At 43.2% G+C, this 534,307-nt stretch overlaps 12 protein-coding genes, 3 long non-coding RNA genes and 10 other non-coding genes across 68 annotated transcripts; 19 read left to right on the plus strand and 6 right to left on the minus strand.

Moving 5' to 3' along the window:
• The first annotated feature begins 29,208 nt into the window (after positions 1-29,208).
• On the plus strand, positions 29,209-56,637 carry TNR (tenascin R). 2 transcript variants are annotated; one of them, XM_035537740.1, is made up of 21 exons: positions 29,209-29,704; positions 32,269-32,745; positions 33,187-33,450; positions 34,347-34,462; positions 37,246-37,396; positions 40,113-40,382; positions 41,929-42,114; positions 44,209-44,298; positions 44,415-44,678; positions 45,353-45,619; positions 45,716-45,835; positions 46,302-46,445; positions 47,056-47,175; positions 47,754-47,897; positions 48,498-48,628; positions 49,609-49,741; positions 52,314-52,465; positions 53,661-53,757; positions 54,500-54,661; positions 55,915-56,078; positions 56,518-56,637. In XM_035537740.1, the coding sequence occupies exons 1-21, from the start codon at positions 29,209-29,211 to the stop codon at positions 56,635-56,637; spliced, it is 4,068 nt and encodes a 1,355-aa protein (XP_035393633.1). The 2 variants fall into 2 exon arrangements, with proteins under 2 accessions (XP_035393633.1, XP_035393634.1); XM_035537741.1 differs by having other exon boundaries at positions 47,760-47,897.
• An 8,634-nt stretch (positions 56,638-65,271) lies between these two features.
• KIAA0040 (KIAA0040 ortholog) lies at positions 65,272-72,200 on the plus strand. 2 transcript variants are annotated; one of them, XM_035537608.2, is made up of 2 exons: positions 65,272-65,483; positions 69,736-72,187. In XM_035537608.2, the coding sequence occupies exon 2, from the start codon at positions 69,838-69,840 to the stop codon at positions 70,180-70,182; it is 345 nt and encodes a 114-aa protein (XP_035393501.1). In that variant the 5' UTR covers positions 65,272-65,483; positions 69,736-69,837; the 3' UTR covers positions 70,183-72,187. The 2 variants fall into 2 exon arrangements, with proteins under 2 accessions (XP_035393501.1, XP_035393500.1); XM_035537607.2 differs by lacking the exon at positions 65,272-65,483 and adding an exon at positions 65,913-66,038 and having other exon boundaries at positions 69,736-72,200.
• Positions 72,201-75,547: 3,347 nt separating this feature from the next.
• On the minus strand, positions 75,548-95,049 carry TNN (tenascin N). The gene is made up of 16 exons (XM_035537609.2): positions 94,638-95,049; positions 93,327-93,698; positions 90,875-91,138; positions 89,824-90,009; positions 89,220-89,309; positions 87,382-87,645; positions 85,826-86,089; positions 84,774-85,037; positions 83,684-83,947; positions 81,312-81,442; positions 80,643-80,775; positions 79,659-79,810; positions 78,133-78,229; positions 77,290-77,457; positions 76,454-76,617; positions 75,548-75,905 (listed from the first exon to the last, which is right to left on the minus strand). The coding sequence occupies exons 1-16, from the start codon at positions 95,047-95,049 to the stop codon at positions 75,759-75,761; spliced, it is 3,372 nt and encodes a 1,123-aa protein (XP_035393502.1). The 3' UTR covers positions 75,548-75,758.
• Positions 95,050-102,995: 7,946 nt separating this feature from the next.
• On the plus strand, positions 102,996-105,569 carry MRPS14 (mitochondrial ribosomal protein S14). The gene is made up of 3 exons (XM_035537631.2): positions 102,996-103,076; positions 103,423-103,581; positions 105,246-105,569. The coding sequence occupies exons 1-3, from the start codon at positions 103,032-103,034 to the stop codon at positions 105,426-105,428; spliced, it is 387 nt and encodes a 128-aa protein (XP_035393524.1). The 5' UTR covers positions 102,996-103,031; the 3' UTR covers positions 105,429-105,569.
• A 51-nt stretch (positions 105,570-105,620) lies between these two features.
• CACYBP (calcyclin binding protein) lies at positions 105,621-112,217 on the minus strand. The gene is made up of 6 exons (XM_035537630.2): positions 112,086-112,217; positions 111,558-111,750; positions 110,782-110,878; positions 110,120-110,219; positions 108,800-108,894; positions 105,621-107,278 (listed from the first exon to the last, which is right to left on the minus strand). Exons 1-6 carry the CDS (start codon positions 112,104-112,106, stop codon positions 107,119-107,121), a joined length of 666 nt encoding a protein of 221 aa, XP_035393523.1. The 5' UTR covers positions 112,107-112,217; the 3' UTR covers positions 105,621-107,118.
• Positions 112,218-112,430: 213 nt separating this feature from the next.
• On the plus strand, positions 112,431-127,831 carry LOC118243511 (uncharacterized). 2 transcript variants are annotated; one of them, XR_007708613.1, is made up of 5 exons: positions 112,431-112,571; positions 112,960-117,033; positions 122,273-122,455; positions 123,953-124,032; positions 126,478-127,831. It is a non-coding gene; the product is annotated as an uncharacterized LOC118243511 (long non-coding RNA). The 2 variants fall into 2 exon arrangements; XR_007708612.1 differs by lacking the exon at positions 126,478-127,831 and having other exon boundaries at positions 123,953-125,759.
• Positions 118,111-366,579, minus strand: RABGAP1L (RAB GTPase activating protein 1 like). Of its 18 annotated transcripts, none has more exons than XM_035537612.2 (27): positions 366,145-366,274; positions 346,826-346,947; positions 344,897-345,064; positions 342,567-342,759; positions 340,211-340,421; positions 337,214-337,388; positions 336,241-336,401; positions 335,345-335,455; positions 329,565-329,631; positions 328,618-328,720; positions 326,656-326,822; positions 321,900-322,044; positions 308,059-308,152; positions 304,084-304,234; positions 226,177-226,290; positions 216,309-216,383; positions 212,684-212,809; positions 211,170-211,313; positions 196,770-196,811; positions 180,585-180,713; positions 132,891-132,983; positions 125,779-125,889; positions 123,497-123,601; positions 122,229-122,312; positions 121,648-121,719; positions 120,114-120,311; positions 118,111-119,745 (listed from the first exon to the last, which is right to left on the minus strand). In XM_035537612.2, the coding sequence occupies exons 3-27, from the start codon at positions 345,029-345,031 to the stop codon at positions 119,590-119,592; spliced, it is 3,162 nt and encodes a 1,053-aa protein (XP_035393505.1). In that variant the 5' UTR covers positions 345,032-345,064; positions 346,826-346,947; positions 366,145-366,274; the 3' UTR covers positions 118,111-119,589. The 18 variants fall into 18 exon arrangements, with proteins under 18 accessions (XP_035393505.1, XP_035393508.1, XP_035393510.1 ...); XM_035537615.2 differs by lacking the exons at positions 346,826-346,947; positions 366,145-366,274 and adding exons at positions 351,971-352,121; positions 358,346-358,464; XM_035537617.2 differs by lacking the exons at positions 346,826-346,947; positions 366,145-366,274 and adding an exon at positions 366,436-366,579.
• Positions 275,371-277,105, minus strand: GPR52 (G protein-coupled receptor 52). Its single transcript, XM_035537629.1, has one exon. The coding sequence runs from the start codon at positions 277,103-277,105 to the stop codon at positions 276,020-276,022; it is 1,086 nt and encodes a 361-aa protein (XP_035393522.1). The 3' UTR covers positions 275,371-276,019.
• Positions 366,551-368,653, plus strand: LOC118243510 (uncharacterized). Its single transcript, XR_004777282.2, has 2 exons — positions 366,551-366,696; positions 366,858-368,653. It is a non-coding gene; the product is annotated as an uncharacterized LOC118243510 (long non-coding RNA).
• Positions 368,654-379,786: 11,133 nt separating this feature from the next.
• On the plus strand, positions 379,787-442,929 carry RC3H1 (ring finger and CCCH-type domains 1). 10 transcript variants are annotated; one of them, XM_050712248.1, is made up of 21 exons: positions 379,787-379,978; positions 381,160-381,280; positions 402,956-403,323; positions 410,132-410,252; positions 411,570-411,809; positions 412,853-413,028; positions 413,958-414,158; positions 415,361-415,493; positions 417,455-417,573; positions 419,481-419,593; positions 422,914-423,195; positions 423,507-423,724; positions 424,802-425,175; positions 425,576-425,707; positions 426,307-426,459; positions 428,730-428,940; positions 430,088-430,178; positions 430,308-430,443; positions 432,449-432,619; positions 433,219-433,334; positions 434,309-442,929. In XM_050712248.1, exons 3-21 carry the CDS (start codon positions 403,093-403,095, stop codon positions 434,460-434,462), a joined length of 3,372 nt encoding a protein of 1,123 aa, XP_050568205.1. In that variant the 5' UTR covers positions 379,787-379,978; positions 381,160-381,280; positions 402,956-403,092; the 3' UTR covers positions 434,463-442,929. The 10 variants fall into 10 exon arrangements, with proteins under 10 accessions (XP_050568205.1, XP_035393388.1, XP_050568207.1 ...); XM_035537495.2 differs by having other exon boundaries at positions 432,476-432,619; positions 434,312-442,929; XM_050712250.1 differs by lacking the exon at positions 381,160-381,280 and having other exon boundaries at positions 434,309-434,463; positions 439,153-442,929.
• A 2,361-nt stretch (positions 442,930-445,290) lies between these two features.
• On the plus strand, positions 445,291-453,273 carry SERPINC1 (serpin family C member 1). 3 transcript variants are annotated; one of them, XM_035537476.2, is made up of 8 exons: positions 445,291-445,411; positions 445,776-445,972; positions 448,848-449,232; positions 450,252-450,467; positions 450,852-450,989; positions 451,083-451,476; positions 451,814-451,878; positions 452,373-453,273. In XM_035537476.2, exons 3-8 carry the CDS (start codon positions 448,852-448,854, stop codon positions 452,544-452,546), a joined length of 1,368 nt encoding a protein of 455 aa, XP_035393369.1. In that variant the 5' UTR covers positions 445,291-445,411; positions 445,776-445,972; positions 448,848-448,851; the 3' UTR covers positions 452,547-453,273. The 3 variants fall into 3 exon arrangements, with proteins under 3 accessions (XP_035393369.1, XP_050568191.1, XP_050568192.1); XM_050712234.1 differs by lacking the exon at positions 445,291-445,411 and having other exon boundaries at positions 445,944-445,972; positions 450,852-451,476; XM_050712235.1 differs by lacking the exons at positions 445,291-445,411; positions 445,776-445,972; positions 451,814-451,878 and having other exon boundaries at positions 448,761-449,232; positions 452,373-452,439.
• A 14,353-nt stretch (positions 453,274-467,626) lies between these two features.
• On the minus strand, positions 467,627-477,450 carry ZBTB37 (zinc finger and BTB domain containing 37). The gene is made up of 5 exons (XM_035537478.2): positions 477,392-477,450; positions 476,557-476,662; positions 474,105-475,037; positions 472,582-472,681; positions 467,627-470,455 (listed from the first exon to the last, which is right to left on the minus strand). The coding sequence occupies exons 3-5, from the start codon at positions 475,025-475,027 to the stop codon at positions 469,967-469,969; spliced, it is 1,512 nt and encodes a 503-aa protein (XP_035393371.1). The 5' UTR covers positions 475,028-475,037; positions 476,557-476,662; positions 477,392-477,450; the 3' UTR covers positions 467,627-469,966.
• A 119-nt stretch (positions 477,451-477,569) lies between these two features.
• On the plus strand, positions 477,570-510,479 carry NPL (N-acetylneuraminate pyruvate lyase). 13 transcript variants are annotated; one of them, XM_050712140.1, is made up of 25 exons: positions 477,582-477,659; positions 478,250-478,298; positions 478,806-478,845; positions 479,123-479,159; positions 479,554-479,585; positions 479,940-480,031; positions 480,627-480,652; positions 480,906-480,978; positions 481,075-481,128; positions 481,903-481,947; positions 482,469-482,521; positions 483,499-483,527; positions 483,716-483,756; positions 490,205-490,295; positions 500,642-500,714; positions 502,065-502,138; positions 503,195-503,282; positions 504,056-504,113; positions 504,208-504,283; positions 505,825-505,917; positions 506,647-506,795; positions 506,985-507,031; positions 507,959-508,043; positions 508,871-508,910; positions 510,083-510,479. In XM_050712140.1, the coding sequence occupies exons 13-25, from the start codon at positions 483,748-483,750 to the stop codon at positions 510,232-510,234; spliced, it is 1,035 nt and encodes a 344-aa protein (XP_050568097.1). In that variant the 5' UTR covers positions 477,582-477,659; positions 478,250-478,298; positions 478,806-478,845; positions 479,123-479,159; positions 479,554-479,585; positions 479,940-480,031; positions 480,627-480,652; positions 480,906-480,978; positions 481,075-481,128; positions 481,903-481,947; positions 482,469-482,521; positions 483,499-483,527; positions 483,716-483,747; the 3' UTR covers positions 510,235-510,479. The 13 variants fall into 13 exon arrangements, with proteins under 13 accessions (XP_050568098.1, XP_035393431.1, XP_050568097.1 ...); XM_035537538.2 differs by lacking the exon at positions 480,906-480,978 and having other exon boundaries at positions 477,573-477,659; XM_035537539.2 differs by lacking the exon at positions 480,906-480,978 and having other exon boundaries at positions 477,584-477,641; positions 479,123-479,222.
• On the plus strand, positions 477,865-477,942 carry LOC118243813 (small nucleolar RNA SNORD74). The gene has a single exon (XR_004777340.1). It is a non-coding gene; the product is annotated as a small nucleolar RNA SNORD74 (small nucleolar RNA).
• LOC118243821 (small nucleolar RNA SNORD75) lies at positions 478,660-478,727 on the plus strand. Its single transcript, XR_004777348.1, has one exon. It is a non-coding gene; the product is annotated as a small nucleolar RNA SNORD75 (small nucleolar RNA).
• Positions 478,969-479,054, plus strand: LOC118243804 (small nucleolar RNA SNORD24). The gene has a single exon (XR_004777332.1). It is a non-coding gene; the product is annotated as a small nucleolar RNA SNORD24 (small nucleolar RNA).
• On the plus strand, positions 479,394-479,476 carry LOC118243816 (small nucleolar RNA snR60/Z15/Z230/Z193/J17). The gene has a single exon (XR_004777343.1). It is a non-coding gene; the product is annotated as a small nucleolar RNA snR60/Z15/Z230/Z193/J17 (small nucleolar RNA).
• Positions 479,637-479,720, plus strand: LOC118243817 (small nucleolar RNA snR60/Z15/Z230/Z193/J17). The gene has a single exon (XR_004777344.1). It is a non-coding gene; the product is annotated as a small nucleolar RNA snR60/Z15/Z230/Z193/J17 (small nucleolar RNA).
• On the plus strand, positions 480,937-481,002 carry LOC118243814 (small nucleolar RNA SNORD44). The gene has a single exon (XR_004777341.1). It is a non-coding gene; the product is annotated as a small nucleolar RNA SNORD44 (small nucleolar RNA).
• LOC118243820 (small nucleolar RNA SNORD78) lies at positions 481,389-481,452 on the plus strand. The gene has a single exon (XR_004777347.1). It is a non-coding gene; the product is annotated as a small nucleolar RNA SNORD78 (small nucleolar RNA).
• On the plus strand, positions 482,324-482,402 carry LOC118243806 (small nucleolar RNA SNORD79). The gene has a single exon (XR_004777334.1). It is a non-coding gene; the product is annotated as a small nucleolar RNA SNORD79 (small nucleolar RNA).
• LOC118243812 (small nucleolar RNA SNORD47) lies at positions 483,574-483,648 on the plus strand. Its single transcript, XR_004777339.1, has one exon. It is a non-coding gene; the product is annotated as a small nucleolar RNA SNORD47 (small nucleolar RNA).
• LOC118243805 (small nucleolar RNA SNORD81) lies at positions 483,790-483,868 on the plus strand. The gene has a single exon (XR_004777333.1). It is a non-coding gene; the product is annotated as a small nucleolar RNA SNORD81 (small nucleolar RNA).
• Positions 483,930-486,863, minus strand: LOC126913386 (heme-binding protein 2-like). Its single transcript, XM_050712152.1, has 3 exons — positions 486,789-486,863; positions 486,302-486,515; positions 483,930-485,927 (listed from the first exon to the last, which is right to left on the minus strand). Exons 1-3 carry the CDS (start codon positions 486,861-486,863, stop codon positions 485,758-485,760), a joined length of 459 nt encoding a protein of 152 aa, XP_050568109.1. The 3' UTR covers positions 483,930-485,757.
• An 11,908-nt stretch (positions 510,480-522,387) lies between the features above and the next one.
• LOC118243541 (uncharacterized) lies at positions 522,388-528,196 on the plus strand. The gene is made up of 5 exons (XR_004777286.2): positions 522,388-522,503; positions 523,967-524,160; positions 524,928-525,121; positions 526,011-526,144; positions 528,153-528,196. It is a non-coding gene; the product is annotated as an uncharacterized LOC118243541 (long non-coding RNA).
• The last annotated feature ends 6,111 nt before the right edge of the window (positions 528,197-534,307 follow it).

Here is a 534,307-nt window from a genome sequence, read left to right on the forward strand (position 1 = left end):
GCAGCGATGCCACACAGTAATATTAATGTTTGGCCAAAAAAAATCCCCAGTTTCTGCCCAGCAAGGTCAAACATGCCGCTTGCAGGGCCATGTGCTGGCCTCTCCAGCCCAGGGCTGCCGGCTGGTTTTGCTTTGCTCCGCGTGCACCCAGCAGCGTTTGCCTTTGCCCAGCTGCTGCATGGGAGCAGATTTCTGGGGATCGATCATAGGGCGCAAGACGTGTGGAAAGGTTGGGTTGAGGTTTGCCCAGGACACAGCCAGGCTTCGGTGCTTCTGCTTGCTGATGCTGGTGAGGTTGCTGCCTCCACCCCGGAGCCGTGCAGCGTGGCTCACCAGGAACAGGTTGGAGCCACTGCTGGAAACTGCCTAACCCCACACGCATCCTTAGGTTGGCTTTGCCCTTTCTGACTTTGGTGAACCAGCTCAACTGGGAAATAACCTCAGCCAACAACGGCACTGCTCCTCGCTGAGCACAAAACTTTGGGAGGCTCATTACTTTGAATATTCAGCTAAGCTGTGAAGTCAAAAGGAATCAGAGTGCTCTGAATCTGTTAAAATACAACATCACAATCTCTTCAGCATCTTTCCTGAATTTCTTTTTTTTTTTTTTTTGGCTGGGTGATGGTAATTGGGTGGATTTGTCAGGAATTCACAAAAAGCTCTAAATCTGCAAAGAGAGAACTCAATTGGCACTTCCTCCTGGCCGTGTTTGAGGCAGCGGCCGCGGGGGATTTGGGCTCATTTCTCCTCTTCGAGGTGACGCCAGTGCGTGGCTCTGCAGGAGCAGCAGGGACTGCTGAACTCAGGGCTTTTTAACTGAGACGTGCAAGGACAGGTGTAAAAACCCCAGTGCCACCCTGGCCTTTTTATCCTTCCCCTTCCCCAAGGTCTGGAGCAGCCGGTGGCACCCATCACCTGAAGGGGGCCTGCGGGAGGGATGGAGGGGGACTGTCTGCCAGGGAGACCGGCGATGGGACACAGGGCAGTGGCTTTAAACTAAAAGAGGGTGGGTTTAGATGAGATATTGGAGGACGTTCTTTAATCAGAGGGCGGCGAGGCACTCGCACAGGCTGCCCAGGGAAGCTGCGGCTGCTCCGTCCCTGGGGATGCTGGATGGGGCTCTAGTGGGAGGTGTTGGGTAGAAAGGACCTAGCGGGGTTGGGACCAGGTGATCTTTAGGGCCCCTTACGACCCAAACCATCCCATGGTTCTGCGATGCTGTGGTCCAACAGGGCAGGAAGGCCCCACACACCAGTGGCAGTTTCCACCGCTGTTAACCCCCGGAGGGGCAGCAAGGCCCAACCCTTGTTGCGTGCAGTTGCCCCGCTGCTTTGCGTTCGCAGCCCAGCCAAACTCAGCGGGCTCACTCCTTCCATCGCTTACTTTTTCACTTTTTTTTTTTTTTTTTTTTTTTTTTTTTTGTGCTCCCCCTGGGACTTTCGTGGTGCTGCCTTCCCCGCACACCCCTTTGGAGATGCTGCATCCCCCGGGGCAGCCGCCTTGCAGCAGGGCCGGTGGGGGGCGGCGATGCAGCACCAGCAGCGGCACCAGGAGCAGCAGCAGCACCAGGAGCAGCACCAGCAGCAGCACCAGCAGTGCCGCCTGGGTTTTCGGGCGGGCTTTTCCTCCCGCTTCTGCCCGCTAGGTGGCTGCGTGCTGGGAGGAGAGCCCGGAGCGGGGAGCGAGGGGAGAAGAGGGGCGAGCAGGAAAAAAAAAAAAAAAAAAAAAAAAAAAAAAAAAAAAACAAGCTGCTGAAATTTAAGCAGGGGAGGGAGCGGCAGCCAGGCAGTGCCGGGGTCGCTCCGCTCCGCCGCAGCAGGCAGCGGGGCTGCCGGCGCCAGGCCGAGCCCGGGGACCCCTCCGGAGCGGGGGCTCCCCAAATTCCCACCCGACGGCGGCGGCAGGAGGAGCCGGCCCGGACCGGTGAGTGCCTCCAGCACCGCGGACAGCTCCGCACCCCGCACCCCGCATCCCCCGCGCTGCCCGGCCCCCGTCGCCCCTGCAGCCCCCCCCGACCACCGCATCCCCCCCAGCCCATCGCTCCCCATCGGCCCCCATCGTCCCCCAGTCTCGGAGGGAGGCGGCGGGGGGACGGAGCCCGGCCGGGGAGGAGGCGCGGGGGGCGCAGCTCGGGGGGGGGGGGGTGCGCGGGGGGGAAAGGCGGTGGGGGAGAGGGTCGGGGGGTCGGGAGGGTGCGGCAAAAGCTGCCCGCACTTTCTGCGAGTTCCCTTCGTTGCTGGAATGAGGTTGAGGAAATTTGGCTCTCGGCACCTGCGTCACACGGCGAGAGGAGGCAGCGCGGGGGGGCTGCATCTCGCTGCGTCCTGCGGGCAGCGCCGGGGACACCTCGCTGCCCCCCGCTCCGTGCTCCGCACCTCCTTGTACCTCCTTGTACCTCCTTGTACCTCCGTCCCCACACCCCTTCCCTGCAGCCCACGGCTCCCCTTCCCCACGGGGACCCCTCGCAGGCGGCAGCCCCGGCCCCGGGCGGGCTGGGTGGGGGCAGCCCCCGCCGCCGAGGCCACCCGGGCTCCGCCGAGCAGCGGGGGGTGCCCAAAGCCCGGCTCTCTCTGGTCGCGTTCAAAGTTTGAACGAGGTTTTTTTTTTTTTTCCTCCTTCTCTTGCTTGCTCGGGAATAGCTCGGAGGCGCCCCGCGCGTGGCTGCGTTTTGGGGTGAAAACTGGGGGGTTTGGGGCGGAACCCAGAGGGTTTGAACGCCAGCCCTGTCATTTCGTGGAGCTGGAGAGAAAACAAAAGAGAGGAAAGGGCCCCGCTGGCACCACCACCCGCCGGATCTCAGCGGCCTCTTTCCTCCACCAGGAGCTGGGGCTGGAGCATCCCTGCCGAGCCTTCGCCGAGCCGCTCCCCGGGGAGCCCGGCGCTCCTCGGCGCTCCTCGGGCAGGGCTCCAGCCGAGCCGAGCAGCCGGGGAAGGAGAGGCACGGCTGTTCCCCAGGCACGGATGAATCCGGCACGCTCCGTTAGCAGGGACCTGTCAGAGCTCCTGGCAGAAAGCATCTGCTCCGGGAGGAGAAGGAGGAGGAGGAGGCTGAGCTGGGGGATGCTTCCCGGGGTCCGATGGTAGCGGGGTTGCCAGCAAGGTCCGGGAGCTCTTTGGGACCAGCCCCACCACCCGTATGTACCCCCTCACAGGGGTGGCAGCGGTGCCGGGGGCTCCCCCAGCTTCGGCAGTCCCCTGGCACCAGTCGTCTTGCAGGGGCGCGTGGCAAACGCGTCGAGAAAATGCTCATTAGTGAGCAGAGGCGTGTGGGTGTGAGGTCGGTGCTGGGAGGTATTACATAAACAAACAGAGCAGAGCCACAAGTGAGGTGCTGGAAGGAGTCAATTCATTGACGGAGCTGCCCAAGCAGAAGGGATAAACCCGGCAGCACGGTGACATGGCGTGGCAGCCACTTATAATCCCCTCTGCTTTTAATTGTGTCTGTAATGAGAAATGAAATGTCAATGTCATTAGCCGCTGCCGCTCACTGTCCCCATCGGCATGGCACGGGGGGACAGGGGACACGCAGGGGCTCGGCCACGTGCCCCACAGCCAGACCACAGTTAAAACTGCAGCGAGGGCGAAGCCCAGGGCTGGTGAGACCCCCCCCCAGCCCTGCTGCGGGCTCTTACAGCCCTTCTCCCTGGGGAGAAGTGGGCTGGGGTGGAGGGGAATACAAATGGATGGGAAAAAATAGTAAAGAAGAAGGAAATTTATGGAGGAAGCAGTGGTATCCTGCTGCGCCCCTTCCTGGCAGCAGGATCCTGCTGTGGCCGTGCTGGAGACGTGCACCAAAAGCGTCTGTTTTCACCCCAGGAGGAAAGCTGGCACCACCATGTCTGACCATGGGCCACAGGGATGGGCACTGCCAAGGCTGCAGTGCTGGAGGGCTCCTCGGCTCCTTGACCCAAAGGGTGGTTGCTTAGGACGAGGTAGCTTGGGACAGCTTGCGACAAGGGTAGCTTAGGACAAGGTACTCAGCTGGTAGCTTTGGCTCAGTTGCACAGACCGATTTTTTATCGTATTGTCTGAAGTAGACCCAAAGTTTGGAGGAATCCTACCCGGGATGGGGGCTGGAGCTGCAGCTGCCTGTGTGCTGCCTGTCAAGACATCACATTGAGAGCTGAGCCTGGGGGTCCTGGTGGGCACCATGGTGGGCAGAAATCCTGGGCTGCGTTATGCTGCCAGCAGGCCAAGGAGGTGCCTCTTCCCCTCCGCTCAGCACTGGCAAGGCCACACCTGGGGTACTGGACCCAATCCTGGGCTCCCCAAGTCAAGAGACACGGAGTTACTGGAGCATCCAGCGAGGGCTACCAGGTGGCAAAGGGACAGGAGTACCCAAGGGTCACCCTGCAGGTGACGGGGCACCAGCACGGGCTGCCCAGAGAGACCAGGGAGTCTCTGTTCTTGGAGACACTCAAAAGCGATCTCTGCCAGGATGTCCCTGGTCTCAGGGGGCTCTTTGTGGGACGCTTTGGACCTCTCAGAGGTCTGTGCTGGGCAGAGCAGGTCCCCATGCTGCCCCATGAGAGCCTTCCCAAGAAATGGGCTCCAGTGGCTGAGGCATGGTCCTCTTCTCTTCTCCTTCTCCTTCTCTCCTCTTCTCTCCTCCTCTTCTTGCTTGGTCCTGGCATGGCTGCAGGGGACGGGGACAGAGCCATGCGGGGCCGCACCACAATACGCTCTCCAGCCCTCCTCTTCCAAGCCCCCTGTCTCCTTATGCTTATCTCAGAGCTTGATTTCTAAATCCTTCACTTTACCTTTATAATTACCCCTCACAACCTCCTGGAGCAGCTTCCTGATGAGCCCCAGGTAACTGTTTGTTTTCCCCCTGTGCTTTGTTCCCTGTCACCTCGCAATGTCAAAGCCTTGCGGGTCCGTAAGCACCACTGCTCCCCTCCAGCAACACAGCTGCAGGGGGGTCCAAAAATTGAAGGGCTGGAGGTGCAGCTTGGGCTGTCCCACTGCTGGCCCTAGCTCTGGTGCCTTCCTGGAGCTGGTGACCTTCGTGGCCACCATCCCGGGGTGGGGGCAGACTGGGGGTCTCCCATTAGAGAAAGGTCCAAGCGGCGCTCACTGCCTCTGGGTGAGGAGCAGACCAAGGTCCTGCAGGACTCGCAGTGCTGTGAGGTGTTGTGGCCACGTGCAGGCTCTCGCTAAGGCTTGAGAGGTTGTGTAGAAGTGTCTCTGCTCTTCAGCTGGGTTTTGGTCTTATTCACATGTGCTCAGTGGTTGTTTTGTGACCCCCACAGCTGGTTGCTGCTGGGTTTGCTGGTGTGGCAGACATCACAGCGAAGCTAAATCCTCCCTCCGTGCCCCCCTGTGCGCAGCTGGGGGGCATAGGGGGGGGTCAAGACCACTCAAAAGCCCTCATCAAAAAGGGCAGCACAGGTGATGTCTGCTCTCCGAGGCTCCTGTCTCCAGCTGAGAGGCAAGAGGGGCAAGGATGGCCTGGGTCATGCAACATTTCAGTCCCAAAGCACCCTTTCCAAACTGGAAATGTGAACCTCTTCCGTTTATTTCAGCTGAAATCATGATAATCAGCAGAAAGCTCTGAAAATACTCCTGATTCCTAAAGCCCACCCCTGAGCAAGAGCACAGCCCCGATGCCGGAGGCCGGTTGCCTCCAAATTAGCCAGCTGGAGCTCTCGGCTGGTAATTAAATGCAGATTGATTGGGATAGATCGGGCTGTTTTGCCTTCGGGTGCAGCAGGGGTTCCTGGGGGAAATGCTCAAGCTGGTGCTAACGGGACCCCCCCCACCCCAAAATGTCCAAGGAAATCCCATTGAAAACACGAGCTTTAAACTTACCCTTAATTACCCAGATACTTTATCACTTAGCACTAGGAACAGAATAAACCAGACAAACAGTTCTGAGATAGCGCTCAAAGAATTGCTTCATTTAGTAGATAATTTTAATGTAAGTAACTATTTCCTACCACGGGGACAGGGCTGGAGTGCCACGGGGGGGCTTCTGGCCACAGAAGGGATGAGCCCTCCATGCAATTCCTCATTAATTACCGCTGAGCACCCCTCTTGGCAGCTGAACCAGGACGGATGATGTGGTTTTTGGCTGTCCTGTGCTCACAGGCAGCAACCCCACTGCTGCCGGGGATGCAGCATCCCCATGCAGGTGGAGGTTGGGAGAGTCCCCGTGCGGCAGCACCAGGTCCCCTCAGGGCAGGGAATCAGCGAGCAAATCTGGGGTGAATCCATCTGCTAGCCGTAAAGTGCAGGGTTTTTGTTAGCCTTGTGCTAGAGTCCTGTTCAGCGCCGTGCGATCGCCCCGCGAATGGGTGGCTCGGGGATGCTCGAGGGAAGGGGATCGGTGTCCCGCTCGGGGTAAGCATTGCCTGGTTCAGACAGCCTGGCCCAACGTGCCCAGGGATGCTTCGTCTCCCTGGGCAAGTGAGTGGGAAAGCCAATGGCCCAAAGCTGGGCCATGAAGCTTTGCAGCCTCCTCGTTAGTTGCTTCTTCCCCTCTCCCTGCCCTCCATCTCCCCCTCCTGCTCCCGACCTGTCTCTCTCCCTTGCCAGCCTCGCCACACTCTCTTCCCTGCTCCGGGCTTTTGTTTCCCTCCCGGCTCGGCTGAAAAGCGCTATTTATTGCGTCAGGCGCTTGCATGAAGAGAGGCTCTCTCCGGCTGCCCGCCGCAGATGGGGACCTCGCTCAATCTGCGCCCTGTTCTCAGCTGGGGAATAACAATGAACTCGAGACGGTGAAAGAGCAGCTCTGTGCTGCGGGAGACAGCCCTGTCCGTGGGGCTAAAATAACTCCACTTGTTTTATTTATAAACTCCGGGGGGACGGGGAGTGACCAGCATACAGATGTTGGCACAGCTGGCCTGGCCGGCACTACGTGCCCCGGCACAAGGCTGCCACGCCGCGGGGATGCGCTGGGGTCCCGCATCCCACCCAGAGCAGGGATGCTCCCGCCGTGCTCGGCTTTCTCCCCAGAGGAAGGGGTGGGGGAGCGGGGAGTAAAAATGGGCAAAGAAAAGCCTTTCTTCATCATTTATGAGCGCACACAAAATGAAAGGAATGGCGATAGCAGTTAAGCTGATTTCTCCCCATCCGGTTCCCTCCCCTCCGCTGCCCCCCCATACACACGCTCACTCCCACTCGTCTCCTCCCGCGCTCCCACGAGTGAATTGGATTAGTCACATCCTTAATTAACTGTGCTGGTGTGAGCTCTATTAGGTATTAAATGTTTGTCACAATCCAATTAAAAAAGCCATCCCAGCAGGGCAGAGGTTTAGCAGTGCCGCAGGCTTGCAGCCAGGCGGGGGGTGTGGGGCAGAGCCCCCTCCGGCCCCACAGACACCTGTGGCGTTGGTTTGCCTTCAGGAAGGGCTCAGACCTCAGCATTAAACCTGGGTATTTTTGCTCCAAGGCTTCCCACACTGGCACTGGCTTTGCTTTCTGCCTCCAGCCACGTGCCGCTGATTTAACCCAAGACATCACCATTTTGGTTCTGTCTCCCCATGCACACATTATATTTCCCCCAGCAGCCTAACCCACAAACCCCACCATGCCTGCAGGGCTCTTGCTTCTTTTTTCCCAGCCTTTCAGCCGGTTCCCGAGCATTACAGAATTGCACATCTCCCCTCACCCTCTGAAGCAGGACTTCATTAAAGCCCTGTGGAAACTTTGGATTCGTTTTCCTTACCAAAGCTCTGCCGTGCAACGCTGCGCCAGCTCCCCCTGCCCAGGGCCCTAGGAGTTTCCAGGGGCAGCCTGGCCACAGGGAGCGCTGGGGCTGGCTTCTTGCTAAGCTTTTATTATTTTAATTTCCTCTTTTTCATCACTGTAAACGGCACGGCTCATTTGGCTGCAGTTCCCAGGCTTGCCCTCGGTGCTTTGCTGAGGACGAGGTAAACCACTGGCCAAGCCTGCGGTCGAGGCATCGATTTGCACAGTAGGTTAGGTGCCACTCAGCAGTTTTATTGTAAATAAAATAAACTAAATTAAAATCCTCCGGGGTTGAATTTTGACCATGGCATCCCTGCATGTACCCAGGAGGTGGCGGTGGGACCCGTGGGTACCTACAGCCCCGTCTCGCCCCGATGTCCCACGACAGTGGCCTGGGAGAGGAGACCCTGGCGGGGAGCATCTCCTTTGCAGCAGAAGCAGAAAGCCTAATCCCTTTAAATTTCTCTTTATCGATTGCGGATTTATAGCTAAACCACTCGCTGTGGAAATGCATGAGCTTCCCCCTCGCAAGTGCATTAGCAGGCAGCGGGAGCCCACCCGGGGTCTGCTCCAGCTCCCAGCGGGGCTGCAGATGGGGGGGGCTGCCCGGGTGTGCAGCGTCCAGCAGCAGCATGCAGGCTTCCCCGGTGGGATGCAATGTTTTTTCACCTCCGCATGGCCAGGGTGATCCCACCTGGGTGCTGGTGGCGGTAGGTGGGAAAGGGGCACCACTTGCTTTTTGGGTCCCCCCCCAAATTCCCCTGGGGTTCCCATGCCCCAAGGGTGCGGCTCGCTGGGGTGGCGAGGGCTGGGGTAAAAGGTGTTTTTGTTATCGATCCCCAGAGCACAGAATCTGCTGCTCCGGAGGATTTTCTTCCCAGCAATCAATGGAAATGTGGTTATCAGGAAAACATGTTTGACCTGGACAAGTGTTTTAGCGATGTAAACAGAGCTGGAGTGGGGGGGAGAGGAGATAAGGAGCGCGCCGAGTGGAGACAGGCAGCGGCACAAAGGCTGGGAGATGAGAGGGGCTGAGATAAGGAGCGGGGAGGGAGGGGACAGGAGCCTGGGGAAGGGCTGGCGGGGAGAGAGGTGGCAATGCGGAGAGGAAGGGGACGGAAGGAGTGAAGGACGGAAGGGGATGATTTCCTTAAAGGAGCACCAGGGCAGGTTTCCATGGAAATGGGTGCTGGCAGGGCGGTGGTACGGGTGATGCTCTGCCTGGCCCTGGCCATGGGGACCATGGGGACCATGGGACTGTCCCTGCCGGTCCCCAGGTGGGGCGATGCTGTCCCTGTCCCTCACTTTGGGGGCCCTGGGGTGGCATCCATCAGCTCGTAGTGCTGCAGTTCCCCTCCACCAAACTTTTCCCCTTCATTCGCCTCCTACCTCTTTCCTCACAACTCAACCTGCAAGACAGCCGTGTCAAAGAGGCCTTGACTAGAGGCCTTAATTAGACCCTGGCCACCAGACTGATGGTCTCGTGTCTGCCTCGGTGTCATCCAAAGGGGCTTTTGCAGCACCTACAGCGAGCCTGATGCACGTGGACCTCCATCGTTTCAGGGCTGCATGGTGCAGCTGATGGCCAGCCCTCCATGTGAGCCCCAGGTGACACCGGGAGCGATCCCAAGGTGACACCAGGAGTGATCCTGAGGTGACACCGAGTGTGATCCCAAGCCTCCCCAACCTGTTGCCAGGGTTTTGGCTGCCCTGTTGATACCCACACACCCCACGCCCTGTGCCAGCCCCACAATGCGGGACCAATGGGAGCTGGTGAGCAGCTGGGGACAGCGAGTCCCCCAGTATCAATACCAGTCTGTTTCCAATGTTTTCCAAAAATTAATAATAAATAGGGCTGGAGAGAGGAAAAGTCCTGAAAGGGGGGTTGGGTGGCCTGGTCAGAGAGACATATTTCAGGACAGACCTCAGCACCAGCGTGGGCAGAAGGGATGCGTGGGGTGACCGGGCAAAGATGCCCCTGCCACCAGCACCTGTGATGCGGGAGTGGTGGACGGCGATGCCTGCAACACCCAGAGAGGCTGAACAGTTCCAGGGCTGGATGGGGCAATGAATTTTAACCCCCCAAATGTGCCCTGTGAAGCTGAGGGACTCCACCACTGGAACAAGGAGCAGAAACCACAGCATTAGTAATTTACACAGCAGTGTTAAGCAGGGCAGCAGGGGAATTAAAAGAGCTCCAGCTCTGAGGCTTTGTGGTACAAATTGAACCTCCCAATCCTCCCTCCAGTCCCACGGAGCCGCCGATGTCCTGGGTGGGTGTTTGCGCCACGCTCCCTTGCAGCATCACTCCCATCGTTACTGTAATTACACAGTAATTACTATGTTCTCTCTCTCTCTGCACTTTGTCCCCATCACAGGCGCCTCTTGATTATCGGTAATGCCAACACCGCAGCTGAATGCAAAAATCCCATTTCCCAGTAATTTGCAGCCCGGTGGAACAGCTGTAACTAAAGCCACACTGACTTTGTGACTGTGGGGCTCATTACTTAATTACCTAATTAATTAACCTCCAGCACTGGGGGGAAGCAGAGGTCTCCCCCAGGGCACTCAAACAGCTTAGGGAAACTGAGGCACAGGCACTGAGCTGGGGGTTTCAGCTAGGACTAGCATCACAAATACATTGCAGGTACAACCCTGACACCTTTAATTGAGCATGTGAAGGGCAGGGCTTCTTCCAGCAGGGCTGCACCTGATGCACAGGGTTTGGGGACACCCATCGCGCTACGAGGGCCAGCACAGCCCTTCATCCTGCAGGTATCCAGCTCTGCAGCTTCTGTTGTCACCCTAACGGCCACGTTCCCACTTGGAGGGAAGAGCCAGGGCATTTCTCTGCTAAAAGAAGGCTTTTTTTCAGCTTCAAGATGTGCTGTGCCTGGCATGGAGTTGGGGGTGGGGAACGGGGGAGAGCTCTTGGTGAAGATGAGCCCCCAAAATTTCGCTTAGCAGCCCGCGGGGCAGGCTGGGCTTTGATCAGCACACGTGCATGGGTGGCCTTTTTTTGGCTGCGCCTGCAGCACGTGGCTGGAAGAAGTCCAGTCCCTGGGGCGAGCACCCAAAAATGACACAACGGAGGCGGGAGCGAGCACAAGGAAAATTGTCACCCTCTGGGGAGGGAGAGGCAGGGAAAAAAAAATGCACGCAGGGCCAGGCAGAACACAGCGAGGCAACCCCCCTAGGCTTTGTTTTTGCTGCAGGCAAGCTTGCGTTTTGCAGCACAGCTTGGTGCCAGGGCAAGGTGGGTGTCACAGGTGAAGGCTTTGGCTAGGAGATGAGGAGCAGGAGGGACTTTTCTCCAGCCCCCCTTGTCCCCTCCACAGATAGGTTCTCACTGGGTGAAGGTGAGTGGCCAAGGTGGTGTTCAATTGCACAGCTGGAAATCATTAAATCCTCCAAAGGGCTGGGCAGTGCCGATGGGCACACCCGAATGCCCCAGGGTGCTGGGAGCACGGCTGTTGCTGTCAGGATGCCAAATGTCACTTATGGCAGGCATACATCCCAGCCTGAGCCAGCGGGGACTTCGACCCCGATGCTGGCATCTCTTCCAGCCGCATCCTGGTGCAGAGAGGTGGAGGAATTCGGGAAAAGCAGGGTGCCCCTGCACATCACAACTCCCTTGATGCTGATGCGCAGGAGAAAACTTCTCTGTTAGTAGACTAAACCCCCAAACCAGGTGAAATGTCCCCAGGATAGGATGCTGAGGTCCTGTGCCCACACTGATTTGCCACCAGGCTCTGATGCGCGAAGGAAATGTCACCGGGTGCCGTGCTGGTGGAGACGCAGGGCTGGGGCCGGGAGCACCGGGCAGTGGTGGGCACAAGAGGAGAGAAGCGATGGGGGTGGTAAACAAGATTGATGCACAGATTAAAGAGGCAGAGGAAAGAGAGGCAAAGGTTAAGAATATAAATAGGTAACGCTCCAACCCAGATCGCAAGGGAGAGGCAAGGGAGGTTAGATGGGGAATAAAGCAGGGGCTGAGTCGTTGGAGAGCTGTGTAAAAAGAGAGCATGGAAGTGATGGGGAGAAAAACTGGGTGGTTAAATAAGTGGTGAGATGAGATGAGAGGAGCTGGGGGCAGAGGATGGGGACGGGGTCACCATCATGCTCAGACACCACTGCCTCTCACAGCTTGCGGGGTGGGGAGACGACAGAAAAGGAAGAAAACCCCGGCATCTCCCAAATGTAGCTCATTTGAATTCCCCTGACAAGCCCCAAGTTACTTTATACAGCCTCCTATTTTCTCAGCTATCAGCTCAAACATTAATTTTACAGCCCTAGTCAAAAAATGCTATTGGGAACAAAGCAAGTTGCACAGTGGTGCTTATTCCCCGCACTGCAGACCGACACCACAGTGCCTTCCCTCCCCCCTTAATGACACCCCAACAGCTCTGCAAAGTGGGCTGGGCTATTAATTGCATCGCCTTGCACCAGCCAAAACCCAGAGCAGCACCACTGGGCTGGGCACAGGCTCCTTTTGCTCTTGGGAAGAGAAGCAGAGGATGCACCAAGCCCTCCGGCGTGGGTGCTGCAGGAGGCGAGGGCGGTGGTACCCCGCCAGGATGCCCCAGCAAAGCATGGGGGAAAGTCCCTGCTGGCACAGCCCAGACGCCATGCTGGTATATAGGTATACAAGAACTGGGTGCATAGATATGTGCTCCTGTTAACACTGCTATTTGTGTTTTCTGCTGGTTTGAGGGGGCACAAGAGGGGAGGGGGCTGTGAAGCCTCGGCAGGGCATCGTCGTGACAGTTTTTGCAACTTCTCAACCTGCTGAGTCGTGGGTTTGGTGGCTCCAAATAGGCTCTCATTAATGTATCAGGATGATGGGCTCGCTTGGTTGTCCATTATTCTTTTGTTATGATACATAAGACACTTTCCAAAAGCCAAAAAAAATAATAATAATAAAAAAAATCCAGGTGATTTACTCCCCTTTGTAATTAGATTTGGTAATTAGGCTTTTCTTAGTAGTACTGCAAATTTTTGTCCAAGCAGCAGGAATTTTGCCAGCGGACTCACAGCCCTACCCTGAGACCCAAACCCTCTGACCAGCTCACCTGGGGGACCTGTGAGGGACATCACAGCTGTCACCAACACAGCATCAGTGGAGGATGCATGCCCCCAAAATTTTGGGGCCTTGCTCCTTCCTCTCTCCAGCTTAGGCAATGGGGCAGCACATCTCTAGGATCATAGAATCACAGAACCATCTAGGTTGGAAAAGACTTTAAAGATCACCAAGTCCAGCCATCAACCTGACCTACCAAGTCCTAACCCACATCCCTCAGCGCCACATCCTCATCCCTGAAATACCTCCAGGGATGGGGACACCCCACCTCCCTGGGCAGCCCGCTCCAGTGCTTGGCCACCCTCCCTCCACGTGAAGAAGTTCTTCCCAATGTCCAGCCTAACCTGCCCTGGTGCAGCCCCCAAGAGGGTCAACCCCAAGAAGGGCAGAACTGATGGGACCCAACAATTGTTGTGCAGTTATTAGGGAAATAAACAAGAAAAAACGGGATTACTTAAAAAATAAAATAATAATAATAAAAAAAATAAATAAAAAGCTAGCATGAGAAGCAGCATTTGATGCTTTGCCATTTCTTGGACTCACATGGAGCGTGGCAATTAAAAGCTGGCAAGGCTTGATTGGCAGGAACGGGAGATGGTGCCAGCGCCTGGCATGGCGCGGGTCTCTCCCACCTGCCTGTCCTTCCTGACCCCTCAGACCTCCACCGGATGCCAAGCAGACGAAGGCTGCTAAATCAGCTGCAGTCCTTCCCCGTTACTTCATTTATTTTATTTTTCTAAACCGGCAGCTTGGAAATAAGAAGGGCCCTCGAGGCAGAGCTGTCTCCAGGCTGAGTTATTTCGCTCCATCCCTCTCAGCATCCCCTTTGCCCTTCATCCTCGGGCTCTCCGGTTGCCTCCGCTCGCTCTTCGGTGGGATAGGGTGTGCTATGATTCGCATCTGGGCATTGCATTCAAAAGGAGAGATGATGTTTTGGGAATTGTTTTCTGTTAGGTTTAATTCGTTTTTAATCAGCTGACGGTAACGATTTGATACAGAGCATCTTCCCGAGCGGAGGTTAATCACTGCTGAGCAAGCCTTTCACTCTGCGTTATTTAGAGAGGCGTTTTAGAGAAATACTGTTGGAGAGGCTATTTAACCACGTATTTGTTTTCACTGTGTACACAGCTTTTTCATGGGCTTCCCAGCATCTAATGTGAAGAGATTTTATTTATTTTTGTCATTTGGAGGGAATTCAGCCCTGCCAAACTGCCCAGGATTGGTGGCTCCTGAGGCTGCAGTAATCTGTGCAGACCATCTGGGCTGCAGACCCGGGGGGCTGGAAAGCCTTGTCCCCACCAGCCGAGCTCCAAATCTCTAATTATTGGAGATATAGGGACAGGGAACGACCTCGTGGCTGTACCAGCATGTACCAAGTGCCCTTTTTCTCTCCCGGAGTGCTTGGTGGCCTGATGATGGTGTGGGAGCCAGCTCTGAGCCAGAGATGCCAGCCCCACAGAGCAGGACGGGGGGAGCAAACCCCAAACCCAGCTAGCAGCTGGGGTCTTGCAAATACTAAATTGCTCCTTCAGGAGGGTATCTGGGCACGCTCAGAAACCCGCTGCCAGTGAAGCCCCTGGGGCCAGTCCTTTGCAAGGCATCGGCAGCAGTTCTTGGCCCCTCGGCGGTACGCAGGGAGCAGAGCATCCTGCATCAGCCCCTGCGCACTTCTGGTTCCATCCTGCTGCCAGGATTAAAGTGTCTGTCTCAAGATGGTGAATTATCCCTCGGCTGGTGTATAGCTAATGTAATTAAGCGGTGTTTAAAGACTCCCCATGGTGCTCCCTTCCCAGCCTTGTGGTTTGCAGTGGGCTTGCTCCTAACCACAGCTCACAAACCCACGGCAGCAGCCTCATGGGGCTCCACGGGGAAAAAAGGGCTGGGCTTCCAAATCATTTACTGACCTCACCAAACAGTTTCCATTTAATTAAAACAAAACAAAACAAAACAAAAAATCTCCCAGGTGCTCCCTCTCCAGATGTTCAGCATGAGTAGGCACAAAGTCATGCTTGTGCTTCGGTGGCACCAACTCTTCCAGCACAGGTTTGCTGGCTGTGTTGTTTGAATCTTGAAAGTGTTGGACACCATGCCACCCACTTTCTGCTACTTCCTTGCCTTTTTTAGCAAAAAAAAAAATATCAAAATAATGCAGTTTAGTGGTTGGAATGGACAGTAGGTCACAGCAGTGAGGCAGCTCGCTCAGGCGAGCCCCGCTGATGCCTTTTAAGAGACAACCTGTGGCTACAGATTAAAGCTGGAAGCCCAGAGAGCCAGGCTCCTTCCTGGCCCTGCTTTAAACACAGCGCCCTGTGCCTTGCCAGCTCATCAGCCAAATCCTTTCCTTTGACACCCAAATTCCCCACCGCCCTCTATTATATCCATCCTATAGCAATCTAGAAATAGTAGCAGAGCGATGAGAACTGCACCGTCTCCCTTCCCTCTGATAACAAAAGGCAGCATTTCCTACCTCCCACCCCCTGCCACAGGATGCATTATTTATGCACTGCATCGATCGTGGGAAATAACCCCAGGGCATCCGAACATGATCGAAATCGCAGCTCGCCCTGCCGACGTTAATTACCCGCCAGCCCGGGGTAATTAACAGTTCCCAGGGCCCCAAATCCCCAGCTCCACACCCAGCTCCTGAACACTGCCTGCAGATGGACGGGGCCTGGGGATGCCCAGGACACATCGCAGCATTGCTTGCTGCAAACAGGCATCGTTCGCACTGTAATCCACATGCGCTGCATCAGTCACCCAAATCTGCCTGCCTTTGCTCCCTGCCATCCCCCTCTGCTCTTCTCCGCAGCTTTCAGGAGATCTTTAGTGCCTTCTCTAGTGTTTCCCTGCCTTGACAGTTCTTACAGGAATAAATGAAATCACCTCTCAATCTTCTTGATAAACTAAACAGGCTCAGCTCTGTGAATCTCTCACGGAGAGGCAGTTTCCCCATCCTTTGGTAATTCTGTGGCTCTGTAACCTGCAGGCATAGCGCTTCTGCTCAGTGCCATAGGGTGGACACAACAGTGCCCTGCCTCTACACAGCACCCGAAATGGTGCCCAAAACACCCAGGCTCTCGCCCACCCTTTCTCTCCAGCTAGAGCAGTGCCCCAGAGGTGGAGGAGCCCAGCCCAGCATCTTCACCAGCGCCAGGTTTAAACACTCCTGGTTTTTGCCCGTGATATTTTTGTGCGGCCACACACGGAGAAAGGGCTGTGATCAGCTGATAAAACCTGCGTTATGATGCCCTGATCATGCTCGATAAGCCAGGGAGGTTTCATAAGAAGCTAATGCTCTGCCCTGCCCTGTTCCTGTGAGATTCAGCGTGATACAACACTGCCAGACCCCAAAAACCATGGAGCAAGGGGTGCAGTGCTGGTGCAGCCCTCCCTGTGCTGGGCAAGAGACTCTCCCCCTCCTATTAATGCCGATGAAGGAGCTTTTAAACGCCGCTCCTGAGTGAATAAGGTGGCTTCAGGAAGCTGCTGGTGCTGTTGCTGAAGGGCGGGTGGTTTTGGCAGTGCCCAGAGTACAGCAGCCACAAGGAGAACAGCACCGACAGGATGCAGTGCTCAGGGCTGCACCACGGGAATTTGGGGAAGTGGGCACCTTTGCAACAAAAACCCTTCTTCCACTAAAACCACAGGGAAAATGAAAGGAATAAGCCGTGCCTGGAGCCATTGGAAGTTGTAGCCATGGAAAGTCAGAGAGGGTTGGGTATGTTCCCCTGCCTGGTCAGGGGAGGGGGCACTGATGGTGGGAGGAGGTAGTCGCACCCACCAGGGAAACTGGCAGCTAATGGAAGGATAATGTCAGCAATTAGGGCTTTGGCAGAGGTGAAAATGCTGTAATTCTGATGGAGGATGGGGGGAAGATACCCACTTGGTGCTGGTGCAAGTCAGTGCAACGCCACGGACCCAAGCATCAGCTCACACCCAGGTACCAACACCAGCCACGACAGGGAAAGGAGAATGGCTGATAAAGGAAGCAATAACAGAAAAAAAAAAAAAAAAAAAAAAAAAAAAACAGTAAAACTGTAATGAAAACTAATTAAAATATTGCCATCAGCATGGGGATGATGCCGAATGCAGGGAAGGTGGCGATGACAGCGCTACCCAACAGAGGTAGTGCGGAGCGGTGCTGGTGGCGGTGGCGCGGCTGCTGGAGACACCAGCTTGTCGGGATGGAGGAGCAGGTCTTGGAATTGTGATGGGAATAATTATGACTCTAATGGGGTGGTAATAAAGATAATGGAATCGTAATTGAGGAGGGGATGGCTGTAGAGGAGGAGGAGCAGATAACAGCCTTGTAAAGGAGATGATAAGAAAGATAATGGGTGGTAATGGAGTTGTTGCTAAATGTAATGGAGTTATAATGAGGTGGCTGCAGCAGGTAGGAGAGACGGCTGGTTTATCGAGGACCATGATGCAGAGAGGACTATATTTCTAATTCATCATGACAGGCAGTGGTGGAGGTGACCAGGAAGCTAATAATAACTGAAGGGGTCAACTGTTCAGACAAATGTGGACACGTAGCGAGCATGACAGGAGTGCCCCTGGGGACACAGTGCGGAGGTGGTGGGCAGCCGGGATGTTGCACTGCAGCACGAGCATGAGGTGCAAGGCAGAGACACAAGAACAAGTCCTGGGCAAGCCCTGTGAGGTTTGCTTTATGGCAGGGCTGTCCTTCAGGGCTCTGAACACATGAGACGGGGAGCAGGGGGCAGCTGGTGGCGAGGATGAAGATGAGGATGAGGAGCCCCTGCAGCGGAGCTGATGGTGACTGGGACCAGCTGGTGACTGCAGCAGGACTTAGCAAGGGCAGGACTGGTCCTTGTGGGCAGAGCTGCGATGTCAGCGCCTGGCCAGGACGGACACACGAGTGAGCTCATCTCAGCAGCACAGGCACTGCCTCAGGGGACGAGGCAGAGAGCAGCTGATGCCACCGTGCCTCACGGTTGTCAGTTTTGGCCATGTGCATCGGCTCTTCTTCTTCTCCTAGGTTCAGAACACAGTCCCCAGCCCTTCCTGCAGTCCTGTTAATGCCCGGTTTGGAGTTGCTCTATGTGATTTCTCTGCCACCCTTGTGCACCTCCACCTTGGTGCTTGCAGCCCGCTCACGCCATTTGCTGAGCTCGTCGCTGTTTCTGACTCCATTCCCTCTCCACACGAGGTTGCTCACCAACACCACCAGCCTTAATCCACCCCTTGGAGACAGCTGGGCTGGAGACCCTCAATTCTCTCCCCAGATGGCTTGAGGGAGGTGTTTCAATCACCTCTCCTCTCCTCATGGTGAGGACCACACCAGACCAGGCTCCTTATTCTACTTTTGGGACTTGCACACATCAGCTCAAGCCTCATCACCAAGCTCTGGAATATCTCCTGCTCCTCAAGAGCAGGTATCCCGTCATAGGAGCAAATTGGTTCCACATTTGTTCTCGACAAACCTGTGCTGGTTGTTGATTTGTAGCCTCATTACCCTCCAGGTTCTTACAAATTGACTGCTTAATGACTTCTTGTAGTTCTCCCTGCCTTCTCATAATGCTCCCTGTTCTGGAGCCAGGCTTCCAGTTGCCCTGCTGAAGAGATGCTCAATTGCCACCAGCAGCTCTTGGAGAAACCTCGTAAGCCCAGTATGATTACCCTGGCCTAATTAGCTGGCTGGGAGGGAGGGCTGAAGCACAGCCCACGGTGGATGCTCTCAGCTCCCCCCCTCCATGGAGGCAGTGAGCTCAGGCTCTCCTTAGCTCTCCTTCCCCCTCCAATGCATTTACAAAAAGTTTTTTCACAGCCTTTAGGTTGATGGCCTGTTGGAGCTTGTCCTGTTCATACCTAGCTGGGCATCTGCTCTGCCACCCCCATCACTGGGTCTCTGCCCTCGGTTCCCCTTTTCTGCCACCCTTTTTGGGCCTCAGCTCCATCAGGTGTCTGAGCCACCTTCCTCCTATCCTGCTGCATCGGGATGGCTTGTTTTGGTGCCCCTAGAGCAGTCGCTTTACTAATTGCCAGCTTCCCTGCTCTCTTTATTCCTCAGAACATCTTCCCTAGCGATGTTACCTACCAGTTCCCTGAATTTTTTGCAGTCCATTATCCTCGCTCTGCTGTTCTCGCTCCTTTTCTCGTGGCACTGTGTGCTCCACTATTTTGTAATTTATTTCCTGAAATTACCTCCCACTTTTTTTTTCAACCAGTTCTTCTCTATTAGCCCAAATTAGAGCCAGAATAGCAGCTTCTCCAGTAGCTTTCTCCATCATTGGAAATGAGATGTTGCCGCCACACACCCTGAGATCTGAATGGCTCCATTCTGTCGTACTTCTCCCATGAGGTGCCCATGCAGTCAAAGGCACCATTGCCATGAGGTTGCACGGTGTGGAGGCACCTGGGGTTAGAAAAGCCTCTCTCATTCACCCGCCTCCCCACCCTAACTCACATGAGGTCTGGCCCACCAGTTTCACCCTATTTTGGCCACCCCTTTCAGGTTACCCACATCCAAGTAACCTGCTGTCAGCCCCTTGCTAACCTTCAGGAGAAATACCCCATTCTTGGAGCCCCATTTTCCTTCAGTTCCTTGGTGCCCAGTTTCCTTCTTCCCAAACAAGCTGCACTGGGTCCTCTTTATCCCCCCGAGTCCCCGTAATGTTATTTAAGACCTACAGCAAGGCTCTAAGACTACATCACCCTTTTTATTTGCCATGCTCAGCCACAATCTCCTTGTTATGTGCTTTCTCATCCCCTTTCTGATCTCACAACTTTTTTTTTTTTCCCTGCCAGTTTTTTGGCATTTCTCTGGCATGTGTTTTGCACATCTTTGCTTTGTCAGCAAGTTGGCATGACCAGAATGCCTTGGCAATGGCCATCCTCAGCTCAAGGACAGGCCACCACGATGGTAAGCCTGCCTCCACCAGCCTTTAGGTCAGCCAGCCCTGGGGACACTCCACCCCAAAACCTGCCTCTGCTTCTAGGGGATAGGAGTTCGTGGGTTTAAAGCAGCATCTGTGCCTGCCTGAGAAGTGGAGAAGCATCCTTTAAATGCTCAAGCACCTGTGAAAAAAAATATGAAAGAGCTAACAAGTAAAAAAATAAAAAAATAAATAAATCAAGGCGAAAAACTGAAAGAAAAGAACACAGGAGATTGCACCTGCCTTCAAGATAACCTAGGAACATCTTTTTTATCACTGAAAGTCCATTTCCAGTCAAAGATGGAACTTTTTTTTTTTTGGTCTTAATCGGTTTCCCAATAGAGAAACATGAAGTCAAAATAACCCAACACAGTAAAGGACAAAGCAATTGCAAGTCCCCTGGCTGGCTGCCAAATCAAACTCTGCTATATACAGGGGAAAAAAAAAAAAAAAAAAGTAAAAAAGAAAAAAGAAAAAAAAGTACACTACAACAAGTCTCCCAAAGGGAAAACAGGCGGTGAGGATGAAGGATAGGAGGGGAAATTGGAAGAGAAAGTTGGCCTGACTTCAGGACCGGCTTGTGCACAGATCCTTTAATGGCTAACCAGCCCAGAGAAGTTGGTAGAAAAACTCCCATTTGTGTTATCACCACAGGTTCCAGCCCTGATAAATAATGAGACAGAAAAATTGTGAGCACTGTCATGTAGTAAAAATCTTCACCCCTGAGGTGCTGTCATTGAGGAAGAGGTTTGTAGTGGGGAGATGACGTCCCATGTCTCTGGTATGGGGTTGGCCAGGATGCTCGGAGAGTTCCTCAGAGATGCACGGGTCCGGTATGTTTGCTGGTCATTTTGGGACACAGCTGTTGGATGTAGGAGAAAAAAAAAAAAAAGAAGAAAAAAAATTATATATATATGTATATACATATATATATAAATGGGGCCATGGGGCCAGGAGCTGCACCAGGACCAGAGACACCAGGATTCCTGCAGCACTGTAGGCGGGTGTCGACCCATCTGCTGGTGGCATCCTCACGCCTCATCAGATGGCTGGAGAGAAAATGGAAAAATAAAATAGGTCAGGGGGATAAAATCCACAGTATGCAGGAGATGTTATTGTTGTGATTTTGGCTCTTGAAGATGCCCAAGTACCGGCGTGCCTGGTTTGAGTTTCCTGAGAAACTGTACCCTGTGGAAAAGTCCCACAGGATGTAATAGCAATGCAGCTAGCAGGGTTACCCTGAAACCTGTAGGATTTAATAGCTTGGGTTGCTCTTTCTAAGAGTGGTTTTAACTAGCCATTACATTTTTATGGCAGGGAGAATAATTCTCTCACTTTCATAGAGCATGAGCCACAAAAACCTGTAAGAAAATCATTTTCCATTAAACTCTTTATTACTTTCAAGGGGACAAAAAGCAAAGAAATGCAACCAAAGTTACATTTTCCATAAGTTAAAGATTCTTTTTAATTCTTAGTGTAAGCCTTGCAAGGATTTATGAGTTGGACTCTCCACTCTATATCCATGGTCCTTTGGTTTGGAATAAAATTGGGGTACATTGCAGCACTAAAGCTGGGAGGTGGGCATCACTCAGTCCATGTGTGCACAGATCTGTGCATGTTCAGTCCTTACCTAGGGCTTGTGGACCCCGCCAGCAGTCTCTTTGCATGCTGGAGCTGGTATTAAACTGGGGGGGGGAACAAAAATTTCCTGCTGCTGGCTCTGAGATGCCCTCCCTGTGGCAGAGTGAATCACCAGGACAGCGCAGTCTTGGATCCATGAGCTGTTTCACCTGGAAGTCAGCCCAGGCTGTGCCAGTGTTTGGGCAAGCAGAAGCTCTGATGTTGCACCACCAGGGGATTGTCTAAAAATAAAATAAAATAAAATAAAAATATATTTTCAGCCCCAACCCTTCCCCAGACCCCCATGGAACTCAGGGCCGTCTCCTTGCTCCTCTCCATCCCAAGAACCAGGAGGCTGGAAAGTCAGCTTTGGGTTGAAGGGAATGGGAGCTGGAGCAGAGGCAGCAGATTCGCTCCCTCAGGTCCTTTCCTTGTCCCAGGTCTCGTTTTTCTGTGGATTTTGCAGGATCAGCTGGCTGCCAGCCGCAGGACCAGGCACTTCAGCAACCAATAGGTTTTTATGGATATTTAAACTTTGATTTAAGCTCCTGCTGTCATGGCAAATAGAAAATGCTTTCTGACATGCCAAGAAAGGCTGACATGAAATGTAGGCATGTTTCCATCACCTACCCACCCCCCAGAAAAAAATAAAATGTGCTAACAAGAACATAATTACAAACCTGACACCAACAGCCAGAGGTGTGCAAGCATGGGCTGAGCCACCAGATAAATGTTGGAGGAACGGATCCTGTTGCTGTCAGCACTTTTCACTAAAGTATTTTGGTTTAAAAAAAAAAAACAAAAAAAAAAACATTTTAAATCAAGTCAACATGAACTTGCATCTTCTTATGGTGGGAGCTGTAGTGGGCCTGCCCCAGTGCCCAGGTGCAGGACAGACGGACAGACCTGGTGCCGGTGCCCCCGTGGCGAAGAAGTCACTATCTTCCTCTCTCAAAAGCCTGTGTGCGTCTCCATGTCCACAAAAATAAATTTCCAGGCTTTTTCAGAACTGGATTCCTTACGCCAAAGGCTCAGGTCTCGCATGCTCAAGTGCCCCATAGGAACCCGATGGTTGCTGAGGAGCCTTCCAAAAAATACCGCTTCGGTTTCTTGGGAAGGCAGGTACTTCAGCAGGAACTCCGTCAGGGTTGTAATCACATACAGAAGCATTAGCCTGTGCCTTAAGTGTACCAAAAATGCAAAATATGACAGCCAGCAAGGGAAAACAAGGCAGCCTTTTCCAGCGGTCTAGGTCCAGAAATTATAAAATTCACCAATTTGGAGAAATAAGAGGTGCTGCATCAGCCTTCCCCGAACAGCAAAGGGCAACTGTGTATGTGCATGGGTTGGCACTGGGGACTGAGGGAGGAGGGAGCAGAGCACGATGAACTTTTATGCTGGTGACAGGGGTTGTGTCACATCACTGCCACAGCACTGAAGGGGTCTCCTTCAGCATGCAATTCTTCAGGAAAAAAAAAAGAAAAAAAGGAAAAAAAAAAAAAAAAAAGACCTTAAAATTGATTTTAAGTGCTTGCTTGTAAACTGTCCAACCCCAACACTCATGATGCTAGTGGGATAATTTAAGTGAGCAAAACCAAGCTGGAGCTTAGAAAGCCTAACAGACCAGCAGGCTTGCTTCCAAGCTCTCATGCCCTGCACCGGCTCCAAGCTCAGCAAAATTATATTACACATTTATATCCACTCCTTAATGAGGTACTTGCCTATTATAGGGCAATAAAAACTCAGCCTGACTCAGGTCTTCTGTGCAAGTCCACGCTGGTGCACTGATGCTTCCCAAGTACCTTGGTTTTCCCTGCAATAAAAGGCACAGAGGCTGCTACCAGGTCTTACAAAGGGACGTAAAATGGAGACAGACAGGGGGTTTCCCACTCTGCCTCAATAATATGGTGGCAGGACTAACCCAGAGACAATGGAGCTGGTGAGCTGTGCCCTGTGCTTGTGGGGAAGCAGCGGGAGATGGGTGCGTGCTCAAGGCTGACAAAGAGAGCAGCAGCCCTGGGTTTGGGGCAGCCGGTACCTGCAGGCAGCCCTGTGCCTACCCAGGGCTGCCACCTCCTCTCCATATGCATGCACACAGCTCATCTGGCGTGGAAAAAAAAAATAAGTAAAACAGATTAACCTATCTGACAGTACAGCCAGGATGTGTCAAACCCAGCCCAGCTGACTGGCTCGAAAAAAAAATAGTGGTTATTACTGCAAACTCTATATACATTATTTATCAAATGAAGTCTCTGCAGCAGGTCTACGATTCATTTCCTTGCTCTGGTTGTCTTTTTGGTGGTAGAAATCATCCTGAGCCCTGCTATGGGGCTGGGGGTGAGCATCTCCACTGCTCTCCCAAAATGCTGAGGTTAGGGTATGGGAGGTGGATGGATAAATGGTGCACGAGCAGTGCGCTGCTTGATGCGCATCCAGTGTTACTTGTGTGGGGGTAGACTGTGTGCTCCATCCAGGGGAGCAAAGTCTGGCACAAGTGCCTGCTGCTTCTCTGAATAACTGGGGGGAACTCTGCAGAAACTGCAATTGGTAAGAAATATCAAATATTGGAGGGTTCAAACAGTGTGATCCCTGCTGCCACCTGCCAGGTTGCATGTGCATGTGAATCAGCCACAGTCCATGGTTTAGCTTGAGTGATATGTTAAAAAAGGGAGAAAAATGAGAATTTTCCAGTCTAGGTATAAACAATCTGAGGGATGCCAGAGCACGCACGACCTGAGGGGCGCATCAGGTCTGCTCCATCTCCACAGTGTAAAAATACACACCCGGAGGGAAATGAATGCAAAGACATGCCCAATGGGCATTTCTTTGCCATGCAGTCCCGTGGCACCACTTCCGAATCCCATTTTGGGGCCAGGTGCCCTGGTGTCACAGATGAACTGGGATGCAACTCTGCCATCCAGCAGTGCTCGCCTCCTGCCCTATGCATTGCCTCCCGCCAATGCATCTAGCTTCCTGGCCCCTTCTGCGCATCTTTAATTTGCATCATAATGTCCGTGCAGGGGGTGATAGCTGGCAGTGTTTTGGTAGAGCCAGGATGAGGGCTCCCCAAGTCAGGGAATTTGCATCCACCGTGGCTAAGTGCAAGGCTGCGAGGAGGGCCAGGATGGCTCATGCACTAATGAAACATGACAGCAAGCACCCGGTACATGAGCACAAGGCTTTGCTGCTGTGTGCTGAGAGCAAATGGGGAAAAAAAAAATACACGTGGCCAAGAGGGACCTGAAGCCAGTGTAATTCATGTGGGATGAATCCACTGGGGATTCAGGCTCTTGTGCTGGGTTCCCTCCATGCTGGAGGATGGCCACATGGCCCTGCCACCATATGTCCACGAGTCTGTGCCTGTGCAAGGATGGGAAGAGGGAGGGATGACAGCAAGGGGAGCAGGAGAGAGAAAGGGCAGGAGGGCAACTCTGCACACTCGTGTGGTGCTGCACCAGATCCCCACACTGAGCTCCTGCCATACGGGTGATAACGTAGATGTAAGTAGAAAGCAATCACACAGTCATTTGCACCTGAAGTCCATTTAGGATAGGCAAAAACCAGAGTAGCAGAGGAAAAGCTGAGCCAGACAAGGATACAGAAAGAGCTAAAAGCCCAACCGTTTTGTCAGATTTCGCAGCGTTCATGATAAATCTCTGTGGGATGCAAAGCGATGGCAGCCCCACCACGCAGCCCCCACCACACCGTGCCAGCAGGTCCTCCATCACCCTCCAAAATTCATTACCAATGTCCCTGCCAAAGACAAAAATAACATTGTATTTATTTCTGTGCTTAAATTCCAGTTGCCATGTGATTAAGTACTACCACGTAATTGAAGAGGATTTAGAGGGTGTTTGTGCCCTGCAATGCTCCGCAATTATGGTTAATTCCAGCTTTATGGCTTCAGAGCATCACCAGAGCTGCTCCAGGGCCAGCAGAGCTTCATTTCAGGGGTGAGAAACACAGCTCGTGGCTGTAACACCAAAGGGTAGGAAATCCAAAAAAATCTGGCCACATCTAAAACCCTTTTTTCATGAATTTGGGTGTTCCTGGGTAAAAAGGGTCTGCAAAACTCTGCAGCAAGGTGTCTCGTACAGCTGGGTGCTGTGGGCCAGATTTAGGCCTCAGCTGCTGATGTGTAAATGAAATGAGTTTGCCCTAAAACTTTGTGCTCATCCTTTCCTGTGGGAGCTTATAGAGGCTATTGATATATGCCATGAAAATTCAATAAAAGAGTATGTAATGAAAGAAAGATATAATGTAGGCTGTGATCACAAAGGCACACATGAATTATTAAGCCTGCCGAATTTACAGGCAGCTCGGGGAACTACAGATTTCTTCCTCCACATATAGTTAGGAAATGCTGTTAAAAGCATCAGAGTGCCTCATGCTTAACCATGCAATTAGTCAGCAGGGGGAGGTGCTCGCTCCCCGGGCATCCCCGGCACGAGAGCCAGCTCGCATCCATCCTCAGCCCCGGCCCCCCCAAGGACTGCCGGGGCACCTGATGCCCCAAAGCGAGGCGTTCAATTTGGTTTCACTTGGAGATGCTCTTGGGCTGTCCAAACCTTAAATCATCCCCAACATAGTGCTCACCAAGTCCCTCTTGCATTCCCCCCCCCCATATTTTGCAGCTGTGCCATACCTGTGCCTGTCCCATGGTATGAGTTGTGCTTGCTGTGACTGCATTTACAAGGCAATAAAAAAGGGGCCACAGATGCTGCTCAGGACTGCAACATGTAAAAATAACCTACAATATATATTTGAAGAGGACGCTCTGCAGGATTTTTTTTTCTCTTTTTTTTTTTTTTTTTTCTCTTTCTTCCTTCGTTGGCCCCTAAGATGCAAATCCTGGGTGGGGGTAGGCTGTTTGGGAGGGAAAGAGAGCACTGGGCTCTGTTACGTTTTGGGCAAAAGCGCTCAAACGTTTTTCTCAGTTTTAGATTGCTTCGTTTTATTGAGCCCCACGCACATAAACGGTAGCAGATTGATTATTTCGCAGATCCCCAAAGCTGAAGCATTTTGGAGCTGAGCGTTTGGCACCTGCCAAACTTGAATTTGAACCTTAATTTAAACTCCTGCCTGGGCTGGCCCAAATTCACCTGCAAACCTGTCATTAATGCAACTTCTCTTCCTTGGTAGACCAGCCCTGGCCTTTCAGACAGTGCATGCAACCCCAAAGTGCTCCCATGACTCTGTTTATAATAATAAAAGAAAATAAAGAGAAAGCTGCCCTATCATCATGCCATGGGGATGCAACTGCCCCTGCAGCATCGCCACCACCCGAAGTCATCCATCTGCCTGGGTGATGCCACCATCTGCTGCCCAGAAATGAGCGCTGGGCAGCATCCCACAGGCACCCAGCACGATGAGTGTTGGGTTTGGGTCCATGAGCCTGGTGGTTTCTGCCAGCAAGTGGATGTCTTTTTGTCTGTGAGTTGGGGTCACGGAATCATAGACACATCTAGGTTGGAAAGGACCTCCAAGGTGACCAAGCCCAACCATGACATTGGAGCTGTGAGCCACGCGACTTGCTCACCATCCTTAGCAAGTCCTCATGGCCATGCATGCACTCTCCTCCATCCTACCTGCAAACTCTTCCAGCGGCCAGGCTGGGTTCTGCTGGGCGGTGAGGCGTGGGGGAGGACTTTATTTTATTCCCACCACTGAGGTCACTCTGCAGCCCTGCAACAGGGCTCGCTTCGAGGCCTGGTTCCATGGCGCTGGCACGCGGCCATAATTACTTTCCTACTGAACACACACACACACAAAAAAAAAGCAGGGAGAGAGGCCAAGGAGCTCGCGGTGAGTCTCACATGCCAGCAAGTCAATCAAAAGCAGACAGTGCTAATTAGTCCCTGTGCTGCCCCCCTGCTTGGCTGCCCCACCAGCCAGGGATGAGAGGTCTCTCCGTGGGTCAGCCAGGGCCACCGAGAAGATGCTGGGGAGGCCAGGAGGTGGGTGAGGACTGGGGAGGTGTTGGGGGGCTCTGAGGGCAGCCCCCCCTGAGCCAGGCTCATCCACGGGGTGTTGCAGGGGTGTCAAAGGGGGAAAAACCCTGGATGGACCCCATGGGGACATGTCACCATCAGGTTGAAGGCACTCAAGCAGTGTGAAGGGCTTAGCTTCCTGGTTATTCTTATGAGTGCTTAGCTGTCCCCAGCTTTGGGCAAGTAGCCCCAAAACACCACTTAAGGTGCACCCACCCCACCTTGTTGTCTTCTCAGGTGTCCTCCTCCCTTCCCTCCCCTGTGAGCATAGACAAAGTCACCATGAGGAACAAAGGTGAAAGAGGTGGCCACCCCACCTTGGAGTTGTTTCCATTTTTCTTGCTTTGCCAGAAACCACAAAGAAAAAGAGAGAGGGAGAGCCTACCAAAGCAGTCCCACATGCCTGCTCATGAGAAGAAAAAGTGCAGCAGGAACACTGCAGTAATATGTGATAATAACCCCGTAAATGCTGCAAGGTGTCTGAATAGTTGTATTTCCAGGAGTACCTTGGCATTGTAGGAGAGGAACCAGTAAAGAAATATTTTCATTGAGCAGCAGGGGAAGAGGGGGAGGCACGGCCGCTCCCTGGGGAGCTGGAGAGGAGCTTCAGAGCAGGGGGTAATGGCAGTGAGAGAGGGAAACTGCTCGAGATTATGGCACTTGCAGACAGTGGCAAAGTCAGATCACACCAGAGCAGCACACCATTATTCCTTCCCGTCCCCAAAAACCCAGCCACTGAGATATTGCACCCATCCTGCTGGAGAACCCCAGGTTGTCATCCCACCTCGTCCCACCACCGAAAGTCCCAGAAGGAGCATGTTGTAGAGGATGGGGCAGTTCCCACCTCTTGGTCCTGCACATGCCCTTCAAGGCAGGTCCCATCCCAATGGGACCAAGCCTTGGCTTTGAATAATACCTGAAGCTCATGACTTCTTAGAGCTTTGGCAAAATTTCTGGCAATGCAGTGAGGAGCTCTTCAGCTCCTTGCATCTTTTTACCAAAACTATGAGGAACCCATTGTCCAGATTTAATGTGCCTGGTGGTCAGCACACAATAGTCCCAGCAAGAGTAATGGGGCTGAATCCATCCCCAGCACCAGCAGGGTGGCACTAGGGATTTTAGGCTGCAGATAAGGGTGGCCTTTGAGCCCAGATTGGCACCTGGGGGGTCACAGCTGGTATGGAAATGAGAAGTTGTTTTGTTTCAAATCAAAGCAATTTTAACCCATAATCCAGAGCACGGGTAGGAGGTGAAGCCACTTCAACACGAGGGATTTGTCTGCTCAGAGCACAAACCTAAAGGAGCTCAAGCCGGCGTGGTGTAATTTAACGGTGTTTAGCATCGAGGCTGCTGTTCCTATAGCTACTGGAGGAAGCTTAGCAACCCCGGGCTCAGCTCCTGGGGCACCGAGTTAGGACCTAAGGCAGGGATGCAGCACCTTCACCCGTGCCTTAACCCTTCATACTGCTCAGTACTGGTGTTGCACTGAATGCAGAACCCATAAAGGGTGTTTCTGCCGGACACACAAGCATGTGAGGCTTTGTTAGTACCAAATTAACCATTTTCCTTAAAAAAGATATATATAATATGGATAAGAAGCTGCCTCTGCCACCACTTGAGGGCTGCAGCAGGGGCTATTCGGGTGGCATGAAGGGCTGGGCCATCAGCACCAGAAGGCAGGGGCAGCAGGTGCTGCTCCCCACTATCTGTGGGTTCCTCCTGGACCCAGTCTGGGCTTCACCAAAGCCAGCAGGGCTGTGCTTGTGTTGAGCTGGCCCCACATCCCTCTGGACAATTCTGCTTCTCTACCCTGAGCACAGCTGCAGGGTCTGTGCCAACCGTGCTCCCTTTTCTTCTGTGTCCCCAGGTCCTCCCTCCACTTGGCTGACCAAGGCTGGCTTAGAAGGCTTTTCCTTCTCCCAGAAAAATGGGGACTGACAGTGAAAACCCAGTGCTGAGGAACGTGCTCCTCAGCTTCAACTTGCTACTGCTGGGCACCGTCCTCAAGCCTTTCGAGTGCCGGCTGGAGGTGACAACAGAGCCAGCCGAGCGGCCGGCCGTGGATGAGGAGGGTGGTCTTGCCAACTGCAGTCCACCCATCAAAGAGCAGCCCATGGTTTTCCACCACATCTACAACATCAACATCCCCCTGGACAGCTGCTGCTCCTCCATGCTCAAGCCTTCGGCCGAGGAGGTGAGTTCAGAAGACGACAGGCTGGCGGAGTACACGGAGCAGACCTCCGACAGCGAGAGCCAGGTCACCTTCACCCACAGGATAAACTTGCCCAAGCAGGCCTGCAAGTGCTCCACCTCCCTCCCATCCCTGCAGGAGCTGCTGAGCAGGATTGAGATGCTGGAGAGGGAGGTCTCCATGCTCCGCGACCAATGCAACTCCAATTGCTGCCAAGAAAATGCAGCCACAGGTAGTAATGCGATCCTGTTAGCTCTTGCTGGGGGCTCAGGGCTCGAGCCAAAGGCAGGAGGAATGAAGAGGTGGTGATGCCACTCAGAGTAGTGATGGAGGAAAACCTATGTTTACTCATGGCTGTGTCTTTAGGGAAAAGCCCAACTTAGGGCCTCCAAGACAGGAAAGTCCTCGGGAGGATTCAGTAACTCAAGCCCCCAAGGCTCACTTGCTGTGAAAACCCCATGATCAAAAAGACACCCACCGGGCAGAGCCAAAATCTCATTAAAAATAAAATTACATCTGCTAAGGGGTTAGAAGGGTGAGTTCCCCAATCCTGTCCTCCTCACAACTCTCTTAAAGATCTGCCACTATTCATTGGGCAGGGAGGGGAGAAATATCTGCTGTTCTCCTCGGCTGTCCCCAGGCTGAAGGCAGCACTGCAGGAGCCAGCAATAAGCTGCTTCATCTCTGCAGGGACAGTCAGTGCCTATGAAAATGTGAGTTTAAAAATACATAAATAAACACAGAGAACAACTTCTATTGCCATAAAAGACTCAAACAAAACCTATAACAAATGCACAAAACCATCAACAAGATACTTCATCTGAATAACAATGCATGCAGTTGTTGAAGCTCTCTGAGAGCCCCCATCAGGGTTTCTTTGGTAAAGATGCAGCTCAGTCCCTCTGTAATATGAGATAATGCAATAATGAGATGGGTTGTGAAAGATTTGGGCTAGAGGCTGCCTTTCAGTAGTGCAGGTGCTAGCACAAAAGTGGTTTCCTACATCTCAAGTAGCTTCATCAAAGGTGCTGTCTGGAAGGGCACCTATTGGCCCCTGGCGCAGCTCAGTCCTGCTGGGGCGTTCCTGATGCGGCACCCATCAGCAGTGTGATTGGATGAAAGAGGATGGAAAACACCCATGCAGGCCACAGATGTGTGCACAGCAAGGGTTAAAATCAAGTGGAAAGCACAACAGGAAAAACCTGATTTAAAGGAATTCATTTGAAATACCGATGGGCGAATTTGGGTTGCTTGCAACATATGTAGCCGGTCCCATTAAACATTTATCACTTGTTGGAGCCTCCACTCGGATGGCAGATGTGTACCGAGGTAAAACTGGAGTAATCTCATTCATTTTACCCGAGTCGCTTTCAATTCACTGCACTGCAAATGAGACCAGGATCCCAACCCCACAGCCTGAGGCGCTTCCCCACAGAAAGCTGCTGTCTTCCAGCAAACCTACAAGCATCCTCTCTGTTTGATAACTCCACTGGAGGCTGGGCTCTGAAGAGAACCTGATCGCCATTTCCAGTGTTGGGGGTATCCTGCAAAGCAACCCAAACAGGTCTGTCTGGCACAGCATACAACTAAGCCCTTCTACAGGAGCGTCTGATGCCTACGCTGTAGGCAGAGCTGTAATAGCTTGGATAGGATGAGAAATTCAGCTGAGGGGACAAAAAGTCCAGTGGTTTGTGCTCTGCATGGTGCAGAGGTTTCCTAAGGGCTGGAAGGGTTTCTCTTCTGTGTTTTACACAAAGAAGAAAAGCAGTCAAAATTAGCAGGCTGGTGTAAACCCAAAGCTGGAGCATCAGGTCCATGTCATGGGGGAATAGAGGGAAGCTCTGGCAAAGTCAGAGCAAGTTATCCCTTACCTCTATGTGTCCATCCCCTCCCCAGAGCAAGGCTGCTGAGTGACAGGGGGACGCTACAAGTGGTGGCCCTGTGTCTTCCCTACTTTCCCACAACCCCCACGTGCGTTGAAGACAAGAGGAAATGGTCCCAAGTTGCACCAGGGGAAGTGCAGTTTCATCACTGAAAGTGTTGTGAAGTATTGGAACGGGATGCTCAGGGAAGTGGTTGAGTCACCATCCATGGGGGTCTTCAAAAAACATGTAGATATAGTGCTTGGTGACATGGTTTGGTGGGGGACTTGGCAGTGCTGGGTTAAAGGTTGGACCAGATGATCTTAGAGGTCTTTTCCAACCTTAATGATCCTGTGATTCTCTACCTGAAAGGTCTTTTTCCAACCTTAATGATACTGTGATTCTCTACCTGAACCCATGTGCAAAGCCAACAGCTCCATCCCAGAGTCACCAGGGTAGGGGCAGACGTGAAGTCTTTGGGTACAGAGCTGCCTCTTGTAGGAGACCAGGATCTCTCAACCGTATGGTGAAACAGCGGGTGAAGAGGAGACAGCAGAGCCAGTTAAGTCATGGCTGGTGCAGAGGACTTGGCCAGGAAAGGTTCTTTTTTTTTTTTTTTTTTTTTTTTTCCCACTAAGAGGTCTGGGGAGCTAAAAAGATAGCAAAGGAAGCTCTTGCACCTGACAGGGCTGATGGCACCCATAGCCAGGTACTGTGGAGGCCAGAGCTCCAGAGGGGACAGACACACGCCTGAAGCCTAACCCGAGCCCCAGCATGGTCCATCCTGCAAATCATGCCTTCTCCAGCCGTAAAGCCACCAACTCCCCTGGGCCAGGAGAGCTCAGCTGTAGGGAGTACCATGCCCCCCTGCTTGCACCCCATCCCCAAGCCCCAGCGGTGGGGCTCTGACCGCCCACCCCACGTCCTTTTGCAGGACGCCTGGATTACACCCTGCCGTGCAGCGGCCACGGGAACTTCAGCCTGGAGTCGTGCCGCTGCGTCTGCAGTGAGGGCTGGGCCGGCAGCAACTGCTCGGAGCCCCGCTGCCCCCGGGGCTGCTCCAGCCGTGGTGTCTGCCTGGAGGGCCAGTGCGTCTGTGACAACGACTACGGCGGTGAGGACTGCTCCCAGCTCCGCTGCCCCGCCGGCTGCGGCGCCCGTGGGCTCTGCGTGGATGGAGAGTGTGTCTGTGAGGAGGGCTTCGCCGGTGAGGACTGCTCCCAGCCCCGCTGCCCCCGCGACTGCTCGGGCAAGGGGTACTGCACCAACGGCACCTGTGTGTGCGTGGAGGGCTACGCTGGAGAGGACTGCGGGTGGTTGCGGTGTCCCAATGCCTGCAGCGGACGTGGCATCTGCCAGGATGGCATCTGTGTCTGCGAGGATGGTTATGGAGGGCAGGACTGCTCGGCAGGTAGGGGTGTGTGGGGAGATGGATCCTAATGCATGAGGAAGGGCTTCGAGGTGTCCAGAGTCCCATAGGAGCACCACGAAGCTTGGGAGGAACCCATATACGGTAGAGCATGTCTTGCAGGACTTGCTCAGGTCCAGCAGCTTGACTGCCTCCTTCTTGTCCCTGTGCCCAAAGACTCTATGCACAGCGGTTTGGGAGGTGAGCTAAAAGTCAGTGACTCATGTCCAAATGTTGGTGGTAAGCCCTTGTTACAACAGCAGTGCAATCTGGTTCTCCTGGCCCTTTGGCTTGCAGTTGCCGGTAACACTACATACTCATAGCTGACCCCTGGCCAAGAGCCCAAACCCACATCCAACCAGGAGGCCCACCCTCCCTTACCCGTGGCCAGAGCATAAGTCATGCGTGTCCTGATGCTCTCCTTCCCTCTACCCTTCTCATCAGTGGCTCCTCCCGAAAACCTGCGCGTGACGGGGATTAGCGACGGCTCCATCGAGCTGGCATGGGACAGCCCCGGGGCAGCCACCGAGTACGTCATCTCCTACCAGCCGGCAGGCCCAGGGGGCACCCAGCTCCAGCAGCGGGTGCCTGGGGACTGGAGCACCATCACCATCACAGAGCTGGAGCCAGGCGTTGCCTACAACGTCAGCGTCTATGCGGTCATCAGCGATGTCTTGAGCATCCCTGTTACCGCCAAGGTGATGACCAGTAAGTATCTGACTGTACTTGTCACTTGGTGCCTAGATAACCAGGGGTGATGCTTGTCAGGTGGCTGGAGAAGACAGCGCTCGCCCGTGTAATGAGGAGCTTTCACAGTAGCCTGTCAAGGTGCATCCATCTCATAATTGCCATCTTCTAGGATGGCTTTCCTAACATAACACATTGCCTTGCCGTGATGTTGTGCAGCTTGCTCAAGCTGACTCACATTTTCCATAAAAACCTTCTAGCAGCAGAAAATTGAGCCTTCAAAAAATATATATTGGGAGTATTTTTATCCATATATAAATCTGTATGGGGATATAGGAGAGGCGGAGATGTGTCCACTCTCCACAGGAAGTCTCAGTTTGAAAACCCAAATGGCTGAAAATCAAGGAAACATCCACTGTTTGGTTGAAGCCCCCCGAGCCCCAGATACCTTATATATTTGTGATATATCATACACGTCACAGGTTTTGCTCCCTATTCTGGATGGAATCCCCATGACAACTCCCCACCATACAGGTGACAGAGCAGCAAGAAGGGATGGTGCTGTCTGGGACCAAAACACACAAGAAGAAAACGGGAATACTGTGAAAACTGTGACAGCAGCCTCCAGAAAGCATCCTTGGAAACTTAAGACAGAGAGAGCAGGGGGAAAACAAGCTATGCAGATACCTCTTTTGCAACCCCATTGCTCAGTTCATTTGCATGGTGTGGTTAGGTGCAATGCAGGAAGATGCTGCAAGGGAGGGCATCCCCTTCCTCTCCCTCCAGCCCATCCAGAGGGGACACAAAGGGACCATGACTGCTAACAGGGACCAAGAGGGCCCCATTTCCATCGTCCAGATAACAAAATAGCCTCAGGGAGGACGCCCTGGCCCTCACCACCTCCTGATCCCTTCCAGACCTGGCCACACCGCAGGGGCTGAAGTTCAAGACCATCACGGAGACAACCGCGGAGGTGCAGTGGGAGCCCTTCTCCTTTCCCTTCGATGGCTGGGAGATCAGCTTCATCCCCAAGGTACCACTACTCCCCCAGCATAGCATTGCGGGTACACCGTAACCACACTGAGCCAGCAGGGCCAAAATTTGGTTCCAACTACCCCCCCCCCCCCCCCCCCCCCCAAAAAAAAAACCAAAAAACACAAAAAACAACCTCGGTTTGCAGTTTTCATGGTTCCCGTCAGACAGCCCCAAACATCTCAACCTCAAATTGCTGGCTTGTTTTTCCCCATCAGTCTTTGTTATCAAGACACAAGTTCTCAAAGAAATTCCCCCAAAATACATATATTTAAGGACATCTTCCAGCTTTGCTGCTTCTTGCTGCTGCCCCCTCTTTTTCCCTTCCATCTCCTTTGCCATGACCCTTCCTCCTCTCTCTCACCCCTTCTTTCTGCACCCTAAGCCACCCCAAAAAGCCCAGGCTTAAGCAACCAGCCATTAGCTCTCAGACCTCCAGCTTCCTCAAGTCACATGCTCAGATAATTCCTGCCACAGAATTTTAATTGCGGTGATGAACAGGTAGAATTGGTGCCAGAAAAGATGAAAAGGATGAAAGTGTTGCCCTAAATATCACATATTTTCCATGTGCGGTAACAAAAATCGTACATCAAGTATTTCATCTATATTCATAATTTCTACACCATTTAGCCATAAGTATAGTTTCAATTGTATATGGAGCCTCTTTACAAGAGGCATTCAATCCTCAGCAGTAAAAGAAATGCTGATTAAGGGCTCAATTATACCATTTTCCCTTGTACAAAATCCTCGCTGGAGTCAGAGGCAGCTCTGGGCAGTAGAGCACAGAAGAACTCGGCCCCAAAGTTTTAACAGCTCTTAACTGCAAAGCGTCATGAGACGCAGCACAAAACAGGGACCTGAGGGCTTGAAATAACTCATTCCCCACTTCCAAAAAGGGCTGGGAGCATCTTGGTGCAATTTTAGATACACAAATTGTGTTGGAAGGCAAAGTTTGGGTACCATGGTTACAAACCTAAGGGCACTGGGATGGAATACAAAAATTTTGTATTTTGGGATGAAATAAGGCTACACCATGAAAAGGCCATGAAAAGGCCGCCTGGGCCTAGTAACAAAAACCCAGCATATCTTTGAAGCATTTCACCAATACACGTGACTTAATCTCAACAACATTCCCCTGAAGCAGATAAATGGGTATAGACACGTTTTAGAGTGAGGAGTTGGTGGGATAGAAGTAACTTTCTCTCCCACAGTGACATCAGCAATATTTTTTCCTTAAGCCAGCCCACTAATGCAAACTGTTGTCTCCCGTTTCCCTTTTTGTTGTCTCCTGTTTCCCTTTAATAAGCTTAAAACCAGTAAGAAAGTTTTCAGGAATGAAACAAAGAGATAAAGTGCAAAAGGATGGATGTTCCTCGGGGCAGGTTTTTAGAGGAGGAAGGGCTGCAGCTCACAGGGCTTTAATTTTAACAGGCGTGTGGTCTTGCATTGTAAAGATGCAGTTGTGCTCCTGCTGCTGAAATCCGACTCTCTCAAGTCTCTACCAGTGGCTTTTCTCCCAAAACAAGGCAGAGGGTGCTGTGTCCCTGGCTGCCTGGGAGCCACGCTCGCTCAGGCAGACACAAAACCATTGCCGCACCCCAATTAAAAGCAAAATCTAGTCCAAGAGGCAGCAACATGAAAAAAAATATTAAAAAAAAGAAATCATTAAAGCAGCGCTATTGTAAATAACCCCTACGCTGTGGGCTTGCAAATCGAGGTCAATCTGCCTTTCCAAAAACAGGATGTGAGGACACTAATTTTGTCCTTGATGTCCCCACAGGGGTGTGCACATCCTCCCCCTGAGCAAGCCACCCTCTGCACACCCACATTGCTATTGGTCCCCAAAAACTGTCTCAGGTGGGGATTGCACATCTGCTGCTTGTACTGGGGGGAAGAAATGGGAACTAAAACCAACGCAGAGATATCTGGGGTAATGAGACCAGCTCTGTGTGGTGATCGGTGAAAAGCAGAAGTGATGACAGATTTAGAAAAGAAAATTAGGAAAGGTAAGATGGCAATTTATGGATAAAATGGAAGATTTCCTGTTTAATGAGAAAAATAGATTAATATGAATTGAGAGCTATGTGCAGAGATTTGTTTAGTGCATTATTAGTGAAGACAGCAGCAAGAAAAGATCCATTGTCCAAACACTGGCAGGGAAGGTGACATTTGCAGTTGCTTAAAAGACTTGGGTTTTTCAGGGAACAAAACACAAAGTATAGCAAATTTAATCAATATACTTAAAAAGGACAGGGTGCCAAAATAAAGATGTTATGGTTTCATCCCTGTATGAAATGCAGAAGGCTCCTGGCACCAGAATAACAGCCATACAGGTAAAAAGGACAGGGTGCCAAAATAAAGATGTTATGGTTTCATCCCTGTATGAAATGCAGAAGGCTCCTGGCACCAGAATAACAGCCATACAGGCAAAAGGAGTCCAGGGTTTGGTTTTTATTATCTTTTCTGTTCTGGAGAACAGCAGATATACAGATGGCAAAATACAGAAAGGAGGGAAGGGGGGGCGGAGTAAGAGGAAAGGGGGACAGGAAAGGATTTCTCAGCCTAAAATCTTGGGTGCTTCACACTTGGTGGGTGACTTCACCCCAGGCTCTACATCTCCATGGTGGGAAACGCCGGTGTGAGGGGTATAGGGCTGGATGTGTGGGACACACCTGTAGTCATCCTCAAAAAGCTCTTTTGTGTGTGTGTGTGTGTGTGTGTGTGTGTGTGTGTTTTAACCCATTTCTCATTCTTGATGCTTTTTCTCACCCTGTCCCCTGGCAGAACAACGAGGGCGGTGTGATCGCCCAGCTCCCCAGCACCGTCACCACCTTCAACCAGACGGGGCTGAAGCCGGGTGAGGAGTACACCGTCACCGTGGTGGCCCTCAAGGACCAAGCCAGGAGCCCCCCTGCCTCTGACAGCGTCTCCACCCGTGAGTGAGCCCAGCCCCGGGCAGCATGCGGCCAAGGACTGCAGCATCCCATGTTTCATCCCCAAAATAAGGTCCCAGAAGCAAGAGCGTCCCTGCAGCCCATCATGGATAAAGCTAGTGATGCCTTCTGCAGGGATACTTTGTAATCTCTGAAAATACATGGGTTTGGGTTCCCAGGTGGCTCAAAATGAGGGTTTTGACTGTCTCACCAAGTGGCTTCTCTGATGATATTTGAGGATATTTGGATCTGATGATATTTCGCAATGAGGGTATACCTGACCACCACCAGTAGCCCCTCCGCCATACACTGTAATGGGGAGCTCACAGCCCTCCTGTAGCAAAACCAGCTCCAAAAGCAACATCTGCTGGGCCAAAAAGCTACCCAAGCCAGATATTTGGGGCATCAGACACACAAAAGTGGTTTTCTTCAATCCAACATCCTGAATTTGGATGCTTAGCACAACCCAAGTGCCCAAGCGCCCAAGCTAGAGGTGCATCACAGCAATAGATTTTAATGCAATACTTTGACCCTCTCCCTTCAAACTGCTGTGAGCACAAAAAGAGTGGTGAGGTTAATGGGGTTGGGAGCCATGGCTCTGGTCAGCTTGTATTAATATAGCTGGGTAAATTCCTCTTCTCTGCTTATCTCACCTGAGCCACATTTTGGAGGCGGGACACCCCCAAGAACCATCTCTATAATTGCACTGCCTACTCATCTGTAGCAGATTAAAACTCCCACCTGCTTTCATGCCACTGAACACCCTCTACTCCCACCCATTCAGGCAAATTAGACACTGGGGCAGGGAGCCAGAAACAGCTTGATGAAGAATAAGGTCCCCTCCTCGCCAAGGAGGACGTGGCAATGGGCAGAGCGCAGAGAAAAGGTGCTTTCCAGGCCAGAGCTGCTGCAGCCTGCCTTCGCAGCCAGGCAAACCTCTACCTCTGTTCAAGCTGTTGCAAATGGAAACAACATTTTGATAGCTCCCAGAGGATTGTAACAAGGTGCCGTTCTCTCCGGGCTGCTAAATTTGAGGTTTTGGGGAGGCAGAGGTGGTGTGGATTGAAGGGAGGGTTCCCCCACCAGTAGCAGCTCCTGGCTTGCTGAAGATCTGGGCTTCCTCAGCACAGTCCTGCTCAGCTTGACACGGCTTAACAGAGACATCTCCTGGTCGAGCCCAAACCTTTCCCATTCCCTAGGAAGGCAGGGAAAAGAAATAGAGAGGCTGGTACATCAAACTCAGTGGTTGACCTTAGTGAGGGGGAGCACAGCTGGGCTGGTGGGCTCCTGGTTCTCTCCATGAAGGGGTCCTTACGCTGGCCTGTCTGCCTTCCTCTGTGGTGCTCCCACAGCGTTGCCCCCACCACCCTCATTCTGCCTCAGCAGCTTGTGCTGGGACCGAGCAGCACTCGATGTTCTCCAGCACCACTGCATCCTGCTCACCCCTGCCCACACACGTCTCCCCCAGCACTTCCCCAACCAGAGGTACAGGATTCAGCACATATTTATTACATAGTGACGTTTCTGATACATACAGTATCTTGGCCATATTCATATGCAGTACAGTCTGAACTACAAGATCAGTGTGCTTTTTTCCCCACCTTCTGGTCACAGCAGTGATCAAACAGGTTGCCAGTGCGTTAGCAGTGCCATGGCACAGGAGCATCCATCCATGCAGCAGTTAGATGCTGATGGTCCCACAGGACTCAGAACATCCCTCACCTGGGCCCTGGGCCCTTGGACAAGCACTGGGGGGTCCAGAAGGAGAAAGAGCTTGATTCTCTGCAGAAGAGAGAAAAATGTCCAAAACAGTCTTAGTCTCTCCCCAGTATGAATGCTTTAGCTAAAACCCCTTTATCTGAGCAGGTTCAGTGGTGGACACCCACCATAGCCCCACTCCCAGCTGGTTACGAAGACCCACCAGAGCAGTGGCATTTTCTTCTCTACCCCCAGCGCCGACACACTGACAGCTCCAGGAGCTGATCCCTCAGCTTAGCTACAAAATGGGAGTTGGCACTGAGGCAGGAACATTTCTAGAGGCGTTCCTGAGCTCTTGATGGTTGGATCAGTCCTTGGCCCCATGTTATTTAACACATTGTCAACACCTTTCAAAACGCATAACAGACATAACATCACTGCTGATAAATTTTCTCAATGACAGAAGGGCTAGGAAAAGAGTAAATTGAGTGGAAGAAGATCATCGATAAGAGCAGTTTGAATGGCTTGAAGAGCCTGGCACAAAGGAAAACTATGTTTTTCAATGCGTCGCTGAGTCTGAGCAGTTATCTAGGAGCAAAGAAAATGGACCACAGCTAAATGTAGGAGGTTTTATCCCAGGCAATGCCTCCTGAAAAAAAGCCAGAGAGGAATTGTTGCCAATACCCAGCTTGAGAGAAGGGCAGAAGTTGCATTGTATCTGTAATGGGCATTGACCAGAGAGCAACTGGGTCCTGCTCTGGTGTTCAAAGCTGAGGAGAGACAAGGGGGAAGTGGAGAGGGTTTGAGAAAGAGCCAGGAGACTGGAATAAGGGACTGGGAACCTACCAGGACCAGGCCCCTGAGCACTTGGAGTTGGAGGGGTCAAGTCCCTCGCCCATGCCACGTTTAATTCATGCCACTCTGAAGGTCAGGTTGAATTCTGATGCCCCCGCATCTGCTGCATTCCCTACCTGACCCTCCCCAAATAACCATCACCTCTTTCCCCCCAACCCTCCGCAGTCATCGATGGCCCGACGCAGATCCTGGTGCGGGACGTCTCCGACACGGTGGCCTTTGTGGAGTGGACGCCCCCACGTGCCCGGGTGGACGCCATCCTGCTGAAGTACGGGCTGGCGGACGGGGAGGGCGGGAGGACCACCTTCCGCCTGCAGCCCCCCCTCAGCCAGTACTCCCTGCAGGCCCTGCGCCCTGGCGCCCACTACCACCTTGCCGTCAGCGCCCTCCGGGGCACCAACGAGAGCCGGCCGGCCCTCGCCCAGTTTACCACAGGTAGCCGGAGGAGCTGGCCGGGGGGTTGAGGCCTACAGCACATGGCGGGCGCGTGGGTGGGTGGATGGGGGGAGTGGAGGCAGTGCCAGCCCCCCTGGGAAGGCTCACTGCGCGCGTCCATGCTTTAGCAGCATGGATTTTTCTCCCCAGCATGAATGAGCTCAGGGTTTGAGCCGGTGCAACGGGAGGAAGCAGCGGGATGGTTAAGGTGCAGGTCCAAGTGAAGACACCTGGAGGAAGGTGTCTTGCATCCCATTACAGAACAAATGGAATCATAACATCATGGGGTCATCTAGGTTGGGAAAGACCTTCTAGATCACCAAGTCCAGCCATCAACCTGACCTACCAAGTCCCAACACTAACCCATGTCCCTCAGTGCCACATCTTCACGTCTTTCAAATACCTCCAGGGACAGGGAATGCCTCACCTCCCTGGGCAGCACACTACAGTGCTTGGCCACCTTCTCTGTGAAGAAATTTTCCCTAATGCCCAGTCTAACCTCCCCTGGCACAACTTGAGGCCCTTTCCTCGTGTCCCATTGCTTGTCACCTGAGAAAAGAGACAAAACCCCTCCTTGCTGCAGCCCCCTGTCAGGGAGTTGCAGATAGTGATGGGCTCCCCTCAGCCTCCCTTTCTCCAGACTAAACAACCCCCCCAAACACAGCAATTTACATCTCTAATACCACCCACAGATCAGTGTGCATCAGGGAAGTCTCAATTTAAGACAATGCTCTTGTACCTGCTCAGCATTGAGAGCCGAGGCATTGCCTGAAAAATCAGCAATTAAGCAGCTGGAAGCAGCCCAGTCAAAAACATGGTTATCTTATTTTATATCATATATGAATAGCCGAACTGGTCAGTAAAACTTTAATTAATGTTGAGCCTGCAGATAGCTAACAGGTTTAATTTACCATGCCATAAAGGAAGAGGTAGAGAGCATATATCAGTGCTCTTTTATGGCATATAAATTACTTGTCATGTACATCACTGGTGGATACTAGGCTCCTATTACAATAACCACAGTGTGTGAGTTGTGTGTGTATATATCTGTGTAGATATGTACTTAGGATGAGATGTTCATTGCGATTGCTTTGCTGAGTTGGCCTTCCTCGCTTTATTTCTAAATAACAGCATAAAAAAGCCTCCTGAGGCCAGACCCAGACCAGGAGTTAATGCCCTACTCACAGCAATGCTCAGCAGCCACCAGACCCTGCCCTGCCCAAACCCATCGCTCACAGGAGGGATTACCGTGCAAATCCAAGCACACAGCCTCGGCAGCACTAATAAACCATTTGGTCAGTCTGGACAGTGTCTGAGCATGAACAAGTCTGCAAAGATGCTCGAGGTTTTCTAGGAGTTCAGGCTGATGTTTGGTGGCTTTATAGCATCGGTCCCAATGAACTCACGGTTGGCACCCCCAGGTCTGTGCTGAGCAGGAGGTGACAGCAGATGCCCCCCAGCCATGGGGACGTGCCACCTGGGTCCCCTCGCCATGGCTCCCAGAGCCTGGCGGTGAGACTGTGCCTCTCTCCCTTGTGTCACACAGAGATTGATGCCCCCAAGAACCTGCGGGTGGGCTCACGGACACCCGCCAGCCTTGAGCTCGCCTGGGACAACAGCGAGGCGGAGGCACACAGCTACAGGGTTGTCTACAGCACCCTAGCTGGAGAGCACTACCACGAGGTCCTGGTGCCACGGGACACCGGCCCCACCACTCGGGCCACCCTCACAGGTATGCCCGCACCCACGCACCATCCTCATCCTCCTCACAAGCAGTTAGGGCAAAGGAGAGCCCAGACCAGCACTACTTTGTGCTTGCCCTGGTGCTGGCACAGATTTGAGGCTGGTTTGGAGTTTTCTGCTTACTGGAGGGAAGGTTTTCCTCAGGACGGAGCTCTATTTTCCTTGCACAGGTTGGGGTGCTGCTCAGCTGGGAGGACAGTGGTGCACCTCGGTGAGGCTGCCCCAGGGTTCCAAACAGAGCTGGCAAGGGGCAGAGTGAGAAATGGGGAGAGAAAGGTGTTTTAGATTGATCTAGAGAAAAATATTACTCCCCACCCCCTTGCTGGGACACTGATACCCCATAATTGAGTTCTTTGCTTTTTTCCAAATCCACACAAAGCAAACCCAAACCCAGGGATGCCATTTCTGAGCAAGTACCCCCAGCACTGCATGGTCCAGGCTAACATTCAGGTGTCACTGTGCTCAGCAAACGCCACCACCTCCCACTGCCAGCCTCACCAGGGACATCCCAAACACCCTTTGCAACAGCACCATGAAGAACCATCCAAGACCTATTTTCCTTTCTCAGCTACAGCTGGTTGTCTGCCAGATTTGCAGCTCTAGTGGCATTTTAGGGGGAAAGAATTTACTTCTATATGAAAAAAAAAATCACTCATTGAGCTTGACACTCATATAGATCTTCAGTATGGCATGGCATCAGGTTCTTCCACATTGTCTCAGGCTCAAACACCTCTGCCGTTTGTGTCTACAGGAACAAGTACATTCAGTGGAAAAGTCAAATGCAAACATACAGTCATGGCAGCACCAAGTCACAAGAAAGGCTGGAAGGGAGGAAAACAATTAGAGCAGTTAGCCTGAAAATGTGGTATGTGAGAAAAATACCTATTAGGGACAGTTTCTGCTGCAACGATGCACGTGGAGAAGTGGGATGGAGATAGAGTTGGACAGCCTAATGGATGGGGGATCTGGTGATGATCCCCTGTTCTCTAGGTCATGTGCTGCCCTGCTAGATGAGATGGAGAGGAAGAGAGGACAGCCACTGCAGATGGCAGGGGAACTGAAGACAGCCTCTCTGTAGTTTCATCATGCACGTGGCAGCCCTCTCCTCTAGGGTTTCCTTACCCCTGGTGCAGCCTGTTGAGGTGGATTTCCAGCTGCTGAGGACCTGGTGAGATCCACAGCATAAAAGCCTTCATCTGTCCCCAGGAAAAGTGATGAGGAATGGTGCTGCGCAGAGCTTATCAAAAATTTCAAAACACAGCAAGCCTTGATCTGCCCCATAAGTCTCTTTCCAGAGATGTGAACTGGCACAGCTGTCAGAAATATTGGTGATTTTTCCCTGTCCAAAATTGCTGGGGGAGAAGAGGTTGGGCTGGAAGGCTTATGGCTTTCTGTAACCCAATGGGAAAGATCAATACATCATTGGGAGGAGATAAATGTAGCTGTCAAATGCCAAGCAGGAGTGATAGACAGACCCAGGAGATGTCCCACAGAGATAAGGCAACCACCAGCAACAGGTGTAGAGGAAATTAGCTTGATTAGCTTGATTCCCATTCCCTGCGAGAGAACCACAGGATACGTCCACCACAAGAAACATGCCTGAGTTGGCTCCCAGCTAGACTGTGCCTTTACTAATTAGTGTGTGTTTCATTTACTCTGCATAATTTATTTCTTTTTGAGACACCAACCCTGTGACAATATTTGATGTTGAATCACTACAGAAACAAATACAGCTACTTTATCATTCCCATCTCAGCTCACTCCCTCTCTCTCTCACACAGTTTCTGTCTTGATGCCAGCAATTACCGCAGACGTCAGTAATGGTTTTAAAAAATTGGTTATTTCTGAGCTAGATTAATCCCATTTCCCTATCCAAAGGCATCTGGGGGCTTTTAAAAAATGCTCGGCTCTCCTACAACACCCGGAGGAGCTGCTGAGCTGTGGTAGGACTGGTCATCCCCAGGACACACAGTAGGGCCTCCCTGTCTCCAGCCACGGGCTGGGGGGAGGGGGCTCACACCCCAGAACCACCCGGCCAGGTGCTGCTCTCATGCACCTTTGTGTCCTTTCCACCCACTGGCAGACCTGGTGCCGGGGACGGAGTATGGCATTGGGATTTCAGCCGTGATGGACAGTCAGCAGAGCGTGCCAGCGACCATGAACGCCAGAACCGGTGAGTTTGGTCCCATTCAGCACAGCCTGATCCAATGCCCCACCACCAGCAGCTCCTACATCCCCCATGGGACAACCCATGCATGGGAACAAGCGTCTGCAACACCCAACCCACAGAGCTTGACAGCCCCCGGGACCTCCTGGTGACGGCCTCCACGGAGACGTCCATCTCGCTGGCCTGGACCAAAGCCATGGGTCCCATTGACCACTACCGAGTCACCTTCACCCCTGCCTCAGGGATGGCCTCCGAAGTGACGGTGTCCCCGGACAAGTCACAGCTCACCCTCTCAGAGCTGGAGCCCGGGACAGAGTACACTATCACCATCATCGCCGAGAGGGGACGTCAGCAGAGCCTGGAGGCCACCGTGGATGCTTTCACAGGTAAAGAAAAAGAAGCAGAGCTGAGGCCAAGCACAGAGCTGGCCTTGCTACCAGCCTACACGTCTCTGGCACCAAAACGCATGAGACGGTGACAGGGATGAGAGCTGGAGGCAATCCATCCACATGAGAGCATGTCCATGGGCCTGAGAAGGGTGATGGCCCTGCCAGTGCAGGGGTCCTGTCCTCCAGCTGCTGGCGCTGACCATGCTTGCTTGGCTGGAGGCTCCCAGAAGAAGGAGGTGGGTTTGGGGGAACTGCCAGCCCCTGCTGTCCTCTGTGGTCAGAGTGGTCCGTGTGTCCATAAGGAGGAGAAAACAGGCCTTGAGGGGCCTCAAAAGCACCTCTAGGAGGAAAAAAAAAAAAAAAAAAAAAAAAAAAAAAAGCATGTTTGAGAAGCCCAGACAGCTTACAGCAGGTGTAGCAGGATGGCTCCACCACCCATCACACAGGGCTGGGATGGAGCATGTTTGCAGGCAGAGCTGAGCAAAACACTATTTCCTCCTCCCAGTTCTGCCTCTCGATCCCACTTTCAGCCCACCGGAGCACCCAGACCCGGGGCTTTGCCACCTCTGCCTGCTATCTCCCAGACGAGCGCTGGTGCACAGCACTAGGTACAACCTGGAGGCTGGGAACTGCAGACAGTGTGGGCTGACCCTCCCCTCTCCGTCTTGCAGGGGTCCGGCCCATCACGCAGCTGCACTTCTCCCAGCTGACGTCCTCCAGTGTGAACATCACATGGAGTGACCCGTCCCCACCAGCAGACCACCTGGTCCTCACCTACAGCCCCCGGGATGAGGAGGTGGCGCAGCGGCTGGTGCTCGATGGCACCCTCAAGCACGCCAGCCTGACGGGCTTGTGGCCGTCCACCGAATACCTGGTGTCGCTGGTGGCCGTCCATGGTGCAGTCAGCTCTGAGCCTGTCGTGGGCTCCATCACGACAGGTACCCACTGGGTACTGGACACTCCCAGGAGGGCGGGCAGGGGGACGGGGAGTGGACCTGCCTCCCACAGCTTTGCTTTCTGCTCCATCTCACCAGGGATGGATGCACCGAAGGACCTTAGGGTGGGCAACATCACCCAGGACTCCATGATTGTCTACTGGAGCCCTCCTGTTGCTGCTTTTGACCACTACAGAATATCATACCGTGCCACTGAAGGTAATGAGTGGGACATTGTGGAGGCTCCCTCTCGGCAGTGCTGTACCCCAGGGTGCACATGGGTCTGGACCTAAGCTAAGGGGAGGGCTTTAAGAGTGTCCAAATAGCTGCAGCCCTTTTTGCTTTTCCTTTTCTTTTGGAGAAGGTGGTGCAAAAGCAGCTGTTGGGGATGGGGAGCAGGGGCAGAGACCAGTCCCACACCACTGCATGACCCCAGCCACAACCAGCACAGCTCTCCATAGCCCACCTCCTCCACCTGCCTCCCCCAGCTCACCTCCAACCCCTGAGCCCCAGTTTTTGCCTATGATGCTGAAAAGGTCAAGCCAGCACAGTGGCGTCCACCTGCAGGCACAGAACCCAGTTGCCCCCATTGTCAGCCCCGGAGAGGGTTTGTGGCATTCCCCTCCCCTCCCGTGGGACACGGGGACCAGCTGTGTCACCAATGCTCTTGGCTGTGTCCCTGCAGGGAGGACAGACAGCGCTGCCATCGCTAGCGATGCCACTGAGTACAGCCTCCACCGCCTGCAGCCCGCCACCAAGTACGAGATTGGGGTGAAGAGCGTGCGGGGCCGAGAGGAAAGCGAGGTGGCCTCCATCACCACGTACACAGGTGGGACGGGGCTCCTAGGGGACAGGCAGTGATCAAACCGTGCCAGCTCTGGCCCCTGCTTGCACTGGCAATCAGACAGGTGAGAGTGAGCTGAACCTAATGGTTCTCACTCATGATGAGTGGGGCTCACAAGGGCCCACTGCGGACTTCCAAAGTATGTCTAAGGAAACCTTTCCCCGTATATGCATGGGTTGTCATGGAGGGAGTAATAAATCTGTGTACCAGGCCAGAGATGTGATGTTGGACACTCATAAGAACCTTTCCTAAAGGAAGTACAGGCTTCCAGAAATAATCCTTGGGGAAAGATGTGTCAAAGCCCTGACACAAACAGCATCTATTGCAAGAATAAAACACTCTGCTATCCACAGACTCCTCAAAACCTAAAACAAAACAAAACAAAAAACCTAACTTCCCATATCATGCATCAAGAAAACAGTGGAAGACAAGGCTGAGCAGCAAAGCAGTGCAAGCTTTGCTCTTCAGCTAGGACAGCAATAACTCTTCTACAGGCATGTGTGCCTGAGCATCGAGGCAGGGCCACAAGAAGCACTTCCAGTTTGCAGCCCAGTCTCTTCGTGCGCCTGACTGTCCAAATCCATTCCCTCTGCAGCCATGGATGCCCCCTTGGGCGTCACAGCCACCAACATCACCCCCACGGAGGCGCTGCTGCAGTGGAACCCGCCGCTGATGGACGTGGAGAGCTACGTCCTTGTCCTCACCCGCCACGCAGGTGCGATGAAACCCCGCACCCCTCTGCTGCAAGCTTTGCTGGGGCTCCATTTCAGCTCACCTCCACTTCTCCCCCACCCCAAACCTGGGAGCTTGGTGGATTTCCCCCCCAGGAAAGAGTCTCTCCTTCGGGAGCGCAGCTGCTGGTGGGTGGCAGGGCTTCCCCCATCCCCAGGCACCAGCTCATCCTGCAGGGGTCCCATGGCACGTGCTCTCCACTGCCCAACACCCAGCCTCATTGCATGGCAGTCCACATGGGGACTGGGACTCTCCCACTTCGCTAACTGGCCCACCGGTAGCCCAGGGGCAAGCAAGTCCCCACACATCTCCCATCCCATGCAAACCCAATGCATGGCAAGCCCCGTGAGCCCCACTACTGAAGGGAAAGAAAGCAGCAGGCAAATATATGGACTGTGGCAAAATAAGACCATCCTTCAGACTGAGCACCACCCCTGCTGCTCAGCTCCTGCACAGCAGCACATGGTATTTCAGCAATATAAGTGCTTTTGACTGTGAGGTCATACCCACAGCTGCATTTCAGAGAAGCACCTATCCTAACTCACCTCTTCTGGCTCACAGTTGCAGGAGAAACAATTCTTGTGGATGGGACCAACCAGGAGTACCAGCTGACCAACCTTCTGCCCAGCACCACCTACACAGTCGTTATGTATGCCACCAACGGGCCCCTCACCAGCCAGACCATCAGCACCAACTTCACAACTCGTATGTACAGACGCATGCCCTGTTATATGCCCCCAGCCATTCGCCCACCCCAGGAAAAGAGGCCAAAAAGGCTGAGCCTAAGCTCTCGTTACAAATACCTGGGTGTAAATGTAGCCATGTGCCAAAAGGACACCCAAGGGCTGGTGTGGACACAACACAAGAACGGGAATTTCACCGCTGGAAACATTAACCTTCAGTTTCACTCTTTCAACATCCATCCACCCCTTTCTTTGATTTCCCCTGGATGTAGTTTCCTGAGAAGACCCAAGGGCCCCCCTGGTCTTCTTCTTTCCCAAGGCCATAGACTCCAGACTTTTTAGTTTCCAAAGAGCTTGATAGACCTGGTATCACATGCATTTCAGAGCCGCTACCCATCAGAGGGCGTGCAGACGGCTTTTAGAGGGTTTGCAGAGCTGTGCTCAAGGCAGGGGATGGGTGATCAGGGCTGGAAACTGAGGGCAAGGATGGACTTTGGGCTGTAGCACAGGGTTGGGGGTGTTGAATCCCAACCCACTGGGATAGGGAGCAGGTTTGAGCAGGCTGGTGGGGGTTATGTGTGTGAGGACCTGCACTTCCCTGGGTGCCCATCCACCCTCGCAGTTTTGGATCCTCCGAGCAACCTGACTGCAAGCGAAGTCACTCGGCGGAGTGCCCTCCTCTCCTGGTTGCCTCCCGTGGGAGAGATCGAGAACTACGTCATGACCTACAGATCGACCGACGGAAGCCGCAAGGTGAGTCCTCCTACAGGAAGGGGCTCTGTAAGGTGGGGGACACCGAGATCGCGGAGAAGCGAGCAGGGGAAACCCAACAAAGCAAAAGAAAGACGCTCTCCAGGCCAGGGAGACCAGAAGGGCATACTATGCTCTCCAGGAGCAAAACTTACTTTAGATAAACAATCAGAAAAAGCTGAAAAAGATTGCCTAGGGCAAAGTCTCTGCACACACATGCAAGTGTGGACAAAGAGGGTACAGCGGGGAAGTTTGAAGTAACAGACAAAATTCACAGATTGTGAAAGACAAGCAAGAAGAGGCAGGAAAAAAAAATCCAGCAAACAGAGATGTTAACAAAGTGGTTTGCCCTTCTTGCAAAGATTAAGATAGGTACAGACAGCTAATTAATCCCGCAATACAATATATTTGATTACTTAATGAGTGTGTCCATACCTGTCTGCCTGGAGGAACTGCTACAAACACTAGCAGAAGTGTGTCACTGCAAATTGTCTTATTTCCTTTGCCAGCACAACTGGCTTGCAGCAGCCAAAGGGCAACAGCTTTGCAGAAGGGGTTCAATACAATGCTGTGTGGCGTTGGCTGATGACCAGAAAAATTAACCTGACAACATCTGATGGAGCCAAAACTGGCTGATAACGAAGTTTGGCCAGCTCTGCTCCTTATAGTGCTCGGGCAATCAGTCATGCCCAGTATTGAGGACGTGCAGGTCCCAGCAGTGATGGTAAATAGAGCACACATAATACAAGCATTTAAACCTCCTGCATCTGAACCAGCTAGCTTTGTCTCACCTGCACCATCCCAAAGGTTATCCACTGACCTCCTGCTGACTTAGTCCAGGGGTCATAAGCAGCTGTGCAGCACCCTCGGCCAGGCACCAAGGGCTGCGGCTTCCCTTCCCTCCCTGCTTGCTCTTTAGGCTCCCCATCGTTTTTCTCATCTGTTGCTCTTGGTGTCTACCTCCTTTTGGGATCCATGTACAGGAGCTGATTGTGGATGCTGAGGACACGTGGATCCGCCTGGAGGGGCTTTCTGAGACCACAGAGTACATCGTGCGCCTGCAAGCTGCCCAAAACGCCATGCGGAGCAGCTTCATCTCCACTACCTTCACCACAGGTGAGGCTTGCACCACTCACCGCCCTTATGGGCTGTCCCTCCTCAGGCAGCATTTCACCAGATCCACAGGTGTACTCGTTTCCATGACCCATGGTGCTGCCTGGCAGTAAGAAGTTAATGGCTGAAGGACATATGCCCAGCCTGGAGCAAGGGGATTTGAACTTCAGGCTAGGCAGCATGCTTTTGCCACACTCTCCCATTTCTACCAGGCCCTTTGCCTTTCCCTTGCCTCTCCTCAAATGGATAACTAGAGGAAAAACATGAAAGTTGACAACATGTGCCACCACGGTCTTACAGTGAGCTGGGAGAGACCCAGTTCGTCTCCCCACACTGTAGACATGGTCTGACCTGGTGTGAATATCAAGGAGGTGCATCTCTACCACCTCTAGTGGAGGCAGAGCAAAGCAGAGCCTGTATGCCTTCAGGACTGTGATCCCACCGATTTTGTCTGGTTGCATTATTCCTTCCCCATCTAATTAAAGAGAAGTCACGATCTGCTAAGGCAAGGGGAATGGTTTCCTTTCTAAATCAAGTGGTGGGTACCCACAGCCACCACAGTGCTCACATGTGCAAGAACAAAGCTTGGATGAAAATGTCACTATTGCCCCACCCTCTGCAACCGTTCATATTAGAACCGTGCACTTAATGGCCAGAGTGCATTTTGTTCAGGGCTGAGTACAATTGCATTTCTGCTGGGCTTCAAAAGCACTGAGCAGCCTGAGGATGATGCCTGTGCCCCTGCACCAAAATTCCCCCCATCTGTGCTGCCAGTTCGATTAAGACAGTTTTCTTTGAATCTGCTGTGAATACACTTCCCCATCCTCGTTACATGCAAAGGTCCTCTCACCTGCTTTCAAGAGATAATAGAAACTATTTACGTCAACAAAAAAAAAAAGAAAACTCTCTTTTCTATGGATGAGGCTCTCCTGTTTTTCTCATCTGTTATGTGGGTGTATAAAGCCAGTGCAATTCAGGCAGGCGATGGAAAAATGTGTAATCTTCGAGGCTGCTCTGGAGTCAGGGACAGAACCTCTCAGGGATGGCTTCTTTGCAAAGAGAAATCAGCAGAAACCCACTCACATCAGGAAATGAGAGTACTGTTTCCATTAAAAAAAATTTGGGACCTTGATGGCATTAGAGACATTATTGCCAGCTAATGCAGCATCTGAAGAGAGGTTTAATTTGCCTTAAGGTAGGCGTTAGCAGGAAACCAATTTCTCCGTATCTACCCCATAGAAAAGGAGGAGTTGTGTTTGAGGAGAAAAAAAAACGAAAGGGAAAAAAAAAAAAAAAGGCTTCATTTAAAATGTTTTGCTTCCTTATGCTTGCAGTACACATCCCAGGTTTCCTCCATTCCCTCTGACATATTAATAGCTCTGCTGCTTTGTTTCATGTTTGCGTAAGGTTCTTGGGGAGTTGTATACAGATGGGACAAAAGGAAGAAACAGATACAATATTTATAATTTATAGTGGTTTGAAATGTCTTTCAAGGTCTGCTTGGCTCTTAAAGATATGAATATAAATTAAGAAACAAGTAATCTCCACAGAGCTCAGGGGAGCCTAGAGTGGATGTCTTTGAAGCAGTTTTCATTGCTGAATGCTATAAAATGCGAAAGCTGTCTCACCAGACCTTGTGCTATGAACTGCAGAGGCAGGAAAAAAATAGGGGATCTCCAATATTTGGACAAAACGACCGCCTCTGGGTCTTAAGGGCACAGGGGTTTGGGAAGTAACAGATGTTCTGAACCCTTGTCCTGGTGTCATGCAGTCGGGATGGATGCATGCAGCACATCCCTCACGCCCTCTCGAGGTCTCTTCTCAAGACACTCTCAAAAGCCAACATCCACGTTGCCTGCTCTGTACCTTGTCATCTGGACAATAGAAAAAAAAAAAGATGCAGTTCCCCTTTTCACAGTAAATGAGAAAGAAAATGAACACAGAGCTGACCTCCTATTGCTGCTGAGATCTCACAGTTGAGACTCCCTCAAGCTCTGTCCCCCAAATGAGATGTGTCTTCAACAGAGGACACCTGGAGCACAGCCACAGGACTCATGCTGCCAATCTCCAGCATCTCACGTGAATGAATTCCTGCTCAATTTTGAAGTGACAATCAGCCTGGTGCAAGTCTGACGTCATTTACAAGGACATCAATCAGGAGCATTCCCCTGGAGTCAGTAAAATAATAAAAACTTTTTTAGAGTTGGCAATCCTAAGAGGAAAACAGGTTTTGGTATTTTCACAGCTGTCCAAATACGCCAGTGACAGCTTAAACCCCAGGGTTTCAGACACGGTGCAGAAAGATGGGCCAAGAAGTGACATTCCTCATCACTCACCATGATGTTACTGCACACCTTTCCAATACAGGATGTGCAGGAGATTAATTAATACATGCACAGATTTATTTCATTACATTCTCTGATGTTGATGGATGTAAATTGGCCACCGCCTCACAGAATAACACAGGACTTGGCAGAAGCCAAGTTAGACCCTTCCTGGATTGTAACAAGCGGGGCCCAAGGCACGCGGAAAGGTTGTTCCCCTGCCTGATTTTTTTTTTTTTTGGATTTTACAGGTGGCCGCATCTTTGCCAACCCTCAGGACTGCGCCCAGCACCTGATGAATGGAGACACGCTGAGTGGCGTCTACACCATCTCCATCAATGGGGACCTCAGCCAGCGGGTGCAGGTGTACTGCGACATGACCACAGATGGGGGCGGCTGGATTGTGAGTAGCGAGTGCACCAAGGGCAGATTTTGATGTTTTCCTTCTCCCTCAGATGTTGATTGCTTGAATAGTGTCTTTCCTGGGAAGACAGGCTGTTCCTAGAGGAACAAGAAGGTGCTGTGGCCCCATACTGCCTGCATCATGACAAAACCCCAGCTGCTCCCACAGCTCTCCTAACGGGCAGCCCCAGCATCACCCCAGAGACTGCAGCTCGATGGGAACAGTGACAGAACCGCTCCCTGCAGCCCCTCTACACGCCGTCCCCATCGCAAAGGAGCCAAGCCCCATCCTGCCAGCAAAGCCAAGCACCATGCCGCGCAGGAACGAGAGCAGGCTTAATATTGCTCGCTTCATTTCACACGCCATGGGGAATGGCCCACGCTCCAGTAATAATAGTTACACTTGGAGAAATGCCCCTTGATTTATTTGACACATTTGCAGTGCTTTTAGAGAACAAAATCTGTGAGTGAAGCTGAGCTGATTTATTGTTTTAGAAATGAAATTAATGTCTAGGAGCTTTCATAGGGAATGATTCACACTGCCTGCAATATGATGGTGTCAGGCATCACCCAGATTGGGTCTGCACAGGAGCATTTCAGAGGCAAATGCCTGTTTTGCTGTTGAATTGCACAATCACTGCTTGTCTTGACTTAGATGGACTGGCAACCTAGGTAAACAGTGCTCTGGCATTTTGATTTTATTCATGTCAAACACTCGCTCACATGTATTACACAAAACCCCGTTAGATGTACACTCAAAACAAGACCAAAAAAAAGTGCTTCCTCAAATGCTGAGTTCTTGCACAGTGGTTTTTTTTTTTTTAGCCGAGAAATTTCCCTCCATCTCACTCTGCTTCAAAGTATCCCCTTGGGTATCACATAGGAGCCGGCGGAACAGAATCATGTGCTAGAAAGCCACTGTGCCCTGGGTACATCAGGGAGTTTGAAGCTGAATCTTCCCTCCTAGGTCCATTATAGCATTAATGTCCACATCTTCTAGCTTGTCTTCAGCTTACCCGTCTGCACTTGAATCGACTGCATGGCTGCAATTAACAGTCCCCAGCTGGGCATTGCAGTTTTCCCTCCTGAAAGGCACTGTGAAAGGGCAGAGCACTCCCCGGGCTGTGTGTGTCCCAAAGCCCAGCTAGCTCATCCCACTTCTCACCAGGCTTTCCCCCGGCTTTCTCGCGCTGCAGGTTTTCCAGAGGCGGCAGAATGGGCTGACTGATTTCTTCCGGAAATGGGCAGATTACCGTGTCGGCTTCGGCAACCTGGAGGATGAGTTTTGGCTGGGTAAGACTTTCACCGAGGTGCCAGCTCACTGTGTTGGCACGATTTCCTCCCTGGCTCTGGCTGGCTCTTCTCACCGCTCCCCTGCACTCCACCCCAGACCATTTTCCTTCCCTTGTTTTTTCCCTGATGCTGTGTTGGGAAGGCACACGCGGGTACGGGAGCAAAAAGCACGCTGTGAAGGTGCCCAGGGTGCTCCGCGTGGGAGCTGAGGAGGCGTCATGATGGGGCTTTTCATGGGCCAGTATTTTCCCTTGTTGAGAGGTTGTGATGGAGGACAACATCTCAAGGACCTCTCCCGGCCTTAGCCAGTGAGTTACTCAAAGTAGGAAAGGGGGGAATGGGAGACCTGGCATAGCTCTGAAATGGAGCAGTCTCCCCCACAATCTGAGCACAAGCTGGCCCTGCAGCATAGCCACGCTCTGGCTCATGCCTCAGCCAAAGCCTGAGGTGGGTGGGCAACAACAGCAGCAGCAGGGCTCCCCCCAACTTCAGCAGCATGCAGAGCTGAAGCTGAGACTTGAGCCCACCTCTCATAGCCGTGGGGACCTGAAGCTTGAGTGGGGACAGAGCTCAGCCCCCACCAGTGCCTCAAGAGAGAAAGGCTCAGCCAGAAGTCGCTGTCTGGCTGCTCTCCTTACTCTCATCTCCCAGAAGCAGTTTATTTGCCCAGAGCTTTTTTGTTTGCTCTCAGAGCAGACCCAGGTGCCACACCTCAGCAACATCTCACTGCTTGTCTCTCCAGGCCTGGACAACATACACAAGATCACGTCCCAGGGGCGCTACGAGCTGCGAATAGACATGAGGGATGGTCAGGACGCAGCGTACGCCTACTATGACAAGTTCTCCATCGGCGACTCCCGGAGCCTCTACAAGCTCCGAATAGGAGACTACAACGGCACTTCTGGTACAGCCCCTCCTGTGTAGCAGGGAAATCCTACCACCGGTGGCTCTGCAGCTGTAAAGGGAATCCCAACATCAGAGCTTGCTCTTCTGGAGCAGCAAGATGCAAACCCATAGGCCTTTCTGCCTTCCTGCAGTTCATCACGTAAACCAGGCTGATAAATCACACTAAGGACATAGGGAATTTTCCATCAGGGATCAGATATTAAATATCAGAGCCATTGCTGTTCAGATTATCAGGTCAGTTTTCAGAGGTATCCCCTCACTCGACAGCCTCCTCAGCTCACTATTGATGCTGTGCCACAGGGTGCGTTTCTCACCCTCCTACAGCCATGGAAAAATCTGAAATCCTCTGCAGGAGTTTGTCCCACACAGACCAGACCGTAGCCAGTTTTGCAAGGACACTGTCATGCCCGTTTGCTTGGTTGACACAGCAGCTTTGCCCACCAGAAAATGGTGGGTGAAGGGAGGAGAACGTGGGGGTCTCTTCCCTGAGAAGAGGAGTAGGGGTACAGCTACAGCCCCTCTGGCTGGGATAGAAGTGTCCAGTGACTGCAAGCTTCCATGAGCCACCTGTGTGGGTCAACCTCACTTAAAGCATTCAGTGCACAGCTTGGGAAGAAAAATAGGCCTGGATTTAATAGCCCTCTGGGCTTCCACCTCTGCAGCTGCACTCATGCAGTGCTCTTCTCTCCCCCAAAAGGAGCTGCTCTCCCCATAGTAAGGAGGTGGTTTGGGCAGAAAAAGACATCACACACCTTCCAAAACACCCCTTATCCAGAGGAAGAAAAATAGGCCAAACATCTTGGTTCAAGAGACAAATGCTTGGTCTCCTTTGGGAGAAGTTCTCCTTGGCTAACTGGAGGGAATGAGGATGAAAAAGTCCTGAAGTTACACAGCAGATGCAGGCAGCAAGAAATCAGGGGGTTAGGTCATTTCTAAAGCACTGAAATTCAGATCCAGACCCAGTTTACTACCAAATTATCTACCAAATCCAAATAGGCTCTAGGATTTGCTATGGTCTGCACTGATCCTAACTCAACAGCAGAAGACCTCAGACTGTGGGCAGTTCCAGTAAATGTCATTCTCACCCCACTCCACCAGCCTTCAGCTGTTGGATCTGGTGACCGATAGGCTGCCACACATACCAGAACACCCCAGTTTCCTTGTGAAAGACCAGATGGCTTGGGCATCAAGGTGTGCGAGCCAAGAGCAAGCATGTTTGTCCATCACCCTTAACAGCATCTCTTTCCACAGGGGACTCCCTCACCTACCACCAGGGCCGCCCCTTCTCCACCAAGGACAGGGACAACGACGTGGCTGTGACCAACTGTGCCATGTCCTACAAGGGGGCCTGGTGGTACAAGAACTGCCATCGAACCAACCTCAATGGCAAGTACGGAGAGGCCCGGCACAGCCAGGTAAGGGCCGAGCTTCGCTGCGAACCCTCAGCATCACTCCTCGTGGTGGGACCCAGCCCAGGAGCAGGCTGGGGCTGGGGCCCTGTGCCCAGTGCGTGGGGTGAGGAGCATGGCTGGGGTGACTCCACGGTAGCTGGAACAAGGGGAGCCCCCTTTGAGCCACTGGGGTTTCATGCCTCACTTTGGCTGCCTTGGTCATTTACCATGGCAGGCTGTTAAGTTACACTAAAAAATGCATACATCAAACCCGACCAGGAGCCTTCGAGCTGTGGGAGAAAAAAACAAGCAAAGCCACAGCAGCTGAAGGGCTTCTTGTTCCCACTGCAGCAAGTTCTTCCTTCTGGCTTCTCTAGGCAGTCAAGCTTGTTTCCTTCCTCTTCCACTCTAGTTTCACGTACGGGTCTTTCTTTACCCTGAACCTCTCTCTTCCTCCTGCCAGGGAATTAACTGGTACCATTGGAAAGGCCACGAGTTCTCCATCCCCTTCGTGGAAATGAAGATGCGACCTTACAACCACCGTAACATCTCTGGGAGGAAGCGACGGTCCCTACAGCTCTGAGCCAGCCAACCCCTCTCCCACCACCTGACCTTTTCTGTCATTTGTTTGTATTTTATAATATGAAAAGGGGGGAAAAAATACTGCTCCTCTGAGATAGCAACCTGACCCTCACGAGTCCTGGAGGGAACCACAGCACAAGCAAGGGCTGTGGGAGAGGAAAGACCTCATTGCTTTGCATCTGTCCCAGAGAAATACCAAATTTCCAGTCTCCCTACCCCAGTACTCTGGCCCTTAACACAAAAGGAAAGAAGGAAAGAGACCAACAGATTTTTGATATTTTTGTTAAAAGACTTAGAGAAGTCAATACCCCAGCAATACCCCGTCAGATGCTTTTGCCACAGGGCTCGTGGCAGAACCCTTCCCTGCAGGGACCTTGGTGCAGCCACGTCCACCCCAGTGGTGGCCAGGGCCACCCCACCAGCTCCACACCACCACACAGGCTCCAGCTCCCCCAGCAGGCAGGGGGTCACCTCTCCCCCCGGCATCCTGTCCTGAGCTTTGGTTATCGCAGGGGTCACCAGGAGGGCTGGCAAAGGTCTGCATACATAGGTGAGCCGCAGAGAGCCCACAGCTCGTATGCTGGGAGGAAAAAAAAATAAATAAAAATTCTTGCAGTCTGGCAGTTTCGTTAGGGCCCATTTCCTCTGCTGTCTCTGTATGCCACGGTGTTGTCACTCACAGAGGTCACCAGTTGCAAACCAAAGAGCCGCAGAGAAGGACCAGCAACCAAAAAAAGATCGCACAACCCCAGCCCAGCCCAGGTGCCACGTCCAGGGGCCTCCAGCAAGTGGGGAATGATGCCAGCAGTTGAAGGAGGATAAACGCAAGCTGGGAAATGCCCAGTCCCTTCCCTCTCCTACACCATCCCTCTTTGCTGCCATCACAAGAGGGACCCAAATAGTGCCTTGGTATCACCATCTTTCTAATGGGAGATCAGCTCTTTCTCCTCCTTGAAGGAAGGCTTGGTCCGTTCAGACTTTGGAGCACTTGGAGACCTATGAAAGGACAGATGTGTTCACTCTTCCCGTCCTTAATTTCTCTCATCTTAAGGAAGACAGACACTTCAGGTAGCCTTGGTTGTGCTCTGTTGTCATCAACACCACCTCCACATAGCCCAAGCATCCCTCGCTCTGGATCCACTCCTCCGCAGAGGGCTGTGGTGAATGCTGTGCATTGTCCCTCGGAGAAGGGACTCATCCACACGTCCGAGGACAATGCAGCTCATCACTGGATTCACAGCCAAGGGAGCATTACAAATGCTAAACACTGCTTTTTGATTTGATCACACTGAAGCTGCTTTGTCTCAAGAAACATCTTCCAGATGGGAACATAAAGGCATCTTTGCAGTAGCTTATAATTCAGGCCAGTGTCTCTTTCATGGTCATGCTCCTTGGTTTGCTGACGTTACTCACCACTGCTGTGGAGCTGAAGAAAGGCCTCCAGCAGGAAACGCAGCCTCTTTGTGCATGCTGTGCATTGACACACGAGCTCAGCCAAGCCTCAGGTCGGGATCGGACACAGGGTCTAGACCTTTGGCCCATCAGCTTACAACCTGCCGTCTGACCACGGTGAAGATGTTGCAGCTCACACAGAAATGAGGCATCTCTTCTTCCTTCCCATCAGCATTAAATCAGGCACCAGGTGAGGCAGTCAGCTGAGCAAGAGGATGGGATCTGCTGCAGAACACAGGTAGTGTCACTGATGGCAGTATCTCACGCCTCCTGAGCAGCCCACCCCATTTTAGGAGCCAAAAAGCCAACAGGTGGCAGCAGGTAGAGCTGATTAAAGGTGAAGAAGCCTCCTACTTGACCAGCATGGTAACATTTTTCCCCACCACCAAGCTTTGGTAGGTAAGAAGTGCCCTAACAAAAGCACTGTTGTGTGGTGGTTATAACCAGGAACACAGACTTACAGAGGATGGCATTCATCTCCTGTCTCAGACAGCGCTGTTTGCTGATGCACCCAGGTGAAATGAAGAGACATCAGTGGGAAATCGGGAACTCAGCATTTGCTATCAAGGGGAAGGCAAGAAACCTCTGTTTTCATAAGCACAAAGCAAAGAGAAAATCAAAACATGCCTTGCTTTTCCAGGAGGCTCAAAAGAAGATTCTCAAAGAGGCTGATTATTCTTTAATCAGGTTTCCTGACATGTGTCCCGCCCTCCCTGCTTACATCTGTCATCCCTCTTGTAAGTCCTGTGGCTGGGATGAAGAGCCTGGCTGACACCACTCCATCACCGGATCTGACGGACGCCCTTGGAGATAATATTCAACCTTCCAGTGTTATTGTAAACCAAACAGGTTATTTCAGAATAACAAAGGGGCCCTCACCAGTGCGAAACCCTGGCTCCTTCCTGATTCTTCATCTGCTCTTGCCTGCTTGGCTTCTCTCCATTGCTGTCCTGATGGTTCAGGTACCCTTTGCCCGGGCGCTGCTGTTGTTGCATCCCTAGTCTCACACACGGCAGCAGGGTGCTGCCTTTCCATTAGTTTGGTGAAACAACGCTGAAGTTGCTAAAATCTTTGGAAAGGAAAGATATTTACAAGTTGCGGTTTTGTTCTCCTGGTGACAACCTAACCCAAGCCCAGACAAATGATCAGCAGTGATGACCAGATCCTCTGGGCCGTTGCCCCTCGTTCGCATTGTTCATAGACAAGATGCAGTTTTTCAGAAATTTATTTTTCATCATCTCGTGATGGTGGTTTTTTTGGACAAAGCTCCTGCCGGTGGCTTCAAGCAAACTTGTGCCTAATGGTGATGCTACAGAGTGGCCAGGTGACTAAGTACAGTCTCTCTTTATCCTCCATCACTCAGAAAAGGGCAAGCCCTTTTTTCGGAATTCATTCTCCAAATACAGGAACTTTGGCCCTGTCCCTCATCAGGGTGGCTCAGGCCTGACATTCCCAGGAATGAAGGCTGGATCCTGCACAGTGTTCATCTCAAGAGAACGTCGCTCCAGCACGTGGCCCATCTCCGGGCTCTGCCCAACCAGTTTGTATGGCCCGGGCTTGTCCCAGACCCCAGAACGAACCCAAAGCCCCTACCCAACCCACACCGGTCCCGCAGAGTCATTTCAGGTCCATCACCCAGCAGAAGACCCACAGGAACTCCCAGCCTTGCAAAGCCACATCTCACTTCTAAGCCCGAAACCCCAGAAGGAAATGCCAAGGAGCTTTCTCATCTCTTGCGCAATATTTTTTTCCCTCCATTTCCATTCCCAGCTGACCTGAAGCCCATCTTCCAACCATGCGCTGCTTTAAAACATAACCAAAGAAAAAAAGGCTTGAAAGTAAAAGCTGCTTTCAGTAAAGTGATCCTCAAGACAGTGTTCAGAGATGGATAATTTAGTGAAGAGGCCTCCCTGAAAATACCTGGGCTTTGGCAGAAGGATGCTGGAGGAGCGTCAGTGCCATACAAAGACTGGGGAGAAGCCTTTGCCTCTGCTCCTTCTCTTTGTATTCCTTCACCGTGGGCATCTCAAAGTGCAGTACAAGCCTAAATGTACTCTCACCTCCTTCCCAAAGGGATATTCACCCCACATGAAGCAGAGCTTAGGGCACCCTGACGGAGTTCAGCAGGAGCCAAAGCTCCCAATCCTGGGGTGGCCACACACCCCCGGCAGTGCCCGTGAGCCTTGACCCTCTCAGACACTGCCAGCAAAGAGTTCTCATCCCCCCAAAAAAACTTTAATCCTTACAGCCGTTGACCAAAGGCTCTGTCCCGGGGCCAAGCCCAGCCCCACCAAGCACCCAACCAAGCCCCCCATGCATGGGTTGCACCCCCTTGGGCCACCTTCCCGCCCCTCCCTATACCAGCTGGTGCCCGAGTGGGGACGGTGGCATCTCCCTGCCCCTTGCAGGGGAGAGGTCTGGGGATACGGGGGGAAAAGGCTCGTCCCTGGGGAAATGCTGCCCTCCAGGCCCCCTCGGCACCCAGCCTGGGGGTGCGAGCCCAAAGCTCCGCAGGTGCCAGCAGCTTCTCAGAAGGATGGTGGCACTTAAACAGAACCAGCCCAACAGAAAGCAGTCCCCTGCGTGCAGGCATTACACTGCAATTGTGCTGATTGCTTCAAAAATCCAAAACAAATAAATAAACAAATAAAAACAAACATACGCAGATAAGAAGGAAGAATGGAGGCAATGAAATCCCTTGGACAGATTCTAATGAACTAAAACACAGACCAATGCAGCTAAATGAGGGGGAAGATGAAAGCAGATAAATGCATAAAGTAAATAAATAAATAATATATTAAACAACCCTCCCCACCCCGTAATGAAAATGTAGCTGGGAGAATGGGATCGACGCTTGTTAACCATTGTTAACTAGTATTTTTAGTCCTGACCGCTCTTAGGCTATGTATAGTTCCTTTTTTTAATGCATTTTCTATACATTAATAAAAGATACTGAAGGAGCGAGCTGTGTGCCTCTCCGTGTCCCCGCCTGTCCATGTTCCCTGCCCCTAACCCCCACCCACCCCATGGGAGGAGGCACCAAACCCTGACCCTGTTCTCCCACCAGGGACTCGCCCCCAGGACCTACCCAGGGCCCCCCTGCTTTTTTGTGTCCCAACAGCTTGGCCATGGATGCCACGGGTTTGTGCCACGAGGCTCTTCCAGGCTGGGAGAACGTGGTCTTCGCGCTTGCCAAGTGTGCAAAGAAACATGAAGGAGGAATACAAAGGGCACAGCAACTGGGTTAAAAATAAAAATTAAAAAAAATAAAAAAGCAGGAACTCTGGGGACAGTCCAGCACAGAGGGGCTGGGCAATCTCCATCCTTGGAGGTTCTCAGGAAAGGAGAAAGCCCTGAGCAACCCTGTCTGCTTAGGGCAGCAGGGACCTGAGCCTCTGAGGTCTCCTCCGGACCAAGTTACCCCCGCACCCCATTCAGAAGAACAAAGAGACCCCACAGTCGGGTCAGGGGGGCTGGTCCTTAGGCTCCAGGAACAGCAGGAGCAAGCCGGGGGCAGAGCTGCTCCTTGGCCTCAGTTTCTGTTCACAAACACAGCTGCTCCCAGGGGCCTTCAGCTCTGCGGTTCACAGCTAGAGAAACCAACCCCCCAGTGCCAGTGCTCGGGAGCGGAGCTGGAGACCCTGACACCTTCGGTTAAAGCCCCCTCCTGATTTAAACACAAATCTGTCCCCGGCACGAAGGAACCCCTCAAAAGCCAAATTGCAAGGCAGCCTCCTGCCACCAGCAGAACATGCTCCTTGGAAAGAAGAATAAAACCTTGATTTAGCAAAATCTCCGGGACAAGTCTGAATTTCAGAGAGCATGGGAAGTTTCCCTTCGTTTCGCAGAGGCTTTATTTAGATCTCCTCCTCCTGAATATCCACACTCACTGTGCCGCCAGCCGGGACGAGAAAGCCTGAAAGAAGCCCTTCCACCAGACTGCTACTATATTTGTGAAATTTAATTTTGGAGAGACAAAACCAGGGGAATTTGCTTAGCGGTGGTTACTAAACTTCTGTTTCTCGCTCCAATTTGAGAGAAAAAAAAAGGAACCACTGCGCATAGGGCACGGCCACAGCCCCGCCGCTGCCGGGAACAGGAGCGCAGCCCCGGCCGAGCGCTGCCTGCACTCAACGTCCCCTGTGTGCTGCTCTGGCAATGGCCCAGTGCAGGGCCAGGGCCAGAATGGCTCTGATTTGCACCGGGCAAGGCCCACAAAGCCTTTTAGAGATGAGTGAGCTGGATGGCAGCCCCACCAGAGTCCGCATCCAGCACCGAACGAGGTGAGGTTGCACGGTGCCATTTCACATCTCTCACCTCCCTCCTGGGCTATGCACAGCAGCCACACTCTCCCGGGGCTCTTCCAGCCCGAGCAGAGCACCCAGCCACCAGCCCCGCTGTCTGCACTTTGTCCTGAAACGTTTCATCAGAGCCCTCTTACCAAAGTCCCCTTCTTGCATGAGCGATGCTCAAGAACTTTGTCCCACCAGCAAACATCAGGAGCATGGACAAAGGTCCCCGACCAGGCTGGCAGACACCAGTCCCAAACCCACAGCCTGAACAGCTGCAGCATTAACCCGCTCAGCCTGCTACCTCCTCTCCTGAAGCCACCCCACCATCCTCCTTTCTCTGCCCTTCACCTCGTCCCCGTGCCCAGAGCGAGGGATGCAGAAGCCATCTCTAGTGTCCACAACAACCCCTTGTCCCCATGCTGTCCCCAGCCTTGGTGACATCACAACGAAAGAGGATGTTGAGGGGGGAGAAAAGAAAGCAGCTTTGCAAGAAAAACCCTCCCCAAAGTAGGAGAAGGAGGGATAAGGTGGGAAATCCTATCATTAGTGATTTGACGAGCAGATGATGGAAACTGGGGGTGGGGGGGAGGAACAGGCACCGCGGCACGAGGAGTGGCATGGCAGGATGGAGGAGCGTCAGCATCCCACGTCCCCCTGCTGCTGGGGACAGGCCTTGGGCCACCCTCCTGCTCCCACGTCCCCAGGGCACCCGAGTCATGCCGAAAGCAGCCAGTGTCTGCCCACTCGCCATCTTGTATCGGTTCCTCACCCGTGACCCAGCACTGCCCCTGCCCACCGGCTCCAGCACCCTCCTGGGGCGGGGGGCAAGAAGAGGTAAAGCTGCTGCAAGAGGAAGGCCTCAGGCATGTTTTGCCTCTTTCACCTCCCACAATTTGCATCTCGCTTTCGTTTCCCCCGGCACCCAGCTGCATCCTCCCCGCAGAGCCTGTGTGAGCAGGGGGAGCTCGGGGCAGTGCCACCAACCGGCACTGGCAGCCAGGGGTCTGCAGTACACGGGGACCCCCCTGCAAAACAGCTCAAACACCCCAAATCCTGGGCTGCTGCTCCTGGAGCAGGGAAGTTTCGGGTTAGATTTCATCTCTGGCAGCCAAATTCCCCAGGTGGCCAAGAGCTGTGGGACACAAGCCACATCTGGGAAGTCCCATCTGAGGTGGTCCAAGCCCCTCGTGGGGCCGGTGCCACCAGGCAGAGTAGTCCAGCCCCACCAGAGCTGAGCATCAGCTCCCCAGAGGCATCAGCAAGTGGCATGTCCCACAGAAACGACTTGCAACTGGCAGGAGTGGAAGGGAAAGTAAATTTTTATTTTTTTTTTAATTAGGCAGTTGCTTATCATTAAAGAAATGGCATCACCTCGCCCAGCTCTTACTGCTCCCCTGGGCTCAGGTTTGGGGGTGCTGCACCCAGGGGGCCCAATGGCACTGCTCAGCCGAGGGAAAGAGCACAGCTGGGAGGGGGGGCAAGCTGCGACCCTGCTCCCACAAACACGAACGTGTTTTTTGCCTAAAAGGGAATTTTGGCAGCTCTCAGCATCAGGCAGAAACCAGGTGTTCAGAGCAGCATGAGATTAAAAAGTAATAATAATAATAAAGAGAAAGAAATCCAACCAACCCAACCGGCACCTCCACTCACAGCCGTTAACCCCCGGGAGGCCGCCTTGCAGCGAGCAATCGCGATGGAGAGAAGCGGGATCGGATACAGACCCTGGGGCCGGAAAACCCTGTCGGCACCGAGGCTGCGTCCTGGCATCGCTTGTTCCCACGCAGGTGGTTGACACCCCCCCCCCCCCCCAAAAAAAAAGCCTTGGGAGGCAACAGGCACTGGGATCCCCATTCCCACTTACATAACAAATTGCAGAGCAAACACTGGGAGAGGAAAGGCTGCCACTGAGCCCCCCAGACCCCAAACTCCATGGTGCCAGCCAAGGCACTGCTCCATGCTCACCCTCTCCCCCAAAGCATCGCCCATCCCATCCTCCTCCCGCCTCTCAGGTTTTGCTCCAAAGCAGGAAAGGCGACTGCTGCTGTTCAAATAAATACCAAGGGCTGCTATTTTTATCCAGCGAGTGACTGGGCATGCTTTATTTTTGGTGTTTAAGCTGCAGCCTCCCTTTTTCTTTTTTTCTTCCTTTTTTTTTTTTTTTTTTTAATAGCTGGGAGGGGGTAGAGGGAAGGAAAAGGCAGAAGCATCGGGGAAAAATGAAAGGAATGTTTCCCTGGGAGCAGAGTTTTCCATTGCTTACTTTAAGCTGGGCCAGTGTGTGCAAACAGAGAGCTGAGGGGAAGGTGTGCCCATGCCTGCGGCCGCTCCTGTCTGTGCTGCTGGGGAGGCAAAATCGGGGAATCTGGGGGTGAGGCTGCAAGGCTGCAACACCTCACACGGGGAAAAGCTTGCAGCAAGCGGTGCGTTTGCTGGGAAGCCTGAGCAAGGAGGAATTAACATCACTTAACAATTCCAATTGAATGTAGTAAACATTCGCCTGAAAAGCAGTGCTGCAGCAAATGCATGCCGGTTGATGCTGGCTAGGGGCTGGGGCAAGAAGGGCTCTCCGCTGTGGGATGCATCTTTCCAGCCATGATTTTGCCCTTGATTTGGGTTCAAAACAAAAAGTCCTGGGGGATTGCATGCTTTGGGTAAAAATAGGCGATTTGCTGCAAGCTCTCGTGGGTCCTATGGGATGCGTAGGCTCGCGCCTGGAGCACCAACGCACTACTGGCGCTGTTTTCTCTGCCAGCCAGCGGCGCTTCAGCGTTTCGCAAACTTTTAGATCTTGTTCTAGCTTTAAAAGGACCAAAACTCCCACTAAGGTCTCCACAGGTTCCTCAGCCTGAGCTGAAGGGCCAGGAGGAAAAAAAAAAAAAAGCAACGTAAATCCGGCGTGGGAATGATTCATCGGCCTCTGAGTCACGGCTTCCTCGTACTCGGTGCCGCTTCTGAAAAACAGCGAAGGCGTCCCGCAGTGCCCAGGCACGTTGGGCACCTTCTGCCCAGGGGCACCGCTCGCGTTGCCCCCGCTGCCATCGCCCAGCACATGCACCGGCGGAGCCAGGGCGGCCCCACGGCCTGCGGGAAGTGTGGCGGACGGGTGAGAGGAGCAGGTGGCGGGCTCCAAGCCCCCAAAACACGGGCGGTGGCGCAAAGCCTCCCACGCCAACCCGACGCCATTGCGGTGCCCCTTGACGAGAGTTGGCACCGTGAGAGGCGCGGGCGCTGGGGGAGATGCCGGGGATGTTTCCCCACAGAGCCCCCCCAGCCACGTTGGGCCCCCCACGACCTGGCCGTGGGGCTGGCTTTGGTCAACCAGAAATAAATAAAGTTGTGGAGTTCCCCGAAGCCCCTCTCGGGGCACTCTCCCGGCCTTCCCGTGGGGGCTCCGCTCGGCGCCGCCCGTCCCGTGAGGGGCCGCGGGGTGCGTGCGGGCCCCGGGCGGGGCGGGCCCGGGGCCGGGGGGGACCGGGGGGGGCCGGCCGGGGGCGGAGGCAGCGGGGCCGGGCGCCCGTTCCCTCCCCGCGCCGGGCCGGGTGAGGGCGGAGGGAAGGGAAGGGAAGGGGGGGCCCCGCGGTCGTCGCCTCCCCGGCGGAGCTCGGGCGAGCACCTGGCCGAGGACGCGGGGCGGACGGAGGAAGGCCTCGGAGCGCAGGTCGGGGGCAGGCAGGGGCTGAGGGGTGGTGGTCGTGGGCTGAGCCCGGGGGAGCGCTGCGGGAGCCGTGACAGCGCCGGGGGGCTTCGGGTGGCCGGGCTGGGGCCGGTGGTGGCCGTGCCGATGGGGTGGGATGGGGTGGGGAGCGCAGAGAGGAGGCAGCAGCGTTGGGGCCGAGCCTGCGGAAGAGTTTCGCTTTGCGCCTGTTATCCAGCGCCCGCAGCGGGAGTTTTGGTGCTGGGGGTGGAAACGCCTGCACCGCTTCGGGCTGGAAGGGTGGCAGGGGAGAAAGGCGAAGCCTCGCTTGGGGTTGGGTTTGGGTGGTGGCTTTTGGTGTGCGTTTGTGTTTTTTTTTACCATTTGAGGAACATCTCCCGAGCCTGCCGTGGGTTCGGGATGCCGGCCGGCCAGGCTGGTGGTGTTCCTCGTTTCCAGCAGGGCAGCGTGCAGGCACAGCTGAGGAAGGGAACTGCTGGCCCTCAGTGTCAGATTTCACGCGGGTTCCCTTCAAGCCTGCAGGTGCAAAGGGGAAAGTGGACGTCCTCCCTTCATGCGTGCCTTGCCGCCCCTGTGCCGGCTGTGTCAGCGGGCCCCGAGGGAGAAGTCCGCACCAGCCGGGCACGGAGCAGGTCCCAGCCCCGCTCTGCAGGGAGCTGTCGCTTCCCTGCAATCTTCACCTCTGGCCCCAGCGCTGCGGTCGCTCTGTCTCAGGCATGGGCGGGCTGGCATTGCCAAGGCAACTCCGTGTTTTGGTTCCTTTGCCTCCCCAGCCCAACCGGGAGCACAGTTGGCCCCAGTTTGCGCTTGTTTTCCACCCACGGCCGTCCGTAACGCAGGAGATGCTCCCCGCCCTTGAAAATCGGCTCGCTTCCAGCCGACGCCAGTTAAAAGAGCTGGCGTTGGGCACCCACGTTCAATAAAACCTTACACAAGAGGCACGGAGAGCAGCCCCAGCCCCACGTCCCCGCCACAGGATTTCCCGAGTGAGTTACCGTGTCAGCTTTCCCCTGACGTGCTGCCAGTGCTGGCTACCCAAAAACAAAGAGCTCATTTAGCAGGGCATTGAGCAGCCCTCCCAAAGACACTGCCCTGTCTCCGAGCGCCTCCCTGGCCCAATTTTTGGTCCTGTACCTCAACCCAGAAAAACAGCCAAGCTACTGCCAGCAGCTCCGCGGGCTCTGAGTTCAGGCCCATCACGGGCCATAGCATGGATGCATCCCTCTCCATCCTCTCTCTTTGAGGGAGATGCTGTGGCCTCACCAAATTAAGCGATTTTCTGAAACGGTGAGGCTGCACTGAGGCAGTCTTTGAGCTAGCGATGAGTGGCCTCAGCTAACCCCTTGCGCTCACAGGCTCAAAAGGCATCAGTTTTCCTGCTCTTGCCTCCCCTCTGTTCTTTAAAACTGAAGAACCCCTTTCTTTAGCGCATAGACATCTCTTCATCTGCAAAACAAAAGGCGACCATGCACACCGAAAAGAAAGGCGTTTATAAACCAGCTGCGGAGCCATGCTAGAAGGTGGCCGGGGCTGTGGTTTCAGCACAGGGCAGTGCCAGGGCCACCGCCTGCCCCTCGGAGGGATGCTGCCGGGTCGCTGCTCTGGAGCCCCCGGTGCCATTACCCCACATCGGTGGGCTCGGGTTGGGACCTGCTGCTCCGCAGCTTCCCCGCGTGCCTCAGCCAGGAAGGTCCCTCCGGGCCAGGCACGTCCCAAAAACAACCAGTCAGGGCTTTTTTTCAGCACATTCAGATCCATTTTCAAGTGGAAACATTTCAAAGGACTCTGCTTCTCTTTCTTTTTTTTTTTTTTTTTTTTAACTGCAAACAATTAATTATGAGCTTAAAAGGAAGTCCCAGCCCTCCTTCCCTCCTCTGAAGTTCGGAGGCAGTAAACACGAAGCAGCTCAGTGCAGGAATAAAACTGTACATCCTGTTTTGTCTGAAACTAAGGCATTTGTTGGTTTTGTGTTGTTGTTTTGTTTGTTTGTTTGCTTTTTGGAGTTAAGTGTACCATAGGAGCCAATGTTCCTGCCTGGATAACAAACCGCCAGGGTATTTATGGATAAATGGCAGACCTGCCTCGCGCAGATGGTTCAGGCCAAGGGAAAGCTGCTCTGTTTGTTTGTGTTGCCATTTAACCTTTATGACATCTCTACTAAAAAAGGCCTCTGAGACGAGGCAATCTGGGACACTGAGCATCTGAAAGACGCTGCCGTCTGTGTTCCCCCCGTGCAGAACCTGGGGGCAGCAGAAGCAGCAATGGGCACCTGGGGGCCATCCTGTACCTCCCCTGGGAGCAAACCCTTTTTTTAATTTCCCTTTGAGCGTGCAGGAAGCGGAAGATGCTGCGCTTCCAAAGGCAGGATTTTCCCTTTAGTGCTGCCACTTGGAGCCTGCCTGCCCAGATACCGCCCCTGCTGGAGAGCCCCGCTTCCTCTGGGGGTGTCACAAGGGCTATGTTTAGGGCTGGGTGGGGCTCTTTTGGTTTCTTTTTCAGACGGGGTGGCTTTTCTGGTCATTAGGAGAGTGTGTGACTGTAAGGCTAGGCAGGAGGATGTGCATGGCGAAGTGCAGCGGAAACCCACAGTGCTTGGTTCACGAGCATCCTGGAGGCAGCAGGTGCTGCAACAGCGATAAACACGATTCAGAGCGGGGAACGAGGGCACCGCAGTCACGGAAGCTTCAAGCAAAAGCAGCCTGGGGCTGTTCCTCCCTGGAGGAGGGTAGTCTCTGCAGGAGCAGCCAGAGACCCAGAGATTGGGTGGTCATCTGAGCGGAGCCCAGCTGCCACTGGCTGTTGGCTCTGCTCAAAATTTCTCTGCTTCACCCTGGGTCTGGCTACTGGTGATGGCAAGCAGCTCCTCCGGGACGTCACCGGGGTTCAGGCTGTACAGCTGAGTTGTAGCCCTGTGAAAGTCGTGGTTTTCCTTTTACTGTGCCTCAGTTTCCCCTTTGGTGCACACAGGGATTTCAGTAGTCCCTGGAGAGGCTGTAGGGCTTGAATACCAAAGGCTGGCAACGCAAAGGTAGAGACACCGCTGTAAAACATGGAGCAAGGGTGAAACATGGTATCAGAGCCTGATGTTGCTCCTGCTGGCTCTCTGTCTGCACAGTCCATAATTCAGTGACCCCAAAACTTCAAATTCAGGGCTCAAATCCCCCAGAGGAGCTTTGTCTGGCCCTAAGGCAGGACCAGAGGGAAGCTGGGAGTGGAGGCAGCAGCTCCCTTACTGCTGCCTGCCTCCATGGCGGGTTGCCTGCAGGAGGGTTTCCCCAAAAACCTGGGGCTCAACAGCACCTTTCCCTCCCCAAGGGAGAGGAAAACCTCGCGTCATGCCACAAAAATGCTCCCCAGCCCTGCCCAAGCCTCGGAGCAATTTCCAGGTGAGTCACAGAGGCTCCTCTATCCCGGGCCAAGGCTCATCCCACTCCTGCAGACAGCCCCTGCTCACACAGAGGCGGAATTGGGTGTAAGGCTGCTCTCTAGGGACTGGGGCCTCACACCACTCCATGGGTGATCTGCTCAGGTTCAGCAGGCTCTCACCTACCAAGCGCTCCTCCCTGGAGTGACGCTTGGCCGGACCCCTCTGTGGCTGCAGACCTCTCATCCCACAGAGGCTTTGGCCGTGCTGGCAGCTCCAAGGAAAAAAATGCCAAGGGTGCAGGCACCTGACCTGTGTGATTTCTTGTCTCTGCAGGCACCATCCAGAGCTACTTGTGAAGCCCGATAGCTCTTTACAGGAGCCAAACATATCCCGAGGGGCCTTAAAGCGGAGGGAGCCTGCTGCCTAGGAGCCAACATGGAGCAGAAGATCAGCTCTTTCTTTAATTCCATCTTGGAACTCATCCGCACCAAGCACAAGGAGGGAGTCTTCAACACTGTCTGCCTCGTGGTGCTGATGGGCCTGCCCTTCGTCGTCCTCATTGCGTCCATTTTCATCTGCTGCCACTGCTGCTTCTCCAGCTGGCGGCGGCAGCGGAGTAGGAAGAAAGGCAGCCCCAGCAGCACCGGGCAGCCACACACCGAGAAGAACAAGAAGAAGAAGAAGAAGAAGAAGAAGAAGAAGAAGGATGAAGAGGACCTGTGGATCTCAGCTCAGCCCAAGCTGCTCTTGCTGGACAAGAGGCCATCCTTGCCCATCTAGCGGCCGAGAGGACACATGGGCTGTCCCCTCAGATGCTGCCGATCCTTCCAGCTGCACACTACGAGGGGCAAGGAGATGCCAAAACTGCTGCCATTTCACAGTGACTTTGAGAAGAGGCAGAGCCCAGCAACGAAGGGCCAGCACAGAGCAAGGCAGTTGGACGCAGGTTTGTGTCCCGCACTACAGCAGTGTGCCCGAAGGTCAAAACCCCGGTGAAGGACACACGTGTGCGCGGACACCGGTCCCACCGAGCACCGGGGGGGTGACCCACCACCGGGCTGTGCATCCCCTCACCTTGGAGTCACAAAGCAAGCCGAGTGCAGCATTACAGCACAGTGCAAAGGCGTCCCATCCCCTCCGGCCCCCAAACCAAAGGCAATAAGAGCATCGCGAGATGCACTCAGCCCAACCTCAGAGACCTCAGGACCCAAGTTAAGGCAGCAAAGCAGAAGGCCATGCTACCACCCAGCCTAGAGGCAGGAAGGAGCGAGGAGGCTGCAAGACCAGCCCTTTTGCACCAGCACTTCAAAAATGTTCCTTGAAAGACTGTTTTGTGCAGACTTGCCTTTGAAGAGCCCACCGTGCTGCAGCAAAGGCTGCATCACCTCTATGCTCCTGCAAGAGCAGAAACGCAACCTGAGGCTGTGTAACAGTTTAGCTGCGGGCATTAGTGTTATTTATTGAATGACTACTAAAGAGCAGGACCAAAGGCCCCCTCTGTCAGGGGGCTAGGCACACTGAATCGGTATCGGAGCAGCAGAGATACTTGCCTGGCACACTCAGCCCTCCTCTCGCCCTGTGCCACGCACTGGGGACACGCGCAGACCCACCAGCGCATGCCGCTGCCAGCTGGGGCCAGGCAGGCAGCTCTCCCAGCTGCTGCATGGCTGTTGAGACAGCTGCATCTGGGATTTGGGATGTGCTGGAGGGTACATCCTGTCCTTCCAACCCAGCTGGATCCCACACCTGTTTCCCTCTCCATCCCCATCATCCTCATCTCTCTGTCACCTCCCTTGGACAAGCGACAGCTCGGCTGGCCTCAGCAGCTACCAGCCCACACCCAGCTCTCAGCCCTGCTCAGGTTTTAACCCTCTGCTCCCCCCACACCTACCTCCTGAGGAGGTGGTGGGGGCGGGTCTCCTCTGCCCCCCTGCTCTCCATCCCACCAGGCTCTGTCTCCCCCAGTTTGCTTTGCCAGCGAGGGATGCACAGATGTGATCAGAGGCTGCGCCACGTCCGTTTTTTGCCCTGCATCCTGCTGCTTTTTTCCACTTTTTAAAGCCCCTGGTGCAGACTGGAGCTGCCAGCCAGAGCCAGACATCTGGGGATGAGAAGCCAAACCCACAAGGACAAGCCTGGATGGAGCTGCTGGACATGGCCACATCCAGCCTGAGGAAAGGCAGTGCCTTTTTCCCAGCTCCCGGGTGGGAAAGCCACCAGCTCCCAGCGGTCACTTGTGTCACCCAGCCCCAGTTTGTCCGCCTCCACCAGGGCGGTGACGCTAATGTCACATCACAGGGCTTGGCTCCGTCTGGCTGCGTTGGTGACAGCCTTGAGGCCAGGCTCCTCCTCACACAGGGCTTAAATTGCCCCCATATGTGCCTTATTTCCCACTTTACTTTGTGACCATTGAAATAAGCAACTCCCTCCTCCTCCAAAACAGGAAGCAACATATAATGGTGGAAGAATGAGGCTTTGCCGCACCTAATCCCAGAGAGAAACATCCGTCCCCCGGCCAGGTATTCCTCCCCAGTTTCGGCCAGACCAAGAACCGGCTGCGGGGCAACCCCACAGCACCCACCTTGGCGAGGAGGCGAGAGCAGCATGGTACGGAAACGCCGCCACATGGGCCCTGCGCTGCAGCCACCTCTGCACTGCCTCCCCGCAACTTCATTTCAGCATAGACCTCTTATTTTCCTAAAGAGTCCATGCAACAGGGGAAAATAAACTTTTGCCTTTTTTTTTTTTTTTTTTTTTTTACAAAAATAAATTACTCCAAAACTGCAATCAAATGCCGTATCTCTAGCTCTCAGTCATGTTTACTTTCACAGGAAAATTTTTCTTGTATCTGTGCCCTGGCCCTAGATAAGACAGTGGGAGAGCTCAGTGGTCAGAGGCTCTGTGCCTTCCTGTCTGCAGCCAGCTGTGCAGCTCAGAGATGTTTTCTTAAAGAAACAGCTTAGCTTAATCAAGTTTAGCAGCCCCGCCTTGTTAATGAACACAGTCAAGCTCCTCTCCCCAAGGGCAAAAAGTAGCAGAAAGAAGAAAAGCAGCATTTTGGGCTGCAGAGAGGGTGTTTTTTTTTTTTTTTTTCCTTGTGGAGGGTCTGCAGCACAGAGTGAACCCCAGCTGATTTTCATCAGACAAGTATTTCACGGTGTCTGCAGCTCCTCGCAGCTGTCTGCGCCAGGCATGCAGCAGGACCAGAGCTTCCCCAAATGGTGCAGTGGGCGGCTGCACTGAGCTCCCCCTCCAGGGAAACAAACAAAAATAAAATCTGCCCCCGGGGGCGGGGGGGAGAAGGGGGAGGCGAGGGGGTCAAGTTGATCGTCCCTTAAACTGGAACAGTCCAGGGATTGATTGAGGGAGTGCCAAAACTGCCCCACACACTCCTAAAACACCACTAGGAGGGGAGAATTGGATTCTCATTGAGTGTTCTGCTATTTCTTCAGCCAACAGAGGCTGAAGCAATGACCAAGAGCACCATGGCTGCTTCCTAAGCAAGCGCCTGGTGCAGTGAGACACTCCTGTCTTCTCTCTCCGTAGCCCAGTGAATGCTGAATTACACCATTCAGAGCACAACACCTATGGGAAGCAGGGGGGACACCTGGGGAGGTGGGTGAGGATTCCACCTCCTCCACACAGCTGCGTTGTGCAGAGTCCAGCCCTCCAAGCACCAACAGCAGCAGTGGCTGTGCTGAGCCCGATGTAACACAGCAGATGGGTCCTGGCATGGCCATCAACAGCACAGTCCCCATCAAACCAGTGATGCCAGTCCCAGAAGGATGCACTGCCTTGAGGTTCTGCCCTGGGCACACTGCAGACCTCACTGTCCACAAAATTTGCAAGGCAGAAGCTTTGAGAAGCTGTTCTGGCCCTAAGGCACAACCACTGCAGGGCTGGGTATAGCCCCAAAACAAGAGCAATAAGAGGATGTGAAATTTTTATGGGACTACCCCAAGCAGCCCAAGCCTTCAAAGCAGACCAGCCAGCTCCTGCAGGCAAAGAAATTGCATTATTGGAGCAGTCTGAGCTTCTAAAGCTGTAATAGACTGGTTAACCCCAAAAAGGTCTTTCCATGGAGGCCAGCTGGATACAGGACACGTTCTCCTAAACTAGCACGAAGAGAGGATGCCATCCCGTGGCTGTTTGGAAATACTGACTTTCCACATAGCTCTTCTAGCAGCTGCCAGTGACTGCCCTTCCGAGTGAAGGAGAGGGCCCATACTTAGGAGGGAAAAGTAAATGCCACCTCAGAAACTGCTAATAAGGTGCCTCACTTGCCTTTAGCTCTGAGATACAAAGCTCAGCCTTCTTAAGAGAATATTCCTTGCTCCCAAGTAAGTTTCAGCCTTGGAGGAGGATCATGTTTTGCCTCTGTGGTTTGCACAGGGAAGAACTGCTAGGAGCAGTCATACCTGCTGCTTTTTAGAGCGCACACTTGCTTTTAGAGTAACTGAGCATAAGGCTAGTCCTCAGGCCCCCATCGCTCACCTGCCTCACACCTACACCATGTCCCTTAACTGACCATCACAAAAAAGAATCTCCCTCCTCTTCCCATGTCCTTTTCTCACGCTCTTAGCAAAGAGCTGCAAAACACTTCAAGTGCAATTTTCCTTTCCTCTCCTCCCTCCATTACTCTCTTCCTTCCCTCATGGGGGGGGGGGGGAGGGGAAGAGGCTTGGACATCCTCATGCAGCTCAGCTGAGTCTCTGCCTGCCCACCCCCACAAGCAACATAGAAATGAAAGCAGTACAAAGAATTTAGAGCTCACCTTTGAGAAAACTCTCTGGCTAGCTCTCCTCAGCCAGGTCCTACCAGCCACAGAGCAGTTAATTGCTTTACAGTATCAAGTCATGAAGAGATCACATAGTCCCTGTCTCCATTCCAGAGCAGACTCCAAAGGACTAATTTTTATGGTGCTAGTTTTTCCACACAGCTCTGGCAATGCTGGGTATTGCTCCACCTCTGTAAAGAAAGCTTAGTTTAAATTGAAAAGAATAATAATTCTACCACCCAAAGCAAAGAAGATAGAAATATTTTAAGACCTCCTTTATTTGCAATTTTATTGCTTCCCCACAGTATGAGAAAGATTCTTTAAAACACGTTGCTCGGCTTAGCACTGGGATAGAAGAGGCCACTAAGACATAGGACAATCACGTTCCAATCTGCTCAGACAAGCAAGCCTTTAAGCAAGCATCGTTTGGTGAGCTCATACTTACTTCTTCCTTGGCTGTAGCTGGTGGTCCAGAATTTACATATCCGCTCAGGGCAAGAAAGTAAAACTCACCTTTATGGGTGTGAAGAAAAAAAAAGCAGCCAAACGTGAAACCAGATGCTGGAGCCCATCTGAATCTGCAGACAGCCTGAAAGGAAAGCCTGAGGGAGAGTGTGCAGGATCAGTCTAATTCCAAGATGCTCATTTTAGTGTCAGATGATAAGCGATATGATTTCAGCATCACTGGCTACCCACACTGCTAATGAAAAAGCAGAGGGCGGCAGATGGAACAGTCACATAGAGAATTTTCTTCATGGTCTGTATCAGGCAAGCGTTATGTAGAGGTTTGGGATGGTAGGAAGAGCTTGGAGGAGTGTAGCCCTCACAGTCTCACCTTTCTGGGCATTATCTGGGAGCGTGAACATTAATTCACTGCATGTCTCCTCAGGCTTTTCGTCTGACTGGGAGACAAGAAGAGACAAGCTAAATATAGAGCAGGATTTTTACTTGGAAAGATGTGATATTGGAGTTTGAGGAACCCAGACTACAGACTTTGCCTGGGTTAATGAGCCCTGCTAGCAGTCTGACAATGTCTCCCAAAGCCCAGCAGTTTGACTGGAGGAAGAGAAAGGAATGCTGTGCCCCAGAAGATGAGGGGAAAGAAAACAAGGACTACAGACCAAGAGAAGGAGAGGAGGCTGTCTCAGGAAAGCTCTCTCTGGTACGACGTAGGGAGCTTTCATTTTTCAGTGGGGTCAAATTTATTTTCGTTGAAGTCTGAAGTGGATGGCACCAGAGAATCGAGGAGTCAGCAAGCTGGGTTTTAAGAAACAATAGCATGTATTAACACTTGTTTTATGTGCAATTCATAAAAGTTGCATACATTGGATCAAGCAGGTCCTTGTCACATTTAGCCAACCAGGGAAGCTACAAGCCCAATGCCCCCAGCGAGCCCCCCCCAGTCTCTGTCAGATCACCCATCAGGAGCTCCAAAGGCTGGAAGCAGGCTGGGCTGCAGACACAGAGACTTCTGGGGCAAGTTGGTCAGCAGTTGCTTCCAAAGTATTGGAAAGAGTCATCCAAACCTAACTTTAAGAAATACCAAATCATAATTTTTGGGTCCTGCACAGAGGACAATTTAAGCCCTGATCTTCTTCCTCCTTCCCTGTAGAGTTCTCTTCCTCCTCCCAAGGATTGACTCATTACTAGAAGACTGAGGACGGATCTTCATCTCAGTAAAAGGGATGGAGAACTCATGGCCCTTCCATGGCTCCCAATTCACCCCCTGGGAAAAGACCGAGGAATGTCTTTTATTAAAGCATGCAGATAAGTGCTAGGAGTTTGCCACTCTCCCTCCACCCCAATACCATTTAACCCCCCCCCCCCCAAACAGAGATGCTATTGTTCACCAGATTTTGACTGTAATTGTAATCAGTTTTCCAGACACTCCCAATACAAATTAAATCTGTCTGGTTTGGAACCCAACTGGACTGAGCTGTCTTCAAGCACAAAATCAGCCTGTACAATAAGATGCACATCAAGGCATGCGCTGAAAGCACTTGCTTTTTTTCTCTGTTCCCCCGTGAAGTCAAAACAGCTCCACCTCAGATATTTCCGTCCACCACAGGAATCAGGAGGCTGTGAGCTCAAACCCTCTGGATCGAGGGAGAATAGCAGGGTAAGATCCATGAGCTTCCTTATGGATCATTTTCCTTTCACATGAAATGAGTTAAAATAGCCTTGGCAATCTGTCCTGCTATAGCCCCCACCCTCTGTGGGTCTTCCTAAGGCTAGAGAGAAGAGCTGACCCTCACACAGAGATGTGCCACTCACCTCGCTGTGTTTGCTCTCCCCGTATTTCCCGTTAAGGTTGGCCAAGTGGCAGTTCTTGTACCACCACGCGCCATGGTGTGTCAGAGCACAGTTGCTGAGAGCCACATCATTGTCTCTGTCCCACGTTGTGAACTTCCAGCCATTGTGGTAGGTCATGGCATCCCCTAAGGGAAGGGATTGCAGACGTGAGTAGGAATAAGGGAGTGCAGTTGCTCAGCTTGAGGGTTTATATCAGGCAGAACGAAGCAGGCCTGTCAGGGGAAAAGCAACAACGCAGGATGGGGCTGGAGAATAATTTCTAATTGACTGCTATTAGAGGCCATGTCCAAGGGCTGGGTGCTCTGGTGCTGAAGATCTTAGGGCAGCAGGACATTAAGAAGTGGAAGACTACGGACACAACGGCAACAGTAAGGATTTGCTAGTGGCAGAAGCCAGCACCAGGATAGATACTTCTGCTGAGCAAACTCCCCTTCTGAACAAAAAACATTCTTTGCATTTCTCAGCTGGGGAGCCCCAGAAGTTGCTCCCCCATAGGGGCAGGTTATCTCATGGAACTGCTTCACAGTCTGCCTGTTCAGCTGGTGTTTCTCTGGGTCACAGAGCAGCTCTCTTCCCAGCGAAAGAGCAACTTTCTCCCGTCCTCAACAGGAGACAGCCCTGTGGGCACATTCTCCTCAGCCCTCCTAGGAAGTAGAGACATCTCTCCTCAAAATGAGCCACATCCAATCTAACCTGACCTAACGAGCTGCCATGCTACTGGCAAAACCAACACAGAGTCCCCAGCATTTGCTCCCCTGTGTGAAGCAGAGAGAGCACAAGTCGCAGGCACTCCTCACCAGCATTGCCTCTGTAATTCCCCACCAACAGCCTGTATCTCTCTCTGCTGGAGGCAACCTGGAAGAAGTCGTAGACAGCGTAGGCAGACTCATTGGCTGTCCGCAGATCCACCCGCAGCTCATAGCGAATGGGGCTGCTGCTTGTGAGATTGTGCAGCTGGTCAAGACCTAGAGGGAAGAAAAAAATACTTTTAAAAGGGAAAAGCCTGTTCACCTTTGCAGTCCTGGAATCTCACCCTGTGGCCATTTTGGTTAAATCAGCTATTTCCTGCCTGCCTCCTTCCCTGCTTGATGCTGTCATGACATTTTGCCAAGTTTATGCTGTCTTATCCCAATTTCTGGCAAGAGATAGCATTGTCAGGAAAAAAAAAAAAAGAAAAAAAACAGCTTAAAGCAGCACAAGATAGACTGTGCAACATTATTTTTCTAAGAACATTTAAAGACTCTTGATCCAAAGACCTTGACCTATTTAGGGCTGGATTCTCTGATCCAAGCAGAGCTAGCTAACAAAAAATGACTGAGCACACTAGGTTTTGTATAATAGCCTGGATTTTACATTTTCATCACTGTATTTTCTTTATTTTTCCTCTTATAGGAGCATGCAAGCCTGAAATAAACATTTCCAGAGTTTGGCTTGCTTTGGGACCACTCCAAACGCCAAACATGTCAGTGGAAAGACTTAGCAGGCCTTTACAGATCCTCAGTGTTTCATTGGCACTTCCAGGGAAGACAAAAACTGACAGGTGAGGACTGAAGGCTCAGCAGGGCCTGGGTATTTCAACATTTAAGTGCTTCTACAAAGCTGATCTTCAGCTCTTCACCAGTAACACCCTTGTACTGTACCAAGCCAAAATTCCCCAGTGGGATCTCCAAAGCCTTCCACATAATTTTTCCAGCGTTTGTAGAAATCCAGCTCGCCTGTGTTCCGCCTCTGAAACACCTGCAAAGCAAGAATTGCCGAGTGAGAGTTCACAGCAGGCCGAGGAGAGATAGAGTATTGGGGTGAGAAATCCTCATCGTGATTCAAATACAGTCTGAAAGGTGAAGTGTTTGGGAACAGACAAATCTAGCTAATGGCATGCTGCAGCTGATCAGGATACATATGCATTCGTTTTCATTTTCTGACTCCAAAGAATCATATAATCAATAAGGTTGGAAAAGGCCATCTGGTCCAACCTTTAACCCAGCACTGCCAAGTCCCCCACTAAACCATGTCACTAAGCACTACATCCGCATGTTTTTTGAAGACCTCTATGGATCGTGACTCAGTTACTTTCCCTGAGTAGCTTGTTCCAATACTTTACAACCCTTTCAGTGAAGAAATTTTTCCTAACAGCCAGCCTACACTGCCCTGGCACAACTTAAGGCCGTTTCCTCTTGTCTTATCACTTAGTGCTCGGGAAAAGAGACCCATCTCCATCTCACTATAGCCTCCTTTACAGTAATCGCAGAGTGAAAAAACACCTGGGGTGAATACTTAGTTGTACAAAATTTACAGTTTACTTTTCCACCAATCCCTGCAGGCAGGGATCCTGCAAATCTCAACACTTGGGCAAATCAGGCTTATGGACAAGATACAGAGGTACGTTTAGGTTTCTAAACTTCACCAGAATCAGCAGGACTTGGGCAGTAATACACAATTTGTTTCAGTGGAGAAAATCACTTATCACTGAAAATAAAAGTTGAAGAAGGGAATGAAGATATTTTATTTGGTCGTTTAGGGAGAATCTCAGATTCGTTATTTCACCCTTACACAAATTCCTCACCTCAAAGTGCCTGTGTTCTCCCTCCAGCTTCCCTTGAGTGACTCACTGTGTGGTCAGAGTCTGGGTGCATGCTCACAGTACTAGCATTTAAAATATTACCATCAGCTGAAATGCATTAACTGTCCACACATGTAAACTTACACTGTGGTCAAGATGAGATAACCTAGCTTAGCTTAAAGATCTTTTGCAATAAATTGACTAAGTTGTACTAACTTGTCTTTTAAAGGGACTTGAGTGCATCCTCAACAACCCCTGTGCCCCAACTGGCAAGAGGTAGCATGTTAAACTGCCATAACTCAGTGATTACCCTCAATCAGCAACAATAAAAGCTTTGAGTCACACTCATGACCAAGTAATGAAAAGCCCAGCATCTCCCTGTCAAGCTTTTGAGCCACTCAGCCTCTCACAGCTTTTCTACCGGCTGTCTGAGGGTTATCCATCAACATCCACCTCCCTTCCTAAAACATTGCTACTCCATCAAGGCAGGAGCTGAAACACAGCAGGGCAGCAGAGGAAAAAGCATCAGCTAAGCCCAGTATGAGCTTCCCTTGACCACATTCATTTAAAAAAAAAAAAAAAAAAAAAAATCAGAGAATCACTCACTATCCACCCGCCTCCATCGGTGGTCATGTCACAGTACACCTGCATCGGCCTGCTGCTGTCTCCGTTGAGGTAAATGGTGTACGTGCCACTCGGGGTGTCTCCATTCTGCTGTGTCTGGCTGCAGTCTGCTGGATACGGGTAGAGGAAACTAACTGGGAGAAGAGAGAGGCCAAGACAAAATCCATCAGCAAAGCAGGCCACGAAGCTGGAGCAGGCATCTCACACCTTTAGGAATCTCCTACAATGGTTCTGGATGAAAAGAAAAGGAAGCGCCCAGCTGCACCAGCAGGTAGCTGCAGGCAGCCTTCCCCACTACTTGGGAGCTGGCACATGAGTGGGGCCACCAGAGGCTGCAGGAGGCGCAGTCCTGGGTCACAGTGAGAGCAGGACAAGGAGCCCTTGCCTGTGATGGTGGGAATGCCAGTAATCAGGGAGTTTATTTTCTCTGCATCTCACAACCTGTCCACAATTGGCAGCCGCTATGAGAACTGGCATGGTACAAGAGACTCCCACATCAAGCTGGCGTGAGATTTTGTGTGATTTGCTATCACCCTGGTGTACTTATCCTGATCTCTGAAAACAACCCAGGCAGCTGCCCAGTGCCACAACAGTACTTATACAACTGCACCCTATTATTAGGAGAACGGTGCAGAAAGATCCCTAGCTTATCATCATCTCTTCTGCCCACTGGCAGCTCACCAGGAGGCTTTGTCCTGCCCTTGGCCAGCAAGGTTTACCAGCAGCACTGACCAATGTGGGCAATCTCCACTTGCTCCATCCTGTTGTGTTCCCAAGCCTCCAGATGGTGTGGCTTAGAACGGACAATCAGCCAGAAGACAAGCTGTTGACTCACTAGATGGCTTGCTTCTGATCACATAGTTTCCCAGTGTGTCTGTAGAACAGGAACTCCATCCCTGACCTCTACCATAAAACACAACAGCTGCAGAGCCCAGGGAAAAGTGTAACACCAAGGCCCGATCCTACCTGTGGAAAAGGTACTGTCTGTCTTTCTGCTCTGACGATCTCCCTTATAGGCCATCACAAAAATGGTGTATTTTGCTCCTTGTTCCAGTCCTTCCAGCACAAACCGTTGTTCACTAGGACCCAGCTGCACTGCCTGCCAAATAAAACAGACTGAAGATCAACCCAAGTTTGAACAGCATTTAGCTTTTCTGGACTACAGTGCCTCACGCTCTGCATCTATTTATGGGCTTTTCTTGTAGAGTTCAGACAGGCACACACTGGCTCCATACCCTTGAGATGTGGAGTCCATTTCCTCAGAAGGAAGAATTAGAGCAGGGTCTCAAGAAACACTGTTACGACGCTGTTACTTTATTCCTGCTGAGTGCTGCTCTTCCATGTGGTAACAAGTTAGAAAAGCAAAAAAAAAAAAGAAGCCGCAAACCTGTTCTCTTCACCATGAACATCTGTTGGGAAGAGGCATTGCACCATCACAAAGTCCCTCCGCAGCTTCTACTCCTGACAGTAACACATTTCCTTCCTTAGGCTCTGCCTCCCCAGGCTATGGATAGCATAGATTCCCCCTCAAAATTGTTTCCCCGTGGTCCATATACCCACAAGCTCCAACTGGCAGAGCCTATAACCCCAGGGGTGATCTCAGTGGGTTCTGCAGGGCTGAGGAATTCACCATACCTTGCTGGCGCCATCTTGACCCCGGTAGGTCAGAGAATAACCATCAATCTGTGCTGCAGGAGGAGTCCAGGTAACTACACCAGTAGACTGAGTCACGTCTGATACACGCAGGTTCTTGGGAGGATCAATCTCTATTGAAAAAGAAATGAAGAATCATGTCCCTTTGCTTAAATGAAAGACAGCAACCCCATCATAGAGCCTGGGCAGAGCTTTCAATGCCTGATCCTGTTACCTGGGAACTACAGAAGTTACCCGGTGAAGTTCATGGCTAGCAAGAAGCAGCCTAGACCAACCATGGCAAGGTCTGTTATAAATCCAACTTGGGGTGTTTTGTAGCCCTGCAACTGGCTCAACTGTACAGGGGCTCCCAAGGGCCTAGGAGCTCCTGATCCACCTGCCTGAGAAGCCCGAGAAAAAGGCAGTTCACAGCAAGTGTCAAAAAGCATCTGTCTTATAAGATAACCACAACAGGGCTCCAGTGCTTCCCTAATGATAAAAGCAAATTTCTAAAGCTCAGCTAGAAGTAACACTAACGGAAGCAGCCTCTCGCAGATTTTCATCCTATGCTTGCTATATTCTGGTGTTTGGGGAATATCTTAAAGAAAATAGCAGTAGGTTCGTATGACCTTCCAAGTTTTAGAGGGAGGGTACTTGGTGGGCAGTGCTGGCCTTGAGGGAAGAGTGCTCCAACCCTGAAGCATGCCTGAGTTTATGGCAAACTACAACTGAGTAATTCAGCACAATTCCCTGCTCCTCCATAGATCTGTGGTTGACAACGGGCCTCCCATTTAACTTGCCCTTTGATTCTGTTCTTGTCTCTGTAAACCAGGCAACAACATTTCTGAGACCTTGGAGAGTGTTACGAGGACAATGGTAACAAGGATTATAATGCAACAATGAAATATTAGAGTTGTGAGAAGGCCAGAGAGGAAGACAAGGCCAGGCCACGTCTTTTTTAGATAAAAAAGAACAGCAGAGCAGTGTGGCTTCTCTGGATTCTGTGTATATAGGGTTACCAAATATAGGGTTATCTTAACAAAGATATAAAAACGGAGGAGAAATCAAAACACCAAATACAAGGAAGTGACAGAACTCTGAAGTCACACATGTTGTTCAAAACACAAGTTATCCATTATAACTGAAGACCGCAAATTCAATAGGTTCCTGAGTTAAGCATTAGGTCATTATTCTCATGCTTGGTATGGGAGACTACTAGACAATTGCTTTAAACGAAATGACTCAGAAATCTTCTCAGAGGTGCTCATTACATGTACACCTCCTGTTGGACAGGAGAGGGAGCTAAAAGGTACCAAATCCATTAGAAAAACCAAGTGATGGGAAGTGCAGCCTTAGAGACAGTCCTCAGATTTGACAGCACTATTCCTAAAGGCCAGCAATTTCCACAGCTGCAGGATACTACTACAGAATAGCTCCCTGCTACAGCCTGTTTTAATGATAGGGAACAAGCAACCATCACCTAGAGTTAAGAAATATATTTTTTTCATCAGAAGTTGGACTGTTTTATCAGAGGTGTCTTTTTTTTTTTAAATATATCACTAAGAGGAAAAAAATGTGTAGATATATCAAAAATATCCCTGCTGATGCTAAACGCATTCCCTTTCCGGGCAGTTTTACTTCTTGTGAAATTTCCAAGTGCATCCATTTTCATTCTATTTCAAAAAAAAGAACATTTCAATTTGCTGAAACTCTCCTTGATTTTTCCAGTTCCTGACAGGCTTAGGCTTTTTGCCTCAACAGATCTCCATTTGTCCCCATCAGCTGCCCTCAACCTCTGTAAGCACTGGGGAACTGTCTGGCATCTTGCCCCAAATCTAAGCTTTATCTGTTCTATCTCACACCAGCTTGACTCAGAAACTAAGAAAACGTACGTTAGCAAGGCCAATGGATGTGGAGTGACCCTGAAATATTCCCAGAACGCCGTAATCCTTATGGCTGACTGAACAGGACAGATTTAAGCCTGTTTTGCAGTCTCCTAGGACCAACCTAGGGTCATGAGTCAGGCCATTATTTTTAAGTGTCCCTGAATCTAAGACAGTTTAACTTTCGGATGTTAAACCTCTGTTACTGTTAGGCTTGATAGCAGCATGCAAAGCACTGCACACTTTTGATTAAGGACAAGTGAAATAAGGTCAGTACTCAGCTGCCACAACTGTGTTACAACATCTGCCTCTTCTATTGCAGCCTATAATAGTCTCTGCTATACCAGGCTATAATCACGCACTTATCTCCAGAATGGGTTTACCACTGTGGATCTTCATTACCCAGTAATGCAATCAGAGATCAAAAACTGTACAATAACTAGTGAGTGGGGTTCTTCTACCCTGGTTCTCTTCCCTTCCACCCACAGTTACCTGTCAGTGCATCCGTGCTTGCCCTCTTGCTCTGCTTGCTTCCCAGCTCTGCCCAGAGATGGATGGTATACTTCATGCCTGCTTTTAGTCCTGTCAGAGTTGTAATGCTCTTGGCTTTCCCCACTTCCATTTCCTTGGTGTCCCCATCAGCAGAAGCGTAGCTCACCATATACCTATCTATGGGAGCTTGGACGCTATCCCAAGAAATGGTGGCTGAGTCCTCTGTCACTTGGTCAGTTACCAGATTCTTTGGGCTGTCCATTTCTAAGAAATAAAGTGTGGAATATAGAGCATGAGTAACTGAAAGACACGTATGTTGCTCTTTAAAGCTCTTGCTTTCTAAAGCCCCATGATATAGATGGTGTACACCATGTCTGGTTTCAAGTTAATCAGGACAGTGAGACCTGTGTCCTGCCCCATCTATCCCCCATTCCCAGGAAGCTGCCAGTCAGTCAGTCTTCAGCCTAGCTAAGCAGCCAGTTCCTGTGAGCAAAAGCCTTCATTATATTACGTGAATTACTGATATTTAAGAGACTTCTTCTGGGCTCAGACAATTCTCTCTTTTCATGTTATAGAAGGTGAGTAAAACGGGAGCATTCCCTTCCAAGTCCGGATTCATTGGTAAACACCATTCTTATTAGTGGCACTAGTTGAACCACCTGAAGTTTAAGCAGGGTTCAACAGCAGCAATATATACTGCTGGGCAGCACTCAGCCACACCTGCAGAGCTCAGCACACCTGGACACCAAAATCAGCAGATAGTGCTGGTAAGTGAGGACCACAGTGCTTCACTAAAGCACAATGAAGCTTGCGCTGGTCTGATAGCTTCTGAACTAACAGATCAGTTCAGTTGTTAGTTCCTAAAAGCAGTTAGCATTTCTCCTCTTGACTCAAAGGGAGACACCATTTCTATCTGAAGCTTTCTGTCTGAAGGTGTCTGGAACATGGATGTTTTCTCATCATAGGCGACCACAAGATGAACTGCTGTCTAGCATATGCTCTGCAACAGGCCAGAAGGAAACAGGCCAGAAACAGAGATCACCTTCACATCACAGTGTTGTGTAGTACCACAGAGATTCTCCTGAGATACCTGTCACTGCCTCAGTGCTGGTCCTCTTGCTCTGCTGGGTTCCCTTCTCTGCCCAGAGGTAGATGACATATTTAGTGCCAGGTTTCAGTTCTATCAGAGTTGTGGCAGTCTTGTTCTTCCCCACTTCTACCTCCTTGGTGTCACCATCAGCAGAGGTGTAGTTCACCGTGTACCTATCTATGGGAGCCTGGACCCTGTCCCAGGAGATAGTGGCTGTCCTCTCTGTCACTTGATCAGTCACCAGGTGAGTGGGGCTGTCAATATCTGCAGAGTGAGAAGTTAAAAACACAAGTTGTCACAGTCGGGCTGTGCTGGGCCACCAGGAGACTCACCTCTAGGACTCCTCACCAGGAGACTCTCCTCCAGGAGTCCTCACCTACAGGACTGCTTTTTTTTTTTTTTCTCTTTTGTTAAAGAGACCAGCATGACCCAGCTGCACATTTACCCACCTCCCTTCAGCAAGTCCCTGACCTAGAGCATGGGTATTGTAAACGCTTACAACCTCCTGTAACGGATACAGACATTCAGCTCTGCAATGGTACCAACAACCCTCACACTGGGCAAACCACATCTTCTTAACCGGGACTGGCCACAGAGAGGAAAGAAACAAGATGGTAAGAACAACTGAGGAACTAGGATTAATCATCCTATTGCAAGAAAAGACATCCTGCATGCTGTTAATCTCTCTGCACTCCAATTTCTTCCCCTGCAAAAAAGAACTTATTCCTTGAAAAAGGATAAACTAATTAACAAATTGAAATAAGACTATACAAATACATGAGAGACACTAGAATAGCATCGTTTGCACAGGTGAAGACCACTAATCCCTACTAGTAATTGCAACATAGCCTATTTGTAGTATGTACAGGTAATTAGGGTGTCTCTGTGATAATGTTGAATGGGTTTCACAGCAAGATGCATTAACCTGAAGACTGGATCTGCTAAGCTTGAATCCCCCTCTATTGTGAAACTGCCTTGGGATGGGCTTATTCAGCATTAAGGCAAAGCTGGGCTGTCGTTTATGCTCTTAATTCACCCTATTGCCCTCTTACCTGTCACAGCCTCAGTGCTGGCCCTCTTGCTCTGTTGTTCTCCCTTTTCTGCCCAGACACGAATCACATACTCCATGCCCGTCTTCAGTCCTGCTAAGATGGTGACATTCTTGTCTTTCTCCACTTCTCTCTCCTCTGTATACCCATCAGCCGATGTGTAACTCACTCTGTATCTGTCTATTGAAGCCAGGACTTTTTTCCAGGAAACAGTAATTGCATCCTCTGTCACTTGGTCAGTCAACAGCTTAGTTGGGCTATCGATTTCTATAAGCGGAAGTAGTTATTAGAAGTTTTAGTATAGCACTGTGGTGATCACAATGGTCTAAATATTTAAGACAACATAAGTTTTATAGGCAGAGGTAGTATGTTTTATTAGACTATCAAATATATTTGAAAAACAGATGAGCTTTGGGAAATGATTCTGTGTGCAAAGACCTAAAAAAAGGCTTGCGCATCCAAAAGCTCCTTTGCTTTTCCTCCAGCTCAAACTGGCAACAGATCCAATACAAGTTTTGTCTTTTGCTACAAACCACGTATTGATCACAGTACAAATAACCAATACTTAAATAAATCCCATTGGATATCCCATTTGTGCACCCAAATCATTTTTTACTCTTGGATATGGAGTAAGGTAAATAGAACAAAGGGGCTAACAGCTTGCAAGCCCTACCATTCTTGACACATTGGTAAAAACCAATTATGTTTATTTGAACTTATCTGCTTAAACATCCTGAATGGAGCATCCCAAACATTCCCCTTGGTAACGCCTGTCTGTGGTCATTTTACCTTGCTAGGCAGCTGAACTCCACCACAACCACTGTACTGGGTTGTACGGGGTCTGGCTGGGATGGAGTTAGCTTTCCCTGCAGCAGCCCACACAGACCCAGTACACTGCCACAGAAATGCAAATTGCAGAGACAAGACATTTGCAAACAGTCGATAGAAACTGCTCCTGCATGGCCACATGGCTGGCTGAATTATAAAAACTGCGCTAAACAGTGCTTCAAGGAGTTTCCCAGTCCAGCTGCAGATGCTGCTGCAAGCACCCTTGCAATTGAAGCTCCCTGCCACCAGGGGACAGTGACCAAATGTCCTGTTCAGGAGATTTGATTCCCCACATGATTCTTACCTTATGCCATGATACCAATACATCTGCGTTTCCATTTTAACAAACACTCTGCCATGACTGTGCAGAATCTGTATGAGCCCACAGTACTGCTGGGCAAGGTCACAAGAGTCACCCAAAGAACAGCTTGGAGGTGGTTTATGGCATTTTTAAGGCAAGGCATGAATTACATGTTCCAGTTATAAGGCTTTAGCTTTGGCTGCATTTCACTGTTCTCGCTGCTGACAGTAACTGGTCCATAACAGGACTCAAAAGGAAGAACCTTCTCCTAAGCTGGAGATCTGTTCAGCCACACTGGTAAAAATGACATGAATTTTTTGCCTTATTAAAAACCCATGCAATGCAGAAGCTGTACTGAAACAAGTAACATTAATAAATTGAGTTTGAAATTCAAACCTAGCTCCCTCCTCCTGCTGCTGCTACAACTTACCTGTCACAGCTCTGGTGCTGGCCTTCTTGCTCCTCTGGGGACCCTTCTCTGCCCAGATGTGGATGATATATTCCATGCCTGGCTTCAGACCCAGTAAGGTGATGATACTGTTTTCACTGCCCACCTCTATTTCCTTGATGTCCCCATCAGCTGAAGTGTATCTCACCATGTACCTGTCTATGGGAGCCTCGACTTTATTCCACGAGACAGTGGCTGTATCCTCTGACACTCGGTCTGTCACCACATTGGTTGGGCTATCAATTCCTGGGAGAACATTTTGAAATGCAGGATTAGGAAACTCCATCCAAATGAAACCACGACTATACCTGTCAAAGCACGCACAAATTTCCTTCATTTTGCCTTGCTGCTCTAGCCAGTTATAACAGTCATCCAGGCTCCCCCTACAGCCCCTCAAGAAAGAAAGGCATCCATGAGGAGCCAGAATAGTCAGGGTGGGAAGAAACCAAGATTTTTCCACTTTCTAGATGATCTAGATGAAACATTCCATTGCTTTCTGTAGGAAGATCTTACAGTCCTCTTGCCTCTCTTTCTTTGGGTAATGACTCTAGCATTACCTCTGCGCCTGCGTTCCTCACAGCACTCATCCTTTCTGGGTCTCTGGTGTCAGCCATTTGTTGCTCCTTCCTTTCTGCCTACCCTGCAGACCTGTCTCTCAGACTCCCCCAGACTACAGCTATCTTAGGCGATGTTTAGTGTTGGCTCTTGCAATAACTGGTATTTGTGTTAGCCCCAAATTTCAGAGGTTATATAAGAAAATGAGCAGGATTATTCATTGTGGATTTTTTTCTTTTCAAGAAGTTTTCCTGCCCCCATGTTTGTGAAGAACAGCTTGAAGACATGATCAAAGTGTGTTCATAGAATCATACCATCATAGAACACCCTGAGTTGAAAGGCACCCACAAGAATCATTAACCCTAACTCATAGTAGTTCCAAATAATCAGAATCTATGTGCGAGAAGCACAGCCTTAAAAAGACAGTGGAAAGGCTGTAGGTTTTGTTGTCTTACATCAATTTATTTTTAATGGAACAATTTACTCAGGAATGTCAGGCCTGATTTGGCATATTTCAGTCTTTGGATGCCGCTCACCCTCCCTTTTGTAAGAGAATCGATTTTCAGAGTTTCCGGTGTTTTACAGGTAGAATGAGACTTCAAAATTCTTCAGGCTCCCTTTTGCAATATTTTTCAGTAACTAGCTGAAAAACATTCTGCCATGTTTTTGAAGAGTTTGAAGCATCAAAGAACCAACAGGTTTTCCAGACATGCTTAAACATACAGGTCTGAAATGACTGTGCTGCCATTTATAGGTAAAATATCCACTACTGTTCAGTTCACAGCCTGGTGAACAGAAAAATAACGCTGGAGTCAGGGAATACAAGAAGGAAGAACTTATCCTCTTTCTTATTGCTCCTGAGCTCAGAGGCCAGACAAATCACCAGCGGCTAATGGCTGCAAAGTAGTCAGCAGCAGCAGCCATACACAGATTGGAAATTGTGTGCTAGGTCTCAGCGAGGTCAAATTGTCAATGGTCTGGGTAGAGAAAGCAAGAACAAGCAAGCTCAGAGTTACTGCTGGGCCTGGCTCTGAGCTCATTTCAAGTTAAGGGTAAAATTACTGTAGCTTTGAAACCAAGGCAAAAGACTGAGCTAAGACTAGATTTAATGTTTAATAAACTGCATAGACAAGCTTAAACAAGACATAAGTACCCCTGACTGCAGTATGCATGAAGAAAGCAGCCAACTGTGTACCTTTTGCAACCTTGAACTGCCCCTGAAACCTGTAGTAACATCATTAGCATAAAAGAAACTTCCCACCTACCAGTCTTGCCACTCACTGAGGATGGTTTCCCCTCTTTACCATCTTTCACGGGTATGACAGTGACCTCGTACTCCGTGCCAGGTTTCAGGCCTGAAAAGAGCAAAAGGGAGCATTACCAACAAGTAGGAAAGACAGCAGTTTTTCTTAAACAAAGCTATTTTGTTTAGTCTGCCCAATTCTAGGTTTGCAGTAGAGATCAAAGTAAAACGTGGATTTCTATCTGAACTTCCATTCGTCTTGAGAATGCCTTGGTAGCACTCCAGCCTTGCCATTAGGGTCTACATTGACTACAGTAAGCGAGGACTTCCCTAACATCCGTATTCCCAGCTCTGAAATAGAATATACTTTATTTCTGACAAGGACAGAATTAAAGCTGAATGCCTTGAAACCTGTTATCCATAGGGCACAGAAACTTTCTCCTTGTGGAGGTACCCATTATTATGGGATATGGGAATCCCAGTAGATCTTACTCTGGCCTACAGTGGTCAGAAGGTGAAGGAGAACACTGAAGAGAGAAGAATTGTCTCAGGACTATGACCAAAATCAATCGCTCCTACCACTTCTCCCTGTCCTTGCCCAATTTGGAATAGTCACAAGTACTCACCAGTCATGATGTGTCTGCTCTTGGGGTCACTGCTTTTGGGCACCACAACCTGTTTCTCATCCATCTCCACCAGGGATCTGAACTTCAGCTTGTAATAATCCACATCCGTTGGTGGGTTCTCCCACTCCACTTCCAGGGAGTGCTCCATCTCCTCCGTCATCCAGATGGCACTGAGTGGTGACAGGACTGAAAAGGACAAAGCAGAGTGCCAGGAGGAAGCAGCATCAGCATCAGAAAGTGACTATAAGGTCCTCCTCCCTCCCCAGTTGCCTTCTCTTAGGCCTGAGACATTTTCCTCAGCCAAACTGAAGAGCTACATCAGTACAGCACAATAAATATTTAAAAAGGCTTAGTTTTATCCATAACATGCCAACTCAAGAGTTTTCTGGCTCTCAGCTCCCACCTATTGTGCTAGAAAAAAAAAAAGTCAAAATAATCCACCTTCTCACTTTTGGCCAAGGGCAGGCAGCCAGCATGCTATCAGTTGCTAATAAAATATCATTTCATTTCTAGAGAGACTGCTTCAAACACGGTCTTTCCATATGCAACCTCCTGTTCTCAGTAACATCAGGTTCATTCAGTCCTGGAAAGAGACTATGAGGAAAACTTGCTGCTGCGGGCATTTTTGGCAGATGAGTACCTAGAGATGATGTCCTCCCTACTTTGAAGTCCCTTCTTCATCCAGTCAAACAGTACGTTAGTCTTAATAACATGCTGCCTTTTTGCATGCTTTCATTTCTGCTCCTTGCAGTGGGCAACATCATGGATTCCCTGAAATTCAGAGGTGTCAACGCCAGTCCAATTTGGACAAGATAAAAGGAGAGAGAGGAAATTTGCAATACTTTCAGCTCCAGCAACACAGATCTAGAGACAGACTCTCCAGAAGAGAACAACAGAAAACTGTGACTGGGATTGGGAAGAGAAACTGCTCTTCAGCATTCAGACAGGATGCTGAAAACCTGCAAAGTCAAGCCATTTGCTCTAGTTGCTTGAAACTAAATTTAAAGATCTACAGATCTTGACTCTGAAGAAAGAGACTGTCAGGTCCTACCTGTGCTTGCTTCTAGATGCTTGGGCTCACTGGTAGTCCCCTTCTTCACATGACGAAGTGTGACATTGTATGTGGTGCTGGGGTGGAGACCCACAATCTCATAGCTGAGCCGCTCTTTGGGCACATGGACTTGTTTCACCAACATCTCATGTTCTACAGGGTAATAGCTAATGAGATAATTATCCACATCAATCGTTTGATCCCAGCTGACAGTCAGGGAGTCCTCTGTGGAGTTCAGCAGGCTCAGGTTCTGAGGAGCAAGCACTAGAAGAGAAAGAAAGCATCCATCTGTAGAGCAAACATTCACCTCCTTGTCTGTCTGAATGAGAAAGTCACTATTTAATTATTCCTTTTATGGACTGGAAAATAATTCCTGGACTGTACAAAACCCAGGAGATGTTCAGAGAAGCTCCTGGCCTGAAGTGAAAGGGATCATCACAGACACCACTGACTCACTCCGAGGTGAATTAGGAGGACAGGTGGCTGTGGAACGTGCCAGAAATCCGTCTTGCATTCTGCTTGCGCTCATCAATCTCTCTCCATCTGGCAGCTTCTCCTCCGGAAGCAGACTGAGGCCCTAATGGCCTAAGTGAGCAGGAAACGAGCAGCACATTTATAGATTCAGTGCTGGGCTGAGAGCGCACAGCGCTCATCAGGAACCCTGCTCTGCTGGGAGCAGCTAGGAGTCCCTCTTTGTTTTCCTTCCTGTTTTCCTGATTATGGCATCAAACACAGACTTCCTGATTAAACTAATATTGTGCTGAGACACCAACTTTTTTTTTTTTTTTTTTAAGGATACACTCATTTTAAACTGTTCTTTTATTCACCTTCAAATATCCCACAGCAGTATTTTGGAGTGGTCAGTAAACAAGAAGTCTCGGAAGAGCACAAGTCAATACTTCCCGTTCAACGTGTCTTTGTCCTCTGTTTCTCCTTTGCAAGGATTTGCAACGCATTAATTATACTGTTGCATGCTTGAAAGTAAAATCTAGATGTTCAGACATTCCAGTTACCATGGCATGTTCAGACATTCCAGTTACCATGGCAATGTACAACAAGATGCATTATTTCATGATCTGAGACATACAAAAACAGTGCTCAGTTTCAGTGTCCCAGGAAGCAAAAATCTACTCCCAACTGGAACAGAAAAGGCAATTTGACAGCTATGGGAGGTGGGCGTTTGGCTACAGATGCTGACATGAGAACCACTTGACTCTGGACTTAAAATAAGCAGGAAGGGAGGCACAGTGCCCAGAAACAGCAAAACAGATCACGCAACATGTATTAGCTCTGCAGCACTTGCTCACTCACATATTCAGAGACCAGCAACCACTTTCACAGAGTGTAAAACATACAGAAGGTGTCAGGTAAGGAAGAGGACCCAGCCAGCCCCTTGGAGAGTCTGGATGGGGAATAGTTCTCTGCTCTCCACCTTTATAAAGCTGCTGTCTCCTGAGCAGGAAATTCTGGTCTGCTGAAAGGAGAGAAGAATGCTGAAGCCACAGAGAAAAATCTCTAAGTAGTGCAGAAGGGGTAGAAAGAGTAAAGTTTTCATGCAGAGCACTCGTTTGGGTGAGGAATTTGAGCTAGTAATCTGTATAAACGGTGACAGGTCTAAGTAGACAGGTCAAGTCTGAGAGGTGAAGGATGACAAGGAACATTAAAGACCTGCCAGTAAGGTCACTGCACACCCCTGCTGAACACCAGCTGCTGCACAGTGTGCAGCTGTTACTTACCTCTCCTTCCTGAGGAGCTGTGAAATATTAGACTAAGCACTGATGTGCTCAGAAAGAAAAGTGGCTTCCAGGGCAAAAGACTGAGTGCTAAGGCCTGGAGCATCACCTTGTGGTTTAAGGGAGATTATAGGTTTTTCAGAACAGGCACCGAGCCACCCAGCATTGAGCAGATTCTGCTGGATGCAGGCGAGCTCAGTCCAGCCTTCTCAGGCAAATGCCACCACCTTGTAACAACACATCAGGGTAAGAGAACTTCCTAAAAACCTCATTTCAAAGGGTGGTTATTTAAACGCTCTCTATATATTGTCTAACATTTTACCAAGTCAACTACCTTACTGACAAGCAGCACACACTGCAGCAAGCATGATTTTACCTCTTATTGTCTCACTTGTACATCAAGCAACAGATTCTGATTCCCTCTAACTACAGGGTCTGTAGACAGCTCTGCTCTCTCCTTCAGCTGCTATACATAGGTAGGTTTGTACTTTAACTTGTGTTTTCTCCTTTCCCTGATTCAGAAATGTTTTCCAGGCAATTCTTGAAGATATGGACCACTCAGCAATCCTTGAGTGCAATCCCAGCAGGAACTTGGAGAGAAACATGGTGAGTCCAGGCTTGGCTTGCCTATGGGATTAGCCCAGTTCTTCTCAGGGAGGGAAAAAGGGAAACTCAGAATGAAAGAAAGGAGGCAGAAATAACTCACAAGCTTGTCTTACCCTGGGAGCAGTCAGGGCCAAAGAAGCCCTCATGGCAGTAGCACTCTCCTGTGTCACAAAACCCATTGCCACTGCAGTCCCCGGGACACCGTTTCTCACTGCAGTCCTCTCCAGTGAACTCCTCATAGCACTGGCAGACCCCTCTGGCCGTGTCACAGATCCCGTTGCCACTGCAGTTCTCAGGACAGAGCTGTTGGCTGCAATCCTCACCAAAATAGGGCTCATCACAGACACACTTCCCACCATCGCAGCGCCCACGGCCGTGGCAGCGGCAGGTGGGGTGGGAGCAGTCACTGCCCTCCCAGCCCTCGGAGCACTTACAGCTGCATGTCTCGTAGAGGAACGTCCCGTGGCCGCTGCAGGGAGAGACGCCTGGCCAGAGCACCAGGATGGCAGGTGAAAGAAAAAAGAAAAGGAAGAAAGTTAGGAACAGAGCAATGAGAAGATGTGTTCAACGTCACTAAATGGAAAGCTTAATTATCATGGGAAAACATGGGCTGGAAAGACCTGAAGACATCACATGGTCCACCTGCCCCTCGTCCAAAAAGTGACCAGCTCCACTCTTGTCTTTCCCAGTGCATTTGTCCAGGGTCAGCAGCAGTACAGATTCCACAGACACACCAAACAATAAATTAGAAAGCTTTTCACAGCCTCTAACCTCAACCTTCCTGGTTGTAAGTGAAGCTCACCACTGTTACTATAAAGATCGAGAGCACATTATTCCCATCTGCTATAAGTTTGTTTTATTTTCACGTATCCAAGGACTTAGCACTTCTCCCTGTATCCATTCCTCAAACAACACCAGTTTGTTAAATTCTTTCTTATAGGCCATGCTGTATAAGCCTGGGATTGCAGGCAGAGCCAGTGGCTGCCACAAAACATCAGCACCAGAAACTGCTCTTCTTTTAGTCAGGTATCAAGGAAGAAATAAAGCTAACGATTCTCAACAACTGCAGAATTCTGGAGGCAGAAATGAGAAAGGAAAGACAGTAACAAAAAGGGCCTTCTTCATCTTCTATTCTCCCCTACCCCAAAATTCCTCCACTGAATCCTCCCGTCTACATGCCTGGGGAGATTTCCCTTGCACTGGTTTCAGAAATGGTGCATATTACTGCATTTTGGGACCTTCAGATTTCTTTTCACATCACAAAACCCTGAGCACCACTCCATCCGCAGGACTCAAGCATTTCACTCACAGGGAACCTCCATAACCCCTTACAGATGGATTCCAGTCCCCAGATCTCTGAGGAAAGCAGGCTATATGTGGGAGGAAAAAAAAAAAAAAAAACAGATACTGCAATTGTTAGGTACCTTGGCTTCCCCCACAGCACTTCTGAGGGCTGCAGAATTCTCTCAGCTCTGCCACTTCTTTCTCCAGCTTCTCCATCCTCTCAAGCAGACCTTTGATGTGGGCCAGAGTTTCACAGTCCCCTTTGGGTGAGTGCACATGGATGTTGTGCCTGAAGATGATATTCTGCTCTTCGTTTTCCTCAGCCTCCCCAGGATCTAGCTGCACCTCACTGTTGTCCGCATGCTGCAGTGGATCTGCCTCCACCTTGATCTGGGAGGACGCTGGCAGGTCAATCTTGTAGGAGTGGCTGAAGGATATTCTTTGACCATTGCTGGTGCAGTTGTCAGATGCAGGAAGTTGAGCTGCAGGTGTCTGAACAGCACAGCACAGCAATACCCCAACTGGGAAGGCAAACCAGCTCCGGAAATCCATCTAGCAGGTTTTCAGAGGAAGCACTGATCCCTCAAACAGCACAGCTACTTTCAAGAAGAAGAAAAATGTAAGAAATGTGGTCATAAAGCTGGGTTTCATGATTTTTTTTTTGAAGACAACTTCTCTACTTTGTCCTGATTCAGTACTAAGTTGGTCACTACCTTGGAAAGAGTCATGCTGGATGAATCATGCAAAAGGGCTTCTAGAACTCCTGACTAGGAGCTTTAAACTTGCAATTATCAAATGACACTTAATATCATAGTCCTCTGCAATTATTAATTACACCATAGCTCTTTTCATCCCCCTGCAGTTACAACAGCCACTGTATCAGTTTCCTAGTTGTGATCCAGATCACCAATTGGCAGGCCATGGTAAGTGATCTCCTGCAGCACCTCAGCTTGCACGGTTTTCAGCTAGAAGCTTGACAACTATGGTGATGCTGTGTCCATGAAAAATTCAGAGAGCTGTCATTTATCTTTCGGTATAACAAGTAGAGCACTTTCTGAGGTCAGCTAAGAGCAGTGGGAACGCAGAACAGCTTTCACTGGCATAAATATACGGCTGCTTGCAGCTGGAAAATGACTCATGCCCAGATGTGTCGCAGTGTCCAACATCTACTTCCTTCTCCCGACATCCACAGCCAAACGTACCAGGTTCAGCACAGGGCCTGACAACACACTGTGTGCTGACCTGACACAGTGCCAGCCCTAGTCTTAGAGTCCCCATCTCTGCATCTGCCTGCTGGAGACAGAAAAGAGGTTTCCGTGGAGCTGAGGACACCTGCTTTGTAGAGACAGGACTGCCAGCCTTGCCTCACCTCACCTCATTAAGTCTCTCAAAATGCTCACTTTTGGTACAACTGTCCTGACAGACATTTGAACTGGCTACCTGCAGCTTCAAGCTCTCATGTTGATTACCTCTGACTTAGTCCATGACCTCAAAAAGGCCCTTTAGGTCACTGTTTTTTAGCTGTGGGACTCAAATGATGCATGAAATGAAACCCAGCCTCCTCGCCCAATATAGTACATAGCCTACACTGTTACCTGGATTGGGGGAATTTAAACATTTCCTCCATTTTAAATTGACTTGTTAGCAATTTGTGTACCTGAACTCTGGCTCTGCTTGGGGAACTTGAAGTTTGTTTTGCTTTCACTCAATATCTGATGTGTTATCTCAGCAATAGCAAGGTTCATTTAGAAGCTACTAGAGCAACTCTGTGAATATATGGTGAGGATAAGTTGTAAAAGTACAGGAAAACAAATGGGTTTATTTCAAAAATATTATTTCTTTCCTACCCTGCAGACATAAATAGGAAGAGCTTTTTTTCAGGCTGATTAAATATCAGAACTAAGACTTAAAAATAAATATTACTGTTGAACTGCATTGACATTTAAAAGTCAAAAGTGAAGTCCAAACATTTAGGTTAAAGTCTTCAGGTAAAGTCTTTAGCAAGAACAAAACTGTTTGCTGTAAAACTTTTATGTTGTTAACCACAGAAGAATTTTGGACTTCAGAAATGAATACCTTCTACACAAGAACAACAGGAAGGGAGAAACTGAACAAACACAGGATAAATTATAAAATTAGAAATCTAAATTTATTTGTTAGCTTATTCCACATTACAAACTGAATTTTGGCATTAACGGTGTCAGTCTGTACAGAAGGTGATACATACTTGGTTAAAAGCTTTGAATTTCATCTCACAGGATGCAAAAACAAAATGCCACCATATGCGACTTACTAAGCAGTCATGTTATTCATTGCACAAGCAGAAGGAAAAAAAAACTTTAAGTGCTAAATTAGGTAGTGACAACTAGAAAACATTTGGTCAATATGTATCCATAGTAACAGCACATCTGAATCTAGATAATAGCAATCCCCCAGATAATACTTTTTGAAGTAACAGCAGACTCCACTCCTAAACAACCATACAAAACACTAAGTTTTCAGCTCCTCTGCTGTTCCTATTATAATTATGTTTCTGAAAGTCACACGGTCCTCGATTATGATAAAAATAAACTGTTTCTGTGAAACATCCATGTATCTGCCTTCCAAAACTTTGGAAAAATCACTGCCATTAGGTCCACACCCACCATTGTACAGGAAGGTCTTCTTCATGCTCAGAAACATGAGGCTTTGGTTGCTAAACACAGACCAAAACACCACCACTATCATATTATGCATGCAAACCACTACAGCACTACCTCATCTCCCTCCAAGCAAAATCACTGACATCCAACAAAATAGGGTATGGATTTCAAGATTGTCTTCATTTTTCTATCTTGTATGAATTAAATACAATAAAGGCATCATCCCTGCTTCTCATTCCCAAGGAGCAGCTTGTTTTGTTAGTTTTTTTCCCCTCCGTTCAGCACGTGTTTACTACATTTAACTTTTTGTTAGAGAAAAGGAGGGTAGAGAAAGGGTATGTTGCCCTGCTTAGGCAGGGCTTCTTCCCTATCTCCTTCTCCTTTATTTCCAGACCTCTGGACATGAGGCCCCTGAACCCAATCCCATCCCCCCCAAGCACACACAAAATCCCTTCTCTCAGCACGGAGTTCTGAATGCCATCCGAGGTTACATCATGATATCATTACTAATTAGGGCTTCCTGAAAACCACAAACTGATCTCAGATTTTCCTGGGGTTGGAGATCATTCAAGAGGAAAAACTCCTGAACATAAGCATTTCTGTTAAGCATAATGAAAGAGGAGGACAGCTATTTTGGCTTCATTATCATGTAATAAGGAGATTTTCCCCTGCTGTTAAAAAGAGCGGGTTTAACTGAGTCGTTGTGGAGAATATCACATCATATATGTAACTAGTGATAATCGGAGACTAAGGAACCGAAGAATTTAGGAAAGAATGCCTAGCAGTCAGACCTATTAGGCTACAGAATATTCTCCCAAGGAAAGGGATGGAAGAAGCTCTGCTCACATCTTTTTAACCTTCATAGAGGAAGGCACGGGATAACCAAAGCTGGAGAGAACCTACAGTACTACTGAGGAAGACTTCGACGATCTAACTCTGTAAGCCTTTTTCCACCCTACAGGTCAGTGCTTGAGGGTTTGGGGTACAGACCTTTGCAGCATGAACTTCTGGGGGCAATACATGACTGGATTCTGGTCCAATCAAGGCAGAAGTTGACAAAGACCCAGGTGTGAATACTAGCAGCGTGTCACCCAGGTGATGTGGATGGAGATGGGACAGAGGAGAGAAAGAGAGCGGAGAAAGGACATGCAGGTCCAGGACAGCCCTGGGGTTACAGAAGGAAGAGAGAGGCAGAAACAATTAATAAGATCAAGGACTGAGCAATGTGGGGAACTAACCGTGCTGGAGGATGATTAAAGAACTGTCCCCAGAAGAGAAGACCATGGAGAAATAAAACCAATACTATCAGGGACCAGGAGGCCTAGCCAATCAGCAGAAGGAACATGTACTTATGGACACAGCAAGAGTTATGCAAAGCAACACTAAAAGCAATATGAATTAAAGCTGAAGGAAAACAGCCAGAAAAAAAGGAGCCATGGGCTGAGACCTGAGCTTTGTAAGTACCAAGGGCCAGTATGTCACGCTATTTTTTGTGCACAGCATTTTGCAAGCTTGAGCTAGAACAGAAGCTGCCAAGTTGTACCACAGTATTGGAAACATAGGAGGTGGCAGTTTCCCAGCTGCTGAGTTAGAACAGCGGGAACATCTAACCATCCTAAAGCCAGGGGAGGTTTCCTGAGGAACACAAGAGGAGTAACAGATACTCTGTTATGCAAATTCTTTTGCAATGTCTGATAAGCAAGGTATACTAACTCTTCATACGTGAATGACAGATTGCTTCCAAAATGGTACATACTCATTAGAAAGTGCAGAGAGGCTTAACAGTGTTTTCACATTTGCTGGTTAGGATAAATGGGCATTTTGTAACAAATTCCCTAGCTCTCTTCCATTAAATCGGTAGTTTCCAGCTTAAGTCAGCTAGATTTTTGTGAAGCAAGTCTTTGTTTTGTTGCATGTATAGTTCAAAAATGTTGTAACACCTGTATTTAAATCAATTGTACTTATCCACAGAATGTCTTTTATATATATATAATATATATAACCAGTATAAACAATAAAGTGGTATTACTGTGGAAACAGTAGTCTATTTCATTTCATGTGGTAAAGACCTTCTACTGACTTGACTTCCACCACGGAGTCTGTGAAAAGGTACATTAGAAAGCACAGAAAGAGATTTTGGGTGAGAAAATACCAAGCAACCATTAAGAGTGTTTGTTGCGATTATAACATGTGAATGTGATCAAATTCCAGAAAGACCTGCTGAACGAAAGGGCTTTTAAAACAATCACTATCACACAGAAATGAGAGCCAAAAATAGAAACTGCCAGGAATAAGCATTCTAAAATAACTAATTTGTAGGTTAAAGCCTGCCTCCAATAAAGCCAATGGCAAAACTCCCATTTCCTTCAGCAGGTTTCATACCGCTGGAAGAGAAAACATGTTAAACCTCAATCCCTTCAGCCAGGAGTGACACTAACTACTACTCCATACGCTACACATTTTGCAGTAATAATACATCCCCGTAACACAGGATTGTTGATGTTTGTGTAAGGCTTTCAAACCCTTAGAGGGCATGTACTACAGATGGATTTTTCATTCAGAAACAACAACAAGAATGTCAGAGGTTAAAAAATAAAATAAAACATTTCTCTTACCTTTCAAGTACTTTCAGATGCCCGTTACAGAGCCCTTCTGATGTATCCGCAACTTGCGGAGCCAATCTGGGCAAGCTGAAAGCTCACTGAGGTCCCTTCTTTTCCCAGCCCAGCTGCAAACCACTCCACTGCTCCCTGCAGTGAATTTAAGTCCCCATGCTCCAAATTAAAGGAACCAATAAGGTCTCTGGGTGTTTCCTTCCCACATACTGCCTGGGGAACTGCCTCAGGGGGGGTTGGGAGGGATACCTCACTCAGTGTCAGTCTATCCTACCAGCAGAAAGAAGCTCATCCTATTCATTTTACGCTCCACCTCACACAGAAAGCCCTTCCAGACCTGTACACGTGGCAGAAAACACCTCAGCACTGCTGTGAAGACCCACACGTTCAAAAGCAATTTTGAAGAACAAAAGGTGTGAAATTCGCGTATAGTCAATACCAAGAGCAAAAGCATAACACTTTTTAAAAACAGCAATACTCAAATAAAAATTACAATTAGCATAATAGGAGGGTTGGAAGGGACCTTAGAGATCATCTGGTTCCACCCCTTCTGCCATGGGCAGAGCCATCTCCCGCCAGACAAGGTAGCCCAAAGCCCCATCCAGCCTGGCCTTGAACACAGTAGCCCCAGGGATGGGGCATCCACAGCTTTTCTGGGCAGCCTGTGCCAGTGCCTCACTGTCCTCTGAGTGAAGAATTTCCCTTATTACTAAGGTACCCAGAAGATAATTGTAAGCATTTGTGTTATACAGACATGTTTTTAGATAAAAATCTATCCAAGGACTCTGACCAGTTGCTTTACTTCTCTGTAAGAAGAAACTGTCCATAAAAAGCTCAAGATAGTAAGAACTATCTATACACATGAAGATTTTAGCCACAGCTGGACAGGGTGTGAAGTAAAACACATTTTCTTGCATAAAATAAAACACCATAAACTCTCCAGGAAGCTTTGCACTTTCTCCAAAACCTAACCCTAGGCAGTGACTAGTTCCAATACACACCCCACACAGAAAGCCCACCAAAAAGACTCAAAACTACCCAAAACCAAAAGGCTTTTGGTACACTTCATCCTTCTTTGGCAGACCCTTCCCAAACCCACTCACACAGCAGCTCTTGCACTTTCTCTCTCTCTAGACCCTAACCTAGACAGGGTTCAGCTCCAACAAACATCCCAGATAGGAATCCCACCAGAGAGGGCCTAAAACCCAAAGCTTTGGGTACACATCCTTCTTCAGCAGACCCTTCCCAACCCCACTCACGCGGCAGGTCTGCACTTTTCTCTCCCCAAGCACTAACCCAAATTCTTATTTGAACCATAACCCAGTCCCTAACCCTAGACAGTGACCAGCTCCAACACACATCCCACCTAGCAATCCCACCAAAAAGGGACCACAACTCAAAGCTGCTGCTACTCCTCAATCTTCTTTAGCAGACCCTTCTCAACATGGTATTCTTTCAAGGGACCTCATTTTCTCACCTCCACAGCTTGTTAGGTGCTGATTGCACTGTTTGATGCGATACAGAGACTTGAGAAAGGCTTTAGCTTTGGATGAAATAATAATTCTCCTTCTCCTACTCTACCTGTTCCTTGCTCATCTGGACCATCTAACAATAACACAGACACCTAAGGAAAATATGACAAAATACTAAGTAAGTGAATATGTGGTCTAATATACAAACACCCTTTGATCACATCTGGCTCCTTGATTAATTTTCACTCTCTATATACTACAGATTGATTTTACCAGCTGGAAAGATGCAGAAATAGGAAATTATACACCTTATCATCAGGGAATAAATCTTGAATCTTTCTCCCTGCAAACACCAGAAACCTGTTTCCATGCCAGTCACACATCTCCCCTCTATACCAGTTTAATTCTCTGTGTAACATATACTAGTTGTATCAGCTGAGCACATCCACAGGACAAAAACAGTTAACAGGTTGGCTGGCAAGGCAGCCAGAAACTGAGCAGGCTGTAGAGAATTAACCACTTAATCAGCTTCAAAAATGGCTTCTTTTCACTGGTTGCTATCACCTGCATCATCAGTCTAGGTGGGAAAGTTACTGTGGAACTTGTTGCTGCAGCCAACTGCAGTGTGGCTAATAAAATTAGGCAGCTTTAGTCTGCCAAGCTGACCATTTCTTCCCGATTGTGCTGAAAGGGCCCATATAATGCAGCCAGCATCTAATAGGTGACAGACTACGATCAGCATGATAAACTGTGGAGGAATCCACTCTTTCATATGATTTTTCTGATGAATCTAGCAAACTCCTATAAACTGAAAATGTACTCAAAAATTATGAATTCAACATTGAAGTCTTAATGGATGTTCTGCCTAAAATCAGGACACAGATTTGTTTTAAACACTGCCCAGCTAAAGTCCCACTTGTTAAAACAAGACAGTTTCTCTAATGAAACAATAAAGCACTTAAGAAGAACAACAGAAGCAGAACATTCCAGACATTTTCACTATTGAAGGCCATGACTGTTCAATTTTGTCCACAAAATGATGGAACTTCACCCAAATTCATGAGCTGAAAGAAAAAGAAAAGGCAACACACTGCTACAAATTCAGGAATAAACCCAGGACATAAGCAAGCAGATGCAGAAATTCTTTAAAAAATATGATAGGCAAGACAGCTATGTTGCTTTTTTTATTTTTTTTTCCTGGAAAATGATCCCATAATGTGGTGTATGCTTCAATGTCACTGCATCACATTTTCCTGATGGAACTCTCCCCCCTGTCATTTCTACAAACTTTCCTCTTCCAACCTCTGATCCTTTTGGAAGACGGGTCCAGAGGTTTTTGTGGAAGCTGCCCATTCACCCTAATGAAGGAGGTATTACAGAGGCTGACATCTGCACTGGCATATAAAACACAACCCTCTGAAGTGGTTTGGGTTCTTTACTTTTTCCACCCACTCTGTGGGTGGAAAAGCAGAGGAAATTGTTTCACTATAGCAGGAGAGACTGAGCACAGATCCCAGCCACCGCTGCTGGCGTCCACCTCTCCAAACTCCTGCACTGCTCTCGCCTCAGGGAGCGGCTACAGCCAACATCCAGAGCTCTCTACAGTGCAACTCCTTCATATTGCTGTGAGTTTTCAGCCGGACACGCCACGTTTTTAACTTCCCCCCCCTCACAAGCACCACCGAGGCTGTCGATGCGAGTGGACAGCACCGCGTCTGGGGGCTGCGGGCGGGCTTCCAGTCAGGGCGAGGCCGGGCAGCCACCGCTAGTGGCGCTCGCGGGGGCCCAGGCGTGGTGCCGAGAAGATGGCGGCGGCCGCGCTGTGCTGGGCGCTGCGGGCGGCTCGGCAGGTCAGCGCCCCGGGCAGCCCCCGACCGCCGCCCCGGCCGCCTCAGGGCGCCGCGGGACGAGGCGGAGGCGGGCACGGCCCCCGTGGGGCTCCGGGGGAAGCACCTGAGAACAACTCGGGGCCGGGGGGGGGGGCTAAATTGTAAGGTTATTTGTGCCTGCTGGATGGTAAATTCCGCGCTGGCTTCTGCGAACTAAAACGCGTGATATCCGAAACGTCTTAGGAGCTGCACTGTGAGAAAGGAATTAGGAAAAGTCCGACAAATACAAGTTTATGGGATTAATTCATACTTGAATTGGGAAAATCAGCGAAACGAGTGTGGGTGTTGTTTTTTTTTTTTAAATTAGGTTCTCCCCTCACCATGCACAAGACAAGTGCGGAGCTACTTTGTGGACTGGAGGATGCTGCGTGATGTGAAGAGGAGGAGGCTGGCGTACGAGTACGCTGACGAGCGGCTGCGGATGAACGCCATCCGAAAGAACACCATCTTGCCCAAGGAGCTGCAGGTACTGGGCCGCTGCCCTCAGCTGGGCCCTGCAGGGCACACTGTGAGTGCTCCATGGCTGTTAGTGCAGCTGTGAGCGCTGCATTTAAAAACTGACCAGTTGGACCAGGTGGTAACAACAGGGCATGCTCCTGGCTTTGTTGGCATTATTTAATTAAAAATAGGCAATTTTAACTTTTTGCATGAGCTAGAAGCACATAAAATTTGCATCAGATCTGGGCGCTAGATGTTTTTAAAAGTATACATATTCACTGCCCTGCAGTCAGCCTTCCTTAGAAAGCATTAAGAATATTTTCAAGTGTTTGAAATACTCTTAAAACATTCATGTATGTATGTGGTCTGATCATGCCTAGTTGCGGGGATATACTTCCATTCTTAAAAGTCCTGGAAGAGAAAGTATGTGAATCTGCTTTTATATACTGATTTTACCATCTTATTGGCAAGTCTAGTTTGTGTTGAATGTTCTCCTGAGGGTGGGGGACCAGATTGCAACTGGCTTTGTTTTTGGTATTCCTCAGCTGCTTTTGTCACCTTTTGAAGTCACAGTTGTAGCGGCAGTTAGAATTAAACAAAAGCTCCAGGAAAGTAACTTTTACCTCCTCTACACAATGTTATTTGGACTCCAAATTTAACATCTTAAAAGAAGAAGCTGTGAGTTCTCTGAAAGCATAGGCTGCTTTCTTAATAAAAATCCTAGGAATTAAGAAGGCTAAAAAAAATACTGAGTGTTTGGCCCTACCAGATAAATTGTACGTGTACAGGCATATACACAAGTAAGGTGCATGATGGGACATCAAAAGCAGTAACTGCAGAATGTTCCAAGACAAAAAGTCCCACTGACCTTGCCTTTACTAAAGTTGAAAGTCACGTGGCTGCTCTCTTGATCCTGTCCTCTTTTGAAGGCCTTACAAGATAGCCTGACATTGCTTTTCAGCACTCCTGCAACATAATGGGAGTTTTTGTAGTCCAGCATCAGACCTTCATTTAACCACCATGGTTTCCTACCACAGGATTCTTTAAGCCCTTCTGTCATTAAAAATTTAGCATATTAAGAGTGCTACAGTTAAGACGCTTACCTAACCTCAAGCATCTTCTTTTAGACTGCATTTCCTGGCTGAACATACTTGTTCTGAAATTTTAGTTGCTGCGACCTGGTGCTTTCTGAAAACTATTTTTCCTCTCTTGTACAGGGAAAGAACGTTCTTAAGCCTTCTCATTAGAATAGAGACACTCCGACTTGTCCTTCTCTGCCTGTAGCACCTGTTGAAGTGTGAAATCCCTTTTATTGACATCAAAGTATATTACACAGCAAGGCAGTTAACAAGAAACGGATTTAAATTCAATTCAACTTAAAGGACTAGCCCACCCTATTTTTACTTGGCTTGAGGTTGTTCAGTTTGTTTCAGCTTTTACTTTTGGCTTGAGCTTGTTCAGTTTGTAGTAAGTTTAAATTTTAGGCCTCCCTGTAGATCATCTTACATTCACTGTTAGGATGCCCAGAAGGAAGGGCAGGAGGAAGTTTACTATCAAAAGGTCAAGCATACTGATGAGGTAAGGGTAGCTTGTGATGATACCTATTTTACAGCTCAGCTTTGAGGTCTGGAAATAAGACCTCATATTCCCAGGGAACATAGTTAAACTCTGTGCTGTGGTCTTCTGTTTTAGGAAGTGGCTGATAAAGAGATTGCTGCATTGCCACGGGACAGCTGCCCTGTGAGAATCCGAAATAGGTGTGTCCTGACATCCCGCCCTCGGGGGGTGAAGAGGCGGTGGAGGCTGAGCAGAATCATTTTCCGCCATTTTGCTGATCATGCTCAGATGTCTGGAATACAGAGGGCCATGTGGTAGATCACTGCATGGATGTACATTGAGGCAGAAAGCACACAAGCTCAGTTTGTGGGTTCAAGACTGTCCTGTGTATGAGCCCAGCATCACACTGATACAGAAGGAAGAAGAGCCATGCTAATTCATTAAATGCATTTACTAGATTGTGACTGTGTGCTGCTTTTTGTCAATCAGCTGATAACTGTACTAAGCTGGTCTGTGTGAAAGGCAGTTTTATTATGAGAGGAGAAAAAAATCACTGTTGCAGAACTAATCTGTGAGTTGTGATATGGGCAACATCAGAAATAAAGACATACAGCATAGGCTCATTTAAGCACTTTTTTTGTCACCATACGATTGCGTTCACGATGGTAATTTGGGTAAAAGCATAAGTGAAACTGCAGAACAGGGCAAAAGTAGTATTCCACCATGAACAAGGAGCATGAACTGAAAAATAAAACATGGCCTTAGGTTTAGATACTCTTGCTATGCAAACTTAATACATGTACAAACAGAGAGTGGATAAAGGATCTGTTAGAAACTACAACATGCTAATATTCCTCTCCTACTTACAGTGCAGAGCTTGGTCCAGTTCTTTAATTACAAGGTAGCAATTAAGTCCAGACCACAACAGGAGAGTAATGGCTTGATTAATTTGGCAGGTAACATCAAATAAATTTGTCCTCAGGAAAGACATGAGAAGGAAGCAGGAAGGAAACAGTAACCCCAGCCAAGCCTGCTGCTAAGTTCATGTTTGCCATGTACTCTTCTTCAAAGCAGGGCAATAAAGAGGAAATGGCTACTCTGTCCCTCGCAGTAGCAGGGAGAGGCTGCAATTAAGCAGGCCAAGTCATACTACCATCAGATGGAAGACACAGGCAGCACGTTAAGAGCAACCCATCACCTTCAATTTTGTCAAATTTAGGAGCATAAGCTATCTTAATATACTACTTACTCTGTTACCTTAAAACTCTTCAAAGTTGATAGGAGATAACGAAGCTTGTCTCTTTTCATTATGTACTGCTAGAGCCAGGGTGAACTCACTAGCTAGCATCAGCAGCTCACTGCTCTCCTGTGACTGATGCCACCTCAAAGAGGCCCCAAGGAGGTCAGAATTAGCACAGAGGTTTAAGAGCTGTTTTCATTTTCAAAAGCCGTAAGAGGTTAAACAGGCAGTAGTTAGTTTCTAAGTAATCGATCAATTTTAATACCACATCATAAACATATTTTTTTCTGCTCTACTAGCAAGTGCACTGTCTTGAGATAGTGGTTCTACTTTCTTCAGCACTTACCGCATTTTACTGTTCAACACAACTTCCCACAAGTAATCAAAAAACCCACCCCAGCAGTTAGCATGACATTAGTCCCAGTAACCAGATGGGTACCATTGTCACTTGCAACAGAGAGGCCTTGACCCGTCTTAGTTTAGGATTCCTTTTCTTTTACATTCTGTTCTCAGTTTCAGAAAAGACTCCACTCATCTGAGATGCTTTTTCAGGGAGGGGTAAGGATTTACCTACACTCCACTCTTCAGGAGATGGTGAGCCACTTGACTGAAGGAAATGCTTTATAAGCTATTTTATTTAAATATTTTCTCCAACCTGAAATGGAAAATGACTGTCTTTGCTTGGAAGAAGGTTGTGTAAACAATGATCTTTGCAGCACAGTCAGTCTCACATGGAAGATCAATATTAAGGCGGCCCTTAGAGTACTTTCAAATATCCATTGGTATGTCTCCTTTGGATTGCTTTTCTCTGCTTTCAACCCAGGCCTTGTTGATGGTGCGCTTCATTTCATCATCCCCTTCTGCATACATCTTTTTTAAAAGGTTCATAAGCCCTTCACTAGGATCTGAGGTGTCATAGGCAGCCTTCCTGCAAGATGGATACATACAAGAATATGAGGCATATCTAACAATTCTCTGCAAAAACCAAACACTAATATTTGTTAGAAACACCTCGGTAACAAGATTTTGCTTTGGCAAAGTCTTAGACTGTGGAAGTCTTCAGCCATACCTGTCACCACATAAAGAGAGAGAATCCTTAAGGGTCCACTCAGAGTAAGTGCAAGTCCACTTCGAGCTGTCCCATTAAGGATAACAGGAAGCATTTTGCAATGAACATGACCCTTGAAGCACCACCCGGAATTAATCCTACAGAGCAGTACCCGAACATAACAGACCCAGAACGTGCCAACATAGGTAGTAACTAGCATAGCTGCAGGCTACCTGAAAAACATGCAGATGACAATAAAACAGCAGAGGGAGCAAGTTACCCAAGTATGGGGCTAGCTACCAGCCTCAAAGTCCTGAGCGCTTTCAGAAAGTGAGTAACTTGTCATACTGCAAATCTCCAAGCCTTTGAATATGGCAGCAGTATTAGTCCTGACAGGCTGGGCAGCGTATGGTACTTCTCTGCATAAGACATTAAATAAAATGAGCCAGTCCCTCCAGCAACGCGTATCAGTAGTCAAATTGCCTTCTGATCTCCAATGCTGTTTTTTGGGATGGGAAAATAGTTTTGCTCTGGTTAGCTAGGACTCATCAGTTTAAGCAAGTCATCCTACAGAGATACACAGTGATTAGTCATTGGCAGGCCTAAGTGTCTCAAAAGTGAGTGCTTCCACGCTTCAAGGTGGGTATACACACTCTTCTGGATGAAAATGTGTTTATTGTAAAACAATAGAAGAGTATTATATACAAAATTTTCTATTTAGATATATTAAAAAAAGTATCCAGTCTGCAGGTATCTCCTGCTGTTGTTTATCACCCTTTCATATCCAGCACCTAAGCTGCATGTAGGATCCCAAACACTTGAAGCAAAGTAATCTAAATTAGCTTGAGATTTTGTACAATGGTCCAGGTAAGCAAAAATCTGTTTTGCCAGAAGGATACTGGGGTTTTTGTGCAGGCACTTCAAACACATATGAAAAAAAATAATTATTTTGACCAGCATAGCTACAGGGAATATATACTTAGCTTAAAAACAGTCAATCTCACTAGAGCAGTTCTTGAAAGGAATGCAGCCAGCAAGGTATAACTGACTCTCTATTTGGTTAATTATCTCTAGCACTTTCACTGCAGGTCTTATCTATCACATTTCCAATGATGCAATGTTCATCATTAGCAATAACTCAGTAGAAGAGTGGCAGACAGCTGACAGCTGCTCAAAGTGCACCTCCCTCCACAAAAAAAGAGTGCACTAAAAGCGCACCAAAAGAAGTAATTATATATATATACTAACCCAATGATTCTCAAATACCTTATGGGCTTATCCGCTAGAACAGCAGTTCTCAGTTTGACTACACAGGCAAGAGAAGAATTGAAATGCACTGTCCTAAAGCAATTTGGGAAACAATTAACAGAAGATGAGATAGAGGAGTGCAGAGACACTTACTCTTTCTCTTTACTTTCTTTTTCCACTTGAGTAAGACATTCCCATTTTTCCTCCCGCTTCTTCCTACACATCACAAGGACTGTGTCCGTCTTTATCTGTACGGAGAACAGCAAGACATGAGTTTAGAATACTTAATAAAGGATAATAGTTACAATCACAATGAATAAGATGAGCTTATGATGTAAGCCTCTTTCTATCCCTGCAAATTTCTGAAACGTTTATTTCTGCTATTGATTTTAGGTAATATATAGAAGTTACAGTATCTATTCAGCTTCAGGACACCAAGTCATAACCTCATGGTGGAGGGATTACATGGCATGATTGATGTAATACTAGCACAGTATTATAATACTGACACTATAGCATAGTACTAATTCTATGGTAGAGAAGAACATACAGTGCTGTAAAAGCACCATTCAGTAATTTTTAGGATACTAAATGTATCCAGAATTGTCTGGTGACTATATTTACAAGAGTTTTTAGAAAACTCTGTTTTGGTAGATGCTTTCCCAACTCATTTCTCCAAGGGTAAGAAACTAGTTTAAGGGCATTGCTTAATCTTGCAGTATGTCTGCAAGTTAAAAGCAAAGACTGTTTAATTGCAACCCTGACCTTAATTTTACAAAACCTCTGCATGCCACAGCAAACGAAGTTCTGCTTGAGCTTTGGCTTAATTCAGAAAGCAAAACGACCACTGCTTGTTTTTGCAGCGTATTAAAAATCACTGGCACATCACTCTCACTTATTTCAGTTGTTTTAATTTTACACTAGCCTAGTTTTAGCGCAATTTCAAATTGAGCTATTATTTAGTTCAATAACGTGCTTTGGTTCAAAGGTGCTACAAGTAGCAGAGTAAGAACAGCATTACCAGTTGCAGTCATCAGCAGTGAAGCGTTGCTGGTGTTCAATGCTGAGCAATGCACCCCTAAGAAAGCCAGAGCTAGTTTTAGACACTGTTTTGGGCATTGTACCTCTTTAAGCTACCCAAGCTTTCAGTCTGCTGTCAAGCCTCCAGTCTACTCTAAAATTGCAAAGAACACAAACAGATGCTTAGTGGAATTTTCTGCTTAATTATTTCTGAAATCCTGTTGGAAAGCTATTTAGAAAAGCCTATAGTATCTATTCATGATCTTTTGGGGTAGAAGCCCATGGTCTCCAGAGATCGATTCCACAATTGTGACAGCTACAGATTATTACGGATCGTGTTCATAGGGAAGACGCTTTATAGACTGAAGGTTAGCGCTGAACCTCTTAAACTAGTCAGCAAACACGGTACTGTGTAAGGGGCCTAAAGATCTATAACAGATGGGATGCACTGACCTTCCTAGAGCTGCCTTCCACAGAGATGGGTTTCAGGAGGTTGTTGAAGGTCATGGTGTAGTTCTTCCCGTTCAGATTCTTAACTAGAAGATCAAACGACCTGGAACCAGAAGGTGGGGGGAGGGAAGGCATAAAAATATTCCAGCTGGTGGAAGACTGTTCTACCCTGCCACCAAAAACAGTGTCTGAAAGCCCTTTAGCACGTTTATTTCTTGGGCACTTCACCTGGCTTGAATTACTTTCTACTCAAGGCTTCCAAATCTTCAACTGGATTTAATACTGAGTACTGAAAAGGACCTACTCAGACTTCACAACAAATCTTTAGGGTTCTTTCTATCTCACTGGCCTCCTACAACCTTGGAAAAGCAGATTTATTTAATCAACATTTCAGTTCTATTACCATCAAAAAACAGGGCTAACACTGCATACCCTGTCAAGCACAATGAGGTATAACAAACATTTTTAAATTAAAGGAAAAAAAACACTTTAAGGAGGACTATACTTAAGGGTATGTGCTAAGTAAATAAATATAAGGGGGAAGAGGGGGGAAGCATTGGGCATGGCTGATCCAGAACAGCACTCAACAAAACACATTCCTGCATTGCAAATAACTTTCTTCAACAGTGCTCTCCTCCTGGCATGGTGCAGCAAGATCAACTCACCTCTCTGTGAAATTCACCTGCACATTCTCAGCTGGAAGCTTCTGAACTCCATTTAAAGAGATGTAAATCTTAATAAACTTATCTGACTGATCCCAACCTGCAAGTGAAAAAGATTAAGGTCTAGCTTCCATCCATAAACTTCACACATTCCATTCTAACATCCCCACAATGACCACAACCTATGCCTTGTTAAAACAATCTTCAGAGAAACAAGAGGTAGACGTGAATTAGACAGAAATAATTCAAGAGCAAAAGGAGGTCCACACATAGTCCTTTTCCCTAACTTTTCTAAATTCTGTGAAAAGCCATGTATCAACTCAGGTAAAAGGACAGCAACCCTGTATACGTATGGGGGAGTCAGAGATAGAGATCTGGTTTTGCTGCAGTTTTCATGACCCACTTTTCTGCTGCACAGCAAGTACCTTGAGCAATTCCTTCTCCTTTCACCTATATGACAAGCAGAGAAGCCAAAGCTCACTCTTTAATTCTTACTAAGCATTAGGCAATGGAAAAATACTAGCTGATACACCAGGGACCCTTAAGACATTCCACCAGTACAGAACAACTATCACACAAGCAGAATTAACATGTACCATGGTTGGGACAGCACAGGAAGCACACAGAAGCTTTTAAAGTAAGGTCTCCAGTATGAAATTAATATTTGCAAAAACTTCTCTATAGCACTAAATGGTAACTGTAACTCACACTAATGCCACCTAGGCTTCTCTTCAGGGAGATGCCTAAGCTGTAAAAAGCATTAAGAAAAGTAAACCTACCATAATTGTTTATTTTCACCGTGTACCCTCCTAGTGATGACTTTTCTTCTTCTACCACATCTTTTGGCTTTGGTAGAGGCTGATTCTTGATTTCTAGCTCTAGCTTGTGCTTTTCTGTCACCAGCACATCACGAACCCGCTTCCTCGTGGCTTTCACAAGCAATTCTTTAACCTCTTCCAAATCTTTCTGCAACTGGTTTGCAAACAAGAGATCACAACACGCATAAGTTACACCCTCCTTTTTAATCCAGGTTCACTGCTGAACTCTTTATAGCACCTCCAAGCCTACCAGGTGCAGCAGCCTCAGATTTACCAGCTCAGCAGCCGCCCGCCCCTCCACGCCCTGCTAAGCACGAGGCCGCCTGCTCCTCACCCCTCGGCCACCAATATTTTAACTTCCCCACCCCGCTGCCCCCGCGGGTGCCCTCTCCCCGTGCTCCGAGCCGCGGCCCGGCCGCACCGCCCTCACGGCGGCTCGGCACGCCCGGGGCCCGCGGACGGCGGGGGGGGATGGAGGCGCCCGCTCACCTCCTCGCGCGCGGCGGCCATGTCGCGAGCGGTGCTGCGCGGCGCTGCGCCTCCCTAGCGGCGGCTCCGGGACTCCTCTGGAACCTTCCGGCCTCCCGCCCCGCGGAAATGGCGTCGGCTGCCTCCTCCCCTTCCTCCGGGAGCCCGCCGCCACTTTCCGCCGGCCGAACGGAACGGGAGGGGCGCGGACATGGCGCGGGGCACGGTGGGGTAGCGACCGTTAGCGGCCGTTAGCTGCGCCCTGAGGCAGCGCCCCGGCGGTAGCTGAGGGAGCGGCTCCTGGCCCGCCCCGGCCGTGTCGAAGCGACCCAAACAGGCTTTTTGCGATTGTTGAAGTCTTTCTTGGCACCCTGCCGTGGGCAGGGGGAGCTTTGGTGACAGACGGTGCTCTTGTGGAGAAGACATGGAATGGCTTTCCTGAGTTATTTCTACCGGAGGTGCTCAAAGGGAAAAGTATACCGAAATGTGTCTCACCACCGTTACTGAGTCAGTGTACTAAAAATAATAATGATAATAATAATAATTGTGTATTCCCAGGTCTCATTGAAGCACTGAGATTCCCCAGAGGAGGAAAAATAAAATGCATTGACAATCTTTCAGTGGTGGAAGGATTGTGAGTGGAAGAGTCAGCGTTTTCCTCTAGGTGTCTTATAAAAAAGATGGAGCTTGAGGCAGGATTCAGCCACTCTGTGTTTGAAAAGCAACTTTCTTTAAATGAAAGAGTGCCAGATACTAACACCTAATTTATGAAATTGAGGAATGTCAGTTTGCTTGTTGATTTATGGATTTATGGGGCTTCTTGTTTTGTTTTGTTCCTCTTCTAAAGTGGCCATCCAGGAGTTAATCTGTAGAGGGTTTTTTTTTTTTTTTTCAGAGGTATGGAGGAAAGAATAGATCCCAAGAGAAGAAAATCATGGAAAACCTGAAGCCAAGGACTGGTTTTCAAGGCTGAATTCCACAAATCAGTTTTAACAGACATTGTACTGAAGTGTTTGACATAACCCTCTGGTCCAGTGCTTCAGAAACTGTTAGTAACTAACTGAAGAGCTGTAATAACCAACTCTGTGGTCATGTTTAACGTTCCTAGTACTGAGATTCAGCTTGCAGATTTTCAGCCACAGTATTTGAAGCTGGGCCAGTTGATTTTATCTGGAAAAATGTAATATGGTCATGCTTATTTAATGGGTTTCTGTCTCTTGATGGCTCCTCCTGCTCCCTGCTTCTCTTCCTTCAGGCATGCTGCCCATTTCTCTTGCACACTGCTACGGCAGCATGAAGTCCTTAACAGCCACTCCTGCTTCCCCACTGCTGTATATGAACAACTTCTAGGAAAAGTGTATTTACTAGTGTGTTCTCTATGCTGGAGACTCAGAGCAGCATTTGGAGAGGAGTACCCAGGTGACCTGTTCGCTTTCTAGCATAGTGCCTGTCCGCTGGATTCCTGTGGTACAGGTTATCCTTGTGCCCGGGTACGCTATGCTGCCAGCTGGGAATTAGCTATGGAACATACACGTTTCGGACAGCTAGTCTGCGGAGCCAGTGTCCTAGCACAACAGTGCTGCTTGAAAATAACCAAGTGGAGTGAACTGTACCAAAAAACCCAACTCAGCAATTTGCTATTGCAAACAGATTTAAGCGGCTTATGAAAATAAGCACCTTATTCCCATTTTGTTTGCATTTCCATTTATTTTACAAGGCATCGTTCACACAATGATAACAAGGTACTGATCCAAACAATTCTGTAACAATTAAAAAAGTAAACATTTGTTGTGACCATGTACATTAAATTGCACTTTTAATAACAAGCATTACACTTATATTTCTGTATTATACTTTATATAATACATGGATTTGTTACACAAGAACTGGCAGTACTAAGCTGTTCTCAGTTAAATGTCTTACAGCACTATAATCCTCTTTTTTCCCAAGTCTAGCTAGTAAAGTATATTTTATAAACTAGGGCCATAACCAGATAACGAATGCAACTACAAACCTGGAAAATGTCATTGTTAATCAGCACGATGAAGCTGCTCTCTATTTTCCGTGTGCTGAAGTGAAGCCACCTTGAATGGCAGACAAAGTACTCTGGATCAGAATCATACTTGATTAGACCCTTTTCTGCTTTGCCATCTTTTCCCTGTTTAAATAAGCCAGAGACTCCTCTTACATGGGAAAGCAATAATTCCCAAAGCTCAAGAGAGCTCCTGGTAGTTTTGAAGGTGGTATCAGTACCAGTGTGTCCCTAAGAGTTACTGGAAGGAGGGAATTGGAATCTGGAGAAAAAGCTGAGAACATCTGCTTTTGTTTTCATTGGTAGTAGCATCCATGTATCATATAAAATACAAAAATAAGAGAAACTGAAAGGAAATTAGTACAGCTCAAGATTCTGGTGGTATCAAACCACAAATGAAGTCTGTGATACCAAATCCTTTTGCTGTATTTATCCCTTTGTGATTCAGTTTCCTATATATTATTCTATATATAAGATATAGTTTTCCAAAGATACATATATATTCCTTTACAGGTTAAATAAAAGCAAGTCCCACTGAATAAGAAAATAAGAGGAAGTAATGTTCTAGTTCTCTACCCATATCTTTTTTTTTTATTTTTTTCCCAGGTAAAAATAGCATGAAATACATTCAGTCGCAAAGCAGCTGGATTCCAGGAGAAATGGAGAGCCCTGTATTCCTGGACGATTAACCTGTATGTCTTAAGTCATGATCCTGAAACAAATTGTGTAGACTTCTGAGTTAGAAAAGTTAGGCTCTTCATCAATGCTGATAATTAGTCATCCAGTTCTAAATTCTTTGAATTTCCCAAAACCAACTATGGATTAGCCCAGTTTTAATGGCTGCTGTGATGTATACATAATCTAACTTGAAAGGTCCAAAAATCAGTACTTCGTTGTATCTCCCCTTAGTATTGTTACTTGGAAAGAGGTAACGGGACAGCTCCCAGTAGGGTATTAGCATAATAGATGGAAATAGAATCTAGTTCAACCCTTCGCGTTTGCGAGAACAACGTGATGCCTGGTGCTGTGTGCACCCACAGCCCTGGGTATGCACAGCATTGTGTGTTTTGTGCAGCCAGCTGTAAGGGTAACAGCCTCTTCTGCAGGGTTTAGCTGTAACAGAGGCATACTGGTCAACCAAAATGACATATAGTAGGGTTTTCCCTACAGCAGCTGGGAGAAAACCAGCATTGTAAGACAACAGAGTTTCTGTTTTCAATGCCAAAGGTATTTAGACTTACTAGATTACATAGAAGTATGGCAATTATCCTTGAGTCTAACAGGAAATCAAAATAAGAGGTATAGTTCTCTGACACATACAAGCAGTTTCATAGATCTCACTGAAGCTGCTTAAAGAAGGGAACAGACTTCCCTGTTTCCTGTGGAGAAAGCATCAATTTCTGATGTGTTTTTTAAGTTTTTTATGCCGATAAAGTTAGATTTGTATTGACTTCTAAGTGCCATGTTCAGTCAGCGAGTGATACCGGGACACTGAAGTCAATGGGCTCCGTTGTGCTTTGTCAAGGGCCTGAATTATTTGTGTTAGACGTTGGAGCTCCCTCTCCTGTTGTAAACAGCTCTTTATTCCGTGTTGTTTTTCACACAATGGCACAGGTGAAAGCATCTATTTAGAAGAAATTTTAAGGGCAAACCAAACAGTTTTAAGAACAATTTTAAGAACAAAACAATTCTTTAAAATGTCTAACAAGGAAAAAAATTGCTTATCTAACATGTACATTAGGTGTAGCAATTTAGAGAATATACTAATTAACAGGCAAGACAAAGAAACGTTTGTCAGCTGGTAGTACTGAGTACACTGCTGACTACCTCTCCTGATACAGGTTTTACTAAACATTCACAGGTATGGACCTCAGGGACTTTGCAGTTTCTCAGGCAGTTTCTTGGATTAAAGCCACCCATGATATTTTCTATGTTACTGTCTTTAATTCTTTCTAGGTACGTTTAGAATTTGTTAAAGTAAGTGAAGTGCTATTACTTTAGTGTAGTAAGTCTGAGTCACAAAGATAATCCAAGACTAGTTCACAGATGTACTGCATAACTAAATCAGCCTTGCTTCATTTATCCTGTAAAGTGTTACAGTCAAAGTAAATACTTTTTAAAGTGGAAAAAAGCAGTTGTGTATTTTTATTTTTTTTTTTCATATTGTATTGGGCATCTCAGGAGAAGATTAGAATCTGACAAGATAAAGCAGTTGTACTAAAAATATTCTCTGGAGGTTTGTCCCTAATCAAAGTAAAGGCTTTATTTCAGAACTTTGTATTCTCAATAAAATTAAAAAATAATATTTAGTTCCATAAAGATATATTTATAACATTCAAATTATCTTCAATACAATTTTGATGTTGATACATAGTTTGATACTGACTCAGGAGAAAAAGAAATGATTCACTCTAATCTTAAGAAGTGGGTTCCAGTGCCACATGAAAATAAGTTTCAGCAAGACTTTGATGATGTTTCCCTCTGAAAATCTAAATATTGAACCAGCTATCCCTGACAGATCAGTTGGTCTGGGATATGAGTATTTCTAGCAAGTACTCCATCAACCGCTGCTGAAAGGACTAATTAAAACAGACTTTTTTTCTTACAAGAAACTGTGTATCTCAACAGCATGTACAGTCAGCAGGCAGCTTTAGCTTGCCTGATTTAATCCTGCAGTTTTGCTGCTTTCCTTGTTTCTGAATTTAACTATGCTCATTCATCAAGATAATGACACAGAACTATTTTTCTCATTCTTTCAGTAATTTTGAGAAGATAGTTTCCACATAAATATTACTCTTCCAGGTGCCTCTGCTACAAATGCTACCTGGGATGCACAGATGGAAGGTGAAAGTCGCTTACTGCCCTTACATCATTGCCAAAAGTGGATAATTCAGCCATTGCCTTCTGGAACTTTTTTGCTGCTGTGAGAGGCACAAGGTAAGCCAGTTCCTATCCTACAGGGTTTCAAAATCATCATGGCTAGCAGGTAGCAAACGTATTTCTCACAGAAACTCAACTTCCACAATCAGAGAGATATTACAATGAGAAGGATGAAGGTGTGCCAAAGCTAGTTTCATGAAACACGGAAGCTTATTTAACAATTCTTTTTTGATGAACTGGGGAAGTACTGCTCCCATTTTCCACTCATCCACTCACTCTCTCTTATTGGACCCTTTACATGATGTAACACATTGACTTGGCAAAAGACTAAATGGGGAAAAAAAATCAAGACTTTTTTATTATTTTTAATTTGAATCACCTCTAGTAAGTGCCATAAAAAGGACAGGGACATGACTGTACATCAGGGAGCTGGAGGGGTAAGGTCTTTGAGCAGCAGTGAGCTGTTACATGAACTCAGTTGCTCAGGGAATCACAGTCTTAACTTTTTTTTTTTTTTGATTATTACTGCATTTTTCCAATCAAGGTTTTAAATCCTCCTGTAAGTATGATTTAAGATAAATGACACGAGAAATGTGGACACTTGTCCAACCATTGGTGTCACTCATCAGCACAGTACTCTCAACGTACCAATCAAGTGTTCTTAACTGTCACTTCAAATTTATTACACAGTTTATTTCAAGTGTGAAATGGTACTGATAAGTGAGTTAATAATGCTAGGTTTAGATAGTCCACAGAATGGAAACATCTTTGCAAATATTATTAGCAAGTGACTAGGAAAAGAAAGATTTTTTTTTTCTGTTTGCAAAAGAGATCCCTTCTGCTTTTTCCTGTTTTTTTTTTTTTTTTTTTTTTCCCCTCACCCTGTTAAGGTTTCCAGATAATCACTGTTCTTGCAGGTACTTTAAAAAATACCAACATTTTAAACTCCGTATTCTTAGAAGAGAGTTAGAAGTTCATCGCAGGATAGCTGTGTCAGGACAGTGATTGTATTTTGATCTCTACTTCAAACAAGTGACTGCCTTTCAGAATTGTTCCTCTGGCACAAGTAAACATTAAATTTGTACCACCCTGTTTGAAGTAATTCGCAATTATGCTTGACAACAAAGCACCAGATGAGTATCATTAAATTTTATTGTACAAAACGGACAAGATATGGCATTCCTTTGAATTAAAAAAGATCAAAAGAGAACAAATGTACTTGGAACAATTTTGTAAATGGAACAATTAATACACAACCTTTTGTCCAGCAATGATATTTATCTGCAAGACCACCTTATAGACATGACAAGTATAATTAAAAAAATATTCTATCAGTTCAAGCAATAGTTTAATTTTCCATGAAAGAAGTATTTCTATAAACACTTTATGTTCAATCAAAACAAACACTTTTGAATTTTCTTACCTTAGAGATATAAAACAACCAGAGAGGTTTGGGAATCATCAGAGAAGTCTATCCCATGGGAAAAGTCTAAGTTTTGTATTCCAGTTGAAAATGTTTGTTTTTATAAAAATAAGTAATACCGATATAGCATTTCCTAGCCAAATATTTATAGCAAATTGATCTTGTTTTTGTGGTGATTTATTCATCAGTGCAGCAAAAGCCTGTTGTTTGTTTTATTTGATACCTCACTTCTGTGTAAAACTCAAAATTTGAATATGGACCCAGGGAAAAGGTTTTGTTAATTTTATTCATAAAAGCTACCCTTTATTGCACAGGACTTACAAAAAGTCAGAACTATGCAAGGTTTTCACTTGGCTTATCAGCAAAACCACTGAATAAATGTTGAACAGTTTTCCCTTTCTCCCAGTGGAAGGAATTCTTTCTTGGCGTTCTTAGTATAAACATGAAATAAAAAGGGGAACTAGGTAACTATGTTAAATTCCAGTTCAATTGTAAATAAACAACAGTGCTACTCAGTGCTACAAAGAACTGCACTATTTGCATTTCTGAAGAAAAAACGATCAAAACTATGAAATTATCAGGGAAGCTCACAAACAATTGTGCCAAGACAGTGCAAGACTATCTTTGCTTCTTTGCTATGGCCTAAGCTTTACAAAAAGTGCTTTTCTGCAGGACGTAGTCACTGCGATAAACTTCTGAGATGGTCCCAGGGCATAAGTTATCCTAGACACTCACACACACACTAGTACTTGTTACACTGTGCTTTCTGTGAAGAGATTATGCTGCAGTACTTTACATTTTCCATTCTCTCTTCCTCCAGAAGAAAAAAAAAAAACCAACCTTCTATGCAAGATAAAAATAATTTTGAATAATTAGTCATGTATTAAAGAACTAGTTTTGAATTATTTATTCATTTTAACATCTAGTCATATAAAATAAAGTGTAAAAGTATGAAGGTATCAGAACGTGGCTTTCAGCAAGGCAGTTTGGGAAGTAGGAATTCAACATAAAACAGAATATTTTTCCCCTTTTGAAAAGGATCACATCAGAATGAATGAAAAACATTGAAGAATTTCATTTCAAGCCTGCACTCCTGCCTTTTGTCCTTTACCCAAGAGGAGAGACCACTGGAAGAATCCTCCAGGGTTTCAGTTGTGTTCTTTGTGCTCTTGTATCAGGTCTGGCTGGAACTATGTACTGCCCTCTTTGGGTGGCAGGGGTTGCTGAAGCTGCTGTGGTGGCTGTGTGCCTGCGGCAGTTTTGATAGAGTTCAGAGTTTTGCTAAACCAAGAGTTCTTGGCAGCTTGGATTTCATTCATAAGGGCTCCTCTCTGGTGCTCCAGCTCCTAAGAAAGCAAAATGGTCAGAATTGATCAAAAAAAAAAAAAAAAGAGCATCTTCAGACTCAGTTCCTTGCAACCTCCCAGGCACTGGGGAGAAAAACACTGAAATCACTGAGACAGTACTTAGACATACAAATGGAAATCTCTATTATTTTGTTCTTCTCTCTTTTTAAAAACAAACAAGCAAACAAAACCAAAAAAAAAAAACCACAATCCTAAGATGCTGGAAGTTCACAGGTATACAGTAGGTACAGGCATATGCTCCCTTTAGCAACATTTTTTTCCCCATGATTGATAACTTACACAGATCAACTTGGAGAGAGTACGACAAGGCTAAGGAGACTACCCTGCAGTACCTGCATTCCACATACCTGAATTTTACACTTGGCTTCCACAAGCTGCAGTTTGGTCTGTGCAAGTTCCAGCTCCATCTCTCTCAGCTGCTTCTTCAGTGCATCCTTCTCGTCATCTGTTTCTATGCCTTTATTCTCCGTGCTTAGAGAAGGCAGCTTCAGTGTCCCCTCCTTACTGAAAATCTCACTGCAGTGTTTGCAGGCCATCACTTTACCCTGAAATAGCCAGAAAGCTCATTTTTAATCCATGTTACAGGAGTTGCTCTGTTTCCTGGAAGAGCCATTTTAATGTTAGACTGCCTTTCTGTGCTGAAGTTTTCACACTTGACATTAAGAGAATTTGAGAAGTTCTTGAACAACTTTCTGAGTGCATGAAACAGTATAAAGAAATCCTAAAGCCTATTTAGCATGCTCTGTTATGCCTTTGCTCCTCTTCATTACTCAAACCTTCTTGCTACCAAAGCTTTTTCATATTTTGCAGTATTTATGTCAGCACAATTCAGAAGAATAAATTACATGCTGGGAACTTCCACAAAAGCACTTGACCAAATTCATACAGATTTTGATATTTCCAAGAAACCCAGGTAACTTCTCCACATTTCCAGAAGCAAGCAGTCAGCCTGTGTTTGCTGCAAGGGACAATACTGCCTTCCTGATGCTTGGTTAGCTTCCTAGGGGATGGTCCTTTTTGCTAACAACATCTGACACGCAGTAGTAAAGTTTTCGTGCTACCTGGCAAGGTGAGCCAGCCGCTCATGGCTGCAGATGTAGCACAGCTGGTCTGGGTCACAAACAAACACAGGATATTGAACTGTTCAGCAAATTATAGGAACATCTATACTAGTGTATTTTTGGATGAATAGCAGATAAAAATTGTCACCACAAAGCAACAAATCAGGTTCAGCTTGAGTACTAAGGAAAAAACTAGAAGTTATAGCAGAGAGAAAATGATTCTGCCTACTCAGTAGTGACACAGAAGAGGGATGGAATTACTACCTGATCAGGAAACATTTACCATCACTGCATATACTAGTAATGGGGTTTAGAGAAGGGAGAGGAGGAACTGCTATAGAAATTCTGGGTATGAACCAAGTTGTGCTAATTACTTAAAACTGTTTTGCTTAACTTACACAGTAGGCAAGTGTAGAAAGCCACATAAACAGTGTCTTAATAGCAATACTGATCCCCTCCAGCATGCATGCTAGAGTAGCAGCACGTTTTCTCCTCTAGAGAGCCATCTTTTGTTTTCATTTAAAGAAAACATCTAAGTAAATACAGCCTCTGTATGTTTTTGCCAAAAGTATACATTTCTACATGAAAATCTATACGCACTTCAGTTTGAGAGTTCCAGCCTGTATGATACAAGATAAAGAACACTGGAGGGAGATACACCCTTGAATTATTCACATTGCATGAAAAATGCACGTGGAGCTATCAGTGCAGCTGTTTGGATGTCACAGTTGTCGCAATAAATTTCACTTCCCCCTTTTTTTTTGTGTCACTGACCACACTTGCGTTAGAGCCATCCTATATGTAGAGGCATCACTCTCACCTTCACAACTTCCAGTTCATCTTTACTGGCTGCCTGCTGTTTTTCCAGCCTGGTACTCAGCTGGGAACAAATCTGGAGCAGAGAAAGCAGTCTCTTAGATAAAGTTTATTTTATTAAAATATTACTTAAGCTTTTTAGCATATTTTTTTTAGAGCTACCATTTCTTAAATTCTGCCTCACTCAGGTAGGTATGTGTGTTCCCCCTTAACAAATCCACTGCTGGGGATAACTGAGACCGAAAAAAAATGGCAGCATTCAATACAGAACCTGAACATGGACACCAGAACATCTTATTGATTAACTGGTTTATGATGTTTCCACTGCATTATGTCACACAACAAAGAAACATTCATCCTACAGTACTAAAAATAGCTTGAAGACAGGTTATTCTCGATTCCCCAAATTAGCAGACCATTAGGAAAATCAAAAAGATTTATCACAAATTATAATGCTTTCTGAAAGCCTAAAACATAATGTATCTTATTTAAAGGATGAGATAAGCAACTCTAAAATTTCAGCTCTCAGGGAAGGTTGAAAAAAGGTTACAAATAAATAAAAAAGGGTGTCTCTAGAACCATTACCTGTTTATAGTCTGCAATAATGGCTGTGGTTTTCTTAATCTCAGATTCTGCCTTCTCTAGCTGCTTCCTGAAGACTTCCTTCAGCTAGGAGTTGAAGGAGAGAAGTTACACAGTACACTTTGTAAAAAAAAAAGCTTTCAAAATGCATCATCAAATTATTCTCTCAAAGTCTTGCTGTGTGTACAACAATTCTACATCTTTTTCTACTTCTGAAGAACTGGAAAATGGTAAGAAAGTCTGATTTACTCAATATACGAACACCTACGATAACAAAAAAAAGTCTATACTGTGATACAGTGTATCACTGTTCAGAGAACTGTCCTACACAGGAATTTTCTTTCTCCACATTAAATAGTGCAGCATGGTCCACAGTTACATGCTTTGTTGCTGGGTTGTTTGGTTGTTTTCCCTCTGCACACTGTCACACAAGGTTTGGGCAGACAAATTGTTTGTTTGGAGATGGAACAGGGAGAAGAACCTCTCAGCACTATCACACTCATCTCCAAAACAGGAGAAAAAAAATGTTTTAGTTGCCGACAGAAACGGAAGCAGGAATCTGTTTTAGTTGTGCCAGCTAACTCATTCCTCCACTGTTAAGAAGCACTAAACATGGAGAGCCATTTCAGCAGGATGAAGGCCTCCACTGCCTTTTATATAGTAAACACAGAACTTGTAGGGAGAGGAAAAAAAAAGAAAAAAAATCGATTGTTAAAGTCACTGTTATCAAATGGCAAAAATAAGAGTCCCTGTATCACTCTCAAAGCATACTTAGGTGTACATCAGTATTCAGCACATAAGATATGTAGGATCAAAAAACTAAGACTAAACATTTTGCAATTGAGTGAGGCCAGGTCTGGGCAGCAAAATCACTCCAACCCTCAGTTGTGTCCTGTTGATTCTAACTTCTGAGGGGAATGCCCATAGCTTTGTTTCAGTGAACCAGCAGCCTCTTAGAAGGCAACAATTCCTCCAGTAACCCTCTCTAGATAATTAAGAGACATCTGACCGTGCCTCCTTAGTTGTGACTGCTTACCACCTACGAAAATGATTGTTACAATACTAGGAGGGGAGTAAGATATGGAAAATTGGACATTCAGGAAAACACTGAAACATGTACTTAGAAAAAAAATACCCTGGCACTTTGAACTTTTAATTGCCACTGCATTTTGAAGACAAAAATCCCTTCCATAACCGCAATACATTCATGCTTTTCAGATTATCCTTTTGCTTGCATTCAGCTTAGTGGGAAAGACTGGAGAATGCCTTACCTGAGCGGTTTCCTCTTCCTGCTTCCGTTTCTCTTCCTCTGTCTCCACTAGTTTCTGTTTGGTCAGGAGAAGTTCCTTGTTCAAAACATCAGCTTTGTCTTCAGCCTAGAATTAGAAACACTGGTGTAAATCATGTTATCTGTGCCAATATAAGTGTATTGGTGTATATAGATCTCACAAATACTGCAGCTTCAGGATCTAGAGTTGCCTTTTCCTGCCCTCAGATGGCTCACCCAGCCTATTTTGTAAATTAAATTCCCTTTTCAAGTAGCTGTTTTCTAAATTATTTCTTTGTGCTTCAGCTGTGGAAAAGGACCCTTTTGTCAAGTGTTACCCATATATACCCAAACAATATATAAAATATTTTTGTTGGGAATGACATTAATGTAAGAGAAGGAAGCATGATTCAGCTCCTGTCTAACTTTAGATAACTCATTTCATTTTTCTATCTTTCAGGCTAGGTGCCTGCACTGTACCTTACAAAGCATCAGAGCTTAGGCAAGTATAAGAGACAAACAGAACCATCAGAAAAAAAGGTTTGTTAACAATTATTTCCTGGAGAAACTTGATACTGTATGCGTACTGGAGAATACAAACTTTCTCCTTTCTTTAAAGGGCCAAGCTTATGTAGATACATACTGGGAATTTTTTGGATTCTGTGAGGACTATCCTCACTGATCTCCGGATTGAGCACCAGGAGAGAAATGTATTTTTCAACAACTGGATATATTCTGTTGACTTCCCCAACTGGGAGATACATACTGCACCACATCACTTTCACCACCCAGTTACTGAGCAGAACAGGCAATGACTGTAGTCAAATATTACTTACTTGCTGGAAATACAAGAGGGAAAATGATATTACAAGCAACAACAGTGCAGATATTGTCTCTGACCTGCACTTTGTTTTTCTCCACTACCGATGGTATTAGCTTATCTACTGCTACAGTGTTAATTATTAATGAGGGTGTTAGTGGTGACTGTGAGCAACAGAAGCAGCTCCACCAAAACCTCATCTGAAGAGATGGACTAAGGATTCCTGCATTGCTCACTGTGTATACAAGGCTGTATGGCAGAAAGGAAAAATGAGAAGCAACAGAACGGACAAGGGATAAGGCTGACATCTCAAAACAAAAGAGCTCAGGGATAACAAAGGTATTTTTGACAGAAGACTTGTTTAGGACATACTTTGGAGGATCAACTGAAAATCTTTCCTCCTTTTATGTGGTCATTCCAGGTTTTCCAAGCACCTGCCATGGTGTACAGTATCACCTCTCCTTGTGAGTGAGGAGTGCAGCAGCACAAAGCTTTTCTTTCAGTGCCACTGAACTGAGGTGGGGTGTGAGAACACTTAATGGAGCCACTCATCTGCAGAAAAACTGCTAAAATGCAGGAGAGCAAAGAATGGGGCTGGCAAAGGTACATGTCTAAGAGCTTTGTCATGATACTTCAGAACACAGCAGGGGCAGAAGCAGATATAAAGCTGCTTTACATTCCTGGGGAAGACAGAGCACCTCGATGCAGTGTTTTTGTCTTTTACACCACAATGCCCACTCCAGCAGGCAAAGTGGTTATCTGCCCGTGCTTGCTCGCCAAGGTGCCTCAGAATTTTAGAATCACACAAATCCACATCAGAAAAGCCTAGCTGCCAAGGGTATGACTAAATAGAAATACACTACTGTGGTCAATGATGTTTACAATTCTGAGGTTAGATAAAGAAGCCAAATAAATAGAGAAAATCAAATTGAGAGACCCCTGCAGGAAAAGATTTTACATCGTAAGAGGCACTACAGCCTTCACTAAGCAAGATGCTAATCATGAGGGGTGGTGGAATATGGCCCTCCTGTATTCCATACCACACCACTTCATTATCTTTTAATTTAGTTGGCTATACTGAAATTGCTGTGAAAAAAATAGATCCACGTAAGGTAGCAGACATTCTGCAAAGCAACTTCCCTTAAAATCGGTCTTTCGAGGAATATGTGATACCTTTTTCCAGTAAACATTTGCTCTTTGGTACCTACCTAAAAGATTATGGCTTACATTTTGTAAAATGAACCGCAACAGAGAAGGTGCGGTCAATGTTAATAATACACTGCTGTGTATGCCTATGCCTGCATCCACGTGGAGATACAGCAACTAGAATTAAGGTTGTCAGGAAAACAAAGGCACAAATACCAATGCTTTTAGTTTTGTGTAAATGCTTTCACTTGAGCAAACAACAGGGCTACTAAAACTAGCATTGCTAAGCTGGAGCTTGGAGCCATCTCTTTCAGCATTACCTGGTCCAGGTCATTCCGTAAGGCAATTTTGCTTGTAACAAGCTCATGGGCAAGGTCATCGTTCTCTTGCTCCAGCCTCATGCTAGCTTCTTGGAGCCTGCGATTTTCCCTCTGCAGAAAGAAAGGAACAACCAAAAGAGGAAGTTAACTCTTACTGATATTAAAGAGCAGTAAGCGAATATGTTGTATGTATAAAACACTGATAAGGCAAAGAGTGCACATTAAGACAGGACTGCTGCTCTGGGAAACAACAGTGAATTAAGCCAGCAGTGCAAATGCAGCAATTCCACTTACATCCCAATGGTTATGTTTGAGTCATGTGAGTGACAGACTGATTGTAGGGTTTCTCTGTCAAAAGTAAACATAGTCCTCTCAATAAAAACATCTGCTTTCTGATTCCTCCTCATCAAAAGAAATAAGACAGATAAAATCCCACCCAGCAGCAGTGAACAGGGAGATAACTCAAAATAATGTTTCCGTGTAGAAAGCTGTCCTCTGCTCCATTTTACAAAACCTCATCTGCAGGCAATCCATAAAAATAGTCCATTCTGCAGATGCCGTGGTACCAACCATTCGTCCTCTGTGGGACCAGTAAAGAACAGCATTTAGAAGGGAACTCCTTATAGCTCATATAACACGTACATCCACCTGTACGCTTTCTCTGTAACTTGCACCAGTGACAACAGGTACATTTTACAGGACACCTGCTGAGAAAAAGTGCCAGATGGAGAGGGGACATCAGTCCCTGAGTACAAGTCCAGAACCTGTTCTGCCCACGATGCACAACAACACAAAATGTAGACCTTCAAGACTGCAGGCCCTGGTCCTCCCCTGCACGCACCTCCTACCCGCTCCACAAAGGCAGAAATGACTACGTAGAGCACTAACTGGTGAAGGAAATGCATTGGAAAAAAAAACCCAGCAGTTCATGTTTCTTAAAAATCAATTTATGTGACCGTTATTTAGGGCTGAGAAGCAGAATTATATTCAGAAGGTATCTGTGGGTTGGTGGACTTCCAGGAGTCCATATCAAATCCCCTGGCTTCAGAAGAACACAGCGAGGTGAGCCTGATACAGATGCCCTTCTCAAACAGATTTTGAGACAGAAAAAAAAAAAAAAAAAATGCTGACATTCAGTCACATGGTGACTGCAAAAGAGACTGGAAAGGGAATCTGTTTGCTATGGAAACTCAAGAAAAATGTGAAGTTCACATGGAAGTTTATAGATGGAGAAACAGTAACCTACATGCTAATATCTCAAAAAGGGCACTTGAAAGGTTATGCTCTCCAAAGACATACAGTAAAAGGGAATATATTAACAGCACTTAGAACAACACAATAAGTCCAAGAGTTGCTCATTGAATGTTTTCCTACAAAACATGATTTCTTTGCATAAGCATATTATTCACCAGTCTTCACTTCCTCTTGCTCACCAGCTATGCTCAAATAATTCTTTCCAAAGCTCACTGCAGTGAAACAACTGTTTTTCATCTGTTGCAAAAAGTTTTTGCATGCTTGTCTTAAAAAAGGACAACTACAGTTCTAAGAGGATGCTAAAAAAGGTCTCTTCTTTGTCTTAGCTTCCTCTGCGGCAGGAAGCAGAACCTCTGCAAATACTTTCTCCTTAATGGGACATTATTGTGTAAGTGGATTGTGCACTGCCCTTTACAGGAAAGTAAGTTCATTTCCTCCCCAAAAGACTGTACTTTAAGTAACTTTGTTTTGTTACAGAAACTCTAAAATACTTGTGATTTCACGCAATTAAAATAACCATTGCTAAAAGACACCTAACTTTGGGGATTTTTTTAAATCGCATTGCATTCTGTTTGAGACAAGGAATTTTTAAAAGTAAAATTATCCTGTAAGGATTATATATACTTTGAAGCATAACAGCAAATTGCTATCTTCAGTAATAATAATAATAAAAAACTCCAATGAAGCTTTATTTCTGTATTTTGTTCAGACCATCCAAGAAGTGTTGGTTTTTATAGACACAGGTCTGTCAGTGAGCAGTTACCAAAAAGTCATAAGTTCACTTAAAAACTGGGACAAAATCAGGACTGTATTACTGTCAGGTGCTACAGCACCAATACCTTTTCATAGGGATGTTGCTTAGAGCAAGGAATCAGCAAATAGACTTCCACAAAATAACCCAGAAAGAAGTTTGCTTTAACATTTTTGCTATGCTTTTGCCAAAAGCTTCTGTGTCCGCAAAGCAAGCTGCACGGTGTGAAGTTCAGAGTTCCTGCTTTGCATTCGCAGACAAGTGGAAAGCAAGCTACGTGGTTGGAAATGCGCTATCCTCCTCTTAAACTGAAATTTACACGGTACATTTTTAACAAGTTAAATATCTCTTACCTTGGACATCCAGTCAATAGCTAAGAGCTGAGTCTCTCATTGGGCCACCTTTACTCTTCCTCCACACAGGGCAGTATGTGCGATTAGATGGTTTGTCCTTTCCAGCTCCTCCCCCCAGATCTAGCAGTGAAAAACTGCCTCCTTCCTCAGGAGGAAACTCTTATCTGCTTACGTCTAAATAAAACCTAACATTACACAATGAAGACAAAAATATCAAACAGTGCTTTTCGTATCTAGCAAACTACTTCCGATGCCTCTGAGATATACACAGGGTTTTTATAAAATACCAGTTGCAATGGAATGAAGCTCAATAGATGGAGCTGGTTCATTATAGCAGGACTCGCAAGCAGTATTTTGTAACCTGACATGAGCCAACTAGTCAGACCTGTTAGTTGTCCTTGGTGTAAACTGACAGCTTCCTGCCTTTTCTCTAGACACCACTAACAATTTACTGACTATACCAACGATTTCCTTCTCTTCGGTATCACCCAGTTTCTACGATCATTAAAACACAAGATTCCCTCTTTCTCAAATTCCTCTTTCCTGTTACAAAAGGCATCTGGTGAACTCTTTTAAAAGGAGGATACTGCATTTCCAAAAGGGACAAACACCGCTGGTACGGACAAACACAAAAAAACTTACCTCCAGTAAAGTCACAGACCAAATACTGCTTTCAACCATTGGTGTAAAGACAGTGAAAACAGGATATAAAATAATTTTTAATACCAACAAAGCCAGCCAAAATAAAATAAAATAGCCAAATCTTCAGTGGGTTTTTGGTTCCTATTTTTAAAGAGGATATTCTCCAACTTCCATTACATACTTGACGGAAAGAAGGCAAACTTGAGAGCAGCAGGCAAGCCTCAGCCCAGGAAGACTGAAAGGCTTAGACTCCACCCTTTGCTCCCATTCAGCCAGCATGAAGGAGCGATACCAGACATGATTAGTGATGATGAGGTATTCTCTCTATGCTGCTACTCAAGCTGGGTGTAACGAGCCACAAACCTTGTTAAGCAATTCAGTGTCACATTTGCTGATGAGCAAACACCCAAACCACAGATCTTTGGGCAAGAACAGGTCCTCAGTGCCAGAATGAAAGCACGGATTAAAATTCACTTTCCTGGATGCAAGCAAACTGAAGTCTTCGTAAGCCCATTGGAAAGAGCTCTGGATTGTGAAGACAGCTCTGAAGGAAAATCCTGTAAAATGCCACCTAGAAAGCCAAAAGGCTTTTACAGCAAACTGCCCAGGAAAACTTTTTATGGGAAGCAAAACAGAGGCACCTGGAGATGGTTTGTGTTTTTTGCTTGTTGACTCAAAAAATATTCCTGGAAGTGCCATAGCACTTTTTTTTTTTTCTCCTTTTTCTTAAAACCACAAACAAACAAAAAATCTACATCAGGAGTTACCTTACGTTTTTCCTCATGGCAGTTACCATTCAGTTACCAGGACTCTGAATAAAAATGACGAGTGTATTAGTTTTTGCTTCCAGTTTGAAGACACAAACAAAAGGCTGTTATCTCCAAATTACCTTTATTCGGACAGACAACATCTCTGTCGTGCAACAAAGTCCACAGATGAAAATGCATTTCTACCCTCAGAACAGAACCCTGGGCACAGGCAGGGTCTGAATGGAAAACTCCAGCCAACTTTGCATGGACATATCCTTTTTATTTAAAATCAAAGATTCCTAAATCCAACTTCAGCAATTTCTTATCAAATCAACCACAACCCTGTTACATGAGATGTTCTGTTCTTAAACACGGAAAAAAAAAATAGAAAAATATCAATCTGAATCATATTGCTATTTTTTCTGCATATACAGGTCACTTTTTTATTGACTTCTATAGGCAATTTTTAATTTATTTTAACTAAAAATCATGAAAAGTGGTGGCAAACAGGAATTTAGAACTTGTTTACTTTTACACCCGTTTAAAATCTGACAAAAATATGAGTGATAACTTGTTATGAGTAATGAAAGATAAAATTAGTTGACTGTGAAAACATCCAAAAAAAAAAAACCAAAACACTTTTCCTGCATAATACTTGTAAATACAGGAGAAAATAAACACCAAATCTCATTGCTCTCTTTAATACTGTTCTTTTGGTAAATCAAGTCTACTGCAATCAACACGTGAAACAGGAGCCGCGCAGGAACTCCTGTGGCATGTAACACATCTTATTGTAGCACATGACCTTGACCTGTCAAGAAAACATGACTGGTGAACAGCAGGCCTGGCATCGCAAAACCAGCCCTTTTCTGGAGCTTACGGAGCACTCGGGTTGGTGGCTTTGGAGCAGCACCTGCCAGCTGGCTGGATACACCCCTGCTGCCCTCAGGCACAGGGCATCTTTCCTGGGGCTCCTCAGCCCCAGCATTCCTGTGCCCAAAAGGTCAGTTCACGGAGAGACATCCTTCCTCACTGCAATTCAGAAGTGCCAACGCACCCCCATTGCTGAGGTACATCTCTATAGTCCCAACAAATCTCTTTTGGCAACAAGAACTGTGACACGCTGCAAACAACAAATCTGTAACAGGTACAACTAAAAACTGTCAACAAACTGCAAGCACGTTTCCTCCTCGACCTGGAAGAGGAATATTCGGCATGGATCTCCATGCATCTAAGAAACATCTCCTTCCTGGGTAGTAAATGAAAATAACATTTTGTTCTGGAAGAGAAGCTGTAAAAAGTATAACAACATGGGCCTTGGGGGCACAGCCCAGGCAGAGAGCACACAAGGCCAGAGGGAGCTAGCAGCAATGCTAGAGGCAATGCTCAGAGCAATGCTCAGAGGCAATACCAGCTCTTCAGAGCAGTGGAGACTCAGTCATTTCCCAAATCAAGCCCAGCTGGACAGAGTCTAGCACTGACGCTGCCAAAACAAAATGCATTTGTAAGCATATGGGCTGCTGCGTGATCTTTTAAGGGACAAGTGAAGCTGACTTTACTTTCTGCCCACAAGGAAACACTATGGAAATGTCCATTCCCACCAATCTCAGCCTGACACATAAATAAAATCACACAAGCAAGACAAGGAGCAGGGAACACTTACAAGCATTTCTCCATGACATCCATCAGCTGAAAAATGAGTCCAAACTTTGCATTCAATGTGCAGCTAACCAGTTACGGAGCCTCTCTCTAATCACAGCATCAGTAGGAAGAGCAGAACCAATCCAGTGAGTTACAAAAGTACAAGCCCAAACTTGGGCTGTGATCTTGACTGTGACAGTGACTCACACGGGCAGTGGCCAAAGAGCCACTTTTTATATCCTCGTTTGCAGTTTGGGGATAATATTCTTCAGCGTCGGTTGCCCAAGATTAACTTGTTAATGTGCTCCTACAGAGCTTTAAAGAAGCCTTCTTTGGGTTTTAAGCATTATTTTAATTCCACAGTAGCATGAGTGAACCACTGAATTTTTATTTTATTTTTTTAATATAAATTTTCTGGTTAACAACTCTTGGCTGCTACAGCAGTCCCGGTCCTCATGAACCATAAAATGTACACTCCTTAACATAAAAAGAACTATATTTAAAACATCGTTATTCACAGGTAAATACTTTAAAAAAATAAAAATTAAAAAAAGTCAGTTTTACTTTCTCTGTAACTGTAACTCTATCTCATCCTATTTATGAAGCATGGCATAGTCTTTTGCCACAGGTTTTCACACTGTGGTTTTCTGAACATGGTGTACTTTCCTTACGTTCACATACTGTGTAAACCTTTGCACGCCCTATTATTTACTACTCCACATTCCAGGCATACTCTATACCAACAGCAATGTCATTTCACATAATAAGGCACAATGAAGAACAGCAGGATAACAATACAGGTGTGTGTAAGCAACATCAATTCCCAGCAAAACTGGGCAATACGCAGTAAAGTGCTTCAACTCTGGCAGCTTCACCTAAGGAAATCTAACCTCTTTTTAAAATAAGCAAGTAATAAATGAATCCTGAACTCTATGTAAAGTATAAACAGAGGCAGAACCTCCATCACACAAAAATCTATGGCAACAGAACGTAGCAGTAACAATAAAATAAATACACCAGAAAGATAATCAATACTGATCCAAAATTTCAGAACTATTCTTTTTTTTGTGAACTATCAAGCTATCATATTAATAACTGAAGCTCTATTCCTCTGCTGATCTAAAGCAGGATATTTATTACTATGAATTCTATTGCAGTAGTACATTAGGACTCCAGGCGAGCTCAGGATCCCACTGTACTAGGCATTATATTAACAAAAAATTACTAACGTTTCCTACAAACAGATGAAAAACAAGGATCATATCAGTCAAGGAAGAGTTCATCTTCCAAGTCTCTGTGGATGTTACTGCACACAGCTTGTGCTAGAACAATGTGTATTTTCTCCTTTTTGTGTCTGTAGCTGAGAATCACCCTTTGTTTCTGCGTCTCATGAAGATCTCCCGTAAAAGCGCAACAGCAGGAGAGTTACCTACAAACATATAAACTGAAAGAAGAAAAATATTATATGTGGCTATTTGAAGATGTCTTGAGAGTAACAAATTGTGATTCAAATACTCTTGTAAAACACTAAGTCCAAGTGTTCAAAGTGCTCTTTCAAGAAAGGGGATGAGTTTCACCTGCCATTTTAATTCCCTAAAATCTGCATCAGCATATCCTAGAGAGGTGAGCATGGTACATGTACCTCTACTTAACTGCTACAACTAGATCACTTCCCACATAATTTAGCCAACGAACCAGGTTCCCGTACAGCATCTCCCGTACCTTGTATCTGTCCATGGGATCTTCCTGTTGCAGTTGACTCTCTCGCATAGTTTGGTACTCTTTCTCATATTTCTTCAGCTTTTTTGTTGGCACCTGTGGAACACATTTGGAAGACATGCATTTAGAGATTAGAGAAATGCTGGAAAGGCTGCCCGAAAGCTCTGCCTGCAAACAGGAAGCAAAGCAAGTGCTGGAAAGCTGCTGCTGAATAAAGTAGCTCCCCATTGCCCCCCCTTCCCTACTCAGCAAGCCATGTCAAACACTTACCAATACAGTTCACACTGGCAGAAATCTTTCTGCGCCTACTGTTGTTAATTTTTCAAATACTTAGCAGAAAATGAGAGTGAAGTAGAGACGTTTTAATGAGAGAAACAAGAAGGAAAGAACCACAAACAACAGGATTGAGAGAACAGGGAAGAGGAAAATATGCTTTGATATGTATGATTCACTAAAACACAGTGCCTTAGCAAAAAAAACTGCTACCAGTGAGATTAGAAGAAAGGAGCGTGCATGCAAAAGGACTGGACAGTTCCCTGGGGGAGATCAAAGTAATGTTTTTTATTGCTGAAAGAGTATTAATGTCTAAATTACTAGCTTGTAACCAATGCCCTCATGCAGTCTGGCACCAGAATCCTAGGCTAAGGTGGAGACGCTGCAGTGCTCGCTTCCAGCCACAGCAGGGAAATAGCAAAGCAACAACATAGAAATCACAAGCCATTTGGTAAACAACCCTGCAGAAAGGTCAAGTCCCAGAGAGTTTGATTTCTGGGAAAGCACAGCTTTGAACTTGAAACAAGGTACACACAGAGCCCAAGTATGTTTTTAAACGCATGGAGATCCTTTGCTTTACTTTCACCTAATTGGTAACGCCATGCGTTATGAGCCATCCTGCCTCCCTCTGGAGACCTGTAACAGCATTACTGTATCTCTGCTGTACAAGAAGAAGCTGCCCGTTATCATATGCTGGTATCCAGAGAGATCACTAACACAACATACCATCAGGACTTGTAAATACATGCTCCTTCTGATCTGTTATGTATTCCTGTTCTGTTATGTATCTGTCTCTTCCTCTTGTATGTATTGATCTTCTCTAGCTAACTGCTGGTGCAAGGGCATGCCACTGTCACCTTGCCTGAGGACACAAAATTACTGCCAATGAGCAGAGATACATTTTTACATGTAGTTTTGCTGTTGGTTTTCAGTCCAATACCTCCTTCCTCTGCGATACAGGACGGGACCAGCAAGTTCTCAGCATCACTGCAGAGAGGCCTCTGGGAGGTACAGGAGAAAATGTGAAACCCGTGACCTGCACAGCAGAGTGTGCAAGGAGCTACCCTGGAGAAGCAGACAGCGCTAACAAAGCCATGCTGATGCCCACAATTACAGACAAAATCTTAACCCCCCCCCCACCCCCCCCGAAAACAAAGCAAAGGGGAAACAAAAACTTTCAGCGTTTTGGACGTACAGACGAGAATTTCATTTTTATCACTCAGTATTGCAAACCACAATGAAATAAAAATTATTTAATCAGAGGCGCTTTTTTACTTTTCAACTGGGCAACACACAAGGTGCACAACCAGCCCTTTTTGTCTTAGCTGCAACTTGAAACCATTGAGGCTATTTAGTAATCAAGAATAAGAAATCAGTTCAGCACAGAATTTTGAATTTTGTAAACCCATCGCACATCCAAAGCCTCATCTATTCCCTCCTTCAAAAATGCTTACTTTAATCTTACCCAGAGAAACAGATCAAGGCTCCCAGGCTGGAGCATTATGAGGATCCTCCAGACCCAGCTCTCTTGTGTTATTTTGTCATTTTATGTTCCTGTGTGCTACCAGCACAAAATTAAGATAAGCATGAGGGAAACATTGTGGGGCAGTATGGCAAAAAGGTGCAACACAGGTGAGACTTAGGAGATGATCTCTTCAACTAAATATTTTCCTGATTCTGGTGCTTTTAACTAAGCTTTTAAAGTACAAATAAGAAATAACTCTCACTACAGAGAGAGAGGGAGAGAAGCATCCCACACATGCAGCCACATGAATCCTTCAGCAGGAATCAAACTCTCTGAGGGCATGTCTTAACACCCCATAACTCTTCCCACCAACCACTCATCTCTTCTCCTTTGCATTCTTCAGTTTTGATTCACAGCCGTGAGTATGACCATGCCTGGGCCCTCTGTGGCCACAGCAGGGGTAAGTTCACAGCTCCTACAAGAGCTACCCATGGACGTAGCAGCTGTGTGCTGGGACGAAGCGCAGGGTCCATGCGCCTGGTCTGTTCTCCAGCAAGCAGCGTGCCAATGTTTCTTTACCAGTGTTAACAGTAAATATGCCTGAAACCGGGATCAAAGCATCGGGGTACATGGGAATATGCAGTGTTGTAGTTAGAAAATGGCTTCCGTGCTCATCAAAAGAATATCCTGGCTTTGGCATGGCAATGCCAATGTACGCTATAACCTTGTCTTAATTGGAAAGCAGTACCTAAATACAGTGAAATTCTATCTTAAGGATTTTGTTGGGGGAGGAAAGTCCTATTAGAGAAACAGTTCATACTAATCCACTTATCCCAGAAAATACTAACCCGAGCAGGTATGCTTAATAACTCTGGCAGAGACCAGGCTACACTGTTATTGTCTGTTCAGCCACAGTATTCAAAGGAGTTTCATAATTTATTACAGCACTTTATTACAGCACTCCTGCAAATACACTGCTAAACTAAAACAACAACAAAATTAAAGCCCGTTTCCATATTTCCTAATTTAATGCCCTTAAACAGTTTGTGAATTCAGCAAGGGACTTCTCTTTAAGCCCTTCCATAAGCACCTAGCGCTAGCTGTGCTTCAGTCTTCGTGGATTGCTCCTGAACAAAGCGTGCTCATAAATTTTCTGTAAAAGCTTCTGTAATACTGATTTCTTCTTTCTTTAGCACCACGAGACATATTGGCTAGAACTGATGGTTATCAAATTTAGGAGACTCTCATGGTTCATAAACATTGCTCATCTGTTTATCTCAGTATCTTCTTGACTCACTTTATTTTATTGTCTTCATGCATAAGGTCACATCACAACTAGTCACACATACAGAAAAAGCCATGCAGAGCATCTTAATAAAACATCCATGCAGAAGAACTGAACAAACAAAACCTCTTTCTGGATAAAATAACAGACAGGTGCATGGAGCATCCAAGGAGTCACTGCAGTGAGCTGATATGCGGCAGGTGAGAAAAAATACTTGTTTTTCAGCTGGCTCCCTGTTCAGGCAAGACTCGAAAGATCTGCTTCACCTTCTCTGGCAATCCTGCTCACTGGCAGCATGCCGAGCATCAGCATTCACTCAGCTCCAGGAGACCTCTCCCTCATTCTGCAATTTCTTTTACTGTTTACAGGCAGTTCACTCTGACCTTGCTGGATTAATAAATCACACATCTATGACTCCCTTCCTCTGAAACGTTTTATTGCTCTAATGAAGCACGAGCACTCAGAGGAGGTAGTTATCATTATGCTCATTTGGCAGCCAAGGAAATGGAAGCAGAGATGTAAAGTGATTTCCTGAACGTGCTGAGGACAGCCAGAGGCTGAACCAGATAGAAAAATCCCATTACCTGATTTCTAATTTCCAATACCACCAGAGTGCCACACAAAGCAGAGCATCTTTCCCCCATTCCCCCTTCTCTTGCTATCTAGCACTGCATAAAGACTCCAAAAATACATAGTCCCATCAAGAGACCAGTGCAGTCAGCATTCAGCTCTCTCTGCACACCTTCTGGTTCTGAGAAACACACTGGGGACACACAGCCAGTGCCCAAACTGTGTGATGCCTTCCTTTCCTGTTTCTGAAGTAGTCGAAAATTTGCTGTTTCCCTGGCTACATATGCACTTGGTATTTAGGAGTGATGCCAGGGACTTGCATTCCCCCAAAGACGGGGTTACACGGCGTGCTGGTGACCAACACAGGAGATTAGGGCGCGCACCGACAGCAGCCACAGATACCCTACAGCCCTGCTTCCCTTTTTTCCCCGTCCATCACACGCCTCAGCATTCCCCAGCACACGTGGTGCTTGGAGGGGACAGGGCCAGCACCCCAGGACCAGCACCCAGCCCTCGCTCTGCAAGTGAGCGCTGGCTCCAAGTGGCTCTCACAAAACCACGGCTACACGCGCCCTTCGAGGGGATCTCAGTTACGCTTGTGCATACTTAGTTTTCTTCACATGATGGTTTAAAACAATATTAAAAGCAAGCTAATTTTGACATGATGCTTGGTTCCCTGAGGTGTGTCTTGCGAAGATGGCAAGCTTTAAACAGAACCTCAGAAAGTGGATTAGTGGAATGAAACCAGATTTCATGCATTGGCTTTGTTCACAGTTGAAGTTGCTGTATCACTTTTTTCTAATTAATACTTCATATTTAAAAGACAAATCAGATTCAAGGAAGAATAGTCCAGTTCAACACTTCATTAAGCCAAATTAAGACTCAAATTTAATACACGAAGAAACTGACTCAGTGCTTTACTATTCAGTCATTGCTGTGGATAGCTGTACCATCCTTTCTTCAAAGCATGGTTGGCAAAAGGCATGAAGAAACACCTTGCAAGATCTGTCACTGGAAATAAGATGCAGAAGTAGATAAGCAATTTATTTTTCTTTTGGGAGGCTACGGTAACGAAAAAGAAAAAACAAAACCCACAGAAACATGTTGGTACAACAGACTTGTCTCTTGGATTAGATTTTAAAGGGGATGAGTGGGATGTCATATATAGACATTATGCAAAACAATCAGAATGACTTTATCTCCAGTGAAATATTAGCCACAAGCATGAAGTCTGACAGGAAAAAGGCCAAATCAGAGTTTCTCACAAAACTCCATTCACACTGGGTAGTCTGCAGAAAGAAATTCTGCAGCATTCATACGGAGAAGAAATGTAGGGATTAAAATCAGCTTCTTCCTAAAGAAAATGCACAAACTGGAACACAGTTTGAAGGATTCCCGCCTCTCCTTTTGTCACCGTGCAGTGAAGGGCTTGCTGATAACAGGCTGTTTCACTGCAGGTTTGAAATCAAGTGGAACAATTGTCATCACTGTTTCTCCTTGCTGCAGCATCACTGCCAGGACCCTGACATCCCCATTCTAAAACACAACCACAAATCTCATTGAATGTTGTATAACCCCTGGGTTTAGGGCAACACGGGCAAAAAGTTTTTGTGAAGAAGCCTCTTATCATCTGATTCTAGCATTATCCTCATTGCAGCCTGGCTTTGGGGAAATTTGCAGCACAAAACCTGCGGTTCTATCGCAGTGGATAAAGGTGGGTCCGCACTGCTGTTACTCTGCTCACGCTCACGCGTTGCCTGCAGCACGGTAAGAGCCCTGAATGTCAGATGCTATTTTACCATCTACAGAGACAGGAAGGAGATGTTGCCTGGAATTCCTTGGAAAGGTCCACTGTGCTGGAGAGATCGTCTGCTTAGCGTGCTTAGCGTCTGGCTGCCTGCTGCAGAGCAGCATCTCTCGCTACCCTGTAGCTGTAAAAAAGAACTTACAGGGATGCTCTTTTCATATCAGCAAAGCAGCTTGCTCCAAAACAGCACACCTAAGTGTGCCTTCATTGCAGGGAAGGGCGGGTTATTCCTTCTGTACACCACCTCCTTGGCAGTTTTGTAGGTGTAAGACCTCCTGAAGAGAGGCTTCAGGATAACACAAATCCAGGCTGAATGCTGGCTGGGGGCAAAGCAAATCAGCTTTGCTTTGAAATTTTATTTTTATTTAACTCTTTCACATCACCCCATTATTAAAATATCTCAATTGCAGCTGAGACACCCATAGAAATTTATAAAAAGAGGAAAGGCAGGTTGCAAACTTACAGTGTACCCGCACAATTTGCTGTGATTCAAAATGGCAGTAGCCACGATCAGCAACACTGGATGATTTCCAAAAGCAGATCCTTTTGTCAGCCTTTAGTCTCTAGCATATTTCCATTCATCTAAACCTGCTGAACCTGGCATAACACATTATTCTGCCACGGCCCTTCTGTTTACAGATCTGCTTAGTTAGGCTCAGTTAACAGTATAGTGAACTTAGTTAAGAGTTAGCTGAGCCCGAAAGATATTCGGTAAGCTTCTTTATACAGCAATCCACCAGCAACACAGGGAAAGAGAACAAGAAATTCAGATTCCCCAAGCTGTGGCTCTGAACTCTGGAGCGTACTTTTGCACTCATTGCAGTACTTGTGTTTTGGAGGCACATATATGGACTGCAGGGGAATCTGCATTTAAAAAAAAAAAAAAAGGCTCAAGAAAGGCATGTTCTGCCTTGTGGCAGAGACTCTTCAAAATATCCACCTTCAGATTCCCAAATTGGTTTTCAGCATTTAAAAATTTGTTTGCACTTTGAGTTATGGAGGGTTTATTATCCACTTCAACACTATGTTTTAGCAAAAACAAAACAACAACAAAAAAACCACACCCAACGTCCTGCGTGGCTTAAAAGCAGCGCTTAGAAATGACTGATTATTTTATATACTTGCAACGGATGTCTAGCTGCTCACAGACAAAAACTGCTTCCTCTCATACAGATAAGGGCTTTAGTACTGAGATGCACACCGTGAAAGGAAACAGCTACACCCACTTTGTCAGCAAGCAGCCATTTTGCATTTAAACAGGCTGCCCAGGGAGGTGGTGGAGTCACCATCCCTGGAGGTCTTTAAAAGACGTTTAGATGTAGAGCTTAGCGATATGGTTTAGTGGAGTACTTAGTGTTAGGTCGGAGGTTGGACTCGATGATCTTGAGGTCTCTTCCAACCTAGAAATCTGTGTCTGTGTCTGTTCCCTTTCCAGCCCTGTCTGTAGGATCCTGACGCTAACACAGATCTATCCACTGGCACACTTACGGGAAACTGCCAATGCGAGACTAGCAACTGATCAGTAACCAGGTAAAAAATACTGATACTATCAAGGCTGTAAAGCCTGTCCCATTGAACAGATTTAGCCCACAGAACCAACAGCTTGCAGCTAACAAGCCTTCAGCTGAATGCACCCGAAGCCTGCCACGAGGCTGATGCAACCACCTGTCCGTAGGACACTGCTGAATTATCGCATCCCATCTTGTCTCCTGTCACACTGCCTGCACAGCACAGGGCTGATCGTTTAAAAAAAAGAAAAAAAAGAAAAAAAAGTCTTCTTCCTGAGCTGGAGGATCGCAAGTATAAGCCATACATCCAAGTTAGCTCTGCTCATCAGTGGGGAACCTGCTGGTGCTCTCTGAGCATGCATTCTTTTTGTTAATGTTGTTTTACATCAATCACTCTGCATCACAATATTAAGAAAATCTTACTGGTGTCACACTTAAATTTGCAAGTGTCCTTAAAATTGCAGTCAGATTTCTCTGATGTGTGGTGAGGTCCTTGATGCTAAAAACACCTTTCATTACTTTTATGAATAATTCAAGCCCCCAGGTTATTAAGAGCAATTATTTTCTAGTGCATTACTTCACTAGCAGAAAATATGTACCTCTTCTTTATTACAGCTGAATCATTATACACTTACATTCAGGGCTCCGCAGTCATTTCTGTTACATCAAATACTCTTACCTCCATTTCAGTAATTAACACAACTTTTACCACATCTTCTCAAAAGCCATGCCTTCCTTCTACTTGCCCAACCCCATAAAAAAACACTGCTAAAAGCCTTAAAATAAAAACCTAATTGTTTAAAACAGCACAATAAATGAAGGCATTTTGAAAACACAAGTGAGACACTGTCCAGTTTCCCAGGTATCAGGAACGCTCACTGAGGTAGCATTTTAGTCTGATAAGTAATGCTTGCCCCGCTCTGATAGCTTTACAATCCTTCATCTGCCGAGGTTTCCTCCATGTCTTTAATGAGGGTTTTTGCCGTATTTTTACATATTTTTCAGCCTATGTGGGACCTGCAAAGCCTCTTGTCACAGAGTTGGCAGGTCACTTGAGGAAGGCCAGGCTCGGAGAGTCTGACAGCATCAGCTGCCCGGTGACAGGGTGTGAGTGCTGCCGGAGAAGGGAGCGCACAGCACCGCTGCTCACCGGCCCCTAGAGAGACAAGGCGGGCGTACTGAGTGGCCAACACAACCTATAAACCCCCTACACAGAAGGCTTGCTCTTACCCATTACGACTACCTGAGACACTGCCAGGTTAACCCACTGCTGATGAACCAGGACTTGCCACCTCGCCATCCAGCAGGTGGAAGCCCAGCAGCATCTCGGCACTGGCAGCAGCAGGAGGCGTGCGTCAGGCAGGAGGGGCTGAAGGCCACACATGGCCACGATGCCAAGGCCAGCTGGAAACCCAGGCTGCTGCCGCCACTCAGGAAAGGACTCTACAAAAGAAAAGGCTCATACAAAGGGAAAACCACCACTTTTTGTGGAAAAGGCCAGATAACATTAGCAGCAACATCTAACTCCCACCTTTTTCACCCTCTGGTGCCAACCCCACCTCAGCAGCACAGCCCCATTTTCTTTCCGAGCTCTCTGTCACAGGCCTGCCTCTTCTATCTCCCCTTCCTCTTGGCAGGAAAAGACCCAGACACCCAGCTGGTGGGTAACGAAACTCCGTGCTGCCTCAACAGCTCTGACAGCTCAGCCTGAACCTGGACCATCTGCGTGTGCTTGGTGTTGCCTACACGCTCTTGTGGCACCTGGGGTAAAGGCTGAACAAACTCCCTGGTGCTGCAACTTGCATTACCTCATGACTCAGCAGTGACTGCCAGAACCACAACGCTTTGTGCATATGCTGAACTCTGCCTTCACTTACCTAATATGCTACTCTGAAATTAAACCACTGGGATTTCTCTTAGCACAAAAGACAAGCCTACAGCTTTACAACAGCATGACCAGCATAACCAGCACTCCACGTCTTTTTTTTTTTTATGCTAAGTTCACGTTGACACAGCTAGGAGGAAGCAGAAAAACAAAGATGTGCATACTGAACGGTGCATGAAAGCACAAACAACGGGGTAAGAGATACTGGAACATACATCCAGAGACAAGGTTGGGAGTTAAATGTGTCAAATTCTTCTGAGAACAGGGTTCAAAGAGTGACAACAGTTGTAGATAACGAAGACAGAATATTTTAACTAATACATTTGCCTGTATGAACATTTTATTCATCTTCTAATACTTAAGAAATTAGGCTTTTATAAAGAGATGAATTTCCTTTTTATCTAGTTTTAGCACTCCTTTCAAATTGGATGAACCTCATGGAGATATTAGCAGAAAATGGATAAATGTGTACTCTGCATCTCTTATGACTGCACACACAGGTTTGGGTTTTGTATATGGCTTTAACTAAGCTGTAATGTATTACATTAATGGCAACCTACAGAAGAGAGAAGTGAGGTAAGAAAGCTGGAGGGCTCAACTTCAGGAGCTTCAAACCTCTATTCTGACTTCACTTTCTCATCTCGTGACAACTCCTGTATCTAACAGATTTGAAGGGGCCGTATTGATCTTACCTGTCCTATCTCACCTGTGGGAAGAGCAGCAAGTTGCATGCTGCCTCCCATAGGACTTCTGATAAGCTGTTACTTTATTTAATTTCTGTATTTCAATTATGAAATGTGGCCTAGTACAGCAAAGTAGCTCGCCACCTACACTTCTTTAGTTGCAAACATTCATACTGATACCCAACACATTCAAGGTCAATGAACCTAAAGGCTTAGTGAACCGATCACGTCTGGAAACTTATCTCACACTACTTCTCCCAAATGTGCTTGTAACAGCAGTGGAGTTTCTAGAGTACCTAGGAAAGCCTGTATCAATTTTCCTGGAATTATTTCTAAGAAGAAAATGATGAAGCTCAAAAATACTGAAATATCCCACTCCTGAATGCTTAATCAGAAAGATTGTTTGATTCAATCTTTCTTGATCCAATTACTATATGAGGACAGCAAGAAGCACATTTAATCATGAAGAAAAGAAGACATAAATGGAAAATAATACAGGTTATTGAACAGGAACAAAGTTACTGACAAAAAAAGTTAAAAGCAGAAGATAAAAAGTTCCAAGTTCAGCCTAATGAAGGCCAATAAAGAATTTATTCTAGAGCATATTGGAAACAAGAGGATTCCTCTGCTTTTCATATACGTTAATATAGCTCGAAAATATTATGCAGAAGTCAGAAGTGTCCAGAAAATAGCTTTGCTGTGTTGGAAACCAGGCTGTACAGTTTCAGGCAGTGCAGAAGTATTGACAGAACAAGCAGATGATGTCTCTGGCCCACTGATGTTCGTTTTTAGTAAAGCCTTGAACACAGTAGATATTCACTTCGACTAAAAGAAAATTCTGTTATTACCAATATTTACAAGGCACAAATCAAATCACCTGGATCACTTCAGTTGGTTAGCTGAAACCCAGAAAACCACACACCCCAGCTCTGACAAGCTGATAAGGATCCAGCTGATAACTAGCACAGGAACGTGGCTGGTTCCACATCAATGATCAATGTGATTTTGTGAAGTGGAGATGCCGTTTTATTTTTTCCCTCTACTGAAAGTAACTTTACAGCTATAATGGGCTTTTCTAGCACCGGGTTCACTACCACATGACAGATTTAAAAAAAAAAAAAACACAACAGAAGGGTATATAATAGCATGAATTTAAAAGCTTAGGAGATGGGTCAAAACAAACAACAAAACACCACTACAAAGGCAATTGCTACTCAGTGACATTTTTCATGTTTGGTTAATGACATTCAAAAGGGTTTCTTCTGGGACTCATACAAGATCCGGTACTGTTAGATGTTACATCAGTGTCCTGGAAGCAAAAAACCCAATCCTGTTGACGAAATCTGCAGATGACACGTGGCTAGGAAGAACAGAAAAGAACACGAGGGAGGACCAGAAAACTGCAGGGATGTGTTTGAATTGCTGTCAAACAGCTCACTCCTGTGAAGCACTTCACTGTGCCGACCCCGGAGCAGCAGGCCTCCCCTCCAATCCTGGGGTGAGTCCCAGCAGAGCCCCCCTTGCACTGTACCACCCCACAAACCCTTCTGCTCTGTGAGACTAGGGGCAGGCAAACAGGAGGCACAGGCTGCAAGAACAGCCTGCCATCCACTGGGCAGGGCTGGGCTCCTCCTCCACTGCTCGATGACAAGCTGACCGAAATAATCCTTCAAAAAGTAACTTCTTTTTTATTATTATTTAATTGCAATGATTCCGTTTGTAACACTGCCCCAAAAGCTGGTGGTTCGGCACCTCTCAGGAAGCAATACAGCAGTGTGGGACTGTGACCAAAAACTAGGGTAAAGAGAAGGGTGGGAAATAATAAACCTTTTTTGCAACAAAGGAAATCTAATCTCACCCTCAGTGCAAGGCTGCAACAGAGGCCAGTGGGAACCCTATGGTACACAAGGACAGGAAAAATGAAATAACCAGGAAAAAAGTTTTAACCCTAAATCACCACTGAGGCCAACACTACATCTGGTTTTTGTGATATGCACTTGGGGGGAAAAAAAAAAAGCACAAAGAGGATGCAGAGCGAAGCCACCAAGCTGCTGTGTGCACTTGGTAAACGCCCCACAGCAGGAGGGGCAGGAGCTCGAGCCCCTCAGACTGTAAAGAGGGCAGAGAGCTGAGCTGGTCGCAGCAGGTAAGTACCTTCGTAGGGATAAAATACAGAATAGTACAGGAAGCCGTATTCTGACACAAAAACACATGCCAGAGCCCAGATAGGAAGCTGAAACCTGAATACATCTAAATGAGGAACATAATTTTCAATGGGGAGAGATTAACAGACTACCATGAAAATGATACCTTTCATACCTCCTGTTACTTTCATACCTCCTGTTACACTCAAACGAGCTAGATGTTTTTCCAGATGAGGTACTTTACTCACATTTTAATGCTTTTGGGTTTAAGAGTGTTATTGGAATGGAACTGGATGAAAGAGACGAAGCTTAGATGATCCAAGGATGAAGACCAGTCTAGCCTTGACCTCTGTGAAGCAGCGGGCAGGATGAACCACCCCTCTCATTTACTCGCAATCGAACCTCAGTGACAACCAAGGGCTACTCAACGACGCTGCAAGACACGGGTTGTACCACAGAGCGCCAAGCAGAAAGAGGAAACCCTCAGAGGAACAAGCAGGGACCCAAGGGAGCTGCCAGCCGGTGGCGCAGTGGGGAGCTGGCTGCTTTCTGCCCCCACACCGAGGGCTGCGGCTTCGCCTCTGACCACTTTCGCCCTGCAGCAGTAACACACAGCTGCCAAGACATTTCAGCGCCATAAGCTGGAGGTCCAGGACAGCAGAAAGCAAATGGGATGCAATGTAAAAACAAGCAACCCGAGGTATTTCAGTACCAATTATTCATTTTCATGTTTAATGAGTGAAGAAGGTCAGCTAGGCAGGAAGAAGAGTCAAACTACATGCCAGCTACACAGTACCATGCCATAAAACATACGCTTCTCCACTGTTTATAAGATGCACATTTGGGGCTGGATTTATGTACATTAAACAAGCACTTTGAGTGTTACCAGACAAGCACCTGCTCCATAATTAAGTCTGTGTTATTAGCAGCAGAAAGGACCAGGAGCATCCCCATTGCGGGGAGGTTAACGCCTCTCTGGCCTAAAAGGATTTCGCATGGCCACGGAGGTACAGGTGTTTCACGCTGTTGCTGTGGAAGCTGTGCCAGTTTTCCTAATTATGCTGAAATTTTAAAGTTTAAAACACAGGAAACCCGAGGAAATAAGGCATTTTATTTTAAATGTGCTTAGTTTTAGCATCCAAAGGCGTCAATCAAGTCTTGATGAGGAAAAAAAAATTGTTACCCAACTAACATTCATTAGTCAGACTGTCAAATCTGAAGCAAGAGTTACCAAGCAAACCACAGGCTGACACTACAGCCCATTTAATTAGCTTCACACAAGCAGTTTCTTTACCTGTTTCAAATCCTGATGAGCTTCAGGGGAAGAAGATAACATTGGAGAGCTGACTCCTTAGAGCATAATAAGTTGTATGTATTATTTCATAAATAAAAATTCAGATCATATCCGTTGTCTTTATTACTTCACATAAACAAGCTTCATTTGACTTTTGGGGAGACTGAAGATTTGTACTGGTAAAAGAAACTGCAGCAAAGATATCGAAACCACAAGGATGACATGTTATGAGTGAAACACACAAAAGTTTTAAAAATCCAGATTCTTAAAGGAAACATAGCCGAGTGCTGCTATCATAGAGGACAAGGGACTTGAATTATCAATGGAAGGGAAAGACAAAAATGATTAGATGTTTCTTTTTTTTTTCTGGGATTATCTGTTTAAAACAAACTATTATTGTATTCCTTATTTATTACACATGTATATAAGAAAAATTATGCTTCTCCAAAGACAAGGTGAGAGGATTAGGGCAGAATCTGACCCTGCCCTATGGAGGAGCAGGGGCAGAGATGAGAGCTCCTAGAGAGCTCCTGAGAGCTGGATCCCTGCTTCTTTTGGGAAGGGAAAAGAAAAGGGAAGAATAATGGTAAGGGCACAGATGAGGATTAAATCTGCTGAAAAGAGCCAATCCTAATAACAGTGACCACCCAAACTCTTTTTCTTCTTTTGGCAGCAGCAACAGCAGCAAGCTGGGGATAATACCACCCACAGAAACGTGGTTCTCATGTGCTGGCAGCTCCTCCTAACTGCAAGACCCCACAGGAGATGACAGAACTACAAACTCACAGAAAAACGGAGAAGGGAAACGGAAGGGCTTTCCACTGGGCACACAGTCCAGCCTCCCGCTTAGGCAGGACTAGCTTGAATTATTGAAAGCTTCTAGCATGAGCTCAATTATTGAGTCTCCAAGGATGGGGATGCTGGGGGCTCCCCCAGCAGAATTGCTTTCCCTTATATTAAACCAGAATTTGCTTTGCTGCCAATCATGCACAATGAAAATGCAAGAGGAATGGTCATCTCTGAGAAGAGTCTGTCTCCATCTTCTCCACAATATCTTTCAGGTGGCAGAAGATGCCAGTTAAATCCCTTGTGAGCCTTCTGGTCCTTTGGTCTCTCATCACTCCCTCACGCAGGCCGCCCCCTGCCCTCTCTGTAGCCCCCTGCCGAACTCCCTCTGGCTGGGAATATCCCTTTTCTGCCGGCAGCTCTGTATGGGCTTCAGTACTTGAGACGCACCCTCAAGGTTCTGCCACCTGAAAACCGAGTTTCTGCCAGCTGAAAATGAGGGCTCATCCTCTGCCAGTGGCTAGGCCTGAAGATGTTAGACAGCATCAACCCCCAGCACTGACCCCATTGGCACCCCCCAAAACAATTTCTAGCCAGCTGCTGGTGGTCCGGCCACAGGCCCCTGCCCCCTGGGCATCGGCCAGGCCCCTCAGCTCTCCACCCGCTGCACAGCGAACCTGCCCGCTCTGACCTCCTCAGTTTGCCTCCGCAGCCTCTATGGGAAACAGAGACTGAGAAATCATTGTGGCAGGGTCTGCTGGTGTCTAACCACAAAGGATTTCTGTAAAATGCCTGATAATCCCCCTAAATAGAGGGGCAAGGCAGGCAGGCAAATGAGAATACAATGAAGCTTTCCAGACGAATGTCCTTCAACCCTGGATTAAGAGGATTATACCACTTAGCACAGCACATTTGTAACTCCTCGGATCCAAGTTTTCTGCAGATAAGTTGGGAATTTAAATTCCCTAGAGGAAAGCTACTCGGTTCTTGCACAAACTAACACAGCAGTCAACCTACATGCTTCTTTGCACTTCTGTGCAATGTAGTCTCAGAGTAACATAAAGAAATGTTGTTCCCTAAAGGATATAGCAAACTAAAGGAAAGATAACTCAGTCCCACGCTTACCTACACAATTTGTCTGATTCCCCATGCTTCCTTCTCACCATAGCCAGCTGCCCCTCCTGGAGACCATATTGTGATGGTTAACAGTGCAAACTCCTTTTGCACAGGTGCAAGTGATTACCTAAGACACAAACTGGCAGAGAAGCAAGACTACAGAGCAAAACCCCCAGGTGCCACAGTCACACTGCAACAGGACTAGTTTTGTTTTCACAAAGATATCTTACAAGATATCTTAAAGATATCTTACAGGACTGCTGTCACGCAGCTTTGCTTTGGGGCACATCTAACAAAACTTTACCTCAGATCATCTACCTTTATGGCATCCTCTATTTTAAATAATTTTTCATTATTCCCCCAAAACACTGAAATTGGATTAATACCACCCTGAGTTAATTGCCATTGAAGCACACAGCAAATACCTGCTGGTACTGTACAAGGTTTCTTACAGAGAGCAAATACTCCCACTAACTTGTCTGGTATTGATGTGCATGAAAGCAACACTAAAAGCACTGCTACATTTTCCACAGAAACGCTCCCATTTTCCATTTGGAAATACAACTGGAATCCTATTTTAACTTTTCTCTGCAGCCAGAAAAGCATACTAGAAACACCTTGAAAAATAGTGAAGCCTTGATTTTGCAAACAAACAGATGAATCCCCAATTACAAAAACACCTGTGACGGTAACAAACTCTCAAAATAAAGGAAAACTCTGCAGATTTGTTCTGCAGAACCTTACTTTACAGACGGTATGTACTTTGGTGTAATCTGGTAAAGCGACCAGGACAGTCAGTAGGATTTGCCCCAACATATCCCCACTGGCAGCTTGTCCCATGATTTAACGTAGCAACAGCGAACCGAAAGAAACTTTGAGTCATCCCATAGTAGCACAGGCTCCCACGCATCGTTTAATCCTATCACCATTTTGTTGAGCTTCATCTTAAACCTACTTAGATTGACTGCACCACTGTTAGCGTATTTTAAATATTTCAAAAATGATTTTAAAGAGCAGATATTTCCTATGTAAATCCTGATAAGAAAAAAAAAAAGACTTCACTTAGTGACTGGCAACATAACACACTGAAACATGTTAATGCTCCTTAATTCAGGGAAGCAGCAGAGCCGTTAAGAACACATTCTTACAGTCAAGTCAACCACTCGTATTTGATCAAAAACATTAATAATGATACTTTTCCCTCTCGCAATATTTCTGTTTGCTAGGAGGTAAGCAGATACTTCACTGAAAAATCATTAAAAAGAAAAGTTATTTCATCGCCTCTTCAGCAGGGCGGGCACCAGCCGGAGCTGTTACGTGGTGCTCCTGACCCAGGACAATCCACGCGCCCAGAGCCAGGTCCATAAGGCACCGTCCTTTGTTTCTGTTCCGAAGCCATACAGCACAGAGGCCACCACTGAACCCATTTAAGCAGCACTTTTCCGAGATCTAAATTATCAGGTAAGCCACCCGTGACGTGCTTTCTTACCACGTGGATTCACATCTAACCAACTAGGGTTGGCCCCAGAGCTCAGCAGCACGTCAGCTCACCCGGGAGACCCCAGCACAGCAGGCAGCTCCTGGTACGCTGGCTAAGTTAAAAGCTACGTGGAGCCTGGTCTCTAACCAAGGCACGTGGAAGCACACAGCTTTATCTGGATTGCCACGCTGATTAGCTACATACTGATTAGCCAACTGCTCCAGCATGCCTCATGCACGCTAGTCTGGGTGAGACAGCGAAGGGCATCTCAACCAAAGGGACTGGGCAAACCGTCGCTTAGGTGTGAGGGTCTGGGGGAGATGCAGAAGATGAGATCGTGCACAGGCAGAAAAACCCAAGCAGGAAATACACGCAGGGAGGTTTTACACAGTGTGGCAAGAAAGCAAAATGATTCTCTTCTGAGAGCACCTCCTTTGTTGCAGTTTAACGAACCACCTCGGGTTGCTTTAAGATGTACTTGTGCGTGGATACAAACACATTCACAGACCAAAATCTGCAAACACAAATGCTTAATTGGATTGCTAAATAATTAGCCTGATTTGTATTCACAGTGAAATTTGAACAGTATCTGCTTTCAAGCTAGGCTCAACATTTAGACATTCATATATTTTCAAAGTCTTCTTTCAACTCATTCTAGGTTGATTGACTCACACAGGGGCTCAGCTGTACGATTTGAGACCAAAGATGAATTTTGGCAACAAATTTTGGAGTCCAAACCAGCGACTTCAGTGCAGCTCCCTAGAAGAGCTAGGATCTCCGTGGGGGCAGAAGACGCTCACACTGCATGTAACTTACACAAATATGCTACTTATGGAAAAAGTAAGTGACAATTTGACTAAGAAGTTCCCACAGGTACTTAAGGTGATTTCAGAAGTTCATAGAAAGGTGTTAAATCATCCTCAGAGACTCAGTGACTGACAGTGACTTATATCACTGACCCCAGGTGCACACGGAGCACCTGGCCCAAACTGTTAACTGACGTGCTCAGACACAGGAAGAGTTTACAGCATTTAGTACCAATTCCACTGCTGGAAGAGTTCAGTTTATTTCAATATGATTTCCAAAATATTATTTCAATTATTTTGCTACTGAGCAGGTTGTCCTCTTCTAAACTTAGCAACCCAGAAAGATATTATTTAATAATCTTATCTCCACTGAAATAAAGGGTTAATTTTAATTCTGTTGATGAAGGTAAATTGCTGAAAAGGTAATAAAGAGAAAAAATAGATAAATAATAAACAGCTTTCAGCAGAAGAACTGAACCACTGTAAAGAGTATAACCTTAAGCACTACTGACAAAGGAGCAAGAGTAACACCTACCACAGATTTGGGTTTGCTGACTGCCACCAGATTGGCTAGAAAGTCTTCATCGCACAGCTGGCTAAAAACATGGGCATCGTAAGCCACCATTATGGAGATCTCTTCCATCATTTTCCCGGCAAGCTGCCGTTAGCAGCGAGAGCAGGTTCACGATCCAAGCCTGAACCTTGGCTCAGTTCTTTGTCAGTTGTTCACACCCACCTGAAGAAGCTAACGAGGAAGGAGTGTCACAACAGAAAATATGACCTAGCAAATCAGCTCCCACACAGGCTTTCCTCTCGAGGGTGCCTTTTATTATTACAGGAAGCACATATGAAACACCTGCTCATATTCTCAACAGCCCACTTGCTAAAAGCATCTCCTGAAGTTTGAAAAAATCCTGGCAAGTAGTTTAAGTTCCAGTATTAGGCTGCAGATGAAAAAGCAGTAGTCAAACCAGATCAGAATTAATCAAGAAATGATCCACCAGTGCTTGGCAGCAGAACTGGAATCCCTTCTGTTCTTCTCAAACTTGGTAACAATAGTTTTTTCTTTATACCTAGCTTTCCTCCAGAAAAAGCTGATATTCTTGTTCAGCAGAGGTTTGCTTCCCAGGGAGTTAGTTCTTTTGGCTTGTTTCTAAATTCACAGAGAACGGTGTTATGATGATTTCTTTCAAACATTCCCTGGAGATTTCCAGGAGTTTCTAAATCTCCCCTTTGAAACTCTTAAGAAACATTCACCTTCTCTTGTAGGCAGAGCTGAAAAGTGTTTTGTGCCACTTGGCTCCTTGCTTTTCGCAGGAAGATGATGGTCTCGAGTCACAACCCCCCCACAAAAGAGTCCTTCAGTTTCCATTCATAACACAGTAAAACAGTTGTGCAAAATGCAAATGAAAATCTGCCTTGAATAAGCTTGAACCTCCACAATTGAAATAAAACCAATTTATCCAATTGAAAATATTCACAGCAGAAGGTTTTTAACCTGAATCCAGGACCGCTTTGCTTTCAGTTAAGCAATATGCTATCTTGTCTCAGAGCCCTAAGCAGCAAAGTTGCCTTCCAAATTACTTCTGACTTGCCAGTTCACTTATTGTAACATCTGACACAGAGAAAAAGCTAGTGCGAGGAAAAAAATTGGAAAAATCTTTAAAAATCAATATTCTCAAAGCTACAAACGAAAATCTAGAAAATAATAAATAGTTTGAAAAAACAAAACATCCACAGAAGAAACTCCTCTCAGGGTGCTTTGGGAAAGTAAAACTTCTAACTAAGCCAGCACTTTTGCTTAGATTCTTCTGCTACATTCTCCTCTCTGGAAGCCTTTTGTTCTTCCTGGAAAAAAATACAAAAAGTTGTACCTGCTCGAGAAGCATAAATCACTTCAGATGCGCGTTAGTCCCAAAAAAGAGTATGTGCTGGGTGCTGCAAACCTGGTAGAAGTATCCAGTTCAACTTGCTGGTAGCAGATGTTTACGCTCTTGCTTTCCAGAGCAAGCAGGGTAAGACGCACCTCACTTTTCTCTTTTTCCTGTGCTCTTGAAGTATCCTTGTCAAAGATTACATGGATGTCTAAGTAGAACCAGGTGCTATTTGCATTTGAATAGGAAATTTGAGCAACAGCTGTAGCGTTCAGGATTAAAAACCCAACATGTATTTCACTTAAATAGGGGGAGAAATTACATGTTATTGCTAGGAAACAGGGAGAATTCTAATAGGCTTATAGCAAACAAAAATGCAGTACTTGAGGTTAAATCCTGGAGTCTAAAGCAGCTTCTGATCATGCTTAACCCTTGCAGGATGAAGAAAGGTATTTTTTCCTTGAAACGCCTCTGTAATTTTTTTAAAAAAATCTTTATCCTTCTTCAAAGGCTTACAGAGTTTTTCCAATTATTTCCCGCAGCAGGGATACTTCAGATTCAGATCCTGAAGCAACATCCAGCTCAGAGGTTTGCTCTTTGCATCACCTATAAAAAAAAATCATACCTGATATGCTAAAATCTGGTCACGTTTTCAGAAGTACTTGAAATGACCGTTTCCTCTTTGGCTTCATCACCTTGTGTTTTGTGTTTTTTTTGTTGTTTTTGTAGAAGTTAGAAGCGTAATGCTCCAAGGCGCTGCTCCTCGGCTCGCCCAGGTAGGAGCACGGGTGCCTACGCGGCGCACTGACAAAGGCACCTGTTGTGAGAGGTAAAGAAAATAACTTCCCACAGTGCCCCCGCCCCGCTGGCAACCGCTCAGAGGCTCTGAGCAGGGCCTGAGATTACATTTGAATAGTCATGTATGCACAGGGGAGAGAGCGCGCAGTGTAACAACAAACACTGCCATGTTAATGAGGGACCAATTTAATTCTGCAATAAGGGCAGGAGGTGGGGAATGCAAATTATCAGACGTGCTCAGCAGCTGCAGCTACTCGGATCCCTCTGCTGATTTAGAGAACAGGCATTTTTATTTATAAGGAATTAAGAACCTGAATCTCTATTTCCTTTTTTCACCTTCATCGGAAGGGGTACGATGATTTAACAGAGCTCAATCTACAGCCTTCTAATGTACCATTGCCTGAGTAATTCTTCACACATATCTCCTTAACAGAGGGCTGACAATTTTGGCATGATCTAACTAGCAATCACAGGAACTAACAACTGATTTTGGATGTTGGCTAATGCGTATCTTCACTTTAAAAAGGATGTTTTTCAGCTGTTATTTCAAGCTAGGATGGCTGAGCTGCCTCCAGATGTCTGTGAACCTGCAGTTTGCATTCACGTTAACAGTCTGTGCTATGTACAACATGAAACAGAGCACAAAATTTTAATAAGTATTTCAAGCCGGTTAGACTAAAACTTGTGAGTTAAACTGGCGGAAGCAAACACTGGAAAGAAAAAGGCAGCAAGCACGGAGATACCCGTGACTACCTCCCCAGGCCACACCACGCATTCTTGCCAGAATTTCAATACAGTCTGCCCCCCACAAATATTTCGGACTACTGAACTGATGAATAATCTATCAAAAGACTGAAAAAACACATAGTGCAGCTTTGAATCGAACAGCACTTCTCTGTGTAACACCAGGTCTACCTTGCAGCTGCCTTCCCCAAGGAACAGGAGCACAGTCCCTTACACGACATATTTTGAAAGCATACCTCCGAAGCAGCAATTTTTGGAGAAACGGTTCACCCAAGCAGTCAGGATGACAGAGGAGAGCTCGCAGAAGGACAGGTGAGCTGCAGATAACCGTTAACTAATTAAGGTCAGTAGCCCTAATTACATTTGTTGGGATTTCTATGCTGGTGGATAACAGAGGTGAATGGAAAATTCCTGAATTGAGCAAACCAGCTAGCTTAGCAAAGCAAAACCTGCTCACTCCCAAGATAAATTCACTCTCACTCCACCCCCAGGAATGTCTTACTGCTAGCTGACAGGGATGGGATCTTCTGATAGACGGGAAAGCGTTACTTAGGTGAGGTATGTGCAGTTTCTGGCTAAGCATTCGTTCCTGCCGCTGTGCTTTTGAAATGTCACTTTCTGCCATTTGCTTTTCTTGTATTAATGACGCTGGGAAGTTTACAGCAGCCTTCAGATAAGGAAACATAACACTCTTTTCATAGCACTTGAAATGGCATTTGGCAGCATTCAGGGTAAGTTTACAGGGTGTTTTTTTCACCCAAATGAGAACGAATAATGATAGTATCAAGCTCTTTCAGTACCTCCCTTACCCAGTAGTGACCAGTAACAACTGTTTCCAACACAATCAGCAGTGAAAAAGACTTCATACAGAGTCAAACACTGTGAATCCCAAAATCAAGTCACCTTCTCTCCTCACCCAAGGAGGACCAGCTGACCATCGGAGCACAGCAAACACCCCAGCTTTTCAGCATGCATGTAAGTTACTCGCGGTCCCACCTGAAGCCCCCTTTGTCACGGCTGATGGAGCACAGGTCGCGTTGCTGCCCCCCACAAGTCTCTGCTGTGCCCATCTTGCAGCCAGATGAAACCTCTGTGTTGGGACACGAGGTGGGGGAGCGTCTACCTGACCTTTACAATGGTGGCAATCCCCTGGATTAAGCAGCAAAACCTTTACTATTGTGCTGTGTAGCCCTCAAGAATGCTACAATTTTATTAATAACTCTGTTCCGGTTTTAGACATCAGGAATACCTCTAGGGGTGCTTTTGGATTCAAAGTGAGCTCTGAATACTAAGCCATTGCTCACGGAGAATGCCCTGTGCCAGTTGATAAAAGCAGCCAGCAGGTTCAGGCTGATCAGGCTGGTTCAGCAATCGCATCTCCAAGTTTTATTTTTATTATTTAAAATGTCAAATAGCATGGCCTATTTTTTTTCCCAAATAAGTGGGTGTGTGCACCTGTGTTTCTCCTAAAATAATCCTCCCAATGTGTGGAAAAATCTGGGCTTGATGTGCTTTAGCATATGTACTTCCACGGGTAAACCCGCAGCATTCGCAGCCATGCCACATTCTTAGGATATGAAAGCGGGTAAAACTGTAACCTCATTTTCACAGATGAAAGCCCTCTGGAAGGAGTGAATATCCTCCCTCCAGCGGTGGCAGAGGTCAGCAGGGCTGCAGTTGCTGAGGCAGGGGCTTTTCCGCCCAGCCGGTGATGCTGCCGCGCACTCCCCCTCCGTGTAAACGTGTGGCCTGCTGCAGGAAAAGGGGCAAGGCCTTTGGTTCTTCATTTATGTTGCCAGCTCTGCCTTTTGCATTATTGACTGGGAGCACAGACAATGAAGAAGGCTGGTACCATCTCCCTCATCTGCTTCAGTCGTACAGGAAAGCAGTATCAGCTGCAAACTCACTGTAAAAGAGGCAGGAACCTTTACAAAATTAGGATTAAAATGAACGTAGCAGAAAATGCTCAGCTACCCTTCTTCCAGCCTTTCCCAGTCACCTGTGTGGCCCACAAAAAGCTAATCCTGCTCCCACCACAACAGCTGCTGCGTAGGGATTGTCTTCCCCGCAGCACCTAACTCATCCTCAAGGCTCGGGAAAAAAGTCCTAAAACTATCAGCCTCACCACCAAAATCACAACAGGCAGAATAACAAGCCAGCTGACAGCCCCCCAAGCTTCTGAAGGTCACTCCCTGTATTTTTAAAAGCATATTCTCAATTAATTCTGCGCTGTGTATTGGCTCCGCTTCTCAGAGCCTGTTCTTACTGCCTGCAATTTTAAAGGGTTCGTGTCAAGTCTGCATTTCAAGTTTGACATTTACACAAAACTACAGCTCAGACTACAGCTAAACAAGGGTGTGAAGCTGGCTAAAACAAACCCACCCATCTGATTTCTAAAAGTTATATGAACTTGAAAAAGATTAAAAAGCAGCATAACTGGATGCCAGACTACAGGTACACACTCGTTATTATTCAGCTCAGTCCATGACAGAATATTCTGCAGCCTTTTAAATTAACTTACGACTCTCTTTTGAATTTTAATTAAATTCACATTTTTAATTTCTGTTTCCATATTTCTTTTCCATACTGCCATTGTCACTTTTTAAGGGCACCAGAAGTGATTTCCTCTCTTCAGCTAAGTTTTCCTCAGATGTCAGCTATCTGGCAAAACCATCTCTCTTCGTGAACTTCCTTCTCATCTGCCAAAAGCTTGTACAGGAGTTGGGGTGACTTTTTGCTCGTGTTTTTCAGAGGCGAAGCCAGCACAGGGCTCCCACCCAGCCGAATTCCTCCTGCGGTTTATTGCGTGGCCCCACGAAGAGCTGCGGTGTCACGGGAGGTGGAGGCAGCGGGGCGCAGCACATGGAAGGTGCCAGACGTCCCCGAGCAGCTTTTGCTTCCAAGTAAAAGTCATGCTGAAGCTTACTGTAAGCTTTTTGGAAGTCCTTGGGTTTTGAGAAAACAGATTTTACAGCACATTCAGGGCATGCATTGAATGTAGAACCCAATATAACATAGTGAGGCTTACAACAGATAAGCATTAGTCCTTCCGAGCCATCCAATTATATTTGGAAAATAGGTGATTTTTTTTCTACTTGCAGAGGCAAGAGATGCTCCTAATGAGCTTCACGACGTGCAAACGGCCGCTCTGATCCTATGGCACTCCCAGTGGGGTCACACTGGTTTGCATCACAGATTTCCACACAGAAACCGTTCAGACAACAGAAATTCCTAACCCGACTTATGGCATAATTTCCCCCACAGCAGCACACATCCGCCACTTGTTTCATGTTTTGCCCCATCTCTTTGGGGAATTATTTTTTACCTCCTGCCAGCTCAGTGGCAGCGGGCACTCATAACCTACACAGGGAGGGAAGCTGGAGCAGGGCAGGAGTAGGGGAAGTCCCAGGGAACCTCACACATGATCCAGGCCAAGGCCAGCGTCTCCTGAATCTGTGCCCTCAGAGCCAAATAAATGCAAACAGGTCCCTCCAGCTGCCAAAGGGACAAAGATAAATAATCTGATAAACGTCTCTGGTACATCTTCTCTGGGGCTATTAATCCAAGAACTGAACAATGGCGTGTATGACATTTTGACCAGGCAAATGCCATTAAGAACTAAGTTCTGTAATAAACTGATCCCACACAGGAAATTTTATGTTAAAACTGTTGAATTTATCGCTACAACTAGTATTTCAAAGAAAAAAAATGGGATCAAGTATTTTTCAAGAAAATTAGCATAACAGTTGTAGAAGGAGTGCTTTGCACTTAAAATTACTTACTGGATTTCTGGACACATTTCAGTGTGGCCTGATTCTGGGATTTCACCCAAATAGCATGCAAGCCAATGCAAGCAGAGCCAATTTCATCAAGCAAAAAATTCATCCGGGTAAAATAACCAGTTGTTCATACAGGCAATAATCATACAATAAGTATAGATCTGTATTGCTATCTCCATCCATGGCCAACTGGCTTTCCATTTCAAGTAAATGATCGACATTAATTAATGTCTCATAGCATATTGAGAAGTGGTGTACATCACACGAAGAGACTCAAGGCTAAACCCCACTCCTGACTTTCTTTCTCCAGGTAGATACATACCCACAAATTTGTCTTTACCTCCCTAAGCAGGGATTAACAGTCTTTATCTACCTTCCGGTGGAAGATTAATAATGGCAAAATCCAGGAAAAGTGCAAAAGTACAGGTGATATTATCACTATTCTTGTTATTCTTGTTATTAATTTGTCTGTCGAGTTTTCTCCAGAGTGCTGTTGTTAAACGCCTTATGAACGAGCACACCACTGTGCTGCCCAGGGAGGTCTGACGCTGCAGGGCTGTGCAGTGCATGTTTCCCTGAATGCCATCTGATGAGCCCTGTATTACACAGGAGTTTAGTATCTTCAGTTATGGTCACTTTGCACCTGCCCTTTAGCCTGGGACAAGAAAAAAGGAGAAAGAACAGAAGACTGTGGAGCCAGGCGCATATGAGAAATTCTTGTAGTCCAAAAAATAATAATAATAAAAAAAAAGCAGGACCACAGTGCATCCTCCATCCATCACAACACTGGAGCTGGCTGGCACAAAACCACTATAACCCACCCTGCTCTGCAGTGGTTAGGCAGGGGCTGTGCTGGTACCTCTGTCTGAAGCCCCATGTAAAACCCCATGGTGAAGCCCCAGAAAGGTTTGTGGCCATCTTCTACCTGGAGCCCTGACGAAAGCTGAATGGAAAAGGTGAGACATTTTGATAGTAACGGTATATCCCCAAAACAAAAAATAAATCAGGAGTACGATTACTTAGAAGATGAGATAAAGAGTAATTAAGGCTGAAATTATGTGGATGAGCAGGAAATGGCACACGGTGTCAACTACGCCAGACTAAACCAGACAGACTAGTCCAAGTATCTTGGTGGTTGAGGTTTAGAAATCAGACAGCTTGACTGTGAGAGGCAGTCTAGACTGAGGAATGCTTGTAGACTGTGAAGTGGGATTATTTCATGCATTATACATTAAAAATATAAACTACTGCTGCTTTCCAGGAGAGCAGTGTGTCCCACTATGCTGGAGTTAAAGACGAAAATATTAGCTTGGAGGTCAAAGGATGAAATGTTGCGAAAAAAGTCCAGAAAACCATACTCGCTAGTACATATTCATACCAAAGATGAGTAAGAGGGGTCAGATATAGAAAGCATTTGACATGAGATCTGTTTGCTGGGAAAGAAGTCTCAGTGGTCCTCCAGAGGAGAAGATGGAGGGACTTGTACAGGTCGCATCCAGAGGAGGGAAGCAGCTCTGGACTGTGCAAGCTGATCAGCCATAGAAGATACCAGCACCATCCACTAATCTAAGCCTGGAATTACCCTTTGCTGCTAAATCCCTATTCATCATCACTTAGTACAGTGAAAGGGAAATTCTGTTCTCAGAAGACGATTTGGGAGACAAACTATTTCAGTGCTTAACTGTGCTGATCTAGTCTCCTACTGTGAAAATCTGCATCTGTGTTTAATGCCTCAAAATACCACAATGGGAAAAGCTTCTGTATTTATATATGATTTAAAGATTAACTTGTCTCAATTTGACTATTAATAAGCTTATTCGAAGAGCTCAAATGGTATGTGTGGAGGGGGGAGAGAAGGCAGGTTCTTACACACTTTACTGGAACAGCTCTCTGCATGATAATGAGGTATTTCAGCCAGCAGAGACCTGAAATATTTCAACATACCCTTCTTGCCTCCTCATTTGTCTTATTCCAAGTTTATCTTTTATTTAAACTTTGAACTACAGCTCTGGTATTATTGCTATTATTATACCTACACAACTAAAAGAAATGAGACACTCCCTAAAAAAAAATAAAGACAAGAATTGGTCCAGCTTAGCACAGATGTCCGCGGGGCAAGGGAACATTTTCTCTTTGTATCCCTGTGCGAAGGCTGCACACAACGTACTGCTCAAGCTGATGTTGGTATTTCTGCCATGAGTGCAAGGGCTGCGCTCCCTTGGAAGCTTGCTCAGTGTTGCTGTTGACTCCCCTCAACGTCCAAAAAAAAGAGCTATATTTAGAGAGAAAATTGAACCACAGCTTTCAACCCGTTCTTGATTTTCAACGTGCCTTGTATAGAGGGGAGGTGTTTAAGCATAATTCCTTCTGAAAGGAATCCAAGGGAAGTACATGGAATAAGTGAGAGGTAATTTCTGCTTGATTTGAAGGAAAAAACCCAAACCAACACAACAACACAAAAACAAAGGTTGCAATAAAATTTATGATGAGTTGCAAAAATAAGTTTTAAAAAAAGAGGTTTCTACTATAAATTTCCGTAATGCTTTTCCAAATTACACTTTTTATATGATCAGCATCATTGTTTTCGCTGTCTGTGAAAGTCAATCCCTAAGAAAAACAGAAAAAAGCCTAAAAATGGGAAAGTTGGTCATGTAGCCGTGAATAACTAAGAGAGATCATTCTTTGGCTCCTCTCACTTTCTGCTTCTCTCAGTTTTAATGTTGGTTATGATAAAGGGCAGCAGCTTCAGCCTGCCAACCACTGGTATTCACAAAGGATCCCTTCCATCAGATTTCAACTCTGGGTTTACAGTTCAAATGAATAGGGGGAAAATCAGCGTCTTCATTTGTTCACTCATTTGGAAACAACAAGAAAAAGCCCTAAGGTTCCTTCTTTGGCCTACAGCAATAGTGAATCATGCTATTTTATCCGATAGTGTAAACATGATGCTGACCTGAAAATAAGCCAATAAAAAAAAATAAGCTAATTAATAACTAACATAAAAAGAAAAGCTATATTGCTGTCTCCACATGGATACTACATGTAATGTAAATCCTAGTGACTTATGTAATGTTTTGAAAGGTTACAGATGTCCTAAGCTCCTCTTCTAATTACTCTGTAAAAGTAGTGATAGACTTGATCACCTTTTTCGATCACTTTCCTCAGCCCGAGTTGTTGATTTACTGGTATGTTACATTATTTTTTGCTTCTAGAGAAACACGTCACTGCAGAACTTTACAATAAGCTGGAGAACTACAGACTTAGCAACACTCCTGGCACTGGGAGAGTTGGCTGGGGACTGGCAACTGATTTAGCAGCACATGAACTGGTCCCCTCACGGTTTTAAGGTGAGTGACATGAACAAATCGCAACAGCAATTTTTGTGATACAGAGTATTCCTTTTGTTGCATAGTATTGACATTACTGAGATGGATGCTATCTCTGCTGAACCATGTTGGGAGAAAAATAAAAGAATAGTTTCATTATCCCCGTTTAGGACTATAAGATATATAAAGAAAGACAAGACACGTCTGAGTCAGATTTTTCTTGTCTCTCACAATGGAGTAAAACAGCACCAAAAGAAAAAGCTTACTGTGAGCTAAAGACTGAGCACCTTATCTTAGTATCTCCACACTTTTGGCCATCTGTCAGGAATGTATGACCTGAGCTTCCTTCGTCAGTATTGTTTGCATTCCTGTGCTCTTCTTGGATCTTTCAGAGTTGCAGGATTCCAGGTTACAGACAGCTGGCTGGGTGCAAGAACACTGCCGATACTGATCCTGTAGCCTTAGAGCAGCTACATCTCCTGCAACATCTCTCTTAGCCAGGTATACTTTATCCTTTCTCAGCACTGCAGATCACCCTGCATTTTGCCCTGACTTGAAAATTCAGGACTGAAATATGGGGGTATATATATTGGGGGTTTATAGTCCCTTCCAACCCAAGCCACTCTATGACTCTATGAAATATTAATTTGACACCCCGTGAATGTACAGAGCAAAAGCCAAGTCCACCAGGTAGGGAGAGCAATGACAAGAAGGGTAGGGATCCCCATCCACACTAGCCACTTGCCTCTTTCTGGGTATTAATCATGATCTTCCACTCCCTAAAACATCTGACATCTTCCTATATGAAAGATCCTTTTCTTTCTATCTTCATTTAATGAAATTAAGATCCATTAACTCAATCTTGCTAAAAGTACCTGAAACAAATTCTCAAGCCAGTAGAAGTTATTTTAGGGCATTTTGGATGGCTCTAAGCTTCCTCTGTTCTGCTCACAACTCAGCCTCAAGTACACCTGAGAAAAATACTTGACTGAGCCCACAGGAAACTTCAGGGCTCTAAGTGAATAATGGCATCAAGATGTACACACTAATGCAAATAGCACAACATGACATCCCAGTGATAAACATGTGTCATGAATGACAAAAAGATCAAGAGTTCCTTTAGAAAAGATCAGAATACAGCTAATACAAGAATGCCAAACCACTCCCAGAAATATTTTAGTTTTCCAAATGGGTAACTGAATGCTTAAAGCAAGTACGGCCAAAATTCAATCTGGACTTAAAACCTCAACTTCCTTATCTTACTTTGATGTAAAAAAAAAAAAAAAAAAAAAAAAAACTAGGCATTGTACACAACCCCTGTTCTGCTGGACTGCATGTACAAAACAAAGCATTCATGTGCTTGTCTTTGTTCTTCTCCAGAGAGGGTCAGGTAATGGATGGAAAACCAAAGCAGAAAAATGACTTTCTACCAAAAAGTCGGTGATGAAAACTACAACACAGACAGACAAAAAAGCTGTCAGTTGGTAGCAGCCAAGGCAGTAGGGAGAGGACCATAAGGCAACAGCTGTCAGAGAAGTGTAATCCAGACAATCAGCTCATTAATATCGTGTGTGCATGATGAAACAAAAAAGTAGAAAACATAAAAGGAAAAAAGGAAGAAAAAACATTTTGGTAGCTGTTTGTTCTAAATAAATCTCTACAGGATTCCTTCTCCTCTCTCTCAAGCTCTACAGCATGGAGTAAAGGTGCAAAATATTGGAGTTTGTGAGAATATCTGAACAGCTTTTCAAGCCCTTACTGAAAAGCGCAGCAGTTCTGTCACCAGTTATCCCTGGAGTTGAACGATCATGCTGGTGTGACCAATGCTACCATGACAAATAAAGCTGGACTCTGTTATTCTGTTATTTCACTTAACGCTTCCCTGGTTGTGAAAAGCCATGAAAACCAGTGGTGCTGACTTTAGCTTGGCAAGGAGATCCTCTGGGCAACATGGGATGCCGCACATAAACCATCTCTACCTTCCCCCAGTTCAGGAGCACGTCCAGAAAAAATGGCTTCGTTCCGCTTCTGCTCTCCTTTGTCCATCCAGGTGCAGCCACTGCAGACATGCTGCTGGTTTGTCTGTACAACAAATCCTCTAGCAGCAACCTGTTCCTCTAGCCGATACAACTGAAGGCAAACCTGTGCCCTGGCTGGTAGCCCAGCCGCACCCCACAAAAATGCAGCTCTTCCTGTGTAACTGCTTCTGCAGGAGGGCTATTCCCAGGTAGGGGATAACATCTTTTCACTCTTCACAGACCTACTTGGGCTACATGAAGCCTGCAACACAGATACAGCTGAAGTCAAAGCAGCCAGACATAAACCAAACATAAAAATGGCTTAAAGCTGCCTGGCCTTTTTTTTTTTTTTAATTGTTTTTAATCCATCAAGAACTGTTGGGACCAAACAGATTCACACCGAGTACAGCGGTCCATGGCCAGCTACGCCTCTAAAATATACCTCCAGCACCCTGGGGGCTGCTGCTGCAGCTTGGCAAATAGCATGAGGGTTTGCTCAGCTGCTGGCCAGGAAAAACAGCAGAAACAGGGCCGAGAGCGCTGCTCGAGAAAAGACAGGTGGATAGGCAAGGTACACTGCTGCGACTCGGAGGCCTTCAGCTCTGCTTCCGTGTTATGGAAGAAATCTGTTTAGCTGAATAAAGAGGTGAAGTGCACAAATAAAGCCATGGAGCCGAGGGCCAGCTGCAGACAAGCAGAGGCCTGCGGCCTAGTCAGTACTTTGGAGGTTGCCTGGCAACAGGCGGGCTGCTGCAGGCTGAAGCTGCAGGGAATTAGCAGGTTTACTGTCAATTTGTCTTCTGTGGGACCGGGGAGGTGTCCCCTGAAAGGCAGGGGGAGAAGAGCAATGCCTCGATAAGCTGACACGGCGGGCATCTTCTAAGGGTGCTTCCCGAGGGTGAGGGAGGCTGTAATTAAAGTGGCAAAGGGGCTTTGTCCTGCCTGTGTCCTGCTAAACTCCAAAGCACACCTGGCATGTTAATAATTCAGCCTTGATTAAAATGATGTCCATTCCAGTCACCTCACAGGTTAATTACTTGTTAACAATCTTAAATAGCTCAAACCCAATCATATCAGACTACCCTTGCTATGTAAGTGACAGTTGACTGTACACTGCATTTTCAGAATTATCTAACACATTTCCCCATTAATTCAGCTCTGGGTTATCTTGATGCCATCTCAGCATTCACTTAAGGAATTTGCTCCCTGTGAATCTTTCAAGTAACTGAATCTCAGCTTTACAGACCCACTTATTCTGGCCAAATAATTCTTCAAAATCATGTTGCTTCTCCAGCCTTCTGCAACAACCCCATGCGGCCACCGAGGATCATTACACAGACAGCAGCTATTACAGAGAACAGAGTAATGAGAACAGCAAGAACAACGTGGGTACACATTTCATGGAAATAGGAGCCTCGAATAGGAGTTTTGAATGAAAGATTTCTCCGGGTCACTTAATCTGGAGCCAGATTGCAACAGCTAATTGGTTTCCACTGCTAAATGCATATGAAGCTGGTCCCTCACAGTTGTGGATCCCCGCTCCACAACCAGCAGGAAGGTGGTGCAAGAAGGCAGGCAGGTCAGGAAAGGAATGCTAACTGGACCTTTCCCCTGCTTTTTACACACAAAAAGAGCAGCGGTAACTTGTTTTACAAGCCATCATGTTTTGTAGCAGTAAATTACCGATTGTAGAGTACATTGGCCGTTTTCAAACCGCATAATTACGGGCATGATTTCTGGGTCCTTGGGGAGCTCCACATGTTGAGGCACCTCTGGCAATGTTTTGTTTTCCTATTTGTCTGGGGTTGGAAAGAAGGCAACTGAGGCTTCCTGATTTGGCAAACATTTAGGAGAGATGCCCTCCATTTCCTTAATGAGCCTATTAAGAGAATCTATCAAAGGTGTAAGGATGAGTCTCAGAGGAAAGAAACACGGAGAGAGAACAGATTGTCCTGAGATATTCACAGTACATGAACACAAGAAAACAACCTATAGGCAACTATAATTGGTTGGGAACAATGTGATCATGTTGCTGGAGAAGTACATCAATCTCATACACCTGGATGCTCTTCCTTTTTGCTCGGCCAAAGAGCTGTGTCTGAGCATACAGCTTCTGAACTTGAGCAAAATGAGTGACTTAAGAGAGATGTGCTTATTTCAGGTCATATGAACCAAACACTAACAAAACTCAAAAGGGAGTTAATTTTCCACCTTTCCTAAATGAATCTTTGCCAACGTGCATTTCAGGTTTTAACCTCCCCAGAGAGTTTAAAAAATGTTGCTGTATTCATACAAATATACTAGTTATAGGGCAAAGCAACACACAGCAACTGGCTCACATCACTCTCTACCACACAGGCTTTTATTTAAAAGATTAGCTATGACCCAACACTGTTCATTTTCCACTGCTTAGCCCCAGTTTACGGGGAAGCAGTCTTCCTTGCATGGCAAGCAGCTGCCTGCACTGCCTGCAGAGGCCAGCTCAAGTATATGCAGGATAGAGAGTATATTAAGAGCAGAAGAGAAGGGGAAGCTGGAAGAGCAGACAGGATCAACAATGCTTAGGAGCTTGAAGGACGAGATGTATTAAAACATATGCTTATTTCTCTTAAAATGTCATTCTGTCAACCATCATGGTTTCCAGACTTTCAGAATTTAATTATGTTGTAATTACTTCCTATTTGGACAAGGCCACAAAACTAAAAGCTCGGTATCTTCTTGGACAAGGCCACTAAACTAAAAGCTCAGTATCTTCCTACATTACAGTTTACTGTATGTTCTTTACACTTCTGTAGCAGCTAAGTTTCCTTTCTTTATGTCAACAAATTTGCCTTTAGAATAAAAATACCAGTTTAGGTCCATTAGTGTAGTGTAGGGTGCATAAAAAGGTTAAGAGTCATTATTACTGTTATTTCCAAAAAGTATAGACTTGCTTATCCTCCTGTTAATCCTTATAACTTGCTTTTTATCATAAAAGCAACAAAAAGAAAACAAATACAAAACCCAGACACACCTAACCCTAAGGCAGGTGCTTTTTCAAGCTCCTGGATGAGTAAGGACCTATGAAATCCTTCACCTCACTTACTTGAAATCATTCTTCATTTTTTTCCACCTCTCCCCCGACCCCAAATTCCCATGATGGTACAAGATCTTGTATAGCATTCTCATACTGTGGATCAAAGGCTGGAAACCTGTAAGGCATACAGGTAAATAGTTCACTTGTTTAAACAGGTAGTCTGTAAACATTGTTTGTGACACAGTAATTCTATCAGACATTATTCTTACTGAAATGTTGTGGATGTTACAATAAAGAAAGCTGGAAGGAAAACAAAGAGGGACTCCTGGCCACTCCCAGCAGAGCAGGGTTCCTGATGAGCACTATGTGCGCTCTCAGCCCAGCACTCAATCTATAAATGTGCTGCTTGTTTCCTGCTCACTTAGGCCATTAGGGCCTCAGTCTGCTTCCGGAGGAGAAGCTGCCAGATGGAGAGAGATTGATGAGCGCAAGCAGAATGCAAGACGGATTTCTGGCACGTTCCACAGCCACCTGTCCTCCTAATTCACCTCGGAGTGAATTGGTGGTGTCTGTGATGATCCCTTTCGCTTCAGGTCAGGAGCTACTCTGCTGTCAGAGAGCAAGAGGAGGAGGATTTTTGAGGGTTACCCAGTCCAGGCAGCACCTCGATCCCCAGCACACCCTCCTGGGGCCACTTCCTCCAGTCTTCCCCAGGCATCTGTTGGTCGAGTCCCGAAGTGGTCAGGATTGTCACAGCAGCTGGAGAGAAGGCTCTGGTGCATCTCAGGGCAGAATGACAAAACAGGTTGCAAAAAGAGATTCCACTGGGCTAGAGAGTCACTGCCTTGGCATGAGCCCATCATCAAAGCACCCTGCTGGGGGAGACGCAAACTGTCCCCAGCAAGATGTACTTTCTTGATCCATGTCCTTCCTCCTCAGAAAGGAACATTCCCTGCTTCAAGCTGTGCTTGGAAAAGGAAAGAACAAATTATGTACACTTGGAGGAAGTTCTTTACAACACACGCTTGAATTTCACCTTGTATTACAAGAGAAACAAAGCCCAAAGTGCCTCTGAACATCCTGCTGCTATTCAAAGTGATGAGATTTGTGTCCATATGGGCCTATGTAAGGATGACTGTTTTCTTCCTTGCAACCAGTTTGCTATGATCTATATTCTGCAGGCATCGAACTGCAGCTCCTCAGTGCAAGAAGCTCCCTTTCATTTCTACGTCACAAATAAAGAAATCACATGTACTATTTTCAGGACTACTTAAAGTAATACAGCACTGAGAGGGTGATGATTTTTCTCATTTCTGACAGGTCACACAGATTGCAAAGTCATCAAAACTAACAGCCTGACAATATTTTTTTCTTGTGCCATTAACAGTGGAAAAAGAGCCTAAAGTGAGGAAGATAGCTTATCAGAAGATGCAGATGTTATTGAACACAGTATCTTGCAACCAGCTACCTTTGGGAAGAGAGGGAGCATGTCAGCGTGAGCAGGCAGGACGAAGCATTCTCGTTAGCCACTTAGGAATCAAAGCCTTGATCCATTTCCAATTTCTTCCCTGACTGTTGACTAGCTGAGATAATCGATATTCCCTACTGTGTAAGGATGAAGCATCCCATGAGGCACAATCAGGTGGCTTTCTCAGACTGCTGTAAAATTGTTCCTCAGGAGGACGGACAATAAGGTCATTGATCTTGTGCTCTAAGCTATGGGTTAACAAAAGGATTTCTGGGATTAAGAAAGAACTGTTCAGACAATCACTTGACTCTGCTAAGAACTTTAGCTATAGTTTTATTTTTCTTAGAGGTCAAGGCCTCCAAGCTATGTCAGCCACATCATATTTCTGTTCATGGAAGCACACCTCTATTTCTTGTTTGGGAAAGGAGCGAAGAATATTCCCCTACAGTGTGCTGAAATGTGCAGATGCAGCTGGGCTAAAGGTCTGCTGAAGCTGACGGGTTTGCAGCTCTGTTGTCACAGTAACTGGGTGACTCAATGTGACATGCTGTCTTTGGGCCTGAGTCATGTATGCACACTGAATGCGGCCTACATTTCCCAATTTAAGAGAGTATGTATTATGCTGATTAATTACTCAGAGATGAGATTCTCCGTTGCTTGGGTGTTTTGTGTTTTTTTTCGCCACGGCTTTTGACTAACTTCACTCGCAGAGTCAAATTTTGGTTTAGAATTGTTGTCAAGGAAATTGAAGTAAGTAAGCAAAGAAGTTGAAAGAATTATAAACAGATATGAAACCACTACGAGGACTGAATCTTCATCTGCTGCTTAAACAATTGAACAGAAAAATCATTGATATGTTGGCAAGGTTTCCCAACGACCTGACCCACAGTAACGCTTTTTAACTTTTTCCTATCCTTTTACTTTTTGTTGTGGAGATAAGGAACTGGGGAAGTGTAAGCAAAGAGGAGTAGGAACCCCTTCCCAGCCCCCCAAAGCCCCCAAGAGTTCCTCAAGTCCTCAATACACCTGCATTTATTTAAGCCCAAACACAAACAAATTAAATTATATAAACAGTTGAACCCTATATTTACTACACAACTTACTCTCCACAAGAGAAACAAGCCTATAACATAGCAAAATTGAAATGAATTAACTTCAGGACACCATAGAATCCTGAAGCAAAGCAACAAGAAAATCCTAAAAATGTGAATATTGCCTTACAAAGCACTCAGCTAAACTTCTACTCCAGTAGCTGCATATTGCTTAGATAACAATCAAGTAATCACTCACTGCATTTAACTTAGAACCGTATCAATAATGGCAAAAATAGTACCCAGGTTTTGTAATGGGAAGTTATTAATAGGGACTTCAGTTCTAAAAGCTGCCGTCACTGCAGACCTTTGCATTTATAAAATGCATACTGCCACTTTTCTATACTTAGTTTTGTTTGTACACTTATTTTTAAAGTGGAGAACTTCAGCTGCAGGTGCCTGAGAAATCGAACACCAGCAAAAAACTGCACAAAGACACTGTCCTCAGAGTCTTTTCTTTGTTTATTTGCAAAAGCTCTGGGGAAAAAAAAAAAAAGGGAACATTGTCAACCTTTGTCTTTTTTTTTTTAACTTTATTTATTATTATTATTTTATTCTTTAAAGTTTAGCTTTAGGTCTCAGTATGGCATAGTGCTTCAGAATTCTGTTACTTTATTTAATTTCTCAGATAACGGACCAGACCCAACTGCCCTCTACACTACACTGAGAATGAATCGCTCATTTTTTCCCCTAAGTCACCCCATGCAGTAGTAATTGACTCTGGATTACCTGAGGTTTGTTTAAGTCAGGACTCGTTTCCAATAATTTAAGCTTTAAATTCTGTAACATCTTTAGAAACGAAATAATCACAGTACTTCTGACAAAGATGCATATCGGAAAGGTTGATCAAATATGACACAAGGCAGCTTGAAACTTCTGCCAAAATGTAATCTCTTCCAAATGCAAATTATCTAAGATTTCTAGACATAGAAATAGACGATAACTCTCTTTGCTAGCAAGGAGTTTACAACAGACAACAGAGCTTTTTCCCCCACCGTTCAGAAGGGAGAACACAGAATTTATCTGGGTACAGGAACTGAGCTGTAAAAGAATAAAGACACTATATTCTGTGGGGTCCTGCAGTTAAAAAATGGGTTATCACAGACAAGACAAAGACTTAGGTTAGCAAAGGTTTCAGCATCTTGGCACCAGGGTCTTTTGTATATGAAGAAAGATTTCTTCCAAGTTACCTCGGAAGTAAGCTGTGCTGCTTACCACTGAGATGCTACCTGTTTCCTCAGGTCTGACTGCTTGAATGAGTCCAAGAGAAGCAGAGATGAATTTCCACCTCCAGGAAGGTTTCTGCCTTCTTAAGCCTGAACAGCTTTGCTGCTGCTGAAGGAATGTTTGGCCTATATAAGCATGGGGCTCATTTCTAGACATTTCTGAACCTACACTTTTAACTACGTCTTCCTCCACAAAACATGAAAGCCTAGCTTTTTGTTTATTTTTCAGTCTGGTCATAAGTATCGATCCTGGGATACATTTGTTTTTCCTCTACAGCCTCTTGTGCATCGCAGAAGTGTCTAAAAGAGAAACACATCTTACTGTGAACAAGAGGTACTGCAAACCTGCTGGACTTCAACATCACAGTCTTTCTCCATATTCAGACTCAAGGCATCCCTCAGAAGAAACAGTTACAGGTTGCTCTTTTATTTGGGTGTTTTTTCCTTCAAAGGATGAGAGAGTTTAGACTTTCTCTTCTAAAGAACAACTAAGATGACTATTAAGCTCACAGTGTTAACTGTGACTCTATATACTCTGCAACCACCTGTCCTTCAGACCACTGGATATAGAAAACTTTTTGTACAATATCCAAACTCGTCACCATACAGGAGGTTAGTCAGGACCTAACAAAATCTCCCAGCCAACCTGCATATGGGATTCAAATGTGTCCTATCGAACCTGGGAAAAAATTTCACTTTCTCTTACTCATAGAACTGAGTTATTTTAGACAAATCGTGTCAAAGATGACAGAAGACAGAAATGTCAGTGAGAGTCCATGCCACCTTTATCTATTGTTCTCTGTACTATTTTCAGCATCCCTTTCACAAAGAGGATGGAAGATTACATTTATTTTCCCCTTCCTCTCCAAAAAATCTGGAGTTTCTCCTACAAAAAATAAAGCTTCAATTTAAAATCGTAGTAGTTTTGCATAATCCAAATGAGCTTTTTGGAAATACAACATGCAATGAAATACGTTTGCTAGGTTTGACATGCCCAGTCATTCTGAATTAAGGTCAGGTTAATTTAAGGTTACTCTGGAGGAAAGCAATCTCTATAGATAATCTGCACCTCTGTGCTATCCATCTGACCCTATGGCTGCATCCTCCTCCCGTGTGAGAGCTAACAATGCAGGTTCAGAGAGAAATTATCACACACAGATATTCTGAGACATTACTAGAAAAAGCATGTAGGTTTTCTTGAAGAAACAGAGGAGTTATTCATCCAAGATCTGAGGATGCAAAGGAGTTATTATTCATGCAGATGGAAAGAGCCAGATTCAAGAAGCTTGAGCCAAAAGACCTTCTGAGCATGCCTTCCTTCTGTGGGTCTGAAAGGGGAAACATCTGTCCTCCTGGACGGCTGTGACTCCTGACAGCATGAAGCTGAACAAAATGAAAGTTAAAATACATAGAATATACACTACCTGCGGCCTGCTGCACCATGGAACAGTTTTCAGTTGTCAACGCTTGGAATATTTTCCAGATGTCAACACCTTACTCAACTAAACTTACACTATCCAGTGCAAATCTTTTAATGATATATACTGTCATACAGTTGCTGGGAATCTGGACAATGGATATTTCTATCCAATTTTCCATCTCAAACTTATATAGTACTTTAAAAACCCTTACCTTCAACACTCTTCTTGTTGATGGCATTACTCTGAGAAGTACAAGTACACATGCAGACAAATGAGTACTACAATGACACTAAAATTTGTATTGAATTTGTATTCAGTCTGGTTGCAAAGATACTTTAGATGGTTAAAATGTGAAAACGTGATTATATGCAATTATTAATAAGAAAATCATATTCTTTCCCTGTTGATAAAAATTACCAATAGACCTGATTCAATTTACAATGCCAACTCAAAGCAAATGAAAAAAAAAAGAGAGAGAGAGAGAGAGAGAAGTTTTCCTAATGTTTATACACCATGAAAATCTAACCTCACTACTGAATGCAAGCATCATGTCTGCTCACTGGAAAACCAGATATGTAGAGTTCAAATAAGTATTTCATAGCTGAAAGTGATTTTTTAAATGCATGACTCTGCCTACATTGTTAACATTTATCAGCAAGGTGACAATAGTATTAAACATCTAAATCCACTGCACCACTGTTGCCACTTTAATATGATTTTCAGATGCCAGGTCATCATGCTGCATTATACCACAAAGCCAAGCAGAAAGGAAGAAGCTAAAGTTGAAAACAGAGCACGCATTAAAAAACATGACCCTCCTTACAGCGACAATAGGATCCTGCACTACAGAGATAACAGCGCAGACATAAATGGAATTGATCATTGGCTTTTAATAAGAAATCACATCCAGACACAGCAGGGTTTTCTACAGATCTAAACACAATTCTTTTCAGTTTGGTTTGGTGTTTTCTTGAGAAGTTAATAAATAAGCAATTTTTTTCCTGTCCTTTATATTGGAAGATGAATTAGATATATTGCTGGAAGAACCAAAGGAATAAAAAGCTTGTGCAGTTTCAGAGCCTTTCCACAGTATCTCTTTTGCTTTCTGCTGCATTTGTGTTGCTTTACCATCTCTCACAATAGCAAGAAAACCTGAGTAACTAGATAAATACACATATATACATACAAACCCAAAGAGAGAGGATGTACTAGAGAGAGAACAGGAGAGCAAGTGAGGTATTTTTCCTCTTTTCCACTAAAACTGACATAAACCAACAAGTAATTCCTTGTTAAACCATGCCTGCAAAAAGCTGCTTCCAGATAAAACAGCAACAGAGGTGTGAATAAAGTAATTCACCCACAACAGCAAGGCGTTAGCTTCAAAACATCGGTTTGAATTCAAAACATTGAAATAGCGACATTATTAAAGTAAGTCTGTTTTAAAACTACACAAAGAACTACCCTGAAAGGAGAACTTTTGCACAGCTCCTGCTACCGACCTTCGGCTCTGCTCATGCAGTTTCTCCATGAGCCAAGACACAGCTTTTGTTACAAGACCAGCTGTGGGGGTGCTCAGCTCTGGTCAGCGGCAGGCCCCTTATCTAACATGGGGCAGCTTCTGGATTCTTCTCGCAGAAGCCACCCTTATGGCCCCCTGCTACCACAACGTTGCCAAGTAAACCCACCTACACACTGAAAAAAGCCACCATTTTTTTTTCTCAAGGCCATTTGCTTCTGAGGTGTTGAGAGCAGCAACCCTGTAGCACTGCTGGGTCTGCTGAGCAGCTGCATTTCCTCCAGTGAGGGGAGAACGCTACATGGCTAGGAAGTGGCTTCTCCTATAAGAACTTCAGTCTGCCAGGTCTTTCCAGCCACTCATGATGATGACAGAGTAGAAAAGGTGACACTGCTATTCCTGGGCTACATAAAGGAAGGTGTCATTGCAGCAGCTGCCCTGTAATCACACAATCTGCCCTGCAGGTTCTTTTACTCAGTGCTTGTAGAGCCTCTCCCATGGCTTCCCCCAACCTTCACAGGCCCAGAGAGGTGGCTGCCTACAGTGACGTTCCCGGTAGCTCTCCATTTACCTGTCTGCTGTGCTCAGCTGCAGGGCATCTCTAGATCTGCAATGTAACACAGTTTGAATGCCAACTCCTTGTCTTTGAAAGACCCCAGGACAGAAATGAGCAGAACTCTCTGAGTTCACTCAAGTACTGTCAAACCAAGACATTTCCCTACGGAGAAAATCTCACAATGCCCCTTACTTTGTCCCAATCTACAGCTCAACTGACTGAAGTCAAGCGTAAGAATAGAGGTGATAGGCTTCCTGTATTAGAATCAAACAACATGACACTTTCCTTAGGACATACACAGATCTCTGCAAGAGAAATTGTATTAGGAGATGCAAAACGTAACTGAGACGGATTGAGCTAGTATGTGAAATGTGTTGTTGTTTTAATAAAACAGCAACATTAGGTTTAACCTTCATTCGTCTAGAATAAACACTTTCTTTCTTCATTCATTCATCACACTGAGTTTCCAGACACGTAGAAAAAACTCTGAATTCCACCATCACCCCAAAAGCATGAGCACAAAAAGCACTGTTCATCATTCTAGGGTAACTCTTTATCACATATCACATAATATGCAAGATGCTCTGGTCAGGTAGGAAATTATCATCCTCAAGCCCATTTTTACAACTGTAAAGCTTGCTGGATGCTCTGGGAGGAATATGCCCCTCCCTCTGTAAAGGCCATTGCAAAATGGAAGGTATGGTCATTACAGAGCAGAAGACCAACAGGAAACAGAGGAGGAAAATCTCCCATTTATTAACTCTAAATTTAATCTTTTGTCATTTTCATCTTTTATTAAATTTTTATTAGCCCTTAAATTAGCATCTGACATCCTACTTAGAGGATTAATGTATTTCTCCTCTGTTTGGCTGTTTCTGAGCTGGGAAATTTATGCAATGCAGGTCTCTATCTACCGTAAGAGTCTCAGCAGATATCTTCACAAATTCAGTCTCTTCCACCTAAATAAATCTTATATTCTGCAAATGATGGATATAATACATCAGCCAGGTATCAGTGGGACCCTACTCTGCAATTATCTAACACACATATGTGGAAACCAAAAGGAAGCTTCTTAGGCAATATTATTTTATAGTATGAATTACTACAGAACATTCCTAAACCATGGAATTCTATCCAACGATCACATGCCAGGAAATACTGCCGTTATTTCTAATTCCACTGACTTTGATCACAATGATTTCCTCAGTGGTAAATGATGGAAATTCAGACCTGGTGGGTGATCACCATGGATAGTCCTTAACTGAATAAGACAGGCTCTAGCACATTTTAAATACAATTTTCAATTAATAGGATTTTTTTCTTTGTATTCACAGAATTGTTCCCAAGGAAGAGTTTGATGCTAATTCTTTTAAATTTGTTCTTAAAATAGGATGACAAGACTACTATTTCCAATTTAGCACCTTTAAAATCTAAGGGTTAGCTCCTGAAATCATGAGTTAAACTTAAGTGTGAAACTAAGGGGAAAAAACACCACGCCTTTTTTCTTTTGCCTTCTCTAGAACCATGACAGAGCTCATGGCAGGAAAAAAAAAAAAAAAAAAAAAAAAGCAAGAGGTGGATAATTACTTGTTAAAGCTCCCATTTTGTAGTAATTTGGGAATTTAAAAAAAAAAAAGAAGAAATATTGGAAAAGATATAGCATGAATATGAAGTCTGACTACACCATGACTGTTCTCAAGTTTTGATGCCTCAGTCATTAGTTTACAAACCTAAAACACTCCCTGGCACTTACTGTGTGATGCTTACCCTACAAACATCTGGTGTTTGGTCTACAAATACTAATACACTAGTGAGAAGCAGTGGAAGACACACAGTGCCTGATTTATACAACAGAAAATACACGTTTAATGGTTTTGTTTGTTGCCTTTTTTAACAGAACAGGTTTTGCTGCATTCAACAAGACAGCCAACTATTCTTCACGTAACCTCTGCAGTCCCTTGGACCTCTTGTAGTGATAACTATCAAGACCGTAATTTCTTATTTGAGCATGTCAACTTCTGTAATTATTAGTTCCTGTTTGTAAATAAAGAGCACGTTATAACTAATTAAAGAATGACAGAACAATTGAGGTTGGATGGGAACTTTGGAGATCATCTTGTCCAGCCCACCTACCCAAAGCAGGGTTAGGTAAAGCTGGCTGTTCAGGACCAGTTGTGTTTTCAGTATCTCCACAGATGGAGGCTCCACAACTCCCTTTGGACAACCTGTTACTGTGTCTGATCACCACTGAAGTTAAAAAATAATATATCATCTGCAACTCTCTGAGGATTCTTTTTGCTCTATCCTCCAGGTCATTAATGAAGAAGCTGAAGAATATCCCAGTATCAGCCCCTGGGGTACAACACCAGTGGCTGGCCTCCAGCAGTTCACCCTGCTAACCACAACCTGTTAAACTCAGCAACTGAGCCAGATTCCAGTCCACCTCTTCATCAGTTTGTTTATGAGGATGTTATGGGAGACAGCGTCTTTCTGTGCTTGAGATAAGCAACATCCTCAGCTCTCCCCTCATCCACCAAGCCAGACATCTCATCATGGAAGGCTATCAGCTTGGTTAAGTATCATTTCCCATTCATAAATCCATGTTGGTTACTCCTCATCACTTTCTTCCTCATGAGCTGATTTTCTTTACTGCCTATCAAACAGTTAATGTGCCATCTGCAGTCAGAGGTCACGCTCCCTTGATTCAGACTTGGCTCTCTAAAGACATTCTACTTGGCAAAAGTGAGAAAAATGATCCAAATAAATAAAAACTGTGAATGTGAAGTCAGTTCAACCCTTGTGTTTTAATTTAATGTGGGACATCAAGTTAACAGAGTCAAGGCACCACATAATCACTCAGTAGGGATGCGTAACAAATACTGAGAGCAGTCTAAAAGAAGTACGAATGGCAGCATCTGCTTGCAAAAGCACTAGAAGAAACAATAGAGACAGGGCTAGGAAAAGGGCAAGCGCTGACACACGAGGACAGAAGAGACAGCAGCCCAAGTGGCAGATGAGGAGAAGCGTCCTGCCACACCTCGAGCAGAAGGCCGCACACTGCTCAGGCCCCACGAGAGATGCCCAGCCAGCTGGAGAGGGCAGCAAAGCCGCCACGCACCAGCCCTGCCACCAGAACAGGCCACAAGCCTCCAACACACCCGCAAGGAGGAAGCAGAGGCAAGGGGCAGCGACGTGACTGATCCAGAGGCTGAAGGAAGCAAGCTTTGCGGGAAAAGACTGTGCCGTAAGAAAAGTCCCGCTCTTAAAGAGGGCAAAAAACTTGCCTAACAAGCAGTTTATTGACGTTGGCCAAGAGGAACCCAAGAGACATAGTGAGGACGTTACAACCACCGGCCCTCCTCACCACACACAGGTGCACCTGGCCAAGCAGGAGGCCTGGTAGTGGTGAGTGCGTGGCCACTGGCGTGTGTGAAATCCATGACAGAAGGAGCACAAGTGAGTGAAAACAGATGTAGTCCAAGTAAGTACCACCCTCTCCTCCAATAAGATCTCGTGCTGGGTTTTGTTGCATTACATTCATGTAAGTCTTCCACATTTTCTGCCACTTTTGATGGAAATGGGCACTGCATTACCCCACGTGCAGGCTTGTGACTCAGAAAGGCAGAGAGCTGCTGTAAGCAAACCTTCATTCACTGAACTAAGATGAGTCATGACCCTACTTCAGACCACCTCAGTTCTCCATGAGAGTACCCAGATGCTACTCACTGATTTCAACATCCCCCGATGTCCAGAGTTCCTCCCATAGTTTTCCAAACTATGCTATTAATCCTGATGACAAACAACTAAAAATCTCTGAATCTCAGAACACGCCTCTCCACAGGCTTAGTTGTTCTGAGCCTAACTATCAGAAGACTGCTCAGGACACAGTTTTGATCCCCTGCTACGTCTTACGCTGAATGAAGGAATGCACTGCGTGCCCAGTGAGCAAGTAGAACCCAGCTAGACTCCTTGCAAGGGTGGGCTGTCATTAACACAGCAGAAGGTAGCTTGAATCTTCTACTGTTTCCCATCTCTGCTAATCCCAAATCATAATTCTTGATCCTGAATCCACCTACAGGAAATTCTGAGGAGCTCAGAATTTCACTCCCTCCTTTTAAAAGGCCCCACGTGCTGAACCCATTCAGGGCACTATGCACTTACCATCTGCCTCAAATGCATTTCAAAATACTTTCCAATAAAACACATCTTAGAAACACATACCCAGTACAAATTGAAAAATTCATGAAAAATATCATATGGCTTGCAATGTATTGTACAAGAAGAAAATTAGAAAGGCAAGCCCAAGAAAATCGATAAACATCTATTCCAAAAAGTAGCATGAGGAGTTCTATTTTAACCTCTCATCAGAAAAATATGCACTCAGTAAACAACATAATGTTACTGTACTTGATAAATCCTTAAATTACTCATTTTAAAGAACTGAGCAAAGGACTGAACACTAAAAATGAAACTGTAGTCTTTTACTCCCAAATACTCTCTTTCAGCAACAGAGCACAAATCTCAAGTCCAATTTTTACAGATATCTTTTCACAAAACCTTTTTTCTGTCTGGAATAAACATTAGTCTGGCACGGCCCACTGTCTCACATGATCGTAGAAACATTAAGGTTGGAAAAGACAAGATCATCTGATCCAACCATCACCCTATTACCAATATCACCCACTAAGCCATGTCCCTAAGCACCACGTCCAACCTCTCCTTAAACACCCCCAGGAACGGAGACTCCACCACCTCCCTGGGCAACCCGTCCCAACGCCTGACTGCTCTTTCTGAGAAGAAATGTCTCCTCATTTCCAGCCTGAACCTCCACTGGTGCAACTTGAGGCCATTCCCTCTTGTCCTATCACTAGTTACCTGTGAGAAGAGGCCGACCCCGAGCTCCCCACACCTTACTTTCAGGGAGTTGTAGAGAGCAATAAGGTCTCCCGTGAGCCTCCTCTTCTCCAGACCAAACAACCCCAGTTCCCTCAGCCACTCCTCATAGCCTTGTGTTCCAGGCTTTCACCAGCTTCGTAGTAAAGACAGATGCAAAGAAGGCATTAAGAACCTCAGCCTTTTCCTTATCCTCAGCAATCATGTTCCCCCCTACATCCAGTAAAGGAATGAGATTCTCCTTGGCCGTCCTCTTGCTGTTAATCTATCTCTAAAAACATTTTTTGTTATCCTTGACCACAGTGGCCAGGTTGAGCTCATACTGGGCTTTGGCCTTCCTGAGTTTTTCTCTGCATATCCTGGCAACTTCCTTGTACTCTCCCCACATTGCCTACCCCTTCTTCCACCGGACATAAACTCTCTTTTTCTCCCGGACACTCACCAAAAGTTCCTGTTCAGCCATGCCAGTCTTCTTCCCCGCTGGCCCATCTTATGGCACACAGGGACAGCCTGCTCCTACACCTTGAAGACTTCTGGAGGAGCGTCCAGCCTTCCTGGGCCCCTCTGCCCTTCAGGACTGACTCCCAAGGGGCCCTCCCTACCAGTGTCCTGAGCAATTCAAAGTCTGCCCTCCAGAAGAACAAGGTAGCAGTTTTATTGACCTCCCTCCTGACTTCAGAAAGAACTTTACCATTTTGTGGTCACTGCCCAAGACAGCTCCCTACCACCACATCTCCCACCAGTCCTTCTCTGTTCAGGAACAGCAGGTCTAGTGGGGCACCCCCTCCAGTAGGCTCCCTAACCAGCTGAGTCAGGAAGCTGTCTTCCACGCACTCCAGAAACCTTCTAGACTGCTTCCTCAGGGCTGTATTGTATTTCCAGCATATGTCCCGGATGTTGAAGTCCCCCATGAGAACAAGCGCTGGCGATTGAGCAACTTCCACCAGCTGCTTATAGAACGCCTCATCTGTCTCTTCATCCTGGTTTGGCGGTCTGTAACGGACCCCCACCAGGATGTCCACCTTGTTGGCCAAGCCCCTGATCCTTACCCACAGGGACTCTACCTTATCATTCCCAACCCTGAGCTCAACAGCATCAAAACACTCCCTAATATAGAGAGCCATGCCACAGCCCCTCCTGAGTTGCCTGTCCCTTCTGGAGAGCTTGTAGCCATCCATTGCAGCACTCCAGTCGTGGGAGTGGTCCCACCATGTTTCAGTGATGGCAACTAGGGCATAGTTTGCCTGCCGCACCATGGCTACCAGCTCCTCCTGTCTGTCGCCCACGCTGTGTGCATTGGTGTAGATGCACTTCAGTTGTGTCGTGGCCCTCACCCCCAACCCCAGGGCTGCTTCCCCAGGCTCATCTCTATCAAGTCTCATTTCCCCCCTGTCCCCCTTCATACCTAGTTTAAAGCCCTCTCAATGAGCCATGCCAGCTCCAGGGCTAGAATTCATTTCCCCCTTTGAGACAGTTGGGACCCATCAGCAGCCATCAGGCCAGGTGCCGAGTAAACCTCCCCATGATCAAAAAAAAACCAAAATTCCTGTGATGGCACCAGCCTCTCAGCCATGTATTGACCAGCTGGGCCTTCCAGGTCCACTCAGTATCCCTCCCCACCACTGAAGGGATAGAGGAAAACACCTCCTACGCACCTACTCCATCCAGTAACTGCCCCAATCCCCTGAAGTCCCTTTTGATAGCCTTCAGGCTTCTCTCAGCAATTTCATTGCTGCCAGCCTGAATTATCACTAACGCGTAATAATCAGAGGGGCGAACAAGGTCAGGAAGTTTCCTGGTGATGTCCCTGACCCAGGCCCCAAGCAGGCAGCAGACTTCTCTAAGAGTAGAGGCCGGCCGACATATGGGGCCCTCTGTTCCCCTCAGAAGGGAGTTGCCTATGACCATTGCCCTTCTTTCCTTCCTGGTGGAGGAAGTCTTGAGGCATGGAGTTGACTTTCTTGCCCTTGACAGCCTCCTGTGTGGACTTTCCCCCACATCCTCACCACCCTGTCCCTTGAGCTCCAGGGCCTCAAACCTATTGTGTAAGGGCACCTGGGGAGGCGAGGCGGGTAGGGAGGGGGCTCACCTGCGATTGGTGTTTTAATCAGTATGAAAAAAATACCTTATTTAGCAAACTATGAAATCAAGCAGCACAAAAGCAAGTGAATAAACACATTGAGAGAGATATAAAGCAGAGTGTCAGAGGAGCAATCTTTCTGTTCACACGGTCTCATTATGGTCATGGTCTCTCGGCCCATTACTGGACCACACCAAACACGCATTTCCCATCAGTGCTCACACTTCAAGAAGTAACAAAACCACTTATTTCAAGATCAAATGTTAAAACCCATCCCATGGCTCTTTCTTGGGTCATCCTCTGGGTGTACAGAGTACATCTTCTGGGCGTCTTGGTAGCATAGAACATAAAAAAGATGTTCTGTCTTGGTAAGCTTGATAGACCAACAAAACTAAGTTTCTACTCCACTACAATTGTTTTATACAGAGAGTGGCATTCTGCAAATAAATAGCTTCGGGGTGAAACAAATAATATACAACCATGATGATCATCAGATATTTGATTCATTGTTTAGTGTTATCACTATAAATCAATGAATTAGCAAGTTTTGACCATTCCATTTTTTGATCGTAAGTTTACTATTTTAATTATTAAGCATGTGCCAAAGCTCTGTGCTGTACTTTCTTTAAATATAACAAGTGTGTACAGATATACATATATATACAAAAAGTAATAAATTAATGATTTCATTACTTTACTTTGCATGTGCTACTGTCATTCTTATACACTGTACCTTACTTTTTCTGTAAGAACCCTGGGTGAATGAGCGGAAATGAAAATTGCCCTTACCTTAATGTTGCAAGCTTGTTCCATCAGTCTCCTGGCGTTCTCCTCAGCTCTGTATCTCTTGGGCAGCTGAACCCTGAAGAATTTTAAAGCTCCTTCAAAATCAGCTTGTAGAAGGTCCTCTTTTGAGGTCTGCAATTAAACACAGAGAACTACTCTAAACACTGAGAACATGTAGTCATGCTCTTTTACTGGATTTGTCATTTACTGACTGCATTCCAAACCACCAAAATTCACATTAGCCCAAAAAACATCCTCTTTAAAATCGGCTCTCTAATCCATTTCTCATAAAACAAGACAGAGGCTAAAACTTATCCCAGGAATCCCAGGCAGAGCAGCACAATCAGAGGACTACAGCACATTAATGTATTTCATCCTTCTGTACCTGCAGGGTAAGAAAGGGATTCTGGCTAAGCCTGTCAAGATGAAACTGAGTAAGGGGAAAAAAAACAAAACAAAACAAAACAAAACCAAGCAAACAATAAAAACCTAGGAGAATCTGTAACATTTTTAGAGAGCTTACGCTTTAGAACATCGCTGATTTTTATAATGCTACCCTAAAAAGATAATACATAGATACATAGATATGGTTGCAGACATGAACAGCAGAAGCAAAAATGCATATGACTCATAAGAGGCATCAGCAAGTCAATGTGTAGAAGTCTGTGACACAATTTCTCAAAGAACACTGTGCCAGAAAATGTTTCACATGTTTATTTCTATATCTCTCATAAGACTGTACCTCTCGCTGTGGTATCAAGCCTAACAGGTCAGAAAATGTTAAACACTCAGCATTAATCCAGTTCTGCTACTGACGGAGTAATATGATTCATGGGTCAGGGACAAACGTATTAATTTTTGGAGATGAGAGAACTATACCAGGAGATTTTATAGATATGCAAAAGCAAGCCTTTAGACTGTTCCTTTAAAAGGTTCACAGAGACTGTATATCCAGACAAGACATTCAGGACGTCACCTCAAAATGTGAATGTCTTTTAAACCAGAAGGAACAAAGGAACACATGCCAGTGTACAGAGCAGCACCACGGAGGCTGGAGCTGTGTACCATCACACTTCGGCTGACACTTCCAGAGAGACACAGGCCCCTTTGCTGAAGGGGCTCCCCTTTCCTTAGCTAACTTCTCACCCACCCAAAACCCTTTGCTGCTTCCAGACAACCTCTTTCCAGCAAACACGCTGCAGCCAAACACACCAGATCTGGCTCTGCACTGGAAGAACTGGGAAAACAGCAATCCTTGTCATGAAAGAGGTGAGACTAGATGAAGTCTTATTTCTCCTGGGTGTTAAATTTGTTTCAAATAAGTAGAAATAAATTTAATTCTCACTACAACAGAAAAAAATTACTAATGGGTTTTGTTTACAAATCCTCCCTATGTATCATATTAACTAGTTTCAGTAGCTCATTTACATGAAAATAATTAAACCTACTATGTAAAACACTTTCTTAAAAGTACAAGTATATTGCTTCCCAAAGCAAACTGAACTTCAGTGTGGTACTGTAGATATTACGAGCATGCAACAGCAAGCTTCCAACATGGCTTGACATATTCCACAGTCCTGCTAAAAATGCTACAGCAGCCTGCACAGAGGGTCCACAAAAACATAGCAGTTTGACCAAGCTTTATCTGATGGGGAAATGGAGAAGGGTTTTTGAATGGATTTTAAATGATGAACATAACTGGGAACCACGGAATTTAAGAGGGCATTTTCATGGTTATCCAGCATTTCTGATAGCGGAGAACATGAGCTGACATCAGAGGTCTGCCACCCAAGCACCCATAATCATCACTGCTCGGTGTCCAACCTTCCACTATGGGGATGGCACAGCAACGTGTCCTTTGGCTTCCTCAATCAAGACCACATAAGAACAAAATATCCATTGTGCACATTTATCTATCGCCCTATGTATTTCTGGAGATGATCATACCGTACACCCTGCTGAAGACTTACTAGTAGTTTCCGCTACATTAATCACAAGGTAAGAGTGAGAAAACTCTAAATGCAGCTGAAGTTGCTTTGGCAGATCTGTTTCCCTTTGACTGCAGCATTTTCTAACTTTGTCTTCAAGCTGCTCAGAGTTCCCTCAAGATCTCTTTGATCCTTCACTTGCAGCCAAGGAAGCTGCTGGGTCATCACTACACGGACACAACAAAAGCTGCCTTCAGGACATGGATGAGAAATGCTCAGTTTTACAAACTCTCACATCTGATTCTGTCCACAAAAATTTGGCAGAAGGACTATCTGGCTGAGGCTCCATCTGACAAGACCGATGTCATGTTGACAGAGAGCTGGTGCACTTAGGTATCTAATGAATCAGACCCACTCGTGAACATAGCTATGGCCAACACATCCATTTCCTCCTCTGCACGCTGTTTTTCTTCTGGAGAAGGTTTAGTAAGGCTGTATACGCTTTCGCCATGCTTGAGGCTTTGTCAGTGCTTCGGATGCACAGCGGGCAGTATTTGGGGCGACCTGCTGGTACCAAGCAGTGCTCTGTGCCAGAAGCCGCACTGACAACCGAGCCATTTTGGGCAAAGTTCAGCTGGGTAATGGTGCTAGAAAAGCAGTAATTGGTTTAATAACCAGCCAACTCCAAAGTGATTTCCCCCCTTCTCTCTCCGTGATGCTGACAGCTGTGTTTGCCGTATGGGTCAAACAGATTTCCCTACAACATTATACATTTGCCCTCTTTGGAGTCAAGCTTGCTGCTGCATTTCCAGTCCCCTCTTCTTCCTCGCAGCCTCTCCCGGCCCTGGCCACAATTCTGACCAAGGTGCAAGGGCACACCAAGCAATGTGTAAAACCCCTGTGGCTACTGTTATCCGTTTTACGCAGAAGGTGCTCAGATAGTGCAATGCTGCAAGCCAGGGTAATCTCCAAGACAGGCTGCTTGCTGTGTGCTTCCAACAGAGTGGGAGGGTGTTTTTAATTACGACTTCTGGACACTCGCTCCCAGCACTAAACAAACACCAAACACACTTTTTTTTTGCCAAAGTTTTACCATTTTATTAGGAGATGAGCTATCCTAATTTTAAGCAAGTATTTTTCTAAGGGGGCATGACTAGAAATTTTCATCTGAATTTTGTATTTCATTTTAACTTTTCTTAAATTTTTCTAAAAAAGTCTTTTTCTAAAAACTCCCATTGAGAGTTTTGAATTATTATTTTTATTATCATTTGAAATCAGAGGAGAAAAAAAAAAATTAAAAAAATGTTAATAATCAACAATTAAATCACCCCACTAAACTTTAGAAAAGCAGATGCACCTACCTTTTGTGTCCATAGCACGTCATTAAAAAAATAAATGCCATAATGACAGAGGCAAATGTGTCAGAACTACAGTGATTACATGTAAAAATTTATAGTCAGATTTATTTCCCCAGGCTTTTGTTTGAATCACTGCTAGAATAACATTTTAACAACACCAAAACAAATTATTCTCATAATATCGAAGCTATTGAGAATTTTGAGATCTCAACCCTGAAAAACTTGTAGTCAGTGAAAATCTGGTAAAAACCATGGTGAATCATGGAAATGAGAACTTCTACGATGGAATCTGCTGAAGTAGGATTACAGTCATGGGAGGTTATAAACCAGAATATTATATAGTTCAATAAAGTGAGAGGTAGACCCCTAACATTCAGCTCTTCCTACTTTGCTGAGTATTTTCATTTCATTAAAATAATCTGTTGGCCAGAAAGTTAGAGTTTCACTATTAAAATCAGAAGAAATCAAAGTAATCTTTTGAGAGCAATGTTAACCGGGTTGTGCATTTTGTACAGTTTATGCTTTTTTGTCTAAATTATGCAAACAAAGCTTTTCAGGTACTAATTAAAAACAGGAAACAACAAAAATCAGTATGTGTATATAAATACATATGCATATACATTTTTTATACATATACGATATATGCAGTACAAAAAGTGCATAGCATTGTTGTTGTTTTATTATTCACATTTCTTGACATTTTGTGATTTTAATCAATAAATCATAAAGACATTTCAGGCACCTTTTGGCAGCTGTTTGACAGGCAGAGATTTGTAAATTTGCTGGTTCATGTCACTCAGCTCATGGATCTCCTGAACAACTCATTTCAATAAACCATCTGTAAGTCTAATGAAGCGATAATTCACATTTGGCAGGTACATTGTATTTTGGGGCACTTGGGGACTTCAGGGAGTTTTTTAATATTCAAGTCGTAATTCTTAAATAATCATATTTTTGTATAAAATATATAAAGAAAAACAACAAGTAAAAGACGAGGCGCACTAAGAACTATGAACATAACGTGAACTTCCAATGAACTTCTGAACCCTCAGCTTGCTTTTTAGGGTTTGGCTATACATGTTCCCTCACATGTCCTTCCCACATCACTTAAGTATTTCAATATGTTCATAAAATGATCTTAATTGGATTATTTGAAACTTAGGAAAAGCCCTTTTGCAGAATTAGTCAGCAAACTTTCAAGTCAATAGACAAAGTCCTGTGAAATTGCAAAGTTCTGAAAAACAGATCACCTCAGCTCTTTTTTTCTGAGACTTAAATAATGTTTTTATTATTATTATTATTATCATTTTAAAGTAAATAGTGTTACTACTGCCATCTCCAAAATACTTAGGGAAATGTGATTAAGACATAGGCTTGGCTTTTTTCTTTAATTTAATTTTTCTGTCTTCAATTATTAATTCTGCAGTCTCATTCCTTACTGACTGTACCAACCGAATCTCCTGTTCCCACCTGGGAACTTATAGAGCAGAAGAAATTTCAGATCAACCACATGGCACTTCCTTAATTTAATTCTTCCTCTTTTACACAAACAGATAAAAAAATTCTGTAGTGTTCTATGCATACAGTATATATATGCAGAATTTCTATAGAATGTGAGTGAACATAAAGTGTGTGCTTTACAATCTAAGGAATATGGATCAGGTACAAGACAAAGTAAAAGGCAGAGAAGAATCCAGCCATACTCTACTCCACTATTAAATTTGCTATCAGAAAATTCAAAATGCTTACATGTACTTTTACACTAATTTTGTAGACTATAACATTTAATCCTTAACATGCACTGTGTGGTTTTAAGTTCTTGTAGAACCTGCAGTGTAACATGAAGGTATGGGAGGTATTTTTTCTAACCTGATGGTTCCCTTCCCACTGGTAGCAGCAGACTGCAATGCTGCATGTTGCACAATTTTGCGCTGCGCTGCCCTTTGACCTGAGATCTGTTAAATGGCTCCAAGAGGAGGAAGATGACCTGCTGAGCTTCCAAGGAGCACCAGGAGGGGTGGACTTGGAATCCAGGCCGGGAACAGATGGACTGGCAAAGCTACCCTGCCACAGGCGCGCTGGCATGCACTTCCAACACGATCCATCAAAAGCCTCTTTTTATTGGTATCACTTCTATGCTCTTTGCTGGGAAAGCTATACTGTCACAAATATTTTTTTTTTTCTGTTAAAATCTGTGTTCTCTGTAAAACACAGCTCGGTATAAAAGTGTCACGGGAAAAAAATATAATCTGGCTATAGGCAAAACTTTTCAGAAGGCCTAGCTGAGGTTTTGTGCACGATGAGTTGGCATCCAGCAGGGATCCTCTGCTTGCCCACTGCCTACAGACAGTAGTGCACCTCTGCTCGAAATTGCACCAGTGTTTGTGTGCAGACCCAGACTTAGGAAAGGTAATGTTCATTCTGCCCCGTAAAATACTGATGAATGTGTGCAAGAGCAAACAAAAAATCTCCTAGCTCTACCCACCCACAGATATCCCCAAGGGGAAAAACCCACACAGAATTAGTGCTGTTCCACTTGCTCGTCATCACATATAACTGATGCCAGTGAGTAGGTGATCTGAATTTTTCTGAGGTTACAGATTATGTTTTTCAAATAACACTACAATGGTATATATTCTGCCTGTCATAGGTATTTATTCCCCAAACCACAGCAGAGGAAGATGCTTATGTATGCACAAAAGAATCTAGTTCTTAATTTTACGAAAGTCCAAGTAAGTATCTTTAGTTCTGATTAAAGTACAAATTCTTGGTCCTCAGGCTTTTCTAATTTGTTTAAAAATCATCAGAAACAGCCTCTACTCCTCCATGGAATGGGTATATGTCAGAAGGGATATATGTCAAAAGAGGTATATTTAGCTAATAAAACCTGGCAGAAAACCACATTCATTTCACAAATCAAGGCTCTTTAATAACACAAGCATCGTTTGTATTGTTTTGCCTTTTTTCTCCCCCCCCCCCCCCCCTTTTTAAATAAATAAAATAATGTCATTCAGCAAAGCTCAGATATCTGGCTGCTGAAGTACACTGAATTCCCTGGTATGCCCTATCAGGAGGGCCAGCTCCAAAGCCTGATTAAGTCAAGTGAAAAAGAGCTTTGTGTTTTTGCCTCTGCTTCCTTAGAGCTCATCACAAGACAATTCAGAATGATTTGGCAGTCCTTGCCCAGGAGACCAACAGCACTAAAGCAGCAGGATGGGATGGAAGAAGGTTTAGGTGCACTTTGAGCTAGACTGGCATAATGCTTACAAATACAGCAGCTTCAGCCATGCATTATTAGCCCTTACGGCAGGCACTACGCCCAATTCTACAAGTGCCTGTAGGTATCCAAATTCATCTTCACTTTACTAGCAATTTAAGACTTTGCGAATATTGTACCTACCATCTCACAACGTTTGGAACACACAGGCTCAGCTACCCGCTTTTTCTTTTCTTTTTTTTTTGAGCATCTTACAATACACAGATCACCGTCATTTATCTGAGGGTACTGCAGAACACAGAGCAGAGGTTCAGCAGCATGATGAAAATGCAAGACAGGTCACTCCATAACACCATGATACAGGACTACGCAGGGCGTGGAAATGAAGGAAAGGCACCAAGCCACAAGAACATGGTACAGGTCAGTAAAAGCACTCTTTTCCCAGGCATCACATTAAAAATGACATTCTGGTGTCACACCACTGAGCAGGCATGCCCCAGGGCAGTAGCTCGGTTTATGGCACCCCAGAGCAGACCCAGCTAGGGCTAGTTGCCGACTTTCGGATTCTCTGCTATTTTGTGGCTTTGGGTGTGTTTTGTACAGCAGCAGCAATGATGAAGGCGTACTTCTGTGTACCATAAGATGCCACGCCAATTTCAGGCTGTTTCACACACAGACATCAGTTGCTATGACAGATAAGAACATCTTTAACAATTTATTTCCCAGATAATTCCACACACGTATTTTAAACTTTTTTTACACGGTGTCACCTGCCTTGTCAAAACCAAATATAGAAACAGCAGAAAACCAAAATACATCAACACAGCTTAAATGCTATGAATGCTTAAAACAAACCTTTAATGTCACAAGTGTAAGATTTGAACTGCCGAGAATTAACGCACTTTCCATCAGCACCTAGAAGTAGACAGGGTATGCTGCTTATCTGCAGTCATTGCAGAACTGAGAACAAAAGCATTCACAGCTTTAGAAAAGATTTTTTAGTAATGCAGACCTGGTCGCGACCCTTCGAGCTACTGAAGGAGTGGCACTGGCTCCCACCAGCAGGACCTGTGTTCAGCCCTCCCAGTCTACTGGGAAGAAGGAAGAGTCGGTGCTTAGGGTTGTGAGAAGCCAAAGAAAAAAAAGAAGAGACCTCTCACACCTCCGTTCAGCATAAAGAATCCTGGGGGGAAAGCAGGTTTGGGAGGAAAGATGGCAAATTCACAATGAATTAATTTCAAGAAAACGTGATCTCACCGCAAGCAGCCGAGGCACAAACAGGCGATGCCCCATCCCCAGAAGTTCCAGCACCCGACATGCATACTCATTCACCAGCTTGCTTCTCTCGTCATGCATGTCCTGTGACTTTTTGACAGGTGGTGTGAGCTTGGCAGCTGGGGTTTTGCAAGGTACCCCTTCTTCCATGAGCAGTAAGTAGTAAGTATCCAGAGTGAGAAGAACAGGCTTTTAACCACAATTTCAAAAAGTGCAGTGCTAGAAGAGCAGCCTGAGCTCTTTGATATCGGTTCAGACGGGCGTCTACAGCACAGCAGACACTCTCAAAACGAGAAAAGCATCTTTGCTAAGAATCAAGGAAAAATATGATCCACTGTTCTGGCTCAGCCAGAGTCCAAAGTAGATTTGAAAAAGAAACCAAAGAAAACATGGATCTAAAATGTACCTAAAAAGCAGGAAAATGGCAGAAAATGAGTGCAGGAAAGCTCTGACAGAAGAAAAGCAATGGAGAGCTCTCAGGGCTCAGCGTGTCTGAGACTGTGCGAGTGAGCAGACAGCAGCAGCAATAAGAGCAATAAAGCCAGGGCAGTTAGGAAGCTGCAAAGAGAAAAGGATGAGCTCATTGCAAGCTCGGATCCGTGACAAGCGTGGCGGCTGCTGCTGCTGCCTCTTGCTGTGCATCAGTAATGAAGGGGTAGGAGAGGAGGGGGCTGGGAGGGGGGTGAATGAGCATGCAGCGTGCGTCTCGGGGGAGAATGCCGTAATAAGAAGCCAATAGTGAGCGGCTGGACGGATGAGCTCCCCCTCCCCGTCTACCTTACATCAATTCAACTGTGACGGGTTTTGCTGCCGGATCCCAGGCTCGTGTATATGAACCGCGTCCTCTAACACTCGATGTTTAGGGAGAAATCAGCCTGCCAGGCAGTGGAATGACTTTTGGTCGATCTGCTTCTGAATAACGCAAGCACAGACAAAGTGCAATCCGGAGCCGGGCAGGTAGGGCAGGGACCCTCCTCCCTTCCAGGCTGCCGAACTGGAGAGGGGCAAGGACACCGCCAGGGACTGCTGGCGAGGAGGGCAGCAGCCGGCTTCTGAAAAGCCAGGGAGACATACCCTAGCCTGCGCAGGATCGAGTTAAATAATTTAAATAACGATCATTTCCAGCACTGTCTTCTCCAGAGGCGTTTCTAAACCTGGATACAATCAGTAGAGAGGGGATGATGTCAGCATGTGCATTTCAATTGGTTCTAGAAATTAACTGCACGTTTGTAAGGAAAACGCTGTGATGTCACACATTAAATTGCCTCGCATCTTCCCTGTGCGGGGAACAGGCCAGGTGCCTCTGCCATCTGGTTAAGGACAACGCAGTGGGCTATTACTGCGGTTCTGTATTTTAGAAAGCGTGTTTTTATGCTGCTTCCCTTTTGCACTGCCTAATTATAACCTGGGCTCTGTAACAGAACAATACACTTCTCCATCACAGCGGTGATATCGCACAGATTCCAACACAGAGAAAGGCGATAATTTAAAATACTGCAAGGAGATCTGGAGATCTAAAGCACAGTAATTGCAAACACTTCTGCAAATACATTATTTCTGATATAAAAGCCATTTGTCTATTGTGTCAAGAAAAATCATTTAAAATACTAATGTAAAGTAAAAATCAGTAGCTTGGGTTTGCTGAATTGAAATAAGAAAGATGTTCACAAGTAGTTCAAATATGAACATTAATTTTAATATGCCATGAACAAGCGTAAATAAAAACTGCAAAATGCAGAGAAAAATAAATTCATTTCATACAGTCTGATACAGCACCCACACTGGACTCCTTTCTAATACAAGCAAATTTTCTTGGAAGAAGAAATGAAAAAAGGACGATATCATTGAAAATCTCCCCATGCACATGGGTCACCTTGGCTCAAGGAGACACGTGAAGCAGGTGGGAGAATGGATGCAGCAGAAAGAGCAGAAGTCACAGGTCAGAGACAACAGCTGACAACAACAAGGCCTCAGTGAACTCTCCTGGGGCAAAATGGGATTGAAGTTGACTAAAGCACCAGCAAATTTTGTGCAGTATTGAACGAGCTCTTTTACACAGCTTGTCACCTGAAAGCTGGTTGAAGAAGTACCGCAGGCTGTGAAACACTGCCTTGCAGAGGAAACCCTCCCAGACGGAGCAGAGCACAGAGCAGGACTGTGAAGAGAGAGGTGATGGCGCTTCTGTCCAGGCTGAGCTTGTGCTCTGTGCATAGGCAAGGACCACGATCAGTTATACATCACAGCTCGAAGTCTCACCTCACTGAACTATGTTTGTAGGGCAACGGGGTTTAAAGAAAAGAAAGTAGATCTTCATATTTTTTTGGAATTTTTCAAGTGCTTACATCTAGCTTAAACACCTGCTGTCATGCATGATATTCAAGAGACATCCAGGTTCTATCCTCAATATGGGAATGAAAATATTACTCAAAATATTAAAAGGAAGAAATAAGAGCGTTCTGTTGTGTGCTTTGGGAAACAAGGAAGATACAGAAGTAACCGGAAGCACAGGGGTGAATGGGAAGAGTCCGTGGTGACCAAACACAACTTGTGGGCAGAGAATTCAGAGCGCTGTCCATATAGAAAGCCTTAATTTTTTTCTTGCATAAATCAAACTTAATAAGCTACTAGCTCTCATCTTTACAGAGTTTCACATTTGGTTCACTTTGGGTAAGGTCTGGGCTTATGAATAATGGAATGAAGTGATTATTAATTAAAGTCTTTAATTCTAGAAAGTTGTAATAGGATCCAATAGTTAGAGGCTAAAACCAGATGAATTCAGGTTAGAAATAAGTTTCAAATTTTTAGGAATGAGGAAAATTAACTACAGGACTAGCATCCCAAGGGATGTGGTCTACTACCATCATTACAATTTTTACATCAGGCCTGGATTACTTGTTTAAAAAGAGGTCTCTAAAACCTGAAAAGTTCCAAAGCTTCACGAAAAAACTGAATTATCAGCTAAAATCCAACATCCAGTGTTTATTAGGTTTTTCAGCTCTCATTCTACAAAAACTTTGTGGCTTTCATTGTTGTTGTTGTTGTGCCTCTTCTTTGGAAGAGAAGGTGGGGGGGGAATATCAAAACAGTACGTGGGAAAAAATCATGCCAGTTCTTCACACAGCACAACAGTGATCTGTCATTTAGATTTGCACTTTGAGACTTTTTACACTCCCTGCCATTCTCAGATACTTCCACACCCTAATTGAACACTGCATCTTATTTTTATTCATGTCTGATGAGGAATTGTGATTTTCCTTTCACGTAGACTTCACTGCTCCTATCTGTGCCTTCAGCACTGCTCTTACCCCACCGTTAGCTTGCTGTCCTGTATTCTTCAGAAGGGCCTTACCGAAGTCAACTTAAAACCTGAAAATGGCCCAGAAGGCAGTAACTTGCACACAAAGTAGAATACCATACGCTAAACACCTACTATTTGAGCTTTGATTTCCATATTGTAGACTATCCGGTCTTTTAAGTACAATTCTCTGTTTCTGCCCTTCCTATCCATACCCCTGGCACTGGGTTATACACGCGTGTAAGTGCCATGGATTCCTTTCTCCCTTTCTGCTTCCCCTGCCCACACATTCTCCACAGTCTCCCATAGGCCAGCCAAGTGTATCTTCCCTCTGTCCCCATCTTCCCTGCAAAAGCACCACTAGTCCTACCTCCTATCCTGTGCTTTATGTTGACAAGAATATAAAATGTTTATGATAATGGGGTATGGTACTGAAAGGTCAGCACTGAGATACACTGAACATTTCATAATTGCTATATCAATTGCTAATTGCCTATGTATGATAACATCTCTCTTTTCTATGTCAACTGTCAAAAAAAAAAGGAATTGGATTGCCTTTAACATTTTAGTGTTTAGTGTTTTAGTGGCAAAAATAACTGGCTTTGAAAAGCTAAATAGAATCTAAAACTAGGAGAATAAAATAGAAAGCTCTCTTTCAAGTTTATTTTTATAAAGAATAAGACAAATTCTGCACCAGAACAACTCTGAAAATCCATACCAATTACATCATGCCCACAATGAGAGCTTCAACTCTTATCAGAAATTACTTTGTCCTTTGTGTTCTCCAGGTCTAATCACGACTGTGTAATCTGAATTTAGTGACGTTTACATCTTTAACATTATTAGAGAGAACACAACAAAGTTAATTTTCAGAGCAGATTCCAACAGTGATCTGTGTTGGGGTCCATGCAGGTTAACCCGTTCTTAAATGGCTTGGAAAAGAGGGTGAATCTCGAGGTGACAATATTAGCAAATGTTACTAAATTATTCAGGGTTTTAAAGACACGGGATTACAGTAAAGAATTGCAGAAGGACTGTAAGAGACTGAATGACTGGGAAATAGTACGGTAAATTAAAAGTCAATGTAGACAAGTGTAAATTGATGCAAACAGGAAAAAAACTATCAATTTTACATATAAGTGACAGCTGACAATTGCTACTCAGAATGAATATAGTGGCAAGTGAAGACGGCAAATGAAGATAGTGGCAAGCGGTAATTTCAGCACCAGGCATGTGTTGAGTGACAAAAGGAGGCTTTATCCTCACGGATGTGACACTTGCTATTTGGGTTACAATGCAAGCCACATAGCTCCCTGAAGAAACACGTGTAACTTAACCACGAACAACAGAATCCAGTGCCTACAAGACTGAATCACTACTCTGGCTATCTTTGCTATGCCTGATTCACATGAGCATAAATTTTTGTGCTATGCCTTTAACACAGAACAAGATTTCAGATCTGATTTTAAAGTTCTGGGTTGGCATTAAGTGGTAATGCAGGAGATAAATCACAGACAAAATCCAAGACAGATTAGGTCAAATGTCTATTCAAAGAAGTTAGTGCCTTGGAAGTGAAATAACAAAATTTATAATCTGTAACCTGTTAATTAAGAAGTGAAATGTAAATGTGTATTTTGGTACAGAATAATTTTATTCAAAATTTTTGCCCTTACTGAAGTCCTCCATACCTAAAGTGGTGAAACAGGATTTGTGGATCACACTGGTTAATCATGAATATTATTCCATACAAACATATGAGAACAATACAATCCTAATGGTAATCAGATAAAGTAGATTCTTCTAGAAATAAGGAATACAATGTCAACACAGGAAACACAACGCAACCTCTCTCAAAGATCCAGTCATTCACATCCAAACAGATGAACACAGATTTGAGCAGATGCAGAAGACCACTACTAAGATGTTCAAGAGTTCAATAATACCAAGAATACTGATTTGTTTAGTAAAGAATATGATTGATAGCTATAAATACTTGAAGGTGATAAACACCAGCATGTCTCTGCAAGAGGGTTATTTAAGATAAAGGATACCGTTGATCTAAGATCAGGGAAGTGTAAAAAGCTCAGTAGTAAGTTTAGACTGGAACAAGAGTAATGTTCCAGAAAAAAAAAAATGCAAAAAGCAAAAAATGGCCTTCCACCAACAATATTGCTGCTGTTACTAGCTTATGAAATGGCTGCCATGTCACGTAATGGTGCGATTCAGCAGAGAAGCATTTCTTTGGCCCAGAAGGTCCTTTACAGTCCAGATGCAGAATAATATAAATTTCTTACTATTTTCTACGCTTTTCAATTTGAATATCATGTACTTTACCAATGAAAACCATGTCTTTACTCTGGCATTAAGCTATGCATTTTTAATGGTTACACGGATGAAAGTGCTGTTTCAACAACCTAGCCGTTGAGTGTTGTTACGAGCCACAAGCTAGGAGCAGAGCATCCCCTGGAAAGAACGTTAGGACGTAGACTTATCTTAAAAACCTGTGGTTCCTTCTTATGTTTCCAGTTAATGAAACTTCCTTTCCTTGTCAGTAGGTAGTAACCTAATCTAGAGCCTGATTTTTCCACATCACATATTTTAATACTTGCCTCATTTTGCTAATTCGAAACTAAAGCATGCATTTTGCTTTTTATTTTTTTCCCGAGGTAGCAAGATCAGAAACATAAGTTTATGGAAATAATTACAGAAACACAGAAACATGCAAATATGAAACAAAGCTTATTGCTTTTTTCTTTTTTTTTTCTTTTCTTTCTTGCCATATGTGAAGATTTTCATGTTTATTTTGTATTTTCCAACAAGCAAACTAACTAGCTGATGACAAAAGAGACCTGAAAATATGCTGGCATTGGAATGGTTCATTTTGCTCTGTCACTCTCAGCTACCAGTCTTAATGGGGATTTTGCAAGTGAAAATACCAATACAATGTTGCTTGCTGACTTGTTCTGAACCACACTTGTCTACGCTGCCTTTCTCAACACTAGGGCTCTTCTCACACCCCAGTGTTTCATCATGTTTTCTGATGCTCAGCAAATGAAAAGCAAGGGTTGTCTATGCTATTAGCTCAGCTCGCTGAATGTTAATTCAGGTGCAGTCTCAACATGACGTAACAGAATGATTAATGTCAAATTGCAAAATGCTGCCACCAGCTGGATAGCGTGACTGGTGAGCACACCGACGAGCAGTGCCTGCTGAAGCGACATGCATTGGAAAACATAGCATTGGGATGCTACACAAAAACAAGACTCTGTTTTTACTTCGATAAATCTGATTAATGCCCTATTACAAATGATGGCCTCCGTGGCTAAAGAGTTTTAATCTGCTAGCTGCTCATTGCTGCAAACATACTCAGAATATGGGAGGCGGAAAGGGAAAGGATTCCCCTTGTGTCTTAAATACATGTTTATTTTCTGCAGCGAGATGCCGCGGGTAATTGGTCACAGAAGTAGTACTGTCGTTTCAAAACCAACAGCCACTCAATTTAAATACAAGCAGCTGGTTGTAACAATGAGAAACTGCATTGACTAAGAGGAAGATCAATCTAAAAGCTTTCTGTTGTTATTTAGTGAGGGATTGAGAAGCACACACTTCACAAAAATGTGAGAAAATTGGCATTTGCAGAGTAAAGACTCAGACATTCCACTGATGAATGATTTCTTCCAAACTGAAACTAATATAAGAGACTGAGGATGAGAACATAATAGCTCTGTTTTAACATAGAACAAACCCTTACAAATTGTTTTCACCTGCTTCAGAATCAGCAAGAAGCACGCCCTTAGAAACTCACAGCTTTTAAAGCTGTTGTTCTGCAGCACTTGTATTCACATTCTTCAACTTAAAAAGACCAGTAAAATAAAGCACATTGTCTCTAATGGTTAAGAGAGGTTATGAACACATCTGAACAGGAAAAAATTATTTCAGCTCTCCAGGTATGGAATTATTTTACCCCCTAACAGAACAGCAATTCCTGCTTGAGAGCAAATCATAATGTTAATTTTATGATAGACAATCACTAGCCCTGTGTTGGTACCACTATGGAAATGTGCTTTGATGTGAGCGCTTCTGATTTAGAATCCTAGCCTACTTAGCTGTATCTTCTTCATAGTTGTTTCTGGCTGTGATACAGAAATAGTTTCTCAGGATAATACTTCCCTTACCATTTAGAGCCCATTATTACCAGAAGAGGCAGATAGAGAATCCTGCATAAGCACAAGAAGAATCCCTACAAGCAGAATTAGAAAACAACTCTTAAAACTCCTTAGCCTAGAAAATAGTTTTATAATAACACGAACAAAATACTTCCTTGAATTTTCCTCTCCTGGAAAGGCCAAAGAGAAATGTTCATCTGGAAAAACAGTGTACTGTGGAACATACATAAAATAAAAAGACTGAGCATTTTCTGTTAAAAGAAATTGGGTGTGAAAAATAAATTTGCAGTATGACTTGTCTGAGTTAAGGATTTTAGTCCTTTCTAACCCTCATCACATTTTCTAAAGAGTTGTTCTGACCACTGGGTGTACACCCACAGTCTCAAAGCCAGGCTGCATAACTGCATAACTGCACAACTTGTGAATGTTGATGTAAGTTAATTTTGAGCTGTCTCGCTGGCATCAAAAGGACCAGTGGTTTACCCAGAGGTTGGTGGGGTTTTTGTGCTTTAGATAAACTCTGTTCACCTAAACCAAAGCTAGAAGTTACCCATTTCATAAAAGGCTTCCATTCCTCTCTTGGCATTTTAAATACATTTAATACCAAATAATATTCAAGTACTTTTCTTGCGTATTGATATGAAAGAACCCAGCCACAAAAGAAATACGTTGTGAAGTGAATCATAATTGTTTTCTAAATAGTAATTGCACATAAGACACTTAAATCCTGAGACTGCACTCCTTGTTCCTGGAACTTTGGAACGTGATTAAGTTTAATAAAAACAAATCTACCATAAGTATAATTCTGAAGACATCTCTACCTGTGATATTTCTCCTCTACTCCCTCCCCCAGAAATCCCACCATTATCATCCCCTTTCAACATGATACATTCAGCTGGAGAAAACATTCCATACAGTTGAATAAAAAAGCTTCTAATCAATGGCTTACCTTTAGGAGAGCCAAGGCTACATGAAAGATTATGTTCATACCCTGAAAAATAAGAAGAAAGAGATTTCAATCATTCCCCATATACAAACCTCTTTTCCCTATCACTTATCATTATGTAGCATCTTTAACGAGATACTGCAAATCCCTAGGAAATGCCTCTCTTTTCTCTGCTGCACTTTGAAGTTCATCGTTAAAACCCCAAGGCCCAGCTTCCAAACTCTCAGCTGGGGAAAATAAAGGCTCTTGGGAGCTTTTGGAACCTCACTCTGTAATTAGCCAGGTGCCTTGCATATCACAGGACATCCCTCCAGATTTTCGGTTCCTCCCAATATTTTTCATGAACAGTGCAGAATATTGTCATAAGCAGGTTCTCAAGAAAATGTAATAAGCGTTCCAGATGATAAGATTTTTGCCTAGTAACTGGAAGCCAGGATTAATCATGTAAAATCTTTCACACAAACTGTTAAAGCAACAACAAAAAAACACAAGTACAAAATACACCTGGTAATAGCCTAAGTCAAAACCATTTCATAGGTCAGCAAATCAATATCTGCATCAAATAGTCTGCTTTCTGGTTCACAAAAGCTGGAAACACATGTATACAGAAATCCATTCGGTAAATGATACAATGGCAATGTCCAATCACTTAAAAATCAAAGAAAGTACACAGCACTTCATTTACTGACTACAGAGGGGTGAAAAAGACTACATTTCCACTTGTTTTACACAAAAATCTGAAATACCATTCCTCCGCTATTTTTCAGCATCTTTTTATTTTGACAACCGAGAGCCTGAGATTTTCTCAAGGGCCAGGGGAGCACACACACTGAAGGATGCCCCTTTAGAGCAGCTTAGCTGAAAGTGCTCCTGGGGTCCGGATGTACAGCCGGCCAAGGGCCAGCAGCCCCACTGCTGTGTACACCCCCCTCTGTCTGGCAGTGGCAGCTGTGCCTACCTACCTGGGTTACTTAACTTTATAAATAGCTTCAAGATCATCCAAATATGAAAAATACCACATGCAATTCTTATTTGCTGTGTTATCATAGAACCTTAGAAACATTAAGGTTGGAAAAGACCTCCAAGATCATCAGCTCCAACCATCCCCCTACTACCAATGTCACCCACTAAACCATGTCCCTAAGCACCACATCCAACCACTCCTTAAACACCCCCAGGGACAGTGACTCCACCACCTCCCTGGGCAACCTGTCCCAATGCCTGACTGCTCTTTCTGAGGAGAAATGCCTCCTCATTTCCAACCTGAACCTCCCCTGGCACAACTTGAGGCCATTCCCTCTTCTCCTATCACTAGTCACCTGTGAGAAGAGGCCGACCCCCAGCTCCCCACACCTTCCTTTCGAGTAGTTGCAGAGAGCAATAAGGTCTCCCCTGAGCCTCCTCTTCTCCAGACTAAACAACCCCAGTTCCCTCAGCCGCCCCTCACAGAACTTGTGTTCCAGGCCCTTCACCAGCTTCGTAGCCCTTCTCTGGACATGTTCCAGGGCCTTGATGTCCTTCTTGTAGTGAGGGGCCCAAAACTGAACACAGCACTCGAGGTGCGGCCTCACCAGAGCAGAGTACAGGGGGACGATCACCTCCCTGGTCCTGCTGGCTGCACTATTCCTGATACAAAACCAGGATGCCACTGGCCTTCTTGGCCACCTGGGCACACTGCTGGCTTATGTTCAGGTGAGCATCCACCAACACCCCCAGATCCTCTTTCCTCTGCACAGCTTTCAGCCACTCTGCCCCGAGCCTGTAGCGCTGCATGGGGTTGTTGTGGCCAAAGCACAGGACCTGGCACTGAGCCATGTTGAACCTCATCCCATTGGCCTCATGTCCTTTGTGTTCAGACTGCTGTATATTGCAGTATATCCTGGATTATATTTTATATATCTTCTTGCCTGCTTCTTTAATGGAAAGAGAAATCTTTCTTTGTAACATCTTTCAGAGTAGATATCTAAAAATGTCTTAACAGATTTGCACGCAAGTGATACTGTCATCATATACATACAGTGCCTTGAACGGATTTTACCATTAATTAGTCTTCGAAATGCTACTACATCAGACATAATGAATATTGCAACACAATGAATGACTTTGCAATTTGATGCATCATCATTATGGTAACAAACTGGCTTTTTCCACTAGAGGTCACAATTGCAGCAGGACTGAACCAAAAAAGCATTCATAGGAAACTTTTTTCCAAAGGGGATAACAAATGTTTCAAATACAATAGTTATTTTGCTCTTTATACTTCATTTTAATAGAAAAAATGTCTGGCTGTGAATTTCAGTCATGACACTGTTAACACCAGAGCACCAGCAGCAGTGAATTAAGTTCACAGCACTCCCACTTTTATTTCAAATATCCACTTGAAGCCATCACCTCATTGTACACAGTCATGACACATTAACAACTATTATTTACTAACAGAGAGGATTCAATATGAGCATTCAATGTATAAATGAGAGTCACAACCACAAGCTATCACAAACATTGTTTTCTTTCTAACTAACTGGTTGATCAGATTTTGTTATTTTATGACTAGGTGCAACGTATAGCTGTTGGATTACTGAGGTATTCATGCCCTGTGTATTTTCTGGCACTAGCAAGAAAAACAAAAAGAAAGAAAAAGAAAACCAAACCAGTCTTCATTTATTTTTTAAATATTTTTTTCTGACTTGCCCGAAACTCACATTGTTCATGAACTCAAACTGATCACACTCCTTCCTGTTACTCCTCATGATCACTCTTTGTATGGAGAACAAATGTGGCAGAAATGGGTTTCCTCCTGTCTTGAGCATCCCCAGCTCTTTTTCCTGCCCCACGAGGCACCGGGTGGCTCTCAGACTCCCTAATGTTACATTAGATGTTCAACACACAAACACCCAAAAATGAGAAAGCCAAAAGACTTAAGACGTTCACACAGAACTGCATTGGCACCCCATTACTCCTGAGGCCAGGAAGCAATCTGCACCTTTCCCTTTCCTCCACAGGAGAGGTAACTCCCACACCAAGCCAATATTGCAGAGCAGAGGCAGCAAGTGGTGCAGGCAATGGCAGCTCCATGCTGACCAGCTTGGACTTTCTGCACCTGAAGGATGAATACTCACTGACAGCTGGGTGAATTGGAGGTGGCATCTGGTAACCCTCAGGAAGGCTTCTGCTCAGGTGTTTGGATTTCCAGCACAATGCTTTACATTTCCAGTGCAGCACCCTACCCACCCATTTTAAAAACTCATTGTGTAACCACTGATCCGCATACTTGAATGACTTTTTCCTAGTGCATGGAAGACTGTTCTGATATAGCCAAGTTTAATGATTATGATTACGAAAAAGGAGGCTAGCTCAGCTCGTTTTTTCCACAATCTCTTATTTAAAACCCTACTTCATTTACAACACACTGATTTATAATATTCAGCTTAAACTCCTCCATCTATTTTAGAAGCAGAAGTACCAAAAATACCAATCTCTACCAGACATATAAATCATTGCTAGCAATATCCCTCCAGCAATTTTATAATGGAAAAATGAAAGTACATACAAATCATCCACAACTGGGGAAGAAGAGTGAGCCCATATTAAATAAGCTTTAGATAATTACTCTTTAAAACCAACGGTCCTATGTTTAACCCATTTTGAAGTAAATGCTTTAATTTCATGAAGATCTCATCTTAATATTAAAAACATCCTTGCAAACATGAAAGTTGTCAATAATTACCTAAACACTCACTTGTTTAACATGCAACAGCCAAAATTAAAAATATTCAGGATTCTAAATCAGAACTGTTATTAGAGCACAGGAACGGTTGGGGGCCTATCATTGTGTCATATCGTTCCTCATGCAGCCATTCTCTTCTTTCCCAGCCCGAGGGGTTCACTGATGCTGCGCACGTGCTGGAGGGGTGTACAGTGTGCAGCTTCAGACATGAAGCCCATGGGCAACAGCCCCAGGAACACGGTGTGTGGATATGCTCCCCCACAGCACTTTTAGTTAGCATTTTGCAGAAGGCCCAGCAGCTCCTACGACAGCCTGTCTAGAGGCTTATCTGTCCAGTCAAGCATCTGCACAGTATCTTCTTTCTTCCAACAGGTGTTATTTATGAACCCTCTTAAGCTTGCGTAGAGGCCTCAAGCACTTTCACGGATATCTTTATGCTCAGGACTTCTGAAGAATGAACAAACCCATCCCAAAGCAGACAACTCTCTGCTATTTTGCAGTCAAGGAGGTAAGAGAAATGGAAATGTTCCCTGTCCTGACCCTTGTGCTATCTTACAACCTTCTAAGGCTCCTGCTTATCATGCACCCATTTGTTTGAATTTATGTCAAAAGACTGTACTTTCCATCAGGTTCTAGCTAATTATCATGAGCAAAACCCTGAAACCGTATCTCCCAAGACTCTAAAAATGGAATGCTTCAACTGCATGATACACGTACGCTGACATTAAGGCTGGCTTAAAATAAGTGGAAATCTTACTATGTTAACTTTCTTCTAGTGAGAGGTTTTCCCCATTCCCTAATGCCCTCTGCAGCCGTGACTCCCTGTGCAGACAGAAGCCCTCCTCGAGGTGCCCTCAGTTCGACTTCCTGTGCGCTTTGAAATGAGGTGACTTCTGCGAAGGCCTCAAAGAGGATTGGAAACAAGGAGTAACAAACAAAAATGGCAAAGAGCCTATTAAAGTGGTCTTATTTGGTGTGATTTGCGACAGAAAGGGTGCTAGTGGCTTCCTGTAGAAGCGAGGAGGCACAGCTATCCATCTGACCTAGCAAAACTGCCAAGTGACAGGAAAAAAGGGTGTTGAGGGAGCAGCAAACTCACACAGGCCAAACCTCACTGGCCTAGTCTAGGAGACAGAAGAGTTAGGCCAAACAATTTAATCACACAGTATCTAGACAACATTTGCCCAGGGGACTTTGGAATTTATCATGCATTTTAAAGCTTTGCTTAGCTGACAGAAGCCTATTGGGCAGTTAGGCTACATTAAATACTAGCAACAATCCCTCTCCAGCCCAGATCATCTGACAGACCTTCCTCTGGTTATAGGGCAGCACCCCCGCATCATTTCCACAAATAAAAGGAAGTGAATCTCTTCAAAGAATGTATGAGAAATTCATTTAACATGAGCGCCCTTATCTGTGGCTTTGTTCCTAGATATGAGTGACATGTAGTGGGAAGTAGGGAAGATATCGATACAACATTCCCTGAAGGTCCACACCAAGTGAAGAAGAATGTACAAGCACTTAAGGATGGGCTGAGAAGTCTCAAGACTCACATGACATGTCATCAAGAACCAGTTAACCTGATCTAGTTTTCTAATAACTGAATTTTCCTTTTTTTTAAAAAAAAAAAAAAAAAAAGAGAGAGAGAGAGAGATTAGCTATTCCACTGAAGTTCATTTGACATTGTTTCATTATTTGAAAGTGTTTCATAATGATGTGTTTGACTGCACACTCTTTCAAAAGAGCTGTAGAGGGTAATTGGGGTTACAAACTCTAAAGGAGAATTAAAATTCTATTTATGTTTTGGATTGCTTTCAGCAAAACGTGTTTGGCAACTAATATGTTGAGAATACACAACAAATTTTAGGAATGTCACAAATATATTTACTTTGCTGACACCATAAATACATGCTCTGAAGCTCAAATTTCTCTTTGTAAGTAATGCAGACTTGGAGCACACTCTGCAGGGATGTGCACGTTAATTTAAATCTTTTACTTAGATGCATAGGCTCGTGCATTTATTCAAGTTCAGCAACAAGGCAACTAAAGAAAACAAAGGCCAACTTACTCAAATAAGGCACTAGATAAAAGGGATGGTTCTTGCTACAAAGATTGTCTGCGCTTGTGCACAGCTCATACACATGTGCATTTGTGTTCAGTCATGGTTATTGCTTTAGCTACTAACATACCCTCTGAATTATTAGCTCGTGCTAACCTAGCAGATCATGGACACATACAAAAAGAATTGCTAAATTCCACTGGAAAATTACTTCACAATTCTTGCTCTAGTAGGCCAAAAGAAACTTAATTTTCAAATTCTGGATTGATTTCATAGAACTAAAAGCTACAAAAATATGATCTTATTATTGTGTAAAATATCAAGGTTTGTATAAGCAACAGACAGCTTTCTTACTAAACAGCTATCTCGGAGAAAAGAAATATTGCAGAGATCTTACTGCTAAAGTATGAGGTATAGTTGACTTTGCAAACTGGTTTTCCTGCAGTGCACCCATATATATTGCTCCAACAATAACTCACAGCAGGAAATGCTATAAACATGTAAAAGAAGGAAAGAAAATGCACATTTCTCCATCCTGATACTACAATGCTGTGAATAATACACAAACCCAATTAAAACCAGTTGACTGAATTATTAGATAAGCAGGTACCATGGAGATAATTAAAAATGGTACCATGGGATTCAGTATTCATTGTGCTATTTTTCTGTATTTTACAGCATGAAAAGGCATGTGAGTAATACTACCAGGAAACCATAAAAGTAAGATTTTGCATTAAATTTTCTTTGGCTGGTTGCTTCTAACAGAAATGAATGTGATTTAGGAGTGCTAGTAAATATTTAGATGCTTTGGATGACTTTCACATAATTTGCTTCTAAGATGTTGCTAAGGCTGGATGAAGGTCAAGAGTGCTATGAGATTAGCCCTTTTTCTGTCCAGCTTCTGTGACTATTTTCAAAGAACAAACATTACAGCCATGGGATTTTAAGTCATTTCTACATATCAAATTGCTCCCTGACATCTGGCGTTTCTGCAGTGGCATGCTCCTACTTTACTGGCAGCTGGTTATGGGCTGGCAGCATGCCTTCTCCATTTGCTTGACCAAGCCATCTACTAACATCAGGTCCTGGCTCTTCTGGTTTTCAGAGGTTTAAATCAGATGGCCTTTTGACATTCCTCTCCCTCTTTCTTAAACTGATTAATACAGGGACAGAGAAAGGAACCTGAATCCACATCAGGGGATGGAAAAAGAGACCTCAGATCTCTGTAGACAGACAGGTCCTCCAGCTCTCACAGGGAAACGGGATGACCATTAGACACACTGAGAGGAGCAGAAATCTTCCAGACCCCGAGTTTCTTTAGAAGAGACAAGATGAGGGGTTCAGAACACCTATTGAGACATGTCTCCTTCCCCTCTGCATGTTCCCCCAGTCACACAACATAAGGAAAATGCGTGCCCCCGTGCCATCTGATCTCTTTCCCAACATTTGTTATTCATGATGTCCCTTTCCCTGTGACAACACAGCCCTGGCCCTTGCCTTTGCCTTCATTGCCCCTCTCCAACATGAACCTGAATGCAAAGTTCACTTTCTGATTTTACGTATTTCATCAAAAAATCCAGCACGGCCTCAAGTTCCAAGTACAAAGTGACAGAATGTGTTTGGGCAGAGGCAGGCTGCACCACCCTGTCTTTTAAAAACAGTCCCCAGATTAGCTTAGCTTCCTGGATTTGTTCACAGAATATCACTCTCCTATTTGTGATCCTTTCCTTCAGTTACTTCTGAAGTGCTTTTCAGTACTGCCAAAGCTGCCTAGAATATGCTGCTATTCAAATACAGCAGATGGCACTGGTGTTAAGCAAGCATTATGGAAATTAACTGTATTCCTAGAAAAATCAACCAAGTGAACATCAACTAGTAAGTGCCTAAAATATTTCAGTAGCGATGGGGAAAATAATTCAGAGACATATTGTGATACAACATGAGCTGTCTCACCCCAGTAAGGCACAACTAGGTCATCCACTTGGATCCCTCATCTTCAGCAACTTTTCACCTGCATCTCAGAACAGAAGCAGCCCCAATGTTTTGGGTTCACAACATTTATCAACATCACCAAAAAGGTACCTTCTGTTCACACAAGTTATCTTGAATTGCAGATTGCTGTGAGGCAGTTTTTTTCTTTGCTCATGCTGAGCATTTATCACCAGCCTTGTTATTTTGGGGATAAACAAGCTGCAGCTATGAATGGAAGACACATAAATTATGGATGCTCACAGGAACAGCTGGACAACACAGTGTAATGGGTTGTGTTAAATCTTGTGGCTCTCCAAGAACCTCTTGAATGTGCTCTATTAAAATACTCTTTTCCTCAATCCACACTTGAATTCTTATAAAATCTGTATAGCTTTAAAAGTTAATAGAACATCTTGTGTTCCCTGTGGCAATATAGAACATTTTGTTTTATACCTCCAATATTTCTGCTTTTGATTGAAATTTTATATCCCAACACCCAATGCTTCTTATGGCCTTCAGTCAGAAAATAAATTTAAAATCTTTATTATAATAATCTGAACATTTTAAACACACACATACAAGAACTTCAGAAAGTTGCTCATCTATAAAACACCCAATCAAATACTACATCCTTTTTTCATTCTTTTTAGTTTATCTTCTAGTACTGAAAAATGACACAGCAGTAGTCATCAGACAAATTAAGCTAAAATTTCTTTTAGCATGGATTTACTTAATTCACCTAAATACATAAAAGCAAAGCATCCAGGGCCAGAAAACCTGAGCTAACCATACTGCACACCCTAGGTTTTTGCAATGAAGATGATGATAACAGCTGATATGTCAGCAGATGCTTCTCGATGCAGAAAAGTCATTTCTATTCCCCAGATAATCAACTTAAAATTCCTTACCTTTTTCTAGGTTATGGATCACCTTGATTTTCTAGCATCCTTTTGCCTCACAACATTTAAAGTAACAACTGTTTTAGGAGATAAGAGACTCTCCACAAGCTGTATGTATAGGTACATGTCATACTTTGATTTAAGAACACTGCACAAATGTAGCTATGTTTTTGTAACATTATTCTGGGACATGCTCCTTAAAGACAACATTTCAGACACTAATAGTCTTGGTATATGCCATTTTAAAAATAAAGACTTTTATATAGCAACTTGTGCCTCACTGTGTGGAAGGCCTTAAATCAACTAACTCATGCATGCTTTCTTCCTCAGCATAGCAAGCCCCGAAGGTAGCACACCAGTGTTACCCAAGTGGACACACATGTTCAAATCCAAGTCTCTTCCATCTGCAGCCTGAGACACAGCCCACTCTCCTTCATCTTAAGCCACTTAAAACCCAACTGTAACAGCCTCAGAAAGAAATCCTTTCCAGTCTCTTTGCAAGAAGGAGCAGTGGCTGATAAAGACTTCCAAAAGGAGACTTGGCTCCCCAGCAGCCATAACGCAAGGAGCACCGGGCCGGAGGAAGGACGCAGTCTGCATGCCAGTCACATTGTCTGCATTCATAAGAAGGAAAACAAACAACTCCCCCCCAGCCTCTTCCAGCTCACACATATGACATTGACTTTACTTTTGTAAATAGCACGGGAATAATGCAGGAAGTTTCAGCACAGATCTATATCTACTCATTACTTAAGTCTTGTTTTTAATGTGTTTTTACTGAAATAGATTTGATTTTTAGCAAGTCCTGTCAGCTGTGTTGTAAGGTTTATTAAAACTGTCACAGCTTGAAGGGTTAACAAATGCAAACAACATGACAATGATCATTAATTTCAAAAATTTTCCAAATCTTTCCCTGTAGCTCTACAGAAGATAAAGATCCAGGCACAATATTTTACTTAATTCACACTTCATCTGCATGTCGATTTACAGAGGAAGTGGGCTTGTTCCTGACTCAGTTCCTGAGAAAGTTTAATAAATTAAAATGTTAATCTGTTCTTTCTCAACTCTGCTGAAGGGATCACAGAAGTATCTGGCAGTGACAGACACAAACCAGCAGCCCGTTGGGGTACCCGCTCTGCAGTTAGTACGAACGCGCAGCGATGGCTGGTCTTAGCATCTGAGCGACTCCACACGGCTCAGGGGGTCCTGGTACATCCCTTCTTCAGTAAGGCACACGTAAGACAGAAACCACATCCTCAGTGCCAATAGTTATACGTTGTCTAAGGCTTTCATTGTTTCATTACAAAGCAGTGCTCCCAGGCACCACACCTATATAACACAGGGCCACAGTTTCACCATCAAGAGGTGCTCATTTATCAGCACGAAGGCACAATTTAATATCTATTTAAAAATAAAATATAATAATAATAATAAAAGCCCACACCCCTTAGCCTGAATCATCACAGGTAGTTTCTCAAAACTGATTATAAAAGCCACTTTATACAAAATTCAAAATGTGATACTTGATAAACAAAGACTAACATCTTCCACCGTGCTGCTATGTAGTCCTGGGAAACGCAGTTTCACTTCTCTGATACTAGCTGTATAGAAAACATTGAATTATTTAATATTCAAAAGTGACAGATAACCAGTTGCTTCCTCTCCTATTCAGTTCTGATCATAAAATCGCAGCTCAGTAGTCAAACTATTAATTTTTGTAACAAGACTATATAATTACTGACACTATAATATATAAATTTCTGTACCAGCCTCGAAAAGGCAGCATGCTTGGTTTTTTTATACTCCTTGAAAGGAAAGATGTACAATCTTGTGTATTTTATATCTTCAGGAACTGCACACAAAAACAGCCAGATAAAGGCAGGTTAGCAATAAAGCTTCAAAGTTCCAGGTTAATAACCATGTAATAACCGAATAAAACCTTGAGCTTGTGTGTGAATGTGTGTGTGTATGTGTGTCCATCCATCCCCCAAATGATCTGAGTATTTTATTTTCATGAAATTTTAAAAAATGCTTTTAAGTTGTCTGTCAACCATTTTTTTCTCCTTTCTGTTTTCTCCTTTTCTCCTTTTTTTTCTCCTTTTCTTAATGTCACTTATTTAGTGCTTCTAAAACACATATTTTAATTCTGAATTGTAGATTTTAAAATGCAAAAGGAAGTTGAATGTTAAAAGTTAAGCAAATAATTTAAAATTTGCAGTAAAAAGAGGCAGCAAAACAAAGCAGACTCACAAAGTGTTCAATACCATAATATCACATTGATAGATAAGACCCAGAAGTCCACATAGCACTTGGATTTTTATCGTAAAGTTACTCTTTCATGCAAATAGAAATAGCAAAAGTAGACTAATGAAGTGTTGAAACAGGCAGCTAAAAGGAGCCTTGTGGAAAGATCTTCAGCTGATGCTGACATGTTCAAATTTATCTGCGTAGCCAAGCTCAAAAGCAAGCACTTTGGTAATCATATAAAAGCTTTGAACTGGATCTACAGGGGTTTTTTTTGTTGTTGTTGTTGTTGTTTTTTTTACAGGCAGTCAGACATGAAGTATTAAGCCTTATAACATGTACCATGGCACTATGGATTACCAGCCTGCAAGCCCAAAATTTTCTTCAAGTTGCTGTCCAAGGAAAGACAAATCACTTCAATACATTTCCTTCTTGGATGACCCTGGGTGACAGACTCTGTCCTACAGTTATCAAGGCAGTATTCTAAGGCCACTGGAAATTTGGGTAATTTGGGGGTTGAATGACATCTTCAACAGCTTAAAAAAATGGCTTAAGAAAAAGGTCAGAGGAAGACAACAGGATGAAAGAATCATGTAGAGGTCACAGCAAGTCCCAAACTCCCACGAATTTGGGCTATTTATTTATTTATTTATCAAGTCATATTTAAGTTGAGAATGATGAAAAGACCTTCAATGTAATGGCACACACTTTGATGTGATTTTAAAAGTTTCTCGATTATTCTCATATCCCAATGTAGCAAATAGTTCATGGGCTGCCACATCCCTGGATTTGGTCTTGCTCAGGAGGGCCACGTCCCAGCTGGGCTGCTGCCATCCCACAACACAAGCAAGGGAAGCACATGTGCCCACCTACCCAATCCTCTCTGGATTGAGAGTTAAAAGGTATCTGTAATGATCAATGTCACTCTTCCAGCCAGAGTCAAGAACTAAAAAGACAAATCTCACCCAAGAATTCCTGGATGACCCAAACCGTCCATCCACAACTCAAGTACTTTTGTGGGCGCCAGAGAATCTCCCTTGGGATGACCAGTTTGCAGTACCCAGGCAGCAATGGTTTAACTCTTTTTCTTCCCCCAATATTTTTCTTTCATAGGAGTCACATGTGATGTAAACAGTTTGTCAGTGACAGACAGAACAGAGATATGGAGAAAGCACAGCCAGGAAGGAAACTGAAGCTATTTAAAATTCATCTGTATTTATGAAAAATTAATGAGAAGGCTGGAAGCTTATTTAAAAAAAAAAAAAAAAAGACTTCAAAGACTTTTTGATTTTTTGATTTATTTTTTTTCCAGAAGAATATGCTCTGGTGTTAGCAGCTGCAACTGTTTTTTCTCCTTCCAGTTGCTGGAATTATAGGCATGCTGTTTGTTCAGAGATAAAGTAAAGAGCAATTTAATGCAGACCAAAATTATTTTTTGACTGCTCCTTCACTCCTTCTGGAGGCTGACTGGACAGACAGCTTCACAATATGATTTTTTAAGGAATGATTTCTTGCCTATTCTGTCAAGTCACAGAATCACACAGAATCACAGAATTGTAGGGTTTGGAAGGGACCTCAAGAGATCATCGGGTCCAACCCCCCTGCCAAAGCAGGTTCCCTAGAGCACGTTGCCCACATAGGCGTCCAGACGGGCCTTGAATATCTCCAGAGGAGGAGACTCCACAACCTCTGGGCAACCTCCTCAACCTCCCTGGGCAGCCTGTTCCAGTGCTCCGTCACCCTCACCGTGAAGAAGTTCTTTCGCATGTTGGTGCGGAATTTCCTGTGCTCCATCTTGTGGCCATTACCCCTCGTCCTGTCCCCACAAACTACTGAGAAGAGGTTGGCCAAATCCCTCTGTCTCCCACACCTCAGGTATTTATACACATTGATGAGATCCCCTCTCAGTTTTCTTTTCTCCAGGCTGAACAGACCCAAGTCCTTTGATAACATTTTCCTTCTACGATGAGGGCCAACTAGATTTTTATTTTAATATGATTTTAATCTAAGCTTCTTTCACAGATTCTCAGAACTAACTGCCTGTTACTCCAGACTGGTTGACTCATGAACATTAGGAGCAGTTTGATAGTCTACGCTGTTGCCTCAGTATGCTGTTTACGCATTGCCCCACTGTTTCTCAAGATGTCTGTATGTATCTTCCCATTTGAAATCAATTTTCTTACCATTTCTGATTTATTTTTAACTGTTGTAAAAGATGTTTCTCTAGCTTTATGTGGTTACCCTTCACAGATGCTAACAAGTTTCTCTTTCCCTAGCAGACTCTGCTGTTGACTCTACCCCTTTCTTTTTGGATTCCTTCACCTTTCTTCCCAGAGAAATTCTTTCAGACCTGCTGAGATGAACACTGCCAGATGTGAGACATTTAATGGGGTGTGGTATTTTTTTTTCATTCTAAACTTTAAATTTATATTAACCATGACTGAAATATTTCTTCAGCGTATTTTGTCATCAAACTTAATATAATAAGAAGTGCAAGAGCTTAAGACAGGATGTAACTATACTGCTAGCAGAATAATTGCCACCATGAAATGGTGTTCTGTACTTCTTGACAGATGATTTCTTAAAACAGTTATTTCTGAGATGAACTGTACACCAATATCAGAATGAAGAAATAAACTCAACTAACAAAGAATGATCAAATCCACACCAGAAGTCCATTCTGAAAATGAGCTCACTAACAATTCAAAAGTGGTCAAGGTATTATATTCATCTATTGCATAACCATCTCTGCAAAAAGGAGGGCAAAGACGAAACAAGACTAACAACTTCTGCTCTCTTTCTATTTGCTTACTTAAATAATCAAGACATTGTGAAAAATCAGAGCTCAGATAAGTACTCAAAGAAGTACTAACAGAAGTACTTAAAGAAGTACTAACACCTCACCAAAATTAACATTCCATTTTTTTCCATTCCATTCTATTTTTTTAAACAAAGTGCAGATATGTCTACAATTCAGAAATGCACCATTCTGTACTTGCAGTAATGCATTCCTTAGTTGGAATAGTAGAAAAAAAAATTAGGAAGGAAAGAGCTTCATTCAATTGAGATGCTTAACAGTTCTCATTATTTGTTTAATACCAGGCCATCAAAGCAGCATGCAATATCCTTACAGTCTTTAGGCATTCTGAATCAGAAGATCTGGAGAGTTTTCCCACTAAAAGCCTACTAGGTATCTTCAAAAGATTAGAATTCCTAACTTTGAATAAATTATTTAACAAATTAAATTAGAACAGATGTATACATCAGATATTCTTAATTAGATCCCTTCGCAAAGAATGAAGCGATCCACCATTCTAATTTGAAAACCAAACCAGCATTTCACTGAACATCTTCTCAATATAACCATGGTTTCTAAAGAATTTAGTACACACATTTTGAAATTAAACTGTAAATGACTCCAATGAAATGAAACAAAGAAAGATAAAAGTTCTTAACACATTCGGGGGATGGAGAAAGGGATTCCTGATTCAAGGTTTTTTTACCTCACAAAGTAGTAAGTCAATGATGTGGAAGACCATGCAGAGTGGAAACTTGGCAGTGAAAAGAGTGAGGAACCACTGGGATGCATACATATGAGCTTCCAAATTGAGGTCTGAGAAATGACTATACAAGTCAGGTAACTGCTCCTAGAGTAAAGGAAAAAATAAATGTTCCAGTATTACTCATTACTTCAGGTTCATCATCTGCATTGCCAGTAAGTACCAGGTTGCTAAAGACTGAAAAACGTAACAAAGTGAAATCCTGGCTTCTTCTGAGCAATGGTAATGTTTCTTTATAACTTTCAGTGGCCATGGTTACAGTTTGTAGTAAGATATTCACTATGGATTCTGTCATGGCATCAAACAACATACTGTTAGGTAATACTAAGAAATTACAAAATCTTCAACAGGAGAAAGGCAGAGCAGTTGTGAAATCTATGTCATACATGGTATATGTTTTTAAAAGTTACTTCTTAACTGTGTCTTCTTGTAAATTATTCTGCTAAACAAGTAATAGACCACCTTGCAGAGCATGAAAGCAGCACAGCACACTAATGTTCATGACTTCATCACACAATGTCTCTAACTAGGAACATATATAAGCAACACAAAATTATCACCGATAATTCTACTCTACACTGATGATATACTCATTTTCTGTTAACAGAGTAAAAAGCTTTATGTCCATAACATAAATATTGAAAATACCATATACCAGTGTTAAGAATCAAATTAATTAGTATTAAATTGTACTTGATCAAGTAGGAAATATGCACAATTTGAAATCTGAAAAAAGATCATTCAATTAACTGTGGTCTGTGAACTTTTTTGTTTGTTTTTAACAAATCTCAGAAGTATGTATGTTCATTTATGGTAAATGACTCTAGCAGCTAATTTTCACTATAATAACAGAAATCCAGGTCAAGGCTTAATGGACTGTTAGTAAGTGCTTATTAGTCAGAACACCAATGTGTAAAACCTGCATCCTTTTACTTAAATTGCTTTGAATATGATATAATTACATCTAAAAAAAGAGCAATGTACTGAAATTACAGCAAAATCTGTAAAATGACCTACACTTGATTTGTATTTCATAAGCATCAGGATGTCCTGATTTGCCTGACCTCTTAACCATCAACACAATTCATGGAAAGTAGGACACTAATGGTGGGAGTCCAAAAGATACGCTGGCCTCAATAGAACAGAAAAATTCTCTCTAAGTAGCATAACAAAACATGGAGGAGAGACTGTAAGCAAACAGAGAGTGAAAAAAGCACAGATACATACTCTGCTTCGATACAAAGATTAGCAGCAAGATTGGTATATGAAAGAAAAAAAATTATAAATAAATCTGACTCACAATGTTTGGATCCAGATATTAAACTTCCCTGCTTTGGTTCTATCCTACCTTAAAGGAGAGGGGTTTTATCATCTAGTAGGTTATGAAAGCAAAACATTAGTCTCCTCACCAATATTTCCATTTACGAAAGTAGAATAATTTGTTACTCAGGCCCCACCTGCATTAACTTCTCCAGCTGGAAAAATTTGCAATGGAGATCTTCAAAGTTATTTCTGTAGAGGTCCCTCAAGCCATAGTCATACATTATTTTCACAAATACACAGAATGCCTGCTCCTCTGGCATCTGGAAAAATATACAAACATGATTTAGAAAACTGAGCTAAGGATGGAAATTCTTTATACAGATAGAAACACACACACACGTACGCTTAAATACCTCAGGAACAATGAATTCAAAAACTGGGATATATTAAAATTTTCAGCAAAGCACCCTGAATTTAGACTATTAGACTATTCTTCTTGCTGGGCATCTTGATTTGGCTCTGTAAGACTTTCTCTGAAGAAGAAAAGGTGGGATCAGATCATAGGCTTATGTAAGTATTGCATCCCTACAACCACACAACTGTCATCGGTATTCTTTCTGCCAATATGTACGAGATCAACCAGCACACAACTCTCAGCTACAGAACATGAGTTAAAAAAAATAAATAAATAAAAGGAAAGAAAAAGAAAAAAGAAAAACAACATCCCAAGACACTGATTTCTATTGAAAGAAACTTGGTTAGCTGAAAAAAGCAGGAGAGCTAAGATAAAGAACCCTTAGTGAGAATAACGCTTGCTTACTTTCATCCAAACCCCAGGACATGAAAATCTCTGAAGTCAGGTTTCCAATGATGAATAAGGAAATAACAAGTTTTGCCAACAGAACCTGCTTGGGAGCTTGGAGGGACCAATCTCCCCTATTAACATTATGATTTTTTTCGGAAGCCATATCTCCATAAGCTCTCTATTCCATGTTGACCAAAATTTCTCACGCAACAGAATTTCAGAAGGTGGTACTGATGGAAAAGCTGTGTGGGCCACTCTAATTTATTGGCTTGAGCTTATAAAGTGCTGAATTTGTGGGAAGCCCTGTGTCATCAAACCTCCAGTGCTGCCATCTCCCTCTTCCCCCATGCCTTCAGGTAACACAGGAAGGAGACATGCACAAGCAGAGTCCCTGCAGGCCACAAATCAGGTCTTTGAAAAAAATACCTTGCTTTTGCAGGCACCAGACTGTTACAAACGCAAACAATTATTGAGTATCAAGAATGACAATTCTTGACCTTTTAGTATACTCCTTCATTCACTCTCGTGCCAGTCCCTTATCAAATATCAGCAATAGATAAAAGCTCAGTATTTTTTCAAAGAGAATTTTAGTCTGTTGATATTTACCCTCCAGGTTTTATCTTTTGTAGTTCAGCCTATGATTATGCCCTGTCTCCAGGGCCACATGTGGACATTTTCATTTTCAGACAGCATATATAAAAATATCTAGTTGGAATAAAGAACTGCCAAGTCAGCTGCTAGCTATCTGTGCAGGCTAGATTCACCTAGGACAAGCTCTTAGAAATCTCAGTGCTCTTTATCACAATTTTATCTGGTCAGAACAATCCCCACTGACAGTGGATAAAGGCTGCAGACAAAGAAAAGGGAAGAAAAATTTTTATCCTGACCAAAAAGCTTGAATCTGCTCTAGAATAAAATGAAAGCACATGTACATTTTTTGTAAGGTAACAATTATTTCTAATAAAATGACAGTTGCTCATGCACAAGCACACCTACTTTGCATGCTCAAACACACGTGCATTGACAGTCATTTCTCCCCCAGCACAGGGAGAGGGAACAGAGGTGAGTACTGGGCCAAAGGACATACAGGCAGAGGCCATGGAGTCCTCACTCTGTGGATGCAGGTTCTCCAATATTACCAACCCCAAGAATTCAAAATCTTAAAATGAAGTTTATCTATTTATTATTATTATTATTTTTAAGAAAATGCCTATTTTGGGCATTTCCGATTTTAAACATTTGGATATTTGTCCCTTATTATTTTTACTTGGAATCACAAAAGCCAGAAATTTACCTGCTTTTTTTTTTTTAATGAATTTTTATTTTTTCACGTAGTAATGATTCCAAGAGGTAGACAGTGAGGAAAAAAAAAGTCAAATACTATGAGACTAACAGTAAAACTATCAGAGTTGGCAACACTGGTCTCCCATGATTAGAAATTACTTGCTCATCTTTGATGGGGATTTCACCAAAGCAGCAAAATCACAAAAAGCCAGGATGGAAGTTCAGGCTACCCAGCCATCCCTGAAAGATATCTACACTGAAGAGAAATGATAACCTGTCCCAGAAAAAAGGGAGAAAGAAAAGGGGATAGAATCCATGCAAAGACTGGAGAGTTAGAGAGGATCTTAAAAGCTTTCACAGATACAGATCGGTTGGAAAATTTGAGAAAAGCACAAGTTCAAGGACATCCTGGGAAGCTCCCAACTTACATGAGTGACACTGCTTCCCTTCCCCCCTTTCTCTGATTATTTCAGTTTAATATCCTATTATGAAAGCAAACATTATAAAGGGGAAATTAAAATGAGTGCAATTGCCATTTAGTATTCCCTACATAACAGGGCAATTTCTTCTAACTCCAGAAACACTAGAAACAAAGGTGATTCTCTATCGTAATGACAGCACACTACCAAGAGAGAGGAGGTAAGTATTAGTTGAACATTAAGAATGTGACACCTACTCATTTCTAAAACCCTCCTATATTGCAATTGGCTTATTCTTCCAGTGGAAATTAAACAACTTCTTTGGGTAAAAATTTACTCACAAAACAACTGAGAGATGAGGTGATTTGCAGCATATGTGGGACTGCAATAACCTGACTACTTTCAGGTTTACTCCTGAGAAATCTAAAGCTCCTCTATAACACTTCCACTGTGTGTCATGCTCCATAAATATTCGAGGAGTCTTAGATCTCACTAGGAATTACAAAGTATAATTGAATTGATCAGAATTTGATTTCTTGATGCCTTAGGAAAAGTATATGTAACATATATACCATCAACATCCTATCCAAAACCACAATCTAAAGCATATGTCAACCATGATTAATAATTTATTAATTAAAGCTTGATAGAAAAAGGCAATGTCCTGAATTAGAGTTGCTGTTGATGTCTGGGGAGTTTTATTCAGAAATTCTTTACAATATCCACCAATATCCATACTATTTGAATCTGCTTCTTTTGCACTGAAACATCATCAGAGTTAAAGCCAAATATAAAAACCGTTTATTTATCTCCCTATCACTATACACATACATACGTATATACAAGAGGTGACAGATCCAAGTTTGTACAGTTCTTGGTTACAGGCTAAAATACTAATGTTCAAATTCAGCTCTCATTCAAAAGATATTACAAAATGTCCTTAGGACAAAAAGTCTCACTGAAAATTAATGAGACTGCTTGCTCCTGTTGGCTACTCTGAGAATATCTCCCTTAAACCCAAAGGAAGTTTACCTGCATAAGAATTAAATTCCAAGAAAAGATGTAACTCATCGGTGTCTGGTTTTGACACAGGAATGCTTGATAATTTATCGGATTTCTCCTAGATAAATGAAATCTACATCCATAAAGATAGAAGCCATTATTCACTATTTGCCAAAAAGCAACAACAGGAAAATGAACAGAGACAAATAAACAAGAGTAAATATTTGTCAAACGCTATGTTCCAGTACTACTGATTTTAAAGGTTCTTTGGCTTCAAATATCAAAGCTTTCATTTTGCAATTAACTCACATGGAGGAGTAGCACAGCTGCAAGGAAGGACTGTCCCTGGCAATAGCCAATGTCTTCATCATAGACAGAGTATGCCTAGAAAAAATAAAAGTCAACATATACTCAGAATGTATTTACTCATTTGCTATTAATTGTATTACATTTTGATATTCAGAATATGTAAAACTATGCAGGCTAAAATAATAAATGGAGTGAAATTGTAACCCACCTTGCACAAGGTTTTCAGTGCACTTAGGAAAACCTGGGTAGTTCACCCTGAGTCTTCCATGAACATTGTATTTGTCTATTTTTATTTTTAAAACAGCATGAAAAGAGTTGGATGCAATTTCCCTTCACCTAAACCAGGGATAATTCCACTGAGGAATGGGAATTTCATTTCAGTAATGAAACAATGGGAATATAAAAAATGTAAGCTAAGAACCAGGTGCCTTTGTGTGATGGGGAGTGTGTTTGTTTATTTCTTTTTGGAAAAACAAATCTTTACATCGTGAAAGTACAGGACCTGAGGTTGTTAGTTTGAAAATCACTGAGAACTACCCTACACTGAAAATTTCATCAGAAACAGGTTTTCCATTTCCTTGTTATGCTGAAAAATGAAGAAGACTCCTTCTCCTACAGCATGATGGCTGCACTACTTTTTTCTTCCTATTAAAAATAACTGACCTTCCCTTCCTCTTTGCTTTTCAGAGACAAGATGATGAATACTGTTTGAAAGAGATGTTAGAGGATGTTAAAAATCTGAGGAGACTTGAGAAAGTAAGCAGGAGCAGGACTGACAGCAGAAAGACAGCCACCCTGAGAGAAGAGCGAGGCAAAGCAAAACAGCAGCACCAGGCCAGAGCTCCAGGAACAAGCCACGTGAATCAAGAAATGTGCTTTTTCCCCGGACTACCTCCAGCACCACTTACAGCTGAGCATGTTTCGAACTGGAACACTGTGCTTACCTGCCGTTTTTAAGTTTGCAATGGAATCAGATTGCAAATTCACTAAGTGGAAGCAAGATGAACAACATGAGTTGTGCTGGGGGAACCAAAGCCACAGGGATCTGCCCCACAGGATTTCAAAAGTGCCTTAACTGCCTCTTCAGAAGTTAAGAATTTTGTCTCAGAAAGACATTTGGCTCCTTTTAAGCCAAGCGCATTAATATAATTGCCAATAATTTCTGCCAGAACATTGAAATGGAGGCCAAAATGTACGTCAAGTCTTTAAACCGCCTTTCTTTTTCACTCTGACTGGCAGAAACGAAGAAAGAAATATTTCTAAGAAATTATGCGCTGACTCCAGTAGAGAAGATTTCCATCAAGAATATACACTAAGTATTCCGCTAAAGGTCACTGTTTGCAAACAACTCAGCCATACATCTACTACATTTGCAGCTTTGTGAAAAGTCAAAGCATGCCTTACCATCACTGGCCATTTGTCTGTGCTGCTGCTGGTCCCCAGCAGTTGGAACTGGGGTGACCTTGATTCCAACCCACTGCTCATTTTCATTTGTCAAGTAAATACAAGAAGATTAATCACATGAATTATTGCCAAAAAAAAATTAAGGAACCATTATAAGTTGCTTATTGGTTTCACCTGTTCTAGCCATAAAAGCAAAATACACAAAATAACTCCAGAAGGATACAATAGCAGGCACAAAACTTGGAATCAGAAATAAGGGTGCTGTCCTTGAAAAAGTGAATTTTAAATTACTCTTTAGCTTCTAAACATGGAATTAACAGAAATTACTTTCAACACTTAAATTAATATTGCATATGGCTTATTAAAACCATCTCTGGTTAATAATAAACAGCAAATAGAGTCTTTATGTCTTTGTTCCCCAAATCTATCAGTTTATGGATGCCTATTATTTTGTTTCCGTAGCACTCCTAAAAGATGCATTATTTCTGCTTTTGAAAGGCCAGCTCCAGATATGCCAAATTGCAAATAATAAATTTGATTTATGATTTCTTCATACTGCATAAAACACTTTTATTTTACTTAACGAAAAAAAAATCCAAGCTGAAAAATAGTAAATGATTGACCTTTTGGGGTGGCTTCCTCTATTTTGAGAAGTAATAATACCACAACAGTAATAATTTGCAGAAAATTCTCTTATGAGAAGCAATGTTAGCACAATAGCTAATAGTTTGCTGAAAACAGCATTGAACTAATGCAAACAAGTTTTTTTTATAAAACAAAACCAAACCAAACCAAACCAAAAAAACTACTGGGAAATCAACACAGTGGAGCAAATAAACTGCCTCCACAGCTAGCATAGACAAAAAGTAAGGTAAAGAAAGTTGTCAGAAAGAAAAAGATATGCCTTGGAGATTGTGAAACAAAATGAAATTGTGGCAAAAGATAGAAAATGGGGGAAAAGCAGGGGGAAACAAACAAACAAAAAGCCTCACTCTGCATTTTAAGCATAAAAATATAAAGGAAGACCAAAGAACTTTCTCATGACCAACTTCCTGAGCACAATAAGACTGATAATAAATCAATATTCAAACACATCCAGAGCAGGAAGGCAAAGCTTCATCTTGGAAAATATATGATGAATGTACAAAAGTTGTATTTTAACTCCAGCACAAAACCCACAGGAACTTTCCTTGTGTCTGTTTTATTGCAGAATAATCACTGAGGTTGTCATCCTGCTGGAACCACTTCTAACAGGGAATGCGTTGAAGGGTCTGTCTCCAACTGAGTCTCAGAAAGAGATTATAAATTAAAATGAACAAAAAATACAAAAAAAAATTATTAAGGACAGTATGGACACAAAGTTTCAAAGGAAAATAAACTGGTAAACCATTAATTGGCTTATTTAATCAGAAGAACAGACAACAAATGGGAGACATTTGTAAAAAGAGGAAATCCGTGGAACTACAAACCAGTAGTTTTAGATAATTTGGTTTATAAAAATTACAAATTAATTAGTGGACACATATATACATAGGACATAAGAGAAAAACATCTGAGAGGTCCAGTAAAAGGGACATATCTTGGACCATTTCTAACATATCTTGGAAGAAACCATGAACTATTAAAGAAAATATATATGTATGTATTAACTGTTGGATCTGCCTGTTTTTTGTTTTGTTTTGTTTTTTAATTAATTTCCACTAGGCCCCTCCCCACAATCTCATCTTCAGAAGCAGCTGTTACAAGTTACTTAGATCTGAACATAAGAATTAGATCAAACTGAAAAAGATTCTGCTGTTAAGTCAAAGCAAAAGATTTTTATAAAAAACAGTCTGTAGAATCTACGTGGTTTCATTTTATTTGCCCCAAGCAAATACATTTTTGAAGCTTTATGCATATTATATTTCCAATTACTTTTTTTTTTTTTAGTTTTAAATAACCTATGGGACTTGTTATTGCTGAAGTGTGATGTAATTAACTAAAATACCCTCAAAAATAAGGATGCTGCCTACAGACACCTCAATAATATTAAGTTCTTGATAAAAGATCTAAGATGAATTAAGATTTATCCTTTCAAGGGACTTAGGAGCATTAACTTTGTTTTTCTGTATGAAACATGAAAACAAAGCAAAATCCCAAACCTCCTACTTCCACTGAAGTCACTGTTTACTTTGTAATTTCAAGAGAATGGGATTTTTCCCACGACAAGCTTTGACAACGTAGTAAACTTTCAGTTGTTATTTTCTTAAGCTCTTCATGAACCTCTAATCACAATGCATCAATTAACCGAGATCTTAAATATTCTCTTTCTCACAATTGAGACTTAATAACAATTCTGTCTCAAAGCCTACTTTAACTCCTTTTAACTTAACAAAGACCTCATCTACAGAATTAAAGTGTCTTTTTAATAACTGTCTGTCTTATGCAGAGCTGAAGTGTGCAGTTATTAGCGCATCATCAGAAAGTGAACAGTTTGGAAGCAAAAGAGTCTCATCAAAATAAGTCCGTGGTAGAGAATCACAGAAGTGATTCTGTGAAATAAGAAGACTTATTTCTGGGACTGATTTTTTTTTTAATTTATTTATTTTTAACCGCATGCATATTGGGAAAGTGGTTGAAGAATCCAGAGATGGATAGAAATTCTTCTTTAAAATAATTATTGGAGGAAAATCTTCCAAGATCAGAATCTTCCATGGATACAAAAATTCCAGGTACGTACCGCTGAAAAAGGAAAGGTTGCTGATCTGAATGTAATAACTCAGCTTTGGGATTTCTGCAACTAGTATGTATCAGTCCTAACAGTTTGAGAAAAGGAAGAGTAAGGAGCACATCTTGCATTCCAGACTGAACTTTTTTCACCATTTTGTGTCCTCATAAGCACAGAAAGGATTGCTTATACTTGCTGAAGGTTCATATGTACTTGAAATAGCAGCAAAATGCAAAACACTAACTAGTAAGTATCAGCTTACAGTCACACTGCCAATTTGCCTTTACCATAGTAACTCGATTACATTAATTACAATTACATCAGAAATTAAACAGATCTCATGAAAAATATTTCTATAGTGCCTGCCTCATAAAAAGATCTTTCTCTTATTTGCCAGAGCTTTCATCCCCCCCACCCATACACACACGCTTCACAGCAATGCCGTGGAAAAGGTACAAGCAGAGGCCCTACAGATCTCCATTCCTCATCTGCAGTACCGGTGTTTCTCTTGTCAGTAGTAAAGTTTTCTGGCACAGGGAACTCTCGCTTCTCTGAAATAGTGACAGGCAAACTGGCAAGCTGCTTGTTAACAGCCATACTAGATATCTCTGTCCCAGGAAAAAAAAAAAAAAAGGTAAGAAAATGTAACAGGAATGCAAAATTTTTAGAATTATAAGCCTGATTTGCTCCCATGACTTATCTCTGTGTCACTACCGAAACGACAGAAATGATCCAGGGCATCTTCTCGGTGTTTGATACAGAAATGACTCTGTGCTGAAGTCCATCTCAGTAGAGTTAAAAACCTGCATGGTGCCTCAAGAACAGGCTGTCAGTGAGAGCACAATTTAAAATGCCACACCTAATAGCAGAATGTAAGGCTCCACATCTGAATTTATTACAGGGCCAACAGTCTGAAAGTAGGGATATTCCTATGACTGTCCCATTCTACAGAAAATTTCCATGTGACCTGAAAAGTGCATTTTTCGAAATTATTTACTCATTTATTGAGCGTCCCCGAGGGGCAGCTGTACGATACACACTATACCTCATCCAGAACTACAGGCCTAGCAAAGGCCCAGGGAACAAAGAAAGGTTCGCGCTCACTCAGGCAAGCCCCTGAACACTATAAAGTCTTTACACCATTTCCAGCACTTGAGATTCACAACCCTGACCTTTTTACTAGTACAGTCTCAGCAGAAAATCCATATGCAGGAACAGTACTGCTGCTTCCTCGCTAAGCACAGATGCACAGAGGAGGAACCTTATTAATATGGAAATTGAAGAAGACAAGGTAACATTAAAAATCCTTTGCGTGAAACAAGAAACAATATTTACTAAAATTGCTCTTCAATCCAGGAGTGAAGAAAATAAACAACTAAAAATAGATGAAAAATGATTCTTAACAGATTCTGTTTATGCTCCTATGTATATTCTAAAATACAATAGACTGCTACAGCAGTGAAATAGATCTGCTCTCTGACGAGTAATTAAACCAAAGGGGACAAATACTTAAACTGCTCATTTGTAAACTTGAAGAGATACTAAGAAAATATTGAGAAATGTAGAAGAACACGTGCATGCAGAAAAGAGGTCATCATATGAAAGAAGGTGCTGCAACTAAGTGAAAATGAAAAAAAAAAAAAAAACACAACAAAACAGTTGACAGGACGGCATTCGGCAGCAGTTCTGCCATGCTGGAGGATGAGCCCAGAGTAATCCATCATTTGTTGCTTAGCACGATACAGAAGCTGCTGGTCACAAAAGAGCAATTCAAAGCCATTTTCACATTTCAATTACACAGCAAAGAAAGTAAAGTATTAGCTTTGCTAGAAAAACAGTTTATCATTCCCTCTGCTAATCTGGGTATCAACAAACAGACATTGTGACAACTACTGAAATGCAGTGTCTCTTTTCAAGCCAAAAATCACACTGATCCCAGGAAAGTATGACTGGGTTTAAGAAAAAGCTACAAATTTGATAAAGCAAGGAGATAAGTACTCAGTAACAAAAATACATCATGATACAAATGATTCATAGCTTTCCATAATGCCTTTTTCATCGGAAAACACTGACACCAACTCTGAATCTCTGAAAAATTATTCAACCACTTTCACAAAAACACAGAAATGTTGTATATAATTTTCTCGGTTTGTCCAGTAGGATTATTAACCTAGACAAATTGATTACCCGGAAACATATTCAGTTCCTGCTATTAACATCACAGTGGTTGTTTATCAAAGAGGAGTTACTTTCATCAAAAAATTAGAGAAAACATATCTTGCGTTACATTGTGCACTGCGTACCCTCCAAAACTCAAGAGGACGCTTTCTGCCACACACCTTGATTGCCTGAAGGATAGAGCTGTTAACTACACATGCGAGCATGGAAGGAGGTCGAGAGCACTGTCGTTATGCTTTGTAACACAGCGAATGAACTCTTTAAATATAGCTTGAATTTTCATGGTATTTAAACAGAAAGTGTGCAAGAAATGTAAGTATTTCCTGAAGATGCTTGCTCTGTAAAATCTAGCTTATGAGATGTCCTCAAGTGAAATCTCCGATCTGGAATTCTTTTCATTCCTTATCACCACTGTCAGCCTTAAAGCTTATTTTTAGATACTTTACTTTGTCACATAAATGTTATGCAACTGAAGAAGTTTCCATCTTTCCTGATTTCCTACTGTTCTGAAGAAGAGATTAAGAGATGGAACTAGAACTGACAGACCCGTTCAAATGAGGCAGTGAGCTTTTAATGTTTTTCCTTTTTATCTGACTGCTCAGATCATCTCTCTTTCCAGTGGGGCACGGAGAAAATGCTCTTCAGCTCTTTACCCTCCCACTTGAGGAGGGAGGGTAGTCCCTCTTCTAGCCTCATTCAGCAATCCCATTCTTCAAACATCCTGTTGCCATGTCAGAAGAAGGGTGTGAGTGCGTTAGCACCTCTGATGGAAGTTATTCCAGTAACATAAAGCAGCCAATGGAATGACAACTTTATAAGGAAATTAATTAGTTTTTAACAATATTCCTCTAAAACTCACCAAGTCAATCATAAACTCAAGGTCCAGCTAGACACAGCCGTAGATGGGTCATTTGCAGAACAAAGCCGTCACCATTTAAGAAAACTGTACAAGTATGAGGAAAAGGGGCTGCCTAGAAATACACTTTGCAGTTAAGCCTCATCTTCATACTGGCAAGTAGGTAGAAACTGGCAAGAAGAAAAGCAGTAAACTTATGAATAATTCAATGTTGAATATTCAATATGGCTGTTATACCAGGAAGCAATGCTTCACAAATCCTTCTTTGAAGGAACCACTGAGTACATAAAAGAATAAGGCAGTCAGTATAGTATACAGGGATTTTTAAAAGACATTCAACAAGATTCCTTCCCAAAGACTTTTTAGGAAACTCAGCTGCCACAGAAGAAGGCTCAAATAATTGATTAAAGGATAGGAAATGAAGGGAAGGAATAAACAGTCAGTTTTCGCCCACAGAATGAAGGTGAAGTCTCTTGCAGAATCTTACAGAAATACATGCTAGGTCTGATGCTGCTGAAAATATTCACAAATCATACAGAACACAAAAAATAGCATAGAAACAAAGTCTGGTGATGATACAAAGCTGCTCAGAGTAGTAAATTAAAAGCTGATTGCAAAGATGCTACACAGAACCTGTTCATATAAATAGAGAGTGGCAAAATGGCAGAGGTGATTCAACTGCAGATAGAGAATGTTTCGAGGGAAAAGCAGTCCTCAACCTGATGCACATGCTGGTGGACTCTGATCTAGGCTCTTCCAGAAACCTGAGGGTGAGAGAAGCAACATCTGCAGCTCCTTTCTCTGCAGAAGTAGAGGCACAGAGGGCAGGAAAAGCCCTGGCTTTGGGAGACAAGTACAATTCTTCACTTTTGCTACAGACAACCCAGAAAGGATGGAAATCTCTGCCTCTATGAAGCTGTCTGCTAGACAGAAAAGTCTGCTAAGTCACTTCTAGTTCAAACAGACTCCTTCCTTTATCTTCTCTTTATTAAACAAAATAAGCTGAGATACCCATTCATGAGAATGAGATTTTCTTTCCTAAGAATGTTATCAAGTTCATCCTTGGCATGGAACTTCTACAGATTCTTTCCAATTTAGCAGTAGTCGTCTAATTCTGGACACAGTAATGAAAAGCAGCTGCAGCAACTGTAAAAGACTGAGTTGCTCAAGTGATTCTATTCCTACCTAAGCTTCATCCATATACACATCCTTCTACACTTCATTATTTACCATTCCCTTCTCCGTGTCACCTACAAATCTTTATCAGAAATGATTTTTCTGTTTTCTTTTAGGTGACTAACGAGAACATCAAATAAACAAGAGATCTTCATGACGCCTTGTTTGAAACATTTAATTCCATGCTGCTATGTTTAGCAACCTGTTAGTCAGTTTATAATTCTTTAATGTGTATTTTATTCGTATTCTAACTAGTCCAGTGTTTATGATTTTTTTTTGCATTGCATCAGACTACATGTTCTACAGAATTGTGATAAAATTGCCTTCACCAAAGAAAATCTTATTTCCTTTTTTTATGTTAGCTTGTCAAGATCTATTTTCAATAAACTCACAGGCATTCATTATAATATACTTCTCACATTTAATTCCTGATAAGCTGAATGCCATTCCATCATTTTTCACTTAACTGATAGCAAACTGACAAGCCCATTACTACCTACCCATCCTAGTTTTTCTTTTCAAAGCCCTCCAGGATTAGTGAGAAATCAATATAACTGGTCCAAAGTCCTCCCTGCTCTTTTCTTTTCCTATTTTTAAATTTTGTTATGTGGATTATTTAGGACAATGAACTTCAATATATGTAACCTAAGCAGCTATTTTTAACAGTTGTCCAAATTACTGTTTGAATAGCAGACTGTATCACCATAGAATTTATCTGAAGAACAGGAATACGTATCAATATACCCCAAAGGCAGGACACTAATGTCTACTTGTTATGACAACTCCATCATTTCTGTCTATAAATCAGCTGGAGGAGGAAACAGAGTAATAAGGAAAAGAAGAGCAGTAGAAATGTCTTTGTCTGAGGCAATCATTTTTTCTACATGTAGAAAAAAATGTAAAACAAAAACTGACTGCCAAAAACACAATAAAATCTGACAGCAAGAGAATTACCTATCTAGCTGCAATATTCTACCTTCTGGATCCCTCCTGAGCAACACAAGTCTGTCTGTATAGCCTGGCCAAATCTGTTCACTTAGTACTTCACCTTCCCTATACTTAAATTGAAAAACATTAGACTTTTCCTTGATCAGAGGTGCTCTGAAAGTTGTGAGTGAAAAGCTATACACAGAAATCAGTTGTGGAAAGGTCAGCTAACTTGTTCTCTAGATAATTATCTCAGAGATATTCCTGCTTAACCTAATTGCAAAGTTTGCTCTGTGGATTTCTCTTCCTCTGAAATCCTCTCTGCCAGGAGGGAGAAAAAAGTTTTGATCCACCATTCTTCTACTGAAACGGCCCTCTGATAGCAAGCTGCCTGTCAGTAAAACTCATGTGAGCCTCAACTCTTCTCACATGCATCTTAGGAGATACAAAATGCTAAGTTATGTAAACTACTTCAGGATACCTAGTACTATTCTTCACATACATCTAAGTAAAGTGTTAAAATTGTATTGATTAGTGATTTCGATCAGAACAAGGTTAGCAGGACAAAATACAATCACAGCAAAACATGAACACTTGAAAATTCAGAGTACTGACTGTACCTTACAGATTTTGTATAGAGATTCCTGACCGTCTCCTTCTGTATCTTTGAAATAATCATGTGCTGGAAATGTACGATGAATATCTCGTGTGATGACACTCTCTTGAGCAGAATCCTGTAAAATGAGAGAAAAATCCCAAAATATTGGCTTGGTAACAGTGTAATTAAACAAACAGAACATAAAATTCTATGTGCAGTCGACGTGGTTACGTTAGATAACTGCTTTACTGACTGACTCATACTCCAAAAATGCTTTGGGAAGAAACTGAAAAGCTTCTAGTTTCGAACGCAGTAATAATTTGACAGTTTAACAAGAGCAACGTGGCATGTTTTCTGCCCTCCAGGCTTGCAGTTCAACTTCAGAACTCATAGAAAATGACTGGTTATTTAATTGTAGGTGCATTTTTCCTACAGAACATATGCTTACTGTATTTCTCTACAAGTAAAAAAAGAAAATCAGACTGTCTCTCAAAGGCTCAGAGTAAATGAATAAGTATATTCATATCAGTATAAATGTCTATCAATCTACCATAAAAACCGTGTTAATTACAAATTAGAACTATTACTTAGAAATGTTCAAAGTCCATCATTAAGTGGTCTTTAAGAGAACAAAACCAGAAATAGTACAAGAAAATGTTATACTTTCAGGTAAATCTCATATCCTCCTTGCTATTAGAACACCTTCAATAGCATTTAATTTCATTTTTACATTGACAAGCAACTAGGGATAAGTTCAGGTGCCTAAACATGTGTGTCAAATGCCATTTTAGAAGCCCTAAAATACCTTGCCTGATAAGCAGCTGCTACTGCAGAAGGATACAAGTCTCCTGTAAGTGCTGCATCATCTCTGCAAGCTCTACATGGACGATCTGCATACCCACATACATCTAAAATGACACCGAATGCCCTTGTTTAGGCAACTGAATTGATCTCTAGCCATACCTGCCTCTGTAGATAAAGAAGTAATTGCTTACAACACTGTATTGCTATGAAAAGCTGGAAATCATTGCAAAAAGAGCTGAGAAATACTACTGTGTGTATGAGGAAGTGATATCAAAGTGTCAGAGCTGGAACTGCAGCAGCTAATCCATTATCTTCGGGTTCCAGTTACTCTCAGTAGGAGATAGTACCTTTAGGTCAGTAAATACCAAACACTGCTTTACTTTATTACCTTTGTAATCCTAAAGGAAAAACCAACAGAATCCACACATGCGACTTAGAAAAGAAATCCTTTATGAGCACTTTTATCTTGAGAACAAAATACATCCATTTACCATAGAGAAGCCCTCAGATCGCAGTTTGTAATCCAGGACTCTCCACAAAAGTTTTTAACCTGCTGGAGTCAGCAACCAGGTAATCTCCCAGGTTTAGGTGGTTTCCTAATCCCATAAAGGCCCTACAGAGTACCTACGCTGTGCAATAAGGCAGTTGCCTGCAAGTGCCCAAGGCCAGGCTGATGGGGCCCCTGGCAATCTGCTCCAGCAGGAGGTGCCCCTGCCCATGGCAGGGGGGGAATTAGATAATCTTCGAGGTCCCTTCCAACCCAAACCCTTCTGCAAGTCTGTGACTCCATGAAGTAAGCAGCTCCCAGCTGCCCCAGAGATGGAAACCTGAAAACCCAAGAGATCAAAATCACAGAATCACAGAATCATCTAGGTTGGAAGAGACCTCCAAGATCACCTAGTCCAACCTCTGGCCTAACACTAACAAGTCCTCCACTAAACCATATCACTAAGCTCTACATCTAAACATCTTTTAAAGACCTCCAGGGATGGTGACTCAACCACTTCCCTGGGCAGCCCATTCCAATGCCTAACAACCCTTTCAGTAAAGAAGTTCTTCCTAATATCCAACCTAAACCTCCCCTGGCGCAACTTTAGCCCATTCCCCCTCGTCCTGTCACCAGGCACATGGGAGAACAGACCAACCCCTACCTTGCTACAACCTCCTTTAAGGTACCTGTAGAGAGCAATAAGGTCACCCCTGAGCCTCCTCTTCTCCAGGCTGAACAACCCCAGCTCCCTCAGCCGCTCCTCATAAGACTTGCTCTCCAGACCCCTCACCAGCTTCATAGCCCTTCTGTTGACACGCTCCAGGGCCTTGATGTCCTTCTTAGAGTGAGGGGCCCAAAACTGAACACAGTACTCGAGGTGCGGCCTCACCAGAGCCGAGTACAGGGGACAATCACTTCCCTAGCCCTGCTGGCCACACTATTCCTGATACAAGCCAGGATGCTGTTGGCCTTCTTGGCCACCTGAGCACACTGCTGGCTCATATTCAGCCGACTATCAACCAATACTCCCAGGTCCTTCTCTGCCAGGCAGCTTTCTAACCACCCATCTCCCAGCCTGTAGCTCTGCTTGGGGTTGTTGCGCCCCAGGTGCAGGACCCGGCACTTGGCCTTGTTGAACTTCATACAGTTGGCCTCAGCCCATCGGTCCAGCCTATCCAGATCCTCCTGCAGAGCCTTCCTGCCCTCGAGCAGATCGACACACGCACTTAGCTTGGTGTCATCTGCAAACTTACTGAGGGTGCACTCGATCCCCTCATCCAGATCATCAGTAAAGATATTAAAGAGAACTGGCCCCAGTACTGAGCCCTGGGGGACTCCACTAGTGACTGGCCTCCAACTGGATTTAACTTCATTCACCACGACTCTTTGGGCCTGCCTACTCAGACAGTTTTTAACCCAACGAAGTGTACGCCAGTCCAAGCCATGAGCAGCCAGTTTCTTGAGGAGAATGCTCTAGGAAACAGTGTCAAAAGCCTTACTGAAATCAAGGTAGACCACATCCACAGCCTTCCCCTCATCCACTAAGCACGTCACTTTATCATAGAAGGAGATCAGGTTCATCAAGCAGGACCTGCCTTTCATAAACCCATGCTGACTGGGCCTGATCGCCTGCTTGCCCTGCAAGTGCCGCGCAATGACATTCAAGATAATCTGCTCCATGAGCTTCCCTGGCACTGAGGTCGAACTAACAGGCCTATAGTTTCCTGGGTCTACCCTCCAGCCATTCTTGTAGATGGGCATAACGTTTGCTAGCCGCCAGTCAACTGGGACCATCCCTGATAGCCAGGACTGCTGATAAATGATGGAAAGCGGCTTGGCCAGCTCCTCCGCCAGTTCTCTCAGTACCCTCGGGTGGATCCCATCCGGCCCCATCGACTTGTGTACATCCAAGTGCTGTAGCAGGTCGCCAACCATTTCCTCGTGGATAGTGAGGGCCACACTCTGCTCCCCATCCCCTTCCACCAGCTCAGGGTACTGGGTATCTAGAGAACAACTGGTCTTGCCGCTAAAGACTGAGGCAAAGAAGGCATTAAGCACCTCAGCCTTTCCTCATCTCTCGTCACTAAGTTTCCCCCCGCATCCAGTAAAGGATGGAGATTATCTTTAGTCCTCCTTTTCATATGAATGTATTTATAAAAACATTTTCTGTTATCTTTAACGGCAGTAGCCAGATTGAGCTCCAGATGAGCTTTGGCCTTTCTAATTTTGTCCCTGCACATCCTTACAACATCCTTACAGTCCTCCTGAGGGGCGCGCCCTCTTTTCCAAAGATCATAAACCCTCTTTTTTTTCCTAAGCTCAAGGAAATCATGTGGTTTTGTTTCTCCATTCACTCCCATGGCAGCTAAGAAAATAGCTAAGAGTTGCAACAAGCGCAAATGTGGCATTAACTTGTTTTCTACCAGCACTCCTTTGAGTAATCTTCTGTTCCCTTCTGCGTCTTCGGTTCCTTTGGGGTTCCCAGCTCGCCATGTTAAACCACAGCTCCATCCTTCCTCCACACCCTCTGGACCCAGCCCAATCCTCCGGTGTTGCACACAGCAGTCTTCCTCTTTCCTCTCCCCACTTTCCCCCTGAAGTTCGTGTCTTCTGTGAATCTTTGCTATCCTGAATGTTCTGTTTCTGACACCCTAATTTTCAGTGATCTCAACTGTTGCTCTCCCTTTGCTTGACAGTAACATCTTTAGTACAAGGCAATGACACAATCTGTATTTTGTAAAATACCAGGCATGTTGTTATGTGCTGAGAATAGGAAAGCTTGCAGAGAGGAGGTGTTTTTATTACACTTGCTGCTACAGCCGGAGAAAATAAACATGCTTTTGTGCTTTCACCACGTTACCATCAGGACTTGCAGGACCTCTAAGCATCACGCAACTATTAGCGACTGAAACTAACCACGCAGTCTAAATCACATGCAACAAAACAAGGAATAATAATAAATGTTTAATAATGAGCAGCTCTCTAAACAGACTTCTTTAATGAGTATTTTCATTTACTTGGCTTCTAAACACAAGAGCAGCTAAATAATGGCAGTCTTCCCCTCTCCAACAGGTCTGACAGGTTGGTGACATTCCTAGGAATTGCCTTGAGCAGCATTTAAGACCTACCGGCACAGAACAGTTACCAGGCCTGCTGTAACAACCTGCTGGGCTTCCCATACCATGCGGGGCCGCCTGGTCAGGTACTGCTGCAGCGAACAAAACTTCAGGACCCACAGCGAGGACGGCAACTCGGTGCTCTCATATCAATGCTCCACATTTCAGTCTGGAAACAGACTTATGCTAGAAATACTGCTGTGAGAACAATCCCACTACAGTCTGAATCCCTGATGTCCGATCCCTCTCTGACTGCCCATGAACACCTCCCAGGTCTGACCATCCTGCTGCAGGCATGCTCTCCAAAGAGAAGGGGACCCTTGTGGTCCAACTCACCCCAGCACCTGCACTCTGAACGAGGCCAACCCCAGTCTTTGAGAGATGCAGAAGCAAACAAAACTCCTGTGAGAGCACAGACCTCTGTGACAGTGCTGTGCTGTTGACCACTGCAAAGTAATTGTAATGCACTGCCTAAAATACCCTTTATCAAATGGCACAGTCTCGATTAGCCTTAAGAATGATGTTAAAAAACTTCAGTTCATCCAGTTTCTAGATGGTTCATGGTGACTGTTCGTGATACTACCTGAAATACATAAGCTTCACAGCATGAACAGTGAAAGACACCTGTGAAAACTCCCATAAAAATGATAAAGAATCAATATCTTGGTTATAACATGATAAAGAATCAATATCTTGGTTCAGCATCTTCTCTTTTTCTTACAATTGGCAGTAAACAAGTCACTCTTTGGAAAACCCTTCTATTTTATACTTGTGTCTTTATAATAAAGTCACATTTTCTCATATAAACAATTTTCCTATTCATTCTTCCGCACAAGTTTGCAAAGATGCGGGCATTTGAAAGAAAGTCAGAGGAGGGCCACTCTGTCCACCACACCCGTCTTTTTCCTGTCCTGCAGGCAGATGATGTTTGACTTCCCTGTACTTCCGTCTTTTCCTTAACTGTGAGCACATAAAAACTGCCAGCGTAGATGTCCACGGGAGGACCACAAAATATCTGTGTAAAGGCCCAAATACAAATTCACTTTTACTGACTTGGAAGGATTCTGAAGCAGAGGCTTCATTCATCAGTAAGAGCAGACATGTCTAAAAAGCTAGGGGAAAATAATTGTAAACTAAATGGACACAAAATGAAATTTAAAATAAAAGACAGAATGAACTTCTTCTCTAAAGACAACATCCATCTGAAATACTACAAAACCATGAGTTAAAAAAAATTAAAAAAAAAGGTCCGGAGAGAAGATCAGTGTAGAACTACTACTAAAAATATATCTATCTACAAAAAATTGTTAATTTTTCTGCCTTTTTTCAAACAGAATTCATTTATAGCCCTGTTCTCAGGAGTACCACCGCAGATGAGTTTACCCTTATCCTAATTCAGGCTTTCAGAGACAGTTTTTATTCTTCTGAAAGTCATGATTAGTTAATTTCTTATGAAAAAAAAAGATAAGGTGAGATGGCTATCAAAGCATGAAGAGTTCTAACGATCTTTCTCACTTCTAATAATTATTTCTGCGCTGCCAACTCAGAGAAACAATATTCTACTGAGGAAAAGAATTATCTTCATATGTCAACTTTATGACAGCTGACATCCTACTGAATATGTTCTCTATTTTGAGTCGTCACACTTTAAAACAGCTGAACTTCTGCAACTGTGAAGCAACTGTACTGATATACTGACTCGTCGACACTGCTGTTGTTTTGCACTATTGAGACGCCACTGAATGTGGCCGTAGGATGCCAGAAGGCAGACTGAAATAGAAATACAGAGAAAGAAAGCTATTTACATTAAAATAAACAGTAAAAGAAAATTAAGGCTATAAGTAAGAAATATAGGGCAATCACTGTGTATATATATCAGGAATTATGTTTTAATTAAGAACACTTTAGACACTTCAAACAAGATTCCTGCTCATGTATTGTCCTGAGAGCACCTATTCTGGAGATGGATTTTGGCTTATGCGGTCTAAGTGCCTCCTGCCTTGCTTTCCTTTATTGTAAGAGCTGGAGGATACGAATGGTACGTGCCAGAAGAATGCAATGAAGACAGAAAAATCTCTCAGGGCATCGCCTCTTGATGCTGGTTGTTAAGACACAGATCCTTTCCCCACTTATGCCCTTAAATTCTTATGTGAAAACAGGCATACAGCTTCCACAAGAAAAATTGCAAGTCATTGGTTGAGTTTTCCTTATTACATATCTGCCTGTGTTACCACTGTGGACTCGGTATGGAGAAATGCAGAATCACTTACAAAGCAATGAAAGGAAGGAGTGTTGCTTCAAAAGTTTTATGTGAATACTAAGAAAAACAATAAACCGGGTCACAGGTGTCTCAAACCTGGCACTCAAACTGAGCAGTACTTCTGACCTCAATCTCCTTGTGCTCCATTTCCCTGGTTAATAATAATTCCTCATCTCAGTGGGGTGTTGTGGAAATCAATTAACATCTGAAGTGCAGAAATACTGCAGTGATGAGTCCTACAGAAATGCCAAATCGGAAAATAATAACTTCATCCTCAAATCCTGACTTGAATGGTTTATAGTAAGGCACAGGGTTACACAATGAAATGGTTGTCCTGCATATGCTGCGTAATTGCAGTCAAGATGACCCATTCCATCACCTTCCTGGCACCAAGGTCAGGCTGACAGGTCTGTAGTTCCCCGGGTCCTCCTTATGACCCTTCTTATAGATGGGTGTCACGTTAGCAACTCTCCAGTCATCTGGGAACTCTCTGGATGACTATGGCTGCTGATAGATGATATATCTATGAAATATCATCAACCCCTTTCTCTCATCATTTTCCATACACATTATAGCCCTCCCAGTAGAAGTGTGATCCAACAAAATCCCAGGTTCTTTACCAATAAATATCTGGGGGAAAAATCAATAACTCTTCCTTTTAAAAACAGTCAATAAAAGAGGTTTGGCTTATGCTCAGTTCTTCTGTAGCATTTTTGCAATATATACCTTGTAGTTCAGCTCTTTTCTATAAATAGGTATTTCTATCATCATCAGCTTTTATTCAGCAGAGAGCAGAAAACACACAAGAGTACTAATTAATAAAGAAGCAAACTGAGAAAAAAGCAGGGGATTACTCTGTAGAGACTTTAAAAAAAAAGCACATATCAAGATATCTGACATGAACACAACATTTAGGTTAGCTCAGTAAATATATTGGTCGACTGCACTTTGCAAATTGTGACCCCTTACCGCTGCATTGCTTGGGCAAAACTGCTTTCCCCAAGCAGAATGACCCAGCAGCCCTGTTGGATCTGGGGCCGATCAGTAGCTCCAGCCTGAGCAGACCTGTGCTTCTGGCAGCTCAAACCTAGAACTGAATGTAGTCTCTCTTTTCTCCTTGGCATAAATGCAACTATTATTCTGTATGCGGCTATAAAAGAGGACATGCTATTGTAGCATTCTCACAGGTAAGGCAGAAGCAGCTCAGATCTTAACAGGGTTGAGCCATCAATCAGTTGCAGACCAGATGACATTTTTCTGTAACAAATCACAGCAATATTAGATCAGCTACAAAATACCCATTCTGAATGCGCTCACTCATTCTCCAAAACAAAGACTTTCCACAACCTTTACTATCTTTGTGTTTTATTTTCCTTTCCTTGTTCTTTACACTGTCCCTCTCCAGTATGCGACTGATAGATAATTTATTCTATTTCCTCTGCCATATCCTTTCTGAAAAATGTCAAAAGAAAAATGCTGTTTGTACTACCAGGCAAGAGATCAAATTTTGAATGCACCAGGCTCAATTTTTTGCCATTGGCATGGTAAGCTGTGAAGTCAGTTTCCTTTGAATACTTATCTTGAAAGCTCCCTGATCTCCCACAAGATATAAGGAACTCTGTACATAAGCAGATGGCTTTGCGTTTGTTTCTTTTCCATATGATGTACAGTTGGCATGAAGGGCCATGTGCATCTATTTGTAGATATGACAGCATTTCAATTTTGATTTTATTATGTTTGGGGCTTTATTTGTGTCAGACAATCTTAAGCAAAAATGATATCAAACGCTTTTGTTAAAAGGTGAAGAGAATTTTTTAAGCAGTGGATTTTGTCTTATTCTTGTTTTTAATAGCCATTACTTAGGAAGGTTCACCTCTGCAGAGGATACAAAGAACAATTAGACCAGGTGAAAGACATGTTATCCAGGTTACTCACCAGAAGTTCACCTCTTATCTAGAAAAGTGTATAGGCACTACCTCATTAAAAGACAAGAAAAAATGTAATCCGCAAACATATTTATGTAGCAAGTTAATTTTGTCCAAGTTCCTTCTGGTTTGCTTATTTTTAGATCTGGTTTTTGCTTATGTCTCCTCTGCTAGAGATGCAATTCTATTTGTAAAGGTTAGAAAAAATGTTTTTGTGATTAATCTGTAATTTGAAATTCAAATATTCCCAACTCTACCACCAACTCACTGGGTAATTTCCAGAAGCAGGTAAGCCTGCTTCTAACAAGCAATACTGAACTGCACCTTTGGCAGATGGCTGTGAAAGACTAAGTTGAAACTGTTTACATAAAATCAGAAAGGTAGTATATGTGAATCCTAGACTCATATATATATCTACCTTTGCTGGTGCTACAAAACTTTGCTCAATTTTATTAAGTGCCTTGAAATCTTCACTACAAGACATATAAGAAAGAAAAATAGTTACCAGCTAAAAAGACATTTTTAAAAAGTAAACTCATTTAAAAACCTAGCTCTTACAAGATTCATCTCCTGCAGCATCACTGACCAAGTAGATGTCTATGTAGTCAGCATCCTTTCAGCATGTTTTTACAAATTCTGAAATTAAACCTACTTTTGTCAATCAAAAGATAATATGATCAATGCAACTGGTCCCAGTAAGATTTTAAGGAATCTGTTGCTTTCCAGAGTTGGTTGACTTCTCCTTTGCCTGATGAACGATGCCAGGCCTAAGAAAGAATTCTAATAAAATTCATAGCCACACCAGGCCTCTCAACCCATGCTACCTTTGGCATCTGCAGGGCTTGCTGCTGGCAAAATATTAATAAAAGAGAAGATGCTGCAATATCAAGTAAGTTTATCTGGTTCGGTGTTCCTGTTTTGTTCAGGTTTTTGTTTTGTTTTGTTTTTTTTACAAGAAGGAAATGTCTTGGAGCACTACACATATAAAGATTTAAAAATGCTTAAGATTGCAGTTGAAGTGCGCATATTTTTTCTTGAAAAAGGAAGTATCTGTCTCTCATTTTCTTAAACAATGGGGTTCTTCCAATAATCCACACAGAAACCCTTCAGCAAGACCCATGGTCAATTGCAATGTTTCCAGTAAGAAAAAGCATCAATTCAGTTACATCCCAGATCCTCTCCCTGATGACAGCTACATGCTAATCATTTGATATCCCAGATGAGTTCATTCTAATACTTGCTATGATAACACTGCCTTTGCATTTTCCTAACTGTGAAGGTGCCCTGTTATTTTGAAGCATGGACTTCTGTGAACCACTCATCTCCCAGAACTATTAAGACCAACAGTGCCATTATACATTAATCTTTTTTGTTCTTTATATAAGAAATACAAAACCTGATGGTTTCACTGACAGCCCTTTGTATCACTCAGCATTCATATCGGACTTGAACACTGAAGAACAAGGCTCTTCAGCTTGTTTGGAGTATATAACACCAAAATCACTCTTCAACGATATCTTAAAGTCTTTATTCCAGCCTCAGGAAACAGCGCACTGCAGAAGATGAAGGCCAGCCAGATGGTTAGGGAAAAGGACAGAAATACAAGCACATGGTTTTCATTCCTGCCTCTGAACCCGATTCAATTGTAGATACACTGAATTTTGTGTATTAATTTCTGAGCATCAAGTTCCTCATTTATAAATCTAGAGTGATAATATCCACAAATAAGCAATTAATATATGTCAAGCACTTTTATTCCTAACATAGAAGTGATTATGGAGGTGGCACAGCACTGTGCTAAAAGGAAAAACTATGCAAGGCTAGTATACCATTTACATAAGATTTTATTCTGTTTGTCGCTGCTTTTTAAATAAAATTCTGGAAATAATGTTCTATTCATCTACAGTTTGGACAACACTTGATGTACATTTATTCACCGGGTCTTTCTGAGTGTATCAGACACTGAAGACAGCTGCTGAAACTGTGCTTACCCAAGTCTCTGCTGAGCCACCACTGTCACCACAGGTGGCACATACTGTGAAGGCAGCTCTGGAATTTGCTGCAAGATGGATCCTAGACATAAACAATCTAGAGATGCTGACGAACAGGGGCTACAGTTCTGCTTTAACCCTTTCCTCGAATCCCCTCCTGTTATAATGTAGCATGAAGGGGCTTTAACCTGCTGATAATGCCCCATATAGATAAAGTAGCTTTAAGCAGGTGCTCCCTAGGCTGATGGTGAGTTTTCAATATCTGAGTGTATTACTAGGAATCTTTAATACGGTTGCAGATGAACCAATACTGGAATGAAGAGAATAACAGAATCCCAGACTGGCTGAGACCAGCAGGGCCCCCGGTCCCTCAGGCCCCAGGCCTGCCCCAGCAGGGCCCTGCAGCTGGTGCCCAGCCCCACGTCCAGGCGGCTCTGGAAGCCCCTCAAGGAGAAGCCCCCCAGCCTCTGTGGGCAGCGTGTGCCAGGCCCCGACCTGCTGCCTGAGGGGCTCCCCGCTGGGCCCTGCCCCTGGGCACCGCTGGCAGCCACCTGGCTCTGTCCTCTCCGCACCTCCGTGCAGGTAATTAGAGACATGGATGAGCTCCCCCAGGCTTCCTCATGCAGCAGCAGGGTACCAGTGGCCTCCTTTGCTAAAAGGGCCCAAGGCTGGCTCATGTTCGACTCGGTGCCATCTAGGACCCCCACGTCTTTTTCTGCCAAGCTGCTTTCCAGTTGGTTGGGCCCCAGCATGGGGGCTAGAAATGACCACATCAACTAGCTCCTTCTAATTGTACCTGTAATTCACAAGCAAAACCAGCGCTTTCAGGCTACCTCAATCCCTTAATTCAGCATAAGCCCTGAAGTCCCTTAAGTCCCACTCTTACCAGCTGAGCCAGCAGTGTGATGGCTGCAGATGACAAAGGAAGGACAACACTATAGAGCTCTGCCAATAATTGGGACCTATGGGGCTGTGTGTGAATCACCAAAAACAGCTCCATTTTTGCCTTTGTATTTCGGTCTGTTTTATTCCTATTGTTTGAAAATGAACTTCACTTTAGATTCAGTACCACCTAAGATTCAGATCGATACAGCACTGACATTAGAGAGCATTAATCTGGTCATATATGGGTCATAACAATAAAGACCAGACAATGCAAAGACAGCACAGTGCACTAAAATAATCCTAACTTCATTTCAAATGGTATCTGTTTTCTATATACTACTTCTCAGTGTATCTGAATGTTTCTCAAGCACTTTATATAGCTGCTGTATAGGCATAAGCCTGTATTCCAGGGATACTTCAGTTGTTCTTTCTCCTTGGAATCAGTCAACAGAGCCTACATCTACCTCTTATTTAACGATTAAGTTTAGTTTATTCCAGTTATTCTGATTACGATGGGGAGGTTTTCTGAGTTTACAGATAATGCTGTCACTTCACAAAGATCTCTTTCTGAATTCCTTAGTTTTCAAAAGTAACACATGAACAAAATTTCTGTCTGTGCATACATTCCCGAGGACAAAAAAAAAAAAAAAAAGGGAATCTGTTTAAATATGCTAATTCTAATTGGATCAACACTGCCCTTCTTGGCAACTTTGACATTCATGCCAATCTGCAAAACAAATAGAAAACCAATGATTTCCCATCCCATCAGAAACAAGGAATAACCATGAGATGCAAGAAAATAGCTATTTTTATCATCAGAAGATGCAATGAGCCCACTTCAGTAAAAACCCTGAGGCACGGAGGAATAAAACAAAGTTACAGTGATAAAATGAAAACAAACCACAAAAACATGTTAATCCCTTCACACAAAGGATATTACTGGAAAAATACCATGAGACAGCACTTGCTTTTACAGCTACAGAAGTGCCTTCCATGCATTTAAAGTCAAAACATGGCTCAACTATGTTACTCAGTTATGGTAACGTCCATGTTGAAAACCACATAATATTTAAGCAAAGCTCAATGGGTAAAGATTAACAACACTTCCTCCCTCCCCACCCCCCCCCCAAAAAAAAAAAGTTCTCTGAAGTCAACTATATTTTCTTACAGTATTTTTCAATGGTAATTATCAATTAAACACAATTTTATAATTCTAGAGCCTTGTTTACCATGTTACTTGATCATTACATTTGAAACAAAGAAGATTATTTCCCCACTTTTTAAATAAGGCTGCTTGCACACAAAATTAATTCTCACCCACCAGGATCTACACCAATGTCTACCAAAACCCAAATCCCACCTACAGAACACCAGAAAATTAAGTAGCCTTAGTAACGTCCACAGCCTTAGCACCTCCAAGAGCACCTAAAAGGATCTTGGTGGTAGGCAGAAGCTGTAACAAGTGGGCATCCTCCAGTCAGGTATGACAGAAAACTGGAAAGACACAGAAGCATCCTCCCCCAGGGCTCGGCAGGGCTGGCTGGAAAGTAAATTTCTTGGGACTTCTGAAGTCTTCTCAAAACTGCCAGCAAAATGACTCCTCATAAATCAAGGAAGATCATGTTAAGCTACTGTCTGCGGAGGCATCGCCCAGAACCGTGGAACTGGGAGCATATTTTGGTTGTATAATGAAGGATAACAGACAGAGACAAGGTTACAGTGAAGGGGTAACCTTGTCTTCACTTTCCTTCCTCCTTTTTTTTATTCTCTTGGCGTTCCAGACTAAATACTTCACACGAATTGTGTTACTTCTTTACATGTGTATTTGCCTGAGGTGCAGGAAAGGTTCCAACCTGTGGCTGAATGACATTGAGTGCTTCACAAACATGATTACAATGGGCTGGTCAGCAGCAGAATAAGAAAACAAACTCTGCCAGACTGTCACCGTGCAAAGCAGTCACTGGGCAATGAGCAGCAAGGAGGGAGTGAAGTACAGGGCAGGGGAGAAGCAGACTGAGACTGAAGGGACAGAAATGAAGACAAGAAGTGATGGTGAAATAGAGAGGAACAAGAAGAAATCATGGGATATAAAACAAAACAAAGGATGGAAGACAAAAGAGAAGTACCAGAGAGATTATATTTAGTTCTTGTTGATGCATAAAAGGAAGCTGTAAATCAAATACCTTATCTTCATTTAAATAAATAAAAATCAGTTTTAAAGAAAATCCAAATTGCTTTTGCACTATGCAGACTACAGAATTCTGTAAAATCTGGTTATAGCTATTAGATCGATGAAAAGGTTTTTTTTTTCCTTATTATAAATATATACTACACTATTGAATCAATCCTACTGTCAAGAATTCTGTAACTCCTATAGTATAAAGCTGATGCACATTGAACTTTAGACTTCCTAAAGTTGCTTCGCTGCTTTGGGATTATTTAAGTGCATTTTGCCATTTTTCGGTACTAATGCTCACTTCTTGCACTTTATCACAGATAGAAGCCAAGACTGAAGAAAACATGGAATATACTGCATTACTGTCATTAGCCTGGGTACTTACAGGTACTACTGAAAACAACACAGATCGCAAGTGCTCGTTCCTGTTCCTATTACTCCTTCTGACAAGCATTACTGTAGCTTCAGTGCATTTCTTAACAGACACTTCCTGATCTTATTTTGTTATCTTGTGTGATTCCTTATCTATCTGATCATGGCTCACCTAAACTTAATTCACAGTGTTTTACTAGGCTGTTTGCAACTTTCACCATCAGGTACAACTGTTAATTTGCCAACCGAAGGAAATATTAATTGAAAGATCGACCTACAGATGTACAGACGTGTATCAGAAACTACTGAAAAAAAGATAGCTTCTCACTACTTCTGAGTTTACATTTCTCTCTCATCACGCATTCATATCTACATCCATTTCCAGCCACTTATTCCTCACATATTTCTATGTAGGTAAAATCTATCAGTCACATAATGTTTCTATTATATTTTCAGGGGGCGTTCCTTCTGGAATACTTGGTAGCCTTTGCGGTTTACAGATAATAGCCTACATTACTTCAGATCATTTGGCCCATAAAAGTGAGATCCATCCAAGTTTTGGGTTGTTAGACACAGGAATTTTAATCTAGAAGGTCAAAAGCAATTTATGAAGCTGCTTTCTATATGACAGAATGTCATATAGGTTTATAAGAATGTGTGTATTATCACTTTGAAGCACTGCAGAACAAGGTCAGAGGATGAAATGAGTCCCAACGAACACACCACATGCTTCTCACACTCATTCTTTTCCCCACTGCAAAGTAAGGAATAAACTAGACAGACAAAACTATTTTACAGAAGTTATTTGTATTGCCAGCAAACGTAAACAAGCTAACAACGCCAAAAGAAAAGAAAAAAGTACCACCAACAAACACGAAGCATAACTAAACTCACACAGAAACAACAAACTCTACCAAATTTGTAAAACCTGGGCTCTTCTCACATAGATTACGGCAGAATGGCCAAACTTTCCTTTGTAAGTGCCTTCGCTTGGGGTCCAGCAAAACCTGCAGAGCTGCTCAGTCCAGCAGAGGAGGACATCTCTCCTCAGTCAAGGAGTCTCAGATTTAATAGCAGCTTGCTGAAAACTGCATGTGCTGCTAACAGTTGCTGAAACTTTACTTCGTGTTCAAGAGAAAGTGGGGGGGAATAAACCTTATTAAGTAATTAAAGGAACTTTAACACAGCTGTCCAGTTACATTGTTGTAATAAAATCTCATCTTCGGAGCAGAACGATACAGCTGCACAACCCACTGTGAAAAACATCTCAATTTGCTGCCCCACGCAGATATCTAAAGTTTTCAGTGGTAAAGCTTCCAGGATACAGCCCTTGCCCCTCCACTCACCTTCTGGCCTTACAATCCCTGTGTAAGAGCACAGAGCAGAGACTTGTGAATCCCAGGAGGCAATGTGAGGGAACACAGCCTGTACAAGCTCAGAGGACATACCTCTGAGAGGACCAGAAGCAAGACCAGCTTAGTAGCATACCAACAACCCCATTTAGAAAAGCAAATGGCGCATTTCTTTTGGGCCATGCCACCTAGCACAGGACAGCATTTTGGTGTACATTTCCATGAGGATTTTTGCATTGGAAAACTCCCCAAGCTGCTTTATAACTGTGATCCAAAAGGACTTCATTCTCACTAAAACCAACTAATTATCTTAATGATGGTAACTACTGATAACCACTGATAGGTTGACCAGGGCACTGCAGATCCTGAACCTTACCAGCACTTGCACCTTCTCAAGACCAAGACAGAAACCTAAATCTGCTGTCACAGAAAAGTGGGTTGCAGGCTCTCATGGAGAGATTAAGCAGAGGCAAAAGATTAAAATCCCACTATATAAATACCTGTCAAGTTCCAATATAAAAGATAGAAAACACCAAAAGTACTGTATAAAAACACATTTGATTCTAAACAGAATATGGTACCAAAGCTTTCTGTTGAATATCAACAGCTTTTTATGCAAAGAGTAAGTGTAAACGTAGATTGCTATTTATAGGCAAAACTTGTGTCTAGAAAACACCTGGAGTTTCTCCTGCTTTGATATTGCATAGTACTCTTCTCCATGACAGCCACCTCTTTCCCAAGCTGTCTCTAAACTGGAAAAGACACGATCTCCAGAGACTGCAGAAGTATTTGACTTGAAGCCTAATTTATTGCAAAGCTATCAGAAAACTACGTTATCCTATTAATAATGAAAATTTAAATAAACAAATTGCAATGCTTGTCTCAGAGTAAGGTAGGGAGCTATTTATTTAACAGATAATGCTAGCCTTGTAATTGGAAAAGCTTTTATCTAATTTTTTAACCCTATTAAATTATTCTGCACATTGCTGCTCTTAAAAACACAGTGTGACAGTGGCTTAATCAGCAGTTAACTATATTAAAGCTCATAGCCTATTTTTAGTTCAGCTTTGCTTTATGTCACATAAAAAAGAGACAAAATATGGAAGATCAGCCTGAAGACAGATTTTGGAATTATCACTACAGATTTCCTCCAGCTAAACTTACCATTTCAAAGAATGCAGTAGAAAAATGACCTAAAAGTTCTGCCTAATCTGAGAACCACTGTCAGCCAGAAATAATAAATAAATAAACAAATAAATTTAAAAAATAAAAATAAATACTTAATTAAAAGGACATTTAAATGACATTGAAAAAAAACACAGTGTGGAGAAAGTAAGGTTCCGGGTTTAAAACTCTGGAGAGCTATCAAATCTCATACTGTGATTGTGATTTTTCCAGTTACCTTATATTACTTCGTATACTCTGCCGCTTAAAGAGCTCATCACAACTCAAATTGGTGGGGAGAAGGGGAGAAAGGGTACCCCGTACATTCAGCACTGCTGAGTTCAGTCTCAAAGATGACTCAGACTGAGCAGGGCTGATGGTGTTTCCTCCTTCCCACTGGGGTGCCCTGAAGAAGGTAAGTATTCAGCTGCGCTGGGTAACGCACACAAAGATCCAAGCTCCTAGTGGCCAGGAGACACATTAACTCAGCTGTTTCCCAGCTGTCCTAATGATATTGCTTCCTCCAGCAAGACATTTTGGGTTGGGCTACAAAGAGGAAAAGAAGAGCGTATGATGATACAGCCACGGATCTAGCCTTCATTTACAAGAAAAAGCCATGCAATCTGGGAGCACTGATTCCCAGACCCAGCACAGAATTAATCAATCCACATTTTAGATTGTAGTTACATTTGTTACAAGAAAATATTACTCCGTCAATCATCCTTTTTAAAAGTAAAAAAGTCGTACTATCATAACAAACTATTTAATTTTCATAGAGTAGATTATTTGTTAAACAAAGTTGTGGGTTTTTTTTACTTCTAAACATAGACGTCTTTGCATTCTTCCTTATCTACCCTCTCTTCCTTGTATGCCCTTTAACATACCAGGGAAGCTGGGCAGGGACTCTTTGTCAGGGAGTGCAGTGATAAGACAAGGAGTAATGGCTTTAAACTAAAAAAGGGTAAATTTAGTTTAGATATTAGGATGAAACTCTTTGCTATGAGGGCAGTGAGGCACTGGCACAGGCTGCCCAGAGGAGCTGTGGCTGCCCCATCCCTGGCAGTGCCCAAGGCCAGGCTGGATGGGGCTGGGGGCAGCCTGGGCTGGTGGAGGGGTCCCTGCCCATGGCAGGGGGCTGGAGCCAGGTAGTCTTTGAGGTCCCTTCCAACCCAAAGCATTCTATGATTCTATATAAAAACAAAATACTAATATATAAAACACTAACTTAAAAGAAAGATTTGTCATACCATTTGCAAATCACACTGCTGCCTGTCATTTTCAGTCATCCTAGATACGTCAGGGACTGTAGCTTTGTAAAAGAAACATACATAATGCATTCAACTTCCAACAAAGTAGCTTGTGCTTTGGATTGTTTTTCCCAATGCACCATTCCAAGAAAATGATATAAAACACTACAAAAGGGTACTACACTTAATTTGCTGAGGGGCCTTTTGTTTGTCTTTGAAATCATTATGAACAAATGCTCCGAGGGAAGGCCTCATCAATAATTGAGAGAATGATTGGAGGAAACTACTAAGAGAAATAAACAGTATTGGGAAACCTCTGAAGACAAAAGAGGCAGAAAATGCTCACAAATGACACAATTAATGGCACACCCCCTTAGCACTGACACTGCAATGATTGCACCTTGGAGCAGTACCCAGCAGCAGTGTTTCTAGGCTGGAAAGAACTCCATCTCCACGAAACAACACCAAACTGATACGTGATACCACTATGTTACATTCAAAGTACGTTGAACTCACGCTTTATATACTACATTACTCTAACCACAGGAGCAAACTAAATGTATTTTTCATCAACGTTTTTTTCCACACTTCTTCCCTAGAGGAGTCTCTAGAAATACTTCAGCGCTGTGAGGTTGTTCTTTACTTTTTGAGAAAACAAGCACAGATGTCTGGGTCTTAGCAAAAAAATAAATAAATAAACCCAAAGTACTTAACTGTTAATTTGCAGGCCAATAATTCATCACGCTTCATTAGGCTTACTACTTATTTTACAGCTACCTCCCAGAGAGGAGAGAGTCTCCAAGACTAGCACAGGCAGCGACTGCAGCTCGAGCACTGTGAGCACGCGGGTGAGCACGGCAGAGAGCGCCTCACTTCAGAGGGGAAGGCAGCAAGCCAGATAAGGGATTTCTTCAGGCTTGCCAAATAAAATGGAACTAACAGTGGAAAATGGCATTCTGTGAATCCAGGACTTGTCTAAAATTCATACCACTTATTGTAACATCGAACCACACAAGCTGTTTTAAGACGTGGTCATAACACCAGAGCACCGGCGGATGCCTCGAGTCACTAAAGACACTGCCTGGGCTCTGCTGCTATGTGTGGTCAGCAAAGCCACTCCATTTTTTTCGAGACCTTAAGGTGAGTGTGTAACGTGAATGCTAAAAAGTCATCTTGTCCCTTATAAAGATATACCTGCCGTTATGGAGAAGTGTGCATTTCCAACCTGCGTGGCCACTCACCAAAACTTAGGGTCAATAGTTGCACAAATGATTTTATACTTCATTTCGTACATCAGATACTAATTCTGCAAGGCTAAGCGATGACAATTTAACCTTGAGCAGAAATTGGAATTCTGTTTGAAATACACCGAGTACCGCTTCAAGTCAAAGGGCAAGCTAGCCTCGCCTCAGTCAGGCATCCCCTTCTAGACCCTGTAGCGCAGTCAGGTATCCGTGGTGCATGGGGCTTAGTGCTGCCGTGGCCCCGAACCACGCTGCCTGCGGACTACACGTCCCCACACACTCCCTTAAGCTGGGGCCAGCACTGAACTGACCGTACGCTGAACTGAAGAAGGCCACAGCTACCCCAGAGGAAAAGGCAGCGGTCATTTCCAGCCGGGCCAACTCCCTGGCGCGTTCCCCAGCTGCCCCCAGGAGCCGCAGAGGCAACAGAGCAGCAGAGGAGGTTGGGGTGTCCGCGGGGAAGTTGGAAGGCAGGCTGCAGCCCCAGTTCAGACCCACATAAGCTGCCAAGGAACTCTCCATGTCCCAGCTTTTGAACAGCTGCAGCCTTGGGCCAGACAATATTTCATGTAGGACAAAGTGTTAAGATCCTTTTCAGCTGAAAGCAGTAGAAAGAACAGTTAGATCAAGAGAAGCTGCTTCCTGAAATGAGAGCTCGGGTAGTACCTGGCACGATTCATTAGCTCCCAGATTATCTGCACACCTGCTACATTCCTTCTAGCCCTTAAAAAATAAAGAAATCTGAAGAATTCCATCTCGCAAAGCACAATAAGAATGGCTGTCTGCAAACAGCCCCAAAAGCGCTGTAACCTCGCCTTTGAGGGCAAGGTTAAAGTTGGACCAGATGATCATAGAGGTCTTTTCCAACCTAAATGGTTCTGTGATTCTGTTTTAAAAAGAGATCAGGTTTGGCTGACTTGGTAGAGGACTCCTAGAAGCTGGTAAACGAACTCCAAGTGCCTGCTCCACTCATGGGTGACCCCACAAGAACCCTTCTGCCAGGCAGGAGCTAGCTCTCTGCATCTCTGTACTGCAGTCCGTACAGCTTTAGGTGCTTCCTAAATACTTCTAAAGATATTCCCATATTACCTCAGGCAACTTTTTCTTTAATGCTTTTCATAAACACAGTGATATCATACCTCTGTATTTCTCACTTTTGAAAATACATTGAAACCAACAAACTTGAAGCATGGAAAAAAAAAAAATTAGGGTAACCATTCAGGCACACAAGATCAAAACTTGGCCCAAAGACTCTGCTGCCGGGTACCTGAAGCCAAAAATAAAAAGCTCAGCTACAAGGAAATGGAATCCAGCCAAGTTAATTTTGTACAAAACCACACAAAATAAGAGGGCAATACACCATGAGAGAATTGGATTTCAGATCTCTCATCTTTTCTGTGAAGGATGTACAATACTGACAGCACAGATGGCACCGGCTCAGTCCTAATCAAAACTAATGAAGTTGAACTTGATACACAACCCTTTAATGAGCAGAATGTATTTTTGTTTTCCCATCCATTTGAAAGCTATCACACAGCAATGAAATCATTAAGCCAGCACATTAAATGCACAATGTATCGTAACAGAGGTAGTGTTTTGTGAACACCTGAGAGAGTCGGTAGCAAATGGTGATAAATACACACATAATTGAATTGGAGGTGGCTTTCCTGTCCCAAAAGAAAGTCTCACTGATACCACATACTACTAATCTTTAAAGGAAGAAGTCTTGTTCAGTTTTCGTATTTTTAAGAGAAACTTCACAAGGCACCACACTTCAAAAAAAAATCCACTCATTAGCATTTAAATTCATATATTGTATGTACCCAGCAAAAATCGTGGTAACGAGCTAGATGACATTTCACTTTACTAGCAGCTACGGCATTAAAATCTTCATGCTTGAGGGACAGAGCGAAATGCGGAGAACACGTGGAGTAACTAAGCAGACTTACCATATCGAGACCACTAGGTCAGTGCTTCATTCAGTTCATAACTAAGCAGTCAGGTTGTCTTTAATTCTTTTTCAAATAAAAATATAAAATATTTCATCATAATAACCAAAATTAGCTATTCACGAGCAGACAGAATTAGTGCGTGGCTTACAGTCAGAACCCACAGTCAGTAACAAAAACATACAACAGACTTTAACTGTCGAATGAGATGCAATAAGGAAATTCACCTCCCGCACGGATTACACGCAGTGCACCCTGCCTCCATTTCAAGTTACTGACAGCACTGTTTCTCCAGTTTTGGTTTATTCTGTGAAAACATGGCTGTCCTGCACAGCACACGGGGGGAGAAGAGGGATCTGTCTCACACGCTCCGCTGGCACGGCAGCAGCAGGTCGGATGCTGGGCTGAGCACCTGCCAAACACTTACAGAACACAAAAAAAGGCAACAGTAACTGGAAAGTAATAGAAGTTTGCTTGACTAATACAAAATTTAACTAGTATCTCTTCATTCCACTTTTTCACACGGGCTCCTATCAGCCCAAAGCCTGGATCTGAAGGATTGTGTGCATCTGCTTGCACAAATTTGACTGCTCAGGTACAAAAATTGGTTACAGCTTTTGATATGAGCGCCTTTGAAAGACATCGACCATACATGCCTCAGTTAAACACTGAGAAAACAATGGTTCACTGGATCTTTCAAAAAAAAAGATTAAGGTGAAAATGGCAAAATTAGTCATTTAAAAAGATTCTGCCCCAGTGCATTCCTTTTGAGCAAAATAGCAAGAGTGAGAAAGACAGGAGGAAAGATACCACAGGAGAAAAGATACCACTAATGTAATAAAATCATCCCTGTTAGCATTTTTATTAATTATTTTCATAAACATATATTGTGCCTTGCAATTAAAATTCAGTGTGCCTGAGTTGCCATGGCAGCACAACTTCCACAGAACAATAAATTCTTCAAGCTCGGCCATGAAGAGTGCTAGGGAGCTGCAAGAGAGGCTTCTGCGGAAGGCTTGCGGGGTGCCTAGAGGAGACAGGGCAGAAATCAGGAGCAAAAATAGCTTCCACTGTTTACAAAATGCAGAAATCAATACTAACAGAGACTTTCGCATTTCCGAGGTGGCTTCTGCAGAATGCAAATGCTGACTTTTTTTTTCCCCCCTCCAATTGTCTTCTCGGTCTCCTAATAGCTGCAAACAATCCTGGTAGACTGTTTCGGCGGCGCTCACCTCGGGCAGCTTGGCCGGAGCTATAAATAGTGCCTGCACCATCTGCCAGCCGGCTCCTGTGCCGAAGGCGCTGCTGGCGTGCTCGCACCGCGCTCTGCCAGGCCTGCGGCTGGGAGCCGGCAGCCACGCAGGGCCCGGGTGCGAGCCAGAGATAATGAGGTGAGCAGCGAAGGCGGCATCGCTGTAATTAACTGCTGGTTTGAGACTGCGTGCTGTAAAGAAATCGTATGGAGGCTAAGAGAACCTTAAAAGGATAATTAATAATACCGTGTGGAGTCTGCAGGCACTTTTTTTACTGTAACGATTCTTCTCAATGACACCATTTTTGCTTCCAGTTACAGAGAAATTAGTAATAGATAAAAATAAACCTCAAATATCAGTTTGGCAGTAGCCAAAAATAATCCGGCTGGGGAGCCAGACCTAACCTGAATGAGTCAGCATCGGGACTTGGGAGTGAGGTAGGAGACGAGGGTTTGCCGTCCACTCCCCAGGCCCTCAGTGCTGTCCAGCATCGTGGCCCAGTGCCCAGTGCTGGACGGGGGGGACAGACCCTGTGAGTGTTGCTTTGACTCAGAGGAGCGACCAGAAGGTAGCTGTTCGCTTCCAGTGTAATTCAGACAGCTCAGATGTCCAGCAGTCCCCGATCTTTCAAGCAATCCCCAGCCCAAGGATGGAGGTGACCCCTAGGAGCACATACAACCAACAGGGCTGATAACCGTGTCATTTCCCTGGGAAATAAATTGCAATAAAGTTGACTACAAAATTACTGTCTGCCAAATAACAGAGTTAATTTGGGAAAAAAAAGACAGGCTGTTTGATTTCTCTTTTCTACTCTCTCTCACAATTCAATTCTTCAGGGCTCGTTTCTGCTCTCACTGTGGACGAGAGCAGAACTGCCAAGCAGCAGCAGTGCTGTGGGTTTTCTGTTCTAAAGCAAAAGCTACCTCTACGTAAAAATTTTGGCCACACCATTCAGAAATGACACAAAATTCAGCAATATTTCTTACATTTATAAATCTGTATTTGTAGAGTTATCAATAGATTGAGCAAGCACATTTTGCTTATTTTTTAAACACTCATTTTCTTTGAGTACTTTTGTCACATCGCACAGATTTTGTTCTTCAATATTGTCAATGCTTTCTAAACAGAGCTCTCATTTCTCTGCTAGTTCATGTACACATTCCCTGAAGCAGCTCAAGGGAAGCAGTTATTCTTCTGCACCCGGCACCTGTGACACTGCATCCCGAAGATGCTGTGCGTTGCCCAGGCGCTAGGAAGGCAGTGCCCCAGCACAACAGCATACACGGAGCACGTTCAATGCCCCCCTTGGAGGTCTCGAGGCCTCACTAGACCAAGCTGCAGCTGCCTACATTTAGGGGTAGCATCCATCCAGCTCTGGGAAGCAGGCTGGACTAGGCGACCTCTAGACTAGACTTCCCCTCCCCATCTCTGGTTGTGTCTCTGGGCTGGAGCCCTCGGACACATTGCAGCTTCTCCTGGCTCCGCTTCTATTTAGGACGTGCTGTATGGACTAGAACTCTCCAACAAGATCTGGAGAAGGGAAGAAGAAATTCTGAGGCGATAAATAAGATCCCACTCTGGAGTCAGGCTCCCAACTTTGCTCTAAAGTCACTTGCAGCGGTAAGAATTTGTCCCAGCTCAGTTGCCTGGTTCAGGAGGACAGCAGCTGGTGGTCACCCGACATTATTTCCCCCAACAGCAGCCAGCATCTTCCAAAGTTTTTGTATTTCTGTTGTGAGCATGCACAAAGCCTGTCTCCATGCTCAGCAGCTCAGTATGAGAGGGGAGTGAAGTACCGAGCACGTAGTAGACACTTTAGTAGCTACAGAACAAGTCAGTAGGAGGAGATAGCAAATACTCACATTTACTTTTTAGAAGGTAATCTTTCTGACAAGGTAATCTTTAACATACTTTAACCCACGTATTGTTAACTTGCACAATCTTGACACTTTAAACATCCACTTTTCCTTCACCTGAGAATTCACCTCAGCAGAGGAGCTAGTGTAACAGGAACATTCATTATCTCTTCCAAGGTAGCTGGCAGAATTTTAGTTTCTCATAAGTGACTATCAAAGATTTTTTTTCAATTATATGTTCAGATTGCCAAATGGGGTAAAACACATCCTTTGTAGAACTTTCATCTCATCCTTGAAAAGATAAATTCATCTGTCTGAATAAGCAAAAAAGCACACAGGAGGTTCCTTCTGAGCACAAAGAAACACTAATCCATGGAGAACTTAAGGTAATAATCAACACAGCTTTAAAAAATCCTTATCACTACAGAAATACACAGCCAAAGTCCTGCAATTTTAGAGTTCCTCAACCAATAGTGAATTACAGAGTTGTTGAGGCTGGAAGGCACCTCTGGAGACTGCCTGGCAGGGACAGCTGGGCAAGTTGCTCAGGACCACATTCAGCAATGGCTGAGTATCTCCAGCAATGGAGATCCAGCAGCCTCTGCGGGCAGCCTGCCCCAGTGTTTCATAGCATTAAGTTAAAAAAAAAAAAAAAAGTTTTATCTTATCATTAAACAGAATATCCTGTGTTGCAGCTTGTGGCCATTGACTCTTGTCCTGTCCCTGGGTAGCACAGAGTCTGCCTCCATCTTCTTCAACGCCCCCTGCCACCAAGCATTTAGACACAGGATAAGACCCCCCTGAGACTTCTCTTCTCCAGGCTAAATCATCCCAACTCCCAATTGCTCCCTGCACAATGGAGGCTGCAAGCCCTTAACCACCCTTGTGGCCCCGTCCTGCATTGACTTCAACGTGCCCACATCCCCCTGCCCTGGGAGGCAGCCCTGAACCAGGAGGAGGACCAGGAGGATGGAGGAGGAGGAGGAAGAAAGGGAGGGGGATGATGTACAAGGAGGAGGAAGAGGGGGAGGACACGCACCCACTTACTGTACAACTTGTGGACCTTTATGGGCACAGCTGGTTACCAACGCCTTCACAGAAGAATATCCGCCTAGCAAGCTATGCCAACAAGCATCATGTGAGTTTTAAACGGACTTGCAACTCATATTAAAATAATATACATGAGAAATTAATAAAAGGACTTTTTTTTTTTTAACACATCACTCTCTCTGGATGGTATTTCTGTGAAAAAATGCAACACTGCTATGAATGGTTAAAACACAACAAGCTCCCATGTCAATACCTTTGGAAACAGTCTATTTCTTTAGAGATGTATATATTTACAGGAGGCTAACAAGCATTTCAGCAGCAGACAAGGAGTCTCCATCTCCGTGAGGTTTCCAGGCCAGAAACAAGTGTTTTGATTGTTAAACATTAAGCCTGAAGCACTACAGGAGAGCAGCAGAACAAACGATTTTTATCATTACTCTTCATGCTTTAATTACCTTTATCGAATGCCATCTGAGACTACCTATTTTTAAATCCCTCCACTTAATCTGTGATTAAACTAATTTAGCACAGATTTTATTCTTCCCTACTTACACAGCTCTATCCTGAATCAAGTCCATATTTTTGCACAGAACATTCCTTAGGACATTTACACAGCCAGCAAGCTGAAAAGAACAACTTTCAGAAACAAGTCTGGATTACCATTGTCAGTCAAACCCAAACAAAATCTATCAAAGGGATACAAAAGCGATATACTGAAATAATTTAGCCCCACAAAACATTTTCATAGCAGGGGCAAGTGAAAGATTTGCTTTTAAGCAGTGGAAATACAATTTGCAATCGTTTAAATACGAATTGACGCAGTGTCTTTTAATATTAATTATGTGCTGTCATTCTTATGTATCCATTTGGACAATGAAAACCACAATGCCAGTGTCTTTTTTATTTATAATCACTTTTGGTCATTTCCATTGGAGTTAATATCTGTCACTAAAAACTATAATATTTGGAAAGAAGAAAATGAGAAATAATTAAATATTTTATTGAATCTTAATGATTAATATTTAAAACTCTTGCAATTACTTATCAATTCCTTAAACAGGCTTCTTTTCCTTAGGAAAATACTAAGTTCTGAGTTCGATATAAGACAGAAAAGCCTCAGAGAAAAGGTGTCCAGCACTGAAACCATCTTCCTCACTTAACTGCTAAATGAAATTTAGAAGAAAAAAAGCCACGCACCCAAAAAAAGCAGGATAGACAGGCAAACTGTATGCATGGAAACTGAGAAAAGGCAGGAAAACAGCCCACTGGGAGGAAGGGGAAAGTTGCCCACTGACAAGTGTAAGGAGATGCAGCCCAGCAAAATCTGACACATCAATTGCATCAAAACACTTCAAAAATTAAAGCACAGTAACTAGGCATAGAGGGGGAAAATGAGCAAACTGCCATGGGACTGAGACACACGAGCTATACTCGGAACTGTAACTCAAGTCAAAAACTTCTTTTGAAAATCTCCTTTTCTGGGAAAGCATCCCAAATTATGCGGCTTCAGAGGCATGCTCAGCTTCGCTTGCTTTCTCTGGCCTAACAAATCCTAAATTCTTCCAATGCGCAGTGGCCAAAACATGAGAAGCGGAGCACATCCATCTCACATCTGCTGTTCACCTCAAAGCTAGGACCTTGAGACATTAGAAATATCTATTTAAATCCTTCTTAAACCAAGGACAGAATTTAATCCAATTCGTCCATATCCTGCCCAGTGAGCAGTCAGAGGCAGCCCGCTCCAAGCTCTTTCTCAAACTCTCAAAGAAAGCAGACTATCACCACACGAGGGGCAAATGACTGACAGGGTAGGGAGCACTCATCTACCAGAGGAGAAGACAAATTATGTATTACCATGAAAAACTGTATGTAATAAATGAAAATCTTGGTAGAGAGTCTTCACACAAGTTTAAAAGGTTGTGAATAGAAAGGAGGAGTGAAGATCCCAACACATAAAAAATTCACGCTGTTTGATTTAAAAGCTTCTCTCTTTTATATGCATTGAGCTGGATCAATACTTGCTTTTGAGGAATATTCTTAATATTGTGCAATTTGCAAATATGTGTTAACTCAAAATATAACGCACATCTGCATTCTTCTGCCATGCTAAAGGAGCACTAAATATAGCTCAGAATCTGACAATATTTTTAAAAATATCTAATTTGTTCATTCTGTGTTCTTCTGCTTTGATAATTATTTCTTTTCATCTCTCCCTGACTCACACATACAGGCAACCAAAGGAGAATGAAAAAATAGAGGTGGGAGGAGAGTCGAGAAGTGGCACGGACTTGAAAAGCTTTGAATGCCTTCAATCATCTGGAAAATCACAAGTACCAACCTTTTAACTTCCGTAATTAAACACTCACGACATGTACTGCTGAACAGCTTTTAGTAGTTCACTACTACATACAATTACTTTTTCAAGGCTTTTCCTGATTTTTATGCTTCTTTTAGTTTCTAATACAGTATTTCAACAACCGCACTTCAGATTTCGTGCTGGAAAATAGAGCCTGACTTGCAGTCATGAAGGATGAAACAAAACTGGAGGAGAGGAACTGGAAAGGTGCTTGAGCTCTGCCGTTCTTCAGCCGTGCCACCTCGAGACATTCCTCCTTACCTCCTGGTGGAAAACCATACCTGAATTTAAAGGGAGAAGGAAACGACAGCACAAACAAAGCTGAAACTTTTAGCCAAAACAGAGTGGAAGCTGTATTTCACTCAAAGAGAAGCAAGATGCAGCAGTGATGCCGCACGCCTCTTTCTGCACTGCCGCTATGGCTGCCAATATCTAGATCATCTTTCCCCAAAAAGTTGTTCCTTACATTTTGAAAACATTGCTGCGCTCACATGGAGATTATCCATATGAATGTGTCTTTGAAAGCGCCATCAAAAAATATGCCTTTTTATTTTTAAGTTTTAGAACTAAGTTCAACTAAAACAAAACACAGCCTGAGTGCATACAGCCTCTTAAAATATTGCTAAATGCCGCAGTGATATGGGATATAAAACAAGAACAGATACTCTCTTAAAAGTAGGTAAACTGAATATGCATGGTTGAGTTCATGAAATTAAGATATTAGTCAATACACATTTACAAACCTGTGGCATGTCAGATATTAGGTTCATGCTTCTAATACCTTCGTAGCCTCATTTTCTGCCTAATTCTGGCAGCGCTTGTCAGCAGGTATTTTAAAAATACAATACATATTCCTCAAAAGAGAGCTTACACGTCACTGCTTGCTGTGCCATGTTCCACGCAAACCCACAGCCGCAAAGGATTGTATTAGATAATTGGTCACATTTTAAGAATAAGAGTCTGATTTTGTAAGACCTAAAAACGGTTTAGCACTCCCTACAATTAAAAGACAATGGCATGTACAGTATGCTATATTTCAACCCTAAATTTAGATACATATAAATCAATATCTCCCAATCAAACACAGGAAGTCTTAAAGAAATTATATGCATTAAAGATAGAAATAACATTTTAAGAAAAAGAAGTGAAATAGAAATTGAAAAAAAAAAAGATTGCATTTTCAATCAAGTTGAAATTCATGAAAATAACATAATGCAGACAGAAAGCAAGGCTGTAAAATAAAGTGATTGCAGGCTCCTCTTCTTCAAGGATCTTTTTCTTCAAGGAAAAACAGCAGTAATTATACCACTGATCAGGCCCAGGAGATGGGAATCACAACGACCAGAATGAATTTGAAAGCAATCCATGTCAGACCTGTTAATACCACAACATACATCTCTTTGACGTTTACAGAGACCAACAGACAAAAACAGAGTGCAGACAGCAGCTAATCTAAGGTATTTCTGTCCTGCTTTTTAGGTAAGAATGGATTTTGTGAAATGAAAGTTTTTTTTCAGTAATTGTTTAAGAATTGTTGCAATTAGAAGATTAAAACTAGTGGCTGGTTATTTCTCCTGAACAAGAAAGCGTCCATGTTGCTATGAGCAAGGCTCTCCATCACTAAATGTTTAATCTTGTTTATCCTATGTGGATGAGTTTAAGAAAATCTAATAACTATTCATTTTTAACTCTAGAAATACAAATTTTATCAAAGGCCTTACCAATAAAAGCATTACAAATGCTGGGACCTTGTGGATTCCAGCTCCTCTGCTTTTCAGTAATATAATCATTTCCACAATTGGTTTTGTATGCCAATGTAGCACATGTTCACAGTCGGTTTATATACATTGAAATGGGCATGCAAACAAATCTATCCCTTTTCACAGTATTTTTCAGCAGTGAGGATGCTTCTATGTCCTGCACATAGACACGCACCTCTGTAGAGACGCGTGGAGCAGAACCAGCAGCGAGCACTGGCCAAGGCACTGCTGGCTGCCACCAAAGCAGCTCAGCCCGGCGGGCCCAGTCCCCCCACACCGTGCTGGGGATAGTGCAGGCAAGGGACTTGAGTGCTTTTGTCACGGAGGTGAAGAGAGAGGAAAGAATACATGTATTTTTCCAAAGACCGAAGAAACAAAGCTGAGGTTAGCTTGTTATTCATCTCAACTCCCACCTGCAAACACCTCCTCCTGTTTTATTTCATTTTTTTAACTGTTGTGTGCGTTTGGTGGTTTTTCAACTTTAAACCTCAAGAATTTCTACCAAAGTTTCCTTGCAGCAAACACAACGCCTACGAAATCCAAAGGAACCGGGACGGAGGTGTGGGCATGGGCTTGGGGGGCAGCAGCCTGAAGGAAATAAGTTGTGTTTCCTGCTCGGGCTGGGGCCACGCTATTCATCCCCAGCCAGCAGAGTCTCCTTACCGCAGAAACCACAGCAAAGGGCTGGGACTGACCATAACCAGGTTTGCCCAGCAATGCTGTGGGCTGTGCTGGGTGCTGATCAGCCCAGTGCCCGGCGAAACCTGGGCCTACGTTCGGCAAACTCAGACACCTGCATGAGGAACCGCTCCTGACCAGAAAACACTCGGCCCACTCCCATCCATCTCCGTACGCTTCTGTAAAGGCTTGGGCCCTCCCTTCTCTCAAGCAGCAAGGAAGGAGCGTTTTCTGTAAGTTACCCAGTAACACAACAACATCCTTTGCCCGCTTTCCAGCAGCACGTGGTGTCTGCTGGGCTTTGCGGGAGCTCTCCTCACGCCCCGCTTGGTTGCCCGTGCAGCCTGGGGCACTCAGGCAGATGCACTGAAACCTCCTGCTTTGGGCTGGGCAAAGCAGTACCTTCTGTGCCAGAAAGCACAACTCCTTCACCCATAAGTACTGTCCCTAGCCCATTTCGCCTGCACTGCAGACGTGCACACAACATTAAGTACATAAAATTAAGAAAAAAAGCCTGGACTCGCTGTAAAAGCAATCCCTGATTCATATATTCCCCACCGCATCTTTCCTGGCATGGCACAAGGAATTAGTTCTCATTTAGCAGGCAGTTGATTCTAAGCTTTCACTGCTCGGTGGGCAGCCAAAGCCCTACAAAAGCCTGCTACTTTTTTTTTTTCCCCCCCATGTATCCATCACAAAGCATTTTCCCAGCTTGTTAGCCTGATGGGAAATCAGAACTATAAAAAGATCAATATATTATGGGTGAGTTCGGTAGACAATTCAACGTACGCAGCAAGAATTTTTTTTTGTATTAACATAAATGGGAAATCTGATAATAATAACTATCAAGACACATTCAATAACAGAATTTAAATTGTATACATACATATACGTGTTAGACACTAAAGGAATCTGTCCAGCATAAATTAAAAAGCAAATCATATTAGTATTTCACTTTTGAGAAGAAAATGACCAACTATAATTAAGACAAATGCCTACTCCACATACCTGTTTAGCACCCAGAACGTTACACATTGACCCTGGGATTGGAATATTTTATACTGAAACTTTTCTTAAAGCAGGGAAGTGTCACTTCCACTTAACTGTTGCTAAATCCCCCTGCAAAAAGTGTGTGCGTTAAACACAACCAACATGAGCTTCAATGTCATTTCTTTCGACAGCGGCATTCCCAAAAAGTGACGTTCCCCAGTGTGCTTCTGCCTCCTGGCAGCTACCCTGGTGAAAGCAGAGGCAGAGGAATGCCGCTGCTGCTCCTAACGAGGACCGAAGACAACAGGCATTGCAGTCTTCTGATGCTCCTCACTGCAAATTGCAAATGAATTTCTGAGGAAAACTGATCTCATTTTAATCAATTACTAATGTAAAGACATAAAATTGAGAGAAATTGAAAGTGAGAGATTATACTTTCCTTTCTCTCCTTAAGGAAAGTAACTCTATAATAAAGTTTGACATTTCATTACGAAAACTGCTCGGCACAGATCAGTGAGGGAACCTCCTCCTGCTGCCTGAAGCACACAGCCTCCATTTCCCATTAGCTGCTTACGGGTAGCCTGATAGGGTGCGGGACTCCCTACCCTGCAGCCCCTCGCTTGCATTTTCCTGGCCAAGCCCAAGGAGCGGCTCGGAAGGAGAACAGCCATCCACAGCCACCGCCGGGCAGCCCCCAGCACCCGCAGCAAGGCACGGAGCAGAGCGCCCGGCACAGCTTCTCCATCGCTCACCACTCCGTACAAAGGGACAAGTGCAGGACAAGCGAGACACCAAAGGCCAGGTCACCTCGCGGAGCTCCCAGGGCCCTGCAGCCCTGCAGTCTGCCCCGCATTTCCCCCTCAGCAGAGCCATACACGCAGGCTTTGCAACATAAGGAACAATCGGACTACTGAAATTCTCACATATGGCTTCAGACAAAAGCGGTCTGTTAGACACATCACTTCAAAATATATTTATTATCCATTCTCTTCTTTTTCTCCAGTATCATTTTGTTGATTGAGTGGAGCAGGCTCTATAAAACTTTGCGTACTGAGAACGTGTTCTGTTACAATAACTTTAACACTGCTGACTAAACATCAGCACTGATACCATTCATGCACCATCTCGTAATTAGAAGTGTTCATTTGTATTGTTTCTATTTTAAATCTTTTTTTAAAGGCTTCATCATCATTCCGTGACCTCGCTTCTTTATCTTGTCATTTCTGTGGCATTTGTTGAAACGAATAACAAGGCCTGCTTTCAGTGCCCAATTACAGGAACAATGTTATCCTGTAAATGTGTAAGACAGCTTTTCATTAAACTTGCTCTCGCCAATACATCGATACCAGTGATGCATTAACATGCATTTTTAGCCTTGTTTCATATGGAAATTAATCTTCCCCAGCCACTGCGGGGTTCCTGCTTTCCCTCACCTGGCATCATCTCTGCTTGCCCCCAGTGAGTGGCAGGAGGAGAGGATTTTCACTGGCATGTAGCACAAAGCTGCTTGATGCCTCCAGGTCTTAGCTTCTTACCCGTAAACAAAACGTTTACGACCATCAATAAATAAAGAGAAAATTAATGACTTCAAACCCAATATTCTCACTAAATCACATTTTTCCTTGTCTCTGTAGTCACTGTTGGGCAGTGTACATTTTTAAAGGTGCTCAATTATTGCATCTGTGAATAACAAGCAAGTTAAAAACATGTGGATACCACCTTCACATTTCTTAAAGCCTGGAATGTTACATTTGTGAGCTAGGGAGCTGAGGTTTTGTCTGTTTCTTTGTCTGTTTGCTTTTGAGGGCTCAAGTAGGGAATGTAAGTGCAATGTCCTTCACAAAAATCTCCCTTCACTTGTCTAACTTTTGGGTAAAACATTCTTCTTCCTCATGACACAGATTTTGTTTGACTCGGGTAACTCTGAATGAGCTGTACTCATATCCCTTTCTTCTATGTTGTTGATTTTTAGAAAAAACATGCTTTTTTATAATATTCAAATTAATTGCTCCCATAGACAACAGCTCAATTTCGTCCACAAATGGCACCACAACTTAACAATTTCACTTGCTCCCCTGTCTAAAGACTTGTATTTTTTCTTTACTTTTGGGGGTAGGCTGGGGTTTTATCATTATTAAAAGAAACGCACTCTGCTATCTCCTTGATACCATCAAGAATTTAGTTGCTTTGGGAGGACAGAAGGGCTGAGCCATTTGCATCTACCCAGGCAGAGGGAAGTGAGAGGCATATGATAAAAACCTGTCAGCAGCAGCGTCTGCAAAACGAAGAGGCTGAGGAACACCACTATGGTGCCTGCAGAGTTACCTAGTCACAGTGATAACAGCTCTTTTCTCAGCTTCTTACTTAGAATACAGCCTCATGACCTATAGGGCTGACAACAGCACTTCAAAACTATCCATTTATTTACACCCTGTTAATAATTCATCCTGAGCCACACTGCCCATAAATACCAATACAATTTATCACTGATGCGACCTTCCCATAAGTAATGCTACAACAATCCCATAAACCTGTGATCGAAGACTCCATACACAGCAGCATCCATGCAAGTATTAGAATTATCCTGCTATTTTACTCAGGCGCTAGAAAATCAAATACAGTGGAGAACCATTAATTCCTGTGCATGGGGTTTTCTGCGCTAACAACCCAGACTCTTACCAGAATTTTAATGCTCTGTCCATGTAGCTCAGGTATTTTTCCTGTATAATCTCATCCACTTTGGAATAGTATAAGCATGAATGAGTAACTGTACTTGCAAGCAGGGGATGCGTGAAAAGGTTAGTATTAAAAAGTTATTTTTTCACTGTACAGTATCCCTTATACAATGGCAATAGAACAAAACTCAGTACAGACAGGACACACAGTGCTGTGCCAGGATACAGCAGCTTTCTGATGCTGTTAACACACTGTCTATAACAGAAGTCGTTGCTAAATGTCTTTCTACTTTACACAGAAATAACAGAGGTGTTTGAAGTGTGTTGACCCTCTGGGATTAAGTTTTCTAAAATACTACACCACTCGTCAAATTATTTAATGGAGACAAACTTATCACTAACACCAGTATAATTTTTTTTTCCTGTTTTCATTGTAAAGTATGTGTAAGCTATTTTGGTTTTGATCTCTAGTAAATGAAGCCTCTGCAGAAGCAGAGATTTTCTTCACAATTTAACCAGGAAATATCTCCAAACTCCGGAAAACTGTCCTAACCATGCTGCAAGGTGCACCTGCAGCTTTCCTGAAAAGCCTCCGCGGAGCTCTCGGTTCCAGCTCTGTTTCAGAAGCACCGGTGCCGGCACAGCCCTGATCTGCACAGTGCCCCAGGACAGGAGGCACAGATCCCAGAGCTCACACATAAGACTTGAAAATGTGCAGCTGGCGGGGACAATTGTAAGCACTGCTGTTCTAAAAGCAGTTTTTCTAAAACACGTCATTCACCTCAACAAAACTGCGTCACTGGCTCAGAAAAGACGTTATTTTATTCCTTAGCCAGGGATGCTGCTAATCTCTCCAGTGTGAATTGCCTCACACCAACAATTACCAGGGGCAAACAAACAAGGTGTTCCCAAACAATTGATCCAGCCGTTACATTGCTAATCCTGTTTCACGATTATTAACGCTCAAATCAAGATAGCAAATACAAATGTAACAGTGCCAACTTCTAGGAAACCTCTCATTGCTAAGGTAATTATTTTGTTATGCACACCATGGAATTGGAAAAAAAGAGCGTGAAGGAGTGGGTGCTGTCTGCTTCTTGGCATCAACAAGAAGTTTAAAAAATTCTCTACTCGTTGATGGAAAGAGATAGAAAAAAATGAACAGCGTTGGTTCCAACAGAGCCAAAACATGATTTATTCTTACCCACCTGCCACCACCTAGCAGAAACAACCTCACATGTATTTGATGAAGAACAGTACATCGCCCATCCTATCATCAGTCCTAGACACCAGACAGAAGTATGACCACTGAGTTTGTTAAAAGAGCAGCCCACTTCAAAAATAAATTTCATTACAATGGAGCCCAGCAAAACCACGCTCTTCGTTAAGGATACAATAGATACAACCCATCATGAAAGCAATGGACAACAGCTTGCAACAAGCCCTTGTTTCATCTGGCTTTGTTTTCCCCCACACTGTCCAACCTCTCATCTAAGTCTTTTATCCAGTTAAAATGCTCACAACTTGGAATAAACTCTGAATCTTTGAAATATGTTTTGCTCAACAAAAGCTTGCTTACTTTGCAACTGCTCTTTATTAAGTATTAACTGTTCATGCCCTAGAGATTTCCAGTTCCCAATTTAAACTGGAAGTAGTAGTATAAAAACACTTGATACCAATATCATAATTATAATTTGTATTCTGAAAAGTTGCTTAACTTTTCTGCTCCCTTCTGATCTCAACCAAATGCTAGACAACTACAAGATCCAAAAGGCAGAATCAGAGCATCCTAATGCATATGCTGGCTGGCATGCAGCCACGTAGCTGGATTCAGCTGCCCTCATCCTTCAGGAGGAACCACCTAGGCACAGCCTCGGAAAGGACTCAGATCATCCGGTTACTTTCAGTCCCCTTGTGGAGCAGCTCATTCTCCTCTGCATCTGCAGCCACAATGCTTCCACTCACAGTGCCCTCAGAACAATGCAACAGAGATTATTTTCAGAGCACCATTTGTTGGAAAAGGCAGAAAGCACTTGCCTGTAACTACAAGGAAAAAGGAGAATCAGATTAAGTATTCATAATCCTTAACCAGGCTAAAAACAATCACCATGTAAAATGAGTTAGAAGAAAATGACCAAATTCCAAATCTCAGGAAGTTTATAAGTTATCTGTGAGGATTATTTACTTGTTTTACTAACAAATCCACAGTTGCTGAGAGATTTGACTTGGATTTTGGGTTGCTCAGTAACCCTGAAAAATCAGGCCAGGTCTACTCAGTAGCCCCGCATGTGTATTTGGGAACTTAACTTTAAATCCCCAAGTTTCAAAGTGCAGTCCAGAGAACCATAGAATCATTAAGGTTGGAAAAGACCTCCAAGATCATCAGCTCCAACCATCCCCCTACTACCAATGTCACCCACTAAACCATGTCCCTAAGCACCACATCCAACCACTCCTTAAACACCCTGGGGACGGAGACTCCACCACCTCCCTGGGCAACCTGTCCCAATGCCTGACTGCTCTTTCTGAGGAGAAATGCCTCCTCATTTCCAACCTGAACCTCCCCTGGCACAACTTGAGGCCATTCCCTCTTCTCCTATCACTAGTTACCTGTGAGAAGAGGCCGACCCCCAGCTCCCCACACCTTCCTTTCAGGGAGTTGTAGAGAGCAGTAAGGTCTCCCCTGAGCCTCCTCTTCTCCAGACCAAACAGTTCGCTCAGCCGCTCCTCACAGGCCCTTCATCAGCTTCGTAGCCCTTCTCTGGACATGCTCCAGGGCCTTGATGTCCTTCTTGTAGTGAGGGGCCCAAAACTGAACACAGCACTCGAGGTGCGGCCTCACCTACCTCTATCTGTCACACCATCAAAAAAGATCGCAGTACGCAAAGCTCTCCAAGGCACATGATTTACTTTTTGCCTCACAAAATGCTGCCTTTCTTGATTATTCTTTGCCTCTCTGATAACCATTTAAGAATGACCTTTAAATTTGCAGACCGTATCCTGTGAGTATCTGCCCTATAATAGCAAGTACTGTGAGAGCAGGAGTAGATGACAAAGAAACCCTGCCTGACTTGTGTCTGAACAGGACCTGAGGATTTCAATTCAGATCACCAGGCTCCCTCTGACACCTTCTCAGAGTAATAAAATCTTTTAAACTGAAAGACAGACCCCAAGTAGAGATGTGGAACAGCTGTGGACCCAGCACATGAGAAATTGAGAAGTGGGGTTACCAATCAACCACCAAAGGGAAACCTTGGCAAGAGAAACATGGAGGATCTGAAAGTGCAAAATTAGTTAGAAGCCTGCTGCTCAGCTCTTGCACTATCTGAATAAGTTAGTTTATGTTTTGTTTTAAACAGAATTATTACTGTATAGATTATACCTGATGTCAGGATTAAAATAATATTACTTGAAGTTTAGGTAATATAAGCTGAATATAAACTAAGAGACTGTGAATGCCCCAGATCAGATCAAATTTGGACCTACGGGTATATTTTGAAATCAAATAATGATGTATAACCATAAGAAAAAACAGTAGTTTAAAACCATCCAAAAAAAAAAAAAGAACAGAACGGAACAGAATAGTAGTTTTTGCTTTTCTAAGGAAGATTTTACTTCACAGGTCTGAGAAAATGACTTTTCATAGAAACAAATACCAAAATGTTAGAAATATAATCTAGAATAGGTAAGGATGGCTGTGTAAGCTTCTCTTTTCTCTCATGCTCAGTCCTACTGGGAGAAATAAATTAACTAATCAAGAGTATAAAAAGAGCATTGCTCCAGAAGCCAATATTTGACAGCACCACAAGAAGAAGCACCCTCCAAAACAAGGCATAAGGTTTCAGCCAAAACGTTCTTGAAACCCCTAAAACTTACCCCTTTCCCAAACTTCCCATGCTGGCTGGAGGGAATTAATGCTTTGTAGCCTCCCGCACGTGATAAAACCCTTGCGTCACCGAAAGGCTTTGTTTAGTTCTGTTTTGTTTTGCTTGCTTCAAGGTTTCTGTACCATCTCCTGGATGCATTCCAAGCCCTATCTGGAGTTCATCCCATGCCCCAGATGGGATCTCTGCGTGTGGCAGGCCCCGGGGGGAAGGATGTCCTCCTCCAGCCTCACATTTTACATAAGCCCTAACAGCAAACCTACACACAATTCTTTGCTCAAACCAAAAATAATAATAATAATAATGATAATTTTCAACAGAATTCCAGTGTCACCAGGCCCGTTCTCTGATACAGGAAGAGTTTTAAGGGCTATTGGAAGTCACTCATCGGAGCACAAAAACACATCTGGAACATAACACGTGTAGCTTCTGCCTTGTGTGTATGAAATTCAATGCATGTGCTTGCACACCCGAAGTCTGCTTGCAGGCCTACGTGGCCTGACTAGATCCTGGCTTCAGGAATTCAGTTTGTGAGTTTGGGGTGGGTTTTAGGTTTGATATCTTTAAAGCCAGAATTGCAGAACACAGGGTCAAAGAGACCTCAGCATGGGCTTGTGTCTATTCCTACACACCATTTTACCTCTTGTGAATGACCTTACTACTAATAAAATGAGTGTGAATTGAAGGCTGCCTGTTTTACAACCTATAACTACATGGTTGATGAGGATCCAAGTCACCAATCTTCCAAACCACTTGTTAGAGACTGTGGCAGTGAGCAAGACAGGATACAAATCTACTGGCACCAAATACTAAAATCAGGCTCTAAATCTATCTGAATTAATGAAACTTTAAGAACAATTAAATACAAATGTAACACAATGTATGCAAATATTGCCCTAATTTTAAAGGAAAGCGATTAATAAGAAAGCAGGCCCACTCAAATACAGCTAGGGATGCTGTTGCAAAGACCCAGAAAGAGCTGACAAGACTGAATCGAGATGAAACATTTTGTCCAGCTGTAACAGCAAAAGATATGACCTGAACTTGATTTATATGCATGAGATTATTTTCCTGTGGACAATAAAGAAGGCACAAATAATAAACTGAAGTATGACCAACAGTCTTCTGTTATGTGGAAAACTCTCACAGAAAAAAAGCTTCTTGTAGCAGTAGTCAAGGAAACGTTAAATATCTAACAAAAATTCCACACAACAGTGAACAATTAAATAAGATTGTTTTTGAGGATCACAGTCTCACATAAATAGAAAAATGTGTTTTCGATTAAAAAATGTATATATATATTTCCTAAAGGATTTGAGATTTCAACACTATTTTTGAATGTTCAAGTATTTTGTCAAGTAAAATGGACGGTATCAGATGGCAATAATGAAAAATAAGACTTGATCTTGAATGAATGAATTTATTATAAAATACTTAAAGCCTTTTATGTTCATATGGTCTTATTTCACTTAAAGAAAAACTGTCAATATGCTATTAAACTACAAAATAAGAGCAATGCAATATGGTTTTCAGAATAGATTGGGTTGGGAGGGCTCAACAAAGAAACTACAACAAAATTTAGCTAAACTTTGGAATTCAGACACAGTCATTCCAAAACTATATTCTGGAGTTATACTTTTTAAACTGTCATGTGTTTACTATAATGATCTATATCTACAGTTTTTTAATAATCTTATAAAATATAGTTTAATACCCTTACAATTAGCATGTTTACATACATGGAAAATTAATACTGTTTTGCTGGTCAATTTGCTTGTTCTGGAAATGGACTGAAAACATGAAGTGCAATGTAGCAAACCAGATTGAAACATTCACTCCTTTTTTTCTTTTATGGTCTAGCATTTTAGCAGTTTTTCTTAACAGAGATGAAAAATGTGAATTTTTTTGGACATAAGTTAACTTTATTTTCACTTTAACATACACACACACAGAGATGCACACTTTTTTTCTCTGAGACTTCTGTTCTCATTAGTAATGCTGCTGATGCATTCCCTTCTACTGTAATGGAGCCAATCATGAGTCATGTCATGCACTTGCCTAAAAATCACAAGTTTAAGGCTTTCCATATCACTGGTAGACTGAATGTAGAGAACTGAGCCAAGGCTCCTTAAAATTCCAAGATTCCTCCAAAAGTCAATGGGAATTTTACTTGAAGAAAGGATGACGTGTTGAACCAAATTACCTACAACTAATCATTGGAACAAGCTGCCACATGTAAAAGCTACAAAAGGCATCTTGCTGAAAATATTGCAAAGTTCTGCTGACTTCTAGACCGAAATATTTCTGTGCATGAATGTAAATACTGTTAGGAGGCACGTCTGAAATGCTTGTTAGTACCTATACCTTAATTTTTCAGTATTTTAAATTAGCAGTAACAAGAATGTTTCCCAAACACAAAGCTATAGTATAAACTAAATATCTGCCTGAAATTTCAAGGTCAACTGCACAAGTATATCAGTTATTATTTGAAAAACACTTCATACAGAAGAAAACTAAAAGTTCCCATGGTCTTGCTGGTTTGTTTTTTGTTTTTTTTTGCTTAAATTGTGTAAGAACACAAACCAGACAAGGCACTAATGTTTATATGAGGCATCTAAGTGGGGGAAAGGACCTGAATGTACATCAAACATCACGTTTTATTCGCAGAACACCACTACTGATGCTGGTTTTAAAAGAAAACGAGAACATGTTATTAGGGGCAAACCATATTTAACTTATCTAATTGCAGAATGAAAGGAGTGGGATGAAACAGCTCTCCTCTACAAAAAGCTGGTGAGAACATACAGTTACGGAGATACACTGACGGGCAGAGCAAACTAGATGCTGTTTCCAACTCCATAAATATATCAGCCCCAGTTTCACAGAATTCTAGTTTGAATTTTGGTTTTATTTCTGAATGGATGATGCGTTGTTTCTGAAAATAAATGACATGCTGCTAATTACTAGTTGAACAACACAGTCATACTCCATCCTTACTATGGCTCATCAAGGCACTTGGCTTGTTCACTGTGGGGCCTTGTTAGTTCCCCTGTTAACTTTGGTCAACTCTGTATTTTAAAACAACAACAACAAAGATGTTTAGAAAGGGCTAAGAAGCCCTTTTTGCTGTGAAATGCCAGTAACACTTGCTGAAAATGGCTCCTAGCTACTATGATTACTGGGGAAAAAAAGGAAAAGTTTACCCCCTATCACTTGATATCAGAACTACTGCTTTGATGGTGCTCTTCCAACAGATATTCTGCTTCAGCAGGCAGAAAAGATGGGGACACTTGATCATCCTGACACTTCTATTCTCACAGCCGTGTTCCACAGACACACAAAGATGCACAGCCACAGATGTCCATGTTTCACTCACAATTTTATTCATAAAAAACAGATGCAGTAAATTGTGCATTCTCTTCCTGACAGAAAAACTATGAAAAGAAGTATTCAAGGTTAGTATAAGAAAAGTATTAAAGATGCAACAATGCGACAGCAGGAACTAAGAGCAGACAGTTCAAGCTGACCCTCAGCTCTGGCATCATGCCGCCCGCAACAGCAGGTGCTAACAGTGGCTATGGAAAGGTGTCTTTTGTCAACACAACCCCCAGTTTCACTCCTCAGGCTTTGTTTTCATCCCACTACCTCAATCTTCATTTATTCCACTGGAAGGAAGACAGCGAGCAACTGCGAGCCGCCCTCCTGCCCAGGGCACTCAGGCCTTGTGCAGGCCTCTCACTGCCCTGCGCCTCCTTCTCCTGCCCCAGGCCCAAGCCCCCCGGCCCAAGCCCCCAGCCCAAGCCCCCAAACCAAGTCCTGGGCCCAAGTCCCAGACCCAAACCCCAGGCCCAAGCTCCCAGCCCAAGCCCCCAGCCCAAGTCCCAGGCCCAAGCCCTGGGCCCAAGCCCCCAGGCCCTCCACCCTGCCTCAGAGCTGAGCAGGTCCCCACCACTCCTCCAGCTGGAATACCACAGACCAGGCTTGCACACAATATTCAAGACCCAGGCATGCCATGCTGATAGTAGTGATGCTTTCTAATAGTTTTCTTTATTATAACTACTACTATCCCATAGCTTTGGGGTTAGCTGCTGCTTGTTAAACTAACATTTCCATGTGACGACTTCTGGTAACCCAGAACCTCTTGCTGACAGGAGACGGACACAACTCATTTCATTACCAGCTGAAAAACGAGGGCTGCTTTACTTCAGGATCAGCATTTACATTTCTTTCTTGAATCTCAGCTGCCATTTGAAATTCAAATCTTTCCCCAAATAAATTATCAGCAGGTGTTCCTCACCTACATCACATTTCAAATCTCCTTTTACCAATGAAAATTGTCTTGCTATAAATTTATTTTTCTACCACAAACAAAATCAATACCATTATTACAAGAGCACTTTGCCATGATTTTTATTTTTAAAATACAGGCATCGCTAATGCAGTGAAATTCATAAAATAAAACGACCATCAAAGCACAATTGTATCAACGACCAACCATCACAAACACACTTTCCCCCCCCCCCAGAAGAGCTTTCCAAGCCAGAAGAAGGGCAAACCAGAAGAAAGGAGCCACAAATTCACAGGGATAACATGGACGTAACTTCTAGCTGCACTTAAGCAATAACCCTTACATACTCTCATCAAAATCAAAGGAAATACATACAATAGAAATAGAAAGTATCTTCATAAATCCCACCCAAAATGTTGATTCACTGCCAAAACAGAGTTTCTTTAGTCAGTAACATTTACAAAAAAAATCAGTGGCAAATAATATTCCAGCTCAACAGAAGAGGTTGGAGAACTTGGCACCTGGAGCTGAGGCTTATTGCCAAGACACCTGAAATCTGGTAGAAAAGGTACAACAGCAGCTTCTTTTAGGTACAATGGAATACATCCTAAGTAGATTTAAGGCTTGATAGTGTTCCCGTGAAGGACGTGATCTTTCTAATATTCTCATAAAGGCTTTTACATGAGTCAAGTGAAGAACATATCTAAGTAACAGCAAAATTGAATTTAAAATTCAAATTCAAATTTAAGATTGAATTAAAAAAAACCCACACACCAGAGGTCAAAGTAAAGCACAGCCAACAAAGGAAAATAATTAATTGGATCCCAAGATACCGAACATCAGAAAATATGGTCTCCTAAAGTCCTGAGTTGAAAAATTAAAAATCTTAAAACTAATTTTATTATGATATTATGTAATTATATTTATTAGATTTCTTAGTGTTTTACGTCATCTTCATACGCCAATACAAAGTGTGGCCTGGAAAACATTAAGTAGCCAATATTATGGAGAAAGCAGTTTTGGATAAAGGTCTTTCACCAATAGCCAGTGTTGGCTGTTTTGGCTTTGGTTGTTTTAGCATATGCTTGGTGCTTATCTGACTCTAGCCACAAAGTGGTCCCCAAAGCCCTTGAAATGAAGAAAAAGCTGCCACTGGAACCTTGCCATTACATGACTGTTTACAAGCCTTAAATATGTATAGTTGCACAACAATCGTTACAAAAACTGGAGTGTCCAAAATCCACCCGGTTATACTAAAACTCTCTGATGAAGATCCTGTTTACCTTGTGAGGGCATAGGTGAAAAAGAGATCAATCTGTTCTTGACCCAGTAATTCACTACTCACAGTATACAAAGCTCTCTTTTTCCCCTTTTTTCAAAAAAACTTTCTACTAATTTCCTTACTATTCTAAACCCTGCAAAAACCTTGTTGAAGCCCTTTAAGGCACTGTTGCCTTCAGCTGTCTCCCACAGCCCTTTTCTGGCTGCTGAACCCCAAGCAGTGCGGGTACGAGAGAACACGAGGGCTTGGCGGCCATACCAGCGTGCTGGATGTCACACAGCCTTGCCGCTGAAACGTGGCGCTGCTCGGAGCTGCCAGGCTGACCTGGGAGAGCCGAGGTAAAAGGAGGCGAGGCGAGGCACAGGCATGTTACGTTCTGCTGCCTCTGCTGCTGCAACTGGAACCATTTAAACCACGGCAGGTTTAGTCAGTGAGCATGAATCAGAGGTTTAAATGGCACGCGGTACTGAAAGGGATCTACAGGAATCTCAGCAGGAAAGAGGAGAGAATACATCTTCCAAAATGACACAAATGCCTTGTATTTGACAACTGGTGTTTAAGTGCAGATGTGAGCACAGACATACAGTAACAAAAAGGCATTAATACAAAGTACTCAGCCAGAGGTCACCCGCTGCCATGCCCAGCCCCCCAGAGCCACGGAGAGGCTCATCCAGCAGCTCTCCTGCCTCAGTCCGCACATCCTGGCCTTGTCCCCCCACAACAGCACAGCTCACGAGAACCCGTGCGCTGCCATCACTCCGGGAGCCTTAACAGCCTGTGGGTTCAGCAGATGTCTTTCATAGGTCAGAACGAATCTGCCTGATCGCTGGAAATACCACTTGTCCATTTGCAATTATAAATTCAAATGTCACGCAAGAACAGCTTTTAAATAATACATGCACAAGCATAAATACCACTTGAGAGACACATTCAAGGACTAGAAACCTTCACTGCATTCAGACATCTGAAGACTTCCCTAACTAAAGTGCATGAAATTCAAAGCACTTGTGTGTTCTATAAGGAACACATTGCACTTTCTCCCAGGGAGCACTCGATCATACTTTTCCAAAGCACTATCCAATTTTTCATGAAAATATTTCATAAAACAGACTTCTTCAGTCACAGGGTGATTAAGAGTAAAATGAAAAGCCTGTAGCATTTCTATCACCTTCTTCTCAAGAGGGTTATGTTTGGCAGGAGTCAGCATAAGACTGTGATAAAATCCCAAAATCACCAGGCATTTTTACTGCCTGAAATTGCTTTTCCCAGCCTCCTGTCAGCACAGCTGACAGCACTAAGGTTTCCTTATATTCGACCTATCCTTCACAGTACTTTGAGAAAGGAAAAGTCCACAGAAATCATGGATGTTAAAGGGAGATTAGATTTTGTTGATGTTTTCTTGAGGTTGTGCTGAGGAACAGAGCCATTAACAGCTTCTCCTCCACTCACGTACTGTTCCTTTAGCACTTAAAGCTTGTTGAGCTCACATCATATTTTCTGGAAGGATTTTCCTAACATCAGATGGGGAAAGGAGTCATATCATTTAAGCTTGACTAGAAAAATCTGTGAGTAGGAAGCTACCTTAAATATCCTTCTGAATCGCTTTCATCCCACTGATCTACAATAATGACACAGTCCATTGTTAACAATTAAAAACGCTTAATGACTGCAGAGATCTACATATGAATTCAGTATAAACTAAAAAAAAAAAACCACATATAGGATAAATGGGAAAAAAATCAGATTTTACTTTAACTTGGTATTTGGTTTAGCAAAAATCATGCAGTCTTTGGAAAATGCTGTCTTTAAGCAACATTCCAGGCAATCTGCAAGTAACAAGAAAACGCTACCTCCGAGATGCTTCCTTTTCTGGAAAGGCCTAAAAATTAATCATCACCTAGATAACAAAGCAATGCCAGGTTTTGCCAGTCAAACGACACACGAAATATTTTACCTAATTCAGTGAAGTTGTTGAACGATGTAGACCCCGCACTTAAAACAGCCCAAAGAGAAAGGGCAGGGGTAAAGGGGGCAGTAAGTCAAAGGCTTAAACCAATCCTTCTGGTGACAGTGACAGCAGAACTGAAAGCCCTGCAGATGAGCCGATCCTAGAGGCTAGGCGAGGAGGCCACTGCCACCTCCACTGACTGGCCTCCTCCACGGCACCCATGGCCTGATGAATCTCTGGCACATCTCCTTGGCAAGGCCAGCTCCAGGACTGAGCCAGACCTCTGGTTAAGGCGCGTTCGCAGCAGCAGCAGCTCGGACATTGGCGTACAGAGCCTCAACACTCCAACAGCAGCACAAAAAAATCCATATGGTTATTTGCTGGGCTATGGCTGCCATATGGAAAGATGAAACAGTTGCACGTTGAAAACCAGCTTTGGGAGAGTAGAAACCCTGATGCATTTCCCAGCAACTTGATACCCTGTTGCAGCAACTATCTGTTGTTTATATTTAAGCTCCATTTGTCATACACAGGATAAGAAGCTAATGAAATTGCAAGTTGTTATATTGATCCACTTTTTCTCAATAGCCAATTTCTAATATTGACTGGTAAGTCACTTTACTAAAAAAAAGACATTTTTATTAATTTTGGTGAGGATAAAAACTGAGCATGATTACAGATATTCAGTTGGCAAACACTAATGACGTAAAAATATTTGTAAAAATTAAATAAATGCTATTTTTAAAAAGTCTTCATAAACTGTACCTGGGAAAGGTGGCTCAGTAAAGCAGAACACAACTTTTCAGCAGAGGACGCACAAAGACTTTGCACAAAAATAAGCCTAGTGTGAGACCTCATGCTTTACCAAGTACAATCACAAGATGGGTTTGTAAGTGGAAAAAAAAATCTTACTATAAGAAAAACAGTAAGTAAACATTTAAAAGACAGCCTTGTGCTTTTCATTACTACACTTGTCTTTCCCTTTAAAGACTATTTTGAAGAGGAATTCACTTAGCTGTTCCAGAAAAGAAGGAAGCAAATAGTAGTTGGTGAAGAAAATATTACTTTCCTGGTAGCACTTTTTCTGCCATTACAGGATTTTTTTTTCCTTTTCCTTAGGCTGGAGACATGAGTTTCTAAACACAGTAACACAATTGACCTTTACCTTGCCTACTACAAGCAGAAGTATTCCAGAGAAACCTAACGGCACAAAGGAACTCTATGCACGTTTGTTTTGCTTACCTATTAGATGTCTCTCTTCACTTTAACCTTTTTATTTACTATTTTACATATAAGTAGCTGTTAGCTTCCCCTGACTTTTTTTTTTTTTAAGGAACCTAAAGTTTTAGCAATTACCTTGCTATTACCTATAATATCAGCAATGATGCGATCAAATCTATTTATTTGGTTAGCATTGGGTGATCTTATTACTAGCTACTTTACACATCATGAAGAACTTTAGGCATATGAAACTGGGATAATATACTCTTAAAACATTTTTGTGTAAGAGATGCCAGCTTTAAAAGTCCCATTCCTTAATCAGATTTTCATACAACATCATGGAACTTTTTACAGATTGAAAATTAAAAGTGACAGATTGAATGACTGAAATTTCTGTTGGACTTTTTTTATCCATCAAAACGTCTGGCTTTATCATTTTTGGAAGAGAAGTCAGCACCAGCTGGAATCCTCAGATAGCATTAGTAAAACAATAACAAACCTCCCTTAAAAATATAAATAAATTATGAGTTTAGAAAGCACTTTTGAAAAATGAAATACTAAACTTAAAAATTCACGTGACTGACCACTGGGTCAAATCCTATCACCTTGAAAACAGCAATAGGAAATGCAGTATTTAACTCTGCTGAAGATGTTTAATTTGACACTTTCCAGGAAAGTAGGAGACTCGGGTTTACAGACAACAGGTTGAAGTGTGATTTTAGAGAAAGTGAAATTCAGGCTCCCGACAAGCAAATTAGTGCTCTTCCACCAATGCTATGTTGATGGTTAAGGAAGAAAAGAAAAAAAAGTGAGGAGTATAGGGAACTAGGATTTGTACGCAGGGCAGTGGACTTCTGCTATATTCTCTCCCTTCAAAGCCTGCCTAAGGAAAAGGGAAATCTTCACTCCCACCTGATACTCAACAAGCTCAGCACGACGGTCGAGAGGGACGTATTGCTAACTCTGCCCTGTGGGGCAAGGGGCCAGCGGCTGGTGCGTAACTTTGTGCTGCAGCCTCTGCAGAAAGGGAGCCTTCCGTCCTGGCCTCCCACTTGCAGGCAGTAAAGCTCCGAGTTGATGCGCATCAACTCTGTTGAGGTTATACAAGCAGGGTTCAACTAAGGCACTACTGATACAAATGAGTTAGCTTGTGTATTTCTACACGTTTGTAGTTACAGTACCACCCTAAATACATATTCTACTGCCTTCTAGCTGTGTTTCTTGTTTTTAATAAAAGATTTGACCGACTTCAAGGATTTTCTAGAGCTTTTCTTGAACTTCTGGAGGTCACACAGAAACCCGTTACCAGGACTGCCAACAAAACCAGAAGCAGGAAGCGCCCAGCTCTGGAGCACAGCTGTAGAACTACGTTATCTGTATGGCACCAGCCGCGTGAGCTGGGAGAAATGAGATATTTCACTGTTCCTTGACTAAGTCTTGCACACTGAGAACCCAACTAAGCAGGAAACGATACAGATAATCACAGAACTAAACGAATCCAGGTCTTGTTTGAGAGAAGAGACAGGCTTACACAACCTTCTGGAGCAGCCCAAAATAATCTTTGGAAATAAACAGCAACTTTTCAAAAGGAGGCGATAGGCCTGTTCCCATAGACATGGAGGAATACAAGGTCCACACGAGGAGAGCTACTCGTTTTTCCCTAACAGGTCAGGGCTAATTGTCAGCAACAGCTCAGCTTAGCCAGAGGAACGTTTCAAGATGTATTTCAATCTGCTTTAAAGGTTGTGCAATGTTAGAAACCAGCATACAAACGCTTAAGACAGAAAGCAAACAGCTTTGAGTTTGGGATTTTAAATAGTCAACTTGTAAGTCCTTCATGAGTTCCTTCGTAAGTTGATCGGAGCCCAGAGGAACTTTCACAGAGAACAGAGTGTAACAGCAGGGAACTAAAGCCAAGGCTGGGTTTGATATACATAATACTACTTTATTCCATTGTTTCAACTTTCTTACACGTTTAAAAATGTACAGGGGTTCAGAACCACCTCAACAAAACAGAGTACATAATTAAGGGAGATCTAGAGTCAAACCACAGGTGTGCAAACGTGGCTAGCTTCTGGTACAAAAAGTAATAGGCACGGTCTTTACATATGCATTTTGGTGAAAGAAGGAATAATAGTGCAGTGTTAAAAGGCACCAATAATCAATAATTGGGCCTTCTTTAAAAGCCAATAACCATCTAAGAAAATTACATTTGGTTCAAAATAGTAATTTATATATTTTATTGATTGGCATGCATCTGAACCCCTGGCAGTTTATTACACAAACCTAACGTGCGCCCTTGCAAAATAAAAAAGTTTCAGTCAGTGGACCTGAAAGTCAGTTCACTACAAAAGGAAATACTGAAGCTCTTTGCCTGTATTTAATACTAAACTGTCTTGTTCACCTTCTCCAAGAGCACTTGTCTAACAAACATCGATTCAATAACTGCACAGAAGTATTTCTCTTAAAATAAGTATAGTTTTTTTAATCCTGTAGCATTGACCTATTCCATGTGCTATGAAAACATTAGGCACAGACCACAATTTACATTTTCTCTAAAAAAATTTTTGATAAAAAAGAATACAGTATGTGCAAGCTAGGTTCACACAAAGGATTGACAGCTACAACAGTAAGCTATTCAGACTTCCCAAAGAAAAGGTTCTGTTATTTATTTTTAGTTTTCTAAACAGAATCGCACACTGCTGTGTGCGATTATCATATTTGCATTAGGATTATCTGTGTAGCCAATAAAGAAAAAGCTTTAGTACACCCTAAAGGACACTACATCAATACCGTGTGCTAATTTAACAGGATTGAGAGAATGAAAGACTGAAAAAGTCATTGTACACAGGCAGCTGCAGATACTCAGCTGGCCAGGAAAGGCTATTGCTTTCTCCAGGAAGAGTGATTTGAAACTCATTTTACCTTGTAGGTGTCCTCAAATTGAACCGCTGCAACTTGATGGAATTTAGAGATGCACAGAATGGAGAGAAAACAAACAAACAAATAAATAAATAAATAAATAACAGGGAAAACGAGGGCAAGGGTCTGTAAAAGTTGTACCAGAATGTGCCATTTTATCCGAAAGCATCATGCCTGGTGTAGGTTTTATGCGTTGCGGACTGTTTGTAAAACTGAAAATTGTACAAGATGTGAGCAGAGACAGAGCTGGTTATTAATCTGCAACATCTACTGTAAGTCCTCAGGAATATAATTTACAGATAGCCACTTACTGTGTAGTTGATTGTTGCCTCTTAAATATATTTAAATTCAGAAGGCTACAGTATATTCTGACACAAAGATAGTAAGACAACTTTTCTACAAGGGCAAAAATATAAGGTAGTAACTAACTTATTTATTTTACGAGGAACCTCCTTTGATGTGGTAGGTAATAACATGCCCTTTGGAAGATTTTAGTTCTGACTTTCTTCGTCACCTCTGTTGAATGGCTCTCCCCACAATCGCACAAGAGCTATATGCAAAGTTCAGTGACCCCTCTTAGAGCAGCCTTTCTCTTTTCCAAAAGCACTTTTAAACTCAGCTCTAACAGCATAGCACACTAATCACGTAAACATTCCTCTTCTGGTAAGTTCCCAGATACAGCAAATACTATCAAAACTCCGTGTTTGATGACACACACCAGTTCTCTTTAAATGGAGCAGGAATTAGCCCGTTTCCTTGGTTTAGGGTCCCGTACATCCCTGTCTTTTAAACACATACAAGATGAACATATCGTCTCTGACAGTCTCCGCAGTCCCAGCCTGAAGACACTGTTGGAGAGGCTATATATCACACAGTTGCAGAAACTATTGCTTATAGCAAGCCACGTTGTTAAGAAGGAAAGTGCCGGGTTTTCCAACACCCTAGAGCTCTCCAGCAGAAAGTATATGATATAAGGGAGCCACAGCATGTAGAACACGCTGGTTATCCGAAACAACACCATGGCATAGCGGCGGTCAGGGCTGTGCCCAGTCTCCCCAGCAGCATCCACTTCGTGGCTAGGAAATCGAGCTCTCCGATCATTGATCTCTTTGGTGTGCTGCCGGCAGATTTTAAAGATGTGGAAATATGTGAAACAAATGACAAAGGCAGCGGGAGCGTATAGTAAGCACACAATAAAGCCAGTAAAATAGGCATTAGTTAGCCAGGAGGTAGCACACCATTCAAAAATATCTCCATGGTAACCAGGTTTTCCCCAACCAAAAAAGGAAGGCAAGAAGATTAGACAAGAGTATATCCAGATCAAAACGATGCAGATTCTCAAGCGACAAGGTGTGACCAGTTGGTTATAGGAGAGAGGCTTTGTTATAGCGAGATAGCGATCCACACTGATGCAAGCAAGACACGCCATAGACACGCTTTTTAGCACAGAGATGATATATCCGAAAACTTGACAGGTCAAGGACTCATGGACACCTGTTGAATAGTGAAGCAGTGACAAGGTAGGAACCAAGCAGCTAACTCCAACAAGAAGATCAGCGTAGGCCATGGTCTGGATAAAATAGCTGGTTGTATAATGGTGCAGAAGTGGAGCACAGTGGAAAACAAATATCACAGTTAAGTTACCCGCAATAATTAAAAAAGTTAGCAAGATAATAACAACCGTCTCAAGGATACAGATGTCAACTGCATTGTAGTGACCAAATCCAAGAGGGCAGGAGAGATGCTCAGATATGTTCATAACACTACTGCTCAGATTCAGAGTCCTCCATTCAATCCATCGGGACTGGTTCATGTTTTGTGATTAGGGAACACTGCGCTCTGAGTGTTAGCGAGCAGATGACATGCTTAACAGCAGCTAAGCTCTGCTTCAGCGTCTCACGATCTCTCTGTAGACACTGCCAGTGCTTACATTTGAGAGGGTTCTACAGTCCCATAGCTGTTGATGCCTCCTCAGCATCAGTGCATCACCTCTGGCACACCTTAGCTTTAAGGAAAGAAAGAAAGTAAGAAAGAAAGAAGGAGAGAAAGAAAAGAAAGAAAGGAAAGAAGGAAAGAAAAACACAAAAAAAAAAGGAAAGAAAAAAAAAAGCCAGAAAGAGAAAGGCCACTGATCAGCTCCTCCAGTGCTCTTGAGCAATCTTTACAAACACAAGGCACTTCTAAAACAAACAGGTACTGTGGAATATGGAAATAAAAACTGAAGAGCCACCTTCATTTCCCAGGGTAAGAGGGGGGAAATCTCTGTTTATTTTCCTGAGAAAGTCATTTACTTTGGAATACAGTGGGGTGAGGGGAAGGAAGGGAAGAAGGAATCTTGGTACAGCTCAGGTTTCCTGGACCAGCGGTTGCTGGAGGCAATCTTTTTAATGTCTCAATTTAAATCACAGAGTGACTTGAGAGTAAAGGAAAAAGTTCATCATCTAATGCTGTCTGTTCTGGCTCTGTTCAGGAGATGGTACTCTGTCTTATCCATGCTACTCATTAGAAAGATAAGGAAAACACTTTGTCAAGGTTAATTCCAATAGACTCACCACTGTTTGGGTATGAATAATGAATTTTATTCGGAGGGAGACAGGTGGGGGACAAGGCAGATTTGTCCTCTGACTCCCAAGAAAGAAAACATACATCTCACGTACAAGGAGGAAGATCGTGTCTACTCATTTAAAAATCCAAAGGGTTTAAGAATAGAATTTGGAGACTTGTGTCAATATTCATAATTCTTTTAAACAGTTATAGTCCATTAGAATTATTAATGCCAGGAGCATAATTCAAGGTCCCCACAGACAAAATAAATCCTCTTGAATTTAATTTCAACAATGGCAATTTAAAATAATCATCTTTGGAAACTCTGCTGTATTTGCTAGAGTGGATCGGCACACAGGAGTTTATAGGTATATCCATGATATTGCTCACCTCTGTAGCAACACCTGAATCATTTCACAAACCCCCACACTACAAGAACAGAAACTTCCATCTGCATTCTGCTGTGAAGCTAATGAAATGCTGATTTGACTAGAAAAGCTGCCATTGTTTACTACTCCATTATTCTGTTATTCTGCTGCTTCTTCTAGGTAGTTTTAGGATTGCTAGATTTATTAGATGATCAGCATAATAACAATTGTGTAAACAAAATTGTTCTTCTAATTGCAGGACATTACCTTGCTCATTTTATTCGCAGTTGTGGAGAAAGCAAACATTAAAAGAAAGCATCTTCTGCGTTCAGTTTAAAGTAAATGCTTGATTAGTTCAGGAATCATTAGGCAGGTAATTAATAGTATACAATCTTGCTTTTTGAAAGGCCCCTAGAAGGTTAAAACCATCTTTAATCCTGGAGTTCCTGAGACCAGAAGACTGGCGGTGAGAATTAATGAATCCACATAAAACGATTTCCAAGGTCATTGAGATATTACGCTGGCGTTCGCTTCAAGTCTCTGTAAAAGTACCGGAACCTCTCTGCAGCTTTCGGCAGTCCTCGCCGGGTCTTCAAGAGGAATTTCAGCTACCAGAAAAGAAAAATCGTCTTCGATTCCCTTGCAGCAACTCGACGGCAAGCTCGCTTTCTGGAGTTCGCCTCCCGCCGCGCATCGCCACGCCGCGCACAAAGTCCTTCGGGTTTTATAACGCCCCCGAATGTTTCCGGTTCTTCAGCCCTCCGTCTGCCGGCACGTCCCAGCCCGCCGCTCCCCGGCCCCGTGTGCGGGCAGCAGGACGAGTCCCCCCCCCCCCCCCCCCGCGCGCATCCTCCCCGCCCTGCGCCGGGCGGCTGGGCAGGGCGCTGCGCTCCCCCCCGGGCGGCCGGGGCCGCTGCCGCCGCTCCCCTCCGGCCCCCCCGGGCACCCGAGCCCGCTCCTGCTCCTCCTCCTCCACCACCACCTCCTCCTCCTCCTCCTCTTCCCCGCCGAGGAGCCGATGGCCGCGGCTGGGCGCCCCCCGCAGCGCGGCGGGGGAACGGCGGCGGGGTGCGGGACGCGGCCCTCGGGCTCCCGTCAGGGCACCCCAAAATAAGGCGGAGCACAGCACACGGGTACGGGCGGCAGCTGCCCCGCACGGCACCCAGCACGGCTCGGGCAGGGCGAGCAACGGGGCTGGGGAAGCACCAGGCACGTAGCGGGGCTTGGGCTACAGCTCAGCAAAATACACGTGCGGAGAAGGGCAGTGGAGGGTTCAGCAAAGTCAGGCCTTAGAAACTAGTAGGGCTGGAATTACTCTGGGTCGAGGCAAAGCTGCAGTGAGCTGCTCTGGGTTACCAGCTTGTATCTCAGGTACAGCCTGGAGCAACGCTGCGGGCTGAGTGACACGGCTCGAGAAACCTGAGGCAGCACAAACTGCGGCGGTGTGGAAGGGGCTCGCAGTAACACCCTGCAGTAAGTGCAAAGCCGGCCGTCGAAGGACTGATGAGAAGACAAAAATCACTCCGGTACCTCAAAATGGTGAATGGCTGTGACAAATTTACCAACTACATTTACCGTCTAAATGTAGGGCTCTAAGCAAGAGCTATCGGTAGCAGAGGTGGAACAACACCAGCAGTTCTCCCTCCTGGGCAGCAGCAGAACAAAGCACCGTGCACACTGAGGGCACAAGCAGGGCTTCTCCCTCTCCTCCTCGGGCCAGGCTAGGGTTAGCACTAGAGAAACAAAGGGCCGGAGCGTCTTAACCCGGCTGTTAGAAAGAGACCCAAGGGCAAGGCAGATGAGCAACAGCAAAGCCTAAAACTAAGCAGACCACAGAAATGACAATCTCAGTCCCTTGTGCTGGATACAGATTTGAGCAGTGGTAACTCCTGAGGCTTCCACGTTACAGCCACCACTGCAACCAAGTCACCTTCGTGGGGTCAGCCTCAGGTGATGGACAACACTGCAGCACCTGTTAGTACACGCACAGGCCCGAGCTCTGACAACAAGCCCTCACATCACCCAAATATTGCAGGTCTTGTACAAGAAAGCCGAGAGCTGCTCAGCAGGTAAGAGGTAACAGAAAAATCAATGGCAACCTCTGCTGGTTGGTTTTTGCTGCAGGTAGAATGCTTGTTGCCTGAATTGTAATGAAAGGGACAAAGTGATTGAAAAATAAGGACATCTGAATTCTTTCTTTATGAGCAGACTTCCTCTGCTACAGAAACAAAGGGCCTGCTGCCAGCTGCCAGCGGCTGCAGCACCGCTGCTGCTCCCGGAGCCCAGCGCCCCGGGGCAAACTGCAGGAGAGTGGCTGCACCAACCTGTACGGGATTTTACATGCATTTGGAGGCAAGTGAAAATGACAGCACAAATCAGCTAGTCCTGATGAGACTACATGGTTCCAGCCAGAAGTTTACAAGATTACTGGAACGGTTCATCACAGGCAGCACATTAAAAAGCTGCACAGAAAAAGTTTTCATTGGGGAAAGACACATCAGGGACTCTGGCACGGTTCTAAATAAAACGCGCTTCACAATTTTATTTGCATCTAAAGAAAAGGAAGTGAGAAAGAGTAGTTATAGTGGCAGAATATAACAGGTGTCCCTAGGCAGGTATTCTGCATGCAGCATAAATCCCACAGATGGTGCTGTCCAGGAGGACAGAGCACTCTTCCTTCAAGCTGAATGGAAGCAGGGATTCCACACCTTCTTTGGGAATCATCTAGAAACAACAGAAGTTACCATCCAAAACAGGAGACTCACACCAAAGCACCCTGCTAAAAACAGAGATGTGAAAGGAACTTGAGCTTCATGTCTGAAAAGAAAGCCTGTGAAAGTTGTAGGGATGGGCATTGCCCTGCAAGGAAGCGAGGTAAAGCTCCGACAGAAACAGCCTGTCCAGAAGTTGACTTAGGAGCTCCGAGCAAGGAAGCAACCTATTTCTCATTTCTCTGATCTGAAAATGAATCAGAATATTGCCATTTTCTAAATCTTCCCCCCCCCCTTTTTTTTTTCCATAAGAAAACAGGACTGATGTAAGCAAATCCTGCAATGCACAAAGCAGCAACTATCTCATTGCATCACTCATTTCTCCTTTGAAGTCTTCCAAGACTCTGTTAAAATATTGGACTGTCAGCTGGACTAAATGGACTAAGTTTCTCTAAAATCTAAAATCTTTTTTAAAGAAAGCCATTGATCAGAGCAGGGAGATGCAGCTGAGAGCACGGGATGCAGAACATAGCAGTTACTTGTTCAGATGCAGACCCAAACGACAATGCCGATTCACAGCTCTCTACCAACTCCTCTTCTTTTCTTTTGCCCAAGTCTTTGCTATTTTCTTCCACCCACCTTCTTCTCAGCCTATAGAACAAACGTGTCTCTTCAGGTTGCTTTATTTCTTTTATCTTTACTACCTCTGGCATTTATTTGTCCACCACATCATATGAATACCCTGGTTTTGTTTTTAGGGCCTCCAGAACCATTTTCTTCCATAAAGGTTGCAGCTTGTAGTGCAGCTTAAAGAGGAAGAACAGGAAGAGAAATCAGGAGTTGCCTAAAAATTCTATTTTTATGGCTTATTTTTGTTGTTGTTTTCTTCTTATATATCAGGCTAGTGTTCATAGTTGCTCCCGAAGTCTGATCAGTGCTATATTTAAAGCTGAAATCAGTTTTGGTTTTGTGATGTAAAGCCTCTTCCCGAAATCCACCCCCTGCTACACCTGCCTTGAAAGAGCTCTGACTTACACAAGCGCACAGGTGAGCAGGCATAGAACATGAGATACAAATGTATGCGTGTACACATAAAAGCACTATTTCATCTCCAAACAATCGTCAATCTATTAAAAATATTTCAGCTGGAAGGCACTTCTGGTCCAACATCTTCTGAAAGCAGGGCTAACTTCAAAGTCAGGTCAAACGCCAAATTCTGGCTATACTACACGAGGACCTATCCCGCTGAATTGGGAACATCTCCAGGGATGGAGGTTTCACAGCTTGCCTGGCCCCTGGTCCAGTGTTTGGCCAGTCCCACCCGATAGCCTCATTTCTCCTTTCTGCTATCACAGATCTGTACACAGCGCCATAAGTCACTTTATAAGCTGCTGGATCCACATACCCCAGTGCCTGCAGAAGAGATCAAGCGATGCAAGTTCCATGGTTACATTTTTGAAATGCAGATGCTCTATGGAGCACTTACCTCACTGTAAGAATGAGGAAGAATTTATCCCTGATTTTCTTCCTAAAGGAAGAATTTCTCTCTAAAACCTCCATCAGGCTTTCCCCCATGAGAAAGGAAGCTGATTTTGATGGCAGCAACTGAGTAGGAGCTAGAAGGCAGGGAAGAGGGAGGAGGCCAGGATAACTTGGACAGGATGGGCGGGAGTTTGGTAGCAGGCTGGAAGGGGACAGTTGCTATCTGAAAAGTCAAGGTATGGGAGGGATCTGGGAGGGAGCTAATGAGCCCTGCTGGTCCTCCTGCTCCAGCAAGCTCTTTTGCTGCCTGCTCCTCAGCTGGACTCACTGCCCCATTCGTTTCCCAGTGCTGTTTCTGGTGTGCCAAATACTAGCCAGTGTTGGATAAATGTGAGACAATTGGAATGCTGTGATGCAGAGCAAGAAATAGGCAAAAAGCATTATTTCTGTGTTGTGGTGGACCAGTAGAGACAGCTGGGCATGCATGTTTGCAAGTATTGTGCAGTCCTTTGTGCTGTTATTGAACAATGGCATTAACACCCCTGGAGTTTGTAACTTCAGAACTAGCTACAAATGTTATTTGTGTATTTAATAAATATTAAACAAATTCTTAAACTGCTACAATTTCCCTTAAAACATTACTACCTATGATCTCATGAATTTTCTGAATTTTACATTACAGAACATTTTTGTTCAGGAGAGGGTTCTCAGGATTATACCATAGCTCGCAGGACAAATGGAACTCACTTCACACGCACCATTTGGAGTGACATATCCCACCAAACCTCCGTGCCTCAAACAATAGAAATAAAACACCCTGGAATAAACTATCTATCAAGAAGTGAATTTTCTTCAGGGAATTGCTGTGAAGTGTAATGAATGGTGATAATTAATGTTTGTCGAGAATTACACATAGCACCTGCTTGAAAAAATAGTATTTAGGATTAATGTTGTGTAAGGATGCTATTTACTAACTGACCACATATAATAAGAAATGCCCTAAAATGAACAAAAAAGGACAATGGAAAAATGAAAAAAGGTCTTAGGAATGGTATGAAAAGCAAAAAATTAGAGAGAGGCCCACAGACAGGATCATGTGGCTGCCATTAAAACTAATCCAACTGTCCTTAAACCAGACATAGCTTTAAAAAAGTTAAGTGGCAAAAGCATGCAGACTTACTACGCACCAGTGCTCCAGGCAGCCCGATGAAGAGCCCCGACTTTTCCTTTAACTCTTGCTTTTGATTATGTGACTCATGCTTAGTTAGCGCTTTGTGAAAGCATACTTACATTCTAAAAGAGCATGCTTTTCATTCCAAATCGTCCTTCTGCCTTTCAACCACCATAACAAATCCATGTGCTGTGCAGCTATCCTAGCATAAAACAGTCTGTGTGTGTGGAAATACACTAGAGCAAACAAAATTGAATTAGCTATTAATTACATTGTACTGCCTTCAAGAGACAATTAAAAGTTACACCTGTTAAATATATCACATGGCAAAAGATAGCAATTAAGAACTGCAAATAAAGAAACAATGAAACCTAGAGAATAGTCTGAATAGCACGAGTATTACCCTTGTCCTATGGGAATCATTCCTCATGTATTAAAATAATACCGATTCTTTTTTTTTTTTTAACAATACTGATTTTAATAATTTCACATTCCTTTAAACTTTTTAGAGGCACATTTTGACCTAGTTGTGCTTTTACTAATACTTTTGTCTGTGTCAAGCCAGGCAGTACATCCTACAGATATGTTTATAACAGTATTCTAAAAACGTATCACAACTGTGCACCACGAGAGGCTATGTTCAAAAGGATTCCAGCCAACTTCACAAAAGCATAAACTCAGCCAGTATTAGTGGTAATTCCATTTCAGCATACCTACTAAAAAAATCACAAACATTATGATCACCTACTTGACTTTCCACATAATACAAGACAAATAGTTGTCTTAAACTACTGCATGACCTTTTGAAAGTGATTTTGATTTAAAATGAGTTCAAATGATGAATAATCATTTGCAGTACTGATTAGGAAGCCAAGTTTTGAGGCTTACCCAAAAGCAACTACTGAGACGTAAACACAAGGATCAAAACCATATACATGTGTCAGTCTTTTGGAATCACAAGTTTGGATGCAACAAAGAAAAAAGTTGAAGTATATGCACATATAACTTGCATTCTTCATTGCCTTTAAAAAAAAAAAAAGTGCCCAATATTAATTCTTTAAATTCTTCCAAGAGCACCATCTCTATTTTATCCCTGAAACACACTAGAGCTCAATGCCAGGGCCACACATCTGCAAACTACTTACGACCACCACTGCATGTGGTTCCAGATCCTTTTCCATCTCAGTACAATATTATTAACCTTCACAATGACAAACCCATACTATAAAAGCTCCCAGCACAACCTTGTCAGCTTACTTTTAACAAAAATAGGTGTGTACACAGTATATGGGCTTAGAAGGATGGTGGAAAATACGCTGAATTAGTGTGCTACACATGATTACTGAGAATGTGTGCTGAAAGTTACAACGCACACAGCATTTGCACGCATAATTTATTTTCTTCTCAAAAATAGTTTTAAATCCTTCAGAATTATCTGCTTCACTCCAGTTCTCTTTGCTAACTAATTGTTAACTGGCAGCTAGCATTGGACGACAAATTCACAGATGCACGCCAGAAATGGCTTCAATTCCTCTTTTTATGGCCGCAGCCTATATTAAACGGTCCTAGTGCATTCTCCCAGAGCACCCAGCCTAATAAGAAGATGGGCTGGCTGGAAATGCGTGCCTAGTTACACAGACAATTCAGTTTTGATTTGCTTATACAATGGGCACATTCCACCCTAAACATTTCCCTTAATAGATTCTTTTAAACAGTGCTTCCTCAAGGATACAAGGGGCGCCACTAGCTCAGAAAAACACTGCACAACCAGGACCATTAGGAGAAAAAGTGACAGCTTTACCCATTGGTATAGGCAAAATCAGTTAAGAGCTAAAAGATTCAGAATTTGTTTTAGTGCAAAATCTGCTGAGGAACACGTGGTACCAATCCCAAACGTGGACCCACTGTTTCCCGAGAACAAAAAGGTGAAAACAACCCAAGTAAATCTGTGATTTTTAGACAACTATCTTTACACAATGTGCTACTCAGTATTACTATTCCACCAGTTTTGTGAAGAAATGGAAAAGAGGAGCATGGAAAGAATATGGCATGAAAACTATTTATAAACTGTAATGTGGTACAATTTCTTTTTATGGGTTTTAAGCTCAGCTTCATTTAGACTGAATTTTCCTCCCAGCTGGAACTGCTGAAGAGGTATCACTTATAGACTCCACACTGCAAGAGAAATATCAGCACACACTCACATCAATACCATGTACGAGAAAGGATCAGAAACAGTGTCCTACACCAAGAGAAGTCTGGAGGGAAAATTTAGCATACAATAGCATCTGAAGTAGACTCTCAGACGTGGAACCTGGCAATGACAGATGTTTGAAAATGCCCCTGAAAGTAAGAACTACTGACCTATTTTCTCCTTCCAGAGTTAAAAGTTAGCTAATTCCAGTTTATAAAATCACCTCTCATCTGGTAACTACGTTACAAGTTTAATAACATCTAAATACATTCAATTCCCAGTATCTAGTGAATTTTGTCTTAAACTAGTTTGATTGTATTATATAATGAGGACATTTATATATAAATCTAGAAATTGGCACACATAAAATGTCATGTGAGCTGAGAAATTAGTTCTATTTCTTTTTTTGAATAAAAAATGGCATTATTTGCCACATTTGCCAAAGAAAAAAATGAAATTGAACACATACTTTGTCAGTACTGTTAATAGCTTAAATATCTCTTTAATAAAAAAAGAGTAGCAGCAAACTGAAGAACAGAATTTTCCAATTCGTGCACTCTGTGTACAGGCCTCTCTTGTTATTATGTCCAAGCAGAGACAATTCAATGAGTTTGCTTTTTAATGCATGTATTCCCCCGTCAAGATTTTGCAAGCATATTTTACCCCTTTACCTCATAAAACTTACCACTTATATACATTTAAAAACAGAGGGCTTGCTTATAAATTGATTTCAGGTCTTGCAAAAAATATTACAAATCTTTTCATGTCCAAGTTGATCTGATAAATCTATACAGCCAAAAAAAGAAATATCTACATAAGCTTTGCTTCCATGAAACCTCAAAAAAAATTGATACGATTTCTGTAGGTAAATACTAAGTACTTCATATTCACTTAGATTTTAATTCTACCTTACATCTGCACATCAGATGTAGGAGATGTCTTTAAAACTAGCATTGAGACATCCCACGTGCACGCATGCCTTAACAACACTCACTGGGCAAATGATGTTCTGGATTGCTAAATCCCAGGCAGAAGACAGCATTTTTGAGAGAATCTATAAATGTTTTTGGAACGGACTCTATCAGGGAATACAGAGATCAAGTCTATAGATCAAGTTCAAGTCCAGCTTCTATCACTAATATTAAATTCACTATTAAACTTTTCCCTTCTGCTCAAAATTGAGCTTTGAAGCTAAACACCAACCTCTTCATTCATAGGGTTTGAAGAGGTATCACATCACACAACTGCCCCAGCTTGGCAGATAAACACACTGCACAACATACTAGACTCCAACTAATTGACATTATGCCTGGGAAGGCCACATGGAAAGAAATGGCAGCAGTGGGTGCTACCTGTTTTATTTGCATAGTATGCCAGTGGCAGTTATTTTTACATGGCCACTGGAATTAATTTGGCTTGAAAAGGCACACAGAATGTTTACTGAACACCCTTCTTCCCAGCACGTCTCTAATGTTTGCTGCAAGAACAAACTGAGCATAATTTGTCCTCATATTTTTAATGAAAGATAAGATAAAGAATGACATGACAAAAATGGAGTTATTGGCTGCAAAACAATCTTCCAGTAAGAAAAACAAACAAACAAACAGAAAGGACAGCTTTCAATAGAGTAAAGAAAAATGCTTCCTGTTCCAGCAGCAGTTGCTACATCTTATTTATAGCCATTCTATACAGTGAAATAAAGAGATTGGACATTACTCAGTTACACTACTCTAATACACTACATACAATGCATAAAAATAAAATCTCAGTGGTCATTTTCTACAAAAGAAGAGGCTTTACACAGATATCTGCATTATTTTTTCTGCACAAGTTATGAAAACAATCAAAAAACTCCAGTCAAAAAACTCCAGAAGAAATCAAATAAAACTAGATTAAAAACAACAACAAAAATTCAGCTCATGCTCTAACCAAAGTGCTCACAGGGGAAGAGCTTTGCTACATTCCCACCACCCCCCCCCCCCCCAAAGGTTCTTTGTAAAACAAAGCAAAAAAAAAAAAGTGAGGAAAAAATGGTTACATTCAAAAAGCTATATTTTATTGTTATGGCAACTGATGTGCTAAAAATAAAGAAATAAAGTTGTTATGGCAACTAGAATTTTAAAGGCAGTCAAAAGTAGAATAATCAAACATTCTCTTGGCTTAAAATGTAACGTCTATGACTCAATTTTCAGAAAGAGCTTCAGAGACAAGTAGTGTTCCTTTTTTTGACTCTGCTTGGGAGATCACAATTAGCGCAGGTTTCAGATTGCTCTGCAGAGCACAAGGCAGGACGTGAAGGCAAACAGAAAATTGGGCTTTCCGAGTCCCCACACCTCGTGCTACCTTCTTAATGCCCCGGCAGCCTTACCGAGCCCTGCAGCACCCAGCAGCTTATTACCACCATAAACTGCAACCGGACGCTATGTCAGCACAGTGATCAGAGAACAACATATAACTGAAAGTTACTCGATGGTTTTAAATCAAACGTTGAAAAGTTCAGGAACACCAAAACTCCTCTGTCTGAGCAAGCAGAGTTCTGCCCCTTTATATGGATGGGATTATAAACATGGCTATAAATACAAAATCGTACTATACTTAAATTTCTGATACATGGCTGACCATCTTTACAGGACTCTTAGCTTACACAAGGACTTCGACAGTGCAGCACAGGCACAGAGAACTCACTCTCTGACAGCCAGCTCTTGACAGATGCCAAAATTGCCACTTTTATTAAAAAATTAATAGAACCTTGCACTGTGAAACTTTCCAAGGCTCATAGCCAGATAAGCCTTAATTAATATTAAGCAAAGTATTTAACTGATGCTTCAGAGACTTACAATTTTGAAGAGTAACTTATAATGGAAATCCTTCCACTGGAACCACGCATGTAGCATTTGCTTGCGTTTCCCATGAGGGCTAACATTTTAGCATGGTACATGCCTTGTACTTTGTCTTCCCTGCTGTTAACCAAGGTTCCTAGTAGCGTTACTCAACTCTTTTCTGACCCACATGAAAGCCTTGGCTCCGTCCACCAGAGCTTTCAATGTGCACAGGGTGCATGGCCAAGAATTCAGGTTCGGGCTAAAAGAATCAGATCAACTCCTGCACAGAAATCAAGAGCTGCACGTCGCAAATTCAAGCAATGCATAAGGAAGCGCAGCAAGGGTAACAAAGAGAAATTTTTGTGCCGTTTTGCTTCCCCAACCTCCATATTAATCCACGAGATTAGGTGCACAGGTAACTCATTCCCCCTTAGGCATCCCACGAAGCTACAAGTATTTCTAGAAGTGCAAATAACAATGCAGGAAAATATGTTAATTGTAGAAGCTCTTGACTTTGTCACAGATTCACCAAAGGAAACTCCACGTACTATAGTCGCTATACATAAATTTTCATCAGTCAAGATAAACCTTACACATAAGAATACCAAAGTTTAAATAAAAATTTCAGAAAGTATTCTCTGTAATGCCTAGGCTCAAGGAGCCAGGCTGCATATTCTCAAGGCTTGCTGCTGACTCAACCAGTTACTGAAGACAGAAGACATGCTGTTCTGAGCTTCCTATGAAATTAGTTTCTTCATTGTATAATTTTCTAAAATTAATCAACTGCATGTTTGCCTGAAGTGCAAGTCTTTCAGTTCAAAGAAAATGTGCAGCGGTCCAAATATCATGCCACTTAACTGACAGCTACATTAATCCATCCCTTGTATTTGCATCCGGGGGGCACATTTCTTTTTATATCAGATATAGCCATTCTGCACTGAACATACAATATATATAAGCATCCCAAAAGAATATTTATTCTAATATGTGCAGGCCCATTTTATCCCTAACGCATATTTTTAGGTTTGTAATTTTCCATAAAAGAAGAATTTGAGAGCAAGTGATTTTCATAGAAAGGCAAAGGAAATACTGCAAGGTGTGACAGAGACCAAAAGCAGTTTCTGAAATTACAGTTATGAATTCATTACAAAAAAAAACAAAAAGGCAGCATCATTCCAAACGCTGCCACTAATTCCTTTGCCATACAGATAACAAGAAGCATACCTCAAGTGCAATTTTACATTAACACAAAGCTATCTGAAGGCTGCCAGGAGACAGCCCCCTGCTCCTCCTGTCCTGCCCCTGCTGCATGCTCCCATCTCAGCCCGTACACCACAGCTACCCACAGAGGCAGCCTCACTGCCCTGACAGGGAAAAGGGGGGTAGGAAGTTTTCTAAATAAAAATCTACAAGCGACCATGATGCAACAGCCTTGCAACTGCAGTAGAAGAAACCTCTTCTGGAAAGCTGACAGCCTGGATAAGGCATAGCCTGAAACTGCACCCCCAGATGAGACGACTTAGTTTTAGCTTCAGACTGTATATTGTACTACCTGGTCAGAAGAAGGTTGTATTTTGACACAGGATCGCTTCTGAGACCAGCTGACCACACGAACACGGCTTTATCAAATACAGTATCTGATTAAAAGTGATACAGCTCCATATCACTAATATTCCATTGTCAGCTCGAAAAACATCTGGTGAAAATTTACAACCAGAAAAAAATTCTTAGCTGCCAAAATATTTGTGTATATTCACAGAAACCTACATAAAAGATTACTAGAAAGAGTAAATGCGCTAGCAGACTGAAATTGTCTCCTTTTAGTTAGTTTACCTCAGCAACTGCAAATTTGGCACTGATAGGGAAATTACTCTTAATTGGTATGAGTATACTCATCACTACAAAGGGAAAACGTTTATGGGATACAAGCAGTAAATAAGATCTATAGGTCTCTCATTGCCTTCAAAGTGATTGCTGTGAAATGTAGTTAATACTAGCTCATCCTCTTAGAAGAATATCGTATAAAGAGAAAAAATGAGTAGTGATAAAATCCCAAACTACAATATAAAGAAGTCATACATAAATTAAGCTTGAAATAGGTATCTGAATTCTCCCCTATATTAAATTCCAGTTGGAATTTAAATGATGTGTTCATAACGTATATATGCTTTAATTTTTCTACATGTGCATTTCAAGCCTTTTTTTGTTGTTGTTGTTACAATTTTAATGTTTGTGAATTGTCCACTGCTAGCTGTACACCGCTGTGGTAAAACGTGCTTTACCAAAACATTGACCACCATTTTTAGCCTTTTACACCATTGTAGCCTAAACAGGGGCTACAAAGATGGTGAAAGGCCTTGGGGGGAAGACGTATGAGGAGCGGCTGAGGTCACTTGGCCTGTTCAGCCTGGAAAAGAGGAGGCTGAGGGGAGACCTCATCGCGGCCTACAGCTTCCTCACGAGGGGGAGTGGAGGGACAGGTGCCAATCTCTTCTCTTTAGTGACCAGTGATAGGACCTGAGGGAATGGTGTCAAGCTGTGACAGGGGAGGTTCAGGCTGGACATCAGGAAGAGGTTCTTCACTGAGAGGGTGGTTGCACACTGGAACAGGCTCCCCAGGGACACAGTCACAGCACCGAGCCTGTCAGAGTTTAAGAAGCGTTTGGACTGTGCTCTTAGTCATATGGTCTGAATTTTTGGGTAGACCTGTGTGGAGCCAGCAGTTGGACTCGATGATCTTTATGGGTCCCTTCCAACTCGGGATATTCTATGATTCTATGAAATAAAAAGCTAGACATGAAGAGTACTTTGGGATCCTTTGATTCTTAGTGTTCTTTCCTGAGCATTCAGGGCTCTCTAACTCCCATCACATCAAGCACTGACATATTGAAACCAGCAATTAGGTAGTTCGCTCTCTTAAAAAGGATTTAGAAACAATAGTTTTCATAAAGCAGGCACAGGAAATCCTGCTTATTTTGCTAACTGAGTTTTGCACCCTTTTCTACGTGAGGAAGGTTAGGACCTCAGATTGGGCTGGTACTCTTAATCCTAAGAATTTAAACAACCTTTCAAAATCATACAACAGAACTTACAGCTTTAATTCAGGCACAAACCATTCCAAACGTGATTCAGATTTTCAAGAAAATCCTTTTTAGATGGAGTTACTGCATTTGGATATGCAAGCACCTTGCACATGCCACTGTGGCAGTTCTGCATGCAGCTGACACACAAATGGCCTTCCAATTTACATGTCAGACTCTGGCTGTCCCAGATTTCTTCCAAAGACTAACGTCACTATTAATTTATACGTGCAATAACAGAAATTAGTCAGCCTTATAAACAAGGCATTTAAAATACAATTACTGTGTTTTTCAGTGCAGTCTTCCAATTTCTAGACTGCAGATGCTATATGTATCGCTGAACTCCTCTCAAACTAACTGCTCCATTACAGTAAAATATGCAAAACGATGCTTCGTATCCTTCAGTCACCTTTAGATAACTCCAGGCCTTGAGTAACACAGCCTCCCGAACTCCAGTTATGCAATGTTTGAGAGCAAGGCATGGTTAAGAAGTTGGCATACAAAGAATTTCAGATGAAAGGTAATACCCTGAGGAGGCTGACTTAAAAAGAAAAAAATATGTATGTTCTCAGGAATTGCAGTGCTCTTGCAATTGTCCACACACACAACCATTTGATATGGTGTAGGGCACTGTTTAGATTAAGCAGAAAGATGCGGGCACAGGATACATATGCATTGCAGAAAGACAACATGCTGCAGAGAACTTCAGAAAGGAGCAGCACAGAACACCGACACTTCTGCCAAATTCTGCTGTGGCTGCTCTCTCAGCATCAACATGATTACTGCTACAGGAAAACTGAACAGCTCTTAAGAAACCAGTATGCAAATTAACCCAGGATATCTATTAGCATTTTTATCTACAGAGGGGCATCAGGGATTTTAGAAACGAGCTCTGAGGTACAAAGAATTTACCAGAACTACCAGCTCTTATTACACGCTACATTGTAAAGAAACAGCAAGACACTGAGACATCCCTGCTTCATCTTGCCCAACAAAATGCTTTTATCAGCATATAGATGCTATACATATATTGCACATATGCTATACACACACATACACAGAGTTGATGAGAATATCAATTTAAGTATCAATTCTTCCAGTAACCATCATTTAAACCCACTCAGGCCATAATACTGTTATTATCATTCTATTTTAAGTGATGAGCAACTACGCTCCCCTACTTCTGCAGATAACAGATTATAAAGTCACAGAGACCACAACAGAACATGGTCTCCAAGAGGACAAATGCAAATCTCATTTGCACTCTACCCTTCAGAACAAATGCGTTAATTTATGGGATTTTAGAGCTAGTAGGTCATACAGCATCCCAAGAGCCAGGAATTGTGTTGTGTCATTTTAATGCTATCGTAAGTGGTTATGTGCAAAAAAGAAATTGCAAGAGAATTCTTAATGCTTTATACCTCAAATATCATGCATAAAGGTTAAAATTAATATAAAATAAAAATTATTAATGGATGCTATTCCTTTTTTTCCTGAAAAGAGCTGTCATTAAACATAAGAATTTCTTTGAATATGAAGAGTGAACACAAGATTTTCCTTTTTGTGCACACAAAAATTGAAAGATTTTCTCCAGATGAGCTATAAATGAATCAAAACTTGACAAATTAAATTCACCTTAGGGACACTTTATTCCTGAATTTGTAACAGAAGTATTAACATTTACTATGAAACTAGGTACCTTGGTACATTTGTAATAAACTAAACCTTTTATCTGGTCTGAATTTAAATGAAGCTATTTAAAGAATTAAAACTTCTGTCAACCTCTGCTCTTCAGAGGCAATACTTCCTTATTAATTTCTATAAGTATTTTCAGTTCATCTCTAATTTATTATTCCACAACATGTAGCACCACTAAAATAATTCAAACAAGCAGAAAACCAACCGCCAGGAGTAACAGCTCAGCTTATACCAAAAATGAGGTGTCCTATCAATCCAGCCAGCATATGATCTGATCCTTCTCTACAAATCACATCAAATTAACAAAATGTCAAGAATCTACCTGCCACGAAATGAACAATCTAAGTTTAACAAAACTGGTAAGTAAAAGTTATCCTATCCCTCCCCTTTTTCAGGGAAGGTAGGGGTAAGTAAAACTTGTGAATCTGCCTATACATATTGAATAAGTTGAATTTAAAACAAACATGAAACTGGAAATGTTACACACACATCTCTCAGTGACCCGTTCCTCTACAGTTATTTTACTTCGTATCTAAGCATCTAATTCAAAAAGCAATAAAAAAGTAGTATTCATTCTAGTTAAAAAATGTTTTTTTAATAATTGATAATCGATCCTCATCATGTATATTTTTAAATAATTGAGAAGCGTATAGCTATACCATTCTTGATACCTAACCTCTTTAGAAGTGAAGCAAGACCTTTCCTAGTTAGCATAAAGAAATTAGATTAAAAAAAAACTAGAACAACAAAAATATTACAGATTGGCATTTTCCAAAGTATTACCACTGAAATTTCCCACTGACGGGAGTTAAAAATACAATATGGAGATGGGCATGCCGTGTTTGTTGTATCTGTAATCACAGACTGGGCAAGGTACCATCTCCAAAGACTTCAAAATTCTTTATCTTCTTTATTTATTTTTGCAAAAGGAGGGTACTTATTTTCACTACACTACTTGCCTAAGCACACACCACAAAAGACGAGATGCTAGTCTATTTGGGAATAATGAGAACATTTCACCACAATTTCCTGTTGGTGAGCAGAGTGCTCACCAGGCAGAGCTCAGAGGACACTGGATGCTCCCCGCTGAACAGGGCAGAAAACACAGATTAGAATCATAGAACGATTAAGGTTGGAAAAGACCTCCAAGATCATCAACCATCACCCCATCACCAATGTCACCCACTAAACCATGTCCCTAAGCACCAAGTCCAACCTCTCCTTAAAGACTCCCAGGGTGTTATTGCTTTTAAAACCTTTGCTTTTAACACTAGAAACAGTCAAAAAACAATTGGCATCCAAAACACTCATTACGCAAATTACAGTGGCAAACTTACAAACAGGTAAGTAGCCACGGCCCCTACCAGTGTGGACAAGCTTCTCAGAAGTCTGTCATCTCTGTAATCCACACCAGCCTCGGAGCTGGCCTTTCACTGCATGCCCTTTGGCATGCTTTACACACTCAGCACGTTTTAATTATCCTTGTGAAAGTTTTTCAAATGTACTATGAAAAGTACGAGCAAGAGCTGTTCTACTTCATTATTTCCGAAGTAATATGGAACACTGTCACTGTAAAGCATTACTTCAGGTTTCCATGGCTGCTGGCTTGTGTCTCTTCTGCTCCCGATTCCACTCAAACTATTTTTGTTCCGCTCTTTTTCCAGACACGATTACTTTTTCCTCTTGCATCTACCCAGAACAAAGTACTTGTTCCACAGCATATGCAAACAGTACTTACACTATCACTTGTCTATTTAACTCTCAAGGGCAGCCTTTATAATACCCTAAAAGTGAGTTATGAAACTACTTTTTCGTAATTGAATGTTAGCAAGGCTGAACAGGCAGCAATGAGGCCTAAAGGCCTCCAGTGTAAACAGCAGAAGTTTAGTTTGTCCTCTCAGTTCTCTGATGGAATGCACATTCTTTTTGTTGCCTTTTTATCAGGGGTTGTGTCCTGTACGTATCTCTGATCCTTCGGTTCTGTTTTGAAATCTCCATCACTGCAAAAAACTGCCTCATCATAACTAGTTATCCGGGAGGACGACTCCAACTCACATGCTTTATCAAGATCTTGGTGTGCTCGTATGTTTTCATCAGTCTCCAGGCAATTATTTATAGTGTTTGTAGACAAAGCAGCTACCTCCTTCATGCATTTGAGAAATGGCATGATTTCTTTGTTGCTACCAACAGTAAGGCCCTAGCGTCTGCAGCCTTAACACTCAACGCTTCCTGGATTTTAAGTGCCAAATGAAGATATCAGACTGTGGAAACAGGTTAGTGCATTTTTCATCACGAATTTTATTGTTCTTCCCATTCTAATGGGCACATATTCGAATCGGGGTCACACAAAGCATAGATATGTCCTCTTTTTTTTTTTTTTAACCACTTGTAGAACACCCTTGATTTACAGAAGTCAGTGATTCAAAGAAAATAATTTCTAAGACCTCCAGGTTTTAAGGCTTGTCTCCCTACTCTTGGGTTGCATTGTCTTTCATTGTTATTTACTGCTTTAGAGAATTTGGAGATGCATTAAGGAAGGCTGCAGTATAAGTGCAAACTGATTGGACTAAATACAATATAGTGAATAAGCTGCTTTAATAACACATCAGAAAACGCTTAAGCAGTAATTTTTATATTTTTTTTAATTTAATTTAATTTAATTTTTTTTTTTTTTTTTTACAAATGCATTAAGTTGTTGCACTTTGCGCAGAAGCATGAGCTCACCCATTCTCACTAAGGACAAAGATGCAGAATTCTAAACACAAATATTTGCCACAAAAATACTCTAATGTTTCAGTCCATTAACCAACCTGCTGTGGCAGCTGGCGAACAGTCATCTTTTTAATTAGCCTCCCTTACTGATTAATTAGTCTCAGAACACTGAGCAGTGGAACCCTGCACGATGCCATTGGGACAAAAGATATTCCTCTTCCTACTGCTAACTTAATGTCCTTTGGTATAGCTGCAAATAACAAGCTTGATTAATTTTCTACTCCAAGCAAAACAGTCTTTCTAAATAAGTAATCCTCTCAAACCATGGCTAAACTGTTTCACACAAATAAAAAAGCCGTGACATCACAACACCGGTTTCGAAGTCAACTACATTTACATGGACAGAGTGGTTCATTTGTAATCTCCTCCACATTCTATTCCTACCTATGCTAACAAGCAAGCATTAAAAGAAAGTAAAGCAAATATTACATATGAAACAAAGAAGCAAATACCTTTTTTACTTTGGAACAGTGTCAGTAATTTCAAAGTGTTAAAGGGAAACACATTTCTGTATTGAGTTTACATGAAAGTTCATCTTCAATCCTTTGAGATCTGTTTGGAGACAGATGCACTAAGAAAAACAGTTTAATAAAGTTAATTCAATGGCTGCACTTAAGCAGATGATGAAACTTCAACAACAGTACTTGCTAATTTTAGCTATCCCATTTTTAACTTTTAATTTTGGACAAGAGGTTACCATTACACTTCTGGGATAAGATGCTGACACCCCTTCTTCAGACTTCCTACAGCCCTACCACTATGAAAACACTTGCATTCTGAAAAGGTGCTTAGAATAATTGTAGTGGGTTTACGTGGCAAGGTTTTGGTAGCAGGGGGCCATAGGGGTGGCTTCTGTGAGAAGAATCTAGAAGCTGCCCCATGTTAGGTAAGGGCCCCACTGCTGACCAGAGCCGAGCCAATAAGCGATGTTGTTTTGCGCCCCTGTGAGAGCATATTTAAGACAGGAGAAAAAAAAAACGCTGCGCCACACAGCAGCTGAGAGAGTGAGAGGAGTGCGAAACAGCCTTGCAGGTGCCAAGGACAGTGAAGAAGGAGGGAGAGAGGTGCTCCAGGCACCGGAGCAGAAGTCCCCTGCAGCCTGGGGTGAGGACCATGGTGAAGCAGGCTGTCCCCCTGCAGCCCATGGAGTACCGTGGTGGAGCAGAGTTCCACGCTGCAGCCCATGGAGGAGACCACGGTGGAGCAGGTGGACCTGCACTGACAGAGGCTGCGGCCTGTGGAAGACCCCTGCCGGAGCAGATTCTGGGCTGGACCTGTAGCCTGTGGAGAGGAGCCCACGCAGCAGCAGGTGACCTGGAAGGAGCTGCTGCCTGTGGGGGATCCAGGTTGAAGCAGTTTGCTCCTGAGGGATGGACCCTGTGGTACGGACCAATATCTGGAGCAGTTCTTGAAGAGCTGCTGCCTGTGGGCAGCCCCTGCCGGATCAGTTCAGCAAGGACTGCATCCCGTGGGAGGGACCCCACGGCACAGGGGACAAGAGTGACCAAGAAGGAGCAGCGGAGAAGAAGCGCTATAGACTGACCATAACCCCCGTTCCCCCGTTCCCCTGCACCGCTCGTGGGGAGGAGGTGGAAGAGGGTGGATGGGGGGGAAGGTGCTTTTGGTTTCTTTCCTTTGTTTCTCACTTCTCTAGCTTTTTTTTTTTTAGTAATAGGTAATAAATCTTACTATCTCCCCATGCTGAGTCTGCTTTGCCCGTCACGATAAGGACTGTGCGATCTCCTTGTCCTTATCTCAACCCTTGAGCCCTTTTCATTGTATTTTCTCCCCGTTCCTCTTTCAGGAGGGGGAGTAAGAGAGCGGTTGTGGTGGAGCTCGGCCGCCCACCTGAGTAAAACCACCACAATAATGAAATTGGGTTTATTCAAACATTTTTCTCTACTATAACTTGTATTTAGAGATTTGTAACAGAAGTCTTAAGATCGATCTGAAAGAAGTACAAATGGCAGCATCTGCTTGCAAAAGCACTAGAAGAAACAATAGAGACAGGGCTAGGAAAAGGGCAAGCGCTGACACACGAGGACAGAAGAGACAGCAGCCCAAGTGGCAGATGAGGAGAAGCGTCCTGCCACACCTCGAGCAGAAGGCCGCACACTGCTCAGGCCCCACGAGAGATGCCCAGCCAGCTGGAGAGCCACAGCAAAGCCGCCACGCACCAGCCCTGCCACCAGAACAGGCCACAAGCCTCCAACACACCCGCAAGGAGGAAGCAGAGGCAAGGGGCAGCGACGTGACTGATCCAGAGGCTGAAGGAAGCAAGCTTTGCGGGAAAAGACTGTGCCGTAAGAAGAGTCCCGCTCTTAAAGAGGGCAAAAAACTTGCCAAAAATAAGTTTGTTGAGAATAACCAAGAGAAACCCGGGAGATGTAGGGAGCACTTCACAGCCAGCATCCCTTTTCCTCCACGTGTCACACAGCCGATCCTGGCCAAGGCAGCCAGTCGCACACACCTTAGGGCTTCTGAGTACGTGGGTACAAGAAAATTAGCATAAGCAATATATAAAGTGCAATTTCATTCTTGAATGCAGACTGCTTCTATTTGCCATAATTTACTGTTCTTTCCAGCAAACAAGTGCTAATCTTTAATTTTGTACCTGGACCTGCAGAACTTCTTAACTTGAAAGGTATACAGAAATATGAAATCATACTTTTTTTTTTTATTTGCTTTGGTTTTCGGTTTTTATTTTTTATTTATTCATTCCTTTAAAATGAGAGGATGTGTCTTGTAGGAGTCAGAAATTCCAGTATTGGTCAAAAAAGAAATAATAAACTATGTATATTAGCTCTAAGTCAACTAGATGCCCTAACAAACTTCCATATAGCTGGTCCTTACTGCAAGAGAATTTTACCTCTGTGTGATTAGTACCAATTTAAAATAACCACATTACCGACAAATTATTTTTGTGATTTGGCAATATTTAATCCCCAAATCAATACCTCTCATATTTGCTTCAAAATTTGGGAAAATTCTCGGGATTTTCACTCTTCTGTAGAATGACTTGGTATGTTACTGGCCCAGACAAAATACAACATTACACAGTCAGCACACAAAGCTATTTTTTGGCCAGCTCTTCTCAAGCTTGACCTTTTAATTAGTTATTATCTCTAACTGTTCTGGGCACATGCTCATATTGCCAAAGGTAATTATGACAACAAACAAATAATCTTATTTTTGGTTCTCTTGAAAGTCATTTGGAAGGACAGACATTTAGTCTTTCTTTAAGCCTTTCGACTCAAAATCATCAGCCATTTCAAAAATTGGCATTCACATTCATACGTCAACTTCCATTGCTTTTGAGTAACGCATTACTACCAAAGTCTAATTCATCTGAAATCAGGCTTCTTTCTCTGATCCTAGTGAGGGAAAAGAAAAATGAGAATTGAAAAGAAATTTTGTTTTCCTAATCCAGAGAATCGGCAACATTTCAAATTTTTCTGCATATGCTGTTAATTTAACTTTATACATATTGCTCATTTCTTAGTAGAAATCAGATTGTAAATGAAAGATCTCTTACTGAGGAATTATACTTTTAACAGATCATAAATCCCGGCTCAAAAGGATCCATCCCAAAGTTTTCAAACTACAGAATGTGAGTGGCTGTTTTCTTTTTCCGTTTTCTTTATTTTACGTACGCAACTCCATATTGCCCTGACACGTGTTGCTTTCTAAACTTAAGAAAAAGGAAAGGACCTGAAAGCAGGTAGTTTCAACAGTAACAGTGCTATGGAATAGGAACCCAGTAACCCATAACACTGAAAAGGTGGATAGAAGCCTCGCTCTACAAACTCAACAGGGAAAACACATGAAAGAAGGAAAACATCTAAAATACAAAAGCAAAACATTATTAATGGGCAGCATAAATGTAAGAAATAAAACCTCTGTTCCATTTCAAACACAACAAGTGCACTACAGTAAGTTGCTTTATTACCACCATCAAGTGACAACAGATTTCCAACAATTTAACATCAACAATGCCTGACACCCATTCTGACAGTGACAGAGCCCTCAACTGTAACGGGGGGTAAACAAACTGTGGCTTGCCGGTGGTTAATTTATGGGAGTTCAAAATGTATATCATCATGGGAACAGTCCACCTAAGCGTCTTGAGAGGGACCACAAAGGTGAATGTGAAACACTGTCCAGGTAAGCAGGAGAAAAAACTTCCTCAACAAAGTGACCCTCACTTGTGCATTTGTTCTTCCATCTGCCTTCATCTAACAAATGGGCCTTACATGCTTTTACAAAAGCTCTATATACCAGTATTACCCCTTCATTATCATCACATAAGCAGTGCTGTCACACTGATTTGCCTTTGTTTTTCCCCTTAAGAGAGAGAAATACGTATGTATCTCTGCTGATGTATGTTTTCTTTTCCCCTCTCTGTGCTGTACCACATGCAGCAGGGTCAAAAGCCTACGGCACACATACCAGAAAGGTAACTGAGGAAGATTCTGACTGTCATACAGTGCAGATTTACATGTATGTCAGAAGGGAAACAGCTGCCATATCACAACTCCTACTCTCTAAAATTGTATGCAAGGCCTGCTATTGTGCTCCAGTAAAGATTTCTGAGAGCCCCAGAGAAATCACCAAGCTGGAACTCAGCAGGCGATGTAAGAAGAGGCAGCAAGTATGGCTCGTCAGCAAGAAGTGGTTCTGAGAGCAGAAGTATTTCTGTATCCCTGCCCTCCTAGAACTCCATACTTAGCCAGAGATGGGGAACGTATCAGCGTGTGAAGACTCTGGTATGAGAATGGAAGCTCAGTTCACTAGGGCATTCTTGACTGTCAGCCTCCAGTGCACAGGATGAGCAGGGGACATGCCTCTTGGAGATGGTATGGCACTCATTTTTCTTACAGGACAGAGATTTTGTTTTCCTTTGTGCTGAAGTGAAACACTAAAACAAATCCCAAATTACTCACTCTCTTACACAACACACTGAACAAAGCACTTCTCTAACAGAAGAACTCTGCAGTAGATTTCAGAGCTCTGCACAGTGATGAATATATATATATACACACACACACACATATTGTAACACGCACACCAGATTTGTTAAGTGATGTGAATAATAGTTGGCCAATCTAACACATTACTTCTGCACAAACTGCACGCAATTGGCATAAAATAACAAATGTCTATATCACAATCTCTAAAGTAAATTTAAATGTTGAGAGTCTGCTATCATTCAGTTCATCACAAGGGACACATTTTCAGCCTACCAACAACACCGTTTCCCTCCACTAGTAAGCAGCTTTACCAGGACTTAACCAGCAACACTGGAGTAGTTTTAAACTTCCTTTAAAGTTCCAGCATTTAACATAGTTCTCTCTGATCCCCAGAAAATGAAGTCACAAATTAGGCATCATATGTCCAATACTGGTAACTCCAGCTACTGGGTTTAACTTTTAACCTGTGACAGTAAAATGACAGTTTTACCCATTACACAATTTAGCTGTGTTATTTTGATCACCAGGCCAAAAACAAACAAACAAAAACAAACAAACAAACAAAACCCTGCACCTATATAAATGTATTTTCTTACAAATCTCCAGGTGCAGAGATTTTTCCACCAGGGCGTTCAGAGAGAGGGCTCTGCTGGAAGAGCTGTTACAAAGACCTAGGAAATTGAGCAGCATGGGACACGGCATCAAACTTCCAAGGCAAGTGGGCTGTAGCGGGGAGCTGTCAAAGGGAGAGCCGTACAAAGAGGGAAGCAGGCAGTGGGTTCAGGTTCAGCTGTTGATCCTGCTTCCTGCTTCTTGTATCTCAGTGCACTCGATCCTCAGGACTGCCCAGTGCAGAACCCTGCCATCTCTTACCGCCTTGGGCTGTCTTACAGAAATGTGCTCAGGGATGCCCATGTTTACAGAATACTGAATGGTCAAGACACACACGAAAACATCCAGCTTTCAGAAGTGAGCCTAATTAAGACAGAGACAGTAAGCAGAATGACCAAAATACAAGGAGACAACGAATCTGTCCAGACTCATGAGTAAACTGAAAGAATCAAGATGAAAGCTATGTATTTGATGGGAAGAATAGTTAATTATGGAAAAAATAAAGTACACGTTTGTATATTGGAATGGTAGCATACAAACAATGAAGAAAACAATCAGCTCTGCTTTTTCATATGGAAGTGAACAATGAATACTCAATAAATCTGTTTAACATGCATCTCGTTATTAATACACTTAAGATCGACTGCCACACTACTACAAAAGTTTTAGTAGGATTCAGAGAATATATATATGCCTATATATTTATAAAGAGTCTAATTCACATTATAAGCACACCAAAATGAAACAAAGAATTTTTGTTTACAGACACAATATTATATAAAGCTCCTAAAAAAAAAAATCTGACAAGTGTTTCCAGCACACCTAACATTAGCTATTCCTCAAAAGGTACCTTATTTTTGGTTTGGTATAGTATCTACCCTGTTTATTTCTTTTCATGAATCCTTTAATCTAATGTATGCCAAATGGTGTAGGCACACGCAGTTATATACAGTCAGACTATAGAAGAAAGTTGGATTTCAGAATAAAAGAGATTTACTTTAGAAGAAAACTGAGTTTGCACAAATGCTACAGAATAGAATTTAATTTAATAATCCATACCAGTGTAATTTTTCATATTAAATACTGTATGCAATATCATCTTCCAACATAATGTCACTGAAATATTTCTGCCATGAAAAGGACAAATGTAGCAAGGTATTTTTAAGGCATGAAGCCCTAGCTTCAAGATCAGGATTGTATTTTAGAAGTTTTCCACTCCCTCCTCCGCTGTGCAACAAACATCTTCCCCACTTTTGGAAAGCAAGGGCAGAAAGCAACGGAGGTGGTTTTGATGCAACATACAGCTGACAGATGTCCTGTGAATGGTTCCTAAGGAAAATATAACCTAGCTACCACGTCAAAAAGAGAAGTTTACACTATCAAAATACCTTTATTAGTAAAGGAAAAAGAAGCCATGATGACAAACCTCACTCTGGGGACACTCTTAAACTTTAGTAACAAAGCTGGTAGATCAGATTAGGAGGGCAAGCATCAAAAAGATGTCACAACATTATGAAAGAAAGCGCTTACTGTACCCCAGAACTTGTGCATGGACAGATGGTCCCTTCTCCAGCTAACAAATCCAACACTTTCTTTGAGCAACATATAGAAAGTATCTTCAACTCTTTGTGCCATTATGACCATTTTTGATACCACTTTTTTCCTCAGAGTGCGTAAGCACCCTGCCTTGCAAGAATTTTAGGACCACAAACAGTGAGTGTACTTCCAGAAACTGAACAGAGTTTTTGCCAGTACAGTGGTTCTCAATCTTTAAATCACAGCTATGAGCACTTTGGAACAGGCTGCAGACAACTTGAAGTGGTTATTAACCACACTGGCAGCATTAGCATACAGAACAGGAGGAGATTCCTGACAGGATTCTCTTCTCAAGCTGCCCGTACAGCAAGGAGACTAGCTCCTGTTAGGTATAATACCTCTACATTTCTTTTATAAACAAACAACAAAATAAAAACCACACAAGCTTATATTCTTATTTGTTACTAAAACAAAACAGAAAACTCAAGTATGCAGTGAATAGAAATTGCTGAAAAAACAAAACCATGAAGTTAAAAAACAACACCACTCGAACAACAAGCTGATGTGCTTATTATCATCACAGCAAGTGCACAGAAAGCTAAATGTCAAGCATTACTACAGATATAGGTCAGCAATTTCCATTGTTAATGCCATTCAGCAGGTACCCATGGCAGGAGGTAAAGTCACCTAATCACAATTTCAGTTGCTTCAAACAAGTCAAACTGTTTCACTCTTCTGCTACTTTACCACTGAATAAAATTGCTGCTCAGTATAATTCATTTTAACTTCCCCCTGCCAAAAAAAAAAAAAAAAAAGAAAAAAGTCACTTACCATCGTGATGAGAATTCTGTATTTGTCCAGCATCGCCTGGTTGTCATGGCATCCTGCCAGCAACTGCCAAACCTCTGCTCTCAGCGCTTCGGGAACACCTCTTTTCACCAGTGCAGATAATCCATTAGGCCTCACGACAAGATTATTGTGCCTAAGAAATAGACAATCATTCACCTATTATACTACAGGAAGAGAAATCAAGATAAAAATATGAGAAGTTTTCCAGCTTTCCAATGTTACTCTGAAAATTAAGAGTCATCAACTGACAAATAAATACTTCTTGCACTGCTCATACTAACTAGTATTTGTCAGATGGGAAGAAAAATTGCTGCAAGGATTTACAATAACCACCAGTGGCAGAATATAGTGATTTCTAAAGTTGATCCTGGGAGGATTAGAGATATTTATGAAAATTAGAACAATAAACAATTGCAGAAATTGATCTAAATTGGCTAATAAAGAACAATTTGAATTGAAAGAGAGGACTATGCTTGCTGTGAAAACAGTTTGATCTAAATATTTGTTCAATATATATGTTTAGCATAGGTTAAAAAAATGAAAGGAAAAATAATTTAATCTGTACAGGGAACAAGATTTTGGAGAACTAAAAGGCGATTTTAAGAGTACTAATGCAAAGGTTCAAGTTCCAGTTTTTACACTTAACGCCAAGAGGATATTGCAAGCCCCACAAAGCAGTAGCCCTTGCACACAGCTTGGTGAAATCCCAGCTCTCCAAACACACCTGCTAGTGGGCTGCGCTGGCGTTTTACTACCTGTTTGTACACACACCAAGCAACGCTGGAGCACACTTCCAGGCTGACTCCCCAGCAGCACGTAATTCATCCTACAAAAAGCGGGTGTATATAGGCACAAGAAGGCTGTAATCAGACAGGTTGGACACTGAAGATCACGTATTTTCCAAACATAAACTAGTCACTGAGCCCATACCTTTAGGAGATGATTACTGCACATGATATTGCTGAGCTTTCAGTCACAGATATTTAAAAAGTCTTTTTGAGATAATGGTGTTTACTGAAGTAGATTAAACCTGGCTTTGACTTGTTATGGCAATTTTCATAACAATGCAGCAGGAAGAATGCGTGTGTTGGCTCTATTCTGTCTAATGTAGGAAATGCTGACAACAATTTGCTTTGTTATTGTTTTGACCATTGTTATGTTTCTCATTTTTACTGGTAGGAGAACAGTGAGAGTGGTAGTTTAGCCAAATTCTACCAAGCTGCCACTGAATTACATAAATTACATAACCCATAATTTGACCCTCAATTTTCTGTAAATGTTTAGAGTACTCATGCTTTGAAACAGGTCATTAGTATGTGAACAGTTTACCACTATAGTTTAAATTTAAAATGTTCTCTAACTAATTTCCTTTTTCCCATGCTCAGAGGACGATATCCATGATATACTCATTGTCCCAAATCGCTGGGAAATGGGGGTGGAGGGAGAAACTTGTTCTATAATGCCCTTATTCTGTTCAGCACAGTAACTATCCGTATTTGTAAGTGTGTAGTGCAACACAAGTCATTTCAAAGTTTATTATTCACTCAGCCTAACTGAAGGCCATTACGTAGTCCCTCTTCCCTTTTTCAGTATGTTTTGCAGCGTGTCACATTAGTACTCTTGTGATGGGAAAAAGCTAGAAACAAAAACCAATGTCCCATCCACAGGGATGAGAACAAGACACTGAACAGTTACAAAGTGATGGAACATACATTTAGGAATAAATAAATAAAAGACACTAGAAACTTAAAACACAAGTTGTGCAAATAAGAACCATTCACAGGACACTGCATATTAAATTAATTTGGTTATTAGGTGAATTTGGTCATATGCATTACATATGAAATACAGAAGGCATTCTCTAAGGACTCAGCAAGTAGATAAAATAAAATCAACACCTAAAAAGGTACATTCCCATATAAACATTACAGAGATTTTTCAGTGACACTAAGAAACAATACAAATAGCTTATGGCAACAACTAACGGAGATGCTCCTTCCATGTTACACCATCATCCTTACTCCTAACCATAGTCGGAACTGAGAATTAAGCATTGTATGGCACACAATATTTTACTGGATTTGTCAAACATTTACAAAGCTTTACATTAGAGGCAATGTTTTTGCAACGCTAGTGCCTGCTATAAAGCGGAACTAGCTTTAAAAAGCAACCTCTCTGTTTCTGAATATCTGTCTGGGAAAGAGTTTGATCATTAATAACCCTCACTCTGTATTCTGCAATATTGAACAAATACACGTTTTTCCCTCCCTGGTGTAGAGGCCCAGGCACATTACATTGCTAGAGATTTTCTGGCCAGACTGTAACAGAAAAAAGCTTTGAATAAAAGCCTGTCTTACACCCAGTCTTATCCTTTAGCATGTGGGTCATTCATGGATGCTGACATGTTTAATTTGTAAAAAAAGTGCTGTAATTTTCCTGTGTAAAGTTCAAATGCATCATTTTAAAAGGTCAAAGAGTGAGCAAGGATACAGAACAGCAATGCTAACTATGCTCCACCTTGAAAAGTACTCAGCTAAACTAGCCCAGCTTGCAAGAAAATCTTTAGTGCTAAGGATGCAGTAAGCGGTATGCTTTGTGAAATAAATTAATAGGTATTCCACTGCTTTCCAACTGCTTATCATATCTTTTTGTGAAATTATTCTTATTCCTTGTTATATGGTTCCCTTTGAAGATGACTTAGAGCAATGTTTCTGCTGAGTCAGTCCATTAGGTTACAGTGACATTTTAATTAAATGACAAGAAGCATCTAAAATGCAAGAAATTTTTCATCTAAGAGACAAATCAGCACACCAGTTCTCCAAGTGGAAATGTTAATTTTTATTTATTTATGATTTCTGCAAGCGCACAGATATTCCTTTAGCATATGGTGCAATGTTTAAAACACTAGAAGATTTCAATCTATTTTTAGTTTTCAAATTGTTAACATTTTTCATCTGTTACACTTTCCAGGTTTTGTTCTTAAAATGTAACATAACACTGTTCAAGAACCCAAGTATTTTATATGCTTGAATTTATCTCAAAAAGTAACATTATGCGAGACACTCCTAAAGAAGATGTTTGCTACTGCTAGTCTTCAAGTTGGCTGGGATATCCCACTTCTCTTCCTTTAACTCACTTTAGCTGGGTTAAAAATTATTTAGTGTTTTGGCTAATAAATAATCCTCTGTGTTAAGTCTCTATACTTATGTTAGGGCTACAAAAAACAAGTAAGTGGTTCTGGCATTTGCTAGTAGCATAAGGTCTTGCAGAGGTAGCAAATAGAGACTTTTTCTCTCTTGGCAAAACATATGCTACTACTGAAGCACTTAATTAAACCACAGAAGTAACACTGCTAAGAATATACTCTAGGCTTTCAAATAATCCTCATCTTACTCTTCACCAGAAAGAGTTTAAGTGAGGGTCAGAGTCTTCCTAGAATTTCTTTTTAAGTGATTACAGGTAGCACATCAAAGGGGAAAAAAAAAAGTGTTCCTAAACAAATCAATTAATTAAATGCACATCAGCTAGTACAATGACAGACTAGATTTGTTCTGTCTTTTATATCCTAGCACTAAGAGGCACTGAGATTCAGGAGGGTTCAACATCCAGCCTCAAGGAACCCAAGTGGCCAGAAGTTCTGCATTTGAAAACTCAAACAAGCAGTGTGAGCATAAAGAGACATACTCTCAAACACTGAAAGAAATAAGACTTGCACAGAAACTGTAGAAGAGATTTGTCAAAAAGCAAAGTTAAAATGAAGGGATTTACCAGCACCTTTCACCTTTCAAACCATATTTATAAACACACTTCAGTGTTTTGCATTTTAGTTTTTAAACCATGTAAATTGAAGTTTCAAACCTCCTGCACAAGAGCATACAGGTCTCAAAACAAAGAAAAAGGTTAGTATTTAAAGTCTAAATTAAAAAACAAACAACAACAACAAAAAAACAACATTACCATCTCACTAGTAATTCTCCCCAGGAATACAAAATCTTCTCAGGACAATCCTTTGACACATCACCAGTGCCACTGGAGAGTTCATTATCACTCTCTGCAAAATAAAAACAAAGACACAAACAAGAAAACAAAAGCATGCACAGATTTACCAAAAAGAACAGACAATAAAGATGCATACATATATGTACCAAACAAATTCTTCTCACTTATCAGTTTTAAAACCAAGGGGACATAGAAAGTATTAGTGGAACTCTGAAGAAAGTATAGTAGATTTGATTAAAAAAAAAAGTGTATTAGTAAAGTTACCATAAACTTTAAGAGAACGAGACTAGGGAACAGTTCACAATGTTGTTATGGGGAAAAGGGTTGAGATGTAGAAAATCATTACATGAGAGAAGATTCAAGGCAGTCAACTCTCCATTCAATGATACAATGATACTTCACAATAAAAAATTGTCTAAAAGCCACATCCACTCTAGATTCCACACAAAGAGAAGCCTCTTGTAAAACACAGCAGCTAACAGTACTCCAATATGCTGCAACCATTACATGGCACTCTGCTCTCACGTGGCACACCATTCTCAGAAAGCCTGCATGGAGCAATGAACGAAAGAACTTTGTACTGAAACAAGTTCACAGAAGAGCAGCAAAAATGACACTGTGACATTAAAGGTCATACTGCATGGGACAGAAAACAATGCTTAAAATGGATAAGAAACCTCAAAAATATTAAGAATAAATTACTTACGTAGGAATATAGGTCATTATATATGATAAATACACAGAACTAGAAGAGATAACATGAGCCTGTGACCACGGGTCCAAATAAGCAGTAACCATCCTGTTTCAAAGTGTCTTAGAAGTCTGTATAGCTATTCATAGTAAGTGGAACAGTAACTTTTCAGAATGGCTCATCACGTGAACATGTCTTTGTGGTTATTCTGGACTTTTTCCAATTTTATCTGAATAAAGTATTGCTAAAAACTAAACAAGAAACCCAACCCAAAAGGAGACACTGGAAGAGTCCCTTTACCCTCAGAGGCCTCTGGGACCATGGACAATTTAGATGATAGAGGGCCTCTAAGGTTGTTCTTTGCTATGAACCGAGTTATCTTAAGAAGCTAAAATAAAACAAAAAAGGATTAAAGCCACATCTGCTCCCAGAATCCCTTAACTAGTCAATCAGCCCAGTCACATCTGGATGCTGACCTAGTACTTTTTATTCCTTAGGTACATTAAACACTTCATATCTGACTTCTTGTAGACAACTGGAGTTCAGGTACAGAAGGACCATCAATACTTACACAGTTATTCTCGTAAGTATTCATCCTTGTCATTCTGTCTTCAACTACACATTTCTAATTTATAGTTTTGCCAAATACAAGTCGTTAATAACAACATCACTAATTTCTGATTTTGATAACAAAACATGAGGACAAAAGATGTCAGATACTGTATTTCAAAGACAAATAACAGCAAAAATGCTGTCCTGAGAGAAAAGGAAAGCAGATGAGAAATCTTTTCATTTATTTTAAATTGCAATGGGAAGCATTTAAGTGCAGGTTTGTTTTATATTTTTGGGCCTGTAAAGCTGTATTGTTTAATTTGAAATAGAAATTTAAAAACCTCATCATAAATCTACAGGAAAATTATGATTCTAAGGATTTGCAAGCCTTTGCATATATTCCCTATTTTTAAAGATGGAAACATGAAGATCCTAAAAAAAAAAAAAAAAATACGATTTTCACTAAAATCTGATATCACTATAAAAGGTCTTCCAATAACCATTAAGTTCCAGTGGAAAAAAAATATTTGAAGACTCAACTTTCTTTTCATTGTAAAATTACCAAAAGTATTCTACAAGCAAATCTCACTTACTATCGACGTTGGAAATAACATACAAAAAAGTTAAAACATTTAAATGCATTGCGTTCTTTAAATCCTCTCCTCTCCTGATTTGTGCCTAACTGGATCAAAGAGATCAATTATAAATGCTGCCCTTCTACCTCCCCTGGAAACTGAGAGAAAGAATTTGAGGAAACCTTCTCTAGATTGTAAGAGTACACTGGCAATTCAGAGACATGAGATGAACATATGGTACATATTAAGAATCTCAAGAAACCTGACTCGCATTAGAAATTTGTCATAAACCACTATTTCAAAAAGGTTTCACACATTCAAGGTAAAGCAAGACAATTTGGCACAAAGGTCTCAAGAGATCTGAATTTAGAGAGACTTAAGAGTTACAACATCTCTACCAGGTGGACTGGTAAAACAAACAAATCTAGCAATCTGAAACAAAACCTGATAAAGATGAATATATTAAACTTCAATCCGACCAAAACATTTAAAATCAAAGCTACAAGGAATACTTTCAGAAACAAAGCACATTGATTGTTATCTGATCCAAATTTGAGCTTGCCAATAGCGTCATACAAAACAGAAACAAAACCCTTCTTTCCTTGCTGCTCTGGTATTGTACATCAAATTCTTCAAAGTTCTTAAGGAGATCAGCGTTACACAGCATATATATTCCAGCAAGATGGATCATAAAGCTACAGTGCTTCAGCCCTGAAAATTATTTCATCTGGAAGGCTTAACAGTATTTGGAATGTATTATTCAGTTGTATGTCAGAAAATCACAGGCCTTAATTAGAACTACCATATGCTCCCTTTCAAAGGACACTAACGTCAAACTTCAAAATAGAGCAGGGCAAAAGGTAGAGAATAAACAGCTTTTAAAAAATCTCTGCTGTTTCCATTCTGAAGACTATTTACATATTCTGATCTGTTTAAGAAATCAAGTATAAATGGGGGGGGGAGGGGTGTCTTTGGAGGGATATTTATGTGTAGATATTCTTCCCTGAAGCATGCTTTCGCACATTTTCCTACATTCTATAGTATCTATAAGCCAGCAGCGTTAGCCAGATCATGATTACATCCTGTCTGATTCTGCAGGGAATGCAACAGATCCCTTCCTCTAGCCATACTGTGTATTTTGCCCTTCCTCCTTTATACGCCCTGCTTTCTCAGTGCCTCTCACCTGCAAAATTAAACCTATGCCTCATCAGAACAGGAAGAGGACAGGTGACATTTGCAAGGAAGCAAACCTGAAGGGCTGGGTTGTGAATGTGTGGACACACAAATAGCCTTTGAGAATACTTACAGATAACACCAAGCCTCTCTGCCTTTTTGCTTGTTTGCATTATGTATTCTTACCTTGTGGACGGATAATTCATGGGCGCCCCATGAAACAATTCTCTAAATTCAGACTGCAAGCCTGGAGGACTTCCACAGCCAGCATCACTCTGTATGGCTTCAGCACAGAATCCTAGAGTAATTTGGGCTGGAAGAGACCTCTGGAGATCATCTAGTCCAACCTCCTACTCCAAACGGCTTGAATTAGATCAGGTCACCTAGGAACCTGAAAGTGAGGGTAGTCTTGAAGACCATCAAGAAAGAAGATACCCGAATCTCTGTAGACAACCCGTTCCACTACTGGACCAGGATCACGGTTTAAAACAAGTCCTTTCATCTGATCAGATCCTGTTCCAACTTGTGTCTGATGCCTGCAGCCTCTCAGCATGTCATTGTGCACCTCTGAGAGAAGTCTGGGTCCACCTCTGAGTCCTCTGATGTATTAACTGTAGATAACGATAAGGCTCTCCTCCATGCAAGCTTTCTTTTCCAGCCTGAACAAACACATTTCCTTAACTCCTTAATATATGGCATGTGCTCCTGCCCTCTGGCCAGCTTGGTGGCATCCACAGGACTTGCTCCAGTGTGTCAGTGTCTGTCTTGTGCTGGGGGGCCCAGCACTGGATGCAGTGCTCCAGCGCAGTCTCACAAGCCCTCTTCAGGGGACGGAGCTCTCCTTGGACCTGCGGGCTGCTGGGCTCGGCCTTCTGCTCTGCGAGGCCACACTGCTGGTTCCTTGCAGGTTTTCTTCCACTCAGGTGAAAAGATCTCCAGGTACTTTTTACAGGGATACCTCCCCAGATAGTTAGCCCCCAGCCTGTATTGTCACACAGAGTTGTTCTATCACAGATACAGGATTTACATTTGCCTTACTTGGAGCTCCATGAGGTTCCCACCAGCACTTTTGTCCAGCGTGTCCCAGTCACTCCGAGCAGCAGCCCTGCCCTCCAGCACACTGACCTGGTGGTTGGTGTTGTCCACAAAGCTGCTGAGACTGCGCCCAGTCCCACTGTCCAGGTCATTAATAAAGACCTTGAAGATCACTGATCCCGATACCAATCCCTGAAATATACCACTTCTTACTGACTGCCAGCTGGACTTTGCATCACTGATCAATCCCTTCAGCCCAGCAGTCCAGCCAACTTTTCAACCACATTATTTTTCACTATTCCAGTCCCTATCTCATCAATTTAATGGTAAGGACACTATGGGATGCTGTGTTGGAGTCCCTGCTAAAGTCAAGGCATACAGCACCCATTGCTCTTCTCTCATCCACAGCACTGGTCACCTTGTCACAGGAAAGCAGTGATGGTTTGCCCTTCATCTATCTATGCTGTCTGTTCCTAATCACCTTGCTGTCCTTCATGTGTTTAGAACCAACTTGCAGGAGGACTTCTTCCCTAACTGTCCCCCAGACTGAGGTTAGACTGACCAGCCCATAGTCACCTGGGCCTTACTTCTGGCCCAGTGTACTTGCTTTTCTTCTTGTATTTTGTTTTAGACATTGGCCATTTGCATGAGATAAATACTGAAGCATGTACACATGCTACTGGGGTTGGGGGAAGATCTGCAGATTTTGCATATAGGCTGCTTTTGTTAGTATACCTATAGACAAACACAAGTGGTCTCTTTGAAAAATCTGCAGGAACATTCAAGAACAAACTATAATCAATGACTAACTAAAAAGAAGACTGGCAGCCTATTGGATATGTGTAATTTTGCGTCTACTCTGCTTAGAAACACTCATTACATAAGTTATTCATTACAGAGCAGACTATTTTGAATAGGACATAGAGTTATATTTTAAATGGCCCAGCACTAACATTTGTTATGTTACACTACTCCACTGACCAGGCTCAATTACAACTTTTTTGCCCCTTTAAAAACAGACTCCATCCTGTAGAAATATGACCGCTCATATGAAAGACCTTTTACCACTCTGTAGAAAAATAAACTTTGGCTCATTATTCTTGGTAACAAATAATTTGGAAAATGCATCCTCACGTGGCCTGTCATCCACACGGCAGAGGCACCTCTTTGGATATAGTCCAACCCAGAACACCCTGAAAGGCTAATTTTAATGGAAAACAACTTGAACTTTCAGAATTATCCCCTTTGATATCCAATGGCAGTAAGGTTAGGGGGGTTGTTTGTTTGTTTTTGTACTGCAGCATTCACAAATGATGAACTGCCACTGGAGGCCACCCTATGGTTGCCCACATCTGCAGTACTGTAAAACCAGAAGAGGCTTTGACTATCTCCTGAGAAAACCACAGGGTAGTAAAGTCAAGCCTTATGAGACAGCTCTGGTAGGTTATCCAAGTTGGTACTTTTTGAACTAGGCTAAAGAGAACACAGGTCTTGATCATTTAGTCCCCTGCAGATACTTTTCTAAGCTAACCCTACAAACCTCCAGTCACCCCCCGAGCAGTTCACTCCAAGGGACTTCATTACTGTAACTCTTGGACTGTATCTCTCACTGCTAATCTAATTCTTTCTTTCTGCAACTTATGCCAATATTACTTTGTCTTAAACAGAGCAGCCATGGAAAACAATATTAGCACATCTTGCAATGAAATATCTTCTGTATTCTTATCTCTCTCGAAAACTCCACTTCTTTCCACATATGAGGCTTCTGCTCATTTCTGCCTTCTCCCTCCAACTAGTCTGTATTTGCTTGATGAGCCATGTTCAAACAAAATATTGAGACATCATGTGTTCAAAACAGAAGACTTACACAGACAGTAACTCTTTACCATAAATAAATACCCCACAGAAATTAACACAGTCACACACAAAATGTTGGCCTTTCCTTCCTCCTCATTCATTTTGATAACTCAGTGCTTTTGACCCCACAAATGCAGAACATGGAGAACCCCTAGATGAAACTAGATACAGAGCTAGATACAGAGATGCATTATCTAGATACAGAGCTACCTTTTGGGAAGGTAGGTCTGCTCTCCTTAAAGAAATCTACTAGACTACCTGAAATACAGCAGTGCCTTAGGAGTCAAACTAATTTGTCTGTAAACAAAAAATGTAAATAAAGTACAAAACTATATTGTTGATTCCAAGAGTTCAAGCATAAAAGCAAAGAAGCCAAGTACATCCTAAAATGATTGGAAATGCATGAAGATAGCAGGAAAAAAATTGAACAGGTGGGGTTTGAGCACCGAGATGAAGAAGAAAGAAGGATTTTTAATGAGTTTTAATTGAGAAGCTGTTGCAAGTGAAATAAAGAGTAGGTGGAACTGAAAAATAATATAGTTGGAGCAACCTGAGCAGGGCAGCCTGTAGCAGAAAGAAATTAGGTTGTGAAGATAGGTGTGAATAGAATTGGAATAATTCAAAAATGAGAAGCTTGATTTTTATGTAGGAGAAGAACAAAAATGAAGGGGGAGCTGAAGTTGGCAGCATATTATCAGGGCAACAAGATATAGACGTTACTGACATGGAATCATTCTGTACATAAGAAATGAAAGAGGATCGTGAGAAAGACCACAAAAAAAGCAAGCTTCCATTTATAAGGTAACAGGAAATTATAGAGCACGAGCTACAGTTTTACCAGAAAAGACAAGAGTGAAACAAAGTTTAAGCTATGAAATTCACTGTATTATCAAATAAGGTAGATTTGCAGAAAGATTCAACTTTTTAATGCATTACAAAGTATTTTGATGAAGAAAAAATATTTCAAAATGCCTTTCAAGTGATATATTTACACAATGATGATCCTCAGCAAATTCTGCAACAGTAAAGTGAGCAAATACAGCATATTCCCCAATTTGGCTGGAAGAAAATTCATCAGAACCAGAAAGAAAGTTTTATGAATATGAACAAAGAAAACTTGCACTGAATTCTGCTCATAAGAAACTTCTGTTAACATTTAAGTTACACAATAAACTTGAAGAAAAATAATTTAGCAGCTACTGAAGTACACATAAAGACACCAAAACCAAAAAAGATTCTAAGTTTTCCCCTAAAAGTTAACCAGTAATAGCAAGAAGTATTTTTATTGCTATTCCTTTTTATGAACTATAAATGTATACACTCGTTACTTAGTGTCACTCAAACAGAAGTTAACGCTGACAAATTCCAAAATTTTCATTACTTTGCAATCAACCTACAAGTTTAATTACTTCTCTAGGCAACTGAAAACCCGGATCGAAAACACCTACAATTGATAAGCATTGAAAGAAGGTGGAAGACATGATGTCGTATTTCACTCCCCATCATATTCACACTGCAAACAATAATGGTTTTTGTACGGGTTATGAAGTCTGTGCAATACCTCTCGAAGGACCTAACCTTCCCCTTAGAAATCAATCCCATTGGCCAAGCTGCTGTTTTCTTTTTAATAAAAAATTCTGCATTTAAGCATATATCTTAGTTCCAAATCATATAGTTGCTACATAGGCACTGCACTGCTGTCACATTGAAAAAGATTGATTTAAAATTCACAAAAATAAACCTGAGCTGTTCAGCCAAATCTGAGTGTAGAAACATGCAAAGCGATGATCCTACCCTCCTGTAGTGAATATACAAGTAGGCCACCATGACTTCTCTATCTTGGATGTAAAAATGCTTAAAGCTGAATAAAAAGTGGAGGAAATTATCACTTCAGTTCAGTAGTTTTGCTCCCACACAAATGACAAAGCCAACTAAATGCTGCACAGTGGAGGTATTCTTGTAAATATAAACATCTTCCCCATGTACTGTGCTGTCTGAAAACTGACAGCTTTGAGAACACGCGAGAAAAATCAAGTTTGAGATGCTGTCACAATTCTAAGACAATGCCATTTGTTATTCTGTGTTTTCCATATTACGAATTTTAAAATGTATAAATTAATGTCTAATGCCACATTTGATATATCTATGTTTAAAAAAATCAACGTTATAAAAACATTAGAATTGTATATTGCCCAATGTTTATTTAAAATGCCAGGGCAGTATTTAAGCCACTTGGCTTATGAAATACAAAGGCTGAACAAAATAGCTAAAGTTAATTACCAAACCTAAAAAGAGACAAGAACCTCACAATTATTAGTAACAAGCTGTGGGGAACTGTTTGTTGAGAAGTCTTTGTAATCACCTCTATATAAAGGCACTTGATTTTTGATTTTTATTTTTTTAACTGATATGAAATGTGAAATTGTATGAGCATAATGGTGGCAGTCTGAGGCACACAAAGCCATGACACTCATGACCGACACCTGGGAAGATCCTCTAGCAATAGGAAGCTCTAATTCCTAAGAAGCCAACAGGATTGCAAATCCTTTTTCAAATAACTTTTAAGCTGCCATACTGCTTGTAGGCAGACAAGGAAAAGACCACTACAGAAATAAAGCGTTGAAACATTCAAAATAATCTGCTATTGCTTCTGGACAAGATGCAAATTTAATTTAATCTCACTTACTGTGAGAAAAATGTCTATTTTATACCACAACCTGAAGTTATTTTATGTATACTATTACAAAAAAAAGGTTGAAATCAAAGAATCAGATTTCACCTGTGCACTCAAAGAATAAACCCCAAAAGCCAAAAGATTCCCCTCCACTATTCATGAACAACAGGATAGAATTCTGGAATGATATTTTGAACTTCTTGAACTTCACAAAGTGAAACAAGGTATTTTACCAGGGAAAGAATCCCTAAAAAAACTATGTTCCCACAAGCACCTTGCAGATGTGTCCTCTGGAATACAATACTCCAGAGAAAGTCACACATGGCTGTAGATGGCCTAGCCTGGAAACCCAGTTTACAGATGAACTCTAACTGAGATCTGGATTAAATGACAGGAAAGAACACAAGTCCCTACTAGGTGACTGTCCCTGTATTTCCATTTACCTGTAAATCTGCAATGGAAAACTGGAGAATTTTCAGGTTGGTTCCATTTCATATATAACCCTGCAATTTCATCACAATGCATACTTGACTTGAAAGCCACAAAACTGCTTCAAATTGAAAGCATTTGAAATACTTGCCTTTTTAACAGAAAGGCCATACTTGCATGAATAAATCTGAATATGCACGAATAAATCTGAACACAGCTGTAACTATTAATAACACCTTCCAGAGCAAACTGAAAAAAAAGTATTCTGCCTTTTTTTTTTTTTAATATATATTAACAAAGTGATCACATTCTTTCTGACAGCACAAAAATAGCTGGAGAAGTCAATCAAGTACATTTTTAATAACAGAAGTTAACCTGTAAGGCATGAAAATCCAAGACAATGGATAGTACAGCCCATAAAATGACATCAAGAATTATTTTTTTTTCATTTGGAAGCTACAGATCCACATTCCTCCACAGCACTTGTATTTTAAAAATCAGACAGGAAACCTTTGCTGAAGTTCCGTAAGAGATGAAGATAAACACTAGCCAAATGGCCTAATGGATTTAGGATTTGTTAAATTTTAGTTCATTTTTATTGTAAGAATAAGACTCCAATATAGATTTATCTTGTTTAGTACCTAGCAACATTATTCTGCTTTGAGCTATTCTAAGAAACATTTCCTATGAATTACATAAAGCTATTTTTAATTAGGATAAAAACGCAGAGTTCATTATTTCCATAGTGCTAATGGCATTTGTCTCACTCAGTCATCCTCGTTTGTTCATACTCTCCCCGGTCATAAGCCCCTGTTTTATTAGAAAATACTCTCAATAGCTCTATTGACTCCTAAAACACCACCTCCTCTACTCTTTTGCTTTTTTGATTCCTGAAAACAGCCTCTACCCACCCACAACATTTGACCCGGGATCTTAATTTAGTCTTGCTGATCATCTCCAATCATTTACTATTGCCCACTTCTGAATTATTGTACCCACCCTGTCTTTTTGTGCTCTCCCAAAAAATTACTATCTCAATTTCTTTGAAACTTTCAGGATTCTCTACCCTTTTAATCTACTTTCATTGTCAAATTTCACTGAATTTCCATATCTTATACATTAATTTTTCTATTGTAGAATACTTCTCTTTGTACATAGAGCCAAGATAACTAGAGGGAACAGACAGAAAGCATTACCCTATTATGTTTGTTATTTCTTCTCTTCTGCCCTTTCTTACTCCTACAGCTTGATATTTATATATAATTTCTCCTTATTAAAAGCCAATTGCTAAGCTCTAAACACATTTCAATAGGTTCCTTCTTGGTCTAAGCCAACTGTTTATGGATCAGTATCCACTGTGCTGTCAACTGGATCTCTGCTCAATTCCCAGCTGTCAGAAATATAACATCTTAAAAGATCAAGAAATTTAATGTTGCAGGAAAAAAACAAAAATAAAACAAACAAATCAAAAAACACAAGCACAAATAGTACTGCATTCCTGGAAGTCATTTCAGAGTGTTCTAGAGGCAACCTACAACTCATTTTCAGAAGCTTCTTTTGGAGACTTGGTAGGCATGTTACCTTTTACCTAGCATGAACTACCTGCTTTGGGATGTCTACTAAACATAACATGCAGTGTTTACCCTGCAATTAATGGCTTGGGACCACATAAAACTGAAAATAAATAAATAAGCAAGCATTAAAAAAAATCTTCAGCTTAATTACACTCAGTTTAAAGACTTTGGAAACGCAGAGTATTTTGTGTTTTTAAACAGAATTGCTCTTATTTACAATGATCCTTAAGCTCCTAACAGTATTCTGATTTAAAGTGAATCTCAAATAGTTATCCTGTATTCTCCTGAAAAGTTAGACTATTTAAAAAAAAGTAATTAAAATATTAGAGTCAAAGGTCATGATTTCATCTATGGTCTAACCAGCACTTATGCTAAAATAAGCGAAATTATTCTTCCCCTTCCCCTTTGCCACTTAAACGTTTCTAGGACTACATTCTCCTTGCAAATGCTTTTGTCAGGAACCAGTTTTCTCCAGTCCTTAGGCTCACACATGCAGCCAGCCACTTCACCCTGCCATAGAATGACATGACAGTAAAAGTGGTCCATGCAGCTTTGAATTTTCTGAATAATGCAACATGCAACCAAGCTTTCTGTGTGTGTTCTCACTCATTCTTAACACATCAAAAAGCAGAAAGGTTAGTTCACTCAATAGTGCTCTGCACCTTTTTACAAGGTTCTACTCATACTTCAATATTAACAAGTATCCTTTTCAGCTTATTGGTAATAAAACTATTTTATTTGAAACTTTTTTTTAAGATTAGAGCCTGAATTTAAGAGAAAACTTCTTACCAAGGAGAAGAAAAATCCATATTTTGACAAGAAATTATTATTATTATTTAAAAAAAAAACATCATCTCCAAAGCAGGGAACCTTACAAGGCTAGGTTGCCAGAAATATCTGTTATGATATTAATAAATTTTAAAAAATAGTCATGTTGACCTGAAAGATCTCTTAAGTAGCTATCTCGAAGTCTTTGCAAAGATCATTTTTCATCTGAAAAGCTATAAAAAAAAAAAGAGGCTAAATTTAAAAAAAAAAGCTAAGTGTTGTTTTCGGAAAATACATTTGGCCTTTCATTAAAGCAAAAAAGAACAAGAATACTGAAAAAATGCTTTCTTAAGAACATCATCTTTATTCACATACTCCTAACATAAGACATCTTACTAAGTAAGATGTACAGAGTACACAGAAATCAGGTAAGGTGCACATGAAACATGCATTCTTACAGCATTATACAAATAAAACTGCAGTATATAGTGTTTCTGGACTAAATTAATGTTCTGTGGGGATATAGCATGTAGCTAAAGATATAGCAAAAAAAAAAAAAGAGAGAAGAGAAGAAATGATAATCCTCAATATCTCTAAATGGGAATACCAGCCTCTGGCCTATCTAATATTCCTTATAATGCACACTTGCCATAATAGCAAGCAGAAAAATCTATATGGCCTTAACATTAGACAAAAGAAAAAGCCTTCTTCCAAGGCTAAGACAAGACATTGTAAACTCAAGTTCTTTTCCATCATCATAATTAGTACCCTGAAAAGAAAAAGAAAGAAAAAGAATGAAGAGATTTATTTAGAACAACTGGCAGTGACTCATTTAACCTGCATATCCACTAGGATAGCTAACTTCTAGGCAGATAGCTCTAAATGCAGTTTCCATGAGAACAGAGTCACATCATGATATTTTTAATGTCTTCTCTTAGGAAGTAATCTACATTTAAAATATCGAAACTAGCATTAGGAAGCTAAACCAAAGTTAAACTCAGGTTCCTCAGTGGAATACTTTTACCCTATAATAAAGTAAAACAGCTTTATAATAGCACCAAGAGGATAATATCCACATTATTGCTAATTGTGCTACATTCATCAAACCCTAGAACAGCACTTTGCTCTTCTTGGTGAGAAGCAATATTAAAAACAAGAAAAAAAAGCGTTCAAGTAATTACTTAAACTCTGTCCTACCAAACAAGTTCCAGAAAACATTCTCTTACAGTTCTAACATCTAGCAAAGAAAAAGAACACCCACAGATGTTGAACTTCACTACACAGAACCACAAGACTCAAAGGTCAATCTGAAATAATTCCTGCTATAATCAGTAGAGTATTCCCACATACCCATTTAATACAAAAGCTCTGTTAGAGATTATAGTATTTTTACTATTTAGAATTGATAGTGGAATGACAGTGATAGTCAATACCCATCCTGTTCCCTCCCATGGAAGGGGTGGAAGGTTTCCAATTCTGCAAAGACCAGCTCTGTTAGCTCTGTTCTTGTAAGCCTAGTATCACCTGGGATTTGTGTTTGTTGTTGCTGTTGTTTGTAAACAGAAGGGAGAAACCAGATCTGTCTGCTCCTGCATTAATCACAGGGTTCTGATTCACATTGCATAAACTAATATCCAACCATTTACAATCAAGTAAGAATCAAACTGGATTTTTTCCACTGTAATAAGAAAGACTTTTTACAGTACTGACAGAATAGTGCCAGAAATGTGAAGAATAACTGTAAAACTATCACAAGTTCTGGTAGGTCAGATATACAAATCAAAGCTGGCATCAAAAGCCTATTTTGAAGGCTATGAGCTAGCCCTCAGGGTACTAAGGGACTACAGTGGGCCAAAGGCCCCAAAAAACATGTGGAAATACTCTGAGGAATCATTAGCTTTGGGATGGGAAGGCAAATACTCTGGTTCCACGAACATCAGCAATCCCCAACATGATCACCAACTGAACCTAGAAGTATTTTGATAAGCCCCATTTATAAGTGAGAGAAACTCACATGCTAGGCCCACAGTTTGGGGGCAGAGGAATTGTCTTTGAGCCCATTTCCACACTGGTTTTGTTTGGTTTTCCTGTACATAGGCATTTACAGCCAGCCATTTCAATGTCGTTCTTAAGCAGCACATTGAAGGCAAACGTTTTCTGACCGGATGAAAAACCACTCCAGAAAATGTTTTCTATCTTATTAGCAGAGCACGAGTGCAGCAGTAACAAATTTTGAAGTGCACAGAAAAATGGACATGCACAGTCTGCTGCTGGTATTGGAAGAACTCCAAATAATGGTGTGGGAAAAAAATGCTAATGCTAAAGAACTGCTGCTAGAAGGAAAATATGTGTGATCTTACTGTCCAGCTGTATTTCTAATAGACACAAATAGGAAGAATTATATGAGTAAATTAACAGCAGAAATATAATAGTTTTATCTATGGAAACTATGAGTGCTCACTTATTCTTACCTTCGTCTGCCTCATCCTCCTGGGATGATAAGGGCCCTCCTCCACTTGTTGGGCTGACCAGTTCTTCCTCTCTTGCAGATTCTCTTTGTAGACTGACCACCTCATAAATTGGATCCCCAGCACTTGTGTGGCTTTTTCCTTCAGACTAAAACAAAATACGCATATGTATAGGACCGCACTATTGACAAATACAGTTCTAATGGTCTGCCAAAACCAAACCAAAACACAGACAAAAAAAGTCTCATATCAAGGCTAAAGAATAGTTTGGGAAAGACTCCCTCAGATTCCTTCGTAATGGCATATGTAGGCTGGCAGTAAAACATAGCTGTGCTTCTCTTTCAAGGATTATAGTCAGAAGTTGCAAATAAACCAGCATTACTTCCAAAGCTGCCTCCTAGACACCATCTTAATTATCATTCAGAACTATGAGAGAAAGGCTTTCCCATTTAAGCACAGATACAATGAGATGAGGTCAAAGAGAAACTGCAGCAAAAGAAAATAGGAGAGAACAGGAAAAAAACCTGGAATAACTGACATCACCAAAGAAACAGGAATCAAATGCCTTAGAGGAAAAAAAGTTTAAATAGTAAGGGTTTTATTGGGTAAAGACAAGACTAAAGAAACAAAAAATCCTCATGCTTTTTGAAAGTCATAAATTGTGAAGAACTCCTTAGTGTTTCACCACCACCACCACCCCCCCCCAAAAAAAAACCAGACCAATTCATCTTTATTCCAGATAGTATAATTTGTAATATATTCCTCTCAATAGGGATATGTATCTGCTGTATCTAGCTACAAAGTTTGTGTTTGTAGCCTAAGTTTAATTATATATATAAATATATGCTCATATGTCTGTGTACATGTGTAAAGGTCATGTATATACATTAATCTAGCATGTAATTTAACTTGGAAATTTTGGAATTTTGAGCGTGGTGTCTGCAGCTATGAATTTGAGGCCAGAACATTTTCAACAGAAAGCACTTTGTCCTGTAAAAGCAGCTTTTCTTCCAAATCTGTCTCTGGTAATTCGATAACTTCCAAGGCAGACTACCTCAAAAGTTGGGGGGCAGGGAGAAATTGTTTTATTTTTACTTAAAGCTGGAGAAGGTCAGAATTTAATCTATGTCTTTCATGTTCAGTAGACTTTCACATGAAAACAGTTAGTTACCCATACCCCACTGGATACAATGCTGCAAGTTTTTAAAGTAAAGTCAACTCTAGTTTTTCCTCTGAGTTACAGTTCTGAACACAATTATTATTCAGTTACATGCAGTAGCTAATATACTTGCAGAGAATTGTACAAAATGCAAACTAATGACTATATTAAATGAACTAGAACCAGCACAAAATTTTGTTTTATTTTGTTCTGTGCTCTTGTCTAATAAGACAATTTTTGAGCATATTAAAAACATCAAATTAACCATGAAAAAGGAAAAGAATACAATCTCAGAGTGTATTCAATTTAATTCAAAAGCAAAACTATGAAGGAGTTGGAAGACGACTCCATGACACCTTTTGCTGGAGATGGCTAAACAGAACTTGCAATTTCAACAAGCTGTTGACATTATGCATGTAGGTAGCTTAAATAAGGACTGCTTGCACTAAGACAACGTAAGTAATTTTATACTGAGAAAATCTATTTTATTTCAGAGATATTAATCATTCAGATCTGCTTCCTTTAAAGCTGATACACCCTGGAAGAAGACAGTCACGTGGCTCCAACTATCAAACAGTTTTGCTGACTGAGCTTCTCAAAGTGTTTAATGAACTTTGGGATGTAGGCATAAAGGTGCTTTTTTTTTTTGTTTTGTTTTGTCTTTTAAATATTTAGCAAGTTATTACGTTGTACTTGTTTTATTCTCACAGAACACCTTTATCACGTAATTACAAAGTACTTGGCTAAATCAATCAAATATTGATGCCTGTAGCATTATTCACCATCACTACCTGTGGCTTTTAGTTTTGATGGAGTAAGGCATGAGAGGTACTATTGCTACATGAGGTACCCACAAGAGGACTTTGCTACAACATACAAGAATCACCTATCTTCAGGTCCTTGTACATGTTCTGTTTAACTGCAAGGCCATCTGTATACAATGCAAGTAACTTGGTTAGTTGTTCTTCTGAAGCCTAAATTTGCTATCTACAACAACCTTTCCAAAGATCATGTTCTGATTATATCTATCAGCAGTATGGCAATATGTTTATAGCAGTCCTAAATCTCACGACAACCTGCATTTATGCCATTCCTCATACCTGACTGCACCTCGCAAATTTGGGTTCAGACTAGGAGGCCTATAGGAATCTTTCCTCAGCAGAGTTTTGATTTTTCTCTCTTTACCGGCAAGTCTCACCCTGGGAAATGCTACTCCATTACTTACTTCCTTTCTGAACCTCAGTAATGGATGCTTCTTTACTGGGAAGGGCACCTTGCTCAGACAGCCCAAGTCAAAAGCTTCTTGCCAAGCACGCTGCGCACTGGAGCTCAGAACTGGCAGACAGCATCAATGAATTTCTCACCTACAGTCAAACAGGCTACATTTGTACAATAATGGATAGCACTGCTGTCATGATTTTACATCAGCAGGCAAACTATACCACAGGATTCACAGTCCTGCACAGAGGAAAACACCTATCCTTACAGCTGAGGCTATTGATAAAAGCTTTCCGGTTCCCTAAAATCCACTCGAGTTCAACTACTTTCCCAAATGGTTCACAAGTGGCTGATCTCAATGCCATCTGCAAAGTTAGTTTTAAAGAAGAAAGTGACCTAAGGTACAGCTTCTTTCAGAGTTACCTACAAGTTATTTACTGAGTTATCTATCAACAGCTATTGCAATACAAATTACCCAACAGATAATTGGTTGAACAACAACTTGCTACAAGTCGACCACAGAGATCCTGTCACCCATCACCAGGGCCTAATCTTGGAGTAAGATTGCCGAGATTAAAAATGTTCCTTCCCTGAAAGTCTGCAGAACAGCTCCTCAGAATTTTACAGCAGGAAGAAAAGCTTGTGTTTCTTTAGGGAAGGGAGGCATGTGTGTGTTGTCACATTATAAGGGGTGAGAAAGCAAAACGAAAGCATCCATAGTACTTAAAACTAAAACTGGTAGGGTTTTAACTGACTTAAGAGGAAAGGTTAATTGATTATAGCTATGTATCCAAAAGTTGAGAAAGTAATATCTTCAAATATATTTCTTCTTAAATTGAAAATGTAGATATCCTCAACATTTGCATATAACACTTGGTTTTCTCACATTTTCTTGAATTCCAAATTACTATGCTAATCTGCAGAAGAACTACATAAACAGTATTTCATGAGATTTATTTACTTTAAGTGTTAAACACAGCTGCACTTTTGCTATATAGCATGAACACAGCTTGTTTTGCCAGACCCATTACTACACCCCACAGGATGACGACAATTAAAACATTCACACTAGGCTCAGTAGAATTAAATCACTCCTATTTGGTTTCATTAGTCAAAGATAATGGATCATTATTCCAGTGCAAATGATACAGTTAGCCTCTGCTGTTACCTTTTTGAACCAAGAACCCCGCATTCTATGATTCGATGGTAAATCTTTGGAGAAAGCAGGTCAACACTCTCTGCATGAGGATGTGTTGTACGTCACCCTACACTGATAATGGGAAGATATACACTTTATGTACCTTACCCAATGCCAGAACAGAGGAGTCTTTAGCAGTCTACTCAGTAGGTAACTATTGAACAAACGTGACCAGATGAGATGGATGGACATATCACCTCTTAGCGCTTGAGAAAGAAATAAATGCACAGTAATCTCCCAAGCACAGGACTGGGAAAGCTAACAGAGGGAATACACAACTATACTTTAAGTCTCATCTTAACAACTTCTCACCTCTGTAGAGTGGTGCATTGTTTGTACAACTTAACTTCAACATTGAACTCCAAGGACTGACAAACATATTTCAGAGATAATAGTTTCCTAAAAATGGTTTTGTTTTTTTTTTCCTTTACTGTTCTTTGAACATTTTGTAAGGTTACAATCGCCAGCATGAACAATGATACCTTAATAAATCATTGCAACAATAATGCCCTTACCCTTCATGAAGTCCCAGGGCAGTGAAGGACAACAATGTAGTGCATTTTGTATGCACAAAATGCACCATGAGGGTGAAAAGACAGTAACTTCCCCACGCATCAGAATTTGCTTTTCCAGATAACCTTCTTCCAAATGCCTCTTTTGGAAAACACAGAAATCCACCCTTCCAAGATACTTTGAAAAAACAGTAGTAATAGCCTAACTCAAACCCCTGCATAAGGTTCCTCTGCCTTTAATTGATTACGTCCTTTCAGCCACCTATCTTCGTATTTTGAACCTTAACACCCAGGATTTCCATGTTAGGTATTAGCTGATTTTACAGTGAACGATTAATGTCATTTCCTGATTTTACCAAATAGACTTGTTTTAGATGTCTGTGCATAGGTCTGATTGTATGAAGTTATAGAGAATTCGATAGATTCAAAATTGTTTAAGCCCACAAAGCCAATTACTTTCAACATGTATAATAATTCAGTTTACAAAGGCATCAAACACTTCTATATGCTACTTAACCATTAGGTATTTAAACGTTTCAAGTTAAAAAACCCTTACTGAGGTGCAGTGCCATACTAACTTTTATAAAGGACAAATTAAAACAGACAAAACAAATGCTCCCAGCATCAATTTTTCTTAAAAAAAAAAAAAAAAAAAAAAAAAACACACGATACCTGTTTTAGCTTCATATAAAACGTTTCTGTGAAGGTTTTTCTGCTGAAGTACCAGAAACGTTCGTTAGCAGGATACACGCGCACAACCGTCTCCAGCAAAAAACGCACTGGTTCTACTACTTCAGTGACAACCATATCCACTGCCACAGTCATGTACACACGCTTATCTAAAACACAAAAAGTCATGCACAGAAAAAGTGTCAAAAATTATAACAATAAATGACAAGCTGTTGTTCAAACTGAAACCACTTTCTATTAAATTACTCATTCTATTGCATCTGATTTATTAATCTGATGATAACTCCCGATGGCTTTTTTTGAAAAAAAATCTGTGCAAACAGATTCAAAGTGTCATGCATGGAAAACAGCATTAAGATACTTTTTATCCTTCCCTGTCCCATTCTCTGTGCTAAGCTATCTTCATAGCAGCAGTATGCAACGCTATTTTTTTTCCTCATACTTAAGCATAACTCAAACTTTTTCAAGTAGAGCAGAACACAGGATAAACTGACCAGAAGATGACACAGAAATAGTCCAAGTGTATCTTGCAGGTTTACAAAGCAAGAAAAGGATTGTTGCTTCTGGAAACTTTTATCACAGAGAGGGTTAGCAACCATCATTTTGCAACACAACTAGTATCTATCATCCAGGAAGTGCAGCTTTTTAAAGCAAATATTGAGAATCATACATAATGGATCCCCAGGCCCTTTTGTCTTCTCAGACTGTGAGAGAGAAAGTTGTGTTTTAGCAGTGGAAAATTTCACTAACCTTGCATATTCTAAAGTGATTGTGCAGGCCTGACAGTGGCATAACAGTGGGGAGTATGTTAACCAGATAAGGAGAAGGTCCCACTGTCCCAAAATAAGGAGGAGAGCTAAGAAAAACAGGAGGAGCAGCGTGAAATCAGTGAAAACAAAAAATAATGGGCCCTCTAGTCACAAGAGAAAAAGGAAAAAAAAAAAACAAAGGAATAGGAGAAATTAATGGTTGGTCAAATAAAATTGTACATATATGTTATAGTAATAAGCATCAAGTAGTTTGTGAACCCGTAGTACTCAGTCAATGAGAAAACAGGAGGAATCAAGCGTTGGGTAACAGGGAATAAAAGGTTATGATACACTTTTGCTGAGCACTCCTGGCTTGCAGGATGCCCACCACTGCAATCGCAAATAAAATAGCTTTACAGAATACCCTGTCTGAGAAAATTATTGAGGTATTTCTCACAAGACCAAAGAGGCAAGTGGGAATTTAAAAAACAACAACAAAAGCCACATGCAAACACAAAGTCGTATCTTAAAATGGAAACCATGTCAAGCTTCACAGCAAGTAGTTTCACACAGTAGCCTACACACTACTAGAAATAACGTGATTTGAAAATCGAGTAGCAAGAACACCACCACTGACTGTATATACTTAGATATGCCTTTACGCAACTGATATGAGCTCTGCCTTGGGACAGGAAACAAACTCCAGTTTTGCAGTCAAACTTCACATCACGTCAGAGAACATCAATTCTAAGGATAAGGAACTGTGCTATATATTGAAGCACTTCCATGCATCGCTTCCACCCTCCCAAAGATGAAGGAGATGTAATGCTATTCGTAATCAGCTCACTTCAAAGTTAAAAGAAAAAGAATAACAATGTCTAGGTTTTATACTGCTTTGCTGACTACAGAAGGGGGAAAAACAACTTCTGAGTGTTTAAGACCAAAAATCCTGATAACCAGGGAGCAGGAACATAAGCCCCAAACACTAGTTTAGTATCCCCAAACCAGCAACACATAGCTCTATGAACATCGCATTTTTATGTCACATACATTTATATACAGAAGTTCTGCTTTTAGCCATGGACGCTTAGAACATGATGGTATATGTACTCAGACATATACACCATGATTCCCAGGAGAACATGCACACATCCAACTCATGTCACATAAAAAACAAATTTAAGAATTAAATTACCTTTAGGTGTTTCCTCATTAAGTACTAGAAACATCGGTGCATTAGGATTCCATATTCCTGTAATTATGTAAGCCTTCCCATCAGAACTCTTTCCCATGGATTCCTAAAAATAAAAACATACAGGATTTTATTAGAGTCATGACTGCAGATCAAAGAGACTGGGAGTGCAGAAAATAGTTCTGGGAAGTTCAGAGTAACATTGTGTTCAATCTAGAAAACACAACCTAAATAAAGAACAGGATATAATGGACTGAAAAAGGGTATAGGGAAGAGAAAAAAGAAATATTATATATAATTGGGAAAAAAAAAGATAAATATTATATATAAGAAACTGAAGGCAAGACAGCTTACCAACATACTTTTTAAATGTTTATTATAAAAGACAAGTGACTACTTCAAGTTCTGAGCAAGAATTTAAATTCAAATGAAGCAAATAAAGGCAAAGTTCAGCAACGTGGAAAAAATAACTCCACTTCCCTAATGCCCAAATGTATGTATGTGTGTGTGTGTGTGTGTGTGTGTGTGTATGTATATATATATGTATATATATATATGTATATGTATATATATATATATATAAAAACAACTCAATTACTTGCTCTATATTTTTAGGCAACACGCTTAACACAATACAGAAAGCTTGGTTATATGTAATAACCAGCTATCAGCTGACCTCATTGTTGTCTTCATCAATTTAACAAAAACAGATGCCACAGGTTTTGAAATTAATTGAAATGTTTTGTCCATTACACATACCATCTGTTTCTAGTTCTAAGATATAAAATCCAGGATCTAAGAAACAAAAGCAAACAAAAACAAACAATGGGAGTTATATTTTTTTATTTTTGGGGGGTGCTTTTATTTGGTTGTGCTTTTTCTGCTTGTTTTTCATTTGGTTTTTAAATCACCTATGTCTTTCTAAATGGACTATTAGAACTAAGCATTACCATGTCTAGTAAATGCATGTCACTGTTCTTCACATTTCGTCCAGGGCTTAGTAGCATCCCAAAGCATCTGTGAAGTTTTATTAAAAATATATTAGCATTTCAAAGATAAAAATATTTTATTGAACATAATGACACAGCTACCCACTGCCTGTAATTTAAAAAAAAAATCTTTCTTAGTAATTTTTTGCTAGTGTTATGGTAATGCTCAGGAAATATCACAACATAGATTACAGAAATGACAATGAAATTATTTTCCAGAATAAAGACAACAGAAATTGGTGTCTAACCTATGAAGAAACAGTTATTCTTAAAGACAACTTACAATATTAGGTTTAAAGATACCAACAATTCGTGTACGTTAGTAAGAGATTGGACAGAACAAATTCACTCAGTCCCTAGAGAAAATGAATTTAAAAGTTATTTTTAAAATTGCTTTCATACAACTAAATGAATGTAACAATTTCACATACCGTATCACTCATAACCTCACTGGTGTGGCATCACCTAGCCTCACAGACCCTTAAAATAAGGATTTGCTCTATTTTTAGACTTTTGTTCTCTCTTTCTTAAGACCAAAGTTCTCTATTTTGCAGACGCAAGGGCTCTTCATGATTGCAACTTACGGCCTTCATCTTTTACATTGTGGATCTCTTGTGACAACACACGTGATTAACATGACTAGGATGAGATAAAACACACCATAGCCCTATGACACACAGTACTAATCCAGTACAAACAGTTAGGTTTAATTTTGCTCAAATAGATTCTATACCAGTCCCATTATCTTCACTGCATGCCAAAAGTGATCTGATAAACCAGAGCAAGTAGGCTCATACCTTTCTCGCACCCTTTCCATTTGCCAAGAGCAAAAGTCACCTTCTTAGGTATCCTGGGATAGTTCATTGTCCCAATAACCACTTCTGTATGTATGCCTATTCTCTACTGTCTCCTTCATTTTAGATACAGGTCATGTTTTCCTCTTGGGTTTTAATGGCATTTTAACAACCAGCAGCTATCTCAAGACGTACCTCTTGTTTATTTATACTTACTGATCACATAATAGGAAATGTATCACAGAATCACAGAATGTTAGGGATTGGAAGGGACCTTGAAAGATCACCTAGTCCAACCCCCCTGCCGGAGCAGGAACACCTAGATCAGGTCACACAGGAACACGTCCAGGGGGGTTTTGAATGTCCCAAGAGAAGGAGACTCCACAACCCCCCTGGGCAGCCTGTTCTGGTGCTCTGTCATCCTCACTGTAAAAAGGTTTTGTCTCATATTTAAGCGGAATCCCCTGTGTTCCAGCTTGCACCGATTGCCCCTTGTCCTATCATTGGGTGTCACTGAGAAGAGCCTGGCTCCATCCTCCTGACACTCACACTTCACATATTTATAAGCATTAATGAAGCCACCCCTCCGTCTCCTCTTCTCCAAGCTAAAGAGACCCAGCTCCCCTCAGCCTTCCCTCGTAAGGGAGATGCCCCACTCCCTTAATCATCCTCGGGGCTCTGCGCTGGGCTCTCCCAAGCGGTTCTGTGTCCTTGAACTGAGGGGCCCAGAATTGTACGCAATATTCCATATTGTAGCCCTCCAAAATGCTTTATTGTCGTCATCCTACTAAGGAAATCAAGATAGGACTTGGAGGAATCCTACCATTACCCACAATTTAAAATGTGCATACATAAAAGAGTAGGAAGCAGCTTCTGCCTTAAAGAGTTTGCAATCTAAGCAGAAAAGACAAAGGAAGTTTTATGCCCATTTAGCAACTCTATGAGATTACTCTGTCATGGAGATAGTAAATAAGCCAGGGTTTTGAATTCCAGAATTCCAGTACAGTCATTTAAAAGCATCAAAAAAAGATTCCTAGTTAAAAGGAAAAAAAAAGTTGAAATATTTGTGAATAATCATTTAAACTTTTGAACTTCCTGACTACTGAAAGCACAAATTCAGTTCTGAAGTTCCTGCAAATCACCTTTGTACTTCTCTCCTTTGAGCATACTCCATGATGAATGAAAAATATTGAACCAAATTATGTATTTATAACATAAGGTGCAAGCTGTTTTGCACAGACTTTTTAATGTTAGATCTCAAATAAGGAAAAAAAAACAAAGTAAATAACCTCTCTGGGCAATCAGCTCCAGGGCTCAACTCCCTTTGTATTGACAACAACTGGCCTAACTCAGAGGAGTTTCCAGGGAAGTGACTTGTGTCCATTGACTCTAATCCTACCACTCTGCATGCCCAAGAAGAGTCTGGCTCCCTCTCCTCTGTAACCCCACGAGCTATGGGAAAGCACTACGAGAAGCTCCCATTCCCACCTTCTCTAAGGCTCAACAAAAGCTCTTCTGTCATATAGGCCAGTTATCCAAAGGAAAATTTAGATTTCTCAGCAAGCAGAAATTGTAAGACATCATTTGAACAGTCATAGAAAAGTAGTGAAGACAGGATTGTTTCACAGCTTTCAGGCAAGAACACTATCAGCAACAGAGATAGAATAGCAATTACTGTTTCAATAATGCTATACGAACTGTAAAAGATAGTCTTAACATAAGCTATTACTACACCATCTATTACTTTTGGCCCTATCACATTTGGATATATGATTTTTGTTTTCTACCTCATTACTTTTAAACATTAACTTACAACCATAATGGTATTTTTTCTTACCCATACTCCTACACTACTAAAGTCCTAAAAAGTGAAGTGGTAAATGAAACATTAGGCAGCAATGCAGATGTATCTATACAGCCTAAGGCAGTGCCATGTAAAACAAAGGTAGCTAGGATGCTAGGACTTGTACTTAACCATATGAGCAGACTTCTCTGGAGGACTAATTAGACCGGGCAGAATGTTACAGTAGACCAACTGCACTATTTTTAGTTCCTGAGGCAGAAATAGCTAAGAATAAGCTATAACTTATAACAACAGAGGGGTCACCAGCTTCTGGCACATCTACTAAAGAAAACACTAAGGCTGAGATTCAAATGTAGGCAAAATAACCATGCTTTTCAGAGGCAACAGCTCACAGATCACAGCTCTTGCCATGCTTCTCTCAGATGCACGCAAAAGTTCTGACACGTGCCAGCCAAAATCTTTGAGAAGTATGCTTCTAAAAGAACGGGAGTCGGAAACAAGCAACCCCTGCCTCTCATAGAAATAGGTACTTATGATGACTGGTGACATCCTGCTACTGGAAGAGTCAGGGCTTCTCTTCAAAGTTCAAAAAACTAAACTCAGTTTAACTGAACTAAAGGAGCTCAAGACCTTTGCTTGCAGAGGAGCTTGATTTTACACAAACAGTTGTCACCATGCTCAGCCTCCAATTTCAGAAGTAAAAACGACAATTACGAACATCATCTTCAGAAGAATGCTAACGCCCCACCACACACCTCGGTTTCAGAAAGACCTCTAAAGACCATGGGCTTCGGTCCTGCCATTTCTGCACTTAGAGCTGGCTATCAAGTGGCTACATGCAGGTACACTACTCTGTTTAAACTCAGCTAGTTTCTACACCTGTAAAAAAAAGAATTTAAGCTATTCCTCACTAATATAAATTTTCATTTGTATAAATACGAATGCTACCCACCAATAAAGCCAGTGGTATTACATTAACATGGTAACATGATCTATAAGAGTTTCCAGTAACACTCAGCAACCAGCCAATATTCTGCACATTACTTCTAAGGACATCAAGTCTAGACCTTAACCTAAGGAATATCTACATAACTTGCAAGTAACTCTCCTGTACGAATGGTAGCACAGTATATTTAAACACCATGGTTTTAAAACCAACAGAGTCAGTCCTAGAACCTCTCCGAATGAAAGGCTGTTTCACTCTCCAAAACAACTCTCTTAAAGCCCCCTAATTATTAACCAGAATTTTCTTCCTGAACCCCGTAAACAGAGACTTGATATCCCACGCTGGGGGAACAAACCAATGTAGTGCCACCATGACTCAAACCTGGGAGACAGGAGTGAACATTGCTTCTTTACCTGCTCCAACCAAGATAAAAATAGGCAAGCTCCACAGGGCTTGTTCAAGAACAGGCAACAAAGGTAGGGACAGACTATCTTGGCTGTGGGTAACCTGTGTGATCCAACCCAGCCAAGGGCCCAGCCTGAAGGCCAGAAAGTGGCATCAGCAGAGGTTCTGCCAGTGGTACCGGGTTTATTTTCTGAGACCATCAATAAAGAGTCTGGAACTCTTTAGACCAGAGACCAAATTTCTTTAGCAACAACCTCCTTTTTGCATTATAATTTCACTTATAAATATTTCTGAGACTTTTGGTGTTCTCTTAGGCAAGCTCAATTGACCTTTTACACCATTTTTATTGTATTACTATATAATATAATATATACATATTATGCTCCGAGAGTATATAAAATGACTTACAAGCTTGCGTGTGTCGTATCAATTACATGACTTTTATCAGCAAAGTTTGTGGTGATAAAAATAACATCCAAATTGAATCATTCTAAATAACATCAAAATAAAAGCTCAATTCTAATGAAGGCAGTTTTAGGAGAAAAACAAAAAAAACAGACCCCTCAGGGTCCCCCACAAGGAAAATGATGTATAGAGATTCATTGTTGTTCAGAAATGCTTAAAATAGTTCATCATTCATGAATTGAAATTTCAAGCCAACATTATTTAAATTAAAAATTTAATCCTAGTGAAAATAGATTTTTTTAAACTGGTGAGTACCAAAAGCACAGTTTTACAATACAAAAGCATTATCATTAAAAATCTCTGCTCTATATCCCTCGTCTAAATGTTTTGTTTCATTTTTGAAAAAAATACCTTGAAAGCACACAGATCAATCAGGTTTTATGAGTTTTTTTGATTCTCCTGTTATCCTGAATTCCCTTTTCAATAAACTCTAATTCTCCTATTGTTACTTTTTTGATAAGATTGCCATCTGGTGGCATTTGCTCTTTTTAAAAATTGAGATATCAAAAAGGAATTTTCTAATTTAAGCTAATACAATACCCACTATTGTTGTAGCAGCAAGAGTCTACTGTTAATGAACCCATTAACTAATTGTTATTCTTCACGTGCAGGGTCTGCTTCTTGTACAAACGTCTTGCACAAAGATCATATTATTCTGTTTAAAAGAGTTCCCCCTCATTTAATTTCCAGTAAATATAATATTTACTTATAACTTTACTAAATAATATGATTATCAACCAGTCCCGAGATCTTCACCATTACTTAAAGACAAACATTAGAAAGATTAAAAAAAAAAAAACCTGCAATGAAATCCTACTGGTCTTGAAGACTCCAACAAGAGATTGCTTCTTCTAACCACTGGGTTGAGTCCAAATTTGTACTATTCTAGTACATTGACCTAACGGAAAAATATTCTCCAGAGTTTAACATAGCTCAGACAATCTAACTTGGTCACTTTCTCTAAATAGTGAGATGCTGATAATGCAGCCTTACAATAAATGTGTGTTTCTGCATTACGTAAGAACAACAAAAAGCAAAATCAAAAGCATTTGCCATAAGTATCCTAACAGCACATACAAAAAATACAACTAAAATGCAAAAAAAAAAGTTTGACTATTACATACTATGTTTCCAAGACATCTTGTTTCCATCTTAAAAATCACACAAATTACTTCAAGAGAAATTTGAAACTGAACTGTGCGCCTAGAAATTAATTATATTATTCAATAATACTGTGCTACTGTTGTTTTTCTTTCTTTTTCCAGGGAAAAGTAGATTAAATACTTTTCTCACAAAAACTTAATCTACATTATCTTATTACTCTTACCTTTCAATGGCCAGTTCTTTGTTCGAGAGTTGTTGAACTGTAATGACCACTTTCTTCTCGATTCCCTGTTTAAGTTTGAAATACAATTTATCTCTATCCTTTGGGACTGGGCTAAAAGAATAATAATAAAGAAGCTCCTTTAGTACAGATAGAGAAGATTAACTGTTAAATACAGAAGAGACAGTAGTAACCAACTTAAATGGTAAGTTAATTTGAGAGAACCTCTCATAATATAATCATAAGTTAATAAACAGTCACTGAAGTGTGACTTTGGCTCGTACATAGCATCCTAACTGCCCACAGGATTTATCAGGCCCACATAGCCAATAATTCATGGGGTATTTTGGATTTTGAAATAATAGCAAGTATGCTGCATATGAAGCAAAAAATAAACAGGACATTTTCACATTATCAACTCTTATCACCAACTCTCTCCTCCATTCCAAAATTTGTGTAATTAACTGTTAAGCAAAAATTATTTTGTTCCCCTGTAATGCTCAGAGTAGTTTACAGTTTTCTAAACTTACAATGAATCTGGAATTAATTAGCTTACAAAAATCTCAATTAAAAGAGTACTAAATTTTACTTATTTAGAAAAACTGTTTTAAGAGAATTTTGTACAGACTTCCTGTCTTTTCCATTTGCACAGACCTACCTTGAGCATCTCTGTCAAAAAATGTCTTCAAAAGAAGCTAATTTGAAAAATGGATGCTGATTTTTTAACCTTTATATAGAAAATATACAGAGAAAAAAATGTAAAAACAGAGCAACAGCTTTCTACTTATAGCAAGTCTACTTATGGAAAGAAGTCAAATGAGTTTCACTGCAACATAGTAGTTGTAAATTTTGCAAGCATGCATGATTCAGAAAGATTTCTACTTTTCCAGTCAGCTTACCTAAAATTTCCTTTTCCGTCATCTTCTTTGACTTCTAAGGAAACACTGAAAGTGTACACATCACTATCTGGAGTAGGAAGAACAAAGTCCTTAACGTGATCAGATGCTTGTTTGGAAGAACGTTTGAATGCTGTTGAGAAACTATATAAAATTCGGCTGACCTGCAGAAAAGCAAAAGAAATAGTGGTATTATTAAAAAATAAAACAGTATATTTTAATGTGGTATTGTGATACGTTATCTTAAGGAACAAATTCAGATATACAAGAGTTTCTGAAGTCAATCCCAAATTCAGTCAATTCTAAAATTACTGTCACTTGCCTTTTATACCAAAGAAAAACAAAAAACAACACAAAAAACCACCACCAACACACACATCTTCCATATCTGGTGTTCAATAGCCAAGCAAATGCAATAGTAACATTACCTATTTCTATTCATATCATATTCACTTCTGCTGTAATGCTCAGTAAGTTAATACACATTACAAGATTGAGAATGCAAACCATTAGAGGACCCTAACAATTTATACTTCAAGTAATGCATTTGAAAATACATCTCACAGCTTGCTCATGCAAACATTAAAAAATAAGGTTCTTCTTCTTCATCCTTTATTTTTCCACCCTAGAAAATCCTTCTCTCAAGCTATCGTGTAATTCTTGCCAAAAAAAATAGGGCAACCATAGTACTGTAAGATGATTCTTTGTAAATCTCAAAGATCTACACTATAAAATGAGTCCGAAACCTACCCGAATGATGCCTGAAAAACAAAATACTTACCTTAAATCTAGGCTTTCTAGAGTATAACTTTAAATTTTTATTAATATTCACATATGACCACTTGCATGTTTTGTAAAATCCATTGCACGTTAACATATTTTTCATGGCAATATATATGTTTCCACATCAGGAACAACTTTTCCAGATACATCTTGCATCCTTTATATGAGTCACTATAGAACATTTAATACTCACTGCCTCTTTAATCTCACAGGAGAAAACATGAATCTGGAACTCCTCTGTTCCACAACTGCTTTCAGTGAATGCAAAACAGTCACTCTCTGAAGTTCCAGTTTGTCCACGCACACAAAACAGCACCTTATAGATCGGAAAAGAAGCTATCTCCACATTGCTCAATTGATCTATTATTCTGTTGAGGGAAGGAACAGGGAAGATCAAGTGAAAAGGTCAGTAAAACAAACAGACATACCTAAAAGATTTTTCTGCAATTAAAAAAATATCTAAACTGTAATTACTATTAAATTCAAGCATACAAGCTGCAGAGTAGGAACAGATACGTCAGGTTCCAGCTTTAAGATGTAAAGCTTTTTGGTTTTAAAACAAATTAAGCCACTATTACACTCCATAAGACAAATATAGTACCTCCATCTCACGCAATAATACCAAACACCATTGCTCTGAGATCATTTATGAGAAACAAAAGCAGAAATGTAGAAACCACATCAGCCGTGAAAATATAATTTGCATACAAAGACCAAAGAAATATCTGTTTAAGGAAGCACTGTTTATGCAGAACATGTAAAACTACATATCTTAGTAAACAATTCCTGCTATGTTAGGTGATCATGAATCACAACAGCTTTAAAAGCACCAAAAATGTAAAATCCAGTCTGCCGTGAACATCTGAATTTATTATCCTGCCCTATCCTTTGAGCTAATTAAGGTATTTATAGAAAATTAATAATAAATTATATATATTTATCAAACTGGCTTGTGCTCAAAAACAAAAACCATTTCCACTGGAATCAGGCTTTTCATCCTCCTCATCTTTGTAATCTCAGAAAACTTTAGCGGACCCAGACATATGTAACAAATATATTAACTCCCTTGAAACACTTCAAGGTGCCACTTATTTTTTTTTTTCTTTTTTTTAAACAAAAACAGAAAAAAGTTTATCATACTAGAAAAACAACCTTAGCTCCAAAAAAATTAATGTAGATAATGAAAGTTTTGTGTTTGTTTCTCTAAAAAACAAACTGCAAGAAAATTGCATTAACAACTACAAAAATAAATGTAGAAAACAAATGATAATAAGAAAAGATCACTGCAACAACACTGTGTGTAGCTCCATCAAGAAGAAATTGCTGTGTAATGCTCCGGGTTATCAGTATGCTGGCTGCAGATATAATCATACTCTCGGGCAGGATAACTTTTGCTTCAGCAGCACCGGAAGGGTATACACACCTTCCCACCCAGTCCTTCCCATCTAAATGCCACTTACACTGCTCTAAGGGCTCATACAAAGCTTTAATTCATTTCGAACTCCTAAAAGAATCCAAAGAGTATTTGAGAAACTTTAAAGAGAACAGGGGTGGTGTGCTCACAACGGACAACTGCACAATGAATTTCAAGCACTAACAGAGCTACACAGGCCTCCTCTGTCTTCTCACTCTTTATGCATATGCACATTCACACCAAGGCTGACTAAGCATTAGATATTTGAACAGAATCCCGAGTCCGGAACAATAAAGAAGTATTCTTCCAAAAGCAAGAAAAGCCCAGAGAGGATTCAGCATACTGTAATATTGGAGGGACATGTGAAATGGAACTTCAGATAACAAGTGGCCAGGTATTAGGAATGGAAACACTCCTAAAACATGGCACTGGTGTCACTTGAACTTTGATGGAGCATATTATACCACACAGGGGTTCAACTTTATAGTTCTGTGCAGATTCTTATGCTGTCTTTACTTCACAGGTGGCCCTCTGCAATTAAAGATAAAAGGAACCTGAATTTTTACTTGCAAGAAAAAAACCTTCTTGAATGGCCACAGAATCTATGAAAATAAGTACAGCAAACCTAACATCTAACGCCCATGTGACAGCTGCCATACTTAAAGCATGCAGTGAAATTTCCTAATTCAAATGAAATATTGCCATAACCTCAAATGAAATCTTAAATTGAGTTCAAAGACCAAAATGGAAGAAAATAATTTATACGCTTAAAGCTCTCTCTATCTAGGCAAGATTATAGTCAACACAGTTTTCACAAAAAGATGAACAAAGAAGGTCTAGAAGCTCAGACATTTAATTTATCAATAAACTAAGGACAAGAGTTAAATTAGACCAAGAATCCGTGTCTCTTACCAGAGGAAGATAGGAAATGAAGGAAATCTAACCAGATTCTTCAGAAATCTCAACTCAGAGTTAAAATAAATAAATAAAAATAAAAACCCCTGAATATTAAGATGCTCCCTATTTCTGGATGCGGGGCCACTGCAGATGCACCTTTATTGCATTCTGATTAACAGGACACTTTCATCACTAATTAGAAGACCCTTCTCACAGGAAACAAAAAAATGTTTTTTATCTGGAGATAACCGACATATGCATTGTGAGGCAGGCACAGGTGAGATCTGGCTTTACCATAGCTATGTCTGGAAGCAGAGACTAACATCTCAATCCCTCAAGAAGAATGAAAGAAGAAAACAAACTCCCTCAGCTAACCCAAGACCTGCAGGACTACCACTACCTCCACATATTTACCTTGCAGGTGATTACACGCTAGAAGAAAAATGGGAGAAAACAGGCATTATCAGCTCTCCCTTTCCAAAATAGGAGTAATCACTGAGCAAGATGCATATGTGACCCTACAGCTAACAAGTGGGCGGTTACTGATAATTAGTACAGAGAAATTGACCCTCAGAGTAATCCCACACTCAAAAGGTGACTTCCTGCCTCACGTTTCATTTTCAGGATTCATTGGTTTGAAAAGGCTCAAATCGACCTTCGTAGGGTTTAAGGAAAATAACCACAAAGAAGTGAATGTGATCATCAATGCAGCACCTCCACAGATTAATCACTTCCCTTTCAAAGACAAAGTTTTCCACTGAAGTTGTACAAGAATCCTAGCCCCAAATCCAACAATTCTACTTCCCCATGTGAGCAACGAAGTCAGAACTCGCCTTTTACGTGTCTGTGCAAGTAACAAAAGGAACATTTTTATATTACCTTACAGAGCCTTCTGGAACATTTGGAACATAAAGTGTTACGGGTAAAGGGGCCTGACATGAGTATTTCATGTTTGCCATGGCACGTAGAGCTTCTGGCTCATTCCGAGGGGCAGACACCTTCATGCAACCTAAATAAGTCAGTTTGTTAAACAACACACTGTCCTCTTCCAGGGGTTCAGTAGGAGAAGATGGCCTTGGTGCAGACACTTCTGAAAATGAAGAAAACATTTCTTTAACCATTTGGTTTTATTTTTCACATATGGTTTTCTGAATAAGTTTCAGAGCAAAATCTCCTGTTGCTTCTGAGAAGCATGGGAGTAAAAAGTCCAACTCCAACAGTAAGAAATCCACTCAGCAGCTTAATATTAATATTATGGCTATTCTAATGCAGGTTCACAAGTATTGCTTTGGGTCAAATTGCGTTTTGATTCTTTTCAGCAGTACTGAAATACATGTTTTCTTTATGCTTCATTCCCAGCTGTTCTTTACTTTGGTTTCCTTCTAAATCCCCATTTCTACTCATTATTTTTGCATAGAGATGCCCCTATTTCTCTTCTCAGCCATGTCTTTGCAGCTTATATAGAATTATTAAATTTAAACATGGCTCACATCGCTGAGATAGCGACAATGAATGCATGGAACCATCACGGAGCTTAAGAAAAGGGATATCCATTTGGTCCTCTAATCAGCAGAAGAGAAGCATTCTTTTTGCACTATTATGGACAGGGAAGACCCTGAGGGAGCTATTTTGTTTGCTTGCCTTTTTTAAAGGCATTTTGACTTATGAGAAAAGAAAGGAGAGGTGGAAGTTAAGAAAAATTCAGAATTATCAATCAGATTATCTTTACAGGTCCTTTCCAACCTGGATTACTCTATCTTAAACTCCTTTTCAAAGGCAGGTCGGGTTAGATTAGGGCTAGTTACCAAATGGAATCAGGTTGCTCAGAGCCCTGTCCAACTGATTTTTATCTCCAAAGATGGGTATTCCAAACCTCTCTAAGAAATCTGCTGTTTTTCCTATTCCTTTTGACTATAACTAATATTTCCACAACACTTAAGTCATAAAGGCTGCACAACTGAATGATTTCTACTGAAGAGGAGGAAAAAAAAAAGCATTTACAAGTATTTGTTAGTGCATTCGTGCTAAGTTACGTTCTGTTTGATGCAAACCAGTCTGTAAAAATCATGTCAAATAGGAACCCAGTAAGATAAATTTCCCAAAACAGATCATTCTAAAATACAGCATAAATGTAACTAACTGAACAGTGTTTCCATGATTTGTAAGCTGTGTATCTTATTCTACCATTAAAAACTTATTTGACTTCCTAAACAGATACTATGGGAACTATCTATCTGATAGAATGACACAGAAGTGCTCTGCATACTTCTGAGGGAAAAAAAATTATAATTCAAGGCCCAGGGACAAGGCAATAGTCTTGTATTCCAAATAATTGGGGTGTGGGGACAAAAACATACTTTCATTCTAATGTCTTGCTGTCAAAAAGTAACCGAGAAGACCCAAATTCTTTGGTAATTATTCCTTTTCTTATATTACATTTCAATGTTATTAAAAATGCTCTAGCAAAACCACCACTGAATTATCTGTAGACAGCTACCCTGCACAAAATATTGACAGTTACAACTAGTCAGTGCAATTCAAAAGTAAAAAATCCAAACGAAACAAGAGTTCAGATCAGCTGTCACAGAAGTGTAAATCATATCGATGGGAGCAAATTTTAAAAATTCAGTCAGATTATTAAATAGTTTCCAAATATTTTTGGACTTAAGGAACAGAAGGGCTTGGGGTGAAAAAAAAAGGTTTTATATAAAAGCTTTCACTCTTCCTTTTTTAATAAAATTTTCAAAAATCAGCAGAACACTACAATCAGTCCTAGCAAATATCAATTTTGTAACTGTTCTTATTCATACTTGGTGATAAAACCAGAGACAAAACATTTATTAGTTTGCTCGTGGTATATCTCATTTTCAGGTAGTAGAGTCAAGAGACACTCATGAAATTTCTCACATTCCATCAGTAGCACCTTTACCTCATCTAGAGTACGTTCAGCAAGCTACCTGATACTTAGTCCTGACTCGTCTAGGGCTGGAGACAAAACCAAAACTATCTTGACCAAAACTGAATAGCAAGAGGTACTGATCAGAGTACAGTCTGTTCCTGTCTATAACCCTCTCCTAATCTGAAATGGAGAAGAGGCCCCAAGCTATTCTCCAGAACAGTTACAGAATAAAGTTCCAGAAAGCATTATATTCATTTTAACTTGAAACTTTAAAGGAAAGAACTGCCATATATGATCAGGAACAGGACAAAAGATGGGGAAGCATTTTGTCAATACCTGTAGTAGAAGGGTCTAAAACAAGGTGCAAAGATGGCTGATTTGTTTGACCTGCTGACCCATCTCCAGCTGCCTGGCTGCAGGCATCACTGGAACCTTCTTGGAGAGTAGTGAAGTTGTTCTGGTCTTTTTCAGAATCCCTCAGTATCTCTTCCATTGCCTTCTCCAGCTGATCATCTCCATTTGAAAATACCTGTAAGTAGAAGGGTATGACATTTTTATAGCTACTTGTAGTTTGACTACTATATTTTACAATCTTGCTGCAAAAGTTAAGAAACACTTAAACAGGACAACACGCTAAGCGCCTGTAAGATTGTATCATAACACATCTGAAACAGCTGTATTACTAAATGATAGTGTTTCACGGATATTGGAAGCCTTGCATGAACATTCTCAGAAGAATACTCAGTCTATCTTTTCCTTTTTAATATTTAATACTAAAACAGTTATGAGTTACCATATAAATGAGCAATAACCAGTCAGAAAATTGTGGATTTTGTCTTTAAATTACTTACCAACCTAAAGTGCAAATAAGAAGACCCTAACAAAACTTGACAAAGTAATTTTTTTTTTTTTAGGTATGCAATACTAACAAATAACCTTATCACAAATGAAGAAGCTGTGAAATGTTGGTAATTTAGATGACCAAAATAAAAATACCTACATTTCTTTTTCTAAAGGTAAGAGAAACTCAGCATTCTCCAAGAAGTCATGTTTTTTTTTTTTCCTTTTGTTGTTGTTGTTTTTAAACATGTTCTGAATAAAACAATTCATTTCATTTCAACTAGTTGTTCATGCCTTCATGTTCAATCCTATATTTTCACTTCCTCAAGTTCTGCTCACTGATCTATATGTGCTTATGGAAAATGACAGACAGCAGAATGACATTCTTCTGAGAAATCACAAAGGCACTATTCGTATGGAGTCTTACCTATTTGTTACACTAATTGTACAGAAGGATAATTATGTATCACGAGATGATTATCTTAGTTTTCCAGGTGGAAAAAAAAACAGGGGGGACAGGGAGGAAAAGCACTGGGAAAACAAGTAACCTGGCCACAGCTGCGTTCTTCCTCCTGAGTAACACAACATGCCAGCAGTGGAGCCAGCTACCTCCATTCTAGTTTCACCTGGCAGACTGCTACACTACCCACCCACCAGTCAATGTTGGCAGGAAGTTTCTAGTTTCAGAGGACACTAATGTATACATCAAAGCTTAGTACTAAATTACACTGAAACCAAAGATCTCAGAATCAAGAGAATTAAATATAACCCAGTGTATCATCCCACTACGTACACTGCACATATTCACACTGCTAGTCCAACAACCATCTATCTAAAACCTACAGACACCTCTTCAAACAACAGGTTTGTGTGCTTAGATTCTCCATTCAAAACAAAGAAATTAACAGACTTTGTTGCAGATTTTTCTTATAGAAAAAGTCTTATTTTCTTAGCCATATCCAATCCATTCCAGTTGTTTCACCAATTGTCCCACACCTACAAGGGGTGCAAGCATATGGAAACAGCAGGAAAATAGTCAGACATTCCTTAGGAAAAAATACAGCCTTCCACAAATACTAATGTTTCAGACCATAAAACAACATAGCCAGTAGTAAAGTTGTTTTATGGATTCTACCTTGCAGCTTATTTAGTAACTATATCTGAAAGTGTTTAATTTAGACTGAAATTATTGGTTGTAAATAACTGCCAGTTATGCAAAGATAAAATATTTCTCGTCTCAAGGGGAAAAAATTTGTATTGTTCAAAGAAGATCAAAACCAGTAAACCAGCTACTGCAACTGAATTGGTGAAATTTGCAATTAACTGAACAGCTGTCATCCAAATACTAAAATATTCTGGTATTTAGAGGTAGAAAGCTTCTAGAAAAGCTTTTAGTCATGCCTAAGGTAGACTAAGCAAGAGAAATAAATTAAAAACAAAAAATAAACTCCAAGACCCACTGTGGTCTATTCCTACACAGTATGTGTTCTCTTATGAAAAAAGTATTCAGTCTCTGATCCCTAGGTAAAGAATACTTCCTAAGCTTTAATAGGAAGCTTAATTTTTTAAAAGAGCTTTTTAGTCCCTTTTTAATGTATAAATCCACAGAATACTAGGAAGTTACTGAAAGAAAGTCTGAACAGCTATATTTGGACAGACTTGCTTGATCTGAGCTGTTAATTTCACTAGTAATGAGCAGAGACAAATAATAGTCTACGATACTCCCCAAGAGCACGTAAGTATCTTTAATTAAATATTCAAAAGAAGTTTCCTCTTTTTGCTTAATATGAATCTTAATACTTATTTAAAATAAAGCAGTAGTAAACCTTTAGCTGAGGCTTTTCATCTTTTCCAGAGGAGTCCTCAGACTGCTGATGAACCAGGACAAAATCTTCATTAATTAACGTGGATACAGTTTCAGGAATTCTACTGGCTTTGCTAAATGATGTTTTGACTTCCATCTCAGGTCAGTAGTCTTCTCCTGCCAAAATAACCTAAAGAAGAAGGAAAATGTTAAGGAATGAGTTTTTAAGCTATAAATAATATGATAATAGGTGTAATAGGAAGTTGCTATAAGATAACATCATACGTAAAGTCACACAAGTGTGTTATAATGTGCTTAATGACATTTCTCAAACTGATTTCGTTGATATACAAGTTCATTTTTTAATAGCAAGTGCGATTTTTAGGGTGTCTACTTAAAAATCCTATGATTTAACAGCAGAAACTGTTATCTATGTGTATGGGTAACACAAAAACAAGCCTACTTTGGAGCTTACATTTCTGCTGTTTTTAATCCTCCAGAGCCTGCTCCCTCTGTCTCCCTAATTCCCACCTTTATCCTTTCCCCCTCATAAAGATCTATTCCTTAACTAGAATGTCACACAGGTTATGTGAAGATGCAGATTATCTGATGACTAGTTTTCCAGAAATTATGTATCAAAGTGTATACTATACAAATGAAAACATATTTAACAGACGATTATGTTACAGTTGTTTTTTCATTATTATATCTACTGATGAAGTCAAAGATGATACTACACCACAATCGCATCCTTCTTAGCAAGTTTCTCTGAAATTGTCTACAATAGAGTTAATCCTGTTACTTACAAAAACAAAGAAAAGAAATAGCTTGTAAGTACTTGAACAAGTTTTCTCCTGTCCCCAGAGGAAAAAAAAAACACCCTTAAGCAACAAAAAAAATAGCAATATATTGGTATCTCTTCACATTGCAAGTTCATTAAAAAACAAAAGCAAACAAACATAAAAACTCTCCACAATCAAGACCAGTCCCAGTACTTCAGAATGAGGACAACTACTGTAAGTATCCAACACAAAGAAAGAATCACCTACATTAATTCAGAACATCTTCCCTGGTCCCTTAGGGAACAACGACCTAGAACGAAGAACACTGGATGCTCCATGTTGTTTTCAAAATAAAATGTATCTGCGCTTTTTTCTCTTTAAAATTTATATATATATATATATATATATATATATATATATAATTTATTTATTTATTTATTTTCCAGATACTTTTGATAAATAGCAGATACCTGCAGACATGGTACACTTCCATATCAGTGTCCTGAAAAATCCTAGTCAGGCTAAGCACTGGGCATTGGTGTGCTTAAGCCACAGAGTTCTGAAGGATCACTTACAGCAGTGGGGGACAAAAACTGCTCCCTACTGCCATACTTGCAAGGCTGAACATGATTTTTACCTTGAAGGTGGATGCAGAGACCTAAAACACTGCTTGGGCCCTGCCTCCTTCCAAGCTACAGTTTCAAAATAATAAGTGATCAAGAAAAGAACGCAAATTTAGGTCTACCTAGAGGGAGCTACAAAAACATCACTTAAGAAAAGCCATGCAAGCCCTCTTCCTTTCTCAGCAAGCGTTATTTAAACCTGCTAGCTACAAGAGGCAGGTCAGCAATTTGGAATCAAAAAACAAATGTGGAAACTACGCTTTCAATACAAAAATATTTTGTATCACTTTTGAAACCACAGTCAATATGCTTCACCAGAATATTTTCCCTCTCCTTAACACAGTCAGGATTTTACCTTTCAAGGCAGGGAGGGCATTATACCCAGAAGTCTCAGAACAACTAAAGAACTCAAATTCTTCAAATAACTAACATGTATTGTAGCACAAAAATTTGCTAGGAGACTCATATTAGAAAGAGGCCACCAAACAACAGCTACAATACTCAGAGAAAGATTACAAATTTGGATCAGCAGTGAGACGAACTCACAAGCATGAATATTTTGCAGACAAATGATGTAAGGTGAGCTCCGCCCGAGCCTCGGTAATGGATTCACCACTGCTGTCAGTTTTGATTCAGTGTTTTGAAGTATCTTGGCTTTAAAGGTCTTTCTGGCAAGAGACAAAACCAAGTTTAAATATATGACACTGAGTACGTTATGAACAGTTTATTAACCCCATCTAGTTGCTTTTTAACTAATGTAATCTTGGAAAAATGTTACTGAAGAACGTATCTATTATTTGCAATAAAGAGCCAGTCCAACTCAAAATGAGTATTAATTTCAAAGCCAATCCTCAATACAGTAGCAGAACTTCACTTTATGGAATTCTTTGAAGGCGATGGAAGAACAAATACAGGCTCCCCGAATACAGCATATTCTGAGAAATCATTAAACCTGCGAAGTTACACCTCCACGGGAGAAAACAGCAGAGGGTGACGGGACAGGACAGTCCTGGCCACATCAGGAGCAAAGATCCAGTCCATCAGAAGCTTCCCCCTTCCAGTCAACAGGTACTATTGCTGGATGTCCTGAAGACAACAAACTAAAAGCCTCGCCTCTACATCTAGCACATTTGCAGAAAGGAGGATCACAAGATACGCTACTTTGACGTTTTGTTGTGTTTTAGTCTAAGTTTCAGTCGGTGAACTTCATGCACGTAGTTATGGGAGACCAGCACGGGAGCTCCACTCCGAGAAGGCCCTACTGCACGAATTATTGAAAGACAAACGCAAGCTGCTAACAGCAGCGTATCACCAGCTCTTCTTTCTGTAATAAGGGAGGACAGACAGGCACACTGTCAACTAGAAAACGCTTTTTGTAGCAATATTTTAACAAGAAAACCAGGGTAAATGTACATTTGTAAAGCCAGAAAAAATGCTAACAAAACAAGGGAAGCATACTGAGGTTTGTTCTTGCCTTATGTGGATAAAGATAATTTAAGGGAAGTCCTACTTCCTAAATAAGGAAGACGAAGGAAGTATTATAAACAGCAGATGACTGCAGGGAGTTTCTAATTCCGTGCAAATTTCCTAAAAGCATACCATACGCATTCTTGCAATTACATTTGATTTGCAAAGCACTTAATGTATTTTAGAGCATAGTTTAAGCTTGAACCACCACACTGAGCGCAGACACATACCTTCTTCCAGACACAGCTATGCTAGCTGAATAAATTACCACCCCTGACCTTTTCATTCCAGCCTACTCCAAGCTGCCATCAGCATTATTCACCCGATGTTCTTTATCCCAGTTCAGTGAAAACTACTGCAGTCTCCACTTGACAGCCAAAGATGAACACGCACAGGTCAGCCGTTCAGGAGGTGAGTTCCTTGACCAGAAGGATGCATCTCTACACTCCTCATCCCACACAAGCACAGTTACAAGTCTACAAACCACACAGGTCTTCTGCTAAGACCACCTCTTGATGTCCATGAGAGACATCATGTCAGGTGACAAGTTAAAAACAATGGAAACTATGGAAAATGTGGATATTATAAGGATCAACATCTCGCTGTGAACAGACTGCTCGTTTCCTCCCCCTTTCTAGTCACATGCCATTTAGAAAGCAAAAGCTTTACATACAATATTGCATGACCAATCTGTGATCAAAAATAATTTTTAATGCCTGAAAATATATCAAGAATCATGATCAAGTCATACTCAAAATTAAACAACTTGAGTAAAGTTCATATGAGAGTTTAATAATTTGACTGGGAGTCTCCAGAAGATTATTGAGATTTATACCATTTTAAGAAATAAGCTACTTAGAGGGAAAAAGTTGTTGTTTTTTTTTTTTTTCCACATCATAAATACACATGCTCTAATACTTCAGCTAAGCACTTTTGAAGAAAAGCAATGAAGAGAATAAAAACCTCTTTTGAATGAATCAAGGTTATTTGGGGAACAGAAGGAACAGAACACCTGAGAGGGTTTTTTATACTGTATTAACAAGAAAAAAGGCAAATGACTTCTGGACATCAGTAGATCATTATGTTATTTCCCTTTCTTCATTAGCTTCACCCCATATTAAGGACTTTTAGTCCTTAGTCATTGCACAGTTATAAACCTGAACTCCCCTCTTCCTTACAAAAGTCAAAAAACAAATGACAGTGTCACCAGTATGCATGCGCAAAGAACAGACCCCCCTACTAAACTCATAAATAAGCTTTTTTTTTTTTTTAATTGTTGACTGCATTAGTCAGAATGTACAGACAGCTATACAGGCTACAGTCCTGTTCAGTTTATTCCCTGAAATTAGTAGCAGACAATCCTGAAGCTGAATGCTCTCTCAGAATACTGATGAAAGAGGTTTAGCATTTGCATTTGGTTACTGCTCAAACTGCACTTGACAGTCAGGGACAGGAAAGTCTGTAGAAGTAACACACCTCACCTGCTTTTGCATGAAGTCCAGTGGCTTTGTTTAAGCTGCTAGTGTGGTTTAGTTTCAAATGGTGTGAATACACCTTCTGTTCTGGCAACAGCACTCGAAGGATAAAAACCACAGGCCAGATGGTCACTACCCAAACCATCCGGGTGGAGAGTCAGAAAGGCTCGTCCAAAAATGCCTTCAAAGAGATGACAATAAATCGTGCTTTCAAAGTTCTCTTCACAGTAATACTGGAAGTATGTACTACTACCGCAAGGAAGTAATTTCTACCAAGGGAGTATCTTAGCAGTCACATTCTTTCCTGTAGAGAAGATAATTCTTCCTCCACACTGATGAGCAATACCACGAAGAAAACAATTCAGAAACTCAGCAACAATTACACAGGAAGAAATTATCCCAAAACTCTGTTAAACAAAGTAACTGTATGATGAAACAACTGCAGTTCTGAAAGAGGAACAATCTCAGAAAGGGCTTTCTGACAAACAGCTTTTCAAAACAGAAGATACTGGAGATAGAAAGTAATCAGATTTACCTAAAATAGGGGGGAAGAAAAGATCTTCCTCTGAAAAATATTTTAAGTTCCAGTGGTACTATGACGACTGAAGAAAAGCTGTTGTTTTTCTCTGTGAGCTTTGCCTTAGAGCTTTACACCGCCCATTTCGTCTTTCTGTACTTCAGTTCCCAACGCTTCGCTTATACGAAGTCCTAGACAAAAGCTAAGCCACTCCTGTTGGAATACAAGCATTTTGGGGCCAGAGACCAGAACTCACTGCATATGCGTACAGCGCTAAGCATTAGAAGGCCCGAACTTAGCAGCTTCCCTGCTTCATTCCTGTAAGGCACCATGGGTTCATTGCAACTGCCTACGCCAGCCTCAGTGGCAGAAGAGCAAGAGAAGCTGAAGAACAGCAGCACTGGAGGACTCATGTCCTCCATTGGAAAGAGCGAATCAAAGGAAGGGTCAGCGACTTTCCAGAAGGGGATTGCTTTGCAGACCTGACTAGATTCAAAAAGTTCCTCAGCAGACTGGTCCCCATTAGCAAATGCCAACTTTAACAGGAACCAATCTTCTGAAGCAGTTACCTGACATTTTTGTGTTTACTTCCAGTTCACGTTCAACAAGTATGTCAAAGCCACTGCTGAAGTTCACTGTAGGTTTGGACAATATTTAATTTTCTTTCAGTATTACATTCAACATACCAGTAAACAAATCCTACTTCTTTTCAGAACTGATATTCTTCAGGGGACTCTATGGGAGCTTTCCGAATTGGAAAGTCTCATAAAACTATGCAGTGATTCACCTTCTGCTAACAGATGCATGAAGTGCAAATGTACACCAAGAAGCGTAGCTTGTTCCCTTTTTGAGCCACACAATACAATGCACGTGTGCGAAAAGAGCGTTTAGCCAACTTAACTTGAAACCACAGATGTGACTTAGATTTGCAGTTTACTGAAGCGGTGGGCATTACATTTTAATTTGCTGCTAAGGAAGCTGGAAACCAGACAGACATGGACAGTCCTACACACACACACACACATAACTGAGTGTCTTTACCATTGCTTCGTATTTTAAGCAGCATGTCAAAACACTGTGCTACCGTAAGTCTCACCCAGGGAGGTAGCTACCATTATTGAGAGGCATACCTTCTTCAGAAAGCCAACAAATGCTTCACAAAGCTTTAGCTTTTCAATGCTTTTTCACTCAAAGACCGAATAGCTTTCTAAAATTCCTTACTATGTTGTACATTTAAGCAGCGCAGCTAACCGTCTTCCACAAAATCCTTTTCTTTCCTATTGACCGAGTGGATGCATATGCAGCTGAAAACCCTAGGTTTCATAAAAGCAGTGTTTAAACCTCATCAAAATCAACAGCACTGTAATTTTACCCTTAATGCCAAATTCTCTTTGTGTAATGTTCATATAAGAAGCTAAGTCCCTATGTTCACACTACTACTGGTCTATGATCCATCAATTGTTTCCCAGTATCCTAGTTCTGGCTGTGAAAGATGCTGTAAAGCACATCTGGGAAAAACAGAATTAGCATTTACTTGGCTTACCAATACTGTTTCCTGAGATTAAAATCAACCTAATATAAGGAGATTGATGCTGTATAAAACATTGAAATGTATTATATTAAAATATTAATATGTATAGATAAGTATACGTATAAAAGCGTCTTCTAATTTCCATGAAAGCAATGTTAAGAGCTCAAAACAACAACAGCAAAAAAACAACCACACACACAAGAAAAGAAAAATCAACCATACAACTAAAAAGTAACCACAGAGCTTATTTTGGCAACACTGCCTCCTCTGTGAAAGCAAACTCCTACTTAATACACAACAGCAAATAATGAGGCTGTTCACAGACAGCAGACTGTTTTCAGTTGTTGTACTGGGTGCCTAGATACAGAGAAACAAGAGGCCTAGATACAGACTGGTTTTATGTCAATTTTGTAGCCAAGGAATAACTCTTAAAGGAAGACAGAAACAAAAGAAAACTACATAAACAAGAAAATGTCTATTTTCCTTCAAAAGCATACTGCACACAGATCTTACAAAATAAATTTTAGCACAACCTTTCAAACAGATTCCATTTTGAATGCCATGCTCTTTATTCTAAAGGAGAGAAACTGCTTTGCTGAGCTGAAACTGGATTATGCATAAACCACTGAACCACTTAAAGATTGCAAAGATGAATAGTTTGGAGTCAGTCGGGGAAAAATACCGGTCTTATTCATCTTAACTGTAAGATGGCCAGGGCGAAGAACCCTTCCAGAATGATGGTAGGCACGTGCTTGGTATATCAGTGGAGTGTGACTCAGGCAAGGAACCAGCTGACATTTACAGCCCAGCAGAGAAGGGCCATCTCTTCTCTTCAGCAGAGATCATCCACCGCTGCAAATCAAAGGCAAGAGGGAAGATGAGAAACAAGTGTAAACCAAACCAAATCCACCAATCCAAACCCCCTACAATTTAGGGGCGGAGGGAAGGGTATCATAAATGCCAGATGAAAGATCAGTCCAGGTGAATGAAAGAACATCGGGTAAGCTGCTAGCCACAAAGGTAGCCACCAGTAAGCTGGATACTTGCATTTGCTCAAACTCCACAAACTAAGAAAAAAGCATTGCAGCGAACAAGCTACACCCTAGACAAAACGGAGTTAAAAATAAGGTTGAGTTGGGTGTTTTTCGAAAGAGAGGAACAATTATTCAGGCCTAAGATTTGTCCACACACACAAGTGAGCGGCAGGAGAAAGGAGCTAACAAACAGATGACACCAGCATACCTGCTTCTTACTGACACGTGGTACTTTATGCTGTTTACAAGTATAACCAGTAGCAGCTAATCTAATTAGGACTGAACCAATTTTAAAAATTTTTTGATTTTCTGCTAATTAAAAGCGGAACTGTTGTCCTCCCTATCTGCCTTTCGAAACATAGACTTTAGAAATAAGTGTAAATATGGCAGCTTCCACTACGCTACAGGGGTCATCATTCTTCTTGTGTCTTACGGGAGAAACACACACAAATACAGTAAATCTGCACATCAAGTGTTCTGGTACACAGGCTTACTGGGTAGCCTACCAGGATTTCAGACAACTCGCTTAAGCACAGCAGCTCATTGTACCTCAAGGACAGAGCAACCAACGTAAATGAGCACTGAAGTACTTCTTCACACTGCTTTCCTGCCATCAGCTAAGCACTAACACTTGGCTTCTCGAGCCAGTAAGTTATTTCTTACTTTGGAAAATATAAGGTAGCAGCAAAGAGTGCCCGATTTTTCTCGGCTGCAGTCTGACTGGGCAGCACGTCAGTTTCCTCTGTTCTGCATTGCGAGATGATGCTTCCAGGCAGCATTCAAACTGAACCCAAGCACTAGCTGATCTACTAAACCATATGGCCACTCACTCCATAACCATAATGACCTATATTCCAGAGGATGGCAGTAGCATAGGACAACCAGTGTTTTAAAAGGGATTTAACGTTTTATCCCTTAATAGTAAAAATAACAGTGTCAGTTCAATTTAGCCTACGGGACAACCTCTCTCCATTAAATATACTGAAAGTTTCAGCCAGGTATTTTCTCCACAAGCTATTATTTCCAATTTAAAAAAAAAAAAAAAAAAAAAAACACCATGATGTAATGCAAAGCAGACCATATGGAAGAGCAGGCTGATCTAAGGCAGTAGAGATCCTGTGTGCCAATCTTTCCCCGTGCCAAACAAGTGCCTTATGAAGCATCTCTTCCAACAGCGCTGGAACACCAGAGACACCTCGATTCACTGCCTGCCTCCTGAGCTAATAAAGCCCTTGTTCCTCAGAGGAACCTGTGCCAGAGATTACAATTGTGATCTTAAGTCCGCAAAATAAATTTGGGGAATATTAAGTTTCGTAGATTCAAGGTGAAATTAGTGTTTTGTTCTTAACCCCAGAAACTACCTTAATACTCTCTGACCACAGGAAATGACACTCCCACTTCTCAGATGCTGTTAAACTGCAGCTGGTCAAACACTACCACCGTAGGCTGGACAAATGATACTTCCCAGCCTATTTTAATTTTATTTTCTTCAGTTATTTTTCTTAGTTTTGTATCTTTCATTCTAGTAGTTGTCACAGCAATCATGAGCTGTAAATGAGTAGCCACTCCAGACTTTTTTTTTTTTTCCAAAAAACATTATTCATTTATGGATTTTCCAAAATAGCAAGGCCTATGAGTTTTGGTTAGACAGCCACCAAAACTTCTACTGCTTTAGCAGCAAGACTGTCCAGTTTCAACAGTGCACCCAAGAACAGATGAGAAAGAAAAACATTTCCTTTATAACATAAAGGAAAACAAAGCTTCTCATTAAAAATAAGTACTTTCTACACAAGTAGAGTCCAAGCTAAGATCTTAAATTATCACCTGAAAAATTAAATATTTAGATAGAGCATGAAAAGATGGAGACAATAGTTCTTTTAAGGGCTGAGACTAACCGAAAGTGAAACCTCCTGAAAGTCGGGTTAACTGCTTCAAATTGGGAAACCTGACTGTAACTACTATATAATGGTGTACACGACAACTAAAAGCCACAGTACATGGCTTTAACTATTGCCTCCCTTAGTCCTGTGCATGTTGAACTGCAGAGGTGCAAACAGTATTTAGTTTTGATTCGACCAGTAAATTCTTAATACCTCTGCGTGCCAGAAGTCATCTGCTGATATCCCACATTCCCAGGGCAAGTTTTTATAACGATATTCTGCGACGCAGCTCTAGTACTAGTTTGAAAGGCCCCGACAGGTTTTAGAAAAATTAAGAAAATGAAAGTGGTTCCCTCCCAGAAAAACTGACTTCCACTGGTAAGAACAGGGCACTATGTAACCAGATACACCTGGTACTAATAAACTGCTCTGTCCATCTAATCACATTAGAATAATAATAATAATAATAAAACCCTTTCCTTCTATTTCTGCTTTTTCCATTTTAAGTCTGAAGGATCAATACAATTTGCTCATGCCATCAATCAAGATGAGAAGAAAACGGTTTGGTCTCAACATGCAGGTCACTTTATATTTTCCAGAGTACCCAAACTCTTCTAGAAACTGGTAAGAGATGTGCATATGAAACTTTCTGAAAGACACATACCAAGGAATACCACATATCTTCCTTAACTAAAACAAAGCATTATTTATTTATTAATAACAGTGCACTCTTTGGGAAGATTTTTGTTGTGTGATCTATTTAACTAAACAAATCCATTCCATAACTCAGGGTAGAACTACTGCTTGGAAAGGCAGTATGAAAAACACCAACACCCATAAAAAAAAACAACCCCATTCATTCCGTTTATTAACTATTAAGAACATTTTATAATTCTGACCAAAAAAAAAAAAGAAACGTTACTTGATCTAAAGGAAGAATCATTGAAAGCCATACGATCGTGTATCTGAAAATACATTTAAAAAAGCTGCTTCTGTTGCATTGCCTGAGGTTACCTTCAAATTAATAGTGCATGTGTGTATCATTATATATGATCTTATACAGGCCAAGGGCTCCTATCAGACAGCATCTGCTCCAACACATACAGCCTTGATTTTCAGAAGACGCTATGGATAATGGTCCCTTCTAAAACATTTTTTGCTCCCATACACTGGAACATTAAAGTATTTCCTAATCTCAGGATCTCCTCCACTAACTGCCTGAAAAGGGAATGGGAAACAAAATGAACACGCATACACTTTTTCCAAGAAACAATTTCTCTTCTTTCATCCCAGACATCTATAATGAGCAGAACTTATTTTTCCTCCTAAATGCTTAAAGAAAGCACTGACTTCAATAAATAAATAAAATCCAAATAATCAAAAGCCAGACATAATCTTTTGATTACTATTTTGCATTCTTATTTGTAAGAATTCCTCGAAGCAGCTAAAAAGAACTAACAAGGTGTTATAAAAGACTCATAATAATAATAAAAAAAAAAAACTTTTGACCAGCAATTATAAAAAAAAATAAATCTGTGGTGGCCAAAGAAGGGCTGGTTTGTTTGTTTTTGCAGCCTTTTCCTACTGCTTAAATATGGTAAGTAGAATTGCTTTACAGGGTAAATTCTATGTTAAAACACCGTGACAAAGACTTTTCAGATTCTTCTTATGGTGAAACTATCACTGAGCTCAAAGAAAAGCAATTTTTATTTTTTCTTTGTATAAACAAACTTCACTTCTCAGGCAGATCACCACTAATTACCTAAATCTTATACACCTTGTTTATTCAATTGAATGACTCCCATTAATTACATTGGTGTAAGACTCAGGCTAATCTAGGCCAGTTGATAACATCAGAGATTTACATATCTTTTCTCCAGCATGACTTTAAAATAATACAATATAGTTGCTCATACCACCACCAAATATAACTGGAAAAATCATGCAAAAAGCTATGGCAGGATTTTTGTTGATTTTCTTGACATAATCAAGTTGTCCAACCTTACCCAACAACCAACAAAGTCAGTACTTGTCTGTTGAGACAGGCTATCCAGACTAGCTGGACTACAAAGTGCTATATTTCTAATCTGAGAAATTCATCTGCTTGCCTAAATCAAAAAATCCTGAGGAGCCAAAAAGATGCAATTGGATTTTTTTTGGCTGTTGTTTTGTTTGGTTTTTAAAAACCACAGTCTCCATCTCTCAAAGGCTAAGCTAACTTGCCCAAAAAAAAACCATGCTGTGCTGTGGGTTTCAGCACAATCCATGCACGGTTGTCATTAAATGTAGATATAAAACTCGCTGTCGATATTTACATACTAACTACTTCAATTAAACATTTTTACTTCAGGAAACAAAAGGAGGGCGTTACAGTCAACTAATGTAACATATAAAATTCACAGAAATACTAATGACAGAAGTTCATCTTCTAATAATTATACAAGGATTTGCTTTCCATAACAGCATTTTCAACATGCTACCTTGAGCACCACTACGGGAACGTTCCATTATCAAGTCCCTAAGCTCAGGACAAGCCAGCAAAATGGCAGACATTCAGCTGAGAGACTGCAGGAGTGCAGCAGTGAATGAGGGGGGACCCCGCATAACCTCAAGGCCGGTGTTACAATGGATAAAGCTGACACCACCAGGGAAAAGCTGGAGTGAAGTGCCTAACTGATGCCTCACTATTTTGGTGCTGAAATTTATACTCCAAATTAACATTTGATTTTTTAAGTCCTGCTATACTGCCAAGAACAACAGAGTCAAAATTAGAAAGGAGCCACAGCCATGAACCTCTCAGATGCATCACAGCAACACGCTCTTTTAAAGTTTCGACACAACCAACTCTTACAACTCGTATTCACCTACCCAACGAAAGGACAGTAATTATTCTGATACCCATAAACTCGTTTAGCAGGACGTGCTGTAGGACATATTCATAGGGATCACTCATTTCCTTTCACACTCACAAAAGCCATTAACCCATGGGACAAGCAAACGATTTACAATGCAAGGAATCCAAACCCAAAACACAAAGTGCAACCTAGATGAGCTCCAGCGTTCTGCCACGCATTCAAGTCAAAGTTCAGTCTTCAACAAACCCAACAAAGTGTCCCAGCCCTGTGAGCAGGGAACAAAAACTCACGTGTTCGCAAGTCCCAGCAAAGCAGATGGTATTCACTGCACTCCTACAGAGTGTAAGAATGGAATGTTACTGCGGCACATCCTGGGAGTTTTGTAGAAAATATACAAGATAACGCAACTACTTTTTCCATGCTCCACAATATCACCTCAGAAAGCATACGGCTACCAGAAGGAACAAGAAGCAGGATCACAGAGGCCGGGGTGGAAACTGGTAGGGTATGCTGGAAGGAGCAGCACCTGTCTTTGTCTTACTACATACCCTTTGTCCTTACCTCTCTGGCTACCACCAGAAGTTAGATACTAATCTACGCTGTCCCTCAGCCTGACCCCTTCTTCATAGGCAGTCTCAATTTCTGATGTCTCAATAAGACGAAAAAAGAATCAAAAAAGGGAAGTTGTAATAGTCAAAGGCAAATATAGAAGCTGTAACAACTACGAGGAACTTCCAACTTCATGTTAGTCTTTTGGGGCTTGACAACCGATTTTCTTGGACATTTTCATCAACTTTCTCCCCTCTCCTAACCATTTTTATACATACCTATAGCAATGAACAGTTCATAATTAACATTCAAAACAACGTGCAATCAGTTACTGAGTTTTCTACGGTGCGCTTACTTTTTTTTGACTCAAAAACATTGAACAGTTATTTCCAAAAAAAAAAAAAAATCTAGCTAACAGTTGCCAGTTTCTTGAAATTTTGTAAAGCCAAAACAAATTATTAAAGTATTAACAATTAGGATCAAGTATAATAGGGATTAAAAAACATTTTATGGTAAAGCTGTCCATGAGCAAACACAAACTGTGCACACAAACAGAAAGGACTAATATTTCCACAGGCTCATCTTCATTGCACTGCCCAGTCTGAGCTCTAATTCAAGTTTTACTCCCAGACCTACTGCTGGTATGCACATCAAGCTCTCTTTCAACCTCATTGCTGTTTTGTACTCAGATGCTCACACACATACCGATTCAAGCTGAAAACGTCAACACTTGTAAGCTACAGATAGTTCATTAATACCTTGAAGATACAGGAGGTGACAAACTGCCTAAAAAAGCTGCATCCCCTCCCAGCATCTGCTCCAACTGTGCGAGTGTCCAGGCAGTAATGCGCTGAAAGAGGCTGGACAACTTACGTGACTGACAAAGAACCCCAGGGAAAGAAAGGAGGATTAGAGCACTTCTCCAGCCACTGCAACGCTTGGCTCAGCAAGCCCCTGTGTTAGCACAGCCAATGCACAGCACAGACAAAACCAGGCAGCGAGGCCTGGGGACTACCGTTACTTAGGCAGCACTGCCACCAAGAAGTAACTTGTGAGACTTGAGTTCAAAATAACAGGAAATAATGAAAGTACACGCCGGAGGAACAAAATAAAACGTCGGGTTCGCAGAATGGAGGGGAAAGAAACCACATCTCTGTCACAGGCACTTCAAGCCTAAGGTTCTTGTTTTCCTTTTATTTTTTTCTCCTCCCAAAAGGCCATCCAAAAACTGTCTCCTGTAGAAAAAAAAATCAATTTGCAGTGTTCAAATATTCTTAATAAAGAGAAATATACCAGTATGTTCCTTAAGTGTAAATAAATGTAAATAAAAACCTGCAAATTATTTTTGCAAGTTTATTTTAAAAGTTTAGCCAGCTATTAAATTTCTACACCCATTTCTAAATTAAAGTTATGGATTTGGTTTTGTATATAAACAACCACACAATGACAATGCACCAGCTGAGGCATTCCTTACAGGTTTTAATTATAAAATATGTTAGAAATACAAATATATATACACACATAATGTTCAATACACATTTGTGTATTGTGTATACAAATCTGTAGACAACACCTAATTTTTTTGTAACCAATCATTTCAGTGAAAATACCGTATTTTACATACTCAACAGAAATGCACAATAAAACCATCTTAATTATCATGTGGAAATAAAAAACAGGATCCTAGACCTCTGTGAAGCACAGTAATCAAGTCAAAATATCTAATTTACATTACTTTGAATTATTTTCCCCCTGAGAAATTTTAGAAAATCCAGCCTGCTGTAGAAGTTACCAAAATATTCAGAAATACCTGGAGACATGCTACCATTACCCCGCTGTAAGGCCGCAATGCTAAATGAATAATGGTACTGAACAGAAAAGCAACTCAATTCAGCATAACGTCTTTTAAATAAAATATGTGAGTTGTTTATATTTATTGGTTTCTATCTTAACAAGAAATATTTATAATACAAGGTGCTATGTCCCTAAATAAAAATGAATATTATTAAAATTAACTAAACAGTAGCTCGTACTAAAAGTCAATCTTTAGAGTAGGATTCTCAGACAAAGCCCTCGCTGATTTTTTCTTCCAAAAGGAAAATGAGAGCATTAGCTTACCAAACGCATGGACAGCCACAGCAGATCGCTGCCCAGCACGCAATCCCCACCAAGGTGCGCGTCTTAGGGTGTGCATGACTGACGCGGGCTAACCAGAACCATCAGCTGTGCTCTAATGAACAGTGCCACCGCTGAACTCAGCTCCGCACCCTGAAAGCACGGAGGTTTAAGAAGGGCTAGTCACTGCCAAAAGTGTACCTTCGGGACTCGGCCATGACTACTCGGTAACTCCTCTGGCAGCTCACACAGTTACATCCTGCAGTAGGAAACCTGCCGTATAGAAGCTTTGCAAAGGAAAGACTATAAAGAGATAATGTAGCAAGTATTCTCACAATGTATTTACCTGCAAGAAAAAGAGAACATCAGGGATTGGTCATAAATAAGCTCCTCAAAACTGGTTCTTTACATTGAAGGGATTACCACCACGTGAGCTTTACAGCAAGTACCGAGAAAGGGCTTTGCTGTCCATTGCCTCCACATCTGCTCTATTCCTCACCCAGGTCACCACCTCACTACACCTCACTCCTCAGCCCAACAGCAACGAGGAAATCTTGCTCAGCCACTTAGCAAACAGCCTTCGGGATCTGTTCTTAGATTCAGACACTGACTGAAATTCTATTGTGAGAATTTGCTGGTTCTTAAAAAACACCTCTTTTTTCTTCTGCCTCTTCTTTCCTACTCAGGAATCACATGAGAGACACTGAAAAGAAGCTGAACCATGAAGTCACAGAGTTATCAACCACCACGAGGAACAGGCTTCACTGTATAAGAGTTTGCCAGCATCCGAATGTAAAACAAACGATCACGTTTGAAAGGCAAACGTCCAGGCTGCAATTTTACCATTAACTACAGGGTTTATTGAGCACGGTTTTGCATGGAAACTTACCTCCTCTCAAATACGTTACACCAGAAATCAATTCTGAATTCCCAGCCATGCTACAAATCGTATTTCGAGACTGAATGAATGCCAGAGATCTACTCAGACCCCCAAAGCTACGCTATGATTGACATACCTAGCCTATAACAGTACCAAGATAAACCTGCGGTTAAGTCAACATCAACACAAACCGAAACACTTACACCCATTCAGAAGTCAGAGGCAATGTCAAGCACGCACAGAGAGTTTAAAACATGCAAGAACTTTCTTTTCAAACTGTCTGCACAGACTACAGCTCACCGACTTCCAGAACAACTTTATTTGTCCTTGAATAGCTAAGACATAAACACAAGAACAACATGTGAGGGGTTGAATAAATGCATGAAACAAATTATCCCCTCCACACAGTTAACACGGTACAATTTCAAAGTTTTATTCCAGTGATTTCTAAAATAGATTTATGCAGTGACAAAGAGACATAAAATGAGCTCCAATTGAAAGTACTTGTGTACGGATTGCATTGAGTATTAATTCAACCAGCCTGCTGCTAAGTATAAACAACTTTTTATTTACAATGCACAAAAGGGAAGGGCACACACTGAAGCTGTAAATTTATACCTGGAATTAATTATTTTTAGTTGTGGCAAAAATGAAGGTGTGGTTCATTTTTTCAAATTGCTTTGCCTCCTTGGCACCAGAATACACGCTGCCCTCTGCTTTTCAGACAGGACATGGAAAAGGTTGACACGCTTGGTGCCTGTTTTGCCCCAGTTTTCGCTTGTAGGGCCTGCACTGAAGCCTCCCACACCCCTGCGCCTGGTAGCACAGTCTGCTGGAATAAAGAATGACCTCCAAAAGAAGAAGATGGAGTTTGGAAGCACTTGAGGAAGACGGAAGCACACAACTCTGTATGCTTCCAAGTGGAATGCAACTAGGAGCCCAGAAGGAGCCGGCCAATGTCACAGAGACCACACTCTACAAGTTGGCTGTAAGCCCGGGGAAGGTTCCGTATGACTGGAAGAAAAGCAAACATCACATCCAAATTCAAGAGGGGTGGAGGAGGAGGACCTGGGTAGCTACAGACCAGCCTAAGTCCATGAGAGGACGATGGAGCAAACCCTCCCAGAAGCCATCCCCACGCCCCAGATGGACAAGAAGGTGACTGGGAACAGCTAGCGTGGATTTACTAAGGACAGCTGATCAACACAACAGCTTGCTGCAAGATGGCCAGCTTAGGGGACAACGGAAGAGCACTGGACACAGAAGGCAATCGACACCGTCTCTCATGGTATCCTCAGAGCCAGGTTGGTGAGGCAGGCACTGGGTAAACAAGCAATATGGTTTTCAGGAAATGGAAAGGACATGGACATGCTCCTTTCAGAAGGACACGGACAAGCTAGAGAAATGTGCTGGCAGAAGCCTCATGAAGTTCAGAGACAAGTGCAAAGTCCTGGATCCGAGACAGAATAAGCCCATGTAACAACACAGGCTGGACACTAACCAAATAAAAAGCAGCTTTGGAAGAAAAGAACCTGGAGGTTCCCCGTAGGAAAAAAACCTGCAAGGAACCAGCAGTGTGGCCTCGCAGCGCAGAAGGCCGAGCCCAGCAGCCCGCAGGTCCAAGGAGAGCTCCGTCCCCTGAAGAGGGCTTGTGAGACTGCGCTGGAGCACTGCATCCAGTGCTGGGCCCCCCAGCACAAGACAGACACTGACACACTGGAGCAAGTCCTACGGATGCCACCAAGCTGGCCAGAGGGCAGGGGCACATGCCATATAACAAGAGGCTGGGGTTGCTGAGTTTGCACAGCCTGGAAAAGAAGCTCAGAAGAATCTTTATTGCTGACAACTATCTAATGGAAGGGTACAGAAAATACAGAGCTGGACTCTTCTGGATGGAGCACAGCGACAGGACACGAGGCAACAAACACAAGCTGGAAATTAATTCCGTTTAGTTTATAGGGGGAAAAAAATCCCCGTGAGGACAGTCAAACGTGGAGACAGGTTATCCAGAAAGGCAGTAAGGGCCAGAGCAACCTTATCTACATTGGTTTTGCTTAAATTTAAGCAGGCAGCTGGATTAGATGACCTCCAGAAGCCCCCTTCTGACGTAAACGATACTATTTCATGAATTTACCATTCCATCAACCTGTTGTTTTATTTGATAAACTTCCATTCAGCAATTCTTGAAACAAGTTTATTACTTCCTAGTGACGTATTTAAGAATTTCAGCTGTCCTGTACATATAGGAAGCATGCATCTGATGTAGTACGCATGAATGTAAACATTCCTCGGCCACTTGCCCTTAGAACTTTTTTCCATTTTACCACTGTGCTTACCCCATAACTCACACAGAAACCTGTTTCCAGTGCCAGAATAATTTTGCACTTTTAAGCTCATTTGACCTAGAAAGAAAACACACCTTCTTTAGTACTCTGATTCAAGCCTCAGGGATGACAAGACCAGGAAAGCAGAGGGCTGTGACCCATCTCGCTTTGTGGCAGCAACTTTAATTTTTCTTCGGTCTGCTTAAAAACATCAGGAAGACCTCTGTCCCTGCTGCTCTTTCCAAAGAACAGGAAACCCCTCCGCAAAGCAAAAATATAACTGAGGTGTTCCACAATGGCCTTACTCATCTTTCAGAGTAATCTATTTAACTAAGCAGGTTTTAGAAACTGATTTATTTAGGTATCACTTATAAGCAGTCACACACACACACTCTCCAAACAAACTGCTTTCTCAGCTTCACAAAGTGCCCTCCTGAAACACTTCTGGGATCAAAATTAAGTAAACACCTTAAAATCCATGGAGGTATTTTTCCATACTTTGTAACACAAGTTTTGTTTCTTTTTAAAGTTAAGAACACAAGAAAAGGTGAATAAATCAATTTCAATCTCTTTTCAAAAAGGTCAAGCTTCACCTCTGAACCAGGATTCTATCAAAGCAAAGAGAATCCCTTAAGTGATCCAGGTTACAATAATGGCTCCTTTAACAGCTGCACCATTATAACAAAGTAAGATTGAGGCTGGAACAAGCTGTCAAAAATATTTAAAAAATAAAATAAATTTTAGTCTTATGAAAATATACTTTAAAACATCTTAGTCTTCTTTAAAAGAACACTTCTACAAAGCTTAATGTTAATATTTGAAATGTACGGTTCAATTTTCACTTAGGTCAAAATTAAAATTCATGGAGAGAAAAAGCAATTACAGGAAAGATTGGTATAGCCAGTAGCCAGAAGGGAAAAAAAGGTTCAGTGTTGCAATTTGGCACATTTTTGCATCCACTTGTATCAGAGTGCTGCTACACCAAAATTAAGAGCGCTGATATGGTGTATCAGTCCATTGGGTACATAAAATGGATATAATCTAATGACAAATTAATTCAAACTGGAAATCAGAAGGTTTGCAATTACTGAAGTCAGTCAAGTTTGAAATAACCTTCTGGTTATAACAGAAACAATAAAAATATATGGCTGATTATTTTTAAATTTGAGCTGACTAACCATACAAACACCCCTGTCTAACAATGCCCAGATCGTTCTTCACAATTAATGAATCAATGGCAGGTTTAGCGAGAAGAAAGGGTATGCAAAGGAGAGAGCAAGCTGCTACTGGGGACAAGAAGAATTAAAATACAGAAACAGAGGTGGCTCTGCTGCTGAGGAAAAAAAAAAAAACACAAATGACACCAGGGTTTCACAACTAAGGCATGCCAGCACATGGGAGCTCCTACACCCTTAGTATCATCTGCTACCTTCAACACAAGCACCATATACCAAACATACACTCAGGGTAGCTTCTGTTAGCAGCAGTGCCTTCTTAGATTAACTTACCAGCCATAAAAGCATGACCCAGATACCCATCACAGGCTGCGACTGTAGCAGGACCACAACTGTTCCCTCCTCCCTACCAAAACACACTTCTTCCTCCTTCAGCTTGAGACATCGTCCATAAGACCAGGCAAGTGAACTAGTTCAGGAAGTTGTTCTAACCAAAAAGTAACTTGGGAAGGGAAAAAAAAGAAATTAAGAAGTACTACTTTTTGCCGAGATTAGTTCTCTTGACTAACTCACTTCCTGGTTGCGTGAGTCCCATTGGTGACACAGGGAAGGAGTAGCCACAACTCCGATTGTCTTCACTTGCCCTGGAGAACACACCAGCAACTTGGTTTCCCCCAAAAGCCACATTATGGCCTGGATGTTTTTGAAATTCTACTACTAACATCACCAAACCTTAATCATTGTTCAAAGGACTGAATGCTATTTTTAACCAAGCAATACTGCACTTCGCTGTAACTATCTTAAAGAGAACGTTGCAGAGTACTGCAAAAAAACACATTCTGATTTAGCTTCAGTTCCTACAGCAGCGAGTCAGTTTGTGCTTCCTGCGTGTAACTGCAGCAGTAGTCCCTTCAAGCTTAGGCTGCCAACTAACCTCGTAAGTAGCACCATCAATACCACATAGCCCACATAAACAAACAGCATTGCCTGCAGTGCTACCTAGACACATGCAGAGCTTGCAGAATCGACCCCATACCCCCCATAAATCTTCAGAAGACACGGCACATAATGACTTATGGCAGTCACTCGGGATCTTCACCTGCACCAGGGAGGCTCAGTCAAACGAAGCTGCGCTACCTGCCCGAGCGTACAGGGAGACGGCGTCACCGAGAAGTCACTTTGGAGACAGAAAAGACAGAACTCTGCAGAAGGGCAGCTATCTGAAAAGTCACCAACAAGATCGTGAGAGTAGGGCCTGGCCAAGAAAAAGATAAGCAATGCTTACCTAAGCAGGCTATTTCTTATTTCTTGCCGAACCCGTTACTGTCTTCAAAAAACATAACACTGACATTTTACATCTCTTTTTCCACCCTCTCACAGAAAAGAATGGATGCACGCTTGCACGCAGGTACGAGATGCAGTAAGTTATTTACTCAAGGCAATCAAAACCAAGCAGTCTTAACAGAGCTCGCAGGGTGACAGCAGGACCAAAGTACACGCCACACTTCACAAACTTACAAACAGGCAGAGCTGCCGAGTCCAGCTCATTCAGAGTGCCATACCCACTTCAGATGCTCTCAGCTGCTTTTCAAGTACTTTATCTAAAGACAGGGATTTTTGTACCGAGCCACGACTAGGGAGGGCCTAACTGTGGAAGGGGGCTGGTGAGAAGTAGAAGAAGGAGGAAGAAAAAAAAACACAGAAAGGTGGGTGAACCCGAGCGACGCAGACGACGCGGATTTAGGCCAGCAGCTCGCTGGCTCCAGGGAAGTGACTTCACTTTTCCTACGCGGGAGCAGGAAGGGAGAGGAGCGCTCCCGTGCCCCGGCACCAAACCAACTTTCTCTCCCGGCGCCCCGCTGCCCCCCTCCAGCCTCCTCCTTCCCCCGCGGCCGCGAGGGGCCGGGGCAGCGGCCGGCGGCTCGGGGGCAGCCCCGCCGGGCCGGGAGGGGCAGCGCCGAGCCGCGGGACGGCCGCCCGCCCCCCGCCGGTTCTCCTCGGGGAGCCCTCCTCAGGGAGCCGCCCCCGCCCCGAGCCCCGCGGCGGCGTCGCCCCCCGCTTACCGCCCTGCGGCCCGTCCCAGCCCGCCTCCGCCGCCGCCTCTCGTCGCAGGGCAGCGGCAGGCCGGGCCGGCGGGGCTCGGCGGGGCTCGGCGGGGCTCAGCGGGCCGCGCGGCCGCCTCAGCGCCGAGCCAGGGCCGTCCACGTTCCGGCAGCGGCGCTTCCTTCCCCTCCCCTCCCCGCTCTCCCCTCCCCTTCCCTCCCGTCCCCTCCCCGCAGCCGAGCCGTTACCCGCCGCCGCCCCCTCGGCGCCTCAGCGGGCCGGGTGCCCGCTGAGGGCAGCGCGTCCCTCACCTCAGCCGACGGCGGGAGGAACAGCATTTTGGACGCGGATCGTCTGATTGGGAAAACGTCGCCCTTCGGCCCTCGGGAAATGCTCGCAGAGAGGCTGCCTGCTGAGCGCGTACAAATTCTGGTGACTGCAGCTACGGAATGACAGCGACCGACAGATCGTGCTGCGTAGGATAAGCAAACTTTTCTGATGGCGGATCCCAGCTGTAGATTGTTTATCAGCAGTGTTTTTGTAGGGCTAAATAAATATTTAATATTTAAACGGTAAATAGATGTGTATGTTTAAGTAAATATCTGCATTGTTTATGTGTAAATAATGAAAGGTTGTCCCGTTGCTTTCTTTTCTTTTGCCTTTTGTGTGAAACAAATTGCATTTAAATTAACCCCACAGTTTATGCAGCTCACCTGCACTCTTTCCATGTCAGACAGGGATCCTTGGAGCCTTGAGGAACATCAGGCCCCAGCACTAAATAACCGTGTCAGTGCCACCGACAGCGGGCCCTGCCCCGACCTGGGACAGACAGACTGCCCTGCAGGCACCGGGTGTATGCGGATGTCTTGTCGCTGGACAGCCGGGACGGACGGACGGACGGACAGCCGGACAGCAGGGCAGCGGGCAGCTCGTGTCCCAGCACTCACAGGCTGGCTGCAGCACGTCCTGCTTCTGCTGCCAGGAACGGGGAGAAAGGCCGAAGCACAAACACTTGCAGCAGCAGTAACACTGAAGTGCGATTTTTAAATCTCTTTTTAAATCACTTTAAGAGTGCAGCTACTTAAAGTTGATATATCCAAGCATTTAACTCTCATTAACGTTCATTCAGATGCTGTAAGAAAAGCAGACAAATTTTGAATATGCAAAAAGGCCCAGACCTGGCTTATTTGTTACACAGCCGTTTTGCATTGCGGTGCCGCAGCAAACTGGTCTCAAGGCTGGCAAAGCAAGCAGACGGGCGAGCATTCCCATAGAACTATTTGGCCTGCTGTATGCAGGACTATTTTATTTGGTCAGTCGTGTGCATTGTCAGTGTTTCTCTGTTGGTGTTACTATTATGCACTATTAGAGCTATCTGTCCTAGTTGTCTGCAGCTGGTGTAAAATAATCTTCAGATTGTTTTTATCGCACCACAGGCTTCAGATAAACCATAACAGTGTGCAGAATTAACAAAGATTAAGAGGGAAGAATATTAGAGGAGAGGAACAAGATGAAAATATTTAACTGTCATTATCCTCAGATGCGACACACTTCTGTGAGAATATGGGTAAAAAACATGAAGAACTGAAAGCCATGTTTATAATATTAATAAGCGTTAAAAAAATCAACAAGAACATGTCAAAAATAAATCATGGGATCTTGGCTTCAGCGAGGATTCCCATGCTATATCATCTACCTTTCTCATAAGAAGGCTAGAGGAATGTGGGCTATGTGAAACTTACATGAAATGGTTACAAAATGGCACTCAGAAGTAACTCCAAGTGATTCACATTCAAAACCAAAAGTTTGTAGCAAGTGAGATTTCCAAATATTTATGTCCTGAATCCCAAAGTGCCTAATTTTACTTGGTGCAATATGACAGAGAATATTTTTATTATCTTTGTGAAGGATATCCTGTTCAGGTGAGAGCTGCAAGTATTTTGGAAGACAGAACTGAACAAATCATGACAAGTTGAAACAAAGTTCTAAAGTAAATAGGATGTAATTCCATGAAGCAAGAAACTTAAGTAAAGCTGGGAATAACTGACTGCAAAACTGTAAGCTGGAGACAAACTGGCTAAGCAGTTACTTTACAAAAAGAAGTCTTGGTTCAGAGCAGTTCACAAAAGAAAATGAGTCAACAGTGATTCAGTGTTGTAAAAAAAATGTGACGACTTTACTGGAATGTAGAAAAAGACTGTCAAGCACAAGAAAAGTGAAGTAATGTTTCCACTCCACTGAGCTCAAAAAGGCTTTTGGTGAAGAAAACTTCTCTGTTTTGGGCACCTCCTTCAATCAGGGAGAGTTCTGCGGAGAATGTGATAAGCTACCAGAAGTCTGGAAAACCCAAGCGTGACTGAAAGAAGTTCAGATAGATACCTGAAAAGCCAGCAAAGACAGCCTGGGCAATCTGAGAATTTGAAATGAAGAAAGCAGTTTGTTTATGAGAAAAGTGAATACAAACACCAGCCCAACTGTTTAGTAATGGAAATAACTTTTTGCTGCATAATAAATTCTCAAGCTAAAGCACTGATTATCACGAGCCTTTCTTTCTTAGTGTACTCAAATCCTCATACCTGTAATGTCCTGGGAGGTGTGAGAAATATCCTGAAGATATAGAGCATCCACATGCTGAAAAGAAAATCCTTTATTTTAAAATCCACTGAAGTAAAAAAAAAAAATCTATGCCAGGCCTCTCCTGTATTATCCACTATGGGGAGCTGAAGGCTAATATTGCTGGACAGATGGCGATTAAGGAATCCAGTTGCATTCTAAATTAGAGCTATAAAGCCCATGTGTGTTAATTTTCACAACCTGAATGCTGCAAAGCTCACATGTAAGTATTTGTTTTGATAGGAATGCCATTTAACCTTCTCTGAAGGATAATGGAAAGCCAAAGCCAAGGTCATCCAGCATTTGCCCAGAAGGGGCATCGCCAGCACCCACTCCTTCTGCCACTGCTAGAGACTTGTCTGAATCAGAAACCAGGGCACTGTGAGGGACTGCCTGAAATGTCTGAAAATAGGCTCGAGGAAGGATTTCTATTCAGGAGGTAATCTACCTTATCCACATAAATAATTGGAGGAAATTACATAGTTTGGAACAAAACCAACAATTCTGGGGGCAGGTATGCTGGAAAAATATATTCTATTTTCAGATATACCTGTGTGTAACTTGTATGGACAGAATGGTTCCAGAAACTTTTTGTCTTTGTATGTATTTTTGTATATTGTTTTAAACCAGAATTTCAAAAATAAAAATAAAACTTTAAAGAGTGTTTGTAACTGATCCCACCATGCTGTTTTTCCCATACGGCTAAGACACTAGCATCATCACAGGGACATTGCCTCAGGTCTTTACAGTACCTTTGAGCACACTAGCCTAATATATTGATTTTACTGCTGGAGTACGCTTTAGAACTCAGAAAATGGAGTGACTTCTTATACGTTTAGAACGGCATGGGAAATAGTTAGGAATAGCTTATGAAGTGGCTTTTCTCTAGGGAGATTTGATACCCTTAAAATCATAGGGCTGGTGCCAAACATCACATGCCAGAGATAAAACCGAGTCAAATCCTCTTCAACAAGTAATTAATTAATACTTGAATTTTATGGGAAATATTTCACAGTTTAAATACTTGTTGAGACTTTCTAGATACAAGATGTGTTAAAGATGTCCAACACATTGTCTAATTCTAATTAAATGTGATACAGCCCTAAATAAACACATTGTTGAATTCTGTCCACATAACCAAGAACAGAATATAGATTATTTGTTTTATAATGTGATTGTTGGTTTTCTATATTTGGTAGTTCAATAGTACAGAAGTGAGTTTACAAGTTATTTTTGACAGAACAAATCAATATGAATCTGACAGCAGTTGGAACTTAATAAGTAGCTTATTTTCAGCAGTAATTAGGTGGGAGTTAGTGGGTTAGCACTTTTAAGATGAAGATGTGGCCTTTGAACAGTTACAGCTGTAGGCTGAATCCACAAACTTCACCTGTCTCAAAAAACAGTGTTACTCTATTTTACAGAGAATAAATTGATATACATTGCTTTTAATTACAAGTGTAAAACTATTTTCATGAAATTCAGAACATTAAAAAAGAGCAGCAACCCTTTTGTTAACTACACACTTTTTAGAGCTGTGATCTGTAGCTTGCGAGACATACCCCAAGACATCCACATAACACCATGAACCTAAAAATCTTTTTGCTAACTGTCAACATGTCCCGTGCCTGGCTGATGAGAAACAATGTTCCTGTCTCTCACCAGGCTCAGCAGAAGACTTTTCTAGCTGCAAGGTTCCTGATATGAGTAAGGTTTCATAGAATCATTAAGGTTGGAAAAGACCTCCAAGATCATCTGGTCCAACCATCACTTTTAATTTTTTTCAAATAATTTTTTACTGTCTCTCAGCCAATTGTAACAGTGTATGACCTTATACAGGATTGCCAGCACGAGGTCACTGTGCTAGTCCTTTCTGTGGGTTAGGAAAGAGTGACTGGGCTGTTAGTGGCCTTCCTGGGGCTGGTCTGTAACACCTGAATCAAGTGTCAGGTTCCAAACGACCTTGCTAAACGGTGGGGCTCTGCTAAATAACTGGTCAGTAGAATGAAGACCCGTTTTTTGGGGTGGGAGATGGAATAGAATACATAACGAAGCTGCCTCCTTCTGAGAAACGTAGGTTTGATAATGTAATTAGTATCAAGCTCAGATTTGGTAGAAGTGTTTAAAAAAAAGGCTATTTTAACACTTATCTAGGAATACTAGGATATTTTAACAAGTATCTAGGAATAGAATTTTTACATGAAATGGAGCATTTTTACATGAAATGGAGCTGGAAAAACAGGTCACTTTCCTGCAAAAACTGATAAGGATTATATCCGTTTTCGGAAGACCCACGAAGATAATGCCATGTCATATAAGCTGTCACTTCACTGTGCATGTAATATAAATCCACTTGACAGTAGTATGTTTTACAGAAGTCTCATCATCATGACATTTCATGCTTACATTAAATGCTGCTGAGTTAGAAGATCGCTATCTTGTTTAAGAAACAAAGTAAGTGCAAAGATGTGTGATAGGAAATGCTATCACCACATCACCAAGTGCTTTGCTGTTGATATATATGCACACAAAGAATATCCACAAATATTCATATTACATAAACATACACCCATACCCACACGAACACTGTGTGTATTACACACATTCTCTGATCTAAATATCTGTAACTGTTGCTACATCTATATACTCTTCTGCCTTTAAAGCCAAGGGTCTTATTTCCATAAATCCCCATCTGTTGACCTCATTCAAAAATGCAAGACATGGCAAAAAGTTGCTGTAAAAATGTGCTTCTGAATCTTAACATCAGAAAAGCTGATATAACTTCAGGCCCGTCTGTGGTAAACTGCAATTGGTAGGTTCCATTACTGATGCCCTGCAGAGGTGTAAGGACTAAGACAAAATGTCAGTCTTAATGGGGTACAAAATGACAGGGGGCAAAAAAGCTTCTGTATTGTCAGTGTGTCTCTGCTCAACAGCATATGTATCTAGTATGAGAATCCCTGACCTCCAAAGCAATCCCTTCATCTGAAAAGTTCAGAAGAATAAGAAAATTAAGTATTTTCTGGGGAAAATATCCATCAATTGGTTGCTAACAAGATCTGATACCTAAACAGACAGCTGAGCAACAATGGCTATAGGATACAAGATTAACAGAGTCCATATTTCCTTCAGGTTGCAGAGAAAAAATGAAAAATGCAGAGCAACCCAGCAGTTATAGTCTCAGGAAGTAGTAGATTCCTGTGACAGAACTTCCAAACACTTGAGAAGCAATAATTTATTATGCTATGCTGCAGCTCAGTATTTGATAATAATATGGTTTGAAATTACGGTTTATTTCTCAATGTTTTTTGTTGTTTGGTTGCTTTTTGTTTGTTTGGGTTTGTTGTTTCTTTTTTCTTTTAGCAGCTAAATTTAAAGGTAGATTGAGGGTCAGATTTTTAGAATTTTTATGTTGCATTCCAATGATTCTCCTTTAGATCTGTGAGCTTGAGAAGTACAATACAAAGCAAGTTCATTGCCTCCTGACACTTGTGAGTTGTGGCTGTTAGATCTGATAAATCAGTGAATAGATGTATGTACGCTCTCATCTGCTTTTCAATGTTTGACTCACCTATGTGGAATAGAAACAGTTTTATCTTGTCTCTTTAATACACATATAAGTGTATATATGCATGTGTGTTTCCTGTGGAAGAAAATCTAAGGAGAGGGGCTTTTTTTGTGTATGAAAAAGAGGACACTCCTTTTTTTTTATTGCAAAGCATTATGTGCTAATGGAAACATTGATAAGAAAAGCTGCCGCTTAGGTGAGACAGTGATAAACTGCAGCATAAACAACCTTTCTATATCAAACTGCTGAAATGAAGTTCAACTACAGCCAAGTTACAAAGACTGCAATGACAACAAGATGAGTCTCTCCTTCTTTCTTACTCCTGATTTCCAAGCAGAGCCACTGGAACACCAGAAGTATTGGAGACAACTAGACTTGAGATACTGTGGCCTTATGTATGAGAATAAGAAACATACCTAACAGGCCAGAAAGAACGCTTCTCAAAATATTTTGGCTTTGTTAACAGGCTAAAACTTTTACCCATGCTGTAGCCTTCTGTGTACCTCAATGAGTACGAAATTAGTTCTCATTTATCTCCAAGAAACTGATGTCACTCATACTAAAATTATTTGAATGTCTTAAAAATGTATATACAAGCCACATCTGTAATCACATTTGCAGATTATTTTCTGATACTTGCACTGTTGTTTTTTTTTTTTCTCATTTGGTTGTGGTTTTTTTTTGTTTTGCTTCGTTTCATAGCAATTATATCAGTAGTTTACTCGCCAAACCACAAAGACTATTTCTTCCTATCCAGTGATGTGAGCTAATTCCACTATTTAGTTACTATTGTTGAATCAACTCACGGATTCGCTTTGGTGAATTTATTTTTTCTTCTTCTGTAAATGCCTCCTCCTTCACCTGCTGGAATTAAAGAAGAGTAGACAGCATCACTTGACACATCAGATTACTAACAATAAAAACAAATCATGCTTATGTGTTTCCTGCTCAAATTGAACTCCTAGGATGCTATGTAACAGCGTTTTACCAGTAATGAGAGAAAGAATAAAATGAAAATATTCTGTTGAAAATAAATTTAAAAGCAGGGGAGGAAATTTGTAGCAAAGAAGTAGGGTTTTGTGTGTGATAGAATTTGCTTGTGAAAGTAGATGCGATATGTAGACTCTGGTAAAAGAATTAAGGAAATAACCATACAGCTACAATCTCACAAAAAAACAATTTCAGCCTACCTAAAAAAAATTGACATGTTCCTTCTGAAAAAAAATATTATTGTAAACTGCTTATCAAGCATGTGCTTCAGCTACATGTTATTAAATTTATAGGCCTCTTTTCAAGAAACAGTGAGGGATGATATATTATTTCCCTCTGCAATTAACTGAAAAAAACATACTCTTAAAAAAGTGCTAGAATTGAGATCTGAAAAAGTAGAAGCTACTAGATATCCACAGTAGTTAAATGATAATAATAATCCAAACTTATGTATTCATTCATGTGTTAAGATTAGCTAAAGCTTGTTTCGTCCTTTACTTTTATTTTCCTACAACAACTGATAGTCATGTTTGCTGGAAGATGCACTGGCGAAGTCCTGTATCAGATGTTCTTAAAGCAAACCAGTACAAAACTTGAGTCTTTACATGTGACAAAAAGCAAGGAGAACTCCTGGAATAGTCAGCACGTTTTCTTTTACTGCAAAAGTGTCATGCAACCACAGAGATTTAAGACAGTCCCACTTTTTACTTGTACTCTAACTTGGAAATTTGGTTGGAAAAATTACTCAGACAGCAGTTTAGTCATAATGCAATTACTGTAATTTGCATAGGTGTGGAGGATGTAGTGAGATCTAGTGGTTGGAACAGGAGACCAGACCGTGAGATCTGGGTTTTATTCCACATCTTGCCACTGCTTGTGATGTGAACCTGAACAGTTGCTTAACCTCTACACTTCAGCTTCCCCTTCAAAGTGAGAGTAAGGCTGTGGTTTTACATGCAGCTAAACAAACATATTGACTTGCTGTAGAAAAACCGTGCTAACTGTATCATCCTACTCGTCTTTCATTTTCCCCCCAGTTTTACAGAACATGAGGAAGCTGCCAGAAAGGAACAAAAATAATGTGGCTACTTTAGGTGGTTCTTGGTTTTATACACGAGATGGAATTCTTATAAAATGTTATTTTCTTAATTTTCATCATCACAACTCATGTTATTTTCCTAAACCCAGTGAAAGGCTGTTGTAAGCTGCAAAGCAACAACATTATGAAGGAAGAGAAGACAAATTTCAACAGAAGTACCAGGGGAGGAAGGAAAGGAAAGGCTTGTGCTTCTGCTTTTTGTTGAGACAGATAGAAAAGGAAGTAGATCAAGGAACTAAAATGTAAGATAAAGAGGTGGCAGCATATGGTACTTGGCACATAGGACTCCTGGCTCTCCCTGGGGGATTCAGAAGCCAAACAGATGGTTATTTCAGCAGAGGGCACCAGAACAACAAATACGTTGTAGTGCCTTTGACTTGTTCTGCCCAGTGAACATTAAATCTCTGATATCCCCACAGCCTCAGAGTGGGTCTGTGTTCTTGCCATGTTGTTACTTCTTATATTTTATAATGCTTCAAGGTGTTTTTTTTCCCTCATGCCTAGAAAGAAATGTTGCTGAATGACACTTGAAGTGGGATCAAAGCAAACAAGGCAATGGCATGTAAGCAAAAAGGCACTAAGGAGTACCATGAAAATCTGTGCCACTCACTACTAAGTCAGTATATAGGATCTCTCTATGTCAGTGGGACAGGGAGGCTAATGAGATGGTACAGTTAAGTGGAACCTCCTAATGAGAAATCATCAGAGGGAATTTTCTTACCTTCCTCGTTGTTCCTTGTTTTCCTTCATACTGGGAACGTTATTTTGTCATTCCCAGTAGTCTGAAAATGCAAATGTAAACTGCATTGATATACTGCAAATCTATTTTGCGTACCATCAAATAGCTGTAGAAAGTTTTACAAATTTTTAAACAAAACTGATAACAGTTGGTGAGTTACATACTATTATCTTGCTTGTGTAAATTGAATGATTGAGAGAGAAACATTCATGGAATTACTTTTAATCTTACACTTGTGCCTTTCACATCCCATTACATCATTAAGGTTTCTCTTGTATAAATGAAATCTAAACTTCATATGCTATGGTCTAGATACTGAGCATGTCCTTCCACAGTGGAAGATTTTATTTTGTTTTCATACTCTTTTTATTTTAAAATAAGCATATATAATTAGTTCTGAAAGTTGCATTTGAACTATATGGGCTTGGATGACATTCAACATATTCTTTAATGATAACATTGGGTGGTTACGCTTTGGTCTTCTGCTTCTGTGAGTGGAAATTTATAAAAGTGCAGGAATTCTAGGTTTTGTTAATGTGCATGGTCAAGCACAAAAAAGTGCTAAAGAGTTTCTTTTTTATTTTGTTTTACATCACAAATGCAATAATTTTGGATGTGTGAATTTTTTATTTCTACAGCAACGACATTTTTTAATGATTGCAGCCATTTGGGAAAATATTTAAATCTTGCCTTTCATTTTGATATCACTGGTTTCAAAATGAGAAATTTTCCATTATTATCAGCTTTAGTGGTCATGTAGATAACTGAAATAGCAAACTGAAACACTGCCAACGCATTAAAAGTCTCTCTTTTTATGAAGACAGCTATTGTATTACTGCATTGAAGTTTATATGGAAACAGTAATACAAAAATTGAATCATCAAAACGATACCATTTGACAGCTGCGCTGATATTTTAGCTTTTTCCTTTCAGTAATACAGTCTAATGGAGGGATACATTTCTAATGTATAATCTGAAGGTTACTAGGTTGTCCACAAATATAACATCCTAGAATTGTGCCTACATTAGCACCTCTTTGGTGAGGAAAAAAATGTCATGGAAAATTGACACGTTGTTCTAGAATCTAAACTAATTCCTGTGGATTTTTAAGGACAATAAAGAACAATTTGAATAATTAGAGATAAATGACAGCAGAATTAATAACAAGCTGCAAAGAGATATGAAAATAGTAATCCTAAAAGCAAATGTTTTGTGTTTCATATGTGAAAGCAGTGTATCATGAAGGAAGAAATGCGGGATAACTACAGAGGGTAGACGTTAAAATAATCCAGCTATCTAGTGAGATCAGTTCCTGAGAAAAAGAGGGAACAAGCTCATCTACAAATTTCTGAATGTTTTAAATCCAGAATTAAGAATAATCAGCTAGAAAAGTGTTAATCTAAAATGGGTTTTGAAATTTAGAGTATGCATGCATCTTTGCAATGTTCCTTAATAAGGCACATAGGTCATTCCAGATCCCACTTCTCTAAACAATGCAGTACTGTGGTAAACTGTGTTGTAATACTGAAAATCGTTGTTAGCAAGTAAATACTGGTAATAGAATTTACTAAGTGGTCATAGAATTAAATGCTAGGGCAAACATAAGCTACCTGAAAATGAAAACCTTTCAATAAATAGGAACCATATATAGGAACTGACTATAGGAAGTGGTAAGGTCTCCTGACTGGAGTATTAAAAACTCGACTGAAGAAAACACCAGGCTGATGTGCAGTGTACAACCACCTGATATACACTAGGAAGTAAGAGGATGTCCTGAGGCCTTGACCATTTATAGTTTCTGTAACTTTAAACAAAGGTTGCAGTGAACACCTACCATTTTAGTTCCTCGTGCTGGCTTCTGTGTCTGAACAGGATACTAATAACTTCAGTAAGGTTCACATTTCTACTGTAACATTTAGGAAAGCAGCCTGCAAAAGACAACAATTGCTGGTTCAAAATTTTCTGTGGTATATAAAGTTTTAAATTAGAGTAAAAAGATGAAGCAGATATTTAAACTGATCTAGGATAATATGCAGCAATATTGCTTCATGATTCATTCGGAAGAAGAAGGACTAATTAGATATGAATATGATGATTCAGATTTTTTTTAATAAACCATGCTGCAATTTGCCAATTGGTTATATGAAAGACTATACTTCAGGACAAAGATTCTTACATAATTTATATGGTCATTAGGAATAAGTGATCTTAATGTTTCATTTGGGCATTGTAGGAAGTATTCGTATGCTAACATAATGATAAAAAATGTAATAACCTACTAACCTGTGATCATCTCCAACTTCTGAATCTGGTAAACTTTGGTAGTCTTGATTAAATCATTTATGAAGATATTTAATTTTGTAACAATGGTACTAAAGATTCTGATGCTTGGAAACATCCCTTTAGATTTGTTTAAATTGTTTGTTAAGCTCTTTGACACAACAAGAGAACAGCCATAATGCTTAAGATTCACACTTCCATGTTAAACTGTCAAAGTTGCACTTCTTTTGTAATTCACACTAACTCATTATTGCTGAAGGAAGGGTCCAATTCACAAAGCTGTCTCAATTCTCTAGCCAACAGTGGAAAACAGGCCAAGGAACAGCTAATGGGTAATTTAGAGCACACAACTTAGAACCTAGGTTGCAATTTCATTTAGAATTGAGTCTGGCTAAGTTAAAGGTGGTCTTTGTAAAGATCTTAATCTTCTCTGTTCATAAGATCTCAAATGCCTGTGACTATGGCAAGAAAACCTTGTTTTCAGAAACTAAAGCTGTTCTTAATATTATTTTATTCGAGCACCAATCCTTGAAAAACGTTAACCTTAACTGTGTTGGTGAAAGTCTGTCATAGACAATTTCTTTCTTAAAAGTGACAGAATTAATGTTTAGCTACCATCACCACAATTCTTGTAAAATTAGTGTGAAAATCACAGCAGTCTGCAATCAATACAAAAGCCAGAAATGAGAGCTGAATATTAAATTCTACCATGTAAACTTTAGCCTTTGTCTAGGAATCTAGCTCTGCTATTTGTTTCCGGGTTTGTGTCTGCATGTCATGATCCAGCTTCCTTTTGCAGGTTGCTGTCTGAAGACCCTGGCTCTGGGCCTGGTTATTTCCGATCTGACATTGCATCATTTCAATGGTGTCTCAAGGTCATGCAGTCCTCTGCAGCTGCGATGTTGAACTGATAATGCAGCGCATGCTCCCTACAGTAGGGTAAAGTGTTTAGAAATGCAGTGATTCCACACGCGACATCCTGCACAGGCCTTCACTGGATGGGTTAACACATCAAAGCCCTTCATAAAAGAGGAATGAGAGGGAAAAAATATCAGGATATGATTACGTAACACCTTATAGAAGGGAGAAAGCGTAAAGTTAGCTATTAGTGTTTTTTATAGCACTGAATTTTCTTAAGTAACAAGGTGCAAGAGGAGCTGTATGAAACAAATCATGTGCCAAGCTCTGTCTCTGACTGATGTTACTTCACCTGGGTGCTGGTGCCACAGAGCCCACTACAGACAATTAGGCCTCCTGCTAGGCACAGACATAATAACATATTTGGGGAACAGGATGGGACCATTGAACCCAATTTTTGTTATCAAATTTATAAATACATTTGGCAAAATTCCTTAGTATCTTATATATCAGTTCATGTTTTCTTAAAATGAGAATCAAATTGATGCTACCTCGAAATATCCTGATGTTAGTTTCAAAACGCTTTGAGAACTAAATAGCAATCAGTATGTGCTAACTTAATGCAGCAAGTTGTCATGAATATATGGAAAAATCCTTCAAAACTTCATTTCAAAACTTCTCAAGTAGACAAAATGTAGAAGCATAGGTCCAGATACTGTGTGATGCAGTAGGGCTTGCTGGGTCCCCTTCACCTCGTATCTTTACATTTGTTGAGGATGATGATGAATCAAATGTATCCTGCAGCAACGAAAGCTAAGGAAGGACCTTCTTCAGCAGCAAGCCAAGCTCTGGGCCTTCCAGGGAGCCTGGTGAGCAAAGAAACGAGGCCTCTGAATTGCACGGACACGCAGGATGGGGAACAGCATTCATTCCCACACACACACACACGCACACACCATCTTTTAAAGTAAGAAAACAACCCCAAGGTCTAAGGTTTGGTGGCGTGAGGCAGTCACGGTGGGGAGGGCAACCGCAGCGCGCCCCGCCAAGGCAGGGCTCCCTCAGCTGCGGGCGCTGAGGTAAAATGGCGGGCTGCGGGAGGCTCCGAGCCCGCACCCGGCTCCTCAGGACACATGTAACGTAACCGAGAGCTACAACCTCGGCCCTATAACCTCGCTGCACCCGCGGTGAACGCTAGGGACGAAGTAACGAGGTGGAGGAACGAAGAACAAAAAAAAAAAAAAAAAAAAAAAAAAAAAAACAGAACAACCCAAAAGGCACGAAGGGTAGAGGGAAGCGCCTGCTGCTCCTGACAGGAATTCGCGACGCCCTCCCCGCAGCGGGTGACAGCACCCCCGCCCGGCAGCGCCGGCCCCTCGCCCCGTAGGGCTCTACCCGGGCTCCAGCCCGTGACTCGGCTCCTTCTCCCGGTTCCTCCCCACCTGTCGGGGGGGCCGGGCGCAGGAAGGGGCGGGCGGCAGCGGCGAGGCGGTGCGGGCAGGCAGGCGAGGCGGAGCGGAGCGGGGAGGCAGCCGACGCACAAGATGGCCGCTGCTGCAGCGGCGCTGGCGGCGGCGGCGGGGCGACGGGAGGCGGCGGCGGCGCCCCGGAGCCAGTGGGTGCTGGAGGCGCAGGGCGCTGCGGCCACCCCCGTGTGCCGCAGCTGAGGGGGCCGGTGGCCGCTGCGGGGGGAGCCCGGCCCGTGTGGTGAGTGCGCTGCTTCCCCTGAGGGGAACGGAGCCAGGGGTGCGGGGAACAATGGGGCGAGGGCGAGAGGGCTGCGCTCCCGTCCCGGAGAGGGGTCGAGGCGGAGGGGCGGGCGCTGCGCTTGGCGCTGGGGCCCGTGCTGCTGCTGCCTGCCTCGCTAGGCCTCGGGCTTTTGCCGGGCTCGATTTCTGAGCGCCCCGGGGAGGGAGCTGCTGAGGCCGGCGGAGGCAAAGGGGGGCGGGGAGGGCCCGGCGGTTGGGCCCGGCCGGGTGGGGGCGAAGCAGCATTGCCTCAGGCTACGGCGGGGGAGCGATAGGCGGCTTTTGTGCGCGGCCTGCGTCTGCTGCTGTTTTTCCAGCGGCCGTGTGTGCCTGGAAAGAAGAGAAAACTAAATCCCCGCACGGTTAAACCAGCACCAGGCGCAGCAGCAGCAGCAGGAAGGCCGGAGCCCCCTTCTCCGCGCCGCCCTCCCCCCGCCGGTTGTCGCCCTTTTGTCTGTGGCGCCTCAGGGAAGAGCGAGGTGGCCCTCGGCCGTGACAAAACACAACAGAAACTCCGCTCGCTTTCACTAGTTTTTGGCGTTATTTTAGCTGTCGGATAACAGGGCGAGGATGGGTAAGGTTTCGTGCCGGGAGCGCGGCATTGGGACAGCCGCGTTTTAATGTGTTTTGGTGGTTGGGAATGTCCTGGTGTCGGTTGTTGTCCTCAAAAGCCATTGTGAGGTCTGTGCCATTTTATGAAGAGCAAACCGATGTGCTTATTTTTTCCTAAGAAGTGGGAATATTTAATTTTCTCCACGTGGAAGTATGTCTTTTACCTAAGAATAGCTCTCTTATTTTTAACTTTCAGTCAAGTATGACTGAAAAATCTGCCCCTCCCTCCCCACATAGTAGGTACTGTTTTCACTGGGGTTCTTGTTATACTGAAAATGGCCAAGTAAAAAAGTGCAAAAATAATCAAAAGGCAACCTCGGCTGTAGCAGAGCAGCTTTAATCACTGTAACTGTTTTAGCAGTACTATCTTTTAATGATCCTGTTTATAAGGGAAATGACACTGTTAAATTCTGCGTTTATGCTCTATTCATGTCGTATAGCTACACAGAATTGTTAGGTAACTCTTGGATACTACAAGACGGAAATGTATGTGTTCCTAAACTTATCTTTTTTTTTCTACCCCTTTAGTTTTACGAGGGCAGCAGGGCATGAGCTGGCGCTCTATCAGCTGTAAATATCTCTATTTGAAGTCATCGAAGCTAATAGGAGTCTTCCTGGTTGCACAAATAGCCCGGTGTTCTTAGGAAAAGTATGTACATTACTGACAGTTTCTAAGCTTCACCACTAGACCCATAGACCATGGCTTTCTTTAGTCTGTTAATACCTAATGTGGATATGAATTTATGGTTTCCACTAACATAAATAGAGACAGACCTTATCAGTAAGGCACATTTCTTTTTCTCTACAGTTGCTTATAGCTTTACCTTCCTGTCCTAGAAAAGGTTCTGTCAAAGCAGACAGCTTGATGGGTTGGGTTGAGGGAGATTTGGAAATGCAGGTACTGTCAACATACTCTGTTTTGACAACCAGAGTCTTGAGTGCCATGCTCATCTGTCACTTTTGTGCAGCATTAACATTAATGGAGATGTGTGGGAAGTTGTTTGTATGTTTTCTGGGATTTGTCAGTGTTGTATCCAAATTATTTTAGTTTAAAACAAAAATATTCTGGAGACTTGTAATATTATTGTATGATGATAAGTATTTTAAAATCTAATGTTCCAATGAACAGGTGAATGTATGAATCCAGCAATTGCATTCATTAATATGTCAAGGTTTAATATAAGAGCATCTTAGGACACATATATTGCTATATAATACTACTGGGTCACGTTAAAGCAGATGATGGAAATTAACAGGATTGCTTTTAGAAACCTCTGCCAGCGATTCACCTGCAGTCTGGGTGGAAACCTTTGTCAATCTTGTTGAATTAAGCACTGCAGATGCTAAGATTCAGTGAGCAAGTATATTAAAAATATTGACCTAAATTATTTATGTTTAATTCAGAGGCCTTGAAGGTGATGATAGTGATCACCTCTGATGATGGTGAAGTCTGATATCACACTTCATCTAGTGTCTGTATCTCCTAACTAACCACTGTGGTAAAGGGATGTCTTTATGATACTTAAAAACAGGAAATTGACCTTTCCTGTTTTATACTATTTAATAATATGAAAGATAATTACCTTTTTTACTCCACCTGAGAAATCATATAGCTTACATGCTGGATACCTGCAACAAATGTTTCATCCCTTTGGAAGAACTTGTGGAATTGTAGCTTTCAAATAACATGAAGTGTAAAACTGCACGAAAAGGAAAGTGCTCATCTGCATTTAGACTCAAGCATGCATCCCCAGTGTCTCAAAATAGCTATGCAGCAGAGTGCTGCAACTGTAAGATACCTTTCAAGCAGACAATCCTTTGCAGAACTTGCGAAGTCTGTGCATTGTGTAAAATTCTTTTCCCCAGTAGATTCACTGAATCATTTCACAGATAAAACTGTGTGGTTTTGCGGGTTTGCTCCCCAGTAAGTTGAAGAATAGTTGTTTGCTGTAGCATACCAAGTAATACTGTCTGCTAGGCCGAAAAAGAAATCTGGCTCAAAGTACGAGAGATAAGCCACGGGAGAATTTGTACTTTGAAGTTAATGCCTTAGACTGCATTTGGTAATGAATACGCAGCTATTATCATACAGAATAAATATATAATGTGTTTCTGTTTTGAAAGGTTATTATATAAACATTCAGCACCAGCTGAAATTGGTGTGACCTTCAAGGTTACTTCTGTGTAGGCTATATTACAGTAAAGCAATCTGAAGTTTTACAGACTCATGATAACTGAGAAAGAAAACCACAAATATTTACTCTTGTTACTTTCCTTTCTGTACGTAGATATTGGGTACAGTTCCCATCACTTACTTTGGTCACTTGTTTTTCTCAAGAAGTACTTCTGATGACATTATCTTGCATCGGTTTCATTTTCTTCGTTACCGGTACGGTAAAAGCTGCAATGGTATTAGATTTCAAAGAGCTAACTGATTTCTAATGCTTTTTTTTTATTTGTGGAAATGCGTAACTGGGAAGAAGGTGAAGCCCTATTAGGTTGTTAAAATAGTCCTTCTGACATAAAAAGACTGTCTGGTTAGAGTGTTTTTGGAAATAACTTTCCCGTTACTGCATGATAACAACTCGTTGTGTGGTACCAGGTAAAGGGGGAACTACATTTTGTGATTGAAATATCAAGATTTCTATATCTTGCTGAAAGTTTTTGTGGCCAGAAGCAATACCAGTAGTACAGTGCTCTGTGCTGGAATTGCTAGAGAACTGTGTTTTATGCAAGATTTATTTATTTATTTTTCCCAGGAGGTTCCTTTTCAAAGTAGTTAGGTGTGTACGTGTGGTCTGGCGCAACTTCTGGCAGGTGCAAATGGCTTGTTATGTACATCAGCAACATGTTACAGAAATGTTACGCAGGCAGACTGAATAATTTGCAGTAAGGCTGGCAGAATAACAAGAGCAGGTTACCATTGAGAAGGTGGGTAGCTCTTGGCTCTGGCCCAAGCTTTAACTTGTGAGCAAGAAACTGATGCCTTATTTAGATGAGAAATGTCACTTCATCTGGTTAGCAGCACTTCTTGAGCACCAACCATTGACATTTGAAAAATCTAAAGACTTAAATTCACACAGATAAAGGACCCAAACATCCTTTACAGATTTCTACATGGAAGCTATTACTCAGCATACTCTTTTTGAAAAAAGAAAACAGGATCTTGGGAAGCATAAAGGCCACATGTAGAAAAACAAAAAATCTGTGTCACTTGATTGTGTGCCTTTACTTATGCTATTTTGTACAATGTTACCTAGATGATTAAAAAAGAGGAATCAATGGGAACATAGAAAAAATCTTCATGTGAGAGGTGGTTGGGAGGGGCATGACATTAGTTAAGGGAAGAGGATTGTTTTGACAATTAAAAAAATAATAATTTTTTCCTGTTTTGCAATGTAAGAAATGGAAGATATGCAGTTAAACTGAGGAGTATTGCAAGTGTAGCAGAAGGAAAGGAACCAATCTTTCCTTTGCTTCACACAGATAGTGGCAGTCTCTGGTTGCTTTATATTTTGAGACAGTGCAGAAAAGGGTGTTTGTTTCGGTGATGGGTAATACAGCGGTAAGGCGAGTCGAATTCAGCATTCCAGAAGCTGCAGGGTTTATTGACAATTATTCATCCCAACCTCAATGTCACTAAAATAGCCATAAGTGACAATGTTCTTGCTGTACAGAGCCATCCCACCACTGATTCCTTGCAAAAAAATCTTGCAAAATCAGTGTGGTTTTTTTGTAGTTCTTCTCATAAAGCACCATTCGTCAATTACACAGATGTTTAGAACTACGACAGGGGTGCACATTGTGTTAATCTGGGGCTTCTGTACTGTGATTGCACTTCGGCTGCAAGCCTGCTGAAGAAACAAAGCATGTGGAATAGCTGTAGTAACTGAAATACATGCTGCTCTGGGAGGTTCCTGATTCCTTTTGGTTTGTTTATTGTTTTAACAAAGCCTGGTTACTCTCATCCTTTCACTATTCTGTTTAAGTATGTGTTTTAAAAATCATGCTTTTTAACTACTGTTTAAAAGCAGGCTGTTACATTTAACATATGATCCAGGCATTCCAAATACCGCTTTTCAGAACGCTTCCCTGTTTACCAAACCCTGTCAGGACAAGCTTTGAAGGTTGAGGTCTGGTTGTTTTAAAATTTGTTGTTCATTACAAACTTCTGGTTGATCAGCTGATGGAACAATAGTGCTGTTAGCCTGGTTCTAAAGGCCTTCTCAGAATTTCCTCTTGAAGTCATTTATAGCAATTACTTCAGTTAAAATGGTGAACAAGCGGGAAGGTTTTTCAATTAAAACTTTTAACTTCCCTTCTGTTTTGAAAGGAAACTTCTGGTAGAGAAGCAGGAATCCTGTTTCTTTAGTATGCATTGAAGGTCTTCAGGGACCTGCAAGCTAATTATTTTTGATAAATTGTTGCAGGCAGTGTTGGTCTCCAACTCAAGTTTAAGAGCTGTCTTTTGAGGCAAAAGAGTCAGGTCCAGGGGAGGTATTGCAAAGAGAATGAATTGAAATTCATGCTGAGGGTGATGGTTTTAATTACCCACTTATTAGTAAACCAGCTTCTTTGGAACACTCCCACTGTTCAGTAGCATTTTACATTCTCTGTGCTTTGTTTTTAGAGTAAACGTTATTCATACTGACTTAATCCTCTTCAGTTGTGTGGGGTTTTTTTTGGTAGCAGTTGTATGTGAATCAGTTACTCTTCCACGTTTTACTGCAATGATTGTGTAATATAAATGCCTTCTTTCCTGCAAAAATGAGAGTTAAATAAAACTTTTAACTACTGGCTCCTGCTTGTCTTGTAAGTCACATGTTTTTTGCTTGTTCTTTTCTTTTTTTTTCCCCTTCCTTTTCTTATCAGTTTGGAATGGAAGTTCTTCAGGTACTATTTGACATTTGGAACTGTACAAACAAATGAGAGTGGTGAGCTCCTTCAGTGTTTATATCTCTTGAATCTGGTAATCACAGTACAGCAAGGCTAAAGTGGTTTGTATCTTTTTTTTTTTTTGTATGACAGGATGCAAAAAACAAAGGAAAGACCTTGGAAATTATCAGCCACTAATTTAAAAGAAATAGTAGAAAGTGAGTTTGATTAGCTTACGTGGCGCTCTGAACTTGTGACATGCTGCATAAACATTATTTTATGACCATTTGTAATTCTGGCAGTTATGATGATCAGACTTGATGAGTAAATCTCATGTTTCAGGGTGTAGGCTGTTCTCTGAGTGGCTCAGTAGAAAGTTTTTCCCTGCCATTACAAGTAAACATTGTGTTAATGAAATTTTGAAAATATCTGTTCGTGCTCACGAGTCTAGTGAAGCAATCATCTCTGTTTGAGATAGTTCGTATTTCAGTCTGTTTTACAAAATCAAGCCCGAGTTTTGTGCCACAGTCAGGTGTTCTGGGTGTTTTGTGGAACTACAAAACAGCAAAATGCTGTCCTACTTCACAGAGGAGGTATAGAAGAAAGAACAATGTGTAACTACTGGGAAGCAAGTCTCAGCCTCCCCCTCCTTACATGGAACACCTGCACAGTACTCGTGGTGTGTGTTTTAGCTGACTTAGGGCTTGAAGAGGTAGGTATTTTTTTTGAGGTCTTCTAGAGCAACTAAAAAGTCTCTTTTAGATGGCAGTTGAGTGATTTATTTTTTTTCTTTTTTAAGACTTGTCTGGCGAACTCAGGTGTTCACAAGTAACATACCAAATTGACAAAGTACTGTGTTGTAAACAACAGAAACAGTCAAATTCAAAAGATCGTGATAAATAGTTGTTGCTTACAACAATGGAGGTGAACAATGACAGTTTCAATAGTAATAACTATTGTGTGGATAGATGTTAACATTCAAAAATATTTATATTTTTTGAAAGCTAGAAAATGACTAGCTTGTACTCAGCAGCTTTTATTCAGCAGTTCCAAAAGAACATGAATTCTTAGTTTTACTTGCTTTGTAAAGGGAACGTGGATTTTGTCTCAAGAATAGATCGGCACAACGCAAAATCTCACAAATGACTAAAGCAAAAATGATAAAGAACAAATGAAAGAAAATATCACTTTCCCATGTATCTCTTCAGACTTCAAGTGACTTTATTGTAAGGGTCTTTGCTTGCTTGCTAAAATGTGCTGTTTTTTGTGGGTTATTTTCTCCTCAGTGTGTTGATGTCTTTAATGATCTTTCTGTGGTATTAGCTACTTTCCTTCTAAGTATTCTGTTGGGTTGGTTTGTTTGTTTTTAAAAGCTTTGTTCTGATCTGAGCCACTATTCAGTTCATCTAGATAAGGTAACAGAGATGGCATATTGCTTATTAATTTTGTTGCTTTGACAATCCAGGATGGGCTGCTTGGATAATGGAGCGGCCGTGGGACTCTTTGTTCTTGGACTTTGCTGTCGAGTCTCAAAATGTCACTGCTTCCTCTGGAACTGATGAGAAGTTTGGGAGCATTGTTCGTGGCACACTCCCTCGTGACTACTTCGGTTGTTGCTGTAAATTTGAAAGATAAAAATAAGTTAGGTTAAACTGGCTTGTTGAAATGGATTGGTAAGTTAAACCAGAGGCTGCAATTCAGGCTGTCCTTCCTGTTTATGAGTCATTCTCCTGTTTAATTGCGTGAAAAGGCCTTCTGTAGAATTAATTAGAGGAGAGATCTTAGAAGTGCTGCAAAAACCTTGCAGTTTAGTTAAAATGGTGATTTTTTTTTCTAATTTTAGTCTTCCTTGTTTAACCTCTCAGGCCTTGACGATGGAAGCCTGGATACTATCTGTGACTTCTTTGTAGGTGATGCATGCAACAAGTGGAAAGAAAATGTTATCAGGAAAGTGAGAATTCCTTTTTTAAACTTTCGTTGGTTGGAATAATCCAGGCTATTAATCATTTAAATTTAAACTTTGGTTGGAATAATCCAGACTATTTTAAATGACTGCTTTGTAGCCAGCAGTCATCGGACTCTACAGAAAAGTGTGAGCCATCAGGGATGACTTCTGACATTGGTAATGCATGTGCGCGTTGTTAGTTCCTTGTATTTGTGTTCACGTGACTGCTGGCTGAAGGCATGGCTTCTGCAATACCTTTTTTATGCTGTTTAGCTATTGTGTGGTACTTTGTAGAGAGCCTTTTCCTGACTTGAAGACAGCTTACTACATGTTTCCCTCTGGTTTTCTCTTCTGAATCATCTATTCCATTTGTCAGTTTTAAGGATGTGTTTGTGTTGAGGGCCTGCGAAGAGATGAAAAGTTATTTCACGTTGATAATTGTGGCTTAGTGCAGAAGAATGGTGTTGTGGACGACACTCTCTGAAACACTTGACCAGAAAGCAAAAAGGCGTGGTTCAGTTGGTACTTCTCAGGTTAAGGACTTGCAGTAAGTCACCTTTGGTTGCCTGAGTGAATTTGGAGAATGACGTTTTTGTTTTGGCCTTGTCCTTTCAGAGCTGCTGATAGAGAAAGTCTGACTGGGTTAGAACAAGAGAACTCTGGTAGTGGAGGCTTGGCAGCTTTGTGGCCACAAATGAAAATACATTCCATAGGTTATACTTGTACAAAATGTATCCTCTTTTTCCTATTACCAGAGTTGTTGAGACTTATCTTCTCTCCAAGCACTATAATTTTTGCGGAGTATGTTCCGGAGGGGTGGGGGAATGCTTGGCAAAACTTTCACATCTCCTTAATGTGTGATGTTCTGTCTCAGTTCTATAGCATTTGCGAAAAGGAATGAATAAAAACAGGACTATTCAGATGGCATTAAAAACTGGCAAGCTACCTTAAGTGTTGTTTTAACATTTTTTTTCTGTACCAGGTGTGTCAGAAATAAACCAGTTGGATTATTCTACATTAAGCATCAATGTCTCTGCATTGCAGCTAACAGAAATTAAGTATTCCCCCCGCCCCGTTTTCGAAGCCTGAGTGAGGATTTACATGGCTTTAGCAAGCAGAAATCTGTAGTTAGTTTTTCAGTCACTCCTTTCTCAGTGGAACTTCTTGGTCAAATGTTTCTAACAAAATTGCACACAAGGACTGGGTGGGGATGTCTCTGGGTGTGTTTCTGAGGAGGAATTACATGATCACAGCCATTTTTTATGTGGGTTTTTAGCTTTGCTAGACCAGTTCAGAATAGAATAACTTGATCTCTGTCAAGCTGAAGCTTGGATATGATTCAGATGATTTCAGGACATACGTGGAAGAAGGCACCCACAGGAATAAATGGTAAAGTAAATTGCACGCATAGGTATTCGAGGACGTAATGGCGTGGCTATCGCGTTAGGCAGTGCACGATGAGAGCAGGGTGTGGTGTTGGTATTACTCACTGGGCATTAAAATGATCACAGGCATAGTTTCTGTTATGTAAAATCTGAAGAAAAAAACATGTCCCATTGTGTTTTCCTTTGAGTAATGTATGCATTGACCTGTGAAATAAAAATGGTAGCTGTCTTGTCCCCCCGCCCTTTCCCAGGAGGGGGGGACAAGAAACCCTCAGACCAGTTCATGTGACAGCAATGGGGAGCCTTCAGGAAGGGGAAGTGAGTGACAGCAATCCTTTCCTTCAAGCCTAGCTGATAAGTCCTGAAATTGCATTAATGAATTAGTGTAGCTTTTGAGAAGTGGGAATAAAATCAGTCATGTTGCTGTGACGGGCTGATATATGAGCTGTCATTACAGAATGAAAATTGACAGTAAGCCTGTGAAAATCCAATGACTGCAGTATGCTAATAAATACGTTTAAATGCTTTGTTCCTACTGGGCTTTGTATATCAAAGAAAATAATTCCCAGACCAACTGCAAGGGCTTCACGGTAGTTTTGCTTTATGGATTTTGAGAATTTTCCTTTGGATTGTTTGTTTTTAGGTTTTAGCTTACACTCATAGCTTTTATTCCCAAGCCACTAAGGAGGCGTTGGTATAAGGAGGCATTGATGACATGGGTGGTAAGATGGTTTCAATGTCTGGTTTTCCCTTCTTCTGCCTTATAATATATTTAGATACCTGCTGTGTAGCTGGGGCCTTACACAGCACAGGACAGAGGGTTTAAATGATCTGCTCATGCAAATACTGTCAGTGCAAGGCTTACTTAGCACTTACTCTGTCTTGGTCTGCAGCAAAGGGAGTGTGATAGGCAGCTAAACGCATGCGCTCCATTTTAAGATTCTAAGAGAAGGAAACTTTAAAAACGCAAGTAGCTTTCAGTGTGGTCAATGTGTACAGTAACTGCAATATTTATTACCAGATTTTCTCTCAAGGTACTGGAACAGGTAATGCTGCAGTCAGGGCGTGTGAGGGCCCAAACGTGCATAGTCTCGCTGCAGCCTGTGATGGTGTGCCTGTTACCAGCTCGTGGTGGGCTGGGGCTGCTTCCAAAAGAAAATCCTTAGCAGGAGTCAGAACGCCCAAGCCAAGTACAAAGATGTTTCACTGAGGAGCTACTCTGGTTTTCTTTCTGAAAGTCTTCTAGTCCTTTCCTTAATGAATAAGGTTCTTTAGCAGAAGTTTACCCTTTGCTTTTAAAAATAGACTAGTTAGCATGCCGTGAGGAGTTCTGTGCTTTATACTGATAAAATCCTGGCAATAGGACACATGAGATGAAGGAAGCATCCTCTGTATTTTTATTTTACTTGGTTCTGGTTGCTGGTACTGCTAAAACATGGTGGTAATACGTTTTTGGAGATGAATAAGTCTTATAATACTTAACTGTATAAACAGTTCTCTGCTAAGGCAGCAGCAAATAAGAGCACTCTGGTCTAAAAGAAGTACGTTTCTGTAATAGATCTCCTCTTACAAGGCTCGAGTAGCAAAATTCATCAAGTTGGCAGTGGATTTTAATAGGTAACTTCCTGGGATTATATTTTACCCTTTTGCTTCGATTATGTTCAAGTTATATAACTTGAAACTTTTAAAATGAGTTTATAATTGAAAATCCCCTATTAAGAGGTTATCCGATAGTCCTTTTTCCTGTTTGAAGTCAGGCTCCTGCCAAAGATAATTATAATTCTCATCCAGTACTGATAGGAGGATCAATGGGATGTTCAAGGCTTTCCTTTTTTTCTCTTACACAGAACTGTCTTGCGTTGTTTGGTGTATTTAAAAATATATCAAAAACCATGTAGTTTTCTTTTTTGTGGTTAAGCTCTGAAATGTCTGTTATTGGATAAGAGTGGGTGGTTAATGGAAACCTTGAGACTTAAGCCCTTAGTTTCCATTCACTAAAACCACATGAGTATTGTTTTTAAATGATCTTATAAAGCTGTAAAGATAAGATGCTATTTATAAATCTGGAAGGTGAGACTAATACCAAAGCAACACTTTTTTTCTTTTTTTTTTCTTAATTGAAGGGTTAGGTTGAAAAATCCCATTCAGGAGTAGCAGCTTGCCCCAGGCTATTTCTGGCCTCCAGGACTGCTCTTTTTAGCAATTCTACGAATTGAATCAGCATGCCAGTAGCATTTAAAGCAAATGAGGCTCAATTACATTCTGAGTCAGAAGTACCTGAATTAACCTGCTTTCCAGCAAAGGTGGTGTGACCTCTCCTACTGATATTCGAAGACTTTTAAGCCATGTGTGAGTGGTAATTTAAAACTGCTGGGAAGTGTTGAGCGGGTTTGTCTGTGTTGCTTTGTGTTTGACTTTTTGTAACAAAACTGTGCTCAGAGGTGTGGAGAAAATCTTGGAACACTGTGTTTGACTAGCTTCATTTTTTTTTTTTTTTGTGCAACAGTTGCAACAGAGCTGAAACTGTCCAGGCTCGTTGCCATTACTGCAACGAGCTGCCTCTTAACCTTGGATGACTCCAGAGCTTTAGCTAGGTTGGTTATTAAAACACAACTGCAGCCTCTGCCATGGAAACAAGCAGAATAGTCATCTGTGAAACTTATGTTCTTTGTCTTAATATTCCCACTATTATAATCAGTGAAGCTTCTGCAGGGGTTGCCAGAGGGGTGTATGTGGCTTAGTTCGGTCCCCTTGAGCTATTTTTGTTAGCTACTGTAGTATTTACATGATTGCCTCTACATTTGCAACTCCGGTTCTAGGAGCAGTGGAAAACTTGAAGAGGTACAAGCTGCTACAGCATTCACTCATATTCAGAGAGCACTTTGCTCACCGTGGTGAGCCAAAAGGATGGTTTGACTGTATTTGCATGATTTGCACTCTTGAGAAACATTGGTTAAACCTAGATGGGGAGCATTATTTTTGAAGCATAGATGACTTTGTAGGCGCACTTAGCATAAAGGAGCAATTTGATTGATTGTGGTCATTTGAGTTGCTTGTTCCATTTCACCTGCTTTTGTCATGCCTGACTGTTATTCTAGTCATCCTCGTTGGTAGGGTTGCTTAGTAGGGTTTAAATGTGTAGTTAAAATTTAGCTGCTACTTCAGAGATGGATTCTATTAGTGAAGATGTACTTTAAAAGTCTGTTGCTCTAGTTGTTGCACAAGAAGCTGTTCATGGAACTGCATCTAATAACTTGGTGAGTACGTGTTGATGCTATAAGCGGCTGTCTTGCAGTTTCCCTTTCTGTGCTTCCTCCCTCTTTCCCTAGTGTTTCCAGGGCTGCTTGACCAGCTGACAGAGCTGGAGCAGCTTCTGGAGCCTGTAAAGAGCTAACATGGGAAGGAGAGGGATTTGGTTTTGGCAGTTTGTGGGCCCAATACAGATGACACAGATGTGTCTGATCTAGAGCTGGCATGTGCAAGGCCATGCTGCCTCTCCGAGAAACAGTTCTAATTTGCCCCAATGTAAGCCCTGCACAAACCTGCACTGCAAACCCCAAATAGGTTTAATTAATACATTTGTTTAACTGTCTTCATTGGTCATGCAGTTAAAACACAAGTCTGGATGCTTCAGTCTTCACAAGGTTAAAATGGTTAGCCCATGTTAGCGTGTGGTGAGCATTGCAGGTGCTGTCTGCTGTCTTAGTGAGACAGGTTTCTGTTGCTGTGGTGTTAAGCCACCTTTGGATTATCCCGCTTGTAGGTAGAGGTATTTCCAGTAAACAACTTCTAACAATACTGGTTTTAGTTCTTGACGGGACAAGCGCAGCAAGTCTTAAACTGTGAACTGGGAGAAGAATGGGGAAAATTTAGATTATCCTCTGATAGCAATTCCTCAGTCTGTCTACCTCTGCTGCTTGGAAGTGACTGTGACTGCAGCATGGTGCAAAGCAGTGTTCTGACAAATGTTTTCAAACCTGTGCCTTTTCTGCAAAGCTGATGGTATCGTACAATTTTGTACTAATGTAGAAATGATATCACGTGGTTGACTGAACAGGTTCCCAAAGAAGAGCAGTTGAGTTCTTGAAGCTGATGTAGTTTAATAATTCTTTCTCAAAACATTTGAGAACAGAGAACATAACAGGGAGTAGAATTATAATGGGGTTGGGGGGCGCAAAATGTTTTGTTGTTCTGAACGCCTGCTATCATGAATGTTGTACCAATAACCTAGATGCTCCATTGCCTTTTGAAATAACATCCCAGTAGTCTACAGATTATTTTGTATACGACATAAAATAGGAGATCCCTTCTTTTGATTACAGTACATTTAATAAAATGAACTCCTGAATTAAGAAACAGGCAGGCGTGCAATGCTTCGATAGGTTTCTGTGGCTTAAAAATTCATTACTGCTCTTTGATGACTTTGTGCTTTTATTAAAAGATCTTTTTGATGTTTAAATGCAGTCTTCCAAAATAAACTGCATTTGAAGGTAAATAGAGTAACTGAAGCTTTATTAGAGACTATTGTTATGCAAACAGCTATTAACATGAAGCCTTTAAAATGGAGGCAGCATCTACTCAGTGACTAGAAAAACCAACTCCTAGTCAAAGCAATTAGAAGGAAGAGGAACTCCTGAGTCAAAAATTTCAAATGAACACTTAAAATACTTGTTTCTTGAATCCCTGTGAAGTTCTGTGTAAAGTGGGATTGTTACGGTTACATTGTACTCTTACAATGATTCAGTGAAATGGATGCTGCTGCTTTCCTCTGCTTGGCAGTAGCCAGGTGTATTCGCTTAATTCTACACTTGCAGTATATTTCAGCATTTCTTTTCTGTGTCACCTGGAATTTTGGACATGTGAGGGTGTTGTTGTTGTTGTTGATTGCTTGGTTTGTTTTCAATCTACTAGGTAACTTTAAGTCAAAACATCTTTGGTAGAGTCAATAGTGCAATGCTAGCCGTTGAACAGAGGGGGAAGGAGCTGGGTGGGAAGTTCTAACTTATTACCTGATTCTAGCCCTGTAACTCTAGGCCCGTAAGTCTAGACATATGTTCATTAAAGTTTTAACTGTAAACTTTTTTGCTTTATTTTTTTTGTTTGCTTTGTTTTTTGAGACAAACTAACAAAAGCACCCACACAGCTCCCAGAATTCATGCTTTGGTAATTTCTGGATTTTTTTTTCTTTTCAGAAAGAGTGGCTGAGTTGCTTTTATGGAAGTTTGCAGGTGGTGGTGGCGGCACTTATTAGAGACTGTGTTAGTGGAGGCTGGGGAGGGCTGCTTATTATTTTTGGACAGTTTTTGGTAAATGTCACTAGGCAAACTTTAATTCTAGCCTTCTCCATCTCGCTGTTACCTGTTGCAGTGATAGCATTATTGTAGCTGTAGAGTTACTGACATCAAAGCAGTACTACAGCTGCTGAATCAAGCTGGGACAGAGATCTTAGTAGAGAGTAGGTGACAAACAACACTTTCTAATTTTTTTTTTATTTTTTGTTGTTAATCATTGTTTTTTTTGCCTTCTGTGTCAGTGAACCATCCTGGGTCTTCACGAAATGATTAGTATCTACTTATCTCCCCAGTTCATGATGAAGGCCTTGCAGAGGCAACAAGGTTTTTATTCCCCTTTTCCTAAACCTACTTTTCAGCTCTGGAACACCTATAGTAGTAGTCAGGTAACCATAGATTTTTCCTGCATGGAAAAGAATGATACTGGCCTTTGTGATTTTGATGTTTAATATAGATTGTCTCATTAGCAAATGCCCATCTCGTTATTGCCACATTGCTTTTGATACTTCACATCACAAGAAGATGGATAGAACAAATGTTTCACCTAAGCAAGCATCTCAGATGCCTGTGCATCGGCAGTGTTTGCCATCTCTAGTTCACTGCCTAGTTCCTGTTGCTTTCTCTTTTTGAAGTTTACTGCTGCTTAGATTGTTTTGTTAGGTGAGGTGTTTGCGTGGCTGGTCTGCTGCCCAATTTCAGTTAAAATAAGGTATTTATTGCGTAGTTGCTGCCGACCCATATTTCTGCCTACCTGTGTTTATTAGAGAGGTCCCTCTCGAACCCCTAGCTGGAACCAGGGGATGTCTGTGCAAGCAATTTGACTGGAATATCTTGGAAGGGGATCCTTAAGGAAGGGTAGGGACTTCTGAAGCTGACAGCAAGAGCTAATGTGTGTCTGTACCCTCAAATCTGAAGACTGACAAGTTTGTTCTGGTTATTTCTGCTAGTGTTTCTCTCACCAGTGTTTGATAGCAATCTATAAATGTAAAAACTCTTTTTTCTCAATATAGGCTCTCGTATAAGCTCTGCAAAATACCATAGGAGAGAATAGTCCTGGATGCAGCAACTTTACCTTCTGTTTTGGTCTCCTGGGATGGATCATGTCCTCTCTCTTCCTTCCCCAGTGACTTAGAAAAGGCCTCAGACTCAGTCATGTCAGCATGTAGCTGTCTAGGGGCATATCAATTGCTTGATAATTAGTTCTCATTCTCACATTAGCTGTTCTAATTCTTAGGTGTTCAGAAAGCAGCCCTTTGAATGGCGTCTGCTTCTGGGAGAAAGCGAAGGGTTTGGTTCCATCGCTTCTTGCGAACAAGGCTGGTAGCTCCCGAGTGTTCGACCCGTGGAACCAAAGCCACTCTTCTGAAAACCGTTGTGAATATTTCAGGTGCTATCTGCTGTTAATCTGTTTAGTTTGTCCCTGATTTTTAATCCAGGTTTACTCGTGCTGCTGTTACAAGAGTTTGTGCGTTTTCCATGCAGGTGATTAAACTGAAATGAAAATAAGGTGTTCTGGCCCTGCTTGTCTGCTGCTCGTTCCCTAGCCTGAATCATCTGTGGATTTAGGTGTCCTTATGGTTGGTAGAAAATTTTTCCTAGGTAATAGACCATGAAACCATTTGTTATTAGGGGTTGGTCACTTCCACTTTCTTTTAAACAAGCTGTAAGGGATGTCTGATATCAACCAGAAATGAAGAAGTTAGTCACGTCTGTCTTCCCTTACACTTACTGTCCCAGCCGAGCGCAGGCTGTGTTGTCAGGGAGTGCGAGCAGGGAGGTTTCAGCTGCCTTTCCACGTGTGTTGCCTTCTCATGTTCTTGGTCCCAATGGCGTAAATGATCAAATACTGAAGGAAAGTTAAGAAGTCAAGAAAAAGACACATTAAGCTTCATTCTGTTTTTTTCTCACGAAATGCTGAGTAAATGACTTTATCAGTTTTCTGGTCTGTAGGAAGTCTTCAGCTCTTGCCTCACAGGATGTTGTGAAGCTCAAATTGTTTTAAATTGCTTTTAGATCCTCTGTTGGGGAGATACTAGAGCAGAGTTGTGATATTCCCTCCCCGCCCCCGGTGGTGTTACAAGCCAGGAAATTTCAAATGAGGGATTATAACATTTTGTCCTTAATTGGCCCCATTTTCTGAAGGAACTTTACAGATTGCCAGATAAGAGACTTGCATGACAGCAGATCCATTTCTTCCTCTGTTTTCGTAGCTCAGATACGTTACTGAGGAAGACAAAGCAAACCTTGAACCTGATTTACCTGAGCTTCAGGGGGTTTGGGACAGAAGCTTGGTGGCATTCATAACTTTTATTTTTCTTTTTTAAGAGTCTTCTGGTCACCAGAGCCTGATGTTTTTTACATGGCTTTGAAAAAAGGGTGGGAACCAGTTACACACAGACTTCCAGGATTTGCTTTTGGGTGGGAATTTCTTTTGTTACCAAGCTCTGTCTTCTGGACGAGTGCTCAGCTGCTGGGGAGCAGGCATGCGCAGCAGGGGAGGAATGAGGAAGCGCTGCACTTGCTGCCAGCCTGGGGTGCACAGCAAAGTTTCAGAGAGCAAACGGGGGGGGGAAGCTTAACCCGTCAGAAATACTATTCTGGGCTTGTCATGGTAGTGGTGTTCATGGAGCTCCCCAGGCGGAGGTAAGAAGCTTTTTCTTCTGCCTACTCTTGTCAGGCATGGGCTTTCTTTCTCTTTTTCTCTCTTCTTTCCTTTCTTTTTTCTTTTCTTTTTCTTTCTTTCTTTTTTCTACCCCTCTCCCCAGGAACTTTTCTGTGGAACTAGATAGGGAAAACACTGGCTGGTGTTTGTCCTGTTCTGCAGACTGTGAGGTTGGCTTTGGGGTGTGTGTGTGTGTGGCTTCAGCACGCCTTTTGAGAACAGTGTGTTTGCTAGGCCGTATAAACAACCGATTACTTCTGGCTGCTCAGAGTTTCACATGGGTTAGTTTGTCAGTTTTTCCCAAAAATGAAATTTGGTACTTCTTTAAGTATTATGTGCTGCGCTTCCCATCGGGAAACAGAAGCTATTTGTGTTCTCAGAAATGATCTGCATTACATGGAGTCCATTAGATTGGGAGGCTTATTTACTTAAATATTGCTTGTGAAGCACCAGTGAAAATCGGTCGTGTCTGTGTGGTAGCAGGTAAGTCCGGGAGGGGTCTGGTTGTCGGGCAGGGCTGCCCTGTGTGCATCTGGTAGTCCCTATTAGCCAGGAGTTGTTTTACTGTTACCTGCTCGCTTCGTTTAGGCTGTTGACTTGTTTTTCATCTTGAGTGTCAGAGAGGTTTTGAAGTAATTAGTGTCTCACCGCATCAGTCCAGCATGAGAGAGGATCACATCTTTGGCTAGGTTATTCTTTCTCAGAAATTTTTATGGTACTACCAAGGAGTAAGAATCTTGAAAAACTGATGTTTTCCTTAGTAGATTACATTATAGATTAGCCAAGAGCTGTATTTGCATGAGCAGGTTGGTTGGCAAGGCTCAGTTTGTTTTGGCAATGAGGAACTGCTTTTGCATTAAGTTTTGCACTAAGTAGGCTTGCTTGTGTGCTCGCTGTTGGAGGAAGTTCTGCTGGGTTTATTTCTGAGTAAGACTCAGCAAAAATAATACAGCTTCAGGACAAAAGGAAAAGCAGGCGATAAAAATGACTATTACTCAGAATTTTGGTCTTCAAACGTCCAAAAGAAGCTGATACTGCTTGGGTGAGAAAAGCTGAGTGAAATACCGTAAAGAGCCCTGTACAGCCAGGGGAGCAGGCAGCGCTTTTAAGAGGTGCGTATCCTGAAACTGCAGGTGAGGAGCAGGGCTGCCCTGGAGGTGTGCTGAGTCATCTGCCTTGAGTGTAACGTGACTGCGGCCGGCCTGCTCTGGCGAGCGGCGCTCGCTGGGCTGTGACGAAGGGACACATGATACTGCTGGGCTCGGAGTTGGGTCCGAGTAACGTGGCTGGGAGGGAAGTCGGCCGATACTTGGGGCTTGTACAGAAGGGCTCAGGGAGTGCAGTGAACTTGGAGGGAGTTGAATTTTAACCGAAAGCAGAAGGGAGTCCGCCTGTGTGTCGTTACGTGTGGAACTTGGGGCCAGCAGTTACTGGCACGAGGCAGTGTGGATTTTAAAAGCATCTTCATCTCGAGGGGTGAAGCTCCAGAAGCTCTCCAGTTGTGCGTGAGAGGCTTTGGCCCCGAGGCATAACGTGGCTGGGGCAGGAGGCAGCTCCCCCTCTGCGGCCTCGTCCGGAGCGGGGAACATGATACGGTGTCGTGCCGCTGTGCCGAGGCTTTGCTGTCTGAAGCAGCGACAGAGCTCTCCGGTGGCATCCCAGGGGAGACAGGTCACTGATCTGATTGCAGTGTGACATTTCCAGTCTGGGTTAAGGATGGAATCTCAAGGATTTTTGGGGGGTGGGGGAGGATGCAGAAGAGAGGAGACCTTACTGATTTTTTCCAAGTTCTAACTGGAAAAATAAAGCCTGTACAGAGCTAAGCATAAGCAGGAGACTTGCATGCAGACATTTCATATGTTCAGACTGTCTCTGGTCCCAGTGCAGTACCCAAGGTACGTGTCTCGGGGCTTCTTCATTCCTAGTTACAGGTCCTTGTTTTCCAGTTTTTGCACCGTGGATGTCTCGTAGTGTTTTTTTTTTTTATAGTGTTCTTCCCCACACCACTAGCACAATGTGTGAGTAGGAATCTGAAGGCAAGCCTGGTGGTAGTAAAGCTTGCTTGCAAAACAACAAAAAAAAAGAGAGCCTATTAGCTCCATTTAGGGTAGGATAGGTGCATGGTATAGCATAAAGCGACACTAGCAACTGAAATATCAGTAAGTAATTTCCAGGCAAGTGTGCTGACTCCTCCTTGGCCTGAGATCTGCGGCCTATTACTTGAACAAACGGTGGGCCCTGTTTAAAATGTTAGCAATTCAAATAGTGTCTCTAACCTTTTACTCACTACGCTCCTGTATGTGACAGCACCTGAGTATTTTCTGGGTCTTTTTTCTAGCATGTCTTTATCTTCAGTCATGCACAAAGACATGTGTAAGTGTTTAAAATATTGGGAGTTAATGTGTGAGAGAGAAGACAGAGTGGGCTAAGAAGTCGTAACGTTCTGGGGAGGGGGATCTTACTCAAATTGGTATGTCTTGCTTACAGGCTTTACATTTTGCTCACCGGACTCCATACCTCTGGCATAATCCTGGAGAGGCATATTTAAAAAGCGTTGCCCCATGAAGGCATGAATATGCTTTCTCTTATCTGTTCAGGAAAGTGTTCCCTCTTCCAGCACTGATGGTTCTGATAGCTGTCTGTGGCAATGAAACGCTGTTTTCCATTGTCTCGCTGCAGCTTGTAATTTCTCCTGTGTTTAAAGTAGCTCTTGGAAACTAAGTATTTTCTGACTTACAATTATTTCCAAGGTCATAGCAAGTCACAAACCTTGCAAAAACGATGCATCTTCCCCAGCTTCACTTCTTATGTACCCCACCCGTCCGTACGCTTTGTGGCTGGGAGAGGTTTCTAGCGGATCTCAGTGCATGACTGCTTCCAAGCCCGAAGACTGAGGTCCCAGCTGGGAAACCGAAGCCGTAGACATGGAAAACTGCGTGGCAGTGGCAGTGCTTGGGGTGGCGCCAGCCCTGGGAGCTGTCAGACCCTGCTGTGCCATTCCCACCGGCCACAGGACTGGAGGAGTTCTTGGTTCTGTGCTGCTCTGTTTGGGAGATTTATTGGCGGAGCAGGGTTTGGTGCTCGAACAGCTATTCTTTTCCTCTGTGGGGAAAAGGTTGGCTGGATCGAGCCAGTTAGCCATCTGTTTCAGCAGTTAGACTGCGCTGAAATGGATGGCTTCCTGAGGTTTCTCCCAGACGTATTTTCTATTGTCAGTGCTATCAGCGGCCTTCCTCTGGCATTTAGGCACCAGAGCACCTCCCCAGGTGCTGCGGAGGGAAAAGCTCAGATCAGCGAGGGGTGGCAGGGAGCTCCGTGAGGTGGAAGGGGAGCTGTCACCCCTGGGTGAGACGTGCCTCTGTAGCCATCGCATTCCTGCCTGTGCGTGAGTGCCCTCCTGCCCTGGCTGCTCAGTGCCAGGCTGCGGCTGCTGAGGACCCTCCTGCAGTGTGCTTGTGTGTCAGCCTGGCTTCCTTTGCTTCCCAGCATTTTGGAACCTGCCTTGCTAAGGGACCAGTGATGCTACGAATTACTCCCTCCCTCCCTCCCCCGACTGGAGAACAGAAACTTCTCTCTCTAATGTTAAGAGTGTAAATATATGTGACCTATTTCATTGTGCTGGCTTTCTTAAGTGGCCAGAGGAATGAGCAGGAACAACATGTCTGTTTTTTTTAATTAGTTAACTCCTGTGTTAATGTGTGTTCAAGTCTCCTCTTTCCACGTCTGAGTCTGGGGTGGTGAAGTCTCTGAGCCCCCCTCTGCTCGGTCTGTTGGCAGTGTAGCTTTGTGTTAGCGTCTGCTTTTAGATTTTCTCAGTAAAAAATTGCTCTTTTTGTTAATGCTTGGTTTAACATGGTGGTTAATAATCAATGTTTCAAATAGACTGTTCCAATTACTTCTGAATTGCAGATGAGTCTGGGAAATTGTTTCTGGCTATTTTAATGCCAGCATGGTAGGAAGGAAGCAATGTGATTCAGCTCTTAAACCGTGAACCTCGAATGGTGTTTGGCAGGGCGCGCACTCTTTATGAAGCTGTGTACTGCTCGTTGCAGAAAGGATTGTGGTGTTTCAAGGTAATTCCTATTACAGATTGGCTCACAAAGAGTGATTCTAGATGAGATGCCGACTGCCAAGGCTTATTAATAAATGGAATCGATAAAGGAAGGGGAGGCTTGACAGTAAACTCCCCACATGTTTTAGGCAGTTAGCTCAGTCAAGTAACTGACCAGTGTAAATGTTTTCCTTTGGGATATAATGATGCACTAGTAATGGGTTTGATGTGGCGGTCTGCTGACAAGATGAAAAAATACTGGCTTTCTAATAAAGGGGTCATTTAGGGAAAAACAACACCATTCAGCACGGGCTGCGGGATGCCGGTGTGTTGGGGTTAACGCCTGCAGTGCCTCTCTTCAGGCAGGGTGCTGCCGAGGAAACAGACTTGCAATGGATGCCTCCTTATATGGCTGTATGGTGCTGCACGTCTTTTGATGATAGAAGTAACTTTTTATTTTTATTAGCTTTAGAACTAAGCTTCAGATGTGCTGTTGAAACACCACTAAAAGCTTAACTAGTAACTGTTCATTGTTTGCCTTGGCAAAACCATGTTAACTGTGAACAACATCGCACTGCGCTCTGGAACAAAAGCCTGAGGCTTTTCAGCCTGTTTTAGCATCCGATTTTTGTTGCTGTTTTAAAATGCTTTGATTCTGAATTACGCAATTCTAACTTGGAAGTTTCTCTTGGCCTTTACTTGGTGTTGGGATTTTTCTTGTTTTTGTTTTTTCCTTTTTTTTTTTAAGCTAAGATTTGGTGAAAGGTTGCTGGCTTTGCTTTTGTTTAAACAGATAATAGCAAGCAAGTGCTCGCTCCTTGGTGTAAAGCCTAAGCCAGTGCTGTGTGGGAAAGTGAGAGATGGAGAAAAATCTGGCACTAATTCTGTGTTACCTGAACTGGTTTTTGCTGACTTCACAGATTATAGAAAGCAGGAAGGACACTGAGTTTGTTCATTATTGATTTTGCTTCTGATAATGATTCTATTCACATCGATTCATGTCTCCTGTTTGCTGGTTTTTAATGTTCATCGTGCGCATTAAGTAGTCTTGCATTTCTTTATCGTCCCAGAGGTGTCTTATCTTCCGCTCCCTCACAGTTAGTAACATTTGCTTCTGCTGTGTGTTGATACAAAAGTGGCAAATAAGTCTGCCTCCAGGTTCTCTTCTGTTACAGTGTTTGTGTCATCTGTCGGTGCATTAGAAAAAATCTGACTTTCTCTGCCTATAAAATCTCTAGATAGGCAATTAATGATGTAAGTCAGGGTTAGAAAGGGTTCTCGAGGAACAGTTCTTGCTCTTAGAGTCAGAAGTGACTTCTGGAAGTTCTTCCTACTTTTGAGGAATGGCGCTGCTTGGTGGACAGGCTGAGGGCAAGTTCTCAATGCTGACTTACACCCCATAACGCGTGGGGATTCCCAGGATAATTGAGATGTGCCCAGATAAGTCCCTGTGGCATAATGCAGCTCTGTGGGAATCTGCTTGAGCCTGGGACTGGTGCTGTAGTAGCAGCAGGGGGTGTTACCTGGCACTGTGCGTGAGCTGCGCCGATGCAGGTGGTATCTGGCTGCACCCCAGCCGTTCACCCGTCACTGCTGAGGCTGCGGCAGCTCAGTTGCGTCTGCAGAGTCACTGTGTGCCAGCTTGGAGCCCCTGAACACAGGGGGAAACTTGCTCGTGATACAGGTTTTGGGTGAAGCGTTGTCAAAATAAAATTTTAATCAATACTTTAAATAAATAAATAAATTTTAGTAGAATCAGTACAACGATGCTTTTAAAAACGTCTCGTTTTGTTTCAAATCTAGTTCAGGCTAATTAGCTTGTCTGTAAAGAAAAAAAACATTAAAATGGAAAACTAATTAATCCAGCCTCATAACTTCAGTTGGGTAAGTACCTTGCCTTTTTTTTAAGGATGCATAACAGCAGAAATAGTTCTAAGTGGCTTTTCCAGTGCCAGAGAGTAGCTGGAATTAAAACAAGTTGTGACTCAGTCTATTTAATGTCAGAACTGCCCTCCTAGATGAGCTATACCTCTGCGAGTGGCATTTGCGTAGCACAAAGGGTTTGAAATGCCTGTTCCAGCAGAGAATGCTAACTGTGTTTCTCTTCTCTTTTAGGTTATGTTTCACACTATGTGCTGACTGTCTGTACTTACAGAAGATATTTAAAAACAAACAGACTTTTTTTTCAAAGATTTTGATTCCAGTGGAATCTGTGCTTTAGATTTTTGTCCTGTCAATTAACTCCTGAAGCAATGCCTGTACAAGCTCCACAATGGACAGATTTTCTCTCCTGCCCAATTTGCACACAGACTTTCGACGAAACGATCCGGAAGCCCATCAGCTTGGGTTGCGGCCACACTGTCTGCAAGATGTGCCTCAACAAGCTCCACCGGAAGGCGTGCCCCTTTGACCAGACCACTATCAACACCGACATTGAACTCCTTCCTGTGAACTCGGCCTTGCTGCAGCTAGTGGGTGCTCAGGTAGCAGTGCTTTTTTATCTCTTTCTGTGTTGTCCTCCAAAAGCAGAGGAGGAAAACGATTCATGAATAAAGAATTTGACAGTGTAGAGGAGACATCTACCTTTCTACAGACTGACTGTGGTGATTATAGGTTTTAGACCTATGACATGCTCTAGTGGAACAGCAGGTCAGATCTTGCTTCTACTGGTCACCGACTGATTTGGTGTTAGGTTTGATTTAGTGTAGCCGTGAGCTGTTGCCGAAAGGGCTGGTTCTGTTCCCTTCCTTCTTCTCTAAGTTGTATCCATCCATGCTCTGCTGAAAGCACGAGATGGATAACTTTGTGAGTTGACATTAATCTAAACCCACCCAGGAGAATGGCAGAGCCTGCCCAAGACCCCCTTTCTGCTGCAAGGGGCGCACTGAGGCCAGCTGAAGGGTGATCTGACCAGAATGAGTGCTCCACGGGTGCTACTGGCAGCCTAGGGAGAGGGGCCAGGGGAAAGCAGGACTGTCCTGTTCAGTTGCAGCACAGACTTAAATTGGCATCAGCTTATCGTGGTTAGATAGATCATCAGCAGTTTCTTGTAGCCCATACCTCCCAAGGCTGGACAGGGTCATGATCTTGGGGAGAGGAGGGATGGTCATGTCTAACTTACGGGTAAGGAGCAGAAATGGAGAAGGAATGCAGTTCCCTTATAGCGGCCGTTGTTTTCCCATTTTCTGCTTCCCTGTCCGGGTTCAGCAGAGTTCCAGCAGAAAGTTCAAGGAGATGCGTAGGTCAGGGAAAAGAGATGACCTGTGTTTTGGAAGGACTATAAAAGGAGGAAGGAAAAGTGTTCCTACAATATTTTTCACGAGGTGCTGTGACAAAGATCCAGGTGTGGTTTTGCGACTTTTTTTGTTCTGTGTTTTGTTTGTGGTTTTTGTTTATCAAGGAGTGTTTATTTCTCTTTCTCATGCCGTGTATTGGTCTGGAACTTGTATCAGAAGATTTAAAATTGACTTGTGTTTCTGGCTGTACTGGTGATTCATCCTGCTCTGCAGGAGAGGGTAATGAGCCTCTGCTTCCATTTCTGTAATGTGCATATGCTGCCACCCTTGAAGGGTTTCCAAGCAGTGTGAGATCTGTGGGTGATGCCATAAATATCACCATTCTCTTCTTTCTCCCCTGCTCCATCCATTGTATCTTCCTTCCTTCCTCTTTGGAGTTTCTAGAGTAGTTCCAGCTGTATCCAAATGTCCACGTTTATGATAAAGGTCTTTGCTTCTGCATTTGTTTGGTGGTTTTGTGTGCCTTTGTTACACTTTGTCTATGTAAGAAGCTATGTGATGGCTTAAATTAGAATTTCCACAAAAAGCTCCTCTGGAATTAGATGGAAAATCACCCAGCCCCTGTTACAATTATTAGAGAACTTTATTCTGGTTTTGTTAGTTAGCTGGTCAGAACTTCACACCTCATGCACATACAGATGTGGAAGAAGGGTATGGTAGTGTTGTATGTGTCCTGAGAGCCCTCTGAACTCTAGGTTCGGACTTGGAGCTAATGGCATATTTTTTTGTGCTCCTTTTCATGTCTTAAATTTTCCACGATCCAGACTCATAGAACCTTGTTTCGTGGTGACCTTAAAATCTGCAAATGTCACCAAAAGAGACCGTACTCTCTTCCCTTTTGTTTGCCACCCATTCCTGCGTGCATGCTGCTCACTGCAGTCTGTGACCTGAACAGTACTCGGTGGTCTTAGCGGCGCTTTTGTCGCTGTTCCCACGTTCCCCTTAAGAGAAACTTGTACACACACACACCCCCAGCTCTCCTGGTTTCAGTGAGCATGGTCCAGTGCTGTGAATGAAATCAGCATTCAGTGTAAGTCACCATCCTTTCTCCTCTTCCCCTTCCCTTCCTGGCACCTGTTGCAGTGTTTACCAGACTCTGGAGTACTAGAGCATAGTTAGGCTACTTTGCTGGGAAGGACAGGGAAACTGGGGCTTTTTTCCTCTAGTCTCTTTAAGAATGGTCAGGCTTGACATCTTTTACAGAGGAAGGCTTCGTTGACGGACCAAAAAAAAAGTGCTGCAGAGAAACTACACCAACTTTGAGCTCTGTCTTATGGAGAAGATGGGCTCTCTTTGGTACACATCAAAAAAAATGATCTGAGAGCAGCAAGCCAGATCATGAAACAAGTAGTATCATCAATTTCTGTAACAAAACAAAGCCCACGTTCTTGTTCCGCTTCTTGTCTTAGTTTCAGGAGGTTGTATGTGTCTTTAACCTCCCCTGATCTCTAACAAACCTGTGTGTACCTTAACCTGAGTCCATAGAGACCTGTAATACTTTATTTTTAAATGATGAATCCCAAAAAGCGGGCTTCGTTTTAGATGGAAATACAGTAGAACACAATTATAGCTTTTATCCGGGGGAGAAAAGAACAGTTTGTTCTTCTCCCTTTGGGGAGGTTTCTGAGAAGTTCACACGTTTATGAGTGTTGTATGCTTTTTGCTGGAGGCAGAGGAGGAGAACAGGCAGTTCAAGAAACAAATCTCTTCTGCTGTGACTGGCAGCATTGACAGGATGCCAGGGCAAGTCACATCGGCTGGCTTTCACGCACAGCCACTGGGTGTGAAGCAAGCAGGACTGTATTTCTGCAGAAAATGTGCTACACTTGTCACGCGGGCACCTGAGGAGCAGTAACCTATTTTCCTGATAAGAGCGTTATCTTTGTGAAGATTTCGTTGCTCTAATGGTGAAGTGTTGGTTTCCTGCTTCAATTACTGTCTGCTCGTGAATTTTCCCTCTTCCCACCCCTTTCCAAGGAGTAAAATTGTTTCCCAGTTTAAAACCATACTTGATACGAAAACTGTTGCAGAGATTCAAATTTCTGCTTCCCTGCTGTAGCGTGGGACACACCGAGCATGGACACAGGGGCTGTTCTGTGGGGCAGTAGCTGGGCAGTTTGGCACACATGTAGATAGGATCAGCCTCAGAAGACGAGGGGAGAAGGGCTTGTAAGGAAGGGATGAGAATTATTATTCCTGGGAGGGCTGGAACTAGCTGAGCACCGAAGAGAGAGCTAAGAACATCGTGAGGAAAGGGAGGGACAGTGCCTCTAATACAAATCAGAAAGGCTTTATTAGATCATCCATGGGATAGCTTGCTTTTTAAACTTCTTAGGTAGAGGAAAAAAATCTCTTAAGCCAATTTCTAAGGGAATGAGGTTTTGCATGTTAACTATTCAAGCATCCCTGTATTACTCACGGTAAGTAAATATTTTAAACATTACCAGGGCAGTGTTTTGAAGGTGCATAGTCATGGACCTGTCATCTAATCTCTTCCCTCCTGTTTTCTGCGGCACGTGAAGCAGCATTGTGCGCACTCCAAACAGGTGACATCAAGTGGCAGTCATTCCTGTGGTGTTTTAATGTCTTCCGTAGTTTCCTGTGGACATGATAAATGCAATTCCAGGCAGCAGGCAGCGGAATCATGTGCACAACGAGAGAACGTGCACGGTGATCTTAACTCATAGCCCTTTGAAAAGGGGAAGACTACGGCTGCAAACCTTGAATTACCACTTGGTGATGTGGTGGTGTAGCCTCTGGTGAAGCGAGGCGCCACGACAGAGGAATTTTCTGTGAAGAAGTTATCCTTAGTGAAGGCTCCTTCAGGAACTGGACAGTGGGCTGTGGTGTTGGTTTGGTTTTTTGGTCGTTTCTTACCAGGAAACAAGACATCCATCCATGGGGATGGACGGTGGTGCATTAGCATTCTTTTCTGCCCCCCCTCGCACCGCGCAACCTGCCTCTTCCTGCGGATGCGTGCAGCCACGCTGATGGGCAGCATTCCACCGCCGCGGTACCTGCCCCTGTCACTCAGGCACATGTGCACAGAATGAGCACAGGCTTAAATAAAGCATCTGAGGTTATTTTTCCGGTCTTGTTCGAGCCTCCCTTGGGAGGCGTTCATTGTGTTATGTAAATGTACTCGCAGTGAAAACTAAAACTGCGAAGGGTGCGGTGTCTGAGAAAATGGAATATTGAATGAGGATGAAAATCATGAACTCATTCTGCGGGGCATCTATTTTGAGGTTCTCAAGAGGCATTGTAAACAGAAGTGACCAAAGGGTCCGGCATGCTCTCAGAGATATTTTGAGAAGGGGAAGTGAAAATGCTTTGAACTTGAATGATTTCTCACTTGGCCTGCAGCGACTGTTTGATACAGCCAACATTAAAATTCAGCTCTCATGTGACTTTCGTGAATCATGGCTTTACCGTTTTGTTTTTTTCCTTGGTCAGTGCTTTTCTCATAATCATTACAGCTCTGAAATAGTAGGGAGGGGAAGCCTTGGAACTGTATAGTAGTACCAGCAAAGGGATAAATTACTTGTAAGCTTTGCTGGGAGATATTTCATCCTCAGTGGTGTGATGCGTGTGGGGAGAAATGTATTCCCTCCTGAAGGCTCCTGAAACCACCAAATAAGCCTCTTGTTTTATCGTTCCATGTGACACTTGCTTCAGCTTAAGATGAAAATTAAATCTCTGTCGAGCTGTTGTTTTACCAGAAGTACAGCTGTGCAAGGCCTTTGGATTTTATGTTAAAGCTTCCCTTGCAAAGAGGAGAAATGGGAGTGATGTGCAGAGGCACAGTGTTGAATAATTTCTTCAACTCTTGGCAGTTTTCCTGTGCCAGCTTTTTCCTGGGCCAGAGGAGGCTTTCTGTGAGCTGCCCAGACAGCCCGTGTCCTGCCAGCTGTGTTGTGCTGTGTCCGGCATTCCAGACCGCTGCTGTGAATGCACGCTAACCCAACGCCGATTCCAGACAGAAATCCCAGGCTGAGTGCTGCTTCCTGCCCTGTCTGCTCCCAGCCCGCTCTGTCTGCTGCGTGTTGTGATGCTGTGCTTGCATTTCGAGTCGGTGCTGTTGGCGGACTGCATGCTCGCAGGAGTAAGAGGGAATTTCCCCCAAATACATTACAGCCGGAGATAGGGCAGAGATTGTGCAGTATCTGTCTCAGCACAAATGCATGAGATGCACGCTGTGGGATCAACGAGCCAGTTGTGCTGGTAGGACTTCCCAGACAACAGACTGGGAAAATGGCAGTGGCTTTGAAAAGGAGGTGGGGTGTTCTGTTAACATGAAAGGGAATGCCAGAGCGTTAATTAATGCCTGGTGCCCAAATCACAAGAAGCCAGCACGGCTGAGGTTGTCATTGGTGAAACAGTTATGCCTGACCTCTGTAAGATCGGGCTGCAAGAATCTCCTTTTGCTAAAGCTTTCGTGTTCAGAAACAGGAAAACAAATCCCTCACAAGTTAACTATAGTCCATGGAAAGCATCCAGGCTACCCTTCCTGTCTTGGTGTGATTAAACTCGTGTTTTCCCCTGTAGGAGGAGTAAAAGTGTCTGATCCAGGCTGTTTTGATTATCTTGTTTCTGGAGTGGTATCAACTCTTGTAATTGTTGCAGCTTGTGTGTTGCACTGGGAGGCTTTTTTGTCACTGACTTTCACAGCAGGAGTTATGCAAGTAGTAACCCTGTTTTCTCTGAGGCCTGTCAGAGTGAGCATTTCCCCCCAACGCAGCATGTAGGCCTGTAGAAGCGTGATCGTGTCACTGAAACATGATTTCTGTTAAAATTAATAGGAAAACTCCCGTCCACACTTGTGGTGAGGTACGTTTATATAAGTTCACAGCTTTTATTCACTGCTGCCATCGTAATGTTACTCTTGACATGGCTGGGTTACTTCTGTGTGAAGGTTAACAGGTCCGTAGCTGTCTTGAGCTCACGCATTAAAGACTTGTGCTTTTAGGTTGAGGTTCGGGTGAGCAGCTGTATAGGATTAGCATTATGTTATAGTGATTGACTTGCAAATGGTGGAAGTCAGTCTGAGATCTATTGGCACTTCAGTAGCATACGCAAAAAGTGCCTGTGTTTAGTCATCTGAAAAAGTCCTGTTCTTTACGCTACCCTGTAGTTGCTGAGTTGATTGCTGAGTAGTGGTGTTTATCTACGGTGCTATGCTGCACCCCCAGATTTGTTTAAAGCTGTAGGAGTTGAAATTGGAGGGGGGAAAAAAAAAAGGAAACCTGGAGGGGGTGGGATCTAACATCCCTTCGAAAAACCTTCGAAAAAGATTGTTTTCTGGTGAATGCCTCTATGAAGGAATAAATGCCATAGCCAAAACATAATAAAAATAAAATCAAGCCTGTAACTGTCCTGTAATGTCAGATTGATACCTGCAGTTTGTATTCCTGCGTACTGTGCAGGATAACGTGGTCTTATTGCTTGCTTGTTTGGGCCTCGGCAGAATATGCTGCAAGGGTGGCCTAGTGTATCTGCTGCTCGGTGTTTCTCCCACTAACCCAAGTAGCTCAGATCACTTAGCCCTGGAGGATTTCAGAGCTGTGAGGCCCTAGGTGTGAATCTGCATGTTCCTGCAAGCCAGAGTTGGTCTGATCTGTTCTATATTTGGTCAGCCAGCTTTGGGGATGTCTCAATATGCACGTGACTTCAACAAAAAAATGTATAGTAGCAAAGAATGCTAAGTTTCTCCTGCTAATATATCTCTTGTTATGCTTCTATTTCCTGTCAGCCACTAAATAAAGTCTGATACAACCATAAATTTGCTGTCTAGTTTTAATCTTCCGTTTAACTGATACTTTCTTTGCCATTTGTTCACTAAACAAGCTGGAAAAAAATGCTTACTAATGTAGAAAAACACTGAGAAGAAGAACAAAACAGGAAATGCTTGATATTAACAAGTTTCATGTGCCATTTGTAAGTATGACTGCCTGTTATTTATGCATATTTGTCATAAACGTACGTCATCTCTTTTCAGGTTCCTGAGCAGCAGCCAATTACTTTATGTAGTGGAGCTGAAGATACCAAGCATTATGAGGAGGGCAAGAAATGTGTGGAAGAATTAGCATTGTACCTCAAACCACTCAGCAGCGCAAGAGGTAATTCCTACATAGTTTCCTTTCAAAATGAAATATGGAAACACGTAACATGCATAGCAAACTGTCCAAATGACTAGTTAGTCTGTTTGGGGAAAAAATGGATGTAGATCTAGTTTAAAAATGACTGGTGGTTGAAAACACTTTCCTAGGCATTAGGGTTATGTCTTCACGTGGGGGAGAATAAATTCTAAGTCCTTATGTCAAAAATAACGCCTAGAAAAGGCTGAGGCACATTTGGCCTTGGTACAGTAAGTTGAGACAAACTTAGTTGAATTGACCTCAGTAAACTAGGTAAAGCTAAAAATCATGGTTTGACTTCTGCTTTGCTTTGAGACAACTGTAGCACAGCACGTTTATGGCAAAGGAATAAACTGAAACAAGAATTATTGGATATAGGACCTGCAAGAGAAATAAGTAATACTTGTATATACAAGATTATATACAGGTGCAGGTCTGTCTGGGGAATTCTGATGTAACAAAATTGAACTGAGTTCCAGAATATATATTTTACCTACCTTGCATATGGTGGACTTGGAAAACCTGTCAACCCTTCCTAGATGTAGAAGCAAATGAAACAGGAGAGGTGAGCAATATGGGTGTTAGGTTTCCAAAACCAGATTTTTACAAGAAGTTCTGTCAAGCTTTTTCAACTTCTACAGCGCAATAGCAGTACCATAACCACTCTGAATAGTAGTGGCCTAATGAACAAGGCCCATGCTGCAGAACAAACTCAACAGGGTTGCTCTGTGTCTGGCAACTTGTTTCTTTCCCCTGCTCTCACTGGCTCCCAACACATCTGTGAATGTATTTGTTCACGTGAGCTCAAAAGTGTTTGGGTCATACCAGTTTAGTTTGGGTAGGTCAAAGCAGCAGAGATCTCAAATATAGGTAAGATACTAAATGTCTGAAAACGGACAGGTGGTTAAAGAGGGCAGTGATCCCTGAAGCCCGCGAATAAGGGAAGGACTACAGTATGATCCTGTCCTTGAGGAGACACCTGGGAATCCGTAGGGGAGGGTTCAGAACAGACTTCCTACATGGGGAGAGAATTTCTAACATCTTAGAGAGCCAAAGCAGTCATAGAGACAAAAACACAAATCCGTGGGAAGGCTGACTGTATGGAACTGTCAGCTTGTAATGCTGAGTGAAACAAACTGACACAAACGAACTGGCGATATCCCTTCTCTGTGGTGTTCTGTTTAACAAAGTGGACATCGGGAGAACTAGTTTTGCATTTCTCCAGCACGGCAGCTGAAAGCTGGCACAAGAGGAGGAGTTAAGAGGTAGCTTATATTTTTTTCTGCTTCATTTTTGAAGGTGTGGGTCTTAACAGTACTACTCAGAGCGTTTTAAGTCGTCCTATGCAAAGGAAACTTGTGACACTAGTTCACTGCCAGCTAGTGGAGGAAGAAGGACGGATCAGAGCTATGCGTGCTGCACGGTCGCTTGGTGAAAGAACAGTCACAGAGCTCATTCTTCAGCATCAAAATCCTCAGCAACTTTCTTCCAACCTCTGGGCTGCAGTGAGAGCCAGAGGGTGCCAGTTCCTTGGCCCAGGTAGGTAACACACGTGTACTACTGCTTGTATACTAGAAGCAATTCAGAATTAGGAAGGACTGAGAAATGGACATCCTTGTGACTGAGATTGTCCGAGTGATTTTTATTGGGCACTGGCCTGATTCCTTAATAGTAGGTCTTCAGAATTAATGATATATCTATTGGGCTGTTGTCGTGGACTTCTCGCTTTTTTAGTGCTTTTGCAAATCTTCTGTAAAATTCAGAATAGTCTGTGTCCTTTTGTTCTTGTGATAAAATAAAATAGAAAATAGTCTATCTGCTATCCTTTGGGGAGGCAAGACCCTTCTAGAAAAAGTAAAGAGCTGTGGGAAGAGATCTGGTACCCATAGGGTATGGGTGTGTCAAGTTTTTGTTTGTTTTTTTAAGTTATGTACTTAGAAATCTAAATTCTTTTTCATAGAACACTAAATTAAATTTGCTTAAAAAATAGTCTGGTTACTGAACATGTAGAGTTAACTTCCTGAGTACCAACAAAAAAGAATGCTGTGAAATAGGAAGCCAGTTTCTTAAAACAGAAGTTTTTTTTTTTTTTTTTTTACCACTGAAACAGATAAAAGGAAGAGTAACCTTGGGATGCTAACTTTTGCACTGCTGCAAGGATCAGAGAGGCTTGTTATCTGGTCAAATACTTGGTGGTACATCGCCTAATATATTTGTGGGGACACTAAATGCTTTTACCTGCCCAGGAAGCAGCCTTGTCATGCCTCAGTATGTCAGCATTCTGTGCTGGGAAAGGTGTGGGAATAATGCACTTCAAAAACTCTTATACTAGAATAGAGGTACAGACAGGAATGAAGGAGTCTTCCTATCATCTGACACCAAAAAGAAAATAAAGTGAAAAAGAAAAATAAGTAATAATAATAAAAGCAAATATTTCTCCAGTCACAGTCTGGTGATCTGGAAGAACGTGTGTGGCTTGTACCTGGTCTCCCACCCTTACCTGTAGGGAAACATGAAACAGTGCAGAGATCTTCCTTGGTCTTCTCTCATCTCTTTGTCTCTTCTCATTGTTTTCCCCCCAGCCATGCAAGAGGAGGCTTTAAAGCTGGTTCTGCTAGCTCTGGAAGATGGATCTGCTTTGTCACGGAAGGTCTTGGTTCTCTTTGTGGTTCAGAGACTGGAGCCACGATTTCCTCAGGCTTCTAAAACTAGCATTGGGCATGTTGTCCAGCTTCTTTACAGAGCCTCATGCTTCAAGGTATGAAGAAGATCCTGCCTGGAGATTTCATAATGCAGGAAAATATTTCTTTATATAGTGAAAAGATCTCTCAATTTAAAATTAATCTCAGTACACATTCAAATGTACAAAACTGTGTACAAATGCACATTTTTGGTTTTCATTTTCAGTTTTCATTGTCCTGTACCATTGATTGTGTCTAAAAATATGTGTGGTTATAAGAAGTATTCCTAATTAAGTCCCAGATGTGTTTAGAGAGTTCTTTCTCCTACATCTGTGGTGGCAGAGTAGGCTGAAATTGGAAGTTTAAGTTGTAAATCTAAGTTTGGGTGTTGTCCAGGCTTAATGGATGCACAGTAACAAAACTTGTATGTAAGTCGGCGTGACTTATCTCCTTAGAAGAGTCTTAAAGCTGGAAAATCTCCAGTTCTGTTAATTGAGTGGTGATGTGGATAGAAAGAAAGAAAGATGAGGCACTGGAATGCCAGAGTTGTAATAAAGTGAATTTAAGCTGTTCGTGGTGCTTTTCACTATTTAAAGGTCCATTCCTAGGTGCTCTACTTTAATGTCTTTCACTCTTGTTAAATTAGAAAAATGCTTTGTTGCTGGTACTGATACCCTAAAACAAAAACCTGCAATACAAACAAAATACCTCGATTTGAGAAGTAAGGTGTAGAGGCTGTGAAGTTGTTTATGAAGTCTGATACTGCCACCAATGTTTGGGTCAGATTCTGAGTAAATTATATTTGATATCAACTGCAACCACCAAGAAGTGGACAGGTGTTATTGTGTTATTTTAGTAGGAACCAATGGTGGTGTTGGCTGCATACTATCGTAGTTCAGTTTCATTTGGGAGGAAGAATTTACTTGCTGGCTAACGATTTCTTTTGCCTTGGACTTTACATCTTCTTATCCTGCTTAATTGTATTTGGCTTTTTTCTCCCCACTAGGTGACAAAGCGTGATGAGGATTCCTCCCTGATGCAATTGAAGGAGGAATTCCGGACTTACGAAGCTCTGAGAAGGGAACATGATTCCCAGATTGTTCAAATTGCTATGGAAGCAGGTTTACGCATTGCACCAGATCAGTGGTCCTCCCTGTTATATGGAGACCAATCTCACAAATCCCACATGCAGTCTATCATTGATAAGGTAAAGCCACCTAAAATCAGCCCACTTTATCTTCCTTGCAACTGTTTTAGATTTATACGCTTGTAATTTGAATGCTTGAGTATATATACACATTGTACCCAGGTGTACTCACCCATTAATCATTTGCCCTATTATTTCAAAACCTGTTATGGCTTGAATAATTATAGTTGTAACCTAGGGAATCTTGCTCCCTCTGCCATCTTGCTATCTCTTTCTTCTTTACCTCTTTCAGCAGATGAGAAGCCACAGGGGTTAGCTGCACTGGGGTTAGCTGGGAGGTGTCCTTTGTGAACACATGATAACTGTGAACGTGGCAAGAGAGGTTAATGGTTCGTGTTTTCAGGCAGGGAGCTAGTCGATAAGTTGAAAGAAAATCAGTCTCCTAGCCTGTACCTGAATGAAGTAAGAGATGTTGAAACATGTTTCTTAAATACAATGACTTGGCATTTGGAAATGCTCAGATCTCTTTTTTGTTGGGGGGAACATTTGTCCTATGTTCCCTAAAAAGTTTAAAACGTCCCCTAAATGTTTAAATTCGGGGATTTCCCCCTAAATGTTAGGCAACACATTAAAGTGTCTAAATTAGATAGGAAGAACTGAACTGTAATGCTTTGAACAGTTACAAAAGCTGTGAAATGATTGCTTTGGGTGCCATTCAGGAGGATTGGCTCCAAGGACTGCTACATATTCATGTATTTGCCCACATTTTCAGGTGTTCTGACAGAGGACATATGAAGGCTCTAGGTAGGGTTAAAGTAAATACTGAAAATGTGGGGATGTTAGTAATCTTTCTCCTTCTACCATCTTGCACTTTACTGTCTGCTGTATTTGGTGTAAGCCAGGATGCAAGCCTGTCAGTTCAGGGACTGGAGATACCAGACTATTCAGAAATCTTATTTAAATGCTCTCTAATATCTGCATTTCTTTCTGGGTGCCAGTACAACACAGAAAAGACAGGTTTCATTGCTAGAAGTAATGCCAGCTTGTTTTGTCTATTTAGGACTATATTTCAACCTATAATGTCAAAAAAGGGTTTGTTCATAATACTGTAGAAGGAATTTAATACAAGGTGCTGAAGTCAGCTTGTGTGAGAAAAAATTAGTCCAGTTTTGTAAGGCAGCTCTGTGATCTCGTGGAGCAACCATTAGAAACACCGAGGATTGCTTTGCCTGTAGAAAGTTAATTATTATAATTTTTTTAAGTTGCAGACCCCAGCCTCGTTTGCACAGAGTGTTCAGGAATTAACTATTGCTCTTCAGAGGACTGGAGATCCAGCTAACCTGAATCGTCTTCGACCTCACCTTGAGCTCCTGGCAAATATTGATCCCAGTCCAGGTCAGTCTAGATGTTTTGCAGGGCTGAGGGACCAAAAGAAATGACTACTTTTAATTTAGCAAGAGGAGCTTTTAAAGTGTTAAGGGTTTAAAAAATAGTTTCTAAAGTGGAAGGAAACATCTTCTGTAACTCAAACTTAAGATTCTCAAATGGTGTTCATAACCAACCTGGGAACAGCAGTGATTTGTGTGAGAAAACTATTTTGAAGCTAAAATAAATTCAAAAGAATGTCAGGAATAATTTTACAACTTCTCAGAAGGTATCTTCCTTGTTTGACAGCACTAGGTGAGCATGGATGAGGATATTGGATACATACAATTCTGTGAGATTACATGGTGTGTGCCTCATATTAGGTAATTCTAACTGGAGAGACTGGCAGCTGTCTTACTCTTCTCCTTTTCCCTGTTTAGTACACATGCTGCTGTTGGAAACCAGATTTACAAAGCAGCAGGATTATCATTAGAAACCCTAATGCAAAGTCTTAGCTTCCAGTCTTGAGTTTTTTTCCTCTCCAGTTCTTTACCAGAGCAAATTTATTTACAAACTGGGGAGATTCCTTAAGAAAACAATTACAGAAAAGACAGAAGCCGGGCAAGAATTGGTTTTAATGAGACAGGTGTGTTATGCTAAGGAATTTGTTTTCCTTGTTGATTTAGAATTCTGTAAAAGTGTGAACGATGGTCTGGGAAGGGGAAATTAAGCTGGAAAGAGCATAAAGAGTAAATGAAATCCAAGATGTTGACAGAGGGAGAGATGGAAAGTGTTGGAAAAGTCAGCAGCAATATGAGTATGGACCCCCTGAGGGAGTAGGGATGGAAGCGATAGTGCTGTAGTTGAAGTTTTATACCCATTAATATTTGTAAAAACCAAAACTAATCAAGTGTGTTGATGCCTAAACTGTGACATCAGGAGATGAAAAGTTGTAGTTCTTAGTTTGTCTGTTTAAGCAAATAAACTGACCTTTCAAATGAGGACCAGTTGTGTGAGAAACGAAGTTTTCTCACAGTTGTACTTCACAGTTAAAGGCAAGGCAGTGCTTTCTTCCCAAATCTTTCATACTGTAACATGTAAGTCAGAGACAAAACAGTGCGTACTAGCAATTTGTTAGCCAAAGAGTGGTAAGGAAAGTGGAATCACTAATAGCCTCGCTGGAAGTTTCAGTAGGGAAGTCTCATTTTGAAGTCATTGCTCTGCTGTGCTATTGAGTTGCTTCCCTGCTGTTCTATAGGTACATTGCAGCTCCTCTGCAAGTATCACGTACTTGTGAGCAGAACATAATTTTGTTAAAGATCTTGAAAGGCACTTAGAGAAACACTTGGAGGCCCTGTGTTCTGCAGCACGGTGTCAGCACCCAGTGGGAGTGTCACCTGCTGGAATAGATTAAAGGGTTAGACAAGTATGTCAGTCAGCTAGAAAGAGCAAGTACCCCTCTAGGATTAAGCCTGAAATTTATTTGCAGTGCTTTGTGTTAGATGCTCTGCTGCAGATACTAGCCTTGTGACATGTTTCCATGTGGGATACAACAATTTTGGTTGCTGTTCAGTGACTGCATGATCTAGGCCAGTGATGATGGCATTTATACAGAATAATTTTGCCTAATTTGTGAAGTGGGATTTTCCATTACATGAAGAGTTTGTACAAGGCATTTCCTCTGGAGTTCTGTGCGGTATGAAAGCTCTTGTAAAAGGAGATTTGACATGCTAATAAATGGCTAATAAAGTGGCCCGTTTGATATTTTGTGTGGTTCAATCTTGACTCTATAGATAGCTTTATTCATTAGGTGGTGCATATCTCTGAATTAAAGTGCTTAATCCTTGTTTAATGACATTTGTTGTCAAGCTTTATCAGAAGCAACAAAAAAATTGTGATACTGGTGGTTTCTCAGTAACCTGGTTTTAGAAAATCCTTCTGACTTTTTCTTTCCTTCTCTATGTATTCTCTGTTTCCTGTCAATGCTACAGATGCTCCACCTCCAACATGGGAACAACTGGAAAATGGACTGGTTGCTGTGAGGACGGTTGTTCATGGCTTAGTTGATTATATCCAGAATCACAGCAAAAAAGGAACTGATCAGCAACAGGTAAAAGCCAAATCATACAAGAAAAGCTTACTCATAAATTTTATCTGGCTCTTTCTAATAGCAGATGTTTGTTAATGTCACCTGGAGAGATTTGGTTTCACGAGCAGGTTGAGAATGTTGCTACCCTTTCATATTTTTCAAAAAAAAAAAAAAAAGTTGCATGAATTTGCACAGCTCACTAGGATGAAAAGAAAACAATCAGATCAAGCTACAAGCGTAGGGATATGAATTAAGGCTCCTGATTAGAGTGTGGGGAGGAGGAGGTGGGGTGCCTCGCACTGTGATCTGTGGGAATTTTCTTGTTTTTAATGACACATTTCAGCCAAGTTGCTCTGTTAATGAAAAGAATCTTACACCTGTATTTAATGGTGTATAAAGTTTAAAGATTTAGGAAGACTTCATATAAAGGAACCATCTGGGTTTCTGAACTGTTTTTTGTTGTTGTTTCAGAAATTGATGTTGCCAAATATATACTAGCTTATCTCACAGTTATATCTTACCACGTGTTCCTTTGATCTCATTTTGTTGTATAGCTAAGTTGGTCTAAATGCTAGCTGCTGCGGAAAGACAAAGCTGCTTGTCATACGTTCCCATTCCCTCTCTGCCTTGGCACTCAGCCTCCTGGAGAGCTGGTTCAGGGAGCTGAACAGGTAGAAAGATTCTCTTAGAAGGGGGAAGAGAAATCAAAGTAAATTATTTCAGCTCTTTTACCTTTTTGCATTCACTCAGATGTGTAATGAGCACAGTTGCTGGCAAGAGGAAAAGCTGTAGGAATACACAAGTGGAAATCAGGGTGGGAAAAACAGTGAAGGTTTTTGTTCTGGAGAGGCCATCGCCTGGACCTGGCATATGCTCTTATGGGAACACAAAACCTCCAGGTGGGAAGGGGGATGTATGCTGAGTTTTGGGCAGAGTTTTGCTGGCTAGCAACAGTGGCCAGCAGAGGGCTGTGCAGCTCATGTACATCCTGCCTAAATCCTTTTTCACTGTAGGATAGCAAAAAAAAAAAAAAACACAAACAACAACAAAAAAACCGGTCTGCAGATGACTTCTTACAGGTTTGCATCTTCTGGCTGAGTTTCTCACAAAGCAAGAGTCTACTTTTACAGACCTTTTCCTTGGTGAGAAGTCTGATGTGGAGTATTTCTGCCTCTGATTTAATTTTGTGCATTTCAGTAACTTTAAGACCACCTCTGGCCTTCTGTCACAATTTATTTAGAGATTGGAAAACGGGCATACATGCAGATGGCGAGATTGCAGCAAGGCATTGTGTATTTGTAAACTAACAGGAATCCAAAAGACAGCCTATATCCTGATGATTTGTGTAGGAGTAAGACTAAATCCTCAACTATCAATAAAAATAATTATTATAGGTAATCAAGAGACTTGTAGTCTGAAGGAGGACACAAAGTGTCTTGGTGAAGTTTAACTCTCTCACAGAGATCAAAGGGATACTCAGTTGCTGTTTTTGAGCTAACAGAAAGCAATGGAAAAATAACTGACCAAATGTGTTTATTTTTCATCTACCACGAAGCCTGATCAATATTTGGCAATTTCTGATTAAGCATGGTAATATTTTTCCCCAGTCTATATCAGTTTTGTTCACTTAACTGTTTCCAGAAACTTACAACTATGTTCGAGTCAAGATCCAGTAATGAATAAACAAGTTTCAAAAGCCTGATAGTGTCTCAGTTGTCAAAATAACTACTCTTTTAATCTGTTTGTTCTGTTGAACAACCAAACATCAATACTGCTCTAGTTGCTTCACATTAGATACCCTTTGGAATGTTTAAATTGGAGGAATATTCAACAGTCAAGCCTCAATCTTTTAATAAGAGGGTATGTTCAGTTCTTGGTTAAGTGCACTTATATCTGATATCTTCCTTGTGTTTTTTGAACCTTGCCAGCCTCCTCAGCACAGCAAGTACAAGACATACATGTGCCGAGACATGAAACAGAGAGGAGGATGCCCCCGAGGAGCCAGCTGCACCTTTGCACATTCACAGGAAGAGCTAGAAAAGTAAGTGTACAAATCATTTGCTTCGCTTTATCCTTAGGAGTTTTTTTATCATATCTAGGAATGAGGAGAGGAAGCATAGCTTATCTATTACACTGGTAAGAAATAACATGAAAATTTTACAAGAGTCATCTGTTAGGTTTTGGAGCTGTTTATTCTCAAATACAGAATATTTTGCTTTGTACAACAGCAGCTTGAAAATTTGACACTTCCACAAGAAGTGTTTGAGATGTTGGGAGTAGGCTTTTTTATCATTTCTTAAGTGTGGCTTAAAATACTGCTAGATTGCATCTGTTGTGGTCAGTTCTTTATGATTCTCATCCTGGCTTTTTAATTGGGTGTGAGAGAGAGGATGATACCGATAGATTCCTTAAAAAAAAAAAAATCTAAAACTGGAAATATTGATACAGCAGTTCACTAGCTGTATAGCATGTAATGCATAGGCAAAATGGGAAGAAAAAAGAGCAGAGCACATGGTTTTAGAATGACAAAAGCAGTTATTCAAAATCACAGAGAATAGGACTTTGATACTTGTTGTGCAGAAACAGCTGTTTTATTTATTTATTTAATTTTTCCCTTTTGTCATAGTATTAAGAAAATGGAGAATGGTAGTGCTGTTTTGGATGGTTAACAAGGGTGGTGAGTCAGTATTCTCACCTCCAAACTAGTTGTGTATGTCAAGAAAGGCAGTTCATCAGGTTTGCAGGTGGAGGAGGCCTAATTCATCCAGACTGGATTGTTTGCCTTAGTAATAATGTTGTCCTGGGGTGAAGAGCGAGGTGAATGTTCTGCTTTGGTTGCAGTGGTTTCTGTAGGCGGTTGGAGTACTCTGAGTTCTGATTCTTCCTCGTGTCTCTTATATATGCTTAATTCCTTTGAGCAAATATTACATTAATTGTTCTCCTTTTAGAAATGTTTAGTATGAACAATATGCATGGGAGAATATCTGAAATGTTTTTTTGGGGGAGAAAGTTGCTGTTGCTATTGTAGATCCTATATATATATATATATGTATATGTATATAGATAGATAGATAGATATCTAGGATCTACAATAGCAACAGCAACTTTCTCCTATCTATCTGTCTATATATATATATATATATATATATATAGGATATCCTCTCTCTCTATATATATAGGGTATATATATATATATATATATATATATATATAGGATCTACATTGCAATTATTTATATATATATATATATATATATATATATATAGCTTTAAGTTTACGAGGGATGTTATAACGTAGTATGTGGTGTAATGCCTTAGATTGCAAATTACAATCTAGACCTGCTTAAAAAGCAGCTGATTCCCCTCTTGGCAAGGGATGAAGACCCTATTTGCATAGGCGATCATTAATTTTTTGGTGTTAAAAGAAATTTGTCCTGCACATACTGCTGCAAACATTCATAAATTTGTTCAGAAGAATCCAGAGGGCAGCACTGTACAACTTGGTTTTGTTCAAAGCGTTTTATTGCGCAAAACACCATATGAACTCTTCCTGTCACTTTCGATCTGAATGTGTGTTTATATATGTTTGTCTCTCTCTTTTGAGCATACTGTTGTGCTCTAGATGAATGAGCAGGGGTGTCTAGTCATCATCCTCTTGCAAGTTGCTTGCAAACCTTCATAGAAGAAGGGTCAGGAGCTATCAAATACTGCATCTCTAAGAGACCTAATAGGAGGGAGATGACCAGAAGTAATTGCCAGGCAGAACATGACAGTGGTTTCCCAACATCCTGTTGCTACTTCTCAGTGGAAAACTGGTTTGGGCATTGAGCAGGATGCCCAGGTGAAGCAGTAAGTTCACCTGGGGAGTTCACTTCGGCTTGCCTCCATGTCTCCCTCCAGCTGACTCACTCACCTGACAGGAGTTGCCAGAATAACTTCCGAGCAGCGAATGATTAGAAAGCCACAGGTGGTCTGACCCTACTCAGGTGCTTATAGTGTGGTGATATCCCTGTTTGTTTACTCCTTTTTACACATTCTGAATGATGCCTGCTGTCAGTACTGTGTAGCGTGAACTGACAGTTTGATTATGTGGGTAACCCAGCCAGGAAATAGGGGTGCTGCTGGAGAGTTACAAAGTTCGCTACAAGATAGTTAACGTGTCTTGCCACTGAACTCTTACAGATGAACAGCCCAGATATATATGGCAAGAATTGGCTGCCTCTATAGAGTCAGTCACATATTTAAAAAAAAAAAAAAACAACAAAACTTTTTTCCTACAGGCTGCATTACTGCTAATGCTGTGCACGTGGCTAAACCTTAAGATTATCCAAGGGATTGGGTACTAGAGTATAATGGCCCACTTTCTTTATTGTCTGCAGCAATGTGTATACTCTCCTGGTCTGTGTTATCTCACTTTGTTTGCTAGATATGATTTGGAAGTGTTGGCTACAACCCATTCAACCCCTTTGAAGGCTTCCTGGATAGGAAACAGCCTCTTGTTCTGCAGTTATAACCAGTGGGAACACTCAGGCTGACAGATACACCATCCCACCTGCATTCTGGTATCTATCTAATGGCAGGAGGTTTAGTGGAGGACCTTCAACTCTGGAATTTGCTCTCTTTGTTAGTCCAGTACCATCAGTCTGCTGGTTTTTGTCGAACCTTAAAAGGCTCGTATTTGTTCAGACTTATCAGAAGCAGTTAGATTTTTGGAATTACACTGTGTTTGGAGATACTATCTCTGAAATCACTTATCAAGCCGTGCAAGTGGTAAAGCTGCATATGACTATAGTAACATAAATCTTGGCAAACTGCTTTAATATATGATATCATATGGTACTAAAGACTTAGGTTGTCTTGTTGTCAGACGAATGGTGTAACAGGGAATCTTTTCATCTTTGATCCCTTTGTTTGCTATTATTTTATTCTCTAAATAAAATGACTTGAATAGCCTGTAATTCTTATTTTGAAGCTTCCGTTATTACAGGTAGTATTTTATGTGATATTTGGTTTTGTTTGGTTTTGGTACAGTTGTAATGGATGTATGTACAGGAGGTAAGATTTTAAACTTGCTGTGGGAACCTGAGCTCTGAATAGTTAGTATACTTGTCATGAAAAATCCATCTGTAGTGTGACTGATACTAGCTCTTTTGATTAAAGTTGCTATGAACAGGTCAGATATATGGTAGACTAGAATTTCACTGCTATTAAAAACATATCTCTCACTAGCCCTTAGGAAACTTGAATTACAACTTCAAGCTTTGAGTAGCACCTGTATTTGGAAAAAAAAAAAAAAAAAACAACTTCAAATTCCTTTCAGCATTTTGTTTCAGTTTTTGATGTATGATCTCTTTTTCTGAAGATTTCGTAAAATGAACAAGCGTCTGGTTCCAAGAAGACCCCTGAGTGCCTCCCTTGGCCAGCTGAATGAGGTGGGCCTACCTTCAGGAGCTATCCTCTCGGATGAAGGGGGAGTGGACTTGCCCAACAGGAAAACCTCTGCTCTGCCAAATGGAATTGTGTCATCAGGCAGCACAGTGACGCAACTTATTTCTCGAGGGACTGACTCCAGTTACGAAACTGGTCTGAAGCCAGGGAAGATGGACCATCTGAGTAGCAGTGCCCCTGGATCCCCTCCTGACTTGTACGGGTCTTCCTAACTTGTTGAAAATGTCATGTGTGTAAATATGCAGTAGAAACAAGTAAACCCATTCTCTAGGGGAAAAAAAAAAAGTTTTTTGTTTGTTCTTTAGTTTGGGGGCTGGGGGGGTTGATGTTTTGTAGTGGTAGAGTGCAGTAGAAAACTAAAGCTAAAGCTGTAAACTGCTTTATATTCCTGTTTGCTTGTATTTTAGTTGGAGAACATGATGAGTCTTCACAAGGTGGAATATATAGACAAAGAACCAGTGAGCTATATCAGGCCTTAATGCGCAATGTCATCTTTCTACTTTTTAGGTTGGAATCTGTCCCCAACAGCTCTATTTCTGCTTTACCAGTGAACCCTCATCCTGTGCCTGCTCGGGCGCCAACAGATCTGCCTTCAGTGTCTGTCACCAAGCAGTTGCAAATGGTACCGCGTGGGTCCCAGTTGTATAGTACTCAGCAAGCAGATATGTTTTATCAGGATCACAGAGGAGCTGCCCCACCGTTTGAGCCAGCACCATACCAACAAGGTGAGTTTGAGACCAAGCTCTCTATCTTGTTTTGGAGTTTCATGCTGATTTTATTCTTCCGTCCCTCCCCGGTGTTTACTTAAGCTATTGAGTTAGTTTTCTTGTGTTACACGAACCATGGGTATTAATGTGGTTATGGTATAATACAATGGAAATTGATATGTCTGACATACAGATATATTTAGCATGTAAATGCAGTTACTGAGCTGCCTCTCAGCAGGCTTTTTATGTCTTGACTGAAGACTCTGTTCTCACTTGCTTTAGAAGTTTGTACCTATCTAGTGTAGTAAATGCTTCTTTCTTCAGTTCTTCCAAACAGTGGGCTAGAACAGGGAGCTAATATGGTAGCCCTCAGTTCAGTTTGACCCAGTGAAAATGCATAATAATGCATAATCAGCAGAGGGGTTTATGCTTGCAGGGTAAAAGTACTCATTGAAAAGTGTGTGGGTATTTCAGAACTGTCTGCACACATGCATGAGATGGTTAGAGACAAGTGAAATTATAAAAGTGCTGTGCACAAAAAGAAAACAGTATAAAAAGGAAATAAGGGGAAAAGTTACAAGTATGAGGAAGTCAAATGGAGAAAGAAAATAATGAAGGGGATTTTTAAAAGAAAAGGCACAATTATAAAGGTAGGGAATGATGCTTGTCATGTAATGTAAGATTGGAGAGAGAACTGACAAAGTGAAGATAAGCTAACATGAAGGGAAAAGAAGGAATGAAAGACTAAAGGAAGTGGGAAGAAAAAGAAAAAAGTTGCAGAGCATTTTTGGGGAACAAAGCTTATGTTTGATTTCTGCGTGCCAAAGATGATCTCGGTTGTCCACAAAATTGAATGTGCTCATTGTTAGTGGTGTGCATGTGTCCATACATGTATTTGAATTATCCAGAAGTGCCAGATAAATTACTGAAACCTTCATATAACTAGAAGGTACAATCTTAGAAGTCATTGGTGGTTCAGAGTATTAAAATTTGCTTCTGCTGTCCAGGAGGCAGAACAAATCTTTACTTTCTATGAACAGTTGTCACAATTACGTTCTGTATCTTGTTTGTCTCTTTCTTGTTGCCTAATTTCAGGAGTTTACTATCCTCAGACCATGTCTCGCTTTGTGCGACCTCCTCCATCAGCTCCTGAACCTGGTCCACCTTATCTAGACCATTATCCACCCTACCTTCAGGATCGTGTGGTGAGCTCACAGTACACACAGCCGCAGCAGTATCCTCCTATGGGACAACCCATATATCCACCACACTATGACAGCCGTCGTGTGTACCCCCCCGTGCAGCCATATCAACGAGAGGAGATTGTCCGAGGAAGCCCTGTGCCTATTGAAATTCCCCAAGCAGCTGTACCCTCCTATGTACCTGAATCCAGGGACAGATACCAGCAAACAGAGGGTTATTGCCCAGTGGCTCCACATCTCAGTCAGATCAGACCTTCATGCCACAGGGTATGGTTTTCAAATGGCATTTTTGTAGCTGTGTCTGTGAGAGGAAAAAATAAACTACTTGAGAAATTGAATAATTTTGCTGTGAGGTGATGGGCTTTGTGAGGAATTACAAGTTTGAAGTTTCAGGAAGGGGGTGCATTTGATTTGATTTGATCAAAAACTGGAAGGCAATCTACTTACTGGTCAACTCAGTAATTGTAATCAGCTCAGTAATTGTAATGATGTTAACGTGCAAAAAAAGCAGGATCCAGTTTAGTGCTCGAATTAGATAAGTATAATTTTCCTATTCTTGCAGCACATAGCAGTTATGCTTTGTTTGGATAAACAGCATTTTCTGAAGTAGTAATTTTGTACATCAGTACCTCATAAATTTTGTAATGTATTTCTGTCTTTGTTTCAGCCTCATCCCAGCCTGGATGAACTTCACCGACGAAGGAAGGAGATCATGGCCCAGCTAGAGGAGAGGAAAGTGATTTCTCCACCTCCTTTTGCACCTTCACCAACCTTGCCTCATCCTTTTCATTCGGAGGAGGTAAGCATATTTTGACAAAATTCTGATTCAATAACATGTTTAGAGAATACTGTTGAGTTTGTGTGTGGTGAGAAGTGAAGATAACAAGAAAATTTTAGCAGCACGATGTTGGAAAACTTTTGGGGGAGAGATTTTGTGTTGCGGGTGGGAAGCCCTTATAGTGCAGCCTCCAATCTGGCTGTTTGTTCTGTGATCTGCCACTGATCCTACGTGATCTACTTTTGGTACAACCAAGAGATTGAGGTCAAGCCATTATTAATTGAAGGAGTCAGCCTTTACAGCCAATGGACTTTGCGTCATTTACTCCTGACATGTTTAGAATTAAATAACAGCTTGCTAGAAGTGTTTTTTGTTTGTTTTTATCCAAGGTCAAAATACCACTATCATACTGGCCAATTGAACAGTCAGCACTGGGAGCGTAGCCAGGTGATCGGAATTTTGTGCTTGTTGTGGTCCAACTCCAAATAGATCAAATAAAAAAAAAATAAAAAATCCTTGTGGTGTTTTTCTTCAAGTTCCCTGCTGTTGAACTAAGTAGCTGTGGCTGTGAACATGCTTCTTCCCCTCACTGACAGAACCAGATTTTTGTTTTTGTACAGTACTTGGATGAAGACCTGAAGGTAGCCGGGAAGTACAAAGGAAATGACTACAGCCAGTATTCTCCGTGGTCCTGTGACACCATCGGCTCCTACATTGGAACCAAAGATGCAAAACCCAAAGATGTTGTGGCAGCAAGGAGCGTGGAGATGGCGGTATGTAGGGATTAGGAGAACACAGGAGTAAAATTTATACTTCTGTGAGTTGGGAAGGCCTCTTTCATTTGCTTTCCAGGATGATGGCAGTGATTGTGTTTAAGCTCAAAAATGCGTTGCAGTCAAAGAACATGTTTGGAAGTGTACAGTGCTCTGCTTTCAAAGTTATGCACAGTCCTACATCTGTGTTGCTGTTTTTAAGTTCTGAATATAAATGCAGTCTTACTACTCTGCCACTTGAGCACTTACTTGAATGCTTACTAGAAATCCAAGTATGACTCTTTACAGGCAGCTTGTCAATTAGACACACCCATCTGTTGCTCCCGGTAGTTTTTTGTGTAATAGGAAGATACCATGACTTTGTGCTATTAATTCATTTTATGGTGATTGTGGTAGCAGTGCTACTAGCTTCTAATTAAATGATCTTTTGTGATTTTTGTGACCACAAGAATACCCTAAACTTGCTTGGAACTTTTCAAGAGAAGTGTAATCATAACATAACACTAAACTGATTCTTCCTGAAAATGATTTAAAACTGTGGGTTCTGCATATTCCATCCTTCACTAAAACTGAGTGTCTGGATATAATCTTATTTTGTGCAGCTGCTATTTTCCCAGGACAGTTTTGCAAAAAGAAAGAGGCAGGGCTGCTAGGGTGTCATTATTGGGGGACTTGAATGTAGGAAATAAACAAACAAAAAGCACTGACTGAAATACCACCACCATTTTATTTCTTCTTTGGCTTCTGCTGAATTGCTTTCTTTGAAAGTCTTGAAGGAACTGTAGGAATTGGGAACAAAAAGAAGGCTTTCTCCTGGAAAAAAACATCTAGAAAAGTCATTTCATATGCAGCTTTGGTTCAGTTTTACTTGGCCTCTACTGCTCTGTACTACAGAACGTATTTTGCTTTAGTCATAACACTGTCACAATTAGCTTGAGGAAGAGCTGAGGTTATGCTCAGTATTTTCTTACTGCTGTTCAAGTGGCAGCCTTCAAGGAATCAACAGACAATTCTTTTCTAGCAGTAAGAGTGAAAGACAACTGCAAACAAACTAACTTAGTTGAGAGAAGTGGTTCTGCAGAAGCAGCCTCCTTTTTCATTGCTAATGTTCTGCCCCAGAGCTTTATCCCAGGTAAACAAATGGGACCTTTGCTGCTTTTCAGGTTTTTGTCTCTTCACAGGGAAAAAAAAATCTCAGGAGACCTTCTCTACAGGTGGCAAGTGAATTAATTCTCTCTCTATTTATTGTTGTTCGTGTGAGATTCCTTTTCTTAAGGATAAGAGTAGTATCATCTGGGACTACGTTATGTTGGATTTCATGCAGGTGGCATTGTAACTGGTGCTACTTTCTTTCCTCCCCACTCAGTAAAAAGAAATAAATTAGAAATGGTGCTAGCATTTGCTAGCAAATTAGAAATGGTGCTAGGCTCAAGATTAAAATGACACAAGTTTTTTTTAGAATTCTGAAGTAGATGCTGTCTAACGTTTCTTTCAATTTCAACATGTCAAGTTTCTTTAGTTTTCAACTCAGTTGTGATTACTATTTACACCCCCTTTATTCCTAATTAGCTATGTTACTTTGTTTCTACCAGTCCTTGTACCCACTGAAAACTTGTAGAGTTTTAATTTAATTTTGCACCGTAGCAAAGTTTTATTTTTAACCCTTAACTGTTGGGTTTATCTGTTCATTTGTGACCCATGAGTGTGTGACTCTGAGTTAGAAAGCTGGACATTCCAAGCAGTACTACTCCTTAAAGAAAAATCTGACTCTGGGAAGATGTATTGGACGTGTCCGGTGCAAGTGTTCTACTGAATAATTCTCATTTTGAGTCATCTGCAGTCTGTTAGATGATACAGGCCTTAATGCTGGGCTTCAGAGGAATTTCTTTTGGACTGTGGAAGGAATATATATTCCTCCATGATGCCTACTGATCTCCTCTTTGACGTTGTTCTGGAGTTCTTTCTCTCTTGTTCAAGTAAACTTTCTCTCTTTACTTTCTTTTGCTGCTGCTCCTTTCTATTGGTTTGATCAGAATTAATCATGCAGCTTTCACAGTGGTGGTACTAGTGGTTGGCTTAAGTTAGGCCATTTAAGAGATGCGAACTCTTAACAATGGAGTTACAAACTGCAGAACAGGAAATGTAGTTGAAGGATGAAAGGAATCGAGAATATGAGAGAGATTGCTCTGCTGGTGCCAGCTTGTTATAAAAGCAATGTGGTTTTGTTCTCTTCTGATCAAGTTCTTGACTGCCTTTCCCATCTCTTGTAGAATGTAGATAGTAAAACCATGCGTGACCAACGATTGGACATGCAGAGAAGAGCAGCAGAGACTGGCGATGATGACCTCATTCCATTTGGAGACCGACCAACTGTGTCGAGATTTGGGGCTATCTCTCGTACTTCCAAAGCGATGTACCAGAATTCTGGTCCCATGCAGGCCATGGCGGTTCAGGGAGCTTCCACCAAATCGATTATTTCAGGTAGGATGTGTGCTCTGGGATTTTGCAAGTTGTTGCTATTTTCTTCAGTGCTACAGTGTAGCGCGAGTTGGAGGCAGCCCCTATCAACTTGTTTCTTGGCTAAGAAATATAAATTAGATGTATATTATGACACTAAAATAACTGTAGATAGGGCTATGGGAGACTGACAAGCCCAAAGAAAAAGGCGGCCATGACTTCCTGTTCCAAGGACAGGTTTGTGCACAGGTAATGCATTGGTAATTTGGTGTCACTGTTCTGGAAAAATTACTTTGTTCTGCTGGTCCCTCTCAGATGAAGCTTCCTTTAAATTTAAAGCTTTCTAGAAACCTACTGCTTTCTCAGATATGTAATGGAAAACCATTGTAAATGTAAAACCATTGTAACCATAAAGTACTGTACTGCACTCATACTTTATAGGTAGTTGCAGCTGCAGGCTTAATGCAGCTATAGTTTTGTGTACTGTTAGGTAAAACCAATGAACTAGAACATTTTTTCTATGCATCTATTTTCTAAACAGGTGTAGTATGGCTGTACGTCTTACTCTAAAGCTGCTCTCTTTTTTGAGACGTACTGAATAATCTTAAGAAAAACCCTAATGATATTTCCCCAAAGCTTCCTTCTAGATTTTTCAGGTGTTAACTGAAGGAAACAAAAACAAAACTCATTTGGTTAATTCAAGCAACAACTTTCTAGACTTTACCACAGATAGAACTCTGCTTTCTGTGAAGGCTTAATCTTCAAACTGGTGTTAACTAGGTATCGCAGAATTATCAATCAACACTCAGGCCTTTAAGGGACTTGGTAATAAAAATGATTGTTCGTACAGTGGCTGTCAGATTTTTTCCCCTAGTGACCTGAACGTCTGAAGTCCTTCACAAACTTGTAGACTCTGGAGATGCTGAAGCTGTTCTTTTTCCACTGAGAAACTCTGTAGCAACTCTTGTTGCACGTATAGGAAAAGTCCTGCCTTACGCGTGTGTGACTTCTCATGCTGTATTTTTGTGTTCATTTCAGAAACAGAAATATTAGACTTCTGTACTCTTAGAGAGCTGGCCTTCCTGATTATTTTCTAATGTCTGTCTTGTTCTGTGTGTTGAGGGACAGTTTTGTAGGATTGCAACATGACTTTCTTTCTGTTCACTTGCAGACTACAGTCCTTATGGAACTCACGGTGGCTGGGGAGGCTCTCCTTATTCTCCCCATCAAAATATACCTTCTCAGGGACGTTTCAATGACAGGTAGGAATGTTTTGTTTGTGTTTTTTTTTCCTTGCCTTTGTCTAGATCTTCATTTTATCTCTTCTTGTGGCAGCTGAGGAAATATTTTTTGAAATCTCCTTACTTTTGATTATTTTTGTGATCCCAAAGGGAGAGACTGTCCATGTCAGATGTGGCTGGTCATGGAAAACAGTTGCCTTCAGCTGAGCGGGAGCAGCAGCTGCGCATGGAGCTGCAGCAAGTGGACCACCAGATTAGCCAGCAGACACAAATGCGAGGACTAGAGGTTGGTACCATTCATAAGGGTGTTAAGGAGTGGAAGAGAGAGAGAGAGAGAGAGAGATGAAGCTAACAAAGCTACTTTACATATGCTGATAATCCTTCTCTGACTCTAATAATACTCAGTAGCGATATTTAATCCTCTGATGCCAGTCATCAGAACTATGGTACAAGTGTAAACTTGTCTTAGCAGCAGAAACTTCCCTACTCTTCGCATTATGGAAGTCAACACCATATTTGAATCTGCACTCTGTGCTCACTCATGTTTGCTTTCATTATCTCTCTTGCTCCCCCTCTCTGTTCACCTGTTAACTCAGAGGAGGCACACTTTTTGAAATGAGTATCTGTTCCTCTTGGCTTCACTGCCATTGAAAATGTCTGATTTTATGTACAGAAAGCTTTGACCTTCATCCGTTCAATGTTTGGCTTTGTGTTGTGCCTGTTTCTTCCTAAATGGCATAAGTCACAAGAGTAAAGAAAATGGATATTAAAGATGTTTAGCTTGAAAACTTAAAGCTCAATGTTTTGTCTCCTTGTTTAGAACAAATGTAGTCACTTGAAAAACGAGGAAAGATGGGAGTCTGCATTTGTAAAAGAATTAATGTGCTGATACTTTTGTTTATATTTTGTGAGAAATAGGAGAAATGTCAAGGCACTGTAAAACCATGGAGGTCCTAAAGCTTTAGTTGCACTTTTTTCCTTTCCTAGGGAAAAAAATCAGTAAATGTTCTCTGTCTACAAAAAAAAAATTATTCTAGATGCCTCAGCCACTAGTCATATTAGTGTTTTCCTGGAAGGAACTGCTATAAATGGTGGATAGCAGCTTCCACTGAAGCTATAGTTACCTGATGACTTGTGTTATGGCAGAGGGATTATTGCAAATTTGTCTTAATAGCTAACAAATTTGAAGTGGCAACAACAGTTAAAAGTAGTAGTTACTTGGAGTATAACTTGTGTTCTTGTTTGGGAACCAAAGGAGGAATTGTTTTAAATTTTGCATGCCTGCCTTTGCCATAACAGAAGAGTATTGAAAAGTTTCAGCAACCCGAAGTGGCCTGCTTCTCCTCCTCATTATTATTGTAATTGTGTCGGCGTTAAATCCTGCATAGTCAGGTTTGAACTTTGGTTTGCCATAGTTTGGATTTGTTGGAACTTGTCAGTTATTTTGAGCAACGACAGCTTTCAATTTGTCCCTTGTGTTCAAAGATGCAACTAGGTATTTGAAATCCAGAAGGCTTTATGAATTTACCTGTTAGAAGGTTGTCCCAATCACCAAAATCAGTCTGAGCATGAAGAACTTGCTTTCTTATCAAACAAATGAGCACTTCTACTTGTTAGCCCAGCCAGACGTTTGGCTGCATGGAGTAGTAGATAGTGTTTTCTGTGTTTAAATGCAGAGCACAAACTTAAGGAACTGATTCCCAGATGTTTCCAGGTTTAAGTGCCTGACATGGTTACTGCCTTTACTTGGCTGCTGGTAACTTGCAAGGGACTGTAGTCATTTGACCCTCTTTGTTCCTGTGCTTCTTTATCTGGGTCAGTCGAGAGCTATGTATTGATGTCCACCTCTCTTACAACATTTTATGTGAGTTGTACTAATACTGAACTCTAACGTAGAGCTTTGATAAATTCTACTAGTATAAAACAAAGCAGCAAGTTTGCTTATCTGTTATCTTTTATTCAAGAAGTAGCTCACAAAAGAGTAGTGGTTTTGCTCGTGTGCTTCACCTTTGTTTCGGGAAGGAAGGGATATGCAGGGAAAATCCATGTAAATGTGTTACAGTAGATGCTATTTCATGTTGCTTGTTTAAAAACGAAAAGACTTGGCTGCATGGAAAAAAAAATGTTTAAACTTGCCTTGGAAGTGATTTCAATTGGGACCTTTTTAAGCATGGAGAGAGAAGGCCTCAGTTTTGCAAATAAGCAATACTCCAGAGTTAGGGCCTAGTGCCCTTTCTGTGCTCGGCGTGCTGTGTGCTCAGTTGTGTATGTGCTTGGCTTTATGTATTTAGGCTGGTAGTAACAGGCTGCTGTTGCAGAGGGAGGCGACTACCCTGGCAGGCCAACCACAGCCCCCACCCCCACCTCCCAAGTGGCCTGGGATGATCTCAAGTGAGCAGCTGAGCTTGGAGCTACACCAGGTGGAAAGGGAAATTGGGAAGAGAACCCGTGAGCTGAGCATGGTGAGTGCTGCGGGGCTGGGAGACAGAGAGGTGGAGCAGAGGGCTGTGTAGGTGGCTGCAACCCTTCCACCCTGGCAAAAGGCTCTCTGCTGGATGACCACAAGTGGAGTCCCCCATCTCCCCCTTCACTTCTCTCTTCTTCAAAACTTCTAGAGAAGTTTCTTGATTCTTCTTTGTGAAGAACTTGGAGACCCGTTAAAATACTCTGCTGTTATTTTGTTGCTGTTTAAAAATAAGTGTGCCATTGAGTTTGAAAGCCTTGAGTTGTTTCCAAGGTCACCATGCCACGAGTTGTGTAAACTGCTTTAATACAGAAAACATCTTCTGCAGGTACAGGCTAGCATTCAGTAGTCTGTGTGCTGTTACAGTCTGTGGTCTTTGCTCGTTGTTACAAGAATTATCCCTTCCTTTCAGGAAATACCGTGTCCTGAGAGGATGAATGTGTCTTAGCAAGTCTCTTGTCTCATGGCTTTTGTGGGCTACACTGTACAACTCCAATTTACAGCCTTTCATCATTGGTCCTAAAGAAAGAAGTCTCAAATTCTTTTAACACTATGTTAAAGTGTTTTTTTTTCCTCTATCTTTTTTTTTTTCTAAAGGAGAGCCAGTCTTCCCTGGATATGAAAAACAAACTGGGCACCACTAAACAGACAGAAAATGGACAATTAGAACCACAAAGCAAGGTTCCAGCTGAGGACCTCGCACTAACATTCAGGTTAGTGAACATGGGTCTTCAATCTTCCTTTGCACAACAAGAGAATGACTTAACCAGGGGAAATCTCTGATTTATAAATAATACCCCTTGCCTTACATCATCTCTGATATGGAAGCACCTACTAGAAAAAGATCACACATATCAAGGTTTTATAGTGCTTGTTTGAATTACAGCTGACAGGTAGCTGTATATCAATTAATATAGCAGAAACAATGACGTATTTGTCAGACCAGAAGTCCATCTAGTCTGTATTGGATGTTTAGTAGGGAGAAGTAGGAGATGCACAACAACTATAAAAGAAAGCTTTATCTGCTGTTTTAGTTTCAAACAAAAGAAATGTTAGAAATGCGGAGGGAAGTTATTCCACCCAGCTAAGGTTTGTAATGTGAATGTTGTCTAGGAAGGTATATTGTAACTTTGAAACAAAGTTCACTTTTATTGGTAGGCAGTAACTTTTTCCACAGATGCTGGGATTACTTTAATCTTTTTATTTCATACTTACATGAAATAAGTTGTTGGCTAGCAACGCTGGGAGTCCGTGCAGCAACTGTTTTCTGTTAGCTACCTCAGTTACACTTAAACCAGAAAGGCTCAAGTGCTGCAGATGTTTCATTAAGTCAAGTTTATAAAACTTCACGTGAGCGGTTTGGAATCTGCATATTTATTCAGAAAGTGTATTTATTCAGGAAATGTATCCATCTCAATAGCTTATGAAGTCCACGCTTCTTATAACCAGTCCTTGAGTTCTGCTCTGCAATTAGCCTTATTTCTTTTCTCTCTGATAAGTATCTGAAGCATAGGAGGCGACCTGTTTATTGGACAAGGCTTGTCTTTACATGCCTACATGTGTTCAGAACTGTTTATTGAAGTGCTACAGCAGCAAGTATTGAAGTTCTTTTGCTTAAAAAAAAAAAAAACTTGGGTAATTACTTCTCTTCACCCCCATCCCCTTTCTCCTTGCAACTTTCTTTCAGCAGTGATGTTCCAAATGGATCCGCCTTGACACAAGAGAACATCGGCCTCCTGTCAAACAAGACAGCATCTCTCAGCCTGTCAGAGGACCCAGAGGGAGGAGGAGACAACCACGACTCCCAGAGAGTGGGAGTTACGCCCACATCTGCTCCATGAAGTGAGGCCAGCATACCCCAGAGTTTCTTTTGCTGGGGTGTTGGTAGCTTCCATCATGTTTTTTTCCAGGGGTGATTGGAGAAACCTAGGAGTAACAGCAGTAGCAGAGCAGCAGGTCCAGAGGCAATGTGCACAAACACAACTACTAGAAACAAATCCTGCACATAGTTCACATTAACGCATTTTTTAATTAAAAAAAAAATGAAAATTAGCAGTATCTGCAAGCGATTCAAATTAAATTTGTTTTTGTTCTGTGAATGAACTTTATTTTAATAACTTTGGACGCCTTGGGTCCCAGGGCTTAAAAAAAAAGATATTATATATATACTCTGTTTGATTAATTGTATGATCTTAATGAAGTAGGTTTTTCTTTTATTTTGGTATTATTACATAGCCAGTGCATAGTTCCTTATCACTTTAATTTCTCAACAAATAAAACAACCTGGCCGCTTCCTTGTATGATCTAAGAGTAAACAAGGAATTAGGGTTGGAGAGTAGCTGTGAATTGCAGTGTCAAAAGATGTGCAGCAAATTTAATTCTTAAAATAAATCTTCCCCTTGTAGCTAGGAACTGAACCCTAGGTTTTGCGAGACCTATTCTTGTTTAAATAACTTAAAAGTACAAATGACAGAATCTTTTCAATGCAGCCAGTGCAGTCCATAGTGTAAGCCCCATCGCAGCACGTGTGATTAAAAACGAGAACAGAAGAAGTGTCCAATACACATTATTTTATTTAGAGGTTGCTGGCATGTTGTTTTCTGTTGGGGCTAAGGAGATCAGCTGAATGCAGACTGGTCTACTACAACATGGATATTTCTGAAGCTGGTTAGCTGGGGCTTGGGGTAGAGAGGCTTAAGTAACCAGTGAAGGTTGTGCAGCACAAGCAAGACATAATCTCTAGAAACAGCAAACAAGAAAAACAAGGCTGTGCAGTTGCTGGAAGGATGTTAACGGCAGATGAGTTGCTCAACTGTGCTGGATCGTCCAGCATTTGTTGCTTTGTTGTTGTTTTTGTTTTTTTTTGTTTTGTTTCCCATTTCATTGGGCCTTTAAAACAAGCATACCCAAAGTCTGTACAATTAGGTTAATGCAAAGGGGCTTTCTGACCTCTGCTTTTTGAAACAGATTTTTAAAGTGTGCCGCCCTCTCAGCAACTCTTGCCTTTATTTCTTCACAGCTATTTAATTATTATCAAAACATCATAATTTCTTCTATGACCTGATTGTTTTCTTATTTCTGTTCAATGGTACACCGGTTAATTAGTTGTAATACTGTTGTAAGAGCCTTTTTCTGACAGAAAGTCGTCATTGATTTGTGCACATAAGTGATAGTAATCTTTCAAAACCAGATCTTTTTTTCTTTTAAGGTTCCCATTGTTTTAGGGTCTGTGTGTATCAATATCAGACGCCTCAGAATCAATTTGCAGGTTATCTGTCACTGCTGCACAGAGTCTTTCCTAGATTCCTGTTTCACAGGAGGAAAGTTGCATCAAAAATGCCATGTAAGCTTCAGCATTGATCCTGACAATAATAGTGAAAAGCAAGTTTGGCTTTTTAAGCTTAAGTTGGAAAAACTGTAAGCCTTTCTAGATCTGTTTTCTTTAAAATTAAAAAAAAAATTGTTCTTGCTGCACATTTTTTTGACTTATCTGCATGCACTGGGGTGAGACCCTGTATACAAAGAACTCTGTGGAGATTAATTTTAAAGTGCTGCTCCCTCTGCATCTTCTTGGCCCATTCTCACTTTTTTCTTTCTGGGTTAGACTACTAAATCAGAAAGCACTGGTTATGTAATAAATTACTGCATTGCTTTGGTTGGGTAAAGCAAGAGTTAATAATTTTCTTGGTTTTTAGTTTTTTCCTTAACCTTAACTCCTGCTGAGGTCATAGCTACCTTGGGCTAAGCTTTGCATTCATCATACTGTTAAATAAAACAAAATGGGGGGTGGGAGGGGATACAGTCCCACTATTGCCTACCAGTAGGAGAGTCCAAACAGAAGACTCTTTTGAGTAGCAATTATTTAATTTGCCCAGTCAAGGCACCGCGTTTGTATACTATTTCACATTGAATTTGATTATGCCCTACAGACCTGGCTGGTCAAGGATTTGATACACATATTGGCTTGGGATTCGAGCTTTCTTTTTTATTTAAATAAAAATTTATATATAAATATATATATACATATATACGTAGTTATATCTGTATATATATTGGGTATGTTTTAAGAATTTTTTCGCATGAGCGCAGCTGTTGTGATCAAATGTCTGGGAGGTAGAAGCACTGAATGAAAATAAAGGCATTTTTCAGCGCACACCCACATTCTCCATATGTCTTTACACAGGTTTATTTCTCTCTTAGTTGAACTTTGGCCTCTTAACTGCTAAGAGTAGTTTCGAAGCTTGCTTTTTTTTTTTTTAAATCCCTCTTTAACTTTCAGCGAAGAATCGTCTTTGCACTAGAACAGCTTCGCCTGCCCCCATCCATCCATATCTCCTACCTGAAGCCTAGCATTCCAGCCGCTCCCTTAGGAGCCGAGCAGAACTGGGCTGATGCAGTTTTGAGCCTGTCAGGTCTGTTCCTCCCTCCTCCGCCCTGGGCTTGGCGATGAGTAGCGGGTTCCCCTGGCAGTGCGCTCACCACTCAGCTGCCACGGGCACCATGCTGCGTTCTCCCATCCTTAAGCGTAGAGCACCACCGTCAGGTCAGCCACCTCCTCGTTGGTTTTAACTCTTCTTCCTGCCCTGTCTTTATTAACACAGGGAGCTCGTTTTAGCTGAGATAATGAGTGCAATATTCGCATCTAGGAGGACAAGCCCAGAATGTACCTTTTCTTTGATTGCAGTGTTTTTTTATGTAAACTGAATTCAGTTTATGTAAACTGAATTTTCAAAAATGGTTATGATGAGTTTGAAACTACAGATTCATTTTCAACACTAGGAAGAAAAGTGTGGAGGGGCAAAATACTTTTCACCTTTTACTACTTGTGCCAGCTATTTTCCTTTCCTGATTGAGTTACCTTTTTTTCTCCCCCTTCTCTCCACTTCTGCGCTTGGGAGGTATTCTATTAATAGTGAAGCTATTCAGATTGCCTTTGCTGGCCTACATATGGTGAATGCTTCCAAAACCTTTGGATTAGAAGGGAGACCTTACTGTTGTTTTTTTCCTTTGTCCAGCTTTCCGTGCTGTACTTTGTGCGTAGTGTCCTTGTTGTGATCAATGTGTCCAGGTGAATGGCCTGTTTGCCCAGTATTATAGTTCGGCTTGTTAAACAGTTTGTTTAATATCTACCAACAATATTGATTTTTGGCTTTGCGTTTTTTTCCCCCTCCTCCTGCGTTTTCCTTGCTTCCCTGGAAAAGCTGAGTTTACTCAAGTCAAACAGCAAAAATACAGCGCATGCTTTTAAGTCTTTCTCAAAGCTGCACGTAAATTTTCACTTTTTATGAAAAAGCATGCTAGTACCACTGATAGTACATGTAAGGGAAGCATTTGTGGTTACAGCACTTCTGGAGCAACTCTGTATTGCTAGGTCCTATCATGGCCCCAGCTGTACAGAAATACTGTCTACCTCAGTGAAATTGGTCTCACCTAGACGGTGGCTCAGTCCCTTCTACTGGGGCAAGAAGTAACAATGCTACAATATTGTTATGGCACTACTGTGTCATTTAGTAGGTAGGCTGAATTTTGTACTGCAGTAGACACCTTTGAACACTTGCTGATACCTGGGTTCCAGCCCCAGCATGGACAAACCCCTCAGAATGGGAAGCTTCAGGTGTTAGGTTAAGCTTTAGTATGTCAAACAGTGATTCGGTCATTGTAGAAGCGGTTTGTTTTATTCTGTAGTGTTATTTTCCTTCTTCCCTTGTAACCATCTCTGCTTCTTCTCTTATGCCCTAGTTCTCTAAATAGGAGAAATCTCCATGTTTTCATCTGCCCCTTTTGTGTATTGGTGTATCCTGTCCCATTTTAGAGTAGCCCTTTTTTTCTTTTAGATCAGAGCACCTTTCAAAACTTGCAGCACTGTTGTCCTTTTTCTTCTCAGTTTCTTTTGTCTAGTTTCCTCTGAGCCTTATTTTCTCCCTTTTGTCTGTACCTTCCTTTCTTTCCTTCTGTGGCTTTCCCATTCACCCTCCCTGATTGTGTAACAGTGACAGCTTGCTGCCTCAAAACAGAGCATTCAAATGAATTCGCTTAGCCAATAACTTCTGTGAAGTTGCCTTTTCTAATGGTGTTATTACTCAGTGATGCACAAATGTGATATTGCCCCTACTGGTAGGCAAACGGGGGATCTGTATAAACATGGTAAACTGCTGTTTTTCTTTAAAGGAGAGCCAAAGACTTGTGCTTTACACTTTTTTTTTCCTGGTGTAGCCATTTGATTGTCAAATCTTTGTAGGGTTTTGTGAATTGACTGTATTATCCTAATAGAAATTTTTTAAAGTTCCTGATTGTCAAGCCTTATCCATGCATTGAATTGTGGAAAATCATTCCATGTAGTCGTGCAATTTGCAATGTACTGAGATGTATCTGGGGTATTCTGACACGTTTTTAGTCTCACGTGCACTCCCCCAGCTGGAGTGGCTCATCTAGAGAGGGAGAAGGAACAGAAGTTTTATATTGTCAAAGAAGCCTTGTCTTAGTTTCAATCTAAATTGACTTGAACACTGATTTTAAATCTCTTCAATTAAGGGAAAAGATAAATGTGTGGTGCAGATGTGACTGTTAAGCCCATTGGAAATGAAAAGATATGTCAAACTACCATCACATTAAATTAGATGTGGAAGAAGCAAACTCGTATGATGACATTGTCTCATGACGGCAAGAATTGAGTAAGGTGGGGCAAATTCTTCTTTAGAAAAGATTAGGAATGAAGCTTTTCATTGATAATACAAAAAGTCACTTGCATTTCCCTTCCTTGATATAACTTAAACTCTTGCAGACTGTTATTAAGGTTTTGAGGTTCAGAGAGGAATCTGAGTAGCATAATTGCTTATTCCCATCTATAATCTGGACTATAATGAAGCGGGTTAGAGGGTAGTTTGCTGAAGAACCCCAGTACAAACTAGCTGTTTCAGACCCGCTTGTATGATCCAAGAAATTCAGTGCTAATAATCAGGAAGCTCAACAGCAGGAGTGCCAACTCATGTTCTCTGTTCTAAAGTGGGAAACAAACAAAAAACACATCAGCAGTATGCAAGTTTGGTGTATGTCTGTGTGTTTGAAGACGTATTTGTAGTCTTAGAGTACCTAGAAGGAACACAGCAAGGCTGACTGTGGCATGATCTTACTGTCATACTCAAATTTTGTCACGTTTAGAAAACACACACTTCCAATGCTGGTAGCACTGACTTTTTTATTTTAACAAAGTGTGTCAGCAACTTAGTGTTCTGTATGACAATAGTTCAATTTCCTGGACAAAAAAAAAAAAAGGAAACAAAGTTCTTGGGTTGTCTAAATAGGAATTTAGAAATGAACTGGAAGAACATCTGCCTTGTTTGCATGTAAACTCTGAATTTGAGGAAAGTGAAACAGTTCTTCTGAGCCACCTCTTAAGGTATGGCCTTGGTGCTGGAAGTCAGATGGCTGGTACTTGCAGTATGTGAGCACACAGGCTATGTAGCTCAATTTGATCTTTCTCAGATCAAATATAGTCTAAAATGTCAAACCTCATTGGGGATTCTATTTTTCATACTCAGCTGTTATCAACTGCATTATTTCCTACTGAAAGGAGGATGAAAGAGGCTGAAGAGTAAGTTCAAGTTACATAAGTAAGCGATTTGGGGGAATGTTATCCCAGTCAAATCTGTTTACGCAGTTAACATGTGGTCTTTATTCTTGTGTAGGAAGAAGAACGTAACTGTTCGGTATTGTCACAGTCTTCAAGGCACTTCTTGTCATGCAGGTAGAGCCTTGATTAGCAGGGAAAGGAGAGCAAACTTAATTTAATAATGATTTTTATTTTTTTAAATGGCAAGTGTAATATCATTCTGCAGAAACTCTCTGAACACTACGGTAAGTTAAGAGGGTGCAGCTTTTTCTGGAAATTCCCAATAAAAAGAGCATGTGGGAATTCGGATTTGTCTGTATCCTCTTCTTTCTGCATCAGGAACATTCTAGTCATTTGAAGCTTAAAATATGTGACCACAGTAATGAAAATTGGATGTCTGTAGCTTAGTAACCTAAATAATTAATTGTTTTTCCCAGGCAATCTCTGTAATTTCAGTGAGTTTATCTATGATTTTAGTGCAAATTGCCAGGTGTTTAACATTTTGGAATGTTCAGGTACCTAACTTCATCCAACAAAGTGAGTATCTTTGGACATACAGGTTGGAAGTTTTCATATTCCAGGAAACAAATGAAAGTTTTAGGAACACACATTATCAGTTTCAATTTAAGAAAACACAGTTTGGGGAAAGATAGAAACAACAGGTGGTGCAGTGTCTCTGAAAATAATTTAAAAAAAAGATGATGGGATTACATATGAAATGTATATGGGCAAAAATATATCTGTAAGGAAAAAAAATCTTGTGGAGTATTTGATGTTTAAGAAATTATTTGCTTCTTTGTAATGTTAAATGGATTTACTGACTCTGTGGCAGACAGTACTCACAAGTCTTTGGCATCCAAACCAGGTTGTGTACTGGATGGATCCCACAACTGGACGTGTGCACTGACCTCTTTATTTCTAGCATTTTAAAATGAAACTTGGTAGCAGCACTTTATAAATGTATAAAGCAACTAGAGACAGAAGAGAACACTGTTCACATCGCAGCTGCTGCACAGTTTACCAGTTGGTACCTTTAATCCACAGCCTCTCCTAAGGGAAGCTGCTCTAACGTGGGCAAATCTAGCGCACCAAATGACTTTGTTTTTCTAATTTTAAGAAGTTCCCGTTACCCCTTTGGCCTCTGCTTGCTGTGTAAACAGCCTCTGTGCTAAGAGAAGCTTTCCCTGAAGTCAGCTTAGCAACTGTACTGGAGCTTGATTATTTTCCCCGTTTTCTATAACCGGTAGCATAGTGTCGAGAGCTCTTTCCCCATTGTGTTTGTTACTATGGGGAAGAAGAGGTGAGGCAAGGCATGCGTGGGAGGAGGGAGGAAGAGTTACAGGATCTGCTCTGTGACAGTTCCCCCCCCGCCCTTTGAAATCGTCTGCTTCCAGTTGTGGGATTTCTCTATAGATGACATTTTTTTCCTCCTGTTTTTGTAAGCCTAGTTTTCTTTGATCTTATTAGTTCTGTACAAGTCTCCCCGAGACATTCTACAGTCATTATCACCTTTTTGGGTGGAGTTTATTTTTTTGTTTGTTTGGTTGGTTTTATAAATAACTTTTTAACATTGGTGCATATATGCTTGGGATAGAGCTCATGTAATTTTCCAATCGTATTGATTGTATGTGATTGTGCCCTGCAGAGGTATATTTAACAACAAAAAATAAATAAATAAAAAGGATAGTCTAGGTAATAAAGGAGACCGTGAGATTTGTTGAGTCAGGTTATGAACTATTTCTTGAATTAATTTAGGATATTGGTTAAGTGAAATTCCCTGTCTGCTGTTCTCATAAGTCAATGCTAAACAAAATGTCATTATTTCTGTTTATTGAACCGGTTCTTTTCTTGCTTTTCTCCTCTTCCAGCTGTTTTCTTCCTTTCCTGCTTTTCTTCCCCATCCAAAAAAAAATCTTGAGCCTTATGGGGATGGCTGGCTGTTGGAGTGATGTTGTGAATATGTATTGCTTGTAATTACCAGAACACTTTTAGTAGTAGAGATTAAGTAAGATGTTTGAGAAGAATTCCATAAACTGAATTCTTTGCAAGTTCAGGGGAAATTTGAAGCTTTGTACATACAGGTCTAGTCGTGGGGAGACACTGAGGCGTGTAAGGCTTTGAGATGTCTTTCCTTGAAATGTTAGAGGCTTTGCTGCCTGTTGGAAAGTCTCTGAGATGACAAAAAGAGTAGAAGAGTTCACTCTATCTGACTCCCTGTGTCTTTACTCCTGCAATAGACTTTTTAAAATGTGAAAGGAAAAGCTTTAGGTATTGTGCTGAAGTGGGACAGAGCAGATTGAAGGAGGCAAAAGGCAAGAGAATCCAGAGATCCAAAAGGCAGAGTTTGTCTCCTCCTTTCCTTTTTAACCTGTAGAGCCAACAGTGTTACTTCTTATTAAAGAACGAGGAAGCGGAGACCTGTTGTGTGTGCATGGTGGTTATGTAGAAAAAGCCATATGTCAAAATGCGATTTCCTTTTCTCTCTTCCCCGTGTTTTTCTCCCTCCTAAAGCTGACTCAGCCTCACCCTGCTTCCAGATAGCATGTAAGGGTCCTTTGAGTTGCAGATTCAACAAACAAATACTTTATTGAGTGGAAAGGTGGTGATTCGCTACTTGGTTTGTAAATAGATGAAAGTGTCTACAAGGTCGTATCTGCTTTTCTGTCAGCATTTATATTAAATGATAAATTAATGGTGAACACTTTGAAATATCTCTCATTTTCTGTCTCGGATGAACGTACCTTCTTTGAAACGGGATGTGATGTCCTGACGATTGAAGGCTTCCTTCAGACCAAGGCGTGTTTATTCTCTGCTGTGCTGGAGCACGAGAGATGCTGAATAGCAGAGAAGCTGTGTGCCTCTCTTGGGGTCTGGTCTGTGCTCTGGTGGCTCTGCTGGTGTAACCCAGCCGGCTCCCTCAAACAGGAAAGAATATTCAAAATAATCTCCTTTGCTACTTGGAGAGATCCAGCATGAAGTGCTTGCTTTGCTAGCCCAAAGCCTGTCATCGCCGTTAGGGCCCCTCACACTTCACAGAGCAGAGCTTCCTCACTGGAGGACTCGAAACATTCAGTTCCTGTAAAGGGAGGTGTATTTAGCTAGCAATCCAGCAGAAAAATAGGCGTTGCTACTCGTGAAGGTTTTCTTTCCCGTTCTCCCACTGGTCTGAGAGTTGCAGGACACTCGGGGGCTTAAATAAAAAACCACAGAATTTCTGTCAAGCAGTTGGTTTCTAAAAACACCTGCAGTGCTGTGGAGGGTCTGATCCCATTGGAAAGGAGCGGCTCTGACTCAGGAGGGGAGGCTGGTCCTACTGGCTGGCAGCTGCTGGAAAAACTTCTCACCTTTGGGTGGGGATACCACAAGAGGAGTGGGCTGCAAAGCCTGGCCCAGAACATGGGATGATTTCCTCGTCCCATCTTGCTCAGTGCGTTTCTTCCCTGTGCACCACCACAGAACAGCAGTGAGCACTCAAAGCATGAACCAAAATCAATGCGGATTTGCTTACCTCTCAGGTATATTTAATGGCTGTTTCTTTCTAGGTTCTTCTCAGCTTCTCCAAAACGAGGGCCATGCGAGCACGTTCAGAAAACATGCCTCTCCCTGCCGCTCTCAATAATAGCTCAGGGCTCTTTTCTGCGAAAAGCAGAGCCCGTGATCCTCCCGCAGAGCTGGCAGGGAGCGGTGTGCTGCCCTGAGGGCACTCAGGGAAGGCAGCAGCACCCTGACATGACATCCCTGGCTGGGCTGTTGTCGTCTTGTGCTTTCCCTGCCCGGTGAGTGCAGCTCTGGCTCCACAGCTCTTGCCTGCGAGTGGGGCAGAGGCCGCAGGTGCCTGATCCCCCTTGCCCCAGGCTGCCTGCACTGTAGTGCCACAGGGTTTGGGCAGCTGGTGGCTGCTCGGTGTGAGCTGGGACCCCTCTGCAGCTTTGGGAAAACAAGTCCTTGCCCTAGCACCATCAGGCAGCCAGGGATTTGTTCTAAGGCACTTGGCATTTTGGATGCTTCCTTAGGTATAGCCCAGACACCGCTGCTGAGTTGTTGCTTTGCGCTGAACCTGTGATAAGCTGGCACTGAAGTGCTGCACTTCGACATTTTTGTCAGTCACCCTTTAGGACACAGCTCGGGCAACTTAAAGATCCTGTCAGCCCTTCCCTGAGGGTTGGGATACTTCGAGGAAGCAGCTGGCTTGCCTGCTGCCTGGATGCTGGTACTGGCCTCGGTTTGCAGGGAGCATGCGGTCGCAGTGCTCGTGTGCCTCGTCACGCTACTGGCAGCTCATTCACATTAGCTCCAGCTATATGGGGTGTGCAAAATACAGAGGTGTTCTCTCTTGGGTTGTTTTTTACTGCCTTGAACTACCTCTCAGCACGGGGTGAATGGAAACCTGTGCTTTGGTGTCTGCCTGCTGGGAGTGGAGAATCTCTGATCCCCTCTGAAGGCTCTGGGACCTGCAAGCCGGTGTGCCACCTCAGCACATGGAAACCAGCCGCCTCTTGGAGCACCCCAACCAGGTACAGCGTGCGAGTCCGTCCTCACAGAGCACATTTTACCTCCTGTACTACCACATAGCCAAAAAATCTGCAGTGAATCACTGCCTTGCATCGCAGATCTGGTCTGATGGGTGCTTCCTGCCCAGATCCGCAGTCAGGCAGAAAGCGAATGTGAGGGACATGTGGGTTCGGGTGTGCTGCTGGGCAGTGTTTGGAGGGGATTCTGTAGCTTCTGTGCTTGCTCTTGATGAAGATCCCCCCCAGTTTGTGGAAGAGGTGAGAGCAAGCATGAAGGTATAGCAGGTACGGTATTTGTGGTGTGCAGAGCCACTTTGTAGAAGCGGCACTTGGGGCCACAGGCTGTGGAGGAGAACCCCCAAAGCAAAGCTGGGTGCAGAGCATGCCATCCTCTTTCGCACTTACTTCCCCAATCTTTGTCCCCTTTAATTCCAGTCTGCAGCTGTATTGTCCGCTGAGACCTTGTCTCTTATTGGGCCAGTAGCAGTTGGCTTTGGTGCCTGCAGAGGCAGCCAGCTCCTGGGCTCTCATGTTCGGAGGCAGTGCTGCTCCCTTTGTGGGGCAGCTGCCTCCTAGACCTGAAACTGTGTTGCTCAATACTGCTCCCAGTACCACTCGGGCTGGGGTGGAGGCTGTTAACCCGCAGCTGCCCAGCTGTGCAAGTGAAAAGGTGAGGGGATTTAGGAGGGCGTGTGTTGGAAACAGCAGGGCATGAAGCGGGGCGGATTGTCCTAAGTTGTGCCCATTTGTTTGGGAAACAGGCTGATAGGACAGGGATAGGGCTCGGGGCAGAAAGAAGCATTTTGCTGAATTACGAGATGCTGAAGTGAGACTTACCAATACCTTAGGGTGATCGGGTTTTTATTTGTCCTCTTGAAAGTTTTTTCATGAGCAGTTAACTTTCTTATTGGCAAGAAATGAAGGCATCTGGCGTTGGTGTGAGATAGGTGGTCAAACTTTCCCTTGTCAGATTGAACTTTAAACCTCTTTCAAACCAAACAGTTTTTTTCTGCTCTTTGCTTAACCTTCTGCAGCTGGTCATCAGCCTTTGGCCTCAGCATCCTACTCCCCTCCCACCCTCTGCTTTCATCTGTGCTGTGCTCGAGCACAGAAATCCAGTGGGGAAACTGCTTTGGACTGATTTGGGCACTCTCAGGTCTCGAGCAAGACTGCCTGTCTTAACAATTTGCCTTTACATCCCAAAAGCAGAAGGCTGGAGGCGCCGGGCCAGGTAAGAGAAACCAATTCTGCTATTCTTTCATTTTTAATTAACTCCTTGTCACAGGTTCATTTTCCTTTGTAGGAGCCTATGAACTCAGGCTGCTGCCAGACTGCTCTCTTGCTCCAGGCATGGGCCGGAGGAGCCGTCTGGAGAAGGCTCTGCCATCCCTGCTCTCACGCGGGCCCGTTGGTGCTTGTGCTGTGCTTGGGTGTTGGCGAGCACCGATCCCTGACCTGGCTGGAAAGGAGCAGTGCTGATTTGCTTTCTGCTCCATTTGGGGGATCTCAGGGGATCAGGGAAAGCTCTTTTTGAGTGCATAAATCATCTCCAAGTGGTGTGAGCTGCTGGACTTCCTAGTACGCCCTGCGAGTGCTGCAGGACGTTCGTGCCACAGCAGAGAGCCACGGCAGGTTCAGCCCGGCGTGTCTGAGGGAGCTCCCCAAGCTGGGGGCTGCGAGCCCCGTTCCCGGCCGCCCTTCCCTGCAGAGCCGAGCGGCGGCAGGGTGGGAATAGGCTGTGCTGGCTGCAGCCCAGCTGTGTCACACGGCAGGGGTGGGGGCTTCTCTGCGTTTGCCCAGAGTCTTCTGGTTTCGAGCTGATTCAGCAACTTGCTTCTTGGCTTTCTACACTTCTCACAGGGGTGAAGCAGAAAAAAATGAGCCCTTCCCAATTTGTACGTTCTTCCTTGCCAGTAACCCTTTTTAGACAGCAATGTTGCTGTAATGCTTTTGGGATCCTTCCAGGCTGAAAGCGGTTGCCATATGGATGCGTGGCAGTGCTGCAGTGGGAAGGGGAAAGGCGAAGAGCTGCGGAGGGAGGCGGGCCGCTTCTCAGCCAAGTGACACAGCACCAAGCTGGCCTCAGAGCTAGGGAGGGCTCCTGCTCTAACGGGCAGCTGTCCCTTCTTGTAGCGGGTGTTTTCTGCAAGCCTCGCACTTCCCCTTGTCCTGAAAATGCTGTGTACGTGCACTGGGTGGGCTGAGCTGGCCGAAGTGGCTGATAAATCTGACTTAAGGCGTTAAGTGTAAAATTCTGCATCACCTCCAAACTTACGGAGTCAGGACTTTACTGTGGAGTCTACACGTGCTCCCCCTCCCCTGTGTGCTGGGTTTTATACGTGCGCTCAGCAGCGAGTTGTGTGGTGCCAGACACCAACGTCTGCCTTTGCCTTGAAAGAAGCAGGCAGTCGTGCTCCCGGTGGCCAGCCGGCACATGCTTGTGACCATACCTCTCCCTCAAGCGTCTGAACAGCTTTCCTTTCTCTTCCCCTCCTGCCCTGGGTGGTTTTGGGGTCAGGGCGGCTGACTTCCTGCCCGGTTTAGGTTTTGCTCTTCGTGGGGTTGCAGCTGCTCTGCACATCCATACTAAACCTTTTGAAAGATAATCTGTTTGTTTTTACCACCAAGAGTGGCCATGGCCTGAGCAAGAACATCTTGTTTTGGCGTGTTTTCTTGCAGTGCTTGTTGCTATGCTATTAGCGCGTGCTGGAGAGGGCCCCTCAGGGCTCGATGCAGCCTTGGTGCCAAATGAGGTAATTTCTGCTTTTGCGGAAGAACTGGAGCCCAGATGAAGTCGTTGCTCAAGAGCCCGGTGAGGGGGCTGTGAAAGAACACAGAGGTCTCCCACATCCCAGATCACCTGGGATGGCTGCTGGCGAGGCTGCAGAGACGGTGGTGAACGCAGCTCGTCTGTACTTTGGCTCCTCGCACTGCAGCGCGCAGTTACTGCGGCGCTGAGCGCACGGGGGCAGGCGGAGACCCAAGCTACATGTCTCTCTTCCACAGCGGGCACGTCCCGGGCGAGCTGCCAGCCCTTTCCAGCAGTTGTTTCCCAAGCTGCTGTGGCTGTGGTCTGTGAGCTTCCTCCCGCAGGACACGTGAACAAACCCGACAGAGTCACGTAAAGGGCATCTCAAAACCACTCTGTGCAGAAGGCCTTGCATGCTGCTTGGTCAGCCCCAGCATGGCCGATAAGGTTTTGCTGCCAGAGCTGGTGGGATGGGCATCCCTTGCTTTAGCAGAGGTGGAAATGTAAATAATCTCTGGCTTTCTAGGAGACTTTTCAAGACCTGTTTTCACTGGAATGTGGTTACTAACGTTAGTCTAACCTCCTCAGGTAGCAGGGACAGTTTTTATCGCAGCATGGTTGGGAATAGCTGTAATGCACCAGCTACACCATATGAATGTATGTAGTGCACTTTTTAGCGACTAAAGATGCTCAGCACTTGGAGGGACTGACACCTGGAGTCCTCTTCCTCATCACCTCTCTGCCCTGCTCTCTAGTGTTTCCTGCATCAGCAACTTGAATAGTGCAAAGCTGGCGTGAGCTTGGAAGCACAGACAGTAACTGAAGGGGACAGAATTGCTCAGGGGAAAGGAGAAAACAGACCTGGAAATCTAGGAGATTCCACAGGAAAAGGGGAAGGAAACAGTCAAACATTTTGTCTAAGGCTGGCTTGTCTGCTGAGCTTGGGGCACCTAGGGGCTCTCCACACGAGGAAGATGGGTAGGAGCAGTCCAAAAGCATAAATGCAACTGAACTGCAGACCCAGCTCTGGCAGTTGGTCGATGGGGGGGACTCAGGCCTTTGATCCACATGTTCTTGCACCAATTTGCCAGGGCTGCTTAAAAACAGGCACCCGGGGCTGTAGGAAAGCGCTGGTTTCATTATGTCTCATGTAAAAGCAGTGTGTGCTCCAAGGCATTCCTGTCCTGCTGCTGATGTCTGTCCTCCTGCTTCGTCCTGCAGCTGCAATATGAGGGCGATGGGAGAGGGGGACCATCGGGGTCCTGCTGCTTGGGTGCTGGCTGAACCCAGGGGCTGCGACAATACTGGGGATTTCTTGGGCAGGCGAGTGCCTAGTGAGCTCTCTCTCTGGTTCCAGGACAATGCATCTCTTTGTGGTGTGTCTCTTCAGCGTCTGGGGCCTGGCTGCCCCTAAGCCCTATGTCGTGGAAGATATTTGCACCGCGAAGCCCCGCGACATCCCGGTGAACCCCATGTGCATCTATCGCAACCCCGAGAAGAAGTCCCAGGAGGGCGAGGGGCAAGAGCCAGGGAAGGGCAAGAGCAAGATCCCAGAGTCTACTAACCCCCGAGTCTGGGAGCTGTCGAAGGCCAACTCGCGCTTCGCTGTTGTCTTCTACAAGTACCTGGCTGACTCCAAGGACAATGGAGAAAACATCTTCATGTCGCCCCTCAGTATTTCTACAGCCTTCGCCATGACCAAGCTCGGAGCGTGTGGTGACACCCTGCAGCAGCTCATGGAGGTCGGTGGTGTTTCCTCAGCCCTTCCCTGTAGCTGTCACCAAGGTCTGAAAGGCTGCAGAGGTGACGGTGGCCAACAGCTGCCGAGGGCCATCTGGGTCGGGACGGCTCTCTGGCTTGAGAAGCACCGTTGGGTTAAACAAGCCCCTGGGGAGGAAGACGTGAGGCTGTTCGTGCCTCGTTGTGTTCAGATCCCAGCTCTGCAGGGACCACCTGTGGTCATCTGCAGCCTGGGGGCAGAGCACAGCAGTGAAATGCTGAAATCCTTCCCCTCTTGGCCAGCCCTTCCTGCTGGAGAGGACCCTTCTCTTGCTGAGCCAGCACTCTTTTAACACCCCCCTTTGCCCTCCCAAAGGGCCGCTAACACCATATTTGCCTCATAGGAGGTGGTGCCAGAGATCCCTGATGTTCGTGAGCACTGTGCTATGGGATTTTCTGTGCCTAAAGCCTTGAGCTGGATAATAGCTGACAAATTAGAATTGTCCTTCCAGCTGGCAGCTACGAACAGATTAGGGGAAAAAAAAATGCGCTGCAGAAACCTACCCTCAAAGCAATTGCTACATCTTAGGAAACAGATAAGTACCAGAATTACTCAGCAGACCATGAGAATTGCTCCTCGGAAGGAGCAGCCTTCGGCCTTCTCACAGGAGGGCTTAGCCCAAATTTCCTGTGGCCTGTGCTGACCCAGGAGCTGCCTCCAGGCCCTGCCGTGCCGCCCACCTTGTGCGAGGCTCCCCTGGGGCTGGGGCAGGGGGGTTGAAAACCGTGAGCATGAACTGTGCTGGTTGTAACAGCGCTGGGGAAAGCCTGGTGGCTCACATGCTGGGCTGGAACTGCTTCCCTGACAGAGGTCGGGGGCACAGAGGAAAAACTTGGGGGGCGAAGCTCTGAAGGCCTGCAGAGCTCTCGGCTCCATGGCTTAGGCTGGTGAGGGGAGGGCAAAGGCTGCTGGTGGGATCCTGGAGCTGTGGGAGTGCAAGAGCTGGCTGGTGAATTCCTTCTCGCTGCTTGGCCCCTCCAGGTCTTCCAATTTGACACTATTTCAGAAAAGACATCCGATCAGGTCCACTTCTTCTTTGCCAAGCTCAACTGCCGGCTTTACAAGAAAGCCAACAAATCGTCGGAGCTGGTATCAGCCAACCGCCTCTTCGGAGAGAAATCTTTGGTCTTTAACGAGACCTACCAGAACATCAGCGAAATAGTGTATGGAGCCAAGCTCTGGCCATTGAACTTCAAAGTGAGTGTGAACTTCTGTTGTTTGTTTTTTTTGTTTGTTTGTTTTTTGTGTGTTTTTTTTTTTTCGGTTTGTTGGTTTGGGGCAGGGGGAGGGGAGTGTTTTTTCCTCCCTGCCCTTCTGCTTTTGCTGTGCCCCCATCTCCTGCCCGCAGGCAGTGCTGCGCCCTGGGCATGCAGGACATGAGTGAAGGCAGGAGGGAGGACAGGACACAGCTCCTCCTGTCCCAGCTCCTTAACCACAGTCATTTCGCCGCTTCTAATTTCTAAACACTGCAGCACTGTGCGGTGTCCTTCCTCAGCATGCACCCTGTAATGTCTCCTCCAGAAGGGTTACAAAGAAGTGTTTATAACCCTTGACTTAATCTATTTTGGTCTCGTCCTTCAGGAGAAGCCAGAGCTTTCCAGGAAGATCATAAACGAGTGGGTGGCTAATAAGACAGAGAGGCGCATTACAGAAGTGATCCCAGAGAGAGGTATCGATGATCTCACTGTCCTGGTCCTGGTCAACACCATTTATTTTAAGGTACAGCTAACAAAACTTGGGGGAGCAGCCAACTTCCCTGGGGGGAGTAATGATGCTCATGTTTGTCTCTGTCCTCCTCAATCTCCCTTGCAGGGGCACTGGAAATCACAGTTCCCAACTCCAAACACAAGGCTGGATGCGTTTCATAAAGCCAACGGTGAGACCTGCCAAGTCCCAATCATGTACCAAGAGTCCAAATTCCACCATGCATCCATTCACCAGGACAAAGTGCAGGTGGTGGAGCTGCCTTACAAGGGGGACGATATCACAATGGTGCTGGTCCTGCCCTATGCCGGGACGCCGCTGGTGGAGGTAGAGCGAGAGCTGACATCGGAGAAGCTGCAGGACTGGATAGACTCCATGAGGGAGGTCTCTCTCACTGTCTCTCTCCCTCGCTTCCGCATTGAGGACAGCTTCAGTGTCAAGGAGAAGCTGAGAAAAATGGGGCTAGAAGATCTCTTCAGTCCAGAAAATGCCAGACTCCCAGGTCAGATGTGGAAATGGGGTGGTGGAGGTGGAGGTAACCGCTCCTCTGCAGGTGCCAGGGCAACACGTGAGGAAAAAGACCGTGACCACATTGAAGTGATGCTGCGCCAGTGAGGGACTCGGTGCTCTGTCCTCACCAAGGACACACAGTCCTGCTCAGCACCAAGGGCATGGGAGTTGAGTGATCAATTACAGTTGATGGAGGATATCCTTGTTTTAGGGCAGATGTGCCTTCTGTTTTTGAACTCAGGTCATGAAGGATGGAATTGTTTTGTATCTTGAGCTGCTCTCTCCATACATAGTTGTAACTTGCCCCATTTTGTTATTCTGGGTTTCAGGTATAGTTGCAGAGGGCCGTACAGACCTGTATGTATCTGAGGCTTTCCACAAAGCCTTCCTTGAGGTAAGCCTTCTTTGGTCCCAGGATGTGTTTTGCTCTTTCTTTTAAAAACATGAAGTATAAAAGGAAAAAAGTAGCTCTGAGCCAGTGGTGGTCACTTCCTCAGTGGTCTGGGGCTCCGGGGTAAGGTAGAAGCTCGGTACCTTGAGCGTGTAAAGGCGCTCAGCCCTCAGTGACGCTGCAGGTGTTGGGAGTACAAGTAGGACACGGTGGGAGCCTAAGGCCTGATCCAAAGCTTTGTGACAAGGCTTGAGTGCTCTTTCCTGCTTATTTCATGGCAGGTGTGTGCCAGATGGATGGCACAGCTCGGCACGTTTGGGCTGGCAGTGCTATCCTCCTGCCTCCCTTGGGTAGCGATCTCCTCTTTAACAATGTAAAGGAATGTGCTCTGACCTGTATTGTCATCCTGTGCTTCAAACTGGTGGGGTGGGAGGGAGAGCCCTCCAACTACTGCATAATGCCTGCATTTTAAACCCATGTTCTCTTTTGGTTGGTAGGTGAATGAAGAAGGCAGTGAGGCATCAGCAGCCACAGCTGTCGTTGTCTCTGGCCGCTCCTTCCCCATGAACAGAATTATCTTTGAAGCCAACAGGCCCTTCTTGCTTTTCATCCGGGAAGCCGCCCTCAACACCATCATCTTCATGGGCAGAATATCTGATCCTTGCTCCTAAATGGGCTGTCAGGGCCTCACTTCTCCCTTTTCTGCCCTTGAAAAAGGGGCAGTAGGGTATGGTCATGCAGCCCATGTCGCTACTGGGGCAGTTGGTCTTACTGTTTGGTGCAAGCTGTGGGGACGGATTGGAACCAGCTGGGCTGCTCCTGCCCCTCCTTGCTGTGTCAGGTGAGGGGGTCTCAGAGGGCACCTCTCCTGCTCGTTCAAAGGAAACTGAATTTTTTGTGGCACCCAAGACTGAGTCCAGCATCGCTGTCGTTCTTGTATCCAACCCCTCCTCCCTTTCAGGCATCAAACTGTAACTCTGATCCCCCAGTACATTAAAAGCCTATACGTCTGTATGTAACAAACTGATCTCTGAATGGACGCTTTTCACTAAGTCACTTCCTAGACTTAACCTCCCTTTTTTCAATGACTGCACCCTTAACTACACTCCTCAGTCCCAGTAGAACAGCTGTCGAGGCCAGTGGAACAGCAGCAGCCAGAAGGCATGTGCTGGCTGGGCCAGAAACATCTTTCTGAAGCCTTGCACTGAACGGCTGCTAGGTGGAAGAGCTGCCGAGCACCGGAGGCCTCCTTGCCAACAGCTTTGGTGTGTCTGATGTGCCCAAGTGCTGAACAGGCGCTAGCAAAAGCCTCATGTAGCCAAGGCTCCTGAATCTGTCGTTTTGAGAAGTAAGCTTCAAACTAGCTCTGCATTCAAGTTACCGTAGCAGGGGTGGCTCTGGACAGTGGCAATGTCCTACTAAGGTGATAGCTGCAACTAATGCAACTACCATCTACAGCTGTGTTTGAAGGTCTGTTATTTCACCTGTGAGAATACTCCTAGAGCTGAGGCATGCTGGCCTGCTGCCATGCCATCTGTGTGATTTGAATGCTGGTCCACCCAAGGTGGTTATGCTGCAGTAGGACCTCTGACAGGGTTATCTTTGAGATGCAGAAGTGAAATGTGATGAGCTTTTTCTCTAAGAATTCTGTGTTCAGGGCAACTGGTTAAAACGAACAAAAAAGGCAGTGAAAACATGGTCCGGTCCTGCTGGTGGTACATCTTCCAGATGTGCTGTGTGCAGACAGCTGCTACTGTGCCAGTAGATGGCACTCCCCAGAGTGCAATTTCATCTGGATTTTGTAGGACCAGTAAAACTTGTCTCTAGAAAGGTTTCCTCTTAGCAGCAGTTGCCTCAGCACACCAACAGTGAGGTAGTTCGCAGATGCAAACAGTCTGTGGAAAGACTAGCATGGAAGGATGTTTGGTCGTGGCTGGGACCATCTCTGGCTGTAGTTTTGGGAGCAGTTTTGCGAACAGTTGGGCTTTGCAGCACTCCTCTAGTAGGAAGGTTTAAGCACCTGTGTTGTGGTGCACAGTTCAGACATGGAGAGTTGTCTTCTCTGCTGGATCTCATGGCTGTTGCAGTCAGTCGCCAACACAGAAGAGGCCTATGAGGCACTTACATTTGTGATGCTGAGAGTCTTGAATCCTCCTGCTGGCATGCTTATCTGAAGTAATGCCTCTGAAAGAAACTTTGCATGCAGATACTTTAACACAGAGGCTGGAATCCTAGAAGACAAGGGGGAGCATTCTGGAAATAACTAAGGGGTCAGAAAGCAGCTCGTTTTCCCTTACTCCAGCACCCACCTCTGCTGCTTTTCTTGCTGGATGCTGCCTTCTGCTTGCTTACCTCATTTCACAGCTCCAGCCACGTACAATCTCTGCCTGTAACCTTTGCCTTTCTTCTTGTGCTCGTTCTACACTGCGGAGGTTGAAGATGGTGGGGGAAAAAAAGGAAGGCTGAGGAAATGCCTGGATCTCCCTAGCATGGCACTGAACCAAAATGCTTCCTCTGGCACCAGCAGCTGGGGAAGCCCTCTTGCTGCAACAGGAATCAGGTGCGAGAGCACAGTGGCTTCCCCAGCCCAAGGGACTGCAAAGGGCTGAGCCTGCAGACATGGTAAGACAAAGCTCAAAAACCAGGAACAGAAGGCATCTAAGGTGACAGGAAAAGCAGCCTGGGACAGCTCAGGCTCTGCCATGCTGGTAAGCTGAGGGCAGCAGGGACGGGGTGCTCTCATCACTGCTGATCAGAAGGGTTCGGTGCCCTTCCTGCCTGGGCAGCCCAGAGAAAATCAACATCGGCCAGGACCAGTTGGCTACAAGAGACGGACCAGGATCTGAGTATTAAACCATTTAATTCTCAAACCACTCACATGCATAATGTTCTTTTACACAGTGTTAAAAGAAAGAAGAAAATGCAATTTGTTTTAATACAAACAGAATTTCAAGTATACATTTATAGAATTTTCAAAGATTCCTACCCAAGTTGCTAAGTTTTCATTCACATTGTTCTTAAAGCTGTCTGACGAGAGCGCTTTTTGTTAAACTGCTTTAAATGCAATTGTACAATCCCTCTACCTTTGTTATATTCCCCCTTCCCCAACTCTGGTTCTCGCACTGCCTTTGCCTGGCCCCTTCCAGCAGCAGTGGCTGTTGCTGTATGCGACCAGCCTGAGAGCACACAGCCCTGCTGGAGCATTTGCCTCTGCCAGCTGCCACTGGACGAGGAAAAGAAAAGCCAGGGCAGAGGACCAGCTTGGGCGCAGCTTGTAAAATCATTTAAGAACAGTCTGATATCCGCAAGTTACACACAGCAGGATCACACTTCAACCTACTGCAGACTAAGTGTGAACACTGACTTTTTTTTTTTTTTTTTGAAATAAGGATTGCAACCAAAAATAAAATTGAAAAAATAATAATTAGCACAGCAGGAACTTTCTTAACTGTGAAAATAAGTCTTGAGTGTTAGGACACCTGTCCTAAAAAGTTGGATGTATAGGCCAATAGTTGATGGTGACAGCACAATTTTTCTTATTAATGGTTACTCTGCAAACCAGCTCAGAGCGGAATCAATGTGGGACACACCAACTTGGATTTTTATTATTATTTTTAAATACTGAACTGACTAGGGCTCCTTATCTACAGTATGGACTCCCCACCCCCCACCTCAGTAACAGCTTCACCATGGCTTTGCTCAGCCTGGTGCCCACAGATGGGCCGTCTGCTGTGTCACAACTTGGTGCAACTTCTGACCTACTACAAATGGGGTTTCAAGAGTCTTTACAGGCAAGGGTGGGTTTCTTTTTTGTTTTTTTTTTTTTTTGATCGTTTTACAAAAGTATTCCAACAGGTCAACGCATGCCAGTCCTGTTAGTGCTACAGCATGGCTGAGCTGCAACCAGCTTTGTGGCTGGGGTGGAAAATCCTGTCCATAATGTTGGCAGGGGCAGCGCCGGGCCCGGAGGGGTGCGGGAGCGGGAGGTAGAGCTGTGGTAGTTTTGGGGCTGCCGGTGGCAGCCGAGGGTCTGGCACCATCGCTCCCTCCCGGGCTGTGGCTGACAGCAAGCCCCCTGCCTGTACAGCTGTCTCAAAAACCTGTAACAGCCATACTCATCTTACGATTTAAAGTGCATTTCTTCAGTAAAGGGTTTTTTCTTTTTTTTTTTTTTCTTTTTTAGTTTTTTTTTTTATTTAAGAGGAACCTATTTAAAGTGCTGTTCTAGTTTGGAAAGGGACTCTGTTTAGAAAAAAAATGGCACCTTTTCACGACAGATCTGCTCCCTGTATGCTTGTATAATATATATAAATTTGCAGAGTCAGATCTGCTGACTAATGACCAACGTATAAAAGTGTTATTTTTATTTAAGGTTATTGCTTTTCACTGCTGTCTGCTCCCTTGAAGGCGGAAGGGAGAGGGATTCTCCTCTCACCCTCCGTGCTGCTAGCTCGGTTCCTAGTTAGCAGTTCAGCCCTCGGCCCGTGGCCCCAGGCCGGTTTGCTGTGACGCAGAACACGCGAAGGAACGCACGCACCCTGCACGCTCACAGCCCCGAAGCTCGTCCACAGGGGTCGCGTGGCGAGGAACCGGCGTCAGAGGGACGATGGCACCTGAAAGGCTCTCCCCGCTCCTGCCAGATGCCATTTTCATAGAGTCACTTTACAGAGCAGACCTGCGTTTCTGAAACGTGGAGGTAAGGAAAACAAACCTGTTTGAAGTGAAAGCTTTGCTGATAGTGTGTAGCATGGCAACCTCAGCACTCCGAGAGAGAGAGGTAGTTACTGTCCTGTGAATCTTCCGCTGCGTAACGCAACTCAATTTCTGGAGTGATTGCTCAAAAACAAAAAGGAAAAAAATCCTGTGCTCTTCATTTAAAGTTAGCCCAGTTAAATCTTTCTGTTGAAGACATCTCAACTATTCCCTCCAAGAGGCTTTTTCTATTTTAGAAATTGATTGTCAGTTTAGCTCGTTACAAAATCAAATTTGATTAGCAAATTGCTATATAAAGCCACTTAGGTTGTTAACTCCTGTTACAATGCTCTCCTCTTCCACTGCTCCGCGTGGAAGTGCTAAATCATCGGTGTCCCTGTTTGGGGGTTATTGTTCAGCTGAACAGGGCTCTCAGTCACAGCTCATCTACAGTGTCACCACGTGACAGCATAGGACAGCATTTCATGCTCTGAGCAAGTTTAATGGAAATGTTAAAAAGAGCTACTGGTGTCATATTCACAGTGTTGTACAGGAAAGAGGGGGGTGAGGCTGGGGAAAGAAGGGGGCAGAGGGCACCTTCAGCAACAACTGGGGCACAGCTCATGAGAGCTTTAGCTAGTGTTTAAGATACCAGAGGCTTAGGGGAAAACGACATACATTCCCTTCCCTTTTTCAGACAAAAGCACTATTTTTGAATAGCTTGCTTTCATTTCTGTCAACTAGCCTCCGATACAGTCTGCCCTTGTCCTTCACTGGCCCTCCTTGTAAGCACGGGGCCCAAGGTGAGGAATAAATTACCACAAGAACATAGAGCTGCATATTATTCTCTTCCTAACTCAACTTTTAAAAGAGCTTATTCAGCAAAGTCCCTGTTGTGCCAGCAAGGATTACTCTGTCCTTGGCCTGTCTTCTCCTACCTGTCAGCAATATTATATACACGATCACAAAAGAAACATGCATTATTTGAGTTACAACACTCCCCTTGCACTTCAAAATATTTCTCGTAGTCGCTTGCTCTGGGACAACACAGCCCTGGAAACCGGCGCAGGGCTTTTTCCCAGGCAAGAACTTCAGGGGAGTTGAAGGGCTTTCATCTTGGGCATAGGGCAGGACAAATTCTGCCCTCCATCCCCAAATGGATGTGATCCATCTGGATCCTGTGATCCAGATCTGCTGCTTCACCTAACAGCAGAACCCTGGCTTTGGAAACCATCAAACCCTTAAGGAAAGTACCTGCACCGTGTACAAAGTGAGTCCCTGAATCTTCGTCAGAGATCACGTTTGCCCTCAGCCTCTAACCACACACGTGGGACATCCTGTGCTGACAGCAACCCTGTCCCTGTATTTTTACAGAGCAAACTTGAGACTGCCTCACCTTGGCTTTTGGTCACGTTGGTGCATCCAGCAAAGCACCCCGAGGCCAGGGAACAGCCGCAGGGGTGATGCGAGGCACGTTTCACGCTTTTAGCCAAGCTTGAAGCTGTAATCCAGAGAATTGCACTGTCCCTATTGTGTTAGTGTAACTCACAGCTACCTGCCTCAACAACGGCGTGGCACCTTCCTTCTCCCCACCAGCCCGTGCCTCTGTTAAGCCAACAGTTGCTCAGTTACCAACTTAATGCAATGAAGTATTAAATAAAAGCTTCACAGTTATCCATAGTTTCCTTAGACGTGTAAGATGTCTAAGAAAATAGCATCATGGGAGCATCCATACCAAACCAATGCCCTAAACGCATCAATAGAAAAAAAAAAAAAAAAGGACCCCAGAAAAACCTCTTGATCTCAAGACAGCTTCTGACCTTGACCAAATGGGGAACCAGTGAAAGATCATCATCAGGTTGTAGCTCATTTCCAAGTGAAGTTTCTTATCTGAGGCTTCATGATTCCTCCCCCAGACTCAGTAATTTTTATATTTTTTTATGCTGCTACTTTCTGTATTTTATGACCAGTAGTAAAACTAACCAATTTAGCTTCATTTTTACTTTCTAGTGAGTTTCACAGTTTTTGTGGGCCTTAGTGAATGGTATTGGTTCAGACTGCAAACATAATGGGAAGGTTTAAATAAATAAGTTCACTGCAATTAATAATAAAAATAATGAAGACATTTAACCATAAAGCTGAGGAGGGTTAAGCACATTTACAAAATCTAAGTAAAGCTGGAGGCTTAACATAACTGACAGTTGGCAAAAAAATAATGCACTTATTTTTTTAAAGTACTGCCTTAGACAACTGCAGAAAAATAATAACTCAGAATATGTCAGATTAAACAAGGAAGTTACACAGCAGTATTTAAAAGACACCTGAATATATTTCAAAAGCTTAACTGATAGGAACTAGGAAGCCCATTAAAGCTGCCCATTTTTATATGATAACTCTATAAAAAATACATATATAGCTTGGCTTAGTCTGATGAAAAAAAGGAAGCTGCACTCACGCTTGGGCGCAGCTGGACTTCTCCACAGACCTTTGTAGACAAGATGCTCTGTCATGGAGTAATCCTTGACAAATTAAAAAAAACAATGTGACTGGAAATGCAGTGGTGGGGTAAGTCTCTACCCCTCGTTTCACATAACGCAGCACAGCACGTGGCGGGGCAGTGTCTTATACCCCCGTGGGGTGACAGAGAAGCCCCAAATACCCGAGGGAGGGGCAGACCTTTGGGTCTAAGCCTCCCACCTCGAAGCAGGGCTTGCTTCAAGCAGGTTGCTTGGGATTTTACCTGCCAGGTCTTGAGTATCTCCAAGGCTGGTGATCTCACAGCCTTTTTGGACAATCTGTTCCAATGTTTGGCTATGTTCATGGTGAAAAAGTTTCTCATTATACCTAACCTGAGCTTCCCGTGTATAAACTTCTGCCTACTGCTGCTCCTCCTTCCACCACGTGCCTCTGAGAGGGTTTGGCTTTGTCTTCTCTGCACCCTCTCCTTGGCTGCGGAGTTTAAGTAGAAGGAATGACATGAAGGAGACAGTACTGAAATGAAAGCAAACTTCAGTCTTCAACAGCTTTAACACGTGCTAGAAAGCGTAACATTCAGAAAACAGCACTTTGAAATCTGCCTGGTGCTACCTGTTTTCAACCTTTACTTGCCACCCTTGAGTTTCTTCCAAGGGAATTTCCAAAATCTGCAGAGCAAAGTTTCCTGCACTGCAGCCTGGCTCGTTTCCTTAGGTTCCATTCTCGGATCCCTTGAAGAGCTCTGCAGATCCCAGGCCAGAGAACACTGGCGATGCTCAGCTCCAGTGCTTCTGAACTGGGCGTGAGCATCTCTGCATGCTTGTCTTCCAAGACCACGAGGCTTCCCGCACGCTCCTGCACACAGGCAGGTTCCAAAACAGACGTTTCCCTGCCCACAACATCCACACACACTTCTCCCAGGGATGCTGTGCTGTCGTTTCACCTACCCCCATTCCACTCAACACCTCCTGTTGACTTCCAGTGGCAGCAGCCACGGCTGGTGCTGAGAGCAGATGAGCCCCCCTCGTATTTCAGGGGCCACGTGCCTTCTTTCCCTCCTTGCCAACCTACTTTCCTTGCCAGCTCACCATCACCAAATTAGAATACTTTTTTTTTTTTTTAATGAAACTGATTACTCTGTTAACTGTTCTGCTGCTGGAATATCAGCAGCAATGTAGCTGCTTTCTTAGCGAGAAGGACCCCAAACCCCACGCACGTGGGGTATTTTTCCAGCAGCCATGACAGCTTTCCTCTAGCAAAGAAGAACGCCACCCACCCGAGCCCCTTGGTGACAAGCAACACCTGGAGCTTCCCCCGCTCCTTGCAGGGAAGCACGCTCCTCTTCCTAGGAAGGAGGTTTCAGCAGGGCTGACACCACCACAGCTGCAGGATGAGCAGGCAGCACGGTGCCCCCTGCTCCGGCACTATGCTCCCCGGTGCATCAGCTGGACGCACGGGGCACACTGCGTGAGGAACTGTGCCGACAGCAGAGCACGCAAACGCAAGTCTGACAGGCACGGCTACGCCCACTTTTTGGGAGCACTTCACCGCCCTGTTGCTCTCAAAAGGTGCCCATTTACCTGGGGCACCTCTGGCACGGGGCTGCATCTCCCCCCGAGCGTGACACCTCCACGCTCCCGGCCGGGTGCCGGGGCTCCCCCCCCACCCCAGCGGCGGCACGGACGTACCTGCTGCGGGTCTCGGTGGCCACCTGGAGTGAGAAGGCAGGGCTCAAATGCTACCACTGTTCCTTGCCCAGATTTCTGAAATGGCTCATCTCACCCTGCAAAAACAAGTACCTGAACACATGTTAACGGCCAGTACCCCAAGGTCTACTCTACCACCCTGACAAAAGCAGGTTTTATTCTTCATTCACAGAAACACTTGGCACGTCCCGCTACTTCTGGTTCTGAGGTTACGCGATCCCCCTGCTAAGGTCCCCCCAGCACATCCTTAATGCTGACCGTCCTGCCGCTGAAGGCAGCAGTCTGTGGGAAGTCACGAGGCAAACTTCAGGAGAAAACCCAGCCCACATCCCTCACATCACAGACCCCAGCAAGCAGGCACCAGCACCCAGTGACTCGGTCCAGGCTGCAGCAGAGCCCCCAGCTCTCGTCCCCCAGCTAACCCTGCCCCTCGGCAGCATGGAAGCCCCGCTACGAGCATCAGATCCTACAGCCCCCGACTTGAACCCATCGTCTGTGAAGCCCTACGAGTTTCCTAGTGCAGGTGCCTGAACAGCAGATGTAAATCTGTTGGCAGCAGGCTGGCTCTTCTGGGCTAGTTCACGGACACGTTGCTTGTAGACCACAAACTGAAAGCTGTCATGCCACATCAAAATTTACCTAAACAACTTAAAAGTAATTGGGGAGGAGGGGACCTGTGATTTCTCAGCATTTCCATGATAGGAATTAAAGCTTTAAAAACAAAAAAGCAGCTTTGTGGCAGCATCCCAAAGCCATCAGAGCAATTACAAGGGAAGGGAATTACAACGCCCTCGCCCGAAGCCTCAGGTGCACCCCCGCAGCGACCCCCTAAGCACTGAGGAGCCGCTCCGTGCAGCCCACTGCTGCTACTCAACGTTCAGTTTGGGGCATTTTCAGTGCAAAGGGCTACCTTTCTGTAAAACTAATGCTATGCATGTACAGATATATGTTACTGACAGTTATTTAAAGAGAAGTGGCAGAAATTTCACATACAGACAACTGTCTCAATAACTCTGTTCTGCCCAGTTAGCAGCCAGAGCTCGGTCTAAGGTACCTCTCCTCCCTGCCACCAGGGCAGAGAAGTGTTCTCCTGCCCCAAGGAGGGTTACGGGATGCCTCAGCCTGATGGAATTTCTTTCCTCACAAAATCCAAGCGAAGCAGAGGCCGTGACGCTTTGCTAGGCACTGGTGCAGCACAGAAGGGCTCTTGTACTCAGCCCGCAGTCCCCAGTGACTACAATTAGAAATAGATTAGCTTACAGGCTTTTTATATTTGCCAGATCTGAACTCAGGAGCTAAAAATTGTATTGCATGTACACCAGGAGCTGCGAGTACGCACTAATCCTACTGGAGAGTATTAAACGAACTTAATCAACAAGGGTGGGTGGATATCACGCTGCTCGATATCACGCTGCTTGATATCACACTGCTCGATAGGAGGGATGCAGGGAAGTTTGCTATAAAAAGAGCCTCTGGCATGCAGGCTGAGCAGAAGAGTAAGAGGAAGCATGGCTGCTGCTAAGCCTGCAGGAGACTTTTTGTGGTCAAGTTGTAGCATTTGCAAGTTCCTCGGAAAAGCAATTACTCCCCCCATAGAGAAAAAAATAGCAAGATTTCACTTTTGAACCCATTTCCTCTTTCCATTGCTGACAACAGAACGTGCACCTCTTCAGGGGTTACTACACCTGCACGTCTAGACATCGCTAAATAGCAAGTGCCTTTTTTACTCTTTTAGAAGTGTACTCTTTTAGAAGAGTAAGCTAGAGACTAAACACACTGGCAGTTGTTTTTGTGGCCTCCTCTCTCAAGCTCCCGCTTGTGCCAGACCATGGTCTGATTTGCCACCTTCTCCCTTTTTACTTCTGGGCTTGCCAGAACATACTTGTTTTCCTACAGAACACTTAAGTGCCATGGAGAACACTGCAATCTTTAAGCCTTGATTTTGTTTAACAAAACCACTTCTCTGTACGTCAAAGATGTCCAGAAGCCTTCAGAAGGCCCTGAAAACTCCCTCGGGGCTGGCTTTAATCACTGTGACAGCACAGAGGAGCCAAAGCCCTGGAGCACTGGGTCCAGTGGCAGCTCTGCTCCACCTCAACGCGAACCTCTTACCTCCAACCCCGGTTAGACACCACAGCTTGAAACAGCAAGCCGCTGGGGACAGAAGCAGAACCAGTGCCAGAACCGAGTCAGTCTGTCTCATTGGTAACAAAAACTCACCCTAATCCCGCACTGACCAGGACAGGGTCAGGCAGAGGATCACTTTAGATCCACTTTAAGGCATAAGGCAAAGCCACACCTCCAGTTCCCTTGCAGGGAAATCCTCGAGGCATTCCAGTAAGGAAGTCCTTATTCTTCTTTAAAGTACCCCAAATCACCAGGCAGGGCAGAGGCGCTGTGCTTTGTGGCCAACAGGCACAGTGGGGCAGCTCGGGCTCTGGAACGGTTCTGCTGGGGCAGTCCAGCAGCAGAAGCGCTGCCGAGACATGGTCAAAGCACGAATTCAAACCACCTCCAGCAAAGGCAGCTCAAGTGCCTTGTCTCTGCCAGCCGCCAGGCCGCACTGCTCCCGTAGCAGTTCCTCCAATACCAAGTTAAACTGCGTGAGAAAAAAAAAAAACAGCGTTTCAAATGGCCACCCACACTGCTTCCCCACAATCAAACCTTACTAGCACGTCTTAAACCCACCCGAGGTTTCCAGTCTCTAGGGTTCAACAGAACAAGTTCTTCCATCTTACCTGCATTTTTGTCAACAACGATCTTTCAGAACCCACCTCAAACAGCTCCTCCTATTTCCAAGAAGCATCATTTCACAAGCTGTAATACTTTGGTTTATAACTGGATTAAAATATAAATTAAACAATAATGCTAAATGAGTTTATATTGAAATACTTTATATATGTATACATATATATGTATATACTGGTACGTGTGTGTGCACTCCCTAATGACAGCTAGAGGAAGCAAAAGCTACTCTCTAAAGGCTTCTACTCTTCCAACCAGCTTCATCAACTTATCCATTGCAACAATTCCCTGTGCATAAAAGCTAATGGAGCACTGCACGGTGGCACTGGTAATCAGCCAGATGACACAGACGTTCAGGAACAGAAAGACAATAAATTAGAAGAAGCAGTAGTAACTTGTTCACAGTTGGGATGAGGATAATGTTAAAAGAAACCTGAATTTTCTACAGTCCCTAAGAACAAAAAGTCAAACGGGTCAGTGAAGATTACAGATGGACATGTTTTAGTTAAACCTAAAAGCAAAGATCGGATCTGACACAAGGAAATGGTAGAAACCCCATGAAATTTCTCCCAGCAGGCTAAACTCTGGCACCATCAGTCTCAGCGGGAAGATTTCCAGTACCTCCCCTGGGACCAGAACTCAGCCCAGTCCTGCTTCGATCACAGCCTCCGTCCCAATGATGGAAATGTTCACAATGAAGATGCCTTGCAGCCAACTCAGTCCTATGTCCAGAAGGAAAATGCTCCCAGGCCTTCCTCTTCAAACACCCGCATTATTGACTCTACCTCTTCTCTACCTACCATCCCAAACACCACAGTTCCATCTCTCCCAGCCCCAGCCTCTGAATTTTCCTATGTTTTGCAAACGAAAGCCTTTCAGCAATAATACTAACGCAGCTGGATATATTTTAGAGTTTGGAGGACTCTTTAGATACTTTTATAACCCACTTATGAGTGGATTCCAGATTCAGAATGATCTAAGCATCTAGTGAGACTAATTGCAGCAAAACTCTGGCCCCTGCTGCATTTTTTATTATTTAAAATTAAAAAAAAAAAAAAAGAAAAGGCAACAAATCTACTCCAAAGTATTCCAAAATATTCTGGTAGATGTTAGTTTCAAGCAGCAGCCAGTAGTGTTTGCATAGTTCTAGCTTTTATTTGGTTACAAATATATCTCTCTATATAAATGTACATACAGATGGATGTATGCATTTTATATTAAAATATCCTTTGAGTGACAATGATTAAAATAAAGATATTTAGCTCCTCTTTAGGACCTTCTGCTGACGATGTCAAAGCCCTGTGCATGATCTCAGCCCCTGGTGTGGGTAACGTTCACCGCTGGACCACCACCTTACAGAAGAGTTAACAGTGGCAGTCAGCTCCACCCAAAGGCTCCGGGTTTCTGACTGCAGAAACTCAGAGCCCAAGCCTAGAAGAAACACCAGAAGTTTCCTGAATCACAGCCCCCTGACCTGTCCCATCCCCAAACAGTTTCTGGGAAGAACAGCATTGGTGTCACTTATCTGCAGGAACACCTGGATGCCTGAATGGCACAGCGACTTTGGCACGTCAAGGATCAACCAGGTTTTTATAAAGTTTAAATAATAAGTTTAAGGGGTGCTAATTTTCCTCAGTGTTAAAGGTGCATGACTCAGTCTCTCTTGCAAGCTACCTTCCACCCAAATCAACTGCACCTTTTCAGTTGTCTCTTTATACATTGGCTTCTGCTGGGAAGAGGAAGTCACAAGCAAATAAAAGCTACAACTCTGCTCTTGCAAACGCACCACATGGGTTCCATCACCCAAAGAGGGGCTGTTCTCAAGGACCAGACTGCTTAGAATCATTTAAAGAACTGCACGTCAAACTTTTATGTGAAATTATTACTTTTAAGTGAAATCATCACTGCAGAGAGGCGTGGGACTAACTGCCCTGGCAAACAAAGTCACCGAGTTGTCACAAAGCAAGAGCAGGCCGGGCAGAGAGATCAGTCTCACTGATGTATTTTGGCCTCGACTTGAAGAGGGCTGACATCCTGGCTCCGCGCCTGCCCCGCTGTGCCTTCCCACGAGGCCGTAGCTTGCTCCAAACGCCATTCCAGCCCCCGGCGTGTGTCCAATGCCCACGGTCAGCCCCTGCTGACCTCGGCCAGGTTTGAAACAGCAGCAGAAACACTAAATGCTTTCTATTCTTCCTGCCTTCAGCCACCCAAACTTCGGCAAGCTCATTTAAACAGATCACAGCTTGGAAGTATTTCAGAGGAGACACCGGCGAGGCAAAGGGCCGCGAGCTGGCGGCAGCAGCCCGATGAGGAGCTGCACCGGGAAGCCAGCGGCGAGCGGCACGGCCACGCCTCGGGACTGCTCTGCCTCACCTGCTGCGACTCTGCGCAGGCCGGCGTCCCTGGCTGGCATTAGGTGGCCAAGCATGTTCTCTGCCTCCCGTTAGAAATTCACATTTCACAACCCCCCCTCTGTAGCTGCTGCAAGTAAGCAGCCTTGGCCCGTTTCACACACTCCTGCTGCAGGAGAGCAGAAAGACGTTCTGCTTTTTTCCCTCTTCCAGCTCTACGCTAGTCATCCTCCTGAGAGGAAGACTGTTAGCTTTTCCCCGAAGCAGCAGCACAGTATTAACACAATTCCTGTTATTTTCACAGCTATTCACAGGGAGCCCAGCAGCAGCAGGGAACGTCCACAGCACCGCGCGCTTTGCCCTGCTGTGACTTGGCACTGGGGCTTTCTGCAGGCTCACGGGGAGAACCGCAACACTTCACATCGGGAAGGTTTCCTTGCCACTGCAAAGACCTACGAAATGCATTCCCCCTCCAATAAGGAAGGCTGCAGAAATAGAGCACGTTCCCCCTGCTGCCTGAGGCGAGCAAACAAACGGGTTAGCAAGCCCTAAGCTCTGAAGCTGACAGAAATGTAAAGTTACAGAGGTATTAAAACACGACAGTTCGCTTCACATCCTCCTTGAATCACAGTTGAAATCACAGTTTTGGCAAAGAGGAAAAAGCTAGACGTGGAAATGCCAAGCCGTGCCTCAACCCATCGCAGAAGCACTTGTACTCGGAAAGCCGGCACCTGTTTCTCCACAGCTTCAGTGGAGCTGCAAGAGCTCCGCATCTGCCAATGGAGATGCAACAAAAGATGTTACCACACCGCTATGGGAAGCGACCCCAAGCAGCTACAGCGCTGCTGGAAAACTCACACGAGGTCTTTCCATCCTGCACACAGCCTCCAAGCCCTGATCCTGCAGTCACAGCCACATCTGCGCTGAGGAAGCCAATCGCTGAAAGAAAAGTTGAACAAACAACTCCTCCTGAACTGGTTCCCTCTCCTAGCGCAAGTGGCCTCGACGGCTTTCAGCACGGCTCACAAAAACATTAGAGACGCCATGATTTCCACACATACGTACACATACATGTCCATTAAATGTACAGAAATAATATTAGAATGATTCCCACTACCATTCCTTATACTGACTCTAGTTACAAGCTTATAAACTTCACCTCAACGAGGCCTGGGCAAGAATATTGGCTCTTTTGCATGCAATCAGAAATGATCATTTGTACAGTGGCAACCTCTGCACCAAAAAAAAAAAAAAAAAGAAAAAAAAAGAAAACCTTTCACAAGCTTTATTTTCAGGCTAGCCTAGAACAACATGAAGGAACAATTTCATGACTTTCACCAGGCCAATTAAAAGTAGCAAATCAGCCAAACAGGATGCACCGATCTCACCCTGGGCTGCTAGGATGCTCCTCCATTCACAGTATCAATACAGTAAAACAAAAACCTGCTCAAGAAACTCACAGCTATGCCATACAAATAAGGCATTCACCATTTTATGTCAGCCCTTCATCACTAAGCTTTGATGGATCAGTTGCCATCTGTTTCCAAAAAATGTTGCTTGTATAGCAGTTACTGCACCTTCACCCTTCTCTTCACAGCAAGCTTAGCAGGGAAACTTTCCCACTATATTTATATATAATATATGTATATAAATAATTTTATGTTTTTATAGTTTGGTAGTATTCTTTTAAAAGTTCTATTTTAAAACACTTTAAAAATCTTTGAAGCAACTAAAAGTAACTTTTGACACTCTCTAGTGTGAACGGGATAGGACTTCAAAGTTTTTAACTTTTTTTCTTAATGATTTTTGGTAACTTCAAAAGCTATGACTAAAGCAGCATACTCTGCATATCTCCGCTCCTCCCCACACCTCGATTGCAACGAAACCTACCTTAGCCACCCTCTTACCTCTCATCTTCTGCGACTACTCTCTGGCAACCTTACTGTTTGACCTTTGACAGGAAACTGAACGGGGCTGGTCCCTTGGTTGGCTGCTCAGAACATCATCCCCTGCGTGACGATGCACTTGACAGGAGCGGAAGAAGAAGGGACAGAAGGAAAATGGAAGGGGAGATATCAGTTTTCCTGTTTGAAACAGTCAAGGAACTTGCACTGGGCAGGTGCCCTGCTCAGAACACCTGCCAAGGCTCCTCTCTTAGGAGCATGTCCCTGGTGCACTTGATCCTGGCACCAAGCCCTTCCCCTCCCCGCACACCACAGCATCAGAGCCACGTCTGCCTTTTGAGAGAGACGTGGGAGGAACAGCGAGACCCTTCGCCTGTTCAAAGTGGAAGGTGGGCAAGACTGCTTCACCCTTCTCCAAATTCTTGCCTCTAAAGGGACAGGAAAATGATCACAAGTCCCAGTTTGCAGGTGGGGAAAGCGAGGCCAGGAAGTATTTCCCGTGCCCAAAGCTGTGCAGGCAGACAGCAGGATAAGCTTTGTTTGCACTCAGAAAGCCTCCTGCCTGCCAAGGCCACGCTGTAACCACTTGTCCAGCTTTCTTTGCGAAAGCAAGCTGGAATGTGTTTCTTTTTCAATGTCTCATTGTTCCTCCCACCATCCTAAGGATCAGAACTTCATCCTTCCCTAAGACACACATTAAACATCCTAAAGAGAATCCCTTCAACCAAATGTCCTCTCCCAAACCCAATCTGCACAACCTGTCGTGCATTTTCCCCTTCCATCATGAACAACTCAGCAACAGAACCAAAGAAAACTCTTAAAGTATTGCATATTTTTAAAAAGACTTCTTCAGAAGATGTCAAGATATTTGCACTTATCTACCTGTCCCATGCTTTTCCATTTAGGAAACACGTAAGCACGTGCAGACACCTACAATACACAACACAGGCATGTCTCTCCAGGTTTGCTAAACTTGCTCTAAACATCAGAGCTTCTTAGAATACAAAAGTTTAAGTCCATGCAATGGGACAGAGTTGTGATTGCTCTAGGAACCACTGATATTAAGTTTCCTGAACCTTTACGAGGAAATAAAGTAGGGTTTTCTTTTTTCATTTCAGCAATAAAAAAGTTATCAAACTAGTTTGTAGAAACATGTTCAAAAGCAACCACCCATGATTGCTTGGCTGGGATTACAGTATCTCAGTAAACCATATTGCTGTTAGAAAAGATCAAGTGCGTGTCAAGGGGGGAGCTGGGGTGAAGGACGACTTTGGTAGCCAGCCTCTAACTCCTCCATTCAGCCAGAAAACAAACCTCTTCCTAAAGCTTGGCAACATCTGAAGCACGGCAGCGCACCGGTCAGGAAATTGGAGCGCTCCAAACTCTCCAGATCAGCACCAGCAGAGGACAACCCTCTCCGAAAGACCCCTCCAAACCTTCTCCCCACACATTAGAGTGACGCAAACCTCACAGCTGCTAAATTTCACTTACAGTAGCCTAAGTGCTTCAAATTTTGCTGACCTCTAGAATACTGCTTCATAGCCGTGCCAGCTTTTAACACGGGGCAGGAGGCCACACGCCTGGAACGGGCAAGCCAAAAGCCCTAAAATAATAGTTTACATAAAAATGTAAAAAGAGACACACCAAAAATAAAACAGGGATAAATATAGTCAGGCAAGGCAGGTTCCACTAGGACAGTCTGTTTGTTTTCTTTAACGTGGCAACTACCTGGGAAAGGGAGAAAGGCAACTGCCCCTCGCCCCTGCTTGCCCCTCTGATGCGGGCCAGAAGGCACAGCGAGGAGCAGCCAGGCTCGCTGGCTCTGCGCCGGCAGGAATTGGCAGCTGGGCCACAATCTTTTGAGAAATAAAAAGGACTGCTTGTCCCGGATGATCGCTATCGAACATTACAAAAATTTGAAATCCTGTCGATCCCTGAATAAGAAGTTGATTGACACAGTTGTCTTGTTTTTCCCCAAGAAGATGAGGAATAAGGGAGAAAAACCTTTAACACTATGTTTGTGGGGGCTTGTGAGAGAAAGAGAGAGAGAGAGAGAGAGAGAGAGAAAGATTTTTCTATTTTGGCAACATCTTGGGAGCTTCTTTCTGTCCAATGGTGGCATTGCACTAATTACAGTACCAGCCTGCCAGGTTGGTGCTGACTCTCTAGAGCCAAAACGGGAAGATGGTCCTTCCTCCCCAGACCCTGCCGCTGCATTTCAGTCTGGCCCAGTGGTGGACACAGAGCCCTGTGCCGTCTCCCCCACGGCAACAGCTTCCTCCTGCGGGGGAGACTCTTCCTCCGCCTGCCCCCGAGACGTGACAGTGGTCTCGGGGGAAATGCTGTGAGGCCCCTCCAGAGGCACGCAGCCAGGGTGGTTCTTGCGAAAGTGCTGGTTGAGGATGGCCTGGAAAGGGAAGCTTTTGCCACAGACGTGGCAGTGAAAGGGCTTGTTGCCTGTGTGCTTGCGGATGTGATACTCCAGCTGATCCTTGCGGGTGTACTTCTTCCCGCACATGCGGCAGACAAAAGGCGTGATGCCCATGTGGAGCCGCATGTGCCGGTCCAGGCTGCCTTTCTGGTTGAAGGATTTGGCGCAGTAAATGCAGGTGAGCCGTGGGTTGTACCGGAACCAGCGCTCTGAAACTTCCTGCTCCCGGAGATATTCCACGTAACCACTCACTCCAATCATGGGTGATTCTTCCCCCTGCGAAGGAAAAAGCAGATTAAAAACAAAACAAAACAAAACAAAAACAACAAACAAAACAAAAAAAAGCAGCTTAAAAAGAAAAAAAATATGCGGAAAAGAAGATCTGCTGTTTCTTCCTCTAGGCCCCAGTCCAGTCAAGCACTGGAGCATGTGCCAAACCTAGAAATCAACAGCACTAATGTCTGCAACCTCAAGCACACATTTAAGTGCTTAACTGGAGCCTTGGGGCTGGAGACAAATGAGCAATCAATTAGAAACCTCTGCTAGTGGCCCCTTCTGCCAAGCCATTCACTAGGTCTGGGGAAGAAAACACAGCCTTTGTCGGGAGGGCAGTTAGCCACTGATTGAGCTGTGGATCAAATGTGTCAATACATGTACTCCGTTTTTTTTCCCCAAAAAAACTTGGACCAGTTTGACTAAAATACTGTATACTGTATTCTCCCATACTTACTAAATGTTAGAAAAAAGCCAATTAATAAGCTTACAGTAAAACGAAGGTGGAATAAACTCCAGCTCACATCTGAAACTCTCCGGGTGTCATTTCACGTGGGTATTTGTTCAGGTGTCGCTCAGGCTTCATTTTATAATGGCTCACGTTCGACTAAAGGCTTACGCAATCCATCCACCCCCGCGACATTGCAGGGGAGAGGCTGAGCAGAGCGAGCTGCAACCGGCTCCAAGACGCGCGGCAAGGACCAGCAGGCTCCTCGCTGCCTGCTGAAGCCAGCAAGCCAAAGAGCCGCGGGCATCCCTCAGCCACACGGCTTGAGGACAGCCGCAGGCATTGCTTTCTGGAGCTGCTGTACCCAGAGGCAGCACACCTAGACAGCCCCCTGAATGCCTGCGTGTTTGTACTCCAAGCCTCACGCCATCTCCTGATGATGCCAAGCACGGAGGGGCAACCAGTGTGAACGCACAAGAGCCTCTCCTCCGACAGCTGGGGCTGGGCACACACGAGGAGTGGTGTAACCGTGCCAGGCGCCGCCGAGTGCAGCTGCACAAGCAGTGGCAAGCTGCTCGGAACTAAAGGAGATGCACACAGCTGTGGTACCTCCCTCGCACGCTGCCACCGGGCAGGGATTGCAGGCAGGCTGTTTATAACATCGACGTGGGAACAGCAGAAGTGCGAAAGGTGACAGCACTTCCCTGCATGTGTTGAAGCCCACGGTTCTAAGATTGAGGCTGTCTCACTACAGAGAAATAACAGCAGCTTTTCCATACTTAGGGCTTAAATTGCCTTCTGTTGCATTTGCCCTGGAGGGTTAGTTTGACCTGAAATTTTTTAGACATATTCTGAGGACCCAAAACAGGCCTTCGGCAAAATAAGAGCAAAATGGTATCGTTTTATCGAAGGGCATCAGGAAGCTAGCAGGCAGAAATCATGGTTTTTATTCCTCACTTCGCTCAGTCTTACTCAAGGTCAAAGCAGCCTGGTAACTCCTCACATGCTTCCAGCAAAGTCATTTGATTACAAACTAACACATTGCTTATGTGTCAGGAACAGGAGATGTCCTTCCACAGGCTGCTGGGTGACGTCCTTGCACTAGTGTCACTGCAACACTGACTGTATGCGACAGAAGAATTAGACAAGGGACAAAAGACAAGAGACCTCCATACAAACCCCCCAGTCCTCCGACACTCCACCCAAAAGTTTTACCGGTGTAGTACTTGGAGGGCTTTTTGGAATGGTTTTGGTACCAGTTGGAAAAAGGTTTGGATGTTGTCACCTCTCAGCCTTCTACAGAAGCCAGCTAACGCCTCTTCCTTCAGCTCGGGCACTTGCTGTCAGTATTTTAGCACAGATCCAGGTGAACAGGGTTTCTCCTCAGGAACTGGTGGCCTGCCCAGAATGAGGGTTGACATTTACGCCCTCAGACAACAAGAGAAACTCCTGTTTTCCAGGTATCTGGACGAAATCCCAAGCAACAGACAGAATCAGTTTTACATCATACACTGACGGCATGTGTTCTGAGGGTGGGCAACCAAACCCTTGGCGCTAGTAAACGGTCCTCGTTTCACAAACAGCATTGCTTGCAAATATAAAAGCTTACATACTACACCACAACGTAGTCCCCTTAACCTTCAATGCCAACGTTTACTTGCAAACTTCTGGAACTGCCTACCTGGGAACTGGGCTGCTTGGGCTCATCCATCCGCCCGGGAGACTCGCTTTTTGATCTGTACCGCTCAGTCACAGCAACCATGCTGCCAGAAGGGCTAAATCTGTGGGGTGGGGGAAGAGTGTAAACGGAGTTTTTAATGGGCATCAGGTCACTATGGTGTGTAGAACAACGGGTGAGCAATAGAGGCACCTGTATAGCATCTCTTCATCCTCACCAGCTAACACACAGGAGGCGGAACAGCGCAAGTATAAAGGAAAAACCAAGTCATACTGGTCTGTGGTTTCAGTCTTAACATCTGAAAAATAAAACTGAGTCATTTGGCTTCCAGTTCAGTCACAGAGAGCTTTTTGGTTGCTATTGCAAGCAAGTAAACTGATATGGGCCCAGAGACTCAGGAACTCTCCAACAGGAGGAGAAACTGATTCTCTAAGGGCACCTCTCATGAACCACCCTCGTGCTCATCCCCCTTGTGAGTGTGAAACTAAGACACACCACAAAAGTGATGCCAGGGACTCCAAGTAGGAAACAGTGGATATTGAGTGCAGTGTAAAAAAGAGATGCTCGGGGCCAGCTGACCCACGGAGAAGAGTCGAGAGGCTAGGAAAGGCTTGCTCTCGCAAGGGCCAGCTCACCGTAATTCCCACAGACTGATTTATTAAACAGTAAGTGATGGAATATCCACTGTTTCCGGGAAGCTGTTCCCCCGTAGGACCAGAGGGACTGAGCTAGAAGAGGAGGAGTGTGAAGGGAAACCCCCCTCTCAAATGCAAGCCCTCACAGACACACAAGATCCGCTCTTTATCAGATCCATTCTTTGGTCTGAGCTAAGGTCAAGAAAACAAATGCTGCAGTGCCGGGGAAGCAAATGGAGGGAGAAACAAAACACAGCATATTTCACCCCCTATTCCCAATATAGGCTTTTTGCTGTTTCATATAAATCCAAACAACAGCAGAGGCCAACGGGCTCCCCACCTCAACTGCTTCAGCAGATGCAACCCCAGGACCCACTGCTATCCTGGACCACCAGGAAGAAAGCTTCCTCTTGACCTACAGCTGGTGGCCAGCTTGTTCCTAGAACAGAACAACTCCCAGATTTTCAGGCCAGAAGGCATCATTACAATGGTACTTTGCATAATGTATTGTATACGGCCTCGTTAATTCCAATGCTGAGCGTGGCATCTACTGAGGCTGCACAGCAACTTCTTTTTTAGACAAAAAACCCACATCAGCTGAAACGCTGAGAGGCAGAGATTCCAATCTATACATCTGTGAGCGCTAACGATTAAGTTCCCATGCTAGCCTACACCTGGAGATCCTGGGCTGATGGCTGTCCAGCCAAAACATTATGACCCAAACCAGATACACTCTGTAACGCGAGGAAAAAAATCCTTCAGTGCTTAGGCTTAAGAAGGACACGTGAAATATTAGGGGGAAACATTCAAAAGCACCAACCCAGCCAAGTGAAAATCTTGCTCAATCTCCTCTTACAGCCAAGGTCAGGACGTAAGCTGAAGAGAACTCACCTGTCAATCTCACTGCTGGTCGGCCTGACTGCTTTGGCCCCTGAGGACCCTAACGCGTAAGTCTCTTGGCTCATTGATCCGTGGCCCGTGGTGTCGATCACCATCGCTGTGACCTCCTCAGCACTGCTCCCGTCTTCTCCTGACGGCTGATTCTCTGCCCCTAGCCACTCCTCCAGGTTCTCCATTTTAATGCGCACTCCTCCCAGCACCCGGACGTCGTCGTCGCTCCGTCCGCCGCGGTCTCCCGCTCCCGTCTCGACATACCACTGTCCCGCTCTGTTGATCCGCAGGATGGGTTCCCTGCTTTCCACGTCCGAGCTCTGTTCGATGATCTGGGGGCTGGTGGACTCCTCCGGCGGGCTGAGCTCCCGGATGTCCAGCACTGTGCTAACCTGGCCCAGGCGGCTCCCTTTCGGGGTGTTGTGACGAGGGCTCAGGGAACGGTTGAGATTTGGCGTCACCCGGTGAGACTCCGGGGGTCTCTCCTGATGCTTTGTCCTGGTCTGGCTCAACTCCGCTTCCACCTCTGCCACGTTAATTTTGAAGTGAATTCCCTCGAGAATCTGCGTGCATTTGTCGATGATGTGCTGCATCTGCAAGAAACTGGCGGCCGTTAGGTAACTGATGATGTCAGCCAGCTGCAGGCATATCCTACCGGTGTAACAAAAGGAAAGGAGCTGCTCAAAAACAGATGGGTTCTTGATGACAGAAATGGAAACTGTGCTCATTTCGTTCAAGGACATATGGTCGCGGAAGTAGGGCGAGCTGGCAGCCAGCACCACCTTGTGAGCGCGGAAAGCTTGCCCCTGCACGTTAACCACGATGTCACACAGGCGGCCCTGCATGCGCAGCTGGTTCAGGTGGCTCAGGACAGAGTTACTGAAGTCAGGAATCTCCAGCTGAATGTTCCCACTCTTCTCCATGGCTGTCCCGCTTGCAGGTGCAACCCGATTGAGAAAGAAAAAAAACACAAGCCATCATTAATCTACGTTTATTATTCAGCTTGAAATACAGCTTGAAATACCAGGACTTTGAGAGAGCTTTCAGCGCTTAATTTACAAGTGGCTCGCAGCAGCTCTCTGATCCTTATGTTCTGTAAGTTGCCTTTTAAAAACATTATGTTAAAACAGTCCCTGACAGATCCCCATTCCCTGTGGCTTAAGTGCTCTAAACAGTTCATTCTGCAAGCCTCAATAAAAGTGCATTTGCATTGTAAAAAGAACACTGAAAATGGTTCAGGTTCTAAAAATAGGTAATGATTGCATAAGGGATTAAAATACTTAGCACTTGTACCTTCTAAGCATTTTAAAAGTGGAAAGAAATATTGTTATAAGATTGTCCTTTACAGAGCAGGAATCGGGAAGGAGAGATAGGGGCCTAAATCCTCCCCAGCGACTTTTCAAAAGCTGACCAGCACATGTTTGAACTCAAGGCCTTTTAATCATGTCATTAAAACCAAGATATTCATCGTTTGTGGCACTTCCGACACAGGGCAGAAAACAGACACCAGGCCAGTGAAAGCAAAAGAGCAGTAACCAACTCCAACCACCAACACATCGACCATCCAGCGGGCTCAAATGACTCCACGAGAAAAGAAGCCAATGTTTGTGTAGCTTGAGGTATTGCACACAGCAGAATATGCCTTATGAACAATGGGGATTAGCACGCTAGCTCTCCTAGTTTCCTTTCCGTAATTCCTTTTTTTTTTTCTTTTTTATAATCATCACATTTCATTTTGGCAAAGTTTGAAAAGAAGCCCTGACCATATATGGTAAAAATTCAGAATGGTCCAAAATTAGACGTAAACTCACCCCCCCCACACACCAGAAAAAAAAAAAAAAAGGAAAATAAATACCTTCATTAAAGACCTCTCGTGGCACGAGCTGCTTCCCAGTTGGATGGCATCTGAAGTGTTGATTAGGCAGAGTGCTGCAGATATCTAAACAATTTCGGGCAGTCCAGGAATACTGAAGCTGATAGTGCCTACTCTGAGAAATCTCAGAATAAGAGGGACTAGCGCATGCTTCAGCTTAAGCACATGTGCCTTCGGAGGACGGGGGCCTAGAGCTTCGGCACATTTTTTCTTTTTCAGCTACGAGCGCTGCAGGACAGTGCATGTTCGTATGCCAGAACAGACTTTGTGCAAACTTGGCAAAATATGTTACTAAACCTGAAGCTGCAGAACAGCCTGTCAATCTCCTGAGGTCGCGCACAGGGATTGCTAAATGAGGCGACGGCTGCCTGTCTGAGGGGGGGATGAGATCAGAGGTGCATCCAACTTCCCAAGGTGCAACTTAACAATGCCACATCTGAAGGCTTCTTCTCCCCTCGCCCTATCTTTAGGGAGAAAGCAACAAAACCCACAAAAGCCAAGAAGCAGCTGCAGCCTGCAGATCCACGCCAACACCCGGCTAAGAGCAGAACTTCAGACGCGGTCAGTCCGATGCCATACCTGTCACGTTAACGGCACCATGCACCGGGAGGAAGTGGGGTCGGTGGCTTTGTTCTCTGCTTTTCCTCTGAGGTTGTAACGTCTGAAAGCTTTTTGCCCCCTTCCCCTTTAGGAGGAACAAAAAAAAAAAAAAAAAAAAAAAAAAAAAAAAAAAGGAGAGACAGGAGAAATGTAGCACCGAGGCACGGGGCTCCCCCCGGCAGAGCCCACAACGCCGAGCTCTGGCGCTCTCTGCTCTGCCGGGGGACGCGGCGGCGGCGTTAACCGACCACGGCGCCCCTCAAACCGCACAGAAATGCCGAATTTTGTCCAACCCATCTTTCCCCGCTGCCGGCTCGGCGTTAGCATCGCACAGACGGTCGGCGAGGAGGAAAACGGGGGCGCAGACACCCCCCGCGCCCAGCTCCTGGCTGCTGGCCCCGGCCCCGCACCCCCCGGGAGCCCCCCGCGGCTGGAGCCCGCCCGGCACCGCGAAACCTCTGCGGGACCGGGGCCGCGGTGCCGTGACCTCCCCGAGCCCGGCCCTTCGAGCGACGGCCCCCAAAGCGCTCCCCTCGCCGAGGGGCACGACCCGAGCCGAGCCGCGGCGGGACAGCGGCGGGACAGCGGCTCCCCGGGGAGCCAGCCCGGGGCGCGCCGGGAGGGAAGCAGAAGCAAACACCGCGGCTGCTGGGCGCTGACGGCGGCCGCGGGCGGCCTCAGCCGGGAGCCCGCTGCTCCCAGGGGAGCCCCGGGCGCGGGCCCCGGCCCCGGCCCCGCTCCCCTCGGGGCCGCCCCGCGAGGCTCCGCAGCTCCCCCCCCCCGCCCCCCCCGGCCCGGGGCGCCCCGCGCCTACCTCCCGGGGCTGGGATCGGCCCCGGCGCCGGCCCGGAAGCGCAAACCTGCCCCCCCCTCATCCCCCCCCCGCCCGGAAGAAAATCCCCCTCCCGTCCCGCCCCGCCCCGCCCCGCCCTGCCCAGGAGGGGGAGGGGCTCGGCGCGCTGACGTCACCGCCGCGCGGCTATATAAGGGGCGCGCGGCGGGCGGGCGGCCTTTCGAAGCGAGGCGCGGCGGCGGAGCGAGGGGGGCGTTCGGCGTCGTTCCCGGTGCGGCCCCGCGGCGCGGTGCGTCGTGCCCTCACCGCTCCTCTGGCGGGACCGGCGGGCGGTGTGGAGGCGCGGCGGGGCGCGGGGGATCCGCGGCGGGCGCTGGCGGAGGAGGATGGAGGCGGATTGGGGCCGCGCGGCCTAGGCCTCGGGGTGCGCTCTGAGGGGCCGGGCCGCGTGCCGGGGTGGGGGGGTGGCGAAGTGTTACCCTTCGGCCTTCCGCGTGCCTGCGCATGATGAGAACCGTGTTGGTAGGGACATCTGAGGGGCTGATGAACGCCAACATAGCTGAGCTGGGCACGGAGCGGGGCGCTGGGGCTGGGCACCGAGGGCAGCTCGTGGCCACAGGGCTGGCCGGGTGTGCGCTGCAATTGGGGCTGGAGAAGAGGTTAAAAGTTAGAGAAAAAATGGTTCTGTGATTTTTGCCCAAATTAAGAAATGGGGTTAGAAATTACTTTTGCGGGCTTGTCTCTGTTGCATCACGGAAGGCTTTTACTGTAAAGATCAGGGCTTTGGTTTGAATTTTACTTAAACACTTTGAAGGGAATGGGTGACTACGATGATTTTAGTCTCTTAAGAAAAGCTAATGCCTGTTCTTTTGATTTCAGTGTAAGATGCATCAAGTATACTCTTGCTTCTTCGGTGGCTTCACAAAAGGTAAGTACAGCTTCTGAAATACAGACTTTAATTTGAGAAATAAGCTGTGTTGTGTAGGTGTATTTGCAGTCGCTAGCTTGATGTACTCCTGTGTCTAAGAAAGTTGCAGGACCAGTGTTTGTAATGCAGCAGTTGACTGTGGTGTCTCTGAGTGGTTTTCATTCTACTGGGAAGAGTCATGTGCTCTTTGTGCTGAGGAGTGGATGTGAGGCTTCTGTTCAAAAACACCATTGCAGCCTCTGATCAGACTACAGGAGTACACTGGATACCTTTATTTCCTTTGTTACTGCTATTTCATCATACGCAGCAACGTACGGGAGAAAAGTGCCTGTAGCTATCAGGATTGATAACCAAAGTGGAGAGCCTGTGATGTTTTCAGATATTAGAGTAGTGGACAGAAGTAATTTCTGAAAACTCTGCACTGAGGCTTTTTTCTGTTATCAGTGTCACTGTCAGAGATACTGCACCTAGTTCTACGCACATCTCAAACTATCCTGTTTCCTCTAGGTCTGCTGCTCAATATGAAGACTTGATACTACTTCACAAGGTAAAAAATAAATCTGAAAATTGAACATGAAAGGGTGTTTAAGGACTTGCTGTTTGTCTAGAGCACGCTTATTTTAATGACAAGCATGCAAACTGTGTTCCCTGTGCTAAGTTTTCCCTCTTGTGCCACAATGATGACTCGAAATAGTTTGCTACTCTTGACCAAGACAATGATGAGAGCTCATACCACCATGATTTCCATCTGAGGCACAACAGCTTAGAATTCACCTTGATATTTTGACTTTAGATAAACTTCTCATAAGCTTTTTTTCTTTCAGGACTCGAATCATGCACTTAAAGAAAAAACATCACCTGGTAAGGATCTTCATGGAGTCTGCTGAGGTTTCCTCAATGGAGCTGCTGAAACATGGCAGTGGGGTGTGTAAAAAGGAAGAGAAATGTTTTGGGATTAATTTCCACTAATGCACAGAAGTAATTGATGCTTCATAGTATTCAAAAGACTCCTGAATATTTCTTCGAATTTTTTATTTGGGGAATTTAGTTTTTCAAAGCTATCACAGGAGATTGCTCAATACTATTACTCCAAAGCAGATACACTGATGATAACATAGTTCAGCAGAGTTTCTTGTGATGAACAGAGTTTTGTCTTTCGCTCCTATCTGATGTATCTTGCTGCTGTGGTATATTGCTTGGAAATCCTAGACTTGGCCAAGAAAGCTGAGGGAATCTGATTTTTCTCTTGTTGCAGGCACTGGGAGAAGCAGCTACAGGCTATGCAAGGTAAATGCTACATTGCCAGCTTCTGTGAAAACTAGCTTTCTGTCCATCACAAGGCTGCGTATGATGACAACATAGTTCAGCAGATGATCAGTGGTGATCACTTGTTCAGTCTTTCGCTCCTATCTGATGCAGCCTCCTGTACCTTCGGATAAGTGACGGACAACTGAAACTGAAAGGTTACAGTGAAACGCTACCCATTGTTGCATTTTGTCAATCTCTCTCAGAAGATCAGGAAAGGGGACAAATGTTTAAAAAATGTAGTAGGATGAATAGGTTTTGCTAAGTAGTTTGGTAATGAAAACTCTTGGTTCATCAGGTGTTTGAGGTCTAAGTCCTGTAAGTGTTGCTTTGCAGTGTGCCCTGGACAGAGACAGGATGCCTGTGCCTGGTGTGAGAAGCTTTCACCTGTCAGTGATGTTGGCAAGACAAGACTCTTCTAACTGAAGGTAATTGAAGATATTTTAGTTGGATGCTATGTTTGGCTGTGCTGCACTTGTGAAATAATAGGTCAGCTAGTGGGCTGCATTTGAGCCTGGGAACTTGTGTTTATAGATGAGTCTGCAAATCCATTCTGTTCCTGGAAAACATGAAGCAAAGATAAAACTGCCCTAAGTGTGCCTTATGCTTCACAATAGAAGTATGAAGTAATTATTTTGGAGGGTTAAAATTCCCCAGAACATTCCTGTAAATAAATGTAATTTCCTAAACATAAATGTAGCAGTGCCACGAGTTCAGTATCCAAAATGCTTTTCCTGGTTAGACCAGCCTGAATGTTTACAGGTCTGTGTGTTCCCAGCTCGGAGGTGTGGTGCTTTCTGCAGTCTCAGCAGTGATGTCTCATGTTGAGAGCTCGGAGATCGGTTTGGGCCCCCTTGTGGACGGGGCTGGAAGTGTTGCGGTTTGCTGTACATGATGTTGAATCAGGTCTCTGATCCCAGTGAGGATAAAACTTGACTAAACACTGATACAGCCTTTGATGGAGCTGTTGTTATGCTGAAACTTCCTCCTGGACCACAACTAACAGTGACTTTTCCTTTGCAGACTCCTGAATTGTTTCTTGTCATGATGTAAGTACTTGTTTTAACTTTGCAAATCTCTTAGCATAGCCTAGAATATGCATGTGAGGTGAAGTATTTGGCTGGTGTGGGCAGAGGGGGTGGTGTTGTCTGCCTGCATTTCAGCCAAACCAGGAGGATGCTTAAGGGAAGAACTGCTGGATAAGACCCAGACTTGGCAGACTGGTTTTGCTAAACTTAGTGCATCTGTGAGCTCCTGAAGTTGCCCTGATTGCACTGTTTGTTTGCCTTCTTCCTAAAGCAGATAGCAGTCCACAGACTGACAGTATAAGCTGCCTGTATGATGAAATGCGAACACACTGACTTCAATTGTGGAGGTCTGCAATTAGCTCTATCTGATTTCGGGCATCTGACTAGATTTCATTCTCGTGTCTGTTTATGTGCTGTCCTGATTCTGTGTTTTTTTTTTCTAGTGCTGTTGTGGTAGAGCTGTGAGGTGGTACCAGCTGGTAGTGCTCCAAGCAAAGGTAAGTTGCCAATGAATTTGTATTACTGCTCATACCTGTGCTGTGGGATGGGGAAGCTGCTAGGTGCTGGCCTCTAATTGTAGTGCCATCTTTTGGTGCCTGTTTACATAGGCTCCTTCAAGATTTTCACAAGTTATTAGCAGCCAGCAGACTTCACTTACCAAGGTGCTGGGGACTAAATCTCATGCGGAAGACTGAAATTATTTGAGAACTCTTTAAATATGGTAACTGTGCAGACAGGCATGGCATGTCTTACAGGGTTGTAATGATGTTGTCAAATGTCTGACCTGAAACTACTAATGTAGACTGCTCTTCACTGAAAGACCCTGTAACTGACAGTAGCCATAAAAATGGTGGCAATAGTACTAATAATTGGAAGTGGGAGGAAATTCTGTGGCAATGGATAAGGAGGAAAAACTTTGAGGCTGGGGGGGGGAGGGTGTTGATGCGCAGTCAGTATAAAATGCCACTGATGTGAACTGTACTTTAGGATGTCTCCTAGAGCAGAATGCTTTGAGATAGCTTACCTGGCTTGTTTTCGGGGGTGGTGTTGGTGTAACATGAGTGCTTCTGGCTGCCATCAGCTGAATGACAGATGCTAGTCTGATGGCATTTGTGAGCACCAGTAAGTAGCTTCAACCTGTGTGTGGAACCACCAAAGACAGTGCAAAGAGGTGGTGATGATTGCAACAAGAATGGAAGTTTGTGGAAGTCTGATGGTTGTATTATAACATTAGCATCGCACTGAAACTTTTATTTTGTTGTTTGTTGTAGTTTTGAGAATGGAAGAACTGCCAGATACTCCATGACAGACATTTGGTAAGCTGTTTGCTTCTCAATTGGCCTAAGATACATTTTGTACTGAAATGTTAACAGCTTTCCTGAACTGGAAAGCAATAGCGTAGACCAATTGAAATATGTGACTGCTTTGCACTACTTGACTTCCTAGCTGATCAGAAAGAACATGCCTTTACCCAGCAGTGCAGAGCTTGCATCAATGACTCTTCTGCTGCTTGAAAATAGTATGCCTATTTGCTGTTTAATATATGCAGTGGGCTTTGGCAGACAGTAGTACTGATCTTATAGTCGGAGTAATCTGGTAAATTCCTTGTCTCAAAGGCAAGATGAGAGTTTTTGTGGTGTGAGTGAATTGTGATGTGAGTGAAGATGGGGATGTTAAGCTACTCTAAGCATGTACTGTTTGTGATGATTAATTCTAAGCAATGGGAATCTCTCTGAAAAATACTGAGGAGGACTCTTGATCTGAAACAGTACGTGCATTCAGACTAACTCTTGAAGCATGGCCAAGTAGAGTGTTAATAAAAATGCACTTGTTACAGAGTGAAGCTGAGAAGGAAGGAGTATGTGAGAACCAAGATTTTGCTTCTTTGAGGTAAGTGTAAAATAGAACATATTACTGATCATGGTGGTCCAGTAATTTCTGGAATATTTCTGCTATGTTAAGTGCATAACAGTACTACATAATCAGATGTTTTCTTTTGTGAGTCTTCCACTCCCAGCTATTGTGGGAATAAAAATGATGTGCATGGAGCAAGAATGAACTTCACTTACAGAAGTTTTTCCGACAGCTTTGGTACCCTGACAATTCCTAAACTGTAGTCACTGGCAGACTTAATGTAGAGTTCAGTTTGTATGAACAAAAGATGTGGCCTCCATGACTCAAATATTTTATTCTTGTCTTCACACAGTGGAAATAGTAAAAATGAATTGGTGGAAACTAATTAAACCAATACAATGTTGATAATGTAATACAGCAGAGTGCTGTACAGCAGCAAGCATACAACTCCTGTCGTAACTCTGATGTATCTGGCTGTTTTATGAACTAACTGTAACACTGCTGCACTTCTGAAATAAAAAAAACACAATCTGATATCCTGTAGTTGGCAAAAATCACTTGAGTGGTGACAGTTGTGGTTTTGTTCAGTGTACACATATTCAGGACCAAGTTGAAGTTGTAGACTGTACAAACTTCTCTTGACTAGACCTGTTCTCACCCACTAAGTTACCTATTTTAAGCTCATCTCAAAAACCTGTCCTTTATGGGACTTGTATTTTAGGTATCATAACTCATTCCAACAGAATCTCTCTCTGGGGAGGGACAGTATCATAAAGCAAATATAACCAACTACTTTTCTTGTGGTTCTTCTGATGTTAGTAATTCTGTATTGACGATTCAATTAAGATTTTTAAGTTTTTATATTCTATTTGAATGTTACATATTGAAGCTGTCAGTTGGTGGCCAAAATGCAGCCTTGTAATGGGTTAAAATTAATTTGTATAGAATTTCATAGATCTGTAAAGTTGCGTATAGTGATACCTTATTCTGAAACAATTTTCTCTCTTCCTTAGGAAAGAACTATTGTCTGCCGCCTCACTGGGTAAGATCACACAGCAGATTTTTTCTTAAACTTAGGGAGCTTTTGTAGCCACTGATGAAACTTGATTCTGCCAGATGAATTACTGTGATATTACCACTTCCGTTCCATTCTTTCTGAGGCTACACAGCTGCTGAGAGGAACTTTTAGTAGTTGTGCTCCTGCATGTTAACTGCATTTTCTTACTTTAGGTGAGGAGGCAACTTTGAAACTAATACGAGGAATGAGAAAGGTGAGTGTAACTGTAGTAATAAAACTTATTTGCTGGAACAAATGATGATTAAAACCTTAGCTTGAACTCTCTCACTGAACAGAGATGAAAATCTAAGGTCTGAGCTGTTCCAGTCAGCTTCTTGTGCTAGTTTGGTGCCTTATAATGGTTCTTATGCTGTACTTAATAGGTGGCAGATCCCAGAATAATCGGCTACACTTGCATGAACAGCATTAGAAAACCAAGATTTTGTGGTGGTAACATTTGCCTTATACACTGATTGGAGCCAATAAAATTTTGTAAACTGTGCCTGTTGTGAACTGCTTTCTGACTTGATGAGCATGCTGTAAACTAGCTCTCGGCTATTTTGTAAAAGCTTCAAATGCTTGACTTTAGGGTAGGGAGCAAACTAGTTTAAGGTAATGCAAGTCCTGCAAGTGTCCTTTACTGTAGAGGGTGTGTAGCTATTGCCAGTGTTAGAGCAGACTGGAGTTGACCTGAGCACTATCTAGATTTAGGCAAAGTTACAAAAAAGTACAATTAGTGTTTTATAGGTGGGAGCTAAACATGATTTGCATATTTGGTTCTAAACTGGTATGTCTGGTAGTACATGACTTAATTATGCTAATTTCAGTAGTTAAAGAAATTCTGGTGTTTTATTGGACTGCAGCTACTTGGAGGGCTTTGCTTTTTTGTTCAGACTGAAGCCTGCTGAAGTGCTGATATTAGCTCATTCAAAGACCCATAGTGGCTGATGCAACTTCTCTTAAGAGTTTTTTAGTCAGGTAATTCCAAAAGATAAAATACTGCTCAAAAATACCAACTATGGAAGCAGTATAGAGACAGTCTATAATGGAGCAACAATAGATTTTCACAGAATAAGTATACAGCCTGTATTCTGACATGCTTCCACTGGATCGAGTATAATTATTCTGGAGCAAGATAGCATCCAGCCTCCATGAGACAGAAAGCTATAACCAGAGGAGGGAGATTTTGATAATTCTATTAAATATAAACAGGTGGCACTGGGGCCTGCTAAGGAATTGCTTTTTCCTGAAGCTAATTACTGCCAGGTTTCTTTAAATATGTATTTTTTTTAAATGTACTTCCCCCATATTTCTGTGGTGTTTCAGGTGTGATATCAATAGGGGAAAAGCTTTATGAAGAACTTATCTCCATAACACTTGAACTATTGCTGTGGTAATTCCAACAAGAAGTAAAATCAGACATACAAACACTTCTGCAGGAATGTTTTCAGATAATTAGTGCTACCAAGAGCTTTTCAGTAAGAGGAAAAGAATTAAGTTTCATCTCCCTCACAATCCAGCTTGTGTGGGCTACTTAAACTTCAGTTATATCTCTGTAGAAAGGAGAACTGAAATCTTAGGCAGAACAGTTTTTCATCCTAGGTAAAGTGAATTAGAGATGTTCCTGTGTGCATGTGCAAATTAAATCTCTTTTGCACTAAAGCAAAAGCCATTAATAAGGTCTCTTTTCATTCAGAACTGGTTAGTAGCCTCTTAGTATTCTCCCCCTGCATTTATTCTTCCCCTGCATTACTTCTTAAAATACCAGACTTCATTGTGCCTGTTGAAGAGTTTGAAGGGACTGTCATAGCCTGCAGTGTAGAAGAAATCCTCATGGAATGCTTGGCCTCTGTTTCTTAAGATTTTGGCCAAGACTTCAGCTTCCTCAGCATATTTCTCTGTTGAGGCAAATCCACTGAAGGACCTGGTAGAATTAAAAAAAAAAAAAAAAAGATTTTATCCAATTTGTAGAAGGTCAAAATATCTGCTCCCTGCTTTGCGTTGCCAAAGAGATGACAGGGTTGGGAAGCAATGCAGTATTTGAGCAGTTCTCTTGCAGTTCATAGTTATTAAATGGCACATAACTAGTTGTCAGGGTGAATGACTTTTGCATCTCAACTCTAGGCTCCAAATAAGTGTGTAAATACACAGTTAAAAATCAGATGCAAGTAAGAATAATGCAGACCTGCTAGGTGAACCCCAACCCTTTGTGAGCTTACCGGACAAAGATGGCTGCTGTCTTCCGCTCTTCAATAAACACATCTGAGTCGGTGGGCTGGGGAGGGGAGTCCTGATGTTCAAATGGCACAAAGAAAGAGACCTTGAAGTCTGCACAGCCATGCTTTACCAGACATGTCACTGGCACAGTCATATCAATCTTCATCTCTAAAGGAGGATAGAAAGTGTAATAAGCCGAAAGCAAAGACGGTGTCTGAATGCAACTCTAAGGAGCGATGCATGCTGCCTAAAAGCACATGCTAAAGCAGCTTCCCAGCATTACTGCTCTTTTGTACATTGACACAAAGGAATGTACTGCTGCATTCTGCTTTCCTTTCTAGCTGTAGAGCAACTCCTCACTGACTTTTCTAACTGTTCAGGCTGCAGCTCCTTCAATCCTATGTGGTCCTTGGAACAGAGGCTTCAGCTTCCCTCTTGCTCTTCCTGTTGCACCTAGCCCTGAGGGACGGTTATCTACTGCCTTAAGCTACTTGGCATCGTCTCGTTTGTGCTTCTAGCAGTTCAAAACCAGCATGTTCTACCTTTCTCATTCTTCCCTTGGATGTAGTGGAAGAGTTTCCAGAAGCCCTGGCGCAATGCTTCTTTCTGGGTCTCTCCTCTGATGACTGTGCTGACCCATTTAGCTGTTTCATACTGGCGCAGTTCATAATCGTTTGCCTGGAAGGTAGCAAAAGTCACAGTAACCACAAGGTGAATACTAACGATGACACAAATGGCTACTCTTGCCAAATCAGCCTGGAAGGATTGTGATTAAATAACCCCAGGCAGCCTGGTAGCTGCAGTTACAGGTGTACCCCCAGGGTCAAACTCTGACACTTCCATTGCAAAGCCGTGCTGTTCTGCCTTAGATGGAGCTCGTCAGAGCTTAGGAGTAGGTGTGCTTGTTGCCCCATTTGCAGTTAGGCATGAACAGTGTAGGAACACTTCCTTCGTGCTCGTTCTCAGACTGAGAATCCTAAATCCACCCCAACAATGGAGAACTCTGTTCTCCTGGCCTTTAGGAGTTACCGTTGTCTCTGCTGGGTTCCACCGAGGGGACTGCAGATCCAGGGACAGAAATGTTTGCTTGAAGGATTTGATCATCTTGGTGGAGCTGAAAGGCAGACACAGTTCATTGGCCTCTCCAGTCAATGCAGTATAAATGGGGTATGAGAAAACACGAGGACTTTTCTGCTAAATTTAAGGTTTTCCTCAGCCTCTGGTCTCCAACCTATCAGTAACACATGCACCGAAGTGACTGATTAAGTTCAGGCAAAGACCAGACAGCTTCTGAAAGGTAATTGTCCCTGAAATTGTGATGGGCTTGGCTTCCACCCCTTATCCTTAGGGTTTCAACAAAAAGACATGATATCTTTTTAGCCGTGAGGGAACAGAGAAATAAGACCATGAAACCATGGCTAGGCTGCTGTTGGAGTGTTCATCATTCACTGTAAGCTGCCTTGCTTCCCTGTGAAGTGAGGGCATTTCCTGGCTGCAAAACAGAAGGTGGAAATCATCCTGCAAGTGAAATGGACCTGAGCAGTTAAACCACTTTGCACCTGGATGAAAAGGTACCAGTGTTGGTGGCTGCTGTAGTAGTGATGGTGTACATAACATTATTGGAAATCTCACAGGTGTTGATGCTTTTCTTAAAGACCATCCAGAGTCTGGTGACTGGGCGAGATTTTTATTTATGACTATGTAGCTGCTTTCTTAGCTAGCCTTCATGTGGAAGGAAAATGCTGAAAACATGAAAACTCAACTTCCCCTCACTGTCCCAAAATAATCAAAACCACTACTGAAATAGTGATAGCTCATTAAGTCTTACCTTGAAATATTTGGAGCCTTGGTTTATCATTTTTGTCAACACCGGGCAGATAGCACTACACAACTACATCCAGAGAAAGTCTCTGCTTTCTGTTACATTACAATATCCTTAGCATGCACCTCACATTGCAAAGGCAGCATGCCATTAATTCAGCAAGGTTCTTGATACTTAGATCGTAGCGCATTGTCTTCTCAGAGCACGACTTTATTGTGTATTTCTTGGGCAGCAGAAGCAGCTTTGGGGTTAATTTTCATTTCTGTGCCTCCTCAGCTGTTTATAGCTGCCCACACAAGAAGCCGTTGATTGCTCTGTGACTCGTGACCACTTTTTTCACAGGCTTTCATGAATACTAAATTCAAGGTGCTATAACTGACAGCATCTCCCACTTCCAGCAGCAGGTATGCAGCACTGCTCTGAGAGGCAAGGTGAAATCATGCCACCTCAGATTACTGACAGTGTCGATTCTTGAAGTCCACAAGAGTGTTTCAGTTTGCTGAATGACGGTGGTACCTCACACAACGGATGGACCACCTGCAATCCATGATAAGCATTTTTTACAGTCTTCAAGGTATACTGTCTTTAACACGATGGTCCTGTTATCTCTTAAGATATTCTGGTAGCTGCAGTAGTACCTATTCGCTGCAGCCATACACTGCTGCAGACTGCTGTTCAGTACTGATCTCCTCCTGTACCCTGGTTTTGAGGTGGCTACAGACAGTTTTCTGTTTGGGATCTATGAAGGTGAAAAGGTTTTATCAAAAAAAAAAAAAACAACAACCCAACCCAACTTGCTGGCACTGATTTCTCTTATAATCCTTTAAGTAGTACACAGACATGCACGTGTTGAAAAGTGTTTTCTAGTAGCTCCTTCCATTGTTGTGGAGTAGTGGTGTGAATGTCAGAACGATGTAGCCGGATACTGATTTCAGCAGGTAAAAGCAGGCACTGTCCCCCTCCCTGTCCCATCCTGAAGAAAGATACCCGCATGAAGTTCAGCAGTCAGACTGGAATGGGCTGTTACACATTTATACACTTTTTGTCAATAGTATATACATATCATCCAAACATAGCAAGAAGGCACGAATCCAATGGTTTTATTGGAAGCAAATGTGAACAATCTATATGGAAATCTACTGCGTGAATATGTTTTATCCATTGCCATTTCAAAAAAAAATTTGATAATGCTTTGCTGGCACTTTATTTCTTATCGCTACACCTTGGTAGAAAACATGCTTGGCTTGTGCTCCCTGGGTGTCTTAGAAAGCAGAGAAGTAAATGTTCCTCTGCTTCAACATGCTGCTGTATTAGCTGGCTTGTTTCTGTACGTGCCAATCCCAACCCCTCCTTAAACCTCTTCTTAGCTGCTGCTCACAGAACTTCTGTAACTGCAGCCAATACTGTCATGGCTGCGTGTAAGAAATATTTGAGTTACATAAGGCAGTTATTTGGGGGATGAAAAGAGGAAAACAAGACACCAAGAAGCCTCCAAATATTTATATTTCAATTCCTTGCAAGCACCTCCAGAGATTATGATGATGTGGTGAGTAAACATAGCCAGAATATGATATTCCATAGAGCTGCTAATTATGTTTTCAAAGTGAAGAAAGTGGACATACTTACGTTTTGGTGAATAAGCTGTCGTCTTAACTATTAGTCTGTCCTTCTGAGGCTGTGCGTAGCAGATGCTGCGTGTCGGTGTTTATTTTAGTTCGATCAAACCCCGCCCATGCCGCAGCCCTACTGGAGGGAGATGCTCTTATGAAAACCAGACGTTGTAGCCTGACCCCTCTGGGTCTCATTGGAGAGCTCCCACACAAATGCCGAAAGCCCCACCTACAGCCCACGAGCCAACATTGGGTCCAGTGTGTGATCTGGCTCCATAAACCGTTTCGCACCCTTGTGTAACTTCCACCAGCTTCCATGGCAGTGTGCCTACTTATGTTGGGGTCGGTGGTAGGTTTTGTGCTCTCGGGAGAAAGAAATGTACAAAAAATAATGTCATACGCCCCCAGCTCAGATTGCAAAGGGATGTTAGAAAATGAAAGCTTTTCCTTTTTAACCCTGGGGTGAAATGGTGGGTACAGATCTGGCTGCAAACAGCTAAGACCATCCTCACAAGATTTCTGCTGACCTGGTATGAAAGACAGACAGTGTTCTGTAATGACTGGCTGTTTTGAACGGCGTTCGAGACTGATCAGCCCCCTTAGCCCTTGGATATCTACACAAAGGGATTGTACAAAGCTATTGTGAAAATCTGCGGTGTTTCGCACAAAGTTAAGCTGGACTCTTCATTTAACCAGCTGCAGCTCCAGACACATTTAGGTACCAGCATAGGAAAGCAGACTGAATTTTGCAGTTCGATTTCTGAGAACGCTTCATGTGGAATGTTGTTTGATACACTCCTGTTCTGAAAGGGAAATTCAAAAAAAAAAAAAAAAAAGCCAAATAGCTCTTGCAAACTGCTCCCTAAAGGCACAAAAGTGGGCTGGTGTGAAGTGGGCTTTACTAGTTGAGCCTGTTAGAATATGCTAAGGCCTCAACCCAGTTCCCTGCAGGTGTAGCACTTTTATGGAGTCAACTATCTCTGTTTCATCTGTGTTCTGTTTGGATCACACAGGAAATTCAGCAGGGCGTTTTGGAGAAGAAGCTGCTACTTGGCAGGCACTGCATCGGAGCTAAAGGCATGCAGAGGCATTTGCTTGTGTCAGGTTAGCTGTTACGTTACGCTCTCAACCTATTTTTCCTGTAAAGTGTGTGCTGGTAATTACTTTCTTCTGAGCAGAGAAGTAGTAGCAAAGTAGTAAAAGACCTACACCCTGCCACCACAGTTTTGTCCATCTCAACACAGTTAACCTTGATCTTCTGTACGGAGGAGTATTGCCTTGAAAGGGGGTGGCAACTAAAATGTAGATAAACACAAGCCCACTGTGAATTCTTGTTTTGTTCCTGAAGCGGAGAGACCCACAACAAATCCCCAGTCAGTATGTATGTGTCCAGCTGACGTTTCTGTCCCCAACAAATAGCCAACTGTTCCTGGTGGAGTAGCCCGAAGTTTGAGAACAATCATCAGTGTTTCCCAAGAGGTTGTTTTTCAACACTCCATTGTTTTTCACATATGCACTGTGAGGGCATGCCAACAGTTGTAAGAGACAGCAGGGCAGGCGTGAGGCCGTGTGTTTGGTACATAACTGTATATGCACCCGTACCATATATAACTGGGGAGGAGGAGCTGGAGTATGTATGGGATGTGGCTGGTATTCTCTAGATTAGCTGACAAGTCAATATTTTTTTTGTACTGTTGTAAACAAAAGAAGCAGAAATGAGAGTACAAGCTCACAGGCACTATAGAAACTTGCAGTTTCTAGCTGTAACTGCACTGTTTTGAGCAGCTACTCCTGTGCAGAGCACTAGTGAGTTTGTACTTAGGTACCGGTGTTTCAGGCTAGCACCTCGTGGTGGGTAAGTATAAGAACAAGCCTGTGATACAATCAGTTGAGATTTCCATTTTTCTTCTCTGTAGACTCTACCTACACTTACCATTAACAAGCCCAAACAATACATTAAACAACATGCTGTAAAGCAAAAATGCTTACGCCTGTTCTATGGCAACATTACAACCGCGGCTGTCGGATGTAGGCAAGGCATTGTAAGTCACCTGTATTCGCAGAGGCAGGCACACATGGCTTGCACAAACGGATGAATCTTTTCCACTGACTTCTTGTGTCGGTATTGGACGTGAAGCTCATGAAAAAGCTACAGTACATTTAATGATATTTTTGAGTTATGTTCTTATAACTGACAAGTCTGTATTCTAATACGAAAAAAACAGCATGTAAGGGACAGAGAAGAATGTGTGCTGTGCACATGCTCCAGGCAATTTTATTTTTTTGCCTAAGCAGCTCACAGCATCAACCTTGCTCTTGGTAATGATTCTGGTTCAACAGAAATGAGAATCTTCAGGTATAAATTGCATTTGCTTTTGCAAACAGCAGATGATGCAGGAGCTCCTACTTCACAACAGAGAAGTAAACCGTGTGATGTTTATATTTACTATAAATAATAGTCTGGGCAGCAAAGATGTCTTTACATGTGGTTAGATAATCTGTGTCTTTCTGCTAATTCATCTCCCTAAAGAAGTTTCCTGGTTTCAGCTAGGATAGAGTTAATTTTCCTCCTAGTAGCTGGTAGGGTGCTGTGTTTGGGATTTAGGATAAAAATAACATTGATACCACGCTGATGTTTTAATTGTTGCAGAGCAGTGCCTACACTAAGCCAAGGACTTTTCAGCTTCTCGCTCTGTCCTGCTAGTGAGCAGGCTGGGGGTGCAGCAGGAGCTGGGAGGGGACAGACCCAGGACAGCTGACCCCAACTGGCCAAAGGGGTATTCCACACCTTATGGGGTCATGCTGAACAATTAATATGGGGGGTTGGCTGGGGTCTGGGAGACTGGCTGCTGAGGGATAGACTGGGCATCGGTCAGTGGGTGGTAAGCAACTGCATTGTGCATCACTTGTTTTGTACATGTCATTATTAGTAGTACTATTATTATTACTTTCTGTCCTAATAAACTGTCTTTATCTCAACCCACAGGCTTTCACTTTTTTTTGATTCTCACCCCCATCCCACATAGGGTGATGGGGTGGGGGGGTGAGCGATCGGGTGTGTGGTTCTGAGCTGCCAGCATAAGTCTCTATAAACTTCTTGCTCTAAAGAAAGAGGAAATCTAGCAAATTCTTTTATTTTCACTTCCAGCAGGGAAATAGAAGTAAGACAAATCTACCATCTTTTAAAGAAGCAGTTGAATGTACTAAAGTAGACTCCATGTTATCCCTTGCAAATCAAGGAAGTGGAATCTCTCTAACTCCAACGAGCTGCTGTTTAGGCCTTGTGCTGTAACATACGTATTTTATGTCAGCACGCCAATTTGTTGCCATTTGATTGCCCTTCAGCCAGTAATCATTTGCTTTCGGAGAAGCTTTTGTGGATTTTGTCCACGTGCTTTTTGTATATTTCAAGGGACACATGAAGCTAAGGCATCTCCCTACTACCTTGAAGAGCTGACATCAAGATAGTTTGTGTGAGTGAGACAACAGCTCTCAATGAGAGCAAAATCTAAAATCTTTCCAAATGAATGACTCCTTGCTAGTAGCTCACTTCATCAGAGATTGCATGGAACTGACTCATTTTGTCCAAATAAAAAGCATCCTACATGTAGCGCCACACCGGATCACTGCTGCATTAGCATTTTCCAAGATTTTCTTGCTGAAGGTCGCATTTCTGAATCATTCTAGGTTTGAAGAATTAATCCTATATTAATCCCTCTGGCTGCCACGAAAGAGCCCAGGGAGAAATTGGAAGCTTTTTCTGCTTTATTCGCTTGTATTCTTTCCAAAATACGGGTTATTTTTAATATGGATCTGTTTAGGGATCTAGCTATCAGCTGAACTCCACAAGCATTTAAGCCAGTAAACTTCATTAGCCAGCATTAATAATTATCCAAATCTACAGAAAACTTGCGGTCCCCATTCAGTGCTGGAAGGATATGAAGTGAGTTCAGCTTCCCATACAAATTAATCCTCTTTCTGAAGTCCAGTGTTTGAAGTCACCAACCATCCATACAACAAATACTGCTCTCAAGCCATAAGGAGAAGGAAGTAGTTAAAAGCCATGGTGGCAGCCCAAAGCCTCTATCTCTCACACACTAGACAGGCTCTCTGGACGAAGGTAGGCATTCACTTTCACCTCCAGCAAGACTCATTTCTCTACCTGCATCTTCCAGCAGTCCTTCAAGCAACTGCTTGTTGCCTGGTCCTTAAGGGCAGGAACTGAGCGGCTCTGCATTTTCTTTCTTTGCTGCACCTTTCTAGTCTTTAAGGTGACTTCTTCCTTCTCTTCTTCACCTGGTTTGGCCTTCCCTCCCCTCCGTCTCATTCTCAGCTTTCTCCCATCTTTATGATGCATGGGGTGAGACCACCTGGCAGCTCCTCTGCTTGGGGTCTGAGATAAGCTCCTGACTGCTGAAGGCAGTGATGATGGGAACAGCTCCAAGAGTCTGAGAAAAAGATAAAGGTATACAGAAATTGCCGTAGAGATCCCAGGATTTCCCTTTGGAGTCCCATGGACCTGAGAACATGTGCAGAGTTGCTGGAAACAGGCCCAGAGCATGAAAGTATTAAATAAATGCTCTCCTAAAATACTGTTTTCCACTTTCTCTGAAACATATGCGAAAAAGTGGTGAGCTTTTGGGGGCCTTTTTTTTTTTTTTTTTTTTTTTAACTTAGATTATGCAGGCCTCCAGAGATGCTTTCTCTAAGAATCTGGTCTCTCTCTCCTTATAAGATAAGCCGATGTGGCTTCCTGCAGCAGATGGCACTGTTGTTTGTGTTCAGAGGTGAGTTTTACTCCCTCAAACCATCTTGGTTGTAAAGAGTGCCTTTAGTTTACAAATGGAACAATTATATAGTCACAGTTCTTTCTACCTCTAAAGCTTTACACTCGAATACTCTCTAGTATCTATTTCTGAACGGTTTCTGGTAATATTAAATGTTTATTCTTCTTGACATCTAGTAATATTTTGGCATGCCAAACATTTTCTGCAGCAGACACACGAGTGAATATCTGTGTCAGGAAAATTAGGAAAGTCCTAAATTAGGAAAATCTTCCAGGTTACGTTCAATTCTAGAAGAGTTAAACTGGTGGTCTTCCAGGCAGTACTGATATCCAATTTACCAGTTTCAAACTCAAATTTAAAATCTGAGAGCTCAGAATTTCTGCATCTTTAGATTCAGAGCAGAGAAAGCAAGGTAAATGCTCTATATATAATGACATCACGCCAGCTGCTCAGATGATGCATTGCTGAGTGTCAGAAGACAAGATGAGTATCAGCAGCCAAATGGTATTTAACCAAATTTCTTCACTTTCATGGGTGTTACCTTTTTGAATTTCTGCCATCATTTAGGCATTTGTACTTCCTATTAGTTCTAAAAATAGACTTGAGTTAAGTATATCGTCTTTAAAGGAAAATTGTATCTGGATACATTTATTTACTTCAAAGAGAAATGGAAGCAAACCTCTATTTTAATTATGCCCAAACAAAGCTGCAGACATGATAGCTCGAGAAATGGGAAAATGCAGATGTCAGGACTGTGTAGGTGTACAGAATTGTGGTGTGGGTAAAGTAAAAGTAAAGGACAGGAGTGGTAAATTGTAGTCAGCGTAGCAAATGTTGGAAATGTTAGCAGAGCAACAACAACAATAAAACATACCCCACCCTAAGGGACTCCAGAGGAAACTTAGATGACCTTTGGCTTTAGTAGTTAACCAACCTTAGCAAACCAGTGATTTGAATAATGGAGCACTTTTGATGGACATGTCAATCAGCTATGTTGGCACATGGCAAGTTTAGCCTCTTGGCACAAAACCTCTGGTTCTTACGTGTTTATAATTACCCTACTTGAAATTACCTTATGGGGTAATTTAGATAAGCTTTTGATACTGATGTTCGTTTATTTCCCATAGAGAAAAAATGCTTAAATCTATAAAACCATGTTTTTATTCCTCTAATTGTTTTGGAAAAAATAGCAATTGATTTTTGTTGGTGATGACCTTATCCTCTGAGTTTTGGCACTGCTAACACTTTCCTGCTTATTTCTGTGGCAACTGGGGCGACACTTTTCCGGTTGTTGCACAGCATGCTGCAGCTGCAGACAGCCTAAATCTTTCTTCTGCCTTTCCCAAAATTTACAATGCAAATTTTGGGTTCTCCCCTGAATTTATATTTTCCTGAATATAAATTTCCACAGCCGTTTAAGTCTTTCTAAACTTGTTTTTACATATTAAAAAAAAAAAGAACATTAAACACACACTTAAAATGAGTATAAAGGAGAGGAAGTATTTAAAATGGCCACAGTAAACTCCTTTCTTCTTTCCCTCAGGGGAAACATCATCCTTAGGACGCTGTACTCCCATACATGTCACTGGCACTGCTGATTGTTCTGTAGTGGACCCTGAACTGGTGCATTGGGATGGCAGGATTTTACAAGACAGAGAAAAGTAAAGCATGGGTGTGAGTTTCAGCCTAGTGAAACTCTTGCATTTTCAGGGAGAATTCTCACTTTGTGCAGGTGGTTATTTGCTGGTGCCTGGAGGAGGTTTAGTAATTATCTGCTGTATTGTATAGTACTGCTGAACTGAACCCATGCTGTCCTTCAAACCACTGTGAAATAACTTGCACATCAGCTTTGGCTAAAGCACATTCTTTTTCTTGTCTTCTGGTAATTACAAGGGGCTTTATCAGTGTAAATATCTGCGAGCCTTACAATCTTTACCATCATTTTCTTAATTACATTCCGAGACAAGCAAAGGCTGCCCTGAAACACCAAACCCTCACCCAAGGGCTGGGGAAAAGGGACAGAGGCCGTCTGGGGTGTCCGAAACAGTCATTGTGGCTTCGAAAGATGCAGGAAGACAGTCCCAGCCCTGGGCTGGGCTCTGGGCTGACAGACCTCAGCTGTGAACTGGGGGGGTAATGGGCTAGGGCAACTCCAAAATTTCTCAAAATGTCTCCAAACTACTGTAAGATTACTGTAAGACTTTAACCCCCTCTAGGCAGCTCTAAACCAGTATATATCACTTCTAAATTGCTCTAAAAGTCCTCTAATCAGCTCTGAGGAGTGGTAAGGACCTCCATATTGCCACAGTGAGGCCATTGCTTCAAAACAGATGTAATTTACACAACTCTAAATGGTCTCTAAACCACTCTAAAACTCTTCTAATCAGCTATAAACAGCCACTAAATAGCTCTGAATATCTCAAAAGATTTATTGCCACCTTTAAGATGCCTTAAAACTTCTTGTAAACAGCTCTAAAAATCTCAAAATCTCCTCAAGTTCCTCTAAAACTCCTCAAAAGCACTCTAAGAGGTTCTGAGGAACTGTAATAGCCCCTTAAAGAGTGTTGTGGTCCTCTGAACTGCACTAACATACTCCTAAACTTCCTCCAAGGAGCTTTCAGGTTCATATGATCTTATCAAGAATTCCTCTATATTGATCTGAAAACCTCTGAATTTCATTTGGGACTCTACAACTCCACCAAAAACCTCTACAACTGCTTGAAGATGTTTTGAGGTGCTCTAAACCCCTCTGAAATAGCACTAGAGAGCTATGCAACATAGGCTCTTAAAGAACTGTATTACACCCCTTAATTGCTACAGACAACTTTAAAAAATCATTTAACCGGTTCTAAAACACTCTAGAGCACCTCTAAACGAGTCTGGACTTCTTTACACGGTTCCAGAATCAGCTATGAACAAGGGTGAGCAGCTATAAACTCCAAAACCTCCACTTTACCACTCTGAAAACAGCACTAATCTCATGTAAGCTCCTTTACACGGCTTTGAGCAATACTAAAATACCACAAAATAGGTCTCAAAACCCTCTATCTCCATGCAACTGCTCTAAAACTCTTCTGCAGTTTTGAAACTGTTTTTTAGAGAAACAATGCTAAAACCTCTCTTTGATCCTTTAAAACTCGATCATGCTGATGAGTGCGGAGAAGCTCCAAGCCTGTCTGAGCTGATCTAACAAGTCTATAACCTGTTAACAGCTCTAAACCTATCTAGTGAAAGATCCCTGACATGGTGGGGGGGTTGGACTAGCTTTAAGGTCCCTTCCAACCCAAACCATTCGATGTTTCTAATGTCTTGTAAAGTGTGCAGAAACTCCTGTAAAGTACTCTAAACAACTGAAAACTCCTGTACCTCTTCTAAAACGGTCAGAGCTCCTCTAAACTAAAGCTCCTGTGTCTTGCTGTAAGCAGCAATAATATACCTTTAAATACTTCTAAAATATCTTTAAATCTCTACTATGCAATTCTAAACTCTTATGCAGCTCTAAAATTCCTCTGAAGTGCACTAAGCAGCTCTAAAATCCCTCTAGACCAATCTGTAACTCCTACAAACTGTTCTAAGCAGGTCTAATCTGACTTGTGGAAAACAGACTCTATAACCTCGGAATAGTTATAAAGCAGGTATGTTTATTCGGTGCTGTGCACACATGCTGGACACAAGGGGGATAGCTCCACCTAACTTGTGCCCCAACGGTTATGGCAGTGTGCTTATATTAGTGGGACAAATACATATTCATTTAATTTCCCGTAAGTCTCTTGTATATTCATCAGGTCTCCGAAGAATCATTAACATAGGTTCTGTCTCTATTTGTGTGCGTACTGGTGTCCTTGGGTGGTCGGTCGTCTGGCATACTCTGGTGGTCTTTTGTTGAAGGCCAGAAGTCTTCCTTGCTGCTTATCTTCTGGCCTTCCTGTCTTTGACAGACTTCAGCAGTCAAGCTAGTTCTTGCTGGTTCCATTACCTACTCATACAGTCTTTTGTTCCCTTATCTTTGGGTCATTAACATACAATTGTGCTAGCTAATACCTAGGAATCACCATCCTTTATCTTCTTCCCTGTCTCAAATCCACTTCAACCCATTGTAAAACTTTCATATGCTGTCAATGCATTGGGCTTATGTGGCCAGGTTTTGCCAGCAGCACTAAGTAGATCTAAAATTGTTAATATACTCAAAAAATCTTCAAAACTTCCTCTAAATGTCTCTATGCAGCACTGAACTGCCTCTGAACCTCGCTAGAGATACTGTTCTGGGGCAAATACTGCTTAAGCTCTTCAGTAGTGACACAGATGATGGGTAAGAGAGCACCCTCAACCGGTCTGCAGATGAAAACACAAAGCTGGGAAGAGAGGTTGGCAGACCAGGTGGCTGTGCAGGCATCCAGAGGGACCTGGGCAGGCTGGAGATCTGGGCTGACAGGAGCCTCATGGAGTTCAACCAAGTGCTTGCTGGGGGCTCACCAGGTGGAAGGCAGCTTGGCAGGAGAGGACCTGGGGGTCCTGCTGGACAAGCTGAACATGAGCCAGCAGTATTCTGCTCTGCATTAAGGCAGTGCTTTGCCAGCAGGTTGAGGGGGAGGCAATCCTTCCCCTCTGGTCAGCACGGGAGAGACACAGCTGGCGCTGGGCTTCTCTGTTGCAAGGAGGACATGGACTTACTAGAGCCAGTGCCATGAAGAGCCTTGAAGATGGTTACGGAGTTGGAGAATCTATTACAAGAAGAGGCTGATGGAGCTGGGATGGTTCAGTCTGGAGAAAGAGATTCCACATTACCCATATGGATGGAAAGAGCATAGAGAAGAGGGGATGTCTGGAAGAACGAGAAAGGCTCTTCTCAGAGCCTCAAAGAAAGGAAAAATACATGTGCTTTGTGAGAACCTGCTAGTGAAGCCAAATCCCAGAGAAAGTGATCACAGTGTGAATAGCCCACAGCGTGCATATTTTGGAATGGAGGAGGAATACCAGAATCCCAACCTCTGAGATTATTATGTGACTACATGAAAAATGTGCTCCCAGAGCACACAACAACAGGGGATTGTTTTGTAGATACTAGACAGTTAGAAAACGCGTTATAATGGAAGATCTGGAAGTGCATGCTGAAGGCAGAATGTTTCCTTGCACCTGCTCTAGGGATGAGAAACAGGTGTAGAAAACCCAGATGATTTTCCCCAGGAAGGATGGGGAGTGTTGTGCTGTGCAGGAGCTTCATTTCTCCATGGGGCCCAGACTGCACTGCATGTGCTACACATCTGGCAAAACCACATGTGGGAGAAGAAAACAAAAGCCACATGGGCTGTGTGTGGGCAGCGGTTTTAGCAGCCCATTAGCCATTGTCTTCTGCTTGTTTGTTTTGTGCCATAACTCGTGGAATTATTTAGGTTGGAGAAGACCCATAAGATCGAGTCCAACGATCACCTAATGCTACCAAGGCCACCATTAAACCACATCACCATGTGATACATTTACATGTCTCAGTAACTCCAGGGTAAGCGACTCCACCACTGCCCTGGGCAGCCTGTGCCAGTGCCTAACCACCCCTTCTGTGAAGAAGTTTCTTCCCCACATCTAACCTAAGCCATGGCATGAGACCGACACCCTCCTCACTGCAGCCTCCTGTCAGGGAGTTGCAGAGCACGATGCGGTCTTCACTCGGTCTCTTCTGCTCCATAGTAAGCAGCCCCAGTTCCCTCAGTCCTCCCAACTCTGGTTTTCTGTCCTTCTGGTAGAGAGGGGCTCAAAACTGCACACAGGGCTCGAGGTGCGGGCTCAGTGACAAGTACAGAGAGAGGGGCAATCGCTTCCCGAGCCTGCTGGCCATGCTATTCCTGATACAAGCCAGGCTGCCCTCGGCCCTCTTGGCCACCCGGGCACGCTGCTGGCTCATGGCTTACCACCACCCCCTCGTCCTTTTCTACCGGGCAACTTCCCCGCCCCAACCCTGTGCTGCTGCGTGGGGCTGTTGTGACCGAAGTGCAGCCCCTCGCTGAATGCCATGCGATTGCACTTTGGTATTTCAGAAGAAATTCCCCCCGAATCTCCCCACCGCGCCCCAGCCGCCCCCAACTCGGGGGGAAAGCTTGCGGCCTCTGCCTCCCGGCGGCAGGCCCGGCCCCGCGGCGGGGCGGGCTGAGGCGGAGCGGAGCGGGGCCCCCCCCCACTGCCGCCGCGGAGCCGCCGGGGAGGTGAGGGGAGGTGAGGGGAGAGGAGGGGAAGGGAAGGGAGCCGGGGGAGAGCTGGGGGGAGCCGAGCGGCCTCGGGGGCTCTGGGGGCGGCCTGGGCGCGGGCCCCGCTCGGCTCTCAGCCCGCCCCGCTGCAGGCCGCCGGCCGGCGGGGTCGCTGTGCTGCGGGGCGGTGTGGGCTCGCTGCGAGCTGTTTATTCTCTGCCGGGCATACGGCAGACCGTAATCTGTATGTCGGGAAGGAAGATAGATGTCTGAATTGCAGCAGCACTTACTGCGCCCGTTCCTCTCCTGGGATGGTGCCGTCTGCAGCAAGCTGTCAAAATTGTCTCCAAGTGCTGTTCTCAGCCCAAAATAATGCCCTCGCAAAGTCCACTTTTTATGAACTTTGCCTGTCCAGTTTTGTTGTTAACTGAAGTGAGTTGAAACAAAGCTTAAAGGTGGGAATCACTTTTATCTCTTCCTTTTCCAGACAGCTCAATGACACCCAGAAAGAAGCTCGAGGGTCTCGTGGCAGCTACAATCACTCCCATGACTCCCGATGGGTAAGCGTTACCTTGCATCATGGCGTGGAGCGTTGTCAAATTGCTCTGTCGACTGTTCCCTTAAAACACCGCTCTCCTCCTTTTTTACTGGGAACAGATCAGATCTGATTGGTTTTTAAATCAGATCTCTGATGAGGGAGGAAAATTCTAGGTGAGAAACTCTCTCCGGTTCCCCTAGCCTCTGCGTCCTCCTGTTCCCCAGCAAGTGATGTAGGTCAGGGTTTGGAGAGTTTGGATCAGTCTTTCACCCGCTTTTCTATTGTTTTGGTAGATGCAAATTAAATCACCGTAAGGTCATATGAATAGAGTGTTTTCAAACTTAAGGCAAATCACAGTCCTGATTAGAAGAGCTCTTGTGAACTGGGCAATAATTGTTTAAATCTGATGTCTGTTTACCCTTTTCTTACCCCTGGCTATCTCATGCAAGCTTTTAAGTGTATACATGTGTGCACAGAATTAGTTTAAACCAGAAGAAAATATTGCAAGGATTGCACAGTTCCAAAAATAACATCAAATCAAGAGCTGAAATTCTGCCTTCCTCAAAGAAATGATGATAAACAGATGCGTCCTTACTGTGTTTTGATGTTGCAAGATAGACTTGTTTGGAATCAGGAAAGGACCCTGAGCTTCTCTGACTTGTCAAGATCCGTATGTGTTTCTGAGGGAGAAGGTTGAGAGTTGCTAATACATTCTTCTGAATATAAGCCTTTACTTTTGAAAAATACTGTAAAGCAGGGTACTATCACAGTAAGGGAACTCATTTGCATTGCAATCACTGCTTAGTTTCTTAATTTAAAGGAAACTTGTTTCTGATTTCATTTATTATTACTACTTGAATTTATTGCAACATGTTATGTGGAGAGTGGAAATGTATGAAGACAGCAAAGGAATATTACACACTGATAAACAAAATAAATTTGCTCTGGAGAGAAAATAAATCTAGAATTCAGTTCCCGTTGTTTGTCAGGGAAGTCTGTTGCTTTCCTCATTCTTTAATGAGAGAGAGAAAGAGGTCAAAGTCACATGCAACAGACACTATTACACATTCTGTGTCCAGCAGTTACAAGTATAGTTTAACTGTTTGCCAGCATGTGCACAAATATATTTGTGGTCCCAAGGAACTCTTGGTTCCCCTAACAGTCCAAAAGATTTGAGTTTGCCTAATTTATTGTGGAATGTAACACATGCTGAAGGTGTCATACCTTGGGGTATTTGTGTGTGTACAAATCCAAGATGTCAGAAATACATGTCTTTATTTTTGATTACTGAATCTCTAAGTTTAAAATTTCTGTGAATAGAGACTTACAGTTGCTGAGGCTCCTAAGGTTGCTGCGGTTCCTTTCATTTCAGACAAGTCAATCTTTCAGTGATTCGCCAATATGTGGATTACCTGGTAAGCGAGCAGAATGTGAAGAACATCTTTGGTAAGTTTTTTTTGTTTTGTTTTGTTTTTCCACAGAAACTGTGTTATGTCCCTTTTGCCTGTATAGCAAACCTATGATATCTTGCCTGATAAGAGCTGTAATGGGAGGGACTGCGGATATGGGATCATCAGTGATGTTTATATTCATCAGTGGAAAGAGTGTAAGCAATACTTAAGAGATCTGCTTTTGCCTGTGCACCATTTCAGTGCGGGGTAAAATAAGTGTTGCCTTCATACAGTGACTCGATGAAGCAATGAATGGGTAATGCTGTGCTGGCAGACAAGACCCAATTGAATGATTCTTCCCGTTGACCAAGCAGGATATAATCATCTGACTTAAATAACATCCGCTCAGCATTTCAGAGAATCCGATGGGCTCATCAAAGCCAAGTGAGCTTCTCCAAGGAGCCCTCTGATGCACTGGGTGATACCGGAGTGGTCACTGCTCTCATCCTTTTCTTCTGCCTCCATCTAAGGGGCTGCTGCCAGGGCTTAGGGGTGGCTGGATAGATAATACAGCATCTGCTAAATCACATTTGTTCACAGCCTGGTGTACTTTAGTAAGCTGAAGCCAGTGCTGAGATTTCTGTTTGAAACTTCAGTTGGAGTGGCAGAATGAAAAATGGAGCGTGCTAGTGACTTCAGCTGTCTGTTTAATCTGTTGTTTTGTGACTGAGCATACTGACATTTCCTTCTGTTCAAGAGGTGCTTTAGCCTCAGATACATGGTTCCACTCACCAAATTTCAGACTTTTTCCTTGGAGTGGAGAAATGACAGTCCCCCTACCTGGCTAGCTGCTTGTCCCTTCGTGCACTTGTCTCATTGCTGGGGGAAGAAGGTTTAACAGTTTCAGCAGCTGAAACACCCAGGTTTTGGATGCAAGCATTTAGCGATGATAATGCTGTAATCCTCTTGCAGATGCTGGTGCAGACCACTGTTATCTTAAAATGAATCGGAGGAAATATAATTCTGCGTAATTTCATCAAAATTGTCAGTACTTGCCTTCAGGAAAAGCAATGCCAGGCCTCAGCAACTGTGTTGTATTGTGTTGAAACAGTGAATGGCACCACAGGAGAAGGCCTGTCCCTTAGCATCCAGGAGAGGAAGCAGTTGGCAGAAGAATGGGTGCGCCAAGGAAAAGACAAGTGAGTAGCTGAGAGGAAACAGGGGAATTCTAAATCTCATGTCATTATATAGGCTTGCTTAAGACATGTATAGCCAGGAAAAAAAACGTTTGATGATAGCTTTTTTTTTTTCCTTTGTGTATTTTGTTGTTGGGCTTTATTCCCCAGCTCCTTTATCACAGAAGCCTGCTTTTCTGTCGCTGCCAGTTAGCTGGTATCCATTCCTACTCCTTGGGGAGCTTGTAAGAGTGCTCCTCTTCGGTACACTGAAGGATGGAGGGAAAGAAAGGGCTATTTAAAGCCCCGTGAGCATTTCTTAACCTTTTAATATATTCATTAAATTATTTGGTATGGGGGAAGCTGTGGTGTAAAGTGTGCAAAGTCAGCGGCAGAAGAAGGAATTCAACCTGTATCTTCAGCCATGTGTCTAAGTGCAAGTCTCTTCTCTGTCTCCTGCACCTGTTGTAGTCTTCTATCACTTGCCTCTGCCTTCTCCTTAGTTGCTGCCAGAAGATGTGGAGACAAGGAGGTGTTTTGGAGTAGGAGGGAGATAGTGAGCAGTAATAAACTGATGTGAAGGCTTACAGTCTGTGTGGATCTAAAGGTGAAACACAGAAACAGGACTGATGGACTGGAACCTGGAAAATACTCTTGGCAGGATCAGACAGGCAAAGGTGCTTTTAATTTAGCCCAGTGAAGTTCTTGTTCTGTGGCTTCCTGGTCTGAACTGATTCATTTAGGCAGACTGGTATTTTTCACCATCACTAAAACCTTCTGAATTTGTTCTTGTGCAGACTAGATCATGTGATCATTCATGTGGGAGCACTAAGTCTACCAGAGTCCCAAGACCTGGTGTGTATATGATATAATTCCTTTTCACTATGTGTGTAATAAGTAAAAAAAAAGCAGATGTACCTTCAGGTATTTTCTGTTCTCTCTTTCGTAGGCAAGACACGCAGCAGCCATAGGTGCTAGTGGTATTGCTGTAATAGCCCCCTTCTTCTTCAAACCCACAAACAAAGGTGAGTAGATGTGATTGCCAGACCTCCTGAGGCCCTGTTCTATTGCCCTCAAGCCACTAGCAGTATTTTCTGGCAAAAGATAGCTCAAGAACTCTGAGGACCAGTGATGATAATACTGCTCCTTGTGGAGGAAGCGTGGCTTTCCTCTGAGAAATAGAGGAGTTTCCAGCTGCTTGCAAGATTTCTCTTCCAGATTCCACATCTTGAAGGATATTCTGAAAGGGTGGGTATTTCAGCTGTGCAGTAATCCTTTATCATAGCTCTCTCATGTGCTCTCTTCCTTCTTTGGAAAATATTCTGGTCGTAATATTTGTACACCTGTGCCATGTCTGGCACCATGAGAAAACAAAACCTAAAAGGAGAATGTTTTTTTTCAAGGATGGTCTTCAAGAAGTCTCACAATAAAAAGCGTGAGGGATGTCATTTGGGATATATTTTGTTAGCGTGTTGTGAAAAGAGGAGTTGCTCATTGAAAGAGTAGTTAACTACCCTGCCGTCTTAAAATAGAGCACTGAGTTTGTGCTTGATCTGGGCTGCTCTAGAAAGCAGTCAGTTCTGTGCTGACCCTTGGTGGACACTGACCAACTCAATAAGCTGTTGATACAGCAGTGGCCCTTGTTATTGAGGTGATGTTTGTGACTTTGTGGCATACCTCTGCCCCTAGCAGGGTTATCCATCTCTTTGTTCTGTGCACCTAAGGTTACCTCAAAACTTACAAATGGAGTGGTTTTGCTTTCAACATGATGAACATAATGTAAAAGAACCACATGATGTGAAGATTTGTAATAGAAATGTTAAATTTTGTCCGGATTAATTATGAACGGAATTGTTTATATGAAAGCACCAGAAGAAACAGGAGTGGATTGCCAGAATGGCTGGAATTGATAGCCAAGGACACAATCAGTGGCAATCAAACTGGTAAGCACAGAGGAACAGCACAAAGATTAGCAGAAGGTCTTTGCTGTGATTGTAGTAGGATGACAGCAAGGTTTCAGCACGTGGCTCTTTGACTTATTCTTTCTGCCATGCCAATGCAAAGATTGTCTAAGATTTATGTATGATGCAATGAAAAGATTCTCGGGAAGAACGTAAACTGTAATAACTCTCTGATTCCTAAAATGGTGCAAAAAAAGGTTGTTGAGGGACCTGTTTGCTATCACCAGTTGAGCAGCGCCCCAGTGAGGTGGATGTGAACTTCATCCCTTGTCCTCTGTGTTGTGCACAAGTGGGAGAGACCACTTGGTCTGGTGTTTGAAGTCCTGAAGTTTGGATGTGTGAGAGTATGTATTTCTGTAAGAGAATGAGTGTGAGTCACTGAAATCAGTTTGGTTTGAAATAAACACCTTTGCCTTCCCTAGGGTCTTCCACTGAGTTCTGTTACAGTTGATTTTTGTGATGTGTGCAGGTTTTTATATTATTGGCTGTGCAGGGTATGCGAGCTGTGGATGGCCTGTCCCCAGACCCTGTCTGCTGTGCATCTGAACTCTTTCACTGCGGCTAGTCTCCTTGTCTTACGGGGGTACTTGGTTGTTTTCTTCCAGATGAACTGGTTGCTTTCTTACAGAAAGTTGCATCTGAAGCCTCTGGGGTTCCATTTTATTACTATCACATTCCTCCTCTGACGGGTGTAAAGAGTAAGTACTTGTTACGCAGCTCTTCCTGAGCCCCTAGACGTGTAGCACCCTGAGTAACCCCAGCAGCTGGGGTGACTGGTCTGCCAGCAGTACAGGGCTTCTGCTTGGCATCGTTCCCCAAAATGGGAGGTGAATCCAAGACTGGAAACTGGAGAAGTTGAATTCTTCTACACCGGAAAAGGTCACTGCTGCTGATTCTGTGACACCCGGAATGGAGGAGGTGATGCTGACTATGGCTTTGCAATTAGTGTGGGCAAGGCTAGATAATTGCCCTGGATAACCACAGTTAGATCCCAGTTTTTGCAAGACAATGAACACCATTTCTCTTGGTTTCTCATGTGAAACCTGAGCCTTAATATTTAGCAGAGGAATAAGGAATAGAATACAGATCATAAGTTGTTTGCCCTAGGCATCAGGTTATGTGGTGTTTCTGGCTGTATGAATTTATATTTATTCTTTGTTGCCAGTTCGTTGCTCAGTTTTCACTTATCCAGGGTTTTTATTTCTGATCTGGCAAAAGGAATGTTTCAGAGAAAATACCTTTTTTGTAACTTTGGGAAGTAATGACATTGAAGTCGTCTGATGGCTTGGTTTAGAACTGTATAGTTTACCAAGCTTAGGCCAAAAGTGATTAACTTGTAAATATTAAGTCTAACACTTGGGGAGGAAACAAGGAAATCTCCCAGAGCAGGGATGTGTTTCTTCATGTGAGGTTGCTGTTATGCACAGTTCGTGTTGAAGAGTTGCTGGATGGAATAAGAGAGCAGATCCCCACCTTCCAGGGTGTGAAGTTTAGTGACACAGACCTCTTGGACCTTGCACAGTGCATAAACAAGAATGAGAGCGAACAGTTTGCATTTCTCTATGGGGTGGATGAGGTAAGAGGCTCCCCTTTAAATGACTTCTTCTAAGGCATTCTCTTGCTTCAGCCTTGAGGAAAAAAATAATCCTGGACATTCAGTGCCAGATAGTTTTGCTATGCCTCCCCCCCCCCCCCCTTTTTTTTTTCCTCTTTCTTTTGTTAAATGAAGTAAAAATGTTCTCTTTCTCCCCACATGCCAAACTAGCAACTGTTGGGTGCACTGGCAGTAGGGGCAAACGGAGCAGTTGGAAGGTCAGTACGGCTTGGACTCCTGTCCCCCTCCCACACACACCTTACTGGTGTATCTTCCACTGTCTGCACGGTGGTTCTGTGACTGTCCTCTGTCACGGTCCTGGGGGATTCTCTGGGGTAAAGCTGCACAGTACAGAACAGACAGACAAGCTAGCTCCAGTGCTAATGTTGGGACTGTCGTATCATCTGGGACCTCAGAGTGGGTTAGTTTAGATGATTATTGCTGCAGTCTGTAAGCTGACCATAGAATCATTCAGGTGGGAAAGATCTCTAAGATCGTCTTGTCCAACCTCTAACCTAGTACTAAAGTCCACCAGTAAACCATGCTACTAAGTCTACCCTTAGGTTTCAACATATTTCTTTATGCTCATGGCAACTTTTCAAAGTAGGAAATCACTGTTATCTTCATTATATGGATAAGGAACCAAAACCCAGAAAGGTAAAATGATTTACTTTAGTTCACATGAGAAGTCTGTGAGGAAATGGGCTCTGCAACAATGCTTGTTGAGGTTTTCTGATTTGACTTCTGCCCCTTGTACTAGGCTTAAATGAATTCCTGCATGCCACCTTAGCTTTTAGTAGATGATCCATTAAAAGAACAAATGACTGGAAAGTTTGTATTCTGAACTTAGTACAGTTAGTATGCTGAACTTCAGTATTGCCCAATTATTTCTTTTTATTTGTAATTTTGAAAAATAATCCTGTTTGGAAAGAACTGGGGAGAGAAATCTGATCTCTTAAACTCTTCCATAGGGCTTGCATACTTCTGATGCTTGACTATTAACCATTCATAGACTGCAGGAAGGTAACAGTGGCATTCTGATAATGTCAATAGGGAATGCTTATGGCTACTTTGTTTCAGTGGTGCTAAGCTCCCCCTTTGCATTTACTAATTGCTTTGTTTGTTTGTTTGTTTGTCTTTGGCAGCACATACAACTATTTGGGTAGAAAAACCAATCTGATGTTGCAAGCTTTTGCAAAGCCAGACCATGCATTAGCACAAAAGTATCAGGTACAGTATTTTCGCTGTCCCCACTAGGTTTCTTTCTCCTTTAACTGCGCTGGGAGTGTTTTTTTCTATGTGGTTTTGTCACCCATACACTGAGATACCTTTATTAGAGTAAATTTCTTTCAGTTCCAACCCTCTGCTTATAATTCACTCTCCTTGCATTTTGACCAGTCCTTACTGACTTACTTCTAACGAAGACTTCTTTACTTATCCTTCAACACTTAGATCTCATCTGTGCAGAGCAGGCAATGGCGTGGCCTTTTTCCTTGAACAAGTCCACAGTGGCCAAGCCCCTTGGCTAGGAATATTCTGGTGATAGCTTACATGAGGTAATGCAGAAAGCTGTCCCAAATCAGCTCAGCTCTGACCCCTCCTGGTCTTGGGCTGCTTGAAGGTTTTTGAGGAGTTCTGAGCAATCAGTATACAAACTATACTCAGCGTTTTAATGTCCCGTTGGGACATTTGATGCATCCTTCTTTTGCCTTAAAATAGAAATGACGGCAAGATGAACGTCTAAAGGACATCTGATCTATTCAGATTTAAAATCTTTAGAGCCTGATGTGAGACTTGCCAGTATTCTCAGACTGTTTGCAGCAAGAGACAGCCTGAGCATTAGTAATGAGACTGAGATGATGGCTTTCTAATAGCCACCCCTACCTCCCCTGTTCCACTGGAGTAGAGTTAGTATTTCACACAGGCTGGATAGGTGGCCAAGGGCTTTTTTTAAAGCTGTGCAACAATTGCATGTAATGTAAATATCATAATAGCTCTAGGTGCTTTTACATCTCAAAATTTGAAGGGGTGAATAAGCTGCTGTTTGTCTATTCTAGTTTCTCATTGGGGAATTTCTCAACTTTGTCATCAAACTAGGTAAGTTATACACTGCCCTTGTCCCTTCTTATATCTTAAAATGCAGACTCAATGCTCCAGAAATTCTCCTATTGCAGTACCCTCAGAATTTCCTTCCTGAAAGATTTCACAATGAGAAACTGTTGCTTATGCAGTTTCCTGAGTTGATAGCAGCTGGGATCTCAAAGGGAGCTGACCAAGCATCCCTGACAGAACCCACTCTCACTTCCTTCCTTCTGCTGCAAAAAGAGCTTCAAAGCTGTGACTCTCTGTGATTTTTCTTTTTTCTTATCCTATTTCTGTGTTTGGTTTGTTTTGCCTTTTTTTTTTTTCCTTTTCTGCCTCCAAAAGCCCGTTTTAACATCATTTCTGGAGAGTCATTTTTCTGAAGTGGTGATGCCCAAGTAGGATAACACAGCTCTGATACTTGTCTCTCCTTCCTTGCTGTAATTAAAGATTAATCCTGTTCCAGGCTGTATAAGGCCAAAGTATTCTGAAATGGAATGATTTTTAAAAACAAAACCAAGTTGTAATATAAAAAGCAATTTAAAGCAACCAAGCCAGAGTATTGGAGGGAGACTGGGATGTTTCATGGTTTTCATGTAATGAATAGAAGGGTCTGACATGCTTTTGCTATACATATTGTATATAAACCCTGATGAATCTGGCTGAGCTTTCAGGTTAAAAGTCAGAGGAAGTGCTCAGAGATGCATAAGAAGACTTGAGATATGGACAGGTAGGTCCCCTGAAGTTTCCCGTAGAGGTTTAAGCAGGTGCCTGGTGTCACTGCCACACGCCAGCAGGATGTTACCACTCCCAAGGCTTTGTTCTATGTGAGTACTCTGTAGGTTGCATCAGGGATAGCTATGAGGCTGCAAATGTTGGGTTGCAAAAAGTAAAGTGGATGTCTGAGAAAATACTTTGTCCCTCTATCTGTAGAAGGGAAACAACAGTAGTATCAATATATTAAATAAACAAGTGTAATAAGTAGGCATAATTTTCACTGTAATGTCTTTCCTGCCTGCAAACATGATGATCTCTTCTTCATTGCACTGTTCTCACTTCCGAGGAGCGCTTAAAGCCTGGATGATGGCAGGTCACACTGTATGCTCCTGCTTTTTTGACACCTACACAGAGACTGGTTTGAGTGAAATGATCTGTAAGTGACCTGATTTTTGCTTTCATCTGCCCAGGTTTTGGTGTTGCACAGACGAAAGCTGTAATGACTTTTGTTTCTGGCATCCCCATGGGACCTCCCCGGCCTCCGCTTGTTAATGCCTCTGAGGAGTTCATTGCCAAGGCCAAAGCCAAGCTGGATAGCATCGCATGGCCTGGTGGTGACTGACTTCACTCCCTTGTCGGTCTGGAAGTAGAGGCTCCTTTTCTGGGATTCACCATCACTTGGCACATTCCCCAGGAGATGGTTTGGCTGTGATTTCTTTCAGGGAGTTGGCAGCGTGCCTGAGCCTCATCTGGCACAGCTGGCACATGCGTAGCCGCCTTCTTGTGTAACTCTGCTCTGCTGCCCTGGAGCTCTGCACTGCCCAGGAACGGCTGGTGTCTTAAAAAAAAAAATTAAAAAATAAAAAAAAAATAAAAAAGCTAGTTTCTCCAGTGGAGGGATCCTGACTCCTTTTCTTTCAGAAGGAGGAAGGTCTGTCTGTACCTTCCTCCACTTAGACCATGTTTTGTCTTCCCTTCCTGAGCATCTTCAGCACTAGTGTGTTTTTAAACACTACTCTGTTTTAAACACTGCTCTTTTAAACATCTGCTTGCTCAGGCTGGTGTTTCATTGTTTGTCACAAAGTCATTGGGACACCGATTGTGCCTCCTCTCGTACCTTTGCACGCCTTCACTTAATGCAAGATTTAAAACAAGACTTTTCTAACGGCCTTTGGCTCTCTGATGAGTGGGTGTCACTGCAGCCTTCTCCTCGCAGCACGCCAGTGGCCCTGCCACCTTGTGTCCCTCAGCCCCACGCTGCTCCTGCTTCTCCCTCCTGCTGCCCAGGCGCTGCTGGGAGGCACAGGGTGATGCAGTGGGGTGGGCACCTGGTGCTTGCAGCTGGCAGTGAGTGGGATGCCTGGGGAGACCCTGCTCTGACCCGTGGCGCCTCGGTGTGGGCAGCTGGGTGCTCAGAGGGCGCCTGGAGACACCCAGCTGGCTGCAAGCTTGGCTGTGTGACAGCCAGAACATCCCTGCTTCTTGCCTGTGAGCGGGAAGTGCACTGATCTACTTTGTCAGGGGAAAGTAGCCTGGCAAAAAGCTCTTAGTGTAAAAAGTCAGCTGTAAAGAACTATGGTCATATGCCGAACTTGTGCTGAAATGTATTAAAAAAATCTGTTGGATTGGCATCTGGTGTGTGTGCTGTTATGATGCTGCTCTGTTCTTGGCTCCAGGAGTCATGAACGTGGCAGCAGCGGGCTTGGAATTCAGGTTGGCTTTGGGAAGGAGCTAACTCCTGGTGCGAGGTACTGTACGGTAGGTTAGTTGTAAGAAATACCAGATTTGCACTGAGCATTGAATCCGTCATTGTACCCTTCCTCCTCCTTCATCTTCCCCACCAAAAACCCAGTAACAAATCTGGGAAGCACAGTGATACTAAGCCAGGCTTAAGGTACCGGGGCTGAGATTGCACGTTATTCCAAAGGAGGCTGTGCGCACTTACCTTGTTGAACCATTCGGTATTTCGTGTGTTGAGGACTAGTGACTGCTCACAGACACGTAACAGATGAATGGGGAGCGCTCCCCAAAACATTCCCTTTTATTAATTTTCATGATATGGGACAATGGTTGTAAAAACCAGTTTCATTGGTGTTACCATTTTTCTGGCAAACCGATAGTGCTGGAAGTCAAAACCCATTATTTGGAACCTCTTAAGCAGAATCCCAGAAAAGCGTGTTTGGTGGTGAGGAAATCAGTGTTAGCTACCCGCGTGGCAGCACCGAAGGATGGATGCAATCTAGTGGTAATGCTGTTGTACAAAACGGTGGTTGAGGCTGGTTGGACTGTTACAAATCTACCTGTTTTGGGGGTGTTTTTCTTTTTTTTTTTTTTTTCAGAAGAAAAAATTGTACTTTAGTTAAAAGCTGTTCACATAGCAGAGCAAAGAGCAGAAGTCAGAAGTGCATAAGCGATCTATCCGTGTGAAGCTGAGAGGAAATGGAGTTGCTGACTACAGATGTAAAAGGGAAGAAGATAACTATTTAAAATGAGGGGCAGTGGTCGCAGAAAAACAGGTAGAAAATGTCTGGTTAGTCTGAATTTTGAATAAGCTTCCTATGCTCAAGTTTTGTAGCAGCCTCTCAGTCAAGCTTCCAGGGCGTAAGGCTGCTGCTCGAAAGCATGGCTCTAAGTTTCCGACAACCTTGCTCGCTGTAATCATGAGGAACAACGGCAGAGGACGCACAAGCTCGCTCCTGGTGTTTTCGTCTGGGGCTTTGGGGTTAAGGCCGAGGAAGGTGAAGCCGTGCAAAGTTCGCTGCTGTGTTTCGGCAGTATCCCTCCCTGCACTGGTTCCTTTTCTTCAACAAGATTTCGGAAAACACTCACACTCCCTGGGAATGGACTGCAGGCGTTTTCTTTAATAGGTATAAAGTATTTTCTGGCCACAAGCTATATGTTCAAAACATATGGGAATGTGTGTGTGTATATCTATGTAGATAGCTATAGATATGTACAATGATATGTAATAATGCTTGTTAATATTTCTTCTGTACTTATTAGCAAGTCAAATTTAGTATTTCTGTATTAATTACTGATTTTCGAGACACTTTAACTTGTACGTGCAGCAAGTCTCTTTTTATTTACAGGTTTGGGTGGGAGGCTTTAACTATGTTGTCACAGGCAATTCCACAAAGAAGAACGATGTTTGAGACCTTGTCACTTAGTTCGGGTGAATGAAATGAAGAGGGACAAAATTCCTGCTTTTGGTGTAAGCCTCTCTTTCTTCTTCCCAAAGGCTGATCTTTGATTGCAGTGCTGTGCATCCAGGTGCATTTCGTTTCTGGAGTTCAGTTTGGCTCCTGTGTGCAGTGAAGAACAGTGAACGTGCAGAACTTCTGCTTGCAGTGCTGGAAGTTTGGAATATATACGGTGAATGATGGAGGATGATCTGGTAAAAACAGCTGTGTTGTGCTCTGCCTAACTGGTGAATCTGGGGGAGAATTCACAGTTCCTGTAAAGTGCATTTCAAGGGTGACTCCGAAAATGTTTAATACCGATACTGGCACTGGGAATTGTTTTAAATGGCACATTGTGATATATAATACTGTGTATATTAAAAGCAAACAAACAGAAACAGCACCATCACGGACATTTCAAACCAGACATTGAAAATGTGATGTTTTTTCTTAACCATAAATGCCTTCTGCTGTAGCTCATGTATAGTAGGATCACTGGTTGTTACAATGTTTGACATAAAAGCTGAGGAGGAAGGTGACTCTTATCTTTACAACAGTTTTAGAGTACAGTAACTAAAGCATGAAGCTACGTATTAAATATTGGGAGGGGAAGGAAGAGTCTTTTTCCAGTGTCCTGTTAAAGATATATCTAAGTTACATAGTTTGGTTAGTGGAAGCAGTGTCCGTGCCTCATTAGCCTGGGTGAAGCCCTTTGTTAATAGGAGCAATGTTATTTCTGATGGACCAGTTAGTTTCATGGCAATGCAGTGTGCTGCACGACTAGATCCTAAACAATGATAGCATGCTCTGTATCTTGAATAGAGCTGAGGTGGTGTGATCAGTTAGCTTCAAGAATTCAAACTGTAGTTATAGACCATGGTTTTGTCACTTCCTAAGGGTGTTAATGTTTTCTTTTTTGTTTGTTTGTTGGTTTGTGTGTATTCATAAAGAATCTTTTGAGTTCTCTTGGGTGTAAGATATGGAACAGTATTTGTTGGTTTTCCCTGGGTGCTGAAACAGTTGATTTTATAATTGCTGAAATTCGGTAAGTCAGGACTACTTGTTGGGGTAGAAATGCTTTTATAGAACACTGTATGAAACTTTTTTTATTCCATACTAGACCTCAGAATCAGAAGTAGAGGACTTAAATGATGAGCTATGTGAGAACTGGACCTTGGAAAATGCCAAAGCATGTCTGAACAATGTTTTTCCAAAAGGTGATCTGAGAAGAATATAGGTAGACTCAAATTGGGCCTGACCACAGCAAGTTTGGTAGTTTTAGTCACCTGCTATGTATCAAGGGTTAGAAATAATTTTGGTGACAGTAGCTAAGCACACTTATTTGTGCTCCACAGCGCCACTTGTTAAAGCAGAATTCTTTACCAGAACCACTAACATTTAAAAGAGAGCACTTAAAGTCCTTGAGAGAAAAATAAGGTGTCTCCAAATTCCTTTCTGAAGTTTCTTCCTTCTCTCTTCATTTTGCTGCTCTTGACTTGGTTTGTAGACCATTTTATCCAGTTACAGAGTGGTAACATCCTTAAATCTTGACATGAGAGTGATGAGCCTTGGTTCTGAGATGTGAGTGACTTCTTCATGGATGTGCAAGGTTTACAACGACTGCTGTGATCTAGCTAAGCGTTGATGTACCACTGTGAATCGAAAGAGTGGTGAACTGCTTGCAGTGATTGTTTGGATGACTGTAGGTGCCTGTGCATTTTAAATAAATCTTAAATATACTTACATTTGCTTCTGTAGAAATGTGCTTTGAGGGCGTTTTATTTATCTTTTCATTACAACTAGCTTTCTTTGCAGCAGAATCTCCTATAGGAAAAATTAGTTTGGCAGAATCTTCCTGAAGGCATTTGGAGGGTGTTAAATTTCAGTTGGAACCAGGCGGGTGTTACCCTTTTTTGGCTTTCTGCCTGTTCCACCAGAAAATTCACATGTGCTCCTCCTCCTAAACGAAAATCACGCATAACAGATTGTGCATAAATAATTGATGTTTTTGAATTTTTACACATTTGGAATAGTCAAAAAAATCATCAGAGCTTACATTGTTTCTGGTGAAACAATTATGTGTTGTGGCCAGAAATAATGCGTGCTGCTGCTTCTAGATTTTGTAGTGGTTTCCATTTTTTCAGTTTTATAAACTTATAATTTTTATAAATAAATTTGTTTGGGACGTGCTTTTTTTTTTTTTGGTTGGTTGGTTCTTTTTTAAGGAATACAAGAAAATTTCCTTACTGCAGTCTTCCATGAGAGTCTCACTTGCAGGATTTCTGGTATTCTCTTGAATCTAAAGTACAAAAAACATCTAAAATAATGTGATCTGTGTCAGAAAGTTCTAAATTTTCATATACAACTGTATTTTAATTTGTAGGTCTGAAACTACTCCTAAGCTCAATTATTTGAAATTTTTAAAAATTACCATTTTTTCTTGAGAGAATTCTTGAATTTTCTTATTTAAACATTATACTCGTTCATCTGAATTGAAGTTAAATTAGTTTGCTAGCTTCCTGCTGCGAAATTGTATTGAGTTACAAGTTAATGCAATGGAATTACAACACCATTCTTGTAATAGAAAGCTGGGGAGGGAGGATTTGAACTGCTCATTGTGAGTCATTCTGTGCAGTGCCTGAGATCGTCTTTATTTCCATTTTCCTGTTTGTCTGGCCAGCCAGTCTTCACAGGTTGAGTAAATTCATTTATATTGTTTCCCTTCCCTTCCCTTCCCTTCCCTTCCCTTCCCTTCCCTTCCCTTCCCTTCCCTTCCCTTCCCTTCCCTTCCCTTCCCTTCCCTTCCCTTCCCTTCCCTTCCCTTCCCTTCCCTTCCCTTCCCTTCCCTTCCCTTCCCTTCCCTTCCCTTCCCTTCCCTCTTTCCTTTTTTTTTTTTTTTTTTTGTAGGGCAGCCGGAGCCTTATTTGCAGTGGTGAATGCGGTCCAGAAATACATGGCTTCATCTCTCAGCTGAAAGAGAAAGAAACTTCTTTTGAACTCATTGAGGCTCTGCTAATGTACATCAGGACTCTGAATGTCCTGGGAGTTGTACTTGCTTTCTTGCCTGGCTGGAACTTGATGTATATATTCACTGCAGAAGCATCTAGAAATGAATCCAGACTTTAGTACTAGCAACTGTGTTTATTGTATTTAATCTTCTTTTCCAAAGGAAACATCTGTCTGTGTGTAAAGACAAGAGTTGCATAAGTGACTTGGAGAGCCGGATTGATTTGGCATGAAAATGAATGGGTAGAAATAATTATGTTATGCAAAGAAGAAATGAGATTTACACAGTAACAGACTTTCTTGTTTTCCTGTTGTAGGAAGCTGCCAGTATAGAATTTCACTTCTTCATTCACAAATTCCTTTGGAGGAACAGTGTTGAGTGTTTCATCCCATGCCTCCTGGAGTAACGCAAGTATGAGAGCCTTTCCTGTGTGGACATTAACATAGTTCGTGCTGTTGTGGAGTATATTGTTGAATTTTTTGATAGATTTTATGTAGTTTATCTTGCAGTAGATCCTTAACTTTTTCAGACCAACTATTTCAGTATACATTTCCTGTTTGTATAGGCTATTTTATCTATCGCTGTTGCGGAGACCAGCATTACCATCAATGATGTGGCCTATGGTACAGACTGCTGCAAATGAAACAGCTTTTTGTTTTGTAAATGCTGTTCTTTGGAATGCAAAAAAGGTTTTTTGAACACACAGAACTGCCTTGTGTTCCCATAGTCACAGAGCTGAATTTAGGACTCTAGCTCCCTGAAGACAAATGTGCATTGTCTTTAGCCATTCCATACAGTTACAAACCACCCCGGCATTTCAGTAGGCTGCTTTTGGTCATCTGCATTCATGTGAGGTGTCACTGGGTCTCCATGCGAATTTGAAATATGTGATCTGCCAAGTGAGTATTAAAAACACAGAGCATATAGCCAGTGGAAAATAGGAAGATTCTTGTAGTCTATTATGGATCCTGTCTTGTTATGTATGTTCTCTGAGCAAATTACGCATAGGGATCTCACTAATTGCATTAGAATTTTAAGCTTCTGAGACAGTTCTGAGAATTTCATTCTGTGTATAGCCCAGAGCACTGGTTTATAAATAGTGTGGTGCTTTAGTTTCCAGACAGATGGCTAAGTAGCCAAAGCTTAGCTAGTCCAGCAGGGGCGGATTGCTTCTTAGAAGCAATGTGGCTGCAAGGAATAAAATAACACTTGATTTGGCAGAACTTAAGGTGAGGAACATTTGATATTCTGCTCTTTTCTGAAACAGACAAAAAGTGAAGCTGTTCACTGCTCACAATAACATAACAAACTGTGCTATGGTCTGGGCATAAAAAACTAATTTGGAGTAGTGGAAAGGAAGAGCTGGACACGTGTGTGTTTTGTTTTTTGTGCAGTAGAACTCTCTTTGAAAGGTGAGGCTTTGTCCTTCAGAAATAAAATAACTTTGGAGAGTTCTCTAAAAACTGTTCCATGCTACTTCTGATCAAACATGGGAAGTAAATTGAGTAAACACAGGAAATGCATGAATTCTTGGGCATCTCAGTTATTTTGCTTAAAAAAAAAAAGTGTCTATATGCTTTTGCCCATAGTAGGAGGTGGACAAATAGTTCATGATCTTACTATGAAGAACTTCCCTGTAACTACAGAACCTCCCAGGATTAAAAAATAATACTGCTTGGGAATCGAGGCGAAGCAGAAAATGGCTTTGAAATGAGGATAAGGCTCTCAAATAATTCCTTCAAACACATAACTGGCAATTTTGTCATGAAGGTGGGAAAACTCAGGCAAGACAGTTGTTACTTTTCCCTCCATCCTCATTGTGTGGTCAGGAAGACCCTTCTTGCTGCTGAACTGCTCCACCTTCCCTGCTGCTGAAACTTGGGATCTTCTAATGGTTAAACTGTTTCTCATTTACTAGAGCCATGGAAATTTTTTGCCAGTTGCAGAAGTCTGCACAGCTGTTACACTCACTGGTCTCCCTCGTGAAACCTACAGTGCCCCTTGTCGGGTGGCAGATAGAGCATAGCTGTATTTTGATGTTAAACTCTTTGTAACCTCAGTGCTGGTGATGTGAGGGCCGTACCCTCTGTGCGTTTCCATTTTACATTTTCCCTGAGATGAGAATTGAGAAGAATGGAAGACAAATACTCTTAGAAGAGTACAGTAAGCGTGGATGGATTGGCTAGGAAACAGTATTTGCTTGGAGTGGTGAGGGGGTGATACTTTACGCTGATGGAATGACCCATGATGGTGATCAAAGTGCATGCTCAAAAAAATGCGTGCTTTTTGTTCTCTTCTCATTCCAGACTTCAGACTTATATGGCACCTGAAAGGTTTTGAACACCATTTTGTGAAATAGCCTTGAGCATCAAATTGCTGCAGTTGGGAGGAATTTGTCAGTTTTTGGCCAAAGCAATGACCCGCCACCTTTGGGTGCAGTGATGGAAGCAGAATGCACACTAAGAGGTACCACTGTTTGTCCACAAGGTTGTGTGTTAACAAAGGTGAGTCCAAGTGATTTCCCGTGCATGGTGGTCATTTACAAACTGCTTTAACATCTCTCTTGCTAGATTGTGTAGTAGCTTTTTGTAGTAGATTGTGTGGGTGGCAATGTATTTTTGCAGCTGAAGAAATATTTGAATTCCCGAGTGGATTTTCTTTCCTTTAATAAATTTGAGCCTTTAAGCTTAAGGCTCGTTTTGTTATTTTGCCAGTGACTTATGCTAGCTTCCAGCTTCCTGTTTTCCAGCTGTGGCACTGTCGTGTATGACATAGATTCAGTCTAGTGCCTAAGGCATTAACAGAGCTACTATAAAACTAATAAAAAGAAGAGATTATTATATATATATTTTTGTATAATTACTCCTTTCCACAGTTTGCTAACCTAAATTTTCAGTATTGTGTCAAGTAATTAAATCTCCAGTTTCTGAATATGCAACCATCAATCAATATCCTCCTAAAACAGAAACTGAAGCGAGGGTTAAGCAGTCACCCCAGTTTCTTCAAGGAACTAGCTAGAATATGAGCAAAAAGAAGCAAGGTTTAAAGCAGTGATCTCAAACCTAAGCATGCTTTGCAAATATCACTAAATAAGCATTTCTTAACATTTCTAATAACTGAAATATCTATTTGATGACTTTTATGGAAAAAAAAGTGTAAAGAGACTACAATGCTTGTACATAGACGGGAGACCAGAATAAAAAAAAGCAAGGGATATGCATTCAAGTTTAATGATCAAAAAATGGTTAGTGCTTTTTTACTTTGCTGATAAGAAATGCATTTCTTTAGGATTTTCAGATCAGTAGGTACTAAAAAATGGATTTGGTGGTGGCTAAGGAGTGAGTCCTTTGTTTGCTTGCTTTCCCATTTCATTGCTGAGGCAAGAAATGTAAATGTTCTAATTAGGCTGAAGTTTTCCAAAGTATGTGATGCCTGAGTCTGTAGAGTATGTAAATAACAAGTCTGCATTTTTCCTTGGTTTCTTAAGAGTTTTTAAAGATCATATTTGTGCTGGTTTTCTTTGGCGTGCAAACTTGGGAGAGAGAGAGCAAGGGAGTGCAAGAGAACATGAAATTATGAAGCAGAGTTTAATGCTTATGGCCAAATGGCCAGAAAGTTAGGGACACCCGTGAGACCCTTCGATCTGTAAAGAGCCACAGCCACTTGTTTACTTTATTGTTGCCAACGGTTTGATAGCCTAGAGGCTGAGCTCAAGTGAAAAGTTTTAGGTGATGAAAGGAGAGAAAGGGAGACAAGCGGTATATAACAAAGGCTCATGGAAGTGAGAGTTCATGATGTTCTCTTTTTGATGAACAGAGGGTCCTGTGATTTGGCAATTGCAGTAAGACTAGAGTTGGCTGTGAAATGGCTGCTTTGATTTTTGTGAGGCAGAAATCGGGTTAGATCAGTTAGATCAATTGAGAGACTTTATAATATAATAAAGTTCTGTACAGAAGCAAACTAAAGTGAATTGGAAAAATATGTGAATTAAATAGTAATTATGTTAATTATGGGAGAGATAGTAAAAAAACCATAAGGATAAAGGAAAAATTGTTTACTTGACCTCAGAACAGTTTTGAAAATCAGATTGGCAATTTTGTAAATAATATTAGACTTAAATATTGATGGGGCTCTATATAAGCACAATTATTAAAATTCTGGATTTCTTTTATAAACATTGCTTGGAGTAGATAACCATCTTTGACAAGAGATCTTTTTGCAGAGCTTGATGGATTCTAGTGATGAATTGACACCTCTTGGAAGAATCCAAGCTAAACTTCCCTTGAACCTCCATTTGGCAAGAGGTTGATAATAGACTGTATTTTTTAGCAAGTTTAGTAGCCTCTGTGGTCATTTTCTTGTTCCTCTGGGCTCCTGAGCCTCTAGAAGTGCAGTCTACAAAAGAAAAAATAATACATCCAGGTGAGCAATAAATGCTACAGCTGGGGGTAGGAAACTATGTTAATGAGATCAGAGAATAACTAACTTTTCATGTAGGTAATAAAGTAATCATGAAAGTCAGAGTGACTAAAAGGGACCAGTAGAGGCTGAATATTTGCAAAGCAGGAGTGAGACTGTAAATATTAAGTACAGCAGTAAGGTAGTGATGAGCAGATGGGAAATTTGAGACCTAAATAAGAAGAAAAATGAATCCACACATTTTATTTCAACAGAAGTAAAGAACTGCTGTTTATTACTCTGATGGCTGTAGGGTCACTTTACCCAGAAGATGGTGAAAAGACCTTTGGATGGATGGGGGGACAGGGAGAGAAGATAAACAAAGGACTTGTGAACATCTGCTGTCACAGAAGGTTCGCTAATTTAACATCCACGTTCTGGAAAGTGTTTCTCTAAAGAAGTCTGTTAGACAAGGGTCTCTAACCTCAAGTGAGAAGTTTTTGCTCGTACCAGTGGCCTATAACAGCTGCTGGCAGCAATACTGTGAGTAAACCCCATTCTGATGCCTTCTGAGGTTTCTTTCAATGTGGGATGTGTTGTTTGTACTGCCTCTTTAGCCACCTGCTCCCCAAACCTATCATCAGTGAAGGCAAATGGCTGGATTGTGTCCACAGGAATTGTGCTGGGAACAGGTTTTCAGATCGCCTAACTTCGCTCTTGGTCTTCCAAGCCTGGGATGACGCAAGGTACAAAATCTGTGTAGAAGTTATGGCGAACAGTTGTGTGACTGGACTAGATATGTCATTGGCTGCTTTAACAGCTAGATCGTCACTCTTTTTCTTGAACGGACTGCTAATTCAATCTGCTTGTGTTTTAGAATGGGTGGTGAAGAAGCAGGAAAAAGATTTTGTGAACACAAAAGACTTAGCATGGCTATGCTTAAGAATGACTTGGAAAGCAATAGTCCAGCTAAAAGGTACCAATTCTGTCTTCCTGGAGGGTGAGGTTCTACGTGGACATAGCAATTTATGATCGTGTTTTTCATTCTGAGATGAGAAATAAATAAACAAGATAATCTATGATGAACACACAAGCATAGAGGCATGTCCTAAATATCTTCTGCCTTTACAGCTGTGTTCAGATGAAATTTTAGTGCTGTCTCATTCTCTTATAGTTGCCTACCAGACAGAAAAACAGGGAAATTGTGATAGCTGAGATGCAATATAGGGCGATTTTGGAGGCTGGTGTTAGGGCTGCACGATTAAAATTATGTTGACTAATTCTCCTTAGAGAGTTACCTCTCTGATTTTTTGTTCTTTACTTGTTGCATCCATAAAACGTGTTCTGTAAGCGCTGTACTTCTCCACTCCTTTTTATTAGCCTTAGGGAGTCTGTGTGATCTAAACATTGTGTTGTGTGTCCTTTGGTTTTCTGGGTTTGTGCAGCAGGAGGGATGTGCAATAATGTGACATATTATTCAATTTTCTAAAATTGCCATTTTAAAACTGTTTCTTAAAGATGACCAGATTCTGAATTTGCCACATGTCCTTGAGGAGCTTGTTTAGTTTAATATGGCATGGCTGGCAGGATTCTGCAAATGATCCTCTCCCTTTGTTATTTTTTGTCTCTTTTTTTTATTTTTATTCTTAAATTTTTTTTCTCCTCATGCTGTTAGAGTCATTGCTGCATTTATCTTTAATTTTATTTCTGGGCAAGATGACCTGAAAACAAGCCACCAGAGACTCTGGGGAAGTTTGTAACAAATAAACTAATGAAAACATCCATTCTGACCTCCCCCAAAAGATCTGTCTCCAAAACAAATGACAGGAAACATACTGTGGTACAGCACATTCTGGGCAAACCTCTCTCTCCTTGTTTTTGAAGAGCTTGGGAGAGAAAAATACCTCTTTGTAGTAGTATTTTTCAGCTTTTTGCTATCCATGAATTAATTGGAAACTAAATGTAGAACTGAAATGCTTTGAGTGCAGAGGTCATTTGAGAGCAGATGCCCATCTGCCAGTTGATTGAATCAGAAAATGCATTGATCCAGGATCCTAAACAACTGCTGTGCATGACCCATGGATGCTAGCCAGTCTTCTGTTCTCTGTCAACAGAATGTTTGATGACTCAACCATTTAACAGCACTGGACCAGATAATAATCTAGATGTTGTAATCTCCTTGCTTGCTTTTAGGGTCTACCTCACTGTCTGCTGCCACAAGGAGAAGAGGAAAATTCTTAACACTGAGGGGCACAATGCCCTCCACAAGTCATCTGTCAGCTGCCCTTTCAGCACCCAGAACATCAAGTATCTACCACCTTTTTTTTGTGTGTGTTTGGAGAAAAAGTAGCCTGCAAGCCTGGTTGTGGTGCCTGTGCAGTTACTCCAGGCGCCATGATGGCAATACCCTGATGTGCGCCGTCTCCTCTTGAAACAGCAGTGTGCAACACTAGGGTTCACTCTGCCTGGGAAGTGCCTTAAAGACATTTTTGTGAATAACCCTTGTATTAGCAAGGTTTCTTGCTGTAAGGAGAGCCTCTTAAGATCGTATAGCAAAGGTGATATTGTAGGGATATCTTTTTTGTCACCTTGTCTACCCTGGGGTCTTGTCTTGATACCTGGGGTTTCCACAGACATCATTCAGAGCTGTGTTGAGGCTTCACCTCTTCTTCATCCAAGTTAGCCAGAGCTCTGATTTGCAGAGACCGACTCTGTAAAGTGAGCTTCCCTAAAAAGACCACAAGACTTTTGAACTCAAAATACTACGCTTTACTAAATGAAAATACATGTGGGAATCTAAGAGTGATTAAATCAGTGGCTTAAAAGTGGCTAAGAATGACTGGGTAGGACTGGGGTGAAGGAAGGATTTATACACAGCTCTCTTCCTACCCGTTACATACCTGCTAAAAGAGTTTCTCTTTGAGGTTTGGTTGTCTTGTTTCCTGCTGTATTTGGCAGCCTCTCTTTGACCTGCAAGTTCATTGCTCCTTGTCGTGGCCATTTTTCTGCCATGACTTCCATTCTGGAAGCGTCTCTTTTTTGAGGATGTGTAGTGGTTTCCAGCACATCTTCTTCCTGAAGACAAAAAACTAAAACAGATTCTGTCCATCACGCTCCTGTGTGAAAGGTGAAGAGAGGCAGCTTTCGCAGTGGGAGGCTGCAACCCTAAGTACTGCTGTTTAGTTCCTCGCTAAAATGAATGGCAGTAACTCATGTGGTCAGTGCTGTTATCTCTGGCTCACATCAGATAGCTTGTTCTTGTCAGAGTGTTCACTTCAAGTTCAAGCTTAAGGTCTTGTTTATATAAAATGACAAGGGGGGCATGTTTGCATGGACATGTAGCAACTTCCAAATGCTGCATGTGTGGGACCCTATAAAAGAAGCAAGACGAGCTTTTCATCACAGCCCCAGCAATGCAAAAGGTGGGGAGATAATTCAGCTATGCCTTCATCATGTTTAGATTGACAAAACATGAAACAGCTCTTGCAAAATGTCAGCTGCATAACTGTGGACATGGAAAAATGAATACTTTTAAATGGCAGGTAGTTTTCGGTGGCTTTTTTCTCTACACCAGCTGGTGATGAATCCATATAAACATCTGCCCAGCATTCTGTTTTGTGTAGATGTGCGCTCTGGTAATTTCCTAACAGTACACCTAGATTTTGGTGGTTTTTTTTTGTTCGTTTGTTTTTGTTTTTCCTCTGCTGGCCAGAGGGATGTGTAGGACTCTGTATTCCATTTCAAGAGTCATATTCCTCTCACACCTGCAGATTTGAGCATGAGCCATCTCTGCCAAAGCAATGACCTTGGTGAGCCTGTTGAACCCCTTCTGTTTGCCTCCAAGAAAATTCTGATGGATGGGGGCCTCATTCTGCTGGATGACCGGTACAGATCTCCTTGGTGCTAATAAGCTCTCTGTCTCTGAAAGACCACAGACTGAGGGGAAGCGGCTGCTAGCATAGATGTAAGTCTCTTTGGAATGGGAACCCTGCACAGAGCCATGCACTACAGGTTAATTGTGAGGGCCTTACCTTTGTTTCGTAAGAGGAAGGGATGGGTTTATATTGGCAGCACTGCTTCATGCAGATTTTCAGCTTAAACTGAAAACATGACACTAGGCAGTTTCCATGAAAAACTACTTTAACTGGAATGTGAATAAGAGATACTATGTATTTTGCACCTCCCCTTCAGAGAGAGGCTGAGAAAACCTTATTTTTAGGTCTCAGAAACATGGCTGGAGGAGAGAAATGCTAAGGATTTGTCATTTGGCTCTGGCAGCATGCATTTTATGCCCATGACCAAATACCATCTGGATGTCTTTTTTTTTTTTTTTAACTTCCCAGTCTGTAAAACAAAGGTGAAGAATTGCTTAAGTTTAGTTCTCTGGTATGTTTGACGGTGGCCTGTAGCTTTCAAGATCTGAAGGAGCCATGTAGTTTTAGTTTACTTTGTTTCTGTATCTTTCTGTTTTGGTAATAAGGATTATGTATTAGTGTTACCTAAGTATGTTAAATCTGAAGAGCAAATTTAAACAGAAGGATAGCTGATGTTTTAACAATATCAAATTGTAGGGAGCTGGCAAATTTCCCTCCTGAATTTTATGCCTCTTCATTAACAACTTAGAATCTCAAAGGTGATAACGTGTAGCACACAATGGAAAACAGGACATCTTTCATAACAGGTTCTCCCCTAGAAGTTGTGACATATCTAATGTAATTGTTTCTGCTCTAGGATCAAGCTGAAAATGCCCCACAGCGTGGCTGCCTGCATCCCTGTTGTGCATGCTGCAATGGAGGCTCTCACTGTGGAGGTGACTAAAGATCTGGGGATCATTTAGCAGCTGGACCCACCAAACAAGCAGATGTGATCTGTCAGATCTCCAGGCCGTCAGCCACAGGCATCAGCCTGATGGCTGCCGATGCAAGGTTAGCTCGCCTCTGCTGGCTCATGCCGTCGGAGCTCAGGGGACAGGGAGCGCTCACCGCCTCTGCCCCCAGGGACACCAAGTGCCCAAACAGCAGCTTCAAGCTGTCAGCTCACTGCTCATGGAGGTTGCAGAAGTCGAGAGCTAATATCACCAGGAGAATTGTGTCTGGTGTGGAAAGGAGCTTTAGGCTTTTGCTGCAAGGTTAATAGTCTGAGCATATGTAAAATTGTCATGTTCAGGGTCCAATGTAGACAAATCACTGCCTGTTTCCACAGGAAGGACAAACAGCTCTCAGTAATAAAAACTCTGTCATTGCCTGTTCCAAACCACAATGACTTTCATAGACAAGATAATCCAACTTTATTTTGGGCAAACCTCTTCATCGCTGTCTCTGGAAATAAAACAAACATTTGGCTGTGCTTGCACCCTTCTATTGCTCCTTATTCAAGTCTTCTTAGGCAGAGGAAAATGAACACACTTGTGAGCCATTACTAGTTTAGAATCAAAACAGAGGACACCTTAGACATGCACTTCAGTGTATTTTGTGAGGAGCAAAGTAAATATCCCTATGAGCATATAAGCAGGGGTAGGGCTCCCTGCTCATTTGTGTGAGCTGCAAAAGTGGGACTGAGGGGATTTTTTTTTGTCCCAAGTGTAGACCTGTCTGAGATTTAGAGGAGGATCTGCTTATGTGGCACTTCAGGCTTTTCTTTACTGATGTGGAAAAGGTACAAAAAGTGCAACTGTAATTCAAACATCTTATTCTGTTAACAGAAAACAGAGGCTTCTTAACTGAATGTTGAAACAATAGATTATTCCTGTAATATCGGTGGGAAAAAATGAATTTATAAGGGTTGCATCAAATACATAATGTTTCCTCATGCCAGACTGAGAGATGGTGCTCGCGCTCCAAAGATGGCTCGCTGTGACGGTGGAGGTTATGTGCACGGCTCTGCCTATGGAGGTTCGGTGGCTTCTCTGGCAGGGGCTCAGAAGGAAGAGGATGCCAAGGTAGCCCCAGGTGAGGCTACAGAGTTGGGGAAGGGTATTGAGAGCAGGTGGTGGCTACAGAGGCTGTGGGAATCTGGGGCAGGGCAGGTGGTTAGGTACAGAAGTTCAGTGAAGTCATTCCCTTTTGACAAAAGGGCTTGTTTCTTTCCTGAATTCCTTTCTTGCTGTTACCAGTCTGTTTGCCATTTCAGTTCCTTGGTACAAGTACAGCTCTGTAAAATATCATGCCCTTAGGGAATTTAGTGCAAGTTTTTGTTCTTAATAAAGAGTTTGGTTTTCAAATTTTATATGGTATATGTTTAAACTGTATTTGGATTTAGATTTTGAAGCCATCTGTTGTTAGTTTTGATTGTAGGAAGTACAAGGCATTCTGAAGAAATCTCAGCATTGTCTAAAACCATTCTCTGCCAAACAAATTTCAAATTACAGAACTTGGACTCAGTGGGGATTTTTCTTTGTTGTCTAATAAACTGTGCAAATAGGCCTTGCTGCAGTGGTTTTCTGTCTATGCCAGGCAGTACTTTGTTCCTTTACAGCTAGCCACTGTCTTAGTGCATGCCGTGTTGCACTTCATGGCCCAGCAGCTGATGAGTTCTTTTGCTTATTCAGATGATGTGGGAACATGGAATACCTTTTCCAAGACTGCTGTATGCGATGGTGCTCGTGTCTGCAGAACCTGACGTGAACTCAGAATTGTGAACTGTGGCCTTATCTGAGGCAGTGTTTGTTTACATTCCTATTCCAAAATAGTCACGCTTCATTATTCCAAAAACATGTGAGAGTGCCTTTTTAATTAGAATTCATTGAAATTATAGCCTGTGGATTCCAGACATCCAGAGCTCTGCTGGCCGACTTGTGCTTGCAGAAGTATACCAGTGCAAAAGGGATAAAAAACCCCACAAAACTCCAGAGAGGTATGGTTTCCTCCTCACCTCTCAGACTAGCACCTGAGAAGTGACCTGGAACAGGAGTGGGTGGCACAGATTACTGTTAAGCGTTTCCTACAGTCAGGCTGTTTTTACTGTTGTGCAGGAACTCTTGTGTGAACAAGATGAGCAAAGTGCTCCAGCTCAAACTAAATGTGTACATGAATGTTTTTGTTTGGGCCCAGACTGGTTGGGCTCCCTTACCTCCTGTATACCCGACCACAGGAAGAGCTACGCTGGCCGGGCGCAGCAGCAGGCAGGTACTGACTGCTTCTGTGCACACACTTGGCACTGCAGGGCTTCAGGGGCACAGGAGACCACGAGGCGTCTGTGGGAGCAGCTCTGTACAAAACTTCTGTTACCACGCCTGATGAAGTTAACCCCCCTGATAACCCAGCAGGCATTGGATTATTCAGAACCAATAATTGGTTGTATTTACAGGGGTATGGGGGTACTGGTGTTTGAGTAAAGTTTAAAGCAAGTACAACATTTCTTGTATTTCTAATGAAGAGTTCTTAAAAACTGTATAAAGCTCAAGCAGGTTTTTTTTTTTATTCAAAACTGTTAAAAGGCAAATGACCCATGAATGATGTCACATGATGCCTTGCTATGAATTGTAGAGATCTTTAATGTCACCAAATGTTTTAGCATTCACTTCCAAATGTAAGTCTTGGATTAATTTGGAATGTGTATCTTCTGCATTGTCTGTGTTAAACTCCCCAGTGCCATCTGCTGATGTAGATGTTTGTGTAGGTTGGAGAATGGTTTCTCCACGGCTGTTGTTACTGAAAATCTCCAGCTTGGGAACTGGAACAACTTACTAGGGAAGCAGAAGAGGTGGACTTTGAAAGATGTGCTGTAGCGTTAACCACGTTCCCTTTTTGCATCTGTATTTATTGCACCCAGACAAAACTGGCTTTCCTTGGCTTGTCCCCCAGACTTCATCTTATTCCAGTTGTGTTACTAACGCAAGACTGGAAACCTGAATGTCCAATGATTTTAAAGAGAATTATTCTTACAAATTTCAGTATCAAGCCTCCAGGTCTTAAAGATGATCTAATATCTGTTAAAGCTTTCTGTTTTTCTCTCTAGCTATTCCTGGTCTTCAGAAGAAGTCAGCGTTTAAAGGGGAGATGAATGCAAGGTGAGCACAAAACAGAGCTTAAGGGGATGGCCCTACAGCAACAGGCTGTTGAGCTGCTCAGCACTGCCTCAGTCTTGGCATGGGCAGAAACAGAACTGGAATACTGGGAAGAGTTCAGATGAACTCTAGTGAGTTGGCCATGCTTTTGAGAGCAGTTTTGCTGTTTTTTCCATGGCTGAGTCCTGCTACTCTGGTTAAGATTTTGTTGATCTGTTCAGGTCTTCATGTGGGTGCTAGGGATTATGAAGTATGTGTACAATACTGTATGATGCTGGCTGAAAACAGTTTTACTGGGTGTACTTTGATGTTAAGTCCTAGCTAAAGAAATTCCCTCTTTAGAGTAAATTTGATTGTTCTCGGCTCTATTAAAAAAATGTTCTAATTTGCAACAGTAAAGTTATTATCTACTATTATCTACTATCTACCATCTACTATTATCTATCTATTATCTGCTATTATCTATTATCTATCTACTATTGCTGGAAAAAAGACTGTAAAACATTACCTTAACGCCACCAAGGCTGTGATGTGAGATCTCACTGGTTCTGATACTTTTGCAATGATGGATTTTGTTACTCCCTAAGATGCCTATGCTTCTTGAGTACAGCTTGGCACCAGTCATTGACAAAAAGATTAAGTCTGTCTTAATGTTGCTTGTAAGAATTCTTTTAAAAATTAATTGGCATTTGACATTTAAGAGTATAGTCAAGTGACAATAATGTATGAAATCCTGCAGGTCATGTTCCTATGTTGCAAGTTGCTGCTGAGATGGAGCTTCCAAGAATACGGAGACCTGAGAATGACACAGAATGCAGGTTGAGAAGCAGAGGTGACATGGACTATTTAGCATCTAGAAATTACAGTATAGTTGATTTTTTTTTCTGTGCTAGTGTTTTACATATTAAGGAATGTCCAGCATGAAAATAGTGCTTAACAATGTTAAGTCTGTTTTTCTACATCTAATCCATCAGGGCAAATTAAGTGGGAGAGCTTTAATCCCTGCTAACACTTCCTGTGCCAGAAATTAATAGAGTGGTCTAAATGAGGATTGACATCCTTAAACAACCTGGGTACAGAAATTTGAAAATTAAGTTGAAATGACATGTATGTTTTCACAGTAAAAACTGAGGTTGAGATGAGTTTACTGTGTCAGTAAATTAAGCTGTGCTTTGTTTCAAAAAGCCAGCTTGTCAGAACACTCACATTTTTTGTGCAACAAATTCAATCATTTGAAATTCAAGGCAAATGAAGCACCTGAGCTCCAGTAATTGAGCTGTCTGTGATGGTCAGAGAAGCCCCTGTGAGCACATACTCCAATTCCCTCAGACCTTAATACACGATTTACTTTTAGTCAGCTGGTCAGATCAGCAACCATGGCACCACTGGCTGTTCCTAGCTGTACCAATGTAAGGTGCATTAGCTTTGTACCTTGGGCTTTTGATACTGCAAAACTCTCATGAGTGGCTTTTGCATTTGCAGTTTTTTTCTGTTTTTCCAGTTCCAAATGGAAAAGGAGAAGAGTAAGGGAAATATTGTCAATAGTGTCAAAACAATAATCTGGAGGATAAAACTTGTCAGTTGGTTACCTGAATTTTTATCTTTTTTAGTTTTAAAGCTTCACAGAAATACTAAAAATGCTACCAACAAATTGCAAAGTCACCATTAAACCAACTTTTACCTTAATTTCTTCAAGCCGGACATCATGCTTGCCTTCCTGATTGTATGCACCATGCTGCATTAAACAGAAAACACAAACACTGTTCTTGCAAACTGCTCGATTTCAAAAGTCTGGTAATCAGAACAGAAGACACAAAGACATAGATATCTCTGCACAAGAGAGATGAGAAATACAGCATGTTAACTTTAGTCTTTGAGGTAATATTCAGTGTCCCGTCGCTTGGGAACAGCCTGTCAGAGTCAGGCACAGAGGAAATCTGAGAATCTGTCTTTTATTGCACTGTTAGAGTAAATATGCAGAAAATTCATTTCCTCTACATGGTATTACTCAGGCAGCACTTTGCATAATGTATCCCAGGGTAAGAACGGAAAAACTTCTCTAGACATAGGGAGATTTCCACCAATGGAGAGAAATTCAACAGAACTTCTATAAGATCTTTACCTGGAGAAAGCTTAAAGGAAAAGTAGGTGGAGGATGAGGCCTTCTCCTGAAATCTTTTCTGTAAGCAATATCTTTATAGTAAAGATTCTTTCTGTGGATTTATTCAGAAACATTTGTACTTGATCTATATAGCAAGTGTTAAAAGTGTCCAGATATTGTTCTTGAGAAAACTGACCAAGTTAGCTCTACAGTTAGGTAATTGATCTCTTTTCCTGCCTGCAAATCAAAAATGCTGTGAGGAATACCAGCCGGGGGAAAGCTGGTATCACCGATACAATTTTATAAAAGTGGGTGGCTTAGCAGGCAAGTCAATGATGCCTTAGCTGTCTCTGAAAAAGATGCAGTTAGTGTTTAAAAACAGGAAAAAAAGATGAAGGTGTGAACACTTCTAATCTGGAACATGTCTGTTCATCCTGAGCTTTGACAAGAAAATTACCTGAAAGTGGCTGCCTGAAAACACTTTGGTGGTTCAAGCATCATCAGCTTGGCAGTGTTTGTTATATGCAACAAAGAGACACACACAAGCTGAGATTTTCTATTGCCTTGTTCAAAATCTCCCTTAAAAAAAAAAAAAGGAAAAAAATGCATCTATGCACATGAGCAGTTTACATTCAGGTAACTGCAACAAATCAAAGTTGGAGAACTGATGGGAATAAACAAATAAATACATAAATCAGCAAACACACCAGGAGTTCCAGGGATGGGAAGGGAAATGAAGCAAAAGAAGCTTCAAGCAATTAATGTCAGCATGGCACTTCATTGCCTATGCCCCAGCCTCCTGCTGATCTTCTTGACACTGTCAAGAGCTCTGAAAATCTGTTTGATATTATTTGTTCTCAGCAGTAACAGGAAGCTGCATTAAAGCATCCTTAAAATAAACAAGCACTGAACAAACAATCCACACCAGAGGCTTTGCTTGAGGCACTGTTTTTTCAAAGTGACCAAACCCATGCACATTGGTTCCAGAAGGATAAGAAAGTCTTTTAAAGAAGCATCAGGTGCTGCCTTAGTGTTTGCTATCACTGACAGTTGTTGGCCTTGGTGAAGCACATGCATTGTGTGTCTGGGCAGAGAAGTGGAGGGTAAAAGACCGAGGTGCAAGGAATGCCTTCAGTTTATCTGTACTACTGCTGGGATTTCTGCTCTACCAGTTAGCACAAGCCTTCACGTCACACAAGGGCCAACTTTTACAGGAGGCACTTCAGTCAGCTTTCTCACCTGGAGGTAAGATTGCAGACAGGAACCGGAGGAACATTTTTGCATTGTTTTCAGGATACTAAAAATAATTTAGAAATGATGAAGTAAAAGATAAACTCAGCCCCTGATGATGTATTTTACAAGATGTGAGACCAGATGACAGCTCAGGCATCAAGCTGAACAAGGAAATGTATGCAAGTGAATGCACATCGTGCATTCAGGTAACTGGTGCTTGCAGGCTTCGAATCTGCAAGGTGTGATAAGTAGGACTGGAAAGTTTGTTGGTGCTAATTTATAATTAAACCTGTCACCTTATGACAATGTTAAATACAGTGCTGATGTTGACCTTCTTTTGAAAAATAAGCAAAACCCCCACACCTTTAAAGTGACATTAGGGAAGAGGGACTGCTTACTTCATAGGTGCCATTATTGATGAATTTTGTGCTGATTTAAGATAAGTTTTGTTAAACCTAGTTTTCACAAAGTCCTGCTATACTGCATTCCAGCTGCACAGCACTTCTCCCTTGGTAGTAACTAACTAATTATACTCTGCTGTTTATTCTCACACTTAAAGTTTTAAATCCAATTAAAAGCTCTGGTAATTTTTTTTTTCCTAACATTTGCTAAGAACCATTGATCAGGACTGCTTTAGAGCTACAGTTCATAAAGACAGCGGTAAGTTATAAAAGACCACAATGCTAAGATCTAATAATAATGTCTTTAGTTGACATGGATAACTTTACAGCCATGTTTTGTCCTGGGCAAAATGACCATGTGGCCTCCACAGTACCAACTTTCTTAAGCCATATTCAAGTTTTCATGTTGCTGAGGTGGAGCATCTGTAGGAAAGTCTTTCACCTGTGCAGAAACAAATGAGCCCCACTTCCTAGATCTGAGTGAACTAAAAAAAGTGAAAGTAAAATTGCAAATTTAAGTACAATTTAAAAATCGACTACACCATACTTTTTCTTAGCTCTTTGCAAAAGCAGCTGACTCTTTAGATACCAGGACTGTATTCTGGGAGAGGAATTTCAAGTTTTCCTCCAGTGCTTTGGCCTGCAAAAAAAAAATAATCAGAAAGACTGTACGTAGAGACTATAAATGAAGAATTGCCCCCCCCCCCTTTTTTTTTTCCTAACTACTATTTTTGTGCATAACTAAGCTCCTTAACTATAGTCCTATAGTCGGTGTCTGCTATGTAATTATCCATTTTTCCTCTTACCTTCTCCTAAAGGAGTTAGTCGTTCATTGTAGCCAACTTATTATTTTTTTTAAGGGGGTGGAGGGGAGTAAGAGTTGTCCCAACTGCATCAGCTTTTTTTTTCCAAGAAAAGATGTTGAAAGGAACACATTGCAAGAAAAATAAAATTTTCAACCACAGTGAGCACAAAGAATAATAACATGATTGGTCGTGTAGCTCTGTGCTGACTGCCACTATTGCTGTGATCATCGGCACAAATTCTCACCAAAGGATGGAGAACAAACAGCTGAAAGTCTAGTCCTACCTCTGTAAAAAGATATGTAGTAGGTGGCACATAGGAGTCTAAGGCAGACATACGGTTCCTTTACAGACTCTGAAGTTAATGCAGATACACAGGGAGGTGGATCTATTATAGTTTTATTTAGTTTTAATTATATGTATTATATTATATTTATATTATAATTATATATATATTATATATATATAATATATATATTATAATTATATGTATTTTTACATAACAACTCAATGCGCTAAGAAATGACATTCCTGAAGATGTTCTTCTACATCTGTTTTATACTTATCCTCTACCTCTTGAATTTTTGGGTAGACCTGTGTGGTGCCAGGACTTGCACTCAATGATCCTTATGAGTCCCTTCCAACTGGGGATATTCTGTGATTCTATACTTTTCATCCCTTCACACTGCCAGCCTGATCAATTCTGGGATTTGGTGGCAAGAAAGAATTTGAGGATTTACGATAATCCAAACCCTGCAGTGAGGGAACTGTATGGACATGGCCTGCAGGGGAGGAAACTTCTGTGAGAAACTCCCAGTGGTGTAGTATTTTCCATGGCAGTATTATAAGGTTTAAATTTCTAAAAATCTTTGCGTGACTCAGAGTCTGGCACTGGCCAAAGCACGAGCTTTGCTCATGCATCTGTAGTGGCTGGAAGGGTAGAGTTCGACATTAAGAGTTCTTCTAGTCCAACAGAAGATTTTTCTGAAAATGAATTTAAAGAACCAGGGCAGAAGAAAGAATCCATAGATACCAGGTGCTGATCAGAACTCAAAAGTCTCAGGACAACTAAAGACCATGGCTATAAATGTTGGAATCAAAACACAGTATGTTATCTATTAATACAAAGATGCATTATGGTAAAAAGTAATATATATATATATATATATACACTTATATATCTGTTTATATATCTTTATTCACTATTTTTACTATTCTGTGCCAGATACTAAATAGAACATTTTGCCTAATAAGCTCTGCACACTATCCCTCTTAAAATGCAAAGTATTTCTATTCCTGAGTCCTTCTGATATATACTCAAATAATAATTAAGGGATTTATATGTTTATTTACATCAGGAAAAAAAAAATTCTCCCTGACACTGCCAGATTTCCCATGCAATTCCAAACAGAAAATTTAACCCAGTTTCACATGTGAAACATATTTCTTTATATTGTATGCTGTGTGTAGCCGCATATTAGCTGATGGATATGCAAGCAGTGAAAGCTGCTTCATAGTAAGATGGACTAAATGCAAATGTTAATAAATCATTTGTGCATTCAGTGGAT

The sequence above is a fragment of the Cygnus atratus genome, chromosome 8 (genome assembly GCF_013377495.2).
Source record: "Cygnus atratus isolate AKBS03 ecotype Queensland, Australia chromosome 8, CAtr_DNAZoo_HiC_assembly, whole genome shotgun sequence".
Classification (NCBI taxonomy): Eukaryota; Metazoa; Chordata; class Aves; order Anseriformes; family Anatidae; genus Cygnus; species Cygnus atratus.

Bases quoted from the DNA above. Each gene is read 5' to 3' on its own strand.
- LOC126913386 (XM_050712152.1), bottom strand. From the start codon at position 486,863: ATGATCAAATCCTTCAAGCAAACATTTCTGTCCCTGGATCTGCAGTCC. The intron at 486,516-486,788 runs GTAACTCCTAAA...CAATCCTTCCAG, and splicing joins GGAACCCAGCAGAGACAACG to GCTGATTTGGCAAGAGTAGC. The intron at 485,928-486,301 runs GTAGAACATGCT...ATCCTCCTTTAG, and splicing joins CCAAGGGAAGAATGAGAAAG to AGATGAAGATTGATATGACT.
- SERPINC1 (XM_050712234.1), top strand. From the start codon at position 448,852: ATGCATCTCTTTGTGGTGTGTCTCTTCAGCGTCTGGGGCCTGGCTGCC. The intron at 449,233-450,251 runs GTCGGTGGTGTT...TGGCCCCTCCAG, and splicing joins CCCTGCAGCAGCTCATGGAG to GTCTTCCAATTTGACACTAT. The intron at 450,468-450,851 runs GTGAGTGTGAAC...CTCGTCCTTCAG, and splicing joins TCTGGCCATTGAACTTCAAA to GAGAAGCCAGAGCTTTCCAG.
- GPR52 (XM_035537629.1), bottom strand. From the start codon at position 277,105: ATGAACCAGTCCCGATGGATTGAATGGAGGACTCTGAATCTGAGCAGT.
- RABGAP1L (XM_035537617.2), bottom strand. From the start codon at position 345,031: ATGGAAGTCAAAACATCATTTAGCAAAGCCAGTAGAATTCCTGAAACT. The intron at 329,632-335,344 runs GTAAGAGTAATA...AAAACTTCACAG, and splicing joins AAAGAACTGGCCATTGAAAG to ATGCTTTGGGATGCTACTAA. The intron at 212,810-216,308 runs GTGAGTTAATTG...ATATTTTTCCAG, and splicing joins CAGCTGTGCTACTCCTCCAT to ATGCCAGAGGAGCAGGCATT.
- TNR (XM_035537740.1), top strand. From the start codon at position 29,209: ATGGGGACTGACAGTGAAAACCCAGTGCTGAGGAACGTGCTCCTCAGC. The intron at 44,679-45,352 runs GTAAAGAAAAAG...TCCGTCTTGCAG, and splicing joins CACCGTGGATGCTTTCACAG to GGGTCCGGCCCATCACGCAG. The intron at 49,742-52,313 runs GTGAGGCTTGCA...TGGATTTTACAG, and splicing joins CTCCACTACCTTCACCACAG to GTGGCCGCATCTTTGCCAAC.
- NPL (XM_035537536.2), top strand. From the start codon at position 488,085: ATGACGGTGGTACCTCACACAACGGATGGACCACCTGCAATCCATGAT. The intron at 506,796-506,984 runs GTAAGAGGCTCC...ATGCCAAACTAG, and splicing joins TTCTCTATGGGGTGGATGAG to CAACTGTTGGGTGCACTGGC. The intron at 508,044-508,870 runs GTACAGTATTTT...TGTCTATTCTAG, and splicing joins CATTAGCACAAAAGTATCAG to TTTCTCATTGGGGAATTTCT.
- ZBTB37 (XM_035537478.2), bottom strand. From the start codon at position 475,027: ATGGAGAAGAGTGGGAACATTCAGCTGGAGATTCCTGACTTCAGTAAC. The intron at 472,682-474,104 runs GTGAGTTCTCTT...CCCACCCCACAG, and splicing joins ACCAGCAGTGAGATTGACAG to ATTTAGCCCTTCTGGCAGCA. The intron at 470,456-472,581 runs GTAGGCAGTTCC...TTTCCTTCGCAG, and splicing joins CCAAGCAGCCCAGTTCCCAG to GGGGAAGAATCACCCATGAT.
- RC3H1 (XM_050712248.1), top strand. From the start codon at position 403,093: ATGCCTGTACAAGCTCCACAATGGACAGATTTTCTCTCCTGCCCAATT. The intron at 425,176-425,575 runs GTATGGTTTTCA...TCTTTGTTTCAG, and splicing joins TCAGACCTTCATGCCACAGG to CCTCATCCCAGCCTGGATGA. The intron at 430,179-430,307 runs GTAGGAATGTTT...GTGATCCCAAAG, and splicing joins CAGGGACGTTTCAATGACAG to GGAGAGACTGTCCATGTCAG.
- KIAA0040 (XM_035537608.2), top strand. From the start codon at position 69,838: ATGGAGCAGAAGATCAGCTCTTTCTTTAATTCCATCTTGGAACTCATC.
- TNN (XM_035537609.2), bottom strand. From the start codon at position 95,049: ATGGATTTCCGGAGCTGGTTTGCCTTCCCAGTTGGGGTATTGCTGTGC. The intron at 89,310-89,823 runs GTGAGTACTTGT...TGCTCTTTTCAG, and splicing joins GAGCAGACACATCATGACTG to GCCTGAAACCTGGCACGGAG. The intron at 85,038-85,825 runs GTAAGAGGGCAA...CTCACTCTGCAG, and splicing joins CAGCACTGAGGCTGTGACAG to ATATTGACAGCCCCACTCAC.
- CACYBP (XM_035537630.2), bottom strand. From the start codon at position 112,106: ATGGCCGCCGCGCGCGAGGAG. The intron at 110,879-111,557 runs GTAGGTTTACTT...TTTCACTTGCAG, and splicing joins GGTGAAAATAAACAATTATG to GTTGGGATCAGTCAGATAAG. The intron at 108,895-110,119 runs GTCAGTGCATCC...TTCTCCGTACAG, and splicing joins TGGAAGGCAGCTCTAGGAAG to ATAAAGACGGACACAGTCCT.
- MRPS14 (XM_035537631.2), top strand. From the start codon at position 103,032: ATGGCGGCGGCCGCGCTGTGCTGGGCGCTGCGGGCGGCTCGGCAG. The intron at 103,077-103,422 runs GTCAGCGCCCCG...TTTTTAAATTAG, and splicing joins CGCTGCGGGCGGCTCGGCAG to GTTCTCCCCTCACCATGCAC. The intron at 103,582-105,245 runs GTACTGGGCCGC...CTTCTGTTTTAG, and splicing joins TCTTGCCCAAGGAGCTGCAG to GAAGTGGCTGATAAAGAGAT.